At 45.4% G+C, this 576716-nt stretch overlaps 1 protein-coding gene and 1 long non-coding RNA gene across 8 annotated transcripts; both read right to left on the minus strand.

The window, feature by feature from the left end:
* Nucleotides 1-25945: 25945 nt before the first annotated feature.
* LOC103003887 (uncharacterized) lies at nt 25946-319900 on the minus strand. Of its 7 annotated transcripts, XR_009005959.1 has the most exons (12): nt 319797-319900; nt 308670-308792; nt 308006-308115; nt 294791-294884; nt 294404-294558; nt 290138-290247; nt 273862-274015; nt 148609-148693; nt 105196-105250; nt 56551-56645; nt 52465-52525; nt 25946-26443 (listed from the first exon to the last, which is right to left on the minus strand). It is a non-coding gene; the product is annotated as an uncharacterized LOC103003887 (long non-coding RNA). The 7 variants fall into 7 exon arrangements; XR_009005960.1 differs by lacking the exon at nt 148609-148693; XR_449486.2 differs by lacking the exon at nt 56551-56645.
* A 66379-nt stretch (nt 319901-386279) lies between these two features.
* Nucleotides 386280-399174, minus strand: LOC103012240 (uncharacterized). Its single transcript, XM_007164286.2, has 3 exons — nt 399161-399174; nt 391519-391809; nt 386280-386770 (listed from the first exon to the last, which is right to left on the minus strand). Exons 1-3 carry the CDS (start codon nt 399172-399174, stop codon nt 386281-386283), a joined length of 795 nt encoding a protein of 264 aa, XP_007164348.1. The 3' UTR covers nt 386280.
* Between the last annotated feature and the right edge of the window lie 177542 nt (nt 399175-576716).

A 576716-nucleotide genomic window follows, 5' to 3' on the forward strand; every position in this document is an offset into this window, starting at 1 on the left:
CCCTTGCTCCTCCACAGGTAATATGTATTTTTCCTCTGACACCTGTTAAAGTTTTTCCTCTATCTTTGATTTTCTGAAGTTTGAATATGATATGCCTAGGGTAGGTTTTTGAAAATTTATCCTGCTTGGTGTCTGAACTTCCTGCATCTGTGCTTTAATGTCTGACATTAACTGAGGAAATTTTCAGTCATTACTGCTTCAAATATTGCTTCTTGTTTTTTCTTTCTTCTCCTTCTAGTATTCCCATTAGGCATATGTTACACCTTTTGTAGTTGTCTCACTGTTCTTGGAAAATCTCGGTTCTGTTTTGTTTTGTTTTTTTCGGTCATTTTTTTTTTCTCTTTGCTTTTCAGTTTTGGATGTTTCTATTGTCATATCCTCAAACTCAAGAGATTTTTTTTTCCTTCAGCGGTGTCCAGTCTACTAATGAGCCATCAAAAGAACTCTTCACTTCTGTTAGTGTTTTTGACCTCTATTATTTGAATTTTCTTAGACTTTCCATCTCTCTGCTTACACTATTCATTTTTTTTGCATGTTGCCTACTTTTCCCATTAAAGCTGTCAGCAAATTAATCATAGTTTAAAAAATTCCTGCTATATCTCACTGGTTCTGAGCCTTGTTCAGTCTCTTCAAGTTATATTTTTCCCTTTTAGAATGCTTTTAATTTTTTGTTGGAAGTTGGACACGGAAGTTCTGGGTGGAAGGAACTGCAGTACACTGGCCTTTAGTGATGCAGTGGTGAGGTGTGCAGGAAGGGGGTGCACTCTACAGTCTTACGATGAGGCCCCTGGCTTTTGGGGAGCCTGCGCCCCAGAATGTGACCCTCACCGCTGCTTCTCAGTCCCCCCCTCACTTATGTGGGGCAGGATAGCTAGAGAGGGCTGCAGGGGAATACGTACCTTCCCCAAATGGGTATTCCCCTTTCCCCAGGTCAGCTAGGCTCCGATTAAAAAAAAAGGTTAGATGCTGGGTGACTAGTTTCTCTTGAGGGCAGGCCTTGATAGGAACAAGTACTCTGACACACTACTATGTATAAAATAGAGAGCCAACAAGGACCTACTGTATAGCACAGGGAACTCTACTCAATAGTTTTTAATAACCTATAAGGGATAAGAATCCGAAAAAGAACACACATATATATATACACATACATACATACATGTATAACTGAATCACTGTGCTGTGCACCTGAAACTAAGACAACATTGTAAATCAACTATACCTCAATTAAAAAAAAAAAAGAACAAGTACGCTGGCATATTTAAGAATGGTTCCTTGCCCCCTTCCCTTGCAGGAATCATGGGGGTATTTTCTCTGATATTTACTGCGAGAACATGGTTGGTCTCCTAGAGGTAAAGCTCACAAAGGCGCCGCCACCCCAAGACTGACTCCCTCTGGGTATTTCAAGTCTTAGACTTGTCTGCACTGGACTTAACAGTAATCCTCAATACAGTTCAGGGTTTCCTACCTCAACACTGGTTCCCTGGGAGGTTTCTGCTCATGAGTTTCTACTCCTGTAAGTTATGATTCTCAACATCTACCGGTCTGTCCATTTCTGGGGTAGTCATTTGCCCTGTGACCTCACTTCTCTGACAGATCTAAGAAGAATTATTGATTTTTCAATTTGTTCAGCTTTTTACTTGTTGTTAGGACAGAGTGACAACTCCTAAGCTCCTTACGTGTTGGACCAGAAGCTGAAAGCCTCTGCTTTCTTTTTATTGGCATTCATCTTGTGTACCTCTGCCTATTCTGATCACTTTGATTTAGGTGTGTTTCTTGGGCATGAAACGTTCCAATTAGAAATTATTTTTTCTTTGACATGTGAATGCAGCTCATTTAGCCAGTTTATATTATTGTCATGACCGGTATGTTTTGGTCTCAGATTTATAACTTTTATGCACGATGTGATCTCCTTTCTCTGTTTGATTTTATGAAGTCCTGAAATCCAGGATAGGCTGTATTTTTGTTCTGGGGGGCAGGGGGTAACCATTATTATTAGAACTACATGCAATAACTTTAGTTTATGGCTTTGTTTTCTTTTATTTTCTGAACTATGATAGCTTGTAAAATTATGTGATTTCTTATTTTCCCCCTCTGCTTCCTCTTCTCTAGCGCCCAATTTCAGACAAAGTATTAGCTCTTTTAGCATCTTTCCTTGTACTTCTCTGACTTGAATTTTCAGCATTATGTGCTAGGGCATCTTCGTTTCTCAGCCATTGGAGGTGAAGCAATCAGCACATTCTACCTCTCAGTATCTGCCCCTCTTAATCTTTGTTGTACACTTTCTACATTCTCAGTATAACATTTACATTCTTTTCCTAAATCTCTCTTTGTCGTTTAGCTCTACAGACCATGTACGTATTGCTCGCCTTCAGCCCTGTTGTGCAGGGCACTTTCTTAATTGTTTTCTTGGGGGTCTGAAGCCTCCAGCAGCTCACCCTCAGCTTCACTAACAAGGACTCATAGGAACAATATTAACTGAATTCCTCTGTGTCCCTCAGCTTGTTTGCTGCCTTTATGCTTTAAGAGTAACCTGTGTTATTTTGTTTTCCCTGGAGGCTTCCCAGAGCCACCTCCATGGTGCCTCTGTACAAATATGCAGCCCTGTGTACAGGACGCTTGGCAGGAAGGAGAAGAAAGCGTCACACGTGCTAGACAGATTCTGCCTTTTGTGCCGCTTCCAGTTCTGTCTTCATTACTGGGATTATTATTTCCTACTTCGTTCTTAAAATTGTTCAACATTGTCATGACACATTGTCATTTTCATATAGCACTGGATTATATTTATGTTTCATTTAGTATTTTCTAAAAATGTTTGTTATTTCTGGGTGGCTTAATTCCACTGTATCAGAGACACACTCTGAATGATCTCAATTGTTTGAAATTTGGTAAGACTTGCTTCAAGGCCCAGAAAATGGACAATTTCACTAAACATCCCAAATGCATTTAAAAAGTGGAGTGCAGTGTTCTAGATATATCAGTTAGGTCTAATTGCTATGAATGCAATTTAAATATTCTGTGTATGATTTTTTTGTCTGCTCCACCAGCCATTAAGAGCAGAGTGTTAAAGACTCTCACTGATTGTGGACTTGACTATTCCTCTTTTCAGTACTTTGTTTTAACTTCATATATTTTTATTTTATTAGCTACAGACAAATTTAGAATTTATCTATGTAGTAGACTGGCTGTTTTATCATTATGAAATATCTGTTTCTAGCAATGCTTCTCGCCTTGAAGTCTGCTTTGTCTATTAGTAAAGGGATGACAGCTTGTTTTGGTTATACTTTACATATTATATCATTTACATTCTTTTATTTTAACATTTCTGTGCCCTTATATCTAAACCATATCTCTTGGAAACAGCATATATTTGGGATTTTTAAAAATCTTGAAGCCTTGCCTTTTAATTGGAGCATTTACTGATATAGTTGACATTATATGTATAAACTATTTACTGTATGTCCTCTCTGATTATTTTATCCCTTTATTAAGTTAATCAAATATTTATGATTCTGTTTTTTATTCCAGTTTTCCTCTCTATAGGCTTATCTATCCCTATAGATTTCAAAATAAATCCTACACTGATTAGGACTACTCTAAATAATAAGTACTTTTTATTACTTCTTCATTAATGCAAGGTTGAATTCCCGATTAACGTCATGTACTTTAATTCTACATGTATTTTCAAGCAAATGACATAACTCTTAATGTTAGAAACAGAAACTGTCATTTAACTTTACCTATATATTCACTTTTTTCACTGTTCTTCCTACCTTTCAGTACTTCCATGTTTCCATCATTTTCCTATTGCTTGAAGAACTCCCTGATTATTTTTTTTCTTGTAGGTTTGCTGCTAATAATTTCTCACAGCTTCTGTGTGTCTGAAGGTCTTTATTTGCAAAGGATTGTTTTTGCTAATGAAGTGTTCTGGGTTGGCAGTTCTTTCTTTCCAGCATATTGAAGTTGTCACTCCGTTTTCTTCACGCTCAGATAATTTCTATGGAGAATCAGCTCTCCGTACTGGTGTTGGTCCTTTTAAGGAAATGTGTCTATTTTCCCTTAGATGCTTTGAACATTTTCCTTTTTGCCTTTTAGCCGTTTTACTATGCTGCTAATGTGCAGATGGATGTTTTTTCTTTTTAATTTAATTTGCTTGTGGTCATAGTTTTTTTTTTTAATCTTTGACTTGAGTCTTTTGTCAGTTTTGAAAATTCTCAGCTATTGTGTCCTCAAATACTGCTTCTATTTCATACTTTCTCACCTCTATCTGGAACTACAATTATACACGTTTGAGATCTTTCACAAAGCCTTTTTTCTATCTTCTATACTGCTTTTCTTTCATTTTTAAAAGTTTCTTTCAGTATTTCAAAATAAGGTATTTTCTACAGATCTCTCCTCCAGCTTATTAACCCACTCTCCTGTGTCTGACCAGCTGTTGAAACTGTTTGTTGAGCAGCTGATTTCAGTTATTTTATATTATGGCTTCAAAATTTCCATTTGATTCTATTTAATAGATTTCCATTATCTAGTAAAAACTTCCATCCTGTCATTTCTTTCCTTGAACATATTAGTCCGATAATTCTTAATCACCTGTGGAGCTGCTGCTGGTTTCTATTTTTTTCTCTTGCGTTTTGTCCAACTGGTTCTATCTCCTAAAAGCTTGAGAATAAATTACTGAATGGAGGATATTGTGTATAAATGTTACAGAGACAGGAAATATATTACCTTCATCTAGGATTATTTCCTTTTATCTGGAGGATAGCTAGAATAGGAATAGATACACTTGATTCATTCAGGATGGTGATGTTTCAAACTGGGTTTCTGTCTTAATGAAGGATAATCTATTTCTGATTTTCCCTTTCCCCTAGAAAATAGTACTTTGGGGATCTTATGTGAAAGCTCACAGTGTTTGCACGGTACCCCCTGTTTGTCTTGTCCTGAAGCTCAGTGTCTGTATTCCCAGCCTAATGCTTAATCACCTGCTTGCATTTGTCTAGAACTGTCAGTGCAGTTTTGCTTGAATTCTTGGCCTCTCAAGCTCCCCACTCCCCTCACCCCTGTGTAGCTTAAGAATCAGCCAGTTCCAATGCCTCCATGACAACCTTTCCTCCGGGCTCTCCTCTTCTCAGATCCGGGCTGCCTTGGTACCTCTAAATTTCAACATCTGTCTCCCCACATCTGTGAAACTCCTGTCGTTCTCTGCCACTGCTTTCAGCTAATACTCTCAGTTTCGTGGCCTTAGAAATTGGCAGATACCCAGATGAGAGAAGTGGCTCACCTCAATGCCATGTCCCTTCTCTGAGCGTCTTGGCCACTCAAGTTGTAGACACCTTGGCTGTTCTAGAAATCAGAAGTGCCTTCAGAAGGTTGTTGTTGCTGTTATTTTAATTTTATCCCCTTTATATACTGTTCTAGGCAGGCTAGTTAGTCTGTATAAAACCTACTCCATCATAGCCAAAGGCAAAGACACCAACTACTTCCGACCAGTTCCACTGCTACCACCTGGATGTGAGTCCCCCATCACATCTCACCCAGAATATGGAGTTGGTCACCCTGTTTTACCCTTGCCCTCTTATAATCTACTCTCAACAGAGCAGTCACAGTGATAACTCAAAAATACAGCGCTCTGGGGGGTTTGAGAAAAAAACCCAAGTCTACAAGACCCTACATAACACCCCCATACTCTTACTGTTCCCTACCTCTCCCTGCTTCAGCCTCACTGACCTCCTGACTGTTCCTGAAACACCAGGTCCCTTCCACTTTAGCCTTTGACAAGCTAATTCCTCTTCCTGGAATGCCCTTCCCTCACATAATTCATGGCTAATTTCTCCATCTCCTTCAAATTGCTTAAATTTCGTCTTTTAAAAAACTTTCTAAGCTAATACTTTATTAAAATGAGACCTTCCTCACTCCTCCACAGCATGGTACTCTTTTTTTTTTTTTTTTTTTTTTTTTTTTAAAGGATTTTCTTATTTATTTATTTATTTATTTATTTTTGGCTGTGTTGGGTCTTCGGTTCGTGCGAGGGCTTTCTCCAGTTGCGGCAAGCGGGGGCCACTCTTCATCGCGGTGCGGGGACCGCTCTTCATCGCGGTGCGCGGGCCTTTCTCTATCGCGGCCCCTCCCGTCGCGGGGCACAGGCTCCAGACGCGCAGGCTCAGCAATTGTGGCTCACGGGCCCAGCCGCTCCGCGGCATGTGGGATCCTCCCAGACCAGGGCTCGAACCCGCGTCCCCTGCATTAGCAGGCAGACTCTCAACCACTGCGCCACCAGGGAAGCCCCCACAGCATGGTACTCTTCAGCCAGCTATGCTTCCTTCTTTTTCTTCATTCATAACATTGATCATTTTCCAGGATAACATGATTTTGCTATTTATTATATTTATTGTTTTTCTCTCCATCTAAACTCATCTTCTCCCTGGCTAGAAGTGATCCCTAAGAGGACTAGAATCTGTGCCTGCTTCTTTTGTTGATATATTCTGAGCACTGGGAATAATAGCAGAAGTATTCAAAGGATAAGATGAACGGTAAACACACAGAAATATTTTGGTAGAGAAAAGTAATCAAAATAATCTAATAATTAGGGAATTTAATTCATTCATCAATTGTTTACTGAGTATCCACTATGTATCAGGGTACTAAAACAGTAATAAACAAGACAGGCCCTTTGAGCTTAAGAAACTTTCTCTGAAAGGAATGTATACGTATGGCGTGTACACACAATGTATACGTATATCAAATCATCACATTGTCGACTTTAAATATCTTGCAATTTTGTACAATTTCCTTTGTCAATTATAGTTCAGTAAAGCTGAAAAAAGAGTTATTAGCTACTTTCCCGGCATTCTTGAAATGACTGCAGATGCTTTCTCATGGCTGTAGGGATTCCTACTTTTCCATTGAAAGTAAGATGGTGAGAATCATATCACTCTGGTGCAGTAAGAACATTTCCCTCCAGAACTCTACTTGGATTAGCTGTGCACCATGGCACCAAGGAAGCTGTGGCAAAAATCAATTTTCAAGAAGCATTTAAAAGTTAAATAAAAAGCAGGTTAAATTATGAAAGGCTGTTTGCAATATCCATTTGATCATAAATTGGTAGTTTTTAAAATTACTTTCCACTTTTAAAAAGTTGTGTCTACTTTCATTTCTGCTGACTGGGGGGATGCCACATCACAGGTTAAATATATATTCTGTTAGGCCATGTCTAAGGCTTGCAATCCCCCAAAACAAATGTGTTCCCCCTCACGTAACTCCGATTTTGTAACTCTACTATCTATGACCCTGATAGAGCCACCAATAAGACATAAGACAAGGGGGAACTGAGGTTGTGACAACACTTCATTCTTCCCTCTAAGAGCCTTCTACAGGGAGGGCACAGCTGAATGACACAGCAGGAAATCTTAAGCAATTATATAATAATTGGCTGTGACACCCACTCCCCTGAACACATTCCATAAATTCAAACTTAAATCTGTGCAACTCCCCTGGTAAACAGCTTCTGAAATGTTTTCAAAATAACTGTTCATCAGATTTGTCTCATTAGAAACATTCCTCAGTTATTTTCTCTGGAAAACAGCTGTACTAGCATCAAGAGAAGCCCAGAGTGTTCAGTAGAAGCAATAACAGCAGGAAGAGTCTGAGATCTACAAATATTCAGGGAAGGGGGGTTTCCTCACACAGCTGCAGCATTAGGTATAACGGTTTGTTAATCTTACTGACAGTTGTAATCTTCCGAAGTAAGCAGAGACACAACAGGCGTGCTTGATACTAATGACCAAAATGATGGACAGTTTCTCTCACTGTGATCCATGGGCAACACCATCTCATCATCATCATTTAACGATTATGTTAAAAGTGCAGGGCTTCCCTGGTGGCGCAGTGGTTGAGAATCTGCCTGCTAATGCAGGGGACACGGGTTCGAGCCCTGGTCTGGGAAGATCCCACATGCCACGGAGCAGCTGGGCCCGTGAGCCACAATTGCTGAGCCTGCGCGTCTGGAGCCTGTGCCCCGCGACGGGAGGGGCCGCGATAGAGAGAGGCCCGCGCACCGCGATGAAGAGCGGTCCCCGCACCGCGATGAAGAGTGGCCCCCGCTTGCCGCAACTGGAGAAAGCCCTCGCACGAACCGAAGACCCAACACAGCCAAAAATAAATAAATAAATAAATAAATAAGAAAATCCTTAAAAAAAAAAAAAAAAAGTGCAATTACCTATGATTTATTCCAGGCATTGAATCAGATTCTCTGCGGGTCCTAGGAAGCTTACCAGGTGACTCTTACGCACACTAAGGTTTAAAAAAAGACTGACAGAGATTAAAAAACAACCACAATGACCTCTAACAACATCTGTTGGTGGTGAGCGGTGCTGACTCACTCTTCCTCTGTTCAATCTTAAGTTGGATTTTTGTAAATAGAGTTGCTTTGTTTATACTACATTTTTTAGTTTTCGCTTCATGTCCTGGGAATTTGTCTGTAGGAAAACCCTTGGATGTGCTGTAGATGTATTTTGGAAGAAAATACTTGGCTATGTTTATCCCAGTGAAATTAGAGAGAGCTGAAGATTGAGATGCCAGGGAGTATAAGAGGATTAACATTAACATTTATATTTAGGGCCAAAACATAGGCTAGACAGCTAGAAACATTTATATGGAGCTGAGAGCAAAAGAAGTGGTTCCAGAATATTTGTTCAATTGGAATCCCATGACTGCTAGGTAGTTATCATCACCAACGTCATCAACATTGTTATCATCAATAATTGTATTGTGCCCTACGTTTATTAGGCCCCCTGGCATGCATTATCACATTAAATCCTCAAAACCATCTGAATAGCTTCTGGACAGATCTCTCCTCTCCCAATATGATGTTCCTTGTCTTCAGTGTTCCAGTTCCAGTAAATGCCACATTCACCCACTCAATTGATTATGCCAACAGCTTTGCAGTTATCCATGACTTCCCTCTCTCTCATGCTCCTTTCCCTTCCTACCCTCCAACATACACATGACTGATGGGTCAGATTTACTGATTTGGAAGACCATTTAGATATTCATAAAAATACCTGGTAGATAATATAAAAAGCCTAATGCAATACTTCATGTGTTTACAGACCTGTTAGAAGGTCCAACTATATGCTGTCTACAGAAGACACATTTTTGATTCAAAGATACAAATAGATTGAAAGTAAATGGGTAGAGGAGACATCATTCTAACAGCAATCACATGAAAGTTGGAATAGCTCTACTCAAATCATAAGGGAAGTTGGAAAATACTGTGAGATAAATGACAACAAAGACACAACATACCAAACCTATGGAATGAAGCCAAAACAGAGCTTCGAAAAAATTTTAGAGCTGTAAATGCCTATATGTATATATATAAAAGAAGTCAAATCAATAACCTAAATTTCCACCTTAAGACACTGGAAAAAGAGCACAATAAACCGAAAGAAAACAGAAGGAAGGAAATAATAAAGATTGGAGCAGAAATAAATGAAATACAAAACAGAAATTAATAGATAAAATCAATAACCAGAAGTTGGTCCTTCAAAATGATTAATGAAATTGACAAATCTTTAGCTAGACTGAACAAGAAAATAAGGGAGAGGACTCAACATACTAAAATCAGGAATGAAATAGAAAACATCAGTGTAGACCTTGCAGAAACAAATAAAAAAAAGACTATAAGGAATACTATAAACAACTGTAGACTCAACATACTAAAATCAGGAATGAAATAGAAAACATCAGTGTAGACCTTGCAGAAACAATCAAATAAAAAAAAGACTATAAGGAATACTATAAACAACTGTAGACCAAAAATTAGATAAATTAGTTGAAACAGACAGATTCCCACAAGAAGCATATTATTAAAACAGACTCAAGAAGAAATAGAAACTCTGAATAACAAGTAAAGTATAACAACTAAACAAGCATAACAAGTAAAGAGGTTGAATTAGTAATCAAAATACTTTCCACAAAGGAATGCCCCGTATCAAGTGGCTTCACTGATGAATTCTACCAAACATTTAAAGAAGAATTAATACCAATTCTTTACAAACTTAACCAAAATATATAAGAATGGGAACATTTTATAATTCACTTTATGAGCCCAATATTATCCTGATATATAAATCAGGCAATTATATCACACACACAAGACCTGCGCAGAAGGGGAGAGGCAGCATGTCAAAAGGAGGGCCTCTGGAGTGTGGAGTTCCCAAATTTGGAGCCGTGTGGCTGACAGGGTCTTGGTGTTCCGGCTGGGTGTCAGGCCTGAGCCTCTGAGGTGGGTGAGCCAAGTTCAGGACATTGGTCCACCAGAGACCTCCCGGCTCCACATAATACCAAATGGCGAAAGCTCTCTCAGAGATCTCCTCAACGCTAAGACCCAGCTCTACTCAACGACCAGCAAGCTAGTGCTGGACACCCTATGCCAAACAACTAGCAAGACAGGAACACAGCCCCACCCATTAGCAGAGAGGCTGCCTCAAATCATAATAAGGTCACAGACACCCCAAAACACACCATCGGACTCGGTCTTGCCCATCAGAAAGACCAGATCCAGCATCACCCACCAGAACACAGGCACCAGTCCCCTGTGAAGAAACATCTCAAATAAACAACCTAACCTTACACCTAAAGCAATTAGAGAAAGAAGAACAAAAAACCCCAAAGTTAGCAGAAAGACAGAAATCATAAAGATCAGATCAGAAATCAATGAAAAAGAAATGAAGGAAACAATAGCAAAGGTCAGTAAAACTAAAAGCTGGTTCTTTGAAAAGATAAACAAAATTGATAAACCATTAGCCAGACTCATTAAGAAAATAAGTGAGAAGACTCAAATCAATAGAATTAGAAACGAAAAAGGAGAGGTAGCAAGTGACACTGCAGAAATACAAAGGATCATGAGAGATTACTGCAAGCAACTATATGCCAATAAAATGGACAAACTGGAAGATACGGACAAATTTTTAGAAAAGCACAACCTTCTGAGACTGAACCAGGAAGAAACAGAAAATATAAACAGACCAATCACAAGCACTGAAATTGAAACCGTGATTAAAAATCTTCCAACAAACAATAACCCAGGACCAGATGGCTTCACAGGCGAATTCTATCAAACATTTAGAGAAGAGCTAACACCTATCCTTCTCGAACTCTTCCAAAATATAGCAGAGGGGGGAACACTCCCAAACTCATTCTACGAGGCCACCATCACCCTGACACCAAAACCAGAAAAGATGTCACAAAAAAAGAAAACTACAGGCCAATATCACTGATGAACACAGATGCAAAATTCCTCAACAAAATACTAGCAAACAGAATCCAGCAGCACATTAAAAGGATCATACACCATGATCAAGTGGGGTTTATCCCAGGAATGCAAGGGTTCTTCCATATACGCAAATCAAGCAATGTGATAAACCATATTTAAAAAGTGAAGGAGAAAAACCATATGATCATCTCAATAGATGCAGAAAAAGCTTTCGACAAAATTCAACACCTATTTATGATAAAAAACCCTCCAGAAAGTAGGCATATAGGGAACTTACCTCAACATAATAAAGGCCATATATGACAAACACATAGCCAACGTCATTCTCAATGGTGAAAAACTGAAACCATTTCCAATAAGATCGGGAACAAGACAAGGTTGCCCACTCTCACCACTATTATTCAACATAGTTTTGGAAGTTTTAGCCACAGCAATCAGAGAAGAAAAAGAAATAAAAGGAATCCAAGTCAGAAAAGAAGAAGTAAAACAGTCAGTGTTTGCAGATGACATGATACTACACATAGAGAATCCTAAAGATGCTACCAGAAAACTGCTAGAGCTAATCAATGAATTTGGTAAAGTAGCAGGATACAAAATTAATGCACTGAAATCTCTTGCATTCCTATACACTAATGATGAAAAATCTGAAAGAGAAATTAAGGAAACACTCCCATTTACCATTGCAACAAAAGGAATAAAATACTTAGAAATAAACCCACTTAAGGAGACAAAAGACCTGTATGCAGAAAACTATAAGACACTGATGAAAGTAATTAAAGATTATACAAACAGATCGAGAGATATACCATGTTGTTGGATTGGAAGAATCAACATTGTGAAAATGACTATACTACCCAAAGCAATCTACAGATTCAATGCAATCCCTATCAAGCTACCAATGGCATTTTTCACAGAACTAGAACAAAAAATTTCACAATTTGTATGGAAACACAAAAGACCCCAGATAGCCAAAGCTATCTTGAGAAAGAAAAACGGAGCTGGAGGAATAAGGCTCCCGGACTTCAGACTATACTACAAAGCTACAGCAATCAAGACAGTGTGGTACTCGCACAAAAACAGAATTATAGATCAATGGAACAGGATAGAAAGCCCGGAGATAAACCCACACACATGTGGTCACCTTATATTTGATAAAGGAGGCAAGAATATACAATGGAGAAAAGACAGCCTCTTCAATAAGTGGTGCTGGGAAAACTGGACAGCTACATGTAAAAGAATGAAATTAGAAAACTCCCTAACACCATACACAAAAATAATCTCAAAATAGATTAGAGACCTAAATGTAAGACCAGACACTATAAAACTCTTAGAGGAAAACATAGGCAGAACACTCTTTGACATAAATCACAGCAAGATCCTTTTTGACCCATCCCCTAGAGAAATGGAAATAAAAACAAAAATAAAGAAATGGGACCTAATGAAACTTAAAAGCTTTTGCACAGCAAAGGAAACCATAAAAAAAGACGAAAAGACAACCCTCAGAATGGGAGAAAATACTTATAAACAAAGCAACTGACAAAGGATTAATCTCTAAAATTTACAAGCAGCTCATGCAGCTCAATATCAAAAAAACAAACAGCCCATTCTAAAAATGGGCAGAAGACCTAAATAGACATTTCTCCAAGGAAGATATATAGAATGCCAACAAACATGAAAAGAGGCTCAATATCAGTAATCATTAGAGAAATGCAAATCAAAACTACAATCAGGTATCACCTCACACCGGTCAGAATGGCCGTCATCAAAAAATCTACAAACAACAAATGCTGGAGAGGGTGTGGAGAAAAGGGAACCCTCTTGCACTGTTGGTGGGAATGTAAATTGATACAGCCACTATGGTGAACAGTATGGCAGTTTCTTAAAAAACTAAAAATAGAACTACCATATGACACAGCAATCCCACTACTGGGCATATACCCTGAGAAAACCGTAATTCAAAAAGAGTCATGTACCACAATGTTCAGTGCAGCACTATTTACAGTAGCCAGGACATGGAAGCAACCTAAGTGTCCAACAACAGATGATTAGATAAAGAAGATGTGGCACATATATATACAATAGAATATTATGCAGCCATAAAAAGAAACAAAATTGAGTTATTTGTAGTGAGGTGGATGGACCTAGAGTCTGTCATACAGAGTGAAGTAAGTCAGAACGAGAAAAACAAATACTGTATGCTAATACATATATAGGGAATCTAAGAAAAAAAAAATGGTTCTGATGAACCTAGGGTCAGGACAGGAATAAAGATGCAGATGTAGAGAATGGACTTGAGGACATGGGGAGGGGGAAGGGTAAGCTGGGATGAAGTGAGAGAGTGGCATGGACATGTATACACTACCAAATGCAAAATAGATAGCTAGTGGGAAGCAGCCGCATAGCACAGGGAGATCAGCTCGGTGTTTTGTGTCCACCTAGAGGGGTGGGATAGGGAGGGTGGGAAGGAGATGTAAGAGGGTGGAGATATGGGGATATATGTATACATATAGCTGATTCATTTCGTTATAGAGCAGAAGCTAACACACCATTGTAAAGCAATTATACTCCAATGAAGATGTTAAAAAAATAAATAAAAAATAAAAATAAAAAATTTGAAGAAATAAAAAATAAAGTTATCACACACACACAAAGACTACAGACATATATCTCTTGCTAATATAGATGCAAAACATCCTCAACAAAAGACAAGCAAATGGAATCTATCAACATGTAAAAAGTATTGTACACCACAATAAAGTGAGATTAATCCCAGGAATGAAAGTTGTGTTTCACATCTGAAAATAATTAATGTAATCCGTTATGTTAATAGAATAATGACAAAAACACAATCATCTCAATAAACATAGAAGTATTTTTATCAAAGAAAAACTCTTTCATGATTAAAAAAGGACTCAACAAAGTATGCATAAAAATGAACAACCTGTTAAAGGGCATCTATGAAAAAGCCACAGCTAACAGGACATTTTTTGGTGCAAGAGTCAATGTTTTCTTCTTAAGATAAGAAACAAGACATTGACGTCTATTCTCACCACTTCTATTCAACCTTGTACTAGAGGTTCTAGTCAGGGAAACAAGTCAAGAAAATAAAATAAAAGGCATTCCAATTGAAAAAGAAGAAGTAAAACTATCTCTAGATAGAAAACCCCAAGTAATCCACAAAAAAACACAGAATAAACAAATCAGTAACATTACAGGATACAAGATCAAAATATGGAAATCAATTGTATTTCTCTAAACAATCTAAAAGTAAATTAAGTAAAGAATGAAAAATCTAAAAATTAAAAATTCCATTAACAATAGCACCCAATGGAATAAAATATTTTAAAAATATTTCATTTATTAAATTTATTTTAAAATAAATGTATCAAAAAAGTGAATAATTTTTCCTCCAAAAACTGCAAAATATTGTTGAAAAATTAAAGAAAACCTAAATAAATGGAAAGATACCTCACGTTGATGAATTGGAAGACTTAATATTGTTGAAATGGCACACTCCCCCAGTTGATCTACAAATGAATAAAATTCCTGCCAAAACGCCAACTAACATATTTGCAGAATCTGACAAGCTGAACTTAGAACTACTCCTGTGGTAAAGGAAGGAACCCTGAACAGCCTAAACAAACTTGAAAAAGAACAATGATTGAGGACTCACACTTCCTTATTTCATAGCTTATTACAAAGCAATGGTAATCAAAAGAGTATGTTATTGGTATAAGGCTAGAAATAGAAAATATTCAATGGAAAAGAATTAAATCAACAAATAAATCCTCACATTTATGTTTAACTGATTTGTGACAATGGTTCCAAGGCAATTCAATGGGGGAAAGAACAGTCTTTCCAACAAATTAACCTGGGACAACTGGATAATCACATGCAAAAGAATGAACTTGAACCCTACTTCACACCATGTACAAAAATTAACTCAAAATGGGTCATAGATCTAAATGTAAGAGCTAAAACTATGAAACTCCTATAAGAAAATATAGGATAAATCTTCGTGATCCTGGGTTAGGCAGTTTTATTTGATATAACACCAGAAATACAAGTGACAAAAGAAAAACAGGTAAATTGGATTTCATCAAAATGTAAAACTTTTGTGTTTCAAAAGTCACCATCGGGGGGAGAAGATGGCGGAAGAGTAAGACGCGGAGATCACCCTCCTTCCCACAGATACAGTAGAAATACGTCTACACGTGGAACTGCTCCTACAGAACACCCACTGAACGCTGGCAGAAAACGTCCGACCTCCAAAAAGGCAAGAAACTCCCCCCATACTTGGGTAGGGCAAAAGAAAAAAGAAATAACAGAGACAAAAGAATAGGGACGGGACCCGCACCAGTGGGAGGGAGCTGTGAGGGAGGAAAGGTTTCCACGCACTAGGAAGCCCCTTCGTGGACAGAGACTGCGGGTGGCGGAGGGGGAAGCTTCGGAGCCACGGAGGAGAGCGCAGCCACAGGGGTGCGGAGGGCAAAGCGGAGAGACTCCCGCACAGAGACTCGGCGCCGAGCAGCACTCACCAGCCCGAGAGGCTTGTCTGCTCCCCTGCCGGGGCGGGCGGGGCTGGGAGCTGAGGCTCGGGCTGCGGTTGGATCGCAGGGAGAGGACTGGGGCTGGCGGCGTGAACACAGCCTGAAGGGGTTAGCGCACCACAGCTAGCCGGGAGGGAGTCCGGGGGAAAAAGTCTGCAGCTGCCGAAGAGGCAAGAGACTTTTTCTTCCCTCTGTGTTTCCTGGTGCGCGAGGAGAGGGGATTCAGAGCGCTGCCTAAACGAACTTCAGAGACTGGCGCGAGCCGCAGCTATCAGCGCGGACCCCACAGCAACAGGGGCACAGAGGAAAAAACGGAGAGATTCCCGCACAGAGGCTCGGCGCCGAGTAGCACTCAGCAGCCCGAGAGGCTTGTCTGCTCCCCCGCCGGGGCGGGCGGGGCTGGGAGCTGAGGCTCGGGCTTCGGTCGGATCGCAGGGAGAAGACTGGGGCTGGCGGCGTGAACACAGCCTGAAGGGGTTAGCGCACCACAGCTAGCCGGGAGGGAGACCGGGAAAAGGTCTGCAGCTGCCGAAGAGGCAAGAGACTTTTTCTTGTCTCTTTGTTTCGCTGCGTGCAAGGAGAGGGGATTCAGAACGCCGCCTAAACGAACTCCAGAGAAGGGCGCGAGCCGCGGCGATCAGCGCGGACCCCAGAGACGGGCGTGAGACGCTGGGGCTGCTGCTGCCGCCTCCAAAAAGCCTGTGTGTGAGCACAGGTCACTCTCCACACCTCCCCTCCCGGGAGCCTGTGCAGCCCGCCACGGCCAGGGTCCCGGGATCCGGGGACAACTTCCCCGGGAGAACGCACGGCGCGCCTCAGGCTGGTGCAACGTCACGCCGGCCTCTGCTGCGCGCGCAGGCTCGCCCCGCCTCCTCCGTACCGCTCCCTCCCCGCGGCCTGGGTGAGCCAGAGCCCCCGAAGCAGCTGCTCCTTTAACCCCGTCCTGTCTGGGCGGGGAACAGACGCCCTCAGGCGACCTACACGCAGAGGCGGGTCCAAATCCAAAGCTGAACCCCAGGAGCTGTGCGAACAGGGAAGAGAAGGGGAAATCTCTCCCAGCAGCCTCAGAAGCAGCGGATTAAAGCTCCACAAACAACTTGATGTACCTGCATCTGCTGAACACCTGAATAGACAACGAATCATCCCAAATTCAGGAGGTGGACTTTGGGAGCAGGAGATATTAATTTTTCCCCTTTTCCTTTTTTTTGTGAGTGTATATGTATATGCTTCTGGGTGAGATTTTGTCTGTATAGCTTTGCTTTACAATAGCTTTATTTTACTTCACTATATTATAGCCTCTTTCTTTCTTTCTTTCTATTTTTTCTCCCTTTTACTCTGAGCTGTGTGGACGAAAGGCTCTTGGTGCTCCAGCCAGGCATCAGGGCCGTGCCTCTGAGGTGGGAGAGCCAACTTCAGAACACTGGTCCACAAGAGACCTCCCAGCTCCACGTAATACCAAACGGCAAAAATCTCCCAGAGATCTCCATCTCAACATCAAGACCCAGCTTCACTCGACGACCAGCAAGCTACAGTGCTGGACACCCTATGCCAAACAACTAGCTAGACAGGAACACAACCCCATCCATTAGCAGAGAGGCTGCCTAAAATCAAAATAAGGCCACAGACACCCCAAAATACACCACCAGACGTGGACGTGCCCACCAGAAAGACAAGATCTAGCCTCATCCACCAGAACTCAGGCACTAGTTCCCTCCACCAGGAAGCCTACACAACCCACTGAACCAACCTTAGCCACTGGGGACAGATACCAAAAACAACGGGAACTACGAACCTGCAGCCTGTGAAAAGGAGACCCCAAACACAGTAAGATAGGCAAAATGAGACGACAGAAAAACACACAGCAGATGAAGGAGCAGGCTCAAAACACACTGGACTTAACAAATGAAGAGGAAATAGGTAGTCTACCTGAAAAAGAATTCAGAATAATGATAGTAAGGATGATCCAAAATCTTGGAAATAGAATAGACAAAATGCAAGAAACATTTAACAAGGATGTAGAAGAACTAAAGAGGAACCAAGCAATGATGAAAAACACAATAAATGAAATTAAAAATACTCTAGATGGGATCAATAGTAGAATAACTGAGGCAGAAGAAAGGATAAGTGACCTGGAAGATAAAATGGTGGAAATAACTACTACAGAGCAGGATAAAGAAAAAAGAATGAAAAGAACTGAGGACAGTCTCAGGGACCTCTGGGACAACATTAAACGCACCAACATTCGAATTATAGGGGTACCAGAAGAAGAAGAGAAAAAGAAAGGGACTGAGAAAATTTTTGAAGAGATTATAGTTGAAAACTTCCCTAATATGGGAAAGAAAATAGTTAAGTCCTGGAAGCACAGAGAGTCCCATACAGGATAAACCCAAGGAGGAACACGCCAAGACACATATTAATCAAACTGTCAAAAATTAAATATAAGGAAAACATATTAAAGGCAGCAAGGGAAAAAAAAACAAATAACACACAAGGGAATCCCCATAAGGTTAACATCTGATCTATCAGCAGAAACTCTGCAAGCCAGAAGGGAGTGGCAGGATATACTTAAAGTGATGAAGGACAAAAACCTACAACCAAGATTACTCTACCCAGCAAGGATCTCATTCAGATTCGATGGAGAAATTAAAACCTTTACAGACAAGCAAAAGCTGAGAGAGTTCAGCACCACCAAACCAGCTTTACAACAAATGCTAAAGGAACTTCTCTAGGCAAGAAACACAAGAGAAGGAAAACACCTACAATAACAAACCCAATACATTTAAGAAAATGGGAATAGGAACATACATATCGATAATTACCTTGAATGTAAATGGATTAAATGCTGCCACCAAAAGACACAGGCTGGCTGAATGGATACAAAAACAAGACCCATATATATGCTGTCTACAAGAGACCCACTTCAGACCTAGAGACACATACAGACTGAAAGTGAGGGGATGGAAAAAGATATTCCATGCAAATGGAAATCAAAAGAAAGCTGGAGTAGCAATTCTCATATCAGACAAAATAGACTTTAAAATAAAGACTATTACAAGAGACAAAGAAGGACACTATATAATGATCAAGGGATCGATCCAAGAGGAAGGTATAACAATTGTAAATATTTATGCACCCAACATAGGAGCACCTCAATACATAAGGCAAATACTAACAGCCACAAAAGGGGAAATTGACAGCAACACAATCATAGTAGGGGACTTTAACACCCCACTTTCACCAATGGACAGATCATCCAAAATGAAAATAAATAAGGAAACACAAGCTTTAAATGATACATTAAACAATATGGACTTAATTGATATTTATAGGACATTCCACCCAAAAACAACAGAATACACATTTTTCTCAAGTGCTCATGGAACATTCTCCAGGATAGATCATATCTTGGGTCACAAATCAAGCCTTGGTAAATTTAAGAAAATTGAAATCGTATCAAGTATCTTTTCCAACCACAACGCTATGAGACTAGATATCAATTACAGGAAAAGATCTGTAAAAAATACAAACACATGGAGGCTACACAATACATTACTTAATAACGAAGTGATTACGGAAGAAATCAAAGGGGAAATCAAAAAATACCTAGAAACAAATGACAATGGAGACACGACGACCCAAAACCTATGGGACGCAGCAAAAGCAGTGCTAAGAGGGAAGTTTATAGCAATACAAAGCCTACCTCAAGAAACAGGAAACATCTCGAATAAACAACCTAACCTTGCACCTAAAGCAATTAGAGAAAGAAGAACAAAAAAACCCCAAAGCCAGCAGAAGGAAAGAAATTATAAAGATCAGGTCAGAAATAAATGAAAAAGAAATGAAGGAAACAATAGCAAAAATCAATGAAACTAAAAGCTGGTTCTTTGAGAAGATAAACAAAATTGATAAACCATTAGCCAGACTCATCAAGAGAAAAAGGGAGAAGACTCAGATCAATAGAATTAGAAATGAAAAAGGAGAAGTAACCACTGACACTGCAGAAATACAAAAGATCATGAGAGATTACTACAAGCAACTATATGCCAATAAAATGGACAACCTGGAAGAAATGGACAGATTCTTAGAAATGCACAAACTGCCGAGACTGAACCAGGAAGAAATAGAAAATATGAACAGACCAATCACAAGCACTGAAATTGAAACAGTGATTAAAAACCTTCCAACAAACAAAAGCCCAGGACCAGATGGCTTCACAGGTGAATTCTATCAAACATTTAGAGAAGAGCTAACACCTATCCTTCTCAAACTCTTCCAAAATATTGCAGAGGGAGGAACACTCCCAAACTCATTCTACGAGGCCACCATCACCCTGATACCAAAACCAGACAAAGATGTCACAAAGAAAGAAAACTACAGGCCAATATCACTGATGAACATAGATGCAAAAATCCTCAACAAAATACTAGCAAACAGAATCCAACAACACATTAAAAGGATCATACACCATGATCAAGTGGGGTTTATCCCAGGAATGCAAGGATTCTTCAATATATGCAAATCAATCGATGTGATACACCATATTAACAAATTGAAGGAGAAAAACCATATGATCATCTCAATAGATGCAGAGAAAGCTTTTGACAAAATTCAACACCCATTTATGATAAAAGCCCTGCAGAAAGTAGGCATAGAGGGAACTTTCCTCAACATAATAAAGGCCATATATGACAAACCCACAGCCAACATTGTCCTCAATGGTGAAAAACTGAAACCATTTCCACTAAGATCAGGAACAAGACAAGGTTGCCCACTCTCACCACTATTATTCAACATAGTTTTGGAAGTCCTAGCCACAGCAATCAGAGAAGACAAAGAAATAAAAGGAATCCAAATCGGAAAAGAAGAAGTAAAGCTGTCACTATTTGCAGATGGCATGATACTATACATAGAGAATCCTAAAGATGCTACCAGAAAACTCCTAGAGCTAATCAATGAATTTGGTAAAGTAGCAGGATACAAAATTAATGCACAGAAATCTCTTGCATTTCTATACACTAATGATGAAAAATCTGAAAGTGAAATTAAGAAAACACTCCCATTTACCACTGCAACAAAAAGAATAAAATATCTAGGAATAAACCTACCTAAGGAGACAAAAGACCTGTATGCAGAAAATTATAAGACACTGATGAAAGAAATTAAAGATGATACAAATAGATGGAGAGATATACCATGTTCCTGGATTGGAAGAATCAACATTGTGAAAATGACTCTACTACCCAAAGCAATCTACAGATTCAATGCAATCCGTATCAAACTACCACTGGCATTTTTCACAGAACTAGAACAAAAAATTTCACAATTTGTATGGAAACACAAAAGACCCCGAATAGCCAAAGCAATCTTGAGAACGAAAAATGGAGCTGGGGGAATCAGGCTCCCTGACTTCAGACTATATTACAAAGCTTCAGTAATCAAGACAGTACGGTACTGGCACAAAAACAGAAATATAGATCAATGGAACAGGATAGAAAGCCCAGAGATAAACCCACACACATATGGTCAACTTATCTTTGATAAAGGAGGCAAGCATATACAGTGGAGAAAAGACAGCCTCTTCAATAAGTGGAGCTGGGAAAATTGGACAGGAACATGTAAAAGTATGAAATTAGAACACTCCCTGACACCATGCACAAAAATAACCTCAAAATGGATTAAAGACCTAAGTGTAAGGGCAGACACTATCAAACTCTTAGAGGAAAACATAGGCAGAACACTCTATGACATACATCACAGCAAGATTCTTTTTGACCCAGCTCCCAGAGAAATGGAAATAAGAACACAAATAAACAAATGGGACCTAATGAAACTTAAAAGCTTTTGCACAGCAAAGGAAACCATAAACAAGACCAAAAGACAACCCTCAGAATGGGAGAAAATATTTGCAAATGAAGCAACTGATAAAGGATTAATCTCCAAGATTTACAAGCAGCTCATGCAGCTCAATAACAAAAAAACGAACAACCCAATCCAAAAATGGGCAGAAGATCTAAATAGACATTTCTCCAAAGAAGATATACAGATGGCCTACAGACACATGAAAGAATGCTCAACATCATTAATCATTAGAGAAATGCAAATCAAAACTACAATGAGATATCATCTCACACCGGTCAGAATGGCCATCATCAAAAAATCTAGAAACAATAAATGCTGGAGAGGGTGTGGAGGAAAGGGAACACTCTTGCACTGTTGGTGGGAATGTAAATTGATACAGCCACTATGGAGAACAGTATGGAGGTTCCTTAAAAAACTACAAATAGAACTACCATACGACCCAGCAATCCCACTACTGGGCATATACCCTGAGAAAACCATAGGTCAAAAAGAGTCATGTACCAAAATGTTCACTGCAGCTCTATTTACAATAGCCAGGACATGGAAGCAACCTAAATGTCCATCGACAGATGAATGGATGAAGAAGATGTGGCACATATATACAGTGGAATATTACTCAGCCATAAAAAGAAACAAAATTGAGTTATTTGTAGTGAGGTGGATGGACCTAGAGTCTGTCATACAGAGTGAAGTAAGTCAGAAAGAGAAAAACAGATACCGTATGCTAACACATATATACGGAATCTAAGGGGAAAAAAAAAAAAAGGCCATGAAGAACCTAGTGGCAAGACGGGAATAAAGACACAGACCTACTAGAGAATGGACTTGAGGATATGGGGAGGGGGTGGGGTGAGATGTGACAGGGTAAGAGAGTGTCATGGACATATATACACTACCAAATGTAAAATAGATAGCTAGTGGGAAGCAGCCGCATAGCACAGGGAGATCAGCTCGGTGCTTTGTGACCACCTAGAGGGGTGGGATGGGGAGGGTGGGAGGGAGGGAGATGCAAGAGGGAAGAGAAATGGGAACACATTGTATATGTATAACTGATTCACTTTGTTATAAAGCAGAAGCTAACACACTATTGTAAGGCAATTATACTTCAATAAAGATGTTTTAAAAAAAAAAAGTCACCATCAAGATAGCGAAAAGGATATACACAGAATAAAGGAAAATATCATCAAATCACATATGATAAGAGACTTGTACCTAGACTATATAAAGAACTCTTACAATTCAATAAAAAATGAACCAATTGAAAAATGGGCAAAAGATCTGAATAGATATTTCTCCGAAGAAGATATGCAAATGGGCAAGAAGCCCATGAAAAGAAGCTCAACATCATTAGTCATTAGGGAAAATGTGTATCAAAACCACAATGAGATACCTCTTCACACCCACCCAAGCTATAGTCAAGATATGGAGAAACTGGAACCATCAGACATCACTGATGGGAATGAAAAATGGTGTAGCTACTACAGAAAGTAGTCTGGCAGTTCCTCAACATGTTAAACAAATTATCACGTGACCCAGAAATTCTACTCATAAGTAGCATTGAAAACATATATCCCAAGAGAAATGATAACCCAAGAGAAATGAAAAGATATGTCTACACAAAAACTTGTACATGAATGTTTATAGTAGTATTCATGATAGCCAGACAGTAGAAACAACCCAAATGTCCAGCAACTGATGCATGGATAAATAAATGAGGTATATCCACACAGTGGAATACTGTTTGGCAATAAAGAGAACTGAAGTATTGATGTGTGCTGCAGCATGGACAAACCTTGAAAACACGATGCTAAATGAAACAGGTCAGTCACCAAGGACTAACTGTTGAGGCCATTCATATGAAGAGTTGCCTAGGTCTGTGGTTGCTGGGGGTAATCAGGGAATGCCTGCTAGATAAACATGGTATGTCTCTCATTTATTTACAAATTACCTGTGAATTCTTTCATTGGTGTTTTTAGTTTTCAAGGGTACAGGTCTTGATCACATTTCATGACGTTTTTACCTAAATATTTCTTGTTTTTAGTTCTGATGATTGGTCCTTTTAAAAATTGAATTTTCCCACTAACTTCACCAACTTGCATGTTTAATGACCCTGCCCTGTGGCAGCAACATTATCTTTTTCTTTTTTTTTTTTTTTACAGCAGGGAGGATCAATGTTCTATTTTACAGCTTTAGCACCTCACAAGAAGCTCAAATGAAATGAACCAGATTTTAAAGAATAGTTCAAAGAAGGCCTGATTGCTACTCTGAATGACAAACAGACTTGTGCCTCTGAACTCTCAGACTCCCTAATTTGTAGACCTCGCAGTGAGGGGAAATGTATGGCTACTGACAAAACCAAATGTTCCAGAGACTACCCTATACCAGAACTATCTATTAAAATGTGTGACAAATGGAAAAGATTTCTCTGGCAGCTTTGTGGAAAATAGTCTGCAGAGGAGCAGGAGGGAAGTATCAGAACCCAGTTAGGATGCCCTTGTATTCCAAAGAGACAGAACGGCGGTGAATCTAAGGCATTGCAAAGGAGCCAGTGAAAATCAATGGTGGTGACGAGACTTATTGTATATTATTGTTACCGACTGACACTTGTGTCCCAAGATTCATATGTTGAAGATCTAATCCCCAGTGTGATGGTATTTGGAGACGGGGCCGTTGGGAGGTGATTAAGTTTAGATAAGGCCATGAGGATGTGGCCCTCACGGTGAGATTAAGGCCCTTACAACAAGAGACATCAGAAAACTTGCTCTCTCTCATATACGCACATAAGAAGAGGTCATGTGAGCACACAGTCTGATGGCAGCTCCCTACAACCCAAGAGAAGAGGCCTCAGAATGAAATCTACTTTGCCAGCACCTTGATCTTGGACTGTTGTTTAAGTCACCAAGTCTATGATGTTTTGTTATGGCAGCCTGAGGTGACTTGGACAACTGAAATTGACAAGATCTTCTAATCAATTAGATGTGCACTGGAGAGATGAAAGATGATTGAAAAAGAGAAGTAAAAATGATTCTGAGGTGCTTGGCCTGAAATGAGAAATGCAGGTTTGGGCAGGAAAATAAGAAATTAGTACTGCACGTATTAAATTTGAAACATCTAAGTGAAGATGTTATGTAGAAAGTTGGATATCTGAGAGTGGATCTCAGGTTCAAGGCTAGACATTTAAATCTGAGATTCATCAGTGAATAGATGATATGTAAAGCATGGGATTGTGTGAGATACCTGCACAAATATGGTGAGAAAAAACAATATGTCTGCACTTGATCTCAGAGTACTTCAGCGTCTAGAGGTCAAGGTGACAAGCAGCAAACAGGACTGCAAAGGAGTCACCAGAAAAGTAAGGAAAAATCAAGAGAATGGTATCCTGTAAACTGAGTCATCACGTTTTTAAAGTGTGATCAGCTTTGTCAAATATTGCTAAGAAGGTAATGAAGATTCATATTGATTATTGGATTGGCCATGGTAAGATTCTGGGGACCTTTAGTAGTTTCAGAGGATGGTGGGTGAGTATGAAGCCTTAATTGGTCCACGCTTCCCACCAGAGTGTCGACTGTAATGCAGCAAGGCCCCCTTCTCCTCTCCCCTGACCCCCAGCCCCTCAGACCTTTACACCTGTTCATTCCACCCACCAGACCCACTCGGCCATTCACTACAGCGTCTGCGCAGCCGAACCACGCAGAAGGGATTGTAGGCAAAAGGGAAAACAAAGAAAACAGATTATTTGCCTCAAAGACAAAACTATAACAGTGAAAGTGTTACTTAACCTTCATAGCATTTTTTGAAATATTGACTTACGTTGATATTTTTAAGACTTTAATGTTAAAAATAAAAGTACGTTAAAAATGGAGGGCAGAAAAATACCTGTCTAAAAAAAATTTCAGATCTATTAGTAGTAGGTTCTTAAAGATATTTACCCAACTATTAATGGTTGGCAGGACCATGAGGGTTAAAAAAAAAAAAGTCAATTATTTACTGATATCCAGAATTTAAGGAAAAAACTCATCACCATCTCTCTCAACTCAGAAAAATATGAACCACTGGTATAGGGTTATCAAATAACGGTGGAAGAGGTGTACTTCCATCTACACATGTATTCACAGCCGATTTCTAAAAAGCAATGCAATCAAAATAGAAATTTGTTATAGGAAGGGCAAACAGAGGTTTATTGGTGACAGAAAAAAAAAGCCATTGGTAAAAAGGATACTTTCAGTATAAGTCAATTTCAAGGTACTTACAGACACAGGGGCGTTGTGGTCAGGAGGCAGGAGGTTTTCACCGGTATCTTAATATTGGAGTAAAACTCCTAAATCCACAATTAATGAAAGAAGTTCCAAGTGCCCTGAGCATCACAGGGTGCTTCCCGGATAACAAGATGAGCTTCTCAGGTGACTGATGGCCGGGCCCGTGACTTGTGGCAATCAGTGTCTTGTGATGTAGTCAGGGCTAAGTGGAATCTTGGCATCAAGCACCTATATTGCCTTAAGACTGGGTCCATGTGGATTGGCTCTGCTTATGTGTCCTGGAATAACAGGACCAGAAACTGCAGATAAAATGTTATTCCAAAGAAACATGCCGACTTCAGGACGTAACTTCAAGCAGTTGGGCCAAAGGCTGCCCTGGTGAGGCAACAGAGCAGTGGAAGAGCATGGACTTTGAGACCAGACTCCTGGATTCAAGCACTACTTCACCACTTCTCACTGTGTAACGCTGGGTGGCTTACTAGCCTCTCTGTGCGTGGTTACCACATCTGTAAAATGAGAAAGACAGTGATACATACTTCCAGGGGGTGCTGGGAGGATGACATAGACCAGAACAAGTAGCGTTCTTAGATCAGCAGGGGGCGTATCATAGGTGCTATACAAGTGCTCGATTTCTGTAATCACACTGCAATAAATTATTTGGGTTAGAGAATATATTATGTCCCTGTAGTTCAGTAGTGTTTGAAGTATCCAAAGCCCAAAGTGAAGCTGCATGAAGTTGTGATTAGAAAAAGTGAATGAAAAGATAATGAGGAAAGTCAAAAAATAACCCAGGGAGGAGACTTCATGTAATGATGCTCATGGAGGGAAAGTAATGAATTTCCCTTGGCAGCCCGTGGATCTAAATGTCACTGCGATTGTATTTAGGACTTCTGTGGTTCAGAACCGCCCTGTATCTGTTTTTACAGCCTGAAATAAGGCCATAGCTCAGGGCTTGGAAATAAAACTGGAAAGATCCAAGCTATTTATTATTAGGACATTTTTGTATATTTAAAAGAAATAACTACAAAGTTTGTTTATTCAAAGGCAAATATTTTATGCTCAAGATATTTTTTAAAAAAGAATAATGGTGAGTACTAGACAGATGATGCGTTTTTGTTTTTATCTGTGGCTAATACTATAAAACTGAAAATAATTAAATAGTGTCTTGCTGTTTTCTGGGAGGGAGGAAAAGTCTGAAATACTTATTTGCCTTTTAAAATATACGCTTTAAATGGGTGTTTGCCACCTTCTCTTTCATTGCTTCAACTACTCGGGTAGTTTTGCATCCACATGGACTCAGGAAGACCATGGACCTGGGCTCTGGTGTCCGACGTGGCAGCTACTAGCTACGTGTGGCTACTAAATACTTGAATTGCAACTAGTGAGACTGAGGGACTGTAAGTTTAATTTATTAGTTTTCATTTAAGTTTAAAAACGGATGCTCTGGGCTTCCCTGGCGGCGCAGTGGTTAAGAATCCGCCTGCCAACGCAGGGGACGCGGGTTCGAGCCCTGGTCCGGGAAGATCCCACATGCTGCGGAGCAACTAAGCCCATGCGCCACAACCACTCAGCCTGCGCGCTAGAGCCTGCAAGCCACAACTACTGAGCCCATGTGCCACAACTACTGAAACCTGAGCTCCTAGAGCCCGTGCCCTGCAACAAGAGAAGCCACCACAGTGAGAAGCCCACGCACTGCAACAAAGAGTAGCCCCCGCTCACCGTAACTAGAGAAAGAGTGCGTGCAGCAACAAAGACCCAACGTAGCCAGAAATAAATAAAATAAATTAAAAAAAAAAACCCCTCAAAACCTGATGCTCTATTAAGTTATTGGAAACTTTAAGTGCATTGTAGAACAACTTGAGTATCTGAATCTCCTTTTTCAACTATAAATGTTATGGAGTCTAAACATGGATCCAGTATGTCCCATGAAAACTTAGCATTTAAATTAAGATGTTTTGTAAGTATAAAATACACAGATTTCGAAAACTCAGTATGAAAAACAAAAAGTAAATTATTTTATTAATATCTTTAAAATATTGATTTTATACTAAAATTATATTTTGGGTATAATGAATTAAATAAAATATATTATTAAAATTAATTCCACTTATTTCTTTTTATTTTCTTTTTAATGTGGATACTAGAAAATTAAAAACTATATTTGTAGCTTGTGTTATATTTTTATTGGACATTGACCTTATATTCCAGAAGGTACAAATTCATCAGAGGACAGGGTTTTCACTTAATATTAATCCTTTGAGTGAAAAATAATTTGATATGCATATTTAAGAAAACAAATTTACACTTACGATTTGTACTGGAAATTTAATTGAGTCCCCCACTTTTTTTTGAGAATATACATCTATTACCTAATTAACATGAGACTCATATGAGAATCTGGTAGTAAACTTGCTTTGCTTTATTACTGCAGTAATAAATAGTTTATTTATGACTATCTAGGATATCATTTAGTCTTAAAGAGGTTTAATAAATACTAGTTTTCTTAGATCTTTTGAAAAATAATTATTATATAGTTGATGTTCCTGAATGAGAGTTTTATTTTATATATAATCTTTTTTTAAAATTTGTAGTACTACATAGACATATATACAAAATGTTATGCTATGTATAATTTAAATTTCATTTAAAATATATTTGGTATGTTAAAATTCTTTTGTAAGAATGCCTAAATTCACTTCAAGAAAAATTACATCATGTAAGGCATTTAGTTTTCCTAGTCTCCATTTTTAGTGTAAATATACCATATTGAATAATGGATGGCCAACACGAATTCCAGGTATAAATAGGCATTTTGTGTTCCTTTGAGAACTAACTACAGACTACTGATTAGGAATTCAGTGATTCATTATTAAGAGCATATCTGAAATTTTATTTGTATTGAATATATGAGGGAAAAAATTCATACATTATTTTTCTTGTATTATTTTTGTCTTACTTTTTATTAGAAATTTTCAAACATACAACAAAGTAGAGTTTAGTAGAGTGACTTCTCGTATTTCTATTACCATGATTCATCAACAGTCGGTATTTTCTAATCTTATTTTATCTTTGTCCCTAAACGGTTTTTTCCAAAGCATTATTAAGCATCATTTTATTCACTCATAAATGCCTTGATAAGTGTATTTAAATTTTGTCTAATAGACTTACCACACCATTATAACCTAATATGGACCCCATGTGCAAGTATCATTTTAAAGTTGGCTTGTTTGGATCAGGATACAAACAAGATCTACTTTTTGTGACTTTGAGGGTTATCCTTCGAATGGGCCGTCTCCCACACCACATTGACAGGCACAGGTAATGGATGCGAGTCTGCAGGTGCCTTTGCTCTTCAGCGTGATAGCCGTGCAGGGGCTGGACCTAATTTTCTCAATAGCTGGAGTTGTATATAAATGATATAATCTGTAAGGTTTTGTAGAACATATACAGTAAGTCCTCTACATACGAACCTTCAAGTTGCAAACTTTCAAAGATGCGGACGTGCATTCACACGTCCAATCACGTAAGTTAGTTCACGTGTCTGGTGTACACTGTCACATGCGTGCATCCTCTACAAGTGGTTGTGGTTTTGTGCACTTTAGTGTACAGTACTGTATAGAATACAGTAGTACAGTATCTTTATTTCAAGCCCAGGATGTCCGGAAACAAGCGTAAAAGCAGCGGTGATGTAGCTGGTACTGTTAAGAAGCGCCAAGCGATAATGATGAAAACAAAAGTGAAAATAATTGAGAGAGTGGAGCGAGGCAAAAAGATGTTAGACATCGTTCATTCTTATAACATGAATCATTCAATCATTGGCACGAATCTAAAGAACAAGGACAAGATCATGGAACATGGGAAGTCTGCATGCCGATGAAGTCGACAATAATATCGAAGAAGCATGGAAAAGTGATGGAGGAGATGGAGAAACTTCTCAGTGTGCGGACGCAGGGTCAACATCAGCGCTGAGTCCTGCTCAGCTTAACGCTGATTCAAGAGGAAGCTAAAAGCCTTTACGAAGACTTGAAGAAGAAACACGGCAAAGAGTCAGAGGACACATCTGTTAATGCCAGCCACGGCTGGTTTCATCGGTTCAAGGCTAGAGCCAGCCTTCACAATGTAGAAGTAAGTGGAGAGGCAGCAAGTGCAGATAGGGTAGCTGTCCAGGAACTTCCGGAAACACTTTGAGAAATTATTGACGATGGCGTGTATTTACCCAACCAGGTTTTTAACGTGGATGAGACACAACTGTACTGGAAGAGGATGCCAGACCGAAGTTACATCAGTAAGGAGGAAAAGTTGATGCCGGGCTGTAAAGCAGCAAAGGATAGGCTAACTGCTGTTTGGTGGCAATGCTTCCGGTGAATTGAAGCTGAAGCCTCTCTTAGTTTATCATTCAGAGAACCCAAGAACCCTTAAAAACATAGCCAAGGGCTCTCTTCCTGTTGCGTGGAAGCGTAACCCTAAATCCTGGATTACACAGGCCACGTTCCAGGACTGGTTTTTCCACCACTTTATCCCAGAGGCAGAGAAACACTGTTTGGTGAAGGACATCCCATTCAACATTCTTTTGCTGCTCGACATGCTCTGGGCCACCCCCATTCATGGATGACTTTCACCCCAACATCAAAGTAGTGCATCTGCCACCGAATACTACGTTGCTCATCCAACCTATGGACCAGGGAGCTACAGCGACTTTCAAGAAATACTATTTACTATTCACACTTTTCATCAGGCAGTAAAGGCAAGTGACGAATCAGGAACAACCTTGCGACAATTTTGGAAGGACTACAACATCTACAAGGCCATAAAAGACATGGACTTTGCTTGGCGTGAGGTTACAGCTGTCACCATGAATGGGGTTTGCAAGAAACTGTGCCTGCAGTTTGTGCACGATTTTCATGGATTTGAGAAGGTGGACGAGGAGTCCAAAGAGGTCTTAGCAACTTAGTGACCCTCAGCGAGAAGCTGAAGCTAGATCTGCAAGAGGACAACTTCATTGAACTCCTTGCTGTGCAACAAGAGGAGCTTGCTAATGAAGACCTGATGGAATTGGAGGCCCAGAGAAAGGACGAAGAGAGACAAGAGGAAGAAGTAACTGAAGAACCGAAGAGATTCACGAAGAGGAAATGGCAAGGGGATTTTCTTCATCTGAGGAGGCACTGTTAATTTTTGAGGCACAGGACCTGAACGTAGAACGGTACACAAAGGTGGCAGCAGCCATTCAGAATGCAAGCCAGTGCTACTGTGTCACCTATGATGAGAAAAAAAGAGCTACTACCAGGTATCACTGGATCGCTTTTTTTCAAGAGGGTAGATAGAATTGAATCCAGCAAGAAACCAGAACCTGTGCCATCAACGTCAGGCGTGAGTGAAACTGCAGCTTGTCCTCCGTCTCCTATGGCTGACGATCCTTCAGCTCTACCATCTCCCACCTCCTCTCCCTCCTCCAGTCAGTAACTCTTCCTGCCTGTTCACCCGATGATGCCAGCCCCTGGATGTCAGCTGCTGTACTGCACTACTGTACTTTTCCAGGTACTGTACTGTAAGGTTAAAAATATTTTCTTTATTTTCTGTGCGTTTTTTAAAATGTATTATTTGTGTGAAAAGTATTATAAACCTATTACAGCAGTACTATATAGCCGACTGTGTTAGTTGGGTACCTAGGCTAACTTTGTTGGACTCATGAACAAATTGGACTTACAAACATGCTCTCAGAACGGAACTGGTTCCTCGGCAGGGTAATTACTCTATTTAGCTTTGAAACTGGTTAAAATAAAATTTTTATTGATTACTGGCAAATAAAGGAGAGAGAAAGGGAGATAAGAAATGGAAGGTGAAAAAGTAAAGATCGGGAGTTTGAAGTGTTAAAACATTTTTTCTTCCCATTCATGTTTTTATATATGTGTGTACGTATGTGTATATGTGTGTGTGTAAGTTTGCGTATGTATGCATGCGTGTGCACTCATGTGTGCATGTATATGCATGTATGTGTGTGTGCATGTGTGTGTTCGGATATATATGTGGATGTACCTATCTGTGGATTTATGCACGTACTCAGTTTGCTCTAAAAGGGAGAGACCACATAAAATTTCAACTGGAAGACAGAAGAGGTTTAAGCGAATTTTAAAAACTGCGCATTAAAGGGAACGAGCTAGCGGAGAGCCAAGAACTGGCGGTCAGGAGGGGCCGCGCATCAATCTGAGTCTAACCCCTCCTGACCCGCGCCCTTCCTTCCTGCAGACACGACCCCACCACGGACACGACGCGCATGCTCGGCGGCTGCGCTGACCTGGACTCAGTTCTGGGGGGAATTTGTCACCAAAGCCTTTCCCGGAGCCTAAGCGCATCTTTGTCAAAAACGCCTCCACTGAGACGACATTAAGATACCTTGTTGCCAGCCTCCTGTGCGGCCCTTCAGCCCTGGGAGGAGCTGCGTCTCTTCAGAGGCTGCCTGACCGTCGGCCACCTCCGTCGTGTTCGTAGCCTGGTGCCCTGGAGCCAGCAGTGCCCGAGCGCGAACGCCGTCGCCTCGAGGCCCTCCCGGGAGCCCCGCCCTCTTCCGCGGAGCCAAGTCGTGCGTGTGCGCATGCGTCTGCGTGTGCGCATGCGTCTGCGTGTGCGCATGCGTCTGCGTGTGCGCATGCGTCTGCGCACGCTTACCCCGCACGCGCAGGTACCAAGCTGCCGGAACGGCAGTGATGCTGGCGTGTGGTGAGACGATGTAACGCCAAGATGTTGGAAGTTCTAAAATGACTTTCTTCCCCCCCCCCCCCACCCCCGCCAAGTGATATAAAATGTGGGCTTTTGTTTGTTTGTCTGTTTCCCACAAAAGCCAGAGCTGTGAAAGATTCCTTTACTAATGGTTTAAAGAAATGATTAAACTTCAAAGGGAACCCACACACTTCTTTCCTGGGAATTTGTGGAAAATCCCAGAGAATTTACTTGGCGTTAAACGCACTGTCTTTCAGAATTCGTTCCGGCGTTCCGGAGAATCCTAGGGGCTAGGAAAGGCCCGTAAAGCAAGGTGATCCCGTGATTTCATCACGAAAAACCCTGTTTATGGGGAGCTCCTCTGTAGCTCTCTTCACACCTCACTCAGCATTTCTGTTTCCTTCCAAACTGAGGAGTTTAGTTGTACTTTGCAGGTCTTAAAATGTGCTTTCACAGTTTTCCTGCCCACCCCCATTTTCTCTGTTCTCTTAGGTTTTAAATAAATCAAAAATTGAAGAACTACCATATTTCATATATTACATCTCCCTATAATCCACAGAAAAACGATCACTACAGAAAATGGAATCCCGGACGTCCCTTTCTCTGAAAGATCACTAATCCTGGTTAATCCTACATCTGATGAAAGATGTGTCTGCACATGGAGAGGAAATTTGCTAAAGCCTCATCTAGGGATCAAAGGTCTTTAAGAATCAGAGCTGCAATGAAAGACAATGACAGAATTATTAAACATGACTACATTTCATCATAAAAGATTAATTATTTACTGTAGAATTAAAGGGCTAAAATGACATCAAAATCCATCAACCATTTTCATTTACCCAAGGCAAAAATTAAGCCGAAGAGCATCATAGTGACAAAGAACAATTTGGTCCTTTCTTCGGGCTTTTCTTTTTGTCTTTGGATTATAATTATTGATGATAATTGCATTCTTGCTGCAGAGATTAGGCAAAATAATAAAAATTTTGTCACAGAAAGTCGTATAATTTGCTGCAGTTCAAATATTATAAAAATATGGATTAAGAAGTATCTTATATACTAAGATAAAATTAATATATGAACAACTGTAAGAAACTTGAATTGTGTGTAATTTTACACATATATACATATTATTTAACTTATAGATTGCTCACCCAAGCATATTTCTCAAATATCCACAGCTAATGCTTTATGTGATGGACTACAAAGAGATTAAAATGTATGTCATTAGAAATTTAACAGATTCCTCAAAATGTTGCATTATAATTAATCATCTAAAAACACTTTAAATAAGATAAATTTTACCCCAAAAGAATCTTATAGTATTTCTGTCTTACATAATAGCCTCCTGAAAACTCCTTTGTATGTTATCTTTGAAAATCACTTATATTTAGGTATACTTTACGTACAATATAATACAGACACTTGAAATGTACAGTTTAATCAGTTTTGACAAATGTGTATACACATGTAACCACCATCCCAATCAAGATATAGAATTTTTCCATCACTGCCAAAAGATCCCTCATCTCTTCCACAGTCAAAGTCTCCCCCATCCCTGGCCTCAGGCAATGACTTTTCATTGCTAAAAATTAAATGCTTTCCCTAGAGTTTTCTATAAATGGAATCATGTAGGATGTGTGACACTCTTTTCTGTTCGGCCTGGTTTGCTCAGCATAATTTTTTTGACATCCATAATGTTGAGTATATCAGTAGTTTATTCCTTTAATTACTGAGTAGAATTCATTGCACGAACATGACACAACTTGTTTCTCTTGTTCTCCAGGTGATGGACATTTGTCTTGTCTCCACATTGGGGCTGTAATTCATGGAGCCTCTATGATCATATAGAAGTCTTTTCATGCACATATGCTATCATTTCTCTTTGGTGAATGCCTGAGTGTGGAATTGTTGATTCATATGGGAAGTGTACATTTAACTCTACAGAAACTTCGAGAAAGCAGTTAAAAGTCATTGTGACATTTTCATTCCCACCAGAAGTGCATAAAGAGCGTTCTCATTATTCCCTGTCCTCACATATTTACACAAATACCATTATGCCATGATTCTTATAGCTATATAGCACATCTTGAAATCAGGTAATGTAAGTCCTCCAATTTTTTTTTTTCAAGAATATTTTGGCTATCCTATACTCTTTTAATTTTCTAAACCCTCTAGAATTAGTTTATCAACTAGTTTTTTAAAAAGCTTGCTGAGATTTGTATTAGGATAGCATTAAATCTATAATTCAGTGGTTCTCGAAGACTGGTCCCTAGCAAGAAGCATTAGCATCGCCTGAGAACTTCTTAAAAATATAAATTCTCAATCCCCATCCCATGTCTACTGAATGAGAAAATCTGGAGGTGATGCCTTTCCTTTGCACTTCTGTCATATACTTCATTGCCACAACTGATCTTAATCACAGAGAGCATTGCTATCTCTCCTTTAAATAGTTATTATTTTTTGAAAAGATTTTGAAAAGATTAAAAACATAGAAAAGTCTTGCATACTTTCTCTCATATATAACATTTCTGGTTTTCTTCATTCCCTTGTGTACATTTGAGGTCTAATTGGAATCATTTTCTTAAGCCAGAGAAATTCTTTAAACATCTCTTACGGTGTATGTAGATCTGCTGGTGACAGATTCACTCAGATTTTGTTTATCTGAAAATACTTTGTTTTTCTCAAATAAATAACATTAGGTATGAAAGAGGAGACATTAGAACTGATACCACAGAAATACAAAGGATCGTTAATAAACTACTACAGACAATTATATGCCAACAAATGGACAAACTAGAAACAATGGAAAAATTTCTAGAAACAGACAAGCTACCAAGACTCAATCATGAAGAAATAGAAAATCGGATTAGACTGAATAAGTCTGGAGACTTAAGGAGCAATAAATCAGTAATCTAAAACCTTCCAAAAAGAAAAGTCCAGGACCAGATGGCTTCACTAGTGAATTCTACCAAACATTTAAAGTATTAATAACGATACTTCTCAAACTCTTCCAAAAAGTAGAAAAGGAGAAAACACTTCCAAACTCATTTTATGGAGCCAGCGTTACCGTGACACTAAAACCAGAAAAGGACAGTATAAGAAAAAATTTATAGGCCGGTATCCCTGATGAATATAGTTGCAAAAATCCTCAACAAAATATTAGCAAAATTCGATAGTACATTAAAAGGATCATTCAGCGTGACCAAGTGGGATTTATTCCTAGGATGCAAGGATGGTCCAACATATGCATATCAATGCCATTAATAGGGAATAAATTCCCCTACTTGGTTTGGTCACAAGTGAAAGAAAACCCAATAGTGGTTTAAGGAAATTAAGAATTTATTTTCTTCCATGTACAATTCCAGGAGAATGCAGTCCAGAGATGTTATTGTGGAAATGAAGTGTCAGGGACCTTGGCTTCTTGGGTTTTCATTCCCAAGGTCACTTCGTGGCCCAAGGTGGCTGCCAGGGTTCCAGCCATTATGTCCTTGCTCTAGCAAGTGGGAAAGAAGAAGAAGATAAAGGGCAAGACTTCTTTCTTCCTTAAGGACACCATGCAGAAGTTACCATTCAGGTTTACAGGTTATTGCCCAGAACTTAGTACCGTGGCCACACTCAGCTACCAGGGTGGAAGGTGAATGTAATCCTTCTTGGTGGATGGGCACATAGCCAGCTAAAAATTGGAGGTTCTGTTACAGAAAAACAGAAACACATTGGAGAGCACCTAGTGGTCTGAATCGATGCATTCACTCTTTTATCAACTTTTTACCAGTTTGGCTGGAAAAAAAATACTTTAAGTATGTTATGTATGTCTCTGACTAACTAAGCAGAGGATGCTAACATGATTTCATTTCTTCTCAGTCGTGACTGCCTGTTGACCCACGAGCTGGACCCAAGCAATCGGAGGCTCCTCACCCATCCCTGTCCTTGGAATGTATGTTCCACCCACCGTTCCCACTCTAGGAACCCTTTCAAGGGTGCAGCTGTGAGAGAGTAATGTGATGTTGAGACCACCTGGACTGAACACGTGACTGAACCCAGGTAAGGCAGCTAGACAGACGGTTAAGATTTGGTGGGTGGATGCAGAGACCTAGCCATCTTGCAGTAACCGAGAACAAGCCTCCTACATAAGTTCCCTTGCTTGTCACACCTGCCACCGACCAATCTGGAGTGGCTGCCTCTTTCTTTGGTCTCTCCTTGTCTCTGTACAGAGGCCAGTTTCAGATTTCACCCGGGAGGCTCTGGACGTTGTGAACCAACACTCAGTTCTCAGTGTCATTACACTTGCATCAGTGAGCATCAGATACTTAGGTAGCAGCGTCAGCTCCACAGCTGTGTTTCTCTGTCTGCCTTAGATCGTGGAACTGGAATTCTCTGATGCGATGCCCTTATTTCAAGACCACTTCCACTGGAGGCAGGATAGCAATGCCAGGGCTCTTCCGCCCATAAGCACATCTTGTTACCACCTAGACAGACAGATAAACCAGTGCTCTGCTGGAGTTAGAATAATGCTTTGTTTCTGGATCACACATTTATTGGAATGGAGATCACTCTTCGGTGCAGGCGTTGTCATCAGATGGTGCTGGGCAGATCTCGGATCCGGTGGGTCCTGGTCACGCAGCCGGCATCGTTAGCTCCTAATTCTAGGACATCTTCTCCCACCTCTGCTACCTGTCACCCAGCATCCTGGTCCAAGTACTTCCTGCTAGCTGAACATTTCAGCCAAGCCCCTACTCCTGTAGGTCAGCTACAACTCTGATTTGCAAGAAACGTAAGTTCAGCTAAAAGTAGCTTAAGCGCAAGGAGATTTTATCCATTCATACCATTGATGTATTCAACAGACACTGACTATGTGTCCAGCACTGTGCTCAGTTCTAAAGATAGTGCCGTGGACCAAATTCCTAACCTTGTATGGGGGAATCAGACAATAAACAAACACATGTATACGTAGTATAGCATCAGGAAAAGGTAGATACGTTTTATGAAGAAAAATAAAGCCAGGTAAGCAGATTTTAAAATTGCCTTGGGGGGCGCAGAGAAGGACTCTGATCCGCTGAGAGGAGCTGGGGTGCTCCAGAGAGCACCCAGGGGCGCAGCCACGCCTCAGGACCGAGCTGGACCCTGGATCTCAGCACGGTTAAGACGCGTTGTCCTGGCTGGCTTCCTTCTGTACGTCTGCTCCATGCTTGTCTGTCTCTTCTGCAGACTTTCTCCGATTCTCTGGGCCACAGGGCCACAAACAGGGCATAGAATATAAGTTTCCACGTTTTACCTCTCATGATTTCAGCCACCAGGAAAGATTACCCTGCTGTTATTGTGTGACCTCCTGATTACAGGGTCCGATATTGACCATTCTAGATTTAAACCTGAGACCACCGTGTTCTCCAGATTTGATGCCTAAATTGTCTGTTTGCTCATCTGTGATCAGGAAGATCAGTTTCCTGACCTCCCCCCGACTCCCCTAGGAAGCGATTCTATGATCAGATTTCCACTTCATTAACGTTAATTTTAGCTCGTATTTGTTAAGTGCCCGCCATACACCGTTCTATTCTAAGTGCTTTTTGTAAATGATCTCACAACACATATATGCTTTGTGTGAAATGTCTCAGCTCTCTAGAACCTTGTCTACTTGTGACTGAGTTTTGCTGTAGATGGCTGCAGCTACTCTTAAGTCTGACGTAAAATAATGACTTACTGTATTTTTTCAGTTGAAACTTAAAAAGAAAGTGATATGGCATTTACCTGCCTTGGCTGCAAGGTGGTCTAGTGTATTGTCACAAACTCAGAGGCTGGAGCTGGGTTGGATCTCCTGTTTCACCAGTTACCGGCCACACAAACTGAGTCAGGTTGTTTGCCCTTGCGCCTCTCGTTCCTCATAGGTGGGAGCACAGTACCTGGCCGACAACAAGGGCTCCTGGTGGACGAAGTACCATCGGAAAATTCCTCCCTATCCGTGATGCTGATTTGAGTCAAGCTCAAGCCAGTAACTGCCCTGCCACCACCTATTGGCAGCTCCCCGATACTACATTTAAAATTATAATTTAGGGCGAAAGAATGTATCTGCTACCTGCCCAAGAGATGCTAGCCCTTTAAACTTCAGACAAAGAAGGCCGATACCATCGCCCACCCTCTTTGCGGGGCAGAGATGCAAGGCTTCTTGCACACATCCCAAATTCCTCCAGGCTTTTCAGAATGTGTCTGTGGTTACAATAAGTGAACATTGGCTAATGAAACATCTTTCTCCTCAAGTTTGCCATCTCTTCCCACTGACATCAAAGTTAAGAAAAGCCAGATTTAAAGAGGGTTTTATGGATACAAAAGAAAACACAGTGATGCAAGAGCTCCAGAGCCAAGTAGAGAATTGGAGCTGGAGGCTCGTAAAAAATTGTTCTAAGAACTGGGCAGAGGACTTTGCCCTGTCAGGGAGATCAGGGAAGGGAAGGCCAGGAGAGAGGCCTACAGAGTTTTGTCGTGTTTCGTACCACTGACTCGCAGGATATGACGGGGAGCCCTAGGGCTTGGGCTGCGGGCCCCTGACCCTGTCCCCGAGGGGCCCCATAAGAGGGAGTCAGAGCCGGCCTGTGGGCACTGCTGGGTCTCGCCGCTCTGGGCGGACACGTTCTGTCCAGGGTGGAGTTTCCTGTGTGCCCTCTCTGATTTCGCTTTTGGAAATGAATCACATCTCAAGGGCAAGCCAACTACTTTTCTCCTGCCTTGTGCTTTTCTCCAACTGGGGAAACCAAAGCACATGTCAGATGGTCTTAGATCAGAAACCAAAAAAAACAAAACAAACAAAGCAAGACATGATCAAACACCCAAAGACACTGAAAAAGGCTACCGAATTGTTTTAAATGTGCAAATATTTCCCAAGAGGAAGGTATTGTTTTTGTAAAGGGATCTGTGCTTATGGAAGAAAAAGTATTAGGACATCTGCCTTGTTGAGGAAGAAGAAAAATAATCTTTCTGTCACATATTTTTAATAAGCTGAGCCCCAGTAGAGAGTGGCTGCAAATCTGAGCACCTTTCACTTTATGAGGTTTCTTTTGGCTCTTTAAACTTTTAGGAAATAAAATATTTACAAAAAGTCCAGGACTCATAAGCTAGATCAAGCCTAAAGGAAAATTTTTTTTCTTCAAATAAAAAAAATCAATTCTGGAAAAAAAATCTGCACTTTAGTTACAATACTTGTAATCCCATACTCATGGTCAATTATGAGCAGAGCTGAGGCAGTGTCTGAAAATGCCTTCTTGGGGATTTTAACACTTTGGCACAGGTAGACAATGAATAAAAAATATGTCTCTAATCTGCTTTGCACACACACACAATTCACTGTATTAAAATACTTTATATTCAATAAAATGCACCCATTTTGAGGGTATGGTAAAATAAGTTTTGGAAATCTCTGCAACCTTGTAGTTACAATTCCAAACGGGCTATAAAAGAGCTACATTGTCCCCAAACTCCCATGTCAAGTTTCTAGTATTCAGCCCCTCTGGTTTAGGCAACCACGGATCCTGAATTAGTCCTGCAGGTCAGAAAGCTCCTTGTTAAGAGGAATCAGACAGGACGTGACTTCTGTGCCTTGCCTCTTTCACTCAGCATTAAGTTCTTGGGATCCACCTGCACTGCTACACATATCAGCAGTATATTACTGTTTTGTACTGGATCATATTCCTCTACGAACAGAGCATAATTCATCAATTCATGTTTGTCCATTCACCTTTCAATGAACATTTCTACTCCTTCCAACTTATTCTGAAGGAAGCTGCTATAAACATTCACGCACAATTCTTTTTGTGGACTAATTTTCTTTTCACTTGGGTCAGTATAAGGAGCGAAATCGCACTCATAGGAAACTGCCCAACAGGTCAAAAAGTGGTTGTACTACTTCATTTTATACCTTCACACAACGGAAGAGCATTCCAGTGGCCCCACGCTGTCACGATACGTGGTATGATCACGCAGTCATTTTTGTGTCAGCCATTCTAAGGGTTCTTTACCTCACTGTGGCTCAATGGACTGTTCCCTGAGGACTGGTAATGTGGTGCATCTTTTTTATGTGCCATTAATATATTTTCTTTTGTGAGAGTTTATTCAACTTTTTTTTTCCCAATTTTTATTTGGTTGTTTCTCTTTTTATCGTTGACTTTAAGACTTTAAAAATTCCTTATATGTGCTGAATACAAGTTCTCTGTCAGATATCTGCACCAATAATATTTTCTTTCAGTCTGTACCTTGCCTTTTCCTTTCCTTAACATCATCTTTTGAAGAATAGAAGGCTTTAATTTTCATGAAGTCAAGTTTAGCAGTTTTCCTTTTGCCATTAGTCTTTTTGTGTAGTTTTTACTACACAAAGGTGGCACTTTTAGGAAATTTCCTATGGTTTCTTGAGAATTTTTATCATGAATGGGTGTTGAAGTTTGCAGTGCTTTTTCTGCATCTATTGGTTTCAACTGGCTGCAGGTGGGGCTACGGAGGAACTACACCACTTCTGAGAAGCACAGAACAGGACCGGGGGCTTGCGCTCTGGACTCCCCCTTCATCCTGGCCTTCAGTTTCACACTAGTGCTTCCATTTCACAAACCAAGGGGTCACCAGTTAGCAAAGGAGCAGAACTAAGACCCTTGAATTCAGAGCAGAGCAAAGAAAAAGATGGGGGTGGGGTGGATCTGAGAGCAGACACAGGCCTAAAATCAGCATCCCTGTAATCTGTGAACATAAACTGTCCCAAGTCTGGGCAACATTCCTCACGGGGGCACAGACCCCGGGACTGTGTGTGGGCGTTGAAGAAGCCATTAAGATCATGTGTCCTGTTTCAGGTGGCAGATGCATGTTTAGATTCATAAGCTATTGTGACACCAAAGGGCACATGAGAAACTGCCCAGAGGCTGACTCGGTTACATACGCTGTGACTACACTTTAATTCAGCCTGGTTTCCCACGTTGAAGGACTTAACACTACAATGTAGAAATCATTAAGCATTTTAAAATATTATCATTTATTTTAATATTAAAATAGTCATATTTGTAAAATGTACATGACTTTTAAACACTGGGAAAGTGAAAAGAAATTTTCTTCCTCTCAGGATGTAATCCTCACCCACCAGACCTCACTCTCCATGTCAAGGCTCAGACAAGAAATAGTAAACATAGGTTTGGCCTCAGTGAATTTACCAATTTAGTGTGGGAGGTAGGGGGGAGTCACAAAAACATTTTTAAAACACATATATGAAAAAAAATCTGAAACAAATACTTAACTATTTAGGGAACTTGCCTTTATTAGGTGCTTGCTAAAGACCCCAACAAATATTTCTTGATTACCCACTATTTGCCAGGCCTGGTAATAAATGTTATAAGTCAGTTGCATTAAGGATGACAGTCTGCTTCTTTGTGGGCCTGTCTCCTACGTTAGAGTCTATCTAAGGATAGGCGTTCTGCCTTATTTATCTTTTCAATTTCCAGCATTTAGTTCAGTGTCCGACCAGGGCAGAGTACTCAGTAAATACTGTGGACCCAATGAATGGCTGTCTACTGGAAACTTGCTTATCTCGATGTACTTTGTCGCTTTACTTTGCGTCCGTGTGGCTCTCCTGGCCACCATCACACCTCCTCTCCCCACCCAGTATCTATAAATAATTGTGTTCCTTCACCCCATCCTAAACCAGTCCTTTACAATGAGGTCCCCTGATTAAGCTCCGTAGCAAACGAAAAAAAAATCAATCAACCAACCACTGCCACCAGCACAAACACACATGCATACAAGCAAAATTAGATTTTTTTTTTAAGTTTCATTTGTTTATTTATTTTTATTTATGGCTGTGTTGGGTCTTAGTTCCTGTGCGAGGGCTTTCTCCAGTTGCGGCGAGCGGGGACCACTCTTCATCGCGGTGCGCGGGCCTCTCACTATCGTGGCCTCTCTTGTAGCTGAGCACAGGCTCCAGATGCGCAGGCTCAGTAGTTGTGGCTCACGGGCCCAGCTGCTCTGCGGCATGCGGGATCTTCCCAGACCAGGGCTCAAACCCGTGTCCCCTGCATTGGCAGGCAGATTCTCAACCACTGCGCCACCAGGGAAGCCCCCAAAATTAGATTTTTTTAAAATCCCAGCAGAACAGTCTGAAAAACTGAAATGTGAAATCCCCCAGTTGCCTCACTGCTGCTGATGTCACTACCAAGCTTCCCTGAACTCACCCTGCCCTCGGGCTGTGCAGGCCCAGCACCTGGCCCGTGGGTCCCGGTGGATCGGACTTAAGGCAGGAGCCCCTTGCCACACAGGTCTCCATCCAGAGGGGGTCTGTCTCACACCCTACACAGAGCACAGAGCCAGGGAGTGCAGGCTCGCTTTATTTCTCAGGAGTTCCCCTTTAGGGAGTGAATATTCATGGAGCCCACTTTCCTGACAGATTGTTCTGAAAAGAAAACAGATCATCCTTCTCCAGAAACAGGGCAAGTGGGGTTAGGAGGCGGAGGTCAGAGAAGGAAGGCTGGAGCCCTCTGGAGGGCCAGTCCCAGCCAGGTCTGGCTTTGTTCTTGAAACAATCAGCCGCTTAGGCATCTTTTAAGCCTCTAAAGAGCAATATGAAGTAGCAATACTTGAGGGCTCCGCGGGAATCGCGTCTGGATCTCTCCCTCTTTCTTTGCTGCGCTAGAGCAGAAGGTCACTAGACGCTGCGTGAGCTCTGCCCTGGGTGGTCCCTACCTTTGCCTCCCAGACGACGATTCGTGTTTCTTTCTGTTTCCATAGAAGGGGCAAGGAAGGAAAATTCAAAAGAACTGGCAATCTGTCCTTTGGATACAGCGACCTTTCTAAATAAGCATTCAGCCTTTGGCACTGCAGCCTACAAGCATTTTTCCCTTTGTTGTGGATCTTTTTAAAAAGCCACACACAGAAGTAAAACGAGAGGCAAATTTGAAAATACATTCATTTTGGTTATTTCAAGTGAGGTCCAGTAGTTAGGCAACCCAACCAAGACATGCTCATATTAATTTATGATAGAAATAAAAATGGGTTTTTTAAACATTAAGCAAAGAAATGATGCTTTCAGTTACTTAATAAAAAATGTGTCCATAATAAAACTCTTAATAGGATCGAAGGGAAAATGATTAATACCCATAAGTATGTGTGTGTGTTTGTACAGATCTGTGCCTTCGAGGATGGACATGTGCACAGGTATTTGTGTTTTAGTTTCTTTTTTTTTTTTAGTCAAAGTGACCAATTAATTACTTGGTGGTGTTTATACTGCGCAGGGAAGGTCAGCCGGGCACAGCTTGCTGTTGGACAGTCTTCTTGCAATTTAAGAGAGAAAAGCAAACCTTCTGTTTGAACTTCAGAATGTTCCACGCAGGCTCGGCCGTTGTAAACTTACTAGGATAAATCACTCCTACATTGCTGCATTGTTATTGTGGTATTGGGCAAAAATACTTGGCAGGCATTTCAAAGTAAATGCTTCCATCAAATGACGACAGCTAAGAGGAAAATGCCAAGACGAAAGCAAGTGCATACTTTGCTATGAAAGAAAGTGTTTTTCTAATGGAATATTTAATAAAATGAATTGTAGTCATACCTTCATCTAAGTAGAATGGTGGTAACTTTCTTTAGGAATAAGAGGAAAGGTCAATTCTGATATGAAGTATTTTTCACTAAGACATTAACTTCAAAAATAACACATGTAAACATGGACAAAATCTGCAGAATAGAATGAGAAGAGGTTGTCAGTTCAGTTCAGTCATGATAAATAACCAATTCTACTTTGGAATTCCTCCCTGGAAATATAAATTGATTTTCCTCACAGCAAGAATGTGGTATGAGTTTGAACGTAGAAAAACCAGATTTATTATTATTGTTATTATTATTGAAGCATGTTGCCCTACCAGAGCTTAGGTGGGTCCAGATTTCCATTATAAGTTGCTGTTTTCATAAGGACTTTATAACTTGGACGTGACAATTGGCTTTAGCCTTTAACTTGGTAAATAGCGTCTCAGCCTGGGGCAGGCTTTCCCCTCCTCTTAATAACACCAAAGGCAAAAATCAGGCAAGACAGCTGCATTTTTTCCCTTCAGCTTTGAAGTAAAAGTTAGGAAGATATACATGAATGTCAAATAAAGATCAACTGGACTTATTTTTTTAAGTTTTTAATTTAAAATATCTACTAATTGAACAGTTCCTTTTTTTAATTTCAGGGAAAATAAAAAATTAAGTTCCCCAAATGAGTAGTTTTTATGTGACATAATTTATCTTCATCACAATTTGTATTTTTATTCTGATCTATATGATTATTATTCCACGTCAAACACCTTGCCTGTTTGTACCACATCTTTTAGGAATGCAAAATTAAGTAGATTCAAAGATATAAAAAACACCTCAAATTTCAACTAATTTCCTAATTTGAGTACTCCAATGGGATCATTCGGTGCTGCATTATCTTCTCAAAATGGAGACTGTGTTTCAGTTTTGAGGTTAAATTAGGTTTTCCTCTTCCAGATTTGTTTATCTCAAATAAGTTCATGTTTCTTAACCTTGAGGAAACCGAAGTGTTTTGAATGTTTTCCGTTTGAATGTGATTTTTACCCTAGCTGAACGTCCTCTAAGGCAAGCTGACATCTGGAGGGGGAGGGATGGAGGTGGAGGGGCTTGTGTGTATCTGGAGAAGAGCAGAGCTATGCTCGTGCCCGTCTCACCTTCTGGATCTTCTCCTGGACCCCCTGCTCCAGCTGACTCATCTAGATGCCCACCCAGGGACCGTCTCCCTCTGACACCTCACTCTGAATACGATTCTATGGACCCCAGCTTTTGGTCCTCAGCCGTAATTCATTTTCTTGCTCCCAATAAGGAAACTATTATCCCAGACAAGAGGATAGCCAGCCTTCCTGTCCAGGCCAGGCGTGGAGCAGAAATCCTGACTTGATGCCCTGGCTACCCTTTTTCATCAGTAGGTTTATTATGTCTTGTTTTGGTTTTTAATCTTGCATGGGCCATGAACCCACTTGATAATCTAAAGAGAGCTAGTAACGAATTTCCAGAAAAAAATGCATATTTGGAGAAAATCATCCCTCTAGATTTAGGGGATTCGTGGATGTTCTAAAATTCACTCATAAACTGTTAAATCCATATGCCCCCCCTAAGAAACTGTTCTATATACTACCCAACAATCATAGCACCATAATCAAATGATCATTCACATCTTCTCTTCCTCAACTTTAGAAGTTCATTATCACTCTGCTGAAGCCCTATTTCACCAAGAAAATAGAAACAACCAGAAGAGGTCTTCCATGAACTCCCACCTTCGAGCATCTGCATTTACCTGCGCTGGCTGCTCTCCTGTCTCTGCGGCTGAGTTCTCCGGACTCTGAGCTACCCTGAGCTCCTCCACTTATGCAAGGCTCAGACCGTCTCTCATCTATTCCCCGATCACCGCTCCGGCAAGTTGCTAATCTCTCCACTGTCTCCTCCATTTCCCCCTCTATTGAATCAGCATGTTAACAAGCTGTTCTTTCACCCCCTTAAAAAAATGGGAATAAAGACACAGACCTACTAGAGAATGGACTTGAGGACATGGGGAGGGGGAAGGGTAAGCTGGGACGAAGTGAGAGAGTGGCATGGACATATATACACTACCAAATGTAAAATAGCTAGCTAGTGGGAAGCAGCGCATAGCACAGGGAGATCAGCTCGGTGCTTTGTGACCCCCTAGAGGGGTGGGATAGGGAGGGTGGGAGGGAGACGCAAGAGGGAGGAGATATGGGAACATATGTATATGTATAACTGATTCACTTTGTTATAAAGCAGAAACTAACACACCGTTGTAAAGCAATTATACTCCAATAAAGATGTTAAAAAAAAAAAAGTAATGAAAACAGGCAAATAAAACCCTCAGCTCCATCCCCTCATTCTAACACACCCTCCACCCCTGTGGCTTCAGGAAACGCCTTGACGGTGATGCCTCTGCTCCTTTCCAATTTCCTGTTTCTTCCCGTTTTCTCTTGTTTTTTCAATTAATTTCTATTGGAGTACAGTTGCTTTACGCTGTTGTGTTAGTTTCTGCTGTACAGCAAAGTGAATCAGCTGTACACATACATAGATCCCCTCTTTTTTGGATTTTCTTCCCATTTAGGTCACCACAGAGCATTAAGTAAAGTTCCCTGTGCTATACACTATGTTCTCATTAGTTGTCTATTTTATACATAGTGTCAATAGTGTATATATGTCAACCCCAATCTTCCAATTCATCCCCCCCCAACCTTCTCCCTTGGTATCCATACATATGTTCTTTGTGTCTGTGTCTCTTCTTCTGCTTTGCAAATAAGATAATCTTTAGCATTTTTCTAGATTCCACATATATGCATTAATATATGATATTGAACAAACCATTCTCCCCCCAAGACCCAATCATTCTGCCAAAGTCCCTCCTGTCGAGGCCGCCTGTGACTTCCGTGTTACTGCATCCACCAGCCACTGCTCAGGCGTCAACTTGCTGGATGAAGTAGGAGTTCCCACGTGTGAGCCCTCTCCAACCAGAACCTCCTCTTTTCACGCCCAGCTCTATGAAGAGCACGCTGTCTTGGTTTCCCTTGTACTCCTCAGTCTCCTTGAGTATTTCTTCTTTATCTCCCTGACCGCTAATAATAGAGTAGCTCAGCATCTAAGCCATGGACCTCTTTCCGTTTATGATCTCCATTTGCACTCTTGATGACTTCATAAATTTTATGGCTTGAAGTTCCTTCTGTGTGTCGATGACTCGAAAATTTGAAAGCACAGTCTAAATCTTCCCCATATACTCCTTTTTCCCCCTAGTATTGATCACTCTCTGACATGCTAGAAATTCTATTTTTCTACCCAAGTGTCTTTCTCCTTCCCTAGAATGTAAACACTGGAAGGGCAGGAACTGTGCATCTTCCTAGCTGCTGTGTCCCCGCCCTTAGAACAATAGCTGACCGGAAAAGAGACAGTAAGTATCTATTGAATAAGTTGATAATGACAACAATTATTTCTGATTTTTAAATTAAAAAAAAATCATTGAGTTCCTCCTCTGTGGCTGGCACTGGTGAATTGGCTCACTAATTTCACACTATCTACACTTAACACCTGGAGACAATTCTCATGCTTTGACATTTACAGATGAGTCAACTACAGATAGTTGAACTCAGGGCCCTGAAAAGTACTGTCCTGGGGCCAGATCCAGACCACTTCCTGTTTTTTTCTGACCCAGGACTGAAAGTCAACATTTTCAGGGACTTCTGTGGTGGCACAATAGTTAAGAATCCGCCTGCCAATGCAGGGGACATGGGTTCGAGCCCTGGTCCAGGAAGATCCCACATGCCGTGGAGCAACTAAGCCCGCACGCCACAACTACTGAAGCCCATGCACCTAGAGCCAGCCCGTGCTCCCCAACAGGAGAAGCCACCTCAATGAGAAGCCCATGCACCGCAACGAAGAGTGGCTCCCGCTCTCCGCAACTAGAGAAGGCCTGTGCACAGCAATGAAGACCCAAAGCAGCCAAAAATAAATAAATAAATTAATTAATTAATTTTTTAAAAAAAGTTAACATTTTCAAATGGATGAAAAAAAGCAAAAGAACAATAACATTTTATGACCCATTACCTAAAATTCAAATTTCAGTGTCTCTAAATAAAGTTTTATTGGCACACGGCACACTGACCTGTTCATGCACTTTCCCACAACAGCAGCAGAGCTGAGCAGGTCTGCAGAGACTGTGCATCCTCAAAGCCCCAGTTATTTCTGTGTGGGCCCTTGTCAGGAAAATGTGGCAACTCCTGAGTTAGAGGACTCATCTAAAGTCAGGCATCCAGTAAAGGAGAGGTGGATTCTCGCGTGGATACTTGGCTCTAAGTCTGTGTTTTCTCATGCTCCATGATTCTCTGTGTCTTTTCTGAAGTTGCAAACATTTAAAACAGTTTCTTGAAATAAAGCTTATGCCTGTCTTTCAAAATCATGTATAGGCCACAGAGCATGTTCAGGAAGAGATGGTCGTGATGTGAAACAGAGGATGGGGAGTAGCTTGTTGTACAGATGCTCATCACCAGCTTTATGGTCCCACAAAGTGCCCTGGGAGCAGAGAGGGTGTGTGCGTGTTCTGGGCAGTAGTCTAGTCTACCCAGGGCTGGGGTCTCCACACTCCAGGATGCCCTTCCAACCCCAGGAGGGAGGGATGCTTCAGTGGGCATGTGCCCAGGGATGAGGGAGCAAAGAGGGAAATTGACCCTGATGGAAAAGAAGGAAAGGTCACTTCCCGAGGGCAAGACCAACCTACCCATTTCCTGGTAGGCCAGTTCTTCTTCACTTTAATGTTGAACAAAGACAGAGAAAGCTGGCTCTGTTTAATACCCTCCCTGCTGAAGTCGTGAAAGCATGGACTGTTAGACCTGGGCTAGAATCCCTGCTCCACACACAATCAGATGCAGGACCTTGGGAAATACTTAACATCTCTTTATTATATTCATAACATCCATTTGACAGTCCTTAGGCTTACTTGACTTCTCTATAAAATGGCTATAAATATCATCCCTAATCCATAAATTTGCTGTGATTAAATGGCTCTAAATTTCCTGACATGTTACCTAGAACATGCTGATTCAAAATGATCACTTTTGCTTGTTATTATTTTTTTATCACTATTGGGAAGAAACTTTTGGGAATTTTTCTTGACTGTTTTTGTGACACTACTGTGAAATTGATAAAGGGAAAAATATAGTTCAACAAATGGTGATGGAAAAATTGGTTCTTCACATGGAAAAAAATGAAAATGGATTTCCTACTTCTTACCATTCACAGAAATCAACTCCAGATGGATTAAGAACTTAAATGTCAAAAGTAAAACTTTAAAACTTCTAGAATAAAATATAAAAGAACAGCTTTATTACCTCAGGGTAGAGAAATACTTTTCAAACATGACATAAAAAAATGCCAGAAAAAAAAAATGCCAGATATAACGAAAAAGAATTATACATTTGATTATATTTTTAAAAAATTTTCAAATCTGTTTATCAAAAAACATCTTAAACAAGGCAAAAGGCAAGCTACAAACTGGAGAGAAATAGTTGTGACACTTAAAACCAACAAAGAACTAGTAACAAGAATGTGCAAAAAAAATAACCACAAAAACACTTTTTTCAAAGGAATAGGAAAAAAAAGTACACGAGAGAAAACTGAACAAAGCACAAGAAAAACAAGTGTGAAAAAAAGTGTTTCACAGTTGAAACACTTATGGGGAGCATACGTGAAAACACATATGAAGTCACTAAAGAAATGCATGCAGATCAAAATAAAATAAAATGTCCTCTTAAACACCCCTCTAGTTTAGGAAGATTAAGGAATCTGACAATACGAAATGTTGGAAAGGATGTGGATCAATGGGAGTTTTTATTCATCTCTAGTGGGAGTGTAAAGTACACAATCACACGGAAAACATTTTGACCTTATTTTGTGAAACTGAACATCTGCATACCCCATGAGCCTGTAATCCCATGCCCAAGAGTGGACCCAGGTATGTGTCTATCAAGGGTCATACCATGAATGCTCACAACAGCCCTTTTCTTAATTAGCAAAAACTGTAAATAACCCAAATACCTATTCAAAAAAATGATAGGGGCTTCCCTCGTGGCGCAGTGGTTGAGAATCTGCCTGCTAATGCAGGGGACACGGGTTCGAGCCCTGGTCTGGGAAGATCCCACATGCTGTAGAGCGGCTGGGCCCGTGAGCCACAATTACTGAGCCTGCGCATCTGGAGCCTGTGCTCCGCAACAAGAGAGGCCGTGATGGTGAGGGGCCCGCGCACCACGATGAGGAGTGGCCCCCGCTTGCCACAGCTGGAGAAAGCCCTCACACAGAAACGAGGACCCAACACAGCCATAAATAAATAAATAAATAAAATTAAAAAAAAAAAAAAAGATAAATAAATTAAAATATACACACCCAATGGAACATTACAGAGCATTAACGAGAGAATGAGACCTCACACAGCAAAGTAGATTAATCTTTGTAAAGTCACCGTCTGAGTCAGCTTCAGCTGCTACAACAAAAATACAGTCTTGGGGGCTGAAACAACACACATTTATTCCTCAAAGTTCTGAAGGCTGAGAAGTTCAAGATCAAGGTGCCGGGCAATTCAGTGTCTCCTGCAAGCTGTCCTCCTGGCTTGCAGACAGCTGCCTTCTGGATGTGTGCTCACCTGGCCTTTCCTTGGGTGTGTTCGTGGACGGGGGGAAGCTCTGGAGTCTCCCCCTCATCTTAGAAGGGCACTGATCCCCTCATGGGAGCCCCACCCTCCTGACTTCATCTCAACTTAATTACCTCCTGAAGGCCCCGCCTCCTAATACCATCACTTCAGGGGTGTGGGCTTCAAAATACGAATTGTGAGGGGACACAAACATTCAGCCCGTAACAGTCACATTGAGTGAAAAAGCAAATACCAGGAGGAACGTGCAGGGAATACCCAGAGGCACATAAGTGTAAAGGATGTATTGTTTAGGCCATAAAAAGGGATGGGAAGAGCACATAAGTTAATGGGGAAGTGCAAGGTCTTTGATTAGGTAAAGGTTCACCGGGGTTTAATGTATTATTAAATGAGTGCATGAATGAAAATAAACAGGTAAGTGGAAGGGAGCTACGCATGGGCTCAGGATTCTAGTGTGATAGGATGCCATGAACTCCCGATTATGGTTAATTCAATACTTGAGATCCAAAGAAACGGAGAGAATGGACAGAAATTGGTGAACTTCAGACCATTAATTCCAGACAAAAGCACAACTTCCCCAGAGAGTTTCAGCTGGAGCTGGTTGAGCATTTAGCAGACACGCAAGGACTTTTTGCAGGCAGTGCTGTCACCACAGGAGCCACTCAGGAGACTTACCTGCTTTCATGACTCTTTCCTTCCAGAGGAGGAAGAGCCCGAGGGAACAAGGAAATAATAAGATCACTATAAGAATGAATTTGTGAATCAAACTAGGGCCAAGTCCACCTTCACTTAGACAAAGATGGGGAAGGTGATGGCCATAGGTCAGGGTGTCTCCCTGCCCTCCTTCCCAATTTCTTTTTTATGAGCATTCAGAAGATCTCAAAATCACAAGCTTTCTGTCATCTTCCTGTCCTAGCTCTTCACCAGGAGTCTCTAAGGAAATATTCTCCCACAAGTGTGGACCTCCGAACTCAATTTTCAAGTCATTTCAAGTCAGAACAACTTTTTTTGCACGTGAGGTGCAGACTCCTAGGAACAGGAATTCATAACAAAAACACAAGAACCCTAGGATTTTCTGGTTCATTACCTTTGGGTGGATCCATGAAAAATTTAAAGTGGAGACAAAAGTAAGCGATGAGCCAGTAGACGGAGCCCACTGAGCAGTGATGATAAATGACCTCCGAGTGCAAGTAACACGACCATCCATGGCTTGGTGCAGACTCTGCAACTCCCCTCACCCCTCCCTCCCCCACCCCCAAGAAGGCTGTTCTGGATTAAGGAAGGGCGGGTTTTCTCCCCCACCCCTTCCCTACCACCCACAACTGTACACAGTTGACTAAATGGGTCTTTTACTCGCGGAATCGGCAATTATAAGTGACTATCTGGCCAAGAGACCGCCAACACAACCTTGTCCAGGGAAAAAAGATTTTTTCCTGGATAAGCAAATTCAATACCCAGGTGAACAGTTAATTTCCCACACAAAGTGTGTGGACGCACTAAAAGCAGGCTCCCTTTTGTTACGTAGGGTGGCCACGTGATTTATCATCTCGACTGGAACATCTCTGAGCCTGAGACGGGGCACTTAATAAAGCGAGTGGCATCTCCCCCAGCTGTGAGGCTACTTACGCCGTCGTAACCGAACCAGCCAGTCTCTTTCGTCCCCGGCGTCCACTTTGGGGGCTGCCCACTGCAGAAGGCAAAGAGACAATACTGAAAATGTGACTTCATTTTTGACAGAAATGTGTTCGTTTATTTAGGTTCAGTACTTGACCATCGTTCTGATAAAACTTTATCTTGAAGACAACTTTTTTGGAAATGGTATTTCTGTGTAACCACAAATGTGTAAATATGCACATATTTTTAAGACCGAAAAAAATACCCATGCGTGTCAGCAGTGTTTAGCTCTTGGATATGGGTGATGGGTCATTTAAAAGTTCTTTTTATGCATTTCTTTCAATTTATCTAAAAAAGTATTATATTTATATGTTGTATTTAAAATGTCTTCTCCTATTCTCACATTCTGTCTACAAATCTTTTCATAAATCAAATTGCTTGCAATTAGTAGCTAGCGAAGACCTATCAAGGATATCCACATTCTTACAGTTTCTTCAAGACGATGAGGCTTTGGGATTCATCTCTGATAGGACCCTTTCCTCGCAATTTGTGAAAACTGTGAATTTTTCTCTTTTGTGAAAACCCTGGTTCAGAACCATGTGAGATCAGAGCTAGAGAACTAGATCCTTCTGCAAGCATGTACTACATGACATCTGTGCTGGTGTTCATTTCCTCTGGCAAAAGTGAACAGCAAAATATTCACATGCAAACAACTGGGCCCTTTGAGTTGCATTTCCCCTGATGGTACAGTACCTGGACGTCCCATCCAGTGTCAATGACAAACCCCCAACAGAGTGGGTTTCTTAGCAGGGCTCTTAAACAGCAGAGTATCAACAAAGAACCCCTTCCTACAAAGAAAGTATCCAAAGTCATCTGGGGCCCTGGACAAAGTCAGAGGTCTGTCAGATAAGATGGAACATTCTAAAGCTTCAAGAAGATATTGTATCTGGCCTTGAAATGGATGCTTTTCATTGAAATGATTTGAAAATACTACTTTCCTTTGAGTGAAAGCTAAAATGGGACAATGGAATATGTGGTTTTCCTGTGTGTATTTTTAAAGCGCACGTCTGGAGAGATGCATCATTACAAGCGTGTCGCTGACGACCGTGCTGGGCAGACGCGGTGGAAGGGTCCGGCCGCCCGGCCACAGCTCCCGGGCTGTACCACGTCTCCCCAGGGTGGCCACCCTATTTTTGTGCCACAGAACAACGGGAAAAGACTGTGACTGTAAACTCTCCCCCCAGATTAAATTGACTGAAAAACCCAAAGCTACATGGCTGTGGAAATCAGCCCTCCTAGGGTTAACACTACTTGGAGTTTTGAACGAATGTCAAAGCGTAAGATGCTGAACAGTCAATCAATTTTTCTCTGAATATTCTCAAAAGACTCTTTGTTTGCTTGTCCTGCCTATATTCAGAAATAGGGCCTCCTCTTGGTTTCTAAAGTATTCAAAGTGCTACCGCAGAATTTGCTTGAAAATTCGAATATAAGTTATAAAAATAAATCTCTTTCCACCATCACGATCAAGCTTAAGCACAATAACGAAATCACGATTAGAACAAAAAAGCAGCTGGAGAACGTATTCTTAGGTCATGGAGGTGAGATAGAAGGCAGGCGTTCCCAGCATGACTATCTCTTCGTAGGTAACAATTCCCCTCTCCAAATCCTCCCACAGGAATATGTATCCGAACAGTGAAATACTCGTGACGTAATCCCCATCTTTATTTCTGTCTCCCTTCTTGTGCTTGTCAGTGGATCCGCCTTTGCTTTAACTGATCTGAGCAAAAATTCCAACATGCAAAAAAATACAAACTCAGAACTGGTTGTTTCTTTTGTTTTTAAAATGTCAATTTCAGGCCATGTAATATGTAAGGATGAAAAATGTAACATAACTTTCTGTATTGATCTTCTTTTTCCCTTCATGATAATTACTGGTCACCAGGATGTTAGTTCTTTTACGCCCTTTAGACTGGTGTTTCTCAAACTTTATTGTTCGAGAAGAATGACTTGGAGATCGTGTCAAATGATCAATGTCAATCAAATCTGGATCAAGTCCAGATTCTGATTCAATGGAACTAGCGTGAGACCTGGGATTCTGCGTTGCTCACCAGCTCTGGGTGAGGCTGAAGATCCGGGCTGTGCAGACCCTGATGGGGCTGGTAATGCTTTAGACTGTCTTCTGGAAATAGCCAACGTGGAAGAGTTTATTCTACATCTCTCGCGATCACATTGGGGCGTTCTACGCCCACCTCTTGCTTTTCAGAGGATAAAGATGAGATAAGGGGTGCCCTGGTTCTCTTTCTTCACTGATGGCGGTTGTGGGTATTGAGCACAGGTGAGGACAAGTATGAGGGCCCCTGCCTCTGCCCTACTCGCCACAGCAGGACCGAGACACCACTGATGGGTGGCCATGACCTCACAGGGATGGCAGGAGCTTGAACTGCCAGAGTTCCGTCTGTGGCTCTACTGATGCTCCCTTAGAGACGGAGCCCATGGGCACGTCAGAGTCGGAGGTGGTCTGTCTGAGGAACTACAGCAGACGCCTTTCATTTCCTCCCTAATTGAACCAGGCCTTCCTGGTGCGAGATTTAACACTTTTGGAGGGGATAGTGTCATATTCCTTTCTTTTTTTTCTTGCCTTAAATCCCAAGGGTCCTAGATTCAAAGTCTGGTTTGCAAATGGGAAATTCCTAGATGTGCTTCTCCCCCTCCCCCTGGAGCCTAGTTCAATGCTTTCTTGCTTTTGCACCAGGTCTGTTCCCTCCCTGCTGTCCTTGCTTGCGACACAAGACAGAAGTGGGCTCAGGCCTTTGCACCTCTTCGTCACAAGGGGAAGTTTGTAAAAACCAACCGTGAGAGCAGGCAAGTAAGCAATACTTAATGTTATCTTTCGGGCAATGATTAAGAAGACCTAAAATATGTTTCATTTTGTTTTCTATTAAATCAAGTTTGATTTATTATAAGCAGATATCTTCCTAATGCGAGCAGGGCCCCCAGACGGCATGTAGCGTGGCTGTGTTGATCCCTGACTAGGCTTGCATCACACTAGTAGAAGACCTGGAACCATGAGAACTTTAGAATGTTTATATATATTTCCAAAGAAACGACTAAAAAACAAAACAGTAAACCAACAGCAATGTGGTGTTATCTTCTGCTTTCAAAATAGTTAAAGACAAAACAAAATGAAGCAAACACACAAACAAGAGGTAATTTTTTTTGCCATTTCAATCTGAAATTTTGGGCTTAGTTTTCAAAGCTCTTTTCATCTCTTGCTCCTTTCAAAATTTCTACCCCAAGTTATCTTTATGCTGATACACAAACCTTCTCTTGTTTTATCCAGACAAGTATGTGATTGAAAATAAAAAATTAAATGATTGATCACCATTCAGATATCACCACATGATCATATTCCTTAATTGTCTCCTGACTGTGTGTTCTGCTTCTTTGCCTAGAATAGATCATCTTCAAGGGCAGGTAGATTATATCTTCTTCAGGGCAGGGTTTCTTTTCTCCCCTTATTCTGGCAAATACAAATAGTACACACCAGTACTAAGCCCTCTCAAAAATATTTTCAGTTTCTCTTCTCCTCAAAAACTTTTATTATACTACATTTCAACAAATGTATTATGTTGCTTTTTTGGTGACATACAATTCCTGATCATTGTGGAATACTTGAAAGCATGTGGAAAAAAATAAAACAAACAAACAAATCACCCATAAACTACAATTTACAGTTTGTATTATATGCTTCTAATCCTTATTTGAAGGTTATACACACACATACAGACTATTTATTGGTAGCTATCTATCTATCTATCTATCTATCTATTCATCTGTCATCTGAAACCGAGATGTTTTATTTAGATTTCCCTCTAAAAGTTTGGGTTTATGTTGTACCTGATATTTTGTTACTTGTTTTTTAAATTTAGTATCTTGTGTACAATATATGATGTCATTCTTCTAATTTTACTGTTACTGTGATTCTTATTACAACATGATTTTTAAAATGCATAGTATTCCATCATAGGGAACTATCACGATCTAGCAAAACAATCCTCATTATTGAGCATTTAGGTCATCTGTGTGATGCACTGTTACCTTAATGGGCTTCAGTGACTCATGTGTCCTTGTGCCCCCTCCAAGGCTGATCCTGGGTTTGGATAAGTGACTTGTGTATTATTTTCCTCCTGCTGCTGTAACAGAGTACCACAAATTTAGTGACTTTAAAGAACCAAATATATTATTTTACAGTTCTCAAGGTCAGAAGTCCAAAATTGGTCTTGCAGGGCTAAAATCAAAATTTGGCAGAGCTGTGGTCCTCCTGGAGGGTCTAAGGAGAATCCGTTCTCTACATCTTCCAGCCCCTGGAGGCCTCTCACGTTTCTTGGCCTGTGGCTGCATCACTCCAACCTCTGCTTTGGTCATCATGTCTGCTCGGACTCCGACACCCCTTCTCCTCCCTCTTATGAGGACACTTGTGATTACATTAGGACCACCCAGAGAGTCCTGGAGTAATCTTGTCATTTCAACAACCTTAACTTAATCACATAGGTAAAGTCCCTTCTGCACAGAAGGTAACAAATTCACAGGTTTCGGGGGATTAGGATGTAGACATCTTTGGGGGCCATTATTCTGGGGACCATGAATTGCTTTGGTCAATGGGACATCAGCAAATGCAAGGCAAACTAAGACCAGATAAGCACTTGAGCACTGGGGCTTATCCTCTTGGAACTGTGGTGTCACCACGTATAAAATCTGTGTTGTCCTGATGGAGGCGCCACTGGTATACAAACCAGAGTGCTCATGGCCTTAGCAAACAGCTGGACCTCTGAGCGAGTCTGTCCTGGATCCGACAGCCCTCAGCACGTTGTCATGTAGCCACGTAAATAACCTCCCGGGGAGACCAGCTGGGGGACTGCCCAGCCCAGTTAAGTCCAACTCATGCTGAAGAATTTTGAATAAATAAATCATTTTAGTTTTGAGATACCGTTTCTGGGGTTATGTGTTCTGCAGCCATATATAACCTGTTATTTTAACCACAGTTGTGATGAACAACAGTGCATGTACATCTTCAGGGAACACATGAATTCAATGAGAACACTCTTACAGAGTGGAGAGACCAGAAGGACAAGTCTTCAGTGACAAAATTTCTAGCGCTTGGTAGGTAGAATTGTTTCCTTCTGTTGAGAAGGCCCTTTGAGTAACTTCCAAGCCCAACTAAATTGGTAGCAATCGCCCTAGTGGGAAACTTGACCAGGGCGCCATGGAACAAGTTCCTTCACATCTCCAGCCCTCATCTTCTCAGTAAATGGGATTTTATCAGTAAAATGGGGACAGAAAATAAATAGAAATGCTGTTGGTCCTTTCCTTTGGGACTCTTGTCATCATTTCATAAAAGTGTCTATATTCAGTGAGCTTTACAAACTACAGAGTGCCAAAATTGTGGAAGCTCTTCCTTGGGTTGTCACTGGGCATCATGATGCACCAGCCCGAGGGTGGATTGTGTCCCGGCATGTTGAGTACTGTGCGAGCCTGGCCAGTGGCTGCATCTCTCTGAACCTTGATTTTTTCTTTTCTTGGCTTTCTTCTCCACAAAGCCTTTGGGTTATCTACTTGTCAGAGTTGTACTGAGCACTGATTGAGAGGGTGGACATTGAGCCCCTGGCAAAGTGGACCAAAGATGGACACCAGCTGTGTCCATCTGGGTCAATGCCTTTATGGAAAGAGGTGGGAACAGTGGCATACTCATTACTTAGTATTTGACAAGAACGTGTTAAATAGTTTCTATTTCTTGTATTATTCAACCTTGGAAGAAGAGAGATTGGTTAAGAGCCAAAAGACTTAAGGGGCAGGGAATGGGTCCCAAAGCATCTAGAGATGGAAGGGAAGCCTAAAGATGATGAGAAAGAACGCAAAGGTTAGTCCGCCAGGAAGTCCTGGTCATTAGTAAAAAGTAAGTGACTCAGTATTCCAAACACCGATAATATCAAAAATATCTACGACGATAGGTGAGATAAATAACAATAGCAAAATTCTTGTCGCCCAGGACAGGGATGGTCAGGAACCCATTCACAGACTCAAGTTGGTTGAATTATTTGAGATTGACATTTACGTGCAATGAATGCATTCAATCGCTAAAATAGAACAGAGGGCATATTCAGCCCCACCTCCTTCAGGAAGTTTTCCTGAATGATCCAGGTTTTAGTCATCTTTCTTGCATTGTGGACTACACATATGATGCAGTCTCTGTTCCAAGCAATTTAGTAATAACTCCTATTTTAGTACCTGACTATACTTACTATTGTAAATTATTCACAATTGTTTCGCATGTGTGACCCTTATCTCACTTAGAGTAGAAAATCCCTGAGAAAAAAGTCCATGTCTTGTATTGTCTTATAATGCTGATTAACCCCCTCCAAACCTTTCCACCCACAGTTCAGGGAAATAACAAAATATTCCAGAAGTTAACGAATTGTTATCCCAGTAATGGCAGGGCCGTGTCTCACAGTCATTCTGAAGGCCTGCTCCGTTGTTTTTCAGTGGTCAGATTGGGTGGGTCAGGTGTTCTGAACAGCCTATAACCCTGCCAAAGAGTTTGCTGGGATATAAAAGTTGAAGAACTAGCAATTACCATTTTAACTTAGACATACATATTCTTCAAAGTCCTCTTTAAGTTCTTATCTAAGCAATATGAATTTACCCACTGGGAACCTAGTTTAAAAATTCATGGGAGAATCAGAATATAAACACAAAATCTAGTAGAATACGGTTTCTGCAGGCCGTGTCACAATAATAGTCTATTTGTGGGCAACATTTTAGTGGCTTCCAAGGCATTCCTCGAATGCAGTATAAAATGAGCTCAAATGAGGAAGAAACATTTCTTGCAGAATATATTCTGAATATAGACCTTCTCCTTCTCTGATAGTTTGAAAACCAGGAAAGTGCTTACATCAGGTTTTTAAAAAATATAACGTTAGCCTTGGGCCATTGGCATGAGAATCAGCTGGGGCCCAACTTAAAAATCCGATTCCTGACTCTAGGCCAGATGTATTGATTCAGAATCTGCACAAGTGTGGCAAAGACTCTGTATTCAAACAAGCTTCCCAGGGGATTTTGTGGATCCTCATGTCTGAGAACCATCATTTTAGTTTTAATCATAGCTTGATTTCCTAAGAACCTATGTGCATTCCATCCCCTCTTCCTCCACCTTGGTCCACAATTACCATCAATCCATTTACTAAAGCTTGTTTTCTTTCTTAACTTTTTAAAATTTGTAACACATGATGTGCTGCTAAAACTGTATGCCTCGGGGTAGTAGCTCTGAATCTTGGATTGCATCAGAATGCTCACTGAAACTTAACAAGTAATGCTCAGTCCCCATCCTAGACCCATGAGACACCCTCAAGAGGACTATGGCTGGGGTACACATTTCTTCAAAAGCTGAAGAGGTGACTCAGCAATCGGAGTAGAGAAACTGGGAGACCGTCACTGTCTTCCAGTACCTAGTGTCCTGGGGGCAGTGGCTCTCTGGCCCCGCTGCTTAGCAAAGTCACCTGGTCCTGGGTGTCCAGGTGTGCCAGCTACAGGGCACGTGGACAGCACGCACGTCTGCCCTCTACGTGCCCCTCCCGACATGGAGCCATGATTCTCTCAGTTTCTCTGAAGTCTTTCTCCTGCAATCCTCAGCTGATGGCCAGTCTTCCGAGCCTCCAGTGGCCGGTCCAGGAGAAGTGCTTCCGCTCAACCTTCCAGAGGCAGTTATAAGAGATTCCAGCTCATTCAGGAGACACTGATTTCTGGGAATTTCCACAGAACACCCTAGATTTACCACACAGCATCATATGCCCTATCCTGCCCCTCTGCTCAGAGGCCCATATACTTCCCTTGGCCTGAAGGAATCTCTTCTGTTCCAGGCTGACCCTCCTGGCTGGAGCAGAGCAAACCCCATCCCTCCTGGACATTGTCCCAATGCAGAGATCAAAGGCACTTGACATTGATCCTCTCAGTCTCCAGCAGATATTCCCTTCCTATGCCGGGAGGACAACTTTAAATCCAGCTGCAGGCACACAGACAAATCCCATAGCATTCTTTGGTACATATGCAAATTCAGTGTCAGCCATAAACCTGGGTTTCACTAGTAAGGTTCTAGTGGAAACATTTCCACATCCAGACAGCCCAGGCCCTGTGAAGGTGGCCCGAGTCTACATATGAATCATAACCACTTCGATAAATTTAACACCACTGCTCTCTATTTTGACTCTGGGGGCTGGCGAATAATTTAGCTAAAGAGTTTAGAAAGAACAAAAGGCAGGGCCCCTCGTCAGGGACCTCCTGTATTTTGAATTTTTGCTGGCTTAGGTCAGTCCGTGAACTGCAGTGCTGTTTTAAAATGTAATCATAACTACAAAGGTAGGCTCTGGAATTCTTGCACTGTTTGGCATTTCGTGATTAAAGCTGACATTCGTTGGGCAGAAGTGGAGTTTTAGAATTGATAGACCTCGACTAATCCCAGCAATAAAAATGGTCACAAATGAATGCTGTGACAGGTTTTGAACCAAGAAAAATCATCACTGAGCTCACTAGAAAAGATTAAGAGACAGTCAAGTTAAAAAATTATTGGCTCCATTTACACTCGCTTTGGGTAGCGAATGCTGTTTTATCCATTTGTACTTTTCTGTCGCCTCTTTCATGTGTCTCGTTATAATAATTTCCAAAGCCATAAGCAAAGAAAATAAGACATCAACTCAGATAAAAATGGCACACGGTTTAATACAAAACATTAACTGTGGCACAACCTGCCCTCAGAGAACAAAGGAGTGTAAAATTCATCTTACTTGACAGTGTTAGAATGCTTTACATTAAATCTAGATTTTAATCCTGATTGTATTGTTACACATTCCACTGTTCCCATGCCATCAGCCTCGAGGACTTTATTATTTATGTAATTCCAACAGTTGATACGGACTCAATGCATCTGATCTCAATGAATGGCATGGGATAAAAAAAAATTATCAGTAGATTTCAGGGGAGAGAAAAAGACCATTTTAATTCTCTTGCAAGGCTATTGATGAGTAACAGATGTCGCTTTTCTGATTGAATTATTTTTGATTCATTTTTCAAAAAAAATATAGATCTGTCAAAGTATTTTAAATCATCTAGAGATAGAGGTTATTTAAACAAGATTCTTTTATTTCTCTTTCTAGGGAGAGTGTCCACCTTCAAGTGCTGCAGGTTACATGGGGATATAATTCAGAGTGACATGTGCTTGAATATATAGTAGTGCCAGTTTCACTGGGGTGGGAGTAGGGGGGTTCCTAGTCTAAAGAGGAACCAGTTGGGTCCATTCTGGTGTCAAGGGCCTTTGAGCAGCAAGATGAGCTATGGAGAGAAACTTGTCTTAGACGGGCATAACATCTCCTTCCTAGGCTTAGTCAAGAATTCAGGAGTTCAAGACTTATGGTTGCCAAGGGGTGGAGGAGGGACGGACTGGGAGTTTGGGGTTAGTAGATGCAAACTATTATACAGAGAATGGATAAACCACAGGGTCCTACTGTAGAGCACAAGGAACTGTATCTCCTGAAGAAAACCATAATGGAAAAGAATAGGGAAAACAATGTATATATATGTATAACTGAGTCACTTTGCTGTGCAGCAGAAAATAACACAACATTGTAAATCAACTATACTTCAATTTAAAAAAAAAAAAGAATTCAGGAGTTCAACCAACAGGGAGCAAATATTCTTCCTTCCACAGCAAAAAAAAAAAAAAAAAAAAAAACCTCCTTTACTTAGTTTATCCCCAGCATAATTTACGCTCTACTCTATTTGAGTGGGATACATAAACTCAAGAGAGGAAGGAGAAGAGTCCAACTTTGAAATAAGAGGCGAGATTCCCAAGACTGAGCTCCACCCATCTCCAAGTGGATATGGATCTTAGGTCCAAAAGAATGAACATGAAGCTGTCCTCTTATGCTCAGAATTCAGGTCATCCATTCTTCATGTGCTGAAACCTTCCAGCATAGCGCGGAGGTGAGTGGAGGAAGAAAATGTGGAAAAAGAGCATCAAGTTCCAAATGAGAAATTTGAAAATAATAAAACAAAGCAAGGAGAAGGAAGAATGTCATTTTCTGCGTCTCTGTGAGAAAGATTGGAAAGTGGTCTCCCATTAGACAGATGGGGTTCTCAAAGAATTTAAAAAATAAAACAGTAAGTAGTAAAAATATAAACATGAGGACACACCAGAAAAAAACCTGGATCCTTGGCTTCTCTTAAGAAATAAAAGATAACATGTCAACTCTGGGCTGGTTTTCCCACCGAGCACCATGGGTGAGGCCCTGTAGATCCCAACCTGAGAAGCAGACTCTCGACTGTGCCACTGGTCCCTCCCCCAGGCCTCCTTGTTGTAAATCACACCCCAAGGCCCTTCCAGACACCGGATTTGCAGCCACTGCTCTGTCCTTCCAAGAAGGCAGATTAAACCCACCTGTCGGGAGGCATGGGTCTCTCCTCCTCTTTGAGGCAGAAGCCCCACTGAGTTTACCCAAAACTAAGCTGCTTTGGCTTCAAACTTGGAGTTTCTGATTCAGAATCCAGATATGTTATTTTGCTTTTTTTTTGTTTTTTTCTAAAATCTGGGTTTCCTTAATAGCTGTCTTGCTGTTGACAATATGATAGACTCACCCGCAATATTTCAATATTTTAGCTATGCCATTCAGAAAAAGATCAACATAATCCATGCAAACATAAAAAAATTTATGAGAAAAGTGACTCTTACATGATATTCTGGTAGGAATTCCTATTACGTATCAGTGTAGGCAATAGTAGAAAAGTTGATTTGGGAGAAAGAAAATGAATGGATGAGCAGGTGGAGACTTCCTGGCTACTGGTCTGCACTTTCCATTAATAAGAAGATAAGTTGGCTCCAAAGTAGCACACACAAACCTTTTCATTGAAATTGATAAAATGCACCAGATGAAGACCCAGCATTGGAACTGGGAAGGGGAGGCAACTGTACCCCTCGCCCAATGCCCTAGATGAGCCCACATCTTGCCAGGCTTCTGTGGTGTCTCTCAGGCCGACTGTTGTGTCCCCTAGTTCTCTCTAGGATGATCTAAACCTTTCTTATTTAAAAGCAACAATTTAGCCCAAACGCACTAACGACTCATTTCTTAAAGGCTACATTAGGTGGGAAAACAGAAAAGAAAATACCATATGTAAAATGCATCAGTCACACAAGTTGCCGGAGCTGGCTCGTGAGTTAGGTAAGCAAATAGGAATTTGCAAACTGACTCATACAAGCCCCAAAGCCATCACGGTGATCAGAACATGCCACGGAGGGCAATTGCCTTGGACGTCAAGAAGAAAAGTATGGACACATGCAGCACACGAGGTCTAACAGAGATAAGGAATGGTTGATTACATTTCTCATCTCTGGGTCAGATCAAACCTTCCAGAGAGCCCAGGGTTTATCCTGTGCAGAAAAGTGTAGGGTGAATTGCCAACTGGGACAGGTTTTGTGGATCTGTGGAGGCTTGGCATCGATTCCCGTTGACCATCATCAGATGCCTGGTGCATTCCAGGCATTTGTGTTTCTCCCCAGTCACACTGATCCAACTCTGGCTGAAGATAATTGGGCACTGGCCTTCAATACAGGGCACCTAGTGCAGACTGACAGGCTGGAAATGATCCTTATGGCCACCCTTTTGTAGTTAACAGTGCCGACAAAGGTAATTTTTCTCCCCTTCTAAAGCACAATCATATAATATAAACTCAAGGTATTAATTTCTTTATTTGGATTCTGTCCTGAAACAAGAATACTGTCGATTTGAATGTCTGGGATTTTAAGAATGTTAAAATGATCAGCACTGTAGGTGGACCAGCAACACGCAGGGGATGGTTCCTCAGAGAGATGAGACAAAGCCAAGCAACGCCAGTGGCCTTGGAATCTAACGCAAGGGAAGAAAACGCTTTCCAAGCGTGAGCCACAAGGCAAATGGCATAATGCGGGGACTGCAGGCAATTATCATTAAACATTGAGAGTGTTCACAAGGAAAAAGACAGTGGCTTGGATGGGAGAGGGCGTGGGTTATGCATGTCAGCAAGGACTAAGGGAAATTCAATCAGAGCTCCGTCAACACCACCTCAAGTTTGCAGAAACCAGACTAAGATGAAAGCTCTAGGTCTATCTCAGAGACATCTGAGATAACAGGGAAATTTTGAAACACATTTGCCTCAAAAAGAGGGTTCCTTAAAAAATATCCCTTGAGTGGCATGATTCAGAGCTCTGACAGCTGGTTGTGCGATCAGCGGATGGAGATGAGTTGTGGATTCCGTTGCCATGTTTTGGAAGAAAGAAATTACAGACGAGAAGGGGAGGTGGTATATTTAAACCCTCCCATTAGAGTTATTGCTGAGAAAGACTTAGGAAACACTCCTACCTTCCCAGAGTGACAGAGCCCCCCAAAGAGTGGAGGGGACAGAAAATTCCTACTGTCCACTCCTGGGTGGAGCATAGCCCCTACGGTTATGCCAAGTTCAAGACTGACTAACAGTAACAAGGTGATTCCAGAATATAAAATGGCGTAGAACACAGTGGGCTAAGTGGCAAGCACCCGACTTGGAGGAGCTGGTGGGACTGGCCACACGTTCACTGTGTGTCTGTGGCTTCGCACAGGCTCCTTCTTGACCCGCCGGGTGTCAGTTTCCTCTGAACTGACGAGTTATACCCACTGCCAAAGACTGTGGAGACGATCAGATGATCTCATGTGTGAAAAGAAATAAACTCAAAAGTGCTAAGGATGAATTGGGAGATTGGGACTTACATATATACACTAATATGTAGGAAATAGATAACTAATAAGAACATGCTGTATTAAAAAAAAATTCAAAAAAAAAACAGAAACAAAAATAAAAGTGCTAAACCAATGGAAAGTATTCTTGGCTTGATTTGTAATCCTTAAATCATGAGTCAGAGCAAGAAATCCTCACTTTCATTGATCTCGCATCAGCTCAAGTGAGGAGCCAGGGGAGGACACACTTTGGTCTAAGCACACGGGGCAGAACGAGCGAGTCCCCTCGTTGATACAAATCCTCCTTTTCCTTTTGTCGCTGATCACCCAGTTGGTTCCTCTGGGCCGTCCTCTTTAGCAAAAAGGGACAGAACCACAAAAGGAAGAGCATGGGGTAACCAGAACTGAGTTAACACATAATATTTAAAATAAGAAGAAAATTCCAGACAGAACTTAGTAGGACCTAGTATGGAAAAGCTGACCGTGATGGGATGGTCTCTAAGACAGTGCATATAGGTTTTATTTACTCTAAGCTCCATTATCTGTAATTTCCGGAGTGCTCCATGAGAAGTCCTAGAGTAAAAGATAATTTGTTAGCTATCACTAACCATTATACATTGTATCAGCTTATTTCTCAAAATTCAAGATTATATTCCAATTTACTTTTCAAAGAACGATTATACGGATTAATTTGATTGTTCTACTTAACTGTCAAGGGTATTCATTCATTTTGTTAATTAAAGACCATCCACCTCCACTTAATCATGCATTTTCATCAATTAAAGACAGTGTATTAAAATCTCCACAAGTATTTACAGAAGTGTTGGACTTCATAACAAGGTTCAGTTAGTATTTTTATCTATTTGTTTTTCAGTCTTTGCCACTAAACCAGGAGCACTTTGAGGAAGAAAAAATAACTATATTTTTATATTCTAAAACCTAAGATGGTAACTAGGATAAAGTAGACGCAATGAATATTTGATAAATGAATCGCACTGAATGAAAAACGCCATCTATATGCAATCTTATCATCTTACTACGCTCATCCATCTGGAAGGAAAGATGCTAGTTCCCTAAATGTGAAACTCTGTAGAGTTTTGTGTCTTTGAAAGTCCTGTTAATATTGGCTTTGGGTTTTTAAAAACCTTGAATAATCTTTTATTTGTAATTTGGATTTCTCGCCTGGGAAGTTCTGTGGGGGGGATGATGGATTTTTTCAAGTGCATTCCCCACGCTTTAGAATCACTGTGAGAGCAAGTACGATTATTAATGGCAGTTTGTAGCATCACTTGGGTGTTTTCAAGTGGGAGAAAGATTGACAAGAGCTGTAATAGAAATCAGGCTTGAACAGAAATGTTGCAGGAGTGTGTAGTTATTTTTAATGTCTTAATACAATAACTGCACACAAATTTCTCTCCTTATGTACCTAATGGGCAGATAGTGGCTCTTTCTTGGAAAAAAAGAAAGAAATGTATAGATATTTTTTGTTAATCTGTTTTTAACTTTTTGTTTTGAAATAATTGTAAATTGATAAGAAGTTGAAAAAATAGTGTGGTATCACAAAACTGGCACTGCTACAATCCAGAGATCTTCTTCAGATGTTATTTAATACATACAACTCATTTGTGTTGCGTGTGTGTGTGCATGCACATGTGCACATGTATGTAGTTCTATGCAGTTTTATCACGTGTAGATTTGTGTAAACACTACTATAATCAACATGAAGAACTGTTCCATCACCACGAAAATCCCTAATGCTAGCCCCCCTCTGCAACCCATCCCAAACCCCTAGGACCACTAATCCATTCTCCATGTCCGTCATCTTGTCTTTTCAAGAGTGTTATAGAAATAGAATCATACAGTGTGTAACCTTTTGAAAGTGGCATTTTTCATTCAGCATAATTGCTTTGAGCTCCATCCACGTTTTTTGCATGTATCAATAGTTTGTTCATTTTTATTGCTGAGCAGGGTTCCACGCTGTGGATGGACCACAGGTGTTTAAACAGTCACCTGATGAAGCAATTTGTTGTTGTATTTGCTAGGTTTTGACTATTAGGAATAAAGTTGCTATTCCCAGCTTTTTGGAATGGCTTTTTTTGTGTGAACACAAATGTCCAGGAATGCAATTCTTGGATCTTACAGTAAGTACATGTTTAGTGTTATAGAAAGTGCTAAACTGTTTCCAGTGTACCTGTACCACTTTATTTCCCCACCAGCAATGTATGAAAGGTCAAGTTTTCCACACCCTTGCCGGCGTTTGGTGCTTTTGCTATTTTTAATTTTAGCCATTTTGATGGGTAACTCATAGTAATAATGATATATAATTGTGGTTTTGATTTTCATGTGCCTATCTGCCATCTACATATTGTCTTCAGTGAAATGTCTTTTCATATCATTTGCCCGTTTTCTCCTTGGATTGTTTCTTTTTTAATGTTGAGTTTCCAGAGCTCTTTCTATATTCTATATGCAAATTCTTGGTTGGCTATGTGGCTTACAAATATTTTCTCCTATTCTGTAGTTTACCTTCTCATCCTCTTAACAAGGTCTTCCATAGAGCAGACGTTTTTAATCTTGCTCAAGTCCAGGTTGTCATTTTTTTTCTTTTATGGTCATGCTTTGGGGTCATTAGATATTTCTTACTTGGAAACAATCACAGTTTTTCTCACTGGCCAAGGAAGATAGTACAGACTTTGGTTTTCGCTTTCCTCTTCTTCCAATGAAAAGGAAACAAAGAGGCACTACAGTTGTGTGCATCGGTATGGCGTTTGCTATTTGGTTAAATGGAAAGTGGTCTGGTTTGGTTTTAGAGAGGGGAGCATGTGTGACTTGTGGAGCAAAATGTTCTGAGCCTCTGCACTCACTCTGGGAAGATGCTGATGTTAGATTACAAGGTTTAAAGTGCTTTAATTTTATTCAAAGCAAAAATATAACGACTAGAGTTCTTCTAAGTAGTCATTAATAATTCTTAAGATGCTGAAATTATCTCATTGTGCTTGTATGGGCATTTTTCTTTAATTCTTCCTCATATTTATCACAAATTTAAATATATACATAAAATTTCTTAATATTTGCTTTACTGTTTTCTTTAAGTGTGTAGATTTAATATTGCTTAAAATATGATCCAGAGGAAAATAATTGTGCCTTCTTGGTTCACGCTGTATGGCTGTTTAGGCTGTGTAGGTTAAGGTATCCTCACCCATCTGACCACACTGACTCCTGATCACAGGTAGACAACCCCCTGTGAGCAGACAGCTTCTCAAACTCACCTGAAGCACAAAGTAAACATCACTCTAACTCAGGACTTTTCTATTTTTCTCTACTTAAACATTAATATCCATCAGCTATAACATGTTCACCAAAAAAAAAAAAAAAAAAGAAAGAAATCAACTTTTACCTTTAGCATCCATCTGTTTCTAACATGAAGACAGCTTCATTTAGCAGAAAGTTTAGCTCTGGCATAATTAAAGTTCTACTATTACTAGAACTCGCCGGTTAGTCTAAAATCATTTGGGGACCTTGACTGAAATCTGTATCACAGAAAGTTATATAAAATAACATTAAAAGGACATCCTATGATGAAATTGTAATCTGATTCCTTTATAAGTTCTCTATAAAATGCTGAGTTTATTTTTCAATTCTGAATTTCCTATTCACATACAGAAATAAAGAAGCATTATTTTGTCCATCTATGTGATTTCCGAAAGGACAGTTGATCTATGTTCTCATAAATTCATATCACTTGACAGCAGATTCCTAAGCACTATATTGTAGTACATAAATATGATTTTAAAATGAAACGCTTTCAGTTGTGGTTCTTTGTTTTTGTTTATTTTCTGTTACCTGGGCTGATAACACTTTATGATGAACGTAATTCTCTTCTAACAAAGGAAGATTATTGAACACGCCGTCAGAGTTGTTCTGATCACATTTTGAACAGGGAGGATAAACTTTCTTGAAGAGCTCACTCACTTATGTGGTGTCTACTATACTTGTTTCTAAAAATACAGTCACACTTCCTTGCAGCTTTCTTGTTGAGACAAATGTGTTTAGTTGACTCATTTACTGGCCATATTTTATCGACACCATTTTCAAACCTGAAAGTTGACAAGTCACAGAAGAAACAAAGGCTACAGTTGAGGCAAATGAGACACGTGAACGTTTCAGAGAGATTTCACACTGAATATAGAAGCAGTCCTGATTCCTAGGTCAGAAAGACACTGAAATGCCTGTTGCTCTCAGGGAGCTTTTCTGAGGCTGCAAACTGTGATTGTTCTATCACTAGGAGGGGGTGTGGATGGGTTTGGGGTGGGGTGGGGCTAAACCAATTTTCCATTCTACCTCTTCCTTTTGGATGAATTTATCAATCCATTTTTTAAAAAGACAAAAGTCCACAAAAACCCAAGCTTCAGAGATAGAGTAGGAAATAGTCTCTCAACATTGTTTTATTCACTAAACATATTGATTGAGTACCTATCATGTGTAGCTGGGGTGTCCTGCTCCTGCTGTCCCATGCGTTACACACACGTACACCTTTGAAGTCCAGCTTCCTAATGTAGCACCCTGTGGTTTCATTTAATTTTTTCTCTCCGTAGTATTTAGAGTAAGAATAGTCATGGCTATCATAACAGCTTTTGAGCACTTATGACACGCCAGGCACAGTGCTAAGGCTAATAAACCTGTATCGAATCCTCCAACAATATGAGGTACGTTCAAGCGTTATCCAGAGTTTGTAAAGCAGAAACAAACTGCCACTCGCCTGTGGTCACCTGCTCTTGGGAACATTTGGGACCTGATCTCACGTGTGTCTATGTCCCTTTAAAGCCAGGTCTCTTAACCACTGTGTCACTCAGATTTACCATTAGTTGTTTAAGAGGTTTCATTCATGATGAAATGAAATCCTTTTAAAACTTATTCAGATGTTGGTGGTTCAATAGTCAGCTTTGCTGGTCTGTACAGGCACCTGTTCTCACACCTGTCTGCTCCCTGCAGGAGCCGCTCTGAATGGAAGTGCATGTTTCCTACTCCCTACCTCTCCCTCCTCATGAAGACCAGCCATTTGGAGACCAGATGGATGGTCAGCCCTGAGCTGAAGTGCTTATATTGGCTCAGAAATTTTTATTCACTCAGTATTTAATGTTAACTTACAGGCCCTCTTAGAGACTTTATCAAAACTAAGATAAATGAAAAATTTTGATTGAATATAAAGTGTTCTTAGCTTTTTGTTGATTGCATGCTGTAAACATATTGTTTCGAACATTTTTCTCAGTAGAAAGTGTGGATAGTGACAATTCATCATGAGAGGTATAGACTGTGCTGCTCACAGAACAGGCGTCCTGCAGAGAAGCAAGACGCTAGACCACTCCAGACCCCACTACGACGACATCATTACACACGAAATCCAAGTACAGGAGAGATTAAAACAAACAAATCAAATGGCTTCTCATCTTACTATCAAACTGAAAAAAAAAAAGATTTAAACTGGCCTCAAAATAAAAATAAAACGTAGACGTATTCATAATACAAAAGGATGACTTCTTAATGGGACTCGGCTGTATCTGAAGACAAGCCCACGAGTAAAGCAAGAATCCAGAGTCACAGTGGACAGGGTCTCTCTAGAGGCAACGACCAGTGAACCTTCTGCGTTGATGGAGGGGTTCCGTACCCAACGCGATCACTAGCCCACGCGGGTGTTGAGCACTTGAACTGTGGCTGGTGTGACAGAGAAACTGAATGTCTTATTTCACTTAATTTTAATTTGAATGGTCACACACAATGGCCCCTGCCTACCCCTCTGGACCTGGACCGTGCGGCTTTGGAATGTAAACACGTGGCTAATGAAAGTGGCGGGAATCTCACTGGTCCCTCCTGCACCCTCAGCTGTGTGCATACCCCCCGCCCCGGGGGCTTCTCATGAGGCCTCCTCTCTGCTCTCAACACCAGCGGGGGCTGAGGACCCACCTCCCAGCTTCCCGCCCAGAGGGACCAGCTGAACACACTGAGGCAGAGGCCTGTCCAGTAAGGACAGTCACCACCGGTACGTAATCAAGGCTGTGCCCTGAGCCTCGGGACTTCCAGAAGCCCCCTCCCCCAGGACACTGCAACAAAGCTGTGTGTCTAAGGGTCCCCTCGCATCTGGGAACACTCTGATAGATACAGATCTCTAAAGTAGAGAGAAGAGACGGCCGGGATCTCAGAGGAACAAATGGCACGAGTCCCCTGCGGGAACATCAGGGAGGGCCCGGGGGCGCGGGAGACGTGGGTGTAGCGTTGCTCTCTGCTCCATCCTCCTGGGCCCGTTCCCGGCGCACCTGAGCCGCAGAGGCTGGGGCTGGAGCAGCGCGGGCTGCGAGCAGCGCTAGGCAGCCTGTGTCTCCTGGTTTTCTTGAGTCCCAGGATGGGCCCAAATCAAGCCCCACGGGGAGCACACGAGGCTCTGCTCGGCCTTCGGCATCGCTGTCCGTCCTCACAGCCGCAGCTTCCCAACCCGCCCCCCATTTTCCACACGCGCGACCTTGGGGTAACAGCTGGGCTCCGGCCTCAGGGCCAGTACCCTCCATCAGCCCCGCTCTGGGTGCCCTCCAGTGGTGACAGCAGGAGTATCAGAGTAAGCTTGTTTCCTCTCCTTCCAAATTCGGACACCTTAGCCGAGACCCGTGGGCTCCGGAGTGCAGGGGTGTGGAAGAGTCTCGCACGTCCTGACTGCCCAGGACGTTGGACGGTCTTCGGCACCCACCTGTTACGTCCTCTGCCTTTTCCGATTCTACCTCTGCTCACTTCCCGTGCGCTTCCGCCCTCTCTTTCTTTATTAAAGGACAAGAAATGTGTCCTCCCAATCGCGCGGAGTAGAAGGCGTGTGACCCGCTGTCTCAGCTTCAAACTAGACCAAGGTGGAGGGAGAGACACCTGGTGAAGGGCCGGGGAGCCTGGGGTGGAGCTCGGGGCCTGGTGGTGCAGGTGGAAGGAGAGAACTCTCTGTGGGTTTAGCTGGGAGCCCCCCAAGGGGACCTCTCTGGGCACCCCTCGGCTCACTGCCCTCCTGGCGCCACAGGTGCCCTGACGCCATCACATCACGGTGCGTCCCCAGGTGTGTCTCCACGTGGACCGCAGGCCTCGGGGGACTCCACGTGTCCGCCGCCTCCTCTGCTCCTTGTGGGGCCCGCGCCCCAGCCCGGATGTCGCGGAGAAGAGCCTGAGGGTGTGGCCGCACGGCCATAAATGGCATCGTCTTCTTCTATCTCCTCTCGTTCCTCTTCATTAACCTCAGTTTCTCAGGACACACCAGATAAGCGTTAGCAGGAAAGGCTGGCCGATGGTTGGGGGACTAAAGGTCGTCCCTAAATCAGCGGGTTGTTCTGAGAATTGTCCTGAGCCATCAGGAGAGTCAGCTCCGTCTGTGTCCAAACAAGAAAGGGGAAAAGGAAGTGACTTCTTGGAATAAAATCAGGGTGATATCAAATTGTTCTGGATTCTGTCTTCGGTGTTCTGCTCACCTCATAGGTCTTTTCGAGGAATTTCTTTGAAATCATCTAGATAAGCAAACATAAAGCTAACTTAATTTTACATCTTTGAGGTAAGCTGAGTCCTCTGAATAAGCAGTGAATTAAAATCATCGCCAGAGACGCAGAATTGAGGTGAGCCAAGTGGCCTTTAGATTTTGAAACGAGGAGAGTAGCCGTCTCCCTGGCGTCAGAGGGTCTCCCTTTGCTGCAGGGACCCGGAGCTCTGACCTCTGAAGGACCCTGGTCCCCACGGGGCCCTGAGCTGGTGTCGGCCAGCAAAGGGCGGCCACCACAAACACAAAAATCTTTAAAACACAGTGAACAGAAGAAGAAGGAGGGAAATCATTAAACACAGAAAACATCTGTGTCTCTGCTCCACGCGGGCTTATTTTTCCAATACCTCACATACTTCAAATACTTCGGTACAACTCCTGCGTGGGCGGAGAAGAAAAGAAAAATAACAAAACTCGATATTTTATTAAGCAGATTATCTATATTGACATGAAAAATTGGATACTCTTTTTTTTTTTTTTGAAAAAAAATAAATATAACTTTTGTTTGTTTTTGGAAGCTTTTTGTGTTCGCTTCTTTGGCCAGACGGGTATCTTTGCCCCGTTCCTCTCCTGGGTTGACGGTGGGCCCACATCCAAGCTCAGGTAGCTCAGCGGGGCGGCTGCTAGGCGTCTGTGTCGAGGGCTGAGACTGCAAAAGAGTTCGAAGGAGCAAAATTGCTGGTAGACCTTTTTGAAAATTATTTCACAGCACGTATAAACTACAGGGCTGACAAGAGGTTTTAAATATGTGCCAGGTATCTTTTTTTTTTCCTCTTTAAAAATAATTTCTGCCTCTGTAAATGCCTCATTTGTGAGTCTATTTTTTATTAATTTAAAAAATCTGCAGGCCTAATTTTTTTCCATTATTGCAGGGTTTGGAGATAAGAAATCGAGTGGGCCCATAGAGATCAAACTTATCAGATAGACGATCACATCCTCCTATAAACTCTTGTCACCAACACTTTAGTCAGAATGAGTTTGTAGAGGCATTGAATAGATTTTTAAATGACGAGTTTACTTCAGGGGACCTGGGGTCTTGTGAAATTTAAGCAAAACTTTTTCACACCCTTACCCTTAATTAAAGTTAACTTGTCCAGGAAATACTCTTTGAAAACATGTGGCTCTAAGGAGATGCTTGTGCTGTGCAAACAACTGTGACCTTCATTTGAAAGCCATCCTTGACCTTCTTCTATAATTACCAGACAAATAAAATAATATAAACATTGCCAACGCACTAGAAACTGTGTTTATCTGGAAGCAAATGGAACTAAGAGATCATATGTTTCAAGTTTAGTTCTATGGTTTTAGAAGCCCTCATCTTTGAAGTCATCCTGTATCGCTTCACTGAGGAACCTTAGTGGCTGCAGTGACTGGATTAGCGCTCTGTCTACACAGGAACCTTCCCAAAGAGCAGTGGTCGAAAAATAGCCCTGGGTCCCCGCAGATGGGTTTCTTGCTCCTTCCCCAGTGGAATGGACAGTGTGATCCCACTTGGTCTTATAGAATCTTTTACCTGGGAAGATGGTGTAGGTGATTAGGGATGCCCAGGGTGTGCTGTCAGAACTGTCTCTCTTGGGTTTAGAGATACTACGTGGCCATCACTATGGCTTACCTGCCACTGCTGGCTTTTCTGTTCTTCTCTCTCACGAGCTTTTTGAAATCTTAGATCCAAATGAGCCATTTCATCTCTGGCTACTAGGGCGTCTTTAATACCCTGCGTCTTCACATTCCAGACTCTTACCCTATGGTTCTAAATGATGGCTTCCGTGTGTCTTAATGACGTTTTTCTTTCCAGAAATACTTTTCATGATTCAACTTATTCAAACAAACAAAAAAGCAAACAGACAAAATCTTCCCACTCTTCAGCTGGGGAGAACGATTCCTCTTAGCAGCTCGGGCCTCTAAAGTCTGTAGCTACTTCAGATGAACCCGGCTTCTGTTAATAGAACATACGCCATCGACATCATTCAGCAGAGCCGTGTTCTCTGCATGCATATGTTGCTTTTCAGTTCTTGTTCAATTCTGAGGAACTCTGCAGGTATCATATTTGAATGTTTACTGTCCCTTCAATTACAAAACATTTCACTGCCTTCCTTCAACTGCTGTATGATACCAGCCCAGGGGTAACAAACTATTGATACATTCTGACCTGAAACAATAAGGAACAAAGGAAAGAGGGGTAGGTACCTCTGCTTCGCAGAATGTTCGCCTTGTATCTGATTAGCTTCCCCCAAACAGGGTGATGACCTGAGTTTGTGTTCCACTGGCGGACATCACCTTCCTCAGCAGCCTTAGCTGTCTTGCATGCAAAGGTCATTTTCACAGGTAGAAGAAACGATCTGACATCAGCAGGCATGGAAGGAGTAGCAAGTGGCAGAGATTTTGCAAGTCCCCGAGTCATTGATTATGACAGAATACTGGACATTTTGCTAAGTTTAGAATCCCCTTAAGCGTATTGAGGTTCAAGTACCATTAACTCTTGGCAAAATTCTCCTTCCTAATTCAAAGAACAAAGGATTACTAACGCTCGTAAAAAGGCTTCTCAAATTTCAAATAGCTTTTAAAAAACATTTAATGAGTTAAGAGTAATTGAATCAGAAACATATGGATTAAATTTTCCTTGAAATTCACCAGGGTTTAATATTAAGGGAGAACTCATTCAGCAGAACCCCCAAAGACTAGCCGATCCCAATTTTCTAAAGATCAACTAGTAACCCTCTGTAACCCTTCATCTTCACCCATTTTTCTTTGTCTAAAGAGTTTTGTGGTTTGGATGGTATTGGGTTGATTATAATTGTACCAGTAGACAACACATCTGTCAATGGAAGAATTCAATACATCTGCTGCTTACGTCTTCATGGACTTCATCGACTTACTTGCCTATAAGTAATTTAACTTTGTGATAACCTCATCCATCTAGAACGTGGTTTTTAAACTGTTTGACCAACATGAACGTTTTGTAAACCCAATTGCGTGCAGATTCACAATCTGAAACAGGAGTTCTAGTTCCCATCTGTGGCGGCTCTTCAGCACCCCTGTGGAATCCTGGAACATAATTTACAAACCTTTGATCTAGCGTCTAGCCAAGAATGGGGAAAGACACAAAATAAAAGGAAGGGGGAATTCCTAAGAAGCCCAAATGGACACTACAGAGTCCATGAGACGATTAGAAAATTCCTGCATCAGAACCTTTATATCCTCACTCTACAAAAATTTCTAGCAAGTTTTGATCCCTTCTATATCCACCGAAGATTGACAGCAACAAATTGGGAGACCTAAAACTGTAAAAAGATAGATGGGAAGGAAAGGGGGAAAACACAAAATCTAGACAATTTTCAAAAGGCTTAGCGAATCTCTCCCTTTATGTTTGGGAGAAATAGCCTACGACCTTCACGAACTTTCAGAGTATCATTGCATCCAAGGCAGGGTAACAGCTGGTGTGGGTCACTGACCTCAAGTGATAAAGAAGACTTTATCTTCAGAAATGCTCTAGAGCAAGAGAAAAGTGATGTCCACGCTGCCTCATTGTCTTTTATCCAACGTGTGTAGAATGCACCAAAAACTGATTGTGGGCTCCTAGGAAACGGTAAACACACAATCATACAATCTGTGCACTTGAGATAGGTTCCCCCACCCCTCGACTTCTGCACGAATTCCTTCTAGAACTTAGTTAAGATAAAATAGCTGGGAGGGTAAATCAGTAGGAGAAGTCCTTGGGTCTCTGCTGTTTGAAGAGGCTGTAAGCGCCAGTGCTGCCGGGGAGAGCATCGTTCCAACAGCTGAATCGCCCACAGACGGCACAGAGGGCTGAGACATCTATGTTTTCAGACACAGTGAATTCTTTTTGGAAATGTGGCAGCAATGTGTTAGGCGTAGCCCTAGCTGGAGACAGATGTAAGAGTCAGAGTAACGTAGGAAATGTGGATCCAGAAAGAAATAATAAATTCCCTTAGGGAAAAAAAATGGGTTGTATTATCTTGGTGCAGAATCAAGTCTAGGTGGAGCCTTCAAAGACCTGTGGAAATGACTAACAGTAACATTTCAGACGTCTACAGATCAAACCCCGGAATATAATAATATAGCCTCTGTCTTCCTTCATAACTCCATAAGGAAGGATTCCTGTTCGCAAAAAAGCACACTCGAATGATATTTAGTGTTTCTTTATTTAGATGTGTGAAAATGCGATTCCCAGAGCCTAGGTGAATATAACCTCCCTCTTTTGAAATATTAGAGTATTGTTGATGAAGGTTACCAAGAAAAGCTCTCCCTATCAGAAGTTCCAAGGTGCTGAACATTCTGAAAATTATTCACCCAGGGTCCAACCTTTTCCAACCACCTACAATTAAACCCAAAACAGAAACTAGAAACCCAGCTAGGGAAAAGGGGGGAAGAAAAGACAAATACAAGGGCGCTAATGTAAGGGTAAAGCAAAGGTACTATATTACTTGTCCTAAACTCACTGTGTAGCAAAATAGGGTTGTTTCTATGGATTTGAACATTTTGCAAAATTAATGTCACTATCTCATTCCCTGCAAACCCTAACACCTATTGGAGAACCCTGCCAGTTTCCATCGGAGCCCAGCAAAACCTCCCTCTCCTTGAAGCATACGCCAGGAGCTGGTCTTCTGGCATGAACGTATGCATGGGACATGCTGCCCAAAGTCTCAGTTCTGGAACCTCCCAGAGGAGTCCTCATTTCTCCCGGATGCTGCTGGTAAGTCCATGTCTACGGGACAAAGAGTATTCTTCTGGAGCTTGAGGCACAATGGCCCTCTGCCCTTCAGAGAGCTGGGGGTGAAAAACATGTTCTTTTGCTACCCTGTACCTTCAGTTTGGCAATAACGGGAGAAAAACAGCAGTTCTGAGGTTGAAAAGAAAAAAGTTGATGTGTGACTCACACAATACAAAATAAAGAATGCTGTAGGGAATGGTTTTGAAGATGGATGTACCGGTAAAGGGAGCAACAGGTCTTGTGGGTTAAAAGAGAAATCTATGTCTTCTTCTGTGTCTTTCAATGTCAACAAGATCCGGAGAAACACACCAGATGCTCATAGTAGGAGGTTTTCCCATGAGCTGCTGGGGGTTCAATCTCCCATGGTTTTTCAAACGTCCAACATGCTACTTCTTTGGAAAGTACTGCCATAGTGCAGGAGAATTTTCAAATAAAAAGTACACATTCTTTTAAGAAATTGTGTTCACATTTCAGAAGCCCTGTCGCCAAGTCCTTCTTACATGACTCTAGGAATTTGTTTGGATGTTGGTAATACTGACAATTGATTTTGTAAAAGTTAATAGCATATTCAAACGTTTGTAGTAAAAAAAAAAAAAAAAATTGTGTTCAGCTAAATCTTTATATAACAGAGAATTCATGTTCTAATATTCTGAAAGCTCCAATAACTTTTTATGAGGAAACTGGAGATCAGTGAGCTCAGGGAAAGCGGGGGTTAAAAGTCACAGTCAGAGCAGGGTTAGGGAGGAGCGCTTCTCCCTGGTATCGCGCAGAGAGGGCACAGACCAAAGGCGGCATCATTTTCTGTTATGAACGCTCTAGCCTCTGGGTAGAAATAGGTCCATTATACATTGGTGTCCCATCTGCAGGCTGCTTTGCAGGCTCTACCCATGTTGGAAAATCATTTAGCACCACTCAGAGCAAGAGCCAGAGCCCTGCGTGTGTGTGTGTGTGTGTGTGTGTGTGCGTGTGTGTGCATTTTTACTAAAGGAATGTGTGCTCATATTTAAAAATAAAATAATATTGAGTGCTTAAAATTGAAAGCAAGAGCGCCCTGCCTCTGCACACCCCACCCAGCTCTGCTCCTAAAGAGGCGACTCCTCTTAACTTTGTTGGCAGTTTCTCCTGGCAGTGCCCTTTGCTCACCTAAAAAGATGGATAATTTTTACCCCTCATTCTTGACTAATTCTTACTATAATGGCAGATGAAGATCTGATTTACCTATGCTCCCCACACAGCCCTAGTTCTACTGTAATTCCTCCGTCAGCTACCTCGTCACTTTAGACGACACACGGCTGCCTTTTTTCTAGTTCTTCCCAAGTCTCCCTGGGCTGCAGTTTCAGCAACCCCTGGATCTGGTAGCCAGTGGATGGCAAACGGTGCTGTGCACAGAAGCCATAAGCAATCCAAGTGTAGCCTGGGCGGCCCATGTGGGCTCTACTCTCTGAATTCCCGCGACACAAGACTACTGGATTTTCATATGGCCACCAACCTTTAGCCAGTTTGCAAAAAGAATGAGTGATTTTGTAAACGGAGACGTCACAGGCCCCGTCGTGCTGCCAAGGGCGGGACAGGGTCACGTCCCTCTGGGCAGCCAGGCACCTGGCCAGAGCCCGGGGCCTTCCAGCCGTGAGGAAGGGCAGAGGTGATCACAGAGACAGGGATAAGTCTTTGTCCCTTCCCTTCCTCCTGAGTCACCGTGGGTGATCTTTAGACAGCTTTTCACATCAGAACAGTCTTAAAGGGCAAAAAAGAAAGGTCTCCACCAACCCTCCGTGTACCTGGACTCGTTTCAACTCATCACACAAGTGGCCTTGCTCTTCCCGAGAAGGCTTGATTGGATGACAATCCTCTGTACTCTCACCCTCACGAGGTTTCCTGGTTCTTTAACGTGAGTCACGCGGAGCTCATTGATTCTGCCTTAGTCACCATGTTCATGTTCAGTCACTCTGAACACCTCAGTCTGCCTACAGCCTCTTTAATATGTGGGTTGTGAAGTGCATTCTGGACAAAACTCCACCGTTAATGAATTGTGTGGCTTTGGGCATGTCACTTAAGCTCTCTGAGGCTTGGTTGCTTTGTATATAGTATGACTGTTTTTAATGTCCAAGGGCAATGCATAAGATTGGAGAACTATAGAATCTTGAATGTGGAAAACAAATCTCAAAAGTCTTAAAATTCCATCTCTTTCTGAATGCATAAATCCTTCCCCAGTATCCCTGGAATATGTCCGTTAGTGCCCGAATCCTTGTAGGCACAGGGAATTAAAAAACAATACTTCAAGGGTGGTCTGACCTGAGCCGAGAACAGTGGTATTTTTAACACCCTTGATCTTGACACTGTTCTCGTATTTTAAAAAAACCTAAGTTTGCATTATATTCATATGTATTTTTTGGCTGCTACATGATACTTTTGGCTCATTTGGTACTTGTGGTCACAGAAAATCATGAGAGTTACACACACACACACACACAATTCTTTCCACTTCATTCTGAACTTAATCTTTTTCCCCCAAATACATATGCTTGTTCTTTGTTTTATAAATTGTTTTTTGCCTTTGTTACTGTTTTCCTCTCATCAAGTAATTCAGGTTCAGGTATCTAAAAGGTACAAATATGAAGTGAAAATCAACTGTAATTCCAACCCAGAGTGCGCCACTGTTACATTCTGGTGAATATCACTTCAAATGTTTTCCCTCTGTGTGTGTGTGTATCTATCTGCCAATGAGCGCACACACACACACACACACACACACACACACCCCAAACTATGGTGCATCTGATGGCAGGTAGGAGAAAAGCCCATTGAAATACATTGATTTAAACGATGAAGGGGGTCCCTTGTCTTGGTGGTGTGGCTTCAAGGGCTACTGACGTGGGGACTCGGTGATGTCACCAAGGACAAGCCTGTGTTCTGTTTCTCCTCTATTTTCTATGGTATCGGCTTCACCAAGGGAACGTCCCTTTCTCTTATGATGTCAGGAGCGTCCCAAGCACTAATGGGAACAGATGTGCAAGACCATATCCAAGGAGAGGGATTGAGGGCCTTTTCTGGAATTTCTCTCAGGGGAGCAAAGAACTGTCATTACGACAATTTTCCAGAAAACTTATTCTCCCATCTTACTCTGCTGAGAGGAATAACTTGTCCACCTCTGAATCTCCCATCTTACTCTGCTGAGAGGAATAACTTGTCCACCTCTGAATCAATCACTGTAGCCAGCTGTTATGATTACACCGATCACTTTAGGCCCTAATCAACTACTACACCCCTAGGGCCAGAGGTGGAGTTACTTTCTCCCGAACTCACAGGCCTGAGGAAAGAAGGTATAAATACCTGTATGAAATTTACCAAGGGAAGTAAAATAGGTTGTGGTGAAGCAACAGCAATGTCATATATATGTGTGTGTATATATATATATATATATATATACACACACACACACACACACCCATATATATCCCTTATATAGGTTGTATACATATAAAACACTATATATAGGTTATATAGATAGATAGATAGATATAGATATAGATATTTAACCCTTTAGGGTATATGGGTAGGTAGGTAGGTGAGTGGATGGATGGACGGTTGCACAGATAGAAAGATGGAGAGACTAGATAGATGATAGATAGATACATACAGAAGATCAAATTAAACATGCTGTTTTATAACCTGTTGTTCGGTAACCTCATTCCATGAACATTTCGCACGTCAATCCTCAGACTCTTGTACCATTTGAAATGGATAAATGATATCCTGGTATAATCTGTGATCATGACTAAAGGTTTTAATCGGCCTCTATTAGCGAACAATTCGGCTACGCTGGGCTCTTTCCAGCGGACGTAAAATGCTGAGGTGACGCGTCGGCACGCGCGTTATGGCACAATCAGCTTCTGCTTCCCTTTGATACATTTCTGTAAATATTCTCTAAAATATCCTGTAAATATTTATTCAGAAAAAAATAAATTTCTGAGTAAAAGGATAAGAAAATATAAAGTTTCAAGACATTTGGCCAGATCGTTTTCCAAGAAGGCTGTTCATTTATCCTACTGCCAATATTATATGAAACTGCCCATTTTGACACATATTTAACACAAAATGTTTTTAATACATTTTATACGATTTTTACCCTCCAGGTCTAATAGCAGAGTGGGAAACACTAGCTGCTCTGAGTTCAGTGTGTGGTTCTTTTGTTACTGGTAGGGTCAGACATTTGAACACAGATGGTCGTCTAGTCTATTTTTTCTTTTGCCTAATTTTCTATTGAAGTGCTCATCTTTTATATAAATTTGTAAATGCTTTGTAAATGTTTAACTTCTGCTGTATTTGTTGCATGTTAATTATTCCTTATTTGTCTGTCCACTTTATTTATGGTGTTTTTGCCATATGAAGTTAAAACATTACAATGTAATAGTTTGTTGCTGTTTTCACATTCAGGGGGATTTTTTAGCCTAAAATAAGTAGGAATTTAAGTATTTTTTTTAACATCTCCAAAGTGTTCCTAACATATTTATCTAGTGATTTAAAATGCCATCTACACACTTGAAAACACTGATGAAGTAGTTTTCCCCAAAAACTCTTGCTGGGTACCCGGAAAAAAATAGATAAAAAACTCAAAATTTAAATCAGAATAAATTTTGGAAAAATCAAGCATTTAAACATAAAAAATAAATAAATAAACAAATGAAATAAATATGGAAGATGCTTTTATAATCTTAAATCAGGAAAAAATTTCAAATATGATATAAAACCCTGAAGCCAAAAAAGAAGAGTTTGATAAATTCAAAAATAAATTTAATAATTTTAAAATATGCATATTTTAAAAAGCACTATGTCAAAGATCAGTGATAAGTTGAGGAAAATATTTGTAACTCATAAAAAAAAGGACTAAGTCCCTCAATATATAAAGATTCATGCAAATCCATGAGGAAAGTGTACACGTAAAAGAACTACAAGTGTTTTTAAAAATCACAAAATACACATCACCTCACCCATATTAACAGAAATGAATGTTAAAACTATAATAAGACACCTTTTTTTTCCCTATCAGATTGAAAATGTTCAGGAAATTTGCTACAATACAGTTTTGGCAGAATGTGGGGAAGTGAAATTCTCATAAGTCATTGTTAGAAATATGAATCGCTGGAGAGAATAATGTGGCACATGTAGTAAGATTATGTAGATCTACAGAGATGTAGATAGGTGTGTCTTTTGACCCAGCGATGCCGAGGGCTTGCCCTACAGCTGTGTCACACGCGGGAGAAGGCATGTGTGTAACAGGACATCCAGTGCAGGATGTAGTAGCATTCATAGATGGGACGCTACACAGCATTAGAAACGATGAGATAACACCAAACTACTGATGTGGACCAGTCTCTAAGATACTGTTGCTAAGTAGCTGCTAAGTATTGCTAAGCCTCTAAGACACTTTACTAAGGTAAGTAAAGCCAATAAACGGGAGGGGGCGGTGCAGAGGCATCACCTGTACTTTGCTATCATTGGTGCAAACTCCAGCAGTAATCAGCAGGGGTTCTTACATATGTGCAGAAACATAAACCACAGCCAGGTAATACTGGTTGCCTCTGGGCAAAGAAACTGAACAGCTGGAGGACCAGGAGGGAGGGTGACTTACTTTTCATTACATGCCTTTTGTATGGCATTCACTTATTACCTATTCAAAAACATGATTATGTTTAAAAGATAAAATGATAACATTTCTTATGTTAAATTCCTTTAAGTAATACTTCAGTCCATTTCTGCACTCTCTGTTCTGTTACATTAATATAGGTTTGTAATGCTATATCATTTCCATTTTACCACAGACTACTAACCCATTGTAAAGCTTGTTCCCCATATATTTATCTTTTTGCCAGGATTTTTCCAATATTCAAAAATGTTTAGTTTTACAGGTACATTTTACAAACCTTTGTCACTGTTCAAAATTATCTTGCTGAGGATTTCATTGGAAGTAGGTGAAATGGATGTTAATTTGTAGAGAACCAATACGTTAAAAATACTGTTTTCCCATCCAAAAATGTGGTACCTCTCTCTAGTTACAAAAATTTTTTTTATACATGTCATGCTTTTCTCCACCTGGGCCCTACAAGTCATGAAGTTTATTCCTGAGCATCTTGATTTTTGCACGAGTCTTTTTACATCACATTTTTGGATGTTTACTGTTAGTTTATGATAGCACAATTGATTTGCACACTAAAAAGCACTTCTTTTAAAATTGTGGACTCTGCTGAATTCTAATGTATCTATAGCATTTTGTTTCAATTCCTTGGATTTTTAGTAGGTAATCATATTATCAGCATCGTCAGCAAAAACGGATGTTTATCTCCTCTTTGATGACATTTATACATATTAATGTGTTTATTCTCAATTTACTTTGCTTGGTAATTTAAATGATAGTAATAATAATGGACATTATTATTTATTCCTGCCATCAATGGGGATGTATCCACCCTCATTTCCTTGAGCAATATATATCTACTCATACGGCAATGGCTGGCATAGTTTTATCACAAACATCTATTAACAAGTCTACCATGCAAGCTCTATGCAAGGTGTAGATACAGAACAGAGACCAAATAAATATGGGCCTTGCCTCCACAGAGTACAAAGATCAGGAGAGGCAGAGAGATAATAAACAGGTACACTAATAAGTAAGTATGTAATTACAGATTTAGAAATGTGCTGTGAAGGCGACGCTTAGGGAAAAAATGGCGGAGGCTCATGCGTAGACCCTATTTAGGTGACATGTCAGGGGAAGAAGCATGTAAAGAAAAAGGGCAAGGCATCGTAGGCAGAAAGCACAGCATATGCAAACTCTCTAAGGCAGGAAGAGTTAGTCAAGGCCATGAGAAGGTCAGTGTAGCTAGAATAGAGGATACAGTGAGTGAGTGAGTGGGAGGGCCAGCTGAGGTGAGAAGAATAAGCCAAATGCAGTTCCACAGGCTAATGAGGCCTGACTTTTCTTTGTGTCATGGCCTGAGATCACCAGGAAGGTAAGAAGTGTCCCGTGACAGGGGCTGTGACTGAGGCGTGCACACACTCTCTGGTGTATGAAGGCAACAGTTCCTTCCTCTGCAGGGATGGTCGAGAACCGGCTTTCACTAGAAACGGCCCAGGATTCCAGCTGGAGCAGAGCAATCACCCAGCAAAATGGAAGTTATTGGGAATGAGGGTGGAGACAAGAAGAGAGGAAGGAGTAACAGCCTTCCTGGCGGAGGGAGCCGCGTCTACAGAGGTGGGGGTAGGAGGTGGGGTTAGTGCTGAGACATAAACCCACATGTACCAGATCATAAACACCTCCTGGTCGTTGTGCTCCGAGGCTAGCGCGTTACGCCGAGCGCGATGCAGAGGACCTGAGGAATCGGGGCAGCGGGACGGCCTGGCCAGCTTTGGGTTTGTGGTGACCCCTCTGGTGGTTGTGATCGTGAGGAAGGTTGGTGTGAGGAGAGGGGGGCCTGGATATAGGGACACAATGAGGAATTGATCGAAGCCATTCATGCCTGGACGATCACGACAAAGGGAATGGAGAAGAAGGGGCATGTTTAAAAACATACTTCGGAAGGGGAATCAATGAAAGAATAAATGTTTACGGCACCTGTTTGATTAGACATTTTAAAAGCAGTGACAGGCTCAGTGATGGTATGAGATTCATTTCAGGTAAGTTGCCCTATTTCTTGATAAATAGTCTGCATGTTATTTTCTTTGCAACTGTCTCATCTCCTTACTACTTCAGCACGCCCAATTTACACACTACAATTACACACACACACACACACTCACTTTACTGGCAGATATTCAGAGAACAGGAATGGTAAGAGGACGTGATCAACGGTTCCCAATCTGGTGAATCATCAAAAAATAGAGACTTCCCCAGCCTCAGGCCACTCATGGCAGCTCTCTACCCTCAGCACAGCCGGGAGTGATGCTAAAAATATTTAACAACTGGTACTGGCATCCCACGTGCCAAGGCTGGGGCACTGAGGCAGGGCCCTGCACACGCAGCTCCCCCACTGTGTCAGGCACCTTTAGGTGTGAGTCACGTGGGGGCCAGGTGTCGCAAGGCCCAGGGGAGGCGGGGGACCATCTCGCCACGCAGAGGTTTGGGATCGTGATGAGTTACCTAGCCGCGTGGAAGGACCAGTAATCGCCCGAGCTCAGCCTCCGAGGGGCAGGACACTCTCACCGTGAGAGTGATGCCCCGTGGGAGGTGGACACCCCTGGCCAGGGGCGAGCATAGTTTTGTTTCCAGGAGTGTGTGTAGCGAGTATGAGAATGCGCTCTGGGCGATTCTAATCTCCCCCACTAAACCCCACCTGCCCCCAGCTCTCAGAGCTCAGGAAGCATCGCTGGCTTCCCAGACAACTGTCCCTGAGGACAACGCTCACCTTCTCGGGCCCCCAGATCTGTACAGCATCCTGAAGAGTGCCTGCGTCCACTCGGAAGAAGGGGACCACGTGTATCAGGCACCGTACTGCTCAGTAACAGAGGATACAGGAATCACGTCTGATGGGTTAATTTGCCGGGACCCAGATCACACTTTCCGTCAAAGGGAAACACAGGCGGGAGCGGGGAGAGGGGAAAGGGGTGCTGGCAGAGGCCGCTGGACACTGGGAAGCAGGTCCGAGGGGTAAACCTGCGAGGGCTGCTGGCCCTCCCCCAGCGAGGATGCTGGGGCCTGTCCTGGGGAGGAGGGAGCGTGATTCATCTGCTGCAGCTGCTCCCTGACCTGGGCTGACCCCCGGCTGGTCCCGTGGGCACAGACCCTGACTCAGAGAGATTCCATTTTAGGGCTCAGCCTCAGCGGCCGCAGCTCATATTGGTGTTGGTGATGGTGCTTTCACAGCAACAACCTAACATTTTCTAAATGTTCACTGTTTGTCTAAGCGTGGACAAAAGATGACACGTCTCTCCTACTTTTGCTATATTTTTATGACCATGAACACGTCATCACTGGGTACTCATAAGGAGCAAGGGATGCTTTTAAAAGAAATCTCACTCAAAAAAAAAAAAAACCAACATCCTTCCTTTGGTAAGAGTTTATGTATTTAATTCTAGGTGGAAAGTAGTTTCAGTGTGATCGTTACAGTGGCTCAGCGTCCTAGCTCTGGATGACTTCCTCAGTTTCCCCTCTGTGCCCCTTCCGAATGTCTGTCCCTCTCCAGGATTCAAGGCCCATCAGACAGACAGTGGCACCTCTGACCACAGCCGTCCCTCTCACCTCTCGGGACAGGATAAAGTCAGATCGGCCCTGGGAGAGAGCGGAGGAGAGGGTCTCTCACCGCCCTCACTCTCACCACCTACAGTCTTGTGATGGAGGAGAGCAGAGAGCCAGCTGGAAGGGACGTAGACGTGTATCTCTTTTTAAAATATTTTGAGAGTAGTTGTAGATTTACCACAAAAAGTTGCAAAGATACAAAACAAGCCCCACATACCCCAACCCAGTTTCCCTTACTGTTGGCATCTTACATGACAATGCTGTATTTGTCAAAACCAAGGGAACAATACTGATAATGTTATTATTAAACAAAGCCATGCCTTATTCAGACTTTCTTAATTTTTGCCTAATGTCCTTTTTCTGTTCCAGAGCTCTACCTAGGAAACCACACGACATTTAGTCATCACGTTCCCGTAGGCTTCTCTGGGATGGGGCAGTTTCTCAGAGTTGCTTTGTTTTTGATGACCTTGACAGTTTTGAGGAGTACTGGTCAGATATTTCACAAAATTCCCCTCAATTTGTGTTTCTCTGATGGTTTTCTCATGATGGGACAGTGTGGGTTTGGGAGGAAGACGCCAGAGGTGGAGCACCCCTGTCTTCCCATCAGATCAAGGACACTTGGTGTCACCACAACTCCTCACGGTTGATGCCAATGTGAACCCCTGGCTGAGGTTATGCTTGTTGGTTTTCTCCACCGTACACTTACCTTCCCGAGCCTTTTCTCACTGCACTTCTTTTACTGACGCCACGACACACAGCCCACAGTTACGGGGTAAGGGGTATGTCCTACCGCACGGAAGGTGGAGTATTGGCATAAATGACATGAAATCGTTCTGCACAGATTTACCTATTCTTTTCCATTTATTTGTTTATTCAATCAATCATTAGTCTATATCAGTAAGGACACATGGATATTTATTCTAATATTTGAATTATGATCTAATACTGGGTTTTTAGCTGCTCACATCACCCCAGACTTGGTTATTGGAGCTCTTTCAGTTGGTTCTTGGTCCCCTGGACATAACCCCATCACTCTCAGGTGGGTTGTTTGTTTTTGTTTTTGTTTCTTGTAAGCACTTTGTACTGGCACTGCAAGATGCCCCAGGCTCATCTTCGATATCTCCCACTTCAGCCCTAGAGTCAGCTATTTCTGCAAAGGGCTCAGGTTCCTTTTATTGGAGATGGTATTAGAAGCCAGGATCAGGGCACGTGGGGTGTGCTCATTGCCTCTGGGGTGTCATTGCTTCTAGGCTTCTCGGCTGACAGAGCAAGGAAATATATATTAGGTACATACAGTTTCAGGGCTGCTTTTTATCACCTTCTCCATTGTGTGTCCTTAGTAGCTATCAAATTTCCTACACCCTAAAGGGAATGGATGGAGTGAAAAGTACATGGGCCAATGAACCGGTAACTGAAATATTTCTACTAATCAGAACCCACACCTGGCTTTGCAAGGTGATGTACAGAGGCTTCATGCACTTAAACATTTAAAATTAGACTTTGCTCAGCTGACATGTCCTCCAGAAGGATTTATCTTATGAACTTTTGTCTCAACTTCAACTGGGTTGACTGGTGACTTCCTTAGCTCCTGGTGCAGATGGTAGGTTTGTTCCAATGATCTCTTTTTATGTTTGCTTCATCATACATGGAAGCCATACCTCAGGCCTGTGTCCTGTTTTGTGTAAAGCTGGACCTCGTGCCTGGCACACTATAAATAATCAGTAACATAAGAAAAATAAATAAGAGTGAGGGAGTAAATAAACCACTGAATTGTTACATCTAAGTGATGATACATCATTAATTGGGTACTCTGGAAAATGGTACTTAGAAGTATATCTATAACTTATAAATACCCTCAGAAACTGATTCACCACAGTTTTAGGAGGCTGGGGGAGGGGCCCAAATAGGGTTTCCCAGCCCAGGGTTCACTCAGGGGCACAGGAAAAACAGGGATAGGCCTCTTATAGACACTGAACTGGGTGGGATCAGTGTCCTGCTTCTGGGAGATCCGAAGAAGGGGGCAAGGTGAGCTTTTTTTATTTTTTAATTTAATTAATTAATTTATTTATTTATTTATTTTTGGCTGTGTTAGGTCTAAGTTTCTGTGCGAGGGCTTTCTCCAGTTGCGGTGAGCGGGGGCCACTCTTCATCGCGGTGCGCGGGCCTCTCACTATCGCGGCCTCTCTTTTTGCGGAGCACAGACTCCAGATGCGCAGGCTCAGTAGTTGTGGCTCACGGGCCTAGTTGCTCCACGGCATGTGGGATCTTCCCAGACCAGGGCTCGAACCTGTGTCCCCTGCATTAGCAGGCGGATTCTCAACCACTGTGCCACCAGGGAAGCCCCCAAGGTGAGCTTTTTATCCCCTCCCCACTCTGCGTCTTCCTCAAAACTGCTCCTGTGCAGGTGACTGATGGCATGAACGGTCACGTCACTTTCATCTTTTGCTATCAAAAGCCCTTGGTTCCAATTGCAAATATCAATACCCACCTGACGTTTTTTCTAAGAACCAAAGTGGTTTTGCAAGATGATTTCACTTTAAAGTGAGATGAATTGGTTGTTTTCCCAAGTGTTCAAATTATCTGAGTGAAGCAACGGATCGACTCAGGCAGAGCCTCTATCCCACCCAAGGGACAGTGTACGGCCCCTTCTTCTCCAGGGTCTGGAGACCGGGCTTTACACGAGGCTCCGAGCAGAAGCAGCTTGGCAGCTTGGCTGCCAGAGCTGCCTGTCTCCTCCGGACTCCATCACCATCCCCGCCGGGCCACGCGGCCTCTCCCCTTCCATCAGCAGACCCTGCGGATTGCCCCAGCCGGGAGGGCAGGCCCTTCCACATGTGCTCTGAGACCCTTGCACGGGTCTTTCCTTCTTCCCTGGGCCCACAAGCTACCATTCCTTGATTCCCTATTTCCAGCCATCAAAACATGGGGCTTTGGAGAACAGCCAATTGTGCACTCTCTCACGACACCAACCCAAACACACGTCTATTCGAGGGAGCAGTTGTGCCAGCTTTGTGCCCCACGGCTCCCTGGACAACTGTGGGTTCTAAAAACGGCCCCTCACCCTCCTTTCGCCCTGAAGGGTTGGGCTGCAGGGCTTGCTTTGCTCACACCATTCTCCTCAAGGCCGGGCTGCAGCTGCAAACAGTTCGTGTGTGCAGTGGCCTCTCTGAAAATAGTTGTCTTTGTTGTGACTGAGGTATTTAGATCTTTTTTCTTTCTTTTTTTTTTCCCCCACCCCAGTAGTGCCCTTATTTGATTGACTGATGGGTCTGCAAGTTATTTTGGATCTGGGTTATTTCTATTCCTGATGTAAGATGCTAGAAGCTGCATAATTGCTAACCCACTCTTTTCATTTGATAATCTATACTAAGAAAGTAAGCTGTTCTGTTGTAAAGTCTGTATTTTTTTTTTTTTTCTCTCAGACATATTGATGGTCAGAACCCAGCCCTGGGTGTTTTCCCTGGTGGTAAATTGTCACCGCTTGCAGGTGTGATATATCACTATCTTTGTGTCTAGTGCCCTCAGGGTAATCTTTTTTAGGATTCTTTTTCTGGAGGACAAAAAAACACGCCACCTCCTTTAGTAAATCATTCTGTGAGTGGCCCGCGAGAGAGGAAGGGAAGCCGCGTGGCAATAAAGATATTATCTGCAGGAGCTTAGATTAACCACGATGTGGAAGGTGGTGAGTTGATTTTCTCAATGACGAGAGTTTGATAAATTGGCTTCTTCACACTGCACAGAAATTTAACTCGATGACATCTTAAGCTTAAACTATAAGAAGGTAGAATGACATGAGCGTCTAGAGAGAAGGAAATTCCTGGATTACTTCGACTTCACACGTGCAGTTTTCACTTAAGGTGGTAATTATAAATATTGTCCTTGTTTTTTAATGTGAAATGTTTACTTTAAGTTTAAATAGTTGTATAATCTTTCTTGACATTTTAAAATTATAAAAATGAAAATACTAACTGGACAAGAAAATAATTTAAAGATTATTAAAATAAGTGATTACAATAGAAAAGAATTGTGCTGAAATGTCCATAGTTACAAAAATTGCCATCCCGGTAATAACTATAAATGAGTGCTTAATTAAAAGCAATGTTGTCCTAATGAACAAATGCAAAACCACTTTAATACTTGGATTTTACTATTGGAGTATCATGTAAAGACAAAGTAGGGGATTTTACAAAAAATATACTGCATACATTCTATATGTCAAAGGTTATACTATGAAGGGATTCTATGGCGAGAGAAGGAATTGCCAGGCTAGAAGTAACATGTGGTTAGAATTTTATAAAAAAATATTTGTGTACTTAGCATATCTCAATAAATTTTCCCTCAACCCATATATCACTCTTATCAAGTTGTCTACATACTACGTATATGAAACATATTTGGTGAAATTATGTCAAATTTAGAGTACAAATATAATCAATTATGTTGGGCTTTGGTCTGGTATAGTTTATGTGCATATACTTTATTCAGATTTGCCTACAGGTCGCAAAATATTAAGTCAACATGTAATGAAAAACTCACTTTAGCCTGGCAACTGGCTATCCAATAATTTATGCCAGGCTGTATGGATTAGGAATAGGGAAAATAGGCATAATATGTGGGAGAGTTTAACATACTTCTTTCAATAGGTGATAAAAGAAGTGGACAAAAAAAGATTGGATGACATATAAATTCCATCTCATGTACTATGTAGAACACAACAACTAACAAGGATGGAATAAGACTTCTTTTCAACAGCACATGTAAATTTGCAAATATTAAAAAACTTTAAAAGACTGACATAATTCAGAGTATGTACCCTCTCCACATTGTAACTGAGGTAGAAGTCATTAATAAAATGATAAATATAATATCTCCACTGTTTGGAAAGTGAGAAACTCCTAAATGGCTCCTCTACCAAGAATTCAAAATGGAAATGAGATCACATCTTTAACTGATGACATACATATCGAAACATGTGAGATACAGATAAAGAGGGAAATATACAGTCTTAAAGGAATATAGTAGAAAAAGTAGAAAGATGGAAAATAATAGCTTAAGCTCCCATTGGAAGAACTTAGAAAGAGAATGTTAGATCCCTTCCAAAGAAAGTAAACGGAAAGAAGTCATATATGTAAGAGAAGAAATCAATCAAGTAAAGAAAAACACTTAATGGAGAAAATCCACAGAGCCAAATAATGGTTTTATAAATGAATGATAAAATGGATAAACTGTAGCAAACCTTAACAATTAAAAAAGAGGGAAAGAGCAAAGAACGATTACCGGGAACAAGAATGAAGACATCACTACAGATTCTATAAATATTAAAAAATAATAAGAACATTTTAGAGGAAATGAACAAATTTCTTCAAAGGTACAATCAAAAGGACTCTGGAAGAAATTAGAAATCTGAATACTTCTAGAGTGATTGAATCAGTTATTAACACCCCCCATGCCCACACACACGAAGTCTGACTAGTGATTCCTCCAAATATTAAGAGAGTAACAGTGCCAATCTGACACATACTCTTGCAGAAAATAGAAAAGGAGAGAATATTTATAAATTTATTTCATGAGGCTAGTTTAACCTTGAGATGAAATCCAAAAGGATCATAAGAAAAGAGAATTATAAACTAACCTCTCTCACGAAAATAGAAGTGAAATTCTTAAGTTAAATATCAGCAGAACAGGGCTTCCCTGGTGGCGCAGTGGTTGAGAATCTGCCTGCTAATGCAGGGGACACGGGTTCGAGCCCTGGTCTGGGAAGATCCCACATGCCACGGAGCAGCTGGGCCCGTGAGCCACAATTGCTGAGCCTGCGCGTCTGGAGCCTGTGCCCCGCGACGGGAGGGGCCGCGATAGAGAGAGGCCCGCGCACCGCGATGAAGAGCGGTCCCCGCACCGCGATGAAGAGTGGCCCCCGCTTGCCGCAACTGGAGAAAGCCCTCGCACGAACCGAAGACCCAACACAGCCAAAAATAAATAAATAAATAAATAAATAAATAAGAAAATCCTTTAAAAAAAAAAATATCAGCAGAACAAATTCAGCAATAATAAAAACAATTAACCCATTGCAACCATCATGGAGTTTATACCAGGAGAGCAAAACTGTTTATTCACTGGCTTGTAATCAATGTGATTTACCACATTATCAGAAAACAAGGAGAGAAATCACAAGGTAATCTCAGCATTTGCAGAATAGCATAGCACATTTGATCAAATTCGATAAACACACTTCTTAAAAGCCTTTAGCCGCCTAGGATTAGAACGAAATTTCCATGATTTAATAAAGAGTATCTTTAAAAAAAAAAAAAAACAACCTACATCAAGTGGTAATTTGAAATGAAGAATTTCAAATGGCGAAGAAAATTTTTTCTTGAAAATGAGAACAAGATAAGGATTTTACTGTCACCTCTTCTACTCATCATGTTATAGGAGAGACAGTATAATAAGGAAAATTGTGTAAAGATTTAAAAGGAAGGAAAAAAACATTATTCAGAGTTAAGGTGGTTGTATAGATAGAAAATCCCCCCAATTTTAAGATAAAATACTAAAATTAATAAGTGAATTTGGCAAAATTACTGGAGAATAATAGGTCAATATGCAAAAATCCATGCTATATATCAGAAACAAATAAAAACTGAACATTTTAAATATTGTTTACTATAGTATAAAAATAAGTACTTAGGAATAAATCTAACAAAAGATGTGCAGGAACTGCACTGAAATGAGAAAACATTATTCAGAGCACTTTTAAAAGACCTAAATATATCTGGAAGGATATATGATGTTTATGTATTAGAAGGCTCAGTATTGTAAAGGTGTTAATTCTCCCTAAATTGATATATAGATTTAATGCAATTCCAATCTATGTCTCAGCAGATTTTGTGAAAATTGCAAACTAATGCTAAAAGGCCAACTACAGTCAAGGTAGTTTTGAGAAAAAGAAAGCTGAAGGACTTATGTGGTTAAAATGAAGGAAATAAAATGAAAGAAAGAAGGAAGGAAGGAGGGAAGGAAGGAAGAGAGGAAGGGAGGAAACCAAGTGTGCGCAAGGATTTAAGTAACAGGGAATCATCACACTTCATACTCTGCTGGCAGGGGTGTAAATTGTTATAATCTCCTTGGAAAACTGATGACATCTACTAAGTCTGAACATGTACACACCTTATGACACAGGGATTCCAGCTCTGCAATATGTTCTAGACTATGAATAACGGAAAGACATACAGATATTCAATAAAATGTATTTAAAAATTTATAGTGGCACTATGCATAATAACCCAGATCTGGGATCCTAATACTCATTCACGCACAGTAGGTCTGGCAAACAAACTGTGGTACATTCTTGGAATGAAATATTTTATAGCAATAAGCATGAGCAAACTCTTGCTATACGCAAAAACATGTTTGGAAGTCAAAACACAGTGTCAAAACGAAAGAGTCTATACTATATAATTCCATTTCTACAAAGTTATACAGCAGGTAAATCACAACAGTGGTTACTTTCAGGGGGGTAGCAAGAAGGATGGAGAATTAGGAGGACTTCTGGCATGTTGAATGACTGATCTATTTCTTGATCTGGGCGTTGGTACATAAAACCAATCCTTTTCTAAAGCTTAATCAAGCTCTACACCTCCCCAATAAAAATTTTACTTAAAAAATTTAAATGGGAAGAGGATAGAGAAATCTGTCCTGACGAAATAGACTATTTTGAATTGAAATATGGTGGAAAACATAGGCATTGAATGTGAATGCAGTGAGAAGCATCCTTCTTCCATCCTTGACCAAGTCTGTCTCCATCCAGCTGTAATAAATGTTGCAGTAGCAGAGCTTGACCATAATAAGTACTTTTGCAGGCTCAGCGCCAAACCCAGATAAGCCTCAGCAGGACTCTGTCCAATTTCTTAATTTAAAAATGCAGTTTTCATCGTAAAGGCTACTTTTAGCCTTCCTGTTAAATCTTTGCAGCACCAGCCTGTTCTATTCACCTTTCCCAGTGTTGACTAATCCTTGAAAATAATGGAAAGCAATTTTACAGAAGCATGAAGTGAGTTTTCATGGATTTTCATCTATATGAAGTGGGCTTCAGAATTATATTTGATCCTGAGTAGATTAGCTACCTAGATTTTTTCATCTTCTCCGATTCCCTTATTTTAACTTTGCTAAATCTCAGATGTTGTTCCCCAAAAGACTTTCAAGGAGTAATTGTTAAGCTAATAACATAAGTGAGATTATACAACTTTCTATCAAATGTCAACCAAAAAATATATCTTTATACTTATCCTAAAAAATTCCATCCAGTTGATTGACTATCTATCTACAGCATGCCTTTAGTTTTTATAACATTTATTTTTATTATATAAGAAATATATAAATATACTCTGAGTTGATTCCCTTAATATAGAGACATATACACATGTACATACATACATACACACACATGTGTAGGAGTCCCCCCTCCCTAGCTCCCCTCCCCTCCCCTCCCCCCCGGGTCTTGCTATGAGGTGACTGACTATATTATTTCTGAAATGACTTATCTTTGAAAACTTCCAGTATCTTGAAATCCCACAGTGTCATTTGACCATACCATTTTCTATTTCTTACATGAAAAGAAATCTTCTCTTAAAAAATGATTTTCTAACTTCAACTTGTTTTGTAGTGGTGTGATAAGAAGTAACATTTATTGCATCTCCATCGGGACAATTTATTAACACTCTACAAAAGCCGTCTCCTTTTATCTTCCTGACACCCTATGTGTCAGGTATATGCCACCTCCAGTACAGAGATTCTTCCAGGGAGAGGAAAGTAAATACCTAGGGTCACATTAATTAAGTGGCTGATGTGAATTTTGAATTTATGAAATCTGACTCCAAACTCCCAACTAACCCATTGCTCCATTGGTTGGATTCGGTGATTCCAAATTTGACTGCAATGTCAGGAGAGTAAGGGAGGAATTTAGGTGGTCATATGCTACTGAGAGCTCCTGGGTACCATCAGCTATCTCAAAGTCACCAGAGTGTCAACATCCCTCCCTTACTAAGCAGTCGACTGCAATTTGGAAAAAGTTATCTAAAGAAGTCATGAGTTGTATTTTACTATAATTAAGTAACAAAATAAGCTGTGAGAACCTGAGCGTGTCCGGCTACAGAGAGCCTCTGTATGGATATGGGAGACATCCCTGCACATCACAGACATTTCCACCCACCTCACCCCACTCCCATCACCCCGTCTGGCAAAGGTGTTTCCCACCTCCCTTGAAGCTGGGGCAACCACGTGACTGACACTGGCTCAGGAAATGTGAGCAGAGCAGTACTCTTGAGCGGCTGAGCCCTTCTGGGGGATCTGGTGAACCCCAAAGCCTCGGGCTGTGGTGCCAGGAGGGCAAAGCCTCCTCACTAGGAAGAAGTGGAGCACGGTGCCTTCCAGCGGGGCCAAGATGCTCTCTTTCTCTCTGTCTCTCCCTGTGTGTGTTTTTGTTAGGAATTAGTCTTCAAGCCTGCGATATTAATTTTCCTTCTCTTTAATTGATTGCTAATGAATACAAACCCTGTAAAGAATGACATGATGAAGCAGAGGGTAACCTTCAGGAGAGTTACACAACCCTGTCTGATTCGTTGCCTGGTTCTAGAAATACCTAGAAAGCTGCAAAATCCTGGGTTAGTAATATTTCCTTCATATACAGCATAAATCAGAAGAGTTAAATTATTAGTTTTTTTTTTAAACTTTCTTGCCATATTGTTAAATTATGTAGCTGAAAGGGATATTAGTCTTTCTTAGTAGGAAGTCTAACCCCTAAATCAGTCTAGATTGTTTTCCAGTCTTTAAAAACATATACAACCAACATAAAAATCAACTCAACAATTCACTTCTTTTCTCTCTCTACTGCTACTCACATGAATCCTTCCCCATGGAGGCCTTTCGGGTTTCCACTTCCTGCATTTGCTCACAAGGTATTTTTGCCTACATCGCCTGTCCTTGTGTCATTTCCTTTCTGCCTGAACAAATTCTCCTGTTCCTAATGTCCAGTGAAAGTTCTAGTTCTTCTTAAACAATCCTGTCTCTGTTGGTTTAGCTCATGTGCCCAATTCTGCCCCACTATTCTCAAAAAGAGCCAGGACTACTTTGTTTATTAAACAGCTTTTAGGATTGCATTCCTTACTCCATTATCTTTTGATGTCTTAAGGTGATGGCTTGTGTTGTAATATATATTAAAGAATGTAGTGCAAGACTGTGAATGTAATAAGCGTTAATAAATGCTTTGGATTCACTGCTGGAGAGTCACCAATTCTACATGATGTATCTTATAATCAAAAGTGGCTTCCAAGTGGTTTTGGTTTACCACCTTCTCCTATACCCCATACACTGCTGTGAGATGGGGTGTTACACGATTGATTCAAGCCAGCACCTGACCCTTTGTCATACATGGAAGACACCACCCATGTCTCTCCTATGTCTTACCTTTTAGAATAAAAACCCTGAGGTCCAAGCCGTGCCTTCTCCTCTTTATCCTCCCAGTATATCAGAAGTTCTGGTGTGCTTCCTTCCAAACACAAATCCCTCCCTGCCCTCTGAATGGGCCCCCAGTCCTACTTTTTGATAATGAGCTTTCTTTTCTTTAGTGTTTTGTAACCTACATCTGCATTATGAAACAGGTTCTGTATGATTTCAATCTTCTGAAATTTGTTGAAATTTGAATCATGCCGAATATATAGTCAGTTTTTGTAAAAGAAATGGTCCCTGTGCATTTAAAAGAATTTTTTTTCCTGCGATCGTTGGACACAGCATCATTTCTCTGTCTTCTTGACCACGTTTGTTAAGCATGAATTTTTGTCTGCAGGTTCTATCACTCACTCAGAAGGATGACTTCAAAATCTACATTCTGATGATGATCGTGGACTTGTCTTTGTTTCTTCCTTCAATTCCCTCTCACTCTTGTGCCCCACTCTCTCCCACTCGCAGAGAAAACCTCAGAACATACAGAGCACGTATGTACCACCCAGAGCAGGGGCAGAGTTCAAAGAACGTCAATATTCTACAACGAAGCCCCTGCAGTGGATAAATGAAGACTATACATGGTGTCCTGTCGAGTCAGCTCAGGTTTGGGCAGCCAACTTGCAAGTCTTTCAATGTTCAGAGCTCTGTGGACTTCATCATTGTGGACAGGAGATCTTACATCTGTATTTGGAGGGTGTGTTGTAATGGGCAGTACGAACAATATATTCTTCCAGCGAGTGGAACCATTTATCATTGTAAAGCCATGTTCTTCGTCTTGGGGAATGCCCTCCACTTTAAGTTCTATTTGTCTGATATCAATATAGTTCACATCAATGTCTACTGTCATGGTCGCAGCTAATTAACATATCATAGATGACATTCTATTATATTTATAAAACTCCGGTTGGTATGTATGTGGTATATCTTTCTCCATCTTTTTCTATGCCCTTAAAATTTAGGCAGTTTTAAAGATATGTCTCCTATAAGTATAGAGTTGAATTTTTAAAAATATACTCTGAAAAAAATGTGTCTTGGAGTCCCTTTACATTTAATGTAATTGCCATACTACATTTAGTGACATAATTATGTTTAAATATACTATCATATATTGTGGTTTATGTTTTTCTCTCCTTTTTGGACCACTTTTATTGAATGATTTTTGTACTTCTGTGTTTTTCTCTCTACTAACGCAGAAGTTATTTTCTTTTCTACTTGTTGCTAGCATAGAAATTAAAATATGCAGACTTGACAAAATCTAAAATTTAATTATTTTAATCTTCAATCAGATGACAATACAAGGACCTTAAAGCAATGTCTGTGCTTGCTTGTATGCTGTTTTGGCCACCGCTGTTTCTGTCTTTTCTAAAACACCTCGAGACATGATTATTGTTGACGTTTTACAGTCAGTGGTCATTTAGATTCACCTGCACTCTTACCAATTTTATTCTTGTTACAACTTTAATCATTTTGTTCTTTTCCAAAGATTTAATTTGGATCATTTTCAAACCTGTTAGGTCACTTAATACAGCTTTTTGTTTTCCTAAAGGTACTTTCACTCTTAAGGCCTCGCATTTGTTTACTTATAGAAGCATAATGGATCTACAACCTGTCTAATAGTTTGAATGTTTGAAGTCTTTGTCCTTCTATTTTGGTTGCCCTTTAAAAAAAAATGTATCTTTGTGTTGCCTTGTATTCTTGTGTGATTGGTCACTGCTGACTCTGTTCTGTACATTGTCCCTCATACCCTCAGAAGGAACCAACATCGTGACACCTTGATCTCAGACTTCTGGTCTCCAGAACTGTAAAAAAAAAATACACTTATGCTGTTTAAGCCTCCCTGTCTGTGGTGCTTTGTTACGGCAGCCCTAGGAAACTAATACACAGAAAATTTTGGTTTTCTTTCTGTACCCCCATGATGGAAAAAAGAGCAATAAACAGAAGAAGCAAGTAAAAAGAAAGTAATAAAGGTGGGGCAGAAAGCAATGAAATATACGGAAAAATATATTACTGAATGCCAATGTGTTTACTATACCAGGTAAAACAGTGTGGCAAGATTGATGAAGAGTAAAAGAGAGGAAGACACCCAGAGCGCCCTGCAGGAATTGCTGACAACGGGGTGCTGTGGATGTAGAACACCTTGACTAAGGTCCCTCAAGCAGCTCCCCATACAACTGGCTGCAGAGTCTCCCTCACTGACTACTATGCTGATTCTCAAAATAAGAATGTTTTCACGTACACACAGTGACACAGGGAAATCATTCACAAGACTATATGAACACACACCCCAAAATGTAAGCATTCACGCAGAAGCGTAAAGGTAGGTGCACCCCCAGAAAGCTATTTTCTTGCATAGCAAGTTTATGCGTAATGTCCCCGAGCTTCTTAAAACGGGCATGAGTTTGTTTTAGAATAAGGAAAATTCATGAAATTTGTTTTTTAAATAACCACATAAAATGCGTAGAAGGAGTTTCTGCAAAATCAGAGCAGAAGTGGATTAGAAATGTGCTTACTGCCACAGGCTATTGTGAGGTCAAGTGGTAGATACACGACTTCTTTCAACGGAAATAGTCACAGGTTGACAAAGCACTATCATTAAAGCAGATCCAAGACTTAGAAAGTCCACCGTGTTGAACACATGGGCTGAAGGGCACTAAACATTTTGACTTATTGGAAATAATTTAAACTCAGGGCCTCAGTATTGAGGAAAAGCTGATACATTTGCCATTTGAGAACATTTACCGTTTCCAAAGGACATTTTTCTATTTCTGTGGAAAGAAAAGATATTATGTGTTTCAATCAACTCCATGGAAATAGTCAATGGTAGAGAAAGAACTATAGTTTTTCGTACAGATCTACAGTTTTTCCAAATATCTGAAAAATGCCTGTAGTCTTCAGCATCATTCAAATACAAACTGCTTGGTTTCCCTCGACTGTGAATAAATATCCGTCCGGGGAGAAACATTTATGGTGGGTAACTCTTCAAGGTGAGTGAGTCTATTAAGATTGAAGGACACAAGAATATATGAAACTTAGTGAGGAAGGAACAGTTTGGTCCACTGACATTAAATACCTTGCATATGTGAGTATTCTGTTTCTCCAAACACTAGGAAATGCTTTCTGAACAAGATTTTGTCACCACTCATTTTCCTGAAGAAACTAAACTTATGAGATCACGTGAGACCATACAAAATAAAAAGGGTAACGAATCACCTCATGAGTTAAATCTGTGAAGAAAGCCAACATGAAAAATAAATTGCATTTTTACATTCACAGGTGTTGAAGACCCTGAATAATTCAGATGATAATCTGAAGTTTTTATGAATTTATTACCTTTTTATTATGTATCAATCATCATGAGATGCCCTCCTTACACACACTCAATCCTCCTTACCCTGTCCTCAACACTGACATATTATATATTGATTTGAGTTTTTTTAACTGTCTTTCCCCACTTGAATACGAGTTCTTTGAGAACAAAGGCTACAATAGAATATGTATAATCATTGGAAAAAGTTTCCCAATTAAAGATGTACTTTGGGGCATAATATGCTTGGAGATTATACCTAAATCCAACTGAATCGAGAAAGTTTAGAACTGATGAGAACTATTTTGGAATCCCCACATTTGACAAGTAGCATCTAAAAGGCCAAGATTTCAATTTTAAAGAGGATCCTTAAATTTGATTGAAAGTATTTTATATTTTAATATTTTAAATTTATTGCTGCCATAATACAGTTTTTAGAAAATCCAGATGATATTATTAAACATGTTGCTTATTTAATCCAACGGAAAATACGTTTGGAAATGGGAAGACCTTTCTGAGAGGCCTCCTCCTATATCTATGATCAGGAACCCACAGATCCCCAGGGCAGGAGCCCGTGGAGAGCCTCTAATGAATTTTTGAAAGCTTTTCACAATACTCCTTGGAAAACATTACACCCACACCTCTGGCCTTGCATCGCAAAAGGCTCTTTTCTTCCCCTGGAAGCAGCCTTGGGCAGCTCCCTTTTATTTGCATGATTCTTTTGAGAGACCTTCGTTCTTTAATTGACTGATGAAGTTAAAGGCCACAGTATCGCCCTGAAGTACTTTCCTTCTAAACACAGCATTTTGGCCTTTACGGTTTCCAAAGCATGGCCTCCTCTATCAACAGTGCCATTGGGCCTGGCCCCTGACCTGCTCCAGCCACGTGCGTGATGTTTCTTTGGATCTGAAATGGGGAGGGTGATGGAAAGTCCAAACCCGCCAGTCTGCCCCCTCTCCCCGCTCACTCATGTCCAGCGAGCGCCGTAGGGTCTGGTTGTTAAGTTGTGAACCCAGCAACGCACATTTGGCTACGAGTGGGCACAGCTGGAAAGTTCTGGTCACTCATCCAACCAGTGGATCCTCCCTGCTGTAGAAGAAAGTGGCCCAACAGCTTTTTATACGAAGTCGTAGGTGGACCTGACCTCAGTCAGGCTCAGAGGGAAAGGCAGCCTTCTAAGATTTCCAGAACTCAGAGCTTCACATCCCGCTAGAAATAACACACGGACAGCTATACAAAGGTCCTCTCCCAGCTGAAAACCCTTAAAGCCGGTAAACTAGGTAAATGTGCTGTGTGTGTATTTATGATGTTTACCGAGCTGTCAGGAGTGTGGGACAGGACAGCAATCTCAGCACCGCGCCACACAGCTGGAGGGCAACGGCAGTGTCCTCGCGGTGAGAGCACCACGGCCCCCTGTTCTGATCAAGGGTCACCCACGGTGTGGGACCCCCGGCCCCTCACAGCTGATGCAGGGCAGTTCTTCACCTTTCTTCCCTGATAGATGGCCACTGCCTGTCAAATGGAGTAGGACGCCTTGGCTTTGCATCCAAGGCTTCTGTATCAACCCTCCCAGCCCTAACTTCTTAAATATCCATTGTCCTTTTCCTTATATTTCAGTCTTAGCTCCAGTTTTTTGGTCCAGCTTAGATTCAATCATTGTGTTCTAGAAAACCACCAAGAGATTTTAAGCAAGAAAATGATGTGTTTATATAGTGTACTAGGTAGGTCTCTGCTTACAGCTTGGAGGACACAGCAGTTTGAAAGCCACTGCACCTGTCAAGTTTGAAGGCTTGTACTTGACAGTAGAAGGAGGAACGGAGAGGAAAGAGATGAACCCAGAGCAAAGCACCAGGAGAAAGGATTTCTAGAAATAACAATATTTGATAGAGAGGAATGAATTAAAAATGAGGGAAACAGACAACTTCCAGAATGCCACATTCTATTGGGCTATCTTTGAAGGATGCTTCTATGACAGGTCTTTCAAATAAAGCACGATGTGGAAAGTCCTAAGTTTTTCAGTTTTAAGCACATGTGTGTCATTTTTCTTTAAGTACCACTGGAATTAACATGACTTCATTTTCCGGCTAATCTCCTATCCCCAACATTTATCATCTTTTAACCACAGGCCTATCAGATAATTTGATATACTTCCGCAAAGTATTTTTAGTATCTGAGTCAGTATAAGTCAAGTAATCCGATGGTGGGTTCATTGTTAACTCTTATTCTAATCACTGTGTGTTCTCTGATCGTGGAGCACAGAGAAAAATACATTTTCTCGTAAGTGGTTTAAAGCCATATTGTGAACATACAATTTATTTTCTTTGTATCTGTTTTGATTTACAAGAAGACTAAACAAGGTACAGCTATGCTATGTTATAGGACAGATACAGTCGGTGCTCAAAAAAAAAATTTACTGAACAATTACGATAGTCTTCAAAGTTTTAAAGTTGAAGATACCAAAAGTATCATCACAGAAAAGCACGTGCAATTGTTAACACTGCCACCTCAGAAAGGGCAATGGATAAAGTGATTTCTAGCTTCTTTAGACCATTGCTTTATTTATAAAGAATAGTATTGCGTGGGTGGTTTGTTGTTAAATGCCTTGAAACCCTTATTTAGGAAAAAAAATTGCTATATGAGAGTTTCCTTATTGGGCAATACAAGGGTTAGGAAAATGTTCGCTTGCAACTTGCTCCACTATTGAGTGGGTATGGTTCTGATTACCTCTCAGGAATCAGAAAATAAAGAACACTCGAGGCCAGGAATTCTACAGTGAAAATTCTAAATATCTGATGAAATGTGTCTTGCAAATTAAATCCCAGACCCTTTTCAGAGCACTTAATACACTCTCAGGGGTGAAATGTGTTTGTTTTTAGCAAGGTAGATTAGCTTACATCTCGTGATGGGAAAGTCTCTGTAACACAGCCTGCCCTCAGCTCTCGTTTCGATGCAGTTCGTGTGGGTTGTATCTTTTGGCCATCATTGAGGATCTCAATTTTCTTCCCTGTCTGAGTGTTAAATCGTTTTCTGTCTGCTGTGGAGCTGCCTCTGTTGGTTCCCAGGCCCCCTCCTCTTTTTGTAAGCTACTCGCTTATTTCCAAGGTCAGGTTGAATCCATCTTTAGTCTTCTTTCTTTATCCCACACTTCAAATCTAGCATTGCTTCATGTGCCTGACTGCCAAGTGTGTCCAGTTTTAACTTAGAAGATAAATTATTGGACTATAACAATTGGAGTGAAATTTTGTACAGAAGTGCAGGTCCAGTGGGCAAGCCTAGGTCTCTCAGAGCTCACAAAAGGTGGAGTAGGCATTAGGTCAAGAGACAGATTTTGAATGATAACTATTCCCAGTAGTTGGATGGTCTGGAGGACGAGTCAGCATGAACCATTGTCCAAACCATCTTTTATGTCCCTTCTACGCCTTCAAAAATTGGAGAAAGCTACCCTTCCCAAGCCAGAGGGTGCCTCTATCAGCACTTCCAGATGGAGCTCCCCTGCCAACCCCGGGCCCCCATGCCTACTTTCATTCTTTCTTATGGCAAATGGTCCAACAGATGTTTCCTACAGGGTTGTGGTGCCTGGAAGATTGATTTCCTGGCCTACTGGGCCTCTAACATAGTCTCTTCAAAATTATGTCATGTGGATTAGAACCCTTACGCTTTTCTCAAAGCAACTTTACACTTGTGTGGAAGAGGATCCATGTCTATATGGAGTTACTTTGGCAATGGCTTTTATTTCTGCTTCCAAATCAAGGAGGGCAATTTCAAATCCTAGAAGACAGGCTTCAACACGATTCAGTCCCCAAAGTGCAAGATCTACATCACAAAGCAATATCATGCAGCTCGTCACTGATATTTATTACAAGGAATTCCAGCAAGCAAACTATCATTGTCTCCTGATGGAAAGTATGATGGTTTATCAAGACGATTCTGAATTCGAAGCCTGATCTTCCACCAGCGTGTGTAGCGTGCACACGTGGATAATAATGGCTAACACTGATACAGCAATTTACTCCTTAGCAGGTGCCCTTAAAAACACTTTACGTACGTTAAATAATTTAATTTAGTCCTAACAACCACCCGTATCATAGGGTGGTTGTTAGGAATAAATATGTAATTGTATACGGGGTACATAAATACATAACTGTACGTGGGGTACAATTATGATACCTATGCTAAAAGTGGGGAACTAATGCACAGAGAGGTGAAGTAACTTGCCCCAAGTCCAACAGCTAATAAGTGCTGAAGTCAGGATTTGAAAGTATCAACCTAAGGTTAACTACTTCACTACATTCCCTCTATAAGCTTTCTTCAGCCCAATTTAAACATTTATAAATCATCAATGTAAATTAAGACGAAAAGATGTTACCGGATTGCTCCAAACAAAACAATCATCATTTCTACTCCAAGCACTCATAGTTGTAAACAGTGGAGTTACATTAGTATCTATGATTGACCGATTTGTCTATCACTACAAAGACACCAAGGGTGTAAGACAAGAGCCAGCAAGGCTATTCTGGGGACTTTTGCTACTGATGCAAGAGTTGTCAAGGGCCCGAAATAAGACAATATTACTATCGTAGGAAACTCCATGATATATTCAGGAGATACACCCAGCATCTGATGCTCTGTCTCTGATTCACCACTTACCAGCAGTGGGCGCTTGGGGTGGCCACCTAACTTCTTTGTGCCTCGGTGTCTTCACCTGCAAAATGATGACAAGCGTAATATCAACTTCTTAGAACTGCTGTGAAGATGAAGAGAAAACTCACGTGCAGAGCACTTAGTGCCAGCAGACAGCAATCACTCTATAACTGAATAGTAACACTACTATTATTATGCGGTAGATATGGCCATAAAAGGTAAAAATACGCAGATTAGCTCCCAATTTCGAACTTGAGTGACTCTGAAAAGTGACATCATTCATTGAAAATAGGAATAGAGAAAGAAGAGTCAGCGTAAAAAGGAAAGACCAACCATACAAGGGAAAAGATGCCTCATTGATGGACAAGACCCTAGAAGCAGCAGAAGCGAATGGGGCCTTGAATACAGGAGGAGGGCCTGGTGCTGAGCTGAGAAGGGGTAAATGAGATAAGAGCAGGTGTAGCTTTCACCACCTCTGGGGGGAGCAGGGGGAGACGAGCACAGCTCATGTCAGAAAGCCTCCGTTTCCCCAGTGAGTGTTCTTAGGGGGACACAAGGAAATAGCCAGGATGCAAGAGAGGTCCATGAGAAAGCCCTCAGCTGTCCGCTGAACTGAGTCGAGAAGGAAGGAAACGAATGAGCTCAGGTACATACCACAGATGGATAGAGAAGGATAATTGAGGAATAAAGAACCTGGAGGCCTCAGAAGGCTGATGAGCAAATCCAGTGAACAGCAGAATGTTAGGCAGAAGGACCGAAAGCAGTCCCGGAAGAGTTTAGATTTTCTGACACGGAATCAAAGAATGAAGGGGGTTGAAAGCAGGCCAAGGTGAAGGTCAATAACCCTGATGGTTTCCAAGAAGCTGGGCTCTGAGGTGTTGGCTGCTTTGGCCGTGTGAATATTGAAACTGGCCAATCTGATGGCTCAATGTGGGCAATGAAGGATGATTGTGACCTAGGTATCCGCATCTTCAGTAATTGTAGCAGGATGACCAAAACGTAGGTGACCGCATTACAACAGAAAGGAGGGTTAAAGACGGGAAAAGCAGGGTCATGTTAACTTGGAAAGAAAGCAGTTTTTCATGAAGACGCAAGAACAATTCTGTGGAAATAACATTGAGGAGTTCAAGGAATACCAATCCCTCTCCTAGGCTTTGAGTAGCCTGGGAACTTATGCTTCAGAGACAGCATAAAAGGAACAAATGCAGGGTAGAGCCAGGGTTTCTTTAAGAGATGGAGGGAAAGTTCTGTGAAAGGACAGTGCCATAGGATAGGAATTCATGATGGAATTGGGCTTTCAGAGGGCACAGGTGGAAGATGAAAACAGGAAGAGTGGGGACAGAGACAGCAGGAATCAAAGGGCAGCATGAGAACGAAAAGCAGTAGAACACTGGGGGCAGAGGGAGCCCCCTAGAGAAAAGATCAGAGCGTGCGTGACAAGGTCACCCAGCCTCATCGTGGAGAACACTGTCCGAGCCACAGGAGACGGTGACTCCAGAGATCATGAATGCATCTGAGTATGTAGGTCCCTTACAGCTGAATAGATGAAGAGAAGAAATCGGCCAGGTTAAGGTTAATCTCACCTATGTGTCAGGTACAGTAGCTCTTCATCAAATAGAGAGGGAGGGCTGAGGTCCATTGATCAATGTGCTCAAATACCCCATGACTATGATTAAGGATCAGTTAAGCTAATTTTTCAGTTCATTGCTAACATCTGGTGTCCACATTCTAGGGCAGCATCAAGAAGTCTTGGAATACTGCAGCAGGACTAACGGTCAATAAACTTAGATCACTGGTCTTGGAGTCTGAATCTGAACAAGTCAACTAGAGATAATAGGCATTGATAATAAAATCTTGGTGGAAAAGGAACAAAAAAAAATGCATTATTTTGCCTTTTCAAATAGTTTGCATGGATACTGTTTATTTCCCCCCCTAATTTGCCATTTGACAGGGTCTAATGCATAAATAATAAATTAAGCTGTTATTAATTACTGTTTTAATTGGAAAGAATTAAAGCTTTGGCTTTGCAACTTTTTAGACTGAGAAACATTTAAATGCTCATGATTTTTGACGCAGTCTTCAATGTTAAATTTCCAGTCTTGCCTCTTTACTATTATATCAGCAAAAATTAGCCAAACCTGCACTTTCTTCCAGGAATGTTTTTTTCACAGCTCAAAAACACTTGCTCTATGTGTGTCAAAAGCTATCTGAATTAGGTAAAAATTAACTTCACTCTAGTCCTATTTAAATGTACTTATAATCATGTCCTGTACAATCAAAGAGTAGAGCTACTCTCCTTTATGGGGATCTTTTCAACAGGGTGATGTTTATCTTATCACGAGATCTGAGAATGAGGGAAGCACTGTGCCTAGAACTGGGGCTTCAATGGAACAAGTTTTTACATGATTAAAATGCATTACGTTGGGGAAAATGAACAAGCCAAAAAGAGGTCAGAGAATTTATAGTTGGCTGCCATGGTCAGAAAAGGGATCTGGTAACATTTTCTCTTTGCTTTTACCACTAAACCCCTGACAGCAGTATTTGGTGCTTTGGATTTGTAGACATGATCTCAATTTTAAACTATTCTAGAACCCATTCTGCTGATCATAAGCCTAAAGGGGTAAGCATTCTTCAAGCTTACCTAGTAATAGGAGAATTTATCTTCAGATTATTGTGGGATAGGGAAATGGAGATTTCTTCCACTCTATGACCCTGTGTGGTATATATTATGGGCCACAAGGGAGGAATCAAAGTGAATTGTATTTTTTTCCTGATGCCTTAAGACTATTATCTTTATTCTTTGAAAGGAGAAAGTACAGACAGAAATTACCAGCTACATGCAACACACACGATAACTAAATAAACTTCTCTTTTCGATTTTATAATTTAAATAGCATAAAGTTAACTGGAAAGCATGATGTGTTTCCCAAACAGCACCCTATTACCTTTATTCTTCTGCCTGACAGGAAATGAGATCGATGTCTATAATAAAAATTTTCCGCTGGAATTTTGGGGGCAGGGCTGGGGAGGTGGAAGATTTTTTTTTTTGTTTAACTTGAAAGTAGGAACAATTGGAAATCTTCATGTCACGGATTGATCTAAACAATCCCGTTACATGTGAGGGATGGAGATGACTACAGAAGTTGTTCATTAAGATTCCAAGTCAATTTTTTAAAATTTAATTTATTTTTTATACAGCAGGTTCTTTTTTTAAAATTTTATTTTACTTTATTTTTTATACAGCAGGTTCTTATTATTTATCTATTTTATACATATTAGTGTATATATGTCAATCCCAATCTCCCAAGTCATCCCACCACCACCACCCCCAAGTCACATTTTGAAATACGCAAGTAGTGAGGAAAGTATATCTGTTCACCAAAAGAGGATTAGAATACACAAACGAAAGAGAGCTTGTTAGCTATATCATCTGCCTTCTCCACAAAACTTGAGTCAAATTCTCTCTGTACTGAACCCCCCACCCCCTGATTTTCTCTCAGCTCTCCCAGCCCTGCCTTCCTGAATTCCTCTCTCCCAGGCCTTCTCTCCTTGCTCATCACCAGCCATTTATCTTGAAGACTGCATTCTCTCTTCTGCAGCGCCCCATTTTCCCACACGGGTCTTCACAAAAGTGAATTTACACTAGTCTCACCAGCCTCATGTTTCTCAAGAGTATGAGAACCGCAGCAATAGGAAAAAGAAATGTTAAAAAATTCTGTGCGTTAGATATGAATACTTGAGATTTAAATACACTTAAAACACGTGTAGGGCTGCAGTCAGTCCAGTTGTCATACTTTCACACCACTTGAGTGCTTCCGTACCCACAGGCTCAGGACCACCCAGGCTCTGCTGTCTTATTCCACGTCCCTAGGACCCGTGAGCTCAGACCGCAGGTACCAGAACGCTCATCATCCCCGAGGCAAATGAGCCCAGTCGTCTGGACACTATTCTGCATCCAGACCACAACCTCAAACAGACCGTCAGGACCAAATCCATTAGGGCTCTAATTTCTCTTCATCAGTCGATTCCCATCATGTCTTTACTTCCTGGCACCTTACCCAGACCTCCAGTCCTCACCCACTTCCCACGCATTTCTAACGCACCTTTGGGAACTGCCTTTCAAGACCCAACAATCGACACACTCTTCCTAGAGCTTTCTTTCTTCTCCTTGGCTTCACTGAAATCAGTCTTCCTCTGAGGAAATCATTTTCCCTAACCCCTCCCAGCAGTTTATTCTCTCACACCTTAGTATTTGAGGAAGAGATCAGGGGCGCATTGTCTTTGCTTTCTAGGATGTTTTCATCACTCTGTTTGGGGTTCCGTACCACTTGACTCTAACATCCCCTTTCCCCTTCTTGTGAATGTCATTCACCAACCTCTGGGCCATTTCTTTCCTTCACTGAAGACTTTGGGAAATGTTCATAGCCTTCACTCTACATCCAGCTGTCACCCTGAGTGGACTGGGTGTGCCCCCTTCATAGCTCATCATGCATTTCTATCACGGATCGCAAACCCTTCTGTCTTTGCTACATGACTTAGCTCCTTCCACTAAGAGCTTTCCTTGAATGTGGTACAGATTCATCTGGAACTGGGTGAAGTAGTGCAACAGTTTGGTTGAAAGTGTAGATTTATAGTAAGAGAAACTTTGTTTTGAATCATGACACTACCATGAGTAGTTGTTTTAATTTAGACAAACCACTTAATCTTTCTAAACCTCATTTTCCCCAACTCTAAATTGCAGAAAATATTACCTGCCTGAAATGATGAATGATTAAATGAGACTATAGTTAAAACTTCTTGACAGGTCATTTTCTCGTTCATTTCTCCAATAAACAAAAATTTGACAGCACTAGACAGGGAGTAAACAACACGCAGCAAATACAAGGCAAGCCTTCCTCTTAAAAAGCTGATAGTCTAGTGAATAATGTATGCATCCTTAATCAAATCATTTCATTAATAAATGTACAAGTAAAAAGTATCATAAGAACTCTAAAGAAAAGGAAAGATGTGATAAATAGGCAGACGGCAAAGGGATCTGACCTAGATTGGTTGTCCACAAGGGCTTTCCTGAAGAGGAGATGTTTGAGCCAAGATCTGAAGACATAATAGGCATTAACTAGATAACGAGCTTTTCTGTTTTGTTTTGTGGCAGGAGAAAGAGAGGACGTTTCAGGTAGAGGAACTAGTAAGGTGCAAAGACCTTATGTTGGAAAGGATTATCAGTAATTACATTAAATATAATGGATTAAACTCTCCAATTAAAAAGCAGAGATGGTCAGAATAAATTTTTTTAAATGATCAAACTATATGCTGTCTACAAGTAACTCACTTTAGATCCAAAGACACAAGTAAACTGAGAACAGTGGAACAGTATTGGCTTCATGGGTGGGGCTGAATTTTCCTCTCCTTGACGTGAGTTTATGATGTCCTCAAGGTGTCCAAGAAGAAATCTTGAGTACACAGTGGGGATGTGGGACTGGAGCTCATGATGGGTCAGGAGTGGATATTAAAACCTGGGAAACAAGTCTGGGCTTACGAGGCCCCAAAATGTGTATATAAAGAAGTAAAGAAAGACCAGGACTGAGTCGTAAGGAATTCTAAAATTTAATGACCAGAAGAAGAGGACGAGAAAGTAAAGGAAAATGATGAGTGAGTGGAGATGTGGAAGGTCAGCAGGTGATACCATCACAGAAGGGACAAACACTTCAGAAGATTTGGAGACTGATCAAGGATCACATTGCTGAGAGGTCAAATAAGAGGAAGATTGGAAAACAACCCACTAAATTAGGTAAGATGAAGACCATTAATGTTTAGGACTGTGTGGATGGGGTGATAAGGAAAAGAAGCCAGCCCCCAGCAGGTTGTGGAATGATTAGGGTGGGGTGGGGGGAGAAATAAAGGATGCCAAAGACGGCTTTCTTAATAAGATTGGTTGTAATAAAGACAATGCTTGGTATGCAGTTCATGCTCAAATTAGAAAATATATGAAAGAAACCAGTGGATTTCTTTTCCTTTTCTGATGAAATAAAAGCCCAATTCTCGATCCCCTGCAGAAACATAGATCAGCATGCTCTAGAAATTAAAGCGAAGAAGAAACAATCTTCTGGAGGGCTGCTGCTCTACACACAGATCAAGCATGGTGGATCTGAGTTCTGAAACCCAAGAGCCCCAGCCCAGGCATGAGGCTGTGGAAACACCAAAGTCTGTGGGACTGGAGAGCACGTGCTCCATCAAAAAGCCCTCAAACTCAAAGTGCTCCAAAATCCTTCGCCAGTTTTCAATCCCTGGAACAGAGCTTCCCGTTGTCTGGAGACCTAGGGTCAGGACATGTGCACATCACTCCCTCTGCACTCCTCTCCTCACCTCCACCCTTCCCCCTGGTCCCCCTCCTTCCTCCCCCACCAGAAGGGTGATTGTACCCTTTTCTCCTGAACAACTGCCCTTCCCCCCTCCCTCCTTAACTCGTAACCCCTCAGTGCAATAATGTAAACTCAACAGTAAACCTAGGGGTGGTCTAATGAAGGGAAAACCCATGAAATTGGGAGTGACCCACCACCCGTGATTTTCCCAGGAGGCTTTTCATTAAAACACCTCCAAAATGCAACTTCTCCGACTCTCTTGGGAAAAATTCCTTGAGGAAATAGTTCTGATGATGGTACACAAGCAATCTGCTCTCTGGCTTTGATAAGGTCATCCTTGCATGTTTTTACAAAACCAGATGTCTTTATAGTTCTCGTTTACAAACACACTTACACATAAATCGCCCCCTACAACCAGAGAAACCATCATACTTGGTTGAACTAAGCAGAAAGGCCTCAGAACAATTTGTGAATGCTGCTCTGTTGAATATTTCATCACAAAAGAAAGTGTTTGGGCCTTCACCTATATAGTAAGAGCTAAATCAAGAACTGAAGCACAGTTAATTGTCCTAGAGACACGACAATTCTCCCCCAGCCTGCCAAGACATCCCTCATGAACCTGGGGTTATACAACGAGGTCAACTGAGTCCAAACACGTCCTCTCTACGTGGCAAGTTGTTCATGGGAAAGTGAGCAAGTATGGAACGATGTGGGATGCTCAGATCTCTGGTGCCACTGAACTAAATACCGTCAGTCATTGGCAACGGCTTTTGAAAACAATCTGCGTTTTACATCTCTCTGTGTAACAAAGATCACATCACAGCCAACATATTATCAAAGCCCCAAAACAAATAAGTGTGTGGCAGCCTTGCCAGGGCCTTCTCAGGGTCATCCCTGCTGGCAGCAGAGTGGGGTGGTGAGACCCGCGTCAGGCGGCCAACGCACACGTGTCCTGCTTTGTTCTCGCCTGAACCTACATCTGCACGACTTCTGGGCTAATGCTATTTATCTCTGTTGTTATTGTTAAACACGATTTGGCGGAAATGTAGAAATTCTGCAATCATTTAGTCAGTCTCTGAAATTCTTGTGAAATTCTTCCAGGATGGCAAGAAAAAAATAACATTTCTGTGCAAAGACTGAAACACCTAAATGACACATAACTGACCTTGACAGTTTCTATTGTGGAGAAAATTGTGGGAGATAATCAGGAGACCTGAGGCCTTGCCTAGACACAGGTACACGAGCCAACAAAGGATGTGAGACGCTGGAGGTCAGGAGACATTTAGGGCCGATCATCTACCTTAGCAAATGCTGTCTGAGCGATCATTACCCTGCACTGGATTCTGCGGGGACACACAAAGATGTGCACGGCCAGGGCCTTCGCTGAGTGGGTTACATCAGGGATGGAGGACTCAGATATAGACGCATGGGAACGGGGAAGGAAAAGCAGAGACGTACCCAGGGCACCCAGGGTATATACTCCAATCTCTGACACTAACTTGTGAGCTTAGCTAAGTCTCCTTTCTTTGGGCCTCTATTCTTCACCTTTAGGGTCTTTACAACCATATTTGGCAGGAATCTCTAAATTACGCTAAACACCATGTTAAGTTTTCCCAGGGAGAGATCTGGCTCAGCAAGGCCCAGGCTTCCACATTATCCAGTCTCCTTACTCTGCCAGGGATGTTCAGTCCGGACTTGGTGTTTCCAGGGTCTAATGGTGAGATAGGTCATGGCAGCCTTATTCAAGCACATCCCGTTTAGCAGATAAAACTGCTTTTCAAATACATCCAGTGGTTGTAACTTCTCCAAATATTGAGGTAAATGACATGTCTGTGACAAAATCTTAATAAATACCTCAGAGTGAATTCTTCCTCCAAAATGTATTGTTATTATTCCATTTGGGTCTGTGGAACTACGGCGCTACTGTGAAAACCACAGCGGCAACTCTACAGGTAATGTCCCACCAGAGCTTGATGGCGGTGAGGGTATGAGTCCAAAGCCTTCATTCCATTCCCAGGTCTGGGTCACTTAGTACAGAAAAGCATGACGTGAGCAGGAAAGAGGACCCAGGCTGATATTTTAAATGTGACTCACATGGTGTAGCTGGAAAGACACATAGTAAGTACACATTTCTAACACCACTGGCTGAAAATAAGGGACAACAATCAAATTTATTCCAGAGTCAAAGAGAAATTCCTAATAACCAAAAAATGGTTGGGGCAAAGAGCCTGTTTTCAGAAACCAGGAGAATCTGGTTGCCAGGAGGGAAGCAGTCAGCCCCCCGGTTCAGAAATAGAAGAGGGACACCAGGGCTGCCCCCTGCCATGGCTGGGGGTGGGAGTGAGGCCCCAGAGAACCCCCCGTCAGCGCTTTCCTTCTATACCCATCCACGATTCAGCCTGCAGAAAGCAGCTGAAGGCACCGCCTTTGGGGAGGTGTCGTGTCTACAGTAAAACACTCCAGTCAAACACGGAGGCGGGAAGGGCCTGCACAGCAGAGCTCTAGCTTGGCCTTTACAGAAGACGTTTGTCAACCTCTGCTTTCAGTATAGTTGGCAGAGATGTGAGTGGACATCTTTACAGAATGGGACTTGGGGGAGGGCTGGGAGGGCGAGAAGCAGGGCGGGCAAGATAAGAGGGTTAGGACCCCAGTGACAGCAAAGACAAATGTCTTCTGCTCTGTGACTTTGCCATGAATCAATGAACCCAACGTGCAAATACAGATCACCTAATCTTCTGTCCATAAGGCTTCTAATGTTTTGATCTCTGACTCACCTTCATGTAAAACATAAAATGAACACTCAGTATCTTGTAATAACCTATGATTGAAAAGAATTTGAAAAAGAATATATATATATATATATGCACACACGCATATGTATAACTGAATCACTTTGCTGTACACTCGAAACTAACACAACGCTGTAAATCAACTATACTTCAATTTTTAAAAAGACATAAAATGAATACACTACTGTTCTAGTCTCCAAACACTGACGTCATTTTTTTCTCCTCAAGCTGGTGGCCTAGGTCAGCGTCTCCATGCCAATCCCATATGGGATGGATACTCAGAAAGCTCATTTTCATGCTTCTCTTTCAATTTCAGGTTATGCTTAACTCAGAGAAAGTGTGTATGACTAACCCCTGCAAATCATCCAGGGGAAAAACTATTTGTATGTTTGTTTTCCTCTTCAGTTGAAAGAAAGGTCACCGACAATTCTTTTCCAACATGAGCGTGCTTGTTTCAAATAATCAGGCCATGTTAAAAAAATGATTTTGAGACAAATAAAATATTTAAGCCATAAGGTTGGAATGTAAAACAATATCAGCAAGATAAAAGAAAATGCCTGTTTATATAGAAAACAGACTTGATATTTTCAGTGAGAAAAAGACAACAGCATTCAAGAGGATTTTAATATGCCTCCAAAGGCATGGACCCAAAAAAGTGTGTGTTTTCATGCTTTCATGTCCTCGTCAACATCCCAGAACCAGGCTCCCAGAGGTCACAGGATCTGATTAAGTGGAAGCAGAGAAAGGAAAAAGGTCACCTACAGAGTTCATGCAAAGTTACTGATGCTGAACAGAGAGGGCTTGTTATAAGGGCTGCCCAGTCTGGGTTCTTTCTACGTGCTTAATTTGGGGCCTCAAAATCTACCAGCCTCATGAAAATCACCGCATGCTTGAGAACTCTGCAGCAGGAATCACAGATGCAAACTAGCACAGGAGTCCGGAAAGTGTCACCGGCAGTGGAGAAACAAGGATACTGCTTTGGGCGTCGGTACCACAACTCGACGTTCAGAAATCACTGTGGCGAGTCAGCTGAGCTCACATCAGCCTAAGCGTTTCTAGCCATCGTGTAGAGCAGTAACGTTAAAACGTTATTTTTTTCAAATAAAATCTTATCAAGAACAACATGCACTGATTGACTGATTGATTCTAACAAATATTTACTGAGCATCTCCTCCCCCAGGGAAGTAGGACGGCGCATCACAAGAGTTCCTGCCCTTTGGGAATTTATACCCAAACAGAAAAGTGAGCTATTGTGAACTCAAGTGAGCTAGGAAATCTCCACGACAGACCTGAAGTGTATAAATATATTTGTACAAAACTTGGGCTCCGTGTCACACTCTAAATGCTGGACCACTGCTTAAAAAAGAAAAAAAACAGAAAAGAAAACCCTCACATCTAACACGGGAGAACATGTTCTTAATATTTACTGAATAAATAAATACACATGCATTTCTTCCAAAAATATAGACTTTAAGATTCACAGCTGACCTAGCAACAGGAAGGAGCTGAGCAGAACCAGTGAGTTAGCTATGGTGCAGGGCACTTTGGAAGTTTCTCCACACGGATGGTATTTCCTTTACAATTCACTCTGGCTTAAGCTTAAAAGCCTACTGTGTTTTTAAAATGTTCACGACAGTCAGTGGAGGTGTTGGAGTGAATTCAAACCCAAACATTCCATTGCTTTGCGAGCGTCTGACATTCCACGACTTTCGTGAGCTATACTCCTGGTTTCCGCCATCCAAGTAGGCAAGACAGATTTTTATTTGCCTTCATCTGGACAATGCATGTGCTTTCAAATTGCCATGCCTCTCCCGCTGCTCGTGAACCGTGGAGTGACTGCAAACTCAAGCAGGACCTCGATTCACAGAAGAGCTGCTGTGCTGCTGGCTGGAAAGGAGCGAAAGCTCCCGAGAAAGATCAGAGTGCAAACTGGGTGGTTTTGAAACTCAACAGGCCTTCTTACTACAAACTCCTTGGGAAAGGGAAGGGGCTAGGCCAGTGGAGAACCAGCCAAAGGGCAGAAACTAGGCAGGAGGAGAAGGTGGGAATCAAATCTATTAAATTTCACTAGATCAGTATACAGAAAGCGAACCTAGCCACCACTGGCATTGCTCAAATTCCATTTTGAGACTTAGTCATTAATAGTTAGCATTTTTTGTGATTATTTTATAGACATGATGTCATCGTGTCAGTGTTTTACTAATCACGGATGACACACTTGCCAGAGACCCAAGTTATAATGTAGTGATGTTATAAGTGGAAAACGTTGCAGTTGTGGGGAGAGGGGAGGAGTTCAGGTTAAGTTCAAGGCGTTTGGCTTGGATTTTCTGGGTGAACCAAATCTAGACTTCTCAGGGGGTTCTACGTCTTAGAACCACATTTACAAACTCAACATTTTATTGTTTTAAAAATACCCATAAAATGTAAAGCTTCTGAAACGGGGATCTTGGGGAAAATGAATAAAATCCCAGACATTCCAGCAAAAACAGCCTTCCTCTTTTTGACAACTCCAGGTTCAGACATTCCTTAGGTTTATAACCACAGAGCAGACCAAGCTGACAGAGGAACCCGCAGGCCCCCATCCTTCTGTGCAGTGTCCCAGCCACAGCTGCTCCAACAGACATGCCCCACCCCTGGGGTGATGGATGTGTCCTCTGCCAGGGAGACCTGGGTGGACGCAGATATTCCTCCATGCGGGTGCGACATGCGCTGTGATCCGCGGCTGCCAGGGAGGGCATGATGAATGGGGACAGACTCGTGAACGTCCTTGGCCGGGCCAGAAGAGGGGACCTGGGGTGTGTAAACCTCAGGGCCGCGGTATGGATTTTTGCTTAATTGTTGCTGTTCTTTCCTTCATCCAAAACCTCAGTTCTGCTGTCAGTGTATCATCTCTTCACCTTATTTCATCTCTGCCTCTGCGGACCTGGTCAGGAGCTTGATCAAAGGCAGATATCTCCTCCTCTCTGCTGGGAAAGCAGCTCAGAAGCACTCTTCTGCACATTTCCAAATGGGACTTCTCTAAATTAAATGTGGAACGGCAGGGAACCTAGCCGAAAGTTATGGGCTCTGAAGAAAAGCAGACACCTTGCACGGCTGCAGGAAAAAGACCCACAAACTCATCTAGCAAGACTCTTTGTTTCCTCCACTTTTCCCCAGTCGTGGCATTGCGGATCGCCAAGAGTAATTACACTGGAAGCGCTCTGAATTCTTCAGCAGAGAAGGGCAGCACAGATGTGAGAGTATCACAGTATCCATCACAGTACTGATGGGTGAGGGGCGGAGACGGAGGCTGCTCTGATTGAATGTCTTCTTTGCTAGGGACACGCCTGTGTAGTAATTACTCACAGAAATTCTCTGAGGTAAGAAAACTCCGAGTACAGAGACTTGTGCCTCAAGCAATCCCTCCTTTCAGATGTAATTGTAATAGCAGGTGCGTGGCGCGATGTTGGGTGTGATGAGCTCTGGGAAACAGAATTATTCAAAACCCCTGAGCCTGGTGATCATACTACCAGCAGAATCCACTGTGAAGAGTTATAAAAATACACAGTGAAAAGCCTCCGAGAACTAACTAAGCAGAGTGGATAGAACAAGCCTACTTATTCCTCCAACTTCACACAGCTAGGAAGAAAAACACGTTTGATAAATCGCAGACATTTCTAAAACAAAGAAGCCAAGATATGATTCCGAAAAGTAATGAGGCAATTGGAAAATACTAGTTAAAGGGACGATGTATGTCCTTTTTGATTAAAAAACAAAACAACATAAATCCCACTTTTCTAAAGAATCTCTTAAATGGAAAAGGAATTTGAATGAGCGATGAATGTGCTACTTCAGAATGTATTATTTTCCCGCTGAAAAGCACAGAAGTGGGATGGGCACGGGACTTGTTAAAAAGTCACAGAGGAGCATAAATGCGATGATTGTGCAAAAGTACTGAATCTTCATCTTGCCGTTCCTTCTCCATGACCCAAGGTGGGTTTTGTAGAATTGGAGTTTATCTCTCTTTGTCTCTGGTAGCTTCTTACCAATGACTTTACTTTCTGAGCAGAGCTTTTCTTCATTTTCTCTCTCCGGCATGTGTTTCTGGAGAGTTCCAGGGTGAGGCGAGCAGGGCACTGACCTGCAGCCCAGATTTAAGTCGTGCCAATAAACTCGGGAATCAGATACATTATCTTTTAATGCGATATTTTTAAAACTCAAAATTGCCATAAAAATTCATAATGGACAAAAGATCCAAATGTTGAACAAAGACGCCTGCTTTCTCCACCCGTGTCCGGACAGAAGCGGGCTCACTCCCTCATCTCACTCAGGCCCTGCTTGTGAAGAACGTTCTTGCAGGTCAGTTGGTCGGGACAAACCAGTCCTATTCACCTCAAGACACAGTTCCTGCTTCTCGTCCTACACGAACACCTATGCACTGAGGAGCTGGAAGGAGGGAGGGAAGAGATGGAAGAATATTTACAATATCTGTTCTAAGGAACAGTTCACTTTATTGGCGTTATTTTCCAGTCTCCCTTCCATACCCATCATGAGATGTTAAATGACAACAATCCAATAAAGACGTCGGTCCCCGTCAGGCGAGAGCCCAGCTGGTGTCGGAGGGTGTGTTAACGACAGTGACCGCTGAGCAAGGAGGGCTCTTCTCCTGCCTCGTGTCCTTCTCTGTGGGTCACTCACTGGACAGTCTTGGTGCTGACGGGCCCTCGGCGTGATGCACACTCCTTCTGAGAGAAATGAACTTGCACTTGGGACATTTCAAAATCAGGACGTGGAGAAGATGTTAATGTGGAGAGATCAGCATATTCATAAATGGCTTTGGAAAACTTCCTGTCTGATGATGTTGGGAACACTGATGGGCTTTACTTTCAACCGTTTTAATTTCTCGGGCGTCCACAGCTCAGCACCACGAAGTTACAGGCAGGACAACTGTCAGTGAAAGGAGGGCGCCCAGGATGACAGTCCCACGGGGTGGGGGTAAAGCAGGAGCCAAGCCGTGGCAGCATCTGGAAACACCCCTCGGCTCCCAGGTCCACGGTACATCTCCAGCTTTGTGCATGGCCTGTGTCATGAGCTCTCAGAAGTTTGTTCAGACAAAGGATCGGCTTTCAAACACCGAGTACATTTGAGCCATGTGTAGCAGATGCCAGCTCGGAAAGCAGGGACCTGCAGGAGATGCATCTTGCTCTCAGAGGCGGATGAAGGGACTGAGGGGAACAGTCTTACACCCGAGCTGCTCTTCCAAGAAGCATGCTAGTTCCGGACAATCATTGGAAGGTGTCTTTGCCTGTGGGTCCAATGGCCTCACAGTGAAAGGTAATGACACCCATGGCTGCATTTTCTTCTCTGGTGCCCAGCTCGGGATGAGTCTAGGAAAACGCATGTATTGGAAGGTGTTGGCAGAAAACGTCAGTGATGGTGGGAAAGCTCACCGCCACACCCAGGCTGGCCCTCCTCCCTAGTGATCCACACTCCATCAACGAGCACCTCACATACAAAGTCTTAGAATTCTCATTATACTAATCATCAGTGGACACATTATTTCAACTCTGAATATTTCTCCTCTTTTTTAAAAACAAAGACTCTTGTAAGATTTTGCCTAAGCACAACTGACCTAACAATGTGAGATTGCACTGCTCATGTCTTTCTTTGCCACTAGTTACTCCCAGATATGTGAGTGAGTCACAGCTCCTGAAAGAGGCTGGACTTATAACTTGTTCCAGCCCAAATGTAGAAAAAGAGGCTGGCTATAGAAACCACCACATGGGCATGGTATGTTCAAGAAAGTGAGTAACCAAGAACAAAGGAGGAAAGGGTCAAAACGCATTTTGAAAATGTTTTATCTCACTATGTAAACAAAGATATTCCAGTTGGGGAAGAAACTTACTTTTGCACTTGTAAAATTAGAAGTTGTACTTTTAAGATGTTGTTAAATGCTGATGGGTGTGTGATGAAATAAGAATCTTACTTACAGGTCGCTGAGACGATGTTTTTCACAAACTTTTGAAAACAGTTTAAAAATAGATATCAATACGGGCTTCCCTGGTGGCGCAGTGGTTGAGAATCTGCCTGCCAATGCAGGGAACACGGGTTCGAGCCCTGGTCTGGGAAGATCCCACATGCCGCGGAGCAACTGGGCCCGTGAGCCACAACTACTGAGCCTGCGCATCTGGATCTTGTGCTCCGCAACAAGAGAGGCCGCGACAGTGAGAGGCCCACGCACCGTGATGAAGAGTGGCCCCCACTCGCCACAACTAGAGAAAGCCCTTGCACGGAAACGAAGACCCAACACAGCCAAAAATAAATAAATTAATTAATTTAAAAAAAAAAGAAATTTTTTTTAAAAAAACAGATATCAATAAACTTAGGGCTTCCCTGGTGGCGCAGTGGTTGAGAATCTGCCTGCCAATGCAGGGGACATGGGTTCGAGTCCTGGTCTGGGAAGATCCCATATGCCGCGGAGCAACTAAGCCCGTGAGCCACAATTACTGAGCCTGCGCATCTGGAGCCTGTGCTCCGCAACAAGAGAGGCCGCGATGGTGAGAGGCCCGCGCACCGTGATGAAGAGTGGCTCCCGCTTGCCGCAACTAGAGAAAGCCCTCGCACAGAAACGAAGACCCAACACAGCCATAAATAATAAATAAACTTAAAAAAAAAAAGTATAAGTATTATTTAAAAAATAAAAAATAAAAAAAAATAAACTTAAAATTTCCTTACCTGTTTAAAATTGGGGGGAATATAAGAGTATAATCTGAAATCAAAATCTGAATTTACAACATATATAATATTCAGATTACAAATAATCTAAAATATAAAAGAGCTTTATGTAAATAAGGGGGAAGTGGAAATCTGTGTTCAATACTGACCAAGTAGTTAAGTAAATTATATCACCTCCTACATGGAATAATATTTTCATTAATTTTAAAAACTGTGAAAATTTATGTACGAATAAATTTATTTGCCATCAGTACAGAAAACTCAATCAGCAATATAATCATAATGCTTGTTAAATATGCAAAAGAAACCTGTTAAGAAATAACATCAAAATATTTACAGTTGTTCCCCTTGGGTGGTGAAAATATAGCGAGTGTTTCTGCTTCTCACGGTTGTAATAATTGGGGAAAATTAAGTTTTTTAAAAATGGCAAGAAAACACAGAAATTTGCAGTCCTCACAACTACTAGAATAGAAGCGAAATACTTTTGTATTAGATTAGTGCAAATATTTAAATAAAAATATTACCCCTGGGCTTCCCTGGCGGCGCAGTGGTTGAGAATCTGCCTGCCAATGCAGGGGACATGGGTTCGAGCCCTGGACTGGGAAGATCCCACATGCCACGGAGCAACTAGGCCCGTGAGCCTCAATTACTGAGCCCGCGAGCCACAACTACTGAGCCTGCGCTCCGCAACAAGAGAGGCCGCGATAGTGAGAGGCCCGCGCACCGCGATGAAGAGTGGCCCCCACTTGCCACAACTGGAGAAAGCCCTCGCACAGAAACGAAGACCCAACACAGCCAAAAATAAATAAATAAATAAATAAAGTACTTTAGAAAAAAAAATATTACCCCTATTTTATATCTTTTCTTGAAATGTTGATTAATAAAGTATATGGTGAGACTGACAACCAATTTCACACTAGTCTTTGGATTCCTGTTAAGATTGCAAAAACACAGCTTTAGCACCACCGACTCCCTCTAAGGAAACAAAGCAAACACGTGACGGGCGTCAGGCGCTCTTCAGGGCCCCCAGGACAAGCTCCAGCCGCCTCTGGGGAGCCCGAGGCCTTAGAACGCCTGAGATAAACTCTGTTTGGAATTGGGATCATGCCATATCCGCTGGAATGGAATCCTATAGCGTCTCATCCACTCAGCACATGTGTGTTTGTCATCGATGGGGGTGATAAGGTGGGAACCAGGTGGGCGACCCGTCACACACGTAGCGGCCCCTCCTCTCGAGGAGACGTGCGCCCGCCCCCTGAGGTCTCTGGCCTCTGCTCTCTTGGTTCTCTCTCTCTCTGTCTCCTTATCACAGACTCCTTTAAGGCTTCTCCCAGGCAGCTCACTAAATCCTCTTTTTCTAGCTCAAGAAGGCTTCAAAGTGTGGCCCCAGCAGTCTTCCAAACTTACTTTGTAGTTAAGTCCTTGTTATGTGGTATTTTTTAAGACAGCATGTTATAAGTTTATGTCTATGTATAAAATTAGTTTAAAGATCTGGAATGGATTTGCTAACATCCGAATTTACATATCAGTGCTTATTTTTAGTTGCTGCTAAATCGAGCCTCACCGTCTTAATCTAATTCTGGTCCCACATGCCCTTTTCTGCATAAAGACACACCAGGTGCTGGGTTCCACGTTCTGGGGGCCGAGACCAGGCCGTGTCGTCCTCCCGGAATTTAGCTCTGTCTCAGCAAGTTAGAGACAGTCATCTATTCATTCATCAAACGCTTGTTGGAGACCTCAGAGGGGGTGCTCTGGGAGCCGGGGACACAGAGGGAATGGACAGTGTGCTCTTGCGGGGCTTGTATTCTCACGAATGGAGACTGGCACACAGAAGACGAGGCAGCAAGTGGGGCAGATGCTTCTCAGGGCTGTGCCCAGGTGTAAGGTCGGGAGATGGGAGAGCGGCTGGACAAACGTCTGGGCGGTGGTGACACTGACCGTGGGATGAGACGAGGAGCCCCACCCATGCAGCTTTGCTGTGAAGACAGAGCGGGGAGTTGGCACAAAGTCCTCACGACGAGAAGGAGCTTGGAGCATCAGAGAAACGGAAACGAAGTCCTGATGCCCGGAACTTAGCGGGGAAAGAGGAAAGCGGTGTGAGGTACGCCAGGGGGAGGCAAGAGGTCGCTCACGTGCAGCTTTGTGGTGATGCGGTCAGGGCACCCGAAACGTCTCTTCCAACATTATCTGGTTATCGGAGTTTGAGAAATTGGGCTACCCTTTATGAGATTCGCTTTTCCCATCTTGAAAGTAATATCTATCTCACAGAATTTTACAGGTTCAACGATACAAGATATATGAAAGGCTCACACAGTCCTTTACATTTACTAGAAGTTGAGTCAAGTTAAATGTGAAATTTTTTCGCATGACAATAAAAGAATTCCTAGCAGCTATAAGGTAAGCTGAATAGGATGATGAAAGTATAAGAAAAGAATAGTAAAATATGCCTTCAACAAAGATGAACAACATAACCTTGAAAACTGTAAGAAGTGATAAAAATAGGGCAAGAGGTAGACTGTCAGACTTGGAACACCAGGAAATGGGGTGAGAGAATTTCTTTCCTCCTTTTAAAATGAGAGCAAAAGGCAATAAACAGAAAGAGCACTTGCGTGCACAATGCAGAAAAGAAAACATTCATTTTTTTTTCACTGCCCGTCTGCAGAATGACCCGTGACAAAAAGTTCAAGTCCTTTGTGACTATAAACCATATTTGTATGTTAATATATTCATCTCTGAAAACTCTATTGTGTGAACAAATGAGTTCTTACATGAGCTGTGAATACAAACATGAATTATATAAATCAGGCAGCGTCCACATTTCCACTCCCTCTTTTGCACAGGGGAGGAAATAGTCCTCAAGCGAGTAGCAGGGAATAGTTGGGCTTCAGCCTGTGTTTGTCTCACTTACCAGGACTTCATGTGTCAGTGAAGAAAGGCACTTCCCCAGGAAAGCCAGATAGCCCCTGAGTGCCCAGCGCCATGCCAGCCCAGGACCTCCTCAGAGCTGTGGGCCCTAAGATTCTCTTTCCAGGAGCCTTTTTACAGGAACATAACGGGTTTCTCCTGCATTGTCAGGAGAAGGGCTGTAGTATCTTAGAGCCTGGAGGCCCGTGGCCACTGAGGAGGGGACCTGGCGGGGATGGGGGCGGGCAGCCTCTGCAGCGAGTCTGCAGGGTGGAGGCCCTCACCGTGCACATAGCACTTTGGGGGCCGTTTAGCTCCCCCAAAACTGCGCTGTCCCCCTAAGAGTGGTCCCCATGTGTATCTCAGCGTGGAGAGCATGAACCCCCTGCCCACAATCTACCTGGTTTTTCTGCTCATTACCCCTGCGTCCTTGAGCAAATTATGATGTTACATTATGGAGGTAATACTAGTGCCCGCCTGTGGAAATGCAGATTCCCGGCTCAGAACAGTCACTGCTGCCCACCTCCCTCTGTGAGTCAGGGTGCTGACACAAGCCTTGAGTTTGGGTTTGGCTCCGTGACTTTTTTTCCCAACGAGACGTTATACCCGGGATGAGTGACTAAAGGCTGGAAACTTCCTCTGCAGCTGGGCTCCCCGTCCTGCATGTCTGCCATCACCCAGGGAATAATGTGGCAGGGCTGACCTATTTGACCAGGATGAGGAGGAGAGACAGGGAAGCAGAGGCAGGAGACCCCGGCTGAGCTCAAGCCAGAGCAGCATGTTCTCAGACACACCAGCAAGCCAGCCAGGGACAGCCTGCCTGAAACACAGGGAGTGACGAAGAGCTTGCTGTCTCGTGCTCACGAGGTTCAGGGGTGCTTGTTACACAGCATGATTTCGGCCGTAGTTAACTGTCCTATAACGAGAACTAACTTATGCCATGATATCTAAAGCACAGAGAGCAATGCCTGGCATACCTCACACACTTCGTAAGAATTTGCTACTATAGTGCCTCCAAGGATGCTAGTTCTGCTAAGACAACCTGAGACTCATCTTCTGCTGGTGTTCAGGTCCACTGCTGCTTCCCTGGTGTCTGTACAGCCCATCACCTTCGGACTTCCCAACACTGCTTCCTTCCTCATCTCGTATCACACACTCGTGTCCCTAGTCACCGCACACCCCTTAAGCAACACGGCGCACCACACATTTCTAGCTCCTTCATTCCTGTCCCTCTATTCTTATTTCTCTACCCACTCGCACAAGAGCAGGGAGGCCAACGACTTCCTGGGACTCAGGCTGCAGGCAAGGTCTAATCCAGCGGAGTCAAACACGCCCTGTCACCCTTGGTGATTATCTCTCGTCTCTCGACCTTGGCTTTCTCATTTGCAAAATGAGGAGTTCGGTTAGGTCTTCACTGAGAACTCTTCCTCCATTTACACGAAATAAGACAGAGGCGCAGAACCAGGTTTTTCGGAACTTGTAAACGGTGAGGCTTTGTTTCTGTGCTTACTTAAAATGTAACAGGGCCAACACATCAACATGTTTTTAAAACTTCTTAACAAGATTTTACTGAAAACATGGTTGTTATTGGCAAAATGAGAAAATTTTTTTTTCAATTTGATTCTTCTGATTCCAGAATATTTTCTTTGAAATGTCTCATAATACACCATCTGGGTTATTTTGTGACACACAAATGTAAATTATGCCTAATATTAAGGCAGTAGAAATTCCCCATTAATTTTGATGGTTGTCGACTTAATATTTAATGCATTCACAATCATTAGCATCACATGTCATGCTGATGGCCTTTTCAAGCCACCTTGAAATTAGAAATATCATTATTTAGATTTTTCTTCTATGCTACTATAATTATAAATCACATTTTAAAAAATGCATAGCTTGATAACATAAATAACTGTATTTTACACAACTGAGGTGAATTTGTTGAAAATACGAGAAACACAAGAAAACTGTCAAAATATCTCATATTTTACACATATTCAGACAGGGAGAGACAGAAGCTACTACATCCAATTCATCCAGTCGAGGTTACCATGATCAAAGTTTGGAGGATAACATTTCAGGCTTTTTCTGTTTAATATGCACATATACAGACAGGTATACACAATTTATTTTATAAACACAGCATCATTTTGCTATGTAACTTGCTTTTTGCACTAAAAGTATCATGAAACATTTGCATGGTCCTTTTTAATGGCTACATAATAATATGTTGTATGGATATACTGTAACAGCTTAGAAATCATTCTATTCTTATTTAGATTGTTTCCATTTGTCCTTACAAACGGTACAGAATGGACACCCTGTGTATCATTATACACGTGAGTAAGCATTTTGCAGGTCACTGTCAAGAACCGAAATTGCTGAATAATAGCATTTGTTCATTGTTTGTTTTGTTAAATATGTCCTGATAACCTTCCAATAAAAGCTGGGCCAAAATTCAGCCCCACCAGCACTGTCATATTCGCTGTTTCTCCACACCCTTGACAAGCTGGGCTGTTACATCTTGTTTATTTTTTGTTTGTTTGGGAAATGTGGGATATAAAAATGATACTGTTTTAATTTGCTTCTGTCTAATTATAGTTACTGTTTTTATGCCTTACTTTGTATTCTTTTCTTTTATGAATTAGTTACTTGTTCATATCTTGTCACCTTTTTTCTACTGAGTTGTTTATCTTTCTCGTTGATTTTTAGTAGCTTTGTGTGTATTCCGGATATGAATCATATGTCTAGTCTGGTTCCAAATATTTTCTTCTAGAATGCCTCCTAAGTTTTAATGCTATTTTTGATGTTTTCCCCAACCGTAAGTTTGTATGTATGATGTTGATAAATCTGTCTTCTCCTTGAAGTCTTCTGAATTTTAACTCTTTCTCCGGAAGGCTTTCTCTAGCCCCCAATCACAAATGTTTTCCTTTATTTTCTTCCATCATATTTGGAAAATCAAATGAATTCAATTGCCACTTGTACTACTCCCAACTCAAAGACCCAGGAGACCTAGAAACATCATTTCTGGATTCTGTTTTAACAACAGTACCTCGGCATACAACCTCCTATTCCCAAACCGACGAAGTACTGGGAGATTTAGAGGTACTTCTCCGTCAGATCCTCCATTTGGTGGAGCCCACACATGTCTTTTGGAATCTACTTAGGGCCGCAGGCCTCCTCTCTGAGGGGCACTTGACCAGCCTCCATGTTGCTGAGGACGGACCAAACGACTTGGCTAGAGGACCTGGCCCTGTGGGTTGATAGATCCTGGCACGCAGTACCAAGGTCAAGGATGGAATCTCTCTCCACATTAGACCTCAGAGATTGTTATCACCCTGTCATCAGTAACAGCCTCCCACACTTACACTCTGCCTGACAATGCAAAGCAGAGGTGATGTCGGGGCCAAATTACACAGCAAAGGTGGAATAACTGACCTCATGTAGATGGGGCCCAAGTGTCTTAATTCAGAGAGCAATGGTCGTTCCATTCTACAAATATAACTGCATTTGCATCTCCTTTCAGCAATAGGAGAATCACTACTGTTTTTTGTTTTTTATTTTTTTAACAAGTGGGAGTTAACATGTGCAATATTGTATGTTTTCTGGTGAATTTTCTCTCGGATGACTCATAGGTACCTTCAAATAATATGAATAACATGCTGTATTTTTTTTTTCTCTCTTTTGGGTGTCTTTCCCCCCTTGGCAATTACTCAGCACCATACACTATTGTTAGCAAGCTGGTCAAGTTTCAGAGTCTCAGTTCAGGTCTGAGACAGATTTCAAGCCTCCTCCGATTGGCTGCAGCTGCCCAAGGGGGGCCTTGTTGCTATTCTGGGGCAGTCTTTGGTGTTTCCTCTTCAACCCTCATTATCTGGAAAATTTCTAAATAAGTTCTATAAATGGAAGTTTCAGCTGCTTTTACCAAGAGTGACTCGGATTATAAGGTTTTAAGGTCATAAATTTTTATTTGGAACTAACTCATACTATACGAGTTGGATTCGACCATCATATATCGCCGATTTAAAAAGACAAGAAGAAATTTTCAACATTCTACCTTCTGGACATTATTACATATTGGCATATACATATAGGAATAAGTTTAGGAAAATGTGAAAAGCACAGAGCTAGGGAAATAGGACAAACAATTATAGCAGGAGTATAGGACAACCAATTATAGAAAGAGTAGAGGCTGGAGCTGGTCGGTGACAAACTCTGGGTGAAACCACCTGAGGTCAGCAACAGGTAACAGCTGAAAAACGGAATTTGGGACTGGCATCACTTTTTGGTGCTTTCCAATTTAGGAACTGAATTTCAGGGCTACTGGTCCAATCCATGTTTGGAGACAAGGAAAGTATTGTGGAATGCCAGCTAAATAATCAGAGTAGGGACTTGGCAGGTAAGGGATGGGAGGGGACTGATTTAAGGAAGACAAGCTAGGACAAGGTTTACTTAGCACCAGAGTTTATAAAATTTTTCACAGCAATATTATCTTTGATCTTATCGCTATGAGGCAGGGGTTATTACTCTCTACATACGAGGAAATCAAACCTCAACGAGATTAAACCAACTTTCCCCCAAAGCACACAGCTAGTAAACGGTAGAGTTGAGACTCAAAACCCCCGTGTCTGAATTGTCTCTGTTTGTGCTCACTCTTTCATCCTACCTATTAGAAAATATCTTAAGGCCAGATTATGTCATGGTCATCTATAGTCTAGTACCTGTTGCAGCGTGAGGGGCAGGCAACAAAAATCATCCTTCCCTCGCTCCACACACACATTTGAGAACGAAGTGAGTCAAACAAATGGAGACTAAAATATAACCTTTGCTTCTGATAAAATGTAGGTTAATGAGCATGACTTTCGTCTGTTGGCCAAGTGAGCTGGTTGATATTATTCCTCTGGATTGAATTTGCCCAGAGTCACAGTCATGGAGAATCAGAGTCGTTCTCAAAAGGTGAAAAGAGCAAAGAGAGAAAAGAGGAAAAAAATCCAGTCAGGCAAGCTGGTTAAGTCACTTCACATGAGCAGGAGAGACAGAGGTCAGTAATTATTCAAATGCGAGTCCTTCCCAGCGGAAACACACAGCATATGAGGTCCCCTTCCCACTAGAGTGTCTGGTTCTTAATCAGCACTTGGTCACAGTTTGTTGGATAAACAACAAATAGATGGGTGATGCCCACTTACTACTTATGACCAGTTGACAACACACTATGCTGACCTCAAATTTCTTGATTTTATCCTGATATTCCTGAGGCTTCTAACCTTTTAATTGCCTATTCTTTAATTTTGAAATTTCATTATTTTGCAGCTTTGTTCACATAATCAGGAATAAGAAAATAATGAGAGATCATGGATAACACATTACATCAGCCTTTAGAAGGAAAAATTGAAATGGCCAATGATTTGAGGCCAGGCTGTTATGAAAAAATAACCACCACTTCTGTTGTCTTGTTCACAAAGTGTGTTTTACTCTTGACATCCCATTCAACTCACACAGTCATTTGGGGAATTTACTATAAAATAGTCTTTACAAATAAATGAGGGAATCTGGCCCTTGAGTGGTTATGAGACCTGGACAACCATTAGTTAATGGAGAATTCTGGAACACTGAACCATGTTGTATAGTCCATAACCTAGTATGATCCAATCAGGAGACATTTACCAAGGTTTCCATAAAAGCAACTGCTCAGCCTGTACACTGCTTCTCTGGCAAGATGAACATGACTCAGTTCCTTCCCCGCACCCTGTGCCTTTAGGACCTGCCGGCTGGCTTTACACGCCCGTCTCAACTAGTAGGAAAGGATGGGAGGGTTCTGCCTGGACAGAATCTTGATAAAGATAAAGGCAAGCGGGGCAGAAGAGGAAGTACAAACCCAGAGGTCTAGGGAAGGAGGTGACAGTGTAGAAGTGTTACCCCTACTGCTGGGGAGTAGAACTCAGCGTGTGGAGGGATGGATGAGAGGAAGGGACCACCCTGATGAGAATGTTTCCCCCCTCCCCTCCACCTTGGGAGAGTGAATTTGGGAGCTAAAGAATAGGAGGACCAAGGGAAAGCGAATGAGCTTTCAAGGACTGTTTAACCCTAAGGAATTTGAAGACAGCACGAGGGAAGACTGGAATTTCCATCCAGCCTATCACGCGGCTCTAGGACCGACTGATGTTGTCCCCGCTCTACCAGCCCTGCACGGTCCCTCCCTCCAACTGTCAGGCCCATTTATTGAGTTCCCAGGTCAAAGGTCACACTCCCCACTATTTCATCTTCCTCTTATTTTGTAACGTCCTTCCCACACACATCCTTGTCTCTTTCCTTTAGTTAGCATGGGCTCTGCTCTCTGAAGCATGACTTTTATCTTCCCATGGTTGGCCACGTGTGTTCAAGAACACCCTTAGTTTTGTCCTCCAGGCTCAAGCCTGGAACCAGGAGCATCTCTTCCTCTGAGAACCCTGCAGGAAGTTCTCCAACTCTGACCGGAAACCACATCATGCCTCCTGCCTCACGACCATATCAAAATATTTCTTCTCATATACTTCATATTAACGACAGTCCTTCCAAACATTGCATTTCTCTCCTTTTTCTAGAAAATGTCTTTAGATATCTGATTATAGGGCAAAAAGTGGGAATAATTCCATCACAATTACCCTGCCTCCTACTTATGTGTGCAAATAATGTTGTGGTGACAGCTTTCATAAGCTCATGGATAAAATTTTTCTACTTTTTGTTTAATACAAGAAATGTCAACATGTTTATGCAAAATGGTGGATTTTAATAAAATATTGCTTCACATCAGATTATTTTTTAAGTTTTTAGGTAATCACCTTAAAAATAAAATATTAGGAAATGTGAACAAAGGATCATAACCTATCCCAATACACGTGGAAATATATTTTATTATAATTAAGCAGACTGATTTGAAGCCATGTGAAGAAGAGTAATTATTTTTAACTTGTAACTGCAGTAATGATTTACCAATTAATTTACCATAATATTTTATTTAGGGGCTTCCCTGGTGGCGCAGTGGTTGAGAATCTGCCTGCCAATGCAGGGGACACGGGTTCGAGCCCTGGTCTGGGAAGATCCCACATGCCACGGAGCAACTGGGCCCGTGAGCCACAGTTACTGAGCCTGCGCGTCTGGAGCCTGTGCTCCGCAACAAGAGAGGCCGCGATGGTGAGAGGCCCGCGCACCGCGATGAAGAGTGGTCCCCACTTGCCGCAACTAGAGAAAGCCCTCGCACAGAAACGAAGACTCAACACAGTCATAAATAAATAAATAAATAAATAAATAAAAGACCGTGAATAAAAAAAAAAAAATTTTTATTTATTGTGCTACTTAGAAACAATTTCAAAGCCCTGACTCTGAGTAAAAAGAAAACTCCATGGTTCCATCCTCTATTCTGGGAAAGGAGGAACTCAGGTGTGTTTGACTGAAAAGCACTAGAAGCTGGAAATGTCCATTTCACATTAAGCCAGTTGACCATATTCTGTCACTTTCGACAGTTGTTCACAGCTCTGCCTTCCAAGAACAAAGCTGAACAGCCTATTATATGTTCAACACGACGGAACTTCAGATACTTAAAAGGCAGCAACGATCCCACTGTGAGACTTCTCTTATCCTGGCTGAACAGCCCCCATTTTATGAAGTGTTCCCCCACATGGTGTTTTTAATTTCCAGATCCTTCACACTACTTCATAAACAGCCCTTTGAAATGGTGCTTCCCGGAAACGAACACTATGTCTGACCGGGGCTGAAAACAGGGCTGTGAGGCCTTCCTTGAGCTCCAGCCCTCGGTGGCACGGTCAGAGACTCACTAGACTTAAAAGAGAGATCGGGGCCAGGCTGATCGTTTTTAAGTTCACAGGCAACGAAAAACCCAAGATGCTGCTTTGCACACCCCTCAACACGCACACGCAGTACACATACAGGAACAACCAGACAACCTGACTCGCCCATCCCACGCAGAAATACACGGGTGGAATCCAAATTCAAGACTTTATCTCTGCTTATTATTTCAACCTAGCATCCTACTTTTTGGTACGCTTCATTCTATTTCCTATGCTAATAGCCAGTTCTCTCGGCTTGTATAAGCTAAATAATAATAAATAACTATTCACCGAGGTCACAGCTTCACATGGGCATAACCAGCAATAGGACCACACCACTAAGGGCCCCCCCCCCGATTGAGATGTCCTTTGGATGTCACTTAAACAGTGCAGCTCTACAAGGAGAAAATGTCAAGTACTTGTCCCTAAAACTTAAAACATACAAAAGCTCTAGCCATGTCTCTAACACTGCAGATCAGTAAAAAGGTACATTTAAAAAAATCATAGCCATTAATAAGTGAAAATAAAACTTTATTAAAGCAATAATTATTCTATCGTACATTAGATGAGTTAAACTGCAATATATCCTCAAAATGTCCTCAAAACTTGCCAGTAAGTCACTTGAACTATAGCTCAAGTCCTCCATCCTATAGGCTTAATTTCCTATATTTCATTGCTAATAAATGGAACATGATTTTACTAAATTCAACATTTTCTGGCTGTAAGTAACACTTCCTTTCTGTCTGGTTTCTTTCAAGATTTTCTCTTTGGATTTCTGTAATTTGAATATGCATGTCTAGGTTTTTTGTTATTGCTATTTAGTATTTGTCCTGCTTGGAGATTCTCTGAGCTTTCTGGTCTAACATCAGTGTTGGAAAGTTCTCAGCCATATTTCTTCAAATATTTCTTCTGCCTTTTTCTCTCTTCTTCCAAATATACTTATGTTATATTAGATATTGCCCCCCCCCAGTTCTTGTATGCTCTATTTTTTTAATTTTCATTTTTCTTTTTATGTTGGAGTTTTGGAAGTGTCTGTGGATCTCTTCAAATCGACTGAATCTTTCTGTGGTTAAACCTAATCAACTGATGAATCTATAGAAGGCACTTTTCATTTCTATTACTGTGTTTTTGATTTCTAGCATTTCCTTTTGATTCTTTCTTGTATTTTTCACCTGTCTGCTGGTGTTACCCATCTGGTTTTGCATGTTGTTTATTTTCCCATTAAATTATTAATAGTTATTTGAATTCCCTTTGTGATAATTCCAACATCTGTGTCATATCTGGGTCTGGTTCTGATGGTCGCTATGTCTCTTCAGACTGTGTTTTTTCTCGCCTTTGGCATATCTTGTAATTTTTTTTTTAAAGTGGACATGTTACAAAAGGTAACTGGTATGAGCATGGCATAAATCGACCTTTAGTGTGAGGATTTAGATTAATCTGACAAGGAGTCGGGCCATGTTTAATGTTTGTTGTAGTTACAGACACCAAGGCTCCAGACTCCTCTACTGGCAGAAGTGAGCTAGAAAGAGAGAGAATGAATACCCAATAATTGTTTTAGAAGTACTGAATTTAATTTCTCGGCAAGATGATGTGCACTTGCACAAAGTATTCATTAACATTTACTATTTACTGTGGGAGAAGTGGGAACATCAGTGACCACCCTGACAGCAGAAAGTGCAAACTTCCTGGCCAAGCAACAGCATCTGCTTCAAGATCAGTAGCTACTTTTGCAAAGACTTTGACCGAAGATGACAATCCGTCACATGGTTCCATGTTTACCTATTACTTTATAAAACAAGATTTGTCACTAAGACCACATAACCGGCCTCTTTAATTAATCTCCAAATGTAACTGTCAGTGAATGTGCAAAAAGTGAACTGGTGGTTATTTCATGTGTTCCTCCATGAGCAGAATAACTTTATAAATAGTTGCATGATGCAAGTCTTAAATCATTGTCATCTGGTAATTCAAACAGAAAATCAGTTAACAGTTTCAATAATAATGCTGTTTTTCTGAGTCATAGAGTTAAAGTAAAACTTTTGGATATCATCATGTCAACAACAAAAATTCTGACATTTTCAGCAAATGTTATTGTAAGTTCAATTAAAAAGTTCAACTTTAAAGATAAATTGAGTATGGGGAGGAGGAGAGTGATGGTGGAGATACCAATGCTGGTGGAGTGCTGTATCACAGTTAAGCCAACGTTCTCGTTAAACTGAGAAAACGATGAACGTTAAGGATACTCAGCATTGATTGTGACCCATCAAAGACTACCTCACAGACCATCAGGAACCGCCACTGAGCTACAAAGAAAAGCTCTTTGAAAACCATGTACCTAGAGAGTATGATTTAAATACCTATTTATTCCTTTCTTGTTTGTCCCAAAGTTCTCACTCGGGGCTCTTGCTCTCAGTCCCGTCCTCCGCCGGGTCTGTTCGCTTCTCACCTGGACTTCACTGCCCCCCACTGACTTACCTTCCATTCCCATAAGCTTTAATGGCTCCCTCCATTCTCATCAGAAAGTCTATCCTGAACAGACGGCCCAGCATTTCCAACATGCCTGTACTCTAGAAACAGCACCAGTAATGATAGCGAGCATTTACGTAGTGCCAATAGTTTACACCTGCCTCCTGCCTTGTCACAGAACACAAATTCTCACCAGGGACTTTACCTGCCTTCCCTTTCGCATTATTTCCCAGAAACAAATGTTGGTATTATTGAATGTATATATTTATTCCTTTGACTCCTCTTTGCCAAACGCAATTCTAATCTATCCCCTTAACCTGTGTGATCACACCTTACAATAAACTCCACGCCCACCTCTTGGGGACTTAGAACGTCTGCCAGCGTCTGTGGTGACTACAGCCCCCGGGTAACAGGAATCCTTTGGGATGCCCAGAGGGCTTCATCTCTGCAGACATTCAGATGAAGCCCCGGATGGCCACGGCAAAGAGCGCTTTGAATGACACCCTCTCTTGCTTTCCTCCATCAGCAGAACATGACGCCAGCTTCAAAATGACAGAAATAGTCTTCCAGAGGGCCTCCCTGCTCTGCTTAGATGTCGGCTTAAGAAGAAACTTGAAAGAAATTATATGTTGCATTGTGCTTGAAACTTTCATTCTTTTGTCAACTGTAGGAGGGAAAAACCTCCTCCCCCTCCTCACCAGCGTTTCAACTCGGCATCTTTTGTTGAGAGAGTAAAAAAGGTAGATATAGGAATTCTAACCCATAATTTGGTGCTAACATAATGGAAAGAGACATATAGCCACATACTAACTACATGCTGCGGCAGATTACTTAGTAATATATTTTTTTGAATTACCAAGTTACTTTAAACGTAATTACCATGTTACCTGACATTCTCAGATCTCCTTGCAGTTCTCCAGAATATAAAATACTGTCATCTTTCTGTCGTTACGATTCATTTGTAATTGGGCAGGAATCTGGCAGAGAGCTCCAGTGTGGAATATGCCAACTGTTCTATCTACAGGGCTATCAGGAAATAGCATGCGCTCACACTGTAATTAACGGGCAAATTCCTGTGTGGTAACTAAAGTTTTGAGAATGAAAAACATGTTCATTATTAGAAAATCCCATGAAAAATTCACAGTATCACAGACTTTACCCCTGCAGGGTAGAGTTTCACTGGAAATACCATTTCCCCACACACCGTGCTGTGCTTTGTTAAAACTCTACAACATTCAAAAGAGCTTGACAGGAACATTACACAAGGAAGAAGGCTTCCAAATTAAGAACTGGTTTGTCAAAATCACCTTGTTTTTCTACAATGTGATTATAAGGCGCAATTCAGTGCAGAAGATTTAAATTTGGAAGTTCTCAAATTACTAGAATCAGCCAAGACTTTGTTGCAATCCAACTTCACCTATCTTGTGGTCCCATAATACACCTCCTAACATAGCGTTATTTTAAGACTCAAAGGACATTTTTCTTCTGTGAAAGCTTATATGAATTTGACAGCTCAAATTTTATTTTATTTTTATTTGTATTAAAGGGTATCTGTTGTTTCTCCTTCAGGAAACTGCATTATCACAGTGAAGAATTTCTAGACATTTGACTCACACAGATTATTTCTTGTTGGCTGGCTCGGTTGAGAGGAGGGTAGAATTATGAGACCAGAGCCTTGGGTGCAAACCACATCTGCATATGCGTGTAGCCATATGGCCACAGATGACACCTGGCTGTAGACAGCAATCTCATATTTATGGGCAGGGTCATTAGAAACTGAGAATAGGGGACAAATCAATACAAACCTCAACTGTACTAAAGGAAACATTCCACCCTGCTTATTTATGTCAGGACATGGATACCGTCTATCTACACAAACAGCAGCATGAGGATATTGAATAAAGTAAAGATGATGCATGTTTCCAGGGTGAAGTCAATATTTCACCACTCTGACCTCACATCATCAGGAAAGCTGCCAGATTTTACTCTTCACAGCCGTGCATCTAAAGAAAGAAATTAGAATTACAATACATAGTGGGTGCTGAGGTGTGCCTATAAATGGAAAACTTCTCTTAGGAAATCACGGTCAGAGTTTTGACCAGTATCAGTAATTATTACCCCTCAAGACTATAGCAACTGGTAATAATTCTGCTTTAAATCTTTGGTAGAATTCAGTAGTAAAGCCATGTGGGCCTGGGCTTTTTTCTTCTCTGTGGGTAGTTTGTGATTGCTACTTTAATCTCTTCGTATGTTATAGGTCTACTTAGATTGTTTCTTCTTGAGTCAGATTCAACAGTTTGTGTCTCTCTAGGAATTAGGTTATCTAATTTGTTGGCCTACAGTTGTTCATTGTGTTCCTTTTCATCCTTTTTATTTCTGAGGATTAGTAGTAATGTCTCTTCCTTCATTTCAAATTCTAGTAACTTGAGACTTTTTTTTGTAGCTAAATGTTTGTTAGTTTTCTCAACCTCTTCAAAGAATTAGCTTTTGGCTTCATTTATTATCTCTATGTTTTACTATTCTCTTTTTAAATAATATCTGCTCTAATGTTTATTATTTTATTCCTTCTGCTTACCTGAGCTTAGTGTGCTTTTATTTTTCCAGTGTCTTATGTTGGATTATTACGATAGTGAATTGAGATCTTTCCCTTTCTTAATATAGGTATTTACAGCTATACATTTCCCTCTGAGCACTATTTTAGCTACTTCCTAGAACTCTTATGTATATTGTACCTTCCTTTTCATTTATCTCAAAGTGTTTTCTGATTTCCATTTTGATTTCTTCTTTGACTCACTGGAAGTGTATTGTTTAATTCCCACATATTTACGAGTTTCCCCAATTTTCTCTTGCTATTGATTTCTAATTTCATTCCATTGTGATCAGAGAACATAGTTTGTATTAACTTTGTTCTTTTAAATTTATTGAGGTTTGTTTTATGGCTCAGAGTATTCTCTATTCCAGAGAAACTTCCACATGCACTTGAGAAGAATGTGTATTCTGCTGTTGTTGGGTGGAGGGTTCTAAGATGTCGTTTAGATCTAGTTGGCTTATGGTGTTTTTCAAGTCTTCCAATTTCTTACTGAATTTCTATCTAATTGTCCAATCCATTACTGAAAGTGGGTTATTGAAGTTTCCAACTGTTAATGTTTAATTATCTACTTCTCACTTCATTTCTGTGATTTTTACTACATATATTGTGGTGTTTTGCTATTAGGTGCATATGTTTATAATTTTTATGCCTTCCTGATGTATTAACTGTTTTATCATTGCTAAATGTCCCTCTTTATCTATTGTAACTTTTTTTGTTTTAAGGTCTATTTTATATCATAAAAGTAAAGGCTCTTCAGATTTCTTGTGGTTGTTGTTTGCATGATGTGTCTTTTTCTACCATTTTGCTTTCAATCTGTTTGAATCTTTGAATTTGAACTGTGTCTCCTAAAGACAGCATACAGCTGTACATGGTTTGTTTTTTCTGTAGTCAATCAGACAATCTCTGTCTTTTGATATGATTATTTAATCCATTCACATTTAGCATTATTATTAACATAGTGGATTTCTGCCTGTCATTTTACTTTTTCTTTTCTATATGTCCCGTGTCTTTTTATTCTTCTTTTCCTCCTTCTTTTGTACTGAGTATTTTTCTAATGGATCATTTTAATTTCTTTAATGACTTTTAAACTATTTTAAAGTTATTTTTAATAGTAATTTTAGGGTTTATCATATACATCTTAATTTATCTGAATCAGCTTCTGACTTACACTAACTTAATTCTGGTGTTATATAGAAATGTTGCTCCTATATAGCTTTATTCCCTTTTTCCTTTTTTGTGATAATATTGCTGTACATATTGTATCTATTAATGTTATGAAACCAACATTACATTGTTATAATTATTAATTTATAGTCATTTCTTTAGCCCAAAACAACTGTATTCCTCCTTTGTAATGTTATTGGAAAATGTAATACATATATTATGTTTCTGTATGTTATAGGCTCAATAACACATTATATACATATTATACTATACAATTGCTTTTTAAAATAAAGTTAAGAGAAGAAAGAAGAAAAAATGCGCACTTCCATCGTTTTTTAATAATTACATAATTAAGTTACTGGTGTTCTTCATTTTTTTCATGTGGATTCAAATTAACAACCCTGGTCATTTGCTTTAACCCTGAAGAACTTCCTTTAGTATTACTTGTAAGTTAGGTACGTCAGCAATAAATTTTCTCAGCATTTGTTTATCTGAGACATGCTTTGTCTTCCCTTCATTTTAGAAAGATAGTTTTGCTGGATATAGGAGTCACAGTTGACAGTTGTTTTCCTTTGAGCACTTTGAATATGTTACCCAATGGTATTCTGGCTTCCATTGTTTCTGCTGAGAAATTGGCTGTTAATCTTATTGGGATTCCCTTGTAAGTAGTGATATATTTTTCTCTTGTAGTTTTCAAGATTTCCTCCTCATCTTTGACTTTCAGCATTTTTTCTTTTGTATGTCTGTTTGCGGTTCTCTATGTGTTTATCTTACTTGGAATTCTGTAAACTTCCTGGATGTGTAGGTTATTGTTTTTAATAAATTTTGGAAAGTTTAAACCATTGTTCTTTTCAACATTTTTTTCCGCATCTTCTCTATGAAGCTCTCTGCTCGTCTCTCCTGGCATATATCCACTACCTCATGAACCTGGAAAAGGGTGACCAGGGTCCCAGCAATCTCAGCACACTGCACCCAAAGTAGAGCCTTTTATACATTATAAAGCCATGCTCTGAAGAGCATATAAATACATGACCTTTTATCAATATGTAGTAACACATTTTGCTTCCAATACTGCCTTTTCCATTAAAGAATATTTTGTCTGAAGAATCACTATACAAGTTCTTTTGGTGATATTTGCATGGCGTATGTTTTCCAACGATTTACTTCCAACCTTTCTAGCATGATGTTTTCGATAACATTGTAGTATGTTTATAGTATAGTTCAACATTTAAAAAATACTCATTGTGATAATCTTTGTCTTTTATAATGAGTATATAATCCATCTATATCTGTTGTAATTATGTATAATTTGAGTTTAAATTTGCCATACTACTACATACTCTTTATGTGCATCACCAGTTGAGTCATTTTTCTCTCCTTTATCCCAATTTCAAATTGAAAAATAAACACTCCATTTTATTTATCCATTCCATTTTACTTATCCATTATTTTCTCACTATTAATTTGATTGTTTTATCCTTTGCTCTGTTCTTTTAATGATCACCTTAGATGTTAGAGCATGTGTTCATGACTTATTAAAATCAAATGTTAATAATTATTTTAGGGCTTCCCTGGTGGCGCAGTGGTTGAGAATCTGCCTGCCAATGCAGGGGACACGGGTTCGAGCCCTGGTCTGGGAAGATCCCACATGCCGCGGAGCAACTAGGCCCGTGAGCCACAACTACTGAGCCTGCGCGTCTGGAGCCTGTGCTCCGCAACAAGAGAGGCCGCGACAGTGAGAGGCCCGCGCACCGCGATGAAGAGTGGTCCCCGCTCGCCGCAACTAGAGAAAGCCCTCGCACAGAAACGAAGACCCAACACACCCAAAAAATAAATAAATAAATAAATAAATAAATAAATTAAAAAAAAATAATAATAATAATAATTATTTTACCAGATAATGTAAGGACTTCCGAATATTTAAAATATCTTCACAAGTAAATTTAAATGCTATTTTTGTGTATATTTGATTTAAATATTTAAATAGTAAATGTTTGTACTTACACACATATTTATCATTTTCACTGATCTTCATTCTTTTCTGCATCTGACATTTTCATTTTTTATTGAGGTATAACAGACATACAACATTATATTAGCTTCAGGTGTACAAACTAATGAGTCAATATTTGTATATATTGTGAAATGATCACCATAATAAGTCTAGTCACTTGCTGCTTCTTAAATCATCCTGTGTCCTGTTCTGGAAGAAGTTCTAGTACCTTAAAATATGCCTTTATACACACAAGCAGGCACGTTCTAAAGCAATGATGCTAAAGTTCATGTTGAAGGCTCATTGGGATGCTTCAAAATAAGTGAAAGATTATTTCCTCCATTTAAATAAGATCTTTAAGAGTGCTCTTTAGCACATCCTCAGACTCATATTTGTTCCTTAAACATTAATGGATGGTGTGTCTATTATCCCTATATGCCCGACCTGGGAACTGTCATCCTACAGAGAGGAGTGGCGAGCGCATATGTGGTGCAGTCACGATTCACTACATGAAGAGTGTCTCTGAGGTGCTGAGTCAAGCGAGGGTCCTTGAGCTACTTGAAACTTCAGGTGGATTGCAAACATTTTGTTGGTAGTGAAAACTCTCTTCCACTTCCTCATTAATAATTTCGAAAATCCCGACTCCCTCTTGCGAGAGAACCGGAATCACAACTAATTGCTGAACAATCATCAACTGGAAGACACTGGAACTCACCAAAAAAGATACCTCACATCCAAAGACAAAGGAGAAGCCACAGTGAGATGGTAGGAGGGGCACAATCACAATAAAATAAAATCCCATAACTGCTGGGTGGGTGACTCACAAACTGGACAACACTCATACCACAGAAGTACACCCACTGGAGTGAAGGTTCTGAGCCCCACGTCAGGCTTCCCAACCTGGGGATCCGGCAACAGGAGGAGGAATTCCTAGAGAATCAGACTTTGAAGGCTAGCGGGATTTGACTGCAGGACTTCGACAGGACTGGGGGAAACAGAGACTCCACTCTTGGAGGGCACAAACAAAGTAGTGTGTGCATCGAGGCCCAGGGGAAGGAGCAGTGACCCCATGGGAGACTGAACTAGACCTACCTGCTAGTGTTGGAGGGTCTCCTGCAGAGGCAGGGGGGTGGCTGTGTCCCACCGTGAGGACAAGGACACTGGCAGCAGAAGTTCTGGGAAGTACTCCTTGGTGTGAGCCCTCCCAGAGTCTGCCATTAGCCCCACCAAAGAGCCGGGTAAGCTCCAGTGTTGGGTCGCCTCAGGCCAAACAACAGGGAGGGAAACCAGCCCCACCCATCAGCAGACAAGCAGATTAAAGTTTTACTGAGCTCTGCCCACCAGATCAATACCCAGCTCTACCCACCACCAGTCCCTCCCATCAGGAAATTTGCACAAGCCTCTTAGATAGCCTCATCCACCAGAGGGCAGACAGCAGAAGCAAGAAGAACTACAATCCTGCAGCCTGTGGAACAAAAACCACATTCACAGAAAGATAGACAACATGAAAAGGCAGAGGGCTATGTACCAGATCAAGGAACAAGATAAAACCCCAGAAAAACAACTAAATGAAGTAGAGATAGGCAACCTTCCAGAAAAAGAATTCAGGATAATGATAGTGAAGATGATCCAGAACCTTGGACAAAGAATGGAGGCAAAGATCGAGAAGATGCAAGAAATGTTTAACAAAGAAGAATTAAAGAACAAACAAACAGAGGTGAACAGTACAATAACTGAAATGAAAAACACACTAGAAGGAATCAACAGCAGAATAACTGAGGCAGAAGAACAGATAAGTGACCTGGAAGATAGAATGGTGGAATTCACTGCCACAGAACAGAATAAAGAAAAAAGAATGAAAAGAAATGAAGACAGCCTAAGAGATCTCTGGGACAACATTAAACACAACAACATTCGCGTTACAGGGGTCCCAGAAGGAGAAGAGAGAGAGAAAGGACCCGAGGAAATATTTGAAGAGACTATAGTCGAAAACTTCCCTAACATGGGAAAGGAAATAGCCACCCAAGTCCAGGAAGCGCAGAGAGTCCCATACAGGATAAACCCAAGGAGAAACACGCCAAGACACATAGTAATCAAATTGACAAAAATTAAAGACAAAGAAAAATTATTGAAAGGAACAAGGGGAAAATGACAAATAACATACAAGGGAACTCCCATACGGTTAACAGCTGACTTCTCAACAGAAACTCTACAAGCCAGAAGGGAGTGGCATGATATATTTAAAGTGATGAAAGGGAAGAACCTACTACCAAGATTACTCGACCCAGCAAGAATCTCATTCAGATTCGATGGAGAAATCAAAAGCTTTACAGGCAAGCAAAAGCTAAGAGAATTCAGCACCACCAAACCAGCTCTACAACAAATGCTAAAGGAACTTCTCTAAGTGGGAAACACAAGAGAAGAAAAGGACCTACAAAAACAAACCCATAACAATTAAGGAAATGGTAATAGGAACATACATATTGATAATTACCTTAAACGTGAATGGATTAAATGCTCCAACCAAAAGACACAGGCTCACTGAACGGATACAGAAACAAGATCCATACATATGCTGTCTACAAGAGACCCACTTTAGACCTAGGGACACATACAGACTGAAAGTGAGGGGATGGAAAAAGATATTCCATGCAAATGGAAATCAAAAGAAAGCTGAAGTAGCAATACTCATATCAGATAAAAGAGACTTTAAAATAAAGAATGCTACAAGAGACAAGGAAGGACAATACATAATGATCAAGGGATCAATCCAAGAAGAAGATATAACAATTATAAATATATATGCACCCAACATAGGAGCACCTCAATACATAAGGCAACTGCTAACAGCTATAAAAGAGGAAATCATTAGTAACACAATAATAGTGGGGGACTTTAACACCTCACTTACACCAATGGACAGATCATCCAAACAGAAAATTAATAAGGAAATACATGCTTTAAATGACACAATAGACCAGATAGATTTAATTGATATTTATAGGACATTCCATCCAAAAACAGCAGATTACACTTCTTTCTCAAGTGCACACAGAACATTCTCCAGGATAGATCACATCTTGGATCACTCATCAAGCCTCAGTAAATTTAAGAAAATTGAAATCATATCAAGCATCTTTTCTGACCAGAATGCTATGAGATTAGAAATCAATTACAGGGAAAAAAATGTAAAAAACACAAACATATGGAAGCTAAACAATACATTACTAAATAACCAAGAGATCACTGAAGAAATCAAAAAGGAAATCAAAAAATACCTAGAGACAAATGACAACAAAAACACGGCGATCCAAAACCTATGGGATGCAGCAAAAGCAGTTCTAAGAGGGAAGTTTATAGCAATACAAGCCTACCTCAAGAAACAAGAAAAATCTCAAATAAACAATCTAACCTTACACCTAAAGGAACTAGAGAAAGAAGAATAAACAAAACCCAAAGTTAGCAGAAGGAAAGAAATCATAAAGATCAGAGTAGAAATAAATGAAATAGAAAAAAAGAAAACAATAGCAAAGATCAATAAAACTAAAAGCTGGTTCTTTGAGAGGATAAACAAAATTGATAAACCATTACCCAGACTCATCAAGAAAAAGAGGGAGAGGACTCAAATCAATAAAATTAGAAATGAAAAAGGAGAAGTTACAACAGACACCGCAGAAATACAAAGCATCCTAAGAGACTACTACAAGCAACTCTATGCCAATAAAATGGACAACCTGAAAGAAATGGACAAATTCTTAGAAAGGTATAAACTTCCAAGACTGAACGAGGAAGAAACAGAAAACATGACCAGACCAGTCACAGGTAATGAAATTGAAACTGTGATTAAAAAACTTCCAACAAACAAAAGTCCAGGACCAGATGGCTTCACAGGTGAATTCTATCAAACATTTAGAGAAGAGCTAACACCCATCCTTCTCAAACTCTTCCCAAAAACTGCAGAGGAAGGACCACTCCCAAACTCATTCTATGAGGCCACCATCACCCTGATACCAAAACCAGACAAAGGTACTACAAACAAAGAAAACTACAGACCAATATCACTGATGAATATAGATGCAAAAATCCTCAACAGAATACTAACAAACTGGATCCAACAGCACATTAAAAGGATCATACACCATGATCAAGTGGGATTTATCCCAGGAATGCAAAGATTCTTCAATATATGCAAATCAATCAATGGGATACACCATATTAACAAATTGAAGAAAACCATATGATCATCTCAATAGATGCAAAAAAAGCATCTGACAAAATTCAACACCCATTTATGATAAAAACTCTCCAGAAAGTGGGCATAGAGGGAGCCTACCTCAACATAATAAAGGCCATATACGACAAACCCACAGCAAACATCATTCTCAATGGTAAAAAACCGAAAGCACTTCCGCTAAGATCAGGAACAAGACAAGGATGTACACTCTCTCCACTATTATTCTACATAGTTTTGGAAGTCCAAGCCATGGCAATCAGAGAAGAAAAAGAAATAAAAGGAATACAAATTGGAAAAGAAGAAGTAAAACTGTCACTGTTTGCAGATGACATGATACTATACATAGAGAATCCTAAAAATGCCAGCAGAAAACTACTAGAGCTAATCAATGAATTTGGTAAAGTTGCAGGATACAAAATTAATGCACAGAAATCTCCTGCATTCCTATACACTAATGATGAAAAATTTGAGACAGAAATTAAGGAAACACTTCCATTTACCATTGCAACAAAAAGAATAAAATACCTAGGAATAAACCTACCTAGGTAGACAAAAGACCTGTATGCAGAAAACTATAAGACACTGATGAAAGAAATTAAAGATGATACAAACAGATGGAGAGTTATATCATGTTCTTGGGTTGGAAGATTCAATATTGTGAAAATGACTATACTATCCAAAGCAATCTATAGGTTCAATGCAATCCCTATCAAATTACCAATGGCATTTTTTACAGAAGTAGAACAAAAAATCTTAAAATTTGTATGGAGACACAAAAGACCCCGAATAGCCAAAGCAGTCTTGAGGGAAAAAAATGGAGCTGGAGAAATCAGACTCCCTGACTTCAGACTATACTACAAAGCTACAGTAATCAAGACAATATGGTACTGGCACAAAAACAGAAATATAGATCAATGGAAAAGGATAGAAAGCCCAGAGATAAACCCATGCACATATGGTCACTTTATCTTTGACGAAGGAGGCAAGGATATACAATGGAGAAAAGACAGTCTCTTCAATAAGTGGTGCTGGGAAAACTGGACAGCTACATGTAAAAGAATGAAATTAGAACACTCCCTAACACCATACACAAAAATAAACTCAAAATGGATTAGAGACCTAAATGTAAGACCGGACACTATAAAACTCTTAGAGGAAAACATGGGAAGAACACTCTTTGCAATAAATCACAGCAAGATCTTTTTAGATCACCTCCTAGAGTAATGGAAATAAAAACAAAAATAAACAAATGGGACCTAATGAAACTTAAAAGCTTTTGCAAAGCAAAGGAAACTACAAAGAAGACGAAAAGACAACCCTCAGAATGGGAGAAAATATTTGCAAACGAATCAACGGACAAAGGATTAATCTCCAAAATCTAAAAACAGCTCATGCAGCTCAATATTAAAAAAACAAACAACCCAATCCAAAAATGGGCAGAAGACCTAAATAGACATTTCTCCAAAGAAGACACATAGATGGCCAAGAAGCACATGAAAAGCTGCTCAACATCACTAATTATTAGAGAAATGCAAATCGAAACCACAATGAGGTATCACCTCACACCAGTTAGAATTGGCATCATCAGAAAATCTACAAACAATAAATGCTGGAGAGGGTGTGGAGAAAAGGGAACCCTCTTGCACTGTTGGTGGGAATGTAAATTGATACAGCCACTATGGAGAACAGTATGGAGGTTCCTTAAAAAACTAAAACTAGAACTACCACATGACCCAGCAATCCCACTACTGGGCATATACCCTGAGAAAACCATAATTCAAAAAGACACATGCACCCCAATGTTCATTGCAGCACTATTTACAGTAGGCAGGTCATGGAAGCAACCTAAATGCCCATCGACAGATGAATGGATAAAGAAGATGTGGTACATATATACAATGGAATATTATTCAGCCATAAAAAGGAATGAAATTGGGTCATTTGTAGAGACGTGGATGGATCTAGAGACTGTCATACAGAGTGAAGTAAGTCAGGAAGAGGAAAACAAATATCGTATATTAATGCATATATGTGGAACCTAGGAAAATGGTACAGATGAACCGGTTTGCAGGGCAGAAATAGAGACAGAGATGTAGAGAACAAATGTATGGACAGCAAGGGGGGAAAGAAGGGGCAAGGGGTGGTGGTGGTGGGATGAATTGGGAGACTGGGATTGACATGTATACACTGATGTGTATAAAATTGATGACTAATAAGAACCTGCTGTATAAAAAAATAAATAAAATAAAATTCAAAAATTCAAAAAAAAAAAAGATAGGGTCAAGGATGTATTGTACAACATGGGGAATAGAGCCAATATTTTGCAGTAACTGTAAATGGGAAAGTAACCTTTAAAAATTGTATAAAAATAAAAAAACTTTTTAAGAATAAATAAAACATTGAAAAAAAAAATAATTTTGAAAATCCCTGTGGCAACTAATCCTCTAGTTCACTTGGAAAATCTTAATTTTAGGGAATGCTTTTTCAATAGGGGGTAATGACAGCCAAAGAATTCATAACCATGGGAAAACAAGTGGAGAAGGGCAGGACATTAAATGAATGGTTACAGAAAGTTTTTGCTGATTTCATTTAGAAAAGGAAAACCATTATAAAACGTAAGGTAAAGTCTTACTCAGACTGAAAATTTTTAAGCATTAACAGACACACTTCTTAGTAATAACAGTCCCTACCTGAAAGGGAAGTCTACAGTGTACACAGGATATATCCCACATTAGAAATAGGTTTCCAAATCACACACATGTCCTTCCCAATGTCATTCTCTCACTCCTAGATATGATCCTTAGATTCTACCAACTTTTTCATCAACTGACTAAAATCAAGCAAGTATTTTCTTTCAACTATAAATTCTCTATAAGGCATAAAAGAACAAATTATAAAAATCAAGCTTAGAGAATACTTAATTTGTTATCAAGCTACCAAACATCTAGCCCCATTCTTTTTAAGCTCTCACCAAACCTATTTAGTCTCCTTTTTAAAGTGTGTATTAAATTCACACAATAGATAACATTTCAAAAGACTATGTCATGATATTATTTAACTTCAGTTTTTAATTTTGCTTCAAATTCTTGATTTCTTTTAAATTGGAAACTTCTTAATTATTTCTGCTATCTTGGTTCCAATATCAAAATCTACACTAATTAATCACCAGTTTTTTACAAGGCCCCAAAGCATAAATTTAAAAAAATACACACAATAGTTCCTAATCTAAATAAGGAATACATAATTATCGTGAAATAGGAGGTATCTTGTTAAATTTCCAGAGGGGGAAACTGCATGCATATTACATACACAAACATATTTTAAAGGGAGTGGTTTAGTGATTTAAACAAGAGACAGAAAGAAAAGAAGCCACAGCTCTTAACTTCCAACTGGACCAGAACAACTTTTGCTTAAAGACTGCTGCAGAGGTCCCCAAGCAGGCAGTAACCTGATACCTCTTCACCGAATGCTAACGGTGACCAGACTGGCAGGTTTAACACCCCTGCCATTCAGCGAGCAGCACCCAGCATCGACACTAAAAGACCACAGCAGCTGCATTCATTCTCACTTCAGAGCTATTCATTTCAACCAGAAATTTCCCCTCAGTCAAGGCAGCCCTGATGGATTCAGGGAGCGTGTGTCACAGAAACACTTCCCTCAGGAGCCCTAGTTTTGCTATTAAGAAACCCAAGCCTGTGATTAAACCACTTTGTCCTATACTTCCTGAGATGAACCGTACCCCCCAAGTAGATACAGTCCCAGCCTTGTGAGCTAATCACTTGTATCCAATACAAGAAGGTTTCCCTAGACATTTGCCACCTCTAAATATTTTTGGAATTAAGTAGTTAAAATGAAAAGTACATCAAATCTCACTTGAGGTGAGACATGACACAATTCGGGCCGCTTGTTATCTTCTGGGTTCTGCCACTACTGTTACAAGTATGGCAGATGCTGGGATGTTGGAGAATTTATTAGAATGTTTTCTCTAATTAATTCAGGCGATCACCATGACTCTGTCTGGATAGTCTAGGATTGAGGCAGACACAGAATCAGAGGCAAAGGAAGCAATCCCTTTCTGTCATTTGGCAATTGGGTAGAATCCTGTGCCAGCGCACAGACTACTTCTTTGAAAACAATTGACTGTATAATCCAACTGACGCTCCTAGGTTTGCATCCTATGCTGCTCAGCTTTAGCACTGTGTAGACATAGCTACGATTAACTTAAGTGCAGAGCCAAAATCTGTCTCATTTTCTAAGCTAAGCCTTTTCAAAGTTGATGAGTAAAAGAATTATCTATAAGACTAGAAGCCTCGTATTAAATAAAAATACACATACGTGTACATATCTCCCCATTTCATTCGTTCCATTTGAGATACATACCTCTAGCTTCTTCCTAAAGCAGACGCAGTCTCGTAAATATTTCAGGGTATCCAGAAGAAAGTACTGGTCTTGTACTGACTAAGCCCTGTAACAAACAAACCCAGTATCACAAGGGCTTAACATGGTAATCATCTATTTTTGGTTTTTTTTTTAAAGATTGTTTTGATGTGGACCATTTTTAAAGTCTTTATTGAATTTGTTACAGTACTGCTTCTGTTTTATGTTTTGCTTTTTTTTTTTTTTGTCTTGGGCCGCAAAGACATGTGGGATCTTAGCTCCCCGACTGGGGATCGAACCCACACCTCCTGCGTTGGAAGGCTAAGTCTTAACCACAGGACCACCGGGGAAGTCCCAGGTAATAGTTTATTTTTCACTCACAAACGTCTAGTGCAGATGTCCCACTGTGGGTGGTGTCCTTGCACAGCTTCGGCCGTGAAATGACTCAGGCACTCAGGCTGCTTCCATCTAAGTGTCTGCCATCCGCTGACCTGGGAGCCCAGAAGGCCCTGGAGACCTCCACTAGGTCTTTAGTCCCTGGCCATCCCCTTAGCAAACAGAGTGCTGGGAAGACCCCTGAAAGGCCAGCACTGGGAGTGGCACCTGTGGATGGCCCACATTTGTTGGCCAGAACTCAGTCGCATGGTCCCATGAACTACAAGGAGACCAGAACCGTACTTGGTTGCGTGCCCAGGAAGAAAAGATGATCTTTGAGCATATCACATGGATGTTAGCACCAGTAACTTAATATCGCTCAATTACAAATGAAAATATTTTCACTGCTACTTCTCTAAATAGGTGCTCTTTTCATCGGCTTCCTATTTGTTCATCTACCTGGTTTTCTTTCTCAGACTTAATTAAGCTTAAGAGAAGAAAATGGTGACTTGATTGGTATTACATCCATGAGCTCTGAAAGCAAAGGGATCACCTTTACATCTTGGAATGTAAAGGTGATTCATAGAATATCATCAATTAACCCCAAAAAATGTTTGTTTGATTCCAAAAATCATTTGTGTGAAGACCAGCTCCATGGCCAGATATCCACGTTCCTTATATTGGAACTCTCTCCTATGGGGTTAAACCTGTAATTCCTTTCTGGCTGCTTTGCATTGATTCCAATTTCTCATATTTTAAAATATGTTCACTTACATTTATCCAATAAAAAGTAATATAAAATATAACTCAATAATTTCAAAATCCCTGGAAAATTAAATATTTCCATAATAAACTGACAACTATGATTAGATATTATTTTAGTTGCTCTACTCATCTAAATCTGCACTTATGAAAATCCTATTTCTGATGACTGCCTTGGAGATGAAAATGTCTGTGTGTGTAAATGCTTCACCAAAGAAATTCTCTAGAGAGATTCCCTTTTTTATTACCTCGTTTCTCTTTTCTCTTTTTTTTTTTTTCTTTTTGAGAACTCCTGAATGCTGAAACTTATGCAAGTATAAATGAAAATGTGACATTGTAAATCATTCATTTTTATCAAATCATTTATATTGGAGAACTACCAAATTCACGTTAATAAACCAGCAACTACAGCAAAATACTATTTTGTTTGTTGTATTATAAAAATTATCAGAAATAGATCATTTTCAAATATTTTATTAAGAGAATTATGAAATGATAGATAATGTCAAAAATAACTATTTACATCCAATGTACAACAACCATGTGAATGCTCAGGTACACTAAGGTCCTTGCGTTGTTATGATGTGTCTAAGATCATCCTGGTACCTGGTGAAACATGCACCCTTTTGGGCATGATGTTGATCATGGCTGAGGCTGTACACCTATGGGAACAGGGAGTATGCGGGAAACCTCTGTACTTTCCCCTCGATTTTGCTGTAAACCTAAAACTGCTCCAAAAACTAAAGACTTTTAAAAATTTTTAAATAACTATATATAAATGGGATGAGTGCCAAGAATATTTACCATAAATTTACAAAATAATACAATTATATTTCATTTAAGAAATTTGATACCTTTCTCTTTGTGAATGAAAAGATACTATTTGGAAACTGAATAAATCACAACTGCTTGGAAGTACTTTTAGTGGCACCTGAAAGATATTAGATTTCTCTACACATTTTAAATAGAGTATTCATGTTAACTTAATAAGAAGTAAAAGTCAAGTTGCTTTTGATAAATTTTACAGTGCCATAAGAAATTAAAGTGCATTTGTAAGTTGGTTATTAAGATTGGAAACGAAATCTTGGCAAAGGCCCAGAAAGAGCATAGCAGACAGTAGTCACTCGTTAAAAAGAAAAAGCAAAGCAAAGGAAAGGAAAGAAGAGAAAACCCCTAACAAGAGGTGGATTGAATCAATTGAGAAGGAGTTTTAAGACCTGGTTTTTTGGGTGTATCTTACGCATTTAATGGGCTTCTACACTAGACTGAAAGTAATGCCAGCTTTGAAAGACTCCCACATACGATGACTCACAAGTCCCATTTGCTGAGTACTTTCTTTTGGGTGATCATCCTCTATTAAGAAACTTCATAAATTGTGTGTGATTCCAGGTTCCACATGTAAGCCATTTCTCACATTGTGGACACACCACTGTCATGTCCTCAAAGGCTAATAAAGTGACTCATTTAAGATGCCTCTACGAGATGCTCATCAGATCACTAATTTTTATCCAAAGCAATGAATTTTTTAAAATGCTTAATAAAATCCTTCCATGTGCAAAGTACTATTGGGAGTATTTAGTATTTAGGGTATTATTACGACAGTCCCTCCCCTCGAGAAGGACTTCATTTCTGTTTAAATGAAGAGTCCTAAATGCATGGGGGAAGAAAATGCCAGCTCTCAAATAGAAACTAAATTCACAGAACAAAATAAGACTGATTGCAAAATGAACTCTCTATGCAGTAAGAAATGTGAGTTCACGAAAGACACAGTGAGGTGGCTGGGGGCAGGACACCTCCACGAGAGACATGATAGAACCACATCTTAGAAAATGATCAAGCTGGAGTGATGCAAAGGACTGTGGAAAATGAAAACCTTCAATATCCTGTTCCTGTAATGAGACAAGCTGGCAGAACCAGGTGCGGTGTTCGGCATAATTATCTTTTCACTTTGAGACCCAAAAAGTTGCTTTTTTATTCTTCAGTGATCACGCCTACCATTACCAAGAGGTGTTAGAATCTTTCATTTACAAAGTTCTTCAGCAGCATCTATTTTGGGAGTCATCTAAAATAACGACAGCTACATACGGTCACACCCCCAAACCTGCTTCCAAGTCACAAACGTGAGGGAAAATACAAAAGTATTGTTTGCTGGTGGTAAAGCTCTCTGGTTCCCAGCAAATCCTGGGCCCTCCCAAAAGACAAAGATCACAAACAGACCAGTCACATAAACGGATGACTGAGAGCATCCTGTATGCCTCTGCACTTAATACAACAGCTATCTTAGCTCCTGTGTTGTCCAGCCACTGACTATTAAATAGTTACAGAAAAAATGTTCTCATTTACAGTACAGGTGTTTGTGGAAAAAAGCATCTGGATTTAAAACCAAAAAGGGTTAAAAGCTTTGTCAAGTGAGGGAGTATCCAGGGGGTTAAACTTGGCAGTGCAGGCCATGATGACGAAATGTCTCAGGAAGCCCTGTGCAGGGTGTGGAAAAAGTAAACAATCTCTCTGATCTTCCGAACGTCACTATTTGGACTTAAAAGGCACTGCTCCTCACGGTGGAAAATGCACATAGGGTACACAGACCAATGCAGACTGCCACCCAGACGGAGCTCACGCCACCTGCTCCCAAAAAGCTTTCCCAGACACGGCAGCAAGCAAGTCTTTTCTGATCTGCAACTTGGTTTTTTTTGTCCTTCCCAGGACTACTAATCAGGGGGGAAATTGGGGTAAAGGGTACATTTCACTGAACACCACTATTTTATCTGGCACCTCTTATTTGCATGTGGCAAGTACTGTTCACAGTATTAGTATGATTTCCACCCAGAGTTCTTGAAAACCTCTCTCTCCAGCCCACCACGCTGCCTTCACCAATTCAAAATAAACAAAACAAAAGAAACAAAGCAAAATATAAACATCATACACCAAGCAGCTTCCTTAAGGACATGACAAGTCCGAGAGGCCTACAGAACAGCAGATCTTTGGAAACCAGTCCAGGGACTTGCTCAGATTAATACAAATACGGGCATTAGGAACCTTTATTGCTCTCTTTGAGTGACTGCTGCATTAGCGATATCTACATTATCAGCCGAAGAGAGTCAGCAATCACGTAGTTTTAGGCGTATCTTCCACCTTCCACCACTAATCATAGTTTCTACTCTGCATTCTGACCTACTTCTCTTTTCTCCTCGTTCCTTGTTCTTTTTTTTAAACTCTTCAGATCGTTATGTCTTATAAAGAGATCTATGCTTCACCTGATCATAGAACAATTTCTGCTGTCAAAGCTTGGAATTAATACAACTTTGACAGGAAAAGCTGTATCTGGAATAAAGCAGGGTTTGTTGAGAGATCTCTACATTCAGCAGAGAGCTCATATTTTCACTTTGGGCACTGATTTTGGCTTTAGTCTCAGGGGGAATGCAGGGTGTGTTTTCACATCATAGATGTTTTTGAGGGTTTTGTGCATTAATGTGGGAATGAGCATGGAATCTGATACGGTGGGGTCCACGAGTTCCATCCCTCCCCCCACCACCAGAAGGGGTGCAAACAGCAGCCAGAAACCAGGGGAGGAAAGAAGAAAAAAAGAGACAGAACCACCAAACACTGCTCTGAAGGCAGGTTCCTCCCAGGGCTCCAGGGAGGAGAAATCTTACATTAAATGGAGTTGTAAACTTTAATTATTAGATATAAGAAAATGTATAGCTTCAGATCTTAAATATGATATATAGATCTGATATAATGATATATGACATCTGTATCTATACTGATATATCTATATGATATATAGATCTTATACATTTATATGTATAATAATAATCTATACATATAAATGTACAAACAGATCTTAAATATGATATATAATTACATACAAATAACTGAGTGAAACTCTTTGTGACAGTATTATTATTATTATTACCTATGAAAGAATAGAAAAGGCATGCACTAGCAATTGAAGAAAAAGTTCTGTCACCAAGTATATAGTCAAAGGATAGTTGGAGACATATATTGTTCCTGCTCATTCAATTTACTATTGAATAGTAGAGGAACAGAGAGGTAGAGAGGAGAGAGAGAGATTATTTAGGTTATGCAGTCGTCCCCCCGTGTCCGCAGGGGATACTCCCAGGACCCCCAGTGGATGCCTGAAACCTCACACAGTCCTGCATATATTTCCCGCTACACACAGAGCTGCGGTCAAGTTTTGACTTGTAACTTAGGCACAGGAACACATGAACAACAATGACGAATAATGAATAGAACAACTATGACTGTTCAAACTTCCGTGAAGTTGTCTCTGTCTCAAAAATCTTACTGTACAAAGTCAATGCCTTTCCATGGTAACTAAGCACTGACCACGCGCTGCGGCTGTCGCTTTTGCAGTTTGAGATGTGACAGCAAACCGAGCAGGCGTTTCTTTTTCCTGCCTCACGACATCACAGGAGACTCGTTCTTACCGTGGATCTCAGCAACGTCGGCACACACCTTTTTTTCTTTCCTGATTAAGTCCAGGACTTCCGCCGTTTCCCTCAAAGGAGGCACTGTGCGTCCTCTCTCTGGCGTGTCGGAACTGCCAGCTTCACTCCTCTTGCTTTGCGGTCGTTATTAAGTAGAATAAGGGTCACTTGAGCACGAGCCCTGCGACACCCCGGTCGGTCTCATAACCCAGACGGCCACCACGTGACGCACAAGCGGGCGGGACGCGCTGGACCGAGAGTGATTCACGTCCGTCCCGGCGGGACGACATAGCATCGCGAGATTCCGTCAGCTGCTCGGAACGGCGCGCCGTTTAGAACGTATAAACTGTTTATTTCTGGAATTTTCCATGTAAGAGTTTCGGACCTTGGTGGACCACAGGTATCTGAAACCTCGGAAAGCAAAATGGAGGCCGGGGTGGGGGTGGGGCGGGGGAACTAGTGTAACTAGTAAAAATAATTTAGGATAACATTTCATTTAATTCACTGAAAGACGAGCATAGAATTATTCCACCGTCATTGCACAGATATTTATTAAGTATTTACTATGGGCTGTGTTATTGGGCTGGATACAAGTGAGACACAAGAGTCCCACTTGTTAATATACAGAGCTCACAGTGGCTCTATAAGAAGAAATTTTATGACAATTTATTATTTGAAAAATATGGCAAATGTTACAGATTGAATCTTAATAGAAAATGTTCCTCTTAGACCCATAAAACAGCAACCTCCCTTCCCTCTGACATATATGTAGTCCAGCCTGAAAGGTTGCATTGCCAAAATGAATAAAAAAATAAGACTTGGTGTTTACCATTATTTTGTGTTTATTTACAATTCGTTACTTTTTTACTGTAGGACTTGGGCTACTGATAAGATCCAGTGTTCTCCCAGTCCAGATGGAAATGGTTAAATCTAGAAGATCCCAGGTATGTTCAGGAAATGCTCTAGCACCAGAGCCCCCTATGACTTTAGTAACATGTTTAGCCATCAGTCAAATGTTGGACAAAGTATCCAAATTTATCAAAAGTTTACCTTAAGGCTACAGCTCTAATACTCTTCTCAGCCCCACTGAAGAAAAAGTTTAAAAAACTTTCATACCACTTTTTATCATTTCCCGCTTTCCAAATATTGATAAATGATCATATATTTCTATTAAACACTTATTTAGAATATTTAAAGCAGTGATTCTCAACCTAGGCTGCATCAGAAGTCACAGGTGCTCCCATCCCCAGAGACGCTGCTGACTGTGTGGGATAAGGCCTGGCCAGTGGGCGTGCTTTTTATGCAGCCAAAGTTGAGAACCATTTAGTAAGCACGGAATTTATCATTTCACCTCCTCCTCAGGAAAATTGAACACCTCAGATTAAAACCAAACTCTCTTTTTTTTTTCCCTAGAATTTCGTAAGTTCTCTATTTAATTTGTGCACTAAGGGTTACGCAGCATACATTTTATTTCAGCCAAAATTGGTCCTGTGATCATGCTTAATCAGGTTTTAAGCGTTATTATATGCACTTTGTCTTCATTCATTTTAGCTATCTGATTTGTAGGGTTCCCAGAATCGGATCAAAAGACCTAATACTTTAGGCAAATCCTATTTTCCTCTAACCTACTCCAGAAATTTTTAAAATTCTTTTTTTTTTTTTTTTTTTAAAAGCAGTGGTATTTTTTTTTTTTTTTAATGAGGATCTTGAATCAGATGCGTATGTTTGATTGATTGATTGATTGATTGATTGATTTTGGCTGTGTTGGGTCTTCGTTTCTGTGCGAGGGCTTTCTCCAGTTGTGGCAAGCGGGGGCCACTCTTCATCGCGATGCGCGGGCCTCTCTCGTTGCGGAGCACAGGCTCCAGACGCGCAGGCTCAGCAGTTGTGGCTCACGGGCCCAGCCGCTCTGCGGCATGTGGGATCTTCCCAGGCCAGGGCTCGAACCCGTGTCCCCTGCATTAGCAGGCAGATTCTCAACCACTGCGCCACCAGGGAAGCCCTAAAATTCTTAATTGAATTCTTTGTTAAAACCTATTCTATCTGGATATAAATTATCGCTTTAATTTAATTTTTCTAATGACTTCCAACTTTGGGTTCAGCTATTTCTACCCAAATATTTCCTGCAGGCAGGAGAGACCTAGTATGCATCATTGGGCCATTCCTAGGGTTTAAACCTAAAAAATTGACTTCACTTGTATAATTTTTGAATATTACTATACTGAAAAGTTCTTGCAGAGTAGTATTTTCCCATAGAGCTTTAAAAAATCAAAAAGAGAATAAAATCTCCCTCCCCACATCTTGCGGCTCGGAGATACTTCTTAGTTAATCGGCTTGCATCATCTCCACACTGGTTCTGTGGTTCCGAGTTTCTGGAACATTCCTAACCCACTGTAGGCACACTTCATCAGGAGGCACCATCGTCACACACTCTTCCTGCCTGTACTTGAAACAAGCCGCGACCCCAGGGAATGCTTTCTTCTCCTGCAGGCTCTTAACAATTAAGGATGCCCAATTGTTCCAGCTTTAGCTGATGGCTCCACGTTACCCCTTCCTGACTGCACTTCTAGCCCAGATATTTTGAAAAAAAAATTATGAATTTGACCACTAAGTACAAAGTGGTGCAAAAAAACAGCTGATAACTCCCTAGAGAGAAATGTGTATCTTCCTTTGTCTAAAAGGAGTTTCCCTTTTTAGTCAGTTAAGGAAATAATTTTCCAATTTTTGACCAAACAACTCAAGATGAAATGTATTTTATATCCCAACTCTAGGGATGGCTCAATTCCTCAAACATATAAACATATGTGTCCTAAGTGAAAAAAACGTTTCATGATACAATAGTAAACTTTGGGTATTAATTGGTTTTGCGGTATTAATGCTACATAGCAAACAGCCCCAAACCTTAATGGCTTACAGTAACAAGCATTTCTTCCTCAAACCGGGTTGTGTGTGTCAGCTGTGACTCTGCTGGGAATAGTCAGGACCTGCTGGGTCAGGCTCCAGGATGAGAGCTGGCATTGGGCTTACTTCACTGGTCTCCCCCTCTTGCACCAGAGTCTCCTGTGAAATCGTACAGGTGCCCAAGAGCATGTGTGGTGACATGTGATATCCTTAAAGCCTCTGGTGAGAACTGCGTGTTGCCACTTCTGTCCGTGTTCTTTTGGTCCCAGTAAACTGTATAGACAAGCCCAAAGCCAAAGGCCAAATTATTGCAAGAGTGGGAAGGAAAAGAAAATTCTGAAAGAATAATAATCTCCACCACAATTTACTGCCTGGGCTTTATATTGTTTTCTATTGTAATAGTCTCTTTCATTAGAAGAAAAATTTATATTCACATTCCTCGAGCTGATTTATACTCACAACCTATAAATGGGTCGTGGCCCACACTTTCCAAATCAATGGACTCCAGCATCTCTGAAATATGGTATCCCTTCAAAGCCAAATAATGAATATACGTGGTCACAAAATACCTGTCTGGCAAGTTCTAGACCTGGATCCACCAAAAAATTACTTATGAAGCTGTGAATGAATTATTTTACATTTAAAGACTTCAGATTGCTTTTTTTTTTTAACATCTTTATTGGAGTATAATTGCTTTACAATGGTGTGTTAGTTTCTGCTTTATAACAAAGTGATTTAAAACAAATGACATCTGTATTGTTCAGATGAATGTGCTTTCAATTTTTCAAGTGTTGAAATAGTGTTTATTATTCATATTATGACTTAGCAAATATACAATGCTTGTATCTAAGGAAGTGCGGCAATATTTATTGCAAGAATTAAGGCTTCTTTAAATAATGGAATAAATTAGGACTCACAAGATCACTGTGTTGGGGTTTACAGAATGAGACTCAATAAAGAGAAACTTTATTGGTTTTCAATTAGTTACATCATCTGAAGCTCATGTTTAATGTACAACTTCTTGACAACCCATCTCTTTGTTAAATACCAATCAAAACTACAAATTTCCTCCCTTCCAATTTCCTAAATTTAATATATAACATTTATTACTGTTATGATTAGTAGGCACACTTAGAATTGTAATACATTTCCAGTTTTGCTAAATTTTTGAAGTGACAGGATAAAGTTTTTAACAACTATATTTAAGTAGAAAAAAATGCACCCTTTGTAAGTGTAAAGTTTAATGATTTTTTTTTCAAATATTGTGAGACATTTATTTTTTTCTTTTATTTGCTTCAGGCAACTTAGAATTTCACTAGACGTTTTTTGGCGGGGTGGAATTACTTTTATTTTTTTATTTTTATTTTGTATTTATTTTTTTACTTTTATGAAATTTTAAAATATTTTTTATTGAAGTATAATTGATTTACAGTGTTTCAAGTGTACAGCAAAGTGATTCGGTTATTAGTGATTTTTATGAAATGCATACAGTTGTACCATCCTCACCCTAATTCAAAATTTAGAATTTGTCCATCACTACAGGAAGTTCCTTCATGCTGGTTTTCAGTCAATTCCTATTTCTGCCCCAAGTCCCAAACAACCTTGGATCTGCCCTCTGTCTCTATAGATTTGCCTTTTCTAAAATCTCTTATGAATGGAACCATACAATATGTTGTCTTTTTGTGGCTTTTTTCACTTAGCATAATATTTTGGATAATTATCTGTATTGTTGCATGTACCGATAGTTTGTCTTTATTGCTGAGTAGTATTCCATTATACAGAAACACCACAGTTTGCTTCCATGCACAAGTTGATGGACATGTGGATTTTTCTCAGTCTTTGTCTCTTATGAAAAATGCTGGTATGAACTTTTGCATACTAGTCTTTGTGTGGACAGAAATGAAATTTCTGGATTATATGGAAAATAATAAAAACTGCCAAACTGTTTTCCAAGGTTCCTATATCATTATTTTTTCCCATCAGCAGTGTAGGAGGGTTCCAAGTTCTCCACATCAGGGTCAACACTTGTTATTGTCATATATTAGATTGTAGATACACTAGTGGGTATTTAATGGTATGGAATTTTGGGTTTAATCTGCATTTCACTAATGCCAATGATGGTGACCATCTTTTCATTTTCTTATTAGCTGTTCATCCATAATTCTTATTAGTTTTTCATATCTTCTTTGGTGAGATGTCTATTCAGATTTATTGCTGATTTTTTAATTGGGTTGTTTGTCTTCTTATTAATGAGTTCAAGAACTTTTTATATGTCTGGATACAAGTTCTTTACAAGAAATATTTGCAACTATTTTCTTGTCAGTGGCTTGTCTTTATGTTTTGTTAATGGTGTCTTTGAAGAAAAAAGCTTTAAATATTCATGAAATTCAATGTATTATTTGTAATGTGTTGTGCGTTTAGTGTCAGGTCTAAATATATATATCTAACCCAAGATTACAAAGATTTTCTCTAATGTTTACTTCTAGAAGTTTTATAGCTTTGGCACTTAAATATAGAATAATGATATATTTTAATAAATATTTTGTTTATGCTTTGAGGGGCCTAAGTTAATATTTCTGCATATGGAATATCCAATTTTTCCGTAGCATTTATCGAAGAGTATTTTTCTTCCATTGAATTAAATCTGACACCTTTTAAAAGTCAATTGACATAAAATTAAGTTTATTTCTGAACTCTCTAATCTATTACATTTATATGTATTATATGTATATATCATATATGTAAGTATATATCTAAATTTGTAAACATATATGTATATATATGTAAATATATATATTTACAACCAATGCCACTTTGTCTTGATTATTATAGCAATATAGTATGTTTAGAAATTAGGTAGTGTTACTCTTCCAACTTTGTTCTTCTTTTTCAAAATTATTTGGACTCTTCTAGGTCCTTTGCATTTCCTTATAAATTTTAGGGTCAGCTTGTGAATTTATACATAATTCTGCATGAGATTTTGTGTCAAATCTACACATAAATTTGGGGAGAAGTGTCATCTAAATATTGAGTTTTCCAATACCTGAGCTTGTTATGTCTTTCCAGTTATACAGATTTTTAATTTGTCTCAGTAATATTTTGTAATTTTCAGTGTACAGCTCTTGCACTATTTAAGTTAAAATGTATTCCTAAGTATTTAATGTATTCATAAGTTATTGTGAATGAAATTGTATTTCCAATTTTGTTTTCTGATGTTTTGATGCTAACTTGCAGAAATAACATAGATTTTTGTAAGCTGCAACCTTGCTAAACTTGATTACTTATAGTCATTTTTCTGTAGAATCCTCAGGATTTTCTGCACAGAGAATCCTGTATTCTGTAAATAAAGACAGTTGTACTTCCTTTCTTTCAAATCTGTATTCCATTAATTTATTTTTCTTATCTCATTGCAATGGATAGTCCCTCCAGCACAATGTTGCATAAAAATGGTGAGAATGAAAACCCTTGCCTTTTCCTCAATCTTAGGCATTTAGTCTTTCAGCATTAAATATAATGTTAGCTGTAGATTTTTCATGGATGCATTTAGTTGGTTTCAGGAGATTATTTTCTGTTCCAAGTTTATTGAGAGTTGTTATCATGAATGAGTGTTTAATTTTGTCAATTTTTAATGTGCCAATTGAAATGATCATGCTTTTCTCCCCCCCTTTATTGTACTTATATGGTGCTTTACATTGATTGATTTTTCAGATGCTAAATCAACCTTATGTTCCAGGGATTAATGCCACTTGGTTATGATATGCAATCAATTTTTAATGTTGATGGACACTGCTAAAAATTTAAGGATGTTTGCGATTAGCTCATGAGGGATATAAGTCTGTGGTTTTCTTTTCTTGTGATATGTTTGATGGGCTTTGTATCAGTGTTATGCTAATCATATCAAGGTTGTAGATTAAGTTAAAAGTGTTCCAATAAACAAGTGGGACCTAATGAAACTACAAAGCTTTTGCACAGCAAAGGAAACCATAAACAAGACAAAAAGACAACCCTCAGAATGGGAGAAAATATTTGCAAATGAATCAACTGACAAAGGATTAATCTCCAAAATATATAAACAGCTCATTCAGCTCAATATCAAAGAAACAAACACCCCAATCCAAAAATGGGCAGAAGACCTAAATAGACATTTCTCCAAAGAAGACATACAGACGGCCACGAAGCACATGAAAAGATGCTCAACATCACTAATTATTAGAGAAATGCAAATCAAAACTACAATGAGGTATCACCTCACTCCTGTTAGAATGGGCATCATCAGAAAATCTACAAACAACAAATGCTGGAGAGGGTGTGGAGAAAAGGGAACCCTCTTGCACTGTTGGTGGGAATGTAAATTGATACAGCCACTATGGAGAACAATGTGGAGGTTCCTTAAAAAACTAAAAATAGAATTACCATATGACCCAGCAATCCCACTACTGGGCATATACCCAGAGAAAACCGTAATTCAAAAGGACACATGCACCCGAATGTTCATTGCAGCACTATTTACAATAGCCAGGTCATGGAAGCAACCTAAATGCCCATCAACAGACGAATGGATAAAGAAGTTGTGGTACATATATACAATGGAATATTACTCAGCCATAAAAAGGAACGAAATTGAGTCATTTGTTGAGACGTGGATGGATCTAGAGACTGTCATACAGAGTGAAGTAAGTCAGAAAGAGAAAAACAAATATCGTATATTAATGCATGTATGTGGAACCTAGAAAAATGGTACAGATGAGCCAGTTTGCAGGGCAGAAGTTGAGACACAGATGTAGAGAATGGACATATGGACACCAAGGGGGGAAAACTGCGGTGAGGTGGGGATGGTGGTGTGCTGAATTGGGCGATTGGGATTGACATGTATACACTGATGTGTATAAAACTGATGCCTAATAAGAACCTGCAGTATAAAAAAACAAACAAAACAACTAATACTAAACTTTCATTGGGTTATTTGTATGGAAATATGTTAATATAAATGTTTCAGACATTACATGAAATTTCTAAAAATGTTATATTTGTATTTGTATGGAAATATGTATGGAAATATGTTAATATAAATGTTTCAGACATTACATGAAATTTCTAAAAATCTTATATTTGTATTTGTATGGAAATATGTATGGAAATATGTTAATATAAATGTTTCAGACATTACAGGAAACTTCTAAAAATCTTATATGTTCTGGTATAATGTTATAAGTAATAATCCTAGTTATTACTTTAAAATGTATATCTCAGAAATAACTAATTTTCTTGTCAACTGCATTATTATGAACTTTCATCAAATCTTTAACCATGGTCATTTTTAAGTCTTCTGTCATTTACAGACAGTTCTGGGTGTACTCTGATGATTTTGCAAGTATGTTCCTATAAAAGGGTTTCATCTTCAAGAAATTCATGGAAAAGACTCTGACAAGTACAGGTTTCTGGTAACTGACTGTACTGCTGAACTGAATGAATAAGCATTTTCAGAACTCTAATGAAAAACTGATGAACTCATAAAAGTGCTAACAAAAGATCAAGATGAAAAAAAAATTAATTACATGGGACTGAGTGAACTGATGAGGATGAGTATAATTTTTGTGACTTTCTGTCTGAATTAAAAAAAAAATCCCACAAGGACTCACAGGCAAAGAATATACAAATCAATTTTCACTGCAAAGTAAAGGAGCTGTTACAGTGGAGGATTACTGGACTGAATGTCAATATTATGACATAGTATGAGTGTGTTTCATGTTTGGTAATTGCAATCATTGTTGCTTTTGTTGTGGTCATCCATGTACAATGCTTGGTGTCAGTCTATTTATCTCTTGTAAAAATAAAATACAGTGTGTGTGTGTGGAAAAAAAAAAAAAAGTGTTCCTTCCTTCTCTATTTTCTCAAAGAGTTTATGTAGGGTTTTATTATTTTTTCTTAAAATTTTGATAGAGTTCACCACTGAAACCATGAGAGCCCTGGCTTTTCTTAGTGGGAAGATTTTAATTATCAATTCATTTTTTTCTTTATTAGGTATAGGTTGAATGAGATTTTCTATTTTTGCATCACTTTGGGTAACTAATGTATTCCTATGTATTTTTCCATTTCATCTATGTTGTCTAATGTATTGGCATATGTCACTCATAATGTTTCCTTATAATCCTTTCTCACAGAAATAGGTCTTCAGGGGTGGCTTCTAATTCCCTCAGCTATTCTACGTTTAGGAAAGATCACTAGAGATCATGTTTTATACTGGAATGTCATCACTTTTCTCAAGATTGATGGCCTTTGTTCTGGCCAACATTTAAAAATGTCGTTTTGGCAAATAAATGAGTTTTTTCTTTGAATGGGGAACAATTGGCTTAAAGGCAACATAGTTAGAACTTGGAGTGAACCAGTAGAACTGAAAAAAATATGGAGGAAAAACAGATAGTCCCACATTTACTTTTTCAGAAGGTACATCCACTAACATTGTTGTGACACAGACATTCACTATATTTGTATATTCAGGTATTATGATCAAGTGTAAGTTGTTTCCATAAATTCAAAGGCGTGGAAGAAAATAAAATTGTCCAAGGAGAGGGCAAAAGTAACAATGTCCCAGGAAAGAATGTCAGGGACAGCTTAACTTAACAGGTGATCAGAAGAAGCATAGTTAGAGAAGGACGCCAAAAAGGAGCTAGAGGGCTAGAAAACGAATTGAGTTGAGCGCTCAGTTTCAGAAACGATGTCACAATTTTTAGGAGGGACTCTTCAATATGGTAAAAAGCTCCATATGCATCTGGCAGAATCAGAACTGATAGAAGCCCAATGAAGACCTTGGATAAAGCAGTGAAAGGAACCAGGGGTTGTGGTTAAGAAATAAAGCAATGTGAACAGTGGCACAGTGAATATATGATTTCAAGAAACATTGAAACAAGTTGGAAAAAAAAATGGAAGTATGGCTTAAAGGAGAAACACTAACAAGGGGAAGGCTCCACTTAAAAACTTATTTGTTGTTTCAAAATGGGAAATTTGTTTGTTCACCGAGGAAGAAGCCAATGACGAGAGGGAAGGAACATGTCCAAGAAATAAGAGATAGTCAAGAGAAAAAAGGCCCTGGAAGACTTTGGAAGGAGAATCGTGCTCTGAGTGTCTACTGTTGGCTCACCACACTGCATCCCCTTCTCTGTCCCAGATGGAGAAACAAAGGTTCAAAGAGATGAAGCAATTGGTCCAACAGAAGGCAACTAGTCAATACGTCTGGAGTTCAAACAGAAGTCTGGATGACTCCATGCCCAAGCTCTTCCATGACCAAGTCACAGAGGAGGGATTTCCAGTAAAAAGGAAGAGGGCCATGGCTTGATTTTGAGAAGTGGAAGGTAAATAGTTAAGTGTGAACAGAGACAGGTATAAAATGTAATGTAAAGTGAAAGGATGAGGATGGAGAGACCGTTCACCTCTAATGACCTCTGTTTTCTTGCTCATGTTGAAGGCAAAATAATACGGAAAGTGTGCTGGGATGCATGGAAGTGTGATGAGATTGGGAACTTTAGCAAATTATGTGAGCTTGGAACAGCCTTGGGGACTATTCAATTTACCGGCTGTTCTGAAGGAAAGCCTATAACAATATAGCTTACTATTTCATTGGTTTTAATTGTACCACAAGTGAAAAACTGTCCCCAAAATAAGGACAGCTTCTAGGAATTATGTTCAACCATGAATTTTAAAAGGTTTTCACACCTGTTAATGAAAAAAAATTATATGATATATATGGCAGACCTCTCTCACAAGCCTTATACTGAGGGATCTTAATAACCTACAATATAGAATTTTCAAGTACAGGGAAGAAACATTTACTTCTGAAAGTTTTATTAACATTATGCGGGACATAGTTTAATTCACAGATATTGCACTTGACTCTAACATTCACTTTTCCAGAAAAAAATATTGCTGGAAGTCTATTTCAAGTATTATTCATTTAATATGTGTTAAAACAGTCAAGGTAGCAAATCTGTCTCCAGCTGGTTTCCAGTTTTGGTTCGAAGAAGCCTCCGTGAATATTTTGAATCCTAGGGGACCATTTACTAAACACCAGATCAGATGGAGGGAAAGTAAGCTGACTTGATCTTTAATGAAGGTATCAAAACATAGCATCTTTGCTCTGCGTGGAGGAGTGGGTGTGAGCAGATGTTACTGATCCAGAATCCGGGTGTAGCACCCACTCCCTGCGTTCCCACAGTGGGGGGGGAAGCAGGCCCATCTCGGGTTTCTACGGGGGACCCTCGCTCGGGGGACAAGGAAGCAATGGCTCTGCTCTGCACAGCCCGGTTCAAGTGCATCTGGAACCTTTTTGGCAGTTCTGATCTCCACTGGGTAAAAAGGATATGGGAAAAGCTATGAAATATTCCAGCAGAATTTTTAATATGACGTAGAAATGAGAATGTTAGAGCCATAAGATGATAATATGGAAATTAGTACCATGTCAGTAGGGAAACAAATTCTAAAAATGTTCTCAGGCCCCGGTGCCCTCAAATGGAAAGCAAATGGTGCAGGAAAAAGTGAAGCCCCCCAAAACAGCTGGCCTTGGACCTGCACCCCTTTTACCCCGAAGCAGTAGCAGATGGTGGGATCTGCCTGTCGTTGCTGGTATTGTTTTTACTGTTTTCATGCGTTAATAATTAAATGCTGACAGCATACTTGGAGCTGCTCTGAATTTAGAAAACAGAGCTGCTTGGATCCCTTGGGCTTATCACCTAAATAAGACAAAGACCTTTAAAAACATCAAGGGAGAGGAGATACATATTATAAATCAAAGGTTATTGCTCTCAGGAAACAATGGGGAAGACGGAGGAAGGGTACTTTGGTGGATTCAGAGGCATATTGGACACGAAGGTGGACTCATCACAGCCGAGCACAATGGGGGCGGCCTAGGATGAGGAGGTGGTGGTCAGCTCCCCCCCCCCCCCGCCCCCCGGGCTGGGGAGACCCCTCTGAGTGTGAAGTCCACATACGATCAGAAGAATGATTTTATTCACGTGACTAAATTGCCATTGGATTAAAACAGAATCTTTGCAATGATATACGGTCATCAGGATAAGGCAGAGATTATGCGAAAGTGGCTATATAGGTGGAACCAAACCGAAGATTGGATGTTACACCAGGAGATGGGTGGCCCGTGATAGGGTCATTCCTTAATCTGACCATCAGACGATGTCTCACAGGCCGTGAATCATCCCTGTTTCATAATTCTACATGGACCAGTAGAACAAGTAAGGGGTTAGTTCACTTGAACCTGACCCTGGACAGCTCAGAATCGGACTTCATCTCAGACTGAGCAGCTACTCTCGGTTAAGCCACTTATCTTTTCAGGACTTTACTTTTTTCATCTGCAAATAAGGTGCTGTTACTTCAAAAGAGTAAACCTTTACTGAGCACATGTGTTAGACAACTGTGCTAACCGAGTGTTATCTTTCCTTTCCAAATACCCTATGAGGGAGGAATATTATGCCTGCATGTTCAGGTAAAATAGATTGGGGCCAAGAAAATGGCAAGTTTTGTAGGCCAGTAGAGTCTAGACTTTTTTCAAGAGGCAATAAAGAGTCATTGAAAGCTGTTGATCAGAGAATTTTTTTTTTTTAGGTAAGAGAACGTAGCATTAGTGTGCTGGATGTATTCAAAAAGAAATACGACAGCAGGAAGATCAGGTAGGAGATTATTATAATAGTCCAGGCACCAGATAATGATAAGAGAGATACATACCACTTGATACCTGTGAGGATGTAATAATAATAATAATAGTGATAATAATAATAATAGTGAAGATGTGGAGAAGTTGGAACTCTTGTACATTTCTTGTGAGAATGCAAAATGTTGCAGCTGCTATAAAAACAGTTTGGCTGTTCTTCAAAGAGCTAAACGTACAATGTCACATGACCCAGCAAGTCCACTCCTATTACGCCCAAAGGAAGTGAATGCAGGGCCTTGAACAGATACCTGTACACCAATGCTCACTGCAGCACTATTCACAACAGCCAAAAGATGAAACGACCCAAATGTCCATCAATAAATAAATGGGTGAACAAAATGTGGAATACACATACAGTGGAAGAGTCCAGCCATAAAAAAGAGTAAAATTCTGAAACATGCTACAGCATGGATAAACCTTGAAAACATTATGCTGAGCAAAATAAGTCAGACAACCAAAGACAAATGTTATATTATTTCATTTATATGAGGTACCTGGAATAGGAAAATTCTTAAAAACAGAAGGTAGATTACAGATAACCAGGGGCTGAGAAGAGAGGGGAGTGGGGGAGTTATACTTAATGGTTACAGAGTTTCTGTTCAAGATGGTGAAAAAGTGTGGAACTAAATAGTTGTACAACTAAAGGGTTGCACAACATCACGAATGTAATTAATGCCACTTAATTGAAACTGAAAAATGGTTAAAGTGGGAAATTTTATGTAATAGATATTTTACCACAATTTTGAAAGCTAATGGTGTAATATACCAAAAAAAACATTGAATGGTACACTTTAAATGGGTGAATAGTATGGCATGTGAATTATATCTCAATAAAGCTGCTGACAACAGAGACAGGGAGATGCAGGGGCAGCGGGAATATAAAAAAGGTACAAGATGCTTTTCCGCACTAAGAATTGATGACTAAGAGAATTTAGAGAATAAGAGGAATTTACAGATGTTTCCACTGCATGATTCCAGGAGTAGAACAGTTAAGAGGAGACACTGGTACGTCTGGGGAAATGAGGGGGACTGTTTTGGACCCACTGCATTCAGCAGGAGGCAGAGATGGGGGGCGGGGGATGACGGTTAAAGCGAGAGCAAGGAGGAGATGGGGATGGGCTGAGGTCACACGCAGAGAGGTCCCAGCTGCAGCGACGGGAGGAGACTGTGGACAGAAGGGCATAGGTAGGAAGCTCCAGCGAACCGTATTGACTGGAAAATGGGAGGAGAAAGAGGACTCAGAGAAACAAGCGACGCTCAGAGACACACAGAGAGAGACCGCGGAATCCATCAGAAGAAAATGGTTAACTGTCCCAGATGCGGTGAGGAGTGAGGAGTCCGAGAACCCGAAGATCCGTTCAGCGTAACAAAGGGGAGATGTTTGGTGACGTTCGTAGGACTGATTTCAGTTGTGTTGTAGAGCAGAAGCCAAGTTAAACAAACAAACAAACAAAAAACACAGTGAACTAATTTAAGTAAATAAGGGTCAGTTTCTTTAAAAAGTTTGGATGGGCGTGATTAAGTGGGATGTGACTGTACTGGGGGGAAAAGTTGTGCAAAAAGTAACTTTCTTTTTTATGTCCTTCTTTTGTTTGATTTTAAGAGGGAAGTTTTGTCCGTTTGATTTAGAATTTGGAAAACCTTGACCCATTTAGAGTGATAATGATTTGAAAGGAAGAAATGATGAATTGATTTTGTGGCAGGGCAGGAGGGTTACTGAAAGGACCATTTTCTGAAAGAAATAGGAAAAACTGGGATCAATTCGCAAAGGGGAGTCAGGCCTGGCAGAGAGAATCGGTACTTCCGGTCCAGGCGGGGCCAGAGGATGCAGAAGTGCTGGTCCCGGGAGATGGGGGCGTGGGCTGGGCGTGCAGTAGTATGTGTGTGGCCGTGGACATGCCCATGGGGGTCACAAACGTCCCTGAGCAGGCCCACTGCAGGCAGATGCATGTCGGGTCAGGATCCCCATCGCAAGGTGCTGTGTTCTCACAGCCCGATCCCAGGGCCCAGTCTGTGGTCAAAGAAGGAGACCATCAGCCCGCCTAGAATAGAGCCAAGGACAAATGTGACAAAGCTTCAGCCTTTTTAACGATCCACGTGTCCAGGCTTACAGTCCTCGCCACCGTCCGACACGAAGGCTGCGCCGTGGCCAAGCCAGAGTCCTTGATTCCTGGGATCGTAATCGTTCTGTTGCTGCTGCTTCTGCGGGTGGGGCCCTGTCGCCCTCCCGCAGGACTAACCATGCCCCATGTTGGTGTCAGGAAACCCTTCTGACGCAGAGAGACCAGTACTCAAGCCATTCCCTCCTCTCCTCTATTTTTGTATACATATTTTGTTCTGTTTTGTTCTGAAAAATCCCCTTGTCTCCCTAGTAGTACCGAACGTGTTTTGAAAAGCAGAACTCTTGTCTTTTCCTTAGTACGGGCCAAGCGTCAGGAGAAAGACTTGTGCAAACTTGGATTTGTAAGATGACACAGATGTTCTGAGCTCCGCAGCGCCTGGCAGGGAGCCAGTCCCACCGTGGGTCTCAGTAAGCATCCTCGTGCTGGGAATGAACTGCCTGAGTCCACACTGCACCGTTCCCACTGTCTTCAGGAGAGTTACAGTCTCTCTTGATATTTTTTTTTTTTTTAAACATCTTTATTGAAGTATAATTGCCTTACAATAGTGTGTTAGCTTCTGCTTTATAACAAAGTGAATCAGTTATACATATTCTCTTGATATTTTTAAGAAGGGGTTTGATCTATGATACTTTGAGAACCTCTCAACCCTATGGCTCCCCAGTTGCCCTACCGCAGCCCATTGAAGACCCGTTGCTAATGGCCACAGGAGAAGAACAGAATCCAGACAGCGAGGGAAAGAAAAAAAATGAGGAAGGGAGGATGGGGAAGGAAGGAAGAGGGAAGGAGGGAGAGAGAATGAAAGAAGGAAAGGAGGGAGGGAGGGAGGAAGGAAAGAAAGAAAGTGAGAGAAAGGGACAGAGAAAGAAAACAGAGAGGGGAAGAGAGAGAAAGAAAGAGGGAAAGAAAATGAAAAAGAAGCAAAAGCATTGGCCCACTCGGGTGAAATACCAGCAATCTGCTGGGTGACCTCAAGCCCCCTCAAGAAACATCAATTCCTTGTGGAACCGAGACCAAAGCGCAAGGGTGGGTCCATTACACCCACCAACCTGTAGGCCACATGCAAGCCTCACACACAGATGGAAAAACGATCTGCTGTCCACAGAGCAGTGAGCTGCACTCGCCAGTGCAGGCTCGTTCCAAAGCTGATGTTTTTCTCTGGTCTTCCTGCCAAGAAAGCGAGGAAGCTCAGACAAGCCTCTCTGGCCGAGCCAGCTGAGCTCAGCTAGCGGGCAGCGGCCAAGGACACACGGGGCTCGCCCTGCTGCTCGGCTGGGAGGGGTGGACAGGTTGAGAGCGGAGGCCCCGGCTTCCAGCTGCACCGGCAGAGGGGTCGACCGCGTGCGCCAGCCTGCAGTCTCCCTGCCTGGTCCCCAGCTGCTCTCCCGCCTCAGGATCCGGGGCCACACTGGCCGAGCCCAGCCCTGACCTCATGCTCAGGGTTTGGTCTGACCCTGGCTCCACATCTGACCTCCCAAGGGCCCCATGTTTATCTCCACCCACCCAGGACAGGACTCTCAAGTGTAGGATTCGTCTGGCAGCCTGAGTTGGGTGTCTGTTTAAGTCCCGCAAGTGGTAAAGGAAGAACACAGAGAAATCTGGACATTTTCCTGAAAAACCTTTAAATGGAAAAGAAGATTCTTTTCCTCACCATCTTCCAGGAAACCATCCACCTTTGCTGCTGTTGGAAAGGCATCATTCCCTGTGTATTTATAAAGGCTCCAAGCACCTGTGCGTGACCCATGATGGGGCAGAGCCTGGCAAGTCTGCATCTTGGCTGCTTGGCTTCCTGGAATCTCTCTAGAAGTAAATGCAAGAGGCACTCGAGTCTGGAAATGCAGCGAGTGTCTTATATTTCCCTCTTTATCAGTTTCTCAGGGCTGCCATAACAAATCACCACAAACTTGGTGGCTTAAAACAACAGAAATGTGTTTTCTCACAGTTCTGGAGGCCAAGTACTAAATCAAGATGTCGGCAGGGCCGGCTCCCTCTGGAGGCTCCAGGGAGGATCCTTCCTTCTCCAGCTCCTGGTGGCTCCAGGCGCTCTTGGCTTGTGGACACGTCACCCCAGTCTCTGCCCCATCGTCACACGGCCTCCTCCCCTGTATCTCTGTTTCTTTTCCTTCTCTGTCTTTTAGGACATTTGTCATTGGTTTTAGGGCCCACCCTAATCCAGGACGATCTCATCTTGAGATCTTGACCTTAGTTACATCTGCAAAGAACTTATTCCAAATCAAGCCACATTCTGATGTTCTGGGCAGACATATTTTTTGTAGGAAGAGCTCCAATCAAACTCCTATCCATGTGACCATGGATAAGTGATGAGATCACAAAGACATAGAGGATTTTTAATTTAAAATTTTAATTATTTGAAATAAATGTTTCAAACATCAAAAAAACGTTATAACAGGCACTTATATACTCACAATCCAGATTAAAGGAATATTAGCTTTTTCCCTGTTTATTTATTATATTTTGTTTTTTTGCACGACATGTTATAGATACAACTGTCCATCTCATCCTCTGTATATCCCCCCAAGTGTAATCATTATTCCTGAAGTATGTTTGCATGCATTGCAATTAACTTTTATTAATTATTATTTTAGTTTATATATATATATATATATATATATATATATATATATATATATATATGATGATACAAGTAAATCTAGTTTACTTATTTTAATTGCTGTCTCAGAGACTTAGAATTGGAATTGAGTTTTCTGAACCTTAGAATCTTAGGTACTAATCTTGCCCTAGTCAACACACAGCATTGTGAAAACTGAACAAGATGATTGTGTGAATGGTACACACACACTACATAGTCTACAGGGATTATAAGGTAGGATATTTCTTATCTTCTAAAATATCTACCCCCTCGATTGCTGGGCTGCAATTTAGTATGCCTATTGTTGTTGTTTCAAAATCATTTAGATTGTGTTTCAATAAGTCATCATCATACCTTCTCTGCTAACAGATGATATTGATACATAAATGGGCCTTTATTAAAAACTTTTACATAGATGTGACAGGTCATATGTTAGCTTAGATGCTTCAGAAACTTAGGTAACCTGTGCTACCATCATATCCAACTGGCAAAAAAATAAATAAAAGCTCCTAATTTCTGAGTTGTTTTTGCTGGACGAGAGATGGTGGCCCAGAATGATGGCCTTTGTCATGCTACAGCCAACTCTAAATGCCATGTCAGCACTGCTGCTTCATCCAATCTCACAATACAACAGAACTGAGGAAAAGCAGCTAAGCCCTTAAAAATAGCTTCATTGTTCAGGACTTCGAGTTTGCAGAGCCCAGGTATTCCAGTTTCCACCTGACACTAAGTTCCTTTAAGCCAGAAATACTTGGTGTATTTCATCATGATCTTTAAGACTCTTAATGCTGCCCTGGACCGCTGGTTGACAAAGAATAAAAATGCAATGCTGCTGCACCACTATTTATTATAAAGAAACTTGTCTTTTTTAGGTCACTAAATATAATGTTTAAACCCTAATAAGATTGAATAGGGGTGAGATAATAAGAACCAAGAAGAGAACGGAATCAGGAGGACGGGAAAAGAGTGGAGGAGAGAGAATTGCACTAGAAATGTGAGGTTAAAAGAAAATCACTGCAGTTGAGCCCCCAAATTACTTTTAAACTTTCTGGCAGCAAAAGTAAAGAAGGAAGTTCAAGGCACAGCATAGTTTGAGTTATGTAACTAATGATAGTCTACTAGTTCTTGAAAAGATAAACTTTTCTTGGAACAATAAGTGCTCCATAAACATCACTAGGCTAAATAAGAAGCAATCTATCGCGTAGGTTAGGGTAAGGTCTGGTTTCAACAACAAATTCTTCATGTTCATTTCTTACCCTGACCTTGAATCAAGGCATCTATTCTTGAACTATAAAAGTTTCTGTGGACATCCAAGGGAATAAACTGCAGGTCTTGACTTTCTGATACTCTGATGTGATACAGAGATAGAGATTTGGGCTCTAAAAGAAGGAATAGTTAACACTGCTCATACTTTCCCCTTTGAAGGTCCACTTTCTTAGCTGGATTTTTGGCAAATCATAAAAAGCTGAAAAGCGACTGGAGTGTGAGTGTTTTTGTGTTATTCATCAAAAGAACAGCCAAAGCTTGAGATGCCAACAGTGTAGATGACAAACTGATGTAAATCAGAAATTTGCTTGTATTCTAACCACGTTTTACAGATTGGTGCAGGAAAAGCTGGACAGGCAGAATCCGTACTTCCCCAAAACAACAATTTCAGATCTGCACAATTGCATCAAGAGGCCACCTCCCAGAAACCCCCAAATGTGTGCAGAGGTGTGTCAGGAGCACAAGGTCAGGTGGCCGTCAGGGAGCTACAGGCTGTTCTTTCTACTGACATCAACTTTGGCTTTTGGAAAGAGCTGCTCGGAGACAATTCCACTGGGATGATTAAGCTACGCATTCCATGGTCCCCACATAATGAGATGAGTGAGTTTGTTGCATGTGTTGTTTAGTGTTACCCACTCAGTAATCCCGAGAAGTCTCTCCCAATATCACAATTTTGGTTTGAGCAGTAATTTGTTTTTAACTGTCCCTGATGACAGGAACTGGTAAATATGTTCAATTATTCTTCACCATTGGGCCTGAAATGTGATGCTACAGTCAAGCCATCAGCAACAGGGGAGTATTATGTTTTTGTTTTTATTAATTTTGAACTGTCTTTATTCATTTGTTCAGCAAAGATTTATGACATGTCTAGGATGTGGCAAAGACTGTGCTCAGCCCTGAGGATAAGAGATGGAAAAGATAGAGTGCCTGCTTTCAGGAAGGTTTCAGATGATTGAAATACAGTGTCAAAACTGCTAAGAGGGAATTCCCTGATGGTCCAGTGGTTAAAACTCCACGCTTCCACTGCAGGGGGGCATGGGTTCCATTCCTGGTCGGGGAACTAAGATCCCACAAGCTGCGAGGCATGGCCAAAAAAAATACATTTATTTATTTAAGGGAAAAAAAAAACTGCTAAGAACTAGGTGATGCACCAGCCTGAGGAAACCTTAATTAATCTGAGTAGGGCTGGTTGGTTAGGATATGCTTCCCTAGTCTTGAAAAAGAGAGAGCAGACTCTAAGCAAAAGCAAGGTGACAGATAAGAGAGGACATGGCTAGTTAGGAGAACTGCAAGCCGTCTCCATTCAAATTCACAGCAGAGAGGTGACCTTATCTGTGTTTGTGGGCTAGAGGACACACTATTTCCATGACCTCCAAAAATCCAGGGACAGTATCTAGTTTTAGCTTGTCCCAGGTGAATGACAGAAAAAACTCTCTGAAACCCAGACCTCAAATAATTTTCACAAAGTTTCAGGAATCATATACTGACAATTAAAAAGAAAATCACAAAACAAATTAGGAAAAAAATCCAGTGTGAGTGAGACTCAGCAAAAGCAACCTAAAATTGAATACAACTAACCTAGACTGCCAGTGTTAAATTATGAGATATAAACGCCAAGTTTGCTTAAGGATCTACAAGAGGGACAAGAAAAACTGATCAAGGTGTTAGATAATTAGTCTTTGTCATTTAAAGTCTAGGACTTTAGACTTTCAGTAGAATTATTTTTTAATGTATAGATTATCTTCTTTAAGAATTATTAATGGCTTGTTTTGTACCAACGTATATTGTATAATTTGATGTTGCTCATTATTTTCTCTCAGGATATTAAGGTTAGCATCTCATCCTCTTATTTACATTGTTGCTTTTGGGACGCCTGCTGTTAGTCTAATGGTCATCCATCTGTAGGTCATTTGTTTTTATTTCTGATGCTTTTGTGATGTTCCTTTCTGTCTATGGCTCTATGTCACTTCATTATGGTATCGTGCTTCTTGATTGTGAAGTCCCTCCCTTCCTTCCTTCCTTCCTTCTGATAATTAAAATGATCAGATTTGAAACAAATATGTATCACAGAAAAAAACAATATCACCATAGAGAGTAAAAAATCAAATGCATCATGTCTGATCAACACATTAGATAGGGCTGAAGAGACAGTGAATGACAAATAGCTTTGAAAACACTCCCCAGAAAGTAGTACCAAAAAATACAAAGTATAGGGCTTCCCTGGTGGCGCAGTGGTTGAGAATCTGCCTGCCAATGCAGAGGATACGGGTTCGAGCCCTGGTCTGGGAAGATCCCACATGCCACGGAGCAACTGGGCCCGTGAGCCACAATTACTGAGCCTGCGTGTCTGGAGCCTGTGCTCTGCAACAAGAAAGGCCACAATAATGAGAGGCCCGCGCACTGCGATGAAGAATGGCCCCCACTTGCCGCAACTAGAGAAAGCCCTCACACAGAAACGAAGACCCAACACAGCCATAAAAATAAATAAATAAATAAACCCAAAGTTTAAAAAAAAAAAAATTAAAAAAAAAAAATACAAAGTATAAAAGAGAAACCTAAAGATATGGAAGACAAAGTGAAAAGATGTAATATACACCTCATCAGAGTCCCAGAAGAAATAATAGAGAATAGGAGAAGAAATATTAAAGAGTTATTAGCTGAGACTTTTCCAGGACATAAACAATAGCAACAAACAACATAAAGAAAGAAAAAAGGAAGGAAGGAAGGGAGGGACTTCAAAATCAAGAAGCACGAGACCATAATGAAGTGACATAGAGCCATAGACAGAAAGGAACATCACAAAAGCATCAGAAATAAAAACAAATGACCTACAGATGGATGACCATTAGACTAACAGCAGGCGTCCCAAAAGCAACAATGTAAATCAGAGGATGAGATGCTAACCTTAATATCCTGAGAGAAAATAATGACCAACATCAAATTATACGATATATGTTGGTACAAAACAGCCATTAATAACTCTTAAAGAAGATAATCTATACATTAAAAAATAATTCTACTGAAAGTCTAAAATCCTAGACTTTAAATGACAAAGACTAAGCTATCGAAGAAAACAGAATATGGAAGCAAAAGGATGTTTATTTAATTTTCTTACACAGAAAGAACTCAGAACTCCCTGTTTCATTGACTGACAATACAGAAGTTAAGAATACATTTGAAAAACTTAAAGTTAACCACTAGTACATATAAAAGCCCATCATGACCTGAAACTAATATAAAGTTATGTGTTCATTATACCTCAATTAAAAAAAGAAGAAGGAAAAAAAAGGCCTACCATGGACTCTGTATGTCACTAGAGAATATATAAGGAAACAAAATACATTGTATATATATGAAGATAAAAATTAAAGGTAAGAGCCAGGAATGTAATAAAACAGCAACTGTCTAATTGCATGCAAAAATATTCACAATCCCTTTTAAATAAAAAGTGAGATACAAAACAGCATGAATGCAAATTTATAATATATATGTTTATGAAGTTCATAGTTATGTATATAGAAAAGTCTGGAATGAAATATTCTTAACATTTAACCAACAGTTATCTCTGGGTAATGGCTAATTCTAACTTTCTCCTATAATTCATTTCTGTTTTCTAAATTTTCTTTAATGTTTATATGTAACATATATAAACACAAAAAATACACATAAAATCCCTAATTCAAATATGAAGTCCTAAGTAGACTATTAATATGGATGATAATATTGCAACGTCATTTGTCCGTCACTCTTCAGCTGTAAGAGCAAATAAGGGAACTGATAAAAACCTGAAATCACTATCTCAGCCAGACCTGTACAAAGCAGGAAACAATTACTAATGGGGGCCAGGAATCCATAATGCCAAGATAAAATATTAAAAAGTTATTAAAAGCATTTCTGCCGAGTTGAGAGCCATAGACACAGTTCCAATAACTGGCGCCTGATTCATAGAAAACATCGTTTTTCCCTCCATAGATAAGCACAGGGGATTGCTTTCAAACCACCACAGTTTCGAAGAATGTGGCCTCTCGTGTACAGTTTTAGGAATTTGGTGTTGTACCATGGCTGGCTTGGTGATTAACCCTCTCCCCTCCGTTGCAAGAGTTCTTTATATTTTCTAGATACTAGACCCCTTTTAGACATACGATTTGCAAATATTTACTCCCATTCTGTACGTTGTCTTTTTACTTTCCTGATAATGTCTTTTGATGTACAAAAGTTCGGAATGCAAGGGTGTTTCAACATTTCAATATTACATTGAAAACCAGTCAATGTAATAAATGACATTAATAGAATGAAGGAGAAAAAGTCACATGATCATCTAATTCGACAGAAATGCAAAAGAGCATTTCCCCAAATCAAACACCCTTTCATAATATACATTCAGAAACAGGAATAGAATATCATGTATCCTCAACATAATGAAAAGTACTTATGACAAACCCACAGCTAACATCATACTCGATGGTGAAAGACTAGCAGCTTTCCCCCAGTATCAGGAATAAGACACAGATCCCTGATTTCATCGTGCTAGAAGTTACAGCCAGATAGACTAGGCAAGAAAAATAATGGAAGTTATCCAAATTGAAAAGGAAGATGTAAAACTATCTTTTTTCATGATGTTATGACCCTATATATAGAAAATCCCAAAGCATCTGCACAAAAACTGGAGCTAACAAATGATCCAGCAAATTGCAGAGTACAAGATCTACATGCCAATATCAGTGTTTCTATATACCAGTAATTACCATCCAGAAAGAAAATAATTCTATTTACAATAGCATTCAAAGAATGAAATATCTAGGAATAAAATCAACTAAGTAGGTGGAAGATTTGTGTAGTGGAAACTGTAAAACTGTTTTAATTTCTGAAAGAAATTTTAAAAGACCTAAATAAATGAAAAACATCCCATATTCATGAATTAGAATGCTTAATATTGTTAACATGGCAGATTCAGTGCAACCCCTATCAAAACTCAAGTGGTCTTTTCTTTTACAGAAATGGTTAATCAGTTCATCAGATTCATATGGAACTATAAGAGGTTCCAAATACCCAACACAATTTTGAAAAAAAGAACAAAGTTGGAGGACTCATCCTTCCCAATTTCAAAACTTGCTGCAAGGACACAGTGGTCGAAACAATGTAGTGCTGGCATAGGAATAGATATTTAGACCAATGGAGTAGAACTGAAAGTCCAGAAATCAACCATACATCATGGCCTGTGGATTTTTGTCAAGGGCACCAAGATCACTCAGTGTGGAAGGAATAGTGGTGCTGAGACAACTGAATATCCACACGCAAAAGAGTGAACTTGACCCCTTATCTCACATATGTACAAAAGTTAACTCAGAGTCAATCAACAACCTAAATATAAGCACTGAAACCATAAAAGTCTTAGAAGAAAACAGAGGCAAACGTTCATGACCTGAATTGGCAGTGGATTCTTAGACATGACACCAAAAGTATGAGGGATAAAAAAGAGATAATTTGGGCTTCATTAAAATAGCACTTATTTTTATATTACTGAAATGACTGTGATAAAAATGTCATTGATAGCCTTAAAATTATAGCCAGAGACATCAGTACAATAAACAACTACTTTCACTTAGAAACAACTAACTGGAGCAGATCCTATCTGTGCCCTTGGACGACCTTGGGCTGTCAGTGTGTCTGGTGGATTTCCAGCTGCTTCTATCCGCATCTTTGTGTCCGAGGGCATTTAGTTCCTGAGCCATGGAAGGTCACTCTGGTCCCAGCAAGGCAGGCTGGAAGTGGCAGGGAATGAACACTCCAGGAAACAGCCCTTAATCTACTTTGCTGGTTAATCGCACTGGCTCCATTGCCTCTTGGGTGGGAAAATTTGGAAGCACGTGTTTTACAATGTGTCCCAGAATTTCTCGGTGGGATTAAGCACCCGTGGGCCCTGTGGTAGTAGGTTGGATAAGGTACATTTTATCAGCTGCCTTCCCTTCCCTGTATCACTTCACCCCTCCTTTTATCCTGACCCCGGACCTCGCCTCCTGCCAAACTACACGCGTTCAGATCCTTGTCTCAGGGTCTAATTCTGGAGGAATTTCACCTAAACGGAAGCTCAGCAGACACCACACTTTATTGAGCCCTATCTAGCCCAAGCTTTCCTTCTAAGCATTAGCGGCCAGGAAAGAATGAGCCGCTCCCCGTGCCCTTGAGCCCACGGCAGGTTTCAGTGTTGTACTTGCCGTTCTTGTTAAAACACTGAGGTTTTAGAGATGATGGCAAGTAAAAGACGCCTGTAAGAGGGCGGCGTGCGGAGCTGCAGCCGCCAGACTCTCGGGTGTGAGCGAAGCATGAAGACCTAGAAGTCGGAGGATGAGGAAAGCGTGAGTCACAGCTGCTTCCCTGTTCCAGGCGCGCGGCAGGACCCGCCAGCCCAAGACAGACAGACGCGGAAACGTACCAGTTAGAAACAAAGCCGTGGGGAATCGAAGAGGGAGCGCTGAGCTGTGTGCCTCTGACCAAAGCAGTACGGGCTTTGTGCCTTTATGTCCTGTCCCATCACAGCATGTCACATGCCCCCCAAACAAAGTAGCAGAAACGTCTCTACTGACGAGCAGAGTCATAGGTGAGTACGGCTCGGCAGCTGTTGACACAATTCGATCCCTACACGGGCCGTGACCGCCCAGGCCGGCACTCGGACTGCACCTTCCAGAGCCCAGGGCCAACCACAGGTGCCCGGGACAGCAGCCGAGCTGGGACCACACCGCTCAGGAACCATTCTCAAAGCCTCCCACAGCTTCCCTCCTTCCAGCCACCCGAAGATGCAGGAGACGGGGCCGAGGGGCATCACAGGACGCCACGGAAACTTCCAAGAGCTCCGCTCCTGCCCGCTGTGAGGAGCCAGGGTCCTTCCCGGGCCCGAGCCCTCCCCCTTGGACAGCACCCCTCCCCCTAGGAAGGCCTCGGGCATGAAGAGACTTGTTCTCATTTGCGCAAGAACCTGGGCAACAGAGAAAACTCAGTAAAGCGTAGAAAGCTGCAGTCTACCCAAATGTAAGGAACCGTCCGAGGCCAGGAGGCAGTCCCGCGCTCTCTCCGTCACTCTCGTTTCATTCACTCGCAGCTGCACAAGAAACACGCTCTCTCTTTGCTGCTCCCTTCCCCGAACAAAATCTGCCGTTTTCTTTCCCTTAGAAAACACTGATCACTTACACAGACGTAATCACCAGAGAGAGATAATAAAACGTTTGAACATTTCTTTGGTTTCAGGCTCTGAAAAAAGAAGTCAGAAAATGTATATAATATTCTTGGTATGAATTCTCAGAGTATAAGAAAGTCCTGAGCCAAAATATGACTTGGCGACCCCAAACCGCTTGGCTAGTCAGTGGGGGAGAAAGGCTGGGAAGAAGGCAGTTTTCATGGGGTTCACTGGCTTCAGTAGAAGAGCTGTCTTCCTGTCGGCAAGGACATCGTAAAGGAAGCAAAATGCGGACAGCCCGCTGTTTCTCTGGCCCTTCACTGTTTTCCTCCGATTCGTTTATTATGTAAGAACCCTCCAGATGGGGAAAGACACAGAGTCTAGACATCATTTATTGGCCACCGACTAGTGGAAACAAGTCTGCAGCCTCTAGTCTTTTCTCCTCTTGGACTTTTCTCCCCAGCTGAGCACTTGTTTTACATTGCACATTCGGAAAATTTAAATGGCTCTGACACTGAGAATTACTCAAAAACTAAAAAGATATTCCCAACTGTGTCAGGGACGGCTGCTCCCTTTTCCTGAGAGCGGAATCCGGGCCGATGCTCCATCGGGAAGGCCTGCCGTTCCTCTCATTCCTGCGATTTGTTTTCCTGGTCCCCACAGGAGGTTGCTTGCTAGCAGGCAGTACACGGACCGTTCACAGATCACGGCACACCCTATAGTGGGTGTTTCCCCCATGGCCAAGGCTGCTGGTCTCCAGCTTGTTTGACTTCATCCATCTCACAAAACTTTACCAAATGGTCGCCAAGTGCCAAGTGACATGGTAAACCCGTGGTATAATATTGTGTATTAATAATTTGTGAATATTATACAGGCCGTATTCCTGAGATAAACCCACCGTCCATGGTATATTATTCTTCTAATGTGATCCTGGGTCCTATTTGTTAACATTTTATTTAGGCTTTACATTGACATCCATACAAAACCTGAGTCTCTCATCATTGTTAATTAGTGTTGGCTTTGAGGTTGAGGTGAAAGGCACTTTCCAGACAGGTGGGCTTGTTGTAGAAGGGCTCCTGCCAGGTGTCTCCAGGTGGTCAATGACGTTTCCAGCAGGACTCCCCTTGGACCAGGGCCGACCTCCTGCCCAGCTGCGTGTCAGGCAACACCAGGCCTGACGGCCTCGTCACCGGATGGACGCCCCCGTGGGTTCCCTCCTCTCAGGGGTCGCCGGTCAGTCTGTCTTCTTCGCTCCTCCTCTCACTTTGTCCTCTGGTTGTCTACTGCTTTATTTCCAGGATGTGTAGCTGTATTTATCAGGGAAGAGCAGGAAGAGATGGGGCTACACGGTCCAGTCCAGACTGGAAGTCCCCAGGGACTCGCTTGTCCAAAACCCATGGTTTTTTTCAGTCCTGCTGTTTAGTTAAGTGAATGAATATTAGATGAAATGGCAACAGTCATAATAGTGATGTCATTAGTATCAACCTCACTGACAATGGCTTTAAGTAGGAAAACATACTTTCTCCATCTGTCCATTCCATACATTTATTTATTTATTTTTAACATCTTTATTGGAGTATAATTGCTTTACAATGGTGTGTTAGTTTCTGCTGTATAACAAAGTGAATCAGCTATACATATACATACATCCCCATATCCCCTCCCTCTTGCGTCTCCCTCCCACCCACCCTATCCCACCTCTCTAGGGGGTCACAAAGCTCTGAGCTGATCTCCCTGTGCTATGCGGCTGCTTCCCGCTAGCTGTCTATTTTACACATGGTAGTGTGTATATGTCCCATACATTTATTTTAAAAGTGGGCCTTGAGTCTGTAAAGCAGCATCAACAACAATAACAACAACAAAAAAACCCAGAGACAGCCCAGATTCCTCTTGTTTCTAAATGTCAGTGAATCTGGCTTCTTGGTTCTTGCTCAGACCTCTGTACCATTACAGAAAACAAATTTGGCTATTATCTAAACTGAAATCCTCCATTGCCGATTTCTTCTCCATGCATGGCATATATCCTTTCTGTTTATGTCATATCCCATAATAATTTTATTAACTGGACATCACGTGGTAAGGGCCACTTTACGTCTTTGAGGGCCTACAAAAGTCCATTTAGTTCATAGGTTAACCCAGACCAGGTCCTTTGTAACAAGTTCTACAGTGCAGGCAATAGTATCAATACAACACTTTTGTACTGGATAATACTTAAAATAGTTGGGCCACCGGTGGAAATCCGTGCATTTTTGGTACAGTTTTTGAGCCACGTAGAGGGACCACAAATGTGTACACTAAAGTAGGCTGTGCATGAGAGCTTCTTCACTTCTTGGGGCTGATCTACTTTCTCAGTCTGGTGAATTTAGTCTGATCCAACAATTCACTATTTCTTTGGGTGAATCCTCAGTGGTCCTTATCCCTCCTAGACAGCATCTGGGCACTTGGAGTGGACCTACTGTAGTCTTGCTGTGGCCTGAGTGGCCGGAGAGCAGGGTTGTCCGGATCTATAACATCCTCAAGTGTCTGCTGCGGGTGGGTGATCTTGTCTACCCGCCAGTCCACAGCCGCTATGGTGTGTCTGATTCCAGGACCATCCGGGCATTGTGATGGCTCTCCTTGCCGAAATCCATGGTCCCAGCCACCTGCCCCGAATCCTGAAGGCTTAGCAAACTGCACCCTTGGTCTTAAGCCCAGGCTCACTCACTCCTTCACCATTTCCCACCGGGATTGTTTCTCGATCTCTGGCACACCGCACACAGGCAGCGGGGACCACAGGCCTGCCTGTTTCACCCCTGTGCTTCTGCCGCTGGTGCCTCAGGCAGGATGCAAACGTGAGCACAACTCCTCTTGGAGACAAGCAGCCCCCCAGCTATAGCCACTGCTCCTGGAAAGTTCCTAGATCTTTACTCTGTCTGCAGACTTCCTCCTGCCCCACTGGGGTTCTAGTTCAAGGAAGGAAACGGGACCCACGCTGACCTTTTCACTCAAATCCATTCTCTCTTCTTTTTCCCATCAGCTGCTCGACCAGAAGGAGAGGACACTTCTTTCTCCTGTATCAGGAAGGTCATCTTCAATCTTCTACTCCCTTCTGTCTTCCAGGGGAATTCGTTCTTTGGGATCCTAACGGCACTCTCACTGTTGTGCAGAGAGATAGCATGCTCCCTTATCAGTGAAAGCACAGATCAGAGCAGATTTCCAAAGTGTCATACCTGCGGTGCCGAGATGCACCTACGGACTGGGGCCCTCCATCCTCTCCACACCCATGGAAACCCCTCCTCCCCACACCCATGCGCTAGAGCCCACGATCACCCAGATCCTTTAGCTTATATAACATCAACTGGGACGTGTGAGGTGTGTCTATGCATTTCAACTTGGAGAGTAGTGAGAATTAATAGAGATAAAATTAGCAACAGCAGGTTTAATAAGAATACATATCACGTGGTCATTTTCCTGCCCAAGAATAGCAGAGGCATGTTCAAACATTTATCACTCTTCAGTCCTTGGTTTTCATAAAGTATTTTACTGTCTTCCCTAATTAATTCTACCTTTCAACAAGAAATTTAGGATTGGCTGCTATTGTTACCCCACTCTTACATGTCAGAGACCTGAAGCGGAGGTTAATTAAATGACTTACCCAGATGCCCGTAGGCTATGTTGGCAAGGCTGTTGTCTTAAGAGGGCTGCTGGCACAGACACCCCAAGAGATGGAAATTTAAGAAACCCTATTCCAGCAGGGGGCACCAGCTACATTACAAATTTGGGTCCACCGTAGCTTCCTGCTGGTGGAAACCTTGCAAGATGGTAAACCCAAGAAGAAAACTGACCCCAAGTGTGCACATGGCAGCCTCCCCTACATCTCTGACACAGACACAGTTCTGGGGTTTTAAACAGACTTTACAAACCAACAGACACGTCCCTAGTGTGTTTTAAAGCATTCAGCATACACACACGACTATATATAAAATAGATAATCAACGGGACCTACTGTATAGCACAGGGAACTCTACTCAATACTCTGTAATGACCTATATGGGAAAAGAATCTGAAAAAGAATAGATACATGTATATGTACAATCGAATCACGTTGCTGTACACCTGAGACTAACACAACATTGTAAATCAACTATACTCCAATCTAAAATAAAAAATTGAATTTAAAACGAATCAAAACAAAAAAGAGTTCAAGATGGGGGATCTTACTTCCAAAGCTCAATCCATTATGACGCCTAGAATCTCACAGTTATACTTACCCTCCTTTGGGTATTAAGACTTTGGGGGCCTCAGTTTTTAAAAGGCTGTAATAAAGATCTCTAGGAAAGGCAACTCCATTCATAGATATGCTACAGTCACTGCTTAAGGAATTCTTAGGTGGGAAAGAAACAGAAGGAGGAAGAGGGTGTGGTTAAGGCTGGGATGGAGGGTGTGCAGGACAGTGACATGGGGACAGCATGAACTAACGCCCTGCCTCACACTCTCGCTCAGGGTTGGGTCTCTGGGGGTTTGAGTTCTAAACGCTTTCTTTTTTATATCCCATAGATAATATGGCTTGATGAAAAGCTCTTAGACCTGAGTTCTAATGTTGGGTCCATTGGGGGGCTATAGGAAGTGCTCTACCATATTTGATTTTCCCTCCTTCTATGGAAAGGAAGGCTCATTCTAACAGCCTGGGAAATCCTCCCTTAGTATATCACAAGTAGGCACACAGATACAAAAGGTTACACTTTGTCAAAAGCAAACACCAGATTAGCACTTCCCCAATTTTAAAGTGAGTACAGATCACTTGAGAATGTTGTTGAACTGCAGATTCTGGTTTTGTACCTGCAGTTTTGAGGATGGGCCTGAGATTCTGCATTTCTGAACAGCCCTCAGGGTGGCCAATGTTGATGGCCCCTGTGGCGCATGTATTGAGTAGCAAGATGCTACAGAACCTTCCCCCAAAACAAGATCCATTATCCTCGGCTCTCAGAGACATGTGTCAAAAGCATTCCAGAAGTCACCCAGATCTCCCCTCCCTTTTCCCATCAAAAGGCGTTTTCAAAAAGAAGCCTCATAGAGGCAAAATGCTTAAATGATCTAATTCAATCCAAGTGAAATTATGTCCAATGCAAGAGTTACTCCCAGTTCTCCTACGAAATGAGGGAAACACAGAAGTCTCTAGAGACATAAAGTGATTCTGCCTCTTAAACTCTTTTACATTCTTTCCAGTAAGATCAAGATGCAGAAAGTTGAGACCCCTACTCCTTTAGGATGATTGTTTTTAATCTAGAAAAGCAATAAAGCAGATGTTCTGCATTTATTTTCTTTTAAAGGTATACTGATAGAAATACGCCCTAAATATTGTATTATACCAAGTTGATTCAATAGCCTATTGGAAAGTTTATGCTGGACTAACTCCTCATATAAAAAGAATTGATATATTGGGCTAGGGCAGGGGAGTGGGGAAAGATGAAAATAAATACTCTGGCTGGGGAAAAATGAAGAAGACATACTTATGGAAAAACACATGCCACATGTTAGACAATGTGTTAAGCTTGGTCCTCCTAATATTCCTGTGAGGTAGATAATATCAGCTCCATTTTACAGAGAAGAAAACCAAGGCTCGAGGAAGTTAAGCAATTGTACAGGTTTGCACAACTCCCGTGAGCCATGGAGCTGGCTCGAGCCGAGATCTTCAGATTTTAATTCCTGTGATTTCTCACTTTACCAAAAGTACTTCCTTGGAAACCAACAGTCACAAACCTTCGAGGCGCTTCTACATGTCGCAACCAGACAATTCGTAGGATGTTTGTCATCATTTAGATTATATTTCAAGAATTCTCCTAGTGTTTTCTATGTATCTCCACACATTTCAAACAGAATCTGTCCCTTTTGGTATAGCTTTTGTATTGTTAGATTGAGTGTAAGAATCTGTAGACACGTACTCTACAACGGTTGAACCTGCTACATACACTGATGTGTTTGTGTTGAGCTGGACCCTATGCTGGGTGCTCGTGGCATGAAGAACAAGAGGAGTGTTAAACTGGATCATCATTCTATACGGAGCCAAAATGGATTCCCGATAGCTTCCAACGTCAGAAGGAAGGGCTAACTTCCTCTAGATCCACCCAGAGACATGTGTCCTCTTTCGTCATCCAGGTGAGGGTTTATGCCCTGCAGGAGCACTGATTGCTTACCTAGAAGCTGCTGCATTCCTAGCTCCAAGTCTCCCTGAGACAACAGTCCTCAAAACTTCAGGATCCATGAGTTATCACCCTGTTAAGTCTAGATTTCCAGGCCGCCCCCAGAGTTCCTCATTGAGTGGGTCTGGGGAGCGGCCCAAGGATCTGCCTCGCTAACAAACTCCCAAGTGATGCTGACATTGCTGGTCTGGGGACCACCCTGAGAACCCCAGGCTTCAGCCGTGTGCCCTGTGGGAGAGACCCAGGGTGGCAGTCCCGTGGGCCAAGGTTTCAAGTATGTTTATATACTTTTTCTAGGAAGAGAGTCCACATCTTTAATAAGATTTTCAAAGAGGTCTTCACCCTCAACAGTTAAAAACTAATGCAGTTAGAACAATGTCAAAGCCTTGATCCTCAAGTAAGTAACCCAGGAAGAAACCATCTTAATCCACTACACATGCTATTGTATGTGAAGATTTTTAGCACGTTTCAATGGAAAACAAGGAAAAAAACAGGAGAAAATTCCCTTTGGCATCATTCTCTGTGTCTATTATTGCTAGAGGAAGAATGCCGAAAATACATCTCTCTCACACACACAGACACAGACTCTATCTTTACGTAAGAACCACACATATATTTGATAGGAACTGGTTGCTTAATTTTCTATGTGGAAAATAAGGTATATTCTTCCTCTCCAGTTTGATCTTTAACCATCAACCAGTTTCCAACTGTCCTTGCAGTCTGTAAAAATAACCTGGAGAATTTTCATAAAAGGTGTAATTTAGAGCAGAATGATAAAGTCTCCTGTCATGATGAAGACTCCATTTCTATATTCTTGAGGCGCATTTCAGAATTTGGAATCATTTGTCTATTTGACAAGCTGATGGTCAGATCTCTACAAGGGCTGCACTGTGTGCGTGTGCGTGTGCGTGTGTGTGTGTGTGTGCACGTGCACTGCAGTAATGGCCAAGGCCATTACATGTGAATGGGCTGTAAGTCAGTCGGACCCCTTTGTTATGAGGCCTGGAGGAACCAAACCGTAGCACCGTCCAACCCTGCGATTTACTCTTTGAAAACTCTCCAGGTGGATCAACCACACGGCAATTCAGTGAGTGATGCAGGAATTGCCTCTGTGAGAAAAATAAGGAAAACAACAAACAACATCACATGTGTGGACTGGCAATGACCATGTTCTGCAAAGAAAGTATGTCCCATTCTTATAAGGATCATTTCCACCTCAACTAGACCCTACCCATCAGTATCTTTTGAACATGTGATGATTTCTTCTTAGCAACAAGCAATACATTTCCTCACCAAGAACTCCTTGATAAGACCATTTATTATACACATTGGTCTCCTCCTACTTTCCAAAATAGCTCCAATGCCCGTAGGTCGCAGAGTCTGTGTAGAAGTGAAACATCTTCTACCAGCCCCTGTGCCCTCTCTGGGCCAACACCTTCCCTGTCCTTTTGTCCCTCCTTGTGATCTCCTTGCTGGGACTGGTTGTAACCATCGACCCAGAACCCTGGATTTGGACTATGTGTTTGAGCCTTGACTCTGCGTTTGCCTCTGGCCTTGTCTTCAGTTCTTTGCCAAACGCCGTGTCTGGGTCTCCACCGGGGACCCTGCGGGGCTCCTGGAAGCTGGGCCCCGGTCTCCTCACAGGCCCCCTGCTGGAGAAGTGCATGGGGATGGGAGAGGGACGCTCGCACAGCACCTACTGATTAACTGCATGGTGAGGGTGTCATAGGGAGGAAGGAAGAAAGGGATGCAGTAAAGAGGGACCATGGGCGCAAGGATGCCATGAAGAAGGGGCGTCTGCGCTCTGGCCCACCTGGGCGTGTTACCAGCAAATGTTTATAGAAAGTCAAGAACTAGGTGGGGCCCAAGGCACCAGATCTGATGTCCGCATGTTTCCTTTAACCTAGTTCCACTTGTGCTATTGAATTATATAGTTTTTGTGCAAATATTTACTTTAATAAACTTTAAAAAGTATGTTAATAAAAGGTACTTTCACGTTCTAATATGCCTCTCATTTAATTCTATCTCAAGGCAGTCATGACATTTTAAACAATTTTGCTCAGACACATCTTAATGGTAATAAGAACTTTTCTTAATTGGAAAAGCTTTTTCTTCTACATCCATGCACAGTCACTTTGAGACCAAAAAGAAAAAGAAAATTTGAGGATCCTCCCCATTTTCCTACTTGTTCCCTGAAGTAAAGGGTCCCAGCTTTTCTCCCAGGCCAGCCCCTCACGTGTGAGTCGCAGGGCATCTCTGAACGGCAAGGCCACCACCGCCCCCCCCGTGAATTAGACAGAAGTTCCTTGGTGAAAATAAAAAAAGGATAATTTTGATTCATCATCTAGACATAGGAAGCAGCACAAGCAAAATGTGTGTGTGCCTGGAACCCATAACTCCATTCTCAGCAATCCAAATCTGTCGATCCTGTCGAGTATATGGAAAAAGATAGGATCACTGGAAATGCTACAAAGAGTTTTGGAAATAAAATTTTAACTCAGCCTTTGACACTTACTACACACGTACTTTTTAAAAGCTGCATTACATGATGTTACAATTAAAAAGCAAACATCAAAACATGTTGTCACATGCAAATATAAAACAATGGGCCATGTCTTACAGCATCTGCTTTAAGTTAACTGCAGATGTGAAATGTTGATAGAAATTATTATCATTGCTGGGTGTTTTGTACTTTACATTATATCACAATGTACTTAATTGGTTCGGACATATTTTAATAAATTTGATCTTAATCAAATCAGGCAGAAATGTTCTGAAAAATTTACTTAGTTGTTACTATAATACCTGAATACTTTTAAGTAAAATGCATTCAATGGTGTCTTTTTATATTTGGGAATTTGGGATTTAGTTTTCAGAGAATCTATGAAAATGCCATAGACATTACAATACGAGGTCCCTTTAAAAAAATTTATTGAGATATAGTTGATTTACAATATTATGTTAGTTTCAGGTATACAGCAAATTGATTCAGTTATGCATATGTATATTCTTTTTTAGATTCTTTTCTATTATAGGTTATTACAAGATACTGAGTATAGTTTCCTGTGCTATACAGTAGGTCCTTGTGGCTTATCTATTTTATATATAGTAGTTTGCATCTGTTAATCCCAAACTCCTAATTAATCCCCTCCCCGCCTTTCCCCTTTGGTTACCATAAGTTTGTTTTCTATGTCTGTGAGTCTATTTCTGTTTTGTATAAATAAGTTCATGATAAGTTGTATCATATTTTTAGATACAAGGTTCTTATTCCGTTAGAAGGAAATCTCACTGCTTTAATGTAAAATCTCAAAGAGAATTTGGGGAAAGGCAAAAAAGAGAGACAGAAAAGTCCTTTTATTTAACATATTTTCCTTTGAATCATAGGCACAGTTCCACTGGCTGTGCCTGGTAGAGACCGCCCCCAGCTGACTGTGAAATCCCAGCAGGATGCCCAGCGCCAAGGGCACATTGCTGAGAGAACCACGACGTTCCGTGTGAAAGCTCCAAGCACCCTCAAGTCACTCTAAGGTCAAAGGTAGTTTCCTGCGAGGCTCAGTGGCCAATTAGTGTTCAGAAATAAATAAAAATAATGGAAATTAGAAATGCAGTGTTCATCTGTGTTGATGAACATTGCACAGTGCCTGACACATAACAAGCACTCAATAAAACCAAATAAAATAAATAAAATGCTAAGGGAACACAATGAGTTGTATACCGAGAGGAACAATACATTTAAACGAAGCATGTAAATCCCTTGATTATCTGAACTGCACCATCCAATACTGTAGCCCCATGGTGACTATTTAAATTGTAACTCATTAAAATGCAATGAAATTAAAAACTCAGCTCCTCAGTTGCACTAGTCACACTTCAAGGGAGGAATAGCCGCACATGACTGGTGGTCACCGTCTCAGGCAGCTCAGATGTGGAATATCTTCATCATCAAGGAAAGCTCTATTTGACAGCCCTGTTCTGAACAATTGAGGGAATAAAAACATAGGACTGAAAATGCTGGATGGAGTGAAGAGACACAAAAGGTCCAGAGCAAAAGGCACCATAGAGAAAAGCTAGTTCATGTTGGGTGCCAAAATGAGGCGGAAAAAATACAGTTTTATGGGGATGTACAGGGTGTCTGGGGATCCTTTGTGAGGAGCAGAACTTAGGAGAAACCCACTAAATCATTTAAATCCACCTGCTTTTATTTTGTGTTGTAAAGTACAAAGAGGGAGAAAGCATCTTTTTAAATTGTAGGTTAGTAGAACACCGCCTGCTGTCATTTTTTAGTGTTAAATATAGACTTACAGTCAACACATCTCAGAATGAAGGGAGTGCTCTTTTGTGATACTTGGTGACAGGCAAGAGTACATAGAAATAAAAATTTATGGTACAGGCATTATTTTCAGTTTGGGTTTTCACAGTTTTCTTTCAGTGAGGAGATAGCTAGTCTCATCACATACGGCTTTTTCGTATGACTTACAAGGACCAGTCACCTTTGTGGTTCTACGCACCATTAAATTTTATCTTCGGTATATTCCCCACATGAAACCTAAATCTCTATTAAGCCCCGGCAATATAATGCTGTAAATTTCTCTGGAGTAGGGATAACCATTCCATCTCTGTAGAAAACATCATTTTTTCCACATATGAAAATGATTAAACGAAAAATTTAATGACCGAATCTAGAAAAGCTCCTTTAGGCCACAGAAAATGAGTTTAATCTGTGAATGTGATTTATGCCTGTTGGGGAACCAAACTTCATCATGCAGCCATAGCTCACAATAAAATGTGCCGTGGTACTTGCCCTCCTCGATGACACCTGTCTTTTTCCTCTGGGGGGTATTTAGTACCTCGGTGAGTCCCCGAGCCACGAGACCGTCGGTCTCCACCCTGCTGGCCAATGGAACGCCAGCTATCAAATTGTTGACCTGTGACTGAAGAGTGGCTCACAAGGAATGTTTTTCTACCCTTAGAATGAGAGCGTTCTGTTTCATCCTGGAGGTAATTTCAGACAGAGAGAGGGAGGTGGGAGTATTAAGGTAATGACCGAAACAAGACAGCCACTTAAATTAAGTCACATACACACGCAATTAGCCAGGACCCTGGGAGCTGCAGCCACTTGCTATGTTGTAGGGTATGTAAAATGATAACTTAAATTTGCGTTGGAAGAGCCAAATGCTGTGCATGTTTTCAAGGCATTGGGGGCACTTTTGTTACACAAGGAAATGTTAATACAAGGTAAGGTCAAGGGGCATTGCTTTGATTCTTTATAGCTATCTGTCAATAACTGAGGTTTAATTTAACCATGTATTCTAATTCCTGTATGATTAATGAACATTTACATAATTTCTTGGCCATTGAGATACACATTTATAATTCTCATGTAGTACCCATACCAAGAATGAATAAATACGTTTAAGAAAAATACTTCTGTCACATCATATACGCCAAGAGAAGCTAACACATGATATTTCCACACAGCAGTATTAAGAAGTATCTGAATATTACCATTAAAAATTCCCCTCGTTAATAATCACAAATTTCAAAAGTTGCAATTCAGAAATGTTAACATAATGATGTTTGTTTTCTTATTCCCTGTATTAGTGATGTTACTGTGTAATAAAGTAGTCGCCAAAACACCACGCCTGTCTCGTCCGTCAGTTTCCTTGGTCAGGAGCTGGGCGGGGCTGAGCTGGGTTTTCTGCTCGGTCGGTCAAGGCCACGGTCATCTCAGGGCTCAAATGAAGCTGAATCTCAGCTTCCGAGCTGTGTCCGTGGTTGTAGGCGGCACTCGGCCCGACAGGCTGGCGGCTCCATCCCAGGTACCCTCTGCTCTAGGGGGAGAGGGCCAGCGGGCCGAAGGCCCAGAGTCTGTGACCCAGCCTCAGAAGTGACGCCCATCAACTTCCCCCCTCTGCATTAGGAGCAGGTCACCGGGTCCAGCCGAGCCCAAGGGGAGGGGATCACCCAGGCTGTGAAGCCCAGGAGGCTGGTAGTGGGGGCCGCATGTCTCCCGCACACCCACCCCCTACACACCCGCCAACACTGGTCACCATCGTCCCTCCATCACGCCCCCAACACATGGCTCAGACCCGCTCCCCTCTCCCGGCCGCGCTCTCATCTCCAATTTCAGATTCTACTTTGGACTATTGTGATGACCTTCTACCTACAATTCCCACCATCTTTTTTTTTTTTTTCTGCACGATGGCAGTATAGTCAGCAGCTGAGAGAAAAGCTCTAGATCCTGACCGAGTTCTAATCCTGTCTTAATCACAGAAGTGTGATTTCGGTAAGGTCATTAAACCTCCCTGTGTCTCAGTCTCCCTCTAAATGCTGCCATTTGATGGACCACGCGTTGCCCGTCCGCACTTTCCCTTTGCCTCCTGCCATGCCTGGCGTGGAAAGACATCACCAACCAAGTGACAGTGAGGTGGCCCGAGCTGGCCCTGTCTCCTCTTTACGCATACGCTCCCTCGTAAACGCTTCTGGGTCTAGGAACTGGGGAGAAACTTAGATTCACGAATTTATGAGACGCATGATAGAAAGGAAGTTCTATGTATGGGAGATTGCTCTTTGAACCTTCCTTGCCTTGAGCTTCTATTACTTGACAAACACGTACGGCAGCTGCTGAGCACAGCACTGCGCTGTGTGCCGTGAATCCAAGGCCTTTGCTCAGAGTCTAGCGAGAGAGACGAACGCAAGCGGATTAAAAACTGCTAATGGCACAGGGTGATGCAGCAATCATCGGAGCACGTCATGCACAGAAACAAAAGCAACAGAGGACAAGGCTGTGTCTAGGAGGCCCCTCCAGCGCAACTGACCAGTGAGTTTTGTTAAATAACTACAAGATTGCGGAAAATAACAGTAACAACAACAACAATAATACACTCAGCATAATAACAACACAAGTTTTCAGAGTATAACAATGACGACAACAACAATATCCATAATAATAGAAGAACAGACTTTCATCCAAAGGAGAAAAGTACATGCCGAGGTGCAACACTATGAAACCCCATCTGAAGAGGAAAACTTAGCAGCTGCATATTCCTGGGCTGTGGGCCTGAATCTACAAACCTAGGCAGGTGCTCGCGGGGTACTGGGTTTCTCCTGCGTCCTGTACGCTGACGGGCGCAAACAGACTTTATTATGCTGGGCACTGGCACCGTCACGCCGCGCTTTAGGAGGCTCGCTAAGGGCCTGATACAGAGAACGGGGTTGTGGACAACGTGAGAACCGAAAGCAAGGGAACCCAAAAGGACAGTTATGCTGCAGGTGACGACGAGCTCGACTTGGGTCACAAAATGTGGATGAAGAATATTGGCAGCTCCACAGAACGGGGATGTGGATATTTAAGAAGACTGAGTGACTTCAGCAGCCCAGGGAACAAGTGAATCGTGAAGCAACCAACCCACACGAGGCATAGAGGAGCAGGCAGGTTTGCAGGAGGAAAGAACCGTGAAGTCGGTTCTGTTTCGTGTGAGGTCTTGGGTGGACGCCGAGGTGGGGACTATTCTGTAGCGGCCGTGAGAGGTGAGCACGCAGACACGGAAGCCGCTAGCACCCAGGAGGCACGTGCTGGAGCATCCGTGGAGGGAGGAAACGTGAGTGCAAAGCACAGGGCAGGACAGCAAGCACCCCCAACGTGCAAGGACCGGGCCAGGGAGAAGACCCAGGAAGGAACAGAAGGCATGGTGACAAATACTGAATCATCGCCATGATGCGATGATGAAATGACAAACCCAGAAGCCCAGAAAGCAGAGAGCAACAAGGAAGAAAAAGTCCCTGTTCACTGTCTCAGAAATGCTATAAAGAGTTGAAGTCAGACAAGGAATTCACTATGTCCTTTTGACCTCATCACTGGGAAGTCATTACAGACTATCGAGAAGGGTTTCCACTTGCTCAGTGCGGTGGCAGCTAGATGAGAACGAGTTTAGAAGTGCCGGGAAAAAGGCAAACAGAGGACAGTTCAGCCGAATGGTCTGTCACTCCATGACCTGGGCCTCCATCCTCCCAGCCTTCAGTGTCGGGTTTCCTACTGTATCCCGCCTGGTCTCTGAAACAATGCCACATATTTAAAGACTTTCATTCCGGCAGCATCCACTTTACAGTACTAATGTCTGTATTAAAGTAACACTAATTAATATAACAGACAAACCCCATATCTCAATGGCTTAATCCCATAACATTTTATTTCTCACTATGTAAAATTTAGCTGGCAGTAGGGGTAGATAGGATGGCACTTAACTCTGGGGGGTCAATAGTGTCCCTAACTGACAGAGTGTCTGTCAGTCTTCAACACATGGCTTCCGGAGTGACCTTGGCCATTGATTTCCAGTCAACAGATAAGGGAAGTCATGGCTTGGAGAAGAAATCCCTGGTTCTTGACTGCTTTGGCCCAGAAGTAACACACACCACTATTAATGAGGTCTCGTGGCATGGTCCCACCTTAAGGAAAGTGGGCTAGGAAACTTAATCTTAGCAGGATAGCCATGTCCCACACCAACTTTACAGAATGAAATAAGACCGTGAGTGTCTGGTCATCCGCTGGCTACTCAGGTCACACGGAACACTGTGCAACTATCACAAATTGTGCCTCAAAGACAATCCAAGAGTATGAGGAACATCTCACAATGTCAACCTTAAGAAAAAAGAGAGAGAACAGTGGCTACAGTGTAAGTCACATTTTGTATTTTTCTATGTCTACATCTAAAGTCTATCATTATCAATATGTAGTTATACATAAATGGTTTGCTATACATTGTTAGTAACGTTTAGTATATAAGTAGGAGTATTTGTGATTTTTATTCTCTATTCATGTCTATATTTTCCTAACCTAAAATTTATGTGCTTTTTTTCATCTGAAAAAGAATAAGTGTTATTTTTATTATGGAATAAAAATAGCTTAGCATGTTGCCTGGCAATGAATAGATGCACATTGAACCTCTGTTGAATGAATGGATGACACTGGATGAGAAAGAAAGAAGGGACCATGATTAGAGAATGGGGCAGGGCCCAGGAGCTTCTCCGAGGATGGGCCAATCGACCGTGCGTATCGATTGAGGAAAAGAAATTAGTGCAGAAGGAACACACTGCAGATACACGGTGATGGGACGAAAGAATGTAGGATCAATGGCCCTGGGGAGAGGCTGGTTTGGGGCAGGAACCAGAGACAAAAGGGAAGTTTCGCTGAGCAGGCAGAGCTGTAATAAGAAGGCAGGGTGTTGAACGGTTTCACATCTCTTGTGTATAACTTTGTCTCAGTAAAACAGGTAAGGTTACCTGCAGAGGGTGAAGGGATGGGAGCCGGGTAGGAGGCTCTAGTGGCGTTTGGGGGGTAGAATTATAGTAATGAGTGGTCCTTGGGTTTAAATTAGAAAGAAGAGGAAGATTCAATACAATTACTAAGTTTTGTGTAATAACATTTTCTATACTTTGCCTCAAGTTTTATGCTACTTTTTTGTAATTATAATGATCTAATGTTATTTTCTCTAATTTTGACCTGGATGCAGGCAATAGGTCAACATCTTGGCTCTATAATAAATAAAAGTTGTTCAGGTTTCAGGAGTAGTTATTCTCCCCCTGGAAACCATTCTCTTGGCATCACTTAGACCCGCTCCCAAGGACAGGTTGACCCTCACACTGTTTATTCTTTGTCTCTGATGGAATAAAGAGGCCAGCAGGGGATTGGCACACGGAGTGAAAAAAAAAATAGTAAAGAGTTTGCAGCACAGATATTTAGAAGAAGAAAGTATTTGCTTTGGTAGAAAAATAAAACTCTTTCTTAAAAATTTCAAATAAATTCCATACCTTTTTCTGTGCCCTTGAACGAGTCTCGGTCTTAGGTGTGCAGACGTGATTACTCTGGTTTGAATGTTTCTGCCTCACCCCAGACTCACTTGCTGAAATCCTAACCCCCGAGGATGGTGATGTTAGGAGGTGGGGCCTTTGGGAGGTTTAATGCTCCAGGGGGATCCCTCGACCCTCCCGCCAGGTGAGGACACAGCAAGACGGCACTGGGGGTAAACCAGGAAGAGGGATTTCCCAGAAGGTGACTATGCTGGTGCCTTGATGTTGGACTTCCCAGCTTCCAGAACTCTGAGCAATACATTTCTCTTGTTTATAAGCAACCTATTCAGTGGTATTTTGCTATAACGCCTCGAATGAACCAAGTCAGTGACTTATTTGCTTCTCTCCCGCTGTTAATCAGGAACCCCTGTGTCAGATGTACTCAGATTCATTGGTTTCCATATGAAGAGCTCCACCCATTTTCTCTGGGGGGAAAGGACTACTCATAGTACTTTCTACTTTGAATAGAGAGTACCTGCCAATGCACCTAGCACACCCAGTAAGCCCTCCATCTGTGTTAGATCCCAGTAAAGGGAGTGTAGCAGGCTTTGTGCATGGCCAAGAATCACCAGAATCCAACAATCCTCTTCCCAACCCTCTAACGTCTACAGCTTTCTTTCAGGTGCCACTTAAGGTTAAGAAAGGCTTTGAACAATTACTGGAGAAATTTCTTCTGTTAAAGGCCTTAGAGAGGCAGCTAATTCACTCTTCAACAGTGTTCGCTGGCTCTCAGAGCAGGACCTGGGCATGGGATGGCTGAGTCCCCCTGGGCATCTGTCGACTTATCAGTTCATGCTTGCAGAGTTATAAAGACCCTAAGAAGGAAGAAATCCGAGTGTGCCAAGGCAACTTTGAAGAGAATTATGATGGAAGTGTTTATGAAGATTCCTGATAAATAAAATACCATGCAGGGCATGGCTTATTGGTGAATTTGAGCTGTTTCAGGCCAATTTTCTAGATAATCCCACATGTGCTCACCAGCTGACCCAGGTCTTGATCTCATCTGCTGGACATTACTGAGATAGTCAGAACATTCTCCTGGGATGGGAGTGGAGGTACAAATTCGTTTTCACAAAGTAATGTCAGTATGTGTGAAATTTACCGTAACCAAGGGGTTGTCAGATATATATCATTAGATAACCAGTGGTGAATTTTATTTTTACAGTAAGCATGGGAAAAAAAGATTAGTATGTGCATAACTGCCACAGAAAAAAACAGCGAAAATATCTGTAAATACATTAATGATACTGAAATTTAAAGACAACAGAGCTATAAACTCTACAATTGCAGAACTTTAGAGACTACAGAAATCAGAGTCCAAATTTTATTGGTAGCGTAACACCAACTATGTCTAATTGGTGACAGTTGAAATTAAGATGGAAGATTATTAAACCCTATCAATGTCTCTTTCAACCAATCTTGATGCAGTTTTTCCTGTCAATATGTAACCTGTATTCGATAGCAATGTCTTCTTTTTTTATTTTGTTAAAAGTCATGTCCTGTAGGTTATATGAAAAATAAAACCATAAAATGAGAATTAGATCAATTCTGCAGAGAGTTTAGGTCCTATTCACATCCACCAAGATTTTTCTCCTGTAATATTCAGATAAAGGAAAGTTAGGGCCTTGAATTATACAGATAAAACTTCAATGCTTTACTTCATTTTGTTTGCATGAACATAGACATTATATTTTTTAAAAAGATAGACATAACTTCCTGCTATTCATCTAAAGACAATTCAGACTTAATACATGGAAGCGACACTTTTTAAACAATCATTTAACAAGCTAAGTGCTCCTTGAAAAAAGTTATAGACTTCTTGTAACTGCCGTGGGCTGTGGTCTCACCCTGGCTGGAGCTGCCCTCATCAGTTTCATTGCGTACCCACCTGCCTGTTTACAAGCAAACACAGAATTAGGTGATACCTGGTAACCCCTTCACGTGTCGTGGCTCTAGGCATTCTGTCCATCGGAGGTGGCTGGCTTTGAAACCCAACAGGACCCAGCTTGCAGAGATAAGGAAACTAATACAGGCTGCAGCCATGAACGTTGATCCACCTTTCTGGGTCAACAGCTGCTGGTCTGCTGCTCTCTCGGACTAAAGTCTGGGGACACGACGAAGCATTTGGGAACATGTCATGTATCACTCTGGCCACCATCACTACCCCCAATGCCACAGCTTGACGTTTCAAGGAGTAAACTCCTGTCTTATTATTTGTTCGTGTGAGGATCCAGAAAATGGTTCGATTGCACTGATAAAAACCCGAGCTACGATAGCAGTAAGGCTAGCGTTATATGATATAGAATCCGTTTGAATTGTTTGTGAAACCCCTTTTCTCAGACCACTTCAATTGGCCAGAGCAAAGGGGAGGAATCAATATATTTTATAATGATCAAGGAAAGCACCACGGTGAGTAACATCTCATAAGAGAAGCCTCTGACACAGGCACCCTGCACCATCACCAGCAAAGTAATATATCATTGCCTTCACTTGACAGCCGTGGACCATCTCAGTGGGACACCCCTGGGCTGGGCAAGCTGACAGCTTCTGCTGGCTTCTTAAATGTGAAACACGTATGAAGTTCATGCTTACTGAAGACACTGGCAAATTACTCCTGACACTGTGCTGTTTCGCCTGATAAATCCAGAGAAGGCGTCAGTAAGTTGGGTAGAGTCCTTTGTGAAAAACACTCTCTACTTTCAAATAGAAAATAAAACTTAAGTTACACTTCTCTTTGCAACTAGACATCTTTAAAACGTATGCACTTCCACAGGAATATACGACTCTGGGCATTAATAACTACAGAATACACATCCCACTGCAAAACTGAATCTTGTTTGATTCTAGAATCACTAGAATGTGGTGTTTTGGGAGAAATTCCTTTAAAAGCATTCTGGCTCAACTTCCTATACTCTGGGGGCTCTCTGTTATGACAGACAAGGTATCTTGTCTATTTTTCAACATCTTATAGCCCCTATCCCATTCACTCCATGAAACATCTGCTTTCTTCACAGCCCATAGGCATAGCTGTAAGCAGGTCTAACCATGAAAGAAATTTTACTTTTTAAGCAGCTGCTGAGATGCAAGCTGCCTCGGTTGTTACCACAATCTTCCATTCAGAGCTGACTTGTTTATTCTTGGGCATTTAAACTGTGGCCCAGAAAGCCACGAAGGGAGGCCAGTTATAAATGTTAGATTTGATTGGAGATGACATTCCAAAATAAACATGCCAAAGCGCAGTGGAGCATTATTCCATGCATCTCCCCTGCCTCGTACACGGTCGCACAAACCCGCAGACACACAAACACACCAGCACAAACAGAGCATTTCCTCAGCAGCTACACCACACTCAGGCTTGCAAACACACAGAGACATGTGCACAATTTCTACCCAGTTCCGTAGAGGAAGGAAAGAGAAGTGAGCATCATTCGTCAAAACAAATATCAGTTCACTCAGCAGCAAAATGTGTAAGGAAGGCACTAAACCCCATCTTCCAACATCATCAGAGAATATTTTTAAAGGCACAGAAGGAAACATTCACCCGGAAGGATCAGCTAGGAAGTCCCTTTTACACATCACTCAATTCTCTGATGAGAAAATAAATGAATGAGAATAATAATGAGAAAGGAAGGAATTGTTTTGAAAAGAGCACACACACAAAAAGACATGTAAACCAGGCTGAGCCTCCTGCCCAGAAACCAGACAAACAAAGACAAAAACCAGAGGGAAAAAAATAGAGAAAATTAAAGAAAAGAGGATATTTAAAAGGCATATTTAGCAAACTATGGAAAAAAAAAAACAACAAACCAGCATGGGCAAGTGTGTTTAGAAAACGGGATGGCCAGGAGCGAGAAAGAACGGAAGTGGGGAGCAAAGAGACACTGAAATTCATCTTTCTCCAGAGTGTTCTGCCCTGAGGAAATCGCATACTGTGTCAGATCTCTCTCAGTAAGGAGCAAGCTGAGGGGGAGACTTTTAAACTTTAACCTCCCGGCCTGTTCTCATCTCCACTTTGTCTGGGTTGCTGGAAGGACACAGCTTAGTCTGAAGTGGTTACAAGACAGTTTCTCTTTTGCTTTTTTTAAAATTTATGTTATGGAAGTACAGTTGATTTACAACGTTGTGTTAATTTCTGCTGTACAGCAAAGTGACTCAGTTTTTTATATATATATATATATATATTCTTCTTCATATTCTCTTCCATTATGGTTTATGCCAGGATATTGAATACAGTTCCCTGTGCTCTGCAGTAGGACCTTGTTGTTCATCCATCCTATATACACTAGTTTGCATCTGCTAACCACAAACTCACACTCCATCTCTCTCCCCTCTCCCCCCTCCCCCTTGACAAACATAAGTCTGTTCTCTGAAGACAGTTTCTCCCTTGAATCTTTTAGTTTGTGTGAGAATCGTGTGTATGTGTGTGTGTGTGTGTGTGTGTGTGTGTGTGTGTGTGTGTGTGTTGGTATGATACTGGAAGAAAAAACAACAGGAGAGGAATATTTGATGCTAATTTGCTGACATTTCCTAGCAGCTCCTAACCTCGCTCCAGGCTGTCATTAGATTATTTCTGTTCATGTTTCTTTCAGTTGCCTCTTTTCAGACAATAAACTCTCTACCACCTTCAAGGCTACTACTACTACACATCATTCACAAAGTATCGGCTAAGTGTTTGCATGAACCCTGCGTAAGGGTTCTGGGACAGGCTACGCCCTCCTATCTTGTGACCATCATGATGTCTGGTATTTAATGTTAAAGAGGATGGATGAAGATGTGACCTCAGGTGAACCCAATGAGGGCTGTGTCACAGGCAGGTGACAAACCCAGCACCTTAGAAGAGTATCTAGAAAGTTAAGACTTTGGAGGCAAAATACAAGTTTAAATCAAACAAAAGCAAACATTGCCTTCATTATGTGTAAAGTAATAACTTCCAAGTGAGTAGGTTCCGCTTTTATTTCTTCTCATTTTTTTTTTAATCCTGGAACTTCTCTCAAGCATAAAGTCTTTATTTTCATCACATTTCTCCAAAATGTCTTTATTTTTTGACTTGACCAAAAAAGCACGTATCAGCCTGTATCTTCTAGAATTTTCCCCTGGGTAGTTAGATGGATAAGATAACAAATTACCAACAGATCAATTTAGTCTGTTTGGCTGTGGGCATGGAATGATGAATGTGAAACTGCTCTAATCAAGGAAAATTTCTAATAATGTTACACAGAAAAAGAATCAGCAAGTTCCTGCTTCTGAAATTATTTTCTGCCTGAACTCAATGTTTGACTTACTCTTCCCACATCTAAGTGTGAGCTGAGCCCCAGAGCACTTCCGATTGGGAAGCAAGAGGGGACCAGCATCACCGTCAAATCTGAAGGGTCTGGAACTCCTCCCTACCTGCAAGCTAACAAGTTAGACTGCCACACTTTCACTGATGCTCCAGAAGACCCAGGACACCTGGGGCAGAGACAAAAAATGTTATTACTCACAGCGAAAGCAGTAGCCGGGGTGTCAACATAGCTGCCTCAGTTCCCCAAGCCCCACATCCCACAAGAGCACGGGGAGACTGAGGACACCTCCTCCCACCCTGGGGTGCATTGCAGGTGAGAAACCCTAAGTTTGGGGGGATCACGGCTTTCATAGTTAGTGGACGTAAGCCTGCTCCTTTTTCGAGGGGGGATGGTATCTGCTCCCTCAAGGTTGCTCTCAGTGCAAACAAAACCCTGAGAAATGGCCCAGGTAAAGGGCAGTCAGGGACTTGCATGCTCAGGAGACATAGCAAGACATGTGTGAGCCTGAGAAGCCCATGTTAGAAGGAGGGTCTCGCACCAGAGAACATCAGGCAGAGAAGCCATTCGTAGGATAATTAATCACTGGTGGCAGACATTTCAAAGAAATCAAAGCCACTTGAGAAATAAGTGAGGGGTCAAGACTGTGCTTCAAGTTTGGACTTGAAGTCATGGCCAACTGGAAGAATTATTAAGAGTTCTCTGCAATTTTCGCTAAACTCTCTGAAACAGAAAAGTGACCACATCTGTCTTAGTTCAAACCCCAGCTGTGCCACTTACTAACTGAGGGAACTTGGCAAGTCACTGAGTCACCCCCTTCATTAATTCTCATCTGTATTAAGAGAATAATAAGGGTAACTAATTATTGAGTCATTGTACTAAATCATTTAATTTATGGAGAAGGAACCATATAGGTGTCAGTTACTACCACTCTACTATTACTATCGTCATAATGATTATTTATTACTAGCATAAAATAGATAGGAATAATATGTAACACACACTTAATAGAGCCAGGGCAATGAAAGAAGATAAATTCATATTGGAATTAGAATAGAGGCAGTTTTCTTAAGGATTTCACCTGCTCCTCGTGAGGCTGAATTAGCAGTTAATATCAGAATCTACTGCACTAAAGAGACTGAAAAAAATGAACAGAGCCTCAGGGACCTATGGGATTGTAACAGAAGATCTAACATTCCTGTCACTGGAATCTTGGGAGGAAAGGGGGAAGAGGATGAAGCTGAAAAAGTATTCGATGAAATAATGCCTGCAACGTCCCAAATTTGGCAAAAGACTGTAAACCTAAAGATTCAGGAATTTAAGAACACTCTGAACAGCACAAATCCAAAGAAATCCACCTCAAGACACAGTATAGTTAAATTTCTGAAGACTGAAGACAAATTTTAAAATTTTGAAAAAAGCAAGAGAGAAATAATATATTACCTATAGGGAAAAATAATTTGAATGACAGCAGATTTCTCATCAGAAATCATGGAGGCAAAAAAAAAAAAAAAAAAGAAATCATGGAGGCCAGAATAAAGTAACACAACATTTTTCAGGTGCTGAAGGAGGAATCGTCCACTGATTCCCTTCCCTAAAGCTTACCAGAAATTCCTAGTGCTTATTTACAACAGCCAGGACATGGAAGCAACCTAAGTGTCCGTCGACAGATGAATGGATAAAGAAGATGTGGCACATGTATACAATGGAATATTACTCAGCCATAAAAAGAAATGAAATTGAGTTATTTGTAGTGAGGTGGATGGCCCTAGAGTCTGTCCTACAGAGTGAAGTAAGTCAGAAAGAGAAAAACAAATACCGTATGCTAACACATATATATGAAAACTAAAAAAAAAAAAAAAAAGGTTCTGAACAACCTAGGGGCAGGACAGGAATGAAGACACAGACGTAGAGAACAGACGTGAGGACACGGGGAGGGGGAAGGGACGAATCTGGGACGAAGTGAGAGAGTGGCATGGACATATATACACTACTAGATGTAAAATAGATAGCTAGTGGGAAGCAGCCGCATAGCACAGGGAGATCAGCTCGGTGCTTTGTGACCCCCTAGAGGGGTGGGTGGGAGGGAGACGCAAGAGGGAGGAGATATGGGGATATATGTATATGTATAGCTGATTCACTTTGTTATACAGCAGAAACTAACACACCATTGTAAAGCAATTATACTCCAATAAAGATGTTAAAAAAAAAAAAGAAATTCCTAGTGCTTTAACGCCTTGGTTTGGTACTTTCTAATGGTTTGCACATTAGAAAGAAAGAACAGAACTTCAGGAAAAATGAGGCATATGTGGCAGTAAAGCAATTTTGTAAGTTTTGCAGCACAGAGCACACCCCCGCCACTGCCAGCCTTGCCATTCTACCCCGGCTGCCAAGTCCTCTCCTATTAACGTGCTCCTTCTCACAACAACAGCAAAGAGAACAGCAGAGAGTCTTTTTTTGCTTTGTTTTTGCTGTGTCAGCATTACTTAAATATTAGTTTCACTATTCAGCTGTAAAACGCATTCCCCAAATTGTTCCAAAACTAACAAAACTAAAGATAGCATCACGTAGGCAGTGGTCAGGAAAGGGAACTCTGTATGTCTGAGTGGGTCAGTGTTTACACATCTGCATCATAATGCAGAGTTTTCTAAATCTAATCTGATATCAGCTCATGGGATGATTTAGGCACGCCAACTTTTAATACCACATAAAATCATGTCATTTAATTAAAGCTAAACTTATTAGACACACGAGAAGTGCACACAAAGTTGTAATCTAAAATGAGGAAGTAAAATCAACTTTTATTTCTAGATGTCATGGTGGTGGTTGAAGTTGGAAGTTTTTAAGATTTATATGATATATAACTATATCATCAATATATATAAAGACTTGTTAAAATATGTCCAATATTAGTGTAAAAAGAACTCAGGCTTTGGAGTCTGCAGATCTGGGTGAACCTCAGCTCTGCCACTAACTTGCCTGTGGAATTTGGAAAGTTATATAAACTCTCTAAACCAGGGTTTTTCCCATAGGTTAAAAAAATAATAACACACTGTGCTAGGTGAGTTAATTCAATATTCTCATAAGTACCCTCTGAATGAGTCATCCCCATTCTCCCCAAGAAATAAAACCGAGACTTGGAGTTGTTCGGTAACTTGCATGTAGTCACGTGTGTAACTAGGATGGACCCAGGGCTGCAGCTCAGGGTGTCTGATCCCACATCCTTTTCATGAACCACCTGCTCTACTGTTTCCCTGACACCTGGTTTTATCTCTAGGATCAAATGCGATACATTCATAAAATCCTTTACAAGTACTTGGCACGTTGGAGCTACCCACTATTCATTTTATCCTTATTGCCATTACTATCAACATTATTAGTATATATAATATCTCAAATGCATTCTGAAATGAGCCAATGCTTACCTTTATTATCAAATGATGAGTTTCTGTGGCCCTTATCCAATAGAGTTTAAGATGTCATGACACACATGTAAACCACAATGTACCTTGACATAATTTGTGCTTTATCTTGTCAGTTACACATCCTAACTTTAACTTTCGCCTACACTTTTCTTCTACATCTTTTGAGTCTGTCTCACACTCCAGTCAATTACAAAGATGTCTTTCTCTCCATCAGACACTAAGATCCTTAAAGGCAAGAATGATTGTTTATTCATCCTTATTTCCTCAAAGCTACACATGGCACTGCCCCAGTGTTAACACAGAATGAATGTGGGAAGAATGAATGAATGATTGTCTCCTAACAATTTCCTCTTTTTCATTTCCAGGGGATAAGAAGTCTAAAACACTAGTGCTTGGGAAAATCAAGAATTTCCAGTACAACTGATTTGCTCTAAAGGTGAAGATAAGTTTTGAGGAATATTAGAAGGAGAGAAGACTGCCTTGTACATAGGACTCTACTGACCTCTTCACACCCTCGGAACAGCATAGAAGGGTCAACACTGACCATAAGGAAAAAATATCAATAGAAAGTGGTCTAAGAACGCGTGGCTTCTTCTACATGGAGAGTGATAAAATGACTATAAAATCTTCCAGGTTTTCACGTTTAGAGGACAGTGATGAGAAGTCAACCATCTACACACCTTTGTGATCAGGGCAGTTCAAGACTGAATCCCCAGCTTGAATAATGGTGAGAAGTACCAAGGCCGACAGGCTTGCTGGAAGGTGACGCCTGGAGCAGCAAGTGGCACCTTCCACAGCTGATGGTGTCCCCAAGTGTTTTCAAGGAATTGAAGCCCCTATTACTTTATTATATACTTATGTATGCATGTTATTTAACAAGCCTAAGGCTATAATTCAAAGGATAGAAACAGATATAAGACATAAAATCCAAGGGTTATTCACAAGATTGTTTGCTTTATGTGAGTGGAACTTAAATTTCAACTTCACAGTAAATGCTTAGTTCAGAAGTTAGTGCTTTAAAAGATATTTTGTGATTATAGGTTCTAGTATGACATAATGAAAGGAATGAAATTCTCAGACCGTAAAGCCTTTGGTTACATTTCTTGGCGTATACTATAGAGAGTGTTGTAAAGATCAAGGACTGAGATTAAGAATATTGCACTTTGACATAAGCCACCAAGAATAAAGTGTGTCCTCCATTTCTAGTGCCTGAGGTATAAGAAATTACCCAAATAATGTAAACGGTTGTGTGAACAGATACCGATGTATTCTAGCCGCAAAATCTCAAATAGCTTCAGCTCCAACTCAGGCTGTTAATGAGTCCGAAACAATGTACATGATGTAACAAAATTAGTCGTGCACGAATGATTTCAGAATTCTAATTATCCTACGGATCCACTGTGCTTTACAAGCTGAACTGACCACACAGCCAAGTCCCTCAGTCTGTGGCCACTGCCCTCTTCTTTCTCCCTCAGTTCTAGGCTGTTAGGATGGATTCCCAGCCCAACAGCGGTTCTCAAACGCTGTCCCCTCTTCCACCACGAAGGTCTGTGTTTGAGTGACTTCTCTGAAATGCAACCTCATCCTAAAACATTCTAGTGGTTCCTCCTCCTTTTCAGGAGGGTATCCATATGCCTTACCTAAAACTCCTACATGATCTGGCTTCTTCCTACTTTCCCTGTTCATCTTTTCCTCACCCTTAACCCTCACTTCCCTGCATCGCCCATGCTCCAGCCACACTGAGCTACCTAGCCGCTGCATTCTTGCATTTTCACAAGCTGTCTCTCTGCCCGCAGTGCCCTCCCCACACTTGACTGCCTGGCAAACACCCACTAATCTTGTAAGGCTCACGTCAAACCTTTAGCTCTTCTAAGAGACCTTTCTGGACCCCACCTGCCTCCAGGTAAAGGTGAGCACTCTCTTCCCCGAACCTCCGCTCTGTCTCACGTCTACTTGTCCTCTAGTTTCTCTAAAGCACCTCTTTTTGTATTTCTTAGTACATATGCTGGGCTGTAACCACTAATGTCAAGAAGCAGCTTGCTCATTCATATCTGTGGGGTCTGTGTGAGAGGTGCACGGTACCTGTTTGTGGAATGAAGAGATTATTCAACATTAAGTCAAACATATAAATCTAATTCTATGGGATCCTTTTTCAATATATCTTAGAGTGAGAAGCAGCGGCATAGCACAGGGAGCTCAGCTCAGTGCTTTGTGACCACCTGGAGGGGTGGGATAGGGAGGGTGGGATAGGGAGGGTGGGAGGGAGATGCAAGAGGGAGGAGATATGGGGATATATGTATATGTATAGCTGATTCACTTTGTTATACAGCAGAAACTAACACACCATTGTAAAGCAATTATACTCCAATAAAGATGTTAAAAAAAAAAGTCTGATATAATTTAAAAGTTCATACTAAATAAATGCCACATTCAGTCAAATCCAGTTTCGTTCAAATAAGTTTTGAGTGTCTGTTTCTCTGTGCCACGTTCCAGAGATTTGGAGGGAGGAGAGGTAGGCAGAGTCACAGGTCCTTTGTGATTACATAGATGATACAACAATCATGGACTCTATTTTTTGCTGCCTGGGGAAAGTTGCCAGAAGCCACCAGAGTTTGTCCAGTCCAGCAGAAAACCACCTGACCGGCATTTCAGAGAGTTCTGGAGAACTCCCTGCTGGTGTGAAAACCTAAGGGGAACCAAAGCCATGCCCTTCACTGTTAAACCTATATGAATAGCAATCTACAACCTCTTAAAACATTGGTTCTCAGAATGTGGTCCTGACGTGGGATCTGAAAGGTCAAAACTATTTTTATAATAATACTAGGACACTATGGCTTTTTTTTTTTTTTTACCGTATTGGCATTTGCATCTGTGGTACAGAACCTTGGTGAATAAAACTTCTGGCACATTGGCACAAATCAGGGCAGTGGGCTTGAGAGACCATACTGTCTCTGGTCCATGAAAAGGTGACACAAAAAAATTCCATGACTCCCCAGCAAAGGACATTGGGAACTTCCTCTCTGACTGAAGATTAGGTTGGAAAAGGGGAGAACCACAAACTCCAAACATGAGCCGTGTGTGTGTTGGGCAACAATATTTATGCTATGCCTCTACGTGACAGAAGCTACAATATGAGAAAATAATGACAGTTAAGAAACTCTAGGACCCAGATAAAAATAAATGCAAAACTGCTCTGTAGAGACACTGTCAACATAAATTATACATACAGAACTCTTAGAAAAACAACCCCCATTTGGATGGGCTTCCCAAAAAAGTTAATGTCAGAAAAAGAAATAAAACACTAGGAAAGACAAAAGAACAAAAGAACAAATAGAAGAACAAACACCCCCAGAACTTGAGATAATAGGATAATCCTAAAAAAGATGATAGATTAACAATATTTAAAAGATCAAAGGGCACATTTTAGTTACAAAATTGACCCCAGAAGAACGTATTAAGATTCAAGAAGCAAAAACTAAGAAAAAATTATATTCATACATCAAAATGTTACTACATTAATAATAATGATAGCAACAACAAAAATAGTAGCTATTAAGTAGGGTTTAAAGACGTTCAATAAAATGCATGCATCTGTCACACCTGAGTAGGGAACTTGTCAACACAAAACACAAAAGAGTAGGTAGTTGGAGATCAAATATTACCCTCATAACTAAAAAAAAAAATCTGATATTTGAGAAAGTAAGATGATGTCTATAATGGGCCTCTTTATCCTGATTCCCAGAACTGTGCTTATCACTGTGGCGAGTGCTGTTTCCCAGGTAACAGACACAGAATGGAGGACCAGCAGGATCCTAGCTGTGGGGACCAGATCCCAAGGAGAAGGAATCAAGGGAGAATCTTCTCTACAAGCTCAGTTCCTCCCCCAAATTCATCAACAGGTAAGGTCTGCCTCCTCACCTGAGGGGACTGGCGAAGGTCACAAAAATGTAGGTTCCTTCCACAGAAGAACATAGCAGGAAGGTAAATTATAGACTTTAGCCTATACACGGCTAAAGTGAAAGCATTTTTAACAGGAACAATAATACTAGACCACAATATTAAGACTTGGAGACTTTGAGTCACATGTATATTAAAATGTTGAAGGTAACTACTAAAAAGAGGGAGAGTCCTGTAACTTATTAACCAATACAGAGGAAATGATGAATAATGCAAATCCAATTAATCCAATAAAGAGAAAGCTTGGTATATCAAGAGACAGGCAGAGACAGAGAAAGAAGAAATAAGTTCCGATCTGTTAATAACCATAATGGTATTGCAGCTGAGTATAATCATGAGGAAATATTAGATAGCTCCAATTTAGATATATCTGATAAAATAACTGGCCAATGTGCTTTAAAATGTCATTATAAAAGGTAACGAACAGCTGAGGAATATTCCAGATAAAGGGGGTAGACACGGCAATTAAATTCAGTGCATGATCTTGGGCTAAGTTGTATACTGGAAAAAGTTATTATAAAAGACATTATTGGGATAAATGATGAAATTAATATATGGGCTGCTGATTAGATAAATATGTTATGTCAATCTTAAATTTCCTAAATTTGATAATATCCTTATTCTTGTTCTTAAGAAGAAACATTGACATATTAAAGGGTCAACAGACATGTGTATAAACGACTCTCCAGTGCTTTAGGAAAATATTGTGTGTGTGTGTGTGTGTGTGTGTGTGTGCATGCCTGTGTGTGTCTGTGTGTGAGGGAATGATACATTAACATGGCAAAATATTAAAAATTGGTGAATCTGGGTTAAGTGCAACTTTTCTTTAAAGTTTTAAATTATTACTAAATAAAAAAATTTTTAATGTTAAAAGAGTTTACAACAGAATTTGTGATGATTTTAAATACAAAAAGTAACACTATACTACTGTTTATGGGTACATTCATAGGTGGTATAAGTATAAAATCATGGATGAGAAAGATCCACTGACTGCAGAATAATGATGATTTCTGGAGAGGGAAGAAGAAAGCAAGGGAGAGAAGGAACGATGGGGGCAGTGAGGAGAGGTACAAAGAGGGCTTCAGCTCTCTCCTCCCTAGTTACAAAAAAAAAAAATCTGAACAAAATGGAAAAAAGTTATACGTAAATTGGGTAAAGATTTTGTTATATTATTCTCAGCATTTTATGTATGCCAAAATTCTTCATTATGAAAGAGAGATTTTCGTATATATACGTATATGATGTTTCCATATTTTAAAAAGACACCAATAAACTAACAGACTAAAAATTCCCTGCTGATACAGACGGCTCTCCAAGACACATCGTTAACTAAAAACAGTGCAGGTAAGGGTATACAGTGCAATTCCATCTGAACCAATAGTTTTAGAAGACCCACATGAAGGACTAGATTTGCCCCCATCACAGCGTGCAACGTCGTCTGCGCCGTATTTGCTTCCTTCCAAATGCTACTTGGTGCAACCAAGACACACTGAGTGGCCTTGACATGCAGGGGGCTTGTCTAAGTGCCATGGGGAACACAAAGGTGGCATGCACGACCTCTGCGCTCTGGGGCTCACACTCCAGTAAGAGGCTTGGATCAACTTCCCAAACAGTGCCCGGCGGTGATCTTAGGAGACCTTGGTGATGAGAGGGCTGAAGCTCAGTCGTGCGGGAGGGAAGGTTCAAGAAGTAAGTTGCCTGAGCTGTTTGTATATTTTGGAGATTAATTCCTTGTTGGTAACAACCTATATGGGAAAAGAATCTGAAAAAGAATGGTCATATATATGTATATAGATATATATAGATAGATATAGATATAACTGATTCACTTTGCTGTACACCTGAAACTAACATAACATTGTGGATCAACTATACTCAAATAAAAATTTTTTAAATTTTTTTTTAAAAAAGAATCAAGTCGTGGTAGAAGGAGAACTGATGTAGCTACAGGGCTGTCTCTGGGTGCGGGGGACAGCAGCCGGGTGACCATGGGAAATGATGACATGGTGGGACCAACGTCAAGGACATAAGTGGGCTAGAGGAAGTGAAATAAAACTGCAGATTTATGAGCACACAGCTCTCTCCGAGGGGTGACTGAGCAGAGTTTGGGCAGAGTTATTACATTTGTGCCGGAAGGTGAAGGTGTGGTGGAGGACACAGGGACAAGGACCAGGGAAGGCACTGCCCCAGGTCTGCGAGGGTCGAGGGAGATGCGGGAGATCCTGGAATCTCAGGGGGCAGCAGCCCCAGGGATGGAGCTGTGAGGACAGCCGAGCGGGCACCCACCACCAAAACCAAAGCCTGGCAAGAAAGACCAGCCCAAGCGAACGCCCACACTCTCTCCTCCTTCTCCCTGGCCACCTGCCAGAGCTTCCCTTTGACCAAATCCAACCAGAAGCCCAAGCGCCAAGGAGCATGGGCCACACAGTCTGAGAGGTCAGGCTCCTGGGCGTGACAGACAAGGGCTGAGCCAAGATCTGGAGGAGAAAATGGAAAATGACCAGGACACAGGTGACCCCGAGAGTGAGGCTCAAAGCAGAGGTTGATTGGTCATCCCTGGCTGTTAATCCGAGCCAACTGTGGGTGCTGTCATGGCCCAAGCACAGTCAGACCACACAGCCCCTTTGTTGGAAAAGACATGGCCTACATCTATGGCCCCTACTCCAAACGCATGGCCAGTGCCAAAAAAGCAGTGCCACCATTGATGGCTGTGCAGACTGTGCAGTGAACACCTCCACGGAGGCACTGTTTCCATCAGGGTCTATGCGCAGTGCTCCCTGGATTGGAGCAGTGCACAACCTGTGCAACCGTACATGGCAGCCTTGCTAACTCCTTGGCTAAACCACGAGCACTTAGAAGGTACGAGAAAGAGACATAGAATGTTTTCTCTAGAGATTTTTGATTTGTAATCCTTGCATATAATCTTAATGAAAAAATGAGTAATCTTAAAGATTGACATGTTGCCTTTTCCATTATTAATAATCCTAGAAGGTAGCATAACAGAATATTCTTATAACTTTAACATCATGAATCCTCATTAAACTAGAATCCTGCTGTAACATATCACATTAGAGATTATCATTCCATAAGCAGAGAGTTTCAGGAATTCCTCTCTGAAATCTCTCTAATTCACTTTCTTCACCTTGAAAGCCAAAGAGAAGTTGACCAAGGCTCAGACGATCCCCCAACCCGTGACTTCATGGTGTGCAAGGAGCATGTCCCTGCCTTTCTATCCCACGTGTCGAATATTATCTAAAAAATAATAGATCCTTACTGTTAAAAATCAAAATTCAATAGAGTAAATGCTAGAGATCTTATTGGCTCTATTCAGGCAGTATCCGGGTCTAGCAGACAGGAGCTCCAAGATGCTGTACAAAATGGAAGATTTCGTAGGTGGGAGGGGGAGGGACAAGGAAGTTATACGAAGCAGAAAAGCAGGTTGGTTATTGCTGGGTTACTTCCCTTTAGAAGATGGCAGGGGTCTATCAGGCACCTCCCCTCACTAGTGATGGTTTACGACCCCATTTCTGAGAGCATAATTAAGTCAAGTCTCATTTTGGTGACGTGAGGCTTAGCCTAAGTGACTCCATTATGGGCCTGTTGTCTTGTTTCTAACATAGCTAACATGGTTGATCTGAACCAGAAAGGGTTTTAAAAATAGACATGGCTATTCCCTTGAACATTTATATACGTATAAATATCACATACATGTGTATACACACACATGCCCCTCGGTGGTCACCGTGTTCTTTCTTCCGTAATAGGGTACAATGGCTTCACCAGTCCTAGGAGTTGAAGGATGGACTAAGGAAGGACCTGGGGTCTTCTGCTCACCTCTTGGACAGGAGTGACAAGCCGGCCTCAACACCCCGAGCCCCTACAGAATGAGCTGTATACGCCCCAGGACACGGCCTCTAGATCACATTCACCCGACACGGTTCTCATCCCGAGTCCCTACAGAATGAGCCGTATACGCCCCAGGACACGGCCTCTAGATCACATTCACCCGACACGGTTCTCATCCCGAGTCCCTACAGAATGAGCCATATACGCCCCAGGACACGGCCTCTAGATCACATTCACTCGACACGGTTCTCACCCCGAGCCCCTACAGAATGAGCTGTATACGCCCCAGGACACGGCCTCTAGATCCCATTCACCCGACACGGTTCTCACCCCGAGTCCCTACAGAATGAGCCATATATGCCCCAGGACACGGCCTCTAGATCACATTCACCCGACACGGTTCTCACCAGGGGACCCTCCCCCTCACTCTGGCCCAAGGGCTCCACTGAGGGACACTTCAGAGTTCCTCTCCGTAACTGACAACCCTGCAGCTGACAGCACCCGTGAGGCCAGTGGTCACTCAATGGAATTTTAGATACAACAGGGATCCCTGGGCACTGAAGTCTTTAAGTGGACACGGGACCCCTGGGACCGTCTAACTCCCTTCAGTAAATGGATTCTCCGACAGCTTCTCATGAGCACATCCGAACTGCTGGGCCCCAGGCCAGCCGGACACCACGCTCAGAGGGCTGACCGTCCAGTGGGACAGCCAAGCTGGCTCCCACACGGCCTGCACTGTGTCACGGTGGGCAGAGGACGAAGAGCCCACGCCTGCTTGGGCATCGGGGCGGGGGGTGGGGAGACAGAGGAAGACAGGCCCCCCCCCACCGCGGCTCCTCCCAGCCCGGCCCCCTCTGTCCCCAGCCAGAGGCCCTTGGAGCGGAGGGCAGGGGGCCCAACCACTGGGAACTTTCCAAAGTTGGAAACTCCTGCAGAAGTTTTAAATCCTCTCTTTAAGACTGTTCCCAGCTCCACACAGAGAGCCGGCCTCGGGGGACACAGGGCCGCCTCTGAAGGTCTGAGAGGAAGATGGAGCTGCCTAACTAAGCAGATGGCAATTCTGCCCCGCCCTGGCTCCTGGCCTGGGCTCACCCGGGGCCACAGACAGACTTTCTCCCCAGGAGGGGAGCGAGGCAGGGACTTCCAATCACCCGCTCTGGTCTCCTGCTCAGTTAGCAGGTCGATTAGGAAGCCCCTGGACTTGAGGGTCCCCGGCTCACCTCCGGCAGCAGTGCCCTGAGCTGCAGGCCTCGGCCAGGCTGGCAGCGCCTGTGTTCACAGGGGGACACGTCAAGGGCTGAGATTTATTAAATGAGGGCATTGTGTGTTCAGAAGGAGATCGGTATGTTTGATCTCAGCCATTATTGATTTACCTTTCCGCGTGATAACTTTCATTAAGTGAGATAAGCAAATGTTGGTGTGTCCGTTCCCTTTTAACTGTCAGCAGGTAAAGCCCAGGGCAGCTGTCCCCAGCGGCTGAGACAGAGCCATTTTCCTACCTCACCATTAACTGAGGAGACTCAGGACTCCCCAGGCAGGAAAGCACTTTGGGTTTCACTGACTTTTTCTGGTGGACATGCCTGAGAGTTCATAGGACTAAAGGCAGTGGAGAGGAAGCCCCTCGGTGACGGGTCTCCAGGTGGTTAATGCTGGGCTCTAACATCTAACTAAAACTGACACCAACCCACGGCGAGGTTTCTTTAAAGCCCTGGACCTGCAGACTCTCCATCATTTGTAAAATCAGAAACTTTATGGCGACCTCAGGCTTGAAGTAATTTAACTGTGACTGAATGGTCCTGCTGACTCAGTCCGCTGAACTTCCATCCAGTAAATTTTCTTAATCCAGCTGAGCTGTTCGAATGGGCCATGGCCAGGGTCCATCTGGGACACAGGTAAGGAGCTGCTTAGCTGCATGAGGTGGTCTTCTCCTGATGCGGCCCTAGGATGCACCACTAGGGTATCGCCGGGCACCTGACCTTAGGGCTGGGTGGTCTGCAGTGCGGGCACAGTGTCTGCAAGAAGAAGAATTCCAGGGCGCTTTCCTTTCGCTTGTGTAGAACCTTCTGCAGGTGGGTGGAGACCTTCATCTTCACAAATACCACTCCTTTTGGGGATGAGAAAACCCTTAAGCACGTAGCTTCGAGATTACCCAAATTAGTCTCTTTTAAAACACCTCTACCGCTCTCTGCGTGGGGTCCCCTGCCCTGGACACCACAGCTGGGAACTTCCCTTGGTCGTCACACTGCGCACGGCGTGTGTTTGTCAACTTCTCCCAGCACCCCCAGACGCCTGGGCCTTCCGCAGACCAGGCACCTGTGTTCCCCTCCTTTGTATCTCCTGCAGCTAACGTAGGACCTGACCCCAGGCTCTGCTGAAGTGAGCAATGGCCGAAGACACAGCAGGCCTTCTGATGACAGTGGGCGCACGGGGATGTCCCTGGGCCAGAATCAGTGCAAATTCCACCTCCACTGGGACCTCAGACCATAAACTAATCTGATCACATAGAGCAACTCAGGGGCCCGCCTTCCCCGAAGAGACCAGAATCAGGAGACGGGACACCGTCGTGAGGGGAAAGCACGAGGGTCAGGGGAGCAGGGCAGGCAGCTCTCAACTCCCTCCATTCCCATAACCTCTGCGACCTGGGAACACACATGGGCTTGTTCTTAGGCCTTTGTGACTTGGGACTTTGTGAGCCGAAGAATGATTCAGGGGAGAGGCCTGGGTCTCAGGAGGTGGGTTCTACCTTCAGTTCTGCCACAAATCCCTGGCGGCGAAACAACAGGAAAGTCCCTTCATTTCTTAGGACCTCGATTTCCCTAAGTTTACGGGGAAGAGCTTGGACCATGTCATTTAACACATGCCTTCCAGGCGCCGCCGTGAGCCAGGCCCCGTTGTAGGTTCCGGGGACCCGCCGTGTCCCCAGTGAGCTCAGCTTCTGGGGAAAACACAGAATGACAAGTGGATACCTAGGATCTTGAGAGGTCATGAGTGCTGTGAGGACGGACACAGAAGGGCATGGGCACCGTGACAAAGAAAGCACAGGTGAAGCCATGAAGTGTTTCGATGAGATAACATCTCGTGACGAAACCACAAAATATTAGAACCGGAAAGTGCCGTGTTGGTAATCTGGTTCCACACTTAAGGTCACCACCTTGACAAGGAGGTAAGTAGGTAGGTGGGTGGGTGAGTAGATAGAGTTCAGTTATACCCTGTACACAGGCGTGTGCCAGCGTTCCGCTTTCCCCGTGACACACACGTGTTCTCCCGTCGCTCGGAACCCCCCGTCGCTGTGTGCTGCCCGGTGTCCGGGCAGCGGGGTTGGCCATTCAATTCTTCTGCCCAATTTCCCAATCAGAGGACAGTGACACCCTGTCAGTAGCTTAAAATCAGCCCACGTGGAGCGTCTACACCGCGGACACGGGCAAATGCCACAAATCAGGGCTTTTTCATTTCTTTTCACTGTTTTGGAAAGCCAGTTCTTGACCCTTGACTGGCACTCCACCGACCAACACTCTGCAGATGGCACTTGGCATCGCTTGATCTTATTACGAGAGTTCACGTCCTCTCTGAGAACCATCATAATTGTAGGAACTAGCCCGGCAACCAGGAAAACAGAAACAAAAAGACAAACTCCCAAACCCCTCTCACCCCAAACGTTGCACTGACGAAGGCCTCTCCTGCTAGTCTTGGGCGAAGGGGGGTTCGTCCTCTTCAGCCAAAGCCTCCTCTGGTCTCTGGGGCCTGTCTTGTAGTTTGACTGCGAAGATCCCTTGCGTAGTTTTATTTCATCGCCTCCAGCTACAGGAATCCCTTTTGCCGCCAACCTACTGAAACCAGCCTTTAGGTTCACCTCCCTGTTTATTTAAACTCCAAACCCACAGACTGTTCTTCCTCTTCTTGTTTTATCTGCTGTTTCAGAGGCTGGGATGCTGGTGTGGGGAGACGGCCCGAGGCTGCGGGGACCACGTGGGGACTCAGGAGACCCAGCCCAGCGAGTTCCCAGGACTCATTCTCGGGGGGCCGGGGGTTCACAGCTACCACTCTTGGGAGACCGCTGACAGAGAGGTTCCAGCGAAGCAGAAAAGCCGGAAACTGAAGGCCCCGGCCACGTCGGCACCTGGATGCCGCGTGACCTTGAATGCGTCGCCTGTCCCTCTTTTATCCCCGGGTTTCTCCTCCGGGGCTGAGGGGCACGGAAGTGCATACCTGTCAGTCATCCCCGACTCTGAAATTCTGTGATTCTCCGGAGGGAAATGCAACTTTCCCGTGGCGAGACTCTGCGTATTCAGTCAGGGATACTGACCAGCCCCACCGGAGTCCTTTCGGGACCATCAAGCACTGAAGCTGCACGGTAACGCTCCAGTGACATGAAAGCCCTTATTCTAGATCCGTCGGAACCGAGAAGGGCGCCCGTCCGTGAGCCGTGTCTCTCGGTGAGAGGATCAGACACGGCAGGCCTGAGTCGCTAAGTGGAGAGGCCTCATCCCAGGACCCCCTCCTCCAACTCTGCGGTCATCGTGTTCAATGCAGATGGGGTTTCAGGCTTCTCACCTCGAGGCACATGGAAAACAGAATATTAGAGGGTCTCCACGCTGCCACAGTTGGGCGTCCGAAGAGATACCAAAAAAGGGCGCAGCTTAGTTTGGCCACGTGAACAAAGAAAGAAAAAGGTAAAAGTAGGATAATTAGCCCATAAAGACAAAACCCTGGGGCCGTTTAGTTTAGGGGCCAACCATCCTCCAACCTGACTGGTGTCATCCTGCAATAGATGATGTGAATAATGAGTAGTTAAGAAGTAGCGTGAAATGATCCACATGACATTTATTTAGATGTGGAAACTCGTTTTTTAAATGTTTATTTCTCAATATGATACAAGCTTTGGTAGGTACTTAAATGGGTAAGCTTTCCATGACTGTAGAGAAAAATCCTCCTATATGGAAAAAATTCTCTCAAACGGGCTATTTTCCACTCCAGGGCCTTTTGTGCTCACCCTTCCCTCCGCCTGTCACGAGCCCACCGGCTTCTCCCCTAGGACCCTTTTCACTCACACGCATGTGGCCCTGCTTGTGGGCTGGCACTGCTCTGAACGAGAGCTTTGCGTATTAACCCATTTAATTCTTAAAGCAACTCTGTGAATGTGTGAGTATCCTTATCCCCGTTTTATGGATGAGGAAACTGAGGCACAAAGACACTAAGGAACTTGCCCAAGCTCACATCGCAGGTCAGTGGCAGAGCTCAGGGTGATGCAGACAGGATTACTGCGCATGCCCGTATACACACACACCACACACACACACACACACACCACACACACACACACACACACACACACACACACACACCCCACACACACACACACACAGAGAGAGGGGTCCTCATTCCCGGCACCACGCTCTCCTGTAGTTGTTTCTCGTTCAGTTATTTCTCATCACCTGTCTCTCCTCCTACAGAGCAGGTAAGCACTGTGAGGGCAGGGACCAGCCTGGGCTCGTTCACTAGCACATCCTGTGGGTTTTATCTGACAAATTCCCGAGGAGGGCATGGGGGTCCGTGGATTTATTTTGCAACCAAGAGGAGAAAGTGAGACACAGCAAGCTTTGCTGAGGTCCCCGAATCGCAGATGCAGTGTTTGTGCCCCTAGGAGAAAACCACCGAGGGCATGTTCTTCTCAGCTATGTCTCTGTAATTCCCTATGGTTCTCAATTCACCTGAGTTCTCAGGTTGTAGCTTGAGAAAAAGGGGAGTGAAAAGGATGTTCTTCCTTCTCTCACATCCACTGAATAGAAAGGACAATGCCTTTTTCAAGCGTGGCCAACATTTAGATTGGAAACGTGTGCGTGACGTTTTGGGCACCAATTCTCAGCCGGGAGCCGGGCATGTGGGGAGATCACCAGCCTGGGAGTGGGCATACACGTGTTGGCATCCCGGCATTCACGCTGCCTGGCTCTGGAATTCACTTTCCTCACCTGCATGCTGCAGCTGAGGATGCTGACCTCACGGGGCCTCTGGGATGATTCGATGAATAGACACTATTTGTGACACAGTTGGGGCCCTTGGTAACTGCGGTTCTAACCTTCCAGCTGCAGTAAATTTCGTAGCTAACGATAAATCTTTAAAAAAAAACCAAAAACACTTGCTGTTATGGATAAATTTTAGCTCCATAAGTAAGTTTTGGAGCGGCAGATGTTGTAAGAGTCGCTTTTCAGTGTCAGAGTCAGTGGATGTCACTGCTGGAGGCTGCGGGGCAACCCTGGAGGCCTGGCTAACGGTTCTGCTGGAGACCCCTTCGGGGGTGCAGGCCGCGGGCCGCACGCTGCTGGGGAACCCTGGTCACCTCAGCAGCTCTGGAGAGAATCCGTCAGCTCCAGGGCACTCACCGGGGCTCAGAGCACCTGAGCGCATCGGGAAGCCCCGTTCCCACCGGGTGGTAGACGTGCACCTCGGATGCCAGCCGCCTCGTGGGAATCCTTCCTGGGCTCCGGCACTCGCCCTTGACAAAAACTAGCGAGAAAGCAACTACTCCCTCCCAATCCCCCATCCCACTCTAACACCATTTATCACAGTTTGCAGCCCTCATTCTGGGCTCCCATCCCTATGGCACCTGTATGTTTCAAAAACTAGGCTCCCTTTTCTCCGTTAAGCTGACGTTCTTTAGCTTGATGTTATAAAGAAAGCCTTTCATTAGACGAACTGATTCTTACATAAAGGCCTATAAACATTTAAGAGGAGTGCCTGCTTGTTAAAAGGGAATCTTGTTATCTGTAAAATGGAATCATTAATGACAGAAATTCTGGCAGGAAAAGCGAAATTAAGGTTTTCTAGACAGTCTGGGATGGATGATTTTGCAGGGGAGACGTCCTTCTTAGGGCTCACCACGGGGGGGACCCCCTACTGCCCCGCTTGCCTTGGTCCCAGCTCTGCAGGCTCCTCTGTTCTCCCCACTTGGAGAGCCACACATACGTGCACACACATGTGCAGGCATGTGCACATACTCATGTGCTTACACACACACACACACACACACGCAGGCAATCAGTGCTGTAGACGGACAGGAGGTACCACTGCCGAGCGCATTTACTTGCTAGATGTCCTGTGATGGGTGACGGCGGGCAATGCCACTTTACTACTCTTTGGATTTTCACTCCCTAAGCAAAATATTCCCTCCTCTGACCCCACCTGATCTGTAAAGAGCACACGAGTCCTGTCCCTGGCTACGCTGGAATTCTTGCCTGCCCTCCTAGCACATGTCTTTGTATTCTCCCAAGATCAAAATAAGCGGATCTGTCCTGAAATCACTCTGGCGTTTGCGCCACTTTGGGCACACCCTCCCTCCCCTGCACCTGTCTCGGCCAAGCCTGCACTTTGTGAGGGGAGGGGTCTCCATTGGCATCTGCAGAGCTGGGCGGGATGGCATCAGTGCTGAGGGCAGCCTTTGCACAAACTGGCCTGGTGTCAGCCGCTCTGCAGTGACATCGTCTCTGCAGAGCCACTGAGGAAGCGGCCATCCGACGCGGGGGGCCACTGGGCGGAGGCCCTCAGACAGCCTCCCTGGGAAAGAGTGGGCTTAGGAAGTGATCACCCAGCTCAGGGAGGGAAAATAAAAGCATCTGTTGTTGTTGGTTTTCTGTCTTTTTTTATGTTCAGGGAAGAAGAAAATGCCTCAGTAACAGGATCCTTCCCGAGCCGCACCCGCTGAGTGTAATCAGGTAAAACCCATCACACAAAGAATTCCACAAGCTCCTTTTGAGGCCCGGCCACAATGCTACCCATTGTTTACACTTTAATTAACTTCTGTTTTACTGATTTATTTGTTAAAAAAAAAAAAAAGAAAAAAGATGAATTCGCCTTATGCTGGGAGTTGAATTATTGCAATTTGAAACTCCTCATACCTTTCTTGAGAACTTCAAAGGGCAGCCAAGGTTGTTTATGTAGGAAATCAAATTAGCAAAACTATCACCGCGGCTTAATGGCTCGGGGTGGCCAGTTTGACGAGAAGCAGTAATTGAAAAGCACCCCCCAGGCCCCCCGCCCAAGCCCACTCTTTAAAGCAGTTCTTAACCGTGAGTAGGGCTGCTGGCTCCAACTCAGGGGTTAGAAGGACGCAGCTGCCCTGGGTTTGCAAAATCCCACCTATTTCACAGGAGATGCTTCCAATGAGAGAGGAGGAAGGAGAAAATTGAGGTCGAACTGGGGAGGGAGATGGAAAAAAAATGGGAGTGAAGACAGTGAACTGGAGGAGAGGGGGCATATCTGAAGGTGTCATGAAAATGAGTCACCTCCACCAACAAAAACACAGGCAGCCCATTCAGAAATAAAATACCGCAGCCCGAGGCACGTGCGCTGGAAATCTAAAGAAGGCGGGCTGGCCACATTTTAGGCAACACAGGAGAGGAATAATTACAGTCCAGTGTCAGCACATCCTCTTTCCACAAGGACCAGACACACAGAACAGAAAAGCAATAGCAATTTTGGATGTTCTACTGTCCCGAGGAAGCATAAGCGTCGAAGACATAGAAAACATCCTCATGGAAATCACAGGCCTCATCCCAAACTTAGTGTGAATGAGCATTTAATAAAAGCATGTGTTCGTATGAGCCATAAGGATGCCTGGTGAGGATCCTAAAGTCATGTAATAAAAATAACCAAGTGTTCAGAAGCCTTTAGCTGCTGCTGACCAGAAGGTAACTGCATTCCATTTGCTGGGCTTCACCCCATGTCTATACAGTAAGGGCCAGCCCTCAACTCCAAAACACCCACACAGCTCTCCCAAACACTCAGGTGGCTGGCTGTGACAGGGAGTAAACCAGGACAGAAAATAAACTTTCTCAGCGCCAAAGCATAAATTACCACACTCTAATCCTTAGTTGTTAAATCGAACAGATCCTCCGGAACTAACCTTTTCCTGTAACGCTAAAATACGTAATTCAGTGTCTTAAGCTTCTATAAAGAGTGACCAAAACTGAGCCTTGATAGAAGCAGTCAGACAGAATTATTCCCGAATCTGATACAGACCTTACAAAGATTAAGCTGTAACAGGTTAGTCTCTGTATGATTTAGAATAACTTAACATATGCCCAGAAATCAGGCTGGATTTGAAGAATTCTAGGTGATGGGCTATAGAGAAATTGCATAAGCTTGTTTCTCTTTTGGGCTTTAATACAGCGAATGTTAGAACTGAGGGTAGATCTCTGGGCTCTAGTACGGATTCGCCATGCCCCACACTTAGCTATGTGATCTTGAATGAGTTTATACTAACCTCAGTATCCTCATCTATAAAATGGGCATAAAAATAAACCTAGCTTCCTCTCAGGGCTGTCCTAAAGATCAGAGGAAAGGGACATTGTAAACTGAAAGCACTGTATACATGCCAAGGGTTTGTGTTTATAGGGAATTTGGGTTTGTAAAGATGTTTTTGAATTGTTCTGCCATTGAAAGCTACATTTTTGAAGCTTAATTATATAGAATATAAATAGAAACATAATTTTTGAATCAGGAAATCTTTTCTCAGACCCAGATTTGGGGGGAGGGCCTATCTTACAGTTATACTAAAGACTAAATTTTTCAATTGATATTTAAATAAAAATTATTGTAGGCATCAAACATGTGGTATGGGAAGTGACAGCTTGATCAAGGATGTTCGTTTGTTCACTGTTGCTCTTTTCATATGTTTGAACCCAAATACAGTCATGCTGTCTCAGATAATTTCAGAAAGAGGAAATTTAGAAACTAGGATAGTGTGTTATAACTGACCATTTTGTTCTAAATAAACTAGTTTCAACTCATTTTATAAATGACAAGTATATGCTTTAAATGAAGCATTAGCCCAAATAACACACACTTAGTAAAATAGACAACCACTTTCAAAATTTAGCATGCAGGTTATGGCAATCCCAGAGAAAAATGTAATTTCATGCTTTAACAAATAATAATATTAAAATTGGGCTCACCTTTTAAAATAGTACAAAAATGTTTTTCACCCAACAGTGCCTCATTCAAAAGTAGAAAGTGATGTCATGTCCATTGACTGCGTGGGAAACAGAGGTCTAACAAGCTTGAGGGATTTGCCCTGAGTCTCACAGTTAGTGGAGCTTTTGAGTCCAGAGTTGTTTTTTGACCTGGGCTGCCTTTTCAGCTATCAATTTTCAACTTGAAGGAAATGAGAAATTTGATACTTCGGACATGAATATGTGTTCTGGATTTTCCCACGTAGGTCAGTAAGGGAGCATTTTGAGAAGCATCTCAAATCAAAATGAAACTATCATACACCAAACACCTGGGGAAATTGGGGTCCAGTTCCCATTGCAGGTACTTAGAGTAAACACACACCTCTCCAGCACAGGCTAATGAGAGAGTCACCCCTATCTCTTTTATTTTATTAAGAGCAGAAATATAAACAATAGATTGATTGATTATTGATTGATCATGATCCAGCAGACTTTTTAAAAAATTTTTAATTTAATTTTCATTTTACATTGGAGTATACTTGATTTGCAATGTTGTATTAGTTTCAGGTTGACAGTAAAGTGGTTCAGTAATACATATATTAATACATGTATCTATTCTTTTTCAGATTCTTTTCCCATATAGGTTATTACAGAATACTGAGTAGAGTTCCCTGTGCTATACAGTAGGTCCTTGTTGATTATCTATTTTATATATAGTAGTGTGTATATGTTAACCCCAAACTCCTAATTTACCCGCCCCCCCCACCTTTCCCCTTTGGTGAATTTCCCCTTTGGAACAATACTCAGCCATAAAAAAAGAATGAAATAATGCCATTTGCAGCAACATGGATGGACCTAGAGGTGATCATACTAAGTGAAGTAAGCCAGACAGAGAAAGACAAATATCATATGATAGTACGTATATGTGGAATCTAAAAATATGACACAAATGAACTTATTTACAAAACAGAAACCGACTCACAGACTTCGAAAACAAACTTATGGTGACCTCTGTCCCTTTTAATTCCCAGAGAATTTGGGTCCACAGGGAGCAATCTCCAGGCAAGAGAAAGACAACAGAAAAGGGTTTGTAGACGGGGTCCAAACGGTGTACCAATAACAGTCCACGCATGGCCACGGGCACAGCCCGGCCTGAGAGTAGAAACCAAGCAAAGGTACACAAAGCACGTTTCCCAAAGCACAGCACTGGACCGAGGCCAGCGTAGGTAGGACTTGGGAAGCTGGACATTCAGCAGAGCCAAGAGACCTGCCAGCCGGCTCTGGGACAGAGTGAGCCACTCTCAGGCTGAAAGACATCTGAACCCCACGGCCCAGGGAGGGAGGTCAGAAGTAATGACTCTGAGCTCTCGTTGTAACCGAGGCCACTACACGGGGTGCCCGCCCACCAGCATGTGCACCCAGGAGAGGATTAGACCCCATTCAGGAAGTAATTCTTCAGATCGAAAAGTGGATGAGAAAACATCTATTCCTTCTGCTTCTCAGAATAGCAAAGACTCAGAAAGCAAAATGCAGTAGGGTCATGGCTACTTACACCCAACACAGAGCTGCAGCGGCAGCTAAGACCCCATGGCAAGTAGTAAGTCACAAGCATCGGGTATTTACATCATGTCTTACAGGGAAGACCCACTTCCAAAGGTACCATGTAGATAAAGATCTGGAATCCAAGTGAACCGGGAGAAATTAAATATCACCCACCAAGAGTGATAAGGGCTTTGAACAAGAAAGTAACACCCAGTAGGAAAAGAAACATTTGAGCAGAAATTTGACAACCCACGAAGCATAGCCTTGATCAAATTAAAAGGAAGTCTAATTCCTTAACCAAATCTGGGTCAGGGTTTTCACAGTTTGTTTGGTAAGCTGAACAAAACTATATTAATATCAACCCCCCCCAATTATACCCAAGTTAACAGTATAGTTATGCTATTTTATTTTCTTGACTAATCTTTCAGTTAGCTAAGACGGGTTTGTCATACAGTCCCTAGTAAAGGAACCAATCCAGCTATAGTTACACATAGATATGGAGACTGTTTCAATCATGATCTGGCAAAACCGTATCAACAACATCTGAGGCCAGAGGCTTATTACATATTACAAAACCCAACTCTTTTCTATTCTTTGGACCTCTTTATACAGATGCATGGATGGATGGATGAATGGTTGGGTGGATGGACGATGGGTCAATGGATGGATGGATGGATGGATGGAGAGCTGTATGGTTGAATGGATGGATGGACAGATAGATGGATGGACGGATAACTGTACAGATGGATGAAGGGATGGATGGACGGATGGATGAATGGATGGATGGGTGGATAACTGTATAGATGGATGGATGGATGGGTGGATGGGTGGAGAAGGGCAGATAGATGAGTACTAGAAAGAGATTATAGAGAAAACAGGGGAGAGGCAAAGGAGACAAGTACCATTTTTGCCTGCACTTCAAGCCTTGATTTATTCTTTGTTTTTTATTTAGAAACGGTATTTTTATTCTGTTTCCTCCCCATTGCTCTCAGACTATAAGCTCCCACATGGTAGGGTCAAGTTTTTATGAATTTCCTCATAAAGGAAGTAGTACAAAACCACATGCAGCTAACAGATTTTTTTAAATGTGGGGATTGATTGGATGGTAAACCTAAAACTAATTAAGCCACCGAGAGACAATTTGGCACTAGTTTTTATCCCAAAGGGCAAGGATGTAAATTCTAAGATAAAATTTCAATGTAAAATTACTACTACTTGAAGGCAATTTTACAGAAACAAAAATATCAGATGGTAAGAACTACAGAAATAAATAATCCTAAAAAATTCAACCAGAACACTGTTATAAAGCTTATCTCCGTATTCCCTTGAACTGCCCCTCTTGAAATGAAACCGTATAAAATAAGAAATTCAGCAGTGGAAAGTGGAGGTCACGTTCGTTCAATCTGAACAGCTCTGACACGTGGTCTTGGCTTTGGTGGTGAGCAAAGTGGGCCTTTGAAGACGTTCACACCAGGCCAGCGAGGCTCTGCTGGACAGGGCTTTTCCGACCTTTTATTTTTATCTCACTTGTTCCAATTTTGTCAAAATCATGGCGATCTTCAAGTGATGGTTCGTTGTCCTGACACCTGAGAGCAAAGTGGGTCTGTGTGTGAGCCTGTGCTTTGCAGAGGCCGCGCTGCAGGTTGACACCTGAGAGCAAAGTGGGTCTGTGTGTGAGCCTGAGCTTTGCAGAGGCCGCGCTGCAGGTGGATTCAGCCTCTGCTGCTCACTGGAGGCTCCTCCTGGGGGTGGAGGGGGGCGGGTTTGAATGCCGGTGTGCTCTGGAGTCACTAGGACCCTCTGTCTCTTCCCTGCCTCAGTGACGTCAGGCCAGTTCTACCTGTCATCACATCCCAAGCCCTCCCTAAGGTGAGAGCCCAAGACATTATTTTCTGACTTTTGCGCGCCTCGGGGCTCAGGTAACGTCTTGAAATTCACTTGAGACCGTTGCTGAAATGAGTCCAGTGCTGGGGCAGGAGCCCCAAGGAGGCCGATGGGTGATGAGAGGCCCTGGGGACGTGGCCACACCTGGACGGGCTGGTTGGAAGGAGGCTAGGGGTTCTGGCCAGGCAGGAACCGGCTCTGTCCGGAGGGTCAGCAAGAACATTAACACTCCCGCATCCATGGACGTGACATCCAGGGGTCTCCTGGCCTGGAGACACGTCCCTCCGACATAGGTCACGGCTCACCTGTCCCCCAGGGCCTGCAAGGAGCTCCCTCCAAAAACACTGAAGCAGTGAGCAGAATCTATTGCGCTTTTGTTTGTTTCGTTGTTAATTTGCTTGTTTTCTTTTTTTCCATCAAAAGCCCCTATCAGGAATAATATAACCAAAATAATTGAATCAATCCAAACTTTAATGAAACAAAGATACTACTCGCATTTTTTTTTTTAATGAACTGGATAGTCGTGCGTTACACTGGCAAGTACTTAACAGCCTTGTAAGTTGCTGGGCTGTTTAAAAGCGGACGCTGTTCTTCCACAGGCCTTGCCTGCCCGGTGCCTGTGTGTCCCACCTGCACAGCTGTGTACCGTGACGTAACCACGGAGCTCAGGGCACAGTCACGGGGCCTCCGGACAGTCGCCCTGTGTCGGACATCAAGGCGCCAGCAGATCTGGGGTCTGCGGAGCGCCCTCGGCCGCCTTCCTGCCGTGGCCTCATGTGGTGGATGTGCCTGCATCCCACCCCAGCCCCACCAAGCCCCTGCAAGGTCAGCTGGTACAAGACAGTGTGACAAAGGGCCGTTCAAAGCCATCCTCCATGCCATCACCCCTCGGCTCTCCAGACTCCTTAAAAACAGGCACCTGTCCGAGCCCCCAGTCAGCTCGCCAGCTTCCCTCCTGTTCATTATTTCTTAATTCAGGGAATTAACTTATTTTACGTGGCAAGAAAAATCCCTGACACTCTCTCTCATTATCAGAATGAATTCTTTTTAGTTCTTAATCCCAGGCCCAAATGCCCGGGTGCAAAGTGCAGAGATAAAGATGGCGGGTGGTACCCGAGATAAGGGCCAGGCTTCTCAGCCTTTTCCCTTGGACGTCATTTCAGACGCTCTTCCCCCTTCGGTGCTTCAATGGCATTTCTTTTCAGGTTAACAAGGGTGGTTCTCCAGCCACGCAGTGCTGGCAGAAGGTACCTCCACAGTCCCATGGGGGTAGCGGGGCGACCCACAGGCTGCCTTGGGGAGCCCAGGTTTCCTCTGTGTGTGTCACAGCTCCTAACGGACCACAGAGACCATGACAGACTTCATCATGGGATTTCCCCCAATCCTATGAGTCGTATATTTGTAATTCTTTTCCAAACTACGCTGTGGAAATTATATAGTTTTCAGATAATCCATGTTTGGGTTGGTTGCACCTACTTGAATATCCTGAAATCACTCCTATAAGAATATCTAAAATGGAAAGTTGTTATTTGGCCTATGAGACCTAGTAATTCATTTTGATTCTATTAAGACTTTCCAAATGACAGATATTTTTTTTCTTCCCTCTATAAGTGATTTTTGTGATGGTTTTCATGCAAACAATTTGTATAACAAGAGCCAACCTTTAAACACTGGGCCTGTGCATTTGTCTGCCGGCAGAGATGAAGAATGCTTGACAAAGGCCTTGAAGATGTTTCCAGTCTCTTTCTGTGATGTGAGCAGGCGGTGTCGGGGTGAAGACCACACATGACGTTTTCCAGAAGGTGCTGCTTATAGACGTGGACGGGCGTATATGTCTTCATATGACTTGTGGGTTTCAGAGCTGTGTCCACATGTGCGAATCAGTTTATTTTAAAACACGACACTAGACAGACATTTCTCCAAAGAAGACATACAGATGGCCAAGGGGCACATGAAAAGATGCTCAGCCTCACTAATCATTAGAGAAATGCAAATCAAAACTACAATGAGGTATCACCTCACGTGGGTCAGAATGGCCATCATCAACAAGTCTACAAACAGTAAATGCTGGAGAGGGTGTGGAGAAAAGGGAACCCTCCTACACTGTGGGTGGGAATGTAAACTGGTGCAGCCACTATGGAGAACAGTCTGGAGGTTCCTCAAAAAACTGAAAATCTAAACAAGGACCTACTGTATAGTACAGGGAACTCTACTCAATATTCTGTAACAAAGTAAACGGGAAAAGAATTTGAAAAAGAATAGATATGTGTATATGCATAACTGAATCACTTTGCTGTACACCTGAAACTAACACAATATTGTTAATCAACTCTATGCCCATAAATAAAATAAAATAAAATAATGTGACACTATATCAAGTAAGGCGGCTGGAGGGGGGATGAGTCCCAAGATTAATGGAAAGGAACCCGCTATTTAAGAAAGTCAAATAAAGGTGCCTAACTTGTCTAAGCGTTCCTTTGCAAGCTGACCAGAGGGTGAAACAGGAGAGAAGGGGACGTCGGGCCTCGGCCTCCGAGCCTTGCGAGGGGTGGGCACCCCTGAAGGGGAGGGACGAGCTCCTGGGGAGGCCAGCAGGGAGGGAAGAAGGAGATGAAAACTTAGAAAAGCAAAGGCTCAGCTCCTGAAGAACGTTCCTGCCTTCTTGAAGAGAGTCATCCCAACGGGCGTACTCACCGTAGAAGGAAAAGCAGAGCAAACCTGCATCGTGTCGCTCAGGGGAGGACGGATGCCGCACAGAGGCGCGGCCCTGAGCCCCTGCTCCTCCCTCACACGGAGCTCCCGGGCTCAGGGAACCACCTCGGGCTGCTCTGTCCACCCCGTGGCCAGGAGACGCCCCCGCCCGCCCCGCCTAGGTGTCGCGCACTGTCTACGGGCCACCGCCCCTTCGAGAGTTTTCTTAGGATGCACCCCGCCAGACCGGCCCTAAGGCAGAAGGGTTTCCTAAGCTCCGCCCCCCGACACCATCCCATCCCCCTGTGAGGAGAGAAGGCCCCCAGCTCCGGGCTCTTGCACGGGAGGAGAGGCCAGTCACCTGTGACAGCTGTGACGGTGCGGCCCTGAAAACACGCCACCAGATGGTCCTGCTGCAGCCCACTCTGTAAAGGAGCCGGGTGCCGAGGACACAAGCACTTCTCAGCCGCAGGTGGGCTGCTTCTCGGCGCTGTCTCCCTGTCTCCCCTGGCCCAGTGTCCCCCGACCGAGGGGGCCCTATTTGGCCTAAATTCCTGCTTTTTCTCCCACCTGGGCTCAGCAGGGGTCCAGAGAGAAGTATCCAGAATGCTACCTTTCTCTAGTGACCCCTGAGGGGAGGGGACCATCGGACTTTGCAGAATCTCACATAATATACTGAGGGTTGGAGTGACCATGGGGGTCGCAGAAAACCCCAGACCTGTTCCTGCCCCTGGACCCTCTCACAGCCTCCTTCTCAACACATGAGCTTTTGCAGCAAAGCCCGGGCCTCACCCCTAGAGACGTGTGTTGATGTTGATGCCGCTGCTACTTTAAAGCTTTGGCCAAGGCCACCCAGCGCACAAATGGCAGAGTCCAACACAGGCCACCTGACGGCATAACCCCTGTGCTTGCTGCGTACCGGAGTGGGCCTTCCTCTGTCAGAGCAGGACTGCCCCCTCCCTGCGGACGGGGGCTGCAGGCCCATTCACGAATAAAGTCACACCGTATCCTGGAGAGACAGACGCTACGCTTAAAAATAAATAAACAAAGGCAGGGACTCTATGGCAAACCCCATCTCTTGTCCTTCTTGGCTGCTGGTGGGACCCTGGCCAAGTGCCTTAACCCCTCTGAGCCTCGGCGCCCCCATCTGCAAAAGGAAGAGGGCATCCGCCCTGCAAGCTGGTCCTGAAACCTGGAAAGAGATGTTTACAAGGTGCCCAGGGGGGTGGCTGTGAGGACTAAAGAGAAAACTCCAGCAGAGCTGCCAACAGCTGCTCCCTAAATGTCAGCCCTGTTCCCCTCGCCTCCTGACCCATGTATCCTGCAGTCTGTCCTCGGGGCGGCTGCTCTGAAATACTTTCCCACTGCGTTTTAGGATCTAAGTTTAGTCTTTATTCTTGTTGCCATGAAATCTTGCTCTGTTAGAATCATCTTCCCCACGTACCACGCTTCTCCCAGATCCCTGCTCTTTCACCCAGCATAAAACTCCTCCTTCAACTCCGTGCCCCCCCCATTTGATAAATATGCTGTTCCTAACTTTATCGATTTAAAAAATTATCCTGAAACCTTGAAAAAGACATTGCCATTGCCACATCAAACAGTATACCACGTACTCTGCCTCTGCAACGAATACACAGCTGGCTGTTCTAAATATTTGGTTATGTTTTCTCGTTGAAGTGTCTAGCTCCCCAGTTAGATTAGAAGTTTCTGGAAGCCGCAGATAAGTCTGTGCACATTCCCTGGTTTCACAGAGTAGATGCCGAGCCGATTTTTATCAAGCCAAGTGTACATTTTGCCGACTGATTTGCCATTGAGGTACCGTTGATTTGCCAACGACACCAGGCCTCAGTTTTCTGCAGTATCTTTCCTTCTCCCGCCTGCTTTTCTGTGAGAACGCCGTTTACAACCGGCCCTGGGCACCCAGCCCCGCAAACCACAGAAAAAGGAACCAGTTCCAGCCAGAATCATCACAGCCTGTCTTGCCAGGGTCCTCAACTCACAGCCACGTCGGCTAACAGGCAATCCATCGGCTTACCTGCTCTTTCCGGAAACAATCCAACACAGGACATCTTTGCCAAAGTAAACTGCCACTTTCACAAAATGCTAACCAAATCTGAATATTACAACACTCACTATCCAGGATGGTTTCAAAATCTCATTCTTCGTGGTCAAAAGCCTTCAGAAGATTGATCATTCATTCATAAGCAAATGATAATTGCTCAGTAATTCCCACCTCTGCCAAGGCTGGAGGTGGCAAAACTATTTTGGGGTTAGTTTGCCCAGCTAACGAATCACTCAGCTCCTGGCACGGAAACAAATTGGCTCCGGCGTCTTGTGACGAGGCTTTGGGAATAAATCAATGGCACAAGAGAGCTTTGGTCCCTGAAATGCTGACCGGAATGAAGGAAGTGTCCATCGGTGCCAACCTGCCCACAGACACAGTGTTCTTTCCTCTGCCCATCATTTAAGGAGCCTTTGTGTTCCCCGTCCTGATAAGGCCCGATTTCAACACGAAGTAGATGTTTTCAATGAGTCGTTACCTAACGAAAATAGAGCTTTAAAAATGGACACCTCGACACAATTTCAACGCTACCAACCCAGACAACGTGGCTCTCATTTTCGACATAAAGCTTCTCCTTTTGGATGCTGGTGATGACAAGTGTGTGTTTTTCACACGCCGAGCGCCAACAATAGCTGCTGATAGCAGACGTGTCGGAGCGGGACCTGCCGCCTACCTGACATCCATCTTCCTGCAGGAAGTGGCCGCGTGGTCCCTCGGCCCACGTCCTCTGACTAGTTCTCCTTCTAATTGATAGACTCACGGGTGACCACAGCGGCCTAGTGGGACACGCCAAACACTAAACAGATGACCGACTGGCGGGGAGAAATCTGCCAACACAGGCACCTTAATGCAAGCCACACGGGCTGCCAGCGAAGGCGTGGAGGGCCGGCCGCGGGGCGGAGAGCAGGGCCTGTTTCGAGTTATCCAAGACCCCGGTGCGCAGAAAGTAACATTCCTAAAAGTGAAAGCCGTGGTTCTGATTTACTGCCACCTGTTAGCGTGACTCTGCCCTGCTCAGTCGGGCAGCAGGGCCGTCCAGAGGGGAGGGCTGCCCTGCATGGGGCAGGGGTGGGGAGATGCCCAAGGAAGGCCGACCAGCAGGTACCCACGCTGCCCATCGCGGGATGGGGTTGGGGATGGTGTGTTCTGGACCCACCGCAGTGTCATCAGGCCCTGTTTACGGGCGAAACCTATCTCCCGGAGGCGGTGGGAGGGGCCCGGGTCGTTCATTAGCACCTGGCCAGAGGGCAGCCCAGACCTGTGAAGGACAGCTGTCTAACTGGATTTGCTTGTGTGTCCTGTCTCAGCGTTTACAATGGGCCTGGGCTCCTGGCCTTTCTAATTAGATTGGTAGCCTCATAGCTGGACGGTGCAGCAGTAAAGACTGCCCTCCCCTGTGTAAGCGCAAACTAGGGCTCAGAAGAGATCCAGGACTCTTCCAGCCCATCTCCCCCATCACTGTACCTGGCGGTAATGAGACGGAGTTTATTTCTTCTTTACCCTCCCACAGGAGCCCAGGCCAGGCTGAAGTTCAAGCGAGATGTCAAAAAACACACGTGCAATACAGTAGCGGCTTCTGGTTCCCTCCAGCCCCTTGTTTCCCCTAAATGGTGCCTTGCGGGCAGCCGCGGCCCAGAGGCCAAGAACCGGATGGGACTGGAAACGGAATTTCCCTGTCGCCCCTCAAGGTGGTCTCCAGACCAGGGCTGAGAAAAAGCAGCAGATCAGGGCGGGGGGAGAGTCGCTGGCTGGGGTTCTGCGTCCAGCCTCCTGAGCCCCCTGGGAACCAGCGGGACGTGGAGGGCACCTGGGAGCCGAAGGGGAGGGAATGGCTGCTGTGGAGGCCGCAGCCCCAGCCCCACCCTCGAGCCCCACGGTCCTGCGGCCGTAAGACCACGTCTGTCCACGTCCGAAGTGGCACCTTCACGTGAAGAAGATCTGTGGCCTCCCAAGACTCTACTCTGCTGCTGGTACCCTGGCTGGTGGGCATCTCACCACAGCACTGGTCACCTGGGGACCATTTACCAGGGGCCGAGCATCATTCAGCTTTGATAAAGGACTCGCACTCAAGTTTTTATCCCTCTACTGTAAAAAAAAAAAAACCACAATTTTCCCTGTGCCGTCCAGGCTCCTTAGAGAGTGGAGTGCCCCACGTTGCCACCTTCCCAGCCGTCACCGCAGACCGCGTGGCGCCGGGGCCGCGGATGCTCACCGTGCGTCCCCCCCGCAAGCAGGACGCCGTCCCCTCTCTCCTGAGGCGACCACAGCAACATTGCGTCCCCAGGGTCCCACGGCCCCAGAGACGCTAAGTCTCCGCAGCAAGAAAGAGCATTTTTCTTCTTAAATGTTCCGGAAAGCAAGGGGTGGCCGCACACACCAAAGCACAGATTATAGCCACAGATCAGTCTTGCCATTTTTATTCTACTTTGACATCCTCCCAGAGAGAAGCCTACCTGATTTTCAGGAACATCAATAATAAAAGCAAGCAGCATGTTACTCTTTTAAAAGCACCTCCTTTTTTTTATAAAATAAAAAAAGGAGTGAGTGATGGCCCACCTTCCTGCAGCATTTGAACTGTCGCTCCGTCCCCCTCCCCTTGCCGGTTGGATGCTCCCACCCTCTGACTGGGATCTTAACGAGACTTCTGCCAAGACCCAGCAGTGACTCTGGAACTCGGCTCCATTTATGGCCGTTGTTCGGGCCCTGAGTTCCGATGTTCTGTCTGTGCGTGTGGTTCCCTCGCCGACACGCTCCCTGCTCCCCACAGGCTGCAGACCCGCCGTCCACGGGCACGTCTGCCAGGGCTGTGCATCCCTGTGTTGATCCCAAATGCTCTCCGGGGGGCTGGGAGATGCCCTGAGCCTTTTCACTGTATCTGGCCACTTCACACTCCTGCTTTACCTACTGCAGCCCGAGGACACTGAAGGCTGGGCCCTGCTTCTGCTCACTTACTCTGTACCTCTGTCCGCCCATGTCTTCAACAATGTCACCTTCAGACGCCATACGATGACACCCTCATGACTCCCCCTTGTAGTGATTCCCAGAAATGCTCGTTCTGTGGGTCCAAGGAGTCGCCTTATAACTCCCCCAAAATGCACCTCGTTGAAGGGTGGCTTGGACTTGGTTTCTGGCTCACTCTCTCTAGAGAAGGGCTTCTGAGACGGAAGCATGAAAGAAAGGATTAGTCAGAATGCAGACAGACTTGGCTCCCCGATGGCAGCGAGAGCCACCCGTGTCTCCCTGTGTTTCCACAGGTCTTGTTTAGATGGGGGTTGCTGGGGTGCGGTGGCTTGGACCCCCACACCCAGTTCTACGCTGTGCCCGCCTAGAACAAATGATCACCAGGAAGTACATTCTTCCAAAGCGACGAGACGAAGACACACGTGTGGAAACTGTTTCAAGGAGTGAGAATGATCTCTTCCTTATAGCTTACAAATTTTTGAAAATTGAACCATAAAAGCAGTACAGACCCTGGCCCCTACTCTTAACCTTTGAATAAAAGAACCATGTGCCTGAAACTAAGACATGTGTGCAGAAGTACGGTTGTGCAGGCAAAGCAAACCCAAATACTGGCTTTGTTTTGAAACGAGAGCCCTTTCTTGGTTCTGATGTCCTGTGGTGTTTCTCATTCCAGCCTTCGCGCCGCACACATGGGTGAATTAAGTCGGCGTTCATGGAAACGGTTTTAAAAGGTCTTGAAACTGAGAAGTGGATTATGTCAAGGACTAAAATTACTTGAGAACTTTTTGATGATAGAGATTTTGGAGTATGATCAATTTGACACATGTGTCCATAATGATATGAATATGTGTGCATTCTGTATTTCTGTTATAACACAAAAGATGTGGGCAGAAAGAAGTTGCTCCAAATGCTTCATATAATGTTTTATTTAGTTTAGAACAGGTGTTGCAAATAGGGTCTCATATATTACTAGAAATGCTCTATCACATTCGCATTCTTGGCAATCCTTTAGTTTCCTTCTAAAAGCTATCGACAGCTGATTTTGCTCCTTGAATTTCTAAGAGAATAACTTTCCATCTATATGTGAATGTATTATTCTTGATTTTCAAGTATAAGTATCAGATAATGTGGCTCTGTGTGACAAATGGGAGTTGCAGCACAGGACTTACCAAAGAAGAAAAAATGCACATAAATCTTTCCTTAGCCTTACCCCCTTTCTTTGTCTATTTCTGGAATGAGTTCCACAAAAATCCTCCTGAAATTAAAACGTCCTGGGATGAAGTTGATTTCTGATGATCCAAAGGTATATTTCTTTATATCTCATTTCATTTCATTTCCAAAGTAAGTTTGAAAAAAGAATCAGGGGACACAATATTGGTGGAGAACTGACAGGACCCAACCTCGAGACTCATTATAAAGCTACAGTAATCAGGACGGTATGGTGTTGGTGAAGGAATAGACAAATAGATCAATGGAACAGAACTGGGAGCCCAGAAATAGACCCACACAAATATAGTCGACTGATCTTTGACAAAGGAGCAAAGGCAATTCAACAGAGCAAAGATTGTCTTTTCAACAAATGTGCTCAAACAACGGGATATCCTCGTGCAAAAAAGTGAATCTAGACACAGGCCTTACACCTTCACAAAAATTAACTCAAAATGGATCAGAGACCTAAATTTAAAATGCAAAACTATATGCTTCCTGGAAGATAACATAGGAGAAAACCTAGATGATCTATAAAAGATATAATTGATAAGCTGGTCTTCATTAAAATTAAGAACTTCTGCTCTATGAAAGACAGTGTCAAGAAAATGAGAAGACAAGCCACAGACTGGGAGAAAATATTTGCCAAAGACACATCTGGTAAAGGACTGTTATCTAAAATATACGAAGAACTCTTAAAACTTAACAAGAAAACAAACAACCTAACTAAAAAATGGGCCAAACAACTTAACAGACATCTCATCAAAGAAGATATACAGATGTCAAATGAGCACGTGAAAAGATGCCACACATCATACGTCATCAGTGAGATGCAAATCAAAACAACGAGATACCACTACACTCCTATGAGAATGACCAAAACCTGGAACACTGGTGACACAAATGCTGGTGAGGACGTGAAGCAAGAGGAACCCTCATTCATTGTTCGTGAAAATGGGAAAACAGTTTGGCAGTTTCTAACCAAAACGTATTCATCGTAGGATCCAGCAATCAAGCTCCTTGGTCTTTACCTAAAGGAGCTGAAAACTTCCGTCCACACAAAATCCTGCATGGGGATTCATAGGACCTTTATTCATAATTGCCAAAACTTGGAAGCAACCAAGACACCCTTCAGTGGGTGATGGATAAATAAGCCGTGGTCCATCCAGACAATGGAATATTATTCAGAGCTAGTAAGAAATGAGCTATCAAGTCGTGAAAATACATGGAGGAAACTCAAATGCATATGACTAAGTGAAAGAAGCCAATGTGAAAAGGCTACCTACTTTATGATTCCAGCTATATGACATTACAGAAAAGGCCAAACTATGGAGACAGTAGAAAGCTCAGGGTTGCCAGCAGTTAGTGGGGAGGGAGGGGTGGACAGAGCACAGGGGATTCTTAGGGCAGTGGGACTCTGCTGTATGATACTATGTTGCTGGGTACATGTCATTACACATCTGTCTAAACCCACAGGAGACACAGCACCAGGAGAGAACCCTAATGTCAGTGGTGCACTCTGGGTGGTGATGACGTGTCAGGGCAGGTTCATCAGTTGTAACAAATGTACCATCTGATGGCGGAGACTCTGTATGTGTTGGAGCGTAGGGCGGATCTCTGGGCCTCTCTTCAGCTTCGCTGGGAACCCAAAACTGCTCTAAAAACTAAAATATATTTGCTTAATTAGGGGCTAAAAATCCCAAGATTCAGTCTTTTAGAAAATACAAACAGCTATAACATCTAGACGTTAGCTAGACCAATGGAAAATTTTAAGAATATGTGAATTGCTTGATTCAGTCATTTACAGTTAGAAAAGTGCTAATTATGGGAAGAAAAAAGCACCTCATTTTCCCCTTAAGGCAAAAGCTCTTATCTAAGAATAAGACTTCGGAGACTTAGAGAAGACCCACCTGCGTGCAAGTGAACGCGGAGGCCACGGAAGTCCAGGGGCCCGAAGAGAATCCTGTCTGGACTGGCGGGCGGCCCCGCCCATCCCACTCCCCGCCAGTGGCCCAGGCTTCCCCCCCTCAGCGCTGTGGATGCCATGGGATACTTTCTCCCCGTCCAAAGCCATCTCCTCCCAGCAGCCAAACCAACAGGCAGGACGGCCCCTTTGTTTTCTCACACAGAAGAAAAGGGCGCTGGCAGAAACACATCCCCAGCAGAGAGCTCCCTGGGACCTCACAGCCGTGGCTGCAGCCTGGAAAGTATCCTTGGGACTCAGATGTGGGCAACACGGACAAATACAGACCATGGACGCCGGGAGCAGCCTTGAGCGCCACCAGAAGCTTATTAGAAGCCAAGTGAAAGGAAGTCCACCGTGAATAAGGATGCCGCCCTTTCCCCAAAAATGGCTTCTTCCGGTTGTGTCCTGCTGTCTTTACCCTGATCTCCTGCAGGCTTCACGCTCGTTCCCATATTGCAAAAAGGACACATTTTCCATGCATTACCAGGGTCAGCAAACGACAGCCCACAAGCTCAGAATAGTTTTTACACTTTTAAAGGGTTGGAAAGCAATCAAAAGAAGGCTAATATCTTGTGACCTGGAAGAGTACAAGAAATTCAAATTTCAGGGTTATTGGAACACGGCATGCCCTCTTGTTTATGTATTGTCCATGCCTGCTTTTGTGCTACGAGGGCAGAGTCGAGCAGTTGTGACAGAGACCCACGAAGCCCACAGAGCCTGAAACATTTATTACCTGGCCCTTGACAGAAAAAGTCTGACAACCCCAGATGTGTGCGATTGTCAGTCTAACGGCACAGATTCCAACACGGCCTCCATCACGGACAGAAGCTGACGGGGCAGAGTTCAGGGCAGGCCCTCAGCATCACTAGTGACTGAGGGGCTCAGGTGGTAGACAGAATACATGGGCCCCTTGTCACCCGAGGATGCACTTCTGCCAGGAAAGTGCAGATAAATACCTCCAGTGTATGCAAATCAATGAGATAAATTATGAAGGAAAGTTTAAACTTCAGACGTTGCTGTCTTAGAGAAAACTATGCAACCAGAGCAAAAAGTTTCCAGTGCCTGGGTCAGCTACAGAACTTTGGGCTAAATTGCTCAGATCCAGGATGTGAATCTTCATGTGAATAGATTTTTGCCGCAATTAAGAAAACTGGCAGCTTTTCTTCTGAATTTCCCACGGGGAGGCCTCAGTATTTCCACTTGTGCCATTAGCTCATTCCTCTAAGGCAAACATAAGTTAATATTCAGTCATTCGTGAGAGTGTTAGTTTTCTCATTCATTCATTCACCCAGCAAATATTGACTAAGCACAGGTGGTAAATAGATGAAACAGTAAGGGCCCTACCAGCAAGCAGCGTAGAGTCCAGTGAAAGAAACAGACACATGAACCGAATAAATTCGAATGTAAACATTCCTAAGTAGAAAAGGGCACGTTTAAAACACCAGAATCAACATCTTGTTTTTTAACGAGGCAGTCATGTCAGGCTGAGAACGGAGGGCTCCTGGGGGGAGGGGGGAGGGGAGCTGGAGGGGCCGGTTGTCCCCCCCTATCCCACCCCCAAGTCCCTCTCCATGGAACACAGGAAGTAAATGTTTTTTCACCTTAGCTGCTGTTAGCTGTTCAGAACACACAGTCTAAACCAGGCCTCAGGAGAAAAGTCATGCTGGATCTCTATTCATGGTATGTGGTTAAACATGTTTTCATGTTGTCAAAGATTAAATAATTAGGAGAACATGGTCAACATCAAAAGGCAGCCCCTTGTCACAAGCAATTAGGAGGCTGCCACAGCCCTGCCAAGCAGGCGTTCCTGCTGGTACGATACCTGGCTAGCCAGCCAAGTGGGTTTGATGCGACGCCTAGTCTGGGCACTTTGGACTTTTCGTTTCAATCTCATTAAGACGGTTGTAATCCAATAAATGCAAAAATAACAGAGGCAAAATAGATACTAAGTCGAGGGCAAAATAAGAGGCAAATTAAGAAAAAGAGTGAGTCACTAGCTTATGAATTAGAACTCGCCTCATGATGAAGCCTAAATGGAAATGTCTTACGTATCTGAAAACACATCTCAAACTGATATATATGTCAAATTGCTTTTTTTTCCAACTTGTCTGTACATCCTTATTAAGAAAGAGATATGTGGATTCAAATGGGTTTCCAAAGGGTCACCTAGCTTATCACAGCATAATTATGTAGATGCCTTTTTAGGGATCCTACCTGGTAGGATTCTAATTTTATGGATTGGATTGTCAAAGAATGAACTAGAAAAATCTCACCTGAGAATTCCTCCTAACTGGTATGCTTATGAAAGTTAAGCGATACGGGAAGCCTCAAATTAAACTTGTAAAAATGGCCTGATTCTCAAACTATTAAGATGTAAGTCAAGAAAAGCCCCTCGGATCCTCCCTTGTAGGCTGTCCCTCTGGGGTCTGACCTGGCCTCTCACAGTTCTAAGCCCCAAGTCTTGGAAAGACTGCTTCTTGTGGGAACCTGGGGGCTAGGCCGGGGCTGAGCCCAGGGCAGTGAGAGGGCCCAGGCACGAGGCGGTCCTGGACGCCCTCAGCTCGGGAAGTCAACATTTCATGGCCATTTCACTGTCGTTTCTCGCACAAATCTTCCGTTAAAAGCAATGCCCGATTGGTCAGTTTAGAACCTTTCTGTGTAAGGAAACACCTGCGGGCCCAGGCCTGATATCTACGCGTCACACCTGCAGGTGCAGCGTCTCCTGTCTCTCCTCTGCTGTTTGCAGGACCCGGTCCTTGCCTGTCTGAAGTCCTGTCATCTTTCCAGCATCTTCCTGGAAGGCACAGGCCTCTCTCACCTGCTTCAACATCAGGCTGGGGTTACCTGCACACTCCAACACCACTGTACCCCAGGCACTAACTCCGCTTCTCCCAAGACCAGCACAGGGGCCGTGCCAGACCCCCAGACCCTCGTGGGCCCTGCCCCCAGGCGGTCCCCGGCTCTCGGCATCTCCGTGCCCTGCGACAGCTGCTCTCCGCTGCAGACAGCTGAAGAGGGTCTCTGCCGCCCGCACCTGCCTCTGGGCGCCCCCCCCTGCAGCCCTGGCGCCCGCGGCGTCCGGCCTGGTAGCCCACCACCTGCCCTGCAGGACAGGCCTCCGGCCACCGGTCCCTGCTCTCTGCACGCTCGTCCTGCCGTGGGCCGCGCTGTGGTCCAGCTCCTAGCTGAACCCAACTCAGCCTCCCCGGAGTGTGCGTCTATGCAGACCGGGGTCTGGATCCGAAAGGGGTCTCATGACGCCCCCCAGACATGGACCCACCTCCCTCGGCCTGACCGCTGGGGGCCCTCCCCGCTGCTGCTCCCTCCCAGGGCCGAGGCCTCGGGTTAGCTGCGCCAGCTTCACCTGACTCACCTGCACGTCTGCGTCTCCACCCAGACAGTGCAAGTTTGTTTCTCAGTCCTGAGCCCTCACCGGGTGGGCTGAGATATCCGAGCAGGCGCTTGAGAGGACCACAGACTTGCGATGAGTTAACAGCGCGATGTCACCACCGAAGATACTAATGGCTCTTAGGTGGAAACCTGGGCGCGTGGGGTCCAGGTGGAGGAAGGAGCAGGTGCCCCGACTGCACCCACTTCGGGCCCCGCCTGGGTTCAGGGAAGGCGCTTTTACAGGAACATCAACAGAAACGTCTGACTGACTGCAGCTGATCTAGGAGGAAGTCATTCAGATGGTGAGGGGCTAAAAGCAATGTCACCCGATGAATACTTGAGGGACTTAGGGTGTTAGGTGAGGAAAACAGAGGAAAGGTCACACGTCCGCGGAGGAGATGCTGGCTGGGGGGGCACCAGGTCGAGCACCTGGAAATCACAGGAAGCTGAACCCCACTGACTGTCAGCGTTTCCTACCCCTCCCCATACCCTGCTTCTTCCTTTCCTTTCTGACAAGAGAGCTGCCCCACCAGGGAGTCTGTGGCCTGGGAAGGCAGGGGTGTCCCCTGAGTGGGGGGCCCGCAGGCAGAGGTGAGCAGCCCTCGAAAACGGTCACCAGGAATATGTACGCTCGAATCAGGCGGGGTCCTGGCTGGAAAGCCTCTAGCCCAAGGTCCTAGAACCAGAGCTGCCCCAGCAGAATGGACGCCCCCAGCTACGATCTTCACGTGCCATCTTTCAAATGGTCTAAATATGCTTTGCTCGCAGAAAAATCATGGAAACGAAAAGAGGAAAACGGATCACTACCAAGTGTGTCAGGAATAAGCACTGAGGGTGCCTTTCCTCAGGTCCCACTCACCATGAAGCTTATTCACAGTGTGTTCTGAGCCTCAGAAGTTTTCTTCTGAACTGGCGTGTGTTAAAATGCATGCGCTTTCCTCCAATACAGGTTTTCCTGGAGGAGAGAGCGGGCACCCACCGCAGGAAGGCAGCAGGAGGAGGGCCTCAGCGGAAACCAGATCAGAGCTTCTTCCGACGTGAGGCTCTGCGTGGACGGCTGTGCCGGCCACACAGGGAAGGAGCCCCAGGCCCCAGCACCTGGCGTGCCCACCATCTTTAGCAGCTGACAGTAAGTAGACGGGGAGCTGTCTTCCCACGGATCCAAAATGCGAAACTTGGGCTGGGTCTGGGAGGCGGTGTCTACACCGACTGGAGAGAAGGGGGATGACTTCTGAGGAGGCCCCGCCGAGGACACGGGAAGGGTGGGTTCCACCGGGTCAGGCAGTGCTGTGAGGTGCGTTCCTAGGTGTGTCTGGAGAAGCCCCTGTCCTGTGAGGCTGTCCTGTTGACAGCCCTGCCAGCATCTCCTCGCATCTCGGGTCAGCGGAGTCATGTGGAGAGAGAAGAGAGCAAAGCTCTAACCTGGGGGACGGTGAGTGAGGGAGGGGGCCACCCTCTCCCTCCTACCCTCCCTCCCCCTCCAGGCCTTTCCGCGGACGGGATGCAGAAGGTCAGCATCAACATGAGGCCACATTCAGGTACCCAGGGCCTGTCCAGATCTAGAGGCTCCTCTGAGGGAGAACAGGGCACAGAACTCACTCCGAGGTCTCCGTAAACGCTTAGACTCACAGCTTCCTTGTGGCACAAAGAAAGGTAAGTGAGAGACAGAAGTCCAGGGAGAGTCAGAGAGGCCCAGCTCTGGACGTTCTCTTTCAGGTTTGGATGGCCCGCCCGACCCCCTGGAATTTTCTGGGGGCCGCTCAGGCGCCTGCTTTCAACTGGGCTTCTGACATTTGTCCGAACAATGGAAACAATTCCTTTCCATGATTAACATCTTCCACCCTCTAAAATTAGTCCCAGGAAATTAGAACACCAGTAATTGTAGGAGGCTACACAATCCCCGTAATTTACAGTGGAGTCATTGATGGAAATCACCAAGGCCAAGTCCGCAGGAGGTATTTCCTCGCTGGTTCTGGTCCTATAGCCTGAGACCACTGAAGGGTCATCAAATCTCAATGGCCCTCAGTCTCCCAGTTATTAAACCCACCCCAGTTAGGAGGTAACAACAGGATTGTCGGCAATGAGGAGATGTGACATGAGGCCTTTCCTCTTCAGAGGGAGGGGGGTAAATGTGTGTGTGTGTGTTTCTTGATTTAAGAATTCAAGACTCTGCCATTTGTTTTCTTTGTCATTACCTTCTTAAAATCACAAATAGAAAAAACAGGCTCCTATTTTCTCCTTTCACACTGTCCACACTTAAATCCTAACAACCTAAGAGGTTTATATGGCAATACACGTGCATATGATGGATTCTATTAAAAGAATCTGACACTTCAGCCTTGCAAATAAACATCATGAAAAACACCTCTCCATTTTGCTTATATGTGTTTTTCTTGACTGTGCTGCACTTTTCTTGGAAAGTGCTACATCTTGCTTTTGTGTATCTTCTCTGGCTAAAAAGGAAAAAAAAAAAAATGAGGGCTCGTGAGAAATTGCCGCGAGTAGAAAAGGGGGCAGATGACTGAACACTGAAAGCAGGTCGCCCCTTGTTGGACCAAGAAAGCCTGTGGGCCATTCGGCTCAGTCCTGGCAGCGGAGTTGAGGCTGGAAAAGAGGGATGAGACAGATGTCCTCAGGGGTTCGACCACAGCCCCCCGTCATCCAGGCTGTCGAGACCCGCTCTGGAGTCCTTCCCTGGTCCCGAGATGCTCCACCCCCACCTGGTCTTGCTCAGCCTTAGGCGACCTTATCTTCCATCTATAAAAGCCTAGGTTCTGGAGCAGCGACTACAGAGCTGGAGACCCTGGATTCCCCACCCAGGTCCAGGGCTCTCCAGGAGCGTCCCATGTGGACCGTAAGTTTCAGCCACTCAAAAACCCTCTCATTTCCTACATTCATTCACGCCTTCTTCTACGCAACGTATACTGGTTGAGCCTTTCCTAGAAGAAGCATTTTTCGGGGGATAGAGACACCATCGTGAACAGAGATGGACAGAGCCTTCCTCTCATTGGGCCAACGGTCTAGTGAAGAGAGAGTCAGACGGTCATCAATTTCACAAGTAAATATAAAATCACAAACTGTTCCTGGGACAGAAAAGAGGCTCACGTAATCAGGGGGTCTCACCTGGTTTGAGAGGGAGCTGAGGTACTGAGCTGAGGGACATGAGGAAGGACAGGTGAGGAGGCCAAGGGATCTGCCCCGACCCGCTGGGACCGCCTGCCCCTTGTGGCCCCAAGAACACCCTGCTTCTCCTTGAAGGCCATTCAAAGGGCCCCTTAGGGGCCGTCCTGGATTCTCCCAAACTGGGTTAGTCACTCTCTCCACCTGATTCCGTCCAGCCGCTGACCAAGCACATCCTGAGCACCTACTATGCGTCAAGTGCTGCGTGAATGGGACAAAGTCCTCTCTTGGTTTAAAATGCAGGTTTATCATCATCCGGGGATGGTGAGCCCAACAGATCCAGAGACGACAGCCACTGAGAAACTAGCTGCTCCTCCCCAAGAGGAGGGGACGTGGCACACAGGGCCACATGGGGAAGCACCAGGGCTGTGGGCAGGTGCAGAGGGTGTGGGGGAAACGTGGCCAAGGGCCTGCGTTGTAGGGGGTGGACAGGGAGACAGGGAGAGCAGGCCCAGGGCAGGCCGCTCTGAGTGATCTCACTGGGTTTTGCGGCCCAGGGGCTGTCCTGACCCAGATTGGGTGATCAGGGCAGGGGAGTAGTGGCCCAGAGTGTAAGCCGTGGGGTCCTGGGGCTGTGGGGTTTGGTGAGTTAGTGTATGAAAGGGCCATCCTCTACCATCTCTAGGAACTCACCAGCCCTGGGAGGGGCCATCCCTGCAGGGTCAGCAAAGCCCAGATGTCCAAGCATCAGAATAAAAAAGACATGCTTGTTACACACTCTCCAGGCTTAGCTGTTTAGCGAACAAGAAACAAAAACTGCAGCACAGAGCTGAGCACCGAGCCAGGCACCCAGCCCGGATTCGGATTTCCTCGGTGGAGGAAAGGTCAGGTCGGGACTGAGCCCTAAGGGATGAACAGGAGTCACTCAGAGAAGCAGGGGCGTGTGGGCTGAGGACACAGCCAGGACAGAGACGGGGTGGTGAAGGGGGACAATCAGGTAAAGGAAAGTCACTAAACTTGCTGGGCACCCAGGAGTGCGAGACAAACGTTAAAGGGCAGTGAACTCAAACTGCGAAGGCCGGGTTTGCCCCAAAGCTGGCTTGATCCTGAAGGCAACAGGAACCTCAGGAGGCTTAAAGGAGGTGTGTGCTGTGCCCGGACTTGCATTTCAGGGCGTTTGGAAAGGAGCTGAGAATCGCATACAGGCCTGAGAAACTTGAAGCTGCCGTGCAGTCCAGGGCGAGGGGGTGGTCCCAGGGTGGAGGGAGGGAGTGCAGATTGCAGCAACGTGGGTGGGGGATAGTCAGGGGATATGGGGGTGGCGGACGTGGGAGGGTGCAGAGGGGTGGAGGAAGGATGCCCCAGGTCCCCGCGAGGCTGCGGGCGGAGGGCTCGGGGACCGTGGGGGAAAGCCAGGCAGCCTGGTCAGGCAGGGAGCACAGATTGTTAAGCCGCGTCCTGGAATATGAGCCTCGCCTCTTAGGGATTGTATTATGTCAGACAATTTACAAAACAGTTTGAGTACCCAGGTCACCGGGATAATGTTCATACCTCAGAACATCATTATAAGGACCACGTGAGATAACTGCCATGAGACTTCCTCGCAAAATTGCAAAACGACGCTCGTGTCTTTCCTGAATTTATTGCTACCATCGTTGCTCGTGTGCAGCCGAGGACTCCGTCTGCCCAGAGCAACGGCGTCCACAGCTCCCAGCTTAGCGCCCCTCGGAGCAGAGTGACACGTGTGTGCTGTGCAAAGGGGGAGCCAGTCCTTGTAACCTCTGCATCTGCTCTCCCCATCTTCCTTAGCAACAGAGCTCTGGCTCGATTCTGAACACCATGGTACCCAAGGAATCATACTCTCCAGGCTCCCAGGAAGCTAGATGCAAACTCTGGCCAGTGAAAAAGAAGTAGAAGTGGGTTGAAACTTCCAGGGACACTCCTTAAAGGGAAAAGATATGACATTCGTCATTATTTCATTCCCACTTCTGATCAGAACTCAGATGAGATGGCTGGGGTTCTTGCAGCAAACCTTAGACTAGAAGGAGATCTTTATTAAGGCAGAGACTTAGAAAAAGCCTGAGTTCCCCACCTCACAGTCCTGGACTCCCCTCCTCTGGGCTGATTTACATGAGGAAATGAAAATTTTCCTATCCTGTTTTACCCACTGTTTTTCAGGTCTTTGTAACTTACAGCCAACCCTAATCTGAAGTGATACAGATATCCTCAGATATCCTAATAAGCTGTCTTTGGATTTGTCTCTAATAGAAAAAGCTATGAAAGAGTAAAGTGGGTATGTGTTCATAAAGAACGTCAAAATAATATCAATAAGCATAAAGTTGGAAGAAATGGGGGAATGACCAAATTGAACCTTTAAAAAATTCACTCCAGGGCTTCCCTGGTGGCGCAGTGGTTGAGAATCTGCCTGATAATGCAGGGAACACGGGTTCGAGCCCTGGTCTGGGAAGATCCCACATGCCGTGGAGCAACTGGGCCCGCGAGCCACAGCTGCTGAGCCTGCGCATCTGGAGCCTGTGCCCCACAACGGGAGGGGCCGCGATAGTGAGAGGCCCGCGCACCTCGATGAAGAGTGGCCCCCGCTTGCCACAACTAGAGAAAGCCCTCGCACGAAACGAAGACCCAACACAGCTAAAAATAAATAAATAAATAGAGTAGCTATTAATTAAAAAAAAAAAAATTCACTACACTTACTTTGTCAGAATCTTCCTAGATGAAGTAGATATTTTGAAAATTTCCTCAGAAGGAAACAATGATGAAATTGTCTGTTACTGTAAAAAATATCAATGTTCACTTTTCTTTTTTTTAACCTACCTTTACTGTAAGACTGGTTATCGTAAAGATTTTTAATTCAGCTCCTTTAAAAAATATTTTAGAGCAAACCTGCTCAAGACAATTCTTAGGGAAGCAGGAAAAATGATGCCATTTCCCTGGATCTACTTGAAAAAAAAAATTGGATGAATTTAACTTGCCTTCTTTTCCCACAAAATTCTTTTTGGACTAAGACAAAGTATGGGAAATTTCTATGAAGTGTTTGATCTTACAGTAGGTGAGAAAGAAAGAAAGTTGTAAATAAAGTGCAAAGTGCACATCAGACTTTAGGGATGAAAGCTGTAAAAAACATTTTTTTTAAGCCAGCACTCACCAGGAACCTTTAAAGAAAACTTTGAAGGTAGCAAGTAAGGTGTAGTCATTTTCTAAAAAAACGAAAACAAAATCATCTTTATCTACCTGCTATAGATTGAATTGTGTCCCCCATAATTCATACGTGGGAGTGCTAACCCCCACTGGGACCGTATTTGGAAATCTGGCCTTTAAAGAGGTAATTAGGGGCTTCCCTGGTGGCGCAGTGGTTGAGAATCTGCCTGCCAATGCAGGGGACATGGGTTCGAGCCCTGGTCTGGGAAGATCCCACATGCCGCGGAGCAACTAGGCCCGTGAGCCACAACTACTGAGCCTGCGCGTCTGGAGCCTGTGCTCCTCAGCAAGAGAGGTCGCGACAGTGAGATGCCCGCGCACTGCGATGAAGAGTGGTCCCCGCTCGCCGCAACTAGAGAAAGCCCTCGCACAGAAACGAAGACCCAACACACCCAAAAATAAATAAATAAATAAATAAATGAATAAATTTATTTTAAAAAAAAAAGAGGTAATTAGGGTTAAATGAGGTCATAAAGGTGGGGCCCTAATCCAATAGGACTGGTGCCCTTACAAGAAGAGGAAGAGACACAGAGAGGGGCTTGCACAGAAAAATAGGCCACACAGGACACAGCAAGAAGGCAGCCGTCTGCAAGCCAAGGAAAGAGGCCTCAGGAGAAACCAGCCCTGCCCACACCTGGATCTTGGACCTCTGGCCTCAGAACTGTGAGACCTAAATTTCCCGTGTATAAGCCACCCAGTCTGTGGCATTTTGTTACGGCAGCTCTCACTGACTAATACAGCACCTTACAGACCCTTTCATGTCACAGCTACAGTTGCAAAGGGGCCCTTTTTAAATCAATGTGGACAAGCTTCTGCAGCTGAGAAATGAACCATTTGCCACCTTGGGCCGATTTTCTACGTGATGTTTGCCTATTCCGTAGCCCAAGACCTCTGCACAAGGGTCTCTCTGTCCATCCCCTCCTCCACAGACTCCTGCATCCATGCTTGTTGGCAGCCAGTCACCCAACTCCCACTTCACAGAGGGCGCTGGAGCCATCACCTGGGTCCCCAGGTACCAGGCTGACCATTCCATCTCTGTCAGCCTTTCCCCCTGTCACTCGAGAGAAGCTGCTTCTCTTCCAGGCTCAGATACTCGTGCACCTGTGCTTGGAGTCTGTCTACACCCGCATCCTTCCCTGAACCTCCTTCCACTGATCTGTCCTCATGGCTTGAACGTCGCCCTCAAAGGGCTCCTCCTTCTTCCTCTGCTGTCTCTCTCTCCCCTGCGAAGACAAGCTTCTGGAGAGATCTCTATCCATCTTCACTTTCCAGCTGCCTCTTACTTCTCAAGCTCATCCAGTTTGGCCCCTGCCCTGGTCGCTACAAGGAAACAATTCTCGCTGGGGCCACCAGGAAGCTCCGTGGGACTGAACCCCTTGACGAGGCAGCCACGCCTCTGACCTGCGATGCTCCTTCCTCGGCGACACACCTGTGATGTCTGCACCCCCATCTCCGGGGCTGCTCCAAGCCCGTCACCTCCTGTCTGCCCGTGTTACATCGGGAGCTCCTAAGGCATCAGGTCCTGGGCCGTCTCCACTTCGTCCTCTCTCTATGCCCACAGGTGGACCCATAGCGGACTCAGTGTCAGCTGTGTCCCTACAGCTCAGGCCTCTCCCCTGTCCTGTCACCAGGTGATTGCACAGGAACTTCAAATTCCAAGTGAGCCACCCTGAACCCGTGACCCCGCTTCCCCCGCCCCGGCAGCAACCTGCCCCTCCCCCACATCAGGGGCCACCAGTGGCCCCACTCGCTCCAATGCCTTAGTCACCGGGCAGGGACCCAGAAGCCAGCCTCGGCACCTCCCCTTGTCCCCATATCCAAACCATCACCGAGTCCAAATGTTGTCCTCCTAAAAATTTATTAATTCCACTAACTTTCTCTCAATGCCACCATCCCCAGGCTTTTGCAGCTGCCAGTGTCTTTGTCCTGGGCCCTCCTGATGTCACCAACACAGGCAGTGAGCCCAGCCTCTTCCTGCTCTGCAGCCAGAAGGGGATTTTGGAAATGCAGCTGTAAGCACGCCACAGCCCCGCCAGCCGCTCCCCGAGCTCCCCCAGGATGCCTCGCGGTGTCCCCGCGGCACTCAGAGCCACGTCCAAAGCCCTGGGCTCACCCCAGGAGATGCTGCACAAACAGGACCTGCTCTGTCCTTCCCCTGAAATCGCGCTTTTAGCAGCACCCTCACAGGAGCCCACAAATAAACCGCCTGAATTATTCCTGATGCCACGGCCTCCCGAGTGAGGTGCTGTACCTGGTGAGCCCACCTGGCTGGACCATGCCTCCGGTAAAGGGTGAAGGCAGCAGATCCAGCCCCAAAGCCGGCAACGTGTAAAACTGAGTTTTAGAAATAACCGCCTATTCGAGACAGGAAAAAGCAGACACCCCTTTTGATGAGAGCACTGACATTTCAGGAAAGTGGCACAATAGAGTTTCCTTCTGAACTTCTGTGAGTTTTATTCAAAGCAGGCAACGGCAGTACGTGAGCGCTGATTGCCTCCGATACTAATTTTAGCTTCGATGCATTCAGTGCAGCTGAATAGGCACCTCTCTCATTATTGAAACGTTTCTGTTCACACAGTGATGCATTTATGTCTCTTTCATGTAGAACATGGGCTGAGCAGAACCAGCTGTCGTCCTGCTGTATCACGTGGTCCCCCCACTATTCCCCTCTCCACCTCCAGGCTGAACTTTGGCCCCACTGAGCGGGCAGCTGAAGGGCCCCAGAAGGACAGAACCAGTGAAGGAGAGAGGATGGGTAGGCAAGCAGCTACCTGTATCCCTGCCTTGGAGCAGGACCAGGTACGGGCGGGGGGCGATGGTGGTGAGTTTCAATACCCTGTTTTCTCAGCCTTTTTCACTGAAATGTTCATGGATGAGACCAGCTTCTTGCATCCTTCCCCCTGCCTATCCTCAACCAAGCGGTGCAGCGGGCATGCGAAAGCTCCGACCACAGGGGATCCTGCCTGTGCTGATGTCCTGGCAGCAAGTAAGCACTGTCGTTCAGAGACAGCATCTTCGTGCCGGAGAGCAAACACAGCAGCTGCTTCACGTCGCTGCATCTTCCCTGCTCAGCCAACAGACCCATCCTCCAGGGGGCTGAATTTACTGCCCTGAGTCCAAAACGCATACCTGTCTGCTCTCACATCTCCCGGCAGGGAATAAGGGAACGTGTGCAGGGCTGCAAGTTCATTGACCCTGCTCGTTAAGTAACACGGGGCCTGAGGCAGGGCGCTGGATGGCATGGCCTCCTTCACGTCACGATGAGGCTTTGCTGTCCTGTGGCCAAGCAGCAGCTTTGAAGTCAACCAGCCTTGGGTTTGAATGTGAGCTCTGTCCCTTCACAGCGTTGTGACCTTCCCTCGGCTACGGTGAACCTTCCTGCCCTCTCTGTGATAAGGAGAAACATTCCCGCTTTGCCAATGATTGTTTGGAGACTCAAAGAGGCAAAGGATGAAAAGCAGCTTAAACGTTGCCTACCAAACCAGAAGTTACATGATACGGTTAAGGAAATTCAAGATAAAATTCTAAACTTCGGTAACTTAGGATGTTTTTTATTTTAGTAGAGAGAAATTTTCCTTAAATTTCCTATACGTTGTCAACAAGACTCATTCATTCATTGCCTCAACAAGTATTTATTGGGCACCAGCTGTATGCCAAACAGTGCTCTCGGTACTTGATGTATGTGAAGTGGAGTGAGCATTTAATGACCTGGCACTCTGGCGGGGGTGGAGGAGCCTGGATTTGTAGTGTTTGCCAACTACCATGGTGTAAATATCCCACCATGGCCAACTTCAATCTACCAACGACAGGAAGAGTTAGGAAGTGATGCCCACAGGGGGCTATGACTCCAGCACAGAAAAAGGTGACTTGATAAAAGAAACTCCCCCATCCCATCCCACCCTCACGAGCCGCCTTCCCAGCTTTGCCCCTCTGCCCCTTGAAGACAAATGGGAGCCAACATCCCTCCCCACCAAATCTCTCTAAAGGAACCTTTCAGGGACAAAGCAATTTTTTTAAACGAGACTTTAAATGATTTCTATTATCACTGCATTGCTTGGTTTTGTTTTTCTTCATGAAGTATCAGATAACACTGGGTCCTGCCCCAACTGTCCGTACACAAGGAGGGCCAACGCTCATTTAAAAACAAAAACCTGGCAAAAACAAAAAAAGAAAGCCACAGTCCTCCCACACTGTGGATGACCTGCTCTCTCCTCTCTGGTCTTTCTTAAGCAAAGGGACCCCAGGCTGGAGGAGGGAGACCGTGCCTGGTTTCCTGCTCTGCGCACAGCTGGCCAGTGGATGAGCCATCCTGGTCCTGGGTGGGCGGATGGGAGCTTCCCGGTCCTTTTTCTTTCCCGGGAGCCTTTGCAGCTAACCTGCACGTGTGTGACCCAATGCACCACCTCCCCCAGAAGAATCTCCTGGGTTCCAGGGTAGGTAAGGATGACACAGAAGGAGGCCGGGGATGGTAAAGTTTTACAGCTCCCAGGGCACAGCCCTCCGACTGTGCTAAATATTTCCTGGACTTTCTTTTTTAATATGAAGCAGTGGAAACTAGGGGAGAAAATGAATAGGAAGACTTTTTGCCAGTCTGGGAATCTGCAGCTCTCCATGTTGGCCACGGTCCGCTTTACGAAACTAGGCCTGGTCCCCGGAGGATGCAGGGTCAGGAGTAGGGGTGGCCCAGCACCTCGGGTGCAGGAGGCCTCGTGAGGGGCCTTTCTAACTGGAGACACCTGAGCAAACATATTCTACCAGTACGTGGCCCGAGGTCGCCGGCTGCCTGGATCTGTGACGGACAGATGTCCCACTGGGATGAGGAGGTGCCACTCGACCTGCCGTGAAGCTGTTCAGCCACAGCCGCTGCTGACGGCATCAGAGACGGTGGACACGCAAATCAAGGTGAGAAAACAGCGCTGTGCCAGGTGCAGATGTAACTTGCAAACTAAGGGCCAGCAAGAAGCACAACGCGTCCACTTCTGCCTCCAAAGGCCCCAGGGAATCCAGGACACCTCAAAGGCCCGACTATTCCTGGAGGCACCTCCTGAGGACTCGAGCCCAAGAGTAACAGAGGCCGCTCTGCTGGGCCCGCTGACCCCCCCGACGACCTCCATCCTCAGGCAGAGCCTGGGGTGGCGGAGTTGCACAGCTGGGCCCCCTTCCTTGCTCTGTAACCTCGGGCCAGGGGCTTCATCTCTCTCTGCTTCCTCAGCTGTGAGGTAGCGTCACCCAAAGTGCCGACCTCGGAGACGACTGAAGTTGCCGGATAGAGCTCGGTGGACTCCTGAGACCACAGGCTTGTCTGACTCTGTAGGACGTGCATCTTCGTTTTTCCTCAACTAGGATATTTTACAACTCTGTAGAGACACAAGTTAACTTGTAGAAAAGTGGTAACCATGCAAATAATTCTGCCCACAGAAATGTGTACGGTGTCCCTCGGAAGGCAACTGATCATGGCCCTGCGATCGCGGACGCATTTGGCCAGTTTACGCCCATTTGTAAACTCAAGTCAGCGTTCCTTCTCTGCAATCCATGTGTGGTCCCTGGAGTTCTCTTTGAACCAGGTGTCTTGCTACCTTACTGTCTTCTTCATTAATTACTGCATTCAATAAAAGTTTTGACACGTGTTGATCGTGTTTGCATGAGAGCCAGGATCTGATTCTCATTGAAAGTTTACCCTTTAACAGCATCCCATCCTCACCACCTTTCACCTGAGTGTTCCTTCAGCAAACACCGCTGCGTGGTCAGTGTCCGCAGCACTTCAGCCGTGTGGAGGGTGGGATGCAGCGTGCAAAGGGCACTGTCTGCCCCCCAGGGCCGTAGGCACGGTTGTTCTCCTAAACGCTTGGTACTGACCACATTGTTCGGATCCAGGCGCAGGCTCTGGGCGTCCTCCTCGCAATCAGTAACGGCTCTTCTGCTTTTCATTTCCAAAAGGTACAAAGCATTCCCAGGTACACATGATGTTTCATCATCATTTCACTTTTCCTACCTTAGCCTATTTTTTTCTAAGTAGAGTGCCCGCTTTTACAGGCTGCACTGAAGATGCTTCTCTACTAGAGAAAGCTTTTCTAAAAGGACCAGCTCCAGAGAACACATTAAGAGCGTTAAATTGCTTTTCAATCAAAGAGTCATCCCAAGGGGTCACGCGTCCCTTACGATTTCAAATATGTAAGGTAAAAGAAAACACGCGTTCCAGGACGCCCCGTGCCGCTGGACTGTTACATCGCCCACTCCACTCAGGTTCCACAGGTGAGATGAAATTAGCCCAAAGTTGCCTCTGCCACCCAAGTTCATGAGAATGGGGGAACCAGGGGTGCCGGGAGGGACACTGGCCTGAGGGTGAGGCTTTCCACCCTTTGCACTCTAGTTCTCCTCTGAGTGTGTCGACCTGGTCAGCCATCATCTGGAAGAAATCAGCTGACCCATCAGCTGCCAGACTTGAAGACCATGTAACGGAGGGGTGACCAGAGGGTCCTGGATGCCGGCTCTGCAGCCTGAGAAAGTTCGGGTGGGACCCTAAACACATCCTGACCTTTGGGGGACTGTAAATGCTCAGCCTGGTGGGGTTATTTTAAATCAAAGGCTGGCACGCCACAGCTGCACAAGTAAGGTAGGCCTAAGAAAATAAATACTAGTCAGAGGGCGATTTAAGGCAGTTAACTGCAGTGGGTGGGGACTGGGGGGCAGTAACTTTTAACAAGTTTTATTTGAAAGACGAACTCGGCGTGGTTGTCACGACAGCTGTGTTTGTGGCAGAGGTTGTGTTGTTAACAGATGGGCACCTGGCAGCCTTTCCAAAGTCACGCAGACACTCCACAGAAGGAGCAAGCAAGCTGAGCCATCCCTGTGTTAGCCTTCCACAAGCCCGTCTCCCCCGTGTTAATAACCAGAACATTTTAGGGCTGGGCTGGTCCAAACACCAGCAGGAATATTCAGCCGTTCCTCCCTTTACAGCTCTGTGTGCCCTCTGAGAATTCAGGAGAAAAAAAAAAAAAGACCTTCTGCAGAGAGTCACTGCCTGAAAAAAGAAAAAAAAGAAGAAGAAGAAGAAAAGGTCATGTTTTGCCAAGAGCCCCATCTGCAAATACCCATTCCAGTCATCAAGCCACCGACCACGTTAGGATCCTGGTGGAAGGAAAACAAGGAGAGAACACCGCTGGTGGCAATTTGGGGTCCAGGAAAGCCAGCCACAGAAGACAACTTACATCCCACCCTTGGTTTGGGACATCAGTTTTGGAGAACTGCTTTGTACTTCAAAACAAAACAAAAACCCCCTTGGAAAGGAGCTCCATGTTTCATATGCAGGCACCAAGCTGGCTTTTTAGGAAGCAAAACTTCTTGAACTTGAACTTGTACTTTAAAAGAGAGCATTATGACACTTGGAGACAAACAGCCAAAGAGTCAGACGGCGGCGGGGGAAACAGAGGGGAACAGCCAGGAGGGGGTCTGGGGGCTCCCAGACGGACGCCGCCCTCAGACCCTCTCCCTGCAGCCCAGGCACGGTTCCATCTCTTTACACCAGTAACTGACCCCTGGCCTCCTTGCAGAACCGCCCCCAGGGCAGACCTTCCCTTACCCTCTATTATTGCAGAAGGAAACCTGCCACGGAACACTGGGTATACGTTCTCAATGAATCTCTGTGGGTTGATAATAATCGTTCTTTCTTTTTTTTCCTTTTTAAATAGTTTTGTGTAATTTGTAGAATGACAATACAAGACATTGGAACAAATGACTTTTCAAATAGTTCCCAAGTACTCTGCCTACATGGTCAAAGACTAAATCGCTGCTCCCAAAGAATTTGGTAAGTTTAACTGTTTCTCAAGATGAAACTTGTAAAGATTTTCTCCTTCAGCACAGTGAGGTGACGTCCTGGGCCAGCCAACCTGCAAGTACTGAGATTTCCTGGGAAAACTATCAATGAGTGTTGTTTTTAAATCAATCGTAAAAGAAAAATTAGTCTAGCATAAAGGAGGGGAAATCAATTAGTCTAATTCCACATATGGTTTAAAGTATTCTTAAATATTTGGCAACAAAAATGAAGACTGAGTGATGGTGAGTGAACTTTGTAGCCATGTGGTCTGTGCGGGTAATTTACCGGCCGCATGGCTACCTCTTGACGATGCTCAGGGTTAAGAGAACACAGGACACAGGACGGGGGCCAGGGGGGAGGGGGCCAGGGGGGAGGTGAAGGGCTTGGAGGCCTCCAGTGCTGACAGGAGAACGGCTGCACCCTAGATCGATGTACATTTTGTGAAAAGTCTGCTCCACGTACGGCACCTCTGGGAGCCCGGGCTGGGGGACCGGAGGGCTCCCGCGTGGCCGCCTGTCCCCAGGACTGAGTCACCTTCTCTAGGTACGTGTCCTGCCCCCGCCTCTCCTCCCTTTGGTCTCTGCTGTTGATAAAGCTCTGTACTTTCTGGAACCATGTGCTTCAGGGCTCTGCACTGTGCCCTACACCCTGCCCGTGCTTTGTAGCGTCTTTTTATCAAACAATCCTCAGCCTGTCTCAGCTCGGGCGTGCCACCTCTTCCCTGCAGGGCCCCGGACTTATGCACGGTCCCACTAAACACTGATTTTTACCCGGGGCCCCATGTTCCCCCAGGGATCCATCGGTAGATGTCACTTCAGTATGACAGGCAGCCTTTGTCATCCTCTGCAACTTATTCTCTGTATTTAAAACATCGTCCCGTGAAGGGTCCTGAGGCTTCACAGGACTGGGGGAGAAGTCCAGGCATTAAATGGGGGCGGAGAGGCGGGGCAGCAAAGTGAGCGGACGGGACGCCTTGCCCTCAGCGGCCCCGGAGGGAGGGGGTGAGGAAGGGGCACTGTGTCTGCAAGGAAGCAGGAAGCCTGGCTGGCCTTCACTTTCACTTTGACTTGGTTCTGTCCCTCCCGGAGCTGAGATCCCTGGCAGGTGGAGCCCCTCCTGGAGGCCCAGCCCTCCCGCTCTCCTTTCCCGGGGTTCCCCTCTCTGGTGTGGCGAGAAGAAGGGGCCTGGGGAGTGCTGCCCTTTTCCCACTGCACCCTCCACCCCAGCCCAGAGGGACGCTAACGGGTCTTCTATGCCACTTGCATCTCCCCTTTGGGCCAATCCGCTCCCCTGCAGCTCTTCTCGGGGCACGTCTCCTCCAGCCTGTCTCTACGGTGACTGGAAAGACAGGCCACAAGGTCCCCAGGTGCTGTGGACAGAGTAGCTCGGGCACTGCTCTCCTTCAGCATGACTGTCCAAGACAGTTCTCCACGGAATTCTGCCCGGCCTGCTGGACCTTGCCGTGATGTTTCACAGCAGAGCTGTTATTCATGTGAAAAGTTAAATTTCTTTGCCTTCTTCAGGGACCTGGTTGGATGGGGTGTCAGATCAGAGAGAATCAGTGCCCAATGTCTCAGGGTAAATATGACACCATGGTTTTTCACCTTTATGTGCATCTGGTTCAGGATGATTTCCTTCTATATTGTTGAGAATTGATCATTAAATTGATCTAGTAACTAATACCAAATAAGAAGATGAACTAAAAATAACAATATACCACATAAAGTCAATATGATTGTAAATCAAAGCAAGAGTTTTCACAGATGAGACGATGCTGATATGGGAAAAAAGAAGTGATACCTCAAGCATCAGAACAGGACTATGCAGAACTATGGCTGAGCTTGGGCACTGCCTTTTAACTGGAAATCAAAGAACAAGTGGAGGTGATACACAAGGTGAGGACCCGTCCATTATAAACCCGTCTCTGATTGAGAACTGAATTTATAGCTAGCATGGGGTTTAAAGAAAAATATCCAGACAGTAGAAAAGACTCAGGTGAGTTGTATAAAACCTACACCTACCCCAAAGTCTATGGAAAGACTAAACACGCAGGACAAGATAAGGAAAAATTGACAGCTGAAGACCCACGAGAAGGAGGAAGAGAAGGTATCTAACGGTGTCAAAACATGAGCCAGACCAGAGAGCACAGAACAGATCCTACAAGCCTGTATGTTTAGGCTCGTTCTGCACAAAGCAAGCGAGCACTTTTAATTTTTTAACCAACCAAAAATTACTCTTCCTTCTTATCTTTTGCTTACACAGTGCTAAAGTATTTGTTAAAGGCTGAGGATTTTCTAAGGACTCACCTACCGCCAATTATAAGAACTTCTGTGGAAAATGCCCCTTCATAGGTGGGCAGGGAGGGAAAAACCATCATTGAACCAACACTTTAATACACTTGTTATTAAAAGAAACAGGTTTCTAGGCTGATAAACGATGCTCACATCTTTGTGCCTTAAGGATGCCTTTTGAGAATCTGAGTCTGTGCTGGGAGAGGTGAGGAGAGGGGCCCCATGGGGGAGAACGTGGACCCGCAGAGCTGCATTTGTTCTGCATTCTCGTCACCCACTCGTCCCCAGATGCCAAGCAGGACACACCACACAAGAGCTATTCTAGCTCAGTAAGTAACTTCACCTCTCTAAGCCTCAACATAGTGCATATCTGTAAAAGCAAAAACAAAAACAAAAGACTGCTTATGACAAAGTTTATAATCCTAGGTGAGCTTTGGGTTGCCTGGTTCACTTTCCTTCACCTTGGAAATGTCCTCATCTCAACTTGTTTGGGTTCAAAGCTAAAAAGACATCATCCCACTTGTTGCCTGAGGTGCCCCTGGGCGGTCTTCAGGTCTGGGGGCTCTCGGTCCCTTTAAGCCTGGGTGCGGGGTCTCGTTCCCTCCTTTGAGCTCCACCCTGCTGCCCACACATGCCTCCCGGTCCTCTCTCATGTCCCCCTGGCCCCTGGCTCTCTGGGCGCTGATGGCCCAACCAGAATCTTCTGGACCTCACGCCTTGGGGGCTGACTTTATTGCCCCCTCCTTTACTCCTGCTGAGATCACACTGGTTGGGATCTTTGCCAAGGCTTCTCGTCCTCACGTTTTGTGAAGGCGGGTTCTGCTTCTCAGTGGCTCAGCTTAATTTCTGAGCTATTTTCGGTGTGGTCGTGTAGCTTTGAAGTCAGTGCAGTCATCTTAGAAGACGTGGCACATAATCTCATTCATCCAACCAACACCGTGACTGCCCACGACGGACCAGACTCTACACCAGGACAGGGATACCATCCCTGCCTCCAAAAGGCCCGCTGCTCAACTGGAAAGACACGTTTTAAAAATGAAAGAAAGAAAACCTACAAAGGCAGCAGAGCCTGTGCTCTCAGCCCACGGCTGGCTGCGGATTCCAGTCTCCTGGGAGCTTTCCAGAGAACCAGGGAGCGTGACCTACCTCAGTCTGGGAGGCCAGAGTCCCTGGTCCCGAGAGCCTCCCACGCCTCTGACCGGCAGCCACATGGAGAACCTCAACAAAGGCACAAAATCAGGGCAAAAGTGGGGAACTAGGGCCACAAAACCTCTAAACGCCTGCTGGATGCCACTCGAAACAGAGATGCAAATTTAGGGAAAGTGTCTGAATTATTCACCAACAGGTCTTTGTAAATTCACTTATTTAATAATTCGAGCATTGTCTTTTGTCTGTATTTACTTGAATGATCATCAAAGTGATCAATTCAATTCAGTAGTTGATTTTGAACTAGTTTATAAAAACTTACCAAGTACCAGAGATCAGGAACCTCCTCAGTCTGGTGCTTATCTAACATCTAATTCACTAGAAAGCCTTCTATACAGAGCCATGATCTGATATCTACAATGCCAGCTTCCCATTCTACATAAACGTAACTGCACAAATCAGTAACTCCAGCATAACTTACTGAGAACTACCACTACTTAAATGTCATCTGTCACATTTATGCAGAATTCTTCATAGGCCCAGTGTGTGTTGCAAATTTAAAAGATTTTTTTCTCTATTTGTATGTGGGTTTAACATCTTTTCCCCAAACAAGGATTGCTTTTATGCCAATTTTATGGTCATTTAATACACTATTTCTATCATATTTAATGAAAACAATTACACTTACCAGCACAAAACAATAGAGTGAAATGTGTAGTGAACTGATGTCTAAAATCAGTTTGAAATAAAGAAACATGAATGTCCTGTATCTAAAACTTGTTAGATTAGCAGAAATTTTTCAAATCTAATTTAACGCAGGTGCATAACCATGTTATAAATCTCCCAGAGAAAGGTGATTATGAGTACATCCGTGAACTTAAGGACTCCCCGTAAATTCATTTTCATGGAAGGTCATCTTTTTCTCCTGCACGTGGAAACCTGCCCATGTATATTAAAGCGAGGAAATGTACTCGGGACCCACAGAGTGATGCTTATCTCTTGGTTTGGGTAAGGAGTGTATTTTCTCTGCACCCTGGGTGATGGGTCTTGGTGAGGTGGATCTGGGCCCCTTTTACCTGGTTTCCATTGTGTGAAAAGCCAAAGTTACTGAAGGCTGAACACACAGAAGCTTTACATCAGTGCAATGCAAACTCTTTATTATCTGCGTTGTAGACTGACTTGTGCCTAGAAGTGTTCTTATTCCTTTAATTCTTGCTCCACCAGGCTCTCACATCCCCACTCTGTAGACTGCACCAGAGCCTGACTTGCCCCCCAAAATGACCAATCAAGGTATTTTTCTTAAAAAAAGACCACCTCGGGCTTCCCTGGTGGTGCAGTGGTTGAGAATCTGCCTGCTAATGCAGGGGACACGCGTTCGAGACCTGGTCTGGGAAGATCCCACATGCCACGGAGCAACTGGGCCCGTGAGCCATAACTACTGAGCCTGCACGTCTGGAGCCTGTGCTCCGCAGCAAGAGAGGCCGCGACAGTGAGAGGCCCGCGCACCGCGATGAGGAGTGGCCCCTGCTTGCCGCAACTGGAGAAAGCCCTCGCACAGAAACAAAGACCCAACACAGCCATAAATAAATAAATTAATTAATTAATTTAAAAAAAAAAAAAAGACCACCTCTTTCTGACTCATGCATATATAAATATGAATACATAAATGCTTTTAGTATTATATATATAACTTTAGTGAGGTATATGCAAAGTTTTAGATTCATATAATTTTTAACTATGTATATAACATTAAAAATTTTTAATGAGCCATTATCAGCCTAATTCTCCCCACCATTTATGGGTAGAGAAATGCATATATGCTCAGGAACGTATCCAGAATGTAATCCAGACCTGGGAATTATTGCTTTTTCCATCTTCAAAGATGTGAATTTTCATGGGAGTTCTCAGCAAAGAAAAATTAGAAATACAGACTCAGCCAAACTTTCCATATGGTGACTCCTGTCAGGTACACGATTTAACTTAAACCAACAAAGATTTTACTCTGATGATGAAGTGCCCACGGAACCTTGATTCATGGGTTCACTAATGCTGTCCTGTGGGCCTCAGTGTTGATTAGGTATTCAGCGAAAATAGGCTGGAGAGAAAGTCTGCAGGTATGGAAGATTTTAGCAAGCCAGAAAACACTTTTTAAAAAGAAAACGGACATTGAAACACCTTCATAGAACTTTCTTTTGATCTCAAGGGAGGAACAAAATATTTATCTTTTATAAAAATACATGAACAGCCAACCAATTTGCTAGAGGATAGGTGAGTTCCCAGTAAAATCTAGCCCTTTTGGTACCACTTAGAGATCAAAGGTGATCCAAAATGGGCTCTGTTTTATGTGTATTTTTATTTAAAGTAAGTGTTTAAACTATACCTATCAGACTAACAGGCAGTAACCCAATATCTCCTGCTCTTGGGAGAACAGAGATTTTGATGCTTACGGCAGTTTTTACCCATATTTTAAGAGACTACGGTGTGTCCAATAATTGTGCGCTGTGTGTAATGCATTCCTTGACACACGCTACACAACATGAGGGTTAACAACGCAGCCTGTCAAGCAATATAACATAATTTCACGTGATTTTATCCAGAAAGAAATACAAATGTATCAAATTGCTTTTTAGAAAAATGAAAACATAAAGTAAAATAAACACGACGATATGGTCTCAATATTCTCAAAGGCCTGAAAAGAACCCTCTTGGGAAACAAATCTGAAGCTCGGAGGTTTCTGGACATCTCAACTCCACCCAGAGAACTAACCAGGCTATTTGGGAAAACAGAGCAGCAGAAAGGAGGCTCCCCTCCACCCAGCCCAGCGCCGGCTGGGAACTGTTGAAATTTCCCCACCTCGGCAGGCCTGTTTCTGTAAAGGTCAGCGAAAAGACTGCTGGCTGTGAACACACAGGGGGAAGTGCTGAGCCCTGAAAACCAGCTAGAACTCGCAGACACACACTCACACCCAGGTCCCTGGGCCCGCTCTGCTGGCAGCGTCTCCCCCCAGCCCTACTCTGTCTGCTTCTTGAACCCTGGGTTTGGCTTTTCCAAACAGAAAGCAAACTGCCACACGTGTTCTTGGATGTTCTGACACTGTTTTTGAGTGAATACCTGTTAAGAAATGAGTAAGCATTTTCTTTTTCTGCACAAGATTTTCATTAGTTCTCCGTGCCCTCCACACACACATGCACAAACACACACACGCACACACATTGTCTCTCACACACGCGCGTGCACACATACATGCACACAAGCGCACGCACAATGCACGTACACATGTATGCACATGCACGCACATACACGCATGCACATACACACGTGCATGCGCACACACACGCGCACACACACATACACTCACACACACATACAGGCACACACACAGGAGACGTGCTTTCCTCTGCGGCATGGAAGTAGCTACAATCCACATGCACCTCTTCTGTCTCCGTGTTCAGGCCCTCACGGGCCACCCCTTCTGGCTACTTTTTGTCTCTTCCACTCCCTCTAACAGCTGGTAGGCCCCGAGATCTCTGCCATTTCAGTGGCTCAAGCTGTTTACCAGGTAGTGTTCAGATTGGAGGGATGGCCTCACCAGGAATTTATTTCCCCTTTGGGGTCTAAATTTTGTGAGTTGGACCCAGGACTGATGTATTTTCTAAGTCAGGCCAATGGCATTGGAGCATTGACCCAGGGCTTTCTGTAGCTCCAGAGAAGTTGTTAGAAAAAAAAAAAAAGTTGCCTGTTGAATTGGTCTTGATCTGAAACAAGACATGGATTCTACTCTGACACCTATGGGGAACACGCTGACACAAAAGTGAACCTTAAACACACTGAGGTAGTAAACCCACCGTGATTGTTTTCACAGCCACCCTGACTCTGTGTCCCCGTGTTTCCGTTCGGGCAGTGGCCTTGGGTTCACAGTCTAATGCAAGTGCGTGGCCAAGTTCACCACTGAGCTCTCTCACTCTTCTTGACCTCAAATCGGTCACTCACTGTTTACACCTGTTAAGTCACTCTCAACCAAAGGGGCTCCACAGGGTGTATTTCCTGGATCGGGGAGAAGGACCAGCTTACAAGGCGACCTCTCCCAGGGAATCCACAGTCCCATGAGAAGCTCAGAATTCCCCAACAAGCCCACACGGCTTCAAACCGCCGCCTGTGGGTTGACTTTTCTCAGTAAACGTGGAAAAACTGAAGTACACACAGCACATTAGGATATTTGAAGTCGGGAAGCTGACTTGTTTATAGATGTTTGAAGTTTTATGGACTTTCCCGGTATCATCGAAGGCACCGAATTGAGTTTCACCAGAAACATCAATTATCAGTACCAGGAAAGTTCACAATTTGTAGCCTGATACTTTAACTGCTTCGTAAATATTACAGTCTTTTTTTTATCCGTCGAAAGTTGGTAACTGATAACACTTTCAATGAGCTCTGAAGTTTCTTTATAAAAGAACACAATCTCAGACCTGCATATTGAGTTCCACCCCACTGAAGTAAAGAGATAACACTATTTTGAGTGAAAATAGCTTTTTTTCCCCCCCACAAAGTAGCTGCAATGTTATAAACTTTGGAATGCTTCCTCCTAAGCCCTGGCTCTGTCCCAGGCCCATTTTACAGGCGGGGCAGGTAAGACAGCCAGAGTGCTGATTCCAAGGTACTAAGGCATGTGAGCGATCCCGTCTGTGGAGGGGGCACGAAAGGCACCCCTCCAACAAACCGAGTAGAAAAAAGTGTCCCCTGGATATTCTAGTGTAAGCTATTCCTCCCCAACGAGACTGCCTCTTGCCGTGGCCCAAAGCTGACGAGTGCGCCCAGTAAACCTTGGGCTGACCCCAAGTCAGGCGCTTTGGCAAGGGCGTCACCTGAACAGCCAAAGGCAGTGACGACAGTCACAGGGAAACAGCTCTGGCCAGGAGACATGGGCGTTACAACACGGCTCAGAGTGTGGATCAATCAGGCCTACGTCTAAGCTGGTCTGCAGCTCACTCCTGCATCACCCGGGGGACACTGCCTTACCTCTAGGCCTCCGCCCGCACACACAGGACATCGACAGGCTACAGCTCACAGTTAATGAGTCCCTAAATGCGAAGGCCGCGGCACCATGGCTGCACGCCTGTGTCCCTCCTCTGTGGTCTCCCAAGCTGTCCTGGTTCAGGTGGCATGCAGCAGAGATTCTGCCTTTAACTGTAGCCCTAACAAATGGATGACCCTAAAAACCATCCCATTACACTTCAATTTCTCTACCTTTACCTCCCGGGAATATCGAAATAAGCATTAGCGAAAATATTAGCCAAAAAAAAAAAAAAAAAAAAAAATCCTATGTCACTGTGTTATGTTTGAAAATAATTCTGTATCTCTTAAGTTTTAATGTGAGAATCCCAGTAAAAAGCGTTAGAAAATGGGTTGACTCACCCTTTTCAACCAAGGTGAAAAGGTAATAGGGATTTTTTAGGAAGGAATAGCCAGGCTGAGTGAGGCCAGGGTGGTGGTTTCTTAAGGCAAAAACAACCCTGCTCAGGCAACTCACTGCTACACCGCAGAAAAGCTCCCACCAAAACAGCTGAGAAGTGCTGGGGATGGTCCGGGCGTGTTTTGTGCCGACTTTGCAAGGGTTTTTATAGGATTCCTTCTCGGCTGCTGGAAATGGTCCCCAGTAACAACAGCAAGATCTGAAAGGGCCACACATGCTGTAAAGGATGTTCTAGATGCATGGCCGGGAGGCTCTGCTGGGTTAGCATTTTACACCAGGCATCTTCATTTGGGAGTAGGAGTGGTCAGAGGTCTCCAAAATTGCTGACTCACAATCAAGGAGAATGAAAGAGGCTTAAATTGTCCCTTCTTTCTTATTATGATTTCATAGGAACTTAAAAAAAAAGATTCCTTTTGTTTGCTATTCCTACCCTGATCGTTCCACAGACTTGAGGTGGGGCTTCTCCCATCAGAGAGCAATTAACAAAGCACCTTCTCCTGTCTCTCTCCTCCCCACCGGAGATCGGAGAGGACAGGTTGGAATCGGGATAAGAGAGGCTGGCCTCCGAGCCAAGACAGGGTCCCCGAGGCAACCGGAGAGCCTTGCGCGGTGTCAGCGCGTTTACAGAATGACACCCACGTTGAGTCCGCATCTCTGGTGGCCCAGACACGCGATAAAGTCCCAGGACCACCTTCTGGGCCCTTCCCAGCTCTGTGGAGTCCAAAAGTTGGAAATCTGTAGCTGCCTCACTGATAAAATCCACCAGCTTATTAATTTAAACTGTCACTAGAAATAAATGATGCTCCTTTCTAGAGGTCACTGTCAGCATTAGGTTATATCACTGAGATATTCCAGCATCACAGTGACAGGCTTTGGAAGACGCTCTGTCTGGAACTTAATTAATTTTTTTGCTTTCAACAAACTTTTTTGCATACTCACATGTGTTAAGCAGAGCACTAACATGGAAGCAACCTAAGTGTCCATCGACCGATGAATGGATAAAGAAGATGTGGCACATATATACAGTGGAATATTACTCAGCCGTAAAAAGAAACGAAACTGAGTTATTTGTAGTGAGGTGGATGGACTTAGAATCTGTCATACAGAGTGAAGTAAGTCAGAAAGAGAAAAACAAATATCGTATGCTAACGCATAGATATGGAATCTAAAAAAAAAAAAAAGGTTCTGAACAACCTAGGGGTAGGACAGGAATAAAGACACAGACGTAGAGAATGGACTTGAGGACATTGGGAGGGGGAAGGGTAAGCTGGGACGAAGTGAGAGAGTGGCATGGACATATATACACTACCAAATGTAAAATAGATAGCTAGTGGGAAGCAGCCGCCTAGCACAGGGAGATCAGCTCGGTGCTTTGTGACCACCTAGAGGGGTGGGATAGGGAGGGTGGGAGGGAGACGCAAGAGGGAGGAGATATGGGGATGTATGTATATGTATAGCTGATTCACTTTGTTATAAAGCAGAAACTAACACACCATTGTAAAGCAATTATACTCCAATAAAGATGTTAAAAAAAAAAAACATTAGAGATGGAGAGAAAAGATGAGGCTAACCATAATTAAATAGTGATACTTTGGGGGCGATGACAGAGAAAGAATCTTTTAAAAACCTTTCTCAGAGGCCCACAGTATTGGTTATAGAACTTAAAATACACAAAACAACATGTCATGAAGCAAAGGGGTGTGTGAATCCCAAAGTAGGAAGCAGTTGACACCCTAGGGGTTCAGGCAGGACTTGACATCAGAAGTGACCTGTGACTGTATTCATTTTCAGACAGAAAAAGAATTATTGTGATATTGTGATTTATAAGAAAGATATACATCTGGTCACAGTCACGCCTCGGGCACTGGAATGCCTTCTAGCCGATGTCTACAGGGCTAACCCGTTCCCGTCCCAAATGAGCTCCACTCCACTGTATTCACAGCCCATCTCCAGCCCCTTCACCTGTTCTGTGTTTTCCTTTTTTTCTATACCACTTATTGCCAACTACAAACTACACAGTGTATTTTTCTATTTTGTTTCTTGTCAATCTTCCATCATTAAAATACGAACATTAGCACCTTTACTATTTTGTTTGTCAGTGCATCCCTCATGATTGAAACAAGGGCTTGGCACGTACAGATTACTCGATTAGCGTTTGCTGAATGAATAAACGAAATATTTGTGCCCCATATGTGCACGAATCCATTAAAGGCTGGTCTGTTGAGTCCAAATGTTGAGTTCAAGTCCTCCTCTGTCAAGATATTTGTCAATGTATTTAAAGAGCTCTGTGTCTGTTTCCTTTTCTGTAAAAGAGGGATGATTACTGTATCTGCCTTATAGAGTTATTGTGAGGATTAAAAGAGTTAATAAATTTAAAGCAATTAAAATTCTGACCAGAACACAGTAAATAGTCAATAACTACTAGCCATTTCCTCTCCTTATTCCTCTGAAAAGCTACTTACAGGGCTATGTCTACCCTCAAGTCCACCTCCTCCGTATTCTCAGTGGATGAACTTGCCGGGAATAACAGAAACAAATACAGTGTAACAGGCAAGAACTATTTACCCCCTCCATTAAAATGAATCTATGAAGGGGGGAAGGGGGGTGGGATGAATTGGGAGATTGGGATTGACACATATACGCTATTGACACTATGTATAGAATAGATAACTAATGAGAACCTACTGTAGAGCACAGGGAACTCTACTCAGTGCTCTGTGGTGACCTAAATGGGAAGGACATCCAAAAAAGAAGGGACATATAAATACATATAACTGATTCACTTTGAAACTAACACAACATTGTAAAGCAACTATACTCCAATAAAAAAATCAAAATTTAATAAAAATTTAAAAAATTAATAAAATGAATCTCTGCATATGCACTGGCCTTTGCTCCGTCTCTTTTGTCTCAGTCCTTCCTTGCAGGGCCCCTGCCATCACTGGTCCTCTGCTACTGTCCCCGCCCCCTCCTCAAGGGCAGCACTCCATCGCCTACTCCTTTATCTTCTACCTTTCCACGTCCACTGAGTTTCCTTCTAGAACATACACACACACACACACACACACACACACTCACAGCGTTCTCACACATTGGCTCCAAATGCAAATTTTAAAACTACTTTCTTCAAATTCAAATCCTTTCTAAATTCCCTCTCCTCCTCTCCCTTTTTCACGGTAAGTCTTCTTGACGCAATAGACTATATCGGAGATCCACCCCATCCCATGTTATTTACAACTACACCTGTGTTCCTTCCTCAACTCCAAGGCCATAGCTCTCTCCAGGGTCCCTAATGGCCTCTGTGTTTCCCAGCCCAATGGTCCGTTTCCTCTTCTCTGACTTATGTTTCTGTCTGTGACAACATCAATCACTCCCTCATCCACCTTCTGTGACACCAACTTTTCCTGATTCTCTTCTGAGCCCCATGACTCATCCATCTAGACCACATCACCAATTTGTCATCTTCCTTCCTTAAATATCCATGATTCCCCAGGTCTTTGCCTTTGGTTCTTCTCACCTGACACCTGACTCTTCCTCTGAACCGACTGCACCACTCAGCATCTCCCGGATTTTGGCTCCTTACGTCTGGAAGAAAAGCCCAACTTCCATTAAATTAATCGAATAGAAAATTCATTAGGTTTCAAACTGGACCCATCATTAAAATGTTTTCCTCTTTCGATCTTCTTTATTTTATTGCACGATGCTACCCTCCATCCACTCGCCCACAGCAGAAACTTGGCAGGCATCCCAGACCCTCCTTCTCATTTAGCCTCATGTCAAGTTACCAAGTCCTACGGATTCTCCGTCCTTAATATCCACTCACATCCGAGCCATCCTCTCTATCCCCAAAGCCATTACCTTAATCCAGCCCTCATCACCGCTTGCCCGGCTTTCCTGCGACGGCCCCTAACTGGTCTCGCTGCCTGCAGCCTGGCACGAGTCCAAGCCCGACCTCAGAGTTGCCAACGTGTTCTTTCTAAAATGCAGATCTGATCATGTCATTTTCCTGCTTAAATTCCTTCAGCGCTCCCATAGCTTCCAGGATAAAGCAGAGCTTCTTTAGCTTAACACACGAGATGATGCCTGCATGCATTCGACCCCGCCTCCTCTCATTAACCCCCATGCACCCTTGCTGTCAGCGCTACACCCCTCTCTGTCTTCCATAACCGATATTCACTGATCTCAACTCTACACCAGCTTCAGTCAGGTGTCTCTCACACGCTCTCACATTAAATTCTTGCTGCGGCACTTCAAGACTATCAGGTTATGCCCCACCTTTTGTCATGAATAAATTGATGTTTTGAGAAGTTGTGTAGTTTGCCTAAGTTCAAACAGCTCAAAAGTGACAACACCCCGCCTTTCCTTCTCCAAAGCCCCTGCTTCCAGAAAGGATGCTGCAGCTGCTTGTGTGTTAACGGTCGGCTTACCTTTTCTCTCCAGCACAGGGTCTGGCACACAGCAGCTTATTGATAAGAGATTAATGAGTAGCTTTGGTTTTGGGAAATTCTGGCTCTGAGGTAGGGGGACATGTCGCACATAAGGCCTCAGAGCTCCAGCAGACACTCTAAGTCAAGGGTGGAGGAATGAGACTCTTGACTGGGAGCTGAGGCCGCGGTAGGGCCGGCGTCACGGCAGCGCCGGATGGAGGGAGAGGCCACGGGGGCAGGGCTGGGCCTCGGGGGAGAACAACGCGGGGCGACTCGGCAGAGGTGGGGCTGGGACGGGGCACGCGTGGGGCAGGGACGGAGAGCTAGAGGCCGAGCCCAGAAGCACGTCTGTGTGAACAGTGGGCACTCAGCCCCGCTCTGTCCTGGGCCAGGGTTACGTCCTGGGGCTGAGCAGCTGAGTCAGGACACCCAGCGTCCTCTGCAAGGGGACCCCTCCCCTCACTCGTCCCTGGGAGGGGCTGCCACCTACACCTCATGGCAGAGGGAGGACAGAACTATGATCTCACCTTCCTAATTGCTGTAGAGCCCATCAAGGGAGACAGGGAGGGCATAATGTTATTTACGTAAACATTGAGAACATGAAATACAAAAGATGGAGGTCACAGGGAAGATCAGGGTTCCAGTTTCTTGCCCATTTTCTTTGCTTTAATTTCATTTTTATTTTATACTGGGCTACAGTTGATTTACAGTGTATTAGTTTCAGGTGTACAGCAAAGTGATTCAATTATACACACATATTCTTTTTCAGATTATTTTCTGTTATAGGTTATTACAGAGTATTGAGTAGAGTTCCCGGTGTTATACAGTAGGCCCTTGTTGGTTATCTATTTTATATATAGTAGTGTGTATATGTTAATCCCAAACTCCTAATTTATCCCTCCCCCCCCCTCCCCCTTTGGTTAACCATAAATTTGTTTGCTACGTCTGTGAGTCTGTTTCTGTTTTGTAAATAAGTTCCTTTGTATCACTGTTTTAGATTCCAGATACAAACAATATCATAAGGTATTTGTCTTTCTCTGTCTGACTTACTTCACCTAGCATGATAATCTCTAGGTCCATCCATGTTGCTGCAAATGGCATTATTTCCTTCCTTGTTATGGCTGAGTAGTATTCCATTGTATATATAATTACCACATCTTTATCCATTCATCTGTCAATGGACATTTAGGATGCTTCCATGTCTTGGCTATTGTAAATAGTTCTGCTTTGAACATTGCACACTTTCTTTTTGAACTCTCTTTCTTGGAAGGCAAAGGGCATACTGGGCTTAAAATCCTAAACGTTTGCTTTAACAGGTTTGCTTCAGGCGAGACAACCGCACAGAACTTCTGGAACATCCCGAAAAACACACAGGCCACCCCGGCCTTCACCTCAGTGGTCCTCTCTCCTCCTTCTCACTCTCAAACTTGTGAGTCATTTTTGCCAAGTGTTCAGGCCCTGCGTGTGCTCTCTGTCAGAAAGCTGCACTTCTGTGGGAAATTCTCCCCCTTCTTTGACACCAAACGTTACTCCCTCTGAAGGGGTGGGGAGGGTTTATGGGGGTGAGTGGGTGTGAGTCACCCTCCGGGGGAATATCTTACGAGGTTTGGGAGCCCAACCTGCCCAAGAGGAGAGAGACTTTCCTCTTAGAGGTGACAGTTTTCTCACACGCTGTTCTTGTTTGAATCAGGTAATGGAAAGCCATGAGCAAGGGAATCTTTCCAGCCTTTAACAAAAGTAAAAAGTGCATGAGTTTTAGAAAACGAGAAAGAGTTGAAAGCCTTTCCAGCACCACCTGGCTCTCTGCCAGTGTCCTTGAAGGCCCAGAAGGGTCCCTGTGGATGGACCCTGCCCAGCAGTGGACTCAGCCAGCCACAGGATCGTGGGGTTTCTGGCTACTTTCAGTGCCAGGATTCCATGCAGCTGCAGTTTGTCCTGAGTCACCTCCCTCTGTCTTTGCCAGAATGAGCAACAGAGCAGAACCTCGGACATCCCAGGCTTTGCAGAGGATGCAGCCCTGTTCCAACTTTGAATTCAGGTGACTTTTGCTTTTTCTGCACAGAAAGCGAGCGAGTGAGAGAGAACGAGAGAGAAAGAGAGAGAGAGAGAGAGCGCCAGTCATGTGGCCTGCATATTGCTTATTGGTTGGATGTGAGTGATGTGTTTCTTTTTTCCTTTTCAAATCTAGGACTCATCAAATGTGACAGGCTGACAGCCCTGGAGACAACGATTCTGTGTTCACTTGAGCTGTGGGTTCCTGCAGGAATACACACACACACCCAAATGCACACACGCACGTGCACACACAGGCAGCCATTCGCAAAGAGTCACCTCGGGATTAGAGGGTCCTCTCAGCACCCCCAGCCGGGGTCACATCAGAGACAGACGTGCCAGCAGAGACACTGGTTCCAGGAGGACAGCTGCTCCTCCAGAAGCCAGATTTCTTTCTTATTCTTTCGCGGATAATTATTTTGACAATCTTCTCACTGGTTAGTTTTTGTTTATTCCTCTTCTCTGACTTGACTGCACTGTTCCTCAAGCTGTAGGATCCAAGAGGCTGTTTGCCAAGCTCCTAACCCGCCGTAGGCCGTCGGTGCCGCGTGGCGCTCACACCCGTCACAGTTCTCGAGTCCCCGCCACCGACCCGCTCCCAGCACCGCTGCTTTGGGAAGCTCCCCCTCCCATATGCTGCTTTACAGGAAGACAAGAATGAATTGCTCCCTATGAGACTCAGACACACACACACACCTGCAGGCTCTACTGACCTGAGTATCTTGCTGATGGGACTAAGGTCACACGTTTAATCCGTGTGTCCCCAAACAAGGCCCTGAGGCCCACGGGCCCAGGCTGTTTGTACCTTTAAGCCCCCGAAGATCCTCAGTGTAGATTCTTACTCATCACAGTGTCCCTCTCAGTTTCTCAGGAAATGCTTGCTGACTTGACTACGGCCAGCGGAGGGCAAGGAGGATTCATCACAGACACAACCTCAGGCCTGGGAAACAGCATCTCCAGCCCCACCCCCAAGTGAGACCAGGCCGGGCGCGTCCCCGGACCACACCCCCAGCGGTGGGCTCCAGGCCCATCCCTTCTCTCATTTTCACTACGAAAGCCACGTTTTGGGCTGATAGTCCTAGGACAATGGCAATAGCTACAAAAGGGGTCGTAACTGTTATTACCACCTCTTCCCTGGATAAAGTAACTTACTGCTCTGTCAGCAGGCAGCCCTGAGAATGTTCTGCGCAAGCCTGGGCCGTGCGTTCCATCTGTGCGGCTGCCCGCCACGGGGCCTACACTTTCCTCAGGACAAACAGGATGGATTGGGCGGGAGGAAGAAGATGGTTTTGTGGAGTCACACGGCTCAAAAAACCAGGATCTCTCTTTTCAGTCTGGTCCCCAAACTCCCAAGAAGCTCAGGGAAACCACTTGAAATTCTTGCCTTTTCTCACTATGAGCACTTCTTTCCCTTCCAGGCTCACTCTGCCCCCAAATCAGGCAATTCTGACCATGCCTTTTGTTGCTGTTGGGCGGAGAGTTGAGGTGACCTGTGGGCCCAGCTGCCCCAAGAACTCCAAAGGCATCTCCCTGGGAATGAAATCCTGCAAGTAACGATATGGTAAGGATACAAAACTCTTAAAAACCTTCAAAAGCTTTCCGATTCCTAAACGTCCACAGCCCTCTCAGAGATGCACTCTGGTACCACACACAATGCCCGAGTTCTTGAAATTTTAAAAGTAAACCTGCTATCAGTATACATGAGAATCTCAAAATGCACGAGGATAACCTTCATCTAGCAGATACTTCTAATGAGACACTTTGTGCTCGGAGGTGTGCTAAGATGCTGCCGATACGGCCGTGAGTCTGTGGCCTGCCTCGGCCCTCACAAGGTTCAAGTCTGACAGGAAAGACAAACGTGAACAAAGGACCCCAGCTGGAGCAAGGAATCGTGAAAGGGCAGAGCACGGGGCTATGCGGGTTTTCCAAGTGTGCAGGGGTACCTGCTGACCAGAAACGGCTTCCCCAGAAGGAGAGACATTGGCATTGAGATTACAGGGTTGATACAGGGAAGCAGAACGGAGAAATTCCAGGCAGAAGGACCAGCCTGGACCATCACATGTGTGATGTTCTTGGCCAAAAAGAGAAACCTAGACCCACCAGGAAGGCCTTCGGCTGTAGACTGGGGAGGAGAGCTCACTGGATACGGTCTCAAGGGGCCTCTATGCCCTGTTTACATTTGGGTATTGGGACAGCTGTGGATTTGCTATTGACACTGATTGTGGGCAACAAAACCAACCCTTTGTGTAAAGTGGAATTTGCGTGTCCAAGAATCATAGAATGTTGAGTTGAAAGGTACCTTAAGAGGGACTTCCCTGGTGGTCCAGTGGTAAAGAATCCGCCTTACAACGCAGGGGACACGGATTTGATCCCAGGTCAGGGAACTAACATCCCATATGCCGTGGGGCAACTAAGCCCGTGCGTCACAACTACTGAGCTCACGCGCCTTAACTAGAGAAGAGAAAACCTGCACACCACAACTAGAGAGAAGCTCGCGCACCACAACGAATAGCCTGTGTGCAGCAACGAAAGATCCCGTGTGCCTCAACTAAGATCCGACGCAGCCAAAAATAAATAAAATAAATAAATAAATAATAAATAAATCTTTAAAAATAAAAGAAAGGTACCTTAAGAAATATCTAATCCAAGTGTCCATGGATTAATTGGTGCAGAAATTCCTTCCTTGAAACCACCCTGCAGTGTTTTAGAACCCATCACTTGTTTATGTGTAACTCAAATTGTTAGACATTTCTTTCAACCCAAATCTGCTTCCTTGAAACTTCCACCATATTTATGCCCTCTGGAGTTTCACAGAATCAGTCTAATCCTTTTCCCACCTGACAGCTTCTCAAATGTTTAAAGACAACTATCTTGCCCCCATTGTGTATTCTCTTCCCCAGGCTAAAAATGCCTAATTCTCCCGACTCTCTTCATATGACATGATTCTAGACCCTCATCATCTGGCTTCTGCTTCTCAGGACAGGCCCTAGTTTGTCAAGAGAAAATAAAGCATATGTGCTTTTGAAAATACATCTAAATACATAAACCAGGTTATTAACCTACTTTGCTTATATACAGTGTCTTTGCCTTGGAATACTAAATCTGGCATGCCTGGCTTTCAGGAACCACAAATGGTCTTTGTAATTGCAAGGAATCTTGCAGGGCTTGGTAAGGTACTCTGCAAAAGAAGCATTTGCTAAATGTGATTAGTTAACTGAATGGTCTTTATTTATGCCTGAGTAAATAATATGGTTTAGCAGAGTTCACAAAATCTGAAAGAGTTTGTGCAATGACACACACATTAAAAAAAACAAAAACTAGTGTGAATATACCATGACCTCTGAGGCCAGCGGAAGTCGTCCGCTGAGTCCTCCACGGCTGGCCTGCCATAGGGCAAACAGCAACCTCAGACAAAGCATAACCTTTCACAAAGGGTCAGTGTGGTCCATTCCCCTGCAGCACAGCATTTATTCTCACTACTAAATCCTGCCAGCCCCTCCAGCCAGCATCACCCCCAAGTGCCAAGGTTTATGGTCATTTGTGTAATTCTGTGATCAGAGAGCTTTTCCATGAGGCTGGCGGAGTTGGGGAGAGAAGCTTTTGAGATCGTTTTGTTTTGTCAATCTATTGTCCATTTCACTTGAAAATCGCTACGAAGCAACATGTTTATCATGATAAAAAGATAATGTGCTATTATGTTTTCACGATCTCATGGAAAAGCCATGTAACGTTAAGTGTAATAACCATGATAGCCCATCATGAGATGCCCACACGGCCAGGTAACGCAGTCTCAAAAATAAACCCAAAATACCTTCCTGTCCCTGTGACAAATAACACTGACAACAAGCCAAATAACCAGGCTACTCGCTCCAAGAAAACAAGACAGGAGCCAAGTAAAACCGCTTAGTCATCAAGACTGGTAGCTGCTCATGAAGATTTGCTCTGAGAGCCTCACTTCCCTGCACCCCATTCACTGCAAAGCTCACAGGGCATCTGCGCTGCCAGTACCAGCCAGCTTTCCACCTCGTGTGACCCGCTGTGAAGTCACCCAGCCTGGCCCTGGTGGCTCTCAAAGCATCCCTAGACCCAGAGCGGAGGGGATGGGATGGCATCAATGCCCCGAACACCTGCTCCTCCCCAGCTCCTGATCCTGAGTCTGGGCATGACTTACCTTCGTGAAACTACTTCATAAGCCCTGTTGTTCTCTGGCTCATGAAAGCCACCAGATTCTCTGATGAAGTACAAAGCCTTGTTCTTCTTGGAGCACAATTTTGGCAGCTTCTTTTCAGTCACATTCCACATGTATCAGAATCTTTTGCTGATTTCTAAAACCAATAAATATATAAATTTAGCACAAATGCTTTGAGGAAGGGGTCCGCGGGCCCATAGACGGGCTACACTCTGACCTGTGAGAGGAGAAAGAAGGGCAAAGAGAAAGAGAGAAAGAGAGAAGGAAAGAAGGAAAGGAAGGAAGGAAGGAAGGAAGGAAGGAAGGAAGGAAGGAAGGAAGCCAAGAAAACCCAGCCTCGGGAGCAAGGGGGACAGCAGGAGAGCAAGAGCCTGCTTTGCCGTCCATCACCCGTCCTGAGCCCTGCCGTGCAGCTGACTCTCTACTGAAACTTACTTTTCACTTTATAAAAGTTCTAAGAAGAGACCCCGAGCTCATTTTTTATTGAAGTATAGTTGAGTTACAATATTGTGTTAGTTTCAGGTGTACAGCAAAATGATTCAGTTCATATATATGTGCGTATGTGTGTGTGTATATATATATATATATATATATACTTTTTCATATTCTTTTCCCTTATAGGCTATTACAGAATATTGAGTATAGTTCCCTGTGCTATACAGTAGGTCCTTGTTGATTATTTTATATATAGTAGTGTATATATGTTAATCTCAAATTCCTAATTTATCCCTCCCCGTTTTCCCCTTTGGTAACCGTAAGTTTATTTTCTATGTCTGTGGATCTATTTCTGTTTTGTATATAAGTTCGTTTGTATCATACAGTATTTTTTTTTTTAGATTCTACATATAAGTGATATCATATGACATTTTTCTTTGTCTCACTTACTTCACTTAGTATGATCATCTCTAGGTTCAGCCATGTTGCAGCAAATGGCATAATTTCATTCTTTTTATTTTGGGGGGGTAGGGGGTGATCTCCAATTCTCCTCAAGCAAAAGTGCTCCGTACGGAGCCCAGGAAGCTCTGAAGCAAACACATCGCAAACTCCCTCAGCGATCTTTTGGCACCTCGTGGTGCCAGGGAATTGAAAACACACCCCTAGCCACACTGGAGAAAGAGGAAAAGTCACACCACGGTGTGCTCAGAAGTAAATTATCCGAAGATAAGGCCGAGCGGTGCCCTGGTTTCCACGGGATGAGATAATGTGGTCTCACCTGTTTTCCCTCCCCGTGAGTTTTCCCTAAAGCAGTATTAGTTTCCCACTGGAATGTTTCCTGTGTTCATTGGATTGCACGGCAGAGCAACTGTGAAGTCCCTGCCCGCCCGATGGCAGCTGCACACATTCCTGGGCAGAGTCTGGCTGAGGCTTGAGGCTGCGGGGCCGCGTCTTGGATGCCACACGCGGGAAAGGGGGAAAGAAGAGACTTGCTGAGAAACGGCAAATCAAAGAGCAAAACAGGCCTCGAAAGGATGGCGACCCAAGCAAAATGCCGACAGCTCCTAGAAGAGCTCTAGGAACCACATTCACCTCTCAAAGGAGAAAACAAAGGTGGAGGTTCTCAGAGAACGAACTGTCGCAGCTCCACACATCTGTTCATGCTGAGTCTCTCTTGCCAGGTGTGTTTAAAGTGAGAATGAAATATAGCTGCAGTAGCTAGAAAATTAGTATCTAAGCTGAGAATCATAGTCTCCCAGTTAAATAATTCACCCTCTCTGTTAACACCATCAGGACGGATTTGGCCTGTAGCTAGCTGATGCTCATGTCACGTGATGGTCTCACCCAATCAACCTCACTGCCCAGCAGGATCTTTAAAGAGGTGTCCAGAGCCATGGGATAATTACGATTTTCTTTAAGGTTAACATTTCTTTTCTATTCTCTGAAAAGAAAATTTTAAAGATACACATACACGTATATATATATGCATCTATTTAATTATCTCTTCATAAAATTTTGTAAACTTTCCAAATGGCACAGAGCAGAGTAGAAAACTATACACACCTAAAGTGAATTTTCATATTATACTATTTTTTAATTATCTGTGGTTAATGTAATTTTTTTTTTTTGTAATTTTTATCAAGTTGCATAAAATATTTCAAACGCAAAATTAATCCAGACACACGTGTGAGACGCATAACGGCCTCAGAAACATTTCTCCTTAACTGAAACATTTGCTTCTTAAAAGAGTTAATAAATACAGGAGCTAAATTTTATACAACTTGGCTTTTACCATGAATTCAGATTTTTAAGAATTTAATGCAAAACACTTAGGATTTTGATATATTAACATGTACGATATACTTATAATTAATTCAGAATTAATTCTTACTTAACAAAACATGAAGTTGGGTTCTTATTCAATTACCATTTTTAGGTATCATATAAAATGAGAGTTTGATTCAAGATTATCTCTAAGTTCTCCCTCTTTTGGAAGACTTTTAAAATTAGTTTTCTATTAGACCTACATCAGGAATTGATCTCTCTAAACCCTGTTAATAATCAGAAAATAAAAATAGCAAAAATAACTCTCCTGTGGAGAGTTATTATTACATACTAAAAATATATATTTTGTTAAGATATCTTTCATTAAAAGCTTAGGGAGTCCTCCAAAAACAGGAATTGTCCATTTCGAGCACTGCTTTATAGCTGGGGGGCCAGCACCGAGACTGGTCATTCTATCAATGCCCACTGACTGAAGTGGCTTCTGCACCTACATTGGTCCATGGAAATTTATAGAGACAGGTACAGTTGTTTCTTTTCTTATTGGACCCACATATTTAAGGAAATCTCTGGGAAGTCATTGACTGGCTGCAGAGATAACAAAACAGATACTCCAGTGACCACATGTGACAAAGAATATAGTCTTTTCAAAAATGGTTTGGAAAAGTCACAAACAAAGCAACAGTGCAGCCTTCCTCAAGTAACAACAGGAACCCCTGGAGAGGAAGTAGAATCTGATTTTTAGTCACCACATCACAGCATTCAAAACATCCAGTTCTCAACAAAAATTACAAAGCATACAGAGAAGCAGGAAAGTATGACCCATTCACAGGGAAAATAAAAGAGAAATTAACAAAAACATCCCAAACATTGGACTTACTAGAAAAAGTCTCTAAACTGTCTTAAATATGCTCAAAGAACTGAAAGCAACCACAGACAAAGAACAGAAGGAAATCAGGCGGACAATGAGTGAGTGAGTCAGTAAAAAAATATAACAAATTTTAAAAAGAGTTAGAAATTATAAAAAAGAATGAAATAAAACTTCTGGAGCTGAAAATAAAACAGCTGAAATTTAAAATTTTACTAGAGGTATTCAACAGCAGATTCAAACAGGCAGAAGAGATAATCAGTGAACTTAAAGATAGTTCAGTTGAAATTACCCAGTCTGAGAAGCAGTAAGAAAAAGAAAAAGGAAATAAATGAACAAAGCCTTAGGGTCCTATGGCTCGCTATCAAAAATACCAACGTATGAATTATGGGAGGCCCAGAAGGAGAACAGAGACAGAAAGGGGAAGAAAAAATATTTGAAGAAACAGTGGCCAAAACTTCCCAAATTTATCCCAGGAATGCAAGGGTGTTTCAACATAAGAAAATCCATGTAATATACCTCATTAATAGAATAATCATCTTGGTAGATACAGAAAAAGCATTTGACATTATTCATTACCCTCTCATGACAAAAACACTCAGCAAACTAGGAACAGACAAGAACTCTTCAACATGATAAAGAACATTTAGGAAAAAACATCAGCTAAGATCATATTCAGTGGCAAAAGACTGAAATCAGTCCCTAAATTAGGAACAAGACAAGGTTGCCTACTTTCACCATGGCTATTTGTAATCGTACTGGAAGCCCTGGTCAGAGAATTTAGGCAAGGAAAAAAAGACATCAAATTGGAAAGGATGTTTAAAACTAACCCTATTTATGGATGACAAAATTTTGCATCTAGAAAATTACAAAGAATCCACAAAAAAATGACCAAAGATAATAAATGAATTCAGCAAAGTCGCAGGATACAAGATAAACACACACAAAAATTTATGTCTCTGTACACCAGGAATAAACAATCTGAAAATGAAATTAATAAAATAATTCCATTTAAAATAGCATCCAAAGAATAAAATGCTGAGGAATAAATTTAACCAAGGAGATGAAAGACTTGTCAAAACAACATTGAATCTTCAGTTGCCATTTGTCTCCACATGGCCTTCCTCAGTTCAGTGTACATGAATCTTAGTTCCTTCACGTGCATAAGGAAAAGCATACCCGCCACGCTCTTCAGGGTTTTTAAGGAGATCGTATGGGACAGAGAATGTCAAAATGCTTACGTGGGTGAACTACTTTATTACTATGTGTGTCTCTGTGTTTCTTTAAAAAATTTTTGCGTTGTTCTTCGTTTTCTTTTCTTTCAGATGGTGACTTCAGATGTCTATGAAAGAGGCGTAAAGACACAGAAAAAAGTTGAATCAAGACTTTTTAGCTCTTTCCCTAAATGCTATTTTCCATTTATACAAAGTTATTCTTATTTTCGTCCATTTTCAAGCCCAAGTTTCATTTTAGGTGAATAAGCATCACATATAGCATAAGTATCAAATATTGAAAAAGCATTATATATAGTAACAGAAACCATTGCTTCTTTGACCTGTGACATAATATTGGTTTCTCTTGTTCCAGGTTATGTTGTTACTATTGTTCAAAATCAGAGAAATTCCATGTATTTAATCCCTTAGCATATCGCTAAACACTTGACAGTTTTCTGCTTTCTAGATCTGTCTTGACCGATATTAGTCTTCTCTGCCAACTTAGCAATATTTTCAAATGTAAACACACATTGAAAGCAAATTATTAAACTGTGGATTGTGGTGACATTAATGACCTTGGGTTATAGATTGCCCAGGCTATAGTCCTTGAACATGTAGCTCACCAATAACTATTATACTGAATGTCACCACTATAAACAGATTGACTCCCTCATCTTTCAAGTTTAAAGATACTTTAAAGTTTAGTTTTAGTCAATGAATCACCATATGATAAGCTAGAAAAGTCTTTAAGAGATCTGCTCATCAGTAGCAAAAGTCTTGTCTCTTCTATTTTAAACAACCTCCTTGGTCACCATCTCCTGCCTGGTAGGAATTACACTCCACTTTAGTTCTCTCTTTATAATTTTTTTTTTCAAGCTGAGTCCATGTAATGAATGGTCTGTCAAAGTGTGTTCATTTTTTTAGTGTTATTTTTTCTTTTTCATGAATCAGAACACTTGCAAAGTTCTATTTTGCTGATCTTTAAGAAAAACAGGTTTTTGGTTTAAATTATCCTTTCTGAATTTCTTTGTTGTGCATTTTTTATTTCATTAAATTCAGCTTTGATCGTTAGTCATTCTCCCTTCCTGGTTTCTTGGGTTTATTTTGTTCTTCCTTTTCTAATACCTTCAGGTGATTTTTTGATTTTATCTTTCCTTAGTTCCTTTATCTTGAGTATTTCTTCCTTAATAACAAAATGATTTGAGCTATAAGCTGTTCTGAGTTCAGTTGTGCCCACAACATTTGGTATGAGGTTTCCTCCTGGTTGCTTTCTAGGTAGTTTGTGATCTCACTTTTTATTCTGTCTTTGATCCAAAGATTTTATGGGAGTGTTTCTTAGTTTTCAAGCAGTAAGATGTTTTTAACGACCTCTTAACAGACTCTGTGGTCTGAAAATCTCTACTAAGTTTTTCTCCACGGTTAACTAATGAACACCTTTTGTGTGAAAGTCATACGAAAAACATATAGCCTCTACTTGGGAGATGCGAGCTTACATTTACAGCTACAATTTCGTTTGTTGATCGTGTTATTCAATTTCTCCAGGCTTTACTTTTTGTTTGTCTACTAGATCTGTCCATTCTTGAAAAAGATATATTCGAGTTTCCTGTTATAAACATGCTCTCATCACATATAGCATTTGCATACTTTTGGTCTTGCATAATTAGCTGCTGTTGTTTTTTTTAAACATCTTTATTGGAGTATAGTTGCTTTACAATGGTGTGTTAGTTTCTGCTGTATAACAAAGTGAATCAGCTACACATATACATATATCCCCATATCTTCTCCCTCTTGCATCTCCCTCCCACCCTCCCTATCCCACCCCTCTAGGTGGTCACAAAGCACCGAGCTGATCTCCCTGTGCTATGCGGCTGCTTCCCAGTAGCTATCTATTTTGCATTTGGTAGTGTATATATGTTCATGCTACTCTCTCACTTCATCCCAGCTTACCCTTCCCCCTCCCCGTGTCCTCAAGTCCATTCTCTACGTCTGCGTCTTTATTCCTGTCCTGCCCCTAGGTTCTTCAGAACCATTTTTTTTTTTTTTTAGATTCCATATATATGTGTTAGCATACAGTATTTGTTCTTCTCTTGCTGACTTACTTCACTCTGTATGACAGACTCTAGGTCCATCCACCTCACTACAAATAACTCAATTTCATTTCTTTTTATGGCTGAATAATATTCCATTGTATATATGTGACACATCTTCTTTATCCATTCGTCTATCGATGGACACTTGGGTTGCTTCCATGTCCTGGTTATTGTAAATAGAGCTGCAATGAACATTGTGGTACAGGACTCTTTTTGAATTATGGTTTTCTCTGGGTGTATGCCCAGTAGTGGGATTGCTGTGTCACATGGTAGTTCTATTTTTAGTTTTGTAAGGAACCTCCACACTGTTCTCCACAGTGGCTGTATCAGTTTACGTTCCCACCAGCAGTTAGCTGCTGTTTCTGACGCTCTGAGGTCTGAGACTGGTTTCTTTTCATGATCACTCTGTCTCCCTATTTGGTCTCATGGATGCTTAACATTAAATGCAAATTATTATTTTGCTATATTATGACATTAATTATATTATACATTAACATATTGCCTTTCCTGGTTTATACTTTTTAGAGGTTTTCTGGTCAGTGTTTTACGAGTTTCATTTTGTTTAATATTGCCTCGTGCCTTGTTTTTTGGTTATTCTCTTCTGACCCTTATGTTGTTCGAGTGTTCTGTGTTCGTTTGTTTTAAGTGTGATTATTACAAATTGTACATAAATGGGTTTGTGTTATAGTACAAAATCTAGCCCATTTGCCACCATAATGGCTAATATCCTTGATTATATATTCCACCTTCCTTCAGAATTACTAAATATTTCAAATTGTCATTTCTTCCTTTTTAAAAAAATTCTCCGTGGTTTTGTTAGTCTATCTCTAACTATTCTTCTTCTTCTAATTAATATGTAAATTCTACCACCCTTTTCTATTCCATTAACAGTTATCTCTCATAATTTCCACTGTTTTCTGAAAACAAGTTACCAACTATTTCCTCACTGAGATGGAGTGTTTTACTCTTAAAGCAGGCTGGATTTCCACCAAATGCATTTTTCCCCATTTTTCCATCTCTCTGTAGTTGTGCTCTGTTTTGAGATATTCCGTCCACCTGACCTTCTGGCTCTTAAAGCTGTGTCTCCACAGTGACCACCTCATCTTTAATCTGTCAATCAACTCTCTAGTGAGGAAATCGTGTTTTCAGGTTTAGACAGTGAAGTACTCTTTTTAACTGAATATTTCAACTTCAATATCTCTTCCACCAGGTTTTAGCTTCTCCTCTAGGCTTGGGTCTGGCCGGTCTTCCTCCCTCTATATACTGAGTGGACTTCAATTTGGGCGGGACTGTGTTCCGGCCGAGTCCAGGAGCCAAGGCCGTGTCCTCGCAGGGATGGTTCCAGGGCGGTCCCTCCTTCTAGGCCACATGCACACGCAGAGAACTGGCCCGTCTTGCTGCCACCACCTGCCTGTCCAGCTCTTCCTCAGTCTAGTGGAGGCCCAGGGCCTCGACACAGCCTCGGGGGGCGGTGGTGACACAAAGGTCCCCATATCTCTCTGAGCCACGACGATCTGCTGCTTCTAGCCCTCAGCCTGGGCTCCTTGTCAGTTTTCCAGACACTTTCCCAGGTCAGGGGTGAAACACCAGCGATGATCATTCTCTCCACTGAGACCCCCAGAAACCAAGGCCTCCACTGCTTCCGATACTCACAGGCCCCAGAGCCATTAGCGGAGGTTCCGAATGAGGGGTGGGGGGGCAGGGGAAGGGTCTTTGCCCCAAACTGCCGTCATTTTCTCGCTCTTCTCATTGCCTACATGCTAACCAGAATTCTAAGCATTCATTTTACAAATCTGGTGCCTTTAAACTGCTTCCGGATTCTAATCACCTCCCTCCAACCCAGCACTTTGCACACTGGAATCCTCTGGAACTTTCTTAAACATTGCTTCCTGAGGCCCACACCGAGCCAGTAAATCAGAACCTCCAGGAGCTGTGGGACCACCTGCTCATTGCTGCTCCACACGGGGTGGTCTCAGCTCCTGAATTCAATGGTAAGGCTTCCCGGGTTCTAGAACGAGGTTGTATAGCACTGTAGAGGGTCTATTAGACTCAGAGAGCCTCGTACAAAGACACGAACAAAACATCAGCTTTGGTAGGTGGTGGGGTAGAAATACGAATAAATACTTAGGAAGCTCCTGGGTAACATGAGACATAGAGAGAGAGACGTAAAGGATGGCAACACAGTACAGAAGGCGACCAGGAAAGGGCTTTCCTGGTGGCGCAGTGGTTAAGAATCCACCTGCCAATGCAGGGGACATGGATTCAAGCCCTGGTCTGGGAAGATCCCACATGCCGCGGAGCAACTAAGCCCGTGCGCCACAACTACTGAGCCTGCGCTCTAGAGCCAGCGAGCTACAACTACTGAGCCCGTACACCACAACTACTGAAGCCCACGTGCCTAGAGCCCACGAGCCACAACTACTGAGCCCGTACACCACAACTACTGAAGCCCACATGCCTAGAGCCCGCGAGCCACAACTACTGAGCCCATGCCCCACAACTACTAAAGCCCGTGTGCCTAGAGCCCGTGCTCTGCAACAAGAGAAGCCACGACAATGAGAAGCCCATGCACCACAACAAAGAGTAGCCCCCGGTCGCCACAACTAGAGAAAGCCCGCACGCAGCAACGAAGACCTAACTCAGCCAAAAATAAATAAATAAATAAATTTTTTAAAAAAAGAAAAAGAAAGTGACCCAGGAGAGGTGGCTGCAGGTTACGAGTGACCTGGGTGGCGGGTATGGCTCTACCTGGTGCAGGGACATCAGGGCGAGGAGGCGGAGGTGGCACTTCTTGATGGGCAGGACTTCTGTCTCCACATCAATACGAAGTGTCACTGTGAGTGTCTTCATGTTGCAAGGGGGCTTTTTGTGCCCAGAGACCTTGATCTATAGTCACCAGATTTTTTTAAGCTAATATTCAAATTATTAAAATTAGCCTGCAAAAACCCAATATTCCATAAGCTTTCAACTTACACATCTTATAAAGTATTTATAACCAGTACGTTAGAGCTTAGTCAGATTCTCTTACACATTTCAATATCTCAAGTCTAAAATCAGTAGCTTAATCACATAGTTGACATCTTTAACATAATACAATAGGTCAGATTCTCTTAATATCAGATTCTCTTAAGTATGGCATATATTTTGAACACCAAAAACATGTAGGTTATCGCAATGATAACAAACTGTCCCTACGTTCAAGATAAAAATATGAATTTCCGAAGGCAGATTTACTTATTCAATTTTTTTATTTAAAAACTTCCAGGAATCAGAAATCCGCTCACCTATCAGGGAGAGTTTTTCTGTGAAGCACACGTGGACATCTTCCACAGAAAAGGCATGGAACCAGGAGCCACATATTTTCCCCAAATGACTTTACCAGGACTTAAGTCCCACAGGCTGAGCCCTCTTCATAATGAAGATAGCAGATTATCTCTAGACCCTTATAAACAAGCCCTTTGATTTCATTCTCCAACCCCATCTTGTCACAGCTAACTTCCTTCAACTCATCTCTTTTACTGCCAGAAGGAAGCTGTATTCTTTTTACATGTTTACCATCTGGCAAGGCCACACCTTGACTGATGTCATGATACTAAGTCATGTTAGTGACAAAAATGACAAACACGTCTTCTATTTCAGGGAGCTCAGCCCCCAGAGCGTGTGGCCCCCAGAACCCTAGCATCCTAGGGACAAAGGATGCTTAGAAGCAGGTGACATAGAATGACAAGTCACGTGACAGGATGATGGGTCTTATTCTTCCATTCAAAGTGGTAAAGTTAGTGCCACCCAATAAACCAAATTACATGAGAAAATATACTATTGTAATAAAGAAAATTTGGAGCTCATAGAAGAGAATATTTCCAAATTCCAAGGGAGGTCTGAGAGGAAAGTTAAAAAAAAAAAAAAAAAAAAGCCCTATAAAATTAGCTTTCCCACCTGCACATGACATCAAATGAATACAATACCCTCCTTGAAACAATATGAATTTTAGCAGGTTTTTACAACATTGATGAGATATTAGCATTGCTCATGTAAGGTCTCTTTTTCTAGGAGATCTAAATGAATTGAACATTCATGTCGCAAAAAGCAATTGATGCAGCTGCAGGGGCTGCAGATTTTTTTTAAAGCAACCGAATTTCTCTTTTTTAAAAAAGATTTCATGGAAAACACTAGCTAGAAATGTTTTCAGATCCTGGATTAATTATTAGATGATACTGTATAAAGTTTCAAATTATTATTCTCATGCCACAAATAAACAAGTACCAGAGAAATGATGATGATGATGTGTGTATATTTACAAAATATTTAAATAATGACCCAAGGATTGAGCATTAGAGTAACTAAATATCACTAGGAGCCAAACTCCTTCTCCTCCAACCTCATAGACAGGTAGGGCGTTCACCAGTCCTGGAGGTGAAACTGGATTTTAGCAACAATGTGTGAATTTACTTTACACTACATTGAAACCCCAGCACAGGACACTGGAGTTTTCTTCTGTGGTTATGGGTTTGTGGAGTATTTTTTTCTTTTTGCTCTGTTTTATTTCTCCAATAGTCACTAAAGACTCCAGTTGACCTAACATTTCATTTGGGATAAGTCACGGGTTTAAAAATGATGAGCGTTCATAATATTCAAAGCATCTGAACAGGAGTATCTTTAACGTGGTAAATAACAGTTACTATGATAATGATCATGTGAAAAATAGTCACATCTGCCAGACAGGGAATTCTTTGTGTACTGACCACCACCTTGGAGGCAGGGGAAGATCTTCCTTGGGAACTAGAAATAAGTATCAAGTGGGAAGAGGCAGAAACTAAACAGAACCTCCAATGATCTGAGGCCAGTAACGAGAATGTACTTGTTCAGTCCTGGAAAAGTGACTTCAGTCCGCCCTGTTTCCTGCTCTCACCCGCTAGATAAAGGTGCTGCCAGCAGAACCCGGGCTCTCCGGCTGTGTTCACTGGGCACCGTCTATCCTCTTAGCCACCCCTGATTTCCTCACCTCACATAACCTGAAGCCGCTGAATGTCCTTTCTTATCTATTGGAAAAGAAACCACATTTGCTTAAAAAGAAAGCAGGGTTTTATGACCTAGTGAAATTACTCTTTGGGGCCATTTTACGTTGAGAAAAGGGAAACGTTACATCGGCATCTACCTGGCTGCATGAAATTCTATCATAATGTATATATTCTAACTCTTTCCTTTTTCTGAGTAGTTAATTATAAACGTGGTCAAATTACCTCGGCTGCTTCTATGTTGATCGCCACAGAACAGAGACTGGAAAGTCATCATCTTCTAGGAGCATGTATTGAGGGACTCTTACCTCCCTCACATCATAATAAATCTGAGATGTTGTCTCCGTGTAGAGTCTCAGTAACCCAGGGTGAGGCCAGACGGAGGAAGACACATTAGCACTAACAGAGGTAGCCCACGTGCACAAGCCCATCTCCATTTCTGGCCAACCCCTCATTTTATGCATGTACACACAGAAACACACGTTAGTAGGAGAAAAACATTTGCCCCATGAGAAATAAGAACGATGAGACCAAATCTGCTTAGTAGGGAATGTTTCCAGGACACAAAGCGAGCCCTGCGTGGTGCTCCACGGGACAAAAATGTTTGGCAGGAGGGAGGATGGTCACGGCACCAGAGACGGTCTCCATGCACCCAGCCACTGTTATCTAGCAGATATTTGCTGTTTCACGTTCAAATTCTCTTTTCATCATCAGCCCCCAAAAGCTCATGTACACGGCAAGCGCCACGGACAATAATGTGAGGGCAGACAGATGGACAATTGGAAACTAACGTGATGGAATGATTGCCTGCAACCCTGTGGGACTGTCCGCATCTTTTAGGACCCAGTTACTTATCAAATACGTACAAACATCAAAAATACCGGTTAGAACTGACGGCCAGTGGTCCACAAGAAAGCCGCCTGAAGACTCAGAGTCTTGCAAATAAAGAAACCAGGATCTGGGCGTGGACAGCTGGGTCAGAACATACCCATGAGACATTTAAACAAGCATTCCTAGAACAACATAATTTCCATAAAATTTATCCGATGCTTTATTAGGCTAGTATTCTTTGAAGAGATAAGTAACTTTGAGAGCAAGGAGAATCAGTGCACTTAATTTACCTAAGCTTTCAGGAAACTTTTGATAAGCTTCTCATCCAGAAGATTTTTGGGTTTTATTTTTTTTAATATTATCACGTACAGGTGTAACTGACATGGCTGATTGATTGAACAAATGTCTTAACTATCTATTGCTGTGTGTGTGACATGTTAGCCTAAAACTCGGCCACTTAAGACAGCAAACTTTTACCATGTGACCGGTTCTGCACGTGGGGAGTCAGACGGGGCTCCGGGGGTGTGTCTGGCCCACGTTCCCTCCTGAGGCTGCAGCCAAGCTGGTGGCCAGCACGGCAGTCACCAAAAGGCTCAAGTGGGGCTGGAGGGGGCACCCCAGGCCCCTGGCGCGGTGGCTGGCAGACCCCAGCGGACCCACGTCCAAGAGGGAGCCTCTTCACAGGCTTGCCTTCAAAGTGGCAACCACTGGTCCACCTCACGCCATTCTAAAGGGGAGCCCCTGAGGCGGGGGCTCAGGCTGCCCTGAACCTAATCAGAGATGGCCTGAGTTCCTGTGTCCATGGCCCATGCGCTAGTAGCCGCTCACCAGGTCCACTGCACACTGGGCAGAAAGGGGCCACGTCGCCCCGGGCACCGGGAGGTGGCGTCGCTGGGGCCGTCTCCGGGCGGTGGCCTGTACGCCCCACCTCCATTCATAACCCTTCCTCCTCCGAAACCTCGTTCCAGCTGGGAGGGGCCCTGCGATGACGGTCTGCTGGGTGAGACAGAAGCCTGGTCTCCCCGGCGTCCCGAGGGAGCTTGTGCTTTCCGGGTGGGTCCTAGCCCTCTCCCTAACTCCATCCCTTCCTTCCGCCGGGATGTGGACACGGGGGCCGAAATGTGCGGCAGCCATCTGGCAACCAGGAGCAGAAAGGCCAGAGAAATTAACTCATCATTGGCCCTGCTGTCACTAAGCTGCTGACCCAATGCCAGCAGCCACTGACCTCTGGGCTGCTTGTTTCATGAGAAAAGCCCCTATTCATTTAAGTCACTCTAATTCGGTTTTCTGGTACTTGAAGTAGAGAAGTGCTCCTCGTTTATATGTTACGAGTCTGTCTGATAGTAGGAAATGAGCCGTGGATACACAAAGTGACTTTGGAAAGAAGGGAACAAGCTGGGATGTAAATTACATACAACCAGAAATTTTAAGTTCAGATTATTTAATGTAATAGTCATCCTTATCTGAGAATTTTCTCCCTTTTCCTTTTCTTTCTTGGTAGGTTTGTAGGCTTATAAATATGCCTTCACCTCTAAATTAACATTCAGTCCCTCCCTCTGTCCAACAAATGGATCCGACCAAACCTCCAAATATTAATGAACAGAAAAGAAAAGAAAAGTGGCTTAGCTGTTGTGACGGACCGAAGCTGGTTACAATCTCTGTAGCTTCCCAGCAAGAGGTGGGATCCACTGCCCAGCCCCCTGACTCTGGGCTGGCCTTTTGACTTCTCACCACCAAAGGGAAGGGTGGAGGTGACACTGCACCTGTTCTGGGCCTGTGCTTTAGGAAGATCTGGAAACTTCTGCTTTGCAACGTTAGAATTTAGCCACCAGGTAAGAAACTCGGCTGGATTTTGAAACACTGGCTCCCAGTGTTGGAGAGAAGCCTCAGAGGATGAGAGGCCGACTGAGCCCTCAGCAGGATGGCGGGTGGTGCAGAACAGAGGGACCGGCAGAGCCCCAAGAACCCCAGAATCATGAGAAATCGTGAAACAGTATTGCTTTAAGCAATTAAGTTTTGTGTTTTGTTTTGTTTTGTTTTACTTAGCAGTAGACAACTATGACTGTTCAGGGGTGGGGACCTGGCAGGCAGGGGCCGGGTAGGAAGGCACAAGGGAGAGAGAAGGTCAAAAGAAAAGAAGCAAACCACACACAAGTCAAAATATAAGATTAAAGAGTCCAAAGAGCCCACAAAGGAGAAAAAAGTGACATATTCCAAACGTAATTCTACAAGTACAAGGCAGAACAAAAATTAAGAATTAAACATTTAAACGTGAACATTCCTAAATAAAAGCAATTATCAGGACTTCCCTGGTGGCGCAGTGGTTAAGAATCCGCCTGCCAATGCAGGGGACACGGGTTCGAGCCCTGGTCTGGGAAGATCCCACATGCCATGGAGTAACTAAGCCCGTGTGCCACAACCACTGAACCTGCACTCTAGAGCCTGCGAGCCACAACTACTGAGCCCACTGGCCACAACTACTGAAGCCCGCTCGCCTAGAGCCCGTGCTCCGCAACAAGAGAAGCCACCGCAATGAGAAACTCATGCACCACAACAAAGAGTAGCCCCTGCTCACAGCAACTAGAGAAAGCCCACGTGCAGCAACAAAGACCCAGCGCAGCCAAAAATAAATTTATTTTTAAAAAAAGTTTTTTAAAAAAAGCAATTATCAGTAATTCTGTGAACATGCCAAGGTATGTCTATCTAAACTCTAGGGTAAACCCAGTAAGGTTTTCAGGTTTAAAGCCAGGTTATGGAAACAGCCAAGAAGAAGCAAGGGGTGCGATCCCCCTTTGTACGTGGTAGATGACTCTGGTTACATCTTCCTAAATCCTACAAGAATTAAAATGATTGCCTTTTTCAGTGATTCTCAGTGAGCCCAATGCCAGCTTTCACACATGCATTCTGAATGCATATAATAAATAAATGCAACCTTGGTTCATTCAGCAATAACTTTATGAATTTAATATAAATAAAATATCTTTAAGGTAGGACATATTTCACCTTATATCATACCAAGAAACTAAAGCCTGAGAAAGTTTCATTGCAGTGTCCAATATCTTAGCCACCAGCTATGTGTGATTATTTAAATTTAAATTAAAGTCTTCTACATCTGTGACTATTTCTGTTTTGTAAATAAGTTCATTTCTATCATTTTTTAGATTCCACATATAAGCGATATATGATATCTGTCTTTCTCTGTCTGACTTACTTCACTTAATATGATAATCTCTAGGTCCATCCATGTTGCTGCAAATGGCATTATTTCATTCTTTTTTATGGCTGAGAGTCACAGATGTAGAAAACAAACTTATGGCTACCAAAGAGGGGAGGGGTAGAGGGATAAATTGGAAGATTGGGATACATACTACTATATATAAAATAGATAACTAATAAGGGCCTACTGTATAGCACAGGGAACTCTACTCAATACTCTGTTATGGCCTATATGGGAAAGGAACCTAAAAAAAGAGTGGCTATATGTATATGTATAATTGATACACTTTGCTGTACAGTGGAAACTAACACAACACTGTAAATCAACTACACTCTAATAAAAATAAACAAACAAAACCAATAACATAAAGAGATTTAAAAAAGGAAATAAAAATCAATTAATTAAGTATTTAATTAAAGTCAATAAAACAAAAACTCTGTTCTTCAATCACAATGTGCACATTTCAAGTTCTGGGTGGCTCTAATGACCAGGCCCGTGGTCCTGGAGGGCACACGTAGAGAACGACACATCCTCACAGAAAGTTCTGTGGAACAGCCCTGCCAGGAGGCACCTGGCTTTCCCAACAATGCTCCGGAGATGCTGTCCTCAGTGGAACGTATCCTTCGGTATTATTATTGCTTCAGAAGTTGTTACATTGAATCATACATTAAAGAAATGTTCAGTTAACGTAAGTAGAATAAATGTATGCACATGGTTCCCAAACGTTGTTCCCCAAGATGCCAGTATCATCAGGGACATTGTGGGAGATTTAATTTTTTGAGGAAGAAACACAGAATAGTACAAACCTGTTTGGATGCTGCACAAACCGCAAGTCCGAGGGGGAGTTCACAGTTTCAGCGTGAAATCACACCACATTTCTTTCAACGTGTTGTATCTTTGCGAAGCTGGGTTTCAACTGTGGTGATAAAAAAGCAAGCACAATATGAAAATCCACACAGATAGGAAATAAGAGTGGCAGAGGCCAGTGTGATTCCAAGTCTGAGAGGCTGCGCAGTGCCATTAGCAGCTAACTGAGGCTGTTTAAGAATGAAATAAAAATATTTTTCTTTCTTTCGATTTATGTGCAGTATTTTGGCAAATGGCTACTTTTAGGACATAAATACTTAGGTTATTTGGACCTAACTACTTAGCAAACAAAACCTTTAGTCATTTCTTTGGGCCCAGGAGTGTGCCGTGAAAAAATGAGTGAAACTCTAAGCGTGCCGTGAACCAAGAAAGCTTGGAAACCCCTGAGTCAGTGAATGAGAGTATCACGATTGCAGCTTTGCTTTTAAAAATGAGATAGAGTTATACATGGGGGAAAGGACTCTCAAAGAAACTTTTTAAAAGTCATCTAATCAACTTCCTCATGCATCAGTATCTAAACAGAAACTTCTACATTGTAGGCGCTTGATAACTCTTTCTTAAATCAACGCTTCACTAGAGAGCTACACTTAGCAAAGACAGCCAAACGTTCATTTTTTTTAGACAATACAATGTTTAAGTATTAAAGTACATAGTGCTTGAGCATTTGTCTTTATGCCTTCTCCGTAAAACTCATGTCAAATGCAATTTGTTTGGATTCAATCTTTGGTGTCATGTCTCAGCCAATGATGTTGAAAGCTGCGGGTCATAGGTGTAAAGCTCTTAGGAAAACACCTTTATACATTATTTCTGACACGCCCAAGATTTGCCAGTAATACGACAAAGCATCCTGATATTGAAGTCCTTTCTTCTAGTTCTACTGGCGTTCCAAAGTGCCCATCCAAGCTTTTCAAATGCTTCTGTTCCATAAGTAAAAAGGAAATGCAAGCATATTAGAGTTAGGTGAAACTAATCCTACCTTTACTGCTAAAAATTTCCCAAGTTGATTACCCAGGGTTCATTCTGATCCACGCGTCTCTCTTTACAATCGCTAATATTACACAGACTTCCCAAATGTTGTCCATTTTCTACTGCAGCTGAGAGAAAATCAAAGAGCAAAACAGGCAGGGCAGCTGACGCGGGACAGATCTGGGTGAGTCAACAGAGCACACGATTCCTGAATCTCATGCTGCATCCTCTTCGCTTGTCCGTCTGAGGCTGTCCCAAGGAATCAAAAACACCTCCAAGGCAACAGGCCACGTCCACTGCTATTTATTTCCAAAGCTGAGCTTGTTTGCAGGACTCACTATGCCTAGAGGTTCGGCGATGCGTCCACGCATCCCCACTCCCAGGCACCCCCGTCTGGAGCTCTGGGTGGAGGCTCCCTGGGGCGCCGACTGGTGTCTTTGGTGGCCGTGGCAGAGCCCATCACGCGGTCGCCCAGCAAACCCCAGCTCCTGTCCCCCGCCTCCATCCAGCCGCTCACGAGGCGCCGAGGGCCGTGTCCTCACTTCCCCCAGGCCCGTCCTCGAGGGTCACCTTCGCAGTGCGCTTCTCTCCGGCCACCACTTACAATGGCCGTCCCGCCCACGACCCTGGGCTGCCCAGGCCCCTCTCCTGCTTGATTCCTCCTTGGTACTCGTCACCACCTCGTGTATCACGGTCTCAGCTGTGGACCATCTCACCTGACCTGCTCCTGACACATGGAGGCCTTCAGTAGACATTTGACATTTGTTTGCTGAATTCACTCCTTTATCTGTTTAGTGGACATAGTTGAGCATCTCCTACATGCCAGATACGATGCTGGATGCAGGCAGAGCACCTGCCTTCGCAGACCTCACCACGCACTGCCGAGTCCCTGAATTATAAGCGCAAACGTGCGTGTCCGTGTTCTGCACATGTGTCTTCTGAAGAAACAGTCACTGTTTCTATTAGTTTCTCTAAGAGAGCTGTGACCCCAAACATAGGAACCACCGGAGAGACACCCACCCACCTGCATAGCCTCCGTGTTTCTCTCAAGTGGACCTGGCAAAGTTCCCTCGCAAGAGGAGAAGCTCACATCCGAGAAACCCAAGTTCCCCTCAGGGCACCGGCCCTCATTCTACCACACAAGCTCCTGAAAGCATGTTTCCTCTGGCTTCCTGCCAGGCTGTTCAGAAGATGACAATTATTTTAACCCCACCCTGGCTAAACACAAAGATCCTGCAATTGAACCCACTCTAGAGGTATTCTAACCTTCCCCTTGGCCTGGGCATACTTTAAATATTTAACCCACGTGCTTGTAATAATCTGGTGTTTATTCTACAACCATGTGTGTATCTTCTACCACTTAACCTATCACGTTTGGTTTCCAAACCTCAGCAGAGAAGGATGGTGTCAGACCGTTTCTTATTGGCTTAATAGAGGCATTTCAATATTGTTCCTGATGATGGTGAGGCCGTATGAACCCTGACTGAGCTCTTCCGATAGACCTGTCCTGAAAAAGGGGGTAGAAAATTGAGGAGACGACCCAGATAATCGAGGCTGACAATTCCAGACGATTCCTGGTACCGATCTGCAGTCCAAACATGTTTCAGCACATTCAACCCTCCGTCTGACTCTTCACAGGAGGACCTGGATCTGGAAACTACCCGTAGGAGAAGGTTACTATTTTATCGTTGCCCTGTCCTTTGCCCGTGGCTTTTCTTCCTGTTTGGGAGGCGTGGGTCTTCGTGGCCCCTCCCCTCTGTGGTCCCCAATCCGTCTCTGCCCCCGCCTCCCCTTCCCATAAGAACCGCTCAGCTTGACACCTGCAGGTCCTGGACCCCCCGGCTGTGTGGCTCGGATTCTGATCCGATTTCTCTGAAGCCGAAAAAAACAAATCTTTTGTTTCCGACAATGGAGACTCAACATTGGGTCAAACCATGTTTGACCTCGACTGGCTTTTCTAAGTTATTTTGTACATTTTTTAGCAGTGAAACCAAACTGGGTCCTCAGCTTTATTCCCGTTTCTGGCAAGGGAAGAGCCTTTACACAATTGGACATGTTTTGGTTTTTCCTCACTGAGAATTTTAACACTCTTTTGTATTATTTCTACAATAATGTGTAAACATATTTATTTTTAGCTGCTTTTTTTACGTTTCAGGTCAAATTTTTTTATAGTGCACTTATTTGTCGAAATAAAGATTGTCACATAATGCTGGTTTAAAAAAAAAAAAAAAAGACACGTCTTTTGGGTGCAGAACTGCGTGAAAGTTCTATGGCTCCAAAACTGTTGTTCCAAAAAGTGTTTTTAAAATGCGTTCTTTGCGTATGTTAAAGCCCCTTACGTGGTTTACGTGGTTTATGTATCTTTAATTTGTGTCCACACCCAGGACATTCTTCATCTCCTTGCTTTTAAAACCCAGCAGCCCTCGACAAAATCCCTTCTACTCAGGTTCTAAGATTTCTTGAAAAAAATCAACATCTACCCAAACTTTCCCGGCATTCCTGCATGAAGCCTTTACCATTTATCACTCAAACATCTCAATCCAGAGCGGGAAGGACCTCTTGGGACACTCCAGCCCAGATCCTGAGCTGCTTGCGGCCGAGACTGGGAACCAGAAGCAGAGGGGCCTCGGCCCCAGACAAGCCTGTGCATCAGTCCGTTTACTTACATGCCCAACTGAAGCAATGATTTGAACGCTGAGTGTGTGGTGTGTCTGAGACCTCAGGACACCCAACTATCCGCCGGCCCTCACCCCGTTAGGTAAACTTCAAAGGGATACAACTCCCCTTCCTTGTGTTCACCCAGGAAGAACACTTGTCCGGTACTCCTTTATCTAGTAACCGGGGGCTTCAAGCTGGGAGCTGAGACCGGGCACAGATTCCTTTCTGCTCTGAGGACAAAGTTCAGACTCCTTCCTGTGGCCTCCAGGGCCCTGAGGGACCAGGCTCCTCCTTGAGGCGACTACCCCCAGCCTCCCCGCATCCCTCCCGTGTGTCCTCTGGGTCCTGGGATGGGCGGTGCTCCCTCCACCCGCAGGCCCTGCCCTGTTCTTCCTGAGCCTCGCCCAGTGAACCCTCAGCATCCCTTCACATCTCAGCCTGGAGGTCCCTTCTTTGGGGTGACCTTCTGGACTTGCTCCTAGGCTCAACCCCGGTTCAACACGGACCCCAAAATAATCAGACACAGTTAGCAGGAAATACACAAATTATTGACACTATTGTATTATTTTAAAGATTCTTACCCTATTTGTTATTAGCCTTAAAACTCAAGTTCTTGAAAATTGTCAGCTGCAAGTACGGATGTCACGGGGTCCTTGGATCTGCCAGCTGTGTCCTTATGACTTAGCACCATGGGCACGGGTTCAGGCGCGACCACACGTGACAGCTCGAGAGGCCCCTGGAGCACAAAAGGAAAGTGGAAGAAGGAGGCTGAGAGTCAGGGGGGAGACACTGACCCAGATGTGGGAAGGAAGCCAATGCCCCCAGAGCTAATATCGGGGTGGGGTGAGGGCTCATGGAGCTGTGGGTGTGTGATCACAGAAATATTGTGCTGTCTGAGTTGTCCCTCTTTGTAAATTATCAACCTGAACTTTCTTAAAACTTCAGAACATTCTGAAAAGTAGTCATACTTGTTTAGACTTTCAGGAAGTTCACCATTCAGTCCAGGAAAACGAAATTTCACCTGGTGGATCTTTACCATGGTCTGAGCCTTGAGCTGTAAACCTGGGAGAGAGAAAGAGAAGTCAGCGCCTTCTCTGCAGTTTTCCACGGTTATTTAGGGAGGGGAGAGGCGGTTCCTCTCCGTCCTTTTATCACTAAAGAGGAGTGTCAGATAACTGATTTCGAGTTCAGCGGTTTCTCTCGGCAAGTGTTGAGTTTGCTGCCCTTGAACTGAGGGCAAAGCCCCTCCCGTCACCTGGAGCTGGGAGCGAGCCCTCGGGGGAGACAAGGGGCTCATTGTGGGCAGCGGCCTCCGTCCACACTGCAGGGAGAAGATACCCCGAGGATGAAAGAGAAACGCAAGCAGAGAGACCGGCACGGACTGGAGGGGCAGCTTCCCTGGAGCGGCCCAATGTCTCTCGGGAGATCGTCTTCAAAGCCTCACCCTCTGCCGGGGAACCTTCCAGCCGCCGCCTGACGGCACCGAGAAGTTACCAGCCTTTCTTATTTTTTTCTTTCACAAATTGCACAGCAATGTGTCACAAAAGACAACTTTCTCTCTGGAAAAGGTGAAGCGTGCCCTCAGGGCTGCCCAGCATCACAGCTTCAAGATAGGGGTCCAGAGTTTGGTGTCCTCCGTCTGTGCCTCGTGAGTAAATAAAACCCTTGCCCTAAAATCAAAACGCACACTCCTGGAAGCGTCGGTGAAAGGTGAGGGACAGCCATCCTTGGGCAGAGAGGTCTGGTCACTTGCAGGTCACCACCTGTCCCCTTCTTCCTTCCTGCCTTGTCACATCCACAAACCAGGAGGCAGAGGCCAAAAGCTTCACCACCAGCGTCTGCCAAGTTCTGACCTTTGACCTCAGCCACCCACAGCCAATAACAAGCTGCGGCGCAAAACCCTTTCAAAGCCAGAGTAAGTTACTACCTTTTCTTCTTAAATTGTAAACTATTTATGATCGTTAATGAAACACGCGCTCCAGTGTCAAGGCAACAGAATGTTTTTTGTAGGAGACAAACCCTCCTGAAAATGTTTAATTCAAGTGTTTAGTATTTTAATCATGCTAAAAATTAAGTGCCCTTTCATGACAAACGCATTTTTTTAAAATTAATTAATTAATTTATTTATTGGCTGTGTTGGGTCTTCGTTTCTGTGCGAGGGCTTTCTCTAGTTGCGGCGAGCGGGGGCCACTCTTCATCGCCGTGCGTGGGCCTCTCACTATCGTGGCCTCTCTTGTTGCGGAGCTCAGGCTCCAGACGCGCAGGCTCAGTAGTTGTGGCTCACGGGCTTAGTTGCTCCGCGGCATGTGGGATCTTCCCAGACCAGGGCTCGAACCCGTGTCCCCTGCATTGGCAGGCAGATTCTCAACCACTGCGCCACCAGGGAAGCCCGACAAATGCATTTTGTGCAGCAAAGTGATGGGACACAAGGGTCCACTTGAATAATTAAATCATTGGTCTTTATGATATTGAAATGATTGTCAGAAAGGGGGAAACACAAAGTAGCTCTCTGTGATCGTGTCCATACAAATCAGTGCTTGATGGAAGTCAGCTGTGCTTTTCGTTCTTTGGGGTTTCTTTTCCTTTATTTGTACTGAATTCAATCAAATGGTTTGCGGATGTCACCACAATCTGAGAATGTGTATTCGCAAGACCAAAATAAATTATGAATCACTAATTTAGGGGGAAAAAAGAGAAAACCAGCTCATCATGAGCATGACACAGTAGTTCCACAGGATGGCTTGTATGCTGAAGCAAGACTTCACAGCATGGAAAAGCACAAAAGTTGTCCAGCACAGAAATCTGCAGGTCACTCTAAGTCCTCCCCACAACAAAGATTTCCTATCATAGTTTTTGGAAGATCTCAGTGATGGGACTCAGAGAGTTACAGTATCTGAATCCTAGGTTGAACTCCAGCCCTGAAACACCTGGATTCTGTGACAGAATAAAAAACAAGAGGCTTGGAATTCAAGAGGTCAAAACAATAAATGGCCTGGTGAGCTCTTTGGTCTAGATTTCTAAAATCATGTGGAATCGGGGAACTTGAACTTCTCCCCAGATAAAGTATAACTGAACACTGAGGGAAGCCGCAGATCCTGCTGGAACCGACCACTGGGTTAGAAACCCAGACCCTGACACTGCCACCAGCACAGCACCGGGGGAAGCCACCAGCTTCTGGGCAAGTTTCCCCAACTGTGAAATCGTTGTGATGTTGGTTCTGCTGACCCCACAGTGAAGAGAGAAAAATGACATTGTTTTGAGTTTGTTGGAAGGAAGATATTTGAAGATTTAAAAATAAAAAATGTTTGTTCGCTGTGTACAAGATACTACAAATTACAGTCGTTCACGTTTTAAAGTAAGCCCATGACCTGAGATCCCTCCTTGCTTGGGAGAAGCCTTGGGATTTTCATTACATCAGGCTCAGTGTGTGTGTCTGCATGCATATGTGTGTGCATATGTGTGTTAAGTGTGTGTATGTGTGAATGTGCGCATATGTGTTGAGTGTGTGCATGTGTGTGTGCATGTGTTGTGTGTGCATGTGTGAGTGTGTATGTGTTGCGTGTGTGCATTGTGCACGTGTTGAATGTGTGCACGTGTGTGTGCACGTGTTGAGTGTGTGCATGTGTGCACGTGTGTGCGCACATGTGTGTTGAGTGTGTGCATGTGTGAATGTGCACATATGTATGTTGCAGAGGGCGGGGGGGGGTGCTTGTGAGAGTTTCCACTTTCCTGCCTTGCAGAAGCAGCAGCAGCTGAAAACGGTCATAACTGATTAGGAGTGTGGACCATCACCAAAATTCCAAGAAAACGAAGCTTTTTTTTCTGATGAGAGGAGGTGACAAAAGCCTGAGAAATGGGAAAAGTTCCTTGATTTGGCCCGTAGGGTTAGAAGAAAATGTTCAACCCCTTTAACGCACTGCAGAAAGCATCCCTCACCCGGCGTGCCCGTCCTCCAGAATTGAAGGGATTCATGCACACCTGTTGCTTTTCAGAAGTTCCTCAAGGGCTTTCCAGAGTTTGGAGAGAAATGCACATCCTTTCCCGAGACCAAGCTAAGGAGTTATTGACTTGAACAATGAAGGTTCTCCATTCCTTTCATCTGGGAAGACCCAGACTTTTCCAGCCATTGAATACAGTTTGTTTTCCAAAATGTTAGGGTTCTGAACGTGGAACAGCTGTGATAAAATAAAAATGGTGGAAAATTCTTCAGAGGAATAAAGGTAGGGGAGCTGGGGGCTTTTTCTCAGAATCAGAGACAAAGGGAAATTGAGGGCAGTGGGAAAGGGGCCGCTTGGGCAGCTGTACCACAGAAGCCACGTAAAACTCCCCCTCTCCTTCCTGTGAATTAAAGACAATGTTACCTCCTCATCGGGATGCTGAACCTGCCTCGAAGACGAGAAGCTTTGTGAGCCGTTCCTACGGTAACTGCCGCCAGCACCCGTTTTATCAGCGAGGGTGGTTTGCTGTAGGCCTGAAGCCAGCCAACAGTGGGTGACCTTTCAACTCACCAAACATCCAGAGTTACCTGCTTTTCACTGAGTAAAGTGTTAGACGCCACTTAGGAGGAAAGAATTCTGAGAGCATACGTAACGCTGAGATGGATCCAAAGCCTTTCAGAGATGTTTTAAATCCTGGAGTTCCATCAGCAAGCTGTCTCTGGCCACCAGATTCTAACAATGCAGAGCCCCATGGTGTCCCTTTACTGTCTTTTGTTGAAACTCGAGGTACCTTCTTTGTGTTTGTTTACCAATAACCGTCTGTCTTCTCTGGCAAACATCCAGCTCTTAGGAGGCTGGTTAACGGCCTGTCTTCTTCCTCATGTCCTAGTGCCCGACACAGGCATGACACCTAGTAGGTGCTTAGTGAATATCTGTGGAAGAAGTAAATGAAAGAATTCCTGGCTAAGTGTTCGAACAGTGAAACCGATCACTGGGGGTCCAAGGCACATCGTGGGGGCTTTGTCCTTTCCTCCGTCACACCGTGAAGAACCACCCTGACTTGGGCAGCCATTGGAACCAGTGTTGGCTTCAGTGAATGGGCAGGACTGCCAGCCTCATCACTTTTCCCAGACATGACTGTTGGAAACCACTGCACCAAGAACAGCAGCCAAAGGACATGTAGAAGATGTGAAGTCCTTCTGTCTCAAAAACAAAATACCTACTCCATTAAGTCAAGGGTGTCCAGATCTACAGAGGAGAGTGAAACACCAGACTTTTGGATACAGGAGCTTGCGTGCTGCACTGTGGAACACGACTGGTTGGTTATTCTTTTCACCAGAAACTATCAAGTGGAAACTTCAATTAGATTTGAGATATGATACAGCATATTTAAAAGCCTGGAGCTAAAATCACTATTTGATCTAAGTCAGCCTTCCCTCAATTTTAGTTTCTTATTCTAGATTTTTCCCTCAACCTGTCTGGGGGATCATTTGTAGGATCCTAAAGATGACATCCGGATTCTCCTTCAACAGGTCCCGTTTTCTTCTGTTTCCCACATCATTGACTCCTATGTTCAAATGCTCTATTGTTCGTTGGCCGTAAAATTTTCAACCACCCTTGCATTGCCAGGTGCAGTGGCTACCTGGGTAAGCCCATGTAAGAAACCAGATTATTTTTCTTTCAGAGACCTAACAATTTATTATTTGTACTAATGTGTTAAATCTCAGGTGAGCGGCACTGATTTTTGTCCCCAACACAACAAGAACAACGGCTCATTGGGCAACTCTCATTGCTACAAACATGTTCCAACAAAAACTCGTAGTAAACATTTCTTGGACATTTTGGATACCGCGACAAGCATTTCCTTGGCCACCAGGTGTTACCTGGAGTTACACAAGAGACATAAAAAGTCACAGACAATTACACATCCACACAGATCCGTCACCAAAGTCCTCCATTTTTCAAAGAGCATCACGTGAGGCGGACTCATTTTCTGCGTCTCACACGGTCACTTAGTCTCAGGTTCTGAGACGTCTTTCCCCAGATATCTGGAGCAAGGCTTCTGGAATCAGAGTAGCCTGAGTGTTAACCCTGACTCTGCCGCCTGACCTGCTGTCCTCGGCGAACCCATGGGGTTTGGGTATGTCATCCAGACCTCATGGAAGCCGGTCATTTACGGACTCCACAGCTCCTGCCTGGTTGCAGACTGTTTAGTTACAAATAAAATCAAGTTACTTGGAGGAAACAGCACAGAGCCCTGGAGCCCAGCAGGCTAGAAAGTGCCCTGGTCTGGCTTTGCAGGTTCATTCTCGTGCTCACCTCTCCAGGGCTGTATCCGAGCTCTGGATTCAGGAACATTCCATGTGTTGAGTGGTGTGCCTGCCTAAGACATGTCAATCACTCCCCAACTAACCGCTGCTTTGTCTAACCTGGCTGTAGTTGCCAAATTTAGCAAATAAAAATCCAGGTAAAACTGAATTCCAGAAAAACAACGGATAATTCCTCAGTATAAGTATATCCCATGCAATTTTTGGGACATACTTATACTAAACAATGTTCTGTTCTTTATCCGAAAGTCAAATTTAACTGGGTATCCTGTATTTGACCTGGCAACCCTCAACCTGATGCTTGCAATTGTTTGTTATCCTTTCAGTGTTGGAAATAAGACAGGTGCATCTCAAACAGTGAGGTCTTGTCGACATAAAAATATAAACACTAACTGAAAAATGAAAAATTTAGTTAATGCATTCTGATCTGAAGAATGTGGAATAAGCATAATAGCGGCTGCTATTTATGAAGCACTTAGTTTTCAGACTTTATTTCCACAATAAATGTGTGAGGCAAATGCTGTCATCCCTATTTTATTGATGGTGAGGCCTTGATCAGTGTTGGCCCAAAAGGTACCACCTGAACACGGGGCATTTAACCCAGTCCCGAGGCAGCTGCAGGGCTCTGGGGGAGCACTGCAGCCAAAGCTGGGGACCGATGTCACCGTGTCACCGTCCCTGGTGCGCACAGCCAGCACCACCTCTCAGGGAGCCAGACTCCACCTCGCTGGTGATGCCATCGGGATGATTTTCAGGATGCCTGGCGCTGCCCCTTCAGGAGGATCCGTACACGTGACACCCTACAGAACCCGCCCCTCGGGCGACTGCATGGATTTTCGCCGTTCTCGTCGGACGCGTCTGTGGGCACCTCCGGCCCCAGGGAATCAAGCAAACCGCACTCACCATTTGTGCTCTTTTGGGGTCCATGTGCTTTCTTCGTTCTGAGAAGAATAACTTGGACTCTTGGGGAAAGGAGAGAGAGAACTCTGTCCCCGGGCGTCCCCACTGCTGACCACTGGACCAAGAAACCGCACGGTCGCAGCCGTCCCCTCCTTAACAAGTGGGAAGTCAACCCCGGAAGAAAGTGTTAGAAGAAGAGCTGCCCTCTTTCCAGGGACAGTCTGGTGCTGGACCCTGACAGCCAGGCAAGGAGACACAACACAACACAGCACAGCACAACACGACACGACACGACATCGTTGTGAAAGGCCGGAAGCCGACCCTCCACCTCATCTGACATCTAAAGGCAGATCACCAAGGCCGGCAGCGGCCTCCTTCACGAGAGAAAAGATTGCCCTGGGGCTGCTGGGGTCACTCACGCGGGGTAAATTTAGAGCCTGGCTGTCTCGTCTCACTTGCAGTTCCGTGACGTCTGAGAACGAGCAGGTGGTGGGCCCTCCCAGCTCCAGTCGACGCAGCCCACACGCCAGTCCCAGCTTGGCCCATCGTCTGTGTCAGACGGCCTGGCCCTTCACAGAAGGCGACACTTGTGGGATGAGGTGACATCTTTGCAAAACACCAGAAGGCTTCAGGTGGCCAGTGCCCGGGTCCGCTGGCCTGGCGAGCGTGGCTTTCTGCGGCTGCAGCGCTGTCTAAATGGAGAAGGGAAATTACAGGGGAGAGACGGCGCTGCTAAAACAGAACAAGAACGAGGCCAAGTCCTTTCTCCCTGTTTATAGCTTCGCCGCCTTCACGCAACCCCGGGTTCAAGGAAGCCGGGCTGAAGCCCTGCCCTTGGCAAGGGAGCAGCGGGGTGAAGCAAGTGTGTCCGTGACCCCCGCACGGAGACCGCTGACAGCCGAGTACACGGGAAAGTCGCGTGGCCCGGGGAAGCTTGTCTGTTTCGCTCCTTAGAGGAACATGCCCCGTGGGGTTCTGTGTTCAGCAATGTCAACTGTGAAGCTCTCAAGTTCAAGCTCCGTCTGCAGACCCCCATCTGTTCTCACCCCCTCTCAGAACGCCCCCTGCCCTCCTGTCCAACGGGATGCCCTGTTAGCCACGAAGACCTTCCCAGATGCTGGAGTCATGGCAATCGTATGACACACGGAAGAAGAATGAAAACGCTGGTCCTACTAGTGACCTGTGTAAATTAATTCCACTGGACAGCAGTGTGTCCTGGGCAGTATCTCCCAGAACGAGCTACCACAGCCGTGCGTGGCCATAGGTGATCGCTGTCTGCCCGCTGCAGGGTCAGGGCTGTGGGTGACAGCATGCAGAGCGCAGGGCCGCGCCCAGGCCTTTCCGTCCAGCTCACCAGCTCCGATGGCTTCCAAGTCCGAGCGCAAACCTGCAGACCTCACCCCGACTCTGCGCTGGGCGAGAGCGAGATCCGCCCCTCTACCATTTCAGCTGCTCAGCTCAGCCTGACCCCAGAGCCCAGAGGAGCAGACGGGGCGAGGGTCGGCCCAGCCCTTGCGGGCCCGGGGCCGGAGCTCCACGGAAGGCGCTGGAGCCATTTAATCTGGTGTCTGAGGCTCATTCATGGCGGTGAGTCGTCTTCCTCTCATCTGAGAGCCTGCGGAGAGAAATGCCCCTGGGAAAGCAGGGACAGTCCGTACGAAGTCTGGGATGATTACTGCGGGGAGGGGGGTGGTGAGTGAGAGGAAAACAAAGGAAGCTGCTAAATCAGGCCGTCGTAAAGGCCTTGAGGATCCACAGAGGAACATTTCGGGCACCAGAAGGGATTTACCGACCCCTCAGAAAGGTCTCCAAGTCAGACCTCCGGTCCGTCCAGCATATCTTGGGAGATGCTGATCTATGTAGCATCAGACGTTTTCAGGTCAGTGGATGCTTTGAACAGATCCCAGGAACACAGACCACTTACGAGCAGACACAAAGAAGTGTCCTGTGGTGGGATTTGGACAGACCTCAAAGGGCGTCCGTGTCCCCTCTGCTCATGTGCCACCCAGAGACCCACCTGGGGTCAACAGGTGTGATGGGGTTGAAACATCTCACCCGCTGTGCATTTAACTCAAACGTGCCTGAAAATGCAAAGCACTGCTATTAGCCTGGCCTTTGAAGCAGACCACTGAAACAGTCTTTTTTAAGCAGTGCCCAGCCTCTCTCAGATTAAAGGGCCCGTCTCCTGGAGCTGCTCCTCCTGTCCCTAAGAAGGCATCCGGGGGGAGGGGGAACTGGCATATCTTCGTGTTGGGAGGCGGCGTCCCCTTGACCTAGGGTTGGTCCTCAGGGGTGTGTTGGTGGCGTCACTGGTCCTCAAGGCACTGGCTCTGGTCCCCCTGGGAGCCCACATGCCTGGGGAACTCGTGAGGAGTCCCGGGTTCCACTCCTGCTCCTGGGAGCTCGGGCCCCGTTCTCCTTGCTCACTGGCCTCCTTCAGCCCTTGGTCCTGGGGGCCCAGACCATGCCCACGTCGCCTCTCACATTCAGGCCCCTGCGGGGATGTGCCCTCCTCCCATCTCCTCTCCATACACCTTGGACACCCTCCCTCCTGGTCTCTCCCCCATCAGCAGGGGGACACCTTCCCTTCGTGGGGAAGAGTCTCTAGGACCAGACGTCTAAGCTGCCCCTTGATGTCCTAGAGGAGGGGAAAAAGGAATTTAGGCAATTCCTTCCCATGGAGCAACAAGATTTGGAGTTTGGGGAAACTACTTAAACTGTCCGCGTAGGTAACAAAAGAAAAGCCAATTTTCATGACTAAGAACAGAAAGCATCTCACTTCGTTTTAGTCCCTTAGTCACTTATTAAAAATTAATTTTCTCCTACGTGAGTGTCTGTCTCAAACTTTAGCCATGTCGGATTATGTCTTTTTTCCTCTTTTTCTGATAATAGATATCTGGAGAATATGTTCTTTCTGTGGAACAAGAAATTAGGTGAAATCATGGCAAAATACGCACTGTTTCCACAAGTCCATATTCATTTTTGGACTGTGGGTTCTTTTCTGCCCAAGTAGCTCAAATGTTTCAGTGAAGTCAACTCCTGAAGGTTTGTCTCTCTTAACCTCAATGCTTAGAGGGAAAATAACAGCGTCAACAGCAACTATAAGAAAATCCAAACAGAATGTTCTATGAGATTGCAGCTACGTGAACAGATTCTTTCCAAAGTTGGAAACACGCTCTCACCAAGGAGGGCACCGCCCCACAGCGGACGTACATGTGAATTCTGAGCGCTGCATCTGTTTGTCCCTTTGATGGTCGGAATAGAGTAAAGAGAACATTCTGGAGCCAGTCTTCAGTAGTCCACAGGATGGGGAACAGGATTGGAAATGGGCCAGAAAGCCGGTGAAGACACAGGCGTGACCTCCCACGGTAAAGGGCAGACAGTCTGCAGAGGAACATTCTAGGTACAGAAGTCAGGCTTCTGTGCTACGTGTGGAAAGGAAACTCTGAAGTATTTTTAAAAGTATGAAACCTGAAGAATGATTAGAAACGTGAATGTCTTCATCACTCACTACTTTGTTTCTTCATCACTCCAAGAAATAATATGTCCTTCAAGATAGTTCTAAGAAGCTAAAGCACAGATCTGGTAAAAGATGAAGAAGTATCGCTCTGGATTTGGAATCGGATGTTTGGGGATTTATATTGATATTTCCACGGCCACCTCTGCCACCACCGCATACTGGCTTTGTGACCCGAGGTTTCCCAGCCTCAACCAGCACCTGCCCACGGTGTTACTGTAGGATTAAATGAGATGATAGATGTAAAGTACACATCATATGTGCTAAGTGCCTGGCAGACAGAAAGTACTCAAAAAAAGAGCACCTCTTCGTTTATTATTTTGTAAATCTGTATTTTACATCTTAACCTAGTCCGTCTTCATCTACCTAGTTTATGCAAAAGGCAGCAGGGGGTTGGTGGCTTCAGCGCTAAACGAGATGGTGTTTGCGGAGGTGCAGGCCCGGTGCCCGACGCCATCCACGTGCACCCGAGACAGCAGGACTGAGCAACCTGCCTTGAGTCCCAGAGGTACTTCACTAAGTGCCTCTCAAAATGGAGACTCAGCTTGAGGGCGTTTGACTTTAGGCCTGGGGACTCCTTCCAATTCGCTATTCTGACGTTTAAAGGGAGGGATCAGAGAATGTACACTTTTTTCTTGTTCCTTTACAGAGAAAATGAGACCTTTAGGAAGGTCCTAGTCAGCTGTCACAAGGCGTCTGTTCACGACGTAGCCGGGTCCTCTGTGCTTGCCGGTCAATCAACCCACTTAGGTCAGCCTGGGCTGCGGGAACCGTCTGGAAGGCTGCATGGGAGTTGATTCAGCCCCTAAATGCACGTGGTCTTCGTTTTGAGGCTGTCGGTTAGGATGGAATCAGTTACTTCCCAATTCAGGGGAAACTGCAGGGAGAAGCTCATCTGATCATCGAGAGCCCAACTCACTGACACACACCACCCATTTTAAATCCGCCGCACGGACGCATCCAGGCTGGCAATGTTGAGGCCCCACAGTCCAGCAGGGGTGAGGCTTCCAGGGCAGCGGCCGAAGCTTTACCCACACCCAGGCATTGGCCACAGACCGGCAGACGTGGGACCGTTCACCCTTGACAAGCCACTGAGAGAACCAGTTGGTCTGACTTTCTGTACTTTAATAAGTGCTTCTTGAAGCTCTGTCTCGTCTGAACGACCACTTCTAGATGCTGCTTTTTGGCTTATTCTGCACAGATAAGGGACATACCAATTCCCCCGGTGAAAGCAAAGTGAATAAATAAAGCCTCCGATCTTTTTAAAAAATGTACATATATATAAGTTTATTAAAACTTTGGAAATATTAAACAATTTATTGAAATCAGAGCAATAGGTGAACTCTTAATATCTTAACTCTGGAAACCTAGAAGTCCCAGGAATGAGATTTTAGAGGATTTAGAAAGAATTTCTTATGAAAGGTTCCCCTACTGCACTCTTTGTTAACCTGGAACCTGGACCACTTTGGGTATCATTTCTCCCTGAACGACCGTCGTGACAAATGTCTGCTCTAAAACCTGTCCCGGCCCGGGGGAAGGGTAGTGAACGGGGAGGGGGAGGCTCAGTTTCCGAGGCACCATCCACCCCCGACCCCGCGTTTAATCTCCGAACGACTCACGTGTACTGTCTATGGCTGGCGGCGGCTCTTCCTAACCCACACTGGAGTCTGCTCAGACGCTGCCCATCCTTTTCCAAGGAACTGTCACTGGCCCACCCCACTTTCCTGGCGCCCTCCCAGCCTCCGCTCCCCGTTAGGATGAAGTCCCATTCAAATCTCGCCCACTTCCCAGGATGAGATGCAGGCCAAGCGCCTTCGCTTCTGAACCTACGCCTCCCAGACAAGAGACCCAGTGATTCCACCGCTCAGCCCAGCCTGCATCCCCGGATCTAAGCCACTGTTACTGTCCTGTCGTCCAAGTGAGAACAAGGGGACTGGCTTCCTGGCTTTTAATGATTAATGCGTACGGGGCTGGATGTTAAGACCTAGTGGGGAAAGCTTACTCTGTGAGCTATAGAAGTTACACGTCATGGCACAAAGGCTGCCTGTGAAGCCACCAAAAATAAAATGCCAGACCCTGAAGAGAAGAGGATGTTGGACGATCGTCCCTGCTCACATCCTCTGGCCACCCCAGCGGTCACCCCCGCACCGAGGGAGGCAGCTGCTGGCAGGAACAAGGCAGTGATTCCTTGGAAACTATAATAACTGCAGTTGCAAATGACTCGCCTCTGTCGCAGGGGATTTAAATCAGCTATTACAGCTCTGCCTTGTACTCAGCAACAAGTCACTGACTTTCCATGACCCAGATCCTAAGGAATCTTTATTCCAAGTATTCCATTTACAAATCACGGGGCTCTCAAGGTACACTTCAAACAGCAGGGAGAGCTCAGAGTCTTCCCTTTGTTCCTGGATAAAAATAGTGCCGGGAGTTACAGTTACTGGGACAAAGCAAAGCTATTCACAGCACCAGCTGCGTTGGGATCGTGGCAGCAGAGTCGCTGAGGCCGTGCTGTGACCACCGTGGGCCCCCAGCGTCCGCGTGGTCCTGTGCACCCACCGCCGGCAGTACTGCCCGGGGGCCTTCCCAACTGTCTCCGAACCCGGTCGATCCTGCCTCGTAGACTTTATTCCTCCTACTTGGTCAATGAAGGAAACTAAGGAGCAGAGCAGCAAGCCAACCCGCCCAGTTAACACCGAGAACACCCGGTCTGATTCAGAGTCCTTGCCTGTGACACTCACACTTTCCAAGCAAGTCAACGCCGGATACAAAAACCCCAGGGGAAATGCTTAACGCAGATGGAAACATCATAGCTCTCCACGGTGTAGAGCCAGAAGTGATGGGTCGTCCGTCATGACCCTTTCTGATACGTGCCTCAGACGAAACTTGTTTTTCACTGACAGATCAGTTTCATGAAGTAGGTGCAAAATATCACAAATAATGGATGTAAGTGAAAACAGGTATTTTGCTTTATCTATTTTGGTGCTGATGGCTCACGTGTCACGTGGACAACCCTGGGAACAATATTCAGATAAAGAAGTGTCAGCTTAGGGGCTTCCCTGGTGGCGCAGTGGTTGAGAACCTGCCTGCCAATGCAGGGGACACGGGTTCGAGCCCTGGTCTGGGAAGATCCCACATGCCGCGGAGCAACTAGGCCCGTGAGCCACAACTACTGAGCCTGCGCGTCTGGAGCCTGTGCTCCGCAACAAGAGAGGCCGCGATAGTGAGAGGCCCGCGCACCACGATGAAGAGTGGCCCCCGCTTGCCGCAACTAGAGAAAGCCCTCACATAGAAACGAAGACCCAACACAGCCAAAAATAAATAAATAAATAAATAAAAAGAAGTGTCAGCTTAGATCATCTCCAGCACCCCAAAGAGGTAGCCCAAAATACCAATTCATTTGTTTGAGGAAAATAAATTACCTTTCAAATCTCTTCAAAATACCCTCTCCCACCTGCAAGAAAAGCACAGCCGGAGCTGTTGAATTACATCTTTCACTCTTACCTTTGCGGCGTTACCGTCTCGTGAAAATCAGATGACTCCGGGCCTAAAACACAAGCAAATCCACACTGGCAGCTTTCTTCTAAAGCCGTGGCTGTCCCTCGTTTGATGGTCTGGGAGGAAGCAGAGAGGAGAAAGCGCGGGGTGAGAGTGAAGGCCTGCTGGAGCGGCTGGGGGCGCTCCATGGGACAGGGAGGCCTGGGGGCCCAGGGGCCGCGGGCCGCATCTCCACTTCCCCACCCTCCGCTTAACCAAGAGAAGAAAGAGAAGAGAGATACTGGTACTGGGGACCTCTTCCCTTATTTTCTAGAACTTATCTCCTGGCTTCTCTGTCGTTTTCCTTTTAGTAAACATGTGTGTCTTTGTCAAACCTGGTTCGCTCAGTCCTTCGTCAAATTTAAGAGCAGTGTCATCACCTGCATCTCCTACCCTTGAGTTCACAGCTTTCTTCCCTCCCAGGACCTTCTCACCTGCCCACAAAACGAAGAAAACGGCAGCAGCCTCCATAAGACACTGACATCCACCAAAATAGCTTATCATTTCTGCAAGGAATCTAACCCTACGGAAACACATCGAGAGACTGTGTTGAAAATTCTGTTTCCTTTCATTTGCGCTCTGGAGTCTTAGCTCCATAAGGACAGAATTGTGAGAACCCCCGTTTACTTACGATCTCGTGTGGTGTCCATCTCTCACGTGGTCAGAACCCGACAGAGCCGTGGGGAGTGGAAACGAGTGAAGATGAGATCCAAGCCGGTCGTAGTGGAGAAAGATGCGAAGGAGAAAGGTATTTCTAAAGCCCAGAAAAATGTGAAAACATAAACATTACTGAAAAAAAAGGAGAAAACCAAGCTATCCACAAAATACTTTCATCTGCCTTATATATGATTTCAGTGTTGTCAGTACTCTGTGGACGTGACTGATTTGGAGCAACAGGAATTATTCTGAGCGTAGACGAGGAAGAATGGATTTTTCAGTTGGATGACTCGCGTCTCCACGTGCGTCCCTGTGCCTGGCCGCCCCTCGGGCCGTCGGAGGGCAGGGCCCCACCCGGCGCGTCGTCTGGGCCAAGTCCTGAGCTGAACACCCCGCACTGGTTCACTGTGCCGATCCTCACGCCGGTGAGGGGGTCGAATGCTTCCAAAAACAGAGGCGGAAAGGGAAGGCCCAGGGCTGGGGGAGTGAAGGGGCCCAGCGCGCGGAGGGCGAGAGGGTCAGGTGGGTCCTGCAGAATGTGAAGGGGGAGCAGAGTCCGGAGGTGTCCTGGAGGCTGGGCTCCGGGGCCCCCGTGTGCTCGTCCAGGGGTGGCGGTGTCCTGTGTCAGCAGGGAACCAAAGAGCAGAGCTTCGACAAAATCCACGAGATGAATCGGAGCCCTTGCTTCTTGGCGTCAGAACCGAAAACGTACTGTCACCATCACGGTCGGGCCTATCGTTATGAAAACAGCACTCTTCCTCACCCCGGCCCATCACCCTTCCGGGAGGAGGACGCAGGCAGAAGAGAAAAGTTCATCTTTTGTTTACTCAGTCTACCCGTCACCCAGCTCCCTCCGTCCCCCCCTCGGGGGCTCGTGGGAGAAGCCGGGCCAGGTGCAGGGACAGAGGGTCCAACCAGCCCGGTCAGGAAGGGTTTCCTCGGGGCCACAGATATGCCCTCACCCCCGCCGGCCCCGCCAGCTGCTTCCCAGCCAACCCACGGGGAAAGATGACACAGGCCCACAGGTCAGAGTGGGTGGTCGGTGCCGACTGCAGGGTGAGGGGAGGGACGGCCTGGAACTCACAGGGACAAGGCAGCCAGTGTCCCCACCTAGGAAACAAGCCCATTTACCTCTTTGTAAAGTGAATGATTCCTGGAGAATAAAATACCTAACATTTTGCTGGGTTTTGCTGTGTGTTTTGTTTGGGGGTTTGGAGGTTTGGGTTTATTACTAATTAGTAAGTATAAGTATTCTGAATATCAAAAATACTAAATCAGTGCTTACTGTTTTTGCTCTGAGTGTGGAAATAATACTTTCTGGAAGAGACGGTCAGGGTGGGCTGGTTGAGTAGAAGCTAGTGCTATGGTGGCTTTTTCCCGACTAAGTTCAGTATATTATAAATGGCTCAGAGAGAGGGGGTTAAGAGATGCTTGTCTGGGTCACTAGATGCTAATATCTACAGGATATAAGAGAATGTCCTGCCTCTATTTTGAGTAATTACCCTGCTTTTACCTCAGGGGTCTACTATCTCATTAAGCCCTCGTGAAATCTGTAATTACAACGCAGGAGTGTCTCACAGCCCCCGTGGGCTCCCTGAGGCAGGACCAGGCCCAGCCCTCCTTCCCACCCACTCCCAGGGCAGGCAGGCACCACGCCAACCACTGCATCCGTCACAGAGGGACGTCCTGATGGGATCAACTCCAGTCACCCTGCAGGGGAGAAGAGGCAGCTCCCAGCGCCTGACTCAGACCCCAGCATCCCTCCTGGGGTCGCCTGTCACACGCCTGGGTTGATGCCCCAAATTCCAGTCCCAGCCTTCACTGCACTGACAACCGTCATCTTCAGAATCAAATCCAGATGCCTTCCCACACGCGGGGAAGCTTCTCTCTCCAGGGAGAGGGAACACGTACAGCAGCGGAGCTGCAGGTGAGCTCGCACACAGGTGAGGGGCAGGGGGGCGTCCGAGGCTGCCCCCTCCGGCACACAGGCCGCCCCAGCGAAGGGGCTGTGGACGCCGAGGACACAGCCAGCACCAGCACCCGTCAGGGAGGACTGACCCTGGTCCCTGCGGTGGAAGGGCAGCGGGCAGAGCAAGGGCCGTGCCGCCTGACCTGGGCCTCTGAGCCCCGGCGGACCCCGCAGCACGGTCACCGCGGGCACAGACGTCCCAAATCTCCACGCCCCTTGGCTCCCTGTCCCTGTGATGGAGGGAGGGAAGCCAGCCCAGCGGCCGAGGCTTGCGGTCCGGCCGCCGGCCCGGAGCTGCCCCGTGGCCTCCGCCTCCCCCGCCGTGGGCTCGGCTCCTCCCGCGCTGCCCCCTCAGGGGCCACACTGTCCCTTCCGGACGCGGGGCCGGGGCGAGCACAAGGCCTCTGGGAGCCCATCTGCTTGAAGGCAAGGACCAGCTGGGGTTTTCGACGCTGGTTTGAACGGTACAAAGCGTGAGGACCCGGAGACGATGAGATGCTGCGGGCGAGAGAAAGAGGGTCATTTTAACACAACCCGCGCCCACGGACAGGTCCGCCGAGGCCCAGCGTGCCTCCGAGGGTCCATCCAGGGACCATGCTTCTGGAGCCCAGGCTCAGGCAGTCTCCCCTGGTGACGCCCCAGGCGTTCCCTCGTGTCCTCCTAAAAGCACCGCTGGCTATGGGCAAAATGACTTAAAATTAGTGAAGTCAATATCTGATTTGGACCTAGTTGGGAAAGTGGAATCTTCCACGGAGAATCCGAGCTGTCACCATGACACGGTGAATGGGAACAGCGGCCCTGACCCTGCACTTGGAGGAAACAGAACGCCGGGCTCAGGGAGTGACTTGGGACAGGAGGGGCCTGGCATCTACCAGCAAACGCTGTGAGCCCGGCCTCAGCTGGACAAGCACGCCACCACCACCTGCTCCTCCTGACCTAAGCCCGCCGCACCTCCTCCCTCAGCCCAGCCCCAGGCTGCCCTTTCCCACTGTAGGGTTTCCCTCGAGGACTCTGGTTCCCTTTCCCAGAAGAAAAATCGGGGTGTGGAAAACGCCCTGTTTTATCTAACCTGTAGCACAAGCCTCCCAGGGGTGGCCTCCGACCCTCCACGCCCCCCCATCATCTAGGACAGCCCTGCAAAGGCTCACAGTCTGGACGGGGCAGAGACCACCCCGCCACCATCGACCCCCTAAATGGAAGAACAAACCCCCCCAGACACTCCCGAGCAGCCCCCTCTTTCAGTCAGTCCAGCTAAAGGTCTGTCAACTTTGTCGGTCTTTCCAAAGAACCAACTTTTGTTTTTGACCATTTTCCCTGTTGTTCTTCTAGCTTCTACTTTATTTATCTTCGCTCTAATCTTCCTTCCTTCCTGCTGCTGGCTCTGGGTTTGCTTTTCTCTTCTTTCTCTAGTTCCTTACGGTGCAGACGTAGGTTATTAATGTGAGAGCTTTGCTCTTTTCTGATGCGCGTGTTTACAGCTATGCTTTTCCTGTGGGCACTGCTCCCCGCCTGCCACGGGCTTCAGCGTGCTGTGTGCTGTGTTGCCTCCTCTTCTCTTTTCACCGTGAAAATCCTCAACTGCCCTGGGAAGCAGAAGGCCTGAGGGAGTACAGTGGTCATCAGCTTTGCTTTTCCCGAAACTAAAATCTATCCAGAGAAGAGGAATCTTCTCGTAAATTGAGTCCTTCTTTTGCCTAAAAGAGAAGCGATTTTTGCTAATGAAACTGTGGTCCAAAAAAAGAGACACTTTTCTGGGTCTTATTCAAGATACTCTGGCCCATGTGAGCAGATAAATATAGGAACAGTGTAGACTCCAAGCTGATGAATTTATGTCAGTGTCTCTGAGGTCGGAGAGCATACTTTACAGTGACCAGGAAGCAATGGACAGTGTTCCCTGTTCCATCACCCTGGGCCGTGCCCAGCTGTAAGTGGCACTGCAGGGTCAGGTCACCACTCCTCACACAAGGCCACCTCTTCCTGCGGCCAACCTCCGTCAGCCAGTGTGGAGAACCTGCCACGCTGCTGAGGGCCGCCCATCAGTTGGTGGCCTGGGATCGGATGATTTAGCAGGTAACCAGGAGCCAGCCCTGAACAGAAGAGGTTGGCTTTCCTAGGGAGACACAAAACTAAAGCCCCTCACAGCCCAGCTCCAGCAGGCTCAACCCAGAAAGCTTCCCCTGTGATTTCAGTCGGAGGCAAGTTTGCCCCTCACTTGCAGGCCCCCCGTTTTGGAACGCTGCTGTGCATTGGTTTTTCTTTTTTTCTTTTAAAGTTGCTGTGCATTTTTAAACAGCTGCCCCATCTCATCCAAGCGCTGGCCACATTTCAACGGCGGGTGAAGTAATCCCTGTTTCTATGTGCGGTTGCAAAAAGTTTCGGAAACTTCTGGCACAAAAAGCATGTCCTAATACATCATTACTTATTTCTAACAATAGCCAGGGAGGGATGAGGGCTCGGGCTCGCTCCTCCACACACATACTTTGAAAGGTGATAGTCAACCAGGATGGGTTCGCCACTTTTATCCAGTTGATTGGAGCACAGCTGAGAATGTCGCTTTCATGGTGAAACAAATCTTAAGGTAATTTCTTGGAATGCGTATCTGATGGGACAGGACCAAAAAAAAGAGTGGGGCTGAACAATCATCTACAGATTTAGTCGCCTAGAACAATGGAACCAGCACAAGGGAAGAATTTGTTTTCTCGGGCACGTAGCTATTGTGTTCATCACGCGCTCGTAAGCCCAAGCGATTGTGAAAATCAAATTCTTTCTTTCAGAAAGCTGCCCCCCAAAATGGCTAAGCTTAGCACATGAATAGAAATCAGAAGCTATGGATTACCTAATCATATACCATAATCTGATAGCTCATTTCTTCCGAGGGGATGGAATTTTGTCACACGCAGCGGGCGGCCCGGGAATTACTAAAGTTGTTTTCCACATGGGAAAACTACAGCAGAGAGAAGCTGAGTCATTTACGCAGACTTTGGCTGCAGTCAAAGCAAACCTGGGAGGAGAAGCCCTCTCTCCTCGCTCTCCAGCTTCTTGGTCAAGGGTCAAGGTCAAGGGTCGCCCTTCCAGCTTCACGTGGAATCAGTTCTCAGGTTTAGATCAATTCAAAAATTCATTATGAAGCAAAAAGGAAAAGGAAAAAGGAAAAAAAAAGGATATAAACGGACAAAAAAATAGGCAAACGAAGACTTTTTGTGGATAAAATGCAACTCAGACCATTTGCTGGAAATAAAGAGAAAAAGGCACGACCAAGAATCACTTCCTTCTACCCAGGAGACAGCCGCCCACGCTCCCCATCGGTCCTAACTGGGACTGTTGCGAACTCCATCATCTTCAGAGCACAGACGCGCAAAGTGGGCTTGGCGGAAGCGGAGCAGCAAACTTCGCACCGAGAAGAGCGGCCTGCCCTCAAAGACGCCCCTGCCCAGCCACGCCCCTGCCCTTCACAAAGGCAGCGAGAGGCAGGAACCCAAACCGCCCCCGCTGCGATCAAAACACGGGCAGGTCTGCACGTCCGATGGGTCCTTTCCTCCACGCCTCTCAGCCTTGGCCACAACTCGGGAAACCGCAAGGGGAGGGTTTGCAAACAGGACACCGGCTTCCCGCTGACGTGCAAACTTTCAATGTGCTCAGCAAACGTGGCGACGGGTCACTAAGGTGGCGGGTCCCTGCCCCCCCTCCCACCCCCTGCAGGCCCCCCCCCACCCCCGGTGGCTCCTTCCTCTTTCCTCCAGGAGGGAACAGCCCGGGCGGCAGGGTGGGTGTCCTTATGACTGTTGTTCCCTGTCCTAAACAAGGCAGGGCGGGGGCTGAGGAAGAAGGTGGGGCTCAGAATGCAGAAAGCCAGGGTCAAGTGCGCCCGGCTCCTGACCCCTTGCACAGCGGCGTGGGTGTGGCACCTGCCCCGGCCCACGTGGCCTCGGGCAGGACAGACGCGAGGTCCCCGGCTCAGAGGCAGCAAACCAAGGCCCCTGTGCTCCCCGCCGGCCCCAGGGGCTGCTGGACCACATGCACCCTCTGCGGACCCAGTAACCCCACTTCCTGCCAGGCTCATTCTAACCCACGTCCTCCCGCCCCTGAGTTGTCTTTCCCGTGCTCCCTTCTGGACACAGCTCAGCCATCACCCGTGAGCGGCGTCCTGGGCTCCACGGCCCCCGGTGCCCTGTACCCCCAACCCCTGTCAAGGTCACTCTGGTCCGAGTCCTCCTCCCGGCCGGCACGGCCATGGGTCCCTCTGAGCCGAAGCAGAGCACGGATGCTGTAACTTACAAGCACCCGGGGAGGTCAGTGCCGCTGTGAGCACCCCGACAAGGAGACTAAAGCAGAGGAAAGTCAACATGCCCGGGATCCACGTGACCAGCGAGCGACAGCTGGACTCTGGGCTCAGGAGAGCCCCCCGAAGGTGGCGCCTACCGTCCACTGCGTCCCTGACAGCCCCCAGTGCTCGAGCCTTCGATGCCCTGAGCACCCCCGATGGCAGTCAGGTGGCCGCCCGCTCCTCCGCGGGCTGAGGACCCAGCCCACGCTGCCTGTCGAGCCGCCGCCCATCCCCGCTCCACCCCGCAGACGACAGAGAGCCTCGTCCCAACCAGTATCCCACCCGGGACAGACAGGCATCAGCGAGGGGTTAGCGGCCATTTAATTATGGACGTGCTCTCTTGGGAAAAAAGAGACACATCCTGATGACTGAGTAAGAGCGCCCGAGAGATTATATATATGCATCATATATATGTGATTTTCTGAAGATATTAACGTTACTCAAACTAACTTGAAAAATAACTCCACAACAAAGGAATCAGAAATAGAATATTCAAACTGAATCCCTGATGGGCTCTTGCACGAAAGGAGACCCACAGGTTTAGGGAAACATCTCTCCCTGGAGCTGATGGCAGGAGGTGGTCACCTGCCTCCAAGAAACAAAAACGTTCAGTGTTTACAGATGTTGGCCTAAGAGACTTACATTCATTTTTCCCAGAGAATTTGTTTTGACCCGCCATCGTCCAGCCAGCTGTTGTGGTTTACCCACAAACATGTGCATTTGTGACCACTTACACCTTTGTCACCCTGCCCTTTTTTAGTTTGTGCTAACCTGTACGTTTTCTCCTTTCTTTTTCAGACAACGTTTTATTTTTCCAGAGTCAGCTGTATTCCTCCGTCTTCTTTTTCCGTCAAGTTCTTACTCAACCCATTGACACTGGAAGTTCTTCTAACGAGACAGTTAATTAAGATCCTGATTTACCCATATTTGTTCTGTGTTTCTCTGACACGCACTTCTCTCTCCCCATCTGCCACAACCTTGCGTAAAGGCAGAGACTGCTTTGTGGATTCTCCCTGCGACGGATTCACTCTACCAAATCATTGCTGAACAGAGGCAGCTTTTGAAAACATCAGTGTTAGAAGTATCTATCAGTATGTAAAACGAGATCGGCCACTAGTTCATTCTTGACCAAAAAAGCTGGGTGATGGGTCCACAGGGGTCCAGAGGCGACTCTCTCTAGTTGGGTAAGGCTTGGAAATTCTCCATAATGAGATGTTTAAAATGATGTTATTAAGCTGCAAAATATCAAACCGCAGCCAGGATAACAGGAAAGCGGCACAGTCTATGAACCTCCGAAGCCTCGGGCCCTGGGCTTTAGTCCCCACAAGTGTCCCAGCCCCGCTGGTCTCCTCCCCAACCTGAGGAGTGTCCCTTGCTGTGTTGTGTGTTCGGGGGTCTGCGGCTTCACAGGAGTGGTCTGCAGAGCCCTGGGGTGTGGACAGAGATGCGGTGAGGCCACCAGGGTGAAACTCATCTTTAAGAGAGTTATTTTAAAACTGGTGATTTAAAAACAAAGAAGTTCCAGTGTGTGCGCTCGAGCATAGCAGTCAAGCTATAAACCAGCCTCTCCCACAGAGCACGCCGAACGGTGCCCCTTCTGATTCCAAACACGCACTTCAGCGCACGCTTAGCCTTTTGTTACTACTTTTCACTTTTAAAGTTTCCTTTGATGTTTATCTTCAGTGCATTCTTATTCGATGAAAAGATTGTGGATGAGGGAGCTGGTGTGATTTGTCCCCGTCCTTGAATCCCTGTCTGGCCTGGATCCTGAGCACCCAGGGACGGGCGAGGGCTCAACCCAGCCAGCACTTACGGGTCACGTCTTGCAAGTCCTGCGTCGAGGAGCCTGGCAACCTGAGCACGTGGCTTAAGGAACATGTCCATCACTGTAACACCGGCCAGAGGCAGGCAGAGCTGGCAAGAGAACTCAAAGCATCAGAGACCAAAAGCCATCACAGCCTTGCTGGAGATGCCGAAAACTCGGCCTCTGTGCACCGGTGCCGAATCATGTCTCAGAGACAGAGCCTTGGATGGAGCAGAAAAGAATAGCTTTATTGCTTTGCCAGGCACAGGGGGCCGCAGCCCCACTCGGCTCCCTCGGGGCCGCACGGCACAGGCCAGCTGGCCTGGGAGGGCCTGGCGGAATCAAAAGGCGTCCCCCAGATGCGCAGCCACCCAGAGCACCTGTGCACGACCCTAGTCTCCGCTGGCCCCACAAATTCATGTTGTCGTCTTCCAGCGTCTGAGCGTCACTGGGCCCTGAGTGTCAGGGATGAGGATGGTCTTTTACACCGTGGGGCCCCCAGGCCTGGCGCTGTGCCCACAAAGGAGCTCTGAACTGATTCAACAGATACAGGCGATTGTCTGCCTCAGCCCTAGTCCCCGCTGCAAACGGAGGGCCTGGTGCCGGGAAAGAGCCTGGGCTCAGGGCGCCAGTCCCAGGCCAGGCCGATCAGATCGCTACCAAAATGACAAAAGAAAAACCAGTCTCGGGAAAACTTGTTTTAAAAGGTCAAAACCGTTGTGTGGTATATTATGAGCAAGGTAACTAGTTAATTAAAACCTAGTTTGTTATAAGAGATTGCGTATGGAGTGATACCTCAGCGTGGGCCTGATGCTTCCTGGGATAACTAAAGCCAAACGACAACAACGGTAACACTGGAACCTGAGAAGGGCTCCTCCAGCTCGGCCTGAGACGCTCAGCAGCCGACTTCACGCTCATCAGTCAGTCAGAGGCACCTGAAGGCGCTCCAGGAAATCAGGAGCAGATTCCCCTGAAGGAAAATCCAGCATCTTTTCCTCTAACCCTGCTCTGACTAATTCTCCAAGTTTCTCCCCGTTGACAATGGCTCTGCCCTGAGGACACCTCTGGGGCGTGACTTTCCAAGGCCTTTATTGAAAGCACCACCTGGGAGCAGTGATTACCTAACAATTTGCCAAAAGGGAGGGCTGCGGAACCTTTGGCATCTTTGAATTGCAACTGTTTTCTGTCATCGTAAAGAAAAAGCTAATCATTTTTTCCAGCAAAGCACCCCCTCTGTCTCCTGCACAGACTATTATGAAATTGCCCAAGACCACACACTTGGCTTTCTCTGTTTTCACAGTTTTTAAAGCCATCATCTAAAGGCGAAGGAGCCTGAGAGGAGGATTTCTCTCCAGCCCAGCATCTGAAGTGGAATTCCATCGGTAGAATGTTATTCTCTTCTGGCTAATTTCCATAAGTTCCATCTTCTTATTAAGTGTTTATCATCTCGCTTAAAGAAAAAGGAGACCAAAAAAAATCTCCAACTGTGTCCAATTGGGAAAATGCCATGCAGCCCTTACAGTCGTGCTATCGAATATTCTGGAAATGAACTCTAAAGACCAAAAAATTTAGCCCATCGTATGAAAGTTCAATTTATGATAACATTTATCTCCACGTTAATAAGGAATTTGCAAACAAAGATGATTATCCAGGTCTTTGAAGATGTACACCATGAATCAATCCAGCTATGTACTAGTGATACAAGGCAGTTGGTTTTTAACAGAGTTGGCCCAATGTAAGATGTTTCTTTTTTATGTGAAATTATGTTGAGAGAATTTTGAAATGCACACCATCTGAGTCATAGGCGCTGGCTTAGAAGCAGGAATTCAGCACAAACATTTTTTAGCAGCAGATCAATGATGTAAAGTTTGTTTTCAAGGGAGAATAAAATAAATGTTTCACTTCCCAAAGCAGCCTGACTCTGAGGGGCAGGGAGGGACGTGTCCCCAGGCCCCTGAGCTTAGGAGAGTTTAGGAAGGTCGATTCACTGCGAACAGCCCTCCTGGGTCTGTGGCCTCCGCGCCCCATCAGAGACCTTCCCGCTACCTGCCCATCCCACCCTCTCTCCCTACATGTGTGTCCCAGCAGCCAACACCCCCGAGCCAGCATCCTCCAGCGAAGCTCCCCACCCTCCCTGGCCTCACCTGGCCCCAGTCTCTCTCTCTCTCTCTCTCTCTCTCTCTCTCTCTCTCTCTCAAACACACACACACACACACACACACACACCCCTTCAGATTGTTGATATTCCAGTTTACATCCTCAGCGACTCAGGAAGTAAGTACCAACTATTTCATGGCCCTCGGTTGCTTTAGGACACGAGTGCCTTTGCTCATCTCTTCCCACTACATGGATTTCCCATCCTACATCTGCCCTTCCGAACCTGACTCCTTCCAGACTTAATTCAAGCATACCCTCTATTCGGAAACCTCCCCTACTTCTCCCGTTTCCTGTAACTCACTTCTCACTGGTTCAAGTCCACCAAGTGTCAGTTGCTATAACCTGGAATTTATCATTTGTTGTTACCCTTGAATTGTGTCACACATGTCATTTGGTCTCCCTCACGGATAGCTCAGACAATCTGGGGATGGGGTTATTCTTCTGTGACATTCCCTGTAAAGCCTGGTCACAAAGCATCACTCAGTAAGTAGTAATGGGTGGATGGGAAGACACCCTTCAAACTTGATGGCGGTTTTAGCTAAAGGGATAATGTATTCATATAACTAATCTCCAAAACATTGCCTCGACAGGTACTGAGTTTCACTTTAAGACACACTGCTCTCACTCCGAATCGTTCGTTTGTCTGGGGTGAGGGAGGAAGTGGGCAAAGGGGGAAAGACGGTAAAACTTTCGAGACCAGTGTGGCCTGTGTGGCACCAAACAGTAGTTCCCAAATTCGCCATGCATTGGAATTGCCTGGGTAGTTGATTACAAATAAAATTCAAGGCCTTAAGACTCATCCCCAAACTACTGAAAAGATAGCCCCGATGTGGGATCGGGAACTTACCTCTATTTTAACAAGCTCCCGGAAGGTTCGGACAGCCAAGTTTGGTGCAAGTCTGTGTCGGCATCAGGAAACCTTTCATGGGTTCAAATTCTGGTGCTGAAACCTGAAAGCCAATGAGATTTTGGGTAAGTTGTTTAAACATTCTGGTTCCTCACTTACTCATCTGTGAAATGGGAAAAATTAAACCCAAGAGCAGTGAGGACATGGCCCTGCTCTCATTACTGTCCCCTGGTGCGGCTCTGTCCTCTGGACCTGGGAAAACAGTGTCACTTCCCTTAGCAGGGGAGGTCAGCCCCTTAAGTGCCCGTCCTCCTGCAAAAAGAAGACACTGAGAGCACAGATAGACTCTTCAGGGGCAGCTTTAGACAGGAGGACAATCTCAACCCACCCCTGGGGCCCCCCAGCCTCGATGTGACCTGAGGTGCTCCTTGGGGCGGGAAGTGATGCGTTGGACTCTAATACATTAAGAAAGAAATGTTTATTAATAGCTCTTGATGAACATCCAAAATTGCTTCGACATAATCTCCCACCTTTCCAAGAGAGGTTGTGTGAAATCTCTCCGGTCAGCCTGGGGAGAAGACATCAGGGAGGTTCCTGAGAACTTGTCCATCCCTCATTCAGAGGAGGACCCAGGTAGGAGCTTCTGGCTGGGGATCCTCTGCGGGGTGAGCTCACCCAAGGACAAAGCATCCAAGCAAATTACAGGGAGGAAGGAATTTAACGTGCATGAGGTTCTATTTGGGGTCTCCGTCAGGAGACAGCCCTCATCTAGACTCATGACGGATTCAAGACAGAGCGCACCATTGCAGCTCAGAAGTTTTTAGAAGTGCTTTTAAATTATTCTCATCTCAGTTACAAAGGAAGATGGCAGATCTCTACCAGCAAGTCGCTGAGTGAAACCACATGGGACAGAAAGTGCAGAGAGCGTCCTGTTAGACCAAAATTACAGGAGTAATTTAAGAAGTCAGAAATTCATTACCCTAGTTGGAATCTGACCAGGAAACCAGGATTAACTCCCCAAAGCCTTTAGGTAAAATGCCAAGAACTCGTTAATGATCTAACCACTTAGGGTGTTAGGGTGCTGATTACCAGGGGAGGCTGAACACCCCTAGACCTGCCACTGGGGTAAAAGCTCCGTGTAAATTACTGTCACGGCTTGTGAATAACGTTGGTGTTTAATTCCTTCACTGTCTGTGTGAGTCCATTTGGAGGGAAATAGGAACATTTTATCATCATATATTTAATAATGAAGTAAAATTTAAACTCAAGAGAAAAACCCTTAAATATAGGAGAAAACATTTTTTTTCAGTCCAGCTTAGGTCTTAGTTGAACTCCAACTCAGCGTTGAAAACCAATGTCTGAATGACAAATGACACACTGGAAAATACTGATTAGCACTCAGTGTGCAGACTAGAAATAGCTACAGATAAATATCCAAGAACTCTGGGAGCATTTGGCTTTATATGCGCCAATGCTTCTGAATCGCTAGAGCTCAATTTACTTGGGGTTTCTACGAAATTGAGCAAAAGAAGCCACATGAGAACAGACATGTTGGGATGACCGTGTTATTGTTCCCATCTGTTCATTCCCTTCCCTAGAAGATGGCCTTCCTGCTGCTGTCCTGTGGCTGCTGGTGCCTCCGTGTAGACAGAATATATCTCCCCACGCCACTGTATGGCTTGGCCATGTGGCTTTATGGGACGGATGATGAGGGAGCAGATATGATTGTGTGCAGAAGTACTGCAGGCTTCCCACCAGCTTTTGTGCACTTTTCTTCTCTACAAGCATGACTTGTCCCAAATGGATACTGTTCCTTCAGCCTAAGTCCAAGAATCGATATCTGATGCAGGGCCAAGCAGACCCAAGGAGAGCTATGGCAGCCACAGACAACTGTAGTCACCAGCATGAGACGCTGAGAAGAAATAAATATTGGAGACCACGGAGGCTTAGGGACTATTTGTTACCTCAGCAAGGCTGCCTAGTACATATTCTTCCTTGGTGCAGGATCCATAAAAATCATGTCACAGAAAATCATTGTTCAAATAAAAACTGACCATAAGGACCAGATGAGAAGATGTGTCTGTACAGCGAGTAATACCCATTCCTCACTTGGAGGTGGAAAATCCCCTTCTTCTCTACTTCCACATCCATCTGATTTACATGTCACCGTATGGTAAAACCAGTAGCTTGTGGTCATAGAACACAGAGCCATGATGTAAGCAAGTTTCTCTGGTGATTCTTTACCTCTCTTATAGCTGTTTTCAGATCTTCTCCTACAATCTTTCAATTGTCCTGGACCCTCGTTACAAAATTTTATACACTCCAGAAACATCCTCCCTTCCTTCTTATGCCCTGCATCCTTAGGACTCATGTGACAACACATAGGAAACGTCAGGACTCCAAGAATGCTAAGAAGAGTTCCCAAAGTATCATGGAAATACCAGAAAATCAGGGCAGAGTTAAGAGGGAGTTATTTGGGTTGGGGGGTGGTAAAGATCTCTCTGGCACCTCTACAGCCATACCCAGACCACAGATTATTGGCTACTAGTTTTAAACATAAAATCAGCCTGTCTGAAAGATTCAAAATGCTGGGGCAATTCCACAGAAAATAAGAGAACCATAGAATGAATCCAAAAGTCATAGAAACCCAATAGCCAGGTGGAAAGCTCCCCCAAGCCTTTGAAGAAGTTGGTAGGGGAAGACAGGGAATGAAGACATTCCTCCCCTCCTCTATTCGTATAAACATTTGCGATGGTTTTCTGAACAAGGCAGAGCAGCTGCTTTCCAGCCAGCGGATCAACGTGTGAGCAGGTGACGATGACTGCTCTCCAAGAGGAGCCCGTCAGGCACCGAAGTGCAAAGGGGAAAACTAGAATGTATGGGGTGAGGAGGTGTTGAAACAGCTACACAACATTTCCAAAAGTTCAGCGAAGATTACTGCAGGTTGTGTCCTGGAGCTGGGAAAATGTTTGAATTGGGAGGGTTTTCATTTTTGCCTGCAGTGCTTCTCCAACTTTAAGTCCATACCTTCATCACTATGACATTTTGGGGGAAACAATAGCTCTCATTGTTCTTCCTTTCCTCTGTGAACTCTTATTAAATCCACAGAGTACACTGGGGTCCTTTCATTTTTCTTTGGTTTCCAGCACAAAACTCTGTGGCATCTTCTTTACTGACAGCCAAATGTTTATAAGCCTACCTTTCCGGGACAGGTACTTTTGACTTGAAATGCCATTGATAGATTGAATTATGTTCCACTTTCTCAAAAAAACAATCCCATCGGCACAGTAAAATATATTGAGTTTGATGTGTTTGGCTGCAAAAACTTTCATTTGGCCAAGGCTACGTAGTCTGAAGTCTCCAAGTGTAAATTATAATGTTATTTGAGATGAAGTATAGAGTCATTTGTGGGGCTCAGGACGACACATGATGTAATCTTACACTCTATCTGCAGGTGTGATATTGGATTCTGTGAGGACGGGCACCTGGTATCAATGTTCAGTCTGGCATTGTTTCAACACAACCAACCATGGCTGAAGAGGACGAGAATAAAATAGCACCGAGCTACAGCAGATTTTTTTTTTAGTAAGAGAAACGATGAGCAACCATTACAGTGAGGTCAATGGTGTCTGAGTAGTCGCTTTCCCTGAACAGCACAAAAATCTTCCTCCTTACAGTAATACTCTCAGGGCTATGAGAAGACAGAAACAAAGCCATCTCATGAGTAATAATAAATGTAAAAATAATAATATGTGGATTTTTACATCTGAAAATGATACTGATATTGAAGACTTTATTCTTTAAGTACAGTTGATGGCTATTTCCTGGGCCGTATGTTTTCCCTTTATAGCTAGTATTTACTTGAGGAATGTCTGTCTCTACCTCTAGTCTCTAAGCCAAAGGAGGGTAAGGACCCCGCACGGCACGTAATAGTGGTCAATGCCTATTTGCTGAAGGAGTGACTGAATTCACTCATGGAGAAGAGAAAATCACCATCACGTGTGAAAACGGAACCTACGATCTTTGTCCTGTTGAGATGTCTGCCCTGATGGGTAAGCACCCTCAAGATTCATCGTGACGACCAGATGTGTCTGCAGATGGAACATGGTCTTTTAAGTATCTAGAGGGAAAGAGGGAAACGTGACCTGCCAACGTGATTTCCAATCACCTAACCACTTTGACATGTTTAGATGTTAGGAAAACTTATAAAATTGATCCTGTTAACGTTAATGGGAATTCAAATTATACGGCTTGATTAATGAGCAATCCAGATTGATTGGCATGATCAATCTGACCGGCAATTACCTACTCGATCAATCAGGGTGTGATTCTACACGATAGAAGAGGGCGGTCGAGCCTCAAGCCTCTATTTCCAAGGGTTCTAGGAAGAGGAAAACCTTCCACTTAACTTATTTAATTCCCTCCGTAAAGGAAAGAAGTGACTTCACTTGTTTAAAATTCAAAGATCTCAAAGTCGTTATCTCATTTGATCCTTGTAACATCCCCAGAAGGCAAGTAGGGATTCTGAGCACTTCCTGTGGAATAGGAAGCAGGTTCAGCCCGGGGGGATCCTGGGTCCCGTGTTTCTTGCCCAACACGGGCTGCCCCTCTAGAAGGTTCAGGGTCACTCAAGTCCCCACCTCGTCACATGTACTCGGGGCATGTTATCTTCAGAAGTGAGGTGACCTAGAACTTACCTGTCTCACCCCACTCCCTGCTGGTTCCATCTCATGAAACACATGAACTCAAGGTAAGTTAATTTCTCCCATAAGCTCCACCCTTTTGAAGATCAAAGCTGGCATCTCATTGGCTCTAACTTACATGCCAGTGGCAAACAGAAGACATTGCAAGGTCTTCCTTCAAACAGAGTATTGGGTACACAGGAGGCTCCTCACGGTCACGTCCAACCAGATGGTCCAGCAAGCACAGAGAGGACCGAAGCCACTGCATCTAAGCAGGCTTCCTCGGTGAGAGTTTTCTGAAGTGCTGGTGAGTATCGGACAACATCTCAAAGCATTTTTTTAAAAATCAGGGAAGTGTTGTGCCTGCCTACATTTGAATTCACACCCTGTTGCTTAGCAAAGCCAACTCTAGGGAAGCTTTCAACAACTTTTGAGAAACCATCTCAAAGCCATTTTATACACGTTTATGGAGGGGTTTTTTTATCCTTTGTAACTTCCTGGAGGAATAAAAATGGTACAAATCATTGCGGAAAAGATACATATTTATTCATTCACTAGTCAAAACTTTGGAATTTCATATAATGAAAAACAATATTGAAAGCTAGAGGGAAGAAAGAAACAAGAGAGAAACAGAGAGGTTTCCATTTCTCCCTACCAAGGTCCTGAACAGAAACATGGGGATGCCCGAGATGAAGATGTGTCAGGTTGCATGAACTTGCTGGTGTCCACGGGGTGAAGCTAGGTCTGCTGCATTTAAACCCATTAGAAGAGAGAGAAAGGTTAAGGAACATGTGAAGAAATAGTAAGAGGCCACTTAAGTTCAGTCAACTCTCCAGACTCGGACAGCCATTTCCCTAAAGATTCAAGGGCTATGGTTGAAATGAGGCAGCTGAGAAACACAAACAGACACCAGAAAGATTTCAGAAAACATAGATATCCAAATCAAAAAAGGGAATGGTAAGTATGTTATCAATCCTCTTGATCATTGAAAAAATTAAGGAATGAATGACTTAACAAATAATTGGTGAAAACCTAGAAAAACAAGCGTTTACTGGGAGCATATAACAGCTGACCCAGGAAAAGGTATTATAAATGGTATTGACTGGTGGGTATTTAATGATGGGAGAAATGGGTGAACTGTTTTTTGTGTGTTTTTTTTTAGTTTAAATAATTGAATAATTTATAATAAAATAATAAAAAATTATAAAATGGTATTTACTTTTATGAATGTTCCCCTGAGATTAAAGGAATATTATGAACATATTTATCTAAGTTTGAAAAAGACATCTGACAAGTTTCATTTGATATTTTCGTATACAAGAGGGATAAAAACGGGACTGATTATGGTCTAACTCAGGGTAGTCCATGTGCTATGACAAACAACCCTTGATTTGCAATGGCTGGATATAACACAGGTTTATTTCTCCCGTATAAGACAGTCCAGTGTGGATCAGTAGAGGGACTCTGAGGGAGGCCACCAATCCTGGCTCAAACCTCTCTCCCTCCTGTAGCTGTGCCTCCCCTAGGTCTCCAGAGACAAGGAGAACTAGAAAGGATTGAGCAGGAGAGGCTTTCAAGCATCATGCCTGGAAGAGGCTCCCATCACTGCCACTCTCATTCTGTAGTCTCAGGGCCATGCCTATCTGCAAAGGAGGTTGGGAAACGAGGTCCAGCAGTAGATAGAAGAAGACAAGGAAGGCATGGAAAACATGAATAATAGTGAGCATCAGCAGTTCTCGCCACAACCAAAGTACAGTGATGGTTGCATCTACAATGCTTTGATTAATAAACCTTATGCTGGATATCACTTGGCCCTGTTACACCTAATATTTTTATAAACAACATAATCAGAAGGCTAGAAGTGTTCCTCTAACTTTCAGATAACCCACAATTTGGGGGAAAAGAGCTAATAAGCTGGATCAGTGGCTAGCAAACTTGTTCTATAAGAGACCACAGAGTAAATATTTTAGCCTTTGGGGGTCACACTGTCTCTGTCCTGACTAATCAACTCTGCCATGGTAGGGCAGAAGCAGCCATAGACATGTAAAAATATGGGTGTGGCTCTGTTCCCCCAAAAAAATGTTTGCAAAAAGAGGCCACTGCCTAGATTTGGTCCACAGGTTGTAATCTGGTAATCCCTGGGCTAGGAGACAGGAATGAGAATCCATAATGAATAGTGTGATGGATTCGAAACAAAGAGGATTACATCCAACCCAATTACATTTACAATTCTTCATGTAGAACATGTAGTTCTTGTGTGACATAACTTTACACAAACTCTGTTCTACCAAAACACGAAAGGAGTTAACAGTGCAGTGAGGCCACGTGAAGGTCATGAAAAGGGTGTGGTAACCGGGGAAGTTCCAGTTACACAAAGAGCCTCTCATCCCATCCTGTGACATGGCCCATTGTTGTGTGCCCCTAGGGAACACCAGCCAACTGTCTCCCAAGAGGCCATTAACTTGGTGAGTGTGCCAACATCTCAGGATGGACCTTTGGCCGAGAAATCGGATTTATCCCTCAGAAATAGGGACGTTCATGTATTTTCACCCATATATGTTGAAGAAGTTGCAGAAAGTTAGAACTGCCCATCAACATCGTGGCCAGCCTTGCTAAGTGAGAAGCAAGCTTCCTGGCCCTGGAAGGGATCAAACAGCCTCTGTGACCCCCTTTCACAATGGTGTTAGGAAATTCTGGAATTGGGGGAAAGGTCAGATATGACGACCTTCCTGAACCTTATCAACTCTACAGAATGTGAACCTAAACTGCAAAATAAATGAGCCTCAGCTACTACTTTCCCTCTTCCATATTCACCACAACTGGGTGTTTGGAAAGAGAAAACATGTTCTCTTGAGAAATTTTTCCTGACACTGGTTTCAAAGTTCTTCCAGCCCTTCCATGCCAAACTACCACCCATGGATCCTGCCATAGAATCCTGGAATCTTAGAGTCAGAAAAGCCATGTGAAGATTATCCATCCACATTCCCACCCAGGGGGAAATCTCCTTGGCATCAGCACTGACCAGTGGCCATTAGCCTCTGCTCGGACACATCCAGGCCAGGGGCACAGGGTCTCACGAGGCAGCCCCACTCCTCCCACAATGCATCTGCTCATTGGAAAACCCATCTATGAGTCCAGCTCAAGCATATCCTCCTGCAAGTTTCATCTATTGGTCCCAGATTTTGCTGCAGCAAAATCATTTCATTTCAGTAGTTCTCCAACTCCAATTATCATTTAATTTGAAGTCCAGTCTGTGCTTCAGGGCAATACTTTGCTACCATGCGCATATGAATCCACTCTCTGAAGGTGACAGCTCTGATGATGAAAATACTTGGGTATGCATGATGTCTATTATTATTATTATTAAGTATAACAATAACCGCCATTTATTAACTGCCTAATGCTAAACAGACAGGAATCAGGTAAGTCATTTATGTGTATTATCGCTAATCCTCACAACTGTTATAGCAGGTATAATATCCGTTTTATGGTTAAATGACTGAGACTCAGAACAGTTCAGTGACAGTCAACAGCACAGTCAGGATGTGGAGTCAAGTGGGTCTGATCCTAAGAACACCCTCCTTCCGTCTGCCCTCCAGGTTGCTTGTTGCATCTGTCCAGGTAAACTGTACCTTTGCCCCATTTAATGGCTTGTCATCACATTTTTTCCCATTTGTGAGAACCACACTGTGTTGTAGCCCAGCGAATCAATGACTTCTAATCAGTCTATACAAAGCAAAGGTAAACCTAATAAATGCACTACCAAATCCCAACTAAGGTACGAAGGATACTTTGGTTTGAATCAAGGAGAATTTCCATGAAAACACGAAGTTTAAAAGAGAATGTGAGGAACTATACTCGATATTTTGTAATGAACTATGAGGGAAAAGAATCCGGAAAAGAATACACATATTCATAACTCATTCGTATATATTCATAACTGAATCACTGTGCTGTATCCCTAAAACTAACATGATATTGTAAATCAACTACACTCAATAATAAGTAAATAAATAAATAAGACTGTGAGCATCTGTCTACTCCAGAGTGTTCCAGTTTGGGGGAACAGAGCATTACGTGTCGTAAGCATTCAAACATTGCAAATCTCACTAGTGTGTGTGGACTAGAAAAATCAAGAGAGACACCTGTGGACTATTTCATCCCAAATATGCTTAGCAAGGCTTCAAACAGTGTTACTAAAACTGAAAAAACAAGCCCATGGACCAAAGGCTGATGACGTGCAAGAGCCCTGGATCGAATGACTGATGATACGCAAGTGTGGAAAGAAACATTCGTCTAAACTGTTATATACGGTGCCCACCACACAGGAAATCCAACAGACACATTAATTATACCTGGCATGTTACCCCAAAGAGCCAGAGAATGTGCTTTGTTTTTTTTGTCTTTTCGGGATGGGAGGACAGGAAAACAAGATGATCTCTGCAGATGATGCCGAGATCTGGGTGTGCTGTTTTCACGTGAAAAATCTTGTCACACTAATTCTTCCCCAAATTGTTATCTTCTCTGTAAATAAACCCAAACCTTCATTTCAAACAACTGGCCCAATACAAATAGCTACTAAACTCAGCTCTGCTATGGGCCCTATTGCTCAACTATGCAAAACCTTTCCAAAACGACCCTACCCCTCTGAGTTGCGTTTTAATTTTTTTCACAAGCTCCCTCTTACGCACCGAACTCCACGTTGGCTTATCATTTTTCTACCTCCTGAAAGGAGATGTTCATCTTTCCTGGACTCCTTCCAATCCCGACTATAAAAGCCTAAGCCATCTTAAGACGCCTGGTTTGCTGAAAGAACCAGAGGGGCCAAAATATAACTGAAATGTAGACCACCTTAAAAAGTCTGAAAACACCGGGACCCTGGGTCAGAAGTTGGGGTCTGGTGTTGGCTGAGCACTGATGCGACTTGGGAACATGGGTGCAGAGCTAACGTAAAGGCGCTGAGGTCTGACACCAAGTCCCCGGCAGCCACGGGTTTGGAGGGAGACATACTGAGCCTTCCACTTGGGTCTGAGGGTGTGTCTGCCCTGGAGGTGCTCGCCGGGGCATCTGATGGTGAGGCTGCTTTGCAGACCAAGTGCCCTGGGGAGCCTTCGGGCTGCAGGGTGTTCTGGGGGGTGGTGCTCTCCACTGGCCCCAGGGTCCCCCAGCTCCCCGTCCCCTCACTTGGCCGGGCAGACCAGGCTTCTCGTGTTTCCTGGGTTCACCCCCCACCACCACCTGGCACAAGCTCTCCCCTCCCTCTGACTGTGACTCTCACTTCCGAAATCAGCCCGAACAATTCTTCTTTGATGAGCTCTCCTCTGATCCCCGGACAAGGCAGGGCTCCCTGCAACTGAGCCTGTGGGCCGCGTTCTTGCCCTGCCTGGTGCCCAGCAGCCCTGGCGGTGGGTTCAATGACAACTCCTCTGCTCTGGGAACTCTGGAGCAGAGCCCAGCCCGGCCCAGTAGGTAGAGACTGGTTGACCACCAGAGCCCAGCTTCCCTCTAACCCTGAGTGGAGACCGTGTCCTGTCATGTCAGCATTTCCCAGAGGACCTCCAACGCATAGTATTTCAAAAATATTTATTAAATAAATGAATGAGTAACAGGGGCATATATTTCTAATTTATAACATGACATGGAGACAATCAAGTCTCCATGCTTTGTCCTTTAAAAAATTCTTGTGTTTTTAAACAAAATGCCCACGATATAAAATGATTCCTCGGAGAGCAAATCCACTGTAGCCCTACTTTCCTTTTTTCTTTAAGACCACCTACCAAAAACAAGTCAGTTATGACATGAAAAATTCGATCAGCCATTGGTATGGGTTTGGTATATTTTCGATGATCACAATTGAAGGGTTTCTTTTTTTCTTAAAGTAAATCCAAACTTTTTAAAAAAAATCTAATTTGAATTTGGGAAGGCTCCAAAAACTAAGTGCATCATTGTATATTTTTATCCCTAAAATGAAATGGATTTGAGGACCTTGTTCTGATGATCAATCCAGAGGCATTCAAACTAGTACAAACCATTAAAGAAAAGAAATATGGATAGAAAGGTGAAAAAATAATCTATGTAAAATATGATCTTTCCAAATCTGAAAGCAGGCATTACGTCTTAGATTTCTTTCTCTGGAGTGAAAACACACCAATCAGGAGTGAGACCGGGTGAGTGGGAGGAGTGAGGAGGGGAAGCTTCCCCCAGATATTTGTGTTTTTAAACAAATGAAATGCTGACAACTTGATGGTAACCAGGTTGCTTTCTCACTGTTACCACAATGAGTAAAATTTACTTAGTCAGTACTTAGGAGTGAGAGTTTTTTAAAAATGTACTTAAACTGTTTGTTAAAGCAGATGATCTATATTAAAATGTACAGATGTTAAAGATAATAAAAATCAAGATATTCTGGAAAGTATAGAGGACATTTTCCCAAGCTGTTTGCAATTGTTTCTATCCTTTTTTTTTTCTTTTTTTTTTTCCTTTTGTATTTAATCACCCGGTAAATCAGCAAATTAATGGCAACCTGAGTTCACCTTGGATAAATGCTCATACTTTCCCTAGATAGAAACTCCACCAGGTTTTAACTTGTTAAGTATACATGGTGGCCCATCTAAAAGGAAGACAAGTAAGCCAACAGTTTCTGCGCACAGGTAGAAACGTCACAATACCTGGAGACAACGGTGACACAGCTAAGAATTTGAATATTACTCCCTACAACCGATGACAGCTCTGGCAGCAATGATGTAAAACCCTTCCACGTGCTTGAACTACATCCCTGCCTGGAGCTTATCAACCTGAAGGGAAGAAGGTCATTCAAACATTTTAAAATTCATTATGTGCGATCACTGCCACCTCTGCAGCCAATCAAACCCTGACTTCCTGGCGTTTGTGGGAACAGCAATATATCCTGCTACGACGGATCTCGGGTCTGAGGAGCATGGCGGCAGAGAGACAGAATCTGCCAGGTGAAAGTTCCCATCAGGCTGAGCTGCCTTTTCCGCAAGAACAAAGCAAGAAAGTAGTAGAGAAAAGGAAAAGAAAAGAAGAAAAGAGAAGACACTGGTGCATGACAAATCACACTGACCACTGACTTGTCTGGTCCTGCAGCTGTGCAGGAACAGGTTCCTTCTCCTGTGTGATAAGAAGATCCAATCCTGTAAGGTCCATCTCCATAACTCACAGTGCTTCATCAAGACTTCATAATCCTAAACTTTCCATACATGGCTCTTTTGCCGGAAGCTGGAATCCTAAGCCAACAACCTTGGATTGAATTTTTTTTAAGTTGGACCCATCGGCGAAATCAGTTCCCATGTTTTACCAAGGATTCTCTTCCCACTACTTTTACAGCACTGCCTTCCTGGACATCCTTGAACTCCATGCTGGTACAGCTTCGAAGATCACATTGGAACGATAGCAGGGTTAGGGGTGAGCAAAAGTGAACCTGAAAATTGGCTTCCTGGAAGTTTGACCAACTGCCCATCCTCAATGGTAACATCTTCTTTCTCATCCCAGGATACTAGCCCACGTGTATCTGCTCAGTGAAATCAACTCAGTATTTCAAATAAAATGTCAAAATAAGCTGAAGAAAGAAAGTGAATGTCTACCCCCTCCCCCCTCAACTTCATCTCCATGGGTCTCGATGTCAGAGGGACAGAGAGTTTCACAGTCAATTCCAGAGAACATCCTGCCCACCACAGGATGGCCAGGACAGGTCTATGAACCTTGCTACAAAAGTATGGTAGAAATTCCTGAAACTTCATGTATTCACACACAAAAAAATAGTACTGAAGGCTTACCATGCTTCAAGCAGCTTATATCCCTTAAAAATATCAAAAGAGCAACGCACATGTGTTTGCTGAGTTGTGTGCCCTCCCATAAACCAGGCTGGAGACACAGAAATGTGACCTTGCACTTGCTGCTCCCTAGTTCTGTGACTTACTCAAAGGCCGACGCTAAATTTTCTTCGTAATAAGTCAACATAAGATACCTATTTCAAAGGATTGCTGGGAGACCAAAGTGAGGTAAAAATTCATAGTATAGTGCCAGACACATAGAAAGCACTCCATCAATAATATCAAGGATAGCATCACCACCGTAATCGATATTGACATTCAGAATGGTTGGCTTTATTAAGAAAGGTCAACAGGAGAGCACGGTACCTTGCAAAGAACAGAGCTGTGACCACACGTAAGTCAAAGCTCTGTCACCTGAAACTCTCCGAGGTGTTCTGGGCTTCTCTGAAGAAGTCAGCCACGGGTTCCTTGCTCCCCTGCACTCAGTATTTCCCAGAGCAAAGGATATTAGGAAAAAACCCTGAACACCTGCACACTGGGAGTTAGACGAGCAACTACACACCTTTCCTGTCCAGCCAGCACCCCCAGGAACAGGTTCACCACATCTCTGGGCACCGGGAAGAGTCACACAGACGAAGCCAGCGGGAATTCTCTCTTAACTAAAGACATGGTGCCCCTGCCCCTGCCCCTGCCCCCCCAGCTGAGTCCACGTGGCCCCTTAGCACAACAAATGCATCCCAAATTTTCTTTTAACCCTGTCTCCAGTTTTCTAGTCTATGTATTTCACTGAATTTTTTAAAATTTATTTTTACTGAAGAAACAACCTAAATGTCCACCGACAGATGAATGGATAAAGAAGATGCAGGGGGTGTACACACACACACACACACACACACACACACACAAAATGGAACATTACTCAGCCATAAAAAAGAATGCCATTTGCAGCAACAAGGATGGATCTAGAGATTCGCTGAATGTTTTCATTTGCTAATTGCTGCCAATTATTCTACTTTGTTGGCTATTAGAAGTTCAGACACTTTATTAACAAGCTCACACATAGGGCTCCCTGGCTCCGAGAAATGCTGATGTGGAAACAAAAAGAAGCAATCAGTTAAAAGTTTGCTTTTATCACCAAGGAGGCAGCACTTCATTTTCAATTAGGAATGACCTATCAAATAAATCATGCTTTTACAATGATTAGAAATACTCTGCAGATTATTTTGCCAAAAGGTTTCCACTGGAAACTCATATGAAATTAGAAGGAATTTGGTTTTTTTCCAATCTTAGCTGAAGATAAACAAAGCAGAGCTGTGAAGGTAATAAGGATGTCCGTGATTCCTGAAGCTTGCAGGAATTTGGGAGGTGTGGTGAAAAATCACAAAAATCCTATCCCTGATACGTTTCTTTTGCTCCGAGGCAAAACTGTTTGTAAAAACTTTCCTTTTGATTTTTGTTATCCAAATAATTCCAGCTTAAATTGGAACTCAAATATTAATCTGATAATGACACCGTTGAGACACATTCTCTGACAATTGATCTCAAATGACTTACAAGGCTTTACTTTACCCCATTTTCTGCATTCCTTTCCAGCCAGGGTTTGCCTGTCGTTTCCACCAGCCACCCCCCTACCCACCACCTCCACCATCATCTGGGAGCAAAAGAGACCCTGAAGTGTGTGTCTTAAGATGATTACTATGTGCTCGGGAATATCCTTTAATTTAAATTTTGTCTTATTTTATTTTTAGCTTCAAAGCTTCTGTAGGAATGAACACCTGTCTTTCAGGGCATTACAAGAAATTGTCAGGTACCTGACGCACTTTGTTTTGTCAAGTCCTCCAACAGTGACACTGAGGATAGAAGTCACATTTTAATTAGTGATCAAAGCAAAGGACACCTGTGAGGCTGGGTGAGACTTCTAAATTCTTTGATATTAGGTTTACAAATCTGAAAGAGCCCTTTGATTCTCCTGTGTGTTTGTCCTTTTTTGGAGATGAACTCAAGTCTTTTTTTTTTAACAAAGGCAACACATTTAGCTAATCTGAGCACTGAAGTTACAGGTGACAATGTCCGTTCACACAGCAATGCTTAACACCTTATAAAAGCCGTACCGTATCACGTAGGATGCTAGGGCACCATCCAAAAGGCCCCCCTGCGCTGGACATCTGCTTGGCACAAGCTGCTTAAAATATAGGCACCCTGAGGTGTCTCAGAAACCCTGGGCTTGGACACCGGTGTAAGGAAACTGTGCTCGTGGCCTGTTACTGTTAGGGGAGAAGGTGGGACCCACGGAGACAACTCAGATTCAGGGTCAACCAGAATCAGTCCGTGATGTAGGCAGAAATCAGTTACTTTACACAAACTAAAATACATACCTAGATGTAGGTGTTTACATGACATGCGATATCAACCTACTGATATATAATTACGAATATAATATGCAAATCAACAAGTATTAATATTGTAACATTAATATACTAAGTTCACATGTTACAGCATACATATACTATTATATCATATATATATGATATGTACTTATAGAGAGTAATTTTATACACATACATGCACACTAATAATGTCTGTGGTGAAAATGGGACAACTGAAACTCAGCTATGAAGTTTTGCACTATAGTTGGGAATCTCTGACTGGCTACTAGAAATGGTACTTTAAATACTTTACAAGAGTGGAAATACCAAAAAGTATACAAAATAAGATCCAGAAACAGCCCCCCCCCCCATATTTTGGTGTACCTTTATGCAATTTTTTAACGTGGACAGAATTTTGCAATTTGGTCCTACTGAATGTATCATTTTGTGTTCTTCTTTCTTACAATTAGCGTGAGCATCTTGCTTTAATTTTAAGATTGTCCATGACTATTACCTAATGACTGTATCATTACGTATCCTATTACCCATAATAATTTACTTGATTTTTTCTAATTTTCTGCAAACATGAAAACACCACAATGAAATAAAACTGTTTAGAAAGTTCCTGTTGCACAGTGCTCACCTTTTTTTCAAAAAGGCCCTATCAGTTTACAGCTCTACCAGCGATACATACAAATGCCTATTTACCAGTAATTGGTGTTTCTTTCCATTCTTTGATACTAGCTTAGATGTAAAACTTTTGCTCTGTTTTGGTTACTAACATGGTTGAATATTCTTGTTTATCAGACATTTTAATTTCCTCTTTTCTTATTTACATAGTCTTATTGACTGTAGGCTCCAGTTACTGATTTGCATGAGTTCTTTATATATCAAGAAGAGTAACCCTTCAACATGAGATGTATTGCAGATACTTTTTAAAAAAAATGTGTCAATGGAGCTTTTAACGCATAAAGATATATAAAGGTTTTTAAAGTCTTATGCAAGCAAATTTACCAGCCTTCCCCTTTGTGATTCCTCCCATTGCTTATTACTTTAGAAAGTCTTTTCCCATAGAGAGATCAGATAAATATTTGCCTACGTTTTCTTATTATTTTACCTTACATTAGCTCTACCTAAACTCATATTTCTTTAAATTAATCATCTGTAACAAAGCCAAGCTTTTGTTTTTCCTCACAGCATATTTTGCAAATATTCCCATTATTCTGCAGAAACCAACCAAGAAAACAGCTAGGTCATTCCCCAGCTAAGAAATCTATGGAAGCATCAAGCTACTCTCAATGGGGTTTCAAGAAGTTTCCATTTCGTTTCTGCCCTGAGTTCATAAAGAACCAATGTAATGGTTTAAGTCACAGTCTGTCACACGAAGAATTATAATTTCTCAAAGAGCAATAACCTGGGCATAACTTCTGACTTTACAAAGGAGACGGTCATTGTGATGGGCTCTGTTTTTCTCATGGGTGATCTCCTGGTTCAGTGTGACAGTTTGAATAAAGGAAAGTTTTGAAGAGTTACAGATGCTCCCTGAAGAGGAAATTTGATGAGAAGTAGCGGCTTAGTATTTGCTATGAGGTCACTCACCTTAAAGCAGCTTTCAACATCTTTTGAAGAAATCACCCTTTAAAGTTTAACTGATCAAAGTGACATAAAGTACAGAAGTTAGAGTCGCTCACTGGCCTATCCATTACAGACGGACGAGAGGCAAAGACTTCAGGGCCGCAGGTTGGTGGAGAACCCAGAAGTGGACTTGTTGCCTGGCACTTATCCATCAAAGAGAAGGATGCCAACTAAGGCTTCCAACCAAACACAGGAACCCACGGAACTGGGTCTAGGCTAACTGGTCCTAAACCAAATGATCAGAAAACTGTTTTCCCGCCAACACCAATCAGACCAGAAATGGTTGGAGGAGAGCATTCCTCCTTTTCGTCCACGACGTCTGATTCCAAGGAGAAAAAGACTCATGGAAATACCATTCATTCAAAATCTCACTTACTTTGAGACCAAGCATTAAGGTCCAATCTGGTTTTTAGAAAAATGGGGAAAAAAATCGCTTTAAACCTACTGAGAGAAAGGGAATCCGGCTATAACAGTCAAAGACAATCGAGAGAGTTTTACAGTCTAAAAGTGAGGCTCTGGTTAAAAGAAATATCGTGAGAATAAGTGAGTTTCACTTGGGAAAAAATGTAGGACAGGAGAGGCAGATGACAGGCAAGAGAGGGAGGCGGAGGAGAATTTCTGGAGTGTCTTGTTCCCCCGATCAACCCAATAATCTCAATCTAATCTACGGAGAGAAATAAGACTTTGATGGATTACGGTCAGTCCCTCTATTGCAAAATGTTTGCCTAAGGTGGTGCCGGTGCAAATTATAATACATCAGACCCTGTGCAAGGCATATATTCTAGTAAAGAAGAGCCCAGTTGTCGTACATTATCCAAATTATTCTCAACTGGGATCACGAAATCTGGGTCTATCACAGCGTAAATACGGCACATTCTCGTCTGCGTAGACTGGGGTCATGTGCTGTTACTTTTTATTACCTAGAAAATAATAAACTTCTTTCATTAAAAATCCAGACCCCAAAAGAAATAAGGATAATCCTACCAATTAAAAAAAAAAAAAAAATCCAGACCCCTGCATACAACTGTCTCACATTTTGAAAACAATGTTACCATGAGTCAGGCCACCGAGAACTGGTAAGGGTCTTTATTCTTAGAGGAACTGAGGAGGAGAACCGTAAATTACTAGAAGAATACTTTTCCTGGGTCTACAGCGCATTAGATTGGCCATTCCCTTCCCACCCCCAGCTTCCACTCCGAACCTGTAACCCCTTAGGCTCACAAGTAATTTCACTGTAATTTAAGCAGAGCTGGTTGTTTTTTTATGGCAAGTTAAGTGAAAGCACATATGTAGGCATGATCACCTTGCTCAGCTTCGGAGCCAAAAACCCAGCAGAAATGTTTCACCTCCACAAAAGGGGACTGTGGACGCAGACGGGGCTGACAACACCATGGGAAGAAGTCAGGCCCTTTGCAGCCTGTCGGCCACCAGCAGCTCCCCCGGGGAGAGCTCACACCTCAGGTTCTGACTCTATTCTTCCCGTGTCTTCACAGGAGGAAGATCAAATCGGGCTCCGGCCAGAGATCTGTGCGGATTCTCCTCTTGATCTTCCCCCCTCGAAACCGCCCTTTGAACAAGATTTGCACATGCAGAATGAATGGAGATTAAGGGCAATTATGGTTTTTGTTTTGCTTTTAATGTGCGACCCTGAAATTTGCTCGTGAAATCTACGGCTAGGACAGAGTGTTGCCTGTCTCATCTGTCGAGGGCCATATTTCATTGCTCCCAAATGCCCTTGCTGGTATTCTCTTTCAACTTCGATCTAAAAGCTTTCTTTTTCATGCGCCTTCAGTGCTGGGCACCACGGATAAGCCGGAAAATATCCCAGGGCTTTGAGGGAGGGACTGCTAAGAGATCCCCCAGCGAGGTCCCTTGCCCACCCAGGATCCTACTCCTTTCAAAAAACAAAGGCCAGCGGTGGAGAGAGGAGGAGAGGAAGCACATTCCTGGGACTTAATGGTGACGCCTCCACAGTGGATGGAATCCCCGGCAGGTCGTTATCTCCGTCTGCTCCTGAGACCCAGGGGGGTGCAGGGGAGGCCCCCAAATTCCATCTCACTGACACAGAAAGGGCAGCTGGCACGATTTCCCTTCCATTTCCCTTCAGTAACATTTGGTGCTGATGCTGTCCCTAGAATCTGCCCTCTAGAACAAAAGGCAGGAAAATTAGGTGCTGCCACAACTGCCGAGGTGGGGAGGTGCGAGATGTCGCCCGGTCCAGCCTCCCACCCCACTCACCCCACCCGGCTCTCACCGGGCTTTTCCCCCGGGGCCCGTGGTCGGCCCGTCACCCGCCTGGTTTCCCAGTGAACAAATGAGGGTTGTTCCCTGTGCGCATGTGAGATCAGGTTCTGAGCCCTCGCTGACAGGCAGGTTTAGTGTCACAGCCGCCAGTAAGTCGTGGGAGAGGGAGCCATAAATAACGTGTCGAGGTGCGTTGGTGTCACCGTGCACACGGCCTGCAGTGCCCGGGACCCGCGGGAACGGCCCGACCCCGAGCCGGGAGCCCTGGATCTCTCTTGATTCACCTAAGGATCTGACTCCACATTTCCAGCAACAAAACCATAAAACCGTAGTGACGCTACTCCTCAAGTCATTGACTGGTGGGGATGAGGGGATGATGAACCCGCAGGTGGAATTTGAGTTCTACATATTAGATATTTCACATGTGAATTCCATGTGTGAGAGCAATGCATCCAATGATATACAATAAACGCTTTTGGTTTTAGTGCTAGTATGGATGGATAATACCTAGATTTACATTTATCTCTATACACACACACATATATGTGTTAGCATTTTTTTAGGAACAGCTATCAAGGGTCTCTAATATGTATGAACGTAACACAATGTAAGATAAATGGCTTCTGTTCTCAAGAAGCAGGAGCACTGGGGATGCCATCTGGGTGCCCGGTGTCTCCTTGGAAGTTCTGGCATCTTAATATGTGAAACGTTTAAATACACCCGTTAGTAACGGGGGATGTCTCCTCTGTCAGCGTTGCGCTCCTGACCCACACGCCTTACATCTACTCTACATGCCAGCTCTCCAAGGAGTATTTTACTTCCACTCTCTGGGAAACGCAGGTGATAAAAGCAGGTGAGTTCCATGGCATCACTTGATCCCTGGAGGTCACACAGCTGACCCAGTGCGTCTGGATGCGGTGCCTGGGCTCCCTTGGAGCGGGTTGCTCCTGGGCCACGAGGATGACACAAGCCGGGCAGGATGAGGGTGCAAGGGCATCGCCAGCAGAAGCCACGGAGCTCGTGACCAAGGCGAGACCCAGCCACCTCCAGGTGAGTGCTCCCTTCAGGCCCGTCCAGGTCTGTGACCGGCGGGGCCATCGGTGGAACCCCAGGGCCCCTTCCTGCGTGGCGACCCCCCAAGCGTTTGCTGCACAGACGCAAGAAGTCAGTTAATCATCTGAGTGTTTCCAAAAAAAAAGTCTCTGGGGTGGGCCATCTGGGCATCTGGTGAGTCCTTGAAAGTTCGGGCACCTTGAAGACTTAATCAAAGACAAGGCAGCAGTGTGGGTTTTCAGAATCTCCGGGTCACAATTAAAATGCTGGTCACATCACCAGCTGTGTGACTTTGGACAAATGAGTTCACCTCCTTAAAATGTTGGTCTTCTTAAATATAAAATAGTGATGATCATGAAACTTGCTCCAAGACGTGTTATGAGGAGTAAATGTGATGCTGCGTGTGAACCGCGTTACATAAAATCCAGGCACTCGTGAGCCTTGAGGAAATGGTATTAACATCATTACATTAGTGAGGTCCCCTACCCCATCCCTGGGAGCGCTCTCCTTATGTTCTTTATTTAACAACATCTTAGATGGTGCAAAAAAAGAATATTCCAAGGAAAAATAAAGCTCTGTGATTAAAACATTTGCTTCTATGTAAGCTTAAATTTTAAGTCACCTGAAGACTTGAAATATTTCATGCATCTTCCTAGGCCGACATCTCCTCCCTGAACCCTGCCATGGCCAGGCCCCCCCGCCATGCTACCCACAGGGACAAGGGGGTCCTGATGGCAACGCTGACAGGCAGACTGCTGAGGACCCGAGAAAGCACACATCGCTCCCCCGGGGCCCGAGACCCATTTGCACAAAGATGCTGAATTTGAACTGGACGGATCTACAGACCCTTCGGGGTCAAAATACCCACCTTCGTGTGACTTGACTACGGCGGAAGAAAGCAGCTAGCCCTCCTCCCAACGCAGAACGAGTCTGTGAGTGCGTGAAACGTCAGCAGGTAGACTCTTGTGCCCATTTTAGAGAAGATGAGAGGGAGGCCAGGGCTTGGGGAGATCACGTCAACCGTCTGTGCTCACAAGTGGATCACCCTACAATCGAGGGATTAAACTGCCACTTTGCAGTGCCCTGGTCCTCCTCTCCCCACTTCCCTCAAACGAGAAAGGTCTTATTTCAAAGCTCAGTGTGGTTCCCTGCTGGCCAACTCTTCACACTGAGGAATTTACTCAACCTCACCCTTGAGCCACTATTTGTGAGCGCTGTTTACATGCCCCAGAGAATGCCTGGCAGCTATTCATGCAAACCCGACCAGGAGCCGTGGCGATTTGTTAATCGAGACAAAACACATGGGCAACTCCAAACCCACGTGTGACGGTCCATCTCTGAGCTTGTTCAAGTGCAGTGCATGCACCTTGAACGTCAGCTTAGATTTGTCAACTCTCGTCACCAGCCTCCCCGTAATTACAGTCAACAGGAAAGCTGAGTTCGGCCAAAGAGGCAGCACAACAGGAAATTTGTTTTGAAAACAAAACCAAAACAGAAACACACACCAAAAAAACCTGTCAATTTTAAGAAAGATTTAGGCAAAAATAAGACTCGTCCCAACGTAATGAAACGCCCAGACCACGAGGCCATGGGTCAGGCACACTCGCCCGCCCCCCCTACCCTGGCGAAGGACGGTGGGTCCCATCCTGGCTGGACCCAGCATGCACTGGAGGCCCCTTCTCCTCCCCTTAGAGCCCACGATCCGGCCATCAGCCTATTTTTGGCCACACAGTTAATGATCTGTTGGTGCCTACACTTCTCACTTTGTCACAACTGGGGCCTTGCAGCTGAAGCACAGCTGGCCTCCCGTTGGCCCAGCCCTATAATTTAGTTTAACAGCTTTACGGACAAGAGGAAATGGCCGAGTGCCCTGGGGCCCCGACACTTGCTCCAGAAATTCGTTCTGTCCCAGGCTGGATATACACTCGCAAGTATTTTAGGCAAATGGTGTAGGCAGGTCAGGCCCGGATGGGCTCAGGGTTCCGTTCACTCTGTGCTTCTGGCCAGGCCATCTGGCTGGGGAAGGGGGTGGGGTGGGGTGGTGTGTGTGTGTGTGTGTGTGTGTGTGTGTGGTGTGTGTGTGTGTGTGTGTGTGGTGTGTGTGTGTGTGTGTGTGTGTGGTGTGTGTGTGTGTAGCTTGCCCTGTGGGTGGGTGGGTGTCAGCGGGTGTACGTGTGGTGCCTCATAAAACCCATGAGGCATTTTTTACAAACATGCACAAGCCCTGCCCTCAAACCTGAGGTTGGAGACCACTCCCCACGCTTACACAGGGGCCCTGAAATCAAGTGCTTGTTGGTAGGGGAGACTCGGGCTTGCAGGGGAGCTAGTTCAGCCCCCCAACTTCACCCTGGAGCTTTGGAAACACCCCCGGGGCTGGCAGAATGAAAGGGGCTGCATTTCCTAGCGTCTCTGATTCAGTCCGGGAAGCGGCGTCCTCACAGCGAGAGCACTTCGGCTGAAGCCCCATCCGAGCATCCTGCATCCAGAAAGCCCATCCCCTCTTCCCTGGGCCTGGACACGGTGAGGGCCTGCGGCGAGCCTGCCACCGGGAGGACGCAGGCTGGGTCCCGGGAGGAAGGGGCCGCCCCGGGAGAGGAGACTTTCAGAGGCTTTGGGGAAGTTTTACTGTCCTGTTGCTTCTCCCTCTCCGTCCCCTTCAGTAACGGGTCTGCCGGCAGAGAACTTCTTGGGGGCCGTCCTGCTCCGCCTGGGAAGCCGTGGGCCTGGGGACACAGGGACTCCACCTACGACCTGTGAGGGCAGCACCCACTCCCCCCAGGGCGCGGTGGTGGGCACACGGGGACGGCGGGGCCCAGACGGGTGAGAGGCCCTCACCCAGCGGTCGATGCTTCAGCAGAGAAGACAGAAACTGAGCAACCGCACAGACAGTCATTCAGCCGCAGACGCAGAGTTAACTCCCCCCGCTATGCCATCACTCATTTTTTCCCCTTTCTACCCTTCTGTTCCCGCCAGCCTACAAACAGACCCCACTTCCTCTCACTGGAAAACGCTCCCCGGCGCGGCCCCGTCCCTGGAGCCGTCACAGCCTTTCCTGGGTCCCCTCCAGCCAAGCTGCTCAGGCACACGTTCTGCCACCCGCGTCCACCCACCCACCCCGGTCCCCATCGGCCACCCCGTCCTTCCGCCTCCCCCTCGACTTACTTGCAGCCGCCCTGCAAACTCCCCAGGAACCGCCAGCCACACCATCAACCCACGTCCTCGGTCAGTGGGCATGGCAGGGCATCAAGGGTCATGAGCTCTGAGACCACAAGGTCTGGGTACAATCCCGGCTCCAGCGCCTGTGAGCCATCGAGCAGGTCAGGTTACTTACCCGGACCTCACGCTCCATCTGCAAAACAGACCTCGTAGAGGAGCGCGTCGACAGAGGGTTATGATGACGCCACCAGCCAGTGGGCGTAAAGACTCAGGGCCGAGACGGCTCGCTGCACACCCCGTGTCGGCCACAGTGCTGTCCGTGGGGTCAACAGACGGTCACTCCCTAGCCCTTCACTTGGCTTCCGGGACGCCACACCTGCTTGTGCCCCTCCTGGCTTTTCCCTGGCACCCTTGCCCATTCCCTGTCACCTCCCCAACCCGGAGAACTCCTGTGCCCCAGATCTCCCTCCCAGAGCGTCTCTCCTGGAATTTCACCTGGTCTCACGTCTTCAACTCCATCCGAACACTGACACTCCCAGTTTGTATCCCCAGAGTAAAGTCCGAACCCTACACTCGAGGCCACACGTGAACTGTCTCCTTGATATCTAGACACACAGACATTGCAACCCAGCTTCTGGCCACTCGGGGACTCAGCAGGTAGGGTCTTCCAGGCATCTGCATGGTGGGCCCTTCCTCTCCTTCCCGTCTTTGCCTGTATGTCCCCTTCTCATGAGGCCTCCCCTGCTCACCCCAGTTAAATCTAGAGCTCTCCCAGCCCCATCCATGCCCTGCCGACCGCTGCTTTGTGTTCTCCCCCAGGCGCGTGTGAGCCCCTAACAGGTCACACGTGCGCGATCGTGGCCGGGCCTCCCCACGCCTGGCCTCTGCTGCATCTCTGGCACCTGAATGCCAGCGTAGCACATAATTAACTGCTGAAAAACAATGAACACATTCATGCCCTGAAAGCACGGGCGCCGTGGGAGCAACACTGAGGGTCTCACCCCAACCGCACTGCACGCAAGTCTTCCCGAGGCCGCGACGTGTAAGCAAAGCACAGGTGAAAAGAAGCTGTTCAGACGGCGCTTCTCAGACCCGCCGAGACCGTCAAAGACGAGGGAGCTGAGGATCCGTCCCGGCCAGAGGAGCCCCAGAGCCCTGGTGACCTAACGTCACGTGGGGCCCGGATGGGATCCTAGAACAGAAAAGTGACCTTAGGGAAAAACTGAGGAAGCCCAAAGAAAGCATGGACTTTGGTTAATAGTAACACCTCGTGACAAGTGTACCCTAGGAAAGTGTAAAATGGTTAATAGTAACACCTCGTGACAAGTGTACCCTAGGAAAGTGTAAAATGTTAACAACTGGGGAGTCCCCCAGGGGCCTACGGGAACTCTCTGTACCATCTCTGCAACTTTTCTGTAAATCTAAAACTTTCCTGAAATTAAGAGTTTATTCAGAAAAGGGAAAGGAGCCCAGCTCACGTCTCATGTCCTCCAGAAGCTCCCCTTGTCCGGGGGCCCACCCCGTTGGGCTCCCCGCTTACAGCACCAGCCCGCAGGGCCTGTTCTCACTTGCACTCGTTGCATCAAAGTCCCTGCCCCGTTCCCAGGTCCGCGGGGTCTGTCCTTCCTCCGGAGGGGCCGCGTCCAGGAGCCACGGGACACCCTCCGCTCGGGTCTGCCCCTGGGGTGCAGGCGCAGGGGCTCGGCCGCATCGGGCCTCAGTCGTCAGCCCTGCGCGAAGCACCGCATCCCCGGCTGCCAGCTCTCCGGAGGCCCGACGGAGATGACGGCGTCTCCTCAGATCAGGAGGGAGTTTCCTGAGAACTCAACCCCAGGATGTTTGCAAGAATTAAAGAGATTATCGCACGTGAACTACTGAGCACAATATCCACCCAGGACGTGAGAGGCACCGAATACCCTCTGATGCCAGCACCCCACACCTGGCTTTCTACCTCCTTCGCTCCTGAAGCACACATGCTTCCGTGGCCAACCAGCCCTCATCCCCGCATCCGGTCTGTCACCGAGGCCCGTCAGTTCTCTTCAGCAGCCCCTCGCGTGCACCCTCCCCCGATCCCCACTGTCACCAGGCCCCCTGAAACACGGTCATTTCACGCTGTGGTTTGTTTTGCCAACGCTCTCGTCCTGTCCACACTGACACCTAAATGCTCTTTTCAGTATGACCGGCGTATCGTGTCGGCCCCCTGCTGCAAGCCCTTCCGTGTCAGACCCGGGTTCAAAATCCTCGAGGCCTCAGGACTCTGTCTGGCCAGCCCCGTCCGTCACCCACTGGAACCACCTCACTGCACTTGCTACACACACCTTACGTATGTGCGTTTTCAGTCTCCAGACCTTCGCAGAGGCTGTCCCTCCTGCCTGGATATCCTTCCTCCCTTTTTCCTTCCTCCCTGAGAATTTCAACTCCTTCTCCAGACGCTACAATACAGCTGGTTTCCTCAAGGAGCTATTTCTTGAGGAAGTAAAATGTATTCACCACAACTGGTTCGTGTTCAATAGCATCCTGTGAGCCCACTTTGGTCCAGCAAGGTAAGCTTCAAGTGACTCAGCGAAGGACAGAGAGAGTGCCATGTCCGTCTCGCCTACGGCTACGTCCCTAGGACTCGGGACAGCACCCGGCATAAAACGGGGTGTGTGAACACGAGAAGACCACTGATTCACTGATCCGTCGTTGACTGACTCTTGTGTCTCACTTCCGAGGACCAGGCCACATTGCTGACATTCCTCCTGGCCCACCTCTTTCATGATGCTTCCGTTTCCCTCTCTGAAATGAACACGTAAAGACAAAAGTATAAAGGCTCCTTCCAGAACGCATGGGAATTCTCTGACGATGCTTGATTTGTCTCCTTGTCTTTACTGAATTTTCTCCAGGTGGGAGTATTATCCATTTTTATCATCCCAATGTGTTCATTGTCATACAGATGATAAGGATAGGTAACCACATTAAACGTGACCCAATAAGGGGAAATAAAATGTGTTTTGCCCAGCTAGTTTGTTAAGATTGAAGTCAAACAATATTCATTTTGCATAAATGACACATAAAGCTCTAAGCCAGTCCCTTTCAAGATGACGATACAATTTCTGGGGTAACCAAGATATTAGGAAAGAAGATCATATGACACTTTAATTAAAAAAGTCCTTTTGTTTTTCCCTGAGTCTGTCCAAGCTCCCATGATTCACTGAGGAAACTGCCTTATTAAGGGAATAATAGGTTCTGCGCTCCCCTCAGCCAAGAAACAATTCCTGCAGTTAATTAATCTTTCTGGGACTCTGACCTATTTGAATTTGGCCAAAATGCCTTGAGAGGGGATTTTCTTGACACATATGACTCAGCTTCAACGGGGAAGAACTGGTGTCTTCTCAAATAAGATGTCCTCACAACAATGTCTACCATCCTTGCCTTGGGGTTTGTCATCTTGAATAAAATGAGAAGATGGTGTCAGGCTGAGTATCTCTAGATCCCAAGGGGAGAGGGAACCATCTCTACATTCACTCTGAAAATCAGCCAGTCCAAGAATCGGGGCTTTGGGGGTGTATGCCATGCAGGGGTGTGTGTGTGTGTGTGTGAGAGAGACAGAGAGAGAGAGAGAGCGAGAATTACACTGCTCACACACTTGGTTTCAAAGGACAAGGAAACTTTGCTCTCACGGGATCTCACCTTTTCTTCCAAAAATCTACAGGTGGTTTTTAAGTTAATTCCACGCTTTGGCTCTTAGTCAGGACACAGTTTTTCTCTATCAGGCTAAGTCTGTGTTACTGTTATTTGGGACCTTCACCCTATCTTCCATGAATGGTTTTTAAAAGATCAGTGAATCCCTTGACATTTTCTGCAAATTGTGCCCATTTGTGTGTTCACACATTGTTCAGGAGAGAGGGTCTGAAGCTAATGTCAGATTCTCAAAAAGGTCTAGGTCTGCTCCAAAATTAAGAACCACTGATTTAAATAAAAGGAAGAAAAAGTGGTGGCTAGGAGCCCAACTTCTGGAGGTGAACTGACCAAGACATTTATCCTCCGTAAACCTCTTTAAAGGGAACTATGATCCCTCTCTCACAGGACACTTTTAGGAGTAAAGGATTTGATGCATGTACAACACTGTGAAAATGCAGAAGCACTAACAGTGTTGGGCGAATAATAAACACTAGTTAATACCGTGTTTATACACTTCACCCTAGAGAGGAGCCAGCTAGGAGGCGAGGCCAGGGGGACAATGCTCCTGACTTTGGCTCCCGTTCAGGGCACTTGGCTCCTGCTTCCTGTTGCCTGTGGAGGTGTCACCTGCCCGTAGACAAGAGGCTGGGATGTGACTTCCCAGCATCTTTCGCTTCAGAGGCGTGGCTGTGAGGATACCATTCTCTGGCGACCAGAGTGCTGAAAGAACCTCCAGTAAGAGCGTGTCTTCCACAACCCCAGGAATCCCCTGACCCCTCCTAGGGGTCTTGTCACAGGCCACGGGGAGTACAGGGAAACCACATGGTTACTCGTGATGCTCAACTGACCACAGGCCTTTAGAGCGACACTGGGTGACAATCAGCTTCCAACAGCCAAGTGGAGAGATGAAGACCTCAATTCTGGCCTAATTACAGCCCTTCTCAGCCCAGGAGCTCCTTGGGGCAGGGACTGTTGTCTCTTAGCCCATCTCCAGGTAGACCAGGTGGCATTTTGCAAGGGCACAGTGAATTTGCTGTGATTCCCATTTCAGTTGGGGGGTTTGTGTGAAAACCACCCACGCCCATCACGGGCCTGTCACGTGCAGAGCAAACACTGTGACTCCTTCCTTCAAGACACCTAGAAGCTAATCAAACGCCAAACAGCTGATGTTCATATTGGAAAGCAATCCGTGTGGACTGTACTACTTGCTCACAACTGTTGCTTCTTTCCTGCCCTCACCCGGGCTTGTCATGGGCAGAGCAGGCTTCTGTGTTCCACGGTGAGCTTGACCACGTGGCCTTCGCTGGCTGGTGGAGAACAGGGGGGCAGGGTCCAGCTCCAGGCCACGGCCTTAAGCATCCTCCCCTGTTGGTGCTGGTCCTTCTGCTCCCCATTTGAGGGCCGCTTCCTCAGCCTGGGTCCTAAGATGAGATGCATGCAGAGTGGTCCAGAACCTGGAGTGGTGACCAGCTGAGTAGTAACCGGCCCACAGGCCGAACCACGTGTAATGTCTGATTTCAACCCATGAGGTGTTGAGTTGCCTGTTATCTACCATCACGTGGCAGAAACCTGTCCGTCTGACTCATCCTGCCCCTGAGGGGAGCCTTGCCTGATTGGAAGTGGTTTCCAGACCGTCTGATTTCCCAGACCACACACGAGGCGCCCGGTCACACACTGTTTTCACTTGTTAGTTACCATTTCATGCATCACGCCTTCCATCCAGAATGTGGACCCCCGATGCCAGGAGACATGCCCTGTGCTTGTTTGTATCTCCCACTCTTCCCAGAGTATGTTGCTGCTCATAATACATGGTTATTTAAATTTTCCTCATAACATCACCCGAATGTTCCGTTAATGATTAGCCAATGCACATGGCATCCCAACACAATCACAAACCAACAGAGTCGGAAGGGGCCCTAGTAATAAGAGCTCACATTCACTGATGACATTAAGCCCCAGAAACCGTTCTAGGCCCTTGACATTAACCCACTTAATCCTCACAGCACCCAGGTGAGGGAGAGACTGTCGTTTTCCCCAAGTTCACAGGACCAGCAAGTGGTACAGCCAAAACCAGAGCTTAGGTCCTCTGGCTGCAGATCACAGACCAGCAGCTAAGAAAGCATTAGACATCAGCGCTGTCCCCTCCCTGGTCGCGCTGGGCCTTTCAGCCCAGCCTTCTTCTGAGGAGGGGCTCCCAGCGTCGTCGGGCGGCCCATTCTCGTTGGGCAGAAGCAGCACCAAGGAAAAGGGGCTCCTGGGTGTACCGCCTGGCGCTTCTGCTCTTTTGAAGCAATGCAGACCACGCCCTCCTTCTCCAGCTGCCCATCAAGCCCCTGAAGCCCGTGCGACGTCCCCGAATCCGGAGGTAGAGAGGTAGCCAGGCCTCCCTGTGGACCAGGGGCCATGCCTTCCTGGGCCCAGCCTGGCCCCCCCAGCGTGGCCTTGCCTATGCCGTGTGTGGAAGTGCTTTAAAATCAGTAAAGCTTGAACAGAAACGTAGGCACCACAGGCGGACGCCTAGGACAGGCACCTGCCTCCAGAGAATGCCGAAGAGGCTCCGGCCAGAAACAGCATCCGGAGCAGCCGGAGCTCGGAGGGTACCCCCCGGGGACACGTCCTTGCTCCCGGAGGCCCTGACGGACATCACCGTGGGTCCACCAGGCTCGTGCTCAGTTTTTATGCTACACTCCCCCCCAAAAAAAAGGAAAAGAAAGAAAGAAAACAGTGAGTATTGATGAAAGTTCCCTTCCATTATTTAATCCCTAGTTCTCTAAACATACAAAGGAGATATTTTTGGCAATTTCTTTCCTGGCTCCAGGAAAATCCAAGTGATCTTGTCTTGAATACTTTCTCCTTACAAAATAAAAGAAGGGGGTGTAACAAGGTGGTTACAATCATGCTCTCTGGGGCCAGAACAATTCGAATCCCAGTTCAGGATCCTCCCTTCATGGGGTGCGTGTCTGGGCTGGGCGTGGGCTGGGTCTCAACTCCTCACAGCTACTAGGAGGATAATAACAACCTTCCACCATAAGACTGTTTGAGGATTCAGTGAAGTAGAGCAACTAACACAGTACCCACCCCACAAATAACAGGTGTCACCACGGCCGATGCTTCTGAGTTGGCTGGAGAGGTGAGGAGGGTGGAGCCGGTCCTCTGAAAGCCTCTGCACCGCCAAGCGCGGCTCATCAAGCCACGCGCTGTCCACACGGAGACAGTCCGGGGCTTCCCTTCTCCATGCTGTGAGCAGACGCGGGGGGCTCGGGACCCTTGGGGTCCCTTAGCAAGCTAAGTTGTCTGCTGGCAAACCCTCAAGCTGCATTTCTTCATGCTCTACAGGCTGCAAACCAGCTTTGTGAGCTGGAGGAAAGCTATAATTAACAACAAAGATGAAATACGCTCTCTATTTAACATGCCGTGCCCGTACGTTACTGGAAGAAAGAACCTGACTTATTGATTGAGTGCTGGGGTTTGATGGGCACGCAGGCTGGAAGAAAATGGAGTAAAACTCAGTCAGCGTGAATGCTCGGGCCCCGGGGAAGTGGCTGATTTATTCTCTTTCTCTGCCCACTGGTCCTTCCCTCCGCCCTTCCTTCCTCCCTCACACCTTCTCTCCTGTCCTGCCTTTTCCTTCTCATGTTCTTCCAGTATTCTTTGAGCGTGTACCGAATACCCTAGTACGGCCATTCAAAGGTGGACGGGGCCTTGGCCACGCCCTCCAGAAGGTCACACTCCGTGGGGAGGCGGAGAGACACGTGAAGAGGAATCCCACAGCCATGGAGAGGGCAGCAGTGAAGACACAGGGACGGTCCAGGAGCAGCGCTCCTCAGACCTGGGGCAGCTCACGGCCCAGGTGACACGAGGAAAAGCTGAATCTTGAAAGGCATTCTTTGTTACCAGCTCTGTTGTAGTAAACATTTTTAATACATGTTGGCTTGCTTTCCTGAGTTTGTTGTGTCCCTAATGCACAACAAACCTGATGCAAATGTGTCCTCATGAAATGAACAACACTCAGAGTGCAAACAGGATCCTCTTCTGTGGCAACAGAAAGGCAGTGTTTGAGATGACTGCCTTCCCCAAATGTTAATTTAAAAAACTTAATTCATCCAATAAGTTTTTGTGCTATTTGTCTGTTTGTCTTGAGCATAAGGGGAACGGGGCAATTCCAGTAGGTTGAGAGGTTTGGTGAGCTGGGTTTTAAGGGGGACCCCCGCCCCGTGACACGCAGCCCACGTGCTCCAGGCTCGTGCGGGGATGGGGTGTGGGTCGACACGTGTGGGCTCCTCCTACCCAAGGCGCTCCCTACTCATCTGCTTCAGTGCTTCGGAGCACCCACCACTCGGTGGAGGGAAAGAGAACTCTGGCTTTGGTCTCAGAAAGCTCTCACCTCAGATTCTGACTCTGACACGTGCTGTCTCTGTGACTTGGGGGAAGTTCCTAACCTCTCAGCTCTTGACCTTCCAAATGGATAAAGTGCTGCCAACAGCGTAGCCCAGGTGCCCCAATGAAGTGAGGTGGCCGAGCTTCCATCCCCTGAGGGAGGACATGCCACACGTCAGGTTCTTGTACCCAGGAGTTTGTATGTCTTCCCCCCACTTCAATACTATGAGGTGCACGGGTACTGCCATCGTTCCCATTTTACCCCATCTTATCTGTGACAAAACGGATTCTTGACGAGAATGAATCACTTGTCCAAGATCCCACAGATAATGAGGGCAGAACTGAGACGCAATCCCAGGTTCGTTTGGCTCCAAAAATGGGAATTAGGAGAACTCAGCAGTATCTCTGGGGAGTGCAGTTGGTGACACCGTTTAGAGCAAACCTGTACGAAGATATGATGGCCAATTTTATGTATCAACTTGGCTAGGTGACAGTGCCCAGTTAATTGGCCAAACGCTAGTCCAGATATTGGTGTGAAGATATTTTTAAAAGTAATTGACATTTACAACCAGTTGACTTTGAGTAGAGCAGGTTACCCTCCATTAAGGGGGTGGGCCTCACCCAATCAGTCGAAGGGCTTGAAGAACATGGACTGAGGTTTCCTGGAGAGGAAGGAACACTGCTTAAAGATGGCAACACTGACTGAGTGTCCAGCCTGCTGACCTGCCCTGTGGATTTCAGGCTTGTCAGCCCCCAGGATCACGTAAGCCAATTCTTTAAGATCTGCCTCTCTGTCTCTGTCTCTCTCTCTCTCTAAATGATAGATAGATGGATAGATGATAGATAGATGGATAGACAAATAGGTATAGATTCTATTGGTTCTGTTTCTCTGGAGAACTCTGAACCCTGACTGATACACAGGAGTTAACTGGGGGAAAAAAACACAAACATATGACAAATATGAACTTGAAACGGCTAAAGCCACAATATTGGAGTAACTTCTAAATATATTAAGATGATACTGGAACTTTACTGAGAGGTCAAGAATAGACAGAGCCCCAGATTTGAGATTCACCCTCATGGACGTGACATTCAAAGCCAAAGGGATAAACAAAACCCCAAAGAAGAGAGTTTAGGGCTGGCATGGTGGTCTGAGGTGGACCTCTGGCTGAACTTTCATTTTGGGAGGAGGAAGGAGCAACAGGGAAGTGGCTCAGAGAAGGTTCCCGCAGAGAGGGGACACCAAGTGCCCTGGCCTCCCTGGCACAACTCTGCCTCTGAGTGGCTGTGGGCATTAGTTATTCTCCTGTCTGCACCCTCACTCATCTTAGGGAGTCCCCAGCTGAGGCTGAACCTGCCTCCTGGAGCAGAAGCCGGAAAGGCTTCTTGTGATGAATACTCACAGCCCCAGCTTACCTGGCACTTAGGGTGCAGCCACATGGCCAAGGCAGGCAAACCACGATGCTGCCCTTGATCTGGATGAGGAGACAGTGGTTCAGAGAAGTGGGGATGACACAGCGGCTTCCCCAGGACTCCGGGCCACAGTCCAGGCAGCTCTCCCCTGTTGGAGGTGTCACAGGGACAGCACGACAACTCCAAACTCTCAAGGAAACCCAGACGCTTCATCGCATGGTCTACACCAAGGTCACACTGCCATTGAAAATGTCAAGGAATTTGTACTGAATGTCAGAAAGTGAGACTTTGGGGAAATCCCCAGAGGAGTCCATTGGATAAGGAAAAAACTCACTACACAAGCTCCTATCTCCTCCCCACCCCGCCACAAAAAAAAACTTCCACAGCAAATTTTTAATATACTTTTCTAAGTGTTGAAACAAATGACATGATATCAAGGGCATCACAGGTGATGGGGTGGGAAAGCCTACTTCCTAAGACGTGTATTATCTCTACAATAGGCAATCTCCCTCTGAATGAATGGTTCTTCTTTCCTCTAGCAGAGAATGTGTTCTGACTGTACTGAAATATATGGTTTCACACTAGAAAATATTTAAAGGTTTGAAATGAAATTCAAAATTATTCCTATGCATTATACCCTAATAGCCAAAGCATGTTTTCCTAAATAATCATTAAATGTCAATAACATGAGCTGAGGGATCCAGCAGCAGATACAGGTCAGGCTGTTATTGTTAGTAATGAGGGAGGTTAAGCTTAAGATTAATTCCCACATGGGAACAGAAGAGTTACCAAAAGAAACTTCTAAAAATTAAATATATAATCATTAAAATTAAAAATGGAGAAAAAACAACGATACAGTGGATTAGACACAGTTGAAAAGAGACTCAGTTAACTGGAAAATGGATGCAAGGAAAATTTCCAAAAGGTGAATCAGAGAAATACAGGAAAAACATGAGAGATTTCCATTTTTGATAGTACTCTCCCACTGAAGATAAACAAAAATGTTACATAAAATGTTTTTAAAGTACAAAACTTTAATCAATGAGATGGCAAGAATATAAGGCTGCTTCAGAAAGGCAATAAATAAATAAATAAATAAATAAATAATTGCGATTCAGAGAAATAATATGAGTGCTGGAGGTTGGATTTCCCAAATGAACCTATAAAACAGTGGGCCATTGTGGGTGCAAGGACCAGAAGAAAAATTATAAGGGCACCTCAGAGGTGGAATCTGATCAAAGACCATCTACATAAAGTCAGAACCCTAGACAGTTACATTGCCAGAATACTGATTAACCATAAAGAGTGCATACCCACACCCACCAGGAACCCTAAAAAAAAACAAACAAAAAAAAACTGTCTCTAGCAAAATGGCACTAAATAGAAAAATATCTCCTCTGACAATTTGTAACCACAGGCTGCCTGTACTGCAAATTTGTAGCCCTAGCTGATGGGCTGAAAAACCTCAATTTTTAAAATGTAGATGGTAATCCTAGGTTGATAGTACCCAGGTGCCCATCAGAAGTAAAGGTAAATTCTCTCTGGAAGAATATATGTTTATCTCAGTTTCACATAATTTCACAAATTCCAAGTAATGTGAACTCACAGAATCACAAAATACATAAGGAAATAAGGCAAAATAAGAAAGAAAAGAACCAGCAGAGATAACAGAGAACAGAATCAGGCCCACAATGGCTTTAAATATTGGAATTACCACATACAGACATAAAATGTCATACATACTGTGCTTAAGTAAATAAAGAATTGAAAATATGAGCAAAGAGCAAAAATTATTTAATTACTCAAAAAAAGAACACTTAGAAATAAAAAATATTCTAATTAAAATTAGAAACTCAGTGCATGGATTTCATAGACACTTAGAGTCTATTGAAAATAGAAGGTGAAGAAGTTTTCCAGAATGGAGCACTGTATTAATCTTTTTTTATGGTGTTTGACATCTTGCTGACTGAGGGCAGATTGCCTCTCCAACGGCTAATTCCTAGAGATAATCAATGACTCACTTGCAAACATGCATTTCATCCACAAATCAACCAATCCTGAGTCCACACCCCCAACTGCCTCCTTTTGCTAATAACTCTCACACCCCAAACCAATATTTCATCTGCTCTAAATCAACCCAGGGCCAAACACCAGACAACTAAGGACAGCTCTCATGCCCCAGAGCCCACTGAAATTATTCAACCAACCAGTCCTAAACTGTTACCCTGCCCTGCCTTGCCTTCCCCATGGAAACCCCAGCAAAGGCTATGGTCTAGGCTCTCCCCTCACCCCGTGTTCTGCCTCCAGACCAGCTCTGCTGCTTCCACGTGTGGCCCAGCATGCTGTGCCTATTTTCCTGGGAAAATTGCAAGTAACAGCAAATGTTTCTTTCAGTGGCATTGACCTCTTCATGTTTTCACTCAGTCACCCTCATGAATTAAAAGCCCATGGGTACATTTTAACACAAGCACAGAAATACAAAGAGAGAAATAGAGTAAGAAGAGTTTAATCGACAGAAAGGATAGGGTGAGAAGTTCTAACATATATCTACTTGTAATTCAAAGAAGGGGGGGAATGAATAAGGGAAATCAGATATGAAGAAACAATAGTTGAGAATTTTCCAAAACCGGTTAAAGAACCCCAGTTCTCATGTTCAAGAAGCACAAGAGTTCTGGAAAAGACATGCCTAGATGCATAGGAAACTGCCAAGTATCAATGATGCAATGACCATTTTTAAAGCAGACAGAAAGGAAATAGAGCTAATTTACAATGGAAGAACAACTAATCCAACCTGACTTTTCAACAATAACCACAGAAGGCGGGGGTGGGGCAGGGGGAGTAGGTCATCAAAACCCTGAGAGAATCTAATTGTCACCTCAGAACTGTACACTCAGAAAAAACATCTTTCAAGAATGGGACAGGGCTTCCCTGGTGGCGCAGTGGTTGAGAATCTGCCTGCTAATGCAGGGGACACGGGTTCGAGCCCTGGTCTGGGAGGATCCCACATGCCGCGGAGCGGCTGGGCCCGTGAGCCACAATTGCTGAGCCTGCGCGTCTGGAGCCTGTGCCCCGCGACGGGAGGGGCCGCGATGGAGAAAGGCCCGCGCACCGCGATGAAGAGCGGTCCCCGCACCGCGATGAAGAGTGGCCCCCGCTTGCCGCAACTGGAGAAAGCCCTCGCACGAACCGAAGACCCAACACAGCCAAAAATAAAAATAAATAAATAAATAAATAAATAAGAAAATCCTTTAAAAAAAAAAAAAAGAATGGGACAAAGTATTTTCAGAAAAACAAAATCTGATGGAGTTTGCTAACCATGGGTCCTCACTAAAGAAAATTTCAATGACAGAAGAAAACGATCCCAACATGACAACAGCAGAAGAAGACAGAGAACAAGAGAAAAGTGTCTTTGAGGTTCTGAGGGACACAACTGTAACCTAGAACTCTGTACCCAGCTAAGCAATTACTCAAGAATAAGGACTAAATAAGACAATTTTAGGTTAAAAAAAACCCAAAACCATTTCACTTCTAACAGACCTCCATTGAGAGACCTATTTAAGAATACATTCCTGAAAAAGAAAACTGAAACATAAAGGAATGACTAATATTCAAGAAGATATGATGAGATGATCAAATTTATGGTTAAATCTAATTTATCACTATTTAGTATGGATTTAAAAACAAGTTGGGGGCTAAAATACTAGGGAAGAAAAATAATGTGAGAGGGGCTTCCCTGGTGGCACAGTGGTTAAGAGCCTGCCTGCCAATGCAGGGGACATGGGTTTGATCCCTGGTCCGGGAAGATCCCACACACCACGGAGCAACTAAGCCCATGCGCCACAACTACTGAGCCTGCACTCTAGAGTCCATGAGCCGCAACTACTGAGCCCTCGTGCCACAACTACTGAAGCCTGCATGTTCTAGAGCCTGTGCTCTGCAACAAGAGAAGCCACCGCAATGAGAAGCCCGTGCACCGCAACGAAGAGTAGCCCCTGCTTGCTGCTACTAGAGAAAGCCCACGTGCAGCAACGAAGACCCAACGCAGCCAAAAATAAATGAATAAATAAATAAATTTTTTAAAAATTAAAAAAAAAAATAATGTGAGAGACAGATGTGGCTCATCAGAGTGAGCGTGTTACAGGCTCCTCGATGGGGCTGTATCTCCCTCAACAGTATAGCTATTGACTAACTTTAGACTATCTCAAGCACACATGTTAAATTTTAAGGTAGCTACCAGAAGAATAAAAATACGGTAAATATATAACCTCCAAACAGCAGAAAGAAGGTAGGAGTTAGGATAAAATGACAGATGCCGGGAAAGAGAGGGGGCCTGAGGAAAGCACAGAAAATCAGGATTAGATGGCAGAGATGAAACCAAATATATGAGGAATTGTAATAATAAAAACGGGCTTAATTTGCTAGTTAAAAGACAAAAGGTATCAGATATGATTTTTATAAAACAGCACTTTTGCAATACCTAGGAGAATTAAAGATGCACGTACCCTTTTGACCCAGCCCTCCCATACATGCGAATAGGGGCTTGTAGAGGAATGTTAATTGCCACATTGTTTGCAATGGCAAATATATTGGAGACGACCTAAATGCCCATCAGCAGAGGCATTGATTAATGCCGTGTGGGTTTGTTCACACAATGGAATGTTCTCCTGCAATTAGAGGGAATGAGCTCGCTTCAGCAACGTCAGTCAGCATGGACTGTTTCAACATCGTAACACAGGGAAAATCAAGTTGCGAAAGTATACAGAGAATATCACATCCTTTTTATATATTTACAAACATGCCAAACAATACTAGCTATTGTTTAAAAATACACTCACAGCAAATAGAAGCCTAAAGCCCTACACGGGCATACCAAACAATAAATTCAGATTTTGCTTCCTCTGGGGAGTGAGGGAGAAAGACGGGGTTAGGAAGGAGTACACGGTACCCTCAACTATATCTACAATATTTTCTATAAATAATATTGTAGGAATTATAACACGTAGTAAAAATTTAGAGGAAAAGTAGTAAAATACTTGAGAGTTAACAAAGTTTGGTGGAAGAGACCACCAAGATACTGTGTTTGGTAATACTATTATTTAGTATTATTTACTATGTTTTTCTGCATGGTTTAAAATTTTTATACTGAAATAAGTAAATGAATAATATCATGAGAACTTAAGCTTAAAAAAGGTTTAGCATTATTACTCAAGTCCAAGGAAGAGAAAAATTTTATGGAGTACCTAGAATGTTCCGTGAACTGGAGAGATACCATGACAGCGGTAAACCCGGCACTGTTCTTACCATCAGGAAACTACTATACTGGGAAAGACATAAAATAATAGGATAGATGCAGTTGAACAGGTAAGCACAGGACACTACAACAAAAAAGTAAGGACAAATATCTGACACGGTAAGTGTTTAATAAATAATTGATGAATGAATGAAATATATGGGAGAAGTCGGGTATAGATGGAAGCTTGCATATTCCAGATCCTGAGCAATGATAAAAAAGCCTCCAACAATACTGGGAAGTCTCAGAGTGAAGAAAACTGCCAAGCAAGGCTAGGGAATCATGATCAGTGTCTGACTTGGTAACACAGCAGGCAGACAGAGTGCCTGGCGTGGATAAGACACAGGGCGAGAGCAGAGTCATCAGGGAAAAGGACCTGCTATTAAAGACCCATCACAGGGACCTAAATCGTGAGTTACACGCACACACACAAATGGATTGCGGGGGGAAAGTAGGGCAGAGAAAAGATGCAACGCTGCTCATAAATTATAAAGTAGCTCTCCCCAAGTACAGGCTTAGCATTTTAACTCATCCAAACCGATCACATTCAATCACTTATCCGCAAGTCACCTGCCATGTCGGCTCATATCTGCCTGGGATGTGGGGCACCAGCTGCCACATGCTGGTCCCCCCTCACCACGTCGCCCCCAAAGTCCTGCCTCGAGGGTCCCCAGCTTGTTGGGGTTGATACATGTGGATTACGTGAGGTCCAGACCTGGGCCGTTCAACACCAGGGTGAAGACAGAGAGTCATGTCATTTAAAAATCCAGCAACAGTCTAAATACATTTTAAATATACGTGTAATTAGGAAGTAAATGTTGCAGGTAACGGTTTTGACGACTACCGATTACCTCACATCTTTACCATGGACTTAAAAATGTTGATTTCATAAGGCAGCGATTTTTCCTGTCATTGACTTCTGCTAACGCATATGCACCCTGGCCAATTTCAAGTCTTCAAAGTGCCCTGAAGATGCACGGGGGCCCATTGCCGGGCTGTGATGTCACCGTGTCACCCTGAGCTCCCCTGGTTCCCACTCCTGCTGAAGCTGCTGTCTCAGCAACTTCTCTTCCTCCCTGAAAACTCCAAGGACAGGTCAGCACTGCTGTTCTTTAATATTCTATTAACTTTTCCTTCTGTGTCTGGTAAAGGGTGTGCCTTGTGAGTTGTCATTACTCCAATTACAAAAACGTCGTGAATTAGGAAAACTCCTTCAACATAAGCACACAACCTTCACGGGGTATACACGTACCTACGTGCATAAAACTTTCCTTCCATGGTCATCACCTTCACAACGTCCACGCACTACACCTGAGCTCACGATCCAGGTAACAGTGAGGGATCAACGATGACATATTACTGAATTGATCTTTTCCTACATTTTAATCTATTCTTTTCACATGAATATTACTCACAAATTTCTATTTCTTCTGGACATTTTACTAAAACATGTTTGAAATTGCTTTAGAAAAAACTAGATATTTAAAACATAACACTCCACACTGTAAAAAATTTTATTAATTTTAGGTTCAACTTAAATGCCCCACCAACAGTGAGAATCCTTATTAGAAGTTGAAACCATTCCCATATTCATTCACGCTATTCTGGCATGCTACAGTAAACATTTTTCTAAACAAGGAATTCAGTGTCTTTTCAGTGACCTAGAGTTGATTAAGAGGCTGGTTAGCTAAAACTGTGTCTCCAAGAGATCTACTGTAATCAGAGACTGATGGTATTTTAGAACTGAAGTCCACGGTACAGGTATCTGGTCAAACATCTTAATTTAACAGACTAAGACCCTGAGGCTCGGAGGAGTTCCACTGAGGCTTGAGCTTTGTCAAGAGCCCACAGCTGGCTGGTGGCAGAGGAAGGAGAAGGGACCCCAGGCATGGGGTTGCGTTCTGCCACTCAAGTTCCCCTAACCTTGTTATTAAGGTGGGAGTGGATCTGTTGGTCATATAACACAGAAGAAGGAATTCTGTAAATTTGGCCTTAAAATGTAAATCAACTAATGACTGGAATTCTTTAGCTGATTATTTTTCATCTTTGTTTATTCATGCCAAAATGATTCCTATATTAGCGAGAAAAATAAAAGCCACTCTCTACCAATCTCTTCTGGCATGGAAAACATTTTTCTTTAAAAAAGAACCTAAAAGACACAAAGAATAGTTGAAAGAAATACTATCTTAAAGATAACTCCCTTGAAAGAAACTTAATTTAGCAGGAGATAATTAAGATCAATTGGATAATGATACAGCAAAAAATTCAGCAGCAAAAAAAAAAAAAAAAGAAAAAAGAAAAGAAACAATGTAGCATTTGTCTAGTACACACACACAGTCACACACGCATTCACGCATACTCTCACACCCATACACACACACACACACACACCTTTAATAATAACTTTCAAAGAAAGAAAATGACCAGAAGTTGAAAGAAACACAAAGAGTGATGGAAATACAGAACTGTTCATAAAAGAAAGTTGTGCCTGTGTGTTTTGCTGGCTGTACGACTGCGATAAAATGCAAAATTGATTTGAAAGTCTTTCCCAAGAGTGCTTTTTGGTTGAATATCTAGGAAAGTCTCACCATTCGGAGGCACAGTTGAGAAAGCCCATGACTGTTAGGAAGAAGCCACTGTCTGTAAACATGACATGACATAACATAGAATAAGCAGCGAGAATTATTTCAGGTTAGTTGGAAGAAAGACACCTTTGCTTAAGCAGTGAAACAGCTTTAAAACTCACTTCAAAGGCTATATTCTCTTAATGCTGATACTTTAAAATGATCATTAATTCTCCAAGTATGTATATACTTTCCAAATAAAAATTATTACAAAAAATTAAAAATATATTTTAAATACACAACTCTGTGAGCACAGAGGAAGTCTGAAGATTTTGTAGACAGCTGAATGGATGTAGTTTCCTCAAAACGACCTCACAAATTCCTGAGTTAATCAAGATCCAGAAATTAGACAATGTATGCACCCTCTTTTGTAGCCTGCCCCTCTTTTTAAAAAGGTAAAGTCATGTTAAGACGTTTCTAAAAATATTGCTCAGGTCTTGTCAGAACTGAAAGCAAAATGTACAGAATTCTGGCAAAAAATATTTCCCCGTGCTCTAAGCTCACCTCCCATAACAAACCAGTATAAAATATCAAACTATCTACTTTGGGGATGGTAACAAACACCAACGATAGCTAACATCTTTACGTGTGGCAGACGATACAATACACAGTATGCAGTGAGGCATGGAGAGACCATCGTGCTGGGGTTCTCCAGGAAGTCAAACACAGAATTACCGTAAGATGCCTCCATTTCACTCCTAGGTGTACACCCGAAAGAATGAAAGCAAGGACTGGAACAGATATTTGTACACAAATGTTCACAGCAGCATTATTCACAATAGCCAAAAGGTGGAAATAACCCAAATGCCCATCAACAGATGAATGGATAAACAAAATGTGATATATACACGGAATATTTTTCAGCCCAAAAAAAAAGGAATGAAATTCTGACACAGGCTATACAACACGAATGAACCTTGAACATGATGCTCAGTGAAATCAGCCAGACACAAAAGGATGAATATTGCATGATTCCCCTTATATGAGGTCCCTAGAACAGGCAAATTCATAGAGACCGGGTGCAGAAGGGTGGTTGCCAAGGGCTGGGGGGGAGAGAGAGAGAGAAAGGGAAGAAAGATGTAGACGAGGAGCAGAACTGGTGCAGGGCATGATGACAACAGGGAAGGTCCTCCTGAATCTCCCCGAATAACCCCCTTCGCTCTCTCCTGAAGTCCCTGGGTCCTGAATCCTGCCAGGGTCGCTGCCACGGCCCCCAAAACGAGCCTCTTTGAGCACCTTGGTCCACAGTGGATACTTCCAAGAAGTGTTTCCAAACTCGATGTTCCCAGTCAACGCTGGAACCCCCCTCACACCAAGTTCGCTTCCCAGATGAGGCTGAAGGCCATTACGCAGCGCTTTTCTTGACCTTCAGAAGGGCTATTCCAAGCTGACTCCCAGCAGCCGCATGACTGAGCCAGGTGTTAACATGCACGCTCCACTGTCATTTAAATCAGAAAAATACACGCATTCCACAACTTATTCCAACAGTCATTGCCAGGATAAGGAAATGTTCTCGAATTTGCATGCCACACTCAGATACCTTCGTTCCGCAAAATAGATGCAGCAACTTACTAGAAATCCACACCGTAAGATGGTAAAATCGCTGTTAAAATTTTTTAAAATCAGTACTAGGGGAAATTCTACTAGAACGGAGTAGCAGGTGGGAAAATGAGCCACTTACATGCAGGCTGTAAACCCCTGCAGGGACAGCGAATGGGCTACGAGTGAGTGTACCGAACACGACTGTAAAACAGCTTCTCAACAGAGAAAACCGACCAGTTCCTGGCAGAGAGCAAAGCTTCAACCCAGCACGTACTTTGAAGTCGCTCCCTCGCTGGGGGCTGCACGCAGGGATGCTGAGAAACAGTAAACCGTGTCTTTTATGTGTTGCAACAGCACTGCAATGGTTGTCTCTTGGAGAATCGCAACATCTAAGTCACGTGCATTATACCAAAGCCTAATTCATGAATTTCATTGTGAGAAGGGCAAGGCAATGTCGTCCCCAAAAGCCGCTACCTGAACATCCTTACGGTAGCTCATATAAACCCTACCTTTTGCCAGCTCGTTTAGAAAATATTTTTCTAAATAAGCCATCGTGATAGCAAAAGAAAATCCCATTCTCGATGTTTTCCACAGTAATTCTTTTCTCCCTGTGAGGCAGCCCTCACCCCTGGATGGACAACCATCCAGAGTCAAAAATGCAGACAGGCTGACTCAGTAGCAGAGATAAATCTCAAACCAGATGCAAGATTTTTATGCACGTTTCACTAGATTTTACAACAGGCTGTGGTGCTGCAAGTCAGTGTTTCCACTGGAAAGAGTACCTCTCGTCCAGGGCTCGGTGTGATATTTTTTCCAGTAGGAGCCAGAACCAGATATGTCTCTTTTCCAAGAATCTTTTTCTTCCGCAAGAAGAAAGAAAATGTCAGGTACGTAAGACGTGGTCAGGCTCAGCCCTTGAGGCCTCTCTAACGCTGCCCTTTCTTCACACTTGATCACACCTGCTCCAGGGAGCCAGTCTGGGAACTCAAACCCCGACCAAAGTCATCTCACTCTTTTGAGATTTCTGAAGAGTTATATGCCTTGGCCACATCTTTGTAATTATGGCCCAACAGTTCTAGAATAAACCAAAAGAAGTTGAGCTTTGCAGAGACACTCTCAATACAATGCAAAGCTGCTGACTGAGCAAAAACGTAGGAAGTGCTTCATGCAGGTAAGCAGGACTCTGTGGGCCCCAATCTCGCCATCTGGTCCTGCCCGGAAGCTGTGGACAGAGGTACTGACGGTGAGACACACAGCGCCGGGGGGTTATCAGACCCTGGGTATTAGGATCTTACACTTGGGGTGTAGTCTTATCAGAATGGAGGGAAAGTCAGTTTCACCGTCTTCAGGAACAGAGTGGAGAGGTCATATCCGAGGTATTCATGAGTAGCATTCCACGAAGTTCAGTCACTGAGACATGTCTCGATTTCAGCACACCCATACACCAGTACCCTGCATGAGTATTTAATAGTTTTCTCTAAGAGGACTGATTTTTAGTCTAATTCAATGTACTTCAAAAGGAAATATCCTACCATTAGGAAAAAAGGAAACAGGATCACCTGTCATAAACCGAGGCTAATTATAAAAATAAACACAATGGACGCAAAGCTAAACAATATGTCATTTGAAAATTAAAATTAAAATAGAAAATGAGGGCTCACAACAACACATCTGATCAAGTTGCAAAAACACGTATCAGAAAAGAAGTTGTCCTCTCATTCTCTCCAGAGAAGACAAAAAAGCACAATGTCTTCTAAAAGGCAAACGTCCAAATGTCCAACTGCCTTGTGGGGGTGTCCTACCATCTCTATGGAAGTGACTCAAGAGGATCTGGGTGGGGGGCTGCCGCTGTCCCTTCCATCGTCCTAAACTACATCCCTACAGAGGACGTCTCACCAGGCCATGAGACCCAGCAGCAATACCGTGCTTGGCGAGCACTTGCTGGAAGGGAAGCCAGCTGCCTCGCAGGGCAGAGGCCGGCCCGGTCCTCGTCTGGGTCTGGGAATAGAGCTCTCCTGGCATCCAGCTGGAGCAGCTGGGGACTCGAGGCCCGCGGCATGGGATTCCCGGGTTGATGCGGGCCAGGACACCACCCTGGCCTCCTCGCTCTGGATGCTGTGCCTTTTGGTTAAGTTTGAACCAAGGAGGCTAATGACATGAATCGGGAAATATAAGCCTCACTTTTTTTTATTGGAGTATAACTGTTTTACAGTGTTGTTAGTTTCTGCTGTATAAGGACGTGAATCAGCTACATGTATACACGTATCCCCTCCCTCTTGAGCCTCCCTCCCACCCTCCCCCATCCCTCCCCACATTAAAAGCTACATTTCCCTGATTTACTCTTTTATTAAAAGAAATCACCATCCTCTCACTTTAGTCTTGTGCTTTCTCTATGCTCAGAGGAATAATATTCTTCTCCTTCTGGAAACCCAGTGGATACCTGACACAAACCCCTGGCACATAGGAAATCCACACAGATGGGAACTCTGGCAAGAAACCCCACATCTCCACAGGTGACCTCCCGGACCTCTGTGCTTGTTAAGCTCCTCTTCTGTGAAATCCTCCCATTAGGTCGGGGTTGCCTTTTCACAAGGCTCAGCCACCCTCTCCCAGTGCCCGTGACACACAGTCTTCGCATAATGCAACCCACATGGCAACCAATCAAATAAGAAAACGCTAGTCACCTGACTCTCGCGGGCAAAACTCCCCAGAGCAACAGAACCAGGAGGGATGGGTACCACGTGGTCCCAGGGATGCCCTTCCTGGAGGGAGGAAAATCCCACTTCGGCAAAGACCGGGCTAAGGGTAGAAGAAGTGCGTGAGGCATCTTTGAACTCATTCTCAACCAAGCCAAGGATGGCCTCGGGGCGTTCAGGACGTGCATGAAGGGCTGCATGTCAGCTGCAGGGTCTTTGGCCTGCTCTTCGGTCAACTTTCCTGTTCGGAGCAACAGGGGACAAGACGTGAGCGAGACCCTGGGGAGAGGCCGTAGGGACTGATTCGTGTAGATCAGCCATAAACATTTCTAATTCGGGTATTTATGTCATGATAAGTGTTTTCATTTCAAGTAAGATTCTGTGAAATTTGCTCCGAAGTACAAGTTCGTAGGAATGTAACACGACACCCTCTCAGTGCTCTGGGCCGTGCAGTGGGTTGTCCTTGTCCTCCCACGCCTCCTGGGTGACCCTCACGTCCACGCTGCGATCGTGGCATCAGCCCGTCAGCTCCTTTTCTGTCTTAGGCTCTTCATTTACGACTGCAAACGTGTCTTCCTCACCTTCGTTCTTTGAAGGATCTAAGAAGGACAGCGTGATGTACGTACCAGCTGTGCTCTCAACTCCTTAAAGAAAGATGCAGGAGACCAGCTGCATAGTATCATCGGTGTTGATTGTGGAGAGAAACAATCAAACGTGATGTGAGGTAAGTACGTTCACTCACTGCTAACACCCGGCTCCCACAAAAGGCAGGGACGCGTCTCCCCTGTGATCCACGTGTGATCCACGTGTTCCACCAGTACCTGGGCAGCACATGTGCCACAGAGGACATAGATGGAAAGCGGACAGGCCTATTCCTTTCCAAACTAAGGAAACTGTTTTGTAGAGAACGTCCGAGACTTTATAAGAAAAGGCGAAGACGACAAACATGGTCGGGAAGTAGTGGTGTGCTTGTCCCAATCAATCATCCGGCCACCTGGGGACCAAGCAAACGTCCGTAATTGATCCAACTTTGTTGAAAAAGTTCTCCCCCATGTGTGGAGTTCTGCCTTATGGAGGATACTGCAGTCAATATCGAATTCACCTTTTAAGAAAATTCTTGAAGGAAATATTACCTCTTATAATAACTTACGGTTTTCCCAATATAAATATATCAAAGTGTCCAAAATTATCAACAATTACTTGAATCTTTACCTTCCCTACAACATATATTAAAATATATCCTTGGCATGAATTCAAGGATATTTCTCACCAAGGCAAAAAATTGGAGTATGATGATTTCAGGAATTAATGTAATATCATATGACATGTCATAACAATACAAATGCTTAGAGACGACAGTTTCGTCTGTTAAGTTACCGAGGGCTGTCATGCCCACATATGTGATGGATCGCAATTGGAGAGGGCCTAGGACACAGAATACTAAACAGCTTCGAGAACATTACACAGCCTCAGAGCAGCTCGGCTGATACCAGGAAGCATGGTGTAAGATTTCTGAATTCAGTTCAATCTCCCGACTAAGTACTACATTTGTACAAAAATGAGCAAGGCACTAGGGCAGAGAGGCGTCCTATCCCTGAGCTGCAGACGCACAGACCTAAAGGGAAAGCACGGGTGAAACGGACAATCTTGACACCACGTGATTTGTGTCCTAAAAAGTGTGCAAACTCTGAGTGTGATGAAGAAGCTGAGTCCGGCTTTACCTGGAAACACGGAGAAGGCAGGGTAGCAGAAAGGGCATCTGAGCTGCGGCTCCTGAGTGAAAGTTCACCAGGAAGTTAAGGCAGAAGGAGGACGAGAATCTTCCAGGAAGAGGCAACACCGGCACAGAAGCAAAACCGTGGCCCTGGCAACCCCCTCCAGCGCAGCCGCCAGCTGGCGTCCTAAAATGAGTCCTTTGTTCTCTGAGCTCGTGTGAAACTGGAATTCTTTCATATTTTATCAATTCTAAAATGTGTATATCAGCATCTTTACATTTAGGATGTACCTTATGACCATGGAGTGTCATAATTTAATGGGCAGGGATTTTCTTAATCACACCCCAATGCCCTTATGTTACAGCGGTGATGGCCCTTAATGTCAGTAAAAGACAGTATTAAATTAGAACACCTGTCCCTTGAGGTAAAACTCTTTCTTCCAATCCAGTCCTTATCCAATGTATTTACATACATTTATACATTTATTTTACTTACATAAAATACATAAATATGTATCAATATCTAGATATAGATATGTCTTATCTTATAATTTATGGATTTCTACTTCTCCAGAACCATTTCAATAATATTTTCTGATAGTAAACTGATTCATGTTTATTATAGAATTTTTTAACAACATAGAAAATAAAAATTACCATAATCCCACCATCCAATATACTATTCTTAATATTTTGGTCAATTTTCTTCCAGTCTTTTTGGCATATGTATGATTTGGATGGAGAGAGAGTCATAGAGAAGAAAGTCATAGAGAAACAGAGAGGAAGGCCAGTGCGTGAGCGCAGGAATTAGAACTACAGGCCCAACGCCAGGAGCCAGGGCAGTGGAACGAGGAGAAAGCTGTCTGGGGGATCTGCCTCACACTCACAGCAATTGTTCCAGAGATGCGGGCATCGAGTTGAACGATGGAGAAGGGGTTCACAGGCCCTCAAGTCAAATAACTACGTACCTCGGTCAAGTGCGTGGTGGCAAAGGCGGCTGGAAACACAGACCGTCTTTGTTGGAGGGGTCGCCTCTGGTGGAAAAGAGCAGGCAGGTCCCTGCGCCGGCACTGAAGGACCCTGTGTGTCTGCCGACGCTGGTTTCCCCTCGCTCGTCTGGGCCTAAGTCTCCGGCATGTGAACAGTCCTTTCCAAAGGCAGGGTTCGCTACGCCGGATTCTTAGTCCACCAAGCTCTTGCTGCTGGCCGAGTGGCAGCTGTTCCGATTTCCACTCCGGCTGGGCGCCCCCCCCTGCCCCGTGTCCTGTGGGTGCTGAGGAGAAACGTGTTTGTGTGCTGACCACCTGACCTACAACGACAAACGGGCGGCAGTGACCTCAGTGTCCCACGGCTGTGCATTTTCACATTTGTGAGGTCATGCAACACAGCAAGCCATGCACTTAAAAGGCAGACCTTTTTAAACTAGTTTCGAAACATCCCACAGTTTTTGACATTGTAAGAGAATGTGTCAGTTCAGATACTGGCTGGTGTAAAGGTATTTGTTTTTTGAATCCCAAGGAATGTTCTTTTCACTTACTTTTCAGTTCATGAGTTAGCTCATACTAAAAGGAGCTGGGTTCTATTTTTAGTTTTCCTGATCCTGCAATCCCACTCCTGGGCATACATCTATCTGGAGAAAACCACAATTCAAAAAGATACATGCACTCCAATGTTCACTGCAGCACTATGCACAAGAGCCAAGATGTAGAAGCAACTAAGTGTCCATCGACAGATGAACAGATAAAGAAGATGTGGCACGTATATACAATGGACTATTGCTCAGCCATAAAAGAGAATGAAATGATGCCATCTGCAGCAACATGAATGGACCTAGAGATTATCATCCTAAGTGAAGTTGTCAGACAGAGAAAGACAAATATCATATGCTATCACTCATATGTGAAATCTAATTTAAAAATTATACAAATGAACTTATTTATAAAGCAGAAACAGACTCACAGATTTCAAAAACAAACTTACAGTTACCAAAGGGGAAACGTGGTACGGAGGGATAAATTAGGAGTTTGGGATTAACAAACACCCACTACTACATATAAGATAGATAACCAACAACGACCCGCTTTATAGCACAGGGAATTCTACTCAGTACTCTGTAATAACCTATATGGGAAAAGAATCTGAAAAAGAATATATATATATATATATATATATATATATATATATAAAACTGATTCACTTTGCTGTACACCTGAAACTAACACAACATTGTACATCAACTACACTTCAATAAAAAATAATAAAAGTAAAAGGAGCTGGGTGAGCTTAGTGTGAATTCTGGTAGGATTCTGCAGGCTGAAAACTAACTTAATCAACGGGAGTGCAGGAGATGGATCTGAACATCCACTCCAGCTGACCTGCGTGTGACGAGGGGCAACTTGAAGCGGGTCTTGTCTTGCCTGGCACACCAGTAACACCCCACAAGCACACAGCCACAGACGAGCAGAGACGCACACAGGAAGCGAGGCCTAGGGGACCCCACCCTTCCCCACTTGCCCCGGTGAGGACAGAAGGTGCTAAGGGTGGGCAGGGAGACTCGGGGCTGGAATGGTGAGGGCTACAGAAAGCCCGTCTGTTTCTGGACTCAACTATGGCTCCTAATTGGCTTTGGAAATAGTTTACAGAGATGGACAGCACAGCCTGTTACGCGCAGCTGGGCTCAGGGGACGATTAATTAGCACACATAACGTCTTTGCTTTGGTCCAAGCACCGTGAGGACACCTGGACGACTTTCCTTTATAAGAGAAAGTGATAGGAATAAGAAAAGAGGTGATTTCAAATACATCCCTTCAAATAATACTATTGTCTGTCCTGTGGCCCTGGCTGTGTGCAAGGAAGCGGGGATACAGAAATAAGGAGGGAATGTCCTTGGCCCTTGACAGGCAGCTCAGTGTAGGGGCGCCATCAGCCCGTGATTATTTTGATTTCTGGGCATTTTTTTTCAATTTTTTTAGGAATGTACAAATCCATGGCATAAAACATTAATGAGGTAACTTTAAGAGCAGATGATTTTTAACTTGACTGCTTTTCAGGAGTATCTCTGTGATTCTAGCTGATTAAATGACTCTCAGTACGAGGAATTCTAATAAATTAATAACATCCTGTCATTTCCTCCTAGTCATTCTGGCATTAACAGCAGAGTATCACAGGTTTTCACCTGATTTAATGAGCTTTTGTGAAAAAATAAAACTTAGAATGAAGAGAGAACAATGATCATAAATGCTTTCCCCCAAAAAAACAAAAACAAAAACTATGAAGCATCACCAATTTCTGTGCAAACTGTACTTGCACAGAAGTGCTTGATTCATTATTTCCAAGTGAAAAAAAAACCCCATACTCTCGACTTTTTTAAAGGTAGAAGTTTTTTCCAGAATTTGTCTGTTTATATTGTCACCAACTGAAAGCTTTCCCGTGCCCATTGCTCATGTCAGCCTGGAGTTACCAACAGCAAAGGGCATTTCTTGTCCTTGTCCCCAGATTGCAGGACACATAGGCATTTCAGCATTTAGCACAGAAAAGGGGGGATTTCACTCACTCAATCAAGCACTGTTGGGCACCTCTGGAGGGGGTTCTGCATGCCTCCAACGCAACCATAATTGTGACGACTCATAATCACCCCAGGTCCTATAACACAGCATCGCAAGTTACTTTCCAAATAGCAAAAGCCAAAAATGAAACATATATTAGAATGCAGCATCTTTCAAAGAGTTAAATGCTGTTAAAAAATTTAAATATCATTAGCAAAACAATTTCAGTCCTAGTGATTCTAACATTGTATTAACATATACCACAAACTGCTATGATCAGAGAGACATGATATGCCCCTTTTTTATCCTGAACATCTGTCCAGTACAAAAGGCTTAGAATTCTTAATCAAGCCCTTCCAGAAATGGACAAAATTGAACATAACCTAGAGGTTATTCCACCCCCTGCCCCGCACTTTAAACAAAGATTAAAAGAAAGATGCTGTAAAAATGTTTTTGACATTTCCCATCTTTAAATATAAACACATTGATGTATTTTAATACTATAAAACAGATAAAAGAGAGAGTAATATTTTTAAAGGGTGGAATACTTTATGCTAAAGTAAACAAAACAAAAGAGCTGTCCAGCAAGTCAGAAGTTATTACCCATGAGAAGCAGCACGTTTTTTTCATTACAGAAACGAGCAGGTTCAAGTGCGCTAGACGCATGATGGCCAAGGCTGGGTCCTGGGGTGGCCACACCCATCTTCCCATAGGATTCGGCCCTACGGCGGGGAGAGCTGACCGCGCAAAGCCCCGGAAGGACGCTCCCCACAGATCTCAGATGAGAAGGAGAAAGAACATCCTTCCTCCAGCCCTGCTTCCTGAGCTGCCACCAAGCGCACGCGCACACACGCACGCGCACACACGCACGCACACGCACGCACGCATCTTCTCTGACTCATCAGCACGTGTACGGACAAATGCCAGGTGCTCCGCCACCTGGTGCTTCCATGCTCACCCGGACAGCGGGGGTGGGTAACGCTGCCTGCCCCACGGCTCTCGCGGCTGGAGACGGAGCTCTAAGCCGGAGCATCGTCTGGCACAGGATGGAGAACAAAGGCTCTTCCACCCGGTGAGCCGTCATCGCCCAGCATGCACGCAGCACACGAGGCATGTCACTGCTGGTGGCTGCAAAGCTCATGAGACAGCTCGCCCCTCGCTCAGAAACGAAGGCCACGTCCAGAGAGAAAAGGGTGTCGCAGGGGCAGGAATCAGGCTTCACGGAGGCGGTTTCTCAGCGCCTCGGGCTTCACCCAAGGTGAGAGCGCTACTCATTCAGGTAAAACGTCTGTGTCACCATCCTGACCAAATGCAATTCTCTCCTACAGAGCCGGTACACGACACCTCCCCACCTGCCCGCCACCGGACACAGCATCTTGGGGAAGAAATGTACATGTGGGACTCTTTCTTTACCTGGTCTTCCGAGATGTAAATCGGTCACATTACACTCATTCCTCCATTTCTATAGAGACCAAGATCTGTGTTGACAACACCTGTCTAAGACTTCACGTTTATTTTACGAGCTGTATGCTTTGCAAATAACCTGCCTGAGAAGTCTCCAAATGATGACGTAGGACAGAGGGCACACACACACACACTCGCGTGTACACACACTTGATGGCACACACGCCATCAGCGTGTAGCGGTTTGCAGTTGACAAAAAGCATCCTCTCTCATTCTTCAGACAGTCCACAAACTCCTCCCACCAATAACTCAAGGTCAGAAAGTCCCATCACAAACTTTCACCATTACGCTGTTCGTGCTAAATACTGTACTGAGTTCTGAGCGTGAGAAGTTGAACTCCACAGATGACTGACCCGCTGCCTGGGTTTGGGTAGTTGGTCCCCACTCCCGCCCCCCAGGAGAGCTCACTTAGAAAGTTCAAGGTTGTAATTCGGTGCTGAATAAAACGCAGCCCTGAATCATTTATTTCAGATATGTTTGCCCACAACTATACAAAATGGACTCGTTTTGTTAAGCTGAGGACTTCTCAAGCATGATATCGCTGAAAAACTGTAGTCAAAACTTTACTTGATTAAACTTCTTATTTTCAGAGAGTTATGAAGTGGGCTTACCCAACTGCAGCTAAAACGGACTCACCACACACATCATTTGACAGGACTTGTAATGCACACCTGAACGTACACAAAAATGCAGGGGTGTGAGCTAAGGGAGGACGCTGGGGTGAGGAGGGAGGGGCGCTGGGTAGACGCCCACCCCCCGCGTGAGCCAGGAGCACACTGGAATGGGAATGGTTGCCTCTGGGTGGCATGGGGCTTTGCACAGCAGCACTGGGGCTGCCAGGCAAGAGTCCCCCACAGATGACGGGGGGCAGGAGACGGCCAGGGAGGCTGCAGGGGGGTCTCTGCCAGCCTGGCTGGTGTGCCACACCCAGTGCTTCACCCGCCCCTGGACTGGGGGTCATGGGGGGACCCTGCCCCTGAGAAACGGTGGCTGCAAGCCCTGCAGGGACATGTTGGGGGGCCTGAACTATACCCCCAGCAGCCTCTTCCACCGACGGAGGCCCTGAAGTCCCTTGAACTACCAAGTGCTGGGATGCTGGGGGGCCTGGGACGTGACCTTCACAACGTCTGTCCAGTGCTCTGTGTCTGAGAGGGGTGGGCTCTGCCAGCACCCGTGACAGGCCGCGTTCCCGTTCCCACCATTTTCTGCTTATATATCTACAGAATGTATCTCTCTTCTAGAGAGTAGAAACTTAGATTCAAATTTAGATTTAAAAATTATGAAACACCTTCGAGGCCTTTATTTTCAAAACGTATTTTCTTAGCAAAGAAAAGTTACATTTATCTACAAGAAACTAAAGCTACTCCCTGTTCAAGAGTCATAGCCTATAACACACAATTTAGGAGGGTGGGCGTGAGCTCTGAGGTGCTGGCCCTGAAAAGGACAAAATGCAGGATTTCTAATTTTTTCATTATACAAAATGTATTATCTCATATTATATATGTAGTGTACATTTATATATATGTGATATGAGAAAATGGAATTTTTATATCTCTAGCACAATTTGTGATAGGCCTTTGGCGTCCATAAAATAAGATTTTGTTAACTAAGGTCCACCCTAGAGTGAAGAGAGGAAATGAGTCTGTTAGGATAAGGCTGGAGAAAAAGGAAGCCAGGGTTCTACTGAGTTCTAGCCTGTGCTGTGTTGGATGTTTGTGTGTCTGTGTGTGTCACAGTGTGTGCACATGAGACAGACAGACAGACACAGAGGGAGAGAGAGGACATTCTTTGTTGTAGAGAATAAACCCTCCTGCCATGTTTCTATCACAGGATTTTGATGGATAGTTAAGACTACCCCTTGTTTGCCTAAATGTCTAGACTATGACTATCTAAACTTAATAGTAAAACTTTCCCGAATGCATGCAGAAGGTCTTTGGGGGGGATTCAGAAAGCATTTTGAAATCATGCAGCATTTCAAAGATTTCACCACAAACAACCATTGTATTAGCAAAGAGCAAAGGTTCAGGCGACTAGTGATTTAGGGTCAGTAGAATGGCAGTAAGAGAGTTTCCTGCAGATTTTTAAATCTCACTCATCCTAAGGGCTCCTGGTTCTCTCAAGGACAGAGTCTGATCTCTGCACCACATCCGCGATGTCATCTCATTTCATCCATAGAGAAGGACAGCCTAGGTATGTCCTGAACGTTCCACCGTGTACGGCAGATGCCCTATCGCAGAACCAGGACTAAACCTCAAGTCTTCTGGTGCCTAGAGCTGCCTTTTAGCCAGAAAATTGTTATCTTCCAGATAAAGTGCTAGTAAAAACTGGGATGAATTGACGTTCAAATCTAGTTGGAACAGAAATAAACAAACGGAGTTAAAGACATGACGCGGAACATCTAAAGGGCAAGGCAGTTTAACTTTTGGATGAAAAAGATTTCACTTTTCAAATTTTCCAAATTTGTTTAAAAAAATAAGCTTTCTGGGAAAAATCAGAACAAATGAGAGTCTCCAGGTTACGCATAGTATAGGGAGCCCAAAGACAGCTTCGGTGTGGAGTTTCCCTCAGACTTCATGGGAGTTTGCAGGTAGAAAGGGGATCCTTTATTTGAAGCACTGCTCACTCTGGATTTCCAAAAAGGAACAGTTTAGTGACCAGGAAGCTGGTGGCAATCTGGGGTGGTGAGAGCAGGAAAGGAATTGTCCTGAATCTTCATTTGCTTGGCAAGGGCGCTGCTTTCACTTAGGATGGGTGTTTATTTGGGGTGGTTTGGGGGCTAAATAGATGGAAGTTTGGGGGAGGGGGCACTAAGGCATTCAGCCACCCACCAACCCCATGCCAGCTCTGTTTGATAGGAGTCTCTGCCTTAATCATTTGACTGAAAAAAAATGAAATCTATCCATCTGGTTAAGAATTGGGCAAAGGTGGCTTTTATGCTAAATGTCAGAGACTCTGGGAACAGAAAGCAGTGAAACCAACCGATAAGGAGACAGGGTCTCTCGTGAACTTACGGGCCTACAAGTGAAAACCCTGGCGATGGAGAAATAAGGAAGCTTCTCCATGGCCTGTGGATCCATCGTGCTTGGGGTGGCCGTGTGGGGGAGGGGAGGGCTTCCTGTTTAACCCCCGACTGCCAGACCCAGCGCCCGAGACGCCTCTGCGCCAGACACACGAGCAAAGCCTCCTCCAACCGGTCTCGGGAGCGTCCCTCTGGAGCCCAAGTGCACACGGGAGGTGGCTGGTCCCAATTCATGAAAATCTTAGGAAACCAGAGACCATGATCCTTGGGGAGACCAGTTACTGCTCTAACGTGTCCAAGCTCAACCAGTCCATTTCACTGCAAATTGCTGGTGCTTTGGTCTCCTGTCTGCTGTAGGCTAGGCTGACCCTTTTCAAAAGTTTTCTGGAAAAGAGATTTTTACTGAAATCCACGTGTGGTGCTGCACGTGGCCTGCTGCCGCCCAGCTCCACCCGAGCAGGCGGGGTGGTCCCCAGCAAGGGCACAGTGTTGCCTGGCACAGAATTACATACAGGGACAAGAATGTGACCCTCTCTGCTCCACTGCTCCCTGAATATAACAATTATGCAAATTCTCTGTGTGCAGGCTTAGGAATGCGCTGCGTGCATTTTCAGGGCGCCTGGAGAAGCAGCCTTCCCCAAGACAGAAACACGGTCATTAAATCATTTCAAGCGCTTTGAATGCAACGTGGTGTTACTGTGCCCTCTTTGTGGTCTGCAGCTCCTGTCTTGACGAGAGTTCTAGACCTGTATCCTTCTCAAGATCTCTGCCTAGAGCGTCTTGTTTAAGAACAAAGGGGAGGTTGAACCTCTCATTAGGAACCAAGTCATAATTCCGTGTCCCTGTATTTCCTCCGGTGCGTCTGGCGCTAGCGACGTATCAGGAGCAGACTGTCCTCCCGGCATTCCATAAAACCAGCATTTGGGCAAAACAAAACAAAACAAAAGTTTGGCCTTAGGAAATCGTGAGTCATCCGTGTGGTCCTTCCAGCTGTGCTTTGCCCTGGGGGTAATAAATCACGTGTAAATAATAATCACCAAAATTAAATGTGTGGATGTGGGAGAATTCTTTGTCTTTGTTCCTCACTGATAACAGTAATTTGGGTAAGTGAATTGTATGGATATCAAATGTTCCTCGTTTGCAGCTTTCAATTAGCAGGTCCAGGACTCCTTCTTCACAGGACACCAGGCTTCCCTTGATAGTTCCTCCCTGATCACATGGAAAGTTTCGCTTCCTTTAGTTTCCCCATGCCTTTTTTCTTCTCTTTGATTTCCTGGTCTGGCTTCCCTTTGATGGTCCACACCACACCAGGCCGGGCTGCTGCGAAAGACCCCTGGGCGAGGCCAAGCAGGTTCGAGTCCGTGGTCAGGCAGGTCGGCTGCGGCCGCCCGGAAGGGTGATGCTGGGCCTTCCCGGCTCCCGTGCAGGGGCCCAGCCGGCCGAGAAGGCCCGCCACTCCCCTCTCCCGGCCCTCACAGAGGGGCCTGCAGCCTTGGCGAGCGCAGGTCAGGGAACAGGGCAGCAGGAGGACGACGCAGCCAAGGAAGAACCGAGCCGGATGATGCCAGGGAAAAGTGGACGAGATGGAGAATCCGGCAGGTTTGACCCCTTCCGGAAACGCCATCCACGGACAAGGTTGGCCATGGGAGTCAGTATCACAAGTGGACGGGCCAGAACCACGTGAGAGAAAGGACCGTGGGTGGGTCAGCGGCTCAGGAGAGGGGCAAGCCCCTCCCTAGGGGCTGGGATTCTTCAAGAGCCTCCTGGGGAGTGGGGCTGCAGCAGGGCCCCCTGCCCGCAGCGACCAGCTCATTCCTGGACCGTCCCTCTTCTCCTTAAATAGTTGGCGGAGGCTGAGGCCAGGATTAGATTGCTGGCATATTTTGTGCTATTTGCTTCAAGTTCACGAGGTCCTGATGTCACCATAGCAGCTGCGGGCTTGGCCTTAAGGAACAAAGGGGCTGGAGGCCAGGCGGCCGGGCAGCGGTGGAAGGCGGGCCCCCAACAGGCCAGGCCTCCAGGCACCCAGGCTCTGGGGTCCCAAAGGCCAAAGCCGTGGGGTCCAGGCCCCCTGGGTCTTTAAAGGCACATGCGTGCTGTCCTGGCAGTGGTGACCCCCGGGAGTGGAGTGAAGCTGGGTGGTCCGGGCAGCCCCGGCCCTGCCAGCCCTCGGTTCCCCGCACGTTCCCCTCCCTGAGGTTCGCAGAACCCGAGCTCTGAGGGCGGACGGCCCAGCACCGCCCGGTCAGACATGCTCTCCAGCACGTTACACGAGCTCCGACATGGAGCATTCCTCTGAGACCCCGGAGGCCCTGGGGGTGGACTACCCCTGCTCCGTCCTCAGTGCTGTGACCATTGCCACCGTCACTGCAGGCGGCAGGGATCCTTCCAGGAGCAGGGGGTCCAGGGGGGAAGCGTCTAGAACTCAACCGAGGAGATGGACCAGGGGGCCCAGAGTGACCCCTCAGCATGGCACGGGCCACAGGGCTGGGAGAGGCCATGGACACAGAATCCCCCCGGGCTCTCAGGAGAGGCCCAGCCGAGCTGCAGGTGGGCGGCCCAGGGAGGGGCCTCCCTGCTCCACCCCGGGAGCCCCTACTCCCAGGGTCCTGCCTTTCTGCCCCTCCATGAGCCACTTCAGGACAAGGCGGGCCTCCCACCTCCCACCTGCTGGCCCTGGCTGAGGGGCCCAGGCACGCCCAGGCTTTTTAAACTAGGAACAACAGGAAAAGGCAGGAATATTTTAAATAGAAAATTCGAGGAATATGCAACGCAACCGAGGGAGCGTAGGCCGAAGTCCTGCTCAGGCTGAGCGCCCGATGCCCTGCACGCCAACCTCGAATTGTGCTGGCAGCAGAGGGGGCCCTGAACGGTTTGTCCGAGTTGTGCATCTCCAAAGAGCAACAGGTCCTGTTGTGCAGAACCCTGCGCTGTCCCGGGATGTCAAGCTCTCGCTGGGGTCCAGGCCAACCTCAGCAGCAGGCTCCCCAGGCCCACTGACCCCTGCGAGCTCAGGATTGTGCTCCAGGCCTGGTCTGAGCACCGGCCGGGGCTGCTGGCCTGAGACCGAGCTCCGGTTATTCTGGGGGAAAACGAGAGGAACGTTAACCCCTGATGTCCCCCTCACTCCCAGGAGAATGTGAGGGGGTCCTTTCCTTTGTGTTTTCCTTTGTGCATTTTCCCCCCTTTCAAAGGCGTTCATTTTGGGAACGATGGCTTAGTTTTCAGAGCAGAGAATATAAAATCCAAGACAACGTGGTCCTTCCAGGGCCGCACCCCTTTTGAGTCCCATCACCCATAGGGCCATCTCACTCCGACTTACGTGACAAAGGCTTATGTTACCTCTGCCGAGTGGAAGCAGCTCGCTGGTCTTCCTGGCGCGGTGCCTCCTGGCCACGGCACCACGAGCGGTTCTTAGTGACAATTAGCAATTTTGCGGGACTGAGGAATCAGTTATAGAGCTTGGGAAACAGTCTGACGCACTCTGTGTTTGCTCGAGTCTACTTTGGACTTGCCTGAGGGACTTCATTGACCTCGCCTTAAAATCTCTCCTTTTCCTGAAAAGTGAAATCTGGATCAAACTAATGAGCAAATTTTGCTCAGAACCCGTACACTTAAGCACACTTCCTGTCTCAAAATTCCTACCACGTGAAGAACAGTTCCTTCATCTACCTTCCCCTTGAGACGTCTCGGCAAAGGAGACAGCAACCTGGATGAATCAACCCTCCAGTAACAGGGTGGAAATTATCCTTGGAGAAAACAAGCTCCTGCAGCTTAAAAATAGCCCATTCTAGAGACTGGGTCACGTGGACATGTGTGTATTTCTGGACTGTCTCCATTCCAAGGCTTCTGTGGGTTCCTGAAACAGAGCCAAGGTCCTAATCTGTCTAAATTACCTTCTGCTGGTGTGAGGGTCATCGGGTCAAACAGAGATGCTGAAAAACAACAATAGCTGTTTTCCCCAGAAAACTAGGAGAACTTTCACGGATCCCACCAGGGAGGCCACAGGGCCTTTCTGAGAAGGGAGCAGGTGGGGGAAGACACGTAAGATGTGAGGTCAGCCTCGGTCTGTCCCAGGCCGCTCTCTACTGCCCACAGGTCCTTCGTTTAATCCTATTCTCCCTAAAAATATCTGAAGCACTTATCTTGCTGGGGGTAGTTGGTAATGAAGATAACAGCTCACTGATGGATGAGTGACCTGACCACCGACGCCGTGCCAGCTCCCGGACCCGGGGCCCTGCAGCCCAAGTCCACCAAGGCCACCAACCAAAGACAAATCAAAGCATCGCGGTGGCCGACACACACGCCTAAGAGCAAACTCCTACCACTGATTATGAGAGGGGCCCAGCTTACACGTGCTGGGAGGACAGACCTGTCTGAGTTGCGAACGGGGGTGACGTAGGCCCTGCCAGGTCCCGGCCGAGCGGAGTGGGCGTGGAGAGGAAAAAGCAGGAACCAGCAAGCAAGGGCAGAGCCTCAAGGGCGAGCAGCCAGCAGGCCACACCGAGGCTTTCATTCTATCTAAGCGCAGCAGGAAGCATCATGCATTTTAGAGGTCGCCGCGGCTTCCGTGCAGACGCAGGGCTGGAAGAGGATTCTGCTCGTTGCTCAGCGACTGTCTCTCGGCTTCTCACCCGCCCCCCAGACGCTGCCTTGTGAGGCTGGTCTGAGAGGCTGTGAGGCCCGGCCTCCCTTGCAGCTGCCTCCACACAGGCCCTGCCTCCGCTGGGAAACCAGGAGGCTACATGCGGGGCGGCTGGACCCGCAGGGTTTTATTCTCAGCTGAGTGTCAGCAGAGCCCACAATCAACCCAGCAGCCAGAGTCAATTCTCATTATCTGTGCATCCCTAGAACCAGCCCTGTGAGCCCTTCGGAGATGCCTGCGCCGGCCGGCAGTGCCCCCTCCTCAGAGAGGGGCCCAGAGCTGGGCCTCCAGCAACAGAAGCCCACCATCTGCAGTCCAGGAGACAAACCGTGCTTGGACGGCCAGAGGCTCAGTGACCTCCAGACAGTAACCCTAAGGGTCTAATACGTGGGCAGCTGGATTCACGGGAGGAAAGAGAGAGGAGTGGGGACGGGAAATATTTAAAGAAAGAAGAACCAAAAAGTGGGAAGGAGGGAATACTTCCTGGCTTGTGCTGTGACGTTAACCTAAATCAAAAAAAGAGATGACCCTTCCTCCCAAAACAGACACCAGTACACTTAAGGAACATCAAAAGCCCTAACAAAACATTAAGAAATTAAATCAAGCAAAGAAATATAAAAATGATAGCGTATCATGACTTGATAGCAATATATCGAGTGAATTTAGGCCCGGAATATAGGGATGGTTTAACATTCCACAGATTATAAAAGAAAAGCTGTACGATTATCCCAATTGATGCAGAAAACACGCATTTGACAAAATTCAACACCCATTCATGACTTAAAAACAGCAACTCTCAGTAAACTAGGAATAGAAAAGATTTCCTTCCATCTGATAAAAAGCGCTACAAAAAACCCACAGTTACCATCATATTTAATAGGAACACTCTGGACTGTGTTCCCGTAAGATTGGGGACAAGGCAAGAATGTCCTCTGTCATCTCTTCTCTTCATTATTGTACTGAGGGCTTAGTGCACAAAGTAAGAAAGGAAATAAAATATGTAAAGATTAGGTAACAACAAAACTGTCTTTATTCACAAACCACATGACTGTCTATGTAGAAAATCCTAAGAAGTCAAAAAAACAAAAAACTACTAGAATGAAGAAGTGTAATGTCACAGGATACAAGGTCAATATAGAAACTGTCAGTGGTGTTTCTGTATATTTGCAATGAATGATTTGAGAATACAGTTGAAACAATAGTCATTAAAATCACACTAAAAACATAAAATATCAGGGATACAGTTAATAAAATATGTGTCAGACCTACACACCGAAAACTGTAGAACACAATCTTAGAGAAATATAATAAGACCTAAATAACTAGATATACCATGTCTGTGAATTGAAGACTCACTCAAAATTGCTAAGATACCAGTTCTCCTCAAATTCATCTACAGATTGATACAATCTCCAACAAAACCCCAACCATCTTTTTTTTCCCAGAAGTTGACGAGTTCTTTTTTTAAATGTATGTGACATGCCAAAAAACAATTAGAATAACCAGAACATACTTGGGAAAAAAACCAAGACTGAAGAATCACATTCTCTGATTTCAAGACTTACTGTAGAGCAACAGTAACCAGTCAATATGGCACTGAGAGAAACAAATACACCTACGGAACAGAAGACAGAGGCCAGAAATAGACTCACACTTATGCAGTAAGTTAACTTTTAACAAAGGTGCCGAAGCAATTCAGTCGAGAAAGGAAAGTCGTTCCAATGACTGAAGCTGGAACAACAGGGTATCTCTGTGAGAAACACATGGTACCACACCCGTGCCTTGCATCTTACTCAAGAATTAATTTGAGATGGAGCGTGTACTTAACTGCAGAAGCAAAGATGGAAAAACTTACAGAAGAAAATATAGGAAATACGTTTTCAACCTTCAGTCGGCAAAGCTCTCCTAGAACACAGAAAAGCACAAGCCAAACCGTTCAGGAAAAAAACTGAGGCTTCATCTGCTACCAAAACATCAGGACACAGATGGCCAAGCAGAGCACAGGCTCAGGGGAAACTTTCACAGATAAATCTCCCAGAGGACCTTTACCTAAAATACACGGGACAATGACAGCTCAATGAAAAGACAAATACCCCAATTAAAAATGGACTGAAAACCGGATCAGACACTTCACAAAGGAAGATACGTGAATGACCAATGCTCCCATGAAAAAGTGCTCAACATAATTAGTTATCAGAAAAATGCACACGGAAACCACAGAATATCCCCCAGAATGGCTCAAATTAAAAAGACTTCCAACACAATGTCCTCGTCACCTGGACCACAGCTCTCTCATCCACTGCTGCGGGGCATATAGAGTGCAGGGAACCATCGCTTTGGAGGACCGCTGGGAACCTTCCTATGAAGTTAAACACAGGCCTACCCAGGACCGACAATCCTATTTCCAGGCACTCGCCCATGAAAACATACATTTGAAAAACTAAAACAAAACAAACAAACAAAAGCCTGTATAGCGACGTTTATAACATTTTATTTATTATAGCCAAAAATTAGCAACCACCCAAGTAGCCATCAACAGGAGGACAGATAAGCAAATTGTGTCATATTCATATAATAGAATATTACTCAGCAATTAGAAAAGAATAAACTACAGACACCTGTGGAAACATGGAGGCATCTCAAAAACATGATGTTGAAAGAAAACACCAAGATGTCAAGGGTGCATGGTTCAATTTCTAAGAGGCTCTGGAACAGGCCGAAGTGTGCATGTTGATAGAACTCAGACGTGCAGGTGCAGTGGGAAGAGTTGGGGGCTGACTTAGGAAAGACGTGTGGGCGCTTGCTGTGACGTGGGAATCCTCTGTGACCTGACGGGGGTGAATGCATGTGTCAATCCCACCACACTGCACAGCTAAGATATGTGCATTTCACTACAGCCATCAAATAAGCCATTACAATTATGTCTAAGGAAGGAGAATTGGGTATTTTAAATTCTAAGTTTTAAAAAAAAAGATGAGTTCCCTTTTCCCCAAGTCAACTTCCAATCAAAATATCCATCTATAAACCATACTCATGAAAACAACCAAAGAGCTCAACAATGAGGGATTATTTAAATCGAGTATAGCATCCATCAAAATACTATACATAGCTAGTACAGAGGATATTAACAGGAAATACTTGATCACATAAGAAATTCACCATCTTAAGTGAAGATCTCAGCTTCTTAAACAGGAAGTGCAGTCTGATTCCCAATTTGGAAAATGTTTCCCTGTGTGTGTTTACATACAGAAAAAAAGGCTAGAAGAATTTATACCACAACAGTGTCTATTTTTAGGTAGTGGAATTACATGTGATTTTAACTTTATTTCTTGATGCAGTTGGCATTTTCAAAACTGTCAGCAAAGAGTGTGTGTTACTATCATACTGAGGGGGGAGAATTACCTTCAGGAAGTAAAATTAAAAACCATAGTACTGATGAGAAGCTTGGGCTCTGATAGCTCCTGGGCTATAATTTTTGTGAAGTTCGCCTACCCTAGAGAGGGTACTCATTCTGCCCCAGTTTCTTCACACTTGAAATCAACATGTCTGTTATCCTCACCTACTTCACATTATTGTCAAAGAGATGACAAAAATACATATTATCTGTAAAGCCTAAAGCATTACAGAACTGTGAATTCGGGTTGATGGATTTCTGTCCACCCAACTGTAAGACACACGGCTTTAGCTACTTGCACTAAAGTTATCTCGTGTGCTTTGTGCAGCCTAGTTTTTTCATATTTTCCTCCCCTATAGTCCCTTATAAACACCTTTCCCCTCAGCTCCGAGGTGTTCTGTCATTTTCCAAATCTCCAACCTTCCTCATCTCCCTTGGTGCCTAGCAGGCAGATGGACTTCATTCCCTGTGCTTAAGTCTTGGGACACGTAGCTCTGGGGTTCGTGGTTAGGCTTAGAGTCTACAAAAAAAAAAAAAATTTTTTTTTAGCCATTATAACCCCTCAAATCCTCCCTAACAACTCAGTCCAGTTCTCCAGGGAATGACCATCACATAGAACAGCATCTCGTCAGTAAGTATGCATTGCTCAATGCAGATGTGCAAGGACAAATTCAAGTTGCATAACTTCGCTGCCTTTTCTTACTTGGATTTCAAGCCAGCAAGTGGTAAAATCTGGAACAGGAAAGCAAAGTGACTTTTTAATTTCAAGGTCACAGTATTTATAAAACTTTCTCTTTTGCTCTCCTTCTGGGACATCTGCAATCTCAAAAATGTCAAAGTGACTCACATCAGTGGCCAAGCACATGACAGAGATCAGACTGAATTTAAAGGCCATTCAGAGGATCTGGGCTTGACTGCAGGAACCTTGATAGGAAAATATATATAAAAACAGAAATCTTAGGTGTGCCTGACAATCACAGATAAACTTTCGCGGTGACCACAGACATCCTGACACGGTATCAATCAAGAGAGGCCAGCAGATGCCCTTCTTAGAGGAAGGACTGGTCCTTGCCTGGAGCTGCTGGGGTCGGCTTAGTCACAGGACAGCAGTGAAGACCTTACAGCAGCGTTGGTCTCCAGAACCAACGCCTGCAGAAGAACCATTTCAGCAATACTTCAAAGACCAAATGTGAGTTCCGGAAACTTTGCTTCCTAGACACCTAACTACACCTCCCAGGGTTACGGTGGAGGCCATGCAGATGCGCACAGAAGTAGCTACCTCGTGGGGCATGAAAACTCTTACAGCAATTCTTCAGTGCAATGTTTGTTCCCACCTGTTCCCCAGAATCTTTCAGCAGCATCCCTGAGTGTGCGTGTGTGTGTGTGTGTGGGCAGGTGCAAGTGTAAGGTGATGCAGAATCTGTACATTTCTGTCTTTGCTCTGATGTATTGTCCTCGTGTACGTGGAGCAGGGAAGCACCTGTCATCGCTTACCGGGCAGAGGACTGGAGTCTGAGTTTGGCACGTCCCCGATGACGTGGGTATTTGTGATTGCAACTGGCGTGACTGGATCTCTCTGGGCTTTTCTTATACCTCCTGGAAAATGCAGGTGTCTCACTTACCTGCAGAAAGGTAGCACTGCCAGATGGATGAAGAGCCAACTCAGGGCTCATCCTGATGAGATTTTTCTGACTGTACATCTAATTTTTAATTGAAAATAGTATCAAAGTGTTATTCGTGAATGTGATAAAGGAGTTACGAAAGTGATGGAGTGTAAAAGAATATGTAGGTGGACCAGAAGGGCCTTAATGGTTTTCCTTCCTCCCCGTAGCCCCGGATGACTGGGAGGTCACGGTTATTGGTGAGTTTCCCAATTGAACCAGACGCTGAACTATCCCAGACACTCGGCGATGTCCACTCCCATTAGGAGGTGCTCAGTTATGCACAGAATGTTCAACTTGGCTTCTCTGCGGAGCAACTGCAGGGCCTTCAGAAGGGCCTGAGAAATGCACGGCATCCTCGGAGGCCAGTCACCCCCGGGTCCAGGGCCAGACGCCAGCATCAATGCACTGGAGCTGGTCCACGTGCAGAACGTGGGCTCTTCTCTGACGGCGCGCAGCTGCGTCCCTCCAGCCGCCCGGGCAGCTCTCCTGGGTGTTCTCGAGGCCTCAGCAAACAGCTCGGCTGGGGCTGAAGCCAGTTTGGAGACTGGCTGGCACTCTGAGAAAACGCTCCCTGTCTTCTCGCCTCGGCCATCTGCACACAACCCGGATGTGTGTGCGCTGACCTTGGGGACCAGCGTTGTCTCCCTCGGGTTCTGGGAAGACCTGCAGCTCTCAGCCCCAGGGGATGTCAGCTCTGCCTCGTGGAGCTTCCCCCACACTCAGGAAAACGGGGCACAGACGAGGTGACCCCAGCACATCTTATCTTACTTTCCATCTTGCAGCATTTCCTTGTGTATGAGAGCACGGCCACCGCGGAGAGAGAGGCTGCTTTCTCAGGACACGTCCCCGCAGGACCCTGGTCACCCAGCACAGAACTCGAAATACCGCGGCGGCCCCGGACGTGCTCCGGGACTCGGGGCCCTCCCTCCCGCCTCACCAGGCATGGCCGAGGCGGCTCCCCGTGCAGAAGCAGGTTCTGCCCATCCGGGAAGGAAAAGCATGTTCCTGGGCCCAGAGCGGGGCGCGTGCGGCAGGGCGGCGGGGGGAGGGGCCGGGCGCTGTGCTCATCACGGGGCAGGAAAACGGGGAAGTGGACGGAACCGCCGTCAGAGTAGGAGCTTGAACACCGGCTGCCGCTGGCAGGTGCGCGCATCTACCTCAGTAACACGGAGCGGCTCTGGGCAACGTACCCACGCTCCCTCCTTACGGCCCCTCCACCGCCAGCCCCAGGGGTCTGCATCCGCCACTCAGAGAGAAGGACCCAGCACCCAGGAAGGTTACTGCTGTAGACGGAATGGGTCCCCCCGCCCAGTAATTCATACGTTGAAACCTAACCCCCCCGTGTGCTGGTGCTGGGAGGTGGGCCTTTGGGAGGCGATGAGGTCATGCAGGCGGGGCTCTCGTGATGGGATGAGTGTCCTTATGGACATCCCAGAGACCCCCTCACCGTGTAAGGACACAGGAACCAGGCCTCGAGCCCTCGCCAGACACTGAATCTCAGGGCACCTTGATCTTCTCAGCCTCCGGAAGTGTGAGAAATAAACATCTGTTTTTTACAAGCCACCGGTCTACGGCATTTTGTTATTGCAGCCCGAGCAGACTAAGACAGCCAGGTAACTCAGCCTCATCACAGGTTTTGTAAGTGGAAGAACAGGGGTTTGATCCCAGACAATGAAATTCCAGAGGCCCTGTTTTTATTAGGAAACGTGGCCCAGAGGCAAAGACCGGCAGTGCAGGGTGGCACAAGGATGCTTGGCCTTTCTTTGCCACCATCTTTGAACAAGCCGTTTGAACTCCATTGGTGTTCAAACCATGTCTCACTTAATAGGAATTCACTGATGTAAATACATTCTCTTTTCATTCTCAGGACACGGCTTATTATTTTTGTTTTTCCTAAATGCAGATTATGAATAGAGCTGGCTTTTAAGGCTAAGCCAGAGGCCTTGGAAAAGCAAAAGTAGGGAATTAATTTTGTTTTTAATACACTTGAACTCTGGAAACATCTTTTTCCTCTACTTATGTGAATGGTTCAAGTAGACTTAAAATAATGTATTATACTTTCAGGTTAAATAATAGCATTATGTTTTATGAAAAGAAGAGGCCTATTAGCCTTAAAATGGAAAGAATAATTTCAAACACTCCAGAGACAGAAAGAAAATAAGCATTTTCTAGAATCATCACCTATTGTGAGGTGTGTGCGTGTATTTTTTTAAAACCAGGACGAAAGTGCCTGCTGACAGCCTGGGTTGTGTGAGCAGTGCCAGTCACCGGCCCCTCCACGCTGCCCCTCCCCTGCCCGATGAACACGAGAGCAGCAAAACTTAATCCATGAAGGTCTTCACTGGTTCTTTATAGACGCCAGGGTTGTTTGATTATTGCAAATTAAGGGGAAAATCCTGTAAGGAAGTAAATTTGCAGAATTTCATAACGTGCAGAGTATGTAGATCATGAATTTATTTAAATTTTACTCAGGATCCCAAAATACCTTTGGGGTCAGACTTTCTGTCACACAGACGTGGCACCTGAAGCAGAGAAAGGTCCCACCCAGAGCAGCCCCTGCCATCCCGGCCACGCCGTCACAGGCACCAGAAGCCCCCTGCCCAGCAGGGCTGGTGGTCTCTGCAACACACTTGGACGTGGGCTGCACACATCTGTTTTATTCAAGACACGAGTTCCGGGGCAGCGTCTCCTAGACAAGCAAACTGTGCATAATCGTCCAGGGCTGTAGCCTGAGAAGGCGGTGAAAAAGCAATTCTTTCTGCCATTGGGCCATAACCAGAGAGACCAGAGCTTTCCAGAGTCACAGCTGTAAGTCCTCTGGACAGTGGCGAACACGCAACCCATCAGGCTCACGTCAATAACAAGCCTGCTGCCTATTTTCACGTCTGAATTCTTCCAGCTTCTTGCCAAGACTCCGGCACTCAGTGTAAGAATGGTGAGCGGCGTAGGTGCTTCTGGGAGAATCCCGAGTGCTTGCTTCTGAAGGGACACAAAGCTGCAGAGGAAAAGAGCGTTGGCTTCCGTGTCTGCGACACAGGAGGACCTCATCGGCAAGTGGGGACTGGCCCGCAGGAGCGCACGGCGCTCGGAGCCCCTTCCTGGGCAAGCCTCCACCAGCCCGCGATGCCCACCTGACGCCCCGGCTTCGGAGCCTTGTTCCACAGCTACCGTTGAAACCAAACCCCAGCCATTTTCGAACGTGTGGTTTGGGGCGCGTTTCAGTTTACTCATGAATAGAAACGGAGAATAACTTCTTACGCCAAAGACAAAGTGCGCAGCCAGTTCAGGGGCGACTCTACTAGGCCGCTGCCACGGAGAGGACGCGCACTAGTGGGAAACGTGGGGGTCTCATCGAGGGGAAAAACGAGAGTGTGATCGCGAGTCCCAGAAGCCACACGTGGAGGGGTGAGCTGGGTCTCACCGGACCGCGCACGAGAGCAGGTGGTCTTTGTGGGTGGCCACTGCTGGGGACGCCACGGGGGGGGGGGCTTTCGTAACCTGGGCTGTCTCCCCCAGAGCCCAGAGCTCAGGCGACCTCCACCTCGTCGCCTGCCTCCCGGGTCTTTCCAGGGGCCGGACTCCGGCCCCAAAGCAGCCAGCCAGGCAGCTGGGACGGCCTCCGTGGGGCCCTGCACGAGCCTCTGTTCACGGCGGCGGGATTCACATTAGGCCGAACCAGCATCTTCCCTTTTCAGGAAGTTCACCTGGAGACAGAACAAGAGGATGCAGACCAGCCAGCAGAGGACAGAGAAGCTGAAACGCCACACAGATGAAAAGCATGAGACAGGGCTTCCCTGGTGGCACAGTGGTTGAGAATCTGCCTGCCAATGCAGGGGACACGGGTTCGAGCCCTGGTCTGGGAGGATCCCACATGCCGTGGAGCAACTAGGCCCGTGAGCCACAACTACTGAGCCTGCGCGTCTGGAGCCTGTGCTCCGCAACAAGAGAGGCCGCGATAGTCAGGGCTGCGCACCGCAATGAAGAGTGGCCCCCGCTCGCCACAACTAGAGAAAGCCCTCGCACAGAAACGAAGACCCAACACAGCCAAAAATAAATAATAAATAAATAAATAATTAAAAAAAAAAAAAGCACAAGACAGCAGGACCGTGGGGTGTCAAGAGGAAGCTCTCGGGAACCTGGGAGGAGGGGCTGGAACTGGGGGCGAGGGGGTGGGAGAAGCAGGAAAGGCCAAGACAGTGACCTCTCCCCCCCGAGTCACCACAAGGTAGGGGACCCACTACCGCTGGCTGCTAAGGGTACACGATCGGGAGGAGCCTGGTGTCTGACCCTTGTATTAACACCCGAGACTTGACGGCCGCCCTGCCTCAGAAAATCTGGTTTGAGGATCTAACATAGTTTATGTAATTCTATTATTAGTAATAACATTAAGTGTTTTTTGTTTGTTTGTTTTTACAAATTTTAGAATACACACACATAAACAAAAAGAAAAATTAAAAATCACCTCTTTGGCTTTACCAGCCAGACAGAGCAATGTTCGGTAGGTGGGTTTTTTCCTATATTTACCCAGGCAGAGTTTAATCAATCATGTATTTTGGTTCCACCTTTGTTAGAAGTTTAAAAAAGTAGATGAGGCCACAATAAAATGAGAAAAATGCAGTAGACTTTTCTTAATGCAAACTGTGGTATATTTAAAAGACTCATTTATTTAAAAATTAGGGACCTAAGCTTTTCAAGTATTTTGGTGTTGAAATTTTATTTCTTTTATGAAACATTCAGTGGTTATAGGTCAAAGAGGGACTATTTGTTGATGTGATTTTAGCTTGGTTTTTCTAAAATATTTCTAATGTTCTTAGTTTTTAGCAAAATTAAAAGTTGACAAACATGTCAGGATTCTGTTGTTTTTGGAAATTTTACTGCTGCACGAAATTCTAAAGTGTGAGAAGTACTAACCTAGTCTATGGGGAGATTGAGGACCCCCTGGGAGCTTTCCACACCAGAGTGGCAGTTACGGAGAAAGCTCTAAATTCCCAATCCTTAATGGACGTTCACCCACATTCACATCGGCTTTCTTCCAGAAGCAGCTTATGCCACAGCTGCAAGGATCTGGGGAAGCAGAAACACTGCACAACACGTAAAGTACTATTGTTTATTTATTAGGTGTTGGTGACATCACCACCCATGTGTCACCATGCCATTTCTTTGTTTAAAGGGTCTCTTTACCACTTCAGGAAAGAAGGTATAGGTATATTTCCCATGATGTGGAATAAATCACAGCCACAGTTCCACCCTCGGAAAAAAAGCCAGCTCAAGATATCCCAGGCCCTCTTATCATCTCCCAAGTTTACAACTGAAAAGAGAAGGGAAATCACTGAGCCCGCATTCCAACAGTCAATGACATCCAGCCATTTAACAGACAGAGAGGGAGAGCGAGGGAGAGCGAGGGGCAGTGGGGACAGGGGGCGGTGACCGGCCTACTTCACACCCTCAGGACAGACGGGGTCCCACACGGAGCGGGGAAGGTAAGCCTCACATCCGTGGGCCCCATCAATCTTTGTGAAAGCCTTTCTGAGCTTGAAAAGCCCATGATTTTTCAATTAGCCGTTAAAATCACTGCTGCCATCCACCATAAGCTCTCCTCCTGGAGACATCTGTAACAGATGAGGAAGGAGAGTCAGCAGCTGCAGCCACCGAAGGGTTAACAGCAAACTACCCACCCGGACGGGACAGTATGGGGGCTTCGGGCTGGGGGGTGGAAAGCTCGCGCCCCCTTGCATGGGTTCAATGGATGACAACCACCCAACCGAGCCACTCAGCAGGGCGCCCCCTTCCTGCAGGCCAGAACGTTCTGAATAAAGCTGCAGACGCAACTGCAAAAACTACTTCATGACGGGAAATGACTCGACATGGCAGTGACGTGTGTGCATCTCTGCAGTGCATACAGGTGTCCAATTATAGTGCTGCACACACAGAACAAAACAACAGAATGGAGAAGAATAGGGAAAACAATGTGTACCTACGTATAGCTGAATCACTTCACTGTACAGCAGAAACTAACACAACACTGTAAATCAACTCTACGTCAGTACAATAAATTTTACAGAACTAAAAAACAAAACAAAATTATTTTAGAACAATTCTCCTTTTTCCATACAAACGAACACAGATGTGAATTCAAATCCTCGCTTAACTTCTTCGTTAAGCCTCCGTTTTCACAGGCACAAGATACCTGGAGTGCTTTTCCTGCCACCTCGAGGGCTCTGGATCTGCACCCTGAAGGAGCCGATGGCAACAGGCCCTGTCACTTAGCGCCATGCTGAGCACAGATACGAGGTTGAAAGTTAAAGACTGGCCGGTAAAACTGAGTGCCAACGTGGAACCAGCAGATCTCTGTAATCCAGCTGGACGGCGCGGCCGAGACAAAGGGATCGGCTGTCACGCGGCACAGGAGTCCGCGGCACAGAGGCAAAGGCGAGCAGCAGCGCCTCTACTGGGAAACCAGAGCCGGGGCAGCACCGACCTGCGCTCTGCACGCTGGACTTTACTGGACTGTTCCCTTCCTCTTTGCAACATCCCACGTCTGGATCTAATTATTTCCCCCAATGCACAGAACAGGTAGGTGAGGCTTAGCACCCCGGGCATGACCGGCTCTGGAACCCACGCAGGCGACTGCTGTCCCCTCCGGGCCCCTCCAGCCCCTCCAGCCCTGGCAGGAGCTTGGGCTCCTTCCCCAATGCTGGGTTGTGTTCTTTCAGCTCCTACTTTTTCGGTTGGATCTCATTTAATTGTTGTCATTTCATGCACTCACCTCGGGGCCCCGGGGTGCCCTCTGCACCTTTAAACACACCAGGCACAGAGCACACAAAAATAAATTCAATTTCGATCTTTGCACCTTTAAACACACCAGGCACAGAGCACACAAAAATAAATTCAATTTCGATCTTTGCACCTTTAAACACACCAGGCACAGAGCACACAAAAATAAATTCAATTCCAATCTTTCCACATGGCGAAAGGCAGCCATCTATAATAGAACCCTGATGTGTCTAAAACCCTCTGAGGAGCACCTCTTGGGGGAGAAAAAACTACCAATGCAACAGTTTCACAATCTCAGAAGCTAGGTCAGAAGGAAGGGAAAAAAAGAAAGAAAAAGAGAAAGGGGAAAGAAGAGAGAGAGAGAAATGGATTATGTTCTTTTTCTTCCTAATTCATTATCCTGCTGTGTGAACTTCAAATAATTTTGAGGCCATTTCACCATAAATTTTGAGCTGAATTCTACACACCTTGGCTAAAGAAAATTTGTTTCAGGACACCCGGAAAGCCACAGATCGCTGGTGATGGGATTCTCAATGCAGTTTGCTTTTGTTTGTCTTTCCTTCCCCATTTTCTAAAAGTCTAAATTCAATTAAATTCAAGGGAACCACGGTCAGAGGACAGAAAATTGAAGGAGGCTTGCAGAGACACAAACTCAGCTTCTATTTTCCTTCAGGGGGAGCGAGAATGCACACACATCGGGGTGGCCCTGCTCCCAGCATCACCCCCAGGGGCCCCATACTGCCCGCTCTCCATGGAAACTGAAAACGGCGGCTCTCTGAGCCCGAACGGCTGACCCATACCGGTGTCCTGAGAGGGCTCTGTCCACAGATCTGGCCCGCACTGGGAACTCCGGGATAAAACACACCAGAGCCAAGGCCTGCCCGGAGGATGAGGCGCAGGGAGGTGGGGGGCAAGAGGAACCAGGGCCGCCTGCCCTGCCGTCAGCCAGCCCAAGGGCAAGGCACCCACCGCTGCGTGTGCACCAGTCCTGGGGTGGCCGGGCCTTCCAGCCCCGAGCGCAGGGGTGCTGGGCCGTCCTGGGGCTGCAGCTTGCAATCCTTCACGAGAAGCTGGGTTTTCACAGGATACTTCCCAGCATTCAAATGTCGACATGTGCTCACATTCAGGCCTCTGCACTGGCCACCACTGTGTGGGCAAAGGAAATGTCCGTGGACTTGGAGCCCCAGGGGCCGTCCTCTGCAGCCCGTCTCCACTCCCAGGCCGTCAGCTGCCTCGTGTGCCCTTAAATGCAGCCACTTTCTTCACTGCCAGTACTGACCTGATTCCGGCAGACAGCTTTGCGCCTGTCCTCCCAGGCTGAGACCCTCCTCGGACCTCCTTTCAAAACAGGAGGCTTTTGCTCAAGGAGAAGTAGGGGACAATGGGTCCCTCACGTCCACCTGATGGCCCGGTGCCTGTGCTGTGCTGGTGCTTAAACATCTTGACGCTCAGCCCTGGGAAAAAGTCGCTTAGGACACCGTATCGTAAGGTCTCTGCATCGTTCCCTCTCGCTATGTAACAGAGGACGCTGAAACTTCGGGATTTAGAAAAGCAAACATTTACCATCTTCCGTTCCTGTGGACGAGCTCAGTGGGGTCCTCGTGATGTAGGCGTTGGCTGGGTTGCGTCACCTCATGGGGGCTGGCTTCCAAGTTGGCAGAGGCAGGGTTCCCTGCCCCGTGGGCCTCTCCGTAGGGCAGCTCACAAGGCAGGAGCCCGCTTCCCAGGGAGGGGACCCAGGAGGAAGCCAGGGGCGGGGAGGGGCCGAAAGGCACGCGCTCTGTAACCTCGTCGCAGAGTGACAGTCTAGCCCTTCCGGATCCTACTTGTGAGAAGCACATCTTCGGGTCCAGCGGCGTTCAGGAGCAGGGAGTTTCACCAGGAAGAGGGGACCCTCCCAGGCAGTGGTGACACGGTTACGAATAATCGTTGTGGAAACAGCCGCCCCACAGAGGTGACAGGAGCGCCCAGGAACAGCTCCAACGCACACCCGCTGTCCCAGCGTCACTACTCACAAGGCCCTCTGGTACTCCCGCAAATGCCCCAATCCAGATGATAAACTACATGATGCTCGTCCTCGTGATAAGCCACCACCACTGAAATGTGTCCACAAGACGGGATCCGAACTTCCCTCCAGTCCAGCTTCCTGCACTTGTTCTCCCAGGCAGTCGGTGGTCCCCTCTGTCCTGCCCCTCGAGGCCTCCACGGCGCACCCACCGTCTCCTTAGTCCATATTCTTTTACCATATTTTTTACCACCTAAGTGTCTTCTTACTTTGAAAAACGATCAAATGATTATACATGCCAATACGATTTTATGGGATTGTGTGGAGTGCCGATTTTAGATTTATAGTTGTTTATAAACATGTGTGGATATATTTTGTATATTATGAGGCAATGGCCTTATTTATCACGTATCGTGCTTATTTATCAAAACAATACATGGGTGATACCATGAAAAACTTTCTGAGAACTTTCAACTTTTTGAAATTTTTGCAGGTGAAATGAATATGCCATGAGGGCAACTTTTTGCATTTGCTGTCTGAATGGTTTCTCAAACGCGATCGTGGAGAATCAGTAAGTAAAAGGCGATGTGAGCTTAATAGGAAAATGCTTCTGTTATCTGAACTGTGTTACTATTAGTTGAGTCTCTTTTTGAGGAAGTGCCTATCTGTTTTTTTTTCATAAACATTTCCTAAGGACAAAAGTATTTCTGAACATATGGGCCATGTCTCTGTTTTGGATGTAAAAACTTCTGGCATTTCGCTGACTTCATTTCATTCTGAGTCATTCTCTCATTTGCTATAAACATCAGGGTATTTTGATCAATTAGGAATAACTGAGATAGTTTGAGAATAACACGGCTATCAGTGTCTTTCCCAAATGGGTGACTGATGGGCCAATGGGCTGTCTTCCTAATTATTTTTAAATCTGTATTTTCTATTTATTTATTGTTTCTGAAGCAGATGGTCTGAGTAGAGTTTTTGTTAAACTCCAGATGAAATGCTGGCTCATCCGGTGCTCACAGTAAATTAAACAAAGACTGACCCGGCCAGGCAGTCAGAGGGCTCGATCCGTGCTGCCTTCGTAACTTGGTCGCTACTCTCAACCCTTAGAGGGGATATAATCGAGAACTTGTAATCCTTTATGGATAACCCCTACAAGGGTTCCGTGAGTTCAAGTGATGAAAGATCTTTCAAAACTGTGCTCCCGGTGGCCTGGTCTGCAGTGCCCTGGAACTGTGCAGCTCCCTGCTCTACAGGTGTACACACACACACACACACACAGGCATTCATTCCTTCCTTTGGAAAAAAAAGTATCGAATACTGATCAAGGTACTGCAATACTGCCTAAAGCACTGGCCGAGACAAGCAAAGTGTTTGCTCCCACGAAACTTAAATTCTAATGAGAGACGCAGACAAACAGGTCAACAAGTAAACAACCATTTCAAGTCTCAGAAGGAGCTATGAAGATATAAATCATGCAGTTTGAAGGAACAGAAGCTATGAAGGGGGTGAAGCCTGTTTTAAGGTCAGGAAGGATTTTCTGAGAGGGTGACTTTCAAGCAGAAAGGTGTATGTTGTGAGGGAAGAAGCAGTGCAAACCCCCGGGGGGCACAGCATCCCGGCCGAGCACCACGAAATGCCAATGCCTGGGGGGCGGGTTCAGTCCACTCTGGGGACGGAAAAGCATTGCTTGAGCGGGTAGGTGCTTTCAGCTCACTGGGGAAACAAGAAATGGTTGGAAGGGGGCTCTTGGCTCCAAGACCTCCAGGCTGGTCCTCCAAAATGGTGGGTGGCCAGCTGGAACCTAAGGCTCCCACCATTCACCCCACCATCTCCCCGGGCTTCCATTCCCGCAGCCCGATTCTGACTGTTTCCTACACCGAAGCCAAGTGGCCTCCCATCCGTCCAGCCGGGTCCCCATCCTGCTGTGCTGGGAGGGGCGCTGGGAGTGAGGTGGGGAAGGGGCATCTGCTCACAAGGTAGAGAAGCCCTCGTTTCCTACAGACCCAAACTACCAGGAAGAGCCCCGCTTTCCCCGATTCTTTGAATCTTCCACCAACTGAATTCCGTAAATTAACCTATGGAATTCCATACATGAAATGAGGTTTTTCAACCTTGGCATTTAGACCAGAGAACTTGTGGTGTGAGGGCTGTCCTGGCCACTGCAGGGCGTCCACTGGGACTCCTGGCCTCTATGCCCTGGATGACATTAGGGTCCCCCAACTTGTGACAAGTCAGTATCCGGCCTGTATCCAGACCCCAAGCCATTCTCCCAGGGTGGCCCATAAAGGCTTCCTGTGAAACCACAGCCCCCCTGGTTTTCTTTTCCTTTACATATTACTGACGTTGGCTTGGAAAAACTCACATACTCACTCTGAATTTCAGTCTCTTTGTCTTCAAAATAAGTATGGAACTACCCCCCTCATGGGTATCTTGTGAGGATTAACTGAGAAAGTACATGTAAAGTACATGACACAGAGTAATTTTTCAATACAGTCAAGTTGCTTTTTTTTCCCCAAAGCTGCACAGCTACTTAACGGCAGCTCTGAACTAAAAGCCTGATCTCCTGGTTCTACAGCTTCTCTGTGTCCTCCGGGACTACAGTTTTCTACAATATTCTCAGATGCCATAACTGGTAGGTCCTCCCCTCTCTTGAAATGTTTTGAAAGGAATGACCTGAATGAAGGGAGGGGGCCCAGGGCGGGGAGGCACGAGGCGGACAGAGAGAAATCCAAGAGGTTCCTTCTACCGCTCTATCCCCTCCCGACACAGGCTGTGGGAAGCAGGCCACACAAGGCGATCTGGGGGCTGATTTTACACAGGGAACAAATCGCTTCTGAAGAAAACTGTTAATTTTCTACACTAAGTTCACCAGCAAAGAAAGGGTTTTTGCTGGTGTTTTGTTCTTCTAATGATAATCTTCCTGACTTCGTCGACATCCAAATCTAGACGGTTTAGAGTTTCACAAAGACAAACGAAGAGAGATGCTGAGTGATGCCGAAGCTGGTCCTTCCCTTCCGGAAGCCCGCCTTTCACTCGACCCCTTGCCTCGGCTCTGACAGCAGCAAAGCGCCTCAGGCTCGGCTGTGAAGCCCAGGACGACAGAGCAGCGTCCTTACGAGTCAGTTGATGCTGACGCACCTGAAGTGTTTGGAGAAGTCTCCTGGGAACGAAAGTGCAGTCCAGCTTTTCTACAACATTAAATGTCACGCCTCACTTTTCCGACACAGCGGGCCCTGCGTGAGGCTCCTCAGGCCTTTCCGAGGCCTCCTGACCGCAGCTGGGAGTACCGCCCTTTCTTAATGCGGCCTCACTTCACTCTCTTTGAATCAGGGGACCTCCCACAACTACTGGAATAGCCATCAGAGGTCATAAAGACCCCAACCGAGGACTTCAGGAGCGCTCGGAGTTCAGTGTCAGACCTCGCTCTCCGGGGCGCGTACCTGGGGCGCCAGCTCCCCGTCTGGTTCCCGCTGTCCAAGGGCAGAGCCGCGTGCTGCCCTGTCCAGGGGAGGAACCTCTGCCCACAAGCCGCACGAAGACACGCGCTCTGGTTTTATTTTCCCCTCGAGCCAAATGGATGCTTCGCGAATGTGCGGCCACACTTGTGCAAGCCCTTCTCTATGCCGTTACTAGGAGATTCCTTGGCGAGGGTGGGACTGAAAGGTAGGCTACTTTAAGCAGGCCCCGCCCACCATGTCTCTGCCTTGTCCCACCGCGGATGGCCCGTCATCCAGTGCATTCCTGATCTGCGGTCTCCCCACACCCGCGCGTACAGGGGAGTGGAAAACGGATGGGAAAGCTCAATCCAATCTCATCTCGGGGTTCTGTTACTATTTTGCTAGTATGACACACACACAAAGTATGCATCTTACAAACATTTCTGAGCACTTCCCGTGTCCTGGGTGCTGCCCCAGACACCACGGACTAAGCAGCGCTGACAGCGATCCCCGCCCCGGCAGAGCCCTCGGCTCACAATCATCCCCGCTTCCGCCCGCTCATCTTCCCCTCCCGACGTGCCAAAAGGGTGAGGCCTCGTGATCCCCATTTTACCGAGAAGGAAACCAAAGTGTAGAGAGATTAAAATCTCCCCAGAGGTCACCAACTAGAGAGCGTCAAAGTGTGAATCTGAGTCTTGATACGTCAGGAGGCAAAGCCCTTCCCAGGGCACAGCTTCCTCAGGCTCCTCCACTTCGACTCACCCCCATGTGCTCGGAATCCCATGCTGGACTTTCGGAAAAAATTAAACCAGAGAAAAGTTCAATGGGAAATTGATCAGCCTTCTTATCTGCCAAATCTGGACACGATATTCAGACACGACACTTTCTGGGCTTTTAACTTTCCATAATATTTCTATCCTAATGTCTCAAACAGGAATCTAAGAAAACACCTACACACATACACACACACGTGCACACAGAGGCACCTGGACACATGCACACACACCTGCGTGCATGCACATGCATGCACACTCACACGTGCACACACACCTGCCCTAGGGCAGTAAAGCATCATGCCCAGTGAGAGGCGACCTCAGGCTCACTTTGCTCTGTGTGTTTTCCAGGTCCACACTCTGTAAGAGGAAGAAGTCGTTGCTTCCTGCATAAGATGAGGAGTACGACGTGATTTATTAGTAAAAGCCTATTCAGCTGCCGGGTTAGACAGCTAGTGATCAATGCAGCCTGAAGTCTCTGATTCCAGAGTTTCAGGAGCAGACAGTGAGAGTCTGGGGCAGCAGGGGTTTTAGCCAATGGCATCCTAATCTATGTGGCCTCTGAGGACAACAAGAATTGGGGCCACAAGAGACAGAGGACACATACATACATGAGCTGGTCTGTTTGCCAGTTTAATCAAGATCACGGGTTTTCAGCCTTTCCTTTTGTTTCGTTCGAGCCAGGAGCCCTATCTCCAACTCAGATCACACAGAGACGCCCCCAACCACAAAGAGATCAAGGCGGAGCTGCTCTAGGCCGAGAGGGGCCCAGCCCTCGCCCCTCGGAGGAGCCTCGGCCGTGGGGACCCCTGGGAGACCCCCAGCCGCCCTTCGTGGTGTGGATGGATGCAAAGGCCTGCATGGTGATGGCCGTTGAGCTAAAGCCTCCTGGGAAGAAGCAGCAAACATGGAGGAGAAGTTAGAGAGAAAGGAGGGAGGGAGGGGAACACATGAGCTGACCTAGATTGTCTTTTTTTTTTATACCTTGAAAACGTTGATCTTATATTTTAAAATTTGCTTTTAACGGATAACAACTTCAGCACAAATTATAGGAAGGCCAAAAAACATGAAGGATTACAGGGATACAGTATGTTAAATGTAATTTTCAAAGGTCGTTTTTTGTGAGGAATTACAGTAAATTTCTCTGAATACCAAGTGACTTTGAACTAACTTGTGCTGTGTGGCTGTCTGTTCTGTAATGGGACAGAGCTATTATCATGCTGTCAGCGAGGGGACCTCTTTTCTATACGTGTCTGCTCCCTATTCACAGAAAATCCTGCCTCCAAAATACCCTAACAAGTTGCTAAAACTAATGAAGAGGGTCATTATGCACTTTGAAAAGTCACGCTGTTATGCCGCTCTGGAGTCTTTGACTATACAAATGAAACATAATCTAGACCTTTCTTTTCTTTTTTTTTGAACTCTTTTTTCCTACTCTTTCCACAAGAGCTCAGAATGAAATCTTCATTCCTGACAGGTAATAAAGAGAAATGTTCACTCCTCTGACTCTTTAAAACAGACCACACAACACAGATTTTCAGGGCAACCCAACACGTCAAATATTTTTTATAGTTATCAGGTCATCTATTCCTCTTTGGGGTTCAGAAAGGATGTTTCTGTGGCCGTGGAGATGTGGCAGAAGAGAAAGCTGGGACTGTGTCAAGTCCAGTTACAGAAAGCACGGGCCCCGCCCGTCCCTGCTCATCTGGCCCCCATCCCTCTCTCTGCGCACCGGCCCGTGCATACAGGAGAAGGGCGACCGGTGGGCCCCCATCCCTCGGGCCCTGCACCAGCTCCTAATTAGTCCTGCTGCCCCTGCTCTGCCCTCTCCCCACCTCTCCCCAACCAAGACACTCCTCTCCAAGCAAAGGCAGCCCCTTCTCTCCTTAGCTGCACCCTCCCGTCTCCCCTCCTTGCTCCTTGAAGACGCCCACCCTACACCGTAGCATCAAGTGCCCCTTCCTTGGCCGAAACTGCCCTCTCTAATCCACTCTCACCCTTCACGACTCTGCTCTCCCCCCCCTATCCAGCTCCTCCCCCATGATGGTGTTCCCCTCCCCCAGGGTTCGGCCAGGGCGCTGTTTTGTTATTTTCCACTGTACTCAGTCGGGGCCTACCTCTACCAAATGACTTAATGTCATCTTATTATAATTGTCTGGGGTTGTGGGTCGTTATTTTTCTAATTAATAAATTTTACTTTTTCCAACAGTTTCAGGTTTACAGAAGAATGGAGGAGAAAGCACGAAAGGTCTTCACATACCCCGTCACCCCTCCCACCACTGTGCTTCCCCTGTTACTAGCATCTTGCATTAAATTTTCTCCATGTCGCTCATTTCTTCTTTATCACCAAATAAAATGCCGTTGTCTGCAAGTTTCACAGTTTATCCGCTCACCTGTTGAAGGACATCTTGGTTGCTTCCAGTTTGGGGCAATTAGGGATAAGACTGCTATAAACATGTGTGTGCAGGATTTTGTGTGGACGTAAGTTTTCAGCTCATCTGGGTAGACACAAAGAAGTGTAATCCTGGGTTGTACGGTAAGGACACGTTTAGCTCTGTCAGAAATTGTCACGCCATCCTCGGAAGCGGCTGCGCCAGTCCGCGTTCCCACCGGCAGTGAATGAGCGTTCCTGGTGCTCCACACCCTCAGCAGCGTTTGGTGGTGTCAGTGTTCCGGATTTTGGCCCTTCTCATAGGGGTGGAGTGGTATCTCGTTGTTTTACTTTGCATTTCCCTAAAGACATGTGATGTTAAACATCTTTTCAGATGCTTGTTATTTGTATACCTTCTTTGGTGTCCGTTCAGATCTTTTGCCCATTTTTTAATTGGGTTGTTTTCTTACGGTTGAGCTTGAAGAGTTGTTTGCGTATTTTGGACACCAGTCCTCTATCAGATAAGAATTTTGCAAATATTTTCTCCCACTCTGTGGTTTGTCCTTTCTTTCTCTCAATTTTGTTACGTTCTAATCTGCCTCAAGCCCCGGGAGGAAAGCTCTCAGGCTTTGTCTCGCTGGTCTTGGTCAGTCCCCCCACCTCGGACTCGGGCACATCAGCGCCACTGCCGACACCAGTACGCACCTGGGGACAGGAGAGCCTTGCTCGCTGCCCACCACTGCTGGGGAGGACGCCCTCCCCACCCCGCCCCCAGCAGGGCTGGGAATGTCTCAGGAGAAGAGCAAGGCTGGATCTCATGGGCATGGTGGAGTTCGGTGTAAAGCGGCTCTTCCAGTGCAGGAGGCTTGGCTAGGAGCGGGCAGAGATCACGACCTGGGAGCTGAAGGTTGATGGGGCAAGACAAAGGTTTGGGGGGAGGGTGAACTCTCAGCTGACGCTCCTTACGGAAGAGCTGATGGGCCTTTCTGGAAGCCCCTGCAAAGAGCAATCAAGTGATCTGCAGGAATACGAGTTTGCAGGAGCAGAGACATTTCCTCAGTGAGGATGGTTACCGCAGCTGTGCCCTGCGTGCGGACGGCTGGCTCTAGCTGGTGTCCGCTATCCCCACTCAGGGGTGCAGGCAGACGGACAGACGGCCGACCATGTCTCACGGCACTGGTAGCCTCCTCATCTTCCCAAGTCCTGCTTTCTCAGACGGGAAATGCTGTTCAGCAAGAACATTCTGGAAAGAGTCATGGGACGTTTGCTCGTCTGCCCCAGGCCCTTTTTAACCCCGGACGACCACGCTTGCTTTCTCCTCTTTTAAACAGCAACTCTAAAGGCACCTGTAAAGTACCGCCCGTGACTGCATCAAGAGCACAGAATTCAGCGTCTCACATCTTGCTGCACACTCGGTACCGTCCCAGGGTTGCTCTCCCTGTGTAAATCCCTGAGGACTGCCCCGTGATAAACTCACCCGGAAGGCTCCCCGTGTTTACTGCGACCACAGGATTCTCCTCTAATGCGGCTCTTCCAATGGAGGGGGGAGACCCTCCCCCGTAGTCCCCTCTGTGTTTTTATTCAGAGAGGCTGAAGTCTCCGACGGCTACAGAAGCATGAGTGATGGCTGAGGCTTCCCACCGTCCTCAGATACAGTGTTTTGTTTTTGTAACAGTGGTTCTTCTGATACTGTTATCACTTGGCTATTCCCCCATAATCGCTGTGTGGGGTCTCCCCTCTGGGAGAGCTGGTCTGGCTTCTGACGCTGACCTCTGTGCCCCAGCCCCACTGCCCCCCATTCCCCACCTGGAGCCCTCAGCTCCAGCAAGCACTGTCGTCCTTTCCGTCATGCAGACATTCAGGGCCCGTCCCTGCCCCAGGACCTTTGCATGTGCTCCTTTGCTCTCATCACATACCTCTCCCTCTGAGAGCCTTCTCTGACCCCCTACTGAGCGCAGCCACGTTAAGCCCCTCCTTAGCCGCTCTCCAGCTCTGTTATGCTCATCAATATCTAAAATCACACTGCATTATTTATCTGCGTGTGTGTCTGTTGTCTGTCCCCTCCCAGCAGAAACTGAAAGTCCTCTCAAGGGCGGGAACACCATCTTGCTCCCGCCTGTATCCCTGGTCTCAGAACAGAGCCTGGCAGAGGGAGGAAACTCGCTCTCTGTTTATTAATGATTGAACACAGAAGTTTGGGCTAATGGAGACCCTGCATTCTTCACACTTCTTACTGCTCTCCTGCTGTAGCCCTTTAATGTTCAATCAGGAATGTGCTGGCGCGTAAAGCTTTCTGCACCCGTTGTATATGGTGCGTCTTTCCATTACGGACCCTGGGATGTAAAGCGAGGGTCGCTGGTGCCTGAAGGCGCTCTCACTGACGGAGCACTTTCCGCACATGCCGCAGCAGTGCAGCGTCCCCTTCCGGTGCTGGACCAGGCTCGGCCTCACCCCTTCCCCCGCCGCTGCCGCCGCCTTGAGTCTCTCCGGGAATCTCTACGACACTTTTGGTTTTTCTCTATTGGATCCTTTATCACATTTAATGTAATTGTTTGTCTTCCCAAATGTCTGCAGACTTCCTGAGGGCAGAGACTCCCTGTCTTTTTTATTCTTTCTTTTTTATTTTTATTTTTTAACTTTATTGAAGTATAGTTGATTTTCTATCTTTAGCACTTACCCCAGTGCTTTCGACATGATGGGAGCTCAACAAATGTTTGTAAACTTAATGAAGTCTTTCTCCACTATTTCTTTTCTGATGACTTTAAAGACAAGAACTTTAAGTGAAGGTTTCCCCACATATATGTACATTTATATATGCTCTTTTTACTATAAAGCCTATAAGATGTTCAGTGCAGGGTGCATGGGGTTAAAAATAAGTCTCCGAGAAAATTCACGTGGGAGCATTTTGGAGCTGGACCCTTTTGCCTATAGCCTCTGTGGTCATTCTTCAATCAGCAAGTGGGATACAAAATAATCACCGACTAAGCAATTTCAGTTCTGTGAAAAGCTAAACCAGAGTGTGTTATATCCTAACCCTCCCCATCACCTGCATCTCCACTCCAACCCCACTCAGCAGGAGAAGCACAAGGTCTAAACCCATCAGCCACTCGAATGTATGCGTTGGTGAGGATGACCGTTGTGATAGCAACCTACACTTATGCTACCTGAAACGTCATGAGCTGTGGTGTGTCCCCTCCCAGCCCCATGCACACTGCCCAAGAGAAGGCCAGGCAGAGCGAGAAGGGGATGGTCGTCGAGAAGGTCCCTTTTCTTCGACATTTCTTAGAGATCGTTAAAGCTAGGATGGTAGCTCTGACACTTAGCGTTTTGCACTGGAGATCCAGGACTGAAATTTACAATGACTGATGATGTATTTCTCTTGCTCCAGAGAAAGAGTAAGACTAAGAGCATCTTCTCCCCACTTACACGGTGGTAACGTGAGGCTCGAGGGACGAACAAAGCAGGGGTTGGCACAGAGCCTGAGCCTGTTCAGCAGACACCACAAAGCGGCCGTTTTCTAGCAGAAAACACCTGAACTAAGGACCAAAAAGTACGACGTGGGAAGCCAACCGATGGTCTAAGGAAATCTGTCACATGCTCACTGCAAGTCGTCCACGCATTCGTCTTTAAACATAGAGTCCAGGGCTTCCCTGGTGGCGCAGTGGTTGAGAATCTGCCTGCCAATGCAGGGGACACGGGTTCGAGCCCTGGTCTGGGAGGATCCCACATGCCGCGGAGCAAATGGACCCGTGAGCCACAACTACTGAGCCTGCGCGTCTGGAGCCTGTGCTCCGCAACAAGAGACCGCGACAGTGAGAGGCCTGCGCACCGAGATGAAGAGTGGCCCCCGCTTGCCACAACTAGAGAAAGCCCTCACACAGAAACGAAGACCTAACACAGCCAAAAATAAATTAATTAATTAAAAAAAAAAACCATAGAGTCCATAAACGCACCAGGGGCCACTGCACCTCAATCATTTTATTTCTCAAGTCCCCATGAGGTGCATATGATTCTTACATTTTGCAAATGATGAAATTGAGGCTCACTCAACACAAGAAAAAACAAAATTTATAACTATGTGAGGTAACAGATATTAAGTAAATGTACTGTGGTGATCATCTTGCAACATAGACGTACATCCAATCATTATGCTGTACACTTTAAACTCATACAATGTTGTATGTCAAATATATCTCAATCAAACTGGGAAAAAAATTGAGGTCAAAGCAGTTAGGTAACATTTGCAAAAGGACACAGCTAATAAGTAACAGAGAATTTATAAGTTCTCTTCATCATGCAACCTACATCCATGAAAATACAAAAAAGGAGGTAAAAGTCTCCAAAGGGCAAAGGGAACTAGTAGGGAAGTTTTAAATACTGTCAAGGTGAAGTATGTCAGAGAACCGGGGCTAGGAAAACAGGAGCTGAATGGTGAGCATTCAGGGAAGTGATCTGCAAAGAATAAGAAGAAATCAAACTGTCTCTGACAGGTGACGTATGCCGCCAACTCTGAGAGATGCTCTTCTTGGGTAAAAGTGGACAGTCGTAAGGAAAACGTTACAGGGGACACATGTGGCTACGTCGAAAACAGAGGGACCCCCGCCCCAGCCTGAAGAGAGCGAGGGAAGGAGGAAAAAGAAGGGAGAGAAGCAGCAGACCCTGTAAATGCAACGATCGGGGTCTCTTCTATGACGCTGAGCATCTAAAATGTAGGTGCTGAGGCGAACTCTCACCCCATCTCACCTGCAAGCAGACCCGTGTCCGCGCTCTACTCGGCCCGCGAGAACCGCGAGATCAGTTTCAACAACCTTCCTCACGGAAGTCGTTGCCTAAATTTCAAACATCTAGACTTAAAATGAATCATCAAGTCGGCTCCCCACGATCTACTAAAAAAAATATTTCTAAATGAATGTTGTGTACAACCTCCACTATTTTATGACTAAATAACAAGACCTGTTAAAAATATTTTTATAGCTAAAATCCTTCCAACATCAGGAGACCTCTGAGACCCAGCAGAACAAATGTTTAAATTCAGAATCTCCTCTTAAATAGATGCCAGAGCTAAAAGCTTCCTTGTTTCACAAATAGACATTCTAAACCCTGTTTTTTCCACTTTCAGATAAAAACTCTGGCAAGAAAATGGGTATTTTCTGTGCTTTCCAAAACAATCACTTCCAAATTCTCTTTTCTTCTTTGTTCAATAGGTAATCAGACTTCACAATAAACACAGATTTCCTGGGTCTTCCAAAGCTAACTAAGTGTACTCACAGGATTATATAAAACCTCCAGTCTTCATGACAAAACACACAGATTTTTCACATGAGCCCAGATTGCAATGCTCCAGGACGAATGGCATCATGCACTTTCTCTGAACCCATTGTTTTGAAATGATGAGGCCTGTTTTTCTGGGACAGACCAAGCAGCTTGGACTTGAAGAAATTAAAACTAAAATCATTTTCTTAAGTTATGTCTTCTTGACCCTTCTTTAATAAAATTGGTTATCTCTTGTTACACCTTTCTCTCTTCACTATTTAGAGAAATTCATAAATGTGAGATGGTAACCCCCGAGGAAAGTGACCCACTTTCATGCCACCTGGGTCACTTTTAGGGGATACATTTCATGGCCAACTTTGGACCCAAAGGTGGACACAAGACAAAAGCCCATCAGCCTTCCATGAGCTAGATGGATGCTCATTCTTTCAATTTACTATGACACCTCTATTTCTCTGGGGCTTCTAGCTTACAGTGTATTATTATATTAATTTTGTTGACTTTAACAATATCTTAGAAAGTAAGTAGCATCTACACAAGTTTTCTCGTTTCACAGTTGGAGGAACTAAGACTCAGACGTCAACTATGGTGTCCCTCACAGAGACTCAGGTTCAGCCCAGACTCTTCTCCACACCTCAGATGACCCCTGTCCACCACCTCCCCCTCTACACAAACCAGCCAAGGCGTCCCCGTGGCCAGGGCCAAAGCTCTGGTGCTCCTACTTCATTCCCGCCCTCCCCTCACTTCACCTTCAGAATCCACCCCATCCGACTAGGCCCTGATGAACTACCCAGAGTAGAATTCGAGGGAAATGGTTAAAAACTCCAAAGAAAGACCGAGCCCCACGTATCGGTATTTCATTTAAACTTCATTTCAACCCTCACCTCTTCAGTGCTAAATTATGAGTACTAAATTGCAATGGTGGGCTTCCCTGGTGGCGCAGTGGTTGAGAATCCACCTGCCAATGCAGGGGACATAGGTTCGAGCCCTGGTCTGGGAAGATCCCACATGCCGCGGAGCAACTAGGCCCGTGAGCCACAATTACTGAGCCTGCGCGTCTGGAGCCTGTGCTCCGCAACAAGAGGCCGTGACAGTGAGAGGCCCGCGCACCGAGATGAAGAGTGGCCCCCGCTTGCCGCAACTAGAGAAAGCCCTCGCACAGAAACGAAGACCCAACACAGCCATAAATAAATAAATAAATAAATAAACAAACCCAAAAGTTAAAAAAAAAAAAATTGCAATGTCTTTGTTCTTCTAAACCATAGGTGACCGATGGAACGTAGAACCTTGTAACCCAGAGAACTGTAAACTCACAAGACACCACAACAAGGGTCTGAATGGTATTCGAATGTACCTGACAGATGTTCAGGAGACAGTCTGCCATTTATAAACGGATCTTCACCATCTACCCCGTATCTCCCAGATAAAAAAAAAAAATGTATATCTGGTTTTGGCTATTATTTTTTGTTTGTTTGAACCAACGCTGAGTTTTATATTGATTTTCTGGGTTTTTTTAGCCAAATGAAATAAAGATGAATCTTTCCCACTATAAAAAATATTTAAAAACCCAGGCGGTGGGTCCCACGGTGCACATGTTGCTGCTATCTGCTTTACAGCATCACAGGCATCTTCAAATTAACATGGTAGTTTTCAACGACCTGTTTTTATTCAGCAGCCTTAAGGAGCCAATAATAAGGGAAGAAGAATGAGATCTTCCCATGTCCCCTGGGTATGGAAGAAGCTGCCGCAGCCTCGCAGGGCACAGCAGTGAGGACCCCGGGCCCCACTCGTCCCGGGGAGCCTGGTTTGCAATCTCACCATCGTCACCATGTTTCATCACAAGCCCCCCACCACCACCACCACCGTCAGAAGTAATCAGCCAACCACTCTCCCTCAAGACGACAGGACACACTCGGGCACTCTCGGCGACAGCAATCTGCCCCGGCTGGAAGGGAGTCCCACGCAAACGCTCAGACACCAAGTGGCTCTTTCAAGCCAGCGCCAGTGACACAATTCACAAGGGAGCGCCATTCTGAAGCACTCACTCTGCCTTCCTTCGCACCTTGACGCCAATTCCTTTACAGCCCGAATCTGCAACTCAAAGCTGCATTTGGACATTGTGACACCATTTAATTGGCACCACCTGGACCTGATTTTGCAGGGATACTCTGGAGTTTCTGGGGCAAACTTTGCAAAGTGCAGTTCAACACTCCAAGTCATCAAACCAGAGGAGTTCCAGAAAAGGGGGGATAATGCCAGAAACATTTTGCTCTCAAGGGCAATGTGAGAAGAAAGAAAATGATGCCAAGGATGCCACACTGAGGTCTTACGGAGAACCCACTAATCTTAAGTATCTGAACAAGGAAAGCGTGGATGCCGGTGGGTTTTTCTAGGTTCTTATCTAAAAGCGAAAGCTTAATCGTCTCAATCAACTCCCCAAATCCCTGCCAGGCTCCAGCCCTGGTATCATTCTTGATTTGCTCACACAAAAAGCAAAATTTGCCAACATTAAACATGCTCTGAGGACTTCTCTCGTAGGAGACAGAGCTAATGAATGACGTTACAGTTTGTGACCATAGATGGCAGGAAACCAGCATCCCACCAGGCACGACATCGACAGCAAGTCAGGTCATACAAATAATCACGGTTCAAGCAGACATGTTTATCTTTACTAATATATCATAACCTCATTTACATTTTTCTTGATGACTGAAAATTAATATCTGCACATTTAACTCCACAGATAATCAGATTTTCCCCAACAGTGGCAAACAAGTGAGGACGGCAGCTTAGTTGCCTGGGAGCTTCCTGCTATCATTTCTCTGCCTTACTTTCAACAGAGAGGATCAAGTTACTACTTTAGAAAATAAGCAAAACAAATCATTAGTGATATTAATCATCGTCAGTTTATTTTTCCTCCTCTTTTTTATTTAGTTAGGTGCTGACATGTATAAGCTCTAAGTAAATTGAACGTCTACTTGTATTTTATTGCTCGTTACAAATCCTCAAACAACAGCAAGAGGCTCCGTTTATGTTAGGAACAGCAAAATCAGCGTGGATTCTGGAGTTGCCCATGACGGATGGAAGCCCCACAGAGGTGCTCCCTGCTCAGCGGAACCCTTGGGAATGCTGCTGCCGTTCGGTTCGGAGCACAGGGGACCTGAAAGACAGCCCCCAGCCAGCTTCCACTGGTCCCACCGCCCGATTGCCGCCAGGTTTGGCTCATTTGCAATGCGTACCCAGATCACTGACTTTCTTTAAGAAGTAAATCCTGAAGCAGAGACGTCCTGGGCCATGTGTGAATACATTCTGGTGTTTGAAGTCTGTCCTCTACCAGGGCAGCCCTGCCATGGACCTTGGACCTGCGCTCAGGGCTGGGAGCCAGAGAAGGCGCCACCCGCCCTCCCAGGCAGCTGGTGACACCTGGTAAGTCAATTCTCCCGTTGGTCCTGGCCTCCTCATCCACAAATAGTTAAGCGTGCCTAAAATGCACACTTTCAGGGTTTTGTGTCCGACGCGTGCTATTTTCTGAGTCGCCCGTGACTGTGCGATGCCCTTGTCTTCTCAAGGCGGGAGTTATTCTAGGAACTGCCATCCACTTGTCCTTTTAGGATTCAAGACTCTTCACGCGTTTGGGTCTCATGGGATAATAAGGAAGGCCGCCCGCTCCCATTCCTGCTGGGCCGCACGAATCCCGCTGTCCCTCGGCAGGGACACCAGGGTACTCGCTCCCCGTCAGATGCCTCGCTGGGCCCCAGGAGCCCCCAGATCCGACAGCCAACGTCTGCTTGCTTCGGTTCGCCAGCATGTATGGCAGGTGGACGTTCCCAGAATAAACTGTCCTGTGATGGTAAGACCCTTGTAACAGAGGGGTGGGGGACATGCCGGAGGTGGAGACGGCTGGCGTCTGGGTGGACAGAGGAGGGGCCCTGAGCGCGTGTCCTGCGAGCTGGTCCCTGGAGGACGCTCCTGACAGGGTCAGAGGGAGGAGTGACCAAGGTGAATCTTGCCCCCGGGCTTGGGGGAGGGGGCAGAGAGGACAGACAGGGCAACAGGAGACGGAGAAAAGTCAGGAGGAGAGGTTTGTGGAATCAAGTGCGTATCGTAAACACCTATCTTGACACAGGGATGATATTTTCACAGTAATCCATTTGCTGAATAAAACTAGAGAAACTATAAGTTACTATTTCTGCCTAGAGCTGACCTTTTCACCTTAAAGATAACCTATTTTTTAAAATCCTGTTTAAAAAACCAAAAACCTGTATATTCTTCCTGTGAAAATGTACCGTGTGGTCCAGGGAAGTGTTGGGGTTTGTTAAGAACATATCACTTCAAAGGGCCTGACTTTTCGGCCCCCGGCCTCCCTTCCCGACCATTCGCCTGCTGACTCTGTGCTGCCCGTGTGGTCACATCTGCTGGCGAGTAGGAGGGTCCTGCCCACCGTCCATCGCTGCCCGCGAAGCTGTGTGCCGTGGGATCCAGCGCACGCCCCGGGCTGGCAGGCAGTTCCTTCAATGGGCCGTCTGGGTTTGCTGGTCCGAGGCCTTGGCTGTCCCATCAAGGGTCACCTTCACGTGTAAGGGAGCAAGCTGCTGCCGGCCGGGGGTTCGGCAGCACGAGGGGGGTGGCGAGGCCTCCACGCCCGTGTTCGCCCGTGGCCGTGGGGCAGGGCCACGTGCAGAGGTCCCGCAGCAGCTGCCGTCAAGGGGGCTCCAAGTGTGTGCTCAGATCACTTATGGGGCAGGACTTGGAGGAAGGAGATCACAACGCACGGCAGTCCCTCTCTCCTGCTCCTGTTCTCCATGCATCTCGGGAGCCCATGCGGCAGCCGCCAACGCCCCCGCAGGGCCCACTCCCACCAAGGGCAGGACCTCAAGCCCCAGCGGGCGGGGAGGGCAGTGCACGGGGCCCAGGTGAAGGGGTCCACCGCAGGGTGGAGGGAGCTCTCTCCTGCCAACACCCAAAAAACGGCGATTCTCAGACGATCACAGCCATCACGGGGCTCCCGGTTTCACTGTACGGCCCGGGCACCTCGAGGATGCCTCCACAGACCCTGGGGGGCGGCTTGGGCCTGGGGGTCCTCCCAGGGCCCCGCCGTGACGGGCACAGTCTCGGCGGTTTACGTGGGTGCTCACATTTTAAAATTCTAGAGGTCAGAATGTTCCAAGCCCAGCTGCCTAGAAGCAGGGGAGGAGCCTGAAGGTCAGTGCACGGGCCGGGCCCCTGCTCGACCCACGGAACACCAGCAGCACTCACTCCTGTGCGCGGCCAGAAATAAATAAATACCCAGCAAAACCAGGCAAGGTCCGCAAGGCCCACGGTGCATAAATGCAGACAGCCTCTCCCCGCAGGAGCGAAGCGAGCCTTCCTCACGCTGCCCTCTCTGCCCCCACCGAGCAGAATCTCCAGAACTCAGGCCGGGAAATCTCCTTCCTAAAAATCCCTGTGCCGGTTCTGACGTACAGCAGAGGGGTGGGCCGGAACCATCCCTGCCCTGGGTCACCTCAGCCCTGAGCAGACACCTGGCCGACCCAGCAGGGCTCCTCCAAGCCCTCCAGCTGTGGACGAGCCAGGAACTGCAGCAGATTCCAGCAGGGCCGCCCGGAGGTGGACCGGTTCTTTCACTACTAGGACCAGTTCTACTCCAAAGCTGTAAACCAGTGAAGCGGGCAAACCCACCCTGTGGTGCAGGCTGAGCCCCGGTAGACCTTGGCTCTCGAAGAGGCGTACTAAGCCCGCAGGACTCTGGGTCCACTTTCCGCTCCTAAGTGAAGCTGGCGCTTCACGCTCTGTGGGCGGACCCCGCGGGAGCCACGGCGGTTTTGTGCTGACCCAGCCACCCTTTCTCACAGCCTGCGGGATACATTTTCAAAGCAATCCGTCAATGGTAAGCTCGGATGGGGAGCTCTGGAGCAAAATGCAGTGCATCATGGGCTTCCCTGGTGGCGCAGTGGTTGAGAATCTGCCTGCTAATGCAGGGGACACGGGTTCGTGCCCCGGTCTGGGAAGATCCCACATGCCGCGGAGCGGCTGGGCCCGTGAGCCACAACTACTGAGCCTGCACGTCTGGAGCCTGTGCTCCACAACAAGAGAGGCCGCGATAGTGAGAGGCCCGTGCACCGCGATGAAGAGTGGCCCCCGCTTGCCACAACTAAGAGAAAGCCCTCGCACAGAAACGAAGACCTAACACAGCCAAAAATAAATAAATAAATAAATAAATTAAAAAAAAAAAAATGCAGTGCATCACCCTCAGGAACCCTGAGACCCTTGGACCGGTGCCGCCAGGTGCCACCAGACTCGGCCACGAAAGTAACGGAGTCACTGCCTGTGGTCTTCCGGAAAAACCACGATACAGCAGCGTGAATTTTTCCCAAGCACGTCACAGGATACAAACGTCTTACGTGCCGCCTCCCTGCGCTCCTGGAAGTGTGCTCTGCACACTGTCTGGAGAGATTAGGTACCTGCCTGGGGTCATGTGGTTCGCAAGGACCAGAGCCAGACCAAGGAGCAATGGGATGGCCCAGTGACAAGACACCTGGGCTCTGCATCCTTGGAAGAGATCAACTGAAAAGAGATCAGTCACTTCGGTCAGTTTACTACTAACTTACTTAGAACATTTTTTTAAGTGAGTAGGTCCATGCATTTCCCATCGCCTCCGGAAACACGCATCTTGGTGGTTTTCCCCAGGCTCTTCCACAGCCCCTGCGACACCTGGTCCCTTCTGCCCATCATTTGCTGGGGGTCTACAGCACACCACCCCCCGCACTAGCCGACTTAATTTCATTAACAACTAAATACTTACTTTTACTAACTACTCAAAATACCACGTGTGAAGGGCCTATCGAACCCTCTCGAGCCCAGGCATCTGCCTCGGAGACTCAGAGGGCTTCCTTGAAATGGAGGCCCCGCCCTCAAAGGCAGGTAAGGGCACCTCGTCTGGGGAGGCTGCGCCCCGTCCTCCCTCAGCAGAAGCGCATCCATGCCCCTAATGACTCATATTCCTTCCATGAAGTTTATTCCAGTAACACATATAAAGAGGCCAGCTCACATCACATTGCAACTCACTATTTTTTTATTGAAGAATAATTGACACACAGCCTCATACTAGTTTCAGGCGTGCATCATAGTGATGTCGGATTTATATACATTTCAAAATGGTCACAGCGATAAGTCTAGTTACCATCTGTATTGAACTCATACAGATGAGCTCATATCTCATTGAGGATTTCTGCATCTATGTTCATCAACGATACTGGCCTGTAATTTTCTTTTTTTGTGGTATCTTTGTCTGGTTTTGGTATCAGGGTAATGCTGGCCTTGTAAAATGAGATTGTAAAATGAGTAAAATGTAAAATGAGTTTGGAAGTATTCCTTCCTCTTCAATTTTTGGAATAATTTGAGAAGGATAGGTATTAACTTTTCTTTAAATGTTTGCTAGACTTCACAAGTAAAGCCATCTGGTCCTAAAGTTGTTTGGGGGAGCTTTTAATTACTTATTCATTTTTATTACCAGTAATTGGTAAATTCAGATTTCCCACTTCTTTATTATTCAGTCTTGGAAGACTGTATGTTTCTAGGAATTTATCCATTTCTCCTAGGTTGTCCAATTTGTTGGCATTTCATCGTTCAGACTAGTATCTTATGATCCTTTTATTTCTTGGTATCAGTTGAGATTGTTACTTCTCCTCTTTCATTTTTTATTTTATTTGGGCCCTTTCTTTTTTTTCATGGTGAGTTTGACTGAAGATTTGTCAATTTTGCTTCTCTCTCCAAAGAACTAGCTCTTAGTTTCATTGACCTTTTCTTATTATTATTTTTTTTTTTTGGTCTCTGTTTGATTTCTTTCTGCTGTGATCCTTATTATCTCCTTTCTTCTACCTTCTTTGGGTTTTGTTTGTTCTTCCTTTTCTAGTTCCTTAAGGTATATGAAGTTAGATTGTTTACCTGAAATTTTTCTTGTTTCTTCAGGTAGGTCTTTATGGCTATAAACTCCCCTTTTAGAACTGATTTTGCTGTGTCCCATTGATTTTGGAAAGCTGTATTTCCATTTCATTTGTGTATCAAGTATAGACTTTTAGTTTGTGGTTGCCGTGAGGCTCTTATGTAACAATCTGTATATAAAGCAGTCTATTTCAAAGTTGATGATCACTTAAGTTCAAATGCATTCTAAAAGCACTACATTTTTACTCCACCCTCCACATACTTTACAACTTTTTATTTTGTATATTCATTATTTACTTTATTTATAGTTGCTTTTACTACTTTTGTCTTTTAACCTTCATACCAGCTTTATATGTGCTTGATACATCAACTTCACTAGATATTTGCCTTTACCAGTGAGTTTTTTTTTTCTTTCAGATATTTTCTTATTTCTAGTTATGGCCTTTTCTCTTCCTCTTAAAGAAGTCCCTTTAACATTTCTTGTAAGGCCAGTTTAGTGGTGATGAACTTCTTTAGTTTTTGCTTGTCTGGGAAACTATCCCTCCTTCAATTCTGATAATAACCTTGCTAGACAGAGCATTCTTGGTTGCAAAGTTTTGTTCTTTTGTTTGTTTGGCTTTTTCCAGCACTTTGAATATATCTTGTCACTCCCTTCTGGCCTGCAAAGTTTCTACTGAAAAATACACTGATAGCCTTGTGGGGGGTTCCCTTATAGGTAACTAGTTGTTTTTCTCTTGCTGCTTTTTAAATTTTCTCTTTAACTTTTGACGTTTTAATTATAATGTGTCTCTGTTTGGGACTCTCTGTGCTTCCTGGATCTGGATGTTTGTTTCCTTCCCCAGGTTAGGAAAGTTTTCAGCCATTATTTCTTCAAGTAAGTTCTCTACCCCTTTCTCTTTCTTCTCCTTCTAGGACCCTATAATGGGAGTGTTAGTATGCTTGATGTTATCCCGGAGATCCCTTAAACTATCCTCATTTGTTTTTATTCCTTTTTCTTTTTGCTGTTCAGCTTGGGTGATTTCCACTACTCTGTCTGCCAGATCACTGATTCGCTCTTCCGTATCATCTAATGTGTTGTTGATTCCTTCTAACATATTTTTCATTTTGATTATTATAGTCCTCAACTCTGATTGTTTCTTTCTTACACTAACTCTTCGTTGAAGCTCTCACTGTGTTCATCCGTTCTTCTCCCAACTTTGTTGAGCATCTTTATGACCATTACCTTGAATTCCCTATCAGGTAAATGACTTATCTCCATATCCTTAAGGGCTTTTTCTGAGGTATGTCTTATCCTTTTGTTCTTTCATTTGGAACATGTTTCTCTGTTTCCTCATTTTGCTTGGCTCTCTGTGTTTGCTTCTGTGTATTAGGGGAAGCAGCTACTCTCTTAGTCTTGGAGGAGCGGCCTTGTGTACACAATGATCCTTCTCACTCAGCCCTGCCCTAGCTCTCAGTTGTCTCTCAAACCTTTGCTGTTGTCTATACCGCCTGATTTAGTCTTAATAATCCCTGTTGTTGAGGGTGTGTTGAGACCTGCCAGTGTTCCAAGGGTAGGAATCTCACTTAGCTCCTACTCTCAGGCTGACTGGATGCCAGGCCCTCAGGCAGCCTGACTGGACGCTAGGCCCTCAGGCAGGAGCTTTTAAAGGATATAGATACAGATATAGATATAGATATAGATATAGATATAGATATAGATATAGATATAGATATAGATACAGATATAAATATAGATATATAGTCCTGTGGGGCAACAATCATAATTCCTGTTGGCCTCCAGACCATGAGATCCAGAGGTGTCCCCTGGGAAAGAGTTGGAAAACTCAAGGCTCCTGACGAGTGTACAGGTTCCTTTCTGGGGAGCTCACTGAGCTGTAGGGAAGCCAAGGGGGTGCACAGGGATACTGACCCCTCATACTTTCCCTGGGGTCACCTCCTTAGCATCTGGATGTGAGGGAAACATGAGGCCTGTCCTTCAGGGTGAAGCTCCAGGCTAAGTAAATAGGCCTTTTTCACAGGAAGACTGGGGTTGTGTTTCAGTCAGCTTTCTGGGCCCCAGGGGTGGTGGCCAGACAAGAGCCATTTTCATGGTTGTTACAGCCCCAGGGAGCTCAGGGACGCCAGCCCTGCCGGCCACCGGGGACAGGTGATCAAGGGGTGGCCCCGTGTGGACTGTCCACACCCACTGGCTTTAGGCAGCTGGAGAGCATAGGGGCGGGGCTGGCTGAGCAGTGAAAGCCCCTTGTCTGTGCACACACATGGCTTCAGGTCAGGGCCCAGGGATGCCAGGACTGCTCGCGCCCCACCCGCAGCCCCAGAGGGGGATATTGGCTGGCGCTCGTCCCTTCAGCAACGTGACAGGACAGCACCCGCTCCCTCACCCCTGCATCCAGCTGGCCCGCCTGTGCTGGCAGCTTACACAGGGCACAGTAATGGTGTCTGCCAGTGCCTGGGTCTCCAGGGGACATTTTCACTGTCCCCACCCCTCCGCCGATGCTCTCAGATTCACAAATGATGTTCCTTCACGTACAGTCTGAGAGCTTTTCCAACCCCTGTTATTTCGCTGGTCTTAGGCGAGTGAGACCACATGTGAGCCCTTAAGAGGGGACTCTCGGTGTCCTGGGCACTTTGGGACACTTGGACGTCAGCCACATTGGTTTTCTGAGCCGGATACGTTGGGGGCTTAGCTCTGGTGCAGATCCCAGAGGCCAGGTGTCTGATGGGGGCCCTGCCCCTCAATCCTGTGGGAGAAGCCTGGTCCAGCGAGACACCCCCCTCCCCCACCGCTGTGCGCCACCAGGTCCCTCTGCCTCCCCTGCCCGTCTCCCCATGGGCTTTCATCCTCTGTCCTGGAGCAGGTGCTCAGCTGGTTCTCAGGTTCCTTTCAGACGGAACTGATCCACAGGCAGCCGTGTCTTTGCTGTGTCCATGGGAGGGGAGGTGGGTTCAGGCTCTTCCTACAGCACCATCATGAACCGCCCCCATAGGTCGTTACGTTTTTACAACCACTTTCTTCTGATTCTGTCTCCACCCGGTACTAGACCCATCTACTCATGGCCGTGGGTAGCACTTGTTAGAAACGGCACAGTCCTGAGCCTGTAAATGGCTCCATTAACAATAATTCACCAACTTACTCAGCATTTATTTAAATTTAGCAGATAAAGAACCAGGCTGGACAGAAAGTCATTAATAGCACTATTTATAATAATAACATTAATTCAGCACACTCACTATTCCAGGAACTGTGATGAGCCCTGTAAAGTTCTGTGAATTCAGCTTGACTTCAGGGAATCCTCTTATTAATCCTATGAGCCAAATGCTGGTACCCGCCCCACCGTTGGAAGGCAGGGGTGTGACGGGCTAAGGAAACCAGCCATGATCACATGGGGGCTAAGAGCAGCTCCAAATCCAGAGTCCACAGAAGCCATGCTCTAAACAATCACTCTGTCTGCCTAGGAAGGAAAGCTCCAGATTGTCGAACTATCCCCTAGAAACCACTTCCTTAGATATTCCTTGGAATACCGCTTCCCAATCCCCAAATCCATAAATTCTGGGCTGACAATTGTACCAGCACACTTGATTTTAGGTCTCGATTGCACACCACTTCCAGTCTGCATGCAGGAGAAACATCCCCTGCCATGTTTCAGCACATCTTGGTTCCAACAAATAGGATAATTATAGGAGGGAGTAAGGAAGGAGCCATGTGGGCAAATGGTAACTAAAGCCTTTTAAATAACCCTCACAAAATTTCATGCCCAACTGCTGGTTCAGACTGCAAAACAAAGCTTTGAAGAAACACCAGGAAAAACTCATCTTCTCTTTTTTCCCGAGAAAATACAATTTTCATCAGACATTAAAGTCCTTTTGGGTAAAGAATCCATTCCAGTTGGCTAAGCCATTTATGAGGCCTGTTTAACCCAAAATATAAATGCAATAAAATATGATACAGAATTAAGGACGAGATACTTAAGGATGACTTCTCAGGAAAACTTTCAAAAAACGTGAAATTATAGGTGACTCATCCTTCCAACTCTTATGACTAAAAAGAGGCATGTGACCCGCACTGGGCCAACAGGACCCTGTGTGAGATTCCTGCAGTGCTCATGAGCTTCTCTGAATTTGAAGAAATTCTCCCTCCTTCAGTCAATATAAATTTGAAAGCTTGAGAGCTTTGTGGTTGTCAGAAGCTACACGGCAAACCTAAAACACAGAATCAAATTGTGTTCCAGAGGTTTGTTGGTCTTTTTACGAAAGTCAAACCAAACCACAAAATCTCTCCAGATTCTTGAGGCCACAGGGTCTCATTAGAAACCAAAGCAAGAATTTTCTTACAAAACCGTACCCAAAAATTGTTATGGTGAATGATAAATCCCAACCAGTCTCTATCCAGTGCCAAAACAGCAAGGAGAAAATTATACGATTTCTTCGGTCTTTTGACTGAAAAAGACCTCCACCTGTTCTGGTGCCTCTACCCCTCCTGACGGAGCCCAGGGCATCCTCGAGACCCGGCCCTGTGTCACCCTGAAATTAGGAATAGGGACAGTGCCGTGTGACTCAGCCGGGACTCGGCTGCCTCACCTAACACACCAATCGCTTCCGCATCCCTCCAGGTCGGTCGACATTTTAGTGACGTGCGACATCTAACACTGCAGTGTCTTCCAGCACCTTGATCGCAAACGCTTCCCCAGTCACGAGGGCTGGGATCCTGGCAGTGCTGCACCACGTGAGTGTGAAGTAGGGACCCTTCCCCTGCCTCTGCACCAGCACTAGGGCCTCACCCACTGCAGCCAGGGGCATCAACTCAGGAGCACCTGCACCCTACCCTGCCCTCCTCTGAGCAGGTCTAGACTTTAAAAGACTTTCCCGGACACCTGTTACTCAAGTGCGGCAAAGGCAGAGCGTTGACTACAGGAGACAGAAGGTTCCGGAACAGAAGCCACTGGGCATCTCCTCGCAGTCGTGCTGGGGGAGTGCCTAGCCCTGACCCTTCCCTGCGCCACAGACGCTGAGACGCGAAGGACAACATCCCACACACGCCCTTTCAGCCACAGGTCCCGTGACACCAAAAGTCCCTGAGACTTTAAACGCCAGCTGCCATCGGGGCTCGCGGAGGCCATGCTCAGGCCGCCCCTCAGCACGGCCTCCCTCCCCGCCTCCCCCGCCCACGGCTCCTCCTCAGGGGCGCGTCCCCACGCTGCCCTGCTGCGGGGGGAGGAACCAGTCGCCCCTGTGATCGGCGCCCAGCCCGTGGGACCCTGAGAGCAGGACCCCGTCCCCTCCCCACTCCAGGCCCGTGGACACCTGCTTCCCAGCGGGGTCTCAGCGCGCGCCTGCTGGACCCGAGGACGGAGGAACAAACAAGGGCTCCACTGGGGACGGACAGGCGGGCTGGGGACCGCGGATGAAGCTGGGCCAACGCCTGGCCCGGTGGACCCTGCAGCAGCTCCAGCCAACCCGAGTTGTGACCACAACCAAAGCTCCAACTGCCTCTGAAGTCAGAAATAAATCTCATTACACCCTTGGAAGCAGGAAATACGGAAGAGATCAGAGAAGTGGTTTTCATGAGATTTTAGGCTCAGAGCACCTGAAGTGTGTCTCATAAAATACGCGTCAAAACTCAAGTTCACCGCTGGATGCAGATTTAAGGCTGGGCTGACCCGAGAGCCACCACACTCCTAGTGACGGAAGGGTTATCATAATAAACCAGGGACCCGTGACACGCAAAGGACCTCCCACCCCCGGCTGTCCTCCCAGCATGGTGTGGATGGTTTCCACATGGAGGCCTGCAAAACTATTTTACATTCTGGATAAAAGCCACACCCACTGTCGTCGCGTCCCCCTTGTCCAGAATAAAACAAGGATGACAGATGCCCTCAATGCCCAGCATAAAAATACGAATGCTGTTTGCACATCAGCCCTGGAAGGACTCCCCAAAAGAGATGAGCTTTAAGGGGAATTTAGAAGAAAAGGCATATGCATTAGACAGACCCCAAAGTCAAACGCCTAGAGAAACATGAAAGGGAAAACTAAAATACAGGCACATGTGTTTAAAGAGCTGTTTGAAGGCTTAATGAGGAGCGTTAAATCGGAGCCATACTGTAGGATTATGGAGTTATTTCTGGCTTGAACCTTGCAAGATATTAAATGAACTCACGCTAATTTCTCTTCTTAAAAAAATAAAATGGTAAGATCAAGAAAAGAATATTTAGTTTAGAATTGGCTGTCCATGGCTGTGCCCATCACTCATTTTCCTCTAAATCTCTCTCCTCCGAAAACAACTGACAGCCTGACAGATAAAAATATGCCAATATTCCATAAATAAAGAGCCATCAGAACAGACGTTAAGAGTAACTGATACACGCTAAGATGCTTCTCTCCTCACACAAACAAGCTATTATTTTAACAGAACTGTGTGGTGGATGCTTTCACCTGTCCAAATAGCAAAAGCAAGTCTCTGCAAAGTGGGAATCAGAATGAAACGTGAACAGAAGCTCACAAGATTAACTGTACGGAAATGGAGCAATTTGGTGGCGGACAAGCACACCTTCCCCTGTGCAGCCATCAAAGTGACAGTCCTTTTGTTTGTAAATGCGCATTGCCTTGTGTTTAAATACTTTAACAGCACCCAAGGACAGAGCCAGACTTTCATGTTTCTAAACCATCTCTGGAATGTGTGTGCGGTGTGTCCATTGTTCATTGTGTGTCTGTGTGTGCGCATGTGTGTCTTGTGTGTCTGTGTGTGTGCCTGTGTCTGTGTGTGCCTGTGTACATATGTGTGCCTGTGTGTCTGTGTTCATTGTGTGTGTATCTGTGCATGCATGTGTGTGCATGTGTATGTGTGTGTACCTGTGTGTCTGTGTTCATTGTGTCTGTGTGTGCATATGTGTGTACCTGTGTGCATGTGTGTGTCTGTACCTCTGTGTTCACTGTGTGCATGCATGTGTGTATGTTGTTTATGCATGTGTCTGTATGTGCATGTGTGTGTGTGTGCATGTGTGTCTGTGTTGTGTATGTCTGTGTGTGTGCATGCATGCATGTCTGTGTGTTTATGCATGTGTGTCTGTGTGCATGTGTCTGTGTATTGTGTACCTGTGTGTGTTTATGCATGTGTGTCTGTGTGTGCATGTGTCTGTGTGTGTACCTGTGTGTGTGTCCATGCATGTGTCTGTGTGTGTCTGTGTTTATGCATGTGTCTGCGTGTGCATGTGTCTGTCTGTGTGTACCTGTGTGTGTGTATGTCTGTGTCCATGCATGTGTGTCTGTGCGTGTCTGTGTGTGTGTGCACCCGCACACTTAGCTGTACTTGAACATCAAGAGCCACAGCTACATGGACCAACTCCACGTCTCAAAGGTGAGGCGAGGTCTCACGTCCACGTCCGTCTGTGTGTCTCGGCAGGTGTGGGGTGCTCTCTGCAAACAGGGTGCCGCCCCCGTAAAGCCACAGGGAAGGCGGATGCAGCTGGCGACCGGCCAGGTCTCGGAGTTGTGTGACATCACGAAAAGGACACAGGTCTCACGTCTTCTGAAAACACGGCTCCTGTTTAGGGCCCGCATTTTTCTCTCCCTCTGCAGCTGTCTAACTATGAAAAGCCTGGAAGAGACATCAAAATGCGGCTATTTTTTACACGGGGCACATTCCATAAAACCCGAGCTTCTCCTGCGGAGTTGACACTTCTTCTCTGCTAATCCCCTGCCTCTCATCTTTCTCCCTCTCTCATCTCCCTAATCCATCTGATTCAACCGCCGTCTCCACTCACCTTCTCTGGCTCCACCCCCGACCTCCACCTGCGCCCAGACCTAAAAACGGCACCACTCGCCCTGCTCTGGGACCCAGCGGGGCAAGGCCGCGTGCCCCAGAGCTCAGGCTCGGGCTGTGCTGACCCCAACTCCGTGTATGAAAATGTGCCCACGTACGCTGTGTATGAACCAGACGCTGGGCGGTTAAAGCGTGGATTAGCTGTCAGCAACGGGGTGGTCAGAAAGCTCACTTGAGGCTCTGCAGTTCTGCTCAAAAACGTTCCTAACTTGCGTGATGTTTCCACGAAGATACATCAGAAGCAGGATTTACCAGTCTCTTCTGCGATTTCATTACCGTTTTAAACAGCAGTTAACGGAATAGAAGCAGGATGAAGAAACAGCTGCCACACGTGACTGCAGTGTGACACCCAAATGTAAAACGACCACAGGAAAGAGACCGCCGCTGTCTGTGGAGCCCCCGTCCTGCCCGGAGCCTCGACACGTACACGTGTGTGTGTCGGGTGGGGACGAGGGTCACCACAGTCACCACGGCCTCGCCAGCCCCACGGGACACTTGCAGACACCGCGTGTCCTATCTGTTTCAGGGACAGATTGGGAAGATTCATCGGAAGCATTTCTAAAGGGCTTTGGAGCTGCTAGAAGAACGCAGGCGTGAACTTCCAACAAGTCTCCAGAGGCAACCTGGTCACAGCAACCCTGGCACAAAGTGAGGGGAGACGGTTTCCGTGTGTTTGGGGAGGGGGCACCGAATTAGGAAACAAAGGGTTGAATGTGTGCTAAATACTGAAAATATCTCAGCTCCAGCTGCCTCTTTCCATCCTAAATTCCGAATAACCCACCAAACGGGCCAAGGAATCATAGCAACATCACCCTCGATGCCCTTTGCTTCCTTCCTTCCCCAAAATTTCCGTCTGTGGATCTCATGTAAGTGGGTCCATGACCTTCTTGCCTAAGTATATCTTCCAAGGTAGCACAAACTTCCCGACACCTGTACACACACGTGCATGCACACATAAATACATACACACAGAGACACACCCTTGTGCACACACATCCCGCTCATAACACACACACCACACACAACACGCACACGCCGCCCCTCTTTCCTTCTTTCCCCCTTCCTGTCTGATCACCTCCCCCAGCCCTGAAAGACCAGCGCCCCCGTTCACCAGCATGGAAGCCTTCTGGGGAGAAAGAAGTCCGTCCTCTCCTGCACACGTGGTTTAGGACGCTTTTTCTCCCGGAAGCTCATGAAGAAAGAGACAACATGTAGATGATCCTGACACTGAAGTCCTTTCTCAGCCGTGACCCTGGCTGCCCTGGGACCTCGCGTGAGCTCCTGACCTGCCTCGGGGTCCTCGTCAGCTGACAGATGTTACACCCACCTTCCAGGGCACGTGGGAGGATTGAGCCCAGTAACAAACACCAAAGAACTTTGAAAAGCACGTAAACACTTTAAACACGTTGTGCGTGGCTTGTTGATTAGAGTCGGCTCCAGATGCATTCCCACCTCTCTGAGGCAGATGTCACTGAGGGTGAAGTACCACACTTCCTCCTAAATCATTCCTTGTCTCATCTCGCCCCGTGAAGAATTCTGCGTCAGGAGGAGACCCCCAATTCCCTGCCCCCGTGAGGCCCAGCCACCCTGCAGCTTGGGGAGGGACAAAGCTCCGGTGCTCTCCTGGGGCAGATCCTGAGAACGCCAGGAGCAGATCCCACTTCTGCAGCCCTAAAATTCTACATTTTTATGAGCTCTTTTTAAGGAAAAGAATACAAAATTACAAGTTTAAAATTAAGTACAGGACCTTAGAAGGGGCCTGGGCAAGTGAGGTGCCTCGTGGTAAATCTGCCTCTAAGCTGCTTCCCGATAGATGGAAAGTCCCCTGAAGACATGGCGGGGTCTTGTAATCTTAGAGGGGTCCTCGGGTCGGAGGGCAGTGTGTGCTCAGAACTGCTGTGGCCCTCCTGCTCCCACCTCTGGCAACACAAGTTAAATCACGTCCATCAGCAGCTATTTCGAGGCACTGCTTTCGGGCCAGGGCTGGTGCAAAGACACACGAGGCGGGTCCTGGAGGTGAGGACCCACAAGGGCAGTGGAGGAGGAGGATGTGTAAACGAGTGACCGTGACACAGGAGGCAAGTTCTACACTCACAGGATGGGCTGCGAACGCCTGTGGGCACAGAGGAAACAGCAAATCCTGTGCCCGCTCAGGAGGTGGCACTGAGCAGACCTTCAGAGGACTGCCCGGTATGTGGGCGGGAGCACGGGGCACATGCGTGTGACAGACCAGTGGCTGCAGCTGGTCCAGAGGCCCTGGAGCCTGGACCACGGCAGCAGCGGGCGGCGAGGGGGCTGCCGCCATCATGAGGTGGCCAGCAAGGCCGGTCGACATTACCAGGCAGATTTGGGTAGCCAGCCATCACAGAACACAGCATACCCACCAGGTCCCACTAAATAAAACAACATCTCACTGGATTTAAAGTGGGGACGGTAGCTAAGATGTCCGTGTTAATCAAGCAATTAATCCATCAATGTATTTGCTGCATGTGCCGGCCCTGCTTCACCCTGAACCCAGGAGTGAATGACGAGATCCCTCCCCGTGGACACTTCGGGTTGGCCGAGGGGGAGAAGACCAGGACCCCCGGACAACACGAGAACCTTTCAGCGTTAATTCATTTGACACGGACTGTAAGTGCAAAGAAATTCAGAAACGGAAGGATTCCAGCGGGCTAGAGCCACGGAAGAGAGGAGCTTGAGCGTGTCCTGGGGGGGGGACCTGTGGCTGTGGGCTCTGAGCACACGGCTGGGCCAGAGCCAGGGCCGGAGCCGGAGGTGGTTCTGGGCCGAATCGCGCCGGGACCCCCTGTGCTGCAACATCATGGGTCTGGGGTCCTCGCACGGGTCACTCAACCTTCCTCATTTCCTCGCCACTCGTCTGCTGAACTGCCAGATGAAATAGATTCATCTCTTGTACTTCAAAATCATGTAACTAGATGTTCATAAAGCAAAGAGTATCAATCATGGGTTGTGTACGTATTAAAAAGCGCTAAAGAAGAAAACTTGGACAAAGAGCTATTTTTAAAAAGGTGGTGGGTTTACTCTGGAGAAATGAAAACTATGTTCACACAAAAATCTGTGCATGAACATCTATAGGAGCTCTATTGAAAAAATCACCTAAAGAGGGAAACAAGTAAAATGCCCTTCAATGAGCTAATGGATTTTTTTAAAAATTGTGGTACATCCAGACAAAGGAATACTACTCATCTATAAAAAAGAAAGAACTATTGATGTACAGGGCAAACTGTATGAAACTCAAAGGTTATGCTAAGTGAAAAAGCCAGTCTCAAACATCTGTAAGTTGTATCATTTCATTTGGACATCTGTATAATGTCCTCAAAACTACAGGGTCATAAAGAAGATCAGTGGTTGTCAGGAGTTCACTGCGGGGGTAAAGTATGAATACAGAGTTATACACAGAGAGGAGAAGCCATGGACTGACCTGCATTCTGGTTTTCATGGTAGCTATACGTGTGTTACATTTTCTAGAACTACATGCCAAAAGAAGTGTCATTTACCATACGTTAGTTTAAAAAATAAAAGTAAAACTCTAAAGATTAAATAAATCAAAAGGTGGTGGGGAGAACGGGGCACCGCTATGTGGATGAAATTTTCTCTGTTGAGGTCGGGCGTGGGGAGAGCCAGCAGAGGGGGCCTCCAGAGCCCCCCGCCTCCTGGGAGCCAGATTAGCAGGCAGACCCCGGGCTGGGGCAGAGGAACAACCCCCAGGTTTCGAGGCGAGCGAGCCCTGCCCCAGCGGAGTTTCCTGTCCCGAGGAAGTCAGTCCAGGGACTGTTCACTGGCTCGTGTTCAAGGCAGCCGGTCTCCAGCCATCTGGGTCCCACCAAGCACCTGAAACTGGCCCTTAATGGAATAAACTGTGCAGTGTAAACAAACCAGAAGAGACGCATCTGTGGCCACGGGGAGCCCCTGACGTCTAAGAGGACGGCGGAGGCTGGTTCTGTGTGTGTTCTGGTCTGGACTGCATTTTCTTTCAAAGAATTCAATTTCTTTCCAGAGCAGGTGAGGAGAAGGAATGTGAGGCCGAACGATCAAATTTCATCCAAAAAGTACAGAAGTAATGGAATCAGCCATTACATTAATCCTCATCTTCAGACAAGTTTTTCTCAAAGTCAGCAGGTGCCAAGAAGTGGGCCAAAGGTGACAAGTGACACAATCTGCTCCTTCCTCCTGCAAAGGCCATAGCAAAACCCACTACCCTCACCCGACATCGCGAGGAAACTGCTCTTTTGTTGGACAAATAACAGATCCCAGTCATTATTTCTTCCTTAAACCCTTTGTCCGTGGTCTGGGATCAAAGCCGCCCTCACTTGCAGGAGGGGCTCCCAGCCGCCCCGAGGGGTCAGCGGGCCCCGGGCTGGGCCGGGGCCGCATTTCCAGGCAGTGAGACACGAAGATCTCCAGGGGGACAGCTGCACTCTCTCCCGGGCTTGTCACTCACCAGTCGTGTGGCCTGAACAAAATGTCACGCCTTCTGAGCCCCGCTTTCTTTCTCTGTAACTCAGAGATGCGCCCACCCCTCCTCCCTCAAAGGGTCGTTGGAAGGGCCATGCCGCCAGCAAGGCCGCCAGCAGTGCGTCCGTCACCCCAGGGGCAAAGCCGCGTCTGCACGGTGGGGCGCTGAGGTCCGGAGACGGCCCGCTGGACCCCCAAAGCGAGCCCCGCACAGCCCGCTGCTCTGGGCCTCATGGCCTTCGTTCCCAAAACAAAGGATCCAGGGACCTCCCTGTTCTCAGCACCCTTAATATAGAGGCGCCTCAACATTCCCTCCGGGTCTAAAATTCTGACTCTAATGCATAGCAAAGTACTTCGTAAAGTGTTAATTTTTACATAAACGTGAGGTTCTGTTAGTAAACTGCTCAACAGGCCTGGTGCCCCAAAATGGGACCAGGGGCACCCCACCTTCTCTGGCTCCACTCCGAGGGGCCCAGAGGCCTGGCGTTAGAATATCGGAGAAGAAGACACACCCCTCCAGCAAAGATGCTGGTTTCCTTGGGTTGGATGAAAAGAGCTTCCCAGGAAAGCTCCCCGCCCCACAGTGATTCCTCACCTACGTCGCCCAGACTTCAAACCTTCCACCCCAAAGTTACTTGCAGAAAACCAGCTTCTGCAAACAGCCCTCCTCTGACTTAAATCCATTCACATACAAACCATATCTTTATTCCGAGGAAAAATGACCTTTTCCTCAGGCCTTGAAACACATTTGATCAATTGCAATGATCATTTTATAACATCAGTGAGAGCTCCTTTATTTTTAACTGTTCAATAGGTATCTGAAGAGCTCTCCCAAGTAAATCGACAGAATTTTTAAAATATCAAGTTTCTCTTCTTAAAGCTCTATACAGCACGGAGACAAATACTGCTCAGATAAAAATCGGAGTGAGGACATTTGAGACCGTCCTAACACTCGGAGCTTCTCAAATACGTCCATCAAGGTCCCCTGAGAACAAAGAACCTTGAGTGAATAGTCCCGGAAGTCTGGGGACAGAACTGTACGTGGGCTGATGGCAAGCAAAAAACTGTCACTGAAGTGAGTGTTTTAATTTCAACATTCATGCAAAACGATTGTGTTTTATTTTTTTTTAACTTAATTTTTATTTTATATTGGGGTATAGTTGATTTACAGTGTTGTGTTATTTCAGGTGTGCAGCAGAGTGAGTGAGGCACACATACACATATAGCCAATCTTTTTCAGATTCTTTTCCCATATAAGTTATTACGGAATATTGAGTAGAGTTCCCTGTGCTGTACGGTAGGTCCCTGCTGATTATCTATGTTATATATTTTGATAGTAGCGTGTATATGTTAATCTCAAACTCCAAAATGTTTGTGTTTTAATGCATGATATTCCCTGTGTGTGTTCTGATACAATGTGAATGTTTTAAATTATCCACCCGTTGAATTCCTTGACTCTGTGCCGCCACAGCCTCGACACCTTTAACTCCAAGAATTAAAGCTCTTGGAAGCATCTCCGGGAAGCGGCGCCGCGCCTGCCTGTAACTGGTGGTCACTGTACACGGTCACAGGAGCTCTCGGAACTCAGCACAAGTAGGGCTATGGCCCGAACCTCTCGCTGCTGGGGTGTCTACACCCTCGAGTCCAAACAGGGAACAGTTCTGATGGCATTTTGAGTGAGGAACTCCTTTTAGCCTCCTTGGACTACTGGTGGCTCTGCAAGCGTCAGGTAGGAATGGGTAGAAAGACACCCCACCTCACGTCTTGTCCTGTCTGTCTTGTCCCCCAGCTCGGAGTTGGAGCTGCAAAGCCAACATTCATTCCCTCTGACACATCCTACGGGTGTGCCACACACCTCCCAGCTTCCTGTGGATTCTCAAGTACAAGCAGCGTGAAGGTGAAGTCAGGGCACGGGTACCATTTCTATTTACGTGTGAAGTATCTCGGGGGTCATGAGGGGACCCTGCTACAGGCTCACTGCGGTGACTACAGCCTGTTTAAACTTGATCCAAAATCGTACTTTCAGATGCTGCACCATCTTCTTACCATTTTATAAACATATTAATTCACAAATGGCTGATTTCTCCAACTTTGACATTCACCTCACAATGGAGAAAAAGTATTGCCCTCCCTGTGAAAACACACACAAATTTACATCTACCTTCTCTGAGCAGGAATTCATCATCCAAAACTTTACAAAACTTGCTGTAAAGGTGTTCTTGGGTTTTTGTTTGGTGTGTAGCGGAATGTGCTCATTAGTCTGCGAAACTAATATTAACTTCCAACAAGGCAGATCCCCGGATCCCTGTCCCAGCACAGTAAAGGCTGATTTCTCATGAGGCAAAGCCAGCCTCCTGCCCCTGGAAGCTCCTCTCTCTGAAACACGCAGCCTCCAGACAGAAGTGGGCCTGGAGGCAGGGGGGGCACCTCTCCTCTTCACTGCCCCCGCCTAACGTGGCCACAGCCCCTGCCCATATGAGCGCTGGGCGAGCCCATCCTGGCCCCCGCCCTCTGCAAAGGAGGCCCTATTGGCGAGTCTGCATGGTCTTGGCCAAAGGGGTGAGAGCAAAGCTCTTCTGTGGCGTGCCCCCTGAGCGTGTGGAGTCCCCGGGATGAGGGGCCGCATTCGGGGTGAGCCTGGAGTGTGCAGTTGCAGGCACTGTCCCAGGGTCCAGCTCTAACCAACTGCTCCCATTAGAGCAAACTAGTCTTTCGAACAAGGGGCACTAAGACCTAAAATACAGGAAAAAGGACATTGGACTGAGGGGTTGGAAGAAAAGAAATAGGGGAACAGGGACCGCTGGGCACCCCAGACCAATGAGAGTAGGCTGCTTCCTTTGATAAAGAAGCATGGTCCTCAGCATGCACAAAAGATAAAAATTCTCCCCTCTCTTGGAGAACAAAAAACATATTCAATTAAGGAGCTCCTGTGCTAGAGGAAAAGGCAAGCGGGGCCCTTGACTCCATGAGGGGGCTTGCCCAGGGGAGCTGTTTGGAAAGTGAGATTTGTCTGCCACTGAAGTGCAGACTTTATAAAGAGTCCCACGCCCACCGCAGTCAAGATGCACCGAAGTTTCGGGGTCCACATCTGCCCTCAGCGACAGAGGTGACGGTGCAGAATGGCTCCCACACGGGCACACGATGGGCCCTGACATCGCCCAGCTGCTGCAGAAACCCCGGCCGTGGCAGCAAGGGCGCTGGGAGCTGGACACCTGGTGTGGGCGCCTTGGAGAGCCTGGGTGAGGTCATGCCCTGTCCACTCAAGGGGTCGGTCAGCTTCTGGAGCCGCAGGGAGAGGACATTTTTAAACAGGATGGAATTTACTCCTACAACACAGCTGTCCCCCAAAGCCCTCTGAGCTGTCCTGGCCCCGTAATGGCCCAGAGAAGCCACGGGGACAGTGCCCCAGATATTCTTGTCCCCATCCTGTCACTTCCCGACCTTCATCTGGGCCTCAGCATTAAGCTGTAATTGTTCACTCTTCCCCATAAATGCGGGACCATAAGCTGCAAAAATATAAGTGGAACAACATCCAGAAGTCCCAGATCCCAGGACCGGAATCTGTTTAAAAGAGGACTGAATAACTTCGCTATCGCGGGTGAGGGAGTAGGGTGCCCAGAAAATCCAAACCGAGTCCAGAAGCCAGAAAAGGTGAGGATGTTGGCAGAGCTACTAGGTCTGAACTGCAAAACGCAAGGCCACCCAGGAGAGGCGACTGTGTATTTTTATCCCTGGGTAGCAGAGGTGATGCCACAGTCACCAGACACCCGGGAAGGCGTTCGCAGATGCCTATAGTAATTACCATCGCTTTGCAGGCAGAGAGCCCTGAGGATGACTAAGGACGAAGCCAATCCAGGGACAGCAAAGTACATCATTCTATCTCCTTTGCTATTTTTCCTGATAATGACAATTGTAATGAACATTTATGGAACACTGGATTATACGCTGAGCATTGGGCCAAGCCCTTCATACGATTATCTCCTTTCATTTCTAGAACTAATAGGCGTGAGAGGGAAATTTCTGAGTGACTGTGAATCAGCCCTACTAAACTGTTGGTTCCTTAAAGGAAGGCGCTACATTCACTCATCCCAGCTCAGTGCTGGGAGAGGAGTAGGCATTCAATAAATGTTTGTTCAATCATTTTTGTGAAACCAGAAGCAGGATTTGTTAGTTACGAGCTGGTTAACAATATCAACCTGCTTGTCAGCCTTTAACCAGTGTTTATTAAACCTGTTTAATGTATGTTTAAAGAAGTGCATAGTATTCAATCTCCTTTATATGATACTAAAGATGCCGCAAGAGAACAGGACATTTCATGGCAAGTCATTAAGAAAAGCATCATTTTCTCTCACCAGCATTTCAGTGTTTCCAAGTTGAGTATTTCCATATAAATAGGAGACAGCATCTCAAATACCGAGAAAAAAAATTTCCATCCTCCTTCATTGTCAGGGATTTTCAGTACTTCGAAAGAGAAAGATTTCTCAAGTCTATTATTTATATCTGCAAACTCCTCTGAAATCATGTACTCAGTCTGACCAACAAGTACAGCAATTAGTACTAAGTATGGAAAGACGGGGCCACGTCGGTAGAAAGGTTGAGCTCTACAGTGTGTCAATAAAAAGTATATTCCCTTTGAATGTTGGTAAGAAATGTACAAAGAGCAGTCCTCAATCTAAACAAGCTGCGATCCAAAAATGCACTTGTAAATAGTCCCTGGGAATTGAGAACGTATTTTCCCATGAACGCCAAGCTGTAGCTGATGGTTAGTGTTGGTGGTGAGGAGCCGGGAAGGCACTTGGCCAGAATCCCAGTCCTTGACCCATCATCCCCCTGAGCGGTCTCGGTCAGCCTGCTGGGGCAGAGCCAGGAGGCAGCAGGACAAGCCCGTCTGCTACTACAGGTCACCCCGGCCTGGTGACTTACACTGGACCACACGTGGGCCACAGGGACTGAACCGTAACCAACGAGGCCAGAGCCTGGCTGGAGGCTGCTGACTTCTGACCGACCCTGGGCTTTGGAGGGTCGGTGAGGACGCTTTGCTCATAACAAAGCACCACATGCTGGGGGCTCAAACAGCAGAAACATTGTCTCCCAGTCCTGGAAGCTAGAACCCCCAGATTGAGAAAGTCAGCCGGGCGCGTCCTCCGAGGCCTTGCCCCGTGGCCTGGGGATGTGGGCCCCTCCCCCTGTGTCCTCACACAGTCGTCCCCTGTGTGTGTCTGCATCCTAATCGTCTCTCCTTATAAGGACACCAGCTATCAGATTAGGGCTCACCTAACAACCTTTTTACCTGGATCACCTCTGAAAGGGCCTCTCTCCAGATACGGTCACATCCCAAGCTGCTGGGGGTTAGTTCTCCAACACGTGGGTTTCTGCTCAAAGGTGGCCCTCCTTTTCAGAAGAGAGCAGCAAAGGGAAGACACATACCTGTCCCCAAGACCTAGAGCAGAACCGGCCCAGGCTGCCCAGACCAAGGACTTCTTAGGTGGGGAGGGAGCCCGCCAAGTGGCAGAAAGCCCCGGGCCCTCACACAAGCCACGAGGGAGAGGAAATCCCTCTACAAGCCCTGTTCCCCTCGCCCAGCAAGAGGAGGACGTCAGCCATCCGGGAGCGTCTACCCACTGGCCAGCACCTCAGCCACGAGGCCCCTGTCTGGACACAGGACATCAGGCAGGGAGGAGGGAGCGGGCTGGGGAGGGTGCCTGGAGCTGCCTCAGTAGGCTGGAGTGAATGACTGAGTTGTCTGGGGGGAAACACAGCAAAAGCTTACTGAGCCCACAAAGTGGGAGAACTCTTCTATTAAAGGTTCTGGGTCTCAAGAACAGAGACTCACTGGGAAGCAGAAGGGGACGCTGGGGGAGGGGGAAGAGTGTCCCCTCCTTCCATGAACTGCTGGGGGCAGAGGAGGTCCTGGGCAAACTCTGGAGAACAGGTGAACTTTGACCTCTCGGTCCTCTGTATGCTTTTCCGAGTCCCTCTATCCTAGGGTCATGAGTTTCTGTCTTCCAAAATTAGTGCTATGCTCTCTTCCTCGCCAAAATTCCCCGTGCCATCACACCACTGCGTTAACAAGGAAAGGAATCGGATTGAGCTAACGCATGCAATGATATGCCGACAAATTATTCAGAAGTATTTCCATTTTAAAGGGGATCTAAGTGCATGTGAATCTACACCGGAGGAAACGAGGCAAGTATAACCATCGATGGGGATTCGACTGTGAGCTGTTCCAGGGCAGGAGCCGTGAGCCCTCACCTCTGCCCCCTGGACCACGCGGGTCTGCAGGGGTCAGCCTGCACCCCCGACGTGCGCCCCACCGTCCCGCCCACACGGGCTCCCCTCCTCCATTTCTGAAGGCAAAGATGATCTGAGAGCGCCAAGCAGGCAATGTGGGAGGAGCTGGGGGACGGCTGTGAAAGGTCACATAACAGGAGCCCGTCCGACCTCTTCTCACGCACCAAGCGGTGCTCTGGGAGCTGCGCGGACCTGAGCGCACAGCCCTCAAGAGACTCCGCCAGGTCGGAGGCTGTGGCATGGGACGTGGTTCAGGCCCGAGGCACCCAGCCCTGCCTCTCAGCCCCACCCCTCTGTGCCGCCATGGGGCACGGGTGAGTCAGGGGAAGCTTTGCCACCACCCAAATACACTGGTACAAATACAACTGTGTCCGTACCCGTCTGTTAAGACCAAAGTAGACAACAGTGGTTAATCAATCAATAATTGTTGAAAGTTTCCAGTGAAAGACGCCGTGCCCTGCACTGCGGGGCAAACAGAGCTGCGTAAGCTGAACGCCTTCCCTTAAAGAGGTTTAACATCTGGGTGAGCAGTGAGCCTGCTCGGGGCTCCCCAGCCTCCAGGCACAAACAAGGCACCATCGCGGGGCCTCTGAGGCCCCTGTGCCACCAGAATGAGGGTCCCCAGGTAATGCCAGCTCTGCAGGTCGGAGTGGAGGGTTCCACCCAGTTGAGCGGGACCCTTGGAGCTTGTGACCTCGGCGGTCACGTGCCTCAGCTCCCACCTCTGGGCCCTCCCAGCCTGTATTCTTCCCTGACATTCCTGCTCTGCACCTGGCGGCCCCCTCCTTCCCCTCAGACTTCCCTTGGGGCGAACATGCCCAGGCGCTCCCTGAAGGCCTTTGAGATCTGGACCCAGGACTCAACAGGACAGCTCAGAAGTCTGCGACAGGCACGGTCCTCTGAGGCTCTCGACACTGCACATCCTGGAGGTGATGCTTAGGCCTCCAGAGTGTCAAATGTTCCTTCCTTCCTTCCTTCCTTCCTTCCTTCCATCCTTCCTTCCATCCTTCCTTCCTTCCTTCCTTCCATCCTTCCATCCTTCCTTGCATCCTTCCTTCCATCCTTCCTTCCTTCCATCCATCCATCCATCCTTCCTTCCTTCCATCCTTCCTTCCTTCCATCCATCCATCCTTCCTTCCTTCCATCCTTCCTTCCTTCCATCCATCCATCCTTCCTTCCTTCCTTCCATCCATCCATCCTTCCTTCCTTCCATCCTTCCTTCCTTCCATCCATCCTTCCTTCCTTCCATCCTTCCTTCCTTCCTTCCATCCTTCCATCCATCCATCCTTCCTTCCTTTCTTCCTTCCTTCCATCCTTCCTTCCTTCCATCCATCCATCCTTCCTTCCTTCCATCCATCCATCCATCCTTCCTTCCTTCCATCCTTCCTTCCTTCCATCCATCCATCCTTCCTTCCTTCCATCCTTCCATCCTTCCTTCCTTCCTTCCATCCTTCCTTCCTTCCATCCTTCCTTCCTTCCATCCATCCATCCTTCCTTCCTTTCTTCCTTCCTTCCATCCTTCCTTCCTTCCATCCATCCATCCTTCCTTCCATCCATCCATCCTTCCTTCCATCCTTCCTTCCTTCCATCCATCCATCCTTCCTTCCTTCCATCCATCCATCCATCCTTCCTTCCTTCCATCCTTCCTTCCTTCCATCCATCCATCCTTCCTTCCTTCCTTCCTTCCATCCTTCCTTCCTTCCATCCATCCTTCCTTCCTTTCTTCCTTCCTTCGGCAAGTCGCCCTGAGTCCCACTCCGTGCGCTGCACGCCCTAAAGCCACGCAGTGCTCCATGCAGAAGTGACAGGGGCCCTTTTCCTGACTCTGGGTCACATTTGGTCACCCTGGGGCTTCTTGTGCCTGAAGACTCCCAGACTCTTGCTCCTTTACCTCTGCCGGCAGCTCTGGTGCAGCGTGAGGCTGGTGCAGGCCGGGGGCCAGTCTCCAGGGAGATGTCATCGGCTCATCGGACCTCTTCCGGTTCCCCAGTCACGTTTCACAAACAAAGACCCTGCCAACCACACGGATGCTGGGCTTGCAGTTCATCAGATGCCCAGACATGTCTGTAACCCCAGCTTCAGCTCCATCTGGGGCCTTCATGGCACGTGGAATGGTAAAGAATGAGATAGAAATAAATACCAGGTCTGCACACCAATAGAGACACCAGTCAAGACGGTGTCCCAGGCAGGACAGACGGGGACAAGTTTGGGTTCCATGGTCACTTTCGGGTATAGGAGCCGACAGGAGGAGAAAGGGTCGCCTGTGACCCTGGAGGCTTTGGACAAGAAAACAGCCATCTGTGCAGCTGCGTTTCCAGCAGAGGCTAGTCAGGGAAGGAAACATCTATGAGGGTGAGTCTGTCAAAGACAAAACGAAGCGCAAAACTTCCAGATACTTTATCCTGCTAGAGAGTGGAAAACCAAAGTTCCAGTTTAAAGGAAAAGGGGGGCCCAAGCCGATGGCAAAAGCGTCGGAGCCAAAGAGGGATGCAGTCAGGAGCAAGAACAGGCCTCCCGAACACCTGCTCCCGTGGCAGTACTGCAGGCGGCACTCTGGGGGTCGAGGGAGCAGGGGTGACATTTCTGACAACATGGATATGCTCAGTGGAACGAGTCAGACAGAGGAAGACAAACACTGTGTGCTCTCACTTCCACGTGGAATCTAAACAACAAAACAAATGTAACAAAATAAAACAGAAACAGATACAGAGAACAAACTCACGGCCACCAGAGAGCAGGGAGTGGAGAGACGGACAAAAGAGGTGAAGGGGATTGAGAGGCACAAACCTCCAGTTACAAAATAAGTAAGTCACAGGGACGTAATGTACAGCAAGGGAAATGGAGTCAGCAATATCGGGATGACTTTGTATGGTGCGTAATCTATAAAAATATCAGATCACTATGTTGGGGGGACGTCCCTGGCAGTCCAGTGGTTAAGACTCTGTGCTCCCAATGCAGGGGGTGTGGGTTCGATTGCTGGTTAGGGAACTGAGATCCCACATGTGCCCGGCACAGCCCAAAAATTAATTCATTAATTAATTAAACAAATCTTCTTTAAAAAAAATTGTTTAAATCACTATGTTGTACCTCTGAAACTAATATAATATCGTAAATCAACTATACTTCAATCAATCAATCCATGAAATTGCTTTTTTACAGTAAAATATTCAATCAAATAGAGAGAGAGAGAGAGAGAGAGAGAGATGATGGCATCCACAGGACCCAAGAGTCACAGTCGGGAAACAGACCAGAGGACAGAGGCCCCTCAGGGACACTGAGGGGACATGGGGGGCTTTGTGGTCCCCAGACAAAGGCTCTCTCCTCGGAGCACAGGGAAAGTGGAGGTGAGGTGCCCACAGCGCAGAGGAGGCCTGACGGTGGCACGCTGTGTGTGCCGAGCCTGGGGGGGCCTCAGTCGGCCCAGCCACAAAACGGGCTACTCTTCAGTGTCGGGAAGACACTGGGGCCTTTAAGGAAAGCTCTTGGCACGGAGTCCAGTCAGTGCCAGCAACTGTTACCACAAGTGATTATTAACTCTCATGTTCTCCCTAGTTAGAAGGTGATGTTTATTTTTTTTCCCCATTTGGTTCAATGGTTCAACAATTCATCACCACTAATGACCTCGTTTAAAAATCATTGTTATGGTCACCAAAAGAGCACAAAAGCCATACCCCCAGGTGGTCCAAGCTCTGTCCCAGGCTGTAGAGCCTTACCTGTAGGTGTTCTCAGGGCAGAGGGTACAGCACGTCCGGGAAGGAGCCCTCCCAGCCCCACCAGGAATGACGGCCCCCCACACGGCCCCCCGACAGCAGGGACCCCCTGGCCCAGCTCACACACCCGGCTCCGCTGCCCCAGCCCCGCTGAGCTGGGCCCGGATGTGAGCAGCCGCTTGGGCAATGTCATCCCACGAGAGCCCTGGGAAGCACCCTCTCCGATTAAGCAGGAGATGCACACAGGGGGCGCGCTCTCGGCCAGTCTTCCATCCTGCAGACGCCGACCCAGTGCCCGGGTGCTGGAAATGCTGAGCACTCCCCAGAGACGCTCACTCCGGGCCTCTCCTTAAGGAAGAACAAGGCCGGGCGGGAGGGGCTTCACCTGGACGCGCCCTGACCTGCAGCCCCCATGTCCTCGGACCGCTTACAAATCAGACACACAGATGCTTGAGGCTCTGGCCTGGCTTTGCCGCTGCCCGGCGGTGTGGCCCTAGAACTCCTGTCACCTGAGCCTCTGTTTAGCGGGGGTCACAGAGGCCCCACCTGGAAGGGTCTCAGGGACAAAAGGACAGGCGTGTCACCGTGCCTCCAAAACCTCCGCAGCTGGCCCACCAGCCGCACTTAACTGCAAAGTGCTGCCGAACACGTGCCTGGAAACGTGTCTGCAGCTTGTTTCTGCTGGCGTTTGGCTTAACAATCCTGTCGTGGGCTCTGCAAACGAGTACCGTGCACCCGGCGGAGCACAGCATGACCGCACCGGCCCTGCAGGGAAGGCCCTGAGCGGGGAGGGGAAGCCCAGTGTGCTTTGAGTGTGATTACCATATGTACGATTTCTCAGAACCGTGTGTCCCAGGGACAGAGCTGAAGACGAGGCTGACCTGCCCCGCCGCCCGGGGGTCTGTGTCCTTACAGCCCAGGACAGAGAGCAGGCCGGGGGTGGGGGGCTTCCTTGGACAGCCCAGGTAGCGCCCTTCACCAACCACTTCCAGACCTCCTCCCCCAGGCAAACACAGGAGGTCCTGTAGGTGAGCTGATCACCCACCGAGCCCGCTATAAACTGAGGGCCTTTGATGCTCATGCTGTGTTATCCCATCAGTACTCACTGAACTCCAATGAGTTGCCTTGGGTTACACGATCTTATTTTCTTCTAAAGCACAACAGAAAGCATACTTTAAAAGCACCCCAATACTTTGGAATCATCTTTAAACAAATCCATAAGGTTTCTCTAGGAAGTCAATAAGCACTTAACACAAGGATGCACTAAAGGAATAGCTCATTTTGACCAAAATAAACAGCAGCGTATTGGAGTAAAGACCTGGGCCTGGGAGTTTCCACTAAAACTCCAGAAGCCCAGTTTCCCCCTCACATGTGGGAACATGGAGAGAAAGAAATTCTCCTTTTCCCTCCTCCTTCACCCACACAGCCTGAGGTTTCCTCTGCAGGCGTGCAGACACCCAGCTGACACACAAGCAACGACAACTGGTCTGAGTCAGCCTGGTCGGAGACCCACACACCGCCAGCCCGAGATCATCACCTTTAGCAGCTGGACCACGTCCCGTCTGAACCGTCTGCGGGGCTCACTCCGTCACAGCCCTGACGCACGCTGTGTCCTGGCCCCTATGGGATGGGCCCCGTGGGTAGCGATTGTTCCTCTTCTGGCGTAGGTTAACTCGCAAAGACCGCTGAGCACTTCCTGTGCACTGGGCTCCGAGTCTCTACACGCGTCATCTCGTTCGGTCCTTACACAAAGCCTGAGTGGATGCAGAGCAAGGGTTTGTGTGGGACCAAGGACCCGCCAAAGTCACACAGGTCAACCCAGAGCTGCTCCCGTGATGGTTCTGTCACAGGAGCCCAAGCATGGGAGGCGACACCCTCCCCTCCCTTCCGAAGAATCCTCCTCAACCTCGAGCCCCTTCCTGAGATCCCCACCGGCTCGGAAAGCGCTCAGGCACGGGCTGCCTCCAACGGGGGCTGAGGTCGCTCTCACCTGCAGCGACGCGACAGCTGCATGCAGAGCGGGAAAGCATCAGGAGGGCACCTTGCAGACGAGATTCGCACGGCCACGGGTGCTTGGAGACCACCCCCGGGTGCTGGCTTCATTCCTAAGCAAAGACCAAAACCTTGTCAGATACTGTTTTCTTCCCCCGTCTCCTACGCATGTTCTGCAGCTACCCACTTGGAAATGACTTCTGAGCTCTTCCAAGCCAGCCCTGGTGGGTTCCAGTTAAAAGATGCCAAGTAAAGAATTCTGCTTACGTCCTGAAGGGAAGCCAGGGTCGCCCCCAGTTTTCCCTGAGTGAATCACCATGTGCATCACCAGGAGCACTGCTCATCTGGAAAACTGGCAAAAAGGCTATTAATATCACACTCTGAAATATTCAAAATGTCTTACTAGGCAATAATACTCACTACTTAGAAAACAAGTGCCTTTGTGCCATTATTCAGAAGTAAATAAACAGGCATCTTAACAGAAATAACAGGATTTTCACGTGGTAGGAGCAGACCTTAGACATTGCCTTTTTCTACTTCCCTTTCATCCTGGACACTAGGGTTAGAGATCGAATTTTAGTTCATTCTCTGTAAAATAAGCCTTCTAAGAGGAAGTGTTCATTAAGAAGTTAAGTGGCTTCATAGAGTTCACCTGCTTGATCCGAGGTAAAGCATTTATATTTCAGAAAAAGTGAGTAGAAAACCACTGCCTCTACGAGATTTAAGACCATTTCAACTTTGTCAGCCCCAGAAAAGACTCAGTGACGGGTCGGTGAGGGGGACGGCGAGGAGCGCGGCTGCTGAAGGGTGTCACGCAGAAGAGGGCCTGAACCCACTGCTGCCCTGGCTCATCTGGGTGCATCGGTTTAATAAATATTCGTAGCTTTGGGACTCAGGGCAAGTCAGTCCCTCCCTCTCAGGGGCTGCCTTCTTCCTCTTCATTCACTCAACAAGTATTTACAGGGTCGCGACTGAGCCACACGTGCATCTGACCACACGACCTTCCAGGTCCCCCCACACCTGGAGCCCGTGATCCCCCCGTGATCGCCCCCCTTGAGTGGGCACAGGCGATGGTCCACAGCGTGTAAGCGTGTGAGTCGTTTCCATCCACTGCTGTTCAAGTCTTCCGCGGGTATCAAGTCGCAAGCTTTCCTCACTGTGCAGAGCAGAGAAGCAGATGCTCCTGAATAGGAAGCCCGAGGTCAGGGCCTCCATGTCTCTTACAATCTGCTAGGAAATCAGTATATATTCTCCAAATAAACATCTATCTCCTACGTGGCGGGAGTTGAGAGGTGGGGAGGGGCAACGCGGGAGGGAGCAACAGGCGGGATTCTAAGAAGAGGCAGGACAGAAGCCCACCTGGACAGGTGCGGGGAGGAAGGACGCCGCCCCCGAGCCCGTGGCCAAAGCAGGAGGCGTTAGGACGGGACGCCTGGGCTCAGTTCCATGTATCGCCTCCGCGGGGCTACATTTCTGGGGCTGTCGGTGAGGGTGTCCCGGGAAGGGAGGGGCATTTGAGGCGGTGGACTCGGTAAAGACGACCCCCTCCCCAACACGGGGACTCGTCCGATCCACTGAGGGCCTGGAAAGAACACAAGGGCCGAGGCCTGCGTCTCCTCCTGCCTCTGACATCGGGGCTCCCGGCTCTCAGGCTTGGGAATCTGGGACCCACAGCAGCGGTTCCCCCTCCAGCTCTCAGACCCCCAGCCCCAGCCGGAACCGCAGCCCCGGCTTTCAGGGTCCTCGGGCGAGCACACGGCAGACCTCTCGGGAGACCTCTCGGCCTCCGAGACCCCTCTCACATTCAGATCTCCATGCGTCGCTCTCGGGTGAGCCCTGACCGCGCGAAGGCTACTGAGCGCCGTGTAGTCCTGATGCCGGCCACCCGGGATCCACAGCGGCACGGACGGGGGCTCGGACACCACCCCAGACTGCCCTCCCCTCGCTCCCGAGGCGGGGGGGGGGTCCCAGGCCACCCGCTCTTCTGACCAACCGGCTCCTTCCACCCCGTCCGGTCTGGCCATCCACTGCAGTGACGTACAGAGCTCAGGAAAATGCTGTGCTTGTGCTGACAGGTATTACAAAGGATGCAAATCTGGACCAGCTAAGTGAAGAGACGCACAGGGCGCAGTCTCGGAGGGTCCCAAACACACCCTCAGGGTGTGTCCTCCATGTGCACCACCAACCAGGAAGCTCACTCAAGTGTCCAGAGTTTGGGGAGAGTCTCGTGACATAGGATGATTGACTGAACCCAACCTGCCCCACCGCCATCCCTCCCCAGAGGTCAGGAGGATCAAAGCCCCAAGCCCCGAATCACAAGGTTCGTCTTCATGGCCCACCAGACTCCATCCTAAAACTATTTAGGAACCTGCCCCGAGTCGCCTCATTAGCATAAACTCAGGTGTGGTCTGAGGGACCCACGTGAATAACAAAGGCGCCCTGACCACTAGGAAATTCCAAGGGCACAGGGTTCGGGTTAGTGGCTCCCTCCCTGGACCCTGGGACAAAGACCAGGCAAACTCTTCAGGATACAATAGTTAATGGGACCTTATTAATAGTTAGGGGACTAAGAATTCTGAGGACACAGTAGAAACATTAAGAAACTGTTTAATCCAAAACCAGGTTTATTTAGATGCATTGAGCCCTTCAGCCAAACCTAAGAGAAGAAAACATTCCTAGGAATGTTATATTGCAATCGATAAAAAAATAAGCACAGTGAAAATCATGAGATTTCAAGGATTACCTAAAGAAAACAAGAAGGGAAGCCCTTAGAAAGTAGAGACCGCTGACAGAAGAAAAGTAGGACTTATACGGAGATGGGAACCAGAAATAAAATATACACTAAATAAGTATAAATATTCATTTTCCTGGGAAAAACCTCAAAATATGGAATTGCAATTAGATAATCTATTTTAAATCACGGTTTTCACAGCTTCAAAGGGGCAGCTGAAGCCCCTTTCAGACCAGGGCAGCATGAAGGAGAGGTGCCCAGATGTACCTTTTCCACAGGAAAACTTAGCACTGTTTTCAGAGCTCCCCTCCAAGCCTTTAATTGACGGGTTACCCTAAGATTTGTTATAGAAAGTTACCTTAAGAAATGGAGAATCCACTTTCCCTTCTAAGTGACGAATTTCTTACCCTTCACTTGTACAGATACAGCTATGGAAGGGGAGGGGGCAGAGAGGGGGCAGAACCAAGTGCGTTTAGGAAGCAGGACACCAACCAAGAGGACGTGATGTAAGAAAGAAGAAAACTGAGTATGATGTCATCACCCATTAACCAAGATGAAAAATATTAAGAGGAGCAAATATAAAGGTAATGTTTTTATAAGTGGATTTTGAGCCATCATGTGGAGACGCACAGGAAGAGATTAGAAAGACAAACCTGGAGGTCACGGGTCCGCAGTTTTCTCATGTTTTTAATTACTTGACAGGAAACTTTTAAAATTTAAAACAGTCCCTTTCAACTAGGAGAAAAATTGCTATCCCAAGTTTAATTATCTGTATTTATATTTGTGTATGTGTGTGTAAACAGATCAATCGATCAATAGACTAATAGACATATAGATGATAGATAGATAGATAGATAGATAGACTAGTATAGTAGCTACCACCTTTGTAATCCGCATAGACTAGTATAGTAGCTACCACCTTTGTAATCCGCATTTTTTGTCAGCCAACTTAACATAAGTTCTTTCTGGAATTCTGTCTATAGTATAACATTTACTTCCTCCTAAAAACTGGTGGGAAGTTCACATTTGTGAAATCCTACCTCTGCCTCGTTCTATGTCAGCCACTTGTGCATGAGCTGTCCCATTTACTCTACAGGCCTGAAAAATTGGCTGGGAAACCCTATCTTCACAAGCAAAGAGCCCCAGGCTGACCTAAGTGCAGACCCACTTTTCTAAAGCACTAGACAGCAATCCAAACATGCTACACTGTTTTCATTGCTGACTTCTTGTAATTTAATTACAAAGACAGCAAACACTGTATCTCCTTTACTTTGCATTGCAAAATGAGTTACAATATGAGTTAAAGAGTTTTCTAGCCTTGTCCAGTGTCTGACCTTCATTAAAACCGTCATAAAATAATTATAAAAAGGTATAAGATAATGAGTTCTGAGTTCCAATTAAGTGACTTACAAATGCACTCCCGGCGGTTGAATTGGGAGGTGCTTGTCACTCGGCTTCGTAGCCGGCCTGGGAGAGGCAGGCTCTCCATTTCCTGTGAGCTCACCCACCTCTCAGTATAGTGGGAGGACGTGGGGAAACGATGTGGCCACTAGAGTGTCTGCTTTAAACGCCCAGCTGCCCACGATAAAGCGTCTGGCTGCTGCCCCGTGATGTGAACGACCAGTGCCCGGCACTGTCTCTCCGGCCTCGGTAAGTGTGCACTGCCCTCTTTTCCTTGGTTGCTCTGGTGACACCACGACCAGCAGAAGGACCGCAGGTCCTGCGGTGACTGCCTCCCGGCTCCTGAAGGTCACTGAGGGCAGGGGACGTGGCCCACACCAGGGACAGGGCAAGGGCTCCAAGGTGGCCAGAGCCAGAGGCCCCGGAAGGCACCCCACCCTGGGCCAGGTGGTGGTGCGCCTCACACCCTTCCTCCAGCTACAGAAGGCCCCCCCGTGATCAGGTGAGGAGACGCCGGCATCCCGAGGCTGCAGAGGAGCCTGGGGTGGAGGCCATGGGCCCAGGAATAAGCAGGTACTGACGAAAGACGTCAGGAAGGGAAGCAGCCGTGTGAGTTGGAGCTCCTGATACCAGATCTGGGCTACAGGGAGGAAGGCACCAACCTTCACAGACTCTCCCCACCCTGACATGTGAAATGGCTCCAGTCCAAAGACATGAGATTCCGGTTCAACGAGAGTGGATCTGTGACAGCACTTCCAGGGCTGGCTGGCCGCCTTGCCTGATAAAAGTTCTCACCACACTTGCTCACTGGGAAAAACAAAGAAGCCTTCGAATTATCTCCCCTCTGTACCTTTGTTGCCAGGCGTGGGGCTCAGTATGACTTTGCTTACTTTGCCTGTTGTGATGCAGCAACTCCGAAGGAAGGCTTCACCGTCCCCTTTTCTCTGATGAGGAAATGGAAACTCAAAAGACCTAAGTAACGTTCCCCAAACCACCCAACTTTGTGGGCAGAAAGGCCTCTCTCCACCCGGGGCTCCTTAGCCAGGTGAGTGTTTCCCTGTGTGGATCTGGGGCCACCGGGTATTATGTGGAAACAATGATCCACCTGGGAGCCGCACGTTTGTGCTGTAAGGTGCTACCTTTTCCCTTACAAGATGATATAAAGCTTCCTTTTAGAACAAACCTTGAGACCTTCAAGATGACGGAGGAGTAAGACGTGGAGATCACCTTCCTCCCCACAAATACATCAGAAATACATCTACATGTGGAACAACTCCTACAGAACACCAACTGAACGCTGGCAGAAGACCTCAGACTTCCCAGCAGTCTCAGGAGCAGCGGATTAAATCTCCACAATCAACTTGATGTACCCTGCATCTCTGGAATACCTGAATAGACAACGAATCATCCCAAAATTGATGCGGTGGACTTTGGCAGCAACTATAGACCAGGGTTTGCTTTCTGCATCTAATTTGTTTCTGGTCTTATGTTTATCTTAGTTTATTATTTAGAATTTATTATCATTGGTAGATTTGTTTATTGATTTGGTTGCACTCTTCCTTTTATATATATATAAGATATATATATTTTTTTCCTTTTTCTCTTTTTGTGAGTGTGTATGTATATGCTTCTTTGTGTGATTTTGTCTGTATAGTTTTGCTTTTACCATTTGTCCTAGGGTTCTGTCTGCCCAATTTTTTTTTTTTTTAGTATAGTTTTTAGCGCTTGTTATCATTGGTGGATTTGTTTTTTGGTTTGGTTGCTCTCTTCTTTCTTTCTTTCTTTCGTTTTATTCTCTTTTTTTATTACTTTTTATTTTTTTATTTTTAATAATTTTTTAAATTTTTTATTTTAATAACTTTTTTTTCTTTCTTTCTTTCTTTCTTTTTTTCTTCCTTTTCTTCTGAGCCGTGTGGCTGACAGGGTCTCTGTGCTCCAGCTGGGTATCAGGCCTATGCCTCTGAGGTGGGAGAGCCGAGTTCAGGACAGTGGTCCACCAGAGACCTCCCAGTTCCATGTAATATCAAACGGTGAAAGCTCTCCCAGAGATCTCCGTCTCAATGCTAAGACCCAGCTCCACTCAATGACAAGCAAGCTACAGTGAGGGACACCCTATGCCAAACAACTAGCAAGACAGGAACACAACCCCACCCATTTGCAGAGATAAGGTCAGAGACACCCCAAAACACACCACCGGACGCAGTCCTGCCCACCAGAAAGACAATATCCAGCCTCATCCACCTGAACACAGGCACCAGTCCCCTCCACCAGGAAGCCTACACAAACCACTGAACCAACCTTAGCCACTGGGAGCAGACACCAAAAACAACGGGAACAACAAACCTGCAGCCTCCGAAAAGGAGACCCCAAATACAGTAAGTTAAGCAAAATGAGAAGACAGAGAAACACACAGGAGATGAAGGCGCAAGGTAAAAACCCACCAGACCAAACAAATGAAGAGGAAACAGGCAGTCTACCTGAAATAGAATTCAGAGTAATGATAGTAAAGATGATCCAAAATCTTGGAAATAGAATGGAGAAAATAAAAGAAACATTTAACAAGGACCTAGAAGAACTAAAGAGCAAACAAACAATAATGAACAACACAATAAATGAAATTAAAAATTCTCTAGAAGGAATTAATAGCAGAATAACGGATAAGTGACCTGGAAGATAAAATAGTGGAAATAACTACCACAGAGCAGAAAAAAGAAAAAAGAATGAAAAGAATTGAGGACAGTCTCAGAGACCTCTGGGACAACATTAAACACATCAACATTCGAATTATAGGGGTCCCAGAAGAAGAAGAGAAAAATAAAGGGACTGAGAAAATATTTGAAGAGATTATACTTGAAAACTTCCCTAATAGGGGAAAGGAAATAGTCAATCAAGTCCAGGAAGCACAGAGAGTCCCATACAGGATAAATCCAAGGAGAAACACACCAAGACACATATTAATCAAACTATCAAAAATTAAATACAAAGAAAAAATATTAAAAGCAGCAAGGGAAAAACAACAAATAATATACAAGGGAATCCCCATAAGGTTAACAGCTGATCTTTCAGCAGAAACTCTGCAAGCCAGAAGGGAGTGGCAGGACATATTTAAAGTGATGAAAGGGAAAAATCTACAACCAAGATTACTCTACCCAGCAAGGATCTCATTCAGATTCGTCAGAGAAATTAAAACCTTTACAGACAAGCAAAAGCTAAGAGAATTCAGCACCACCAAACCAGCTTTACAACAAATTCTAAAGGAACTTCTCTAGGCAGGAAACACAAGAGAAGTAAAAGGCCTACAATAACAAACCCAAAACAATTAAGAAAATGGTAATAGGCACATACATATCGATAACTTCCTTAAATATAAATGGATTAAATGCTCCAACCAAAAGACATAGACTGGTGGAATGGATACAGAAACAAGACCCATATATATGCTGTCTACAAGAGACCCACTTCAGACCTAGGGACACATACAGACTGAAAGTGAGGGTTAGAAAAAGATATTCCATGCAAATGGAAATCAAAAGAAAGCTGGAGTAACAATTCTCTGATTATCAGACAAAATAGACTTTCAAATAAAGACTGTTATAAGAGACAAAGAAGCACACTACATAATGACTAAGGGATCAACCCAAGAAGAAGATATAACAATTGTAAATATTTATGAACCCAACAAAGGAGCACCTCAGTACATAAGGCAAATGCTAACAGCCATAAAAGGGGAAATCGACAGTAACACAATCATAGTAAGGGACTTTAACACCACACTTTCACCAATGGACAGACCATCCAAAATGAAAATAAATAAGGAAACACAAACTTTAAAGGACATATTAAACAAGATGGATTTAATTGATATTTATAGGACATTCCATCCAAAAACAACAGAATACACTTTCTTCTCAAGTGCCCATGAAACATTCTCCAGGATAGATCATATCTTGGGTCACAAATCAAGCCTTGGTAAATTTAAGAAAACTGAAGTCATATCAAGGATCTTTTCCGACCACAACGCTATGAGACGAGATATCAATTACAGGAAAAAAATCTGTAAAAAATACAAATACGTAGAGGCGAAACAATACACTACTAAATAACCAAGAGATCACTGAAGAAATCAAGGAGGAAATCAAAAAATACCTAGAAACAAATGACAATGAAAACACAACTGCCCAAAACCTATGGGATACAGCAAAAGCAGTTCTAAGAGGGAGGTTTATAGCAATACAATCCTACCACAAGAAACAAGAAACATCTCGAATAAACAACCTAACTGGACTTCCCTGGTGGCGCAGTGGTTAAGAATCCACCTGCCAATGCAGGGGACACAGGTTCGGTCCCTCGTCTGGGAAGATCCCACATGCAGCGGAGCGACTAAGCCCATGTGCCACAACTACTGAGCCTGCGCTCTAGAGCCTGCAAGTCCAACTACTGAAGCCCGTGGACCTAGGGCCCGTGCTCTGCAACAAGAGAAGCCACCACACTGAGAAGCCCGCACACACCACAACAAAGAATAGCCTCCGCTCGCCGCAACTAGAGAAAGCCCACACACAGCAACAAAGACCCAATGCAGCCAAAAATAAATAAATAAATAAACAACCTAACCTTACACCTAAAGCAATTGGAGAAAGAAGAACAACAACAACAAAAAACCCCAAAGTTAGCAGAAGGAAAGAAATCATAAAGATCCAATCAGAAATAAATGAAAAAGAAATGAAGGAAACAATAGCAAAGATCAATAAAACTAAAAGCTGGTTCTTTGAGAAGATAAACAAAATTGATAAACCATTAGCCAGACTCATCAAGAAAAAAAGGGATAAGACTCAAATCAATAGGATTAGAAGTGAAAAAGAAGTAACAACTGACACTGCAGAAATACAAAGGATCATGAGAGATTACCACAAGCAACTATATGCCAATAAAATGGATAACATGGAAGAAATGGACAAATTCTTAGAAAAGCACAATCTTCTGAGACTGAACCAGGAAGAAATAGAAAATATAAACAGACCAATCACAAGCACTGAAATTGCGACTGTGATTAAAAATCTTCCAACAAACAAAAGCTCAGGACCAGATGGCTTCACAGGCGAATTCTATCAAACATTTAGAGAAGAGCTAACACCTATGCTTCTCAAACTCTTCCAAAATATAGCAGAGGGAGGAACACTCCCAAACTCATTCTACAAGGTCACCATCACCCTGATACCAAAACCAGACAAAGATGTCTCAAAGAAAGAAAATTTCAGGCCAATATCACTGATGAACATAGATGCAAAAAACCTCAACATAATACTAGCAAACAGAATCCAACAGCACATTAAAAGGATCATACACCATGATCAAGTGGGGTTTATCCCAGGAATACAAGGATTCTTCAAAATATGCAAATCAATCAATGTGATAAAACATATTAACAAACTGAAGAAGAAAAACCATATGATCATCTCAACAGATGCAGAAAAAGCTTTTGACAAAATTCAACACCCATTTATGATAAAAACTCTCCAGAAAGTGGGCATAGAGGGAAACTACCTCAACATAATAAAGACCATATATGACAAAATCACAGCAAACATCATTCTCAGTGGTGAAAAGCTGAAACCATTTCCTCTAAGATCAGGAATAAGACAAGGATGTCCACTCTCACCGCTATTACTCAACATAGTTTTGGAAGTCCTAGCCACGGCAATCAGAGAAGAAAAAGAAATAAAAGCAATACAAATTGGAGAAGAAGAAGTAAAACTGTCACTGTTTGCAGATGACATGATATTATACATAGAGAATCCTAAAGATGCTACCAGAAAACTCCTAGAGCTACTCAAATGAATTTGGTAAAGTAGCAGGATACAAAATTAATGCACAGAAATCTCTTGCATTCCTATACAACAACGACGAAAAATCTGGAAGAGAAATTAAGGAAACACTCCCATTTACCACTGCAACAAAAAGAATAAAATACCTAGGAATAAACCTACCTAAGGAAACAAAAGACCTGTATGCAGAAAACTATGACACTGATGAAAGAAATTGAAGATGATACAAACAGATGGAGAGATATACAATGTTCTTGGATTGGAAGAATCAACATTGTGAAAATGACTCTACTACCCAAAGCAATCTACAGATTCAATGCAATCCCTATCAAACTACCAATGGCATTTTTCACAGAACTAGAACAAAAAATTTCACAATTTGTATGGAAACACAAAAGACCCCGAAAAGCCAAATCAATCTTGAGAAAGAAAAACGGAGCTGGAGGAATCAGGCTCCTGGGCTTCAGACTATACTACAAAGCTACAATAATCAAGACAGTATGGTACTGGCACAAAAACAGAAATATAGATCAATGGAACAGGATAGAAAGCCCAGAGATAAACCCACGCACATAAGTTCACCTTATTTTTGATAAAGGAGGCAAGAATATACAATGGAGAAAAGACAGCCTCTTCAATAAGTGGTGCTGGGAAAACTGGACAGCTTCATGTAAAAGAATGACATTAGAACACTCCCTAACACCATACACAAGAATAAACTCAAAATGGATTAAAGACCTAAACGTAATGCCAGACACTATAAAACTCTTTGAGGAAAACACAGGCAGAAACATAAATCACAGCAAGATCCTTTTTGACCCAACTCCTAGAGAAATGGAAATAAAAACAAAAATAAACAAATGGGACCTAATGAAACTTAAAAGCTTTTGCACAGCAAATGAAACCATAAACAAGACCAAAAGACAACCCTCAGAATGGGAGAAAATATTTGCAAATGAAGCAACGGACAAAGGATTAATCTCCAAAGTTTACAAGCAGCTCAGGCAGCTCAGTATCAAAAAAACAAACAACCCAATCCAAAAATGGGCAGAAGACCTAAACAGACATCTCTCCAAGGAAGATATACAGACTGCCAACAAAGGCATGAAAGGATGCTCAACATCACTAATCATTAGAGAAATGCAAATCAAAAACTACAATGAGGTATCACCTCACACCAGTCAGAGTGACCACCATCAAAAAATCTACAAACAATAAATGCTGGAGAGGGTGTGGAGAAAAGGGAACCCTCTTGCACTGTTGGTGGGAATGTAAACTGATACAGCCTCTATGGAGAACAGTATGGAGGTTCCTTAAAACACTAAAAATAGAACTACCATACGACCCAGCAATCCCACTGCTGGGCATATACTCTGAGAAAACCATAATTCAAAAAGAGTCCTGTACCACAATGTTCATTGCAGCTGTATTTACAATAGCCAGGACATGGAAGCAACCTAAGCGTCCATCGACAGATAAATGGATAAAGAACATGTGGCACATATATACAATGGAATATTACTCAGCCATAAAAAGAAACGAAATTGAGTTATTTGTAGTGAGGCGGATGGACCTAGAGTCTGTCATACAGAGTGAAATAAGTCAGAAAGAGAAAAACAAATACTGTATGCTAACACATATATATGGAATCTTAAAAAAAAATGATTCTGAAGAACCTAGGGGCAGGACAGGAATAAAGACGCAGACATAGAGAATGGATTTGAGGACACAGGGAGGGGGGAGGGTAAGCTGGGACGAAGTGAGAGAGAGGCATGGACATATATACAGTACCAAATGTAAAATAGATAGCTAGTGGGAAGCAGCCGCATAGCACAGGGAGATCAGCTCGGTGCTTTGTGACCACCTAGAGGGGTGGGATAGGGAGGATGGGAGGGAGACGCAAGAGGGAAGAGATATGGGGATGTATGTATATGTATAACTGATTCACTTTGTTATAAAGCAGAAACTAACATACCATTGTAAAATAATTATACTGCAATAAAGATATTTTTTAAAAAAGAAGAAAGTTTTATTTAAGAAAAAAAAAAAAATATTGATGATGGGAAAATCATCAAGATGTCATTGAAACGACTGCTCTGACAACCTGCACTACATCATTCTGCCCTGTTCTTAGCATCAAAGCCAGGCTTTGAAGCTTCACCAAGAAGCAGTTTGCTACCCTGGCTCTGAGCACTGACACCCTCATGTAACGCGTGTGTTTGTCAGTAACGCTCATCACAATGAGTTAGAGCCCTCTCGCCCCAGGCGGCAGGTACGTAACCAATCACGGAGCAAGCTCCACCTTCCCCGAGAATCATGCTTATTCTGGTCATCGATGCCGGGAAACCGCAGGACCATCCAGAACGGCTGCCCTGGAGGTGTAGACGGGCACCACATGAGACTTAGGGGCAGTCGAGCCAGCACCCAAACCACCGTCAACATCAAGCAGGGCCGGGACGGGATGGGGGGACCAGGGCGTCATAGGAGCCCACCCAGCGCATTGGGCAAAATGTGTCCTCCAGCCCCCGACCCTCCCAGTAAGTCACTGCTGAGTTAATAAGTGAATGGAGATTCACTGGTGAGTCAGCCAACAATTTTTATGTATCAGTGACCACAAGGCAAGTCATTAAGCTTGGGAAATATGTAAAGAATAAACACAGTTCCTGATCTAAGGGGCTTACATCAGAACCAGAAGATTAACTGTGACAAAAATCAGTGAGTGAAATGTGCCAGAAAAATGAGGAAAAGAGGAGGAGGAGGACATGAGAAGGAACAGACTGTGGGAGAACTGTCCTGGGGAGGGGGAGGGATCACTTCCAGCTAGAGGTTTCGGGGGAGACGTATCACCTGAGCCAAGTCTTAGGCGATGGTTCGGCTGACACAGGTGGAGGTGGATGGAGGGAAACTCGGAGACCGGGCTTGCTAAGGGGCAGCGTCACTGGGTCATGTCAGAAGCCCCAACACCTGGGACACGAAGAGCCCAAGACGGCAGAATCCACATTAAGTCAGGTATTTTAACGTCTTAGCCATAAAGCTTTCCTTGTACCCTTGGGGAAAACAAACCCCAAATACTATTCATATATTCGTATTTTCAAAGAGTGAAAATAATCACCTCCAGCTAAACGTAACCCTGAGATTCAAGAACCGAGGAGCATCTCTCGGTTTGCTTTGTCTTTCTTGTTAGCTGAAATCACAGCCCACCTAGAACCGTACGCGAGAACCTCAGGATTGAAGGAGCCCTGGGAAGACATGTCGCTAAAATGTGACACACACCCACCAAGCCTACGGGGAAGGAGGAGGGGCCACAGCCACGGAGGACACGGCTCTGGAAGCTCCCCCTGCCCGGGGGCCGGGGCCGACCACACACGTGCTCTGCGTGACGTCATCGTATCTGACCAAACTGAGACGTGCCGTCCGACCTCTCCCTGGTGAGCAGACAAACTAGCGCTAATGTACAACTTGGGATTTCCTCAGAACCAAAAACATCCCTGCTGCCAGGTCTTTTGTTACCGTGAATCTTGACAACGGGTTTTGTCAAATGGTGTCCGAAATGCCGGAACCACGACTGACCCGGGCCCAGGAGGCGGAGGGGCAGGAAGACACACTTCTTCCTCCTGGACCACGTGGACTCGGTGACGTGGGACGTGCCTGAGGGGCCGGCGCGGGGAGGAGGGAACGGTGGTCTGTGGGGGGCCGGGGGGAAGCTGGGGCAGCTTCACCGTGTCACCCCCAAACCCGGAAGTGCCGCCAGCCCCCCATGTCCTCACCCGCCCGGGCTCTCTGAGCACCAGTCACCCGAGCTGGAAACCCTGGGGCCTCTGGACCCTCCAGGCGGGCACCCTGCACCTTCCTCTGCCATTTTCCTCAACCCTCCACCCCGGCCCCCTCTCTCTCCTGGGACCCCTGGGAGCCGCCCGCAGGCTTCCCGGCCCTGGTCCCTAACCCCTCCACCCTGCAACCCGGGACGGTGTGGCACTGGCCACCCTGCCTGGCCGTGCTCCTCACCAAGGCGTCATGTTGGGGCTGATCTTGTGGCCGGTCTAACCCAGCTGACGTCTGGGTTGGGGCTCTGCAGACGGTGACTCACCCAGGGAGCCCACCAGTGAGGACAGCAGCTGAGCCAGAGGAGGCCCAGGTGACACCACTCACCCACAAGCTGGCAGACAGACAGGGCTCGCCCAGTGTTCCCTCCATGTGAACCTGCCTTATGCGTCAGGAATTTGTCCCTTGTCACCCTGGAAACATAAACTATTAATCCCCAAAGTGTAATCCTGGGTCCACCGTCCTCAGAATCACCGGAGGGCTTGTAAACATGCAGATTCCTGGGTTCCCGTGAGTCTTACTAGCCCAGCATCACTGACACAGGGCCTGGGAATGCCCAGATTTAACCAGCTCTTCTGTGTTTTAATCCACAGTGAAGCTTGGCACCGCTGACCTGTGCCGGGTTAAGTGTAAGCTCGTGCTGCTTCCCCACAGGTAGAGGTGGAAGGGGCTCAAATGCCCGGAGCGCCACCAGCGGCCACGGTTCACGGGTGCTCCCAAGCCTGACCCTCCTCCAGAACCACGTGCGGGTCCCTCCTCTGAGGAAAACGGGAGCCGATTCCCCGCCGGGGCTGTTTCCAGGGTCCGGGAGCCACGTTTGGGAAAGGGCATACGGAATGACAGCCTCAGGGGCCTGCTTCTGTGATCAATCCTCTGAGCGTTTTGTTTTTTTTTTAATATTCTCCCCCAAGCTAGAAAAATGGTACAGATGAACCGGTTTGCAAGGCAGAAATAGAGACACAGATGTAGAGAACAAACGTATGGACACCAAGGGGGGAAAGCAGGGGCATGGGGTGATGGGTGGTGGGATGACTGGGGAGATTGGAATTGTCACGTATACACTAATTTGTATAAAATAGATGACTAATAAGAATCTGCTGTATAAAAAGAACAAATAAAATAAAATTTAAATTAAAAAAATATATATTCTCCCCCCCAAACTGGAGTCTCTCCTGCCCTCTTGCGGGGAGGGGCGCGTAGGACGGGTGTCCGCGAGCACGGTGACAGCACAAGGCGGACACAGCACAGGCTGTTCTCACACCCACCGCCCCCTGAGTTTCCCCTCGACCCGCGCAGCGATGCAGGATGAGCGGCATCTAACCCAGAGAAAAGCTCTTTACTCCCCGTGGAGGCAGCAGCCCCAGAGGAACCCAGGTCACGGGGTGGAGGAGCCCCACCTTCGTGCTTGGTTTCACGACACCATCTGTCGCGGCAGCCGGAGGGTCTCAGCCCCAGGCTCACACACGCGTGGGCTGCTTGTTCATCGCTACAGTTTAGGGGAGTCTCGGGCACATGCCTCCCTGCAGCTTGCTTTTCCCATGTCTCCCCAGACACTCTCCCTCTGCCTGGGAAACCAAGGCAGAAGGGTCTGGGGACGGGGCGGGGGGGGGGGATGGTCTCTTCCATTCAGTCCCGCCCTAAGCAGAGGGGCATCACCTCTAAGCCCGCGTCTGCACTCGCCCATCTAAACTAAGCAAAGAGGATCCAATATGCGCTCAGCGCTGATCTTCTCAGCAGATCCTCCAAGGATAAAGGAAGGATCATCTGTTATTCTTCTGTGTAAGCCTTAGAGTAGACGGTGACCTGTAAACAGTAGGGCACTGTTCAGAGAGAAGAGCCCTTATCAGCGTGGTCCCCGCCGAAACGGTGAGACTTCACGCCGGCTTTGGCCTCGCCCTGCATGTGTCCCCATCGGTGATGGACGCTCAGGACTGATTCACCCTCTCCGTAAGGGGCTCCAGGAAACACGACGGCCCGCCCCTCTGCAGCACGAGCCCGTCACGACCCCCGGCCCACACGCACGGCACCCCCAGTGATCCTGAAAGGAGGGGGGGAGCAGGGGGGTGGCGGCCGCCTGTGCTGCACTTGGCTGAGCCGGGGCAGAAGCCCGTCAGGGTAACAGACATGCCAGGCTGATTTCTTCCAGGCACGAGATCCACGTAGGTTTCGCATGCCTCCTGAACAAAAGGTTTAAGTTGCTCTTAAATTGAATTTTAAGGACAATTTTTAGGTAGCCACAGGTCATCTGTTTGTTTGTTCAAGCTGAAATTAGAGCCAGCCGGCCGCATAGGTGGTCCCCAGAGCTGTGAGGACTTGTGCGCTGCCCCCTGCCTGCAAGGCCCAAGGGGCCCCAGACACAAGGCAAACCTGCAATTTGGTGCGATTCCCATGTGCCCGCTCCCTTGTCCGGGGACTCTGGGGTCATTAAAGGTGCCCTGTCCTTTGGGCAGACCTTCCTCATGAAGTGACTGGTGTCAAGGTGGAGTTTCATCTCACTGGCTGAGGTGTTATGTGTACACACACACGCGCGTACACATAATGAGTGTAGTTACCTGTACAGGTGTATTTAAGACCCACCTACGTACAGTACAGAGGCCACCTTTCTTTCTCGTCTTTCTTTTCCTTGCAGGAGCATTCAGTCAGTATTGATCGGCATATTTGGTTCTAGCCCTAACCTGATTGCTGGGTTTATTCGCTCCGACCTGTCCTGGAGCCCCTCCTCTGCCCCAGACACCCTGGGGGTCAGGACACCAAGAGGGTTCCCCCCCAGCAGCACCTCAGCTGCACTGAACATTTTGATCTTACAAAAGAATTCATAAGGGTCTTCTTGTACATTTACAGAAGGAGGGCTAAGGATTCATAGAAAAGGGCGATATCTTTACTGTGTACACAACCCCCAGGTTTATACTGCTTGCTTAGAAATGATAATAATAATTATTATTATATAATAATTAGCCTCTAAATCATTCCCTTCCACCTGCTTGTTTTCTAACCTTTCACTGGAGTGAGGTTTCCTGAGGGCAGGTGTTAGGCTCACCGCTTCTGCATCCCTAACTCCTGGCTGACTTGCTAAGTATATCGGTATTAAAATGTTCAGCATTCAAAATATCTAAACAAAAGCATGGGATTTCCCTGGTGGTGCAGTGGTTAAGAATCCGCCTGCCAATGCAGGGGACACGGGTTCGAGCCCTGGTCCGGGAAGATCCCACGTGCCGCGGAGCAACTAAGCCCGTGAGCCACAACTACTGAGCCTGTGCTCTAGAGCCCACGAGCCACAGCTACTGAGCCTGTGCTCTAGAGCCCGCGTGCCACAACTACTGAGCCCACGTGCCCAGAGCCCATGCTCTGCAACAAGAGAAGCCACCGCGATGAGAAGCCCGTGCACCGCAATGAAGAGTATCTCCCGCTCACCGCAACTAGAGAAAGCCCATGCGCAGCTACGAAGACTCAATGCAGCCAAAAATTAATTAATTAATTGATAACGGAATATCTAACAAAAGCAGACAGGATATTCCAGAAGTAAGTCAGCCTGCCCCATCCTCCCCACAACGCCGGGCTCGCCGGTGCAGAAACATGGGGGCTCCGGGACCCCTCACCCCACAGTAGCGCTGAGGTTTGTTATAAGTAACGGAGATGGTGACACAGAAGCCACACATGCTGACCCTGGCAGACGAGCCCAGGGCTGGAAAGCGAGCAGGGCCGCAGGTCAGCAGAAGCAGGAATGCGCCTCTCCTACTGCACTTCAGGCTGATGACTCTCACAACCCAGAGATTTGCTGTCCTAAGTCCACTTTGGTGTGGCTTAAAGGAAGGGAAACGAATTGACAGGATGTTAAAGTATTTCTTTGCCTTTCAGCCTACATCCGTGACTTTCACCTGGGCTGAGAGGCTGCTGAGAGCAGTACCTGAGCTGGCTGGAGGGGAGGAAGGCCCATGGGAAACAGCAGCTCTGCGGCCTCGGATGAGCCACCCTTCCCACTGGCGCCCAAGAGGACGTGATGCGAGGCGTCCTGGTAATTCTCTCCTCGCTCTGGAGACAGAGGGGACCAGCCTGTCGAGCCTCTGCTTTCGGTTAAGACCAAGAGGCTAAACAGAGCCAATGAGTTGGGACAGAAGGGACTGAACGTCTGATTTCCTGTGCAAAGTGCTCCATCTTCTTCCGGAACCCCTGTTTGAACTGGTGCCTGCACCGCCATCTTGGGTCCCTGAGCGGCTGCAGTAAGCAGTGTCCCGCCTGCATGAGACAGATACCAAGTGTGGATAAGAAACAGATTTTTTGTTTAAAGCCACTGAGCTGCAGAGGTCTCTTTGGTTGTTGCTATTGTTCCGTTGCAGCCTGACCTGCCGTGTCCTGCCTGACATACTAGGTCACCAGCAGGGCTGACAAGCTAGGTCAGGGCCAAAGCCAGGGCAAATGATCGTGCTACCATGCCTCTGCTCTTCTCTGTTTGGCCAGGAGAGAAGTTTCATCATCCACAAAACATCATATGAAAAACAGAAAGCGGGATCCCTACTTTGCAGGGCTGTTGTGTTGATATATAACGTACGTAAAGGCTCTGATTCGGTTTCCTGCACGTAGTACATGCTCAGAAAATGGCAGCAATTATTATTACAACTTTTAGCTATAAGAACCCTCTCCTTTGAGATGTTTTGGGTATGACGTGAGTCTAGGGAAGGGTCAATAGAGCCTAAACCCACATTCAGGCACGCAACAAATATTCATTTAAAAGCCTATCGTGGGGCTTCCCTGGTGGCGCAGTGGTTGAGAGTCTGCCTGCCAATGCAGGGGACGCGGGTTCGAGCCCTGGTCTGGGAAGATCCCACATGCCACGGAGCAACTAGGCCCATGAGCCACAATTACTGAGCCTGCGCATCTGGAGCTTGTGCTCCGCAATAAGAGAGGCCGCAATAGTGAGAGGCCGGCGCACCGCGATGAAGAGTGGCCCCCACTTGCCATAACTAGAGAAAGCCCTTGCACAGAAACGAAGACCCAACACAGCCATAAATCAATCAATCAATCAATCAATCAATCATCACCAAAAAAAAAAAAAAAAGCCGGGGCTTCCCTGGTGGCGCAGTGGTTGAGAATCTGCCTGCCAATGCAGGGGACACGGGTTCGAGACCTGGTCTGGGAAGATCCCACATGCCACGGAGCAACTGGGCCCGTGAGCCACAACTACTGAGCCTGCGCATCTGGAGCCTGTGCTCCGCAACAAGAGAAGGCCGCGATAGTGAGAGGCCCGCGCACCGCGATGAAGAGTGGCCCCCGCTCGCCGCAACTGGAGAAAGCCCTCACACAGAAACGAAGACCCAATACAGCCAAATATAAAATAATAAATAAAAAAAAATTAAAAAAAAAAAAAAAAAGCCTATTGTATTCCAATCACTGTCTAGAAGTCCACTCTGAGCCAAGTTTAACAAGCGGAAAGGGAGTCAGGGACGTACCGCAGGGTGCAGCCAGAGGCGGTCTCTACTCGGGAGAGGTACAGGTTGCTATGGGAACTTGGCAGGGCCACCTTCCCTAGGCCTGGGCATCGGGGAAGGCTCCCTGGAGGAGGTGACATGGAAGCTGAGATCTGGGAGGTAAGTTGGGGCTGGTCTGGCACAAAGAAAAGAAGACATGTGCTCACGCGAGTGGAGGTCCCGAGGGGAATGAGGGAGGGTGCACGGTGAGAACCTCAGGGGCCAGAAGGGACAACGTGAAGGGAAGGAGGGGAGACGTGGGGCTGCGGACAGAGGAGAAGTCCAGCCACACTGAAACTCGCCCAGGACGCCTTCCAGCACAGGGACTCCTGGAGCTCAATTTCTCCTCCTCGTCCACCAGGGACAACGTGACATGAGTCCTGGGGGCCCGGGGTAGAGAAGACTCTGTGAGCTCCTGGCTGGCATCCATGCACGGTCGGCCAATAACCCGACACTCGGCCAGCCCAGGGGAGCAGGGCCGACCTCGTGCACCACGCGGGCGCCCTGTGGCTCCAGAAGGACGTCCCCCCTCCCGCCTCTCCCCTCCCGTCTGCCCTGTGAGCCCGTGTTCCCAGGCTGCCCTGCTGGGCAATCGAGGACCCACCCGTTTTTAGGAATCACACTTGGCCATCTGCACAGCTAACGTGAGAAGGAGGGAGCCCACCCCTTCCTTGCCCACCCCCATACCTGCAGAAAGATGTCCTATCCCTGCCACTAGCCCAGCCCACCCTCTCCCAGCCCCGGAGGAAAAGTCAGCGCGCCGGGTCCCAGGGATTCCTGGACGCCCCTCCACACCGGACAGACCAGGGACCAGGAGACAGGGCGAGGCCTCATCACGGACATGGGTCCACAGACTCGCACGTGCCCAGGCAGAAGTTTGCACAGGAGCTTGACACCCAGAGCCAGTAAAGTCTGTGCCATGGAGAGCAAGTCAAACACAACGGCATCCGGCAAAGCAGCAGGCAGATGTCAGCCTGTCAAGAGTTTTGCAGAAGGGCCAACGGAGAAGCCAGTGAGTGAGTTCGGTCCACACAGGTCCCCACGCTGCCAACGCTGCTGGGAAAACACATCCCAGCGACTGGCATCCGAGCCCTGCAGCTGCGAAGTGTCGCATGTACGGCCACAAGGGCCTCTGAGACGCAGGCGTGGAGCCGGCCAGAAGTCAGCATCCTACGGGGGCCGAGCTCCCTGTACCTGGATGGCTCTGAGCAAGAAACGCCAACCTTGTGTTTTGAGGAAGATGAACTCTCCAGAACACAGAGCATGGCTTTCCAGTCGAGCCGAGATGTGTTCGGGAGAAGCAGGGGCTGGGGAGCAAATCTCCCACAAGAATGACCTCAGAGGAGGAAGGAGAGAGGATGACAGCAATGGGAACCTGAGAAAACCCACCGCTTCCACCCGAAGTCTGACCAACCGAGGCTGCACTCAGGAGACTGGCTTCCCTGCTCCATCTCCTTGACAACCGGGCATCTTCACAGTCACAAGACCTGCTTCCCGAGAGAGGCAACGTGTGCGCCTCCTTCTGAGGCCTGGTCACCCACCTCACCTGGAGAAGCGCCGTCCTCTCCCCTGTGAGGGGCCCCCCCATGCGCACAGATGAAGGAGACAGTCAGAAGGGGCCGATGAACGCCCAGACTGTAACTTCCGGGGAATGACTCTCCAAAAAATCGTTTGTGAACTGGAGGAGAGGAAATCACTGGTGCATGAATTAGCAGCACTAAATTTTGGGGGTTTGTTATAAATCTGTTTCTTAGCCACTCTCACTTAAGCTCAGATGAAGCCAAAACATTGTCAACGTTAAAACGTTATCAAAGAATTGTCCTCGGGTGCAAGCAAATGTAGAAATGTCCTATCCTTTAAGGCATTTCTTTAAAGAAAAAAATCACTGGGTTATCACTTTAAATTCAAGCATCCTCAGAAGAAACGAAAGCCACAACCTCCATGTGATACGGTCCAAAGTGCTCTAAGACCTGAATTAGCAGCACAGCTTCGACCTCAAAGTTCTGCTGCATTAGACAGACAGCAAAGAGGGGTAAGCGACCTCCAGCCCCTGAATGTGCATTTCCGGTAAGAGGTGGAGTGATCGCAGGGCCACACAAGAAGGGTCTGGGCATGGGAGACGAGGTGGGCACCACGCAAGGACCCTCAAAGGTCCTTTGAGTGGACACACGGCCAAGTGAGAAATACTTCTTCCCATCTGGCATCTGCCACCGTCTTGGAGTTCACCTTGACTTTGGCACACCAAGAAGCAAACTAAAACGCAGCCAGTCGTGAGTGATTACCTGCGCTTGGAGAGGCTGGCGTCCCCGCAGGGAGGGGGCCAGTTTCCTTTCTGCAGCCCCATCTTTAACGGGTGAAGCCACTTCCGCCTCCTCTGCTCGTGCCGAGAGTGCCGGCGTCCTCGGGGAGGTGGGGAGGGACCCTGATCTGATGTCCCTTTAAGAGTTCTCGGGGGTAAGCTTTTCCTGCCTTTTCACTGTGTTCAAATTCAGGGCTAGTGGCCCAGAGCAGCTCAGAAGAACAGAAGCAGGCCCTGGAGGAGGGTCCCGAGTGGGCAACACGGTGGAAAGCCCCCCGCTCGGCCAGAGCCCCAGCGGGTCCCAGGCTGGGCCCTGCGTTCCCAACAGAGCCAGGCGAGAGGCAGGCAGCCTCGAGGCAGCGGCCGCGCAGACGGGCACAGAGCCTTCGTCGTCCCAGGCCTGTCCTCGGCTCTCCCCACCCCGACCCCGACGATCAGACTGAAATGCAGCTCCTGCGGCCTCAGGGGGCCGCCCCTGCCAGCCCGCACTGCAGAGGATGTTTAAGCCAGAGGATCAGTCCTGTTCTCTCTGCAAAGACCCGCGTGCCCATCCTGGCCAAAGAGATGCACCAGCACTTTTCACTCTGTGAAAGTCAGAATGATTCAGGACAAAAGGAGGAAAAATCCAGGCTAGTGCAAGATAAAGATTTAGAACCCATGCAGGGAAGTTATGATCCCCAAAGTAACCATGATTTAACCACATTACATGCCTGAATCTAGCCGTAAATTTGATAGCGTGTATTTACAAAGTAATGAAAGTCCACATATCACATTTTCAAAACCAATTCCGCAAATCTGAAAGCAGATTGATTTGACTGCCGGACATTCCTTTGCGTATTTTTCTACTTGTGAAATTGAATTCTGTTCCTCACTGGAGCACCGATGTCAAAGCTTTGTAGACACATTACAGAAAATACGGCAACAAGTGAGGAGCTCTCGGAGGGGCTGGGGCCCTGCGCTGAGCGCCTGGCAGGAGCCGTTCCGGCTGCGTGGCACTGAGGCTGCACAGCGGGGAGGGCGTGAGATTCAACACCCAACTGGGATGCTCTCAGGGCAGAACATTTAGGGTTAACCTTAACAGGTCTGCTTCTGGTTTGCTCAGCTTCTCAAAGAGGGCAATGCCACCTTCGCTTTTTTTTGTAGGGGGAGGGAACAAAATCTATTTCCTAATTTCCCCCTCTGGGTATTATTTACTGGTCCTCTTGTGGAATCACACATTTTGCTGTCCTAAAAAAACAGAAGGATGAAACTTTGATACCTTCCTTTTACATTTTTTATAAGGTCTTACAGGGCTACACGTACAGGAAAGAACACTGATTTGACAAAGGTTACAGAAGCCTGCAAGCCCATTTTACGGAGCTGTTGCACAGACTGCAGCTGCAGGAGAGCAGGGGGCCGTCCCAAGAGGACCCTCAGAGGCGCCAGGAGCACCTCCGGACGGCACCTCGGCGAGGCTGGAGCTGAGCGGGAGAGGGTTCCAGCTGCTGCCTGAGTGACCCAGACCATCGGGGGCCCGGGATTTGGCTGAAGGCACAGCTGACGTTTGCAAACCACCGGGCATCCTGCGAACATCTGTAAACATGCTGGTTAGTAGACGCACCCACACCCGTTCTTTCCCGAGATTCACAGAAGGTGGAGGACCAACAGTCTAGATCTTCTCAACCGGAAAGAACCCCTGGGTTGTAAGCCTTTCAAGGGCGAGGACTGGTGTCTCCTGCGAACTACGAGCCTGCGAAAGGGGGCGGAAGGTGGGAGGAGACGTCTGCAGAGGAAAAGATCGACACAGACCTACTAGAGAATGGACTTGAGGATATGGGGAGGGGGAAGGGTAAGCTGTGACAAAGTGAGAGAGTAGCATGGGCATATATACACTACCAAATGTAAAATAGATAGCTTAGTGGGAAGCAGCCGCATAGCACAGGGAGATCAGCTCGGTGCTTTGTGACCACCTAGAGGGGTGGGATAGGGAGGGAGATGCAAGAGGGAAGAGATATGGGAACATATGTATATGTATAGCTGATTCACTTTGTTATAAAGTAGAAACTAACACACCATTGTAAAGCAATTATACTCCAATAAAGATGTTAAAAACAAAAACAAAAAAACACAAAGGAGGAAGCGAGGTGTGGGCATGGAGGGCAGGGGGAGAGAGGCCACCGGCCGGAAGGCAGGGGAGTGGCCCTCACTCCCCTCCTTGCCAACAAGCCTGCCCCCGCCCCGCCTCAGCTGCCGTCAAGAGGCATCGGAGGAAGAGACGGGATTTAGCAAAAATGACTAGCGCTGAGTGCACAGAGCCACCTAACAATGAAAGTTGATTAAAAGGGTGAAGTTAAGCCAAAGGGGGAAATGAGCCAAGTGTTGACAGCAGCAAAAGCGTCTCAGAGAGACTCAAACGCTGAGAACTGCCAGCTCCTTCCTGGGGCCCCTGGGGTCATCCGTATGGGCACAGGCCTCTTTCCTGCTCCAGGACACTCTTGTAGCTAAAAAGGATTCAGCAGAATGATGCTCCGGACTGCCCGCGCATCAGTCCCTTGGGAAACCTGGGGGAGGTCCCCATTTGTTCTCTCCGTAGCGTTTATTAAGTGCCTACTACATGTCAGAGGGAAATCAAACAACCAAAGCTATATCCTCAGGCTTTTACATTCAGGAACTCACAGTGTCATCAGGTTTACTGGAGAAGATAATTTATTTTAGGTGTGGCTCACTGTCAAGACAGGAGAGTGACATTTTAATTCGAATGCCTCTTTCGCCATTTACACAGAAGATGTGTATTTCTAGGGACCATAATATTTCACAACCTGGCTGCTCTGAGGGTGGTCCATAGATCAGTAACATTGGCAGCACCTGGAAATGCATCAGAAAAGCAGACACTGGAGCCCCGCCCCAGACCTGCAGAACACAGCCTGCATTCTAACAAGATCCCCAGGGGTCCTTAAGCGCATAGGATTCTGAGAACCAATGGTCTAGAACAGAGGTTCTCAAACGTCAGCGTGCCCGGAACTGCCCGAAGGATGTTTGAACCGATTACCGGGTTCCAGCCCCAGACTTTCTGATTTGGTGGGTCTGGGTTTCCAGAAGCCACACCCTGAGAACTTCTGGTCTAGGGCACCCCCAGTACACCCGCAAGCCAGAATCTATCCTGTGGCTGAACGTGGAAAATTAATCTAAGGCACTGCGCCTCACTTACTCCACATCAGAATCGCCAGGAGGGCTTTTAAAACACAGACCGCTGGCCCTACCCCAGATTCCATGTGGATGCCACAGGATAATCGCATCAGAATGAAATTTAAGAATACCAAAGACAAAAAGAAAATTTTCTTTAAAAAAAATAAAGAGCCGATTGATTAAATTTCTGAAGATATTCTTAAGGTTTCTGAAGAACTAGAACCAAGAAAACAGTTTAGTAAACTGTATTTAAACGTGCAGGTGCTCATTTCCTTAGCCCTATAGGGTGTTGACTTTTTTTGCTGCAAAAGTAAATACAGGTTTTTCTTTCCACTTTTACTCACCGTTCTTGATATGATTAAAGCCTATTACCTCCTCACTCTACCGTTTCTGCACATCTGATTGCAATTTTAATTACTGGTCATAAATATAGAAAACTTCTTGATTTTTCCTCTTGTCTTTGACCTGTGGCCTTGCCGGCCACCTCCATAAATTTTCTTTCCTCACCTGGACCACCCCGCATCGAAGTGCAGACAGATTCTGATTCACTGTGCCGTCAGCTCTCTACTCTGGATAAAAACTTCGGGAGAATCATGGCATGGTGGGGTTTTTTTTTTAATAACATTTTTAAAATATTTTTTTAAGTAAGGTTAAAAGGGGGCGGAGACTTCTAAAGTCAAAAAAACAGCAGTGAAGGTCGAGGAAGGGCTGACCGCGTCTTTGAATCAACGTTCTGCAGAGAGTGGCTTCTTGAACAGAGCAGGTGAAGGGCAGTTCATAACCGCGAAGCAGACGCAAGCCGGGCGTCCGCTCCCACCCGCGGAGGAGGGGCGGCTGTCGGCCCGGCTTCGGGATTTGCGCCCCAGATGCACCTGCTCCCTCACCTCTGTCGCATGGCCCCAGATGCACCTGCTCCCTCACCTCTGTCGCACGGCCGAGCTCTCCTGTGGAGAGCTGAGTGCGCTGCCTCGCTGAACCGAACGCTCTGGGAACGCTTGCGATCAGCGTCTCCAACAGCGCCCCGGCATCATCGCCGTAGCGGGGACCACTCAGGCCTCCTGCGGGCACAGCCGGGAGCCACCGGGACGAGCCCGCCCGGATGCCAGAGGGGCTGGGTCAGCCTGGGCACACACCTGAACTTCACCAGCTGCCCTCCCATCGCTTCTTGGAACTTATTCCTTCCCCTGACCTGTGACGCAGGCTTCTCGAAAACCTTGCACAATCCCAGGACTCACACTGGCGTTCCTCCCCTCTCCTGCCTGTCAGCGACCGTGATAAGGAAGTGTCCGCTTCTCTCTCCCTCCTTCACTTCACAGCCTCTTGGGGCAGGCTTTAGACACCTGTGCATCTGTAGCTACATCTCTCCCCCCCACCCCCACCTGGGAAGAATTTGTTAGCAGGGAAAAAACACACACTCCACTCAGAAGGACTCCAAGGAATTCCTGACATCTCTCCCCCTCTGCCCAGCAAGCCTTGGGAACTAGATGTTTTCCTGGGTCCTCAGGGATGGTCAAAAGTAAGAGAAGCAGAGGCTAAACTCTGCCTGTTCTCCCCAAAGTAGCTGCTTGTTCTGTTTCTCCGGCCTCTTTGAGAACGCACTGCCGATCCTTCAATATCTAGACTGCAATCTGAGCAAATGAGCCACCGTGTACCGCAATGAATTCCACACGCTCTTGAGATTTGGATTCTAGAGACTTTGAGGAATGGGCACGTCACCATTCGCTCAATCTCAGCCCTCACTATTCTGGTGCCCCAGAATCACCCACACAAAGTCAGGTGAAAACCCAATTTGGGCTTTTGACCTCTCAAAGTTTTGATATTTCAGGAAGTCTACTGACACCCTGGCCAGCACTTCCATGAGCTAGGTGGTCACGCCCAACCCCAGGCTCCCTCGTTGCCACCCAACCAGCGTGTGGTCAGTGCCACACATACATCTGCAGTGGCCTCGGCGCCTGTCCCGGCCACCCTGCACTCAGCCTGCTCTGTTTGCGATGACAACGCACAGCTGGCCTCTGTGACTGCAATCGCAGGCGGCCTCGGACAGCACGGCACAAAGCGGAGAATTCCGAGGGCTCCGCGGTCCGTTCGGGTGCTGCGTGCCGCTCCACACCCTTCTGGGGGCTCCCAGCAACCTCCATGCCGTGTGCGTTCCTGACACCGTCTCAGAATCCCATGCGCTGGCCCGAAGCCTCAGCAGTGAGTCTCAAGCAGCCCTGGAAATGGCACCTGGCTGGTGTCAGGGATCTAATGAAAGTCAGGGCGCGTCCCAGGGACGCTGGTCACCCAGCGCCCTCCCGTCTTTGTTCAGGGAACCCCAGGCGGGCAGAAGACGCGGCGGCTCACAGCGGAACCCGCGCCCCGAGCTGTAGGAGCACGTGGGCAGCCTTCTTCCATGTCTGGGCCCACAAAACTTCCCCGGATCCCCGGATCCAGAATCGGCGGCCACCCTGAGGGAAAGACAGAGCCTCAGGACTCAGGGCCTCGGCTGCCACCCGCCAGAGGGAGGACCTTCCTTGCTCTGATTCGGTAGGACGCGTGTGCCAGGGTGGCCCTGGCGGGTTTGACGACTAAGGAGATAGGAAACAAGAGGCAGGCGAAGCATACTCCGGGGTCCTGGGAGCAGCAGGAGAGGGAGGGCGGGAGGGAGGGCCGGAAGCGCGGGGAGAGCAGCGGCCACGTGACAGCGGACAAGGCGCCGTGGCGTCGGGGCTGGTCCAGGCTCCCCCGGGCATCACCGGCCCGGATCCCACACGCCCACGCCGTCCTGCCGAGTTCCCGGCGAGGCCCTGAGGAAGAACAGCACCGTCACTGGTTTCCCCTCTCGTCCCTCCCCCGTGGGAGCTAGGATGCCACCTGCACGCGGGTGGGGAGTCCGGCACCGGGTCCCTGTCCGGCCACCAGCACGTTCCTGAAAAAGCCTCAGCTTCGCTCCGGTCCCCAGTTTTCCCCTCGGGGCGCCACGTCCGACACCCACAGGCAGAGGCTGCTCTGCACCCCAAGGGGGGCGGTAGCCAGGAGCTGCCCCTCCCATGGCATCTTCCAGAAGCCGCATTTGAGAGGGGGATGCCTCAGCCCTGGGGCCCCCGTGCTCCTCTGTGTCCCCTCAGGGAAGAACCTGGGACTTCCTGGCCTTTCCCGCTTTAAAGGTCACTCCTGCCCCGTCCCACCTCACATCACATGTGCGTATTTGAAGGCAGCCCGCAGGCACCTGCAAGGCACCCGGGCCCCGCCGAGCCACCGGCCCAGCCGTGCGGCTCAGACAGATATCTGCGGTAGAGTCATTCGTTCCAGACAGCCTGTGTCTCGAATGGAAACGCCAAAAGTGCCTTGAGGGGGGCAGCCTGGGGTGCATCCTAGCCAGGAAATCTCATCAGGTTGCTTCAAGACTTCCTCAGCCTCCGCTCCAAAATACCAGCTGCATCGCAGCCGCAGGAAAATCGAATCCACCAAGTATATGGGTCTGTTTTGAATTTTTATGTAATTGGAAAAATGAAATAAATTCTTTAAAATTCGATTCCAATTTGCCTTAGCCTTTTATCGATTTTGTAGCTAATCAACCAAGATAGCACTTATTTCATTCTTCCTTAAAATCTGCCTCCTATACACAGCCTTTATTTGTGACTAAAGATGACTGACAGATATGATTATTTTGGGTGGCTGCTGTTGTTTAAATTTAGGTTACTTATTTACTTTTTCATCACAGAGGAATGAAAAGAAAGAGAAACTATTTAGCTGGCCGTCTAAAACATACTGAAAAATGCTCTGGAGATTTATGTAGTGATGTAAAAAACAATTACAGTTTTTTGCTTTGTCTAGAACATTAGGGAATTTGGGGGTCCATTTTGAGAGTTGTAAAAGCCAAAAATTTAAAAGAAGAAAAATGCTTTTCTTAAGACAAACCCGCTTAACATGCCAACTACCAACTAGGGATTCACATCTGGGAGGAAATGAACGAGTCTTAAACATAAGAAGGAAGAGAATGAAGTTAACTCTCACCTCGTTGAAACAAAAAAGGAATTAATGTGACTTTAGGACAGGACTGTCTAGATCCTCTGGCCATTCTGAGCCACACGTTGGGTTAAACACTCACACACACAGTATCTGAGCGCGAAGGCTGAGTCAAACCATAAGCGACGCAGGTTCCAAATTGACTGGGGCAGAACTAAATCGCACTCACTGTTTCTTCGTTTTGAGCGTAAGGCAAGATGCTTGGTTTGAAGCCGGAGGCTGTGGTCGACCTTCCCAGCACCCGGAGCCCTCTCCCCAACACCCAGCGCTCTGGGTGGCCCACGATGCCACACTCACCCAACTCTTTCCACTGCGTGTTCCTCAATCACGGGACTTCTTTCAGCCTTTGGGACAACGCTAGAAATTTTAGTATGAAAACCTTAGGCTTTGGGTGTGCGAATCCAAGTCTGGAACTTTGGGAGCATGATACACAGCACCAAATTCCTTTTACCTCTTTCAGACAACTCATTCTCAATTTGCAACAAATAATTTATAGTTAGAACTTAATGCCAGCTAGACCACGGTCATTGGAAACATATGTCTATCCTGTTGTGGCTTCAGAAACAACCAGAAGTCATTTTATTTCCCATTTCAAAGACCAAAACAGTAGCTTACATTTTTAATACATAACCAATTGTTTAAAAACATCTGGAGAGCTATACCTTTCTACGTTTATAGACAGATTCTTTCTTTAAAGGCAAACAGGAAAATCTTACGAGGTCTCCTTCCTACAAATCCAATACTCCCCAGTCCACTGGTACGATTCTTTTGCCTGTGTTCTCACTGTTTCCATATTATTCAGACTCAGAGATATATCAGGAGTGTAATGCCACTGCAAATAAAAATTATTCTGCCTTGGACTGCCTAACAAATCTCACACGTTCCTTCACCGGAAAGCTTCACCAAGACGCACACATAAAGGCACATGCACAAGACGCGGATGGCAAAGGGCATAAATGAGGCGGACGGCAGCCCCATGGCACCCCCGTCGCCACTCCATCCTCAGCGAGAACCAGTGATGCCCAGCAACGCCGGCTCTTGTTTCAGAGAAGGCTTCCAGGAGAGCCACAAGTCTGCAAGAACCTACATTTTAAATGTCTTTGAGTTTTATAAATTATAAGATGTAACGGGGTGTGTGTGAATTGTCCAGGAAATCTGTCCACACATTTGGAATTGTTCTGTCACGTCTCAGAAGACAGAAGACCTGTGCTGATTCAAAACCAACGTCCAGTGACCTTCTTCTTCCGTATTCCAGTAAGCCTTTCCCCACTGATGTGTAAAAAGCAATCTATCATCAGAGCCCGATGGTAATATTATGAGTCGTGGATTTGCAGTTGGGGCTTTAATGATCTGGAAAATTCTCTGGATTCCTGTTTTTGAAAAGTTGCGGTCCATACGGCTTCAATTCGGGGAGACTGCTGGCAGGCGGCTCAGTTCTGTTTGTGTCTCTTAACGTTTTCAGTCTTACTCTCCAAGTGAGGACCATTCCTCCACCACCCCAGGCAGACCTCAGTGTTCCTGGACTCTCCCCTTATGCAGACACACCATCACCACCGCCACCACCAAAGGACAAGATCCCCAGCCACTGCACGCAAGTACGCTGGTTTTCACAGACTTCCATCGAGCCAGGACGTGGTTACGTGTCAGATCTCAGCATCCTTCTCCACAGGGGGTGCTGCAGACTGACATCTTCTGTCCCTCTTCATGCAACTGAAGAGCCCAGTGAGCCTGGAAGAGTCTCCTCCCGTGTCACACCAGCTAACGCAGCCCCTGGCTTAAGACGGAAAATGCCATCCTGCAAAACTGTGTACAGATCGCAACCTGCCCCGCTGCACCATGCTCTGCCCACCTCTGCGCTTAACCTCCTGTGGGCAGCACCCCTGCCTTGGTGAATCTGTCTTCAGCCTGTCATCACTTTGCTCATTATTTTTCTTACATTTATATGACCAGCTGAAAACCAACTAGGAGAAATTTAGAAACGCCCCAGCTCCAGGATAACATACCAGCCTTGTAACAGACACCATGAGAAGGCTTATTCTAACTCCCACTTTCGGACCCTCACAGTCAGCCCTAAAATCGGCTGCTCATTCCGTCTCTCCTTTCTAATGCTTGGAGCTGCCGAGGCTGACGCAGGACACTGCTCTTTCTTCGTGGTCACTCAACCTCTGGTTGCCCCTCCCCCGGCTCTCCCTGCAATCTCTACCCCCACACATACCCCTGAGCAGTTACTAGGGGTCCAGGGTCTTTTTCCACCTGCTCGTTCCCCTCTCCCTCCTCTCAGCGGTCAGAACGGTGGGTGCGCAGGAAGGAAACCTCTAGAATCGGAGAGGAGATTGGATGATAAACAGCACGAAGTTTAGGGAATTTGGCAAAATCAGTGCAGCTCCTTATCGCCACTCTAAGCCCAAATTCCCTCCTCAAATACTGAAGAAGATGTAACTCTGTTTGCTGACGCCTCTGGGATACTCAGATGGCCAGCTGGGCCCCTGCCCTGGCCTCTCGCATCGCCCCTCAGCCCTACCTCGTCCAGAACCAAGCACGCGAGCCCACGTTCCCGCCCCAGAACTGGCAGCACAGCCACCGCGGCGCTCAGACCAGACGCCACACAGCCATTCACACCGCGCTCCTCTCGATCTCACATCCACCCACCAGCAGTTCTGCACTCAGATTGTATCCTAAACATACCCCAAAGCTGGTCACTTTCCACCGTCTTCACTTCCATCACCCCGATCCCAGCCCCCGTCACCTCTCGGCTGGAGAGTCACAACCGCGTCCTAACAGACCTCTCGGCTTGATCTGCTCAAAACCCTCCACCAGCTTCCATCCTGCCCAGACACAGCCGGAGCCCCCAGGCCGCCACTCCGTGATTGGCCCTCCCCCCCCCCGCCCCGCCCAGCCCCCTGCCCCACCAGCTCTCTCTGCTCCCACCCACCTCATTCTTGAGGCTTTGCAGAAGCCTCAGGGCCCCGTCCTCGCCGTTCCCTCTGCCGGGAATGCTCTTCCCGCAGACACCTGCATGGCTGACTTCCTGCCTCCGCCCCAACGTTTCCTGGCCGGGCGGCCTCCCCCCACCTGCCCCATGTGACCTGGCCCCTCACACCCCTTCTCCAAGACTCCCACCCTCTCCCGTCTGGGCTGTCCTCTGCCGTGATCACTGCTCTCTGACAGGTCACGTGTTTATTTATTTTCTCTATTCACACACTACGATGTAAACTCCCTGATGTCAAGGGCTTTGCTTCGCTCACTGAATCCCGCCTGATCACAGGTGCACAATCGACATTTATTCAGGGACCTCACTCGTGAATGGCATCGTCACAAAGAGCTGGGCTGAAGGCGTACAAATACCTGCTGCTGACCAATCCATAGTAGTCACCTCTGTGCTCCTGTCCTTACTGCCTGTCTACGCGGTGTATCACCCAAGGTGGGGCCAGCAACAGACACGGTAGCAAGAAGCTCCCTGAGTGCCACAGAGCCAGAACTCTGAGAGTGAGCTCTCCTATCAAGCCTGCAACCCAATCCTCACTGCCCAGTTACCAGGTAAATTGAAACTAGCAGCTGGGAAGACGCCAGAGGCACTGACTTCATCTTTAAAACAGACCTGTAGGGGCAATTAATCCATGACAAAGGCGGCAAGACTATACGATGGGGAAAAGAGCCTCTTCAATAAATGGTGCTGGGAAAACTGGACAGCTACATGGAAAAGAATCAAACTGGACTACTCTCTCACACCATGCACAAAAATTAATTCAAAATGTATTAAAGACTTAAATGTAAGACCTGAAACCATAAAGCTCCTAGAAGAAAACACAGGCAGTTTTCTGACATCAGTCTTAGTAATATTCTTTGGACCTGTCTCCTAAGGCAAGGGAAACAGAAGTAAAAATAAACAAAAGGGACTACATCAAACTAAAAAGCTTTTGCAGAGTGAAGGAAACTATCAATGAAACGAAAAGGCAACCTGAACGGGAGAAGATATTTGCAAATGATATATCTGATAGGGGTTAATATCCAAAATAGACACAGAACTCATATAGCTCAGTACCAAAAAAACAAACGACCCAATTGAAAAATGGGCAGAAGACCTGAATAGACATTCTTCCAGGGAAGACATACAGATGGCCAACAAGTACATGAAAAGATGCTCAACATCACTAATCATCAGGGAAATGCAAACCAAAACCACAAGGAGGTATCACCTCACACCTGTCAGAATGGCTATTATCAAAAAGACAACAAATAACAAGTGCTGGAGAGGGTGTGGAGAAAAGGGAGCCCCTGTGCACTGCTGGTGGAGATGTAAATGGATGCAGCCGTTATGGAGAACAGTATAGAGAGTCCTCAGAAAAATTAAAAAGAGAACTACCATATGATCCAGCAATTCCACTCCTGGGTATATATCCAAAGGAAACAAAAACACTAATTAGAAAAGATATATGCACCCCAAAGCTCACTGCAGCATTATTCACAATAGCCAAGATAAGGAAACAACCCAAATGCCCATCAATAGATGAATGGATAAAGAGGCTGTGGTATATACATATACCAGCCATAAAAGAAGAATAGAATCTTACCATTTACAACAACATGGATGGACCTAGAGGGCACTGTGCTAAGTGAAGCAAGTCAGACAGAGAAAGACAAGTACTGTATGAATTCACTTATATGTGGAATCTAAAAAAATGAAACAAATGAACAAATGTAACAAAACAGAAAGAGTCATAGATACAGGGAACAAAGAGGTGGTTGCCAAAGGGGAAAGGGGTGGGGAGAGGAAAGAAATAGGTGAGGGGGGTGAAGAGGGACAAACTTCCAGTTGCAAAATAAGTGAGTCATGGGTATGAAACACACAGCATGGGGAATACAGTCAATAATCATGTAACATCTTTGTATGGTGACAGATGGTAATTGAATTAATCGTGGTTATCATTTTTAAATGTATAGAAGTATCAAATCACTATACTGTGCACCAAGAACTAACAGTGTTATAGGTCAATTATACTTCGAAAACCAACAAACTCATAGAATAAGACATCAGATTTGCGGCTACAGAGGCAGGGGGTGAGGGGAGATGGAATTGGATGAAGGTGGTCAAAAGGTGCAACCTTCCAGTTATAAGATAAACAAGTACTAGAGATGTGATGTGCAGCATGATGAATATAATTAACACTGCTACCCGTTATGCAGGAAAGCTGTTCAGAAACTAAATCCTAAGGGTTCTCATCACAAGGAAAAAAAATGTTTTTCTATTTCTTTAATGTTGCATCTATATGAGATGATAGATGTTCACTAAACTTATCATGGTCATCATTTCATCGTGTATGCAAGTCAGATCATTATGCTGTACATCTAAAACTTACACAGTGCTGTGTGTCAGTTATAGCTCCATAAAACTCGAAGAAAATTAATTAACTTAAAAACCAGACTGGGGACTTCCCTGGCGGTCCAGTGGTAAAGAATCGCCTTCCAATGCAGGGGATGCGGGTTGGATCCTGGGTCGGGGAACTAAGATCCCACGTGCCGCAGAGCAACTAAGCCAGCATGCCGCACCTAAGACCCAATGCAGCCAAAGATAATAAATGAATAAATAAATAGATATTTAAAAAAACCAGACTGGCAGGGTCCCTGCTACTCTGACTCCCATTTTGCAGGTGGGGAAGCAAAGGCGCCAGAGGTCAGCCCGTTCGGCCCGGGTCCAGCAGCAGAACGCGCCCAGGTCTCACCCAGCACCCTCCTGTCGCCCCGCCCTGTCCCCAGCTGCAGCTTCCAGAACCTTCTTCCTCAGGCGCTCGGACCGGCTTTAACCATGGCCGGCACCGGTCACCACCCGGCGAGGCTTGGGGGCGGCCCCCGAGGGCCTGGCAGGCTTGGGGCCATCTCTCCTGTCCCTGGAGACAAAGGACACACTCCCGTGGATTTCGAGTGTCAGTAGCTGGATTTGCTGGAAAGGCCTGGCACTAAGACAGCCACCTCTGGGTCAGTGTGTCCACATGCATTTAGGACTGTCCCCTCCACTTTGACACCAAAAGACAGTTTTTACTAAATGTCCTACAACTTTCCCCTCCCGTTTGCCCTGTGGAGGCCCCATTTACACACCAATGTGCCGTGTGAAGGTGACTCAGCCCCTGAAGGGCCAATAACATCCTCCTGATGGGAAAATGAAGACAGGGAACAGTCATTTAGAAGTCCGCGTTGGAGTCCAGTCCCCAACAATCTGGACCTGGTACCACCTGCACCTGGACGTAAACTGCAGTCGGAGGTCATAAACAGTGATGAACACCGGTGACCAACAAGGCAGCCGGGACTCCCCGGGAAGCTTCTGCAGTGACATCAGGACAGGACGACGAGAGCTGAGGTCGGAGGCGCTGGCATGAAGGCCGCCCCGACTCGTCAGTGGGTGGTAAGGGAACCGCTTACAGACAACAGGGATCCACCGAGTCCAACAAAAAGTAGGTGAATTACAGGTCGTTTTGTTCTGCTTCCGTCAGTTACACCAGACCTCCGTTCACTCTCTGTTCTCTCAGAAAGACTTCCAGTGCCCCCCCCCAACAGAGTGGGCTGCATGAACCCGCCCGATGCTCGGCCACCAGAAATAGCTCCCCATGTGCTGATGCTTCTTCGCTTCGTCTCCTCCTAGTCCCAGAAGATTGCAGATTGTCCTACAAATCCACTTTCCCAGAGGGCTGTGCCCCTCTGACTCTAGGCCTCACCATCTACGTAAGTGCACACACACACACACACACACACACACACACACACACACACACATCAGTAACTGTTCACTGAGTAATCAGAGATGTGGATCACACCACCCGTGGATCCGTGGTCTCCAGCGGGAGCTCTGAGTCAGGTGGAGGAAACGAGTAACAGGGAACCAGCCACTGACCACAGCGGGTCTTCTTAATAAGCCTTAAATGGATGATTAGACCGGGCGGGCTTGATGGGTTTTCCGTGATGGCAGAAAGAGCAGGCTGTATTTTTCAGTAGCAAATACCACGTGACATCACAGCTTCTAATGGTGCCGAGCATTTAGTAAATCTTACTCCACACGAAGGCAATGGTTATTTTCTGAAATGCTGAAATCTGAAAACTACTACAATTATACAGAATCTGTCAGAGTATTTCATTGGCTCTACCGATTGTTTTCAGCTCACAAATCTCTGCTGAACCTCTTCACTTTTTCCTTTGCCCAGAAACACGTCTGTTCTTTTTATTATGGGTTTACAAGGCACATTTGGCACGCAGTTCAGCTACATATGCTGACTCGGGCTTATTGAAGGCAGGTGCACACTTTAATATACGTGGGCAAAGGGACCCCCTTCCATCCCATAAAAGAACCCTGGGCATGTTCTCATGCGGAATATCTGTGCTCTTTATTCATAAGCCTGAAAAGCTGAGGCATCTGTATTGCTTTTACATATTACCATGAACAAATTAGAATAAGCAGAAATCATGTTCCAACCCTACAATGGGACCATATTAAAGCATCTGCATCACAACCTGGCCTCTATTCGCTGGCTGAAAGGGACCCAAGAGCTGCGCACTCCTCTGCCCTTGGCGTCTCTGTACTGACGTTGTATAAACACAGCCACACGACACCTCGGGAAACAGCAGCCCGCGTTTCCATCAAAGCAAGATGTGTGCCCCCGCTTCTGTCGTCCGGGAAAGAGAAGCAGCTCTAACAGACGGACTGCTGTCTGTATTAGACGGAGCCACGGACAAGCAGCCATGGGACACGACCTCGCTCAGTGGCCTCCAAGGTGCCTGCGTCCTGCGGGGACCAACCCATCCGGATGCCGCTGGCTGGGGCCCCCAGATGTGAGCCAAGCACAGCCGCAGTGATGGCGTCTGATAGCAGGTCCAGGTGGGAAACACCTCCTAGGCAGGTCTGCTCCGCCCCTGGCGCAGCCAAACGAAGAAAGGGAAAGAGAAGAGCGAGGCTGAGAGCCCTCTGCCGCACTCGCCTGGCAGCTGCCGTGTCCCCGTGCCGGACGGCGGCACAGGCTGGGGAGCCGTGCGCTCACCCGCTCAGACCCGGCCAGGCAGGCTCAGGCTCCTCTCGCCCCAGACACGGCGTCCAGCCCACGCGGCCACAGAGCAGGCCTCCAGCGGGTGTCCCGAGCACCCAGTGAGTGGAGTGCGGGACCCGCGGCTGAGGGAACCCAAGCCGACCACGGAAGAAATGGTGGGTCACGAGAGGGCTGTGGGGAAGTGTCTAGTCAAAGCCCTCCTCCCACAGAGGGGCAGACCAAGGCCACCAGAGATCAGGGGAGGCGCGGAGTCTGCATCCCGTGCTCCGCACGCACACCTGAGGTCACCGATGTTACAGCCCGGTAGGGTTCATGAGTCCATACGTGTCAATACCACCACGCACATCACAACCAGGCGGAGTCGTGCACAACAAGGGTAGGACCGGGCCCTGGAATCACACGCACGGGGCTGTGCGGGACGGAGGGGAACAGGCCACCTGGAGGGGGCCGGGTGGGAGGTGGTTCTCGGGCGACACCACATCGACATAAAGGGCCGCCCGTGGGCGCAGTAACTGCAGGTCCCGTTTCCAAGACTGCTCCCTGTCTTAACTTTGATTCAACGAATACCCTCCCTGACGTCCCGAACTCACCATGTGCACATCCGAACCCACTGCCGCCTCTGAAATCTGGAGCCCCACGGGGTTCCTACCCCTCAGGTGACCTCCAACTCACCCCGTCTCCCTCTCACACTCCCTACGCAGAATCACCGACCGTACTGGTAATTAATACAATAACTACTATTTGCTGGAGGATGACCACGTGCCGAGCCGGGCGTTACACCCACATTATTTCATTTAACCCCAAAACAGCCCCACGAGGCAGGGACGATGACCACCTTCATTTTATGGATGAGGAACCTGACTTGGAAAGTGGCCCAGGCCTAAACCTCCGTAAGCCAGGACACAAACCCAGGTCTCTCCCTGTAGGAAGTCTGGCACCGTGTCCAAGGCCTTGGAGACGGGCGAGCAGAGCCACCCCGACTGGACCTTAGACCAGGTGGTGTTCCCCAGAGCCCTTGTTAAAAACGCCCTGGTTGGCACTACGCAAATCCAGACGGTGCACGTGTGCAAAAGCGCACTGACTCCTTCCCCAGGCTTCCCCTGGGCCAAGACCTTGGCAACCTGGACCCACTCACCCCCGCTCTGCCCTGTCTCCTCCTTTCCCAACCCCCCTGCTTTCCATTTTCCCCAACACGGAAAAAAGTCCTACCAGATTTACACAAGGTGCTTCAGTCATTCTGCCAGGCAGCTTCAGGAAGCTTCCTGTCCTGTAACGACGAAAGCACCGTAGGTTCAGCAGAAGTGGCCTTGCCAACTGCATCGCAAGGAAAGTGGGCACGTAGAACAGGTGGAGAGCACCCGGCCTGGGCGGGCCCCGCGTGTGCAGGCGGGCGCAGAAGCCCCCGCCTGCAGCGACGCCCCTGCACAGCCAGACGGTGGCGCTCCGGCCCGCTCCCGGCCTGGGCACTGACAGGGCTCCAGCTCGGCGGGCACGTCCCCTCCGGGGCCACCAGCCAGCCCTTCACGCGCAACCGCGGGTCTGCAGAATCCACGCGCCGGCTCTGTTCATCCCCAGGCGGCGAGTGCGGTGTCATCACGCCCCTGTGCTGAGACCTCTCACTTCACATCACTTCGTTTCCAGGAAAGAGAGACGGCATATTCAATTCCCTTGCCCAGGACTGAGCATCGCAGAGCTGCCGTTGAGAGCTGCCTTTGTTTCCTCAACACGACGGCTTTGACGGAGGGTCCGCCAGGCACCGGGACAGCCAGGAGCACCTCCGGCGAGCCCCCCGCACGCCCAGGCTCTCGTGACCACAGGGGTATGACATCCCCCTGGTGCCTGGTCACGGAGCCTAGCGTGGGACAAAGTGTAGCTTTGGTTACGAGACACCAACACATGCATGGAAGCAGAGAGAGTGATCTCGGGGCGGGGGGGGGGGGAGTAAGATTTCCACAATGAGGACGTGTCTCCAAGGTGACCTCTGCGTCCATGATTAGGTATCTTCAAGCTGGCTTTAGGTTGATCTGACTCGGGAGTTGGTATCTATCATTCATTGCCAATCACGGCACCAAGGCTGGTGGCCAGGGCCCAGCGTGGCCTGATTAAGCGAGGTGTGAGTGGGGACCTTGGGCAGGGACAGTCGCTCAGGGGAACCAGAACGCGCTCACGAATCACCCCTCAGCAGGCACAGGTGAGAAACGGGCTTCTTTCTCAGACCACAGGAATACACTGGCCTTTACCCGGTGGGTGGAATGCAGTTTAGACGCCCTGAGCAGCAAGAAGATGAAGCCAACAGGAGGGTCACAGACAGGCCAGGGGGACAGACGCTTGGATTCCTAGTCCTGGCGGGGCGTCCCTCCCCCTGCCTTGTGCTGTGACGGGACTCAACAGCGTGCACAGAGAAGGAGAAGTGGGCGCCCAGCGGGGATTCGTGTATAGCTAAGAGCCTTATAAACAAGAGGTGGGAATTATCTGAGCGATCACGTACGTGAAAATCAGAGGCTACCAGGGCCCATGCAGAGGCTCGCAGCCCCGTGCACGCCCGCCGCCCTGCCGGAGGTCAGCACTCAGATTCTGGCCTTGGGGTAAGTTGCTGAGCTCTAAGGAGTGTGTGGCCGGCAGCGCGGGGAAGAGGTGGGAACCGCGTCGTTTCCTGGGCGCCCGACGTTCGCCGGTCCCTCTGCTGAGCCCCTGAGATTCACCACCTCACTGAACTCCCACACCAGCCCACGAGGGAGGGGAGGCTGTTATCCACACGTCTGTGGATGATCAAGTGGAGGCACAGAGAGTTTAAGTCACTTGGCCAAACCCACACAGCAGGCAAGCAACAGAGGTGGGGATTCAAACCCGAGCCTGGGTGAATTCTAAATGTGACCTGGGCTTCCGGACGGGGCCCCCATCTTCTGTTCCGCCTCCGAGCCCTGCATGCTCAGGAGTGGACCCTCTGCCTGCACCTCACTGCTGCTTTGTCACGCTTGCTGTCGCTCTCAGATCAGGGGCCCCGCTGGTCCAGCTGAAGCCACATAAACTGGCTGACGTGAAGTGTTGAACCAACACACAAGGCTCCAAGAACTGCTCCCAGCACAGACAGCCGACCCTGTAACCCACACACCAGCCGACCGGTTTAGTTATTAAGAACCCCAACTTCACAGAGGACACTGACCCGCCAATGTGCTAAGAAGTGTATCCACTCCGCTCGACTTGTAAATGGGGGACTTGGCATGAACGTCCAGGCCTGCGGGACCCCAAAGTTGCTCAGACACTGTGCTGTCCTGATATCCAGGACTTCGAAAACAACTTACAGGAAGGGTTACTACGAATCTTTCATGTAGCTATCCTACCACCATCTCAAAATAGATGTTGCAAGCTGAAATCACCGTCTTGCTCCCATGATTGGTTTGTCTTCCTAAATCCCCGTGTCTGGGGCTGATGGGGCCACCTCTCCTCCACCAGAGCCGGAAATCGGGCTCACGGCGCACCAGTCACCCTCGGGCTCAGCACAGCCCGCCACACCGTAGGAGCTCCACAGATAACGACTGACCGCGTGAAATAAGCAAAGGAGGACGAGCGAGAGTCCATAACTAAGGCACTGAAGGGTGAGGAGATTTTCTTGCGGGTTTCAGAAAAGCCCAGCAAGGGTCATGCAAGACCACTGCAGAAGAATCACTGTCAAACCATCTGCTGTGACAGCCCAGCGGCCCTTGTAAGAGGCTCAGAGCGGCCCTTCCTCCCAGGTCCCTGGGCGACGATGCCCACTCCTCACCCAGCGGGGAGGGCCTCCCACCGCCCTCGTCACCGGCAGCTCCCACCGGCTCCACCTGCAGCACCCCCTCCGCTGCCCTTAAAGGGAATCCCAGTCAAAGGGGCCCTCGCCCACTTCCCCCTGGGCCCCAGGACACCAAACCTAGACACGCAGAAAATGACCAGGGATACGGTGCAACTCACAGAAAAGAATCGTATCGAACACCGGCTCCACCATCAAGGGCGAGTTTGGGGCAGGAATGTTGCTACAACAGAGCTGGGATAGTTCTGAGGAATCCGAGCTGAGACTGATGGAAGGTGTCCTGTATGAATAGCAGTAAAACTCCATCTAACAAAACAACAAAGTGAGTGTAAATATAGGGAAGCAAACAAGCCTGGACTTCGGAAGTGCAAGGAATTACCCATTTCAGATCAAAGCTCTTAAAGATAAACACACTATAGGGAAAGAGTCAGGCGGGGGAGGGGAGGGTTGAAATGCAGCCTCTCTTTCTTCCTTGCAGCCGTCCTTCCTGGGGAGAATTCTCTGCTTCATCCCACAGTGATCAGGAAACCTCCTCCTTGGGAGCGGGTGGCAGGAGCCCCCCAGCCTGCACTGACCTGGGTCTCTATTCCGTTTCTTTTCTTCCACTGTAACCACCATGGGCTGGATACCTGTCGCGTGCTGGGTATCCTCACAGTAACCCCACGAGCCCCGGTTTCACTCAGGAAACGAAGGCTCTGAGTGCGTAAGGGACTTGCCCAGGATCTCACAGGCAGAAACTCAGAGAACAGGGTATCACACACAAGTTGGCTGACCCTAACAGCCGGCATCAGAAAGTATGGTTTGAAATAATTCACCGCCTATTACTAATTAAGTTCCTACAACATGTGGATAAACGTTAAATAATAACATCAAATCATTTAATCCAGCGGTTCTCAAAGTGTGATCTGGGGACCCTCTCAGGGGGTCTACGAGGTCAAAACTATGCTGGCGACGACAGTCGGCTCCACGTGCCTCCCGTCTCATTCTTCTCGGACGTACAATGGGTTTTTCCAGAGGCTACGCGGCAGGTGCTGGCCCCTACGCTCTGAAGGCTCCTGGGATGCATTCTTGTATATATTCTTGTGACCTAAGTTCTTCTGAATTTCAATTTGTGAGACAGTCAATGTTGACTGCTATAGCTCACATCGACGAAGGCTGTCTGGGATCTTCAATCATTTTTGAGAGCGTAAAGGAATTGTGAGGCCAGCAAGTTCAAGACCTTCTCACTTAAATAACCCGGACAGATCCTGACACACTGACCCGCTCGTGGGTTTTCTGCGTCCATCTCTTCCCGTACGCTGGCCACGCTAAAATGTGGAAATCCTATTTAATCTGAGGTAGGTGTGGTACTATTTATAAAACTGCAGTTTTCATAAGGTGGTTTATACTGCATATTTGAAATCTGGAGGCTTTTCAGGAATGTATCATAAAACCACCTCCATAAACTGTCTCTAAGGAACAGGGGTGATAACACCGCCAGGAGACGCTCAGTCGTAAGCAGGTTATTGCAAACTTACAAAATTTCTGGAATCATCATTTTTATTATTATTCTTAAGGGAGGCCGAGAAATCTTCCCATAGTTTTGAAGTCTTATCAGCTCCATTTTCAGAAGTTTTCACTTTCTCGATTTTCCCCTGACAATCTGCTACAGTCCTCACCCAGTGTGATTCTGTTGCGAATCCCATGACGCAGGCCCAGCAGAGAGTAGTGCTTGGTCTGAACAGAGCTTTAGCAACAGGGTTTTAGCTGCTTGTCTTGGCTAATTTACTGACACATAAAGCTACTCAGTGGTGTTTCAAATTTTTACTTCAGAAAGTTATCTAATTAGCAGAATAAATAGAAAAGTAAAAATCTACCCTCTGACTCACAATTGGGAGAAATATAGATCCAGATGAATACGAAACTTAAGCAAAATTAAGAGTTCTATTAAATTCAATGGTGTTAAAACGATAAACATGACTTGGTGTGTATCAGACAACGCAGGAAAATGGACCTCAACGGGACTGCCAGGAATTACTGTTGGAATAAATTAATATGCTCCAAAGAACGCGTGTAAATCTCTGCTGTAGGCAACGTGTGTCGGAGGCCAGGGAAGGCTGGAAACACTTGGGAAAGAGGAAAATGAGAAATTTTTGAAAATTCTCCTAAAATGCAAGTTTCTGCAAACAGAGAATTTCAAGAGTGGAGGCTGTGATTTTGGTAAATCTAAACCAGAGCCTGGAGCTCTTAGGAACAAAATACACCAAGAGTCACTGTTATCGACCAGGTACTATTTTAGCGTCTATGACATCACTGAAAATTTACATTATTCTGTGTTGTATTTTCTCCGAGAGATTTCAACCCAACCCGTGTCCTGGTTTCAGTTCTATGACAGAATCAAAAACTGTCCAACACATCGTGACGTCAGTCTTAAAAATGAGTAGCAGCCACTGATGCTCCCCAAGTTTGAAATAATAAAACTATTATTAATTATATTATCTCCACACGGCCGAGAGCAAATATTTTGTTGCAACTGTAATTAGGATGAAGCCGGCTCACTTTGAAAGCTCAGGTGAAGCTGCCCAGGGCCCGAGCTTCTGGCCCAGGGACACGCTTCCCTTAGATGTGCCCCCGCTTCGGGGTCAGGTGCGCGGGTTGGAACCCGACCCTGCAGTTCGCGGGCTGTGAAACGGGAAGGTGCTTCTCCTCCGGAGCCTCTGCTTCTTCACCTGCTCCTGGGAGCCGCAGCCATGGAAGGCCTGGCGGGAGGAACACAGGCCCTGCCACCAATACCTGGGCGTCAACATCTCAAAATAAAGGTCACAGTTGCAACACTATTTAAATGGACTAAGCTAAAAAAAAAAAACCAAAACCTTTCATTACTGCTGGAAACACCATTACAAGATGAACTAGGGGGTAAAGTTCTTTTTTAATATATTTAGGTTACCGAGTGTTTGAGTTAAGTAGGAAGTCGGTGTCATCATAAGCTTTGTCCCAGTTTACATTTTCCAGGGCTTTAATTGCCTCTTCTATGGGAGAGCTAAGAAATGTGTGAATTGACGTGTAACATCTTTACGAAGTTCCTTTCCAACTTCCTTCAACAACTAGAGGTAGGAAAATGCCCTGAGAGGACGGCAGGTGAAGCGTCCATCTGTCCTAACGGCCGCGCTATGTGATCCACCACCAGGCCCAGGGTTGCATCTTCTCCTTGGTTCCACGGGGAAGACAGGCCTTCCTTCAGTCAACATCCGTGTCCCTCTAACATGCACGGGACACGGAGGAAAATGAGAATTACACAGGATCCAGTCCAAACGGTGGAAGAGACAGACAGCCAGACAGATGCTGACCCTCAGATCCCAAGAACTACACCAGGAGGGTTGCTGCTAGGGGAACGTTTCCCCCGACACAAGCGCGCTCCCCGTGTTTCTGGGGTAGGAACTGCATGAGGGCAACACTCGTGCCGCTCTTCCCCCTTCTCTCCCTCCTCCAGGGCGGAAGGGGTCGGAGCCCACGGCCCGCCCCCCGGCTTGGCCTGAGGGCCCCCGCGCCTGCCCCCCGCGGCCAGGGGTGCCCCCTCCCCCAGCCGCACCGGCAGGGGTTCAGGGAGACCCTAGCAGCCCCGCCGTCCACCCGCCCCGGCGCCACCCTGGCCGCCCCTCCCGCTCTCCCAGCCGCTCACACTCAGCGGAGGAGGAGGAGGGCCGGGGCACTGACTCCCTAAGCTCCCAACACCTGGCTGCACGGACTGCGGACCTTACCAGGTGCACCAAGGCCAGCATTTGGAAAACAAAATTCTACACCGCGGAGACAGCAGCCCCCAAGGCGGGCGGCCACAGTCAGCGCCGGTCGTGTGGGATGCCAGCCGCTGCCCATGTCTGTAGCTCCTGTTTCCGAAGAGGCTGGAATTCAGCAGATACCAGCCACTTGGGACCTGCACCAGGGGGAAAGGCGGGAGCCTTGGAAAGGAGGCTGGGGCACGGGCTCCGCACAGGCCAGGATTTCCTTACGGAAAGAAGAGGCCCCTCCTGTCCAGAGGCCTTTAAGCGTTAAAGGAGGGAACAACCTGGCCATCCCCAGGGGCGGGAGGCTGGGACACAGGACGTCGAGCTGCAGAGCCCACGGATGTTGGGCTGCAGGCTGATTCTGACGGCAGGGCTCCCGAACCCACTTCCTGAATTCAGGGCCTGAGCCCGGCTGTCCAGCAGCTGTGCAAAGTTGCCCACACCCATAAGCTCTCAGATCGGCACAGCCAGTTTTATGAATTGTGTTAGGATCTGACTTTAGATTTCAGAGACATGAACTGCGGCTTCATCCTCAGGAGGATCATAAAGTTTTATTAATAATGACAGAAAAGGAGAATTGTTTTGTTTGCAGGTGCCTCCCAAGGGTCTAGAAAAATACCTTGTGTACAGCAGGTAGCCATTGAACAGTTCTGAATGACAGAAGCATTTATTAAAAAGAGAATATGCCACAATCTTGATTTGAGATAAAGAAATAACTTGATAAGATGACTGCAAACCCAAATATGAAGGCTGCATTTTAAAAGGCTGGTGCCCAGAATACTCTGCACCTAGGAATTCAGTCCGCTTGAATAATCAAAGAGAAACTAGATGGGCTTGAAAAGCAGGTTTAGTCTTATTATCAGATGGGGAGTGTTTTTTAATAATGAAATCAAAATAAAGTAAGACAGGAGAGGTATCTTTAAAAGAAATGTTGAGATTTTAGAAGCTGATTTGAGACTAAAGAAATATGAAAGGGAAATGACATCTTAATGGCAGATCACAAGGGGAAAACAGACAGACGCGGGGTTCACCACTTGAAGAGAGGGTATTAGAGTAGAGAGGGCTGGATTTTCTTCGTTACAGTTCATCAAGGGTAAATGGGACCCAAAGACATTTGATGAGCAAGATGAGACAAGCCCTCAGTAAGCAGACAGGGCAGTTTCCCCAGAAGAGCCAGAATCCAGAAACCCTGGAGAACCCCTTCCTAAGGCTGGAAGTGGCCGGGGGCTACAGGGGTCTGTGGGGTCTCCACTCCCTGAACACAGCATGAAAGCTTCAAGCTCCTGTCCCAGACAACAGTGACTCAGATAACCTGAACATTATTTCAGCACAAGTACCCAGAACTGGTAGATTAAGTAGTAAAAACAAATCTATTAGAGCTGAGCTTGAAGAAAGAAGGAGAAACTTCAAGGCACCAAATGTAAAGAGACGGCTGAAATCGCAGAGCTGATCCTGCACCCAAGGTGCCGGCGGGGGTGAGGTGTTGGTATCCTTGGGGCCGGGTTTTCATAACCACAGCAACGGGCATTGGTCCCAGTCAAGGTGGGAGCTCAAACCAAACTTGCTGCAGAGCTCCAGACCCCCCAGGACTGTGTTCTCAGTGAACAGACAGACAAGGACCCTCCCACGAGGACTGGGATTCTTGTCTATCTCAGCCTGGGCTCCGGGGGGAACACAAAAACAATAACCCTGAAATTATAAATCCTAGATGACAAAACACTAGTGTGTGGGGTTTAAAATGACCCACCAACATGGTCTAGGAACCCCACAAGCTGATAAATAACAGAGATTAGTCCTGGACCATCTTCAGTACGTCTCACAAAAATAGTCATAAAACTATATTCTGGGAATGGCCCCCAACCTCAAACCCAACAGGATTCCAACAGCTAAATTTCTGCTAAAGATGAGCTCACAGCGCAAAACTACAAAACACATGAAGAAAGAATCCAGCAGCAGCAAGAGTCAGCACAAAGAGCAAACAGACCAATGGAATCCCTTGAACAGCAGATAACAAAACAACTTTACAGAGACTGTCACACGGGCATATTTAAATAGACTTAAGATGTCAAAGAACGTCATATAACCTTAATAAAAGAATAGGCAATACTTAGAGGAGCCAACGAAAACTTCCACAAGTAAATGCAGTTATCAGAATATAAAATTCAATAGGTCCAACTGAAGATTATGTACAGGTTAATGAAAAATTATTAAATTAGGAGATCTGAGGAAATTATCAATAATGCATCACACAGAGATATAAAATATGGAAATTATGAAAAAGAATTAAATGAATAGATGCAATTTATATTAGAAAGCTTAAAGCACTTTACTATCAATTATTCCCTCCTGTGTTATTCTCCATTTCGAAGTACTTCTTTTATCTGTTCTTTCAGCAAGGATCTAATATAAGTTCCAGAAAGAACTTGAAAATGGGTTAAAGTACTAAATGTGAGAAACAAAAAAATGTACAAATGCTTAAGAGATTATCTTTATGATTTGCAGCATGGAAGAATTTATTTAACAAAACTCAAAAAAAAATCATAAAGGAAAAGATTAATGCATTTGATGGCATTAAAATTAAAACTTCTGTCTGTATGACAAAAGATACTACAATCAAAGTGAAGAGCTAATCCACAAGAGAAAGAGATTTACAATCCAAACCGAGTAACTGACAAAAGATTTTTTATCCAAGGTATATAAGAATACGACTAATCAATATGAAATTAACTCAGCAATAAGCAAATTATATAAAAAAGGGATTCAGAGAGGAGGAATCCCAAATGCCCAAAAAATAAATGTTTCAAGCCCTCTCTAGTAATCAGGGAAATGCATGTTACAATAAAGAGATAACATCTACCTCCGTCTGATTGACAAAACTTAGTAGGTCTGATCCCACACAGTGTTGAGAGGAACATGGGAAGACCACTTGCCAGAGTGTAAATTGGTTCAACTTCTTAGCCATTTGGCCAGGTCAACGTTAAGGATGACCACATATTGCCTGATGCAATTTCCATCTCATTACCAACCCTCAATGCCCTCACACAAGTGTCCTATCAGAAACACAGGAATGTTTGTGCAGTGTGGACAGCAACAGCAAAACCGTCAGTCCATCGGAGGGAAATGGATAAAAGGTAGCTTATTAATATTATGGAATATTATATAGCAGTTTAAATAAATGGATTACTTTTATATAGTTATATCTCAAAAACATTATATGGAGTGAAAATGAGTTGCCAAATAATATAGTATCATTTATGCACATTTTAAAGCATATTAATAGCATATATTTATGTGGATATATACTTAGGGGAAAGTCACAAAAAACTGCATGGAAAATAATTAATGCCAGGATGTCAGTGGTGATTTCAGTGTGGTCATTTCCTCTGTGAAAGGCAGGAGGAAGAAGGAGGAGAAGAAAGAAGGTGGCTTTAAATATATCTTTACATTTTATTTATTTTTAGTGAGAAATCTGAAACATGTGTGTCTATATGTTAACAACGCTTTTATCTTGGTGGTGGTTACACAGGCATCTATTAAAATATTTACATTTCATGATGGAAATGCCTTATCATTCAAAATGATTGTTTTAAAAACCTAAATGATTATAGATAAGAGGAAGGAGGAACTCAGCTCCGTGTAGAAATTCATGCTAAGGAGAGGAGACGGTCCTTCAAAAATAAAAAAGGGGGAGGACGCCAGTCGGATGAAATAAGCACTGAATTTACGTATTTATATTTCTTTTAATCACTTATGTCACATCTGATTTTAAAGCAACTTTGAAGCACTTGACAGCAAATGACCCTCTTATAATTGACCTATTAAAGAAGAATAAGAACCAGACTATGAACGAAGATATTGTGACAGAAGACCCAGTCTGGGGCAGGTACCATGCAGTGTTACAAGCACAGCATTCGGGCTAGACTGCCTGGATGGGAACACAGGCCCCACCACTAACTAGCTGTCACCCACACAAGCCAACGCCTCAGTAAACCGCAGCTCTCTCAGCTGTTAAATAAGGATTATGCTGCTACCTACTTTGTAGGGCAGTAACAAGGATTAAACGAAAGGATTATGTGAAGTGTTTCCTTAGCACCTTGAAAGAGGCCTAGTGAGTACTCAAAACATCTTAGCTATTATAAGTACTATTTTTGTTATGGAAGGTGAGCATATAACTTACCTTTAAGATTTCTATCAGCCAGACTAAGCCAAATAGTAACTCAAGCAGTAACATGGATCCCATTACCTCAGACGATGGATGCATGGATGGATGGATGGACGGATGGATGGATGGGAGGAAGGGTGAGAGAGAGGAAAGGAAATATCTTACTAGTTTGAAGGTTTCAACATATTTTCCAAAGTCTGAATTCTAAAAGGATTTTTGCATGGTTCTCCACATAAGGGACCTAAATGAATAAAAAACGTATCTGACCCAATACAAACTTAGAAACTCCAATTTCCTATCCCACTGAACTTCACTCCCAAGAAAACTATGGCCCTGATAAATGCTCTACACCCGTGATGCACCAAGAGGAATCACTGAGGCACACACAGATCAGTCATGACAGATGTTTTATTAGAGGTTCTGTAAGCCTGGATAGTTGGGTAGGAATATCAGCAAGTAGACTAAAACATCACTCCTTTTTCCTAGTGTGTTTCTCATTACTAGAAAACGGTTTTCAGTGAGTAGCAAAATTGCAAGAGAATAAAATTTAAAAGATCACTGCCTTTCCAACCTCCTCCCCAGAAAGTATCAAATCTTGGAATTTTATTCTTCCTAGGTTTTTCCATTGGCTTAATCACTCTAGCATTACATACAAGAAAAAATTCCTTTGAACAGGTGCCCTATTTATGAAGACATTTATAGCTGCCATAAAAAATATAGGAAAATTATTATTCCTCCTCCTCTTCTCACTTTTTCTGCTAAAAAGTTAGAACAGTAAATTGGGTCTGAATCGCATGACCTGCTGTATTTACTGTGCCTAAATCTTCACACGTACAGAAAACAAAGTTCATATTTCTTTTCCTTCCTTCATTTCCCCTGCAATTCTAACATACTTCTCCAGGGCTAACTCTGACTTTGAATTTGTAAAGAGTCCTTCCAAAGGCCAATAATAATAATGAAATGCTGTACTCAGGAAGCCTCTGTGCTCAGTTTCATACCCCTAAGTTACTACTGCTGATTGAAAAAGACTAAGTGACCAGGTGTTATCTTTATACTATAAAGCAGTGTATTCGAGACCTTAAAGGCCACTATCATGGGGAAGGCCTCATGAACTTAACAGTTATTTTCTTCATAATTACCTCTATCTCATAAAATCATAAGGACTTAATGACATTATTATATTTAAGGCTCTACTCGCATTATGGTAGGGAGCTTTAAAAACTCCCAAACCTTCTACATGCCATAGAAAAGGACAGGGAATCAGAAACGTACTTGAATCATCTTGATATTAAAGCAAACTTCTATCTCCCCTTTTGGCACACCCATACAAAGATCCTGCAGGAAGGGGAAACTTGTAGGAGCCTTGACTAATTTTGGCAAAGCAAGTCCTGAGCTGCCTCTTTGCATTGCATCTGTAATGTGCAGTCTGGCCACCCTACGTGATCTGAGTCTTAGCCATTTCTCTTGTGTCTGGACTCAGTGACAGGGCCCAACCTAGAGAACAAGGAAATCTTCATTCTTCTCGGAAGAAGGTTTGGAAGCAGCTAGAGTCAAGACAGTCTTCAAAAAGGTTAATTAATTATTTGGGGGAGGAAGAGGGGAGGAGTGTGGGGTTGGGGTCTCTTAGATGAGAATTCCACAGAACATTCAGGCAATTCCTTTCCCACTCCGTCCTCCTCCCAGGAAGTCCAGTGTGTCAAAACGGAGCCTGTATCTTGTCTAGAAAAACTCAAAGGCAGCCGTCCCACACACAAATAATATGAAATAAATATTATAAACGAGATGGTGAGACATGACACCTTGGCTTAGCCTGGGCTGGGGAGAGAAGCCGAGGAGTCTGTGTGAGAGAAGCAAACACCAGCTGGGAAGCGAGGTTCAGGCCGAGGGCCTGACCCCAAGTTCAGAGTCGGACGGGCAGGGCAAGGATGTGTTCTGTTTTGTAACCTTATTTTTATGTCTATCTGCTGGTGGGCTGCTTCGCCTGGTTCTGGTCTATTTCAACATCCATTTATGCTCCACGGCCAGTTCCTAATAAACACATTCTTTCGTCTACCTTGCCAAGCAGGAGTCCTCAAACCTGGACCCACCCCAGTAATCGTAGGAGGTCTCTTCTCTCTGTTTGGGGGAGTGAAAGCCCCTCCTGGGAGCCTTCCCCGTACCCCTCTCCGCTGCACCCCTGACTCCCAGAGAGCTTCCTTCCCTTCCAGGGCAGACCCGGATCTCCAGCAACTTGGAGAACCTTGGCCCAATGGAACACATGGGATATGATCTCGTAGTGAAAGAATCCACCTTGACTTTCAAGCCGAAAATGAAATCAACTAATGTTACTTGCAATTCCTATTTGATATTTTTTCCTGACCTAAATCACAAAATGACACGTAACAAAAGAACATTGCTCAGAGAGGAAAGTTCAAAAAGAACAGCTTATTCAGACAAGCAATGCCACCCACATAAGCATCACAATAACTCTGGTAGAGCTTGGAAGGCCGCCTGGTGTGAGAAAGTGGCTCCGGTGGTGTCGGACCAAGGAGGGTGGGGACCGGGCCCTGTCACTTACCAGCAGCATGAGGAAGGAGAATCGACCTAGCCTTTCCCAGCCCCCGTTTTCTCACTGCCCCCCACCCCACCCCCGCCCCCTGCCCTGTCCTCAGGAGCCCGCGATAAGGCGCGGGGACCGCGGTGTCGGCACACAGCTGGCGCTCCGCCCGCTGGCTGTCCTTTCCCTGTGGTGTTGAATCTGTTATAACTCAGTGTGACCCGCTTCCTCCTCTCCCCAGACAGCCTTCCCATACCACGAGCCTGAACGTAACACGAGAACATGCCAAAGTTTGCTCTAAACCAAATCTTCATGTACATCTTCTATTTATGACATCTGACCCCTCTTTTAATTGTTATCTTATTTTCTAATACGACTGCGTGTATTTAGGGTGTACAACATGATGATGTGATGTACATACACACAGTGCAACAATGACCACAGTCAAGCTGCTTAACATCCCATCACATGGTTACTGTGTGTGTGTGTGTGATGGGAACACCTGGAATCTACCCTCTTCGCAAATTTCCAGGATTCAATAGTCTTATTAAGTACAGTCACCATGCGGTGCTTTAGATCTCTAGATTCGTTCCTCCTACACAACTGTCACTTTGTACCCTTCGGCCAAGAACCCCCATTCTCCCCCCCCCCCCACCACCACTGGTAACAGTCTTACCACTCTCTGCTCCCATATTTGACTTTTTTAGATTCCACATATAAATGGGATCATGCAGCTTTTTCCTGTCCGGGTCTGGCTTATTTCACTTCTCATAATGTCCTCCAGGTTCATCCATGTTGACAAAAATGCCAGGATGTCTGTTTGTAAGGCTGAGTAACATTCCATGGTATATGTATATACACCACATCTTCTTTATCCATTCATCCATCAATGGATACTTAGGTTATTTCCATATCTTGGCTACTGCAAATAATGCTGCAATAAACATGGAGACTCAGATATCTCTTCAAGAGACTGATTTCATTTCCTTTGGGTACATTCCCAGAAGATTGCTGGATAATATGGCAGTTCTATTTCTAGTTTTTTGAGGAACTTCCATACTGTTTTCCATAGTGACTGCACCAATTTACACTCCCACCAAAAGGTTCCCTTTTCTCCACATCTTAGGCCACACTTATCTCACTTTTTTGATAACAGCCATCCTAACAGGTGTCAGGTGATATCTCATGGTTTTGATTTCATTTCCCTGATAAGTGATGTTGAGCACTTTTTCATGTACCTGTTGGCCATCTGTACGTCTTCTTTGGAAAAATGTCTATTCATGTCCTTTGCCCATTTTTCAGTTGGCTTGTTTTTTTTGTAATTGAGTTGTATGAGTTCCTTATATATTTTGGAGATTAACCACTTATCAGATATGTGGTTTGCAATATTTTCTCCCAGTCCATAGGCTGCCTCTTCATTTTGTTGATGGTTTCTTTTCCTGCACAGAAGTTTTTTAGTTTCATGTAGTCACACTTGTTTTGCTTTTGTTGCCTTTGCTTTTGGTGTCACATCCAAAACATCATTGCCAAGGCCAATGTCAAGGAGCTTCTTCCCTATGTTTTCTTCTAGGAATGATATGGTTTCTGGTCTTACGTTTAAGTCTTTAATCCATTTTGAGTTGATTTTTGTGCATGGTAAAAGATAAGGATCCTATTTCATTCTTCTGCATGTGGCTGTCCAATTTTCCCAACACCATTTATTGAAGAGACCATCCTTTCCCAATTGTGTATACTTAGAGATCTTATCAAAAATTAGTTGACCATATATGCTTGGGCTTATTTCTGGATACTCTATTATGTTCTACTGGTCCATATGCCTGTTTTTATGCCAGTATCATAATGTTTTGATTACTATAGCTTTGTAATATAATTTGAAATCAGGAGTGTGATGTCTCCAACTCTGTTCTTTCTCAAGATTACTTTGGATACTCAGGGTCTTTTGTGGTTCCACATGAATTTTAGAATTTTTTTTCTATTTCTGTGAAAAATTCCATTGGAATTTTGATAGAAATTGCATTGACTCTGTATATAGTTTTGGATAGAATGAACATTTTTAACAATGTTAATTTTTCCAATCCATGAACATGGGGTATCATTTCAGTTATTTGTCACTTCTTCAATTTCTTTCATCAATATTTCCTCATTTTCAGTGTACAGATCTTTTACCTCTTGGTTATATTTACTCCTAAGTGTTTTTTTTTGATGCTATCATAAATGAGATTATTTTCTTGCTTTCCCTTTTTGATAGATTGTTGTTGGTGTAAAGAAATGCAACTGATTTTTATGTGTTGACTTCCTGTCCTGCAACTTTAGTGAATTCATTTATTAGTTCTAGCAGTTTTCTTGTGGAGTTTTTAGGGTTTTCTACATACATGATCAAGTCATCCTCAAACGGATAATTTTACTTTTTCCTTTCCAATGTGGATGTCTTTTTTTCTTGTCTGATTGCTCTGGCTAGTACTTCCAATACTACATTAAACAGAAATGATGAGAGTGGGCATCTTTGTCTTATATCTAATCTTAGAAGAAAAGCTTTCAGTTTTTCCCTGTTGATTTTGATGTTAGCTGTGGACTTTTCACAAAAGGCCTTTATTACGTTGAGGAAATTTTCCTTTACACATATTTTGTTGATAGTTTTGTCACGAATGGATGTTAAACTTTGTCAAATGCTTTTTCTGTTTCTATGGAGATGATCATGTGGTTTTTATCTTTCATTCTGTTAATGTGGTGTATCACATTGATTAATTCTCATAAGTTAAACCAACCTTGCATCCCAGGGATAAATTCCACTTGGACATTATTTGACCCCTTTTGATATCATCTATAGAAATGGAGGATTCTTGAAGACTAGTTTTCAAAATTAGAAATGATATATACTGTTATTCACCAATCAAATGAAACATGTATGCTTACTGTCTCAACAGATTAGTTTGTTGGAGGGAGACTCTATATAATCCTAAGCCAATTTTTATCACACATTAATCCAAATTTACATACAGGCTTATTAAGTAAAAGATGGAATCCAGTGCCAAATTTTATTATGGGCTGTAATTCACAAATTCTCCTAACTCTGCCTTTAGGAGAACGCACTTTGAGCAAACATTCAGCCTGGCGAGTCCTTACTGAACACTACAATGACCTAGTAATGGAAAAGGGCTCCCCTTAGGTAGAGTCAAAATCAAGCTGTTCACTCAAGCACACACATTGGTGAAAAGTAGAAGCAAAGTCAGAGCATTAGAAATGAGATATAGGATTTCACACTCTTAAGACTTTTCTCCCACAAGTTTGTTGAGCTTTAAAGTTAGGACAATGACACCTATACAGGTGATAGATAAACCCTACAAAATTAGGGTGGCCTGGGCTTCACAGTCTAGGAAATTGTTTGTGGACTTGCCTCAGCCAGGAATGGAAGTTCTGGCTTACACATCTAGGATGAATAGGTGGTTTAACAAATGATAATACTCCAGTAATTTCCCTCTATGAACAGAATCTTTGTGAAAATCGGTGTTCTGGAAAAGAGGTACCTATGAGGTTGTTAGGTTTAATCGGCACAGAGAAGGCCAACTGGACACACCAAGAATTTGCCAGCAGACAAACACACAGAGAGGAGGACAAAGATATAGTGGCAGAGATGCAGAAACTGATGTCAGAAACAGCCATAAAACAAGGGAGTTATAGGAACATGATTCAAAAAATGAAGGTCACCTCCCCACGTCATTGGCCCTGGCGTCCCTGGATAGCGCTTATTTGCAAGGCTGCACTATTACCACACTGGAGCATGAGAAAGGGGTTCGGAGAAGTAGTTGCACACGGTAATGAGCGGGTATAGGCATCATTCCCCTCTACTGGCTAAGCTAATGAACTACACCACTCATTTTTACTTAATCACGTGAAAAAACAGGTTTGAGACGAAAAAAATTGAAAAAGAAGGAGCAAGAATTTAAAATGCAGTTCATTTCTGGGAACTTGAGGTTACTTTCCATTACCAACTTCTTTTCATCTTTTTCTTGGTTTGAAAATGAAAACAAAATAAAAATAAAGCCCAAGTAGGCACAGTTAACGCCCCTACCGACCACGTGGCATGCTCCCCAAACTCCTTTCTATTTACCATTTTAGTTACGCTTACAGAAAAAATGGTCCCCTTGCAACTTAACCCAGAAAACAGATGGCTTCCGAGTAAAATGTTTTCAAGGACCTGTATTTAAAATATAGTGTCTTCAGCAATCAGAGAAGAAAAAGAAATAAAAGGAATCCAAATCGGAAAAGAAGAAGTAAAGCTGTCACTGTTTGCAGATGACATGATACTATACATAGAGAATTCTAAAGATGCTACCAGAAAACTACTAGAGCTAATCAATGAATTTGGTAAAAGTAGCAGGATACAAAATTAATGCACAGAAATCTCTTGCATTCCTATACAACAACGACGAAAAATCTGGAAGAGAAATTAAGGAAACACTCCCATTTACCACTGCAACAAAAAGAATAAAATACCTAGGAACGAACCTACTTAAGGAGACAAAGACCTGTATGCAGAAAACTATAAGACACTGATGAAATAAATTAAAGATGATACAAATAGATGAAGAGATATACCATGTTCTTGGATTGGAAGAATCAACATTGTGAAAATGACTCTACTACCCAAAGCAATCTACAGATTCAATGCAATCCCTATCAAACTACCAATGGCATTTTTCACAGAACTAGAACAAAAAATTTCACAATTTGTATGGAAACACAAAAGACCCCGAATAGCCAAAGCAATCTTGAGAAAGGAAAACGGAGCTGGAGGAATCAGGCTCCCAGACTTCAGACTATACTACAAACCTACAATAATCAAGACAGTATGGTACTGGCACAAAAACAGAAATATACATCAATGGAACAGGACAGAAAACCCAGAGATAAACCCAGGCACATATGGTTATGTTTTACAAAGGAGGCAAGAATATACAATGGAGAAAAGACAGCCTCTTCAATAAGTGGTGCTGGGAAAACTGGACAGCTACATGTAAAAGAATGAAATTAGAACACTCCCTAACACCATACACAAGAATAAACTCAAAATGGATTAAAGACCTAAATGTAAGGCCAGACACTATAAAACTCTTAGAGGAAAACATAGGCAGAACACTCTATGACATAAATCATAGCAAGATCCTTTTTGACCCACCTCCTAGAGAAATGGAAATAAAAACAAAAATAAACAAATGGGACCTAATGAAACTTAAAAGCTTTTGCACAGCAAAGGAAACCATAAACAAGACCAAAAGACAACCCTCAGAATGGGAGAAAATATTTGCAAACGAAGCAACTGACAAAGGATTAATCTCTAAAATTTACAAGCAGCTCATGCAGCTCAATATCAAAAAAAAAAAAAACCCAATCCAAAAAAGGGCAGAAAACCTAAATAGACATTTCTCCAAAGAAGATATACAGATTGCCAACAAACACATGAAAGGATGTTCAACATCACTAATCATTAGAGAAATGCAAATCAAAACTACAATGAGGGTATCACCTCACACCAGCCAGAATGGCCATCATTGAAAAATCTACAAACAATAAATGCTGGAGAGGGTGAGGAGAAAAGGGAACCCTCCTGCACTGTTGGTGGGAATGTAAATTAATACAGCCACTATGGAGAACAGTATGGAGGTTCCTTAAAAAACTAAAAATAGAATTACCATATGACCCAGCAATCCCACTGCTGGGCATATACCCTGGGAAAACCATAATTCAAAAAGGGTCCTGTACCACAATGTTCATTGCAGCTCTATTTACAATAGCCAGGACATGGAAGCAACCTAAGTATCCATCGACAGACGAATGGATAAAGAAGATGTGGCACATATATACAATGGAATATTACTCAGCCACAAAAAGAAACGCAATTGAGTTATTTGTAGTGAGGTGGATGGACCCAGAGTCTGTCATACAGAGTGAAGTAAGTCAGAAACAGAAAAACAAATACCGTATGCTAACACATATATATGGAATCTAAAAAAAAAAAAATGGTTCTGAAGAACCCAGAGGCAGGAAGGAATAAAGACGCAGACATAGAGAATGGACTTGAGGACACGGGAGGGGGAAGGGTAAGCTAGGACGAAGTGAGAGAGTGGCATGGACATATATACACTACCAAATGTAAAATAGATAGCTAGTGGGAAGCAGCTGCATAGCACAGGGAGCTCAGCTCAGTGTTTTGTGTCCACCTAGAGGGGTGGGATAGGGAGAGTGGGAGGGAGACGCTAGAGGGAGGAGATATGGGGATATATGTACATGTATAGCTGATTCACTTTGTTATAAAGCAGAAACTAACACACCATTGTAAAGCAATTATATTCCAATAAAGATGTTAAAAAAAAAAAGAAATATACACATGAAAAAAATGAGTTGAGATAAACAGAATAAAAATCCATGTATACACCTAAAAAAAAAATAGTGTCTTCTCCTGAAAGGTGGGAGCACCAGCTAGAGAGTTTGTGGAGCTGTCATTGCAGCCAAATCACCCCCATATTGAAATCATGGCATCCAAGATGGCGACCCAGGATGGCTCAGAATTGGCCTCTCCACCGAGGTGTCGGCAAAGGCAGTGCTCAACAGGGCAAGATGCTAATCCTTCCCTCTCTAATAGCAGTTACAATGAATTCATTTTCTTTCAGTGCGCAGAAATACCTTCTCTGCAGCATTTGAGGCATGTTATTTATACTCTCAATCACTTCAAAAAGTCCTTGATCTTTATTTTACACGGCCATTTACTAGAACTTAATATGAACTCAGGAAAATGATGAGAAGACAGAGTAGATTATTATCATTGTAGAGAAAGTGGTTGTAAAAGGGAAGCATGCAGACCTGTTCTGTTTTGTGCGTCTCCAAGATAAATTGGAGCTGTATGCAGTACATACCTGGGATGGTATCAGAGCAGTTCATTCCATTAAAAAAAACGAGATACTGTTGACATCTGAGTAAGGATTACATTTACTTTAATCTGAGCTCCCCTCTTGGGGGGGTGGGGGAGCACCATACAAAACTAAATATAATTAACATTTAAGTAAATAAGATAAAAATATTAGTCTTGGAAGTAAATCTGTGATTGATTTAGTCACAGATGTAAAGATGTAGTCAACTGACACATCTAAACGTGCTATGTGTCCCAAGGACCACAAACAATCAAATGGGTGCAATGTTCTTCAAGGTCCCCGGGGCCTAGGTGGGGCACTCAGGTTGGCCGTGTCTACACAGCTCTCCTTTGAGATCAAAGCCCAGCAAAGCACGGTTCTTTGAACCTCTGGTGGACTCAAGGCAGAAGACAACGTGTGGACAGCCCACCAGGTGCCTAGGAATTTCAAAGACCAGAATAAAATTTTAAAGCACTTGAACACGGAATGACTTATTTCGATTAAAATTTAAAAAAAAACAAAACATGGACCTCCTTGATCACTCACTGGTGGGGAAATCATATACTTTCTTAAACCTATTTCACAAAGACTTGGGGCCCTTGATGGCTCTATTGCAGAGCAGTTAGGAACTCCATCTGGGACAAACTCATTGGTTATTTTAAGATTTGGCCAGATTCTAGCTTTGAGGCTATATAAAGTTTCTACCTGCAGCCATCCAAGGTTGTTCCAAGCTATACTCATGATGTTCAGATCTGTGACATGACACACTTCCATGTTCATAGCACACATCCAGGTCAGCCGGCATCAGACATCATATCTTAAAATTCCTACCAGGGACAAGGAAAATATTTAAACCGTACTTACATGGGATCACTCACTACACAGTCATTCGACAAATAGTCACAGAGTATTTTCTCTACTAGAAGCTGTAGCAGGAGCAAAGATGAATCTGACACAGACCTCGTCTTTGAAGAGCTGGCACTAAGTACAAAATCAACTACAAGGTAGAAAGGCGTAAGAGCCCCCAAAGAGGAACCATTTAGGGCGACGGGATCTCGGGAGGAGGGACTCCTGCTGCCAGGCGTTGTGTCCGTATTATGCAAAGGCCATCTCTTCGAAGCCTCACGTCGGGGACAGTTTCTCTCACTTGACAGCTAAGGACACTGACTGAGTTATGTGACGTGGCCGAGGTCACCAGGCAGCGAGAAGAAAGGGCCGACCCTGAACCTCGGCCACCACCGTGGCTGCAGCCGGCGGCCCTGTCCACCCATGGCTGCCTCGCCCCGGTCTTGCTCCGCTCCAGACCCGTACACCCAACCAGCCACTCGGATAAAACCTGTAGCCTCTCGGCAGCCTGTCAGTTTAATTTGCTTTTCTTTTTTCAATTTAAAAAATCAGCAAAGATTGGGTTTGTAGTTCCTCCCCTCAGAGTTAGCAACAAACAGGCTAAATAAACATTACCTTTGATCAAAGTCAGTGTGTTCAAAAAATTAAATCTCCTTCTCTCGTACGCGCTTCACCATTCATTACTCAAGACGGACAAGGGGAAGGATACGTACACACCCAGGAACAGTCTGGTCAAGGTTATTTATTACAGTACATACTGCGATCTGCATGGGGAAAATCACTTCAGGAGATAAATATGCTAGAATAGGATTTAATCCATGTAGCTAAGCCAGTGACGGCAGAAGCTAGGGGTATTTTTTTTTTAGTCAGTGAAACACCAAATGAAAGGGATGGATCTAGAACACGGAAATCAAGGTTTGAAGGTCTCTCTAAGGGGACAGAAAGAAAAGGAACTCTGTAAGCGGTTTCATAGATAAACTAGATAATATTCTTCAAAAACAATGCAAGACATTGGAGCGTTTAAAACAAGAAGCATTTAGAGAATGGCACAATTAGTACGGCCATAATGCACAGTGGTAAAGAACTAAGACAACAGTTATGTGGTTATAAGATCACAGAGATAAGAGAATTTTCACACAAATACACAATGTAAGGATCCATTTTTGCTGAAGAGTTTAAAGCTTGTTTCCAAAATCCTGAACTAAAGTCTTCTGGTACCATGCACCAATTCAGGCCAAGTCAACGTATTTGGGAAACATTTTGAGGAGTATTTTTGTTTTGCTTTTTCATCCAAAGGCAGGGCTGGACTGGGGGAGTTTGGGTATTATGTTGTTATGGGCTTTTTTTTTATCTTTATACCTACAAAATAAAGGAATAAATAACCAGTAAACCTCCCCAATCGGTTCAGAAGCCAGCAAAGGAGCTTTGAAATACTAAAATTATTACCTGCTGTTAAAGCTTAGGATAACTCGATAATTGTATCGAGGCTGGGCTCACACACACACCAACTTCCCACATCCCAACACCTTTAAGAAGAGGATCTGCTGACAATGTGGCCTCAGGTTCTTCGAGCAACTGCACCACGACTTGACCAGGAAGCAACCTCCTTATTTTGATTCAACCTTGTGGTGTAAATACTTTAATAAGAACTTTCCTTTAGAGATAAGGGGCCACGCAGTAACCCTCTAAAGGTTCCCAAGAAGCACCAGCTTTACAGAACGGACACGTGGTCCCACAGACAAAATGCCCTAAACTGGTATAACTGTTTTCCTATGATGTTTCCTACCAGATGTTATACTTTTTGCCTCAATTTCTTTTCCTGAATAGTTCGACAAAGCTGTTCACTTACGCGGCAGCTTCCCGACTCAAGCGCTCGTACTCCTTCCGCACCAGGCAGAGGCCCTCGCCGATCTGCGTTAACAACCCGACCTCCGCCTTCCCCACCGGCCCTGCGGCGGCACCGCGGGCACCCCGGACACCTGCCGCCACCACGCCGAGCTCCCGGGGAGTGGGGACCACGACCCACATAGCACCTGACCCCTCCCGGGCCTGCGTAAGCGCCTAAGGATGAGGAACCGCCCCGACGCAAGCAAGTCCCCGATGGTCCCGAGCGACAGGGCGAGTGGAGTGGGCGGGACTCAGAGAAGAGTGTGGAGGGAGGGGGGCGCTGGAGACACGAGCCCTGGGCCCACTGCCGCTGTCGGCGCACTGGAGGCACGTGTCTCCAAACGTCGTCACCATGGCGTCCCGGCCTGAAGAAGGCGGTTCAGAATCATCCCGGTATACCTACCCCCGAACCAGGACACCGCCGCAAGCTGCTGGCGAAGCCCAGGGGTCCCAAGGAGGCCAGAGGAAGTCACGACACTCCTCAAGACAGGCATCCTCGGAAAGGCCGTGGTCCTAACTGAGCAGACGGCAGGCTGCCTTCGCAACCATCTCACGGATCCTCAGAAATCACGAGAAATCAACCAGCAAATAAGAGCAGGAGAATCCCTTAACTCCACCAACTGTGTGGTTACTCGACTGAACTGCAGGGACTGCCTTTCCCATAAAAGGCGCAGGAAAAAAAAAATCTAAATATAGCGTCTAAATAAATACAATACAGATAAAAAGAGACAAAAATCATTAGCGTCCAAAACAAAACGACCTCAGCGCCTCCAAATTCAAGACAATCACAGTAAAGAGCTCTTTTAGATAACACAACCTCACAGAGATGCAAAATCTCAGCTGGGCAAAGACAAATGCCTAACGCAGCTTCCCTCACCAAACGACCTCGCAACTTGGAGCATGCATTTATCCACATAAATGGTTCGTGTGCCTTTTTTTTCCCTGATGAATGCCACAGTTTTGGCAAAAACGAAATTCACAGCACCAGCTATTTTTGTTATGCAAACACACTGAAAAGAATTCTGGCTATTCTTCATATTGAATCAAAGTATATTTTCCATCTTGGCATAACTTTAAAACTGAATTCACTTTTTCTCCTCAAACCTTACTAAGCTACTGAAACCTGTTTTTTAATAACATGTGAAAAACTAATCCCAGGCAAGCTTAAATATGAACTCTCTGAGACGCTGACCTGACGAGGTGGCATGTAATTCCATAAGCATGCTAAAACACTCTATTCTGATTTAACGCACTTAAATACATTCTAATATGTTTTGTGCTATTTTGCAGGATACCTTCCCATTAGCCTCAAATTATCTTAAATTTAGAGATTTGGAAACACTGACCTTGCCATGTATAGTGGAAGTCTTACCAACTTTCATGTTATGAAATAAGATTTTTGCTGACTCAACAAGCAAGGCATTCAGTTAAGGTCATTCCTTGTAATAATTTTATGAGAGGCTTTTACTGTAGCTAGTCTCAGAAAACATGATTTGACCCATAGTAGATTCATATTTGTGTCATATAGCTGTGCTACATAATGTTAAAAAATAATTTTTTAAGTGGAAATTGAATACAAGGTTTCTTCCAGATTCTCCACCACTTTAGTCATTTACAGCAAGATGTTTCAACGTGTTTCAAGCTGTCGTTTTATTTCCACAATTAGAATGTTATGTATAACTTTATAATTCTATGCAAATAAAACAAGGAAACCTATGCTGAAGGAGTGAAAGGTATGAAAATTTTAACTAACAAGACCTTGAAAAAATCTGCTTGCACAAAGAGAAAAGCAGAACAAACCATCTGCTATTACATGGTGAAAAGAGACACTGTGCTTCCAAATGTGTGTAATCCTCGTTTGAAGATTTATCAACATCCACGGGCATTTCTGTATATTGATATTATCACATGTGCACTTCGTAAACACTGGCATCATTCCTTGACTTATCAACATTCTTAGGTAGAAAAATGCTATATAAATGAGAACCTAAGTACGTGCCAGGAACTAAAGTAGGCTCTGCATCTTCCTGATGGTTTACAAGACCTGCACGAATGCAGAAACATCTAACGGGTGGTCTCTAACCCAGTAACCCTGACCCATGAGAACATCTGTCCTTGCGACGGCTGGACCACACTGCCCCCACCACGGCCCGTGGACCCTAGCTCTGAACATATCTCACGGCAAGGCAGTGGCACCTACACATCAAAACAATAATTTCTGAAATGACTTGATAGTTGAATATTTTTCAAAGCATAGGAGAAATGAGGAAGAGAAATCAGAACTTTGTCGTGTTCAAATTCAGAAGTGTTTTCATTTTGATTGACACGCTGCTGCCCAAAGGGGATCATCACGAATTCCCTCTTCGCCACTGAGGGCCTCTGGTGCCAGCCCTGCGTCTCCCTGTCACAGAACCATCCTGGACCCTCAACACCAGTAGCCCATCAGCCTTTCACGAGGAGCTGCAATGTTTATTGACTTCCCCCAGAGACTATTCAACAGATATGGATGGAAAATTCCATTGATCTTAGGTAACAATCATACCTTTACATTTTACTTACTGGACAAAAATAGGACTAAAATGACAGTGTTCATTAATTTTGAAAATATCACCACCCTGAGCCTTTTTTTAATATTTCCTATTAAACTTAGAGTCTTTACTGTATTTAAACAGCAAAGACTGTAAGAGACATTTCAAGCCCTCAGGTGCATGGAATGTGTCACTTCCTACCAGGTGGAAGATACACACACACACACACACACACACACACACACACACACACACAGAGAGCAAAGAGACAGGAAACATGGTCAAAACATGTTGCCACGACCTCTCCTAAAGCCTCACGAATTAAAATATGGATAATACACAAAAATTCAAAGTTTTGGGACCAGTATGACACCTTCAATTTCCTTCAGCTATTTTTTAAGCCAGTGTTGAAGTAACAGATATTGAATAAATGATCAAAACAAAGAAGCATTAGCACTGAAGCTCATCAAACACGTTCCATTTTACAGACAAGGAAATGAAGCCCACAGAACTGAAGTAACTTGCTGGAAGTTGTACATAAATTTGAGACAAGAATTTGGGGGAACTGTTAAATTTCCCCTGTAATTATAATTTTTGAATTTTTTAAAAACTCTCTTAAGCAGAGAGTACAGTACTTCTTTTACTAAAATGTTTTTATAAGTTTAAAGAGCTGAAATAACTGTGAACTCCTCAAATTCCATTCCTTGTGATAGAATTGGAATGGACCTTTTATAATGTGTTACAAATTCCAAAGGCAGGAAGGAGGGATGAGCGGACATCTCAGATGCAAGACGGAAAACCGGTCTCCTGAGAGCGAGCTATAGTCAACATGTCATTTAGATAAATTAATATCTTCACTCCCCAAAACTCAGCCAGATATTTTTATTTTGTTGGGGGGGTAATTTTTGATTTATGGAGAGTCTCAAGAATTTGTTGCTTAATTCTACTTTGGTAATAAAATCTTTGGATATCCCGATGTTGAAATCTTTCAGAAAGTCCATCATCAAAAGCCCTCACCTCCTAAAAGGCACTCAGTCATTTCCTATTTCATGCACTTTGCCCTAATCATCCCTCCGGAAGACTTCTGAACTGTGTGGGAAGCCGGGGTTTAAGCCCTTTACCGTCAGGAGAAACGTCAGTATGCACCACACCCAAGCAGGTCCTGAGCTTGGTGTCACTCTCCCGGCTGCCGCCTGGAGTGGTTATCTCAGATAACTGTGCTGTTTAAACCAGGTGTGCAGCGTTGGGTCAAGGGCAGTCGGTGGGTTACTGCTTGTTCAGCACTTTGGACTAGACAAACTCAACACTGCGCCTTCTGTACTCAATATGAAAGGTGCTTTATTTGACACAGGAGACCAGACAACAGTGCAGTAAGACGTGAAGTGGAGGAGTGGAAGCAGAGGAGGAAAGGGGCTCTAAGACCGAGGCCCGACTCTGACCAAAGCCCTGACTGCTGCTGCCCGCCCCACAGGGATGGCGGGGCTGCAGCTCTGCTCCCTGAACAAAGCATCTTGTCTGCAGCTGCAGTCCCTGGTGCAGCTGACTCTGAGTCTCCGCGGCCGAGTCGAAATCCCAGAATCCGCCCCACCGAGAGGGTGTTCTACGAAACGAAGCCAGGCTATAAAATGAATCACTTGGGTGGCACGGCCTCTCAGATCCCTGCCACCTGTACAAGTCGATGACTTTCCTGGGATTATAGTATACAGCTAACTCCATCTCTAAACTTTCCTGCAAGTGGTTCATTCACAGGTTCAGCAAAGACCTATTAGGGACCCATGTGGGGAAGGGGCGGGGCAAGGGCCTAGAGAGCAGATGAGATCAATATACAAGCGGCACTCACCCTGGAGCAGAGGGTCTTGCGGAGAGGACGGCCCCACCTGGGTCACCTGGGGTTGGTCACACAGGAGAGGGGCTATACCCACAAGCGTGACAGAAGTTCAAGGCGGACCCAGGAACACAGACATTTCAACTGAACTTTTAAAGAGGTCACAGATTTCAGTGAAGAATGATAAGGACTCCACTCGGGCTGTCATTAAAACCTTATGGGAGGCAGACTTACTTTAGATAAAACTCAACCTCTTCTAAAGTGTGGAGAGAATAACAAGAGGACATCAGTGCACTGGGAGTAAGGAAGGCTCTCCCCACGAAGGAGAAACAGGTGGGCCCTGAGAGGTCCGCAGCCTCTAAAACTCACCCTTTGTTACTTTCAGATTAACATCCGCTTTGCAACTGCATCTTCAGCCAGCAAAGGTCCATCTTTAAAAAAAGACCAAGCAAGAGCACCTTCCGGCCAGAGCAAGCAGCCCGCCCACCGACACAGGGGCTCCTCCAGCAGCGCGGCTTCTGCCCCGCAGCTGTGAGCTACCCCTCCCTCACACCACAGGCGTCCACGGGGGGCCTGTCCTTGGATGGCGGACACGGGGCAGCAGGCACGGTCCTGCCCTCCACTGGCTACAGGTGAGATGCGCAGACGGACACCCTTCCCCCCAACAGCTCCGCTGACCTGGAGGAGCGTGAGTGTGTGTGCCACACGGCCTCATAAACGCTGATTAAGCCAAGAAATCGTACAATCGTGACCTTCGGAGGCGCAGGGCACCTTACGGAGCTCGTCCAGAAGCGGAAAAGGAGGCCCAGAAAGATTGAGTGAGTTGGTTCAAAGTCTCAAATCCATGCCCTGACTGTGGTCCAGCGGTCTTCCCCTCACCCCACGGAGCCTTCCCCACCAGAGCAGGGGGCTGCCCGCCCCTCCGATAAAGACTTGATCAGTTACTTTTGCTATGCACATTGGTTGAATAGCAGGGCTTAAATGTCTCTGAGCACATTTCAAACCATTGAGACCAAAAGGAGCATCTCTCCAAGGTCCTCTGACAGAGGAGGTGCAGGTGGGACACTGTGAGTAGAGCCTGAATCCGCGGGGTCAGCCTGCTGCCGCCCCAGGGGCCCCCCGCCCGCTGTTGACCAGCGCTCTAGGAAGCGCGACAGCACACAACCCTGCTCACTTTAACAGGGAGCTGCTGTGTCACTTCTGTTGACCGTCATCTCAAATACAGTTAAGTATATAGTTAACTAACGATTTCTGCAACCGTGCTTCACACACAAAAGGTGCTGCTGTGAGTAACCTAAGTGAGTTGGGCTCCCCGCATAGCATGGATGCTACCACAGAGACTGCCTCTGTGTGACGTTCGTTTCTAATGAAACAAGTCATTCGAGCTGAACAGAGAAACAGCAAATGCTTATTTTTAGGAGTGAAGAGGAGAGAACAATACACAGGAGAGAAAATCCTCCACGAGCTTCCTGTGCTGTTAAATGTGAGCAGAAACGCTCATAATGGAAATCCCTGTCTTCCTATCCCAAACACCTTCAGGAAAATTACCTGAAATTGCCTGCAAGAAAACCCCATTTTATGATATTGTTCTTAGAATGTGTAACTTTGGGGGGCTTGTCAAATTCTGATGTTTCCACAGAACATCAGCCTTTTCAACAATCTGTGAAAAACCTCCCTTTGCCACGTCCTGATTTCACACCTGCCACAACTTCTGCTTCGATCTACCTGCTCCAATTCAACTGCTCCTTCCCAGAGGTCTTGTGCTGCTCCTAGAAACTCTGCACCACGAGGGCTGGAGCGGGAAATGTAGCTGGAAGCAGAACGGCCTGCTCCCGCTGCCTGGACACGAAGGCTGGGGGCAACAGACGAGGCAGCCAGACTTCCAGCACCCTGGGCCGATGGTGGTCTGACTTCCACCAAAATGGTGAGGAGAGAAACGCTAGGCTAGAATAGGACCCCTTAAAAATTACAAAACAAAACTTAAATTTCAAATTAATATTACAACACAAGAATGGCACAAAATCATACCTTTTTAATTGCACTGACATGTTAAGGAAAGAAACACACACCTGAACAGATGCTTCCGAAAGAGCCAAGTCTCCCAGGTTCAGAGGCCGATGTAAACGTAGAAGGGCTGACTCGGCAACAGAGGTACCATGGCCTGGAAACGATCTGAAACACCTCACTTCCAAGCCAGCACCATCTCCAGCCGAGCCTCAGGCAGTTCCCCTGCCCTGTGCCCTCTTAGAAGGATGGGGTTCTGAAGTAGAAGGAATGTGAAGAATTTGTACCGCAGGCTTTGGGAACCACGTGCCCGAGAGGAGAGACGCTCCTGCCGTTTGGAGGTCAGCTCATCTCCAGGTCCTGTCCGGCTTGGGCTACAGGACATTGTCCTCTGCAACAACCCCTCAGCTTCGGGGTGGCCTCTTTTGCTCAGCTGAACTCCATATCCACCAAGAAAGGGGGCGAACAGGTGGCGACCGCGCCGGCCGGCCTTCCCTAGGCATTCAGGCCTCTCCCTGCCTCCCCGGGGGATGGAGCTTCAGTGGAGGCCGATTTCCAGGAATCGCTGAGGGAGAAGAAGATGCAGCCACCGCCTTTTCCAAAGCCCAGGCCCTCGAGCCGCCTCTGCTGAGCATGGGCCGCTCCATCTCTTTTGCTCTCGTCCTTCGTCCTGACTTTCTCTCCACCTCGCCGTCTTATTTTGACATGAAATTCAGAGTATTCCCAGTTTATACCCATTTCTTTCTCTTCATCTCCATGGCGCTGTGTGTCACTCACCTGGCCTCTACTCAGTTCTCCACCCGCTGGCCAAGGCTGTGGAGCCAATACTTGAAAGCACAGGGATTTGTTTTTAACGAAATGAGGTAAGAGGAAGTCCTAGAGGTATTCCCCATTGGCACGTTGTAGGACTCATCACGGATAAGTCCCCATCCTACCCTACCCCACGCCAGGCATCCTCGGCAGGTGGAACATCAATATTACCACTAACATTTATAACCATCTTTTATTTTATCTGACTATTCCAGACAGTGGCTTTTTTCAGGTGCACATCTCTAAGTTTAAGTATAGGTTCTCCTGAGTTTCAACCTGTAATGATTGTGTCTTCCATCTTGCCAGTGGTTTAAGGATGCGGGTACTAATAAAGAAAGTATCGTTGTAAATCACTTTGAGTCAAAGTGATATTCCTCATCTATATAAAAACCAGTAAGTATTGCCATTCATATCAGCAAAGAATGAGGCTACATAAGACTGAGCAGAGCATCTGATCTTAGGATGATATTTTAGGACGATATTTCTTGTTGACTGCCAGCAACTTAAAGGCACATGACTAGAAGCATATTACAATCATTTTCGGTGAATTTTTTTAATGTCACAGATCCAGATTTTGTCAGGGAAAATATTATTTAAACCTTAAGAACATATTTAATGAGAATATTCTAACTGGAAATGAACATTTAACATTATTAGTAATGAAAATAAGCTGGTTTTAGAAGTAAAGTTTGCATTTTAAGGTATTATCAGGATTTTGGGGGGAACCAACTTATTTTTTAAAGTAAAAAAACAAAAATATAGAAAAAAACAAAAAATAAAGTAATACATGATTGAGGCAAAGAGAATATCCACAAAATTACAAGGGATCCACGCCTGTAGCAGTCTTCACAGGGTTACCAGTCTAGTAAGCAGAGTCCCTGTGTAATTCAACTTTCATTCAATCATCTAACACGTGTTTATTCAGAGCCTATTGTGGGTCAGGCACTGTGGAAACAGTGATGAATAAAGCAGATATGTTTCTGAGCCCTCATGGAGGAAGGTCTTAACATTGAAAGGCTAACATGAAAATGCTTCAAGGAATTAAAAGCCAAAATAAATAACAACAGTAAGACACATAACCTGCTGTTTTAAATGAATTCAAGTCTCTACGTCCAAATGGATTACACTCAAAATACTAAAAGAATGTGCAAATATGATGACAGAATCACTGTATTTCAACTTCAGAGAGAACAGGAGAGGTGCCAAAGGCTTAGAGACAAGCAAATGTCGTGACTTCCAAACACAGGAAAAGGTTCAAGGAAAATGGCTAAAAATTATCATTTAAGAGCTTATGTCAATCTCCAGAAAAATTTTTAAATAAATTATTAAACACAGGCTTGTAAACACTTTCAAAAGGAGGCGGCAATCACTGGGAACAACACTGATTCACCAAAAGCAAAACTCAACAAATTAACCCCATTGTGACTCACTGGCTAAGGTACCAGGGTGGGAGAGAAGGGAAAGCTATAGACACTTGGAATCTTAATTTCAATCAGGTATTCAGCGAAGTCTCTTGTGATATATTTTGTGGGTGGGGATAAAAATTAAAAGATAAAAATAAAGCTTTGTAGATTTCTAGCTGACTGAACTGCCAAAGACTGTTAATTAACAAAGTGAGGTCAATTTGAATTGCCAACAATATGCTAAAGTTTTAGTTCATGGGCCTGACTTGAACATTTCAGGTTTAAAAAATACAGAAGGGACTTCCCTGGTGGCGCAGTGGTTGAGAATCTGCCTGCCAATGCAGGGGACACGGGTTCGAGCCCTGGTCTGGGAAGATCCCACATGCCGCGGAGCAACTGGGCCCGTGAGCCACAACTACTGAGCCTGCGCGTCTGGAGCCTGTGCTCGGCAACAAGAGAGGCCGCGATAGTGAGAGGCCCGCGCACCGCGATGAAGAGTGGTCCCTGCTCTCTGCAACTAGAGAAAAGCCCTCGCACAGAAACGAAGACCCAACACAGCCAAAAATAAATTAATTAATTAATTTTAAAAAAATAAAAAATAAAAAATACAGAAAACACAATATTCAAGCCAATGGGTGACCCTATACAATACGTTGTATAACAGGATCAAGATTTAGAAGATCTCAATAGACTGGAAGAAATGACCAAAACCAACATCAAATACACGATGGGATAATCATAAAGTGCTTCAATCAGGTTCAAAAAATAAATAGTCCCAGTTCCCACAGGTGCACCAAATACACAGCCAACACATGGAGCAATTCCATTGAGAGAAATCCAGAATGGCTCCCACACGTGGCGAGTGAGAAGATAACCCACGTGGAAAAGGACAGGAGAGGCTGAGACGCACTCTCACCATGAGCCCCAGCCCCATATGGCACCAAAAGACTGGGAGATCGCCAACTCCCAGCATCTCCCTGAGGAGACGCTCCACCCAACATCTACTGCCCAGCTTTTAAGGCTCCCACCCGAGGGATGGGCCACCGAGACATGTAGCTCTGAAAGCCAGTGGGGCTTCATCCATGAATGAGTTAGCACGCATCTAGGGCATGGCTGCAATCCTTCCCAGAGCCCAGGGAAGCCAGCGGGCCCCGCCGCCACCTTCGTCCTCCAGCTCACTCCAACAATAAAACCAGGTCACCAGCACCCCTCTAGAAACAACAGACTGTACATGTGTCTGGAGCCCCAGTTTTTACAGCTGCCACCCAAAGGACAGGTCCCCACATCACGCAGCTCTGATAGCCAAGCCTTGCAGTCACAAATTCCACATGACTGGAGCCAACAAAGAGGCAGTCTTTACTTCTGCTATATACCCAGTGGCTCTACACCCAGGCTCGGCACAGACGAAGAAGGCAAAAATGCCCATTTCCCAGTTTTCCCCTAAAAGTAGTTTCACTGCACACTTTCCCAGCTGCAGCCAGAAGGTCGTGCTTCTAATCAGCCTGCTTCTAGATGCTGACTGTGGTCCTCCCCTTTGGGACACGGATGGCCGTGGCACACCCTCAGCTGCTGGGAGCCGCTAAGAACCAAGACAGCAGCATGGACAATCACTACGGTGTGAGAGGCGGCAAGGAGCTCGAGCAGGGCTGACTGTTGATGTTCATCTCCTACATGAGGGCGGACTGAGGGCAAGACTGAGGTTACTGTTTTGTCTAATGTAGAGAAACCAACACAGAGGGTCAAGGAAAATGAAGAAACAGGGGAATATGTTCCAAAAAAAAAAGAACAAGATAAATCCCCAGAAAACAATCCTGATGAAATGGAGATAAGTAATTTACCTGATAGACAGTTCAAACAATGGTCATAAAAGACATCCACCGAGGTCAGGAGAGCAGTGCATGAACAAAGCAAGAATTTCAACAAAGAGATTAAAAATATTAAAAAGCACCAAACAGAAATCATAGAGCTGGAAAGTACAATAAACACACTGAAAAATTCAAAGGAAAGGCTCAAAGTCAGACTGGATCAAGCAGGAGAAAGCATTAGCAAACTTGAAAACAAAGCAGTGGAATTCATCCAGCAGAAGATCAAAAGAAAAAAGTGAAAAAGAGTGAAGACAACTTAAGGGACTCATGGTATACCATCAAGTGGATGAATACACATAGTATAGGGGTCACAGAAGGAGAAGAAAGAGACAGAACGTTTACTCAAAGAAATAATGTCTGAAAAGCTCCTGAATCTGGGGGGGAAAAAGCAGACATCCAGATACGGGAAGCCCAGAAAGTTCCAAGTAAGATGAATCTAAAGAGATCCACACCAAGGCACATTATAACTAAATAGTTAAAAGTTAAAGACAAAGAGAGAATCTTAAAAGCAGCAAGAGAAAAGCAACATACAAGGGAATCTCCATAAGACCATTAGCAGATTTTTCGACAGAAAATTTGCAGGCCAGAGGGAGTGAGTGGCATGATATATTCAAAGGGCTGAAAGAAAAAACTGCTAGCCAAGAATACTCTACCTGGCAAAATTTTCCATCAGTATCAAAGGAGAAATAAAGAGTTTTCTGGACAAACAAAAGATTGAGTTCATCACCACTACTGGCCTAACAAGAAATGTTAAAGGAACATCTTCAACCTGAAACAAAAGGACACTAATTAGTAACATGGAAACATATGAAAGTATAAAATTCACTGGAAAAGGTAAATATATAGTTAAATTCAGAATACTCCAATGTTGTAATAGTGGTGACTAAATCACTTATACCTTGTGTATAAAGGTTAAATTTCAGGGCTTCCCTGGTGGCGCAGTGGTTAAGAATCCACCTGCCAATGCAGGGGACACGGGTTCAAGCCCTGGTCCGGGAAGATCCCACATGCTGCAGAGCAACTAAGCCTGTGCACCACAACTACTGAGCCTGTGCTCTAGAGCCTTCAAGCCCCAACTACTGAGCCCACACACTGCTGCCACAACTGCTGAAGCCCAAGCACCTAGAGCCCGTGCTCCGCAACAAGAGAAGTCACCACAATGAGAAGCCCGCGCACCGCAATGAAGAGTAGCCCCCACTCACCGCAACTAGAAAAAGCCCGCACACAGCAACAAAGACCCAACGCAGTCATAAATTAATTAATTAATTAATTAATTATTTTAAAAAGGTTAAATTACAAAAGTATTAAAAATAGCTATAACTATGATAATTTGTTAATGGATATATAATAGAAAAAGATGTAAACTGTAGCATCGAAAACATAAAAAGGGGTGGTGTAAAAATGTAGAGCTTTTGTATGCATTTGAAATTAAATTGTTTTCAGCTTAAAATAGACCTTTATAAGATATTTTATATAAGCCTCATGGTAACCACAAAGCAAAACCTATACTAGGTATGCAAAAGAGAAAGAGAAAGGAAACATTTCTAGACATTTATGCACCCAACATCAGAGCACCTAAATTTATAAATATTAACAGAATTGAAGAGAGAAATAGACAGCAATACAATAACACTAGGGCACTTTAATACCACACTTTCAACAATGAACTGTCATCCAGACAGAAAATCAGTAAGGAAACATTGGACTTAAACTACACATTAGACCAAATGGACTTAACAGATATATACAGAATATTCCATCCAAGAGCAGTAGAACACACATTCTTCTCAAGCGCACATGAGACATTCTCCAGGATAGAATGTATGTTAGGCCACCAAAAAAAAAACTCAATAAATTTGAGAAGATTGAAATCACATCAAGCACCTTCTTTGATCACAGTGGTATAAAACTAGAAATCAGTTACCAGAAGCAAGCTAGAAAATTCACAAATACATGGAGATTAAACAACATACTACTGAACAACTAATGGGCCAAAAAGGAAATCAAAAGAGAAATCAAAAAATACCTTGAGACAAATGAAAATGGAAACACAACATACCATAACTTATGGGGCGCAGCAGAGCAGTTTTAAGAGGGCATTAATAGTGATAAAATAAACCACCTACCTTTATACCTCAAAGAACTAGAAAAAGAAGAACAAACAAAGCCCAAAGTTAATAGAAAGAAGGAAATAACAAAGATCAAATCAGATAAATGAAATAGAGACTAAAAAGGCAATAGAAAAGATCAGTGAAACTAAGAGTTTTTCTTTTTTAAGATAAAACTGGCAGACATTTAGCTGGACTTAACTTAGAAAAAAAAGAAAGTAGATTCAAATAAATAAAATCAGAAATGAAAGAAGAGACATTATTACTGATACCAAGAAATACAAAGAATCGTAAGATACTATTATGAACAATGAAATGCCAACAAATTGGACAACCTAAAAGAAATGGATACATTCATAGAAAGATACAACCTACCTAGACTGAATCACGAAGAAATAGAAAAATCTGAATAAACCAATTACTAATAAGGAGATAGAAGCAGTAATTAAAAACCTCCCAACAGGGCTTCCCTGGTGGCGCAGTGGTTAAGAATCCGCCTCCCAATGCAGGGGACACGGGTTCGAGCCCTGGTCTGGGAAGATCCCACATGCCGCGGAGCTACTGGGCCCGTGGGCCACAATTACTGAGCCTGCGCGTCTGGAGCCTGTGCTCCGCAACAAGAGAGGCCGCGACAGTGAGAGGCCCGCGCACCGCGATGAAGAGTGGCCCCTGCTTGCCACAGCTAGAGAAGGCCCTCGCACAGAAACGAAGACCCAACACAGCCATAAATAAATAAAATTTTAAAAAAAAAAAACCTCCCAACAAAGAAAGTCCAGGACCAGATGGCTTCACTAGTGAATTCTACCAAACATTTAGAGAATTAATAATGATACTTCTCGAACTCTTCTAAAAGATAGGAGGGGAAGAAGCACATCCAAACTCATTTTATGAGGCCAGCATTACCCTGATATGCAGTCTCAATGTTTATGACAATGATCTGTTACTGAATCTCTAATTCACATTTTAGAAAAAAAAATATGAACTTGCACAGGAAATTTTATTAATTGAAATGAATTGTTTCAAAAATAAAACTTTCAAAAACCTCACTTGTAATTCTGTATATTAATGTGAACGGAGGAACCTATCAAAAAAAGGATTGGAGATATATTATTTAAAATGACATTTTCACTAGACTATGTGATAAATATAGTTCTTGATATATTTTTTTTAGCATTATTATAAGCCAAAATTACTTTTATATACACCAAAAATAATATGTTAAAAGGACTGACTTTCTAGTGCTCAATCAATCATGAATGTTTAGTATGTTCTTATTATGTACAATTAGCACAAAGTGATACATAAGGAGAATGTAAGATACTATTTCTGACTCCAAAAGCTTAAGATCTTACTTAGAAGAGGAGCTGACATTCCTGGAAAAAATTTAGTAAATTCCTAAGACGTGGATAAGACTAACAAGAGAACTTTTTATTCATTCCGAATATTTATTAAGTGACAGACACTGTATTAAACGATGGAGACAAAATGGGGATAATCACACGAGTAGCACGCTCTGTGCCCTCCAGGAGCGCAATCCAGCAAGCGCGACAGACGTGTGAAGTAGTCACTGTGGCACAGCGTGGTAAGAGCAGAGGGCAGAGCTCTCCACCCGCACAGCTGACAGCACAGGGACCACTGGGTTGACTGGGGGGGTCCTAATGGAGGGAGCCATTTGGGTTGGGTCTTGAGAATGAGTATGACGTTTCCAGATAAAAGACAGGGGACAAAGGTATCCCCGCCTAGAGGAACGACGTGTGCAAAGTGAGGGAAGAGTGAGACACCTGGGAGGGCTCGGGAAGCTGAAGGGAGTCCGCCAAGGGCGCGATGGGTCGGGGTCAGGAGCTCTGGGCGAAGGCAGGCAGATCCCCACGGCACCGGGGATGCTGTACCCTTTGTGGGGAGCAGCATGGCCACACGGGCATTTCTGAGGCTTACTCCGGCTGTAACAGCAGCTGTTTACGTAAAAAAGGGCAAAATGTGGACAACAAAACCATTTAGGAGGCTTTAGGAATTGTCCACGACAAAACGGTGATGAGCAGTGAATAAAGGGGACCCCATGGAGTTACAGGAAGGGAACAGGCGTGAGAATCATTCAGAGGTAAACCACACTCATAAACAGCACCCGCCAGGAATCCACCTGGCTGCTTCACCAAACACTGATGAGCTTCTACTTTGTGCCAGGTACTAGGTACTGGATCCTAGGGCCACAGGGCTCAACAACTGCCTTCATGGAGCTCCCAGGCTACTAGGAGTTTCAGAGATCCTTAAACAGTCACACAAATAAAAGTCAAGTTGTGGGCAGTGGGCAAAACAGGTAAAGGGTCAAAAGGTACCGACTTTAAAAGGTACCAATTATAAAATGAGTCCTGGGGATGTGATGTGCAGCGTGGCGACTATATCAATAGCTAACAACACTGTCTGCATATTTGAGAGTTGCTAAGAGAGTAGATCTTACACGTTCTCACTGAAAGAGGACAAATTCTGCAACTACGCGTGGTGACGGGTGTTAACTAGACTCACCGTGATCATTTCACAGTGTATACAAACACTGAATCACTGTGTTGAACACCCAAAGCTAATATGATATAACACTGTGTGCCAATTATACCGCAATAAAAGAATAAAAATAAAAATAAAATAAAGTTGGGACCGCCACTACAAAGGGCAATACGAGGGATTACGCATGCTTACGGGGGCTGACTTTTAACCTCTCCAGAGACATCAGGGAACGTAGTCCTGAAGAAGCAACGTTTGAACTGAGGTCTGCGGGTGAGGAGGGATCCTCCAGCAGGCAGGTGTTCTAGGCAAGTCCCTGAGGCAGGCAGGTTCAGTCAGTGTGAGCCTGGAGGAAGACCTGATTCCCCAGGTCTGCACCAACCAGCCCTCTCTTCACTCCCAACTACAGTAAAGTATAAACTCCGTGAAGATAAACCCTTTACGTCGTCCAGCATCTGGGGTGCTTTCACACACAGAAATGAAATAAATAATGATTATTTCAAACAGAGGTCCATCAACAGCTGAATTCTCACATCATCACTTGGTCTTCCTCCAAATTCTACCCATTTTTCATGCACCTATTCAGGTCGCACCCCTGCCTCCCAGCCAGTGCAGGGAGAGCAGAGAGCATTCACCTGGCCGGCCGGGCTCAGAGAGCAGCTGTCTTACACTGGCATTCTATGCGCCATCTTCCTTGATAAGAAAGCGGGGGGGGGGGGGGGGGGGGGCGGGGGGGGGTTGGAATGATGCCACATCTGTTCCTAATCCCACACACAGTAGGTACATGTTTAATAAAGACACTGCCAACTGATTTATTGCTTATTTCTTTATTTATTTCATATAATTTAAGCTTATAAAGTTATAGAGTTATAATCAAATTACAGAAAACATAGAAAAGCAGGCACGTGACAGATTTGGAAGGCAAATAATATACTCACTGGGTTTAAAAAAAGTTCCTCATTCCAACATTATCTCTGTGTACTTTCTACAGAAGTATAGCATAGTTGTCCTTGAAACGCAGGGGCTCTATCTTGTAAATGAAAAATGAATCTTCAGGCTAAGGATATAAAAACCTCAGGTAGGCCCTTCCAAATTGGTGTGGGAGTTGAAGGGTTTGGAGGCATTCCAATCTAAGCACACAGAGACATTTATCATGCGCTGCCCAAGTTCATCTTCACTGCTATGTTAATATGAAATGTTCAGCAGTTATTTTGGTTGAGTTAGATTTATTACTACTTTTAATTTAAAAGAAAACAATCAAACAGAAGAGGGTCCTTTCTTCTCTCTCATCAAAACATTTGTATTCCAGAGACAGAGCAGTTAATGATGGAGAAATCAGAGCTACGTTCCATTAGCGAGAAGGAAAGCCAGTCCTCATCACACGCAGAGTTACAGAAAGATAGTTCTTTTCATATGTGGACAAAACGTTGTGAAACATTCAAAACTGAGGGCGGGTGGCTTGCTAAAAGCATGTGTAATTCTTTACCTTCAGCCTGTGGGCCTTGACTTTGCTGGGTCCCCGTGACCCAGAGGCTGCAGTTAGCCAGAAGCCACTTGGAGATGTCTCTTGATGAAAGCTTCACGTGGGTTCCACTCTACTGACCACTCATCAGGTATTCACAGGGCAGTAAAAGACTTGTTTACATTGCCACAAAAGAGAGAGGCTTTTGAAAGCACAGCAAGAATGTCGTGCATGTTTCCAAATACAACCAAAGACGGAATTAGATACTACCCAAAAAGCATGTTTGTGCAAACTTTTACCGACGTATGGGTATCATAACTGTAATGTAACTGAAGGTAGTTGGCCCAGTGAATGTGTCATGTAAAAATCTGTATTATTCAGTACTTGGTGTTCTTAATGACCTTTTCTGCTTTGAAAGTCCCTGACCCTGACAAGCTAGAAACCCATCGGTCATTCCTTACATGTTACAAACAGCACCCTACTTTCTGGCAAGATGTCAAAGGGCCCGGCCAAATGGCTACTTTCTCCAAGTACAATTGATAGCGGATGACAAGGTCCAGCTCTTCTCTAGATTCTGACAACTATGTAACAACAAATAAAAAACATTCAAATGATTTACTGTTTTAATTCTACATTGTTGTGCTCTGTGTTTCTTTAAGGAAGGTGCAAGTGTACGTGTGAGAGTCGTGAAACTCTGTGGTTACCATGGCAATTATCTGTGTTTAGAGAACGCACGGAGTGAAGGTCCGTGTCGTGGTTGAAGAAGAGTGCATGTTAGCGATGGCTTTTCGCGAGCCTAAATCATGTTAAGTCCCCAGTTTCAAAGCAATGTTGAAAAAAAAGGAATGTAAGCTTTTATGTGGAAAAGCCCTAAGTGCCAAAGTGTGTTTTGTTCCAGGGGCGACGCTCCTCCCAGTAGTTCGACGAGATCTGAAGACTGAAGCGAGGAGCACTGGGCTGGTGCGCCAGTGCAAGAGGGGATGTTCTGATCAGAGAGCTTTCCTCGCTGATTTACGGGGCGCCCACTGGCTCCCTTGCTTCCCACGATCCGGTGTGCAGCCCCTGTAACACCGCTTGGTAAAGCCCAGTTACCTGGGGAAGCCAGCCTGCCAGAAAATACCCCGTCCTGTTACCTGACGGCTGCCATCTGAACGGAACTCAGCACCAGCTGAGGACGACGCTGCACTCACAGAGGTCAGGAGATGCTGGACGGCAGACTGACAGAGTCGTTCTCTCTCTCGGGTCCCAAAAGGCAACTAACAACAGCAACAACCACCTGATTCAACAACGGGCAAAGGACCCGCTCAGAAGAAGATACACAAACGGCCAATAAGCTCGTGGAAAGATGCTCAGCATCGCTGGTCTTTAGGTAAATGCAAATCAAAACCACAATGAGATACGACTTCACACTCACTAGCATGGCTACTATTAAAGAAGAAAATACAGGAAACAACAAGTGTTGGGAAGGATGTGAAGAGACTGGAACCCTCGTGCACCGTTGGTAGGAATGTAAAATGGTGCAGCCACCGTGGAAACAGCATGGAGTTTCCTCAAAGATATAACAGAATTACCATATAATCCAGAAAACCCACTTCTGGGTATATATTCAAAAGAAGTGAAAGCAGGAATTCGAACAGATAATTGTACACCCGTGTTCACAGCAGCAGTATTCGCAAGAGCCAAACAGTGGAAGCAACCAAAGTGCCCATCAGCCAATGAATGGATAAACAGAATGTGGTATAAACATGCGGTGGAATGTCGTCCGGCCCTAACGAGTAAGGGAGTCCTGACACAGGCCACACCGTGGATGAACCCTGAGGACATTATGCTGAGCGAAATGGGCCAGACACGGAGGGACGGACACTGTGTGACCCTGTGTGAAGTACCTAAGAGAGTCAAATTCACAGAGACAGAGGGTAGGAGAGTGGTCGCCACGGCAGGGGAGCAGTGAATGGAGAGGTAGGGTTAGTGGGGACCGTGGCTCTGTGGGGAGATGAGAACATTCTGGGGATGACGGTGGTGATGGCTGCCCAACTGCGAACGTGCCGAACGCCACTGGACTACATACTTGACAACGGTGAAAATGGTAAATTTTATGTCATGTACATTTTACCACAATTTTTAAAAAGCAAGGGGCCCGCGGTGCCACAGGACCTCGGGGCGAACCATGTTTGCACAGCACAGCGTTATTACTAACCAGTAGCAACCGAACGTCAGCAGAGCTGGAGTCGTCCTGTTTGTAACCAGCTAGTCTAAAAATAAAATAGTGACTTTCCCCAGCTCATGGCTTTCATTATAAACGCCCAAAACAAAAATGTTTGTGGCTGAGTGATATTTAAGAAAAATTCCTGCTCCCAGGTCCTCGGACCAAGGGGCCAAACAACGACCGGGGCCTCCCAGCAGGGCCGCCCTGAAGGCAGGCTGGAGCCCTCCCCATGCTGCACCGACTCAGCTCCGGGAAAAATCAGCGCTGCAGCTTCCGCGCCGTTTCCTGAGGGCTGCGGAAGTTATTCCTCAATACTTCCACGCTCGTGACAATGAAGATCACAAACTGATTTTGAAAATACAGTTACTCAAAGGACAAAGGGGTGAAGGATTGACAGCTGCCTCCTTAGGAAATAAACGCCGGTCCGTGGTCTGCACATCAGGAGACAGTGTGCAGTCCTGAGGGTCGTCAAGCTGGGGGTTCAAGGAAAGCGGACGGCGCTATCTTCTCTTTGGAGGGAGGGGAGAGTCATAGGATGGGAAGGAGTTGGAATGTTGCTAACAAGATGAGTTTGAAGTATTAGCCAGAAAACTAAGAAGGTGCAAAATAGTGAGGACACGGTGCTATGTAAATGTAGGGGTTACTCATACAGGTAAACTTATTTTTATAGATCACAGGGTTGATGCCTTTCACTGGAGCTAAATATGCCCCCCCCCAGAGAGTGCTGTCCCGCGTGGGAGAGTACTTAACTCCTGAGTACTTGACCCATCCTGGCTCAGTCCCAGGCTAAGAATCCGATGTCTGATTGTCAGGAGATAGATCCATCTTTAAGAATCATGTTATCACGTCTTAACCCTCCGTCACCGTGGTCTTCATGCCACCGAGCTTGCTTTACAAGTATTTATTTTAGGGGCTGGAAAAGTCCACGCTGCCTCTGGTGCTGGTTTCGTCTCATCGACTTCAGAAAGCACGGTCAAGTGCGTACCCCATGGTGACTCCCCTGGGAATGTAACAGAACTGAACCGGCCAGAACTTCTTCAAGATGAAGGTACTTTCTAAATATAATCTCTCTGGAATCAAAGCACATTTCAGCCTCAGCCTGGACTGAAGAGAAAGACCTTTTTAGAAAGAGTGAGGGGAAGTTGGGCTGCTCTTTCCTCTTTTGGTTAAAGAATAAGACAGCAGATGGCACATAGTGGGTGGCTGTTCAAGTGTAACGTGGGTGTGTCCAACCCCACACGGCTTATCACCTTCTCTACGTGGAACCGGCTGTTAGGATGGATCGGTGACTTCTTCTGCAGCTGAAGTTAGGAGGAAAAGAGCTCACCAGCCCGGCATTCCCCAAAGTAATATTTATCCATTAGCCTTTGCTCTCAGCACCGCTTCATCAAGAAGCGTTCTGTGACAATTAGCAACCCCGGCTGGCTGAGCACTTACACAGTGCCAGGCACTGCGCGCCTGCTTCACACACACGACTTTACTTACTCCTCAGACCATCCCTATGAAATAAGAAAGTACGGTCTCCATTACGCTGAGGAGGAAACCGAAGACGGGACCCCTTGTGACGTGCTGAAGCCACGCAGCGGCTAAGCTTGAATCCCAACTGCAGAGCCCGGCTCCCGGCCCCCGACTGCCTCACAGGCTCAGCACGGCTCTGCTCCGCATCCGTGGAAAGGTGGCATCCTGAGCTGGCCGGCTACTAAGCTCTTCTCCACCCACGGCTGGCCTTAGCATGCTCCTGCCACGTGGATCTTTCTTTTCACGAATGGACTGGCTTTTCCAGGCATTCGTTGGGTAGAAGAGCTTTAGAAAGTGACTCTCCCACTGCACCCCTGGGCATGTGGTTAAAATGCAGGTTCTGATCCAGCCGGGCTGGGCAGGCCTGAAGCTCCGGATTTCCAAGAGGCCCCCAGGAGGCGCCCAGGGAATGAGCTGTGACCGTGGGGTGGGGCCCTGAGCGCCAGAACGAGACAGGGCGTCGAGCAAGACACAGAAGACGTGTTGCAGCACTTCAGGAGCGCTCTCAGACGGCACCCAGCCTGCAGCCCGCCCCCAGCGGCAGCCCCGCCCTTCCCAGCCCCCAGCCGCCTGGGCCCCCAGCAGAGGCAGCAGCAGTCCCAGGAGGCACACGGACACGCCGCGGCCCTCTGCTCTCAGAGGGCTTTGGGGCCAAATCTGAATGAGCGTCTTGGACAGTGGATTTGCAACTTCCACGACTTGTACAGAAGTAGTACATTAATTAAATAAATTCCGACTCCACCATTTGAGGACTAGACGGCCAAGGACAGAGTAAGGGAACATTTCACGACATTAAGAGATATTCACAGTAAGTGGAAGGAGATGGCCATGATATAATTACATTGTGAAGAAATACTAGAAGTTTCCACACCAAAATTTCAATGGCAGTTATCTAGGGCTAGGATGTTAAGATGGTTTTATCTCTTTTGCTTACCTACATGTTGTAAATCTTGGGCTTTCCCCGGTGGCACCGTGGTTAAGAACCCGCCTGCCAATGCAGGGAACATGGGTTCAATCCCCGGCCCGGGAAGATCCCACATGCTGCAGAGTAACTAAGCCTGTGTGCCACAACTACTGAGCCTGAGCTCTAGAGCCTGTGAGCCACAACTACTGAGCCCACGTGCCACAACTACTGAAGCCCGCGCTCCTAGAGCCCGTGCTCCACACAAGAAAAGCTACCGCAATGAGAAGCCCGTGCACCACAATGAAGAGTAGCCCCCGCTCGCCGCAACTAGAGAAAGCCCGTGTGCAGCAACGAAGACCCAACGCAGCCAAAAAGAAAATAAATAAATATATGTTGTAAATCTTTTACAATTAATACGTCTTAATTTGGAATAAGAAGAAAAATAATTTTTTACTACTTATCTTTAAAGATTACTCTGAATCCATAATGATTCTCAGCAGCACTGAGATGGGATGACCAGAGGTCGGGGGCCTCCAAACACAGGCGACAGGAAGCAAACAGAAGCACCTGTGAAATATTCTTGCCAAAAATGATGAGCCTGAACGGAATCGATCCTCTAGAGCCAACCTCCACTTGCAGGAAACATGGCAGGTAGAGGGCAAGTTCAAAGACTGAACAAGGAGGCCAGTGGACAAAGCCAGAATAGGGGACATTCTGCAGGGCAGCTGGCCCAGTTTCTCCAAGAATTCATGAAGGGGCGTAAAAAGACTCAAGAAAGACATTATAAATGAGTGCAATGTGTGACAGGTTAGGGGTGCTATGGACTGAAGGCCTGCATCCCCCCCAACCCTGTCCATATGTTGAAGCCCTAATCCCCAGTGTGATGGTACCTGGAGGAGGGGTCTTTGGTAGGCAGTTGGGTTTAGATAAGACGGTGAAAGTGGAGCCCCACGACGGGATTAGTGCCCTTATAAGAAGAGACAGAGACCAGAGCCCTCTCTCTGCCACGGGAGGACACGGCAAGAAGGCGGCTGTCTGCAAGCCTGGGGGAGGGTCTCACCAGACCGTTCCCCCCCACACCCCCGAATCGGTCAGCACCTTGGACTTGCCAGCCTCCAGAACTGTGAGAAGTGACTGTTTGTTGTTTAAGCCAGCCCGCCCCTGGTGTTTTGTTACAGCAGGCCGAGCTAAGACATGCAGCCCCAGTGGAACAACCAAGTGTAAGGAGACGTTTTTGAGCCGATCAGGGTAATTTAGTTATGCAGGTAATGCTAATTTTCAGGTGTGCAAATGGCCTGGTGTTATAGAAGAAATGTCCATACTTCTTAGAGATGCAGTCTGGAGTATGCGGGAGTAAAATGAAATGAGATTCCAGATATTCTTTTAATTTTATAAATGGAGAGTGTAAGCAAAGCAGCAAAGTACCCTGTCAAATGTGGGTGATGGATATGCCAGTGCTCACCATACTCTCTATTCCCCCTGCTTTTGTGGGTTTGACATTTTTCACAATGAAATATTTTCATGTGGTCAGGGATTCTAGTCTTTCTACACTCAAGCAAAGTCCTAAGGTAATCTAGGACACAGATCCACCTGAGACACACGGGTACCTTTAAGCTGGAAAAAGAGGCATTGTACAAAGTGAACTTCAAATATTTCACATAAACTCACTTGAGTAATGGAGACAGCTGTAGGAAATCTGGATTTCGGGAGCTTTGAAGAGGGAACTTTGCTGTAATGAAGCTGCCGAGATACTGGTCAAGGCTAGATTCTGAACTCAGAAGCAATTCGCCCAGAAACACAGAGAAAATGAGGAGAATAAGAGCTGATATACGTACCGTGCTTTACGGCTCATGTGTATTTTCAGGTACGTCGTATCATTTCATCTTCCCTTCTCATTTAATCCCCTTTACTTCAACTCTTAAGGTGTAAGATTACTTTCCACCTTTTATAGACATTTCTGCAAATAGAGTCCCTTGGAGCAGGGAATGTGAGAGAGAGGTGGCCTCGGCTTTGTCTGCTTGGCACTGGCAGCCAGGTGTGCCCTCTGTGCCCCTGAAATGTAAACCTGACACATCATTTCCCAAATTAAAGTCCCTCAACTCACAAGGTGGAAGCAACCCAAGTGTTCACAGACAGATGAACGGATAAACTAATAAGTGTGTTCCATGCGTTCAGTGGAATATTTTTCAGCCTTAAAAAGGAAGGAAACTCTGGCATGCACTACAACACGCGTGAACCTTGAGACATCATGTTACGTGAAATAAGCCAGACACAGAACGACACATACTGTATGATTCCACTCACGTGAGGTCCCTAGAGCAGCCAAGTTCATAGAATGGGGGGTGCCAGGGGCTGGTGGAAGGGGCAAACGGGAAATTATTGTTCAGTGGGGTCGGAGTTTCAGTTTGGGAAGAGGATGAAATTCTGGAGATGAACGGTGGCGATGGGAGTACAGTATGGACGCACTTCCTGCCACTGGATGCTGCACTCAGGTGGTTAAAACGGTTAAACGTTGTGTTCTGTATATCTTACCTCAATGTTTAAAATCCTTCCATAACTGTCACCTAGAGAGGAACAGTAAGTTCCTTAGAGCCTGAGGTCGCACCCCAGCCCTGCCCCCTCCCGTAAGCTCCGTTCCGAGGTCCCGCTGCAGGCGTGCGGCGTGCGGGCCGCGCAGGGGCCCTCCCCACCCCGGGCTGTGTGTCCCCTCCTCCTGAGCCTGGGCCCCGGGGCTCAGGGGCCACGCCGCTGCCCGGATCCACGCCCCGCCCGCGCCAGCTGCGCAAGTCGCCGGCTCGCAGGCCTCAGCTTCGTCCCCTAGAAAGCGCGGCGATAAACTCGCCGCTAGTGTGGCGATGACGTGAACGAGCACGTGTGCCCTTACACACCGTAAACGCTTAACAAACTGTCACTTGTCGCCCTGAGAAGGTCCTCTGACGGGCTCACGCCCCCTGGCCTCAGGAAGAGCGGGGCGCCTCCTCCTCTGCTCCCCACGCCGTGCCTTTCACACACTTCAGTTTTTTAAGAAAGAAAGAGTGTTCGTGTTTGCGTAGACGTGTGCCTGCTGCCGCACCGCGCGCCGAAGGCACCGCCTCCCGCCTCCGCCCAGGGGCGGCCCCGGCCCTCCGCGCGCCCCCGGCTGCAGGGAGGCTCCGCGGAGGCCGGGAGGCCCTGGGCCTCGGCACGGGCGCCTCAGGAGAGGACAGAAGGGCCGGCCTGGCCAGGCGCGGCCCCATCGCACGCAAACACTCACAGCCCGAAGGACGCGGACGCCACCCGCGACGGCTGCCACGAGGCAATGAGGACTCACCGGGCTGCGCGGGCGGCGGCAGAGCGGGGCCTGTCCCCCCGGCCCCCGGCCCGGGTCTCGCCTCCCGGACGGCGCTGTGCCACCAGAGCCGCGGGGCAGGGGCGGGCTGGGCTCCGCGTCCCCAGCGAGAGGGCTGTCACTGACCCGCCGCCCTTGTCACGCGGCCTCCGCCTCCGCCTGCCGACGCCTCCAGCTCTGCCTTCACCTCGCACTGCAGGTAGGGCCCCGGCTTCCACCCACCCCTCTCCGCCCCGCACCCTCTTCACAGGATATGTTAAGCCCCGGGAAGAATGCCTTAGTAAACATCGCTTTCTGTCTAAACATGTTAATAATTGTCGAATTTGGTTTGAGGGAATGTTTTATTATAATGGCTGTTAACAGGAAGGTCTCCCAGGAAGGTCTCCAGCTGTCAAATCACCTCGCACGCTTCACAGAGAAAAATCTAGGTGTCCCAAGGGTGGTCCAGGACCTCTGCGTGAATGAACAGTCAGGTAGACCGGGCAGGGCGGGGGAGAGAGGGAGAGAGCGTTCGTGACAGAACAAAGAGGGGAGCTCAGGCTCACGACAGAGTGGTACCGACTTGTTCCCAGGCTCTGTGCTTACAAACCCCCGGGGGACCCGGCCAAAGCCAGAATCAGCCGCCCGGGGTGGGGACGGGGAGGGGCTGCGGCCCGGGAACCCTCCCAGGCCGCGGGCTGCAGGACCACCGCGCTGGAACCCCGAGCCTCTGCAACGGGCAGACCTTCCCAGACGCACGAATAAGCAGTGATTCTTCCATCCTTTTAGAAAAATAATGATCACCTTCAACCAATGTTTCTTTGGTTTTGAAGAACTTTGGAGGGAAATATTTTAGACATCTACTTCCTCAGCGATAGCCCTACGGAGGCCTCTGAAGTAGGGCCTGAGACTTGAATCTTGAGGGAGCCACTTAATGAGAGAAAAATACTGATTTGGGAACAAGTGCAAGAGGGCTGCCGAAGGACAGAAGTGAGGTTTCGTGTTAACACCCAATTAACCAACACGTTCCCTCTACCCACTTCGAGAGCTTCTCCCAACGACCCCGATCCAGATGAAAGGCGGCTCTCGTCTTCTAAACTAGATGAACACCTTAAAAGCTATAAGTTAAACACCTTCTTATGTTTCACAGCCTTTGGGAAAGACTTCTTATTCAAAGATTCCTGTTGTAAACACTTTTGTTAAATAAATAGCATTCTTAATTCAACTTCATGTAAATCTGAGTTGTCCTGAGTTGAGCTGGATGATTTTGAATGAAAAATCACTCTCATTTTTCCTGTCAAATATGCAAGACCTTTTGACTCTCTCAAACCTAAGATTCCACAAAATCCAGACACATGTTCCCCCAAGAATTTGGCTGGTGTCCCAGGAACCCTGAAGCCTTCCACGGCCTGGCCCTCATTTCAGCCCACCCCCACTAAAACATTAAACACGTGAAAGCAAATGGTGCAGACAGAGCACTTCTTCCGTGAGAAATGAAGTCATGGCAGTACCTCAGCCCGAACACGGCTGGCGCGGGCCAGGAGGGTCTCTGCACACAGCTATCCGTGGGCACGCAGCCGGGGGCCAGGGCAGCACGACGGCTGCAGCCAGGGCCCTGTCATGGACTGGGTCACCGCTGGCCACCCTCTGGCCCGAGTCACAGGTCGATTCCTCCCCTCTGGCTCCAATTCCTGCTGCACCATTTGGCCTGCAGGACCCCCAGGCCAGCGAGTGTTCCAGCAGCCTCCCCAGAGGCAGAGGGGCGGGCGAGCCTGGGCCCCCCGCCCCACCCAGGGCTTTCACCAGCTACTTAGCCCTGGGGCCACTTGCCTTTTGTTCCCCTGCGGTCCCAGCAGGAACCTGATGCCAGGCTGCTGGCCCACCAGGCAGAGCACACATTCCAGAACCTGGGCTGCCTGCCAACCACCCACCAGAGGTCCCCACCCCCGAAACCCAAGCCCGGAGCCTGAGCCCAGGAGCCCAGGCGGACCCCGCGCTGGCACCGTGGGCCCGGGAGGCCTCCCCCGTCACGACCTGCCGCAGAGCCGAGGCCCAGGGGCCAGAGACTGGGCACGGCTGGGCTCCACTGCCCTCACCTTCGGGCTGACTTCAGTGGCTTCCCACGTCTTAGCCCTGAAAACAAAACTAAGCACTGCTGGGACGCTGCTGTCAGCAGTTTGGTTACGTGGCCAGACAGTCAAAGGTTGCCCTGGGGTTTGCTGAGTTTGGGGCTTTCTTCTCTCATTGATGACTGTTCCCGGTACCCGACCCCCGACGCCGGGGAGCACTGAGCCCGCATCCTGTCTGTCTTCGGGAGCAAGTTGAGGCTACTTCTAAACCTCACCTTGTCTGCTCTCAGTACAGGATACCCAAGCAGAGATCTTCATCACCACTGGGGACACCAGGACCCCCGAGATGTCAGAAGAACTGTAAAATGAGGACAAGAAGGTCTCCTGACGGTTCCAACACTCATCTCTGCCTACGTCTCACAGCGCTGGTTTCTTCTCTCTCTCCATCTCTCTCCCTCCCTTTCTCTCTCTCTCGGCTTTCCCTGAATTTCAGTGACCCCAGATCTAATAGGAAGAAAACCATCTGGGACCCCATCACCCTTGGGGGTCTTTTCTATCTCCTCTGAACACCCCGCCGGACCCCGTCTCCTTGGAGGTGGCACCTGGCACCAGTGAGGGTCCCCCTCGGCCCCGGCCCCTCCCTCCCTCTCCCCCCACCTGTCTCTGCTCTTCCTTCTCCACCCTCCTCCAGGGCCCCAACACACCCTGCGCACAGACGCTGCAGGTCTTCCCCTGCAGCCTGACCGTCCTTCTGAAGCACCTGTGACACCCTGGGAGCTGCGTCCACCTGGGCCCAAAGCAGCGTGTCTGAGGCTGGGTTCACCCTCCCACAAAACCAGCTCCTTCTCCGACCCCCCTGCACCACCATCTCCCCAGGCAGCCGGGCTTGGAATCCACCCTGGTCACCCCATCTCCCTCTGCTCCCGCACCCACCGTCCCCGAGCCCCCTCTGTCCCATCTCCCCTCCCTTCCATCCTCTGCCCAGTCCAAGCAGACTCTTCGACTACGTGCATGGACCACTGGACGGAGCCCCTAGCTGACTCCTGTCCTTTGGAATCCAAAAGCTCTAGAGCAGAATCGGGCCTTCGGAAGCACCTCCTGTCTCCCTGGGCTCACGGGGGGGGGGGGGGGGGGGGGGAGGGGGGGGGGCGGAGGCCTGAGGCGGCCTCAGCAGGGCGGGCATTGCAGGATCTGGCTCGTGCACTGCCTGCAACAAGACTGCAGCCGAGACACTCCCGTGCAGCATCTGCATGACACCAGCCCATCCCCTGAACACGGCATCCTTTCCTGCCCCTGCTGGCCTCCTTTTACCCTTTCCCTGGGCTCATTCGTCCCGGCAGCCGGCGAGGCCCCCCTCAGGAGCCGCTCCTCCAGGAAGCCCACTCCGGCCCTCCTGCTCCTGAACAAACACTTTCTCGACCTCTCTCGGGACGCAGCACATCTCCCCTCAGTCCAGGCCCCGGTCCTGCTTGAAACCGTAGACCAGCTGCTCACTTTTTATCCTTTCCAGAACCTTTCGTCCTGAATAAGAAATAGTTACGCCGAATGGCATCATATGGCTCCAAAGAAGCTGGCGGTGGTCCCCAGCCATGGTCCCCTCCAACTCCCAGCCCCGCCAGGAAGTGATCAGGAGGGGAGAGGAGGAGAGAGGTGAAACCACCGTACAATGAACACCAGCAGCTATCTTCACAGCAGGAACGACGGGAAGCTAAGCCCGCCACACGGCCTGCGTCAGGTGAGCCCTGCCCTGCTCCCGGGACGTGGCTGGCCAGGCTCCGCTGCCCCCCTGCTCCTACGGAACGGAAGCCAGTCCTGTCCCTGTTCAGGCTGCAAAACCGCAGGCCCACCCTGCGCCCCTCCTCCTCCGTCCAACAGAAACTCTCACTACGTTTTCATCAGAAAGGAGTCCGTTCACTCCGAGTTGATATTTTGTTATTTTGTTGCCCAAAGCACCATCACGGAACAAACAGGAGGAAACGGTTCCATGAGAAAACAGAGAGGCGACCTTCGAACTCTCGCCAGGCTCTCGAGGCCAAAGGCAGGCGGTGCTGGAGTGGAGGGTGACAGGCCCCATGTGGTGGCAGAACACAGCACAGCAACACAGGTGTCACCTCTCGAGGCCCTGTCACCACGTGTGTGCTGTTGACTGTCACAGGCCTGAGCCTGGTCACGTTGGTCATTTCTCCAAGAAGCCAGCATGGGGGGCGGGCAAGATGTGGCGGCTTCAGGGGATGCCCGGGGGGAGGGGAAGCGTCCCTCCCACCCCCCTGCTGATGCACAGAAAGGCAGTCAACAGCCGCAAGAAGAGCTGCGTTTCCACGAAAACAGGCTTCCAGCCTCCCGAGCTATTTCTATGGAAATATAATGTACCACTGGGTATAAATAGAACTCACGGCCGCCAGGAATTTTCTTTTCTTTTCTTTGTCCCTCTACAGAAGCTAAAGATAGTCACACCATACGAAGAAAAACTAGTGGAGAATAATTTAAGACACCTCTGAAACGCCTGCTTGGGCTATTTTTACTTTTTCTCATTCCATTGAGACAAAAGGTCCTAAAAATGGACTTGGAGAAGCCAAGTTCTGATACAGCCATTGGGTGAGTTCCTTGAGAGCAGGCGCCCCAGGCTGCGTTCCCCTGTGTCCCCGCAGGTGACCGAACAGGGCAGGGGGTAGGGACGCGTGTGGGTGGAGGAGCCTTACAGAAAGGAGGAGAGGAGGCGTCCCTTCCAGAGTTTCAGGGCGGCAAACAAGTTCCACGAAGGAACCTTCCTTTCTGTAAACCCGCAGGGTGAACAGGACCTCACAGCGGAACGAGCCGAGGAGCAAGGGCCGTCCCGGGAGGCAGCAGCGTGCACAGAAGCGAAGACCTTCGGAGCCTGGGACAGGGTGGGGCCCGGGGCTGGGGCTGGAAATGGCACGGGCCCAACCCTGGACGCGGGGCCCTGAGGACTCGGGGACTCAGTCACGGGGCAGCAGGGGCCAAGGAAGCCCTTCTGAGGAGAGCAAGCCTGTGGTCAAAGCTAAGCCACACAGTGGACAGACAGGCCACAGGGAGGGCACTGCGGGCCCAGGGGGAGCAGAGAAGGCAGGGCGACGGCGGCATGGGAAGAGCTTCCTCACGGGACTCGGCGATGGATGAGACGTGAGCAGAGCAGCAGGGGAAGGAGCGAGGCGCCAGACTGCGGGAGGGGCCGCCCCCCGGCAGCCGTGGCTCCCACCTCAGCTGCTCTGCCCCGGGGCCTCTGGAGGCTTGACACAGGGCGCAGTGGAGCTAGAGCCGAGGTGGCTGGGAGCCCAGCACGGAGGGGTCAGAGGGGCCAGGGAGCCACGGAGGACACAGGCAGGGGCAGGGCAGAGAGGAGGAACTGGGCTGGAGGGGTGCCATGGGCCCTGCCCGCCTTGGACAGGACCGGCTGCCCCGAACCTACCTCCTGAAGTCGGAGCCCCCCGGAGCCCAGGCCCGGCCAGCCCGTGTAAGGACACTTGGAAGGGCTTCTCCCTAGTCCTTGGCCCCCTGCAGCGGAAGAAGCCCGCTGACCACTCACAACGCCAGAGGGAAGAGCGCTCGCTGTGCCCCCTAGTTCCCCGGTCTCAGCCACCCCGTCTCTGTCCGGAGCATGAACATAAAACAAGGGAAAGGTCACTCAGATACACGAAGCCAGTGATCTATGTGAAGCCCCAAGGCCCTCCCCGCATTCAGTTAACCTTGTTACAAGCCTTACGCTTGCCCTGTAAAGCTAGAGCTCCTGGTATTTCTAGGCAACGCCAAATATTCCCCCAGCAATTATCACATTGACAGGGAAACATTTCCTGTACGAGGGCCTTCTGAAACGTGCACCCTGGACCGTGACTTCTTAAATGCATTTCAGCCCACCTCCACAGGCTGACTGCCGCCTTTACCAGCCCTCCCCGCCAGGAGCCGGGGGACCCGCTGGTGAAGACGACTCTTGGCCACGTGCAGGCGGAGGTGGCCATCACCGAGGAGCCGTGACTCGGGACCCCGACAGCCGGGGTGGACGTCGCACGAGCCCTCCGAGAGCCCAGGGGCCCAGGAGGCTCAACAGAGGCCACCCCTGGGCCGCCACCCTCCTCTCTCCTGGTCCTGATTCTGCCTCCCAGTCACTGTACTGACTTGGCCTGACTTGGCCTCCGGGCGAATCCCCATCTCTGGCTCCTCCTCGGGCAGCTCGGTTCAGCATCCGGACGGTTCCTCCAGTTGCTGCTCTGTTTCGGCATCTCTCCCCGGGGCGTCCCTGACCTGCTAACCCAGTCCAGGGCCCCTCTCCCGATGCCCGGGAAACATTTCCTCAATATGACCGGCAGAGTGTTCTCTTGTGGGAAAAAACCCAAAGGAGAGAGAATCTAGAAATGGGGAAGGAAAAGCACCTTTCCCTCCTTCCTGGGGAAAACTGAATTCTCTCAGGCAGCAATGGAGGTGCGTCTTGTGGTCACAGACACCCGCGCCAGGGCTGCCCAGGCGCCCGACTTCCCGAGGACGAGGCAGAGGGGTCAGGGGATCCAGCAGGAATGAGGGAGGCCCTGTCCGCCCCTGCGCTCAGCACCTCGTAAGGAACAGCAGGACGTGTCAGCAGACAGACGATCCCAGGCTCCACTACAGGGACACGGAACACCGAGCACGCCCAACAAGCCCTGGTCCTGGAGAAGCCAAACAGCCTCACAGACGAGCCGCATGAACCAGAGAGCTGATGGCGGTGACAGGTGGCTTCTGTTCCAGGTCAAGCACCAGAGCAGCCGTGAGGAGACAAAATAAACTCACACTCATTTTCCTAAAATGAAGCTCATTGTCACAGCCATGGTATGAGATGGATATGCTTATTAAAGAGAGTGTGTGTCTCTAGCTGCTTTTTTGGGCCAAAGGGAAGAAAAGTAATAAGTGATTTTGTTAATCATTATGACCACTGTCATGCCCTTTACAAAATATAAAAGCATCAACAAATTAAAACAATTCTCACTCTGAGTCATAATAAAAATTCATTAATTCAGACTCTACAGGTACATTTTAAGAAACATTTTAAGAAAACCAACGTTATCCTTTTACTAGGAGAGTAAACGAGACTGGGGAGAATGCTAGGACACCTAAGAGGGGAAATGCAGAACGTTCTTCAGAACTGCCTTGACAGGTAAGTGCTGGGTTGTTTATTAACACCAATGAGCTGATCACCCGTCTCTCAGGCATTCGACAAACCACTCACCCCGAGTCTTCCACGCGCAGCCCGATTCAAGGCACTGGGAGTCCCGTGGCAGAGCGGACAGACACGCTGCCTGGCCCGGCACCTGAAGCGTGATGGCATATTTGACGACAAAAACAAGATCCTGCAAGTCAAGTTTATGAGAAATAAATCAAGTATGCGGAAGTACTCTTGAAAACTGAAGTGTTATCCAAATGTCAGCCAACTTTTTTTTTTTTTTTTTTTTTTTTTTGGCTGCATTGGGTCTTCGTTGATGCGCACAGGCTTTCTCTAGTTGCGGCGAGCAGTGGCTGCTCTTCATTGCGGTACGCAGGCTTCTCATTGCGGTGGCTTCTCTTGTTATGGAGTACGGGCTCTAGGCACGCAGGCTTCAGTAGCTGTGGCGCGAAGGATCTAGAGCGTAGGCTCAGTAGTTGTGGCACGCGGGCTCTGTAGTTGTGGATCACAGGCTCTAGAGCACACGCTCAGTAGTTGCGGCACACGGGCTTAGTTGCTCCTCAGCATGTGGGATCTTCCCGGGCCAGGGCTCGAACCCATGTCCCCTGCATTGGCAGGTGGATTCTTAACCACTGCACCACCAGGGAAGTCCCTGTTAGCCAACTTTATCCACATAATCCCAGTTATCTATGTTCTTAAACCAGCAAAAATTTAATCTGTTTTCAAATATTCCAGCATGCAGACTTTCCCCTTAATTTGGAAAGAGCTTTCCCTCCATTTAATTTTGTTTAACTCTGATATGACTGTGTATCTAGAAGAGAGCTGAGGTTCTGGGATCAAATTATACCACTTTAGAGGTAAGGAAGCCAAGGTCCAGGAAAATTACGTGACCCACCCAAGGCCAAATAGCAAGTTGGTAGCCAAACCAGAACAAACGCCCAAGTCTCCTGATGAGGCAAAAAATCTTTTTTCCACAAACTGCTTGGTTTGTCCTCTATTGGAAAATCACACTGAGTGAAGACACTTACGATACAGATTGCCAAGAAAGGCTTAGTATGCATTATATATAAATATCTCCCACGAGCAAATAAGAAAAAGTCAAGAGAGAAAATAAAAATAGGCAAAGATATCAACAGACAATGCCCAGAAGAGGGAATCTAAATTGTCGGGAAAATATATATATCACATCACTAGTAATCAGGAAAATGAAAAATGAAGCAAAACGTAATTCCACATGAGCAAACATCTGAAGTCTGGAAACACCCCGTGAGGGCTGGAGCATGGGGCAGGGAGACCCCCGCCCCTGAGTGCCAGAGGACAGCATCCACCGGCGTGGCCACACGGAGCAGCGGCCCGGCAACACCTCGTGAAGTCAGACCACTACCAGCTCCGCGCTGGGGACGCACCCCGGAGAAGTTCCAGGCATGCTGCACAAGGAGACGTGGACAGCAATGGGTTTTTGCAGCATTTTAATAGGGAAAATATTGGAAACAACTTAAATATACCTTGATACAGTGGAAAATCAATTGGGAATGGATAAATAAATTCTAACTTATTGATACAACAGCAAGATGGAGAACATTTAAACTGAATTAACTCGCTATATTTAAAATGGATAACTAACAAGGACCTACTGTATAGCACAGGGAACTCTGCTCAATATTCTGCAACAATCTAATTGGGAAAAGAATTTGAAAAAGAATAGATACATGTATACATATAACTGAATCAATTTGTTGTACACCAGAAACTAACACAACATTGTGAATCAACTATACTCCAACATAAAATAAAAAGTTTAAAAAAAAATAAAGTTTACCCAAAATAACAAAAAATAAACAAATAAACAAACAAACAGAAAATGAATTAACTAGTTCTACACATACCTACAGGACTAGGTCTCAGATGTATAATTATGAGAGGCAAAATAGTGCTAAATATAAGCTGTACAGTAGGATACTGTTTGCATGATTTTTAAATACCCCCAAAATACCATATATTATTTTAATTTTATACATACTTACATAGCAGAGATGAAAAGAGGATTTGCTTTGCAGGGAAGGTACTAAAACGCAGATGTAAATAGTACATGCCTGCTTCAGGATAATGATTTCCTCTGGAGGAAGGGTGAGAAATTACAGCCAGAGGCTGGGCCAGTTACTGTGGTAGGCATTCAACTGTACCTCTATTTATATTTCCTTTTAAAGAGATAGGGCAAAATGTTATGTTTTTGCCTGTACTTCTCTGTTTGCTTTATTTAAATATTTTATAACCAAATTCAATTGAGAAAAGAAATTCTTACTAATAAGAAATTCTTATTAATACAACTTGTCCTATATATATATTAAAAACCCAATGTGCCGAGCAGAATGTGAATCTAAACAACATGTGGGTGACTGTGGGGAAATCTGTCCTCATATGAGTCTTTGCCTATTTCCTGCTGGGGTCCACAAAAGGATTAAATTGAAAGAGAAATCTTTAAGCACTCTTCCTGATTAACGTGAAGGACTCTTGGACTGCTTGGCCTCAGTGATTTTCTTTTCAGAAGATAATGTTCCTAGACTCTTATTAGCTGTCCCAAACTGCTCTGTTATTCTTGTTTCATAGATAGATAATAATGATAGACCAATAAATGATAGAGATCAATAATAAGAAATAAATGATATAGATCAATAATAGATGATAGATAACAGATAGACAAATGACAGATAATAGATAGATAGATGATAGACAATAGATATAGATGATAGACAGACAGATAGATAGATAGAATGACTCATCCAGCCCATGAGGGAGTAGCTTTCTCTCCTAACGATTTATAAGATATTGGAGTTGGGGGGAAGGCTTGGGATATGAAAGGCCCTGGAGAGAAAAGGCTGGACCTTAACTCCCCTCTTCTTGAATGTGGGCTGGACTTAGTGACCTGATTCCAAAGAACAGAGTGCAGAAAGGGGAAAACAGTCACATTTCCAGTGAAGAAGCCTGGCAGACACACCTTACACACGTGCGCGTTTGACCGCACCAGAGAGGTGCCCTCTGACGGGATATGCTTAGAAAGAACTCCATGCCTGTGGCATTCTGTCCCAAACCCATAACCCCAGAGTCAGAAATTTCCCATGACTTTGTATCTGACCCTAAGTTTGCCCTCATTTACCGTGTCCCACGAGTGCCACCTCCCCCGAGGTGCTAAATGATAATATTACCATCGGGTGGAGAGAGGGCCAAATGGCTTTTGAGATTCTCTTTTCAAACCTTGAGACATCTGAGTCTATACACTCAACTGTCCTCAAAACCAGGAATTAGCTGATTCAAACTGCTGCCACCGTCAGGATTATAATCATTACACAGACTTCAGATCAAATTTTCTGGTGCCTGGATTGGAAGCTAACTGTTCCATAAGCTACTGATTAAGCCCCCTGACTGAAGCTCACTTGTCCACAAGTATGGAGTGGGCACTGCTGCTCTTGGGGGCTGACCCTCAGCAGGAGGGCACCCGTGAGTGCACTGCCCCCTGGACGCACCCGGCACCTCCCAGCCACATCCTGCCTCTCCAGCCCCAGAGCCTCCACCCCGCCCCTCACCCGGCAGCTGCTTTAGCCTCAGACACTCACCTCTTCCTCGGCAAGCCCTCCCCCGGCCAGTCCTGGCCACGTCCTGGAGCCCCCGGCCCTCCGTGTCCAAACAGTCATCAAGGTTTCCATCGCACGTTCAATGTCTGCACCCCCGTAGGCTACCCCTCTGCTTTGTCCAGCCCTCTAGCCCCAGGGCCACCTGTGCCACGCACCTGCCCAGCACACCCCAGATGTTCACCTAACCACTGCTGAAAGACGTGATTTACACGCTCCGGGCAGGAGGTCACCCCCACTCCCCTGTGCAAACGAGCAGCCAGAATTGACCACGGAAGTAGGCAGAGCAGTCGATTCAGACAAGAGGCGTGGAAAGGTCTCCTGAACTCTGAGATCTGAGAGGGTTAAGACCTCGCTTCAGGGGGAGGGGGGAGGGAATACAAAGCCCCATCTTCAGGAGAATAAATTAAATGTACAAGAGCTATGACATTTATGCATTATGACTAGACTCCTTAAATACCAATACGTATCTTGGAAAAACAGACAGCAAAGTAAGGGAAAGCCCTCCCCACAACAGTGCTCCCCTTCAGGGCCCTCAGTCCTTCAAATACTAGGTCGAAAAGCTGGTCCCGGAGAGCAGCACGGCCAAAGGGACCACAGACGAGGGCACCGTCCAGAAACCACCGTGCTCTGCTGCCTCCTGCCACTGCTTCCTGAACCGGTACAGAAGCCCAAGGCTGAATTTGGCTTTGAAAAATCAGTTTAGTGAAAAGAGTTCCTTCTAAGCATCTTGTTTTCTCATACAATTCAACAGCATTGTTTACTCTGAAAAAAAAAATGACAAATTGAGCCTTAAGAACCTAACCTGGGCCCTAAAAAAATACTGAAACTCAAATATTTCAAGGTGAAAAAGAGAAGATCATCCTGAAGCATCCTTTTCAGCATATGGTGCAGCACGTGTGGTCACAGAGCCTGAAAGCAGCTGTCGAGGGCCAGAACCTCCACCTCTCCCTTCTCTGTGACCACGACCATGAGCGAGAGGACCAGTTCTCTGTGATTTTCAACATGCACAGGGCCTGTGATTTCCACGAGTTCCCAGACCCACCCACCACCACATCCCACTTCGGTTAGAGAAGGTCGTTAATATTAACCAGCGAATGCTCCAGCTTCCATCACGTGAGGGAAAGACGCTCCTTGTTGCCCAAACAGCCACATACCAAATGCATGAATTCACGGTGACTCTTAAAAACAGCACTTGGAGAAATTTCCATCGCTGAGCACAGGCTGCACCGTCACTGCTGCCAGACTCCAAGGACACAGTACCACACTCACCACCAGGGCACCAGAAGGACAACTGGACCAGCCTCCTTGGAGGACTGGGCGGGGAAAAAGCTTTGTCGACTCAGGATACCATCTGTGCCCTAACAGTGACTGACTACATAGTAATAGATCATCCTCATAAATGCCTCTCCCTAAGTGTCAACATGTACATAAAGTTTATTTACCTTTATCATTTTATTCATTTCATTGTTACTTAGTCTATAATTATTTGTTATGACGTTACTTATTTCATCATTACTTATTCTGTAATTATTTGTTATGATGTTACTTGTTTCATCGTTACTTATCCTGTTATTATTTGTTATGACGTTACTTATTCTGTTACAGGCAGACTGGGGACTTGACTCGTGCAGGCTGCTCCCGGTGCTATGTGGATCACAAGCCAGGCTTCCTGAGACTCCAAGCGTTTTTACCAACACCAGGGCTCACATGATGAAGGAATATTTTTTAAGTCTGTGGGTTTCTCTAAATTTTTTTTAACTAGGAACGAGGATTGGTCTTTGGCCTTCTAATTTATGCCTCTTCAATTCCCGTCCCAGCTGTCAGCCTTGGACAAGAGAGACAGTGAATCTTGCAAATGTGATAAACTACAAATTGATCCAGCAGAGCATTTTCCAGTCCTGGACGACACTGCTCAATGCAGAATGGAGCAGTGATCATCACTGTTGCTTGTGGTCAAATGACCTTAATGTCTCCAGCCTCAGCTTCCTCACCCACTTAGATAATAAAGATAATCAGCTTTCTTAAAGGACGTCTGTGAGCATTTAAAAGAGGACACATTTAAAAGCACAACGCATGACACACAGAAGATACTTAATACCCATCCCTCCCTTCCCCTCCAGCTTCTCAGAAGAGCCCTCACCCAGGAGTCAAGAAGATTCCAAGAAATTCCCAACAAACCTCACAACCTAAATGCAAGTCAAATGAATGTTTTTATACTCACTTTATACATTTATAAATTCATTTGGATTCTATTAATTCACATGCTGTGATCATTTCATCAAGGACCTTCCTTAGAAAAAACTTGCTTCACAAATAAGACAAATTACAACACCAAGAATATCAAGGATATTTCTAAGCCCTGGCCGTGTTTTCCAGGATCCTGATGCAGTTCAGAAGCTCTGCTCACATGTGCTGGTTGTCAGTGCCTCTTATCAACCCACCGGTGCAGGTGACAATGGCGAGCAACAGGTTAACGAGCAGGGTAAGTGCAGAGCAGCAGAAATCTGCTGCCGTGATAAATCTATCATTGGAACATTCAGTAATTCAGTCTTATTTCCTCTATAAGTACTCCAAATCAAGGCTCACACCAGATAGCTCAGCCGCCAACAGAAGGACAGACAAGCCGAGGGTCACCCTCTCACCCATCACAACGTTGCTGGCGTCCTGTCTCCCGGCAGCTGTGAGCTGATGCTGATATGCCCTCCACACTCCACCTGGGTGCAAATTTGCATGTCACCTTCCCCAATCCTTGACCTACTTGTGCAACCAGATTACCACCTTAAACTGTTTACCCGAGATGTGTTTTGACATGCATTTTTCTCTTAGGCAAAACCCTCTGTGATCTGTGGGAAACTGAACTCATGTGTTTCTGGTTAGTTTATACTTTAAAGCCCCAAAATGTTATTTTGTAGAGCTATTTCAACATCCAAAGAGTTTTTCAAAGACTTTTTTCTTAGAAATAGAGGTCAACATTTTGCCCAGGGAAACAATCCCCAGACCCTAAGGACCAGGTTTGGCTCAAGATGTCCTTGGATTTGCACAAGGCATTCAGTTCAGCAAAGAGATGTCACCACCAGAAGAATCCCAGAGTCTGATCAGTGTACCACGAGGGGAAGCCTGCCGTTCCCTCTGGGGTGCACCACAAAGAGCTTACAATCATCCCTCTGGGGGATCCTGGGTTTGGGAAGTCATTCTGCTCACAAAACCAATAATCTAGAGTTCATTTTTCCATTCAAACACAGCATGTTTTGACAACTGCCAGAAAACGTTTGAAAAGATGTACCTGAAGACTTGCCCATTCTGTTTTGAAATTTTAAACCTGATTACAAAATGTTTGTATTTAAGAGTGTTCCGAGGTTCCTATCTAATTCAAACTTGGGGTAGTATTCTGAAAGCAGGGAAGATCTGAAAACAAGTGAGTACGCGCCCCAGAGCTGCCCAACAGGGCTCAGCCTGCACGCCCTCGCCCTCCCTGTCTCCTTACCACTGGTTGTCACTCACTGTCCTGCCCTGGACGGTCTCCATCAACACAACCAACTCTCCCTGAGTCTGAAGGAAGCCATCCCCACCCCTGGGAGACCGTCCTGCACCAGGGAATCTAATAGTTGATGAACTTGGGTGCCTCCACTTTAGTACACACTGTGGGTATTTTTATGCCGTTTGGATAAACTAATGGCCTGTCACACATTTGGGAATCATTTACTTCTAAATACAGATTCATTTTAGACACGTAACGTGTGGCAGGTTATGAGATGCATCTCAGCATGTTATAGAAGAACGCTCACCTCTTTTCGAAAGCAATGATCTAAAACAAAAGTACTACTATCAACTGTATATGAGAGTTGTTATAAAATCATGTGATCTATTTCTTTTACAAACACAACGGAACTCATGGAGTATCCTTCAAGGAAGCCACAGGAAGCACCGGAGGCAGACATAAAAAGCAAAGACACAGAAAGGCTGCCTCAAATGAGGCAGGAGACTAAAGAGGAAACAAGGAACAACCCCATCTAAGAACGTTCTGCCAGCTCAGAGGCAGAAGGGCACAGCCAAAAGTCGGCTCTGTGAGAATCCACAGGGTGTCAACTTACCATTAATGACATTTTTAGAACTGCACCGTGGCACCAAAACGGGCAGGCACTGTCATCACGAGAGTTCACTTATTTATACTGTCTTTTCATAGCGGCGGCCATGCCTAATTTTATATGTAAGAATTTCAGACGAGAATGTTGATAAAGGTCGCCATGGTGACCACACATTTTTGTCTCCATGGTGACACTCACAAATGGTAAAGACCCTTAAATTTAATTTTATTTAAAGTTCCAAAAGATTTTCTCCTCAGACTCAATAATATAACAACACTAAAGCAGTTCTGGCTTTCTATCTGCACTTGTTCTTATGAAATCAAAGGGAGAAGAAAGGTAGAAGGAAGAAGAGGTAAAAATTCTTTAGAACAGATATAATGTGGATGTGGTTTTCTTGCCTGGAAAACAAACCAATGGCCCGCGATAAAGAATAATAACAGTCTCCAATAATTAACCATCTCCTATTTTATACCTGTCTTCCTACTGAATCTTCACAACAGACGTTTGTCCTGTTTCACAGATAAGAAAACTGAGAAGCTGAGAATTGGTTTGTCTAAGGTTCCACCACTGGGAAAGGATGGGGCTGGGGGAAAGACAAGGCTTTCTGACCCCCAAACTCCTACCACTCATTCAAGGGGATGAGCCAAGCCGACACTCACTCAGCTCGACAGGATGGGAAGAGCTTCCATGAGAAGTGAAGTAAGTCATGAATCTCAGTCCCTGTTCTCCAGACAGGAATTCAGAGAGACTCAGTCAGTCACAAGATTGCTGGCGAGATGTAAGCAAACGAACAGAAGTTGAGAGAAAAGAACGGTTTTGCGCTCAGAAGTATGCCAAGAAGACCAAGAAGGTAACTAAAAGGTGACGTGACAGTGACGTATAAGCCAGAAAAGCCTAGAATTCTTGGGCGGGGCAGAAAGCCTCTCTCACTTTGTAAACCAGGCGTGTGCCGGAGAAGCTGAAAACAAAGTTTCTTGAAATAAAATCTGATTTTTCATTAACTTTACGTTTAAAACATAGCTATTTACCCCAAATCTCCTTTGCTGTTCAGTGGAAGCCTTGATGAGCCTCAGTGTCCCATCTGGACGGAGCGCTGAGCGGGGTCTAAGAGCCCCAGGCTCTGTCCCCACCAGCTCCAGCAGAGTGGCCAGGCTGGCCCAGGAAACCCTTTCTGACGTGAGCGTCTCCGTCTGACCTCCGCGTACATCACCTCTGAGCCCCAACGTCCCACTCCCAGCCCTGGTCTTCTGGTGCCCTTCTGACCCTTACCATGTGGCCGTGCAGAAGCCCCTCCTCCAGTCAGCCTTCACCAGGAGGGAGGGCCACCTCTCGTGACAGGCCCCCTCAAGACTTCCCGTCTGGGGAGCTACAATGTATGTTCTCCCTGATCAATTGTGCAAGGTTCACATTTTCTTAGGACATATTCGTTTAAAAGCAAGGACACCTGGAGAACATGTTCCGTGTTTTTCAAACTTTCACTCTGCAAATCCATTCACTGCAATAAACAACCCTCAGGCAGAAAGTAGAAGCAGCAAGGAAATGGCCAATCCCCCTTCCTCACCCCGCGAATTGTAAGGTCACCTGTTTTCTGGTCTCTGTAACGGGGCCAAGGAAACGTGAACAGTAAACAGGAAGAGAGTGCTATGCACGCGGGCGGCCCCCAGAACCACCGCTGAGGAGAAAGTGACAGAGCGTGGCCAGGTGTGCAGGGGACAACCTGGGGGAGAAGTTCTGTGACCAGCTGGGGCAGTGAACATGCTGCTGACTCAGAGCTTTAAAAATTATTCTTCAGTAATAAGTATAACCCACACTGATGAAGAACACTTTCCTGCTACGGGATCAAAGTTAGTGAGGCTGTGTGTCTAGACATCTGAAATACGGCGTTATCAGGGGACCCCAGAGAAACAGAACAAATAGGGATACAGATACAGACACGGATATAGATACAGAAGACGTCAATATTCAGAGAGAGGGGGAGAGTTAGCTCAAAGAACGGGCTCATGCAATCGTGCGTTTACGGGACAAGCCTGGGATCTGCGGGGCAGCCCGGCAGCTGGGTACTCAGCCAGGAGGAGATGCTCCGGTCCGGAGGCTGCAGCCCTTCTTCTCCAGGAAACCTCAGTGTTTGCTCTTCAGGCCTTGGACTGACTGATGCGACCGGACAACACTGTCCAGGACCATCGCCTTCACTTAAAGTCAACTGACGTGAGATGTCAGTCACATGGCAAAATACCTGGACTAGGTGTTTTTTTTTAACTTTTTATTTTATATTGGAGTATAGTTGATAAACAGTGTTGTGTTAGTTTCAGGCGTACAGCAAAGTGATTCAATTATACACGTACATGTATCTATTCTTTTTCAAATGCTTTGCCCCGACCAACCAACTGGGTGCCACAGACTAGCCAAGCTGACACAGAACCAACCATCACACAAGGAAAAAAATCATTTTCTTTAAAAGGAAAGTGCCCTGAAGATGGCAGGGATGTCCCTGGAGCGGGGGTGTGCGTGGGAGCAGGGGAAGCAGCAGAAGCAGGTGCGGGGGGGGGGGGGGGGCGGTGGCGGGGCGGGGGCTGGGCAAAGACCCGTCACAGTCAGTCCACGTGCCTCTCTCGTAAAGGACACAAACAGGAAGCCGCCGGTGTCCAGGGGGCTGGCAGGCGTGTTTTGTGCATTTAATGGACATTTATTTCAAACAGCCAAGCAAAGCATCACCCAAGTAAAGCACTGCTCACCCTTCTGGTTCCCACTGCTTTTTACACTCTCAGTCAAAAAGAAGACGACCTTCAAGCCAAACAGTTTTCTATTCTCCTTGACAGTGTTTTGACCTCTAATTCCTCCGTCTCTTTCATTTTTACCACAGTGAACAAGCCTCAGAGCACCCAAGGAGCTGTCTGGTGTGACACACGTCAAGGCTGAGTTGTAGGGTCGCTGGGAGGATGGGTGGGTGGTGGCAGGGCTGGGAAGAGGCATGCAAACACATTAACGCTTTAAATAAAGCCCTTCTGCAGGGAATTTCATTCAGTTCAGGCAAATTTATATGGAAGTGACTGAAATATAGATACATATTCCTAAAAAGAAGAGCTGCATTACAGTAAGAATGCCTTTATTATCCCAAATTAGCTGCGAAAATCCCTTCAGAGACTTCACAGGAGGTAAAAAAGAGATTTCTCACATCATCACAGAAAAGGAAAACCCCAGGATAAGAATATTCATACAATACAATACAATTTTGTTTCATAACACAGTCACACAGTCTTTTAATACCCAGCAATTACAGCAAAGGAGAAGAATGAAAATTGCTGCAGGAAGTGAGGATGAAACACTGGAGAGAATTCACGCAAACATAAAAAGAGGGGGAAAAAGAAAGAACTCTAGTTAAAGCCTTAGGAATCCCAGAGTCAGGAGGTCAGCGTGAGAAGGGCAGCTCCACGCCACACAGGCCCGTCTTCACCCCTGGCTCACCACCCAACAGGCCTTCAATGATCCAAACTGTACTGCAAAGCAGCGTGTAGCTGCTGAGTGGGGCCTGGAGAGCAACAAATGGTTCCTGCCTTCAAATATCTTAGAACCTAGTAAACATTCTTTTTTTTTTCTGAGCAATCTTGTAGTTTTTATGGAGTCTTCTATCTTCCCCAGAAAACTGAGTGATTTTAAAAAAAAACAAACAGGGAGGAATGACGTCTCTACAGCTAGACGTTAACTGATCCTACAGTGTCAGAAACCAACCGCACACTTGGGTGGCCAGTCCTGCCTCATTGTGGGCCCACTGGATTCTCCTCAAGATCCCAGGGTCCGACAGGCAGCAGACACCATGTCAGCCCATGGGGATGGGAGAGAAAGGACGTCAACGCAGCTGATGATCTTAGACGGCTTGCATGCCGGCGGGGGACACGGACGTGCACCCAGACAGCGGTGCCCGCAAGGGAACAGGAACCCAAGGGAGGAAGGGAACACCAAGCTGGGAGCTGAGAAGTTCTCCCGGAGAGAGAAAGGTAGAAACCAGCCATGACTGAGGCTCTACAACGTGGGCAGATGTCATGCTGCTGGCGTTGATGCTGGGACTTAACGGGGGAACTGAATTTCAGTAAGTAAAAGAGGGTGCTCCGGCAAAAGGGCAAGTCAATCAAAGGTCGCAGACAGAGACAGTGGGGCAGGCAAGATGTCCTGCAGCGATGGGGCTCCTGAGACCCACAGGCTCAACTCCCCCTCGGGAGGACCCCGGGGAATCGTCCTGTAGCCTCTCTGAGCCTTGGTTTCCTCCTCTGTAGATGGTAGATCAGGACACATCATATCAAACGATGACGATTCAAGGAGACGTCTGCATACTGCCCGACACCTAGCTAGTGCTATGTGCTTGCTTAAAAAATTAATAAAAATAAATAAACAAACCATGCTACAACCCCTAACAGATCTTTTAATTAGCCAAATTAAACTCCTCTAGATTAATTCCATTTTCTCCCACTCAGTATTCAATAGGCCTGTTGTTCTCCACATGCAGTATTCAGACCAAGGGCCCATGGACATTACTGTGGTTCGCACATTTCCAAATTCACAGCCACCTCCCTCAGGGTCCCACCATGAGGCTAGTGTACCAGTGTCCCAATATGTGCACCAAACGCTCAGAGATATTTGCCCAATGTCACCACTGTCTGCCGGGCAATCAGGAAAGAGGTGGAGAGAGGCCGTGAAGAGCTGCTGGCCACTTTGCTTTCCTTGGATGTAAAGATCTCTCCCTGAAAAGTACTGAAACGCTACAGACAGAAGCCTCTGCGAGGTGTGAACAAGGTCTCTGAAAGCTGAGAGACGCCTCCCAGGCTGGTGTCCAAACTTATGCGTAGGAGGATCTCCCCCGAGAAGGAGCTGTGGTTAAGCGGGTGTAAATCACCAGTGTAACTGCTACAGTAATAACATAACAAGTGCTACAAGCATGTGCTGGCGGCTTAACCAATTCCTTCATTTTACACATTACTTCTGCAGTATTTGCCCCAAACCCTGGAGAGAAAAAATATGAACTTTACCAAACAATCTATTTACATGATTGAATAAAGGTGGATCTCAATCAGTTCGTAAGTATGTTTTAAAATAACAAAAAGATATGAGGCCTGATGACCTGGAGAATATGGAGCAGCCTAAAGCCACTTTTTTAATTTAAAATTTTTAAACCTTCTGCTGATTAAGAAGAAGAAGAACAAAAGCTCCTCCAATCCATCCCCAAGGCAACCACATGCCCATCCTCTCTGAGCTCTGTTAACAGGCTCCGCGCATTTGAACCATGTCCCCGCAGGAGGGGCTACCTACGTAACCATAGACAGACACACAGATACACAGACACACACGTGGGTATTTAGAAAACTACGGTTTTCCTATGTAAAATTTACACTGGTTTTTCTCCGACTCTGCAAGTGACAGGTGTGACAAGAATGGATGGTGTTTGCATGTACACAGCTGGTACGCACTGGGCACTGCCGTCCTCGGCACACACAGAAGCCACGGGTGGTTTAAGAAAAGATGAAGGCAAATCTTCCTCAGAACATATAGACAGCATCCTCCTCCTCCAAGACCTCACTTAAATGACAGCAAAGAAATGAAGTGGTGATAAACCAACAGTGATGCAGAGAAGGAGGGGGGAAGAGAGGTCGGCGAATTTACAGGAGTGAGAAGCTACAGAGAAGAGCTGATGGAGCAGGACGGTTCCAGGGAGCTCAGGAGGGCTGTCCTCCAGGTGGAACCCCAGACACTCGGCACCTAGAAGTATCAGAGCCATGATGGACAGCGCCTAGGAAGCAGTGCAACCAAGCCAGGAAAGCAGAGGGGCAAGGAGGGCTCTGGGGAAGAAAATGAGGAAATAATTGAAAGTTATTGTAAGAAGGCATCAATTCCACACACTTAGATTTCCAACCAGGAAAATACCTCCAGGCAAAAAAAAAAAAAAAAAAAATCTAAAACTTCATCCTAAAACATCTAACCGCTACAGAAGAAAGACCTATACATTCTAGTATATAGAAGTCCCAGTAAAAAATACTGTCACCACCTATCACCCTAAATCAAACCCCACCAATTCACAAACCCTATTTAAGTATACAGAGCTCACCATCAGGTTTTTAGTGCCTCACCTCAAAATTCAAAGGTCAGTCAGGAATCACCAACATATAAGCCTCCATCATGGGAAAAAGAAAAAAAAAAAACCAGGATAAATAGGAAAAAATACTATGGAGTATTCAGGAATAATTTGAATACTCCAATTTGTATAATCATTATAGATGGTATTATATTCATAAAGCAAAAACAATGCAATGAGTAGAAAAATTAGAGAAAAACAAAACTTTTAGGGATGAAAAACATGATAAATTAATAAAAAGAGTGGAGAATAAATTGGGAAAACCTCCCAAAAACGAGAACTGTGTCTCTTAAGGAGAGACAATGTTGAGATGATATTCAAGAAGTATACAGAATTAGTCCAAGAGATCCAAGATCCAATTAATATAACTTTCAAAAAGAGAAAAACAAAGGGGAAGAAATTATCAAATAATGTATTCAAGAGAATTTTCCAAAGATTAAAAGATAGCAATCTCCAGGTTTAAAATGCTCCCACATGCCTAGCATAATAATGGGTGAGAAAGGACCCACACCTGTGCCACACCTGGGGGCAACATTGTGAAATTCAGAATACCAAGAATGCAAGGAAATTGTCTTCAGGGAGAAAAATCAACCACAGTGTAAAACAAAAAACTACCACAGTATAAAACAAAACACATCAGGTGGCCTTCTCATCAATAACAGTGGATGCCAGTGACAATCAGAGATCCTCTCAAAACTCTGAGAGAAGTTACTTTCTACCTAGAGCTCTATTCATAACTGCAAATTGAGAGGATAAATTATCAACATCTTCAGAACTGGAAGGACTCAGAAATTTCTTCCTGCACTCACATCAAAAAGCTATTTGAGGAGGGCCTAGAGCAAAGGATCAACCAAGGATAAAATCTCAGAATCTAGGAAGCAGTGAAACTAAACCAGGGAAGAAATAAAGAAAAGTCCCAGTACACCAGCCAGGCAACAGGCCTAGAGAGAGTTAAGTCCAGATAGAGGAGGGAGGCCCTTTGTTCAGGACTGGAAGAGGCCTCTGGGAAAGACAGATTGAACAGCTGATTAGACAGACTGGGCAAACTTGGTTACAACTGAGAATGTGATACAGCAAAAGGACAAGACAAAAGTAAAAGCAATTATAAACTCCAGGAAAAACAAAAGGATGTACAAGAAAGAAAATACTTGGTTTACTTGGTTCTGCAATGAATAATATTTGCATAGTCACAACAATAAACCATATATTATTTTTCTACTTGGATACTTAACCTATAGAGAATGAATGGATGAGATATATATGGTTACAGGACAAAATTGTTATTACTCCTGACATTTTAAAAGTAAGAAAGAAATGACAGAAGTTAAGGGAAGAAAGAGAGCTGGAGGGAAAGAGAAGCAACGTCAGGACATGCCACCCCTGCAGCCCCCCAGAGACCCCACCAGAAGGGCCCCAAGCTTGGTCTAACGCTCTCTGTCATCACCATGATATTCATAATACTTTTTAAACAAGGAGTGCTGCATTTTCATTTTCCACTGTCCCTAAAAGGTATGTAACTTGTCCCGGGGCTGAGTGCCCAGTTAGAAGCTGACATACTCCCAGCACTTAATGCAACAAGAAATCAAGCTATACTTACACTCCCTAAAGTGACAAAGTAATACAGCAATGAAGGGACTCAAAATGTGGGTTGACTGTATCAAGATATTGGGAGAAATGCTGATGAGGATATGTAACTCCTCATCTGTCCCATCAGACTACAGAAATAACAGTATAAACCAATATTTAGGGACTGGCCATAACTAACAGAAGAAACAGCTAGAAGAGATAAAAGAAGTCGGGCCTGAGTAAAGGGACAAAGGATGAGGAAGGATGGGCCCAGGACCACTGCTTCTTTTTATAGGTCCCAATGTGCACTGTTTTTTAAACCCTGTACATGTATTACTTTTGTTTATAAATTAATTTTTAAAGGATAATTTTAAAATCAAAATATAGCAAAGATACATTCTATAAACATATTCTAAAAACTAGTTATACAAAACAACTAATCATATACTTAAACATTCTAATTAACTACAAATGTTACATGATTTATATCTTAGAACAGGAAGTGGCAAGCTCAGAACATGTATGACATAGTTTCTGCCCTCTAGACGTTCACTCATGTTGTAAATCATGCTGTCTCAGCCAAGGTCAAGGCTATATGGAAAAAGAAGAAATTATCAAAGCCAAGTGGCTTACAATGGTCGTGTTTGCTTTAAAAGGCCGTTTGTCTCACTTTTTTTTTTTTTTTTTTTTTTTTTACCATAACATTGAGTTCGAAAGCTGGGCATGTGCAAATACCAATACAACTTTCAGCAACTGGTCCCTATTTTGCTTAAGGACAAAAGAAGCAGAACTCTTCTCCTTGGAAAAATAACTACTTAGTTATTAGTATTCTAAATAAAATGGGGCAGCAGGAGGTTTGAGGAAGCCAATGAGAGCTCCAACCCATCAGCAGCTTTCCCCGGACGCTGTTCCCCTGCCTGATGCAGACAAAAGCACGCCATTTTCAACACCGCTGGAATGAAGGATCTTCCGCAAGTAGGCTACAGCAGCTGACATAGATGCAAAGTATGAAAGCTAAGTGTCTGGTAACACAGTAACACCCCATGTCATGAACAGAAGCTGCAGTGGGTCCTGCACCGTCATCCAGTGTCCAGTCCTGGACACTCGGCCTTAATGGAAAGAGTAACTGAGGTAACAGCCACACCCCTGCTACCAGATAAAATAATTACGCTTAAATTTAACCAAGACTTAAAGGCTCAAATTCCCCTTCCCAGCACAAGTTTAAAAAAAAAAAAAAAGGACAAGGAAATCCCAGCATGAGAACCACAGACCATCAGGTGCATAAACCAAAACTTGGCATTTCCCGGGTTTTGCTTAGTTACAGTATTTTCAGAAATTGTCTTATTGCCAAGATGATCAAATTCCCTTAATGTGAAAGAGTTATTACCAATCACACGATCATCTTTCAAAGTTGCTTTAACCTAGTTGATCTCACATCCCACAGATGAAGGAGTGGCAGGCGTGTGATGGTCTACGAGGGGCCACACCTGAAGGGGGGCGAGGAGGACAGCTCAAAAGCAAAGGCGCTGCCAGCTCTGGTGGCCTTGGGAGCGTCAAAGTCCTGCCACGCACCTCAGCATTGGGACACTTTGAGGAAGAGGAAGCCCATGGTAGGATCTGTCTGGTGATTCCTGAAGAAACCAATCCCGTCCCACCGAAATGACGGCGTTTCCTGAGGGGGAAATGAAAGGCCTGTGCCCTCAAGCAGCGGTCCGGAAGAAGAGGACCAAGCCCTAAGAGCTGGACTGTCTAAGCCCAGCTCCAGGGGTCCACAGCCTGGGGCGGGAAACATGGCGAACAGCAAGTGGTGGGGGAGAGGGAGCAGGCGGGGGTCTTCTCACCTGCTGGCTGGCAGGAGGGAGGGCTACCAAAGCAGCCAAACTAAAGGCAGATAGGACGAAGGGACAGGACGGGCAGGGGCTGTCACTGCTGTCTGGGGTCTGGGAGCCCGGCCGCAGGGCGCGGAGGCAGACTGGCTCTAGAGGAAACCACGGAACACCGAGAACGGAAGAAACGGACGGAGATGTGGATTTGACTTTCCGGCCCACCTTCACCCCAACTGTGGCAAAATTAGTAACTTTTTTCATTCTAACTTTTCATCTTGAAATAATCTTATAAGAGTTGCAAAAACAGTACAAAGAACTTCCATACGCCCTTCATTCAGATTCACAAGTTTAACACTTTGCTTTATCATACCCTTTCTATATATAACATGTTTTACATATTTTACATATACTATACAATATCATATATAATTACATTCTTTCTGAACCTTTTGAGGGTTAGCTGATGATCTCCTGCCTCGTCACCCCAAAATCCTTCATCATGCATTTTCCAAAGACGAGAACATTCTCCTGTATTACAATAAACAAATATTCAGAAAAGTGAGCTTCGATTTGATAGGGTTATCTACTCCACAGTCCGTATCAGATTTCACCAACTGTCCCAACGATGTCTTTTCCATCCGTTTTACCCGATCCAGAACTCATGCGTTGCACTTAGTGGTCCTGTGTCCTGAATCGCCTTTATTCTGGAACATTTCCTCCACTTTCCTGGTCTTTTGTGACACTGGCACTTTTGAAGATTTCAGGTCAGTTGTCCCTCGATTTGAATTAGATGTAGGTTATGCATTTGGGCAGAAATGTTAGGTAGAAGAGGCATCACAACAGGACCTGTGTGTTAAATAGTTTGCCCTGTTGATTTGGTGACAGAAACTTTGCTTTGAATCCTTGATTGTTAATATGGGTCTCCCAGGTTTCTTCACTATAAAGTTGCCATTCTTACCTTTGCAATTAGTAAGCAGTCTGTGAGGAAGACTTTGAGACAATGTAAATATCCGGCTCCTCCCGAGAAACTGTCAACGAACAGTTTCAGCATCCATTAGTGATTCCACCCTGAATAGACCTTTACTCTGACAGTTACAAAGTGGTGATTTTCTAACTCTATTCTTTCTACATGACATTCTGCTTTAAGGAAGAGCTTTCTTTTATTCTCCATTTTCCTACTTATTAGCACCGTGAACCTGGGGATTCTCATACAATTCAGTGAATTACAGCCTATTCCTGTCATCTTTCGTTTTGCCACTCAGACTGTCCCTCGTTTGCAGCGAGAGCCCCTGGCCTGTCCGTGCTCCTGTGTGGTGTCCTATCACCGTGTGAGCGCTTCCTCACCTTCTGACTTAGTGAGATAAGCCAGACTCATCTTGTTCTTTCTCCTCCTGGCCCTGAATCCAGCCATTTCTCCAAGGAATGTTGGTTTATTTAGTGGGCATAATATTTAGAAACCAAGCTCTAAACACACCGTGTGCTCACATATTAGCAGCTGCTTACAGGGAAGCATTCAAGGTCAATCTAGAGGGGTTTTGGGGGGGGGGGGCGGGGGGGGTGAGCTTTGCAGAAGGAGTTTCTAACCGGCTGTATATTTAGTTATATTTTAGCAAGCCCATGGGAAATGTGAAACATACCGCCCTGTTTTTATTTTCTGATAAATGCTGCTGTGGATGTGCTGGCGTGGCTGTTGTTCTAAAATCCCAGGTGTTGCCTGATGCACAAGCACCTCCAGTCCAGCCGCACTGGCCACTTCCCTGGCCGTTCATGTAGCCTCTGTGTTTGTCAGTAAGAGTAAACTAACCCAAATTGATTCTTCCTGTACATCGACTTTTTGGCAAGGATGCAGTAACCCAACTAGGGCAGTTGTATTTATCCTGTAACAAGTATTTGTGTAATCATGGAATCTACCAGAAGCCATGAGATTCAGGTGGCTGAAAGCACTGTCCCCTCACGGTGACCGAGCCTGCTGTCTGAATAAATGGTCCATGTCCTCTAAAGGCTTCTTCCAACCACTCACAGATGCTTTTCAATCCCTTCTATGTCAACCTTCAAGTACAGCTGCATTCCACCTCCTGCTTTCATTGGCTGGACCTCACCACATAAACCCAAATGTTCAGTGACAAGTTATTCTAGCCTACCACAGTAAAATTAATTTGGGGGAAATAAATGAAATAAGCAAACCCTCAAGGGAGGAGTTTACTACTGTCACGTGCCGGTTTCCAATCTGAAACTAGTAGGATTAGTCCAAATTTCAGCAGCTAGGTGGCATGTGAAAAAGAAAATATTTATTCTACACAGTGAATTTTTTAAGCATTGTAAAAATTTTGCTTCAACAAATTGTATCTCGTGCCACTTCATTTATAAAACTCTTCACCCAAATGAAGGCAGGAAAAGAAACTGCAGAGAGGTTTCAATGGGAAATGGTCCCAACAAAACCCCTTCTCAGATACCCCTGCCTGTTAATTAAATAGAAACTAGAACAAATATTCTCAGCTTGTTATAAAACAAAACATTATCTGCATTATATCCATAAAAAGTTTTTCTACCAGTATGTTGAGGTTTTATCCTGAATGATGAAATTATTTTCATACTCTCATATCTTTTGCTAAGTTTTCTACAATGTATATGTATTACCTTTGTCAGAGACTCAAAAGATAATAATAAATATGAGTTTACAGACAACAGGAAAAGAAAAGTACCAGTACCAGCAGCAGTTAGGAGCCTAACAAGAGACACTTCTGGGGTAGGCCTGGATGGTGGCGGGGAAAATGGCATTTAATTTCACAGTCAGTAAGAAGTTCCACAGCTGAATTTAAACAATTACAAAGCGAGAAAATTTCTTTAGACAGCAACTACAGAAAACTCGTCAGTTTTCCACTTACCAGGGTTTTCTGCCAATTCTCAGTAGAAAAAGGTTTAGTTTTGAAAGACTATTTTACGTTGCTGAAACCCAAGAGGACATCAGCTTCCTTTCGAGTCTGGAGACCTGTGTCTCCCTTTGTGTGCAGAGGGAAGGGGCTCCAGAACGCAGGCAGAAACTGCCGCACGAGGGCCAGAGTGCCCCGGACGGTCCCCTGTCCTGCCCCACTTCAGTACGTCAAAAAGACGCGTTCATTCAACAAACGTTTTCTCAAGACCCACCATACATGCCAGGAACTCTGCTGAGCATCAGTACCACAAAGATCAACAAAATACGGTCCCTGAGCTCAGAAGTTCAGGACAGAAAAGACAGGATGAGGAAAATGGTACATCGAAAAAAGAGAAGGCTTTCTGCGTGGAAGTTCTTAGAAAGAGAAAGAGTGAATGAAAATAAAGAGCAGGGGGGAGGAGGGAGGGAGGGAGGGAGGAGGGAGGGGGGATGTCTATCCTGTGATACCACAGCTCCTAAGCACGCTGATAAGCCAGCTACTTTAGTCTAAAGCTCTTCAAAGCAGAGAAAAGGCACACTTCTTTGCCTTAATCACGTCTAATATTAACCCACTACTGCCACCCTAATCTCTCCGGTTAGCGCACCACGTGAAACATTGCCTACAACCTCAGAGCTGAGGGCCCCAGTCTGAGAGCTGGAGCCTCTGTAGGAACCTGTGGGTGGTAGCCGGACTTCTGACACTGTGCAAAGGAGGTGGACAGCGGAGAAGTTGGGGTCTGCCGACCCCAAGCACCGTCCAGTGGCCTGGCCAGCAGAGTAGAAGGGGTCTATAGCAGAAACGTGGGTGTCCTGCTCCTATGTCCTCAGCATTTACCGTTTTCCTACAGGCCGGCCCAACTCCCCACCTGCCAACCCCTGCAACCCTCCCGAGGACTTCGCCCCTCTCTCTGAGCAGGCCAGCTGTGCTGGGGAGTCCGCCCCTCTCCCAGGAGTGGCTCTCAACCGACAGACGGAGCACGAGTCAGTGGGGAAACATCTGTTTCCCCGCCCCGGGCGGGGTTCCGCAGAGGCACAGGACCGGCGCTGGCCCCAGAGTTCCCGGCAGGAATGAGGCCCAGACGCCCTCAGTGGCACCTGCCTGAGAACGTGCTTTCCTCCCTGGGCTCACTCCCTTCCTGGGTCTCCTGGGATCACCTCCCAGGGAAACTACTTGCGCTGGGATCCTTACCTAAGAATCCACCTCTGGAAGAACCCGCACCGAGACAGTGTCCAACCACAGACAGCTTCCCATCCCAGCTGGCTGCCAGCTCACTCACCTCATTCTGCCACCTTCCCTAAAAGGGTGGTGCACGCACAAAACGCAGGAATACTCACGGGATCTCAAAGCCTGCCCCGAACATTCATCAAGTCACTAGGGTCCAGTAACTAGAGTCCGGGAGATCCTTTGTTGATTTTATATTTCTGGCACATGCATGGAATACAGCTAAGGATTTTGGTGTGCCTTGATCGTTCAATTTAGATAATATACCACTTATTTCCAAATCTTTTCTTAAGCACCTGAACTTTTCTCACATTCCAAGCCACAATGACATATTCTAGACCCATTATCTATTACAAATTACAACATTCAAAGAGTTACAACGTTACCTGAAGCTAATCTAATACTGTACATCAACTATACTTCAACAAAAATTTAAAAATTAAAAAGTTACATGTAGGGGCTTCCCTGGTGGCGCAGTGGTTAAGAATCCACCTGCCAATGCAGGGGATGCGGGTTCGAGCCCTGGTCCTGGAAGATCCCACATGCCGCGGAGCAACTGGGCCCATGAGCCACAATTACTGAGCCTGCGTGTCTGGAGCCTGTGCTCCGCAATAAGAGAGGCCGCGATAGTGAGAGGCCCACGCACCGCGATTAAGAGTGGCCCCCACTTGCCACAACTGGAGAAAGCCCTCGCACAGAAACGAAGACCCAACACAGCCATAAATAAATAAATAAATAAAATTTAAGAGAGATAAGCAAAAACATTCTCTCCATAAATTTGATTAAAAAAAAGTTACATGTAAATAATTTTCTTGTTAATACTTACAAGAAAAGAATGTGTTGATTTTACGTAAGAAATCGATAAATAAGTTCAGCTTTATCCCTCTGTGGAATATACCTCTTTCAACAATAAAATTCCTACATATTCCCTTAAGAATCTCATGAAAGCGCTAAGCAGAAATATAAACAGTTACATATACGTACAAATTTTTGCATTCAATATCTGGGTCTAAAGATTAGATGCATCTGAGATCTCCAGGTTAAAAATCCTGACCTTACAATTAAGATATACAAGTATTTTAGAAGTGAGGCAAATAACACATTAATTGTTTTTCATCGTAATTGTACTAATGAAATACACTGTACCAGACTCAGCCATAAACACAATTCCTCTATTCAGCTGTATGGCTGCATGCTGCACCTGAGATTAAAAACCAACTCAGTAAATATTGATGGAGTGCCTGCTTTATGGCCCCGGGGAGGGCCATAGGCTCGTTGCCATGCTTACATTGAACAGCTTACACGCCCCACTGAGGACAGCCAGGTCACATGCCGCCTACTCCAGTCACCACAGCGAGAAATGGCCTCAGTCTCAGCACACCCCACTCCTCCCAGACCCATGCCCGCGGCCCCAGCTTCTGCTCTGCGCTGGTGGAGGGTGGCCCGCCTCCTCTCTCGCGGCTAGATTAAGACCGTTTGATACTCAGAGTATAGAACAGCATCTTGCATCCTATTTAATAAACATCTGGGGAAGGAATGAACTAATTCATTGACTTTTGAGGTGATCATTTGGAAAAACAGGCCATAAAATTCGAAACAGCAAATGCTACTCTCTCCACGACTCAACCCAGCAACTCGACCTCACACTCCCCTGCTTCCTGCGCCCTGCAAAGCACGCGCACCCAATACGCTCCTTCCCACCGACGCAAAGAAAACTTTATCATACACATCAGAGCAAAGTGACTCGAACAGGGTGGCCGCTGCACAAAGCAACAGTGGGCGTCGTCAGGAACCCTCCTGCATTTAGCCGACGCCACACAAGCCAGCCGAGGCAGCGCCGGGAGCAGGAAGCCGCGCCATGCCACCCCGCCGCCACCTCCCCCCACACCTTCTGGGCGCCCTTGGCCTCCACGCTTCACCTGGGAGGCCTCAGCTTCCTTGTCTGCGTCGAGGGTAACCCTGAGATGCCCCAAAGCAGCGGACACATCGCTGTACGCCGGCCGTTGCTACGGTTATGGCCCCGCCTGCGCCCGACCCACCACGCCCCACCTTCACAGCTCAGAAGCAGCACCGCCGCCTCGAAGCCCGTAACCTCAGCGCCAACCACAGTGCCCTCCAACCTTGAAAAGAGAACCCCGCGATCCACTTACTGAGCCTTGGCCGTGCAGCAGGCAGCGGGCTGGGGGCCGCGCAGATGACGTCAGCACGCCCCAGGCGGCGGCCGCGGTGCGGTGCCGGGGCTGGGAGGGACAGCGTGCGGGTTCGAGCTGCCCAGGAAGGGCCGCAGCAGGTTCCATCAGGCGGGCACAAAGCGGACAGGCCGCTCCCGGTGGCTGCGGCCGCGTGCGCACAGGCCCGAAGGGAAGCAGTTTCTGTGCTGTGGGCATTTACAGCCGTTTCCTATGGCAGGGGCCAGAACTGGAGGCGGGAGGTGGGCGGGTATGGGCTGGAGTAGAAAGCCCGCCCGGATCCCGCAGGCTTGGAGACCCCGTGAGCGAGCCTAAGCCCAGGAATGCACGCAGGCTGGCAAGGCAGACGGGTGGCGGGTCAGGGCAGGAGGGTCTCGCGGGCTGCAGGGCGCACGGTGAGTGTCCGAGACCAAAGGATCAGAGGCAGGAGGCTCAGCGAGGCGGCTGCCGCAGGAAAGCAGGCGGGAGCGAACGGCGTGGCGTGGGCGGTGCAGCGGAGGTAAAGTCACAGCCGATGGAAGGGAGAGACGGGAAACTCACGGAGCTCCTGGATACGGGGTGACCAAGAGGAGGGCGTTAAGATTTCTGCCTTGAGCAACTGAATGAATTCTGTGCAATCGGGAAACGGGAAGAGGAACAAATCTGGAGGCAAAGATCATGAGTTCTGTTTCAGACCTGTTGACGTGGAGATGCCTCGGGACACGTGAGCGGACGTAATTGCTGGGCAACCGCAGAGGTGAGTCTGGCGCTTAGAGACGGAATGCGTTTGGGTGGGCTGCCTCCGGGTAGTAACTGGATCCTGGGAGTGAAGAAGGAGCCAGGCCGCCGGGTAGGCAGGGTAAGCACACGCTCAGGGTACTAGCAAACAGGAACCAAGAAAGACAAGATTTGAAAGATTTCACATTTCCTATTTCCAAAAGTGCAAAAAAGCTAGTTCCCACAGTGAAACTCAGTGCTGAGTTCATTGGTCGCTACGTCTGCTTTGCAGTTTAGAACGCATTTGAATTTCTCGTGGCCATGGAGGGGAAGATCTTGTATTGTTCCCGGCTAAAGATCCTAAATCAATCCTGAACGTAAGCACTGCTGCAGAAATCTCAGGGCCACCACAAGAAACACGAGCTCCAGGCAACAGAAGCAGTGGCTCTCTGCACGGGCGCTCATGGGGACCTGCAGGTGGCAGGGACCTGCAGGTGGCGTGGGCCTGAAGAGGCAGGGAGGGCCCAGGCCCTGGTCACAAGCCAGCTGGGCGGTGGCAGCACTTCGTGAGGCCCTACCTTTAGGACCTTGCAGGTGACTCTTAGTACATGGTCTGGGTGCTGCTGTGTTAATACCCTCCTCTCGCAAGTGGAATTTTTGCACTTCACAGATGTTTTGAAGACCATGCCCAAACCAAAATGCAGAGATCTCCTGGTCTAAATTTCAGGCTCTGAGGTAGGTCTTTGAGGAGAGACGCCTACTTCTCAGTCAGGGGGCTGCTTTCCTGGCAACTTCCAAATCACACTACATAGGTGGCCCAGTTCCTCCGCCCGCTCGTGTGGAGGAAGCCATAGCATGGCCATCACTCCTTCACTCTGCCTCTGAGGCCTGGATGGCATTCAAACTCACCCTCTACCAAGTCCCAAAACCACTTCTGGCTCTCGAGGTGCTGGCCGTTTATAGAACCTCCGAAAAGCCAGAGTGAGGGCCAACTTCAGCGAAAGCTTGAGGTTTTCACTCAAGTGATAGCCCACTGTTGTGAAAGTCAGCGCTGGCAGGAAAGTGCCCCCAGGGCTCATAAAGCTGCTTTTCCATAAAACCCTCTCAGGCCTTGTAAACACTCTGTCCTTTGCGGATGTAAATGTTCTCAAGGTGTATTAATGAAACTGAATCACTTCCAGTTAAGCGAGTTATTAATAGCTGCTGACTCTTCCCCCCAGTTCTCAGACTCATATGGAGAAGAGGGGGTAGGGCGGGGAATTCTGTTTACCTGCATAGCCGGAGTTACTGCTTAACCAAGCCGTGCTCAGCATGTGTGATAAGAGACCAGAAAGTAAGAAACAGTGTTTTTTCCTTGGAAGTTAGCAATTAACTTATGAAAAGCAGAGAGATGTGCTGGGCTGATCTGACAAAGGTTCTAGAAGGTGGCATTCACCTTCCGCTAACCCCACGTCAGCAACTTGCAACCTTGCAAATAGACCAAGGAAACCCAACTGAAATAATTTGGAGATGGGGTGCAGATCAATCGGAATAAACACAGTTCAGCTGTTGGGAGGAAAGACGTGTGGAAGCCAGAGCACACGGGCAGCCATTCCCCCCGTGCTCCCCAGCCCTGAGGAGGCTGCCTCCCTGTCCCACGGGAACCTCGTGCTTCCCAGGCCACATGGTGAGGGCGGCAGGAACACGCCTGTGGCCCGGGGCTGGCCCCGCTGGGGAAGGAAGGCTGAGCGGAAGGAAGACATCGTCCCCAGGGCATTCAAATCTTCGTGTGCTCCTCTATAAGAGAAATCTGAGGACCCAATACAAGGATATTCTTTTCAAAATTTACTTCTCGGGAAGTAAAAGCGAAAACTCTTTTCTGGCACAGTTTTCTCCTGCGCTGCGTTGGAGTCTGCGCTCTAGGTGCTAGGATGTTGGGGGACAGGCAGTGAGATGGAAGGGGGTAACCACCCCGCTCAAGGAGCGACACCTCCGCTCTCCCACAGGCGTCCTGTGGGAGACTCACATTCTGAGACGGGAGCTGCGGGCCGCCGGTGCAGGTCTCCCCTGGCCGGCCCTGCTCCCTTGGCTCTGGGCGACCAGTTGTTCTTGGCTGGTGGTACTGCCGGCTTGACTCTGCTTCAAATATTCATGCATATTTCTCTTTCCTCCTATGTTTACAATTACTTTTTAAATTTGGCTATGTTATCAGAGGGGGTTGTGAGCTCTCAGAGCGACACCATTAGCGGTCAATCTGTGCTCTTCACTTAAGTCCTGGGTTTTAATACCTAATGTATTCATTGAGAAAGCGGCTTCGTCAACCTGCTTATGGCCACTCTGCTGCAGCATTTGTACTTCTCTGTTTATCTAGGTGTGTTTTTTTGTTTCCACATTTTTTTTTAAAAAAAAGGACATTTTGAAAGGTTGTTCTACGACCGTGGTGTGGAGTCCGAGAAAGTCCCACTTCTTAACCAAGAATATTATCAATGTGCCGTGGATAAAAATCAAGAGCAAACAAAAGCCCAGGTGAAGGGGTAACTGAAACTTAAATTTATAACCTGACGCTGCTTATCCGATGGCCGAGGTTGCCAAGAATCCGTTTCCTGGGTCCTTCCCCTCCGCACACCTCGCGTCTCGCTCTCTTCCCTCTTCTTCCCTCCAGCAGGCTCGGAGGAGAAACCAGGGCGTCTGGGGAAAAGAAAAAGACATGCTGTGGCATCTGTCTTGAAAAAGCAATGAAGCAACCGTGCCTGAGAAGGAGACCCGTCTTCTTAGGGCTGGTGGCTTCATGCCCTCCCGAACCTTGGGGTCGAGTGTGGCCGCTCGCTTCGCCCGCTAACACCCCGGCTAAAAGCGCATCTCGGAGGGCGGCGTCGGTCTCACACCTCAGACCAGTCAGACACTCGGAAGAGCAGGACAAAGGAACACTCGACGCTCGGCTTCAACGGTTAACGAAGCCGACAGACTGGCTCTCTGAGGTCGCGCACACGCACCCGGGGTCCCCTCTCCGTGGAAGTCAAGGCGTCCCGTGCACAGAGCTCGCCGCACCCCCGTGCCGCCCGCGAGGCCCTGTCCCACCTCATGGGAGGGAGGGGCCGTCGTCCCGGAGTCAGTCCTGTGCGCGGACACGGCAGGGGCGCCGTCCCCAGGCTCCCGGCGGCCACCTGGAAGCCCCCTCACGCCGAGAACCTTAGTGCGCACCCGTCCGCCATCAGCCACCCAGGCTCCGCGCCCTGCTTCACAAGTAACTGCCTCCTCTTCCGGTTCCAGTACTGGCCCCGCCACCGTGGACACGCCCAGAGTGCACGTGCGCGTGCACGCATACGCACGGACGTGCACGTGCACAGGCACGCGCGCATGCGCACACACCCTGTCCTCCGGGCCGCCCTTCCCAAAGTGTCTGAGTCTGTGGGGGAGGCGCCAGCGGCGCTTGAATTCCCGCGCCCCCGCCTCTCCCGCCAGCAGATGAGGGCCTTCCCTCAGGCCACAGGTTGGGGCTGACGCCCGCTCTGCGGCCTGGCCTGCGTTCTTCTCCTAAACACATGGTTCCTGCCTTCGTGTTTGGGCTGTTTCCGGTGTTGCGAGCTCCAGGGCCGCGCGCACACCTGCGGTCTCAGGGGCCCGCCCGCGGCGGGGCTCGGGGGCTGCGGAGGAGCCCGACGCTTGTGAGGCACCGAGAAGCACCAGGCCACGCACACAGGGGCTAGTTCATCCTCATTAATTCCGTGTGTTTCTTTTCTGACTGCACTTTACAGACGAAGGCATCAGTGGCCAGAAAGGACAGTTTGCCCCAAGCACACAGCTAATGTTGACGGTGACAAGATTTGGATTCAGGCCTGCCTGACTCCAAACTGCATGCGCTTTCATTTAAGTGAAGTTTCCTGAAGATCAAGGTGTAGGCCAGGAGAAGGAAGCCGTCCAGGGAAATCTAGACCAGGAAGAATATTAGGTAAACGATGACTGCCACGTTCCGGCATTAAAGCTTTCCCCAGAGAAGAGGGCCTGCCTCTGGCTGGATCTGTAAGGAGTGTACAGCCTGGTTGGTCTCGTGGTTAAAACCTCCTACCGAGACAGCCCGTGGCTTTTCTATTCCAAGTCCTTGGCACCGGATCCCGTGGCTCAACTCTGGATCACCCAGGATCCAGTGACGTGTGGAAGAGCCCCAAAGCCTCTACAGATTAACACAGTGTGAGGTGTGAGCCTCTGCAACTCACGTCAGCCCCATCTCCCTGATGCCCAGTCAGAAAGAGGACTCCAGTTAATTTAAAACCTACCTCTTTGACGAGATCTAGATGAAAGTCTCACTGCTCCTGCCCTCTCGCTTCTGCAAGGACACTTGGACCAGATGCTTGGGCCACGTTCTACCCTGGTGGTTAGAATCTGGTCCCACATCCAAAAGTCTGAACTAAAACACATTTAGATTTTTCACAAAGAGTTGATTGGGTCCACCGTAAAGCTGTCTGCTAGTTCTGTAGTTCTGACACCTTAACCAGATGGAATAACAAGCAGCTGCTTATATGACAACGGTAAAGAAGAGGATCTGGAGTTGGAAATGTGAGTAGTTTTTCTTTTTTTCAAGGATATAATCTTCATAATTAAACAACCTGTTAACAATTAGTTCTTTCAAAAATGCCCCCTTCTATTTAGCGTTTTATCACGTTTACTTTCTCTGCAACTAAATAGTCAGACACATGCAAGAAAAATTATATATATTGTCAGGGTCCATTTTACTAAAAAAAAAAAAATCACAGTTGTTTCACTTACGTTTTGATAACTGTAATTCTGGTTCTTGGGTGCTGGAGGACAACAAAAATTTACAGATCTCCACGAATAGTTCTAAATTTAAAATGAACTCTACCCTTCACATAAAAACACAACTTGGCATTTCTTTTTAATCCTCCTTTTCCTACCCTAAACCCTATCTCTGTTAGTTATGCAATCTCTCTAACCCCATTCAGAGCAGGATGCTGCCAGCATCAGATATGACACTTAACAGACTCCTATTTTTCTCGTATTAGTCCAACTTCTAATCCCCACTCAACCAGAGGGAGATAGACAGATAGAAGGCACTGAAGAAAGACTCTATTAATTTTACAGCCTTTCAATTAAACTGTGACTTCTGCAACTTCCAAGTCCTCATCTGACCATCTGGGAGAGTACGCCAAGACATAACCCTAAGACAAACAAGTACAAAGCTTGTTTGCATTTTGCAAAGAGCTAGAAATCAAATACATGTTTACTGTGAGCTAAATTCCATGAGTGCCACAACTAAACATTGTATAATCCTATACCTATATTCCAGCCCTCTTTTGAGAGAGGGAAGAACATTTTCTTCCTCCCCCTTTCCCCATAGTGTTAAAATTCTGTTCAATTTAAATCATCAACAGCAAAAATTTTTGAGGCACAGTACAGCATATCGGTTAAGAGCACAAATTCTAGAGCCAGACCTCCTGGGTTACAATCCCAGCCGTATCACTTATGGCTTGTGTGGATTACTTAATATCTCTGTGCTTCAGTTTCCTCATCTGTAAAATGGGGATATTACAGGATACCTACCTCATAGGAAGCTATGGAGATTAAATAAATTAACATTTGTAAAGCTTTTTTAAAAGGCCCAGAGAAGTGTTTACTAAATAGAGAAAAAAGAAAAAACTAAGTGCCACCACCAGTCACACATCAACTCCAGCCTTTAAGGAAATCAACAACTAGTTAGGAACATGAGACAAAGGTAAACATAGGTACAAAGAAACGTAACAATTATGACATAAGTATTGGCTTTTGATAGTGACTGTGAGTGAAAATGACTAGAATATTTGCCTAAAAATAGACAATAGTCCACAAAGTCCTTCGAATTGATAAGGTGATGTAATATTTATACTATCAGTCATAAAAACTAAAGTCATTTTATTCATGACAATGGTTAGGTTTAAAACTATCATAAAAGGGGAAATAATCCATCATCTTGGAACTTCCAATTCTGGATTCCAAATCTGGGCCAGTATTTTTACTGCTGCATTTTTTTCACCAGATAAGTTAAGAATGTGAGATTCCCTCTGTGTTTCTGGCCTGCGAGAAACAAATTCCAACTTAGGCTATAGTGTCATTAAATGCTAAACAGTGATGAGGGTGATATATAACAGTTTTCTCACCTTGAACCTTTAAATAAGTGTCACGTTTGGAGATTCATCAAGCTAAAAGTTATTAACATCTTTATTAAGTTTTTAGTAAAAGTGAAAGTCTATTTTAAGGTATCCATTTTTCCCCAGAGCCTACTATGTCCCTGAAATAGGGCTATATTCCACAAAAAAGAAAGGACTCAATGAAAAAAAATCTGTTCTAGAGGACTTTGCAATCACCCTAGAAAAACAAAACACGCTGATATTCTTGAGACAACCAGAGAATAATATCAGGATTGTATGTAAGGAAGTACCTGGTGGGGAGGGTCTTCACTATGGAGAAGAGCCTTACACCAGGTCTCCAGAAGGTCGAGTTTCAGGTAGAGACACACAAAATGTGTACGTACAAAATGCCTTTGAAATTAACTTAATGGTAAGTAAGGAATTGTAATAAATGCCGTAGTGCTGTAAACCAGGAGCAGACTTCACTGAGATGAGACCATCCATCAGAGGCAGGTAAGGGCATTCCCATTATCTCACACTACAAGGATGACATTTCAGTAAAAATAAGTCTAACTGTCACTTTTTGTGTGATTTACCTGATGAAAATACTGGTTAATATTCAGATTTTGGAGAGTTGATACATGTTTTTTGATAACGAAGATGAGGAAGTCATTTGTATTTGCTTTTGAGCAATAGCCTTGGACAATGAAATAAAATAAACAGGATGGAAAGCTAGGACCAGGAAATTCAGAGATGAGCCAAAAGCTGGCGGAAGCAGGCTCCCAGACTTTAGACTATACTACGAAACTACAGTCATCAGAACAGCATGTTACTGGCACAAAAACAAGACACATAGATCAATGGACTAGAAGAGAGAACCCAGAAAAAATCCCACACACCTATGGTCAATTAATCTACAACAAAGGAGGCAAGAATATACAATGGAGAAAAGACAGTCTCTTCAACAAGTGGTGCTGGGAAAACTGGACAGCTACATGTAAAAGAATGAGATTAGAACATTTTCTCACACCATGTACAAAAATAAACTCAACATGGATTAAAGACCTAAATGTAAGACGTAACACCATAAAACTGCTGGAAGAGAACATACACAGAACACTCTTTGACATAAATCATAGCAATGTGTTTTTGGATCTGTCGCCTAAGGCAAAAGAAATAAAAGCAAAAGTAAACAAATGGGACCTAATTAAACTTAAAAGCTTTTGCACAGCAAAGGAAACCATCAACAAAATGAAGCCAATCTAATGAATGGGAGAAAATATTTGCAAATGATGTGACCAACAAGGGGTTAATATCCAAAATATATAAACAGTTCATACAACTCAACATTGAAAAAAACAAACCAATTAAAAAATAGGCAGAAGACCTGAACAGACACTTTTCCAGAGAAGACATACAGATGGCCAACAGGCACATTGAAAAGATACTCAACATTGCTAATTATTAGAGAAATGCAAATCAAAACTTCAATGAGATGTCACCTCACATCTGTCAGAATGGCTATCATCAAAAAGAACACAAATGACAAATGTTGGAGAGGATGCAGAGAAAAGGGAACCCTCATACAATGTTGGTGGGAATGTAAATTGATACAGACACTGTGAAAAAAGAGTATGGAGATTCCTCAAAACATGAAAAATAGAACTACCATGTGATCCAGCAATTCCACTCCTGGGTACATATCCAAAATAAATGAAAAGACTAATTTGAAAAGATACATGCACCCCAGCGTTCATAGCAGCATAATTTATAATAGCCAAGATGTGGAAGTAACCCAAGTGTCCACCAACAGACAATTGGATAAAGATGTGGTATATATAGACAATGGAATATTAGCCATAAAAAAACAGTGAAATTCTGCCATTTGAAGCAATGTGGGTGAACTAGAAAACACTATGCTTAGTGAAATAAGTCAGACAAAGACAAATACTGTATGATATCACTTATATGTATAATCTAAAAAAAAGGAATATATATGTGTATACACACACACACACACACACACACACACACACACACACACACACAACAGGAACAGGCTCACAGATATAGAAAATGAACTAGTGGTTACCAGTGTGGAGAGGGAAGAGGGGAGGGGCAAGATGGGATAAGGTATCAAGAGGTATAAACTACTATGTATAAGATAATCAAAAAGGATATATTGTAGAGCTCAGGGAATTATAGCCATTATTTTGCAATAACTTTAAGTGGAGTATAATCTATAAAAATACTGAATCACTACGCTGTGCACCTGAAACTAATATTGTAAATCAACTCTACTTCAATTTAAAATACTTAATTAATTAATTAGTTTCTTAAAAATGACCAGGCAGCAGGTCCAGAACCTGGAAGACCCCAGAAGCAAGGGCACAGCAGAGAAGACAGCAGCATAAGGACAGGACCAAGAGCCAGGCCTGGTCAGAAGCCACTGCAGCCTGAGGCCCACATGTGGAAATAGGCAAGGGGCCCAGCAGCCTGTGCTGGGGGCAGGACAGTTCCCCTGGGGCTTCACACCAAGATTTCCATCAGATATTTTGATTTCAGATAAGGCTCAGAGTCACTTAATTTTTTTAATTTACTTTTTAAAAATGAAATACTTTCTATTATGAAATTGCATACTGATTTTTATTTTGTTTGATTTTTATCAAAATTACACATGTGCTTTAGTTCAATGTCAAATTGTTCTACAAGTCTTGTGAAGAAAAAAACCATAAAAGCTCCTGCCCCATTTTTCACTCCCCAAAGGCAACCACTTTCAAATCTTTTAGCTAATTATTTTCACATTTGCATCCATGTCTCTAAATAACTTGCATATATTGCTACTTCAATTTTAGGGATTATCTGTTGACTCTCACCCCAGCCCTACATACACATACATACATTATCTTTCCAAAAGTTTCCAATTTAGTTTGACCAATATTCAGGGATTACATTATTATATCTCTGAAAATCCTATTCACAGATCATTCATGTTATACAATCGTTTCTTTTCCTAGCTGACACAAGAATTTGCTTATCTGTTTTTCATTTTCTTTCATTTCTATGTTCTTATTAACTCAGTTCCAAATTCTCCTCTAGTTCTGTAAACCTCCTCACAATACATTCAAATGCAAACATGTGCTACCTGCTCTCCTTTTCCTTTTGACCTGGTGGGTTTATGCCTTTTTAACGTCGCCATGTTATTGTCCGTTTAGCAGCGCCACCAGAGAGAGGAGGGGCCACGGCGGGTGTTCACTCTGCCCTGCTCGCCTGGTGCCCAGAACCACTTAGCGCTGCTTGAACCTAATACTTTCACCAGCTGATGGCTTAATTGGGGTTAGGGCCCTTGGGAAACTGAAACACAAGGAGCAGAAGAAGTCGCTGAAAATGGAGCTGAGGGATTCACTTTCAGCGCCCGGTGTTGGATTTCCTGAGCTGTGCTGCAGATTGACCTGCAGGGCTGATGGGGGCGAACCTCAGCCTGAGGGAGGAGATGTGGGCACCGCTGCCCACACAGCATGACCTGGCCTCTCTGTCTCGGCCACCATCTGTCTCCTCAGGTGACCCTCAGGCAGACTTCCCTGTGCTGTCCTGCTCAGATTATCCCTGCACCTTCTTCTCAAGAGACAAGGGAATCAGCAAACACAAAGCTAAGGAAGAACCATTTCTCTCTGCCTCTACCTCCCGAGCATATTGTGTTTATCACTTGAGGACACATTTTTGGTACCCCAATCCTACAGCCCTGAAATGATTAGGGCTTCAGAACTGGTGCTAGGAAACGCGGGAAGCAGGGACAGTGTGCACTAGCAAGATCCCAGCCTTCTTTGAGGCCAGTTTCCTCCCACCCAAGGCTGGCTCCCCACCCCAGGCTCCCAGCCCGTGTGTATTGGGAAGAGCAGTGGCTGGAGAAAGACAGGTCTGGACTCCTTTGTTTACCAGCCATGTGATGCTGGACAAGTCATTAAACCTCTCTTAAGCACTTTATTATTTGCAAACTGGAGATAACCATGCTTGCCTTGAAGAACTATTATTATGTTTATAGTTAATACATGGAGAACTTCCATTTCCAACAATATTAAAGATTTAATAACCTGGAAACTTTCCCACTATAACACAATTTAAGATACTACATAAACCATGAGATTCCTTTTAAATGCCTAGCTGGGTTCTCAAAAAAAAAAAAAAAAAAAAATTGGAACTCTCCAAAGACCAGAAATGAAACTGAAAACCAGAGTGAGAACTGTGTGAGCCCACACTGACAACTCCAGGGAGAAGGGGGTAACAACCTTAGTTCCCCAGAGGGACCAGGAGGTGGAATGGAATCTCCCACATAAAGACACAACTCTTGAAGAATCAAGGAAACAGTGAACTAGGGAAAATTCACCCCCAGCACAGGCAGAGAAAGAGAAAGACTTTCTATCTCTGATAGTTTTCCCCCTCTGAGAATTCAAAACCTCAGGCCAGATCTCACACAAGTTCGGGGAGATTGTGCTACCCAAGATGAGATCCTGGATCACCTAGAAAACCATGCAGAACCTCTCTGGAGGGACATAATTCTCAAACTTGGGTTCATGTACAGCACAAGAAGCAAGAAACCACCAGCAATGAGAGTCGGCAGATGAAATAAACAGCAGGATTCAATTCTTAAGAACTTCTGATAATAGAACTATTGTTTAGCAACTAAAAAAAAAAAATTAATGATTTAAGAAAAAATAATAAAAATGTAAGAAATAAGACACTCTTGAAAAAAGGGAGACACAGACTATATAGTCAATGAAATTAAAATATCTCAATGGATGAGTTTAACACATTATTAGACAAAGTTGAAGGAAGAATTAGTAAACCGAAGATAAACCTGAGGATATTATACAGAATGCAACAGAGAAAGAAAAAAAGAGATTTAAATAAATGGAGGTAAAATGAAAATGTCCAATATCTAACTGGAATTCCAGAAGAAATGGAGACTGGTATTAAAGAGACATTGTCTAAAAATGAGGTACATAAGGTGCCTAACAATAAATATTAATGATTTTGTCTTTAGTCCTTATATTTATGTAACTGTGAAGCTCAAATACTATTAACCACAAGAGCACAGAGATTGCTGTAGATCTTCTACATCTATATTCATAGAATATTATAAGTGGAAAGAACCTTAGCGGTGACCTAATCATACAACTTAATGGATAAGGCTGAGTTTTGACCCAGCTCTGTCACTTACCAGCATATAACTTAATTCTCTGAGCTTCAATTTCTTCAGCCATAAAATAGGAATAAAAACAACTAGTCTTCAAAAAGAGTTTCTATGAAGATCGAAAGGAAAAATGCAGGGAAAACGTGTAATATAGAGTCTGGTACAGTGAGCATTCAACAAATGAAAGCTCTCAAGACTTCTCGTCATTCATTTTCACTTAAAATGAGAAAATAGAAGCCAAAAAAAGCTAAATAACTCCTGAGGGTCACACAGTGTATTCCCAGTAGCCCAAGAATTAGAATCCAGTTCTCTCAACCATATTCCTGTGCTCTTCCTGTCATGTTTCACCACCTCAGAAACACAGAGATGAGGGAGGTGTAGGCTGCCCTTAAAAGAGCCACATGAAACTTGGGAGACATGGCCCAAATGTTTTCCATCCTGGCTTGAGATGACTTAACATACTGTGTGAAGACACAATAAGCTTTCAAGACACAAACAAATGAATACTCGATGATGAAAGTATAGGCCTGTGGGGAAGACATTTCAAGCAGAGGAGTGAGGAGGCAGATCCAACACTTCAAGGCATATCAAGGCAAAATCAATGGCAGCTCTGCTTCTCAGAGTGATGAGGTGTATGCAGGCACCAGTCCCATGCTCTGACTGTCCCAGGGAACAGGAGCACACAGGCATATCAAGGAGATAGGTGCCTCATCATGATATACTGCAAATAACTTCTGGAGCTCAACTGGAAAAATTAGTCAATATCAATGTATGTACTTTAGTAGCATCAAAGCAGATTTGAAATTGTCCATTGTCAGAGGTATGATTCCCTGCTGGCCCCAAGAGAGTCTGAATTGGGCTGTCAATTGTGCAGTCAGGAGACTCAACTATAGGCTGCCTACAAGAGGCTCACTTCAGCTTTAGGGACACACACAGACTGAAAGTGAAGGGATGTAAGAACATATTCCATGCAAATGGAAAGCAAAAGAAAGCAGGGTTGGCTATATTTATATCAGATAAAGTAGACTTTAAGACAAAGACTATAATAAGAGACAAGGAAGGGCACTATATAATGATAAAGGGGTCAATCCAACAAGAGGATATAACATTTATAAATATTTATGCACCCAACATAGGAGCACTCAAATATATAAAGCAAATAGTAACAGACCTAAAGGAGGAAATAAATAACAATACAATAATAGTAGGAGACTTTAATATCCCACTTTCATCAGTAGATAAATCATCAAGACAGAAAATCAATGTGGAAATATTGGGCTTTAACAACCATGAGATCAGATGGACTTAACAGACATTTATAGAACATTCCTTTAAAAAACAGCAGAATACACATTCTTCTCAAGTGCATGTTGAATATACTCCAAGATATATCATATGTTAGGCCACAATACAAGTCATAATAAATTTAAGAAGATTGAAATAGTATCAAGCATCATTTCCAACCATAATGGTACGAAGTTAGAAATCAATTATAAGAAAAAAACAAAAATTTTAAAATATGTGGAGATTAAAGAACATGCTATTGAACAACCAGTGGTTAAGGAAGAAATCAAAATACAATTTTTTTATTTTTTAATAGAAAAATATTTTAAAATATAAATTTCAAAATATTTTGAGACAAATGAAAACAGAAATACAACATACCAAAACTTATGGATGCAATAAGAAGTTCTAAGAGGGAAGTTTATAGGGATAAACACATACATTAGGAAATAAGAAAGATCTCAAATAAACCACCTAACTTCATACCTCAAAGAACTAGAAAAAGAAGAAAAAAATGAAGTCCAAAATTAGTAGAAGGAATGAAATAACAAAGATCAGAGTGGCAATAAATGAAATAGAGACTAAAACGACAGCAGAAAACATCAATGAAACTAAGAGCTGGTTTTATGAAAAGATAAAATTGACAGACCTTTAGCTAGACTCACTAAGAAAAAAACAGAGAAAGCTCAAACAAATAAAATCAGAAATGTAAGAGGAAATATTACAGCTGATAACACAGAAACACTAGGGATAATAAGAAACTACTATGAACATTATATGCAAATAAATCAGATAAACTAGAAGAAATGAATAAATTCCTAGAGACATACAATCTACCAAGGCTGAATCATGAAGAAATAGAAAATCTGAATAGACCAATTACTAGAAAGGAGCTTGAAGCAGTAATCAAAAACCTCCCAAAATACAAAAGTCCAGGACCAGATGGCTTCACTGGTGAGTTCTACCAAACATTTAAAGAATAATTAACACCAATCTTTGTCAAAGTCTTCCAAAAAGTAGAATAGGAGGGACCACTTCCAAAATCATTTTATGAGGCCAGCATTACCCTGATACCGAAGCCAGAGAACACCACAAGAAAAGAAAATTACAGGCCAACATCTCTGACGAACTTAGATGCAAAACTACTCCACCAAATATTAGCAAACCAAACTCTAAAGTGTATTAGAAGAATCATACACCATGATCAAGTGGGATTTATTTCAGGGATGCAAGGATGGTTCAATGTTTGCAAATCAATGTGATACAACACGTTAACAAAATAGAAGGATAAAAATCATATCATCATCTCAATTGATGCAGAAAAAACATTTGACAAAATTCAACATCCATTTATGATAAAAAAAATTCTCAGCATACTGGGTGCAGAAGGAATGTACCTCAACATCATAAAGGCTATATATGACAAACCCATAGCTAACATAATATTCAACAGTGAAAAACTGAAAATTTTCCCTCTATGATCAGGAACAAGGGTGCCCACCATAATCACTTTTATTCAACATAGTATTGGAAGTCCTAGCCAGAGCAATTAGGCAAGAAAAAGAAATAGAACAAAAAGAAATAAAGACAGTGAAACTGTCTTTATTTGGAGATGATGTGATATTATTTACAGAAAATCCTAATGAATCCACCAAAAAACTGTTAGAACTAATAAACAAATTCAGTAAAATTGCAGTATACAAAGTCAACAACTGGTACAACAGCTATGGAAAACAATATAGAAGTCCTTCAAAAAATAAGACTACCATATGATCCAGCAATCCCACTTCTGGGTATATATCCAAAAGCATTAAAGCACAGTCGCAAAGAAATATTTGGGCACCCGTGCTCATAGCAGCACTATTCACAGTAGGCAAGAGGTGGAAGCAACCCATCCCTTTGGATGTGGAAAGCAGGAGAAGGACAGCAAGGAGTTAGGAGATATGACGGAGGTCCCCTCGGGTGGCCAGGCCTCTCTCGGGTGCGTGATGAGAATGGAACGGGATAGAAGGTTGGCATTGCTGAGTGGGGAACAGCCTCAATGCCTACAATTCTTGAGTCAGAGCAGTGTGAGAAGCACCGAGGTTGGAGTGTGGGGCTGGTGCTGACTTGTCATCACGACCGTGTGACTTTCTCAGCACTGATCACAAACCCTAGTGAGGGGAAGAGGAAAAGGAGATGCAGGCCTCTGCGGCTGACCATGGGCCAGGGGTGAAGGCTGAGTGGTAGCGCTGAGAACGTTTGTTTCACAGCCATCAACTCAAGAAACATCCACTGAGCACCTCTTGTGTGTCAGACAATGTGTCAGGTACTGGGGTAAACACTTTCCCTGTCATTAGAGAAACCATAGTGTCTTATCAGCTCAGCTGCTACAAATACCACAGATGGGGCAGCTTAAGCAACAGACACTTCCCACAGTCCTGGAGGATGAGAAGCCCAGGTCCAGGGTGCCAGCCAGTCCAATTCTGGTAAGAGATCTCTTCTGGGCTTGCAGAGAGTGAAGAGAAGCAGCTCTGGTCTGTCTCACTTCTTTAAGGGCACTGATCCCCGCATGGGGGCCCATCCTCATGACCTCATCTCAACCTCATCACCTCCCTCAGGCCCCACCTCCTGGTACCATCACATACAGGGCTAGGCCTTGTCCCAGTCCATCCGGCTGCTCTAACAAAGTACCACAGACTGGGTGGCTTATAAACAACAGGAATTTATTGCTCTAGAGGCTGGAAGTCTGAGATCAGGGTGCCGGCACGGTCGGGTAAGGGCCCTCTTCCAGGTCACAGACTTTTGGCCGTGTCCTCACATGGTGGAAAAGCGAGGGACATCTATGGGGTCTCTTTCATAAGGACACTAATCCGATTCACAAGGGCTCCACTCTCCCACGATCTCATCACCTCCCAAAGGCCCAGCTCCTAACAGCATCATGGTGGGTGCTAGGATCTCAACATACGAACTTGGAGAGGAAGTGACAGGAGTAAGCCTACAGTGTCCATCCAGCATGACACGTGCTACCGGGACTCTATAGAAGCACATCGCAGGGGCCCTAACCCAGCCTTGGAGGGTTAAGAAGCTTTCCACAGGAAACGACTTCTAAACTGAGGACACCAGAGGAAAAGGCAGTAAATTGGCCAGGGTAGAGGGTGGGGAGAGAGGGGTGTAGAAGATCAAGTGATGAAGTTGGGGACACTGGCTGCAGAGAAAAGTGGGCCCAAGTTGCAAAGAGCCCCCCGCCAAGTTAAAAAGCTTGAACTTGGTCTTGAAGAGCAGGTACTGAGGCAGGGGGCCAAGCAGAGCAAGGCAGCGTCAGGCTCGGGCTCAGGGAGCTCCCTCTGGCTCTGGTGGATTCGGGGGGCAGAAGGCCAGAAGGCAAGCTTGAAGTTATATAAAAATATTTCCAACGCCACTGGGTTCAAAACAACGTCCACCCACCGCCCACCCCTGCCCCGCCCCGTATTGGGTCAACATTCAAATGTTAAAGATAAAGAAAGTAATAAAGATAAGACAGGTGTGAACCCGAATGCTGGCCTCAGAGCCCAGACAGGTGTGCAGATAGCAAGGCCTTATCCGGAACACGTCTCAAGACACTTTCCTTTTACACCCTCTCTTACAAAACCAGCAGCAGGCTTTTTTTTTTTCTTTTTCTTTATTTATCATTTACAGTGACAAACAAGCATCTTTTTTGTTCTATGAAATAAACTTACAAAACACTGTAGTTTTAACAGTGAAGGTGATGGATGTAAGTCAGTCCAATGCACCCTCTGGGCCGGGGTTACTCCCCGTGACGCTCCACATCAGCATCAGCTGGCTCTTTATTAAAAACCCCTGTAAATGCCCTCAGAAACTGGGGGCGGTGGGGGAAGGAATATGTATTTTAACCAAGGTCCCCATATTACTGTAGTTTGCTCCAGCCACCACGACAAAGTGCCACAAACTGAGCGCCTTAGCACAGCAAGGGTACTTACCTCGTGGTTCCGGGGTCTGGAAGCTGGAACACAACGTGTGGGCAGGGCCTGCTCCCCTGAAGGTGCTAGAGAAGGCCCCTCGCCACCTCTCTCCTGGCTTCTGGTTAGAGGTTGTTCCTCAGCTTTTAGACACAGCACTCCAGTCTCCACCTCTGTCTCCATGGGGCTGCGTCCAAATTTCCCTCTTGTTAAAGGACACCAGTCATTGGATTAGGGCCCGCCTGATCCAGTATAACCTCGTTTTAGCTAGATTGCCTCTGCAGAGACCCCATTTCCAAATAAGGTCACATCCATAAGTGCCAGGAGTTAGGATTTCAACACATTTTGGGGGGACACCATTCAACCCATAATTGTTCCTGTGAGTTTCATGGCTCGTGAATATCAGAGCATCCAGGACCTTGGATAACAGATTCATTAATGGCCCATTAAGGCACGAGGCCACCATGGCCACGTGGCGCCCCGACAGGCTGGGTTCCTGCACACCTGGTTTGATCTGAGGGTGCAGGAGGGGGAAGAAGTGGGTGTGGGCAGGCGGTAAGACGCACAGAACTCTCCCTGTGGGACGCACACAGGGCCACAGGCTCCACACTGCAGGCCAGCCTGCCCAGCTTTCCAGCAGCACAGTGCACTTTCCAAGATGGACACAGGGTCACAAAGAATCCATGGAACAAATAAAGGCATCTCATCTTACCTGAAGATCGAACCCAGAACAGAGGCCTTTCCCATCGAGGTGCAGTTTGTCTAGACTGTGGACCTGAGTCTGTAGCTCTGCCTGCGCTTGCGATGAGTGTTTTCTCAGGCTCTGGAGTGAAATGACCTGGTTCAAATCCTGGCTCTGTCACTCACCAAGTGATCTTACACAACGTACATAAGCCTCAGTTTCCTCATCTGTAAAATGGACGTGATAACCAGAAGGACCTGGTAGGATTAAATGAGATAATACATGGAAGCTCTTGTCACATAATCCGAGTTTAAGACACACGAGTTATTCCTCTAGAGCATCACCACCACGGTCCCTAGTGACAAGCTGCTATCTGATGGAACTGACTTCTGTCGTTCCAGTACTTAGCATCACTCCTCCATACGATCGTGTAACTCGAAACCTAATAAGTGTATGAGCCAGTGATTTCCTCCGATATCAATGAATGAAGGCAAAAAGTCTTGAGACTATGAAGTGCGTTTTGGTCAAGACTTCTGGATAAACCAAAGCACTAATACGTCTCCTTGGGGATTACAGAGGAAGGGCTAGGTCTTGGAATATATATTCATTATATTCTCAGTAGCCTACTTAAAATTGCTATTTATTGAAAAGTTGTATTAAATGCCCCATGAAATGTAATATGATTTACTCACACATATAAAAATAGAATAGCAATGTTCTCCCCAAACTCGGTAGAATCCAAGGAGCACGTTGCCAGGTGAAAAAGAAGCTGGCCCAAAACAGGAAGTTGCCAGTTGTGACCAAGAAACACCGAGTTGCAGAGGCCCTCGGTCTGTTTGTTTGCTCGTCTAAATGCACAGGGGTCAGCGTTTGTGAAATTGGTGGAGAATGAGAGCAGACAGCCCCTCCGCCCGGCTTCCACGGAGGCTGCCGTGGGCATTATTGTTGTGGACTCATTGCATCTTCAATCATAGAAATCAACACTGACACTTCAGGCAAAGGGCCAAGTTCTCCCAGAAGGCTGCCACTTGTCCTTTTCACATTGCCACCCACGTCAGGGCACTGTGGCCTCTGGTGTCAGAGTGCCACGGCAGGACTTAAATCATGTCCTTTCCAGGCACAGGCATCACGCAGGCTGTGCTCTGCCCACATGTCAATGACCCACCTTCTGTTGGGGGCAAGATGAAAGCCAGTTACACAACAGCACAGATGTTGGTTTCCCTGGTTGATGCCGTGCGGAGTCACGGGACGAGGCTGTCAGGAACCGTGCTCTACGACCAGACACGCGTACTCGATGCCAGGATGCACCAGACACACGTGGGCTCCTGGAGGTGTCGGGGGCTGGTCACGATCTTGCCTATCCACAGCCCGGGCCAGGCTGCTGGCAAAGCCGACTGGGTACCTGTGTTGTCTGCCTTCCATTTAGAGCTGATAGCAGAATGCTGTACAGTCAATTATCAGTGCTTTGGTCCTGGCGGGTAGGACGGTGGGGCAGAGGTGCCGTGAGCATTCTCCGTGACCCCGTCACACCCACTCCATGATCCTTAAGGAGAGCTGTTGAGACTGGGCTCTGATTTGCTGTGATTAAAGCAAACACGCAAAAGGTGAATAATCCATTTGAGTCAATTCCCTTGAAATGCGTATTTTTGTGTCCGTTGCACGTTGGGCGTTCTGTGGAGTCGTTGGCGTCAGAGTGGACAAGACACGTTCGCCACGGAGCTGCTGCACTTGGCGCTCAGAGGCAAGCGTGAGGGGCTTCAGAGCCCAGGGGAGCTGGGAAGGGGGTCAAGGGGAACGTGTCCAGGAGCAGAACTGAGGCGGGGCTGGTGGGAGCCAGGCTGCCTCCAGGGAAGCGAAGCAGGGTCGTGGGCAGGGCTGGAGCTCGGGGAGGCGGTGCACGGGGATGGAGACCAACCTAGAGACGACTCCAGGTTCAGGTCAGGGAACTCAGATGCCTCACCGAGTCCAGACTCCAACCTGAAGACAGGGGAGATGTGATTCAAGGCGATGATCAGATTTGCATCAGAGAAAACATCGTACAGGGTGAAGGGCAGATGGCAGGAGCTGAAATCGGGGGCAGGAAGATCCCACGGAGAGCTAATCCCCACGGAGCCCAGGACCGAGAGGCTCCGGCTGGAGGGATGGAGCTGAATTCTGGAGGTCCCCAGGCTCCTAGGGACCAGCCAGCGGGGGCGTGAGCACACGCTGAGCACGGGAGGGTTAAACATCACTAGAGCACAGTTAAACAAGAGACGCCACCTCTGCGTGACCAGTGTCCTGTTCAAGGAAGCTTGTGGACACGGTGTGCAAGAGGGAGAAGAGGCTAAAAATTCCAGTGCGCACTTCTCGGTCCTTCCACACAGTGTACAAACACTGTCCCTGCCGTGAGGCCGCAGCTGCTCCGTCCTGCACCTGGCTCTGCTCGTCACCCACCCCAGCCCCACTCGGGCAGAGCCTGGGCTCCAGGAGGCCCCTCTGTCTCCGCTCGCTCTGCTGGCCTCGGCTCCACCCCGCACCCATCTTCACCCCCAGGACCCCCCAGAACTGTGGCTTCACAGGTGACTCCAGTGCCCTCAGGCCCGCAGTCCCTGCGCTCCGCCCAAGTGTGTAGCTTCAGCTGTTGGCCCAGATGGAGCAGGGCCTGACGCTCAGATCCATCCCCTCGGGCAGTAGCTGCTGAAGACCTCCTGTGTGCAGGTTGCCACCTGGCACCATGTCTGCAAGACACACAGAGGTGCATCAGACCGTCGGCAGGAGTGGGACCAAGGCCACCACAAAGGGGTGTGAGAGACAACGCAGGGTGAGACCCCCGGGCAGGGGGGCCAGCGTGGCATGGACACTGGCCCACAGACACCGGGCACACTCTTAAGGGCTGGTAGGCAATTTTCAGTGGTCAAATGTCCAGGAACTTTCAAAGGCAGTTGTTAAGCTGAGGGTAGTTTGAGATCAGCCATGATGAGAGTAGGTACACCATGGAAATCAGCAAACCCTATAAATCAGGCCTCCCCCATCCCATCACCCTGCCCGTCTCCTTGACACCTGCAGTGGTAGCTCTGTGGTGCTGCCCCCTTCTCCCCTCCAGCTCTGGGGTCCATCAGGGAGTGTAGGACACCAGCCCACATCACCATGGAGTCTGGCAAACCTTGTGCTGAACCTCAGCTTGGAATTGGACCTTGATGCTGTGAACAGCAGAGGATGGGATGCGGGGGTCCCAGCCACAGAAGTGGGGCGGGGGGTGGAGAAGGGGATTCAGCTCTGTGACTACAGATGGTGAATAAGAGGTGAGGCTGCGCGATCAGCCAAAGAGGAAACCGAGGGGGGGAAGGAGGGGCCAGCCGGGGTCCCTCCCTCCTTCCAGGACACGGCTGTGTGCCCTGGGCACAGGCCTGACAGCTCTACGCCTGGTTCCCCATTTATAAAGTGGATGTGCTAACGTCTGCCCAAGGACTCTTAGGACCAAGGGGCGTGGTGCCTGAAGCATCCCAACAGCCGGGCACAGAGCAAGCCCCGCTCAGCCACTGCTGTCTTGTCCTGGGACGTTCCCGATATCTTCACAGGAGAAGCAGGAGAGAGGTAACGTGGACTCATCAGAGGCCTGCTTCCTCTCCTCTGAAAATCCCAGGCATGTGTTCCCACGACTGGACTGCATTTCCAGAAGTTCCTAACCAAGAGCTCCCCGACTATCTCGGTCATGGGAATCTTCTGGGAAACCCCTTCCGGCACAGAGTCAGACTCACTGAAGAAGAGCGCCCTGGCAAGCCCAGATCGAGCCTGTATCAGATGCTCCGGAAGCCCTCCGCCACCCAGGCTGGGGAGCCCCGCCCAGCTGTGGGCCCCCAGGTGCGTGCCCCCCCCCACTCAGGTGTTTGGCATCTGGAGATCCGGATGGGGCTGATCCCATCATTGAGAGGGTTTTTTAATCTTAGAATCGGGAGAGCTTTATTGCAATAAACAACGTGTGCTTCCTCACAAAGTAATGTAAACCAATAACAGGCTCCAATAATGCCATTTTTTAAAAGGCTTTAAATAACTTTCTCAATGCAAAACAACCCACTCAAGCAGACTTAAGTCATTTTATGGGCCAGCTGAACCATCGGCGCTCCAAGAGCCGCGCTGAGCCCCGAATCGGAGCAGTTTCATCCGCCACCAGTCGGTGCCCAGCACTGCGGGTTAGATGCACGGGCTCCACGTGGTACCCACCGAGGGATGCAGTCTGTCGGGTCCCTTACTCCCTCCCTTCTGCTGGCGTTGTCCTCCTAGATTTCTCTTCACTCTTAACCGCATCTCTATTATGAACCAAAAAAAGTTCTTCTGAGCCTCCGCTTCCTGGTGAACCAGGAGATGCATTCAGCGGCCGTGTTTCCCCTGATAAATTAACCTTCCTAAGGTCCTCACAACGGTGACCTCCAATCCACACTGCGATCAACAGCGGTTCAGCCAACGCTGCCAGCCTGATAGCCCACTCGATGCTTTTTAATTAAAATTCCAAGTTGGTGTTTTTGTTTTCAAAGGAAGGATGGCGCGCATCAAGGTCACTCGGTGCCGGCTGCTGGGAAGAACGCCTGGCGGCACACTTACCCTCGGCGGCTCCGGGGAGGGCCGGCTCGCTGCAGCAGGAAGGGTTTCTGACAACTTTCAGCACGTTTTCCAGATATAAATAGGCTCTATGACATGATCTATTCGAGCAAGGAAGACTGGAACAAAAGTAGGTTATTGACTGGCAGATGCCTGCCTTCCACTGGGCACCGGAGCATCAGAGATTGGGTGCTTTCCAGCTAAATTTAGCATCGCGTTAATGTGCTGGTGAACAATGCCCTTTAGAAAAGCCATAGAAATCAGAGGAGGAAAGATTACTAAAATTTATGAAGCAATCACTGTGAGAAACCCCTGGGCACAATCACTGTGATAAATACCTTGTTAAGCCCCCTGCCCATCCCCACCTTATGTTTCTTGTTAACACGAGGGGTCCATTACTGAGGTTGCCACTTCCCCAGGGAGAAGCCATCTGCATTTAGGATTGTGCAGCAATCTGGGCCCAGTCCAGCCTGACAAAACCCTTCCTAGAATTACAGAGATGGAAGAGCTCTCTGAGCAGGCAGGCTCCCCAGGTTTTCCAGGACGATCTCAATTTTTTTTTCATTTTGTTCTTTTTAATCGCCAAGTCATTAAACATGGAAGCAAGTAGATTTTCATGTTCACTCTTGGCAAAATTTTCCATATAAGTAATGGCACAAGTCAGAGAACAATCATCTGTCAGACCAGGCAGCCTGGTTCTGGGGTCAGAAATTAGGATCCATCGTTGGTTTGAAGTCCCCCATTTTGCAAATGGAGGTGAAGGGACATCTTCCCGCGGAGAACGAGCCAGCGCAGGTGAGAAGCGGATCTCTCCAGGGTGCCGTCCTGCCTTGGAGGGAAGACTGGTTGATAATCACACTAGTCGATTCTGCCCCATGGTCCCTTGTGGGCCAGCTGATCCTGTGTGGGCACACGGTGACACAGGGAAGAGTCCATCTAATTCCAGCTCCACGGCTGACGGTGTGGCCTTGGGCAGAATCCTCCAGGCCTCTCAGCCTCTCTGTTTCTTCATCGGTAAAGTGTAAATAATAAGCATGCCTACCAGGAGGAGTTGTTGTGAAAATAAAACAAGGAAATGTCAGTCAAGGCACTTACTGTGGTATCTGGCATGTAGTAAGTGCTCAAGAAATATTAGGTCTTATTACGCTAGATGTTGATGATTCCCCAAAGGGAAAAAAGGTAAGGGAAATGGGGGGATTTTGAGAATGTTGACTCTGAACTCCGTCTTCATCTCCCTGAAGCCAGAGGATGCAGGGTAGATGGACAAGTGCAGAGCTGTGATTTTCCACGAGAGCACCTTCATTCATTCAAATGTGTTTGGAGGGCCTCATGTCTTATGAAGAGGTATTGTGACTCTGTCCCCCTCTCATGAAATGCATTTTGGTCAGTGCTCTGACCTGTACTGGAAGATGATAACGAACTAAGTCCAGACCACTGATTGATCATGGAACACAGATCATTTTCATTTTTCATGGTGATAATGTGTATGTTATTCATGACACACAATTTTCAGAAATAAACTGAGCCCTAGGAGAGGTTAGTGTAATTGGGACAAAGCAAAGGCCTTTCACATATTGAGCAATATGACAAGATTCAAAACAAGTTATTTTCTCTCTAAAACTTAATGTCCTTTAACCATTTCAGAGCAAGACGCGACTGCTGGCCAGAACAGTGCTGAGAAGCAGCGAGAAAGGTCTCCCACACACTGGAGGGGTGACCCAGGCGGGGATTAAGTGCCCGAGAACCACCCCAGGCGGGGTAAGTGGCTGGTGTGTGAGAAGAACGGGGAAGAGAGAGACCAC

This window comes from Balaenoptera acutorostrata, chromosome 18 (assembly GCF_949987535.1).
Source record: "Balaenoptera acutorostrata chromosome 18, mBalAcu1.1, whole genome shotgun sequence".
Taxonomy (NCBI): domain Eukaryota; kingdom Metazoa; phylum Chordata; class Mammalia; order Artiodactyla; family Balaenopteridae; genus Balaenoptera; species Balaenoptera acutorostrata.

Coding starts and splice junctions, on each gene's coding strand:
- LOC103012240 (XM_007164286.2), bottom strand. Junction 386,771..391,518: donor GGACTGGTGCACACGCAGCG/GTGGGTGCCTTG, acceptor TTTCCTCTGCAG/CTTTGTGTCCCTTCAGAAGC.